A 576,716-nucleotide genomic window follows, 5' to 3' on the forward strand; every position below is an offset into this window, starting at 1 on the left:
CCTTCTTTCCTTCCTTCCTTCCTTCCTTCTTTCCTTCCTTCCTTCCTTCCTTCCTTCCTTCCTTCCTTCCTTCCTTCCTTCCTTCCTTCCTTCCTTCCTCCCTCCCTCCCTCCCTCCTTTCTTTCCTTCCTTCCTTCCTTCCTTCCTTCCTTCCTTCCTTCCTTCCTCCCTCCCTCCCTCCCTCCCTTCTTTCCTTCCTTCCTTCCTTCCTTCCTCCCTCCCTCCCTCCCTCCCTCCTTTCTTTCCTTCCTTCCTTCCTCCCTCCCGTCTTTCCTTCCTTCCTTCCTTCCTTCCTTCCTTCCTTCCTTCCTTCCTTGTTTCCTTCCTTCCTTGTTTCCTCCCTCCCTTCCTTCTTTCCTTCCTTCCTTCCTTCCTTCCTTCCTTCCTTCCTTCCTTCCTTCCTCACTCCCTTCTTTCCTTCCCTGCTTCCTTCCTTCCTTCCTTCCTTCCTTCCTTCCTTCCTTCCTTCCTTCCTTCCTCCCTCCCTCCCTCCCTCCCCCCTCCTTTCCTTCCTTCCTTCTTTCTTTCCTTCCTTCCTTCCTTCCTTCCTTCCTTCCTTCCTTCCTTCCTTCCTTCCTTCCTTCCTTCCTCTCTCCCTTCTTTCCTTCCTTGCTTGCTTCCTTCCTCCCTCCCTCTCTCCCTCCCTCCCTTTCTTTCTTTCCTTCATTTCTTAATTATTTTCTAGTACCTCCCAAAAATTCAGAATTAATGACAGTTGTTTTACAAAAAGAAAACAGCTATATTCCAAATCAAGTTAGGAAGCAGAAAAAAAGGCTCTTCTTCCAGCTTATCAGAATCCCTAATTTTAAGGTTTTGTAGCACAGGAACTCTTAATAAACCCATTGGTTTTGCTTTTTTGTGGGGAGGGGGCCTGTTCTTATAAGGAGAGACACATCTTGATTCAAAAAGGAAGTGGCATTTTAATTTTTGGTCTTTTTTTTTGTTTGGTTTACAACTGAGAAAAAAGGGGGTCCTGGGTCCGTGTTTTCCTTTTCCTTTTTTCTTTTTTAATTTCCTCTTCTATTCTTATTATTTTTGGTGTTGTAATTGTTGAGACCGCTGTGTACGGTTTGCTGTTTGTTCAATCAACAGTGTGGAAAACCTGCCAGCATGGTTTGATATAACGCATGACACCTTTCTCCACCGGAGGGGAGCTTTGGCGGGTTTCTAAGTTTCTTGATGTAATAAATCACCCAGTGTATAAGACGAGAAACCTGCTTGCTAGCAAGAGATAAGAGCTAATCCGTAATGATTAAGCATCCTCCTTAAATGTCAAGTTTAGTTGGATCATGATTAAAGGAAAATTTAAGAAATGTTAGCTTTACATTTTTATGTTTATTATTGCAGGGAGAGGGAGGGAAGGAGGGAAGGAGGAGAAGAGGGGAAGCTCCTTCCAAGCCATTTCATTTTCCAGTCCGCCTGTTCAAAGGGTGGCTTTCTCCCATTTGCAAAGGAAAAATGCTTCATTGGCAGGTAGCAAAGCATGCGAGGTTGCCAAAACCTGGGAAGAATGGTTGGGTAGAAAAGGGAATTTCATCCTGAGTTGTTTGGTACCCAACTTGCATGGCAAGCAATACCTGGTGAGTTGTTGTATGTTTTTCGGGTTGTATGGCCATGTTCTAGAAGCATTCTCTCCTGACGTTTCGCCTGCATCTGTGGTAAGCATCCTCAGAGGTGGCAAGCATCCTCACAACGTATTGTCAAAGGCTTTCATGGCTGGAATCACTGGGTTGTTGTAGGTTTTTCGGGCTATATGGCTATGTTCTAGAAGCATGGCCATATAGCCCGAAAAACCTACAACAACCCAGTCACAACCTCTGAGGATGCTTGCTACAGATGCAGGCAGAACATCAGGAGAGAATGCTTCTAGAACATGGCCATACAACCCAAAAAACCTACAACAACCCTGTGATTCCTGCCATGAAAGCCTTCAACAATACAATTCCCTTCCAAGGTCACCCCATCATCCCAGTCTACATCATCCCAGGCTGAGAGGGGATATGATAGCCACGTATAAATATGTGAGAGGAAGCCACAGGGAGGAGGGAGCAAGCTTGTTTTCTGCTTCCCTGGAGACTAGGACGCAAGGGAACAATGGCTTCAAACTACAAGAGAGGAGATTCCATCTGAACATGAGGAAGAACTTCCTGACTGTGAGAGCCGTTCAGCAGTGGAACTCTCTGCCCCGGAGTGTGGTGGAGGCTCCTTCTTTGGGAGCTTTTAAACAGAGGCTGGATGGCCATCTGTCAGGGGTGATTTGAATGCAATATTCCTGCTTCTTGGCAGAATGGGGTTGGACTGGATGGCCCATGAGGTCTCTTCCAACTCTTTGATTCTGTGATTCTATGATTCTATGATTACTGTAGGCCAGTGGCTCCCAACCTTTTCTCCTCCAGGTATTTTGGACTTCAACTACCAGAAATCCCAGGCATTTTACCAGCTGTTAGGCATTGTGGGAGCTAAAGTCCAAAAACACCTGGAGGAGAAAAGGTTGGGAGCCACTGGCCTACAGTAATGTTGACTGGGATGATGGGGTGACCTTGGAAGGGAGCTGGGAGAAGAACGAGCAATTCCTCCTATCCTCCCATGTCACTTCATCACCTATCCAATGTCACTGCAGGCAATGGCCAACCAGGAGGACCCATGAGGTGCCCCAAAACCACCATGTCACAAAGAATGGGTGGGAATGGTAAGGGTGGCCACACAGCAGGGCCGATCCACATTCAGGACTCTACCTGGATTGGCCCTGGGATTGTGGATCTGTGTAGATCTGCTTTGAGTTTCTATACCAGTGGTTCCCAACTTTAGGTCCTCCAGGTGTTTTGGACTTCAACTCCCAGAAATCCCAGCCAGCTTACCAAATCTTAGGACTTTTGGAAGCTGAAGTTCAAAGCACCTGGAAGACCAAAGTTTGGGAACCACTGTTCTATAGTGTCAGTGTTGTTTCTTCACTAGTAGAAAAGGAATACAGAAATCCCAGCCAGCTTACCAACTGTTAGGAATTGTGCGAGCTGAAGTTCAAAGCACCTGGAAGACCAAAGTTTGGGAACCACTGTTCTATAGTGTCAGTGTTGCTTCTTCACTAGTAGAAAAGGAATACAGTTGGCCCTCTATATCCATAGATTCGACATCCATGGATGCAACTATACCCAAAAAGCCACCAAAGGACATATATAAGGGACAGCATTTTACTGTGCCCTTGCAAAAGAATACTTGAACATGCATGGATTTTGCTGTCCATGTAACCAAACCCCAGTGGATACCAAGAGCCCACTGTATTCCAGATTGTGTTACTATGATATGTTCTTCAGGCTGTTAGCACATAGAGAAATATGGGGGAGTATCACCTCATTCATGGGAGATGGAGTCAATTTTATTTTATGAGTTCTAAAGAAGTCGAAGGGTCTGATCCTGAACCCATTAACCAAATTTATATGTAGTTTCCTCAATGGAAGAGCGATATTGTCTTGGAAACAGGTGTTCTCCAGCATTTACCTCTTTATCCCTTTGTATTTCCTTTCCTTTTAAAAAAAACGTGTGCTCTCTTAATCTTCTTTCCTCTTGTCAACTTTCTCTTTCATTCTTCCTTTGGGTTTGTTTTTTCTCAATCTGTTTCGTTTTTCGGTGGCGTGAGTTGACTTTGCAACGATCCTCCTTCACCTCTCTCTTTGTCTCCTTTTCTCTTTTTTTAGGGCATCAGCTGAATGGGCCACCTTTAGAGAAATATATATATATATATTAAATAAATATATATAGGAACGAGAACTGTTGGATTACACCTTTAACATATCAGCAAATTATCAGTCGAGCTGAAACAAAAAACAACAACAACTTCAGACTTACTCTCTTTCTGATTGTTCAGACTGTCAACATTTTGCTCCAAGAAAAGTCACGTCGGCTGAGATTTCGAAGAAGGATACCCGCTTGAGAAAACAGAACAAAACGAAACCCATCACAACAAAGAAACAAGCAAACAAGCAAACAAACAAAACGATTGCAAGAGGAGGCAGATCGACTAGGATTTCTGCAGAGAAACGGATGTCACCACAGCGGCTTTTCTTCCAAACAGGAAATGCAAACCTTGATACTGACAAAGGAGTGCCTGTTTGCCACCTGGGATGCGGTTGCTATGGATACCCCCATGGTACCCATCACTCAAGCATCTTTATCTGTCATTCCTTAGCTATATAGGGACCAAAGGACATAACTTTTTATCGCAGACTTGTAGCTGTATGTAAATTAAAGAAGTTCTTTCCTTTTTTTTCTTCTCTGAGCTGTTCCTATAACAGTTTTCGAGAGAGCAATTATATGAAATATGTAAAAACTGAAAAAAAAATATGCTTAAAACGCTTTTAAACACAAAAAAAATGGCAAGATAATAGTTCTTTGATACTTGGGGCGGATCTTTGGTTATACCTTAATTAGAGTCTATGAAACTTTCATATGGTTTTCTGTATAATATGTACGGACGGAGTGGTTCGAAGGGACAGGTTGAGGTGGAAATACAATAGCGGAAAGGCAAGGAAATAAAATAGAAAACTGGAAAAAGGTGGAAATGAAAAGTAGACAAGAAACAGAAAGGGAAAAAGAAAAAAGAAAAACAGGTTTGTAAATGCTTCTGACTCCCCCCCTTCTCTCTCTCTCTCTCTCCCATAAAATCCTAATAGTTGTACAGAATTTAAAAGATGAAAAAAAAAGTAAGAAAAAAGTTTTAAAATACCTATATAATAGGGAAGAAGGGATTAGATGACATTAAAAAAGCAGAAAAAAAGCAAAAAAATATACATAGACGTTAGCATTCATGCTACAAAAAACAAAGATGTTGTAGAACTGTAACTTTTGTAGAGTTTAGATTGAAATCCGTTCCTGCTCTCAGCCAACCGCTGTTGGAAAGCTGTGTCTTATTTTTGGGGGGGTTTTCGGGGCGGGATCAGGGTGGGAGGGGAAGGGTTGGGGAAGGCCAAGAAGACGACGGCTTAAACTCGGCAGCTTTTTTAACCGCAAGCATTCCAGCTAATAATCAATAAATAAACGAATTACGCAAACAGAAAACAACTTTTTCCATTTCCTGTAGACCGGCGACGCTGAAACGGGAAACATCTAACGGCTGTCTTCTTACAAAAACCCCCCCCAGAAAAGTGAGGTCGACCTCAATGAAACAGAAAGCAAAAATAGAGGGTGGGAGGGGAAGGAAAAGGGGGGGATTGCAAAAGGGAAAACCACAGCTTAAGACGCTTTCATCTTTCCATATACTTGTCGTCAAGAGACTTTTCCCATCATCTTTGGCTTCCGTAGCTTTCATATTTTGCTCTAGGATCCTTCAGGACAAAAGCGGGGTGGGGTGGGAGCAGGGTTTAGCCTAGAACCTTAATCTTAAACAAACAAACAAACAAACGAAAAAAAAGAAGACGAAGAAAAGAAAAGAAAAAAACGAGTAAAAAAAAATTAAAAACGGACACAAAAAACAGGAAAAAAAATATGACAAAAATGCAATCTCTTTGAAGAATTTCTGAAACTGTTTACAAGGAATTTTGAAAAACAGGGGGATGTTTAAAAAAAATAATAAAGATGCTGGCTCTGTTTTTCTGTAAATAAATTTGCATATTTTGTAGGACTTTTAATTGTAATGATAGAGAAAAAAAATCAAGGAAAAAAACTATTTAAGGAAAGCACGATATTTATCTTTGGTAAATGACTTTAGAGCAGTTGAAAAAAGTTGCTTTAAAATCTGAATCAGAAAAAAAAATAGAAACAATGAATTATTTAAGAACACAATATATTTTAAAGTATATCATATTTATTATAATTTATTTCCACGGTGTTACGACTTGATTTTTTTTTAAAGGGTGTATTTCCCCCTCCTTATTCCATTTTCTTGGATGAAAGAAAAAAGAAATAACATTTCAGATCAATGCTTTGTCTTTTGGTTAGTTTTGAGGTTCTTTCTTTCTTTCGTTTTATGAAAAAAGTTACTTTTTCTCCCTGTTGGGCCTGTTTTAAAGTCCTTATGCTGGCTCAACAGCCCCTGGCCTTCTTTGGTTGTTTAGCTGGGATAAAGACAGCCGAAATGAGGCCGTATCTAGGTGTATAAATACCGTCGCAGTTCCAGACAACTGCTCTCTGATTCTCAATTCCCTAAAACTCCTTGTAATCTTCTGTAATTATTGAATGACGCTTACCAGCTTAGCCCTAAATAAAGCACAGTTTAAAAAAAAAGAGGTATGCTTTACTTCTCAATCATTTTTTCCCTCCCTTAATGTGTTTGCTTTGAGAACCAAATGAATCTCTTTCAACTCTTTCATTAATATACATTGTTTGAGTATCAGCGCAAATCCCTTTGTTATATAAAACATCTCTCATTGGGCTGAATTAATGGCCCCGTTTCATTGAATGTCTCCTTGGTATTCCGTAGCGATTTACCTTAAACCTAGTAGGTGAGGAGATCAAAAAAGGTACATACAAATTAGAGACGCGGCATTCTCCCAACTCAAGTTGGCTGTTTGATTTCCGATTTAGAGGGCTTTGTCATGCTGATAAGGAAGGAGGCCAAAGCTCGTGACATTGCCCCAGGGGTGGCTTTAGAACAGTGCTTCTCAACCTGGGGGTCGGGACCCCTGAAGGGGTCGCGAGGGGGTGTCAGAGGGGTCGCCAAAGACCATAAGAAAACACAGTATTTTCTGATGATCATGGGGATTCCATGTGGGAAGTTTGAGCCAATTCTATCGTTGGTTGAGTTCAGAATATTCCTTGATTGTAATGAACTATAAATTCCAGCAACTACAACTCCCAAATGTCAAGACCTATTTACCCCAGACTCCACCAGTGTTCACGTTTGGGCATATTGAGTATTCATGCCAACTTTGGACCAGATCCATCATGGCATGAGTCCACAGTGCTCTCTGGATATAGGTGAACTACAACTCCCAAACTCAAGGTCAATGCCCATCAAACCCTTCCAGTGTTTTCTGTTAGTCATGGGAGCGAAGTTTGGTTCAAATCAATCGCTGGTGGAGTTTAGAATGCTCTTTGATTATAAGTAAACTATAAATCCCAGCAACTACAACTCCCAAATTATAAAATCAATCCTCCTCCAACCCCACTAGCATTCACATTTGGGTGCATTGGGTATTTGTGCCCAGTGAATGAAATTGCACCCTGCATATCAGATATTTACATTATGATATATAACATTAGTAAAATGACTGTTATGAAGTAGCAACGAAAACAATATTATGGTTGGGGGTCACCACAACATGAGGGACTGTATTAAGGGGTCACGGCATTAGGAAGGTTGAGAACCACTGCTTTAGAAGAAATGAATGGCTCCGTGGATGAAGCTCTCTAGAACAGGTATGGGCAAACTTCAGCCCTCCAGATGTTTTGGACTTCAACTCCCACAACTTCCACAATTAGTCCAATGTAGGCTAGGCAAAACTAGATGCAGGGAATGCCGTGGATGGAGCGTACCTGGATTTCAGTAAGGCCTTCGACAAGGTCCCCCATGACCTTCTGGCAAGGAAACTAGTCCAATGTGGACTAGGCAAAACTACGGTGAGGTGGATCTGTAATTGGTTAAATGGATGAACACAGAGGGTGATTCTCTCCAATTCTTCCTCTTCATCCTGGAAAGAAGTGACAAGTGGAGTGCCACAGGGTTCCGTCCTGGGCCCGGTCCTGATCAGGATCTTTATTAATGACTTAGATGAAGGACTAGAAGGCAGGAACATCAAGTTTGCAGACAACACCAAATTGGGAGGGACAGGAGCAGGATTCAAAGGAGCAGGATTCAAAGGGATCTTGATAGATTAGAGAGATGGGCCAAAACTAACAAAATGTTCAACATCTTTATTAATGACTTAGATGAAGGGTTAGAAGGCAGGATCATCAAGTTTGCAGACGACACCAAATTGGGAGGGAGAGATTAGAGAGATGATTGGCCAAAACTAACAAAATGAAGTTCAACGGGGACAAATGCAAGATACTCCACTTAGGCAGAAAAAATGAAATGCAAAGATACAGAATGGGGGACAATGCCTCCTCGAGAGCAGTACGTGTGAAAAAGATCTTGGAGTCTTCGTGGACAACAAGTTAAACATGAGCCAACAATGTGACGTCGCAGCAAAAAAAGCCAATGGGATTTTGGCCTGCATCAATAGGAGCATAGTGTCTAGATCTAGGGAAGTCATGCTACCCCTCTATTCCGCTTTGGTTAGACCACACCTGGAATATTGTGTCCAATTCTGGGCACCACAATTCAAGAGAGATATTGACAAGCTGGAATGTGTCCAGAGGAGGGCGACTCAAATGATCAAGGGTCTGGAGAACAAGCCCTATGAGGAGCAGCTAAAGGAGCTGGGCATGTTTAGCCTGAAGAAGAGAAGGCTGAGAGGAGATATGATAGCCATGTATAAATATGTGAGAGGAAGCCACAGGGAGGAGGGAGCAAGCTTGTTTTCTGCTTCCATGGAGACTAGGACGCAAGGGAGGAATGGCTTCAAACTACAAGAAAGGAGATTCCATCTGAACATGAGGAAGAACTTCCTGACTGTGAGAGCCGTTCAGCAGTGGAACTCTCTGCCCCGGAGCATGGTAGAGGCTCCTTCTTTGGAAACTTTTAAACAAAGGCTGGATGGCCATTTCTCAGGGGTGATTTGAATGCAATATTCCTGCTTCTTGGCAGAATGGAGTTGGACTGGATGGCCCATGAGGTCTCTTCCAACTCTTTGATTCTATGATTCCATGAAAGGTCTATGAGAGTGATTCCCAAACTCTGGTCCTCCAGGTATTTTGGACGTCCACTTCCTAGTCTCCGTCGCTTTGGTCAATGATCAGTCTAAAACATCTAGAGGACCAAAGTTTGGGAAGCAGTGGTCTGTAGTTTAACTGGGAGTAAGGCTTCATCTACATCAGAGGTGTCAAACTCATTTTCAACAAGGGGCACATCAGATTTATGGTTGCCTTCAAAGGGCTGTTGAATCCATAGATGGATAATCTATGGATAAAGAGCACCAACTATAATTTTAACAGAGTGGTTGGTGTGCTTTAGTTTTTACCAATTTGAGTCCCTAGATGTTATTGAACAGCAACTCTCGTTCCTTTTGATTATGTGCCATGCAGACTGGGGACAATGGGAGTTGACACCCAACAGTTTGTTGCAAGTTTAAAGGACATCTTAAAGTCAGTCATCTCATCCATCTGAATTCAAACCCCATTATCCTGATGAAATAGAACAAACTATGACCTTCCAGATATTACCATATCACAACACGATGTCTAATGATGACAAATACAGAAGTTGTAGTCCAGCATCTGAAGAAGGGCCATAGCAGACTGGATTTGGCCTGTGCTACTTGAATTTGACACATGTGATCTACATAGTCCTATTAATCTAGGACCACTTCCTCCAGAAGTAGCCATACACACCATCTGCAATAATGGTGGAGTCCAGATGGTCCACCCAAGCTATGACTGCTTTGGCCCAAATAAACCATCACCTTTAATCCATATCACTAGCACAGTGGTTCTCAACCTGGGGTCTCCAGATGTTTTTGGCCTTCAACTCCCAGAAATCCTAACAGCTGGTAAACTGGCTGGGATTTCTGGGAGTTGTAGACCAAAAACATCTGGGGACCACAGGTTGAGAACCACTGCACTAGCATGATCTCACCTCTTCCTTTTTGATTGCATGCCCCCTCTGCTGATGTCAACACAAGATCTCCAGGATGGCCAGGAGCTCTCATAAAGCAATGGTGGTGACTCAAGCCTGATCTGTCCCTCTTTTCCTCACACTGATGAGTGCTGGTTAACAGAGACTGTGGTGGTGGCCCATGTGGGTAGTGGGCCAGCCCAAATTGACCCTGGTCCTGCTGAACATACTGCATCAAAGTTAAAGGGTTGCTCCAGAGCTTCACTTACCTCATGAGTACGCTCCAACATTTCTGAACATGGGACTAAAGTGCCTTAACTTGGTTTACCCTGTGATAAGCATCAGGGTTGAAGGACATTGTGGGGAGTCACTTTACAGTAAATATGGTTTGTTATGCCCATGCACATGGACCTTCTGGAGGTATGACTTCCAGGCACTTCCTGCTTTGAAAAAAGAAAAGGGTCTCCTGGGCTTAACCCAGGGAGCTAAACTATGGCAAACACACACAATCCCACAGTATCTAGAGGGTGTTGCGGGGCATTGAAGGCCAATTAATGTTTTCACAATGGGGTGAAGCCCTCAAAGTCTCCTAGAGGTCCAATACATCCCTCTCCCAGTTTAACACAGTTGCCTACCATAGCAGAGGCGGCCTTATGTAATTTTCAATGGTAAGCAAACAGTATTTTGGCGCCCCCCACCCCCCAACCAATTATTGATATATATTTTCTGTTCGTCATGGGAGTACTGTGTGCCATATTTGGTTCAATTCCATGATTGGTGGAGTTCAGAATGCTCTTTGATTGTAGGTGAACTATACATCCCAGTATCTACAACTTGCATATGTCAAGGTCTATTTTCTCCCAAGAGCGCCTCAAGAGTGCCCTGGGCACAATCAACTATACTGCAAATGCTTACTTTGCGTAATAGGTTGCTAAGGCTTCCTCAAGTGGTGGTTGAGGGGCATTTACTGAGGTGCCTCTGTGCCCCTGGCAAAAAAAAGTATACTACGACCGCTTACTTTGCATAATGGATGAGCCGCCCCTGTGCCTACCCCAACTTAGGGTGCATCTACATTGTAGAATGAATGAAGTTTAATATTACTTTCACTGCCATGGCCCAATACTATAGAAACTTGAGATTCATAGTTGGAGAGGCACAGCACTGTTTGTCAGAGACGGCTAAAGACCTTGCAAGGTGACAACTGCCAGGATTCCATTAACACTGAGTCATAGCAGTTAAAGTGGTGCCAAACGGCCTTAATTGTGAAGTGTAGAGTCACCCTTAGTCATATAGGACAGAAACGCATCTAACAAATCAATCCTGGATGTCAAGACACCAGGCTCACCTCCCCATTCATCCATGAAACAAAGTCAAATGGCCTTGGCCAAGTCATACTTGCTATTCCGCTTTGGTTAGACCACACCTGGAATATTGTGTCCAATTCTGGGCACCACAATTGAGGAGAGATATTGACAAGCTGGAATATGTCCAGAGGAGGCCGACTAAAATGATCAAGGGTCTGGAGAACAAGCCCTATGAGGAGCGGCTTAAGGAGTTGGGCATGTTTAGTCTGAAGAAGAGAAGGCTGAGAGGAGATATGATAGCCATGTATAAATACATGAGAGGAAGCCACAGGGAGGAGGGAGCAAGCTTGTTTTCTGCTTCCATGGAGACTAGGATGTGGAACAATGGCTTCAAACTACAAGAAAGGAGATTCCATCTGAACATGAGGAAGAACTTCCCGGCTGTGAGAGCCGTTCAGCAGTGGAACTCTCTGCCCCGCAGTGTGGTGGAGGCTCCTTCTTTGGAAGCTTTTAAACAGAGACTGGATGGCCATCTGTCAGGGGTGATTTGAATGCAATATTCCTGCTTCTTGGCAGAATGGGGTTGGACTGGATGGCCCATGAGGTCTCTTCCAACTCTTTAATTCTATGATTCTACAATTCTATGATTCTATATTAACCTAACTCATAAGACTCTGTGGGAGATAAAAGTTGTAATTCCGTTGCTCTTATACACATATATGGGCTTGCTGCAGATGTTCCATTCAACGTGACCTTTGAGGACAAAAAAGTCTGAACTCATATTTATTTGTTTGTTTGTTTATTATTTATACTCAAATGCCAACATGCCTATGACATGGTAGCCCTTGTGGTCTCTTCCAACTCTATGATTCTATGTGCAGAAAGCTTCCCCTCTTTAATGTAGGCTTGGCTTCTTTGATCTTCAAATGAATCAACAGTGCAATTCTACACATGAAGACTTCAAGTTCAACTGGGTTCTGAAATATGCTTTTTGGCCTATGGAAATGAACAAAAGGGCTCTTGCAAAGGGATTTCATGAGCCAGATAAGTGTGACCAGGTGCTGGGGCCATCACTTACTTACTTAGGCGATTCCTCATAGTCCGAGCATGATGGTCCTCCAAGCGTAGTATCTTGGCGGTGGGTCCACAGGTGGCTTTGGAGACCTATTCTTCATCCACATGTTCTTCTGCAGTGAGGACAATGGTTTCCAGGTGGAAGGCAGTCCCAGTAAGGGTTAGCTTGATGTGCTTTCCTCTTGGCACATTTCTCCCTTTCACCCTCCATTCGTGCCTCTTCAAATTCTGCAACATTTCAGGTCATAGCTAGAGCACTGAAGGGCCAGGGCTTCCCAGTTCTCGGTGTCTATGCACAGTTTATAAGGTTGGGTTTAAGCCCATCTTTAAATAGCTTTTCCTGTCCACCAACATTACATTGCCCATTCTTGAGTTGGGAGTATAGTAACTGCTTTGGGAGATGGTGATCGTTGGGCATTTGGACAACGTGGCCAGTCCAGCTGAGGTGATAGTGGAGGACCATCACTTCAGTGCTGGTGGTCTTTGCTTCTTCCAGCACGTTGACATTTGTTTGCTTGTCTTCCCAAGAGATTTGCAGGATATTCCAGAGACAGCCCTGATGAAATTGTTCCAGGAGTTGTGTGACATCTGTAGACAGTCCACGTTTTGCAGGTATATAATAGGAGCATAGTGTCTAGGTCCAGGGAAGTAATGCTACCCCTCTATTCCGCTTTGGTTAGACCACACCTGGAATATTTTGTCCAATTCTGGGCACCACAATTCAAGAGAGATATTGACAAGCTGGAATGTGTCCAGAGGAGGGCGACTAAAATGATCAAGGGTCTGGAGAACAAGCCCTATGAGGAGCGGCTTAAGGAGCTGGGCATGTTTAGCCTGAAGAAGAGAAGGCTGAGAGGAGATATGATAGCCATGTATAAATATGTGAGAGGAAGCCACAGGGAGGAAGAGGGAGCAAGCTTGTTTTCTGCTTCCTTGCAGAGTAAGACGCGGAACAATGTTTTTCTGCTTCCCTGGAGACTAGGACGCGGAACAATGGCTTCAAACTACAAGAGAGGAGATTCCATCTGAACATGAGGAAGAACTTCCTGACTGTGAGAGCCGTTCAGCAGTGGAACTCTCTGCCCCGGAGTGTGGTGGAGGCTCCTTCTTTGGAGGCTTTTAAACAGAGGCTGGATGGCCATCTGTCAGGGGTTATTTGAATGCAATATTCCTGCATCTTGGCAGGGGGTTGGACTGGATGGCCCATGAAGTCTCTTCCAACTCTTTGATTCTGATTCTATGATTTTATAACAGGTTGAGAGGATAATAGCTTTATAAACAAGCGCCTTGGTCTCCCTATGGATGTCCCAATCCTCAAACACTCTCAGCTTCATTCAGAAAAATGTTGCACTCGCAGAGCTCAGGCGGTGTTGTATGTCAGTGTCAATGTTGACTTTTGTGGAAAGGTGGCTGGGCTGGGGTCATATGGCCTGTGGACTACATATAGCCTCCCAGAGTTTCCAGACCTTAAAACGCCAGCCCTTAAAATGGCTAAACGGGGTCAAAAATAGTAGTCCATTTGCCAGTTACAAAGGTTTGGTGCCAGAATGTATATTTTGATGTATTGTGGGCTCGGCCTCATGTAAGCCGCACCGAGTCCCTTGGGAGATGGTAGCAGGGTATAAATAAAGTATTATTATTATTATTATTATTATTATTATTATTATTATTATTGTATTGTCGAAGGCTTTCATGGCCGGAATCACTGGGTTGTTGTAGGTTTTTCTGGGCTATATGGCCATGTTCTGGAGGCAATTTTTCTCCTGACGTTTCGCTTCCATCTATGGCAAGCATCCTCACGGGTAGTGAGGTCTGTTGGAAGTAGGAAAAATGGGTTTATATATCTGTGGAATGACCAGGGTGAGACAAAGGACTTTTTTTCTGCTGGGGCTAGGTGTGAATGTTTCAGCTGATCACCTTGATTAGCATTCAATGGCTTGGAAGTGCCTGGGGGGAATCTTTTGTTGAGAGTGATTTTATGTGCCTGTTTGTTTCCCCTCTGTTGTTGATGAACCAACCTGGACACAGCATATTATTCGAGAACACAGAAATGCTGGACCACTCTCACAACCACCATGTCAGACTACACAGAGAAGCCATTGAAATCCACAAGAAGCATGTAGACAATTTCAACAGAAAGGAAGAAACCATGAAAATGAACAAAATCTGGCTACCAGTATTAAAAAACCCAAATATTACAACAGTAAAACAACACAGGGGAAACAAACAGGCACATAAAATCACTCTCAACAAAAGATTCCCCCCAGGCACTTCCAAGCCATTGAATGCTAATCAAGGTGATCAGCTGAAACATTCACACCCAGCCCCAGCAGACAAAAGTCCTTTGTCCCACCCTGGTCATTCCACAGATATATAAACCCATCTTTCCTACTTCCAACAGACCTCACTGCCTCTGAGGATGCTTGCCATAGATGCAGGCGAAACGTCAGGAGAAACATTGCCTACAGAACATGGCCATATATCCCGGAAAAACCTACAACAACCCATTATTATTATTATTATTATTATTATTATTATTATTATTATTATAGCTTTGCTTACCAACAAGAAAGTTTGGCATTCAGGCAAGCTAAAGGTATAAGTGGGCACCTGATGGTATATCTAGGATGAGGATGGCAACTCTCAATGGGTTGGGGAAAAACCCTTGTGGGCTTAATCCAGCCCTAGGGTGGAACTTTCCACCTTAATTTACCATACAGAGGAATTAAAGCTCTTTTTGAATTACTATACTTTCTTTAAATTACTGCATTATGCTGATTTCAATAGACAGATTGTGAGAAAGAGCTGCTGTTGAGAACTTCCAGACAGGTTATCAGGTTCAGAGAGAGAGAGAGAGAGAGACGGGGAGGAAAAAAATTCCTCTCTCACTTCTCAGGAAGGTGGAAGCCTCCAGTTTCTGTTAGTGTTTAAAAGCCAGGTTGATACAGCTTTCCCCCGGAAGGCTAATCTATTCACAAGGAGGTGGGGTGAAAGAAACCATCTTTACATACTTAAGAGAATAATATAGGTCTATTTTTGGCTGGGTGAAATGAAGTTATGCCTGGTTTGTTTAGTAAGATTTAAATTGCTCCTCTCTACATGCTTAAGTGGATATAGCCTCAGTAATTCTGCCTCAGTAATTCACATTTTCACCCCCTAGGCTCAATTACAGGAAGGACTTCTTCATGCAATGAAATTTGAGTCTGTTCAGGATTACGGCAAGTACGTACCCTAAAGACCCCTGAGTGTGTGTGTCTGTGTGTGTGTGTGAGAGAGAGAGAATGAGAGGAAGAAATAAAACTTTCAGTACCATCTACACTGTATAATTACTTACTTACTTACTTAGGCGATCCCTCGTTGGACGAGTAAGATGGTCTTCCATCATGGGTTTCCTTGTGGGTCCGTAGGTGGCTGTGGAGCCCTATTCTTGCTCTGCATCTTCTTCCGCAGTGAGGGCATTGGTTTCCAGGTGGAAGGCGGTCCCGGTCGGGGTTGGCTTGACGCGCCTTCCTCCTGGCATGTTTCTCTCTTTCACCCTCCACTCGTGCCTCCTCGAATTCTGCAGCACTGCTGGTCACAGCTGACCTCCAGCTGGAGCGCTCAAGGGCCAGGGCCTCCCAGTTCTCAGTGTCTATGCCAGAGTTTTTAAGGTTGGCTTTGAGCCCATCTTTAAATCTCTTTTCCTGTCCACCAATATTCCGTTTTCCGTTCTTGAGTTCGGAGTAGAGCAACTGCTTTGGGAGACGGTGGTCAGGCATCCGGACAACGTGGTCTGTCCAGCGGAGATGATGTTGGAGGACCATCGCTTCAATGCTGGTGGTCTTTGCTTCCTCCAGCACGCTGACGTTTGTCCGCTTGTCTTCCCAGGAGATTTGCAGGATTTTCCGGAGGCAGCGCTGATGGAATCGTTCCAGGAGCTGCATGTGACGTCTGTAGACAGTCCACGTCTCACAGGCATATAGCAGGCATATAGCTCAGGCGGTGTTGTATTTCGGCGTCGATGTTGACTTTGGTGGAGAGGTGGCTGCCAAGGTAGCGGAAATGGTCGACATTTTCTAATGTTACACCATTAAGCTGTATCTCTGGCATTGGAGAGGGGACGGCTGGTGACTGTATAATTAATGCAGTTTGACACCACTATAATTGTCAAGACTCAATACTATGGAATAGGCGCCGCAGTAGCACATCAGTTAAAACCACGACCTCCAGGAAAGGCTGCTAACTGGAGGGTTAGCAGTTTGAATCCACGAGTCGGAGTGAGCTCCTGTCAGTTCTAGCTTCTGTCAACCTAGCATGCAATGCGAGTAGATCAATAGGTACCACCTCGGCAGGAAGGTAAAAGGGCACCCCAAGCAGGCAACGCCGTCAAAAAGATCAGGGATGTCTACAGACAGCAGGCTCCTCGGCATGGACAATGGAACAAGAGCACCTCCCCAGGAGGAAAGGGCAGGAAGAAGCAATATTGGGTTGGCACAATGTGAGAGAAGGAAGAGATTGTGTGAGAAGAAAGCCAACAGCCACAAGAGGATCTCCGCACTTGAAGGGGAAAGAGGCAAGTCTCCACCAAAAATGTCAAACTTCAATTTTGCTATTTCAAATAAGGGACACCATTTTCCATCCCCACTGTGTATAATTGGACTTGAAGATCCAAGATCTTGGAACCAAACCCCAGAAGATACCAAGGCTCATCTCTCCTGATCCTTCACAGCCACTGCAACCTTATTCATGGAGAGGCTGGCTCTGAATTACACTTAACATTTTAAAATGCTTTTAAAGTAGAATTTTGTACTGTTTTGAAGTAACATTGTGTACTGTATTGTCGAAGGCTTTCATGGCTGGAATCACTAGGTTCTTGTGGGTTTTTTCGGGCTATAGAGCCATGTTCTAGAGGCATTTCTCCTAACGTTTCGCCTGCATCTATGGCAAGCATCCTCAGAGGTTGTGAGGATGCTTGCCATAGATGCAGGCGAAACGTCAGGAGAAATGCCTCTAGAACATGGCTCTATAGCCCGAAAAAACCCACAAGAACATTGTGTACTTCTTGTCCTCGTGGACAACAAGTTAAACATGAGCCAACAATGTGATGTGGTGGCAAAAAAAGCCAATGGGATTTTGGCCTGCATCAATAGGAGCATAGTGTCTAGATCTAGGGAAATAATACTACCCACGTTCTATTCTGCCTTGGTTAGACCACACCTGGAATATTGTGTCCAATTCTGGTGCCACAATTCAAAAGAGATATTGACAAGCTGGAATGTGTCCAGAGGAGGGCAATTAAAATGATCTGAAGAACAAGCCCTATGAGGAGCGGCTTAAGGAGCTGGGCATGTTTAGCCTGAAGAAGAGAAGGCTGAGAGGAGATGTGATAGCCATGTATAAATATGTGAGAGGAAGCCACAGGGAGGAGGGAGCAAGCTTGTTTCCTGCTTCCCTGGAGACTAGGACGCGGAACAATGGCTTCAAACTACAAGAGAGGAGATTACATCTGAACATGAGGAAGAACTTCCTGACTGTGAGAGCTGTTCAGCAGTGGAACTCTCTGCACCGGAGTGTGGTGGAGGCTCCTTCTTTGGAGGTTTTTAAACAGAGGTTGGATGTCCATCTGTCAGGGGTGCTTTGAATGCAATATTCCTGCTTCTTGGCAGGAATATTGGATGGCCCACCAGGTCTCTTCCAACTCTTTGATTCTGTGAATCTATGATTCTATGTTTGTGCAAGGTAAAGGTAAAGGTTTTCCCCTGACATTAAGTCTAGTCGTGTCCAACTCTGAGGTGTAGTGCTTATCACAATTTCTAAACTGAAGAGCCAGCATTGTCCGTAGACGCCTCTGAGAGCGTGACTGCATGGAGCACCATTACCTTCCTGCTGGAGTGGTACATATTGATCTACTCACATTTGCATGTTTTCGAACTGCTAGGTTGGCAGAAGCTGGGACTGACAACCAACCTGCTCCTTGGATTTGAACTTTCGGTCAACAAGCTCAGCAACTCAGCGGTTTAACCCACTGCGCCACCGGGAGCTGATATTCAGTACATTGTATGTGTACTAAACAGTATTCCTTGTAGCAACCATAACCCTGAATCAGGCTAGCCTGATGACTCCCATTTTGCAAATATGGGCATAAAAGTGGGCACAGGCACAAATGGGTAATTTTCGATCCCATACTTAACAGACAAATGGAGGGCCACTATAGTTGTTAACATCCATTATTTTGCTTGGCTCTAAATATTTTAACAAGTTTTTCTTGGCTGAACTACTTGTGCACTGTATGTTTGGCTCCCTTGTCTGGAGACACTCAAATGTTGCCACTGCTGTTCACACTTTCTTGAACTATCTGTATTTGGGTATATTGAAGTTCTTTCGGTCGGTAAACTTTCTGCCAGCTCTGAAAGTGATGACAATGATCATACAGTCTGGCTGAGATCTCTATTACAGAGATGAAGTGCTAGTTTCAAATCACACAGCTTTGCAGTAGTTGCACAAGACCACCTGTTCAGTGAACTGTGGTAACAAACAAAAAAGCATCCAAATTCTCACATGTACCTGCACATTCACTCTGTGAATTTTAATATGTAGTACATAGACTCATAGAGTCAACAGAGACCACAATGACCATCCAATCCAACCCCATTCTGCCATGCAATGTGCAATCTGCATCTGCAATGCACAATGCAGACTTTGTTTCATGCGCAAAATGGTTGAAATCATGTATCTTCAGGTGATGTGTATAAGGTGCATACAAAACATAAATAAAGTTCATGTTTAGCCTTGGGTCCCATCTCTGAGATATCTCACTATGTACATCTATTGTGCTGGTACGGCTGTACCAAAAGCTCCAACTTCCTTTTCTTTCTTTGGGCGTTTGCATGTCTTCCAAAGTTCCATGCATTTTGCAATAAGGTACCTTCCCTTGGTTTGCAATTATAGGGCCAATGACCCATCAATCATTGTTTTGGTTCCGCCCCTTTCCCCAGGGCTCTGGGAGGAGAGGGAGCCATTTTAGGTCAGTCTTGCATTGGAAAGCTTAGCTACAGGACGTGGATTAGCTCCACCTGTAGAGAAGCTTGTTTCTCAGAGCGTCCGGGGAAATTCCAGGGGAAATTCCAAAGGACTCCAGCTGGAGAATCTACAAAGCCTTGACTGGTAGGTCTACTTGGGACCCAAGAAGCAGTTTGGAGCCGGGAGTAGAGCCCACATCAGCAAAGTTTAGAAAGTAGATTGCCCAAGGAGAGGTTAAAAAGGGTTTTCGTCTTAAAGAAAAGAAACAGTTCACGAAGCCAGTTGCCTGTCCCTTGTGGACAAGATTAAGAAAGCCACCAGTTGATTCAAAGCCTTGAAGTATTTGTTTGACCTGTTGAAGATCTGAGAAGCATTTGATTGTTTGTTGAAGACTTAAGCAATAATAAAGGACTTTGTTAAACTTTTCAAGCTTCTAAAGACTCTGTATAGGAAAATCCTTAGGGCCTCTCACTCGAGGCACCCCGGCTTCCCATTGAGCACAAAGAGCACATCCTGTTCAAAAGCCAACTGCTATAGGCCCAGCGTGTGACAGCATATCTATGCAATTATAGATTTCTAAACTTTGAAAACAATCTGAAATACTCCTGGTCCTAAACATTCTGGAGAAGGGATACTTGACCTGTTTGCTGTTCAAATATCACTTTGTGTCAAAGCCACCTTTCTCTTTCCTCTCGCCCCTCCCAAACCTCGCAAACTTCTCCATATTTGAACATTTCCAGAGTAGATGGTTGTTTATGGTACATCCTCACTCTCTTCGCCTCCTCATTTGAATATGCTGTAAACTTGATTAATGTTGACTCTTAATCTCTTTTTCTCTAGAAAGAACACCTGGAGCTTTTTTAACCTGCCTCAGCCTTGGCATTTTTTTTTTCAAAGGTGGGAAAAACACACACATTGAGGTCTTCTCAATATCCAGCTCTCTCGGCATCGTATAAACAAGTTTTCTGAGCAAATATGGGGTAGCACATGGAACGGGGCGATTCTATTCCTAAAACAAGCAAGACGTTGTTTGTTCTTAGAGTTATTTGAAAGTGGAATGAATTCTCTTGGAGAATGGCGGACTCTCCATCTTTGGGTGTCAATAATAATCATCATAACTTTATTCTTGTATCCTGCCACCATCTCCCCAAAGGAACTCGGGGTAGCTTACATAAGGCACACAAGGTTCCTAAAAACAGAACGTAAAATTAAGCACAGTATGAAATACAACTGAATAAAACATATAGGCATGCAAAACAAAAACTTAAGACTCAATTAAAGCAGTGCTCATCAACCAATGGCAGTAAAATCATATAATCCTATTGTTGGAAGAGACCTCACGAGCCATTCAGTCCAACCCCATTCTGCCAAGAAGCAGGACAATCACATTCAAAGCACCCCCAACATATGGCCATCCAGCCTCTGTTCAAAAGCCTTCCTAGAAGGAGTCTCCACCACACTCCAGGACTGAGAGTTCCACTCCTGAACAGCTCTCACAGTCAGAAAGTTCTTCCTAATATTCAGGTGGAATCTCCTTTCCTGTAGTTTGAAGCCATTGCTCCATGTCCTAGTCTCCAGGGCAGATGAAAACAAGCTTGCTCCCTCCTCCCTATGACTTCCCCTCACACATTTATACATGGCTATCATGTCTTCTCGCAGTCTTCTCTTCTGCAGGCTAAACATGCCCAGCTCTTTAAGTCTCTCCTCATAGGGCTTGTTCTCCAGACCCTTGATCATTTTAGTCGCCCTCCTCTGGACACATTCCTACATAAGGTGCTATAAATGTGGCCAGAATGTAAACAATAAGACAAGGGAATGGGTTAAGTGCAGAGCTGTAACCATGGAACAAGGGCATGGGATGAAGTGTAAGGCTGCATAACTATTGAATAAAACAACAAAGGACTAGGTGTTCTTAAAACAGTGGTTCTCAACCTGGGGTCCCCAGATGTTTTTGGCCTACAACTCCCAGAAATCCCAGCCAGTTTACCAGCTGTTAGGATTTCTGGGAGTTGAAGGCCAAAAACATCTGGGGACCCCAGGTTGAGAACCACTGTCTTAAAAGGTTGTTTGAACAACCAGGTCTCAGATACCTATGGAAGGAGGACAGTGTGGAGGCCTGCCTAATCTCCCTGGGAAGGGCATTCCAAAGCCAGGGGCCACCACCAAGAAAGCCCTCTTCCTTGTCCCCACCAACCACGCTTGTGACTGTAATTGAGAGGAGGGCCTCCCTGGCAAATCTTAGCGCCCACACCAGTTCATGGAAAGGATGTGGTCATGAAGATAGCCTGAACCTGAACCGTTTAATTGGGACTGGACACCTGCACTTTGAATTGCGACTGGACACTTATCAGTAGCTGCCTCCTGTAACTAGCTCTAGTTAGTAGCCTAGCTGCCGATCTTTGCACCAACTGCATTGTCTGAGCAATCTTCAAAGGAATCATAGAATCATAAAATCAAAGAGTTGGAAGAGACCTCATGGGCCATCCAGTCCAACCTCCTGCCAAGAAGCAGGAATATTGCATTTAAATCACCCCTGACAGATGGCCACCCAGCCTCTGTTTAAAAGCTTCCAAAGAAGGAGCCTCCACCACACTCCGGGGCAGAGAGTTCCACTGCTGAACGGCTCTCACCATCAGGAAGTTCTTCCTCATGTTCAGATGGAATCTCCTTTCTTGTAGTTTGAAGCCATTGTTCTGCGTCCTAGTCTGCAAGGAAGCGGAAAGCAAGCTTGCTCCCTCCTCCCTATGGCTTCCTCTCACATATTTATACATGGCTATCATATCTATTCTCAGCCTTCTCTTCTTCAGGCTAAACATGCCCAGCTCCTTAAGCCGCTCCTCATAGGGCTTGTTCTCCAGACCCTTTATCATTTTAGTCGCCCTCCTCTGGACACATTCCAGCTTGTCAATATCTCTCTTGAATTGTGGTGCCCAGAATTGGACACAATATTCCAGGTGTGGTCTAACCAGAGCAGAAAAAGAGCCTCCTGTAACTAGCCTAGCTTCCGATCTTTGCACCAATTGCATTGTCTGAGCAATCTTCAAAGGAAGCCCCACATAGAGTCCATTGCAGTACTCCAACCTAGGTATAACTAGGCTGGACCACCTTGGCCAAAGCAGGTTTTTCAAGGTACGGTTACAGCTGGTGCAGAAGCTTTAACTGTGTGAAGGCCCTCCCGGCCACTGTCAACACCTGAACTTCAAGTATCAGTGCCGAATCCAGGAGAACACCCAAACTATGAACCTGTGTACTCAGTGGGAGTGTAACCTCGGTGAGCACAGGTAACCACTCTATACCCTGATCGGCCTCATGACTGACCAGGAGGACCTCTGACTTGTCTGGATAAGCTTTAGCTTGTTAACCCTCCTCCAGTCCATCACTGCTTCCAGGCACTGGTCCAGGATCCAGGGGACTTTCTTGGATTTCGGTGGAAAGGAATGCAGGGAGCATACAACCCCCCTGTTACGCCAACTCCACTGGCTACCGATTTGCTACCGGGCTCAATTCAAAGTGCTGTCGTTGACCTTTAAAGCCTTAAACGGTTCCGGCCCAAGCTACCTATCCAACTGCATCTCTGCCTATGAACCCACCAGGACTTTGAGATCTTCTGGGGAGACCCTGCTCTCGATCCCGCCTGCTTCTCAAGCATGGCTGGCGGGGACGAGAGATAGGGCCTTCTCATTAGTGGCTCCCCGGCTGTGGAACGCCCTTCCCACAGACATCAGATTAGCACCATCTCTAATGGTATTCCGCAAAAAAGTAAAGACCTGGTTATTTGTGCAGGCGTTCAAATAATTAGTGCAATGACTGGTAATGACATAGGAATGGAACAATGGATGACGAATCTGGGTCATGTTTTAGTGATGAGACGTTAGTGAATGGTTATGATAGTAATTGTGTACTAACTGTGTATTAGATTAGGTTATTAACTGTTTTTATATTGGTGCATTGAATTTTGCTGTGTCTTGTGTCTTGTGAACCGCTGAGTCGCCTCCGGGCTGAGAACAGCAGTATAGAAGTAAAGTAAATAAATAAATAAGTAAATAAATAGTAGCGTTGTGTGTCATCTGCGTAGAGATGGCACCAAATTCCAAAACTCTGGACGATCTCACTCAGTGGTTTCATGAGGATGTTAAAAAGCATGGAGGTAGAATGGAGCCTTGTGGGACCCCACAGATCTTGGATAGGTATCTTTCAGGATTATTGTATTCCTGTTTGTTGGGAGATTGGACTAGATGGCTCTTGTGATTGCTTCCAACTCTAAGTTTCTACACTTCTGCATTGTTATCTTCTGTTTCTATATTTCTAGCACATGCTCCTTGTCCTAAAAGGATAGGAACATTTGCTACCTGGTTCCTGCTTTTATCCTTTTGAGATGCATGGCCCCAAAATCTTGAACCTCCTCTTTGTCTATAGCTGTGCCAACACACATTATTTACGCAATAGCAACACAGTTCTCCCCATCCACAGCGTTTCCTCCCATCCTTTATATATGTCAAGACGGTTTCCCTTCTCTGCCTGGGGACATTCACTTGAGATAAATAACACTGGGGACAGCTTCCTTGGAATCGCTTCCCAAAATGCCTTCCGCTGGCATCAATCATCTTTGTTGAACTACAAGAGTTTCCTCATTGTAATTACACTAATGCCTCCATAATTTCATCCTCGTTAGCAGCAATTGAGTTCTGTACAAAGCTGATGCCAGGAACGGATACCTCCCTGAGTTCAGATCCACCCCTTCACATCAAAACAGGCTATTCTGGTCATCAAAAAAGGACATTTTGAAACTCTGCCCGTGGAATCTTCCCTGAATTACTTCAAATGAGAAGTTTCTCAAAGTAATAATTCTCCTCACCAGCATCATCAATTTTCTGTATCAATACTTGGAGATGTCAACCTAGGTTAGGCATGAAAATCATAACATCTTCTGGGTATTGCTTGCATCTTTGAATGGGGTGCTTTGAATGTGATTTTCCTGCTTCTTGGCAAGGGATTGGACTGAATGGCCCACAAGACCTCTTCTGACTCTATGATTCTATTCCAGAACCCCAGCAAGTGTAGACAATGCAGGTTGCACATTCTAAAACCCCAAATTGCCCGCATGGAGCGCTGAGAAAGTGATGTGTTTGCTTTCTGGTGGTTCAATGTCATCATCAACATAGGCTATCACTGATGGGCAAGTATGACTGCCTTCCAAGGGTAGGGTCTTGGCAGTGGGTTCATGAGTGATTGTAGAGTTCTATTCTGGATCCGCATGGTCTATCACAATGAGGACATCAATTTCCAGATGGAAGGCGGTCCCAACAAGAGATTTCTTGACATGCCTTCCTCTTGGCGTGTTTTTCCCTTTTGCCAGTACAGTACCTTACAAGAGATCATAGAATCTTAGAGTTGGAAGAGACCTCATGGGCCATCCAGTCCAGCCCCATTCTGCCTAGAAGCAGGAATATTGCATCCAAAGCACCCCCTGACAGATGCCCATCCAACCTCTGTTTAAAAGTTTCCAAAGAAGGAGCCTCCACCACACTCCGGGGCAGAGAGTTCCACTGCCGAACGGCTCTCACAGTCAGGAAGTTCTTCCTCATGTTCAGATGGAATCTCCTTTCTTGTAGTTTGAAGCCATTGTTCTGTGTCCTAGTCTCCAGGGAAGCAGAAAATAAGCTTGCTTCCTCCTCCCTGTGGCTTCCTCTCACATATTTGTACATGGCTATCATATCTCCTCTCAGCCTTCTCTTCTTCAGGCTAAACATGCCCAGCTCCTTAAGCCGCTCCAGACCCTTTATCATTTTAGTCGCCCTCCTCTGGACACATTCCAGCTTGTCAATATCTCTCTTGAATTGTGGTGCCCAGAATTGGACACAATATTCCAGGTATGGTCTAACTAAGGCAGAATAGAGGGGTAGAATTACTTCCCTAGATCTAGACACTATTTTCCTATTGATGCAGGCCAAAATCCCATTGGCTTTTTTTGCCGTCACATGACATTGTTAGCTCATGTTTAATTTGCTGTCCACGAGGACTCCAAGTTCTTTTTCACACGTACTGCTCTCGAGCCAGGCATTGTCCCCCATTCTGTATCTTTGCATTTCATTTTTTCTGCCTAAGTGGAGTATCCTGCATTTTTCACTGTTGAACTTCATTTTGTTAGTTTTGGTCAATCATCTCTCTAATCTATCAAGATTGTTTTGAATCCTGTTCCTGTCCTCTGGAGTATTGGCTATCCCTCCCAATTTGGTATCATCTGCAGACTTGATGATCCTGTCTTCTAGCCCTTCATCTAAGTCATTAATAAAGATCCTGAGCAGGACCGGGCCCAGGACGGAACCCTGCAGATGGCACTCCACTTGTCACTTCTTTCCAGGATGAAGAGGAAGCCTTGGGGAGAATCACCCTCTGGGTTCGTCCATTTAACCAATTACAGATCCACCTCACCGTAGTTTTACCTAGCCCACATTGGACTAGTTTCCTTGCCAGAAGGTCATGGGGGACTTTGTCGAAGGCCTTCCTGAAATCCAGGTACGCCACATCCACGGCATTCCCCGCATCTACTCAGCTTGTAACTCTATCAAAAAAAGAGATCAGATTAGTCTGGCATGACTTGTTTTTGATAAATCCATGTTGACTATTAGTGATTCCAAGGAGACCTCCAGCTGGTTCCATCAAGAAAGCCACAATTGCCCTGAATCTGCAAGACTTGAGTGAATTGTTGAGGAGAGAGGTGACATGGAGGTCCCTCATTTATGGGTTCACCATAAACCAAAGTCAACTTTAAAGCAATTAACAACAGCAAGAGTGTATACATTTGGGGGACTGACCCTATATCATTACTAGAGAATCAAGACACAAAGCCATGTTGACTATTAGTGATTCCAAGGAGACCTCCAACTGGTAGATTCCATCAAGAAAGCCACAATTGCCCTGAATCTGTAAGACTTGAGCAAGTTGTTGAGGAGAGAGGTGACATGGAGGTCCCTCATTTATGGGTTCACCATAAACAAAAGTCAACTTTAAAGCAATTAACAACAGCAAGAGTGTATACATTTGGGGGACTGACCCTATATCATTGCTAGAGAATCAAGACACAAAGCCATGTTGACTATTAGTGATTCCAAGGAGACCTCCAGCTGGTAGATTGCATCAAGAAAGCCACAATTGCCCTGAATCTGCAAGACTTGAGCAAGTTGTTGAGGAGAGAGGTGACATGGAGGTCCCTCATTTATGGGTTCACCATAAACAAAAGTCAACTTTAAAGCAACTAACAACAGCAAGAGTGTATACATTTGGGGGACTGACCCTATATCATTGCTAGAGAATCAAGACACAAAGCCATGTTGACTATTAGTTATTCCAAGGAGACCTCCAGCTGGTAGATTGCATCAAGAAAGCCACAATTGCCCTGAATCTGCAAGACTTGAGCAAGTTGTTGAGGAGAGAGGTGACATGGAGGTCCCTCATTTATGGGTTCACCATAAACCAAAGTCAACTTTAAAGCAACTAACAACAGCAAGAGTGTATACATTTGGGGGACTGACCCTATATCATTGCTAGAGAATCAAGACACAAAGCCATGTTGGCTATTAGTGATTCCAAGGAGACCTCCAGCTGGTAGATTCCATCAAGAAAGCGACAATTGCCCTGAATCTGTAAGACTTGAGCAAGTTGTTGAGGAGAGAGGTGACATGGAGGTCCCTCATATATGGGTATACCATAAACCAAAGTCAACTTTAAAGCAATTGACAACAACGAGAGTGTTTACATTTTGGGGACTGACCCTATATCATTACTAGAGAATCAAGACTCAAAGCCATTCCTACAACCTCCAACTACCATTTTAATCACTGTACAATTTGAATAGCCCATTTTCTCCACAGTACCTGCAGAACATACCTTCCCCACGTCTGTCCCAGATGAAATGCAGACCTTTGCATGTCTAATGTCTTAACCTCACTATTGCTAATGCATTTATGTATTGGCCATTTTCGCCCTGTCACCCATTTCTCCTCCTCCTTTCTTCCTCTCCCTCTGTCCTCCCCATTGAGCAGTTTCTCACAGAAATGCCCTGGTTTTGTGGGGAGGGGCAGCTCTCCCATATTTATGTAGAGGCCCTTGAAGACAATATTTTTCCTCATGTAAAGACAACACTAATGTTTCCCTGAGCCGTGTGTCATTTTGAGTCAGCGCCTGGTGCCACAGGAGGGTTAAGATGGCTCCGGCACAACTCTGCTCCTGACACTTCCTAAATTATGCTCTTAACTACTGTAGTATGGCCATAAAATATAATGAAGGCCCCATGGAAGGACGCCAGCCTCGCTTTGCTTGAGAAAAGAAGAGACAGAGGGGGGGAACATGAGCACACCATTTGGACGTTTGCCTCAGGTCTATAATTTTTCACTTGCTATTTAATTGCTAGGAGGACAAGGGGTTGAGAAGGATGACCCTACGAAGTCTGGAGGCCTCACGCATCAGGTAATACGCAGTCACAGAAAGTCCTTAGGGAGCGAGGGAGGACTCGGATGCCGTCCCCAATCCCTGGAGAATTTAAACAGATTATCTGTTACTTCCAGACCACTTTCTTTGTGGGGATGAGTTGTTAGGAAAGATACCATTCCTCTATTATCTATACCAGCTTCAGGCTCAATAAGATGTTGGGAAGACTTGAAAATCTGAGATGGCTCTTGGTTCTACAGAAGAGGGAATTTTACCAAGCCTTGCTTGTCATGCAACCAAGTAACTCATCCAGGGAAGGGCAACCAAAGTTGTCAAAGAGTAGTTTAGGGAGCTGGATATGTTTAGCTTGGAAAAGAGAAGTCTAAGACAGGACATGACAGCCATCTATATATATAAAAATGCTCAGTGCATAATGAGTACCTTAGAAACAAAAGAACCAATGAACGAAATCACACAAAATTTGGCAACAAAACGTCTCACAACACAAGGAGTGACCATCACTCAAAAAAATATGATTTTGTCCTTGGGGAGTTGTAGTTGTTGGGATTTGTAGTTCACCTACAATCAAAGAGCATTCTGAACTCCATCAACGATGGACTTGAACCAAACTTGGCACACCGAATTCCCATGACCAACAGAAAATACTGGAAGGGTTTGGTGGGCATTGACCTTGAGTTTGGGAGTTGTAGTTCACCTACATCCAGAGAGCACTGTGGACTCAAACAATGATGGGTCTGGACCAAACTTGGCCCAAGCACCCAATAAGCCCAAATATGAACACAGATGGAGTTTGGGGAAAATAGACCTTGACACTTGGGAGTTGTAGTCTGGGATTCACAGTTCACCTACAATCAAAGAACATTCTGAACCCCACAAAAAATAGAATCGGGGCAAACTTCCCACACAGAACCCCCATGACCAACTGAAAATACTTAAGGCTATCCAGTCCAACTCCCTTCATCAGGCCAAGAAAACGCAATCAAGGTCCTCCTGACAAAGAGCCATCCAGCCACAGATTAGATAGATAGATAGATAGAGAGAGAGAGAGAGAGAGAGAGAGGGAGTTGTAATTGCTGGGATTTATAGTTCACTTATAATCAAATAGCATGATAGAATTGAACCAGCCGGGGCATACAGGACTCCCATGACCAACAGAAAACACTAGAAGGGTTTGGTGAGCATTGACCTTGAGTTTGGGAGTTGTGGTTCACCTACATCCAGAGACTACCATAGACTCAAACAAGGATGGATCTGGACCAAACTTGGCATGAATATTCCAGATTCCCAGATATGAACACAGATGGAGTTTGGGAGGAATAGACTTTGACATTTGGGAGTTGTGGTTACTGGGATTTATAGTTCACCTACAATCAAAGAGTATTCTGAACCCCAACGACAGAATTGAGATAAACTTCCCACACAGAACCTCCATGACCAACAGAACATACTCAAGGCCATCCAGTCCAACTTCCTTCACCGGGGCAAGAAAATGTAATCAAATCCTTCCCGACAAAGAGCCATCCAGCCATAGATATAGATAGATATGATCCACAGATATAGTATCATAGATTTGAAAAGGACCCCTAAAGAAGGACAATTATAAGTTGCATGTTCCAGGGTGGGCAAACCAGACACTCTCCACATCAACACTGACAAAGAAACAGCAAGAAGTACTGTTTATCCACAAGCATAAAGACATGACATATATTAGAATCCAACACTTTCTCATTACTTTATTTTCCAGATCAACAGACTGGGCCACAGCAATGCGTGGCAGGGGACAGCTAGTGTTTATATATTTGAAATGATGTCATTTGAAAGAACTGACCATGGAACAACCGACTGGTTCAAGATTGGGAAAGGCGTATGGCAGGGTTGCCTACTCTCCCCCAACCTATTCAACTTGTATGCAGAACACATCATGCGATGTGCAGGGCTTGACGAATCCAAGGCTGGGGTGAAAATTGCTAGAAGAAACATTAACAACCTTAGATATACAGGATTGTTGTAGGTTTTTCCGGGCTATATGGCCATGTTCTAGAGGCATTTTCTCCTGACGTTTCGCCTGCATCTATGGCAAGCATCCCCAGAGGTAGTGAGGTCCGTTGGAAGTAGGAAAATGGGTTTATATATCTGTGGAAAGACCAGGGTGGGGCAAAGGACTCTTGTCTGCTGTGAATGTTTCAACTGACCACCTTGATTAGTAGGCTTGGGCAATCCATGGTTCTAAATGGTTCTAAAGTACTTACAAAACTAAAGTTCTGGTGGTGAAAATTTCAGAACTCTAACAAAACTCTCAAAATTTCATAATAAATGGCAGTTCCTAATTGGTTCTGTCATTAAAATCACCAATAATGAAATAATAATTACATTTTGAAAGTTTTGTTAGAGTTCTGAAATCTTCACCACCAGAACTTTAGTTTTGTAAGTACTTTAGAACCATTTAGAACCATGGATTGCCCAAGCCTATTGATTAGCATTTAATGGCTTGGAAGTGCCTGGGGGAAATCTTTTGTTGAGAGTGATTTGATGTGCCTGATTGTTTCCCCTCTGATGTTTTGCTGTTCTAATTTTAGAGTTTTTTTAATACTAGTAGCCAGATTTTGTTCATTTTCATGGTTTCTTCCTTTCTGTTAAAATTGTCCACATGCTTCTTGTGGATTTCAATGGCTTCTCTGTGTAGTCTGACATGGTGGTTGTGAGAGTGGTCCAGCATTTCTGTGTTCTCAAATAATATGCTTAGATATGCAGATGACACCACTTTGATGGCAAAAGCAAGGAAGAGCTGAGGAAACTTCTAACCAAGGTGAAAGCTGGGTTGCAGTTAAACATTAAAAAACCCCAAGATTTTGGCAACCAGACTGATTGATAACTGGCAAATAGAGGGAGAAAAGATGGAGATAGTGACAGACTTTGTATTTCTAGGTGCAAAGATTAGTGCAGATGCAGACTGCAGCCAGGAAATTAGAAGATGTTTACTTCTTGGGAGGTGAAGAGTAGAGACATCACACTGGCAGCGAAGATCCACATAGTCAAAGCAATGGTATTCCTCGTAGTCACCTACGGATGTGAGAGCTGGACCAAAAGGAAAACTGAGCGAAGGAAGAGAGATGTTTTTGAACTGTGGTGCTGGAGGAAAGTTCCGAGAGTGCTCTGGATGGTGAGAAGATCCATAACAATAACAATTGTTCATAGATATCTGTGTTTCTTTGACAGTGAGAAGATCCAACCAGTCCATACTTCAAGAAATAAAGCCTGACTGCTCATTGGAGGGAAGAATAGTAGAGGCCAAGATGAAGTACTTTGACTACATCATGAGAAGAAAGGACAGCTTAGAGAAGACAATTATGCTGGGGAAAATGGAAGGAAAAGGGAAGAGGGGCCAACCAAGGGCAAGATGGATGAATGGTATCATTGTAGGGACTGGCTTGACTCTGAAGGAGCTGGGGGTGGTGACGGCCATCAGGGAGCTCTGGTGTGGGCTGGTCCAGGGGGTCTGATAGGTGTCTTGTGTCCAAATTTGGTGTCAATTTGTCCAGTAGTTTTTGAGTTATGTTAATCCGACAAACGAACATTACATTTTTATTTATATAGATTTAGCCCGACCAAACTACAACTCCCCTTATTCCATAGCATTGAGCCATGGCGGTTTAAAATGGTATCAAAAATGCATTAATTCAACAAGATGCCTAACCAAGTGATTATGTAAAGTGGAAAGAAATAGACTAAAGTTCCAACGTTTCAGGCTGGACTGTGGATCAGATAAGGTCTTTGTTGGATGAGAATATTACTTTCTGACTATTTTACTCCAAGGAAATTCTCCCCGAACTTCTCAGATCCCCATTTCCTCCAGACAATTGTGCCAGAATAACGGGGTTTTTTAAAAAGGGATTTATTGTAAAGTTTGGTCGGTAACAATAGATTTGCCTAGAGAAAAACCTTCCAGGAGTGGGAGGAGGGAAGGAGCTCCGGATTTAGGAATATAATGGATGTGAGGTTTGAAAGAACTGAGAGCTAAAAGATGTCGACAGCAGTTTTTCAGGGTCCTTAACCTTGATGAATAAATGAATAAATCTCTCTCTCTCTTTTAAAAAAATGGAACTGTTTCTTTCAAGCTCTTTTCGGCATGTTAATGATCAACAGGAAAAGAGGAAAATGACGAGCAGGACCGTCTCCTTGCCTTCAACATGCTTCCGCATGAGAAGTGCCAAAGAAGTACATCAACCACCCGATCAGGTTCTATGGGGATTTTTTTGGAAATGATGACCAGCATCCAGTTGAGGAATTACATCTCTATAAGTGGACTTACATGTGTAGCAACAAGAATTTGGAAATTCCATAGGTTACTGTTACATCACCACTTAGCAGACCCAGTGAGATCAATACACAATGGGACCAAGTCACAACTCACACTATTGCCGATGTCCTATTATATATATATTTGCAATTCATTGAACATCGGGAAAACCAAAGTGCTGTTCCAGCAGACACCGGCCAACCCCTCTCCAATGCCAACGATACAGCTTAATGGTGTAACATTAGAAAATGTTGAGCTGTACCAGGAGCTCCAATTTTGTTTGCTTTGCATTGAATGTTTGCTTGTACTCCTAAGTTTCAGGGACTCTGCAGATAGGTGGCTTCTTTTGGCTGCAGTCATAGGGCAAGCCACCTGTCAATTATCGTTGGGTTCCCTAGTTCCGCCCCCTTTTGGGCTTTGGAGGGAAGGGAGCCATTTCTTAGTTAGTCTCAGCTAGGAACTCAATGTACAGGACGTGTACAGACTTTCTCCTATACAAAGGCTTCAACCCTTAAGACTTCCCGGGGGAGAACAGTCTTAAGAGCATCTAAAGATTCCCAAAGGTTCCGGGGAAACAGCCTTACAGCCCTGAGGAATTTCGGAGGGAATAACACCCTTAAAGACTAAAGAGCTCCAGCTGGAGAGCATCCACTGCCTTGCTGGTAGGTCCACTCAGTTCGAGAAGCGGTTCGGCCTGGTAGCGGAGCCCACACCAGTGAGGGTCAGATTTCAGTCAGCCTGGGAGAAGTTAAAAAGGGGAAATTTCCTTTAAAGAAAACGTTATTGAAGATATTGCCTGTCCCCTGTGGACAAGATTGAGGGAACCAATACTTTATCAAGAAAGCCTTGTAGTACCTGTTTAATTGTTCATCAATAAAAGACTTTGTTGTATTTAAGCTCAAGCCTTCTAAAGACGGTTTAATGGGGGGAAATACTCTAAGGGCTTCTCTTCGGGGTCCCTGGCTTCCCGTTGGGCGAAAGTTGCACGTCCTGTTTTAAAAGCACTTCGTTTCAAGCCCAGTGGTGACAGAACAATGTCTGCTTCCTTGGCAGCCACCTCTCCACCAAAGTCAACATTGACAACAAAATACAACACCGCCTGAGCTCTGCGAGTGCAGCATTTTTCCGAATGAAGCAGAGAGTGTTTGAGGACTGGGACATCCATAGGGAGACCAAGGTGCTTGTCTATAAAGCTATTGTCCTCCCAACCCTGCTCTATGCCTGCGAAACGTGGACTGTCTACAGACATCACATGCAACTCCTGAAACAATTCCATCAGCGCTGCCTCCAGAAAATCCTGCAAATCTCTTGAGAAGACAAGTGGACAAACGTCAGCATGCTGGAAGAAGCAAAGACCACCAGCATTGAAGCGATGGTCCTCCGCCACCAACTCCGCTGGACTGGCCACATTGTCCGGATGCCTGACCACCGTCTCCCAAAGCAGTTGCTCTACTCTGAACTCAAGAACGGAAAATTGAATGTTGGTGGACAGAAAAAGAGATTGAAAGATGGGCTCAAAGCCAACCTTAAAAACTGGCATAGACACCGAGAACTGGGAAGCCTTGGCTCTTGAGCGCTCCAGCTGGAGGTCAGCTGTGACCAGCAGTGCTGTAGAATTTTAAGAGGTACGAATGGATGCCAAGTGTAAGGTGCATCAAGCCAACCCCAAATAAGACCGCCTTCCACCTGGAAACCAATGCCCTCACTGCAGGAGAAGATGCAGATCAAGAATAGAGCTCCACAGCCACCTATGGATCCAGCAGAATACTGATCCTGGAAGACTATCCTACTCGGCCAACAAGGGATTGCCTAAGTAAGATATGTTCACTCCTAGATGTTCCTGTAACCAATCTGGCTGCCGTACTTTGAACCAGCTGAAGTTTCCGAACTTGGTATAGAGGTAACCCAATGTAAAGTGCATTGCAGAAGTTCAACTGTGAAGTTACCAGTGCATGCGTGATGACTTCCAAAATGTCATCTGGTTTACGTGGGCCATGTCTTGAATTTGCATGTGACGTGCATGTTATGAGTGGATGTCATGCCACCCCAAAGGTGTCTTTGGCTATTTTGCTCCTGGCAAGGTGAAGGTTGAGTATCATCCTCTCAGACAATGAGAACCCAGCTCAATTAAACCAGTGAGTAACAGGTATAAGGTCTTCCATATCCTGGCTGTCTTTATCATTGCCTGCAAAATGGCTACAGTTGTGAAGCTCTGCTTAGTCATCCATGCACTGAAGAAATTCATTGCACATTGACCAAAAATAATATAACCACATAGGTAAGAGAGGTAATAATAGAAGTCCAACCCCACTTCTATGCAGGAATACACAGCTAAAACACTTTGTATACATGAATATAATCCTTCAGAATTCCAGCTGTGAAGGTTGGTGGGTTTTGAAGGCAGAAAACCTTAGAGCTCTAAAAGACAAAATACATTCAAATTCATAAAGCTGCTCCAAGAAATGTAATCTCCCACTCCTTCCCACACCCATAAATGAAAATACTATTACCTAATTCAAGGTAATAGTCTAATTGTATGTTATTTAATTCAAAGTAATTAGGAGCAATGGCCTAATTCTTACTCTGTGGAAATCGCAGTGCCTTTTCTCTCCAATTCTCTTCCTCTTTGTGTACTAAAATGCGTAAGAACAGACCCTTTCTTTGGGTTTTCCTCATTTCCCGGCCCAAATCAATAATCTGTAAGAGTGGTAGAAACTAAGAAAGATGGCAGAAGCTGAATTGTTGTAGGTTTTTTCGGGCTATATGGCCATGTTCTCGAGGCATTCTCTCCTGACGTTTCGCCTGCATCTATGGAAAGCATCCTCAGAGGTAGTGAGGTCTGTTGGAACTAGGAAAAAGGGTTTATATATCTGTAGAAGGATCAGGGTGGGACAAAGGACTCTTGTCTGTTGGAGCTAGGTGTGAATGTTTCAACTGACCACCTTGATTAGCATTTGATGGCCTGGAAGTGCCTGCAGCAATCTTTTGTTGAGAAGTGATTAGATGTCCCTGATTGTTTTCCCTCTGCTGTTTTGCTGTTTTAATTTTAGAGTTTTTTAATACTGGTAGAATCATAGAATCAAAGAGTTGGAAGAGACCTCATGGGCCATCCAGTCCAACCCCATTCTGCCAAGAAGCAGGAATATTGCATTCAAATCACCCCTAACAAATGGCCATCCAGCCTCTGCTTAAAAGCTTCCAAAGAAGGAGCCTCCACCACACTCCAGGGCAGAGAGTTCCACTGCTGAACGGCTCTCACAGTCAGGAAGTTCTTCCTAATGTTCAGATGGAATCTCCTCTCTTGTAGTTTGAAGCCATTGTTCCACGTCCTAGTCTCCAGGGAAGCAGAAAACAAGCTTGCTCCCTCCTCCCTGTGGCTTCCTCTCACATATTTATACATGGCTATCATATCTCCTCTCAGCCTTCTCTTCTTCAGGCTAAACATGCCCAGTTCCCTAAGCCGCTCCTCATAGGGCTTGTTCTCCAGACCCTTGATCATTTTAGTCGCCCTCCTCTGGACACATTCCAGCTTGTCAATATCTCTCTTGAATTGTGGTGCCCAGAATTGGACACAATATTCCAAGTGTGGTCTAACCAAAACAGAATAGAGGGGTAGCATTACTTCCTTAGATCGAGACACTATGCTCCTATTGATGCAGGCCAAAATCCCATTGGCTTTTTTTGCCGCCACATCACATTGTTGGCTCATGTTTAACTTGTTGTCCACGAGGACTCCAAGATCTTTTTCACACGTACTGCTCTCGAGGCAGGCATTGTCCCCCATTCTGTATATTTGCATTTCATTTTTTCTGCCAAAGTGGAGTATCTTGCATTTGTCAGATTTTCTTCATTTTCATGGTTTCCTCCTTTCTGTTGAAATTGTCACACCTAGTTCCAGCAGACAAGACTCCTTTGTCCCACCCTGGTCCTTCCACAGATATATAAACCCCTTTTCCTAGTTTTTTCTCTTTCTCTCATTTTATGGCTCAATGAAATCCCAATATGAAGCCCAAATTGCCAACTACCCCAATTCTCCTTCACTGAACAGTATGCTCTCTCCCCACCTTCTTTCCTGGTGACCATGCCAACAGATGCACATCAAAGCGAGGCTCGCTGTACTCCTTTAAACTCTTTTTTTCATGCTTGTGTACCTGTTGTGTCACAGCACATCCCATGCTTCTGTATGAAACTGCCAAATCCTCCATGCTGCTTGTGATATACGGAAACAGTGAAGTGAAGACTTGGAAGGACTTCAAGTTCCACCTACTCCAACCTCTGACAGCGCAGGAATCTACAGATCAAGGACCCCTGATGGATGCCCATCCAAGCTCTGCTCAAAAATCTCACAAGAAGGTCAGTCCACCAACTTCTGCAGTAGTCTAGTCTACTCTCAGAAAGCTATTATCATTAAGAAGTTCTTCTAATGTTTGTTCTGTTTCAAATCCATTGCTTAGGTTTCTTCCTTTGTGGAGCAGTTCACTAGGGCTGTGAATGGAACTGTTTTCCTTTGCTTCATCTGTTCTTTCATTACTTTCGTTACCTTCGGAAGCATGTAACGGGAAAGCTCCTCCTGGTATGAAAATCAGCTTGATACAAAAGCAAGTGGAAGACAATCCCAGCTCCTTGACAGCTTTTTGTGAGCATTGACAGCCTCCTTGCCTTGAAGAGAGTGCATGTGTGGCAACCCATGCACTCCGAATGTATCTTCCCCTTCCCCTATAAACCATCAATGACTAAGATCTTCCGGAGAGGCCCTGCTCTCGGCCAAACCACTTTCGTAGTCGTGCTTGGTGGGGACACCCGTACCTTGGGAAGTCTGACTTGGCCGCAGTACTCCACACTCTGGTTACATCCCATATAGACTACTGCAACACTCTATACGTGGGGTTGCCTTTGAAGACTATTCTGGAAGCTCACTCCGCTAATAGTCATCGCTAATAGTCAACATGGATTTATCAAAAACAAGTCATGCCAGACTAATCTGATCTCTTTTTTCGATAGAGTTACAAGCTGGGTAGATGCGGGGAATGCCGTGGATGGAGTGTATCTGGATTTCCGGAAGGCCTTCCTTCGAGAATGTCCCCCATGACATTCTGGCAAACAAATGAGTCAAATGTGGGCTAGGCAAAGTGATGGTTAGGTGGATCTGTAATTGGTTAAATGGACAAACCCAGAGGGTGCTTACCAATGCTTCCTCTTCATCCTGGAAAGAAGTGACGAATGGAGTGCTATCAGCAGGGTTCCATCCTGGGCCCGGTCCTGTTCAACATCTTTATTAATGACTTAGATGAACGGTTAGAAGGCAGGATCATCAAGTTTGCAGACAACACCAAATTGGGAGGGATAGCCAATACTCCAGAGGACAGGAGCAGGATTCAGAACGATCTTGACAGATTAGAGAGATGAAGGGCCACAACTAACAAAATGAAGTTCAACAGTGACAAATGGAAGATACTCCACTTTGGCAGGAAAAAAGAAATGCAAAGATACAGAATGGGGGACAATGCCTGGCTTGAGAGCAGTACGTGTGAAAAAGATCTTGGAGTCCTCGTAGACAACAAGTTAAACATGAGCCAACAATGTGATGTGGCGGCAAAAAAAGCCAATGGGATTTTGGCCTGCATCAATAGGAGCATAGTGTCTAGATCTAAGGAAGTAATGCTACCCCTCTATTCTGTTTTGGTTAGACCACATCTGGAATATTGTGTCCAATTCTGGGCACCACAATTCAAGAGAGATATTGACAAGCTGGAATGTGTCCAGAGGAGGGCGACTAAAATGATCAAGGGTCTGGAAAACAAGCCCTATGAGGAGCGGCTTAAGGAGCTGGGCATGTTTAGCCTGAAGAAGAGAAGGCTAAGAGGAGATATGATGGCCATGTATAAATATGTGAGAGGAAGCCACAGGAAGGAGGGAGCAAGCTTGTTTTCTGCTTTCCTGGAGACTAGGACACAAGGGAACAATGGCTTCAAACTACAGGAGAGGAGATTCCATCTGAACATGAGGAAGAACTTCCTGACTGTGAGAGCCGTTCAGCAGTGGAACTCTCTGCCCCGGAGTGTGGTGGAGGCTCCTTCTTTGGAAGCTTTTAAACAGAGGCTGGATGGCCATCTGTCAGGGGTGATTTGAATGCAATATTCTTGGCAGAATGGGGTTGGACTGGATGGGCCATGAGGTCTCTTCCAACTCTTTGATTCTATGATTCTATGAGTGTTACAGCGTCGTAAATTAGTTAAATTAGCCTCCCCACATAAGCGGTGCCTAAATTTCCTACTTGACAGATGCAAGTGTCTTTTGGGCTGCAAAGGTCGACAGCAAGCTAGACAAATGGCCGCAAGCTCACTCCGACCTGGGCTGGCTTCGAACGCATGACCTCTTGGTCAGTAGTGATTTTAATGCAGCTGACTCCCAACCAGTTGTCCTAGACTATATAGTAACACATTAAACTTCAGGTATAACTGTGGTTCCATTTTTGTAAGTTGGGTTGTGCTTTGTTTAAATACTCACAAAGATAAAACACCAAATAGCAGTTTACAAATAGCAATTTCCAAGATACAGGAAGCAGAGCACAATCTTGGAACCAGAATAAATTGGAACTCTGGCTTCCATCAATTTCTGTTAATGAAGCCCAGGGTTGCACCGTGGTTTTTGTTTTCCTTATTGCCTTTGTTTGTTTGTTTGTTTTGGCTCTTGCATCACATCATTGATTCATAGAATCATAGAATCAAAGAGTTGGAAGAGATCTCATGGGCCATCCAGTCCAACCCCAATCTGCCAAGTGTTGGAGGAATATTGCATTTAAATCACCCCTGACAGATGGCCATTCAGACTCTGTTTAAAAGAAGGAGCCTCCACCACACTCCGGGGCAGAGAGTTCCACTGCTGAACGGCTCTCACAGTCAGGAAGTTCTTCCTCGTGTTCAGATGGAATCTCCTCTCTTGTAGTTTGAAGCCATTGTTCCATTGCGTCCTAGTCTCCAGGGAAGCAGAAAGGAAGCTTGCTCCCTCCTCCTCCCTGTGGCTTCCTCTCACATATTTATACATGGCTATCATATCTCCTCTCCTCCTTCTCTTCTTCAGGCTAAACATGCCCAGCTCCTTAAGCCGCTCCTCATAGGGCTTGTTCTCCAGACCCTTGATCATTTTAGTCGGCCTCCTCTGGACACATTCCAGCTTGTCAATATCTCTCTTGAATTGTGGTGCCCAGAATTGGACACAATATTCCAGGTGTGGTCTAACCAAAGCGAAATAGAGGGGTAGCATTACTTCCCTTGTCGAAGGCCTTACTGAAATCCAGGTACGCTACATCCATCATCTTTGACTTGTGATCTCCTACATCTCTTAGATTCTTCAGAAAGGATGTGTCGTTGTCACATCAGGTAAATAGAAGTTCCATGTTTGGTGGCTCTAAACTCTTTCTTCCACATAGCAGTCATTCACAGCTTTGGATATATCCGTAAGAAATGTAATATTCTTGGGTCTTCCTTTGCCCATTGAAAGGCTAATGAAAGGAGAGCAAGAGCAGGCTGGAGAAAGTAGGAAGATACAGTTCAATTTTTGTCTCTTTCATAAAACTAGGAATATATCTCAAAGAAGTATGTTGACATTAAATTGAGGAGGGGAAATAGAAGGCAGTTTGCAGCCAAAATGCATAATTAACTTATGAAATGGATTGCCACTGTCTTAGAGAGCTTTAACGGAAGATTAAAGGAAGTCATGTAAGAAGACAGAGAATAGTTGATCAATGGATATTATTTCCAGTGACCGCATGAAGCCTATCTTTGAATGTCAGAAAGAGTGATACCTTTGCTTCCTGATGGTTCCGTGTAAGCAGGCTACGTTTCATGAACATCGTTAAAAATATTACCCTCAGGCTGTATGTATAAGGTATATCTGAATGTTGTGTTTAGGTTTGACTCCTATCACCAAGATTTCCCATTATGTACATAGATGCCAATGTAGATATTCTAAAATCCAGAAAAATCTGAAATCCAAAGCACTTCTGGTCCCAAGCTGTTCTGGAACAGCTGTTCCAGGAGCTCCAATTTTGTTTGCTTTGCATTTAATGTTTGTTATAGTCCTAAGTTTCAGGGACTCTGCAGATAGGTGGCTTCTTTTGGCTGCAATCATAGGGCAAGCCACCTGTCAATTATCGTTAGGTTCCCTGGTCCCGCCCCTTTTTGAGTTTTGGAGGGAATAGGAGCATTTTTGAGTCAGTCCACACAGAGAAGCCTTTCGCACAGGACATAAAGCTAAGAGCTCCTGTAGAAAGCTTCGTCTTCTACAGCTTGGCCGGGGTTATACAGCCCTACAGCTTGGCCAGGGAGAAAAGGCCCCACAGTTTGGCTGAGGATTTTACAGCCTTACAGCTTCTTTGCTGAAGGACTTCAGCCAGCCATCACTGAAACCTGAACTCCTTCTTTTCCCCTGGAAGTCTACAAAGCTCTGCTTGGTAAGGGTCACTCGCGGAAGCCAGGCGCAGTTGGTACTGGTTGCAGGGGCTCCACGTCAACAGATGCAAGTACAGACTGCCCAGATTAGAAGTTAAGGATTTCCCCATTAGTTAATTACAGTTAAGAAGATAGTGCCTGTTCCCAGTGAACAAGATGGCTCTTGCAATAGACTGTTAAGAAAGCTTTAAAGTACCTGATTGTCTTCATTAATAAAGAACTTTGTTGGACTTACTTTAAGCCTCTACAGAACTTTGTTTTGGGGAGGTCCAAGAGCCTTTAATCTGAGGCAGCCCCGGCGTCCTGTTGGGCACACAGAATTTATGTCCTGTCTACAGTCTTATGCACAGGCAAAGCGTGCGACAGCACACAAGCATTCATATTTGGGATACTCGTCCTTTATCAAAGTTTCTTAATGCCTCTGCTGCATAATATTAACAACAATAATAACAACAACAACAAACAACACACTGTTCTGTCACGCACTGGGCCTGTAATAATTGTCTTTGAAATAGGACGTGCACCTTGTGTCCAGCAGGAAGCCAGGGCGCCACGAAAGAGGCCCTCAAGGATTTTCCTGAAGAAATAATCTTTAGATGGCTTGAAAGGTTAAACAAAGTCCTTTATTATTGAACAAATTAAATCTTCAATGAGTCAAACAAATGCTTCAAGGCTTGAAACCAACTGGTGGCTTCCTTAATCTTGTCCACAAGGGACAGGCAACTGTCTTCATTAATTGTTCTTATACTTTGAGAGGAAAACCCTTTTTTAACCTCTCCCAGGCTATCTGTTATCTTCGTTTTGTTGGTGTGGGATCTACTACTGATTCCAAACTGCGTCTTGGTACCGAGTAAGCCTACCAGATACTAGAGACAAAGCTGAAGTACTTTGGCCACATCATGAGGAGACAGGAAAGCCTAGAGAAGACAATTATGCTGGGGAAAGTGGAAGGCAAAAGGAAGAGGGGCTGACCAAGGGCAAGATGGATGGATGGCATCCTTGAAGTGACTGGACTGACCTTGAGGGAGCTGGGGGTGGTAACGGCTGACAGGGAGCTCTGGCGTAGGCTGGTCCATGAGGTCACGAAGAGTCGGAGACGACTGAACGAATGAACAACAAAGCCTACCAGGCAAAGCTTGTAGATTCTCTAGCTGGAGTTCTTTGGGTCTGTAAACCTGTTTTCCCTCTGGAATTTCTTTAAGACTTTAGGGCTGTTTCCCTCAGATGCTGTAAGGCTGAGAGGCTGCAAGCTCCCAGCCAGAGCTTTGGGAATTTCCCCCCGGAATGTCCTGAGAAATGAAGCTTTTCTGCAGGTGAAGATTGTCCACGTCCTCTAACTTAGCTTTCCTCACTAAGACTAACTAAAAATGGCTCCCTCTTCCCTTTCCATCTCCCTGGGAGAAGGGGCAGATCCAAAGTTAACAATGATAGGCAGGTGGCTTGCCCTATGACTGCAAACTGAGTATGCATGCCCAGTGTGGAACACATCTCACCACACTAAAACAGTAGATGTGGCTCTTAATGATACATGCTTCGTTATCACGAGGTGCCTGTGCCCTACACCACTGGAGAAATTACACTGTTTAGCCGGTATTGCACCACCTGACATCCGCCGGGAAGTAGCACTCAATAGTGAAAGGACCAAGGCAGAGACATCTCCAGCTCATTTCCTGTTTGGGTATCAGCCAGCACGTCAACGACTTAAATCTAGAAATAGCTTTCTCAAATCTACAGAGACACTCGCTGGAACACCTCAGCAAGTGAGAGTCCAAAAGTGGCAGGCTAAAACCCGGAACTTCAACCAGTGGCTGATACCAAATGAGAGACTCCCCCCTGGGCACACAGAAGACTGGGCAACTTGGAAGGCACTGAACAGACTGCACTCTGGCACCACGGGATGCAGAGCCAACCTCAAGAAATGGGGCCACAAAGTGGAATCCTCGACATGCGAGTGTGGAGAAGAGCAAACCCCTGACCACCTGCTGCAATGCAACCTGAGCCCCACCACATGCACAAGGGAGGACCTTCTTGCAGCAACACCAGAAGCACTCCAAGTGGCCAGATACTGTTCAAAGGACATTTAATCAACTACCAAACTCGCAAATTTTGTATTTTGTCTGTTTGTTTGTTTTGTTCTGTTAGAAATGTAATACAATTGACTGGTTGCCCTGACATGACAAATAAATGCTGGAAGTGTTGTTGTCACCATATCCCCACCACTGGATAAGGCCATGATTAGATAGCTGGTTCTGAACCAACAATTGGAGATTATAGAATAGAGAGTACTACTGAGTCACAGGAATGAATGCCTCGTATTCCTGGACAACTTCATGCATTTCATGTAAGATCTGCATGCCGTCACTCACAATAAGAACTAACAATATTCCTTCCTTGGAGACAGACCCAACTTTCCAGCCCAATGGCAGGCATGTCATGGAAGAGTGTGAGGCCTTGTAATGGGCATTTCTCTGTTGTAGATTTGATGGCACCTCAGAGAGTTTGCACATTTAGTGCATATTGGGGCATAGCCCAGGTGCAACCAACTTGTCAAGGTGTGCTAATTTAGAAGCATTTCCATGCACCCACCTCCTCACTTTGCTTTTATTGGATCTCTAATGTGTATAGATAACCCAAAACCAGCCCATATCTCCAGGCCTTTTCCAGTCCCAACTTACAATCTGAGATATAATTGGACATCAGTGGCTTTCTTTGTCTGGCATATCCACAAAAATCTGTCTCATCTACAAAGCTGAGTTGTCAATTGGGCACTTGGAGCAAAATGACCAGAAGACCCATGCCACACCTAGAGATATAAATCTTTAACAACAGTAAGACATGTTCCCAGAGGGACCATGGTTACGGGTAAGTGAAACCACAGATATGTCTTGCTGAATTTCATCTTCATACATGAGGATGACTACAGGAAAGGAGATTCCACCTGAACATGAGGAAGAACTTCCTGACTGTGAGAGCTGTTCAGCAGTGGAACTCTCTGCCCCAGAGTGTGGTGGAGGCTCCTTCTTTGGAGCCTTTTAAACAGAGGCTGGATGGCCATCTTTCACGGGTGCTTTGAATGCAATATTCCTGCTTCTTGGCAGAATGGGGTTGGACTGGATGGCCCATGAGGTCTCTTCCAACTCTAGGATTCTGTGATCCTATGACTAAAGTAGTTCTCTCCGGTTTTCTCTTCCATAAGGAGGAGGGAGCAAGCTTGTTTTCTGATGTCCTGAAGATTAGGATGCGGAACAATGGTTCCAAACTACAGGAAAGGAAGGAGATTCCACCTGAATGTTAGGAAGAACTTCCTGACCGTGAGAGCTGTTCAGCAGTGGAACTCTCTGCCCTGGAGTTCAGCAGTGGAACTCCAATTCTGTGTGTCCAATTCTGGGCAACACAATTGAAGAGAGATGTTGACAAGTGGGAATGTGTACAGAGGAGGGTGACTAAAATGATCAGTGGTCTGGGGAACAAGTCCTATGAGGAGCGGCTTAAAGAGTTGGGCATGTTTAGCCTGCAGAAGAGAACACTGAGAGGAGACATGTTGAGGGCCATGTATAGATTTATTTATCGTGTAAGGAGCAAACCAAACAGTTGTGGTGCATTTTTTAACAAACAAACAAACAAAACACAAAGTTTGCAAGTTGATTAAATGTCCTTTGACCAAACAAAACACAAAGATTGCAAGCTTGGTATTCTATTAAATGTCCTTTGATCAGTCTCTGGCCACTTGGAGTGCCTCTGGGGTTACTATAAGAAGGTCCTCCATTGTGCCTGTGGCAGGGTTCAGGTTGCATTGCAGCAGGTGGTCTGTGTTTTGCTCTTCTCCACACTCACATGTCGTGGATTCCACTTTGTGGCCCCATTTCTTGAATTTTTAGCACCATCTGTTTGGTTCCTGTGGGAAAGGGGTCTAAACTATTTAAATAAAATTAATTCAGTGTTAACATCATAGTTTATAGGCATAGGCTTCCACAAATATAAAAATAAATAAGCCCAGCATATTCCATTACAGACTGGCATCGTGTTGGTCTTTCATGTGCTTGTAAGTCCCTTTCTTCAGCTGCAAACCCTTTGCATTGCACAAGCAAAGTTTTGGAAGTGTAATGGTTGCACAAGCAATTGTATTTATTTATTATTTGCTTATTTCAGATATTTGCAAAGTTTTGGAAGTGTAATGGTTGCACAAGCAATTGTATTTATTTATTTTAGATATTTGTACCCCACCCTTTTCAACCCTCCCCCCCCCCCCCCCTCCGGGAAACATTTGGGAAATATTTTGGTTTCTTTGCCCCTGCAGGTTTTCAGGTGGAAGATAGTCCTGGTCCGGATTAGCTCGGCATGCCTTCTTCCTCTTGACGTGTTTCTCCCTTTCACCCTCCATTCGTGCCTCTTCAAATTTCACAGCAATACTGGTCACAGCTGACCTCCAGTTAGAGTACTCAAAGGCCAAGGCTTTCCCGTTCTCAGTGTCTATGCCACTTTACACCCATTTTTAAATCTCTTTTCCTGTCCACCAACATTCCATTTTCCATTTTTGAGTAGAGTAACTGCTTTGGGAGACAGTGGTCAGGCATTTGGACAACGTGGCCAGTCCAGCGGAGTTGATGGCATAGGAGCATCACTTCAGTGCTCGTGGTCTTTGCTTCTTCCAGCACGCTGACATTTGTCTGCCTGCCTTCCCAAGAGATTTGCAGGATTTTTTTAGATACAACGCTGATGGAATCATTCCATCTTGGTAGAACCTCCCACAATTTATTTATTTATTTTATTTTGAACATTTTTACCCCACCCTTCTCAACCCCTGGGGGGACTCAGGGTGGCTTACAATTGGCAAAAATTCAATGCCGCATCATAAAATACAGAATAATAAATTTATTTATTTATTTATTTGGTACACTTGTATACCGCTAATATCTCAGCCTATACGGCGACTCATTGCGGTTTACAGCATAATTAAAACTACAATATTCCAATTTAAAATGTAAAATTAAAATATAAAAATACATACATATACATACATAGTATTGGGCCACCAATACAGACCAGAACATCTCATAATTAAAGTCACAATCCAATTCGTTGTCCGAGATTGCTAATCCATGATCAAAACAACATCACGTCAGGTTAGCCGAAAACTTGCTGGAACATCCAAGTTTTCAGTTTTTTCCGAAATGCCATTAGCGAGGTGGCTGATCTTATTTCAATTAAACATGAACATTAATAAATAAAGATCAAAATCGTATACTTACACTCTGATTAGCTATTGCCTGTCTGGTGGCTGTTTAGCTAGCCATCTACTAACGATTACTCCGCTTAACTTATCCAAATCCTGTTCCATGCCATAGTCAAACATTATCAATTGTCCTTTAACTTGATTGCCCAAAGGCCTGGTCCCACAGCCACGTTTTGACCTTTTTTCTAAAGGTGAGGAGGGATGACAATGAACAAATTTCCCCGGGGAGCAAATTCCACAGGCAGGGGGCCACCACCAAGAAGGCCCTGTCCCTCGTCCCCACCAAGCGTATTTGAGACAAAGACGGGGCTGAGAGCAGGGCCTCCCCTGACAATCTTAAGCTTCGAGGTGGGACAAAGAAGGAGATCACTTATGCAAAGAAATGGAAATTAAAAGAATGGGCAACTAAAGAAGAATGGGAAATAAAACTTCAGGACATTATGGATATAGATCTACTGACCTTACTCCTAAAGGACACGAAGGGCAGACCCCTAATACCCATGGACTGGTCATCATATAAAGAATATCTGAAGTCTCAACAAAGTTCACATTTCACCTGCTCGCCGTAAGGAAGATAAGAACGTATACAAAAGTATTCATTAATGAAGTTAAGAACCAGAGACGACAATAGAGAAGTGACCTGGATTGAACTAAATGAGAGACTTAAGAAGGAAAAACACTACAACCCAGGGGAAACAAAGGAGGAAGTCAAACATAGCTCTACACTTTTATACTTCCTACAGGTTTTTTCTTTTCTCTCTCTCTCTCTCTTTTTTTCTTTTTCTCTTCTATTCTCTTCTTCTTTTTTCTTCATTTTCCTTTTTCTCCATCCTGTTATGTGCGAGGATTCTTATTCTTTCCTCTCCCCTTTCCCTCCCTCCCCTTTTACCATCTGTAACCAAAATGCCAATAAAAAATTTTTTTAAAAAAAAATAAGGAGATACGTTCGGACAGGTACGCTGGACCGGAGCCGTATAGGGTTTTATAGGTCAAGACCAGCACTTTGAATTGTGCTTGGAATTGGACCCGCAGCCAGTGGAGCTGGCACAGCAGGGGGGTGGTATGCTCCCTGTATGCCGCTCCGGTGAGTAACCTAGCTTACGCCCGTTGGACTAATTGCAATTTCCAAACAGCCTTCAAAGGCAACCCCACGTTGAGTGCGTTGCAGTAATCTATTCGGGATGCGACAAGAGCGTGGACTACCGTAGCCAGATCCGACTTCCCAAGGTACGGGCGCAGCTGGCGCACAAGTTTTAACTGTGCAAAAGCTCTCCCGGCCACCGCCGAAACCTGAGGTTCCAGGCTCAGCGATGAATCCAGGATCACTTCCAAGCTGCAAACCTGCGTCTTCAGGGGGAGTGGAACCCCATCTAACACAGGCTGTAACCCTATGCCTTGTTCGGCCTTACGACTGAGCAGGAGGACCTCTGTCTTGTCTGGATTCAATTTCAATTTGTTAGCTCTCATCCAGTCCGACACAGCAGCCAAGCACCAGTTCAAAGTTCTGACAGCTTCCTTGGTAACAGGTAATAGCCCCACATCTTCAACAGGATGCCAATGTGGAATTTTGTGTCTAAAAAGCTATCCAAGGTACTGAACCAATGAGTGCTGAATTAATTTGATATGAGTGCCACGCACTGCTTTTGCAACAACTCCCTGGATGGGATTTTGGCCTGCATCAATAGGAGCCTAGTGTCTAGATCTAGGGAAGTATTGCTACCCCTCTATTTTGCTTTGGTTAGACCACACCTGGAATATTGTGTCCAATTCTGGGCATCACAATTCAAGAGAGATATTGACAAGTTGGAATGTGTCCAGAGGAGGGCAACTCAAATGATCAAGGGTCTGGAGAACAAGCCCTATGAGGAGCGGCTTAAGGAGCTGGGCATGTTTAGCCTGAAGAAGAGAAGGCTGAGAGAGGAGATATGATAGCCATGTATAAGTATGTGAGAGGAAGCCACAGGGAGGAGGGAGCAAGCTTGTTTTTTTGCTTCCCTGGAGACTAGGATGCAAAACAATGGCTTCAAACTACAAGAGAGGAGATTCCATCTGAACATGAGGAAGAACTTCCTGACTGTGAGAGCCGTTCAGCAGTGGAACTCTCTGCCCTGGAGAGTGGTGGAGGCTCCTTCTTTGGAAGCTTTTAAACAGAGGCTGGATGGCCATCTGTCAGGGGAGATTTGAATGCAATATTCCTGCTTTTTGGCAGAATGGAGTTGGACTGGATGGCTCATGAGGTCTCTTCCAACTCTTTGATTCTATGATTCTATGATCTCCAACAGGATGCCAATGTGGAGTTTTATGTCTAAAGAGCTATCCAAGGTACTGAATCAATGAGTGCTGAATTAATTTGATATGGGTGCCACTCACTGCTTTTGCGACAACTCCCTGGATTCACTCTTCCGCTGGGTGGGAATTCAGGACATTGCAAGTCTCGAGGTAACTTTTCCAAGCTCCAATCACCCCAAATTCCCAACACCTTCTTAAAAAGCTCCTTTTGCCCCTCTCTATCAGTTGGAGAAGGCAGCCGTAGGAAACTAGAGTAGAATTGAGATGCAATTAACAGTGAGAGGCCAACGGGGGAAATTACGGGCATGCAAAAAAGGTGAGTGGCTGGATGTTTAAATGTAATGTATATTCATTTCCTGCCTCTACCCCAGTGTAAAGTCCCACGGTTGCGGGTGGGTGGATGGGGAAGGGAGAGGAGGTGAAAGGCGAACCAGCCTCATGAAGTTTGAAGGTGAAAAGAGTCTTTATATCTGGATTAGTAGAGTCCTGGGGCCTTCAAAAATAGTTAAAATTCCCCTTTTTTTGAGTAATGACGATGTAGTTTGCATTGATCTTAAGCATTTGCTTATCGTTTTCCCTGGAGTTCACTGTACCAGGGAGCACATTGCTGACACAGCTCAAAAGTTTTATGAACCTCAGGTAGCGCCGTGAAAAGGAAATTTTAATAAATATTACATTTATTTAAATTTAATTTTTTTCCTTGTTAATAATAAAAGCCAACCTGGGTCTTTGGGGCTTTCCTCGTACGCCCTGCTTAATACAGCCGCCAAATGGAAAGAATTATTTATACTTCTTAACTCGGTTTTTCAGTAAATCGTCAATCATTCGCCTTTCAAAGGCACTCGATTCTACGGCGGATGACAAGGGAGATGGAGACGGGAAAATAAATATTGACTGGGCCTATTTTAAGATCTAGCGAGGAAGAAAGGGCCCATAAGTGGATTGGGAGGAGGCTGTACTACAGGTAGGAAGGAGAAGAGGGCAAAAGCATTTAGTGGATAAGCGTTCTCTCATTGGCAGGCTTTGCTTTTTCTGGTGTGTTTAATTCACAGCCAATATGTTCTCTCGGTACTTTTTTATTTATTTATCGTGTCATCAGCAACCATACCATTGTATTACATTTCTAACAGAACACAACAAACAAACAGAGAGAAAAAAACACAAATTTTGCAAACTTGGTAGTTGATTAAATGTCCTTTGACCAGTATCTGGCCCCTTGGAGTGCCTCTGGTGTTGCCGCAAGAAGGTCCTCCATTGTGCATGTGGCAGGGCTCAGTTACATTGCAGCAGGTGGTCTGTGGTTTGCTCCTCTCCGCACTCGCATGTCGTGGATTCCACTTTGTAGCCCCATTTCTAGTTGGCTCTGCATCTCGTGGTGCCAGAGCGCAGTCTGTTCAGCGCCTTCCAAGTTGCCCAGTCCTCTGTGTGCCCAGGAGGGAGTCTCTCATCTGGTATCACCCATGGATTGAGGTGCTGGGTTTGAGTCTGCCACTTTTGGACTCTCGCTTGCTGAGGTGTTCCAGCGAGTGTCTCTGTAGATCTAAGAAAACTATTTCTTGATTTAAGTCGTTGACGTGCTGGCTGATACCCAAACAAGGGATGAGCTGGAGATGTTGATGTCTTGGTCTTTCACTATTGGCTGCTACTTCCCAGCGGATGTCAGGTGGTGCAATACCAGCTAAGCAGTGTAGTTTCTCCAGTGGTGTAGGGCGCAGACACCCCGTGATGATGCGGCATGTCTCATTAAGAGCCACATCCACTGTTTTAGTGTGGTGAGATGTGTTCCACACTGGGCATGCATACTCAGCAGCAGAGTAGCATAGCGCAAGGGCAGATGTCTTCACTGTGTCTGGTTGTGATCCCCAGGTTGTGCCAGTCAGCTTTCGTATGATATTGTTTCTAGCACCCACTTTTTACTTGACGTTCAGGCAGTGCTTCTTGTAGGTCAGAGCACGGTCCAGAGTGACTCGCAGGTATTTGGGTGTGCTGCAATGCTCCAGTGGGATTCCTTCCCAGGTGATCCTTAGAGCTCGGGACGCTTGTATGTTCTTGAGATGAAAAGCACATGTCTGTGTCTTAGATGGATTAGGGATCAGTTGGTTTTCCCTGTAATAGACAGTAAGAGCACCTAGAGCTTCAGAAAGCTTCTGTTCAACCATCTCAAAGCTCCCTGCTTGAGCAGTGATGGCACGATCATCAGCATAGATGAAACTCTCTGTCCCTTCTGGCAGTGGCTGGTCATTTGTGTACATGTTGAACATGGATGGGGCGAGCACGCTCCCCTGAGGCAGGCCATTCTTCTGTAAAGAACGGCCTCTTGGTACTGATGTATCTATAGGTGCCACCAAATTGGCATTTGGGAACAGTCAAGGCCTGTAATGGCAGCCAAACTGGAACAGATACACTTTATTTATATTCCGCCTTTCTCCTTAGAACGGTTTACAGTATTTGCATACATAGGAAAACATTCAGTGCCTTTACAATCACACTGAATGAGACACACACAAACAAGGAAGAGGCTTCTCCTTTCATTTCCGGCTTCTGGATGCAGTGCTCATCTCTGGCTGTATGTATAAGGTATATCTGAACCATGACTTACTTACTTAGGTGATCCCTCATAGTCCGAGGATGATGGTCCTCCAATTCGGTGTCCTGGGGGTGGGTTCGTAGGTGGCTGTGGAGCCCTATTCTTAACCTGCATCTTCTCCCACAGTGAGGGCATTGGTTTCCAGGTGGGAGGCGGTCTCGGTCGGGGTTGGCTTCCTCTTGGCACATCTCTCTCTTTCACCCTTCATTCGTGCCTCTTCAAATTCTACAGCACTGAGGGTCACAGCTGACCTCCAACTGGAGCGCTCAAGGGCCAGGGCTTCCCAGTTCTCAGTGTCTATGTCAGAGTTTTTAAGATTGACTTTGAGCCCATCTTTAAATCTCTTTTCCTGCCCTCCAACATTCCATTTTCCGTTCTTGAGTTCAGAGTAGAGCAACTGCTTTGGGAGATGGTGGTCGGGCATCCGGACAACGTGGCCGGTCCAGCAGAGTTGATGGCGGAGGACCATTTCTTTGATGCTGGTGGTCTTTACTTCTTCCAGCACGCTGACGTTTGTCCGCCTGTCTTCCCAAGAGATTTGCATGAATGAATGCATGAATGAATGTTGTGTTTAGGTTTGACTCCTATCACCAAGATTTTCCATTATGTACATCTATGTCAATGTAGGTATTTTAAAATCCAGAGAAATCTGATATCCAAAGCACTTCTGGTCCCAAGCATTGCATATATGGGATACTCATCCTTTAAAGGAGTTTCTTAATGCCTCTACTGCATTATAAACTATATAAATAAAAATGTAATGTTAGTTCGTGGGATTAACATAATTCAAAAACCATTGGATGAATTGACATCAAATTTGCACACAATACACCTATCAGGGTGTATTTGCTTTTTCTGTTGTGTTTAATTCACACCCCATATGTTCTCTTGGTACTGATGCATCTATAGGTGCCACCAAATTGGCATTCGGGAACAGTCAAAGCCTGTAATGGCAGCCAAACTGGAACAGATACACTTTATTTATATTCCGCCCTTCTCTTCTAGGGTCTTAGAACGGACTATATCATTTGCATACATAGGAAAACATTCAGTGCCTTTACAATCACATTGAATGAGACACACACAAACACAAACAAGGAAGAGGCTTCTCCTTTCATTTCCGGCTTCTAGAGGCAGTGCTAATCTCTGGCTGTATGTATAAGTTATTACTTAGGCGATCCCTCATTGGCCGAGTAGGATATTCTTCCAGGATCAGTGTTCAGTGTCCGTACGTTCCATGTTCTGAAGTTCATTTTTCTTTTTTGGCTGCAGGGTGGTGACCTGAAGAAGAGAAGGCTGAGAGGGGATATGATAGCCATGTACAAATATGTGAGAGGAAGCCACAGGGAGGAGGGAGCAAGCTTGTTTTCTCCTTCCCTGGAGACTAGGACGCGAAACAATGGCTTCAAACTACAAGAGAGGAGATTCCATCTGAACATGAGGAAGAACTTCCTGACTGTGAGAGCCGTTCAGCAGTGGAACTCTCTGCCCCAGAGTGTGGTGGAGGCTCCTTCTTTGGAAGCTTTTAAACAGAGGCTGGATGGCCATCTGTCAGGGGTGATTTGAATGCAATATTCCTGCTTCTTGGCAGGGGGTTGGACTGGATGGCCCATGAGGTCTCTTCCAACTCTTTGATTCTATGATTCTATGACCCCACTGGACGCGGCAGTCCAGTCAGGGATAAGAGAGGCAGACTATGTTTAGGGCACCTTTTCTAGCCCCTTCCTTCCCCATGTGGTGAGCAGAGTGGGTCCTCAAAAGGGCTGCTCAGTCGTGGATACAGCCGAACTACTCAACTGCCTCGGACCTTGAAGTAGGACGACTGAGTCTGTACCCACCGCCCATGTGCCAGTCTGTGACTAGGGGCTTCCAGATTTCACAGTCCTGTCCCCATCACCACTCGCTGATTGCCATGGGACTTTTGTTGGCTTGTTTTTATTTTCTTTGGAAGACGCCTGTGCGTGAGTTTTTTTAATGTGTGGAGGTCAGTGCACAACTGATCAACACAGTCTTCACAGAGTGAGGTTCTACTGGTGGTGTAGTTTAACATAATGACCGTGGCTTCTCAGTCTGTTGCAGCCTTCTTCCACCTTCACAGCCGTTGTAACATGTACCATGTTATCCTCCGCCTGCTCCGCCGTTGAGGTCTTTGGGTCTTCGGACTGTGCTTGGTCTGGGACCTCCGCGCGGCCCCTCCTGGGAGTGCATGACTCCAGTTGTTGTGCCTGCAGGTCCATTGGAACATGCAAGCCCCCTCACCATGACAAGGATGTTTGGAATTATGGGAGTTGAAGTCCAAAACACCAGGAGGGCCAAAGTTTGCCCATGCCTGAGTTAAGCTCACTTAGGACTTCATCACACAAAAGAGCGAAAGTGGCTTGCATGGCTGTTAGGAATTGTGGGAGTTCAAAACACCTGGAGGGCCCAAGTTTGCTCATGCCTTCCTTAACTGGATTTCGTTTGGAGAAAGACAGAACTCAAATTAACTATCTATAATGTTTCCGCCCTTGTGGCGACAAGCCAAGCAGTGACTGACACCCACACAATTGGACCCATACTGTCGGCCTGGGCTTTCATGGAAAGCTTTCTTCCTTTGGGCTTTGAAAAAAGGAGAAAGAAAGTTCCGGAGACGCACAAGGCAGGGAGCCATTCCTTGTCCCTCCCTTGGATCCCGAGCCGAGACTTTCTTCCCAGCAGGAGTTGCAGAAATTGCCGCTCATTTGCCTCCAAAGGACCACCGCCTTTCATCTCCCTGGGGGCAGCCTGATAGATTGTACAATAGAACAAACAGCTGAAAAATGCCGGTATTTAAAATATATAGCAGGGAAATTTGCATCTCGTGCCCTTTCTGCACATGGGAGGAGGAAGGGACAGGGGACCATTTAGACAAACAGGTGTTTCATCTCCAAACACTTTCTGCAGAGCAATTAATTACATCGCAGAGTGGGACCCTTTAATGCACAGCAATCCCAACCAAAAGTTAGTGGGAAAATTACCATTAGAAAGCACCTCTTTGGAGAACTTATTGGAAATGGGAGACACTAATAACACAGCTAGCCCCCTTCCCTCTCTCCTGAGGAATCTGTACAAGGACCAAGGAGCAACAGTAAGAACTGACCACGGAACAGGAGACTGGTTCAAGATTGGGAAAGGAGTCCGGCAAGGCTGCATCCTCTCACCCAACCTCTTTAACTTGTATGCAGAACACATCATGCGAGGATGTGCGGGGCTTGAGGAATGCAAAGCTGGGGTGGAAATGGCTGGAAGAAACATTAACAACCTCAGATATGCAGATGACACCACTCTGATGGCCGAAAGCGAGGAGGAGCTGAGGAGCCTTCTAATCAAGGTGAAAGAAGAAAGCGCAAAAGCCAGGTTGCAGCTAAACATCAAAAAAACCAAGATTATGGCAACAAGAATGATTGACAACTGGAAAATAGAGGGAGAAAAGGTGGAAGCCGTGACAGGGTTTGTATTTCTAGGCGCAAAGATGAGTGCAGATGCAGACTGTGGCCAGGAAATCGGAAGACGCTTCCTTCTTGGGAGGAGAACAATGTCCAGTCTCGATAACATAGTAAAGAGTAGAGACATCAGACTGGCAACAAAGGTCCATTGCCTAGTCAAAGCCATGGTATTCCCTGTAGTAACCTACGGATGTGAGAGCTGGACCTTCGGGAAGGCTGAGCGAAGGAAGATCGATGCTTTTGAGCTGTGGTGTTGGAGGAAAGTTCTGAGAGTGCCTTGGACTGCGGGAAGATCCAACCAGTCCATCCTCCAGGAAATAAAGCCCGACTGCTCACTGGAAGGAAAGATACTAGAGACAAAGTTGAAGTACTTTGGCCACATCATGAGGAGACAGGAAAGCCTAGAGAAGACAATGATGCTGGGGAAAGTGGAAGGTAAAAGGAAGAGGGGCCGACCAAGGGCAAGATGGATGGATGGCATCCTTGAAGTGACTGGACTGACCTTGAAGGAGCTGGGGGTGGTGACGGCCAACAGGAACTCTGGCGTGGGCTGGTCTGTGAGGTCACGAAGAGTCGGAGATGACTGAATGAATGAACAACAACAATAACACAGCTAAGGGTGCACCAAACTCCGAAGTTAATACAGTTTGATACCACTGGGAGAGATCATCCAGAGTTTCGGGGTGCAATGTCATCTGTACGCAGATGATGTCCAACTCCGTCCCTCCTTCCCACCTGCTACTAAGGAGGCTGTCCAGATCCTGATCCGGTGCTTGGCCGCTGTGACGGTCTGGATGAGGGCGAACAAATTGAAATTGAATCCAGACAAAACAGATGGGATTTTGGCCTGCATCAATAGGAGCATAGTGTCTAGATCTAGGGAACTAATGCTACCCTGATTGCTATCCTTCTTTGGAAGCTTTTAAACAGAGGCTGGATGGCCATCTGTCAGGGAGGATTTGAATGCAATATTCCTGCTTCTTGGCAGAATGGGGTTGGACTGGATGGCCCATGAGGTCTCTTCCAACACTTTGATTCTATGATTCTATGATTCAGTTGAATATTTCAAAATATATACAAATATACAAAGAAAAGGAAGACAGGGAAATGGTGGGAGGACCTTTTATAGATTGAGTTGGTTTTATGGGAAATACTATTCGGCATGGGGAAAGGAGAGCGAGAGAGTCTCTTGGGAGGCCTCCTCTCTTTTCCTTCTTCTTTATTCTTGTCTGTTCTGCCAAAACTGATTTTCTGATTTTCTGATCCTGATTTTCCGTGATACGCAAAGCAGAATCCTTCATGAGTTTGAAGAAGATAGGGTCTTTATACCATTTATGAGGCATGCCATGCAACTCCCTTCCACTGTCTTGCTGATGTATTATCAAGATATCAAATGTCCTTCTCTGTAATCCTGTGAGATCAGAGTATAAGATGACACCTAAATCCCAACAAATTTGGCAATCGGGTTTCAGTGGTGAGATCCATTCAAGGATACCTGACATCCTGCTTACATAGTGTAAAACTGGTTCCCAACCTTTTTTGACCAGGGACCACTTGACCAGGGACCACTTTGACCAGGGACCACTTGACCAGGGACCATTTTGACCAGGGACCACTTGACCAGGGACCACTTTGACCAGGGACTGCTTGACCAGGGACCACTTTGACTGGGGACCACTTGGACAGGGACCACTCTCCAACATTAATACCAAAAGGGTTACGAATCAGTTTTGGGTCAAGTTTAGATTCAGTTGGGTTATTTGGGGTGCTGATTCAGAAGATTGCATTGGATAGACCACATCAGCTTTGGTTTCTGATACAGAACATATGCCATCCAGTAGCCACCATCTGCTCTCCCACAGAAAACCATATTTAATCACCTAGAGCTGACATGGTAGTCATAATCTTTCGTGGATAGTCAGCCTCTCCCCTCCCAACATCCCCCTTGCCTCAGCACTAAAAGAGGGTTTCACGAGACATCTCGTTGCGATGTGTTTCCGAGGCAACTGTGTCATAACAGTGAGGCTGTAGACCATATGTTTGTTCTTTCAAACCACTGGTGATCCACGGACCACAGGCTGGGAACCACTGATGTAAAGTGAAACCATTAAATGGCGGCTGTTGGGGAGACAAGAAATGCATGGATTGCTCAAATAATAATGCAATTTGCCCCATTTAAATTTTCCTGGCGTCTCCAAATTCCTAGCAATGCAAAGATATGACACAGTGGGGATCAGTCACATCTGGAACTCTCCTGATCACCATCTATTGGTCACTTTATCTTTGGATGCCTAAAATGTATTTTGAAAAACTCACATTTAATGTTAAAACATTCTATGTCCTTTTTTCATGCTGTATGGCCATGTTCCAGAAGCATTCTCTCCTGACGTTTCGCCTGCATCTATGGCAGCCATCCTCAGATGTTGTGAGGTCTGTTGGAAACTAGGGAAATTGGTGGAAAGTCCAGGGTGGGAGAAAGAACTCTTGGACATTCCACAGATTTACAGCAACCCAGTGATTTTGGCCATGAAAGCCTTCAACAACACAATGTCATTATAATTAGATGAACCAATCACAAAGTGAAAAATAGGGTACCGGAGTCAATATTAATGCAGATTTTAAAAACTATAAATGATGCTATTGTCAAAGGCTATCATGGCTGGAATCATTGAGGAGTTGTAGGTTTTTTCTGGCTATATGGCCATGTTCTAGAGGCATTCTCTCCTGACATTTCTCCTGCATCTATGACAAGCATCCTCAGAGGTAGTGAGGTCTGTTGGAACTAGGAAAATGGGTTTATATATCTGTGGAAAGACTAGGGTGGGACAAAGGACTCTTGTCTGCTGGAGCTAGGTGGGAATGTTTAAACTGACCACCTTGATTAGCATTTAATGGCTTGGAAGTGCCTGGGGGGAATCTTTTGTTGAGAGTGATTTGATGTGCCTGATTGTTTACTCTCTGTTGTTTTCTGTTGTAATTTTAGAGTTTTTTTTAATATTGGTAGCCAGATTTTGTTCATTTTCATGGTTTCTTCCTTTCTGTTGAAATTGTCCACATGCTTCTTGTGGATTTCAATGGCTTCTCTGTGTAGTCTGACATGGTGGTTGTGAGAGTGGTCAAGGAAACAAGGAAAAAGGGTTTATATATCTGTGGAAAGACTAGGGTGGGACAAAGGACTCTTGTCTGCTGGAGCTAGGTGTAAATGTTTCAACTGACCACCTTGATTAGCATTTGATAGCCTGGCAGTGCCTGGAGCAATCTTTTGTTGAGAGGTGATTAGATGTCCCTGATTTCTGCTGGAGCTAGGTGTGTTTTCTTAATGAACAAAATCTGGTTACTAATATTAAAAAAAAACTCTAAAATTAAAACAGCAAAACAGCAGAGGGAAAACAATCAGAGACATCTAATCACCTCTCAACAAAAGATTGCTCCAGGCACTGCCAGGCTATCAAATGCTAATCAAGGTGGTCAGTTGAAACATTTACACCTAGCTCCAGCAGACAAGAGTCCTTTGTCCCACCCTGGTCTTTCCACAGATATATAAACTCCTTTTCCTAGTTCCAACAGAACTCACTACCTCTGAGGATGTTTGCCATAGATGCAGGCGAAACGTCAGGAGAGAATGCCTCTAGGACATGACCATATAGCCTGAAAAAACCTACAACAATCCTATAAATGATGCTCTTAAAGCTCAAATGTGTCAAGAGTGAGATAGAGAGCATCAGCAGTCGGTTATCCTGGCTGGAACAAACTTCAGATGGAATAACGTGGCACGGAGGAATGGTGTGATAAGGCCCTCCATACCGGCCGAGCTGTGGATCCCCGCCCTTGACTTCCCTTTCGCTCCGTCCAACATCCTTCTGCTGCCTCGTCCTTGGTTCAATGGAGAGGCCTTTGAGCTTTTAGACCAAGCGTCCAATCCAGCGGAGGAGATAATCTCGCCCAGCCATGTGGACAATCCTCCTCGGCTTTGCTGGTGCTGGAAGGCATCCTAAGCAATGGAGTGCTACAGTTGCCAGGCTCAAACACTGGCTCCGTCAGAGGCAGAGTTTGGCTCGGGACTAAGCGGGAGGAAAGAGGCCAGGCTGTTTTGTTGTTTCCTCTCACAGAACAAGCCACTGTCCTGCTCTCAAGCCATCTCTCCTCCTTGGATCAACAATCTACTGTGGAAAAGCCAGGATTTCTGAACTAGCTGTTTCTGTGTGCCTTCAAACCATTTCCAACTTGGGGAATGCGGTGGATGTGGTGTACCTGGATTTCAGGAAGGCCTTCTTTGACAAGGTCCCCCATGACCTTCTGGCAAGGAAACTAGTCCAATGTGGGCGAGGCAAAACTACGGTGAGGTGGATCTGGAATTGGTTAAATGGATGAACCCAGAGGGTGATTTTCTCCAATGCTTCCTCTTCATCCTGGAAAGAAGTGACAAGTGGAGTGCTGCAAGCAGGGTTCCGTCCTGGGCTCGGTCCTGTTCAACATCTTTATTAATGACTTAGATGAAGGGCTAGAAGGCAGGATCATCAAGTTTGCAGACGACACCAAATTGGGAGGCATAGCCAATACTCCACAAGACAGGAGCAGGATTCAAAACGATCTTGACAGATTAGAGAGATGATTGGCCAAAACTAAGACAATGAAGTTCAACAGGGACAAATGCAAGATACTCCACTTAGTCAGGAAAAACTAAATGTAAAGATACAGAATGGGGGACGATGCCTGGCTCGAGAGCAGTACGTGTGAAAAAGATCTTGGAGTCCTCGTGGACAACAAGTTAAACATGAGCCAACAATGTGATGTGGCGGCAAAAAAAAAGCCAATGGGATTTTGGCCTGCATCAAGAGGAGCCTAGTGCCTAGATCCAGGGAAGTCATGCTCCCCATGCTCTATTCTGCTCTGGTTAGACCACACCTGGAATATTGTGTCCAATTCTGGGCACCACAATTCAAGAGAGATATTGACAAGCTGGAATGTGTCCAGAGGAGGGCGACTAAAATGATCAAGGGTCTGGAGAACAAGCCCTATGAGGAGCGGCTTAAGGAGCTGGGCATGTTTAGCTTGAAGAAGAGAAGGCTAAGAGGAGATATGATAGCCATGTATAAATACGTGAGAGGAAGCCACAGGGAGGAGGAGAGAGCAAGCTTGTATTCTGCTTCCCTGGAGACTAGGACGCGAAACAATGGCTTCAAACTACAAGAGAGGAGATTCCACCTGAACACAAGGAAGAACTTCCTGACTGTGAGAGCCGTTCAGCAGTGGAACTCTCTGCCCCAGAGTGTGGTGGAGGCTCCTTCTTTGGAAGCTTTTAAGCAGAGGCTGGATGGCCATCTGTCAGGGGTGATTTGAATGCAATATTCCTGCTTCTTGGCAGGGGGTTGGACTGGATGGCCCATGAGGTCTCTTCCAACTCTTTGATTCTATGATTCTATGATTCCTGTACCAGGCCATGCCATGGCCACCCCCAGCTCCTTCAAGTTCAAGCCAGTCACTTCAAGGATACCATCCATTCATCTTGCCCTTCGTCGGCTCCCCAACCAGCAGTGTGAGTTAAACTTTTTGTTGTTTATTCATTCAGTCGCTTCCAACTCTTTGTGACCTCCTGGACCAGACCACGCCAGAGCCCCCTGTCAGCCGTCACCACCCCCAGCTCCTTCATAGTCAAGCCAGTCACTTCAAGGATACCATCCATCCATCTTGACCCAACTAGCGAATAACGATACAACACAATAGTGTGGGTTAAACTTTTTGTTGTTTATTCATTCAGTCGCTTCCAATTCTTTGTGAACTCCTGGACCAGACCACGCTAGAGCTCCTTGCCAGCAGTCACCACCCCCAGCTCCTTCAAGATCAAACCAGTCACTTCAAGGATACCATCCATCCATCTTGCCCTTGGTCGGCTCCCCAACCAGTGAATAACAATACAACACAATAGTGTGTGTTCAACTTTGTGTTGTTTATTCATTTAGTTGCTTCCAACTCTTCGTGACCTCCTGGACCAGCCCATGCCAGAGCTCCCTGCTAACTGTCACCACCCCCAGCTCCTTCAGAGTCAAGCCAGTCACTTCAAGGATACCATCTGGGCTGAGAGGGGCGGTATATAAATATGGTAAATAAATAAATAAATAAATAAATGATCAAAGTGGTCAATTGCACCATTCACACTTGCCTCCAGCAGACAAGAGTTCTTTCTCCCAACCTGGACATCATTCCACAGATATATAAACCCAATTTTCCTAGTGTCTAACAGACCTCACAACCTCTGAGGATGCCTGTCATAGATGCAAGCGAAACGTCAGGAGAGAATGCTTCTAGAACATGGCCATACAGCCCGAAAAACCTACAACAACTCAGGGATTGTCGGGATTGACCAAGTCTAGAACTTCCTTTTTTTGAAAAAGACACAGCTTGGCTAGCAGGAGGATTCTGACACTTGTGGTCCAAGAAAGTAACTTGATTAGAAGAGTTAGAAGGCAGGATCATCAAGTTTGCCGATGACACCAAATTGGAAGGGATAGCCAATACTCCAGAGGAAAGGAGCAGGATTCAAAACGATCTTAGCAGATTAGAGAAATGATGGGCCAAAACTAACAAAATGAAGTTCAACAGGGACAAATGCAAGAGACTCCACTTAGGCAGAAAAAACGAAATGCAAAGATACAGAATGGGGGACAATGCCTGGCTCGAGAGCAGGACGTGTGAAAAAGATCTTGGAGTCCTCGTGGACAACAAGTTAAACATGAGCCAACAATGTGATGTGGCGGCAAAAAAAAAGCCAATGGGATTTTGGCCTGAATCAATAGGAGCATAGTGTCTAGATCTAGGGAAGTCATGCTACCCCTCTATTCTGCTTTGGTTAGACCACACCTGGAATATTGTGTCCAATTCTGGGCACCACAATTCAAGAGAGATATTGAGAAGCTGGAATGGGTCCAGAGGCAGAGGGCGACTAAAATGATCAAGGGTCTGGAGAACAAGCCCTATGAGGAGCGGCTTAAGGAACTGGGCATGTTTAGCCTGAAGAAGAGAAGGGTGAGAGGAGATATGATAGCCATGTATAAATATGTGAGAGGAAGCCACAGGGAGGAGGAGGGAGCAAGCTTGTTTTCTGCTTCCCTGGAGACTAGGACGCAATGGAGCAATGGCTTCAAACTACAAGAGAGGAGATTCCATCTGAACATGAGGAAGACCTTCGTGACTGTGGGAGCCATTCAGCAGTGGAACTCTCTGCCCCGGAGTGTGGTGGAGGCTCATTCTTTGGAAGCTTTTAAACTGAGGTTGGATGGCCATCTGCCAGGGCTGATTTGAATGCAATATTCCTGCTTCTTGGCAGAATGGGGTTGAATTGGATGGCCCATGAGGTCTCTTCCAACTCTTTGATTCTATGATTCTCCTCCAAACTCTGTTTCTTATGCATCAGGGAAAGTGGATGCAACCGTGGTGCAGGTAGGGGACTTCTCCCTTGATGGAAAAGTAAAGAGTTTGGAGCTGTTTTGATCCCGTCCCATTTATTCTGGCGCTACCTTTGGGTTGTTGTTTTTCTGAATTACGGTGTGTCGCAGAACTTTGCCGGCGCTCCTCTTGGCCGCCTTCTCCTTCCTAACCAGGGAGTTCAGGCATCCATCGGTGCAATTGTATTTATGAAAAATGCAAGCGGCTCCATTCCAGCGGCTCCTCGGTCGGAGCTGAGCTCATTTCGTTTAATATTCCCTTTTTTCGCCTCTCGGAGTTTTATATTATTCAAAGTGAATTTGGCAGCCTTTGAAGATGTGCTCAAAGCTTCTTCAGGCTTTAAAAAGAGAGGAGGAGGAGGAGGAGAGGAAGGGGGGAAAAAAGAAGGGAAAATCCCCACAAGTCCCACATCTTCCTTTTCTTTTTTTCCTCCCAAGACTTAAGAACTTTCCGTATTTCTAGGATGTGCGAGAGAGAAGAGGAGGAAGAAAGAGGAAGAGAGGGAGGAAATGTGACAGGACATTGGGGGTTATTTCTCCATCATTTGGGGGAAAGGAGACACAAGGGGGACTTTTGGGGATGATGTGAAGAGTTGACCCCCATATCTGCAGGAGGTATTCGTGGTTTCATTTATCCACATCTAACAAAATATCTCCCCGCTACATGTATTGACAACCATGGCCAAATTCCCAAGGATTGGGGGCTTGCAATCATTGTTCCCATCTATAAAAAGAAAGGAAAAAAGGATGATCCTGCGAACTATCGACCAATCAGCCTCCTTAACACTATCAGCAAGGTATATGCTAGACATCTCCAATGGAAACTCCAAAACTGGTTGGAACAAGAAAGCATATTAGCTGAGGAGCAAGCTGGATTCAGGGAAGGTCCATCCACCATAGATCAGTGCCTAGTGTTGCAACACCTTGTGGAAAAATATTCCTCCCAAAACATAACCTCACTATATGCTGGAGCACAGGGAGCATACAACCCCCCTGTTGCGCCAACTCCACTGGCTACCGATCTGCTACCAGGCTCAATTCAAAGTGCTGGCGTTGGCCTTTAAAGCCCTAAACGGTTCCGGCCCAAGATACCTATCCGACCGCATCTCTGCCTACGAACCCACCAGGACTTTGAGATGTTCCGGGGAGACCCTGCTCTCGATCCCGCCTGCTTCTCAAGCACGGCTGGTGGGGACGAGAGATAGGGCCTTCTCGGTGGTTGTCCCTCGGCTGTGGAACGCCCTTCCTACCGACATTAGACTAGCACCATCTCTAATGGTATTCCGCAGGAAAGTGAAGACCTGGCTATTTGAACAGGCGTTTGAACAAGTGCAATGATTGGTTAATGAACACTGAACACTGGAATGGATCAATGGATGACGAATTTGGATCATGTTTTTGATGATGAGATGATAGTGAATGGCTACTGTAGTAATTGTTAATTGTTTATTGTTATTAATTGTGTAATGGATTAGACTGCTAACTGTTTTATATTGTGCATTGAATTTTTGCTGTCTTTTATTGCTGTGAACCGCTGTGAGCCGCCTTCGGGCTGAGAACAGCGGTATAGAAGTAAATAAATAAATAAATAAATTTTATTGACTTTAAAGCAGCATTTGATTCCATCTCTGGAGTTAAACTTTTGGAAAAACTGGAGAGTTCTACAATTGATCGCCGTCTATTATATCTAATACGCCAACTTCACGAAAACCACAGTCAAAGTAAGATGCAACCCACAGGGCCACCTCACTGAGGCTGTTGAAACAGGCAAGGGTGTCAAGCAAGGCTGCGTCCTGGCCCCTTTGCTGTTCAACTTTTATATAAACTCCATAGTGGACCAGCTTCAAAACATGGACTCCCCCCCCCCCCAAAGCTGGCGGGAAGACACATCTCCATCCTGCTTTATGCAGATGATGCTGCTGTACTCTCTAGAACACCCATTGGGCTCAAAAGAGCTCTGAGAGCATTAAGACAACATTGCAACACAGACCAGCTCCAACTTAATTACAATAAAACCAAAATAATGGCTTTCGCTGGTCATAAAATTGAATAAGTTACATCCTTCAAATATCTAGGTGTAGTTTTCCAATCTAATGGTAGCAGAAGAGCTCGTGGGGATCAAGTATCCAACAAAGTTCTTTATTATTGTTTAGGATCTTCAATAAATCAAACAAATGCTTCAAGGCTTTGAATCAACTGGTGGCTTTCTTAATCTTGTCCACAAGGGACAGGCAACTATCTTCATGAACTGTTTCTTCTCTATCAGGGAAATCCTTGACCTCTATCTGGGCAATCTGTCTTAGGCTCTGCTGGCGTGGGCCCCTACACCCGGTTCCAAATTGCGTTATGGCTGCCACGAGTGGTCCTTACCAGAGTCCTTAGGATTTATTTATTATTTATTTACTGCGCTTATATACCGCAATTCTCAGCCCCCAAGGGCGACTCATTGCGGTGTACAACATGACAAAAACAAGTGCAATCTACAGAGCATAGTGCAAAACAGTGTACAATTCATCATAATCATAAAAACATCTTAACAAAATTATTACTACATTCCGAATCGTCTCATCGTCAAACCACAATCCGATCTCATTTCCGGTGTTCCATTCCTATGGTCAATTGCCAGTCATTGCACTATTGATCAAATGCCTTCTTAAATAGCCAGGTCTTTAGCTTCCTGCGGAATATTAGCAGGGAGGGGGCTAGCCTGATGTCCATGGGAAGGGTGTTCCACAGCCGAGGAGCCACCACCGAGAAGGCCCTATCTCTCGTCCCCACCAGCTGTGCCTGTGAGGCAAGTGGAATCGAGAGCAGGGCCTCCCCGAAAGATCTCAAAGTCCTCGAGGGCTCATAGGTGGTCAGTTAGGTATTTTGGGCCGGAACCGTTTAGGGCTTTATAGGCCAAAGCCAGCACCTTGAATTGAGCTCGGTAGCAGATCGGCAGCCAGTGGAGCTGGTACAGCAGGGGGGTTGTATGCTCCCTACGTCCCGCTCCTGTTAGTGTCATGGCTGCCGCACGTTGGACCAGTTGGAGCTTCCGGGCCGTCTTCAAAGGCAACCCCACGTAGAGAGCATTGCAGTAGTCTAAGTGGGATGTAACCAGAGCGTGGACTACCGTGGCCAAGTCAGACTTCCCAAGATATGGGCGCAGCTGGCGCACGAGCCTAAGCTGTGCGAATGCTCCCCTGGTCACCGCCGAGACCTGGGGCTCCAGGCTCAGCGATGAATCCAGGATCACACTGGTGAACCTGCACCTTCAAGGGGAGTGCAACCCCATCCAGCACAGGCTGTAACCCTATACCCTGTTCGGCCTTGCGACTGACTAGGAGTACCTCCGTCTTGTCTGGATTCAATTTCAATTTGTTCGCCCTCACCCAGACCGTTACAGCGGCCAGGCACCGGTTCAGGACCTGGACAGCCTCCTTAGTAGCAGGTGGAAAGGAGTGATAGAGTTGGACACCATCTGCGTACAGATGACACCGTACCCCGTAACTCCGGATGATCTCACCCATAGTAGATTTCCAAGAGGAAAGAAGGTCTTCAATTCCCAGTGAAGGCTGGCTGTAGAGCTGTGGGACTGGATCCCCCCAGCAAAATGCTATGCTTCTCTGTAGAGCTGTGGGACTGAATTCTCCCAGCAAAGAGCTGTAAAAGATGAAGCTTTCTACAGGTGGAATTGATTCACGTCCTGTATGAAAGGCTTCTCTGTGTGAACTGAACTAGAGGTCCCCTTTTCCCCTCCTAAACCCAGAAAAAGGGGCGGAACTAAAGAACCTAATGATGATTGATGGGTCATTGGCCCTATAATTGCAAACCAAGGGAAGCCACCTTATTGCAAAATGCATGGAACCTTGGAATACATGCAAGCACTCAAAGAAAGAAAAAGAAGCTGGAGCTCCTGGTACAGCCATACCAGCACAACCTCTCGGTCAGTAGTGATTTAACTCATCTGGCTACTAACTAGCTGTGCCACAGCCTGTTCCTTTTGTAAGTTATAATATATTCATCTCTGAACTTGGGATCCATCCTAATGACCCATCATTCTTTGCCATTTACAGTTCTGTCTCAACTTGCTGGTATTTTTGGTCAAAAATCACAGCTCTTGCTCTTGGTCTAAAATCTCCAGGACGACAGCCTTTAACATTTCTGACCCTGAATGTTATTCCTTTCCACGGAGCCATAAGCAACCTTTGTTCCTTCTCAACAATTTCCGAAGAAGTGGTTTTCGGCTGCAGCACCTTCAATTAGTTTTATTCAAGGTCTTTATTGAAAAGCCATTAGCTATGTCTTTTAAAGCCTTTGCTGCTGAAAGAAACTCACCCTTTGTGACCAAAATGGAAAGGAGCGAAATGTGTTGTCGTTATGTGTTCCCCTGGTGAGCTGCCCTAAACCTATGGGCAGCAAGTGTCCAAAGTGTCCAAAGAAGGGAAACAGCCTCAGGGAAGTCGTTCCAACTCGGGTCACGCACAGGTAATTCCAGAAGATGAAGAAAGGTATGAGAGGAAAGTCTTGGTTCAGAAATCTTTACACATGGCAATAGTCTAGATATCCAAAACTTTTTTTTTGTCATGTCAGGAGCAACTTGAGAAACTGCAAGTTGCTTCTGGTGTGAGAGAATTGGCCATCTGCAAGGACGTTGCCCAGGGGACGCCCGGATGATTTGATGTTTTTATCATCCTTGTGGGAGGCTTCTCTCATGTCCCTGCATGAGGAGCTGGAGCTGATAGAGGGAGCTCATCTACCTCTCCCTGGATTCGAACCTGCGACCTGTCGGTCTTCGGTCCTGCCGGCACAAGGGTTTAATCCAAAACTAAAAAGGGTGGAAATAAGGGATGTTTCCAGTCCAGGCTTATGAATGTCAGGAGACACAAGTCAAAGATAGCTGAATGATTGCAAACCATGGAAACCATGCCCTGTGAGGAGTGGCTTAAGGAGGAGATGGGTATGTTTAGCCTGGAGAAGAGAAGGTAAAGAGGGGACATCATAGCCATGTTTAAATATTTGAAAGGATGTCTTATTGAGGAAAGAACAAGCTTGTTTTCTGCTGCTCCAGAGTCTAAGTCAATGGATTCAAGTTCCAGTAAAATAAATTCCACCTAAACAGTAGGAAGAAAATCCTAATGGTAATTTGTATTGTCGAAGGCTTTCATGGCCGGAATCACTGGGTTGTTGTAGGTTTTCCGGGCTGTATGGCCATGGTCTAGAGGCATTCTCTCCGGATGTTTTGCCTGCATCTATGGCAAGCATCCTCAGAGGTAGTGAGGTCACTACCTCTGAGGATGCTTGCCATAGATGCAGGCGAAACATCAGGAGAGAATGCCTCTTGACCATGGCCATACAGCCCGGAAAACCTACAACAACCCACTAATGGTAATAGCTATTTGACAGTGCTATACACTGCCTCAGATTGTGATGGCCTCTCCTTTGGAAGTTTTTTAACAGAGGCTGGAAAGCCATCTGTCAGGACTGCTTGGATTGTGTATTCCTGCATGGAAAAAGGAGGTTGGACTGGTTTGCCCTGGGGATTACTGGGGATTACTGCCAACTCTGATTCTATGGAGGCCCAGCTCTTGGTCCCATCAGTCCAAACCATAAACAAGAAATACTTAAACAAGAATCTTCCAAGCAAAGCTTCGATGAAACAAAGGACGAGAACTAGACTTGATTCCAATGATGCTTCATCTGACTATATTTCCCATACATGAAACTTTTATCCCCTCGTTAAGATATTCCACGCACTCAGGAATTGGTTTTGTTTTACTTGAGATCCCCTTATCTTTTTCTGTCGAAGCCTGGCAGACCGCCGAAGGCACTGTTCGGTCTGTCTGTTTTGACTAATTTCCTCTCGCCTATCTATTTGCTTATTAAGTCTCTCAGCTGGGCCAGGTGCCCAATTGTTTTCAAGCCCCAAATCCTGGGAACCCTCTGGTAACAACTCAGGGAGTATTCTATCTGTTGCACTCCCTCCAAGGACATTCTCATGGGAAACTACACTTTGCACAGGGGTCTCCTAATCCTTCTCTGCATCAGTATCATTGACCAAACCATTGCCATCTTGAAATTCATTGGCATCACTTCCCACATCCAAAGCACCCTGATCCTAAAACACAATCACAGGCTGAACCCCAATACTACCCTTTGTCCAAGAAAACCATATGAAATCCAGGGGTTCACTACAAGTCAGCAGGGAATTTGAAGGCACATATAGACACACGGTGGCTCAGTGGGTTAAAGCACTGAGCTGCTGAGCTTGTTGATCAAAAGGTCGCAGGTTCGATTCCGGGGAGCGGCGTGAGCTTCCGCTGTCAGCCCTAGCTTCTGCCAACCTAGCAGTTCGAAAACATGCAAATGTGAGTAGATCAATAGGTACCGCTCCGGCGAGAAGGTAACGGCGCTCCATGCAGTCATGCCGGCCACATGACCTTGGAGGTGTCTACGGACAACGCTGGCTCTTCGGCTTAGAAATGGAGATGAGCACCACACCCCAGAGTCAGACATGACTGGACTTAATGTCAGGGGACTACCTTTACCTTTTATAGACACACAATGAAAGACCTCTAAGTCACTAATGGCCCTACTCAAATCTTACAAACACTCTCGATTCAGTGTTTGGATCTGTGGTTGGATCAATCCACTTGGTCTTCCTCATTGGTCTGGAGAACAAGCCCTATGAGGAATGGCTTAAGGAGCTGGGCATGTTTAGCCTGAAGAAGAGAAGGCTGAGAGGAGATATGATAGCCATGTATAAATATGTGAGAGGAAGCCACAGGGAGGAGTGAGCAAGCTTGTTTTCTGCTTCCTTGGAGACTAGGACGCAATGGAACAATGGCTTCAAACTACAAAAGAGGAGATTCCATGTGAACATGAGGAAGAACTTCCTGACTGTGAGAGCCGTTCAGCAGTGGAACTCTCTGCCCCGGAGTGTGGTGGAGGCTCCTTCTTTGGAGGCTTTTAAACAGAGGCTGGATGGCCATCTGTCAGGGGTGATTTGAATGCAATATTCCTGCTTCTTGGCAGAATGGGGTTGGACTGGATGGCCCATGAGGTCTCTTCCAACTCTAGGATTCTATGATTCTATGATTTGCCAATTCATTTGCTTTGCCAACATTGTCCTCTTTTTCAGGGAGTCCTGCCACCTCGTGATATGTCCAAAGGACAACAGCCTCCATTGAATAACCTTGGCTTCAAGGGAGAATTAATTCCCCATTTGCCCTCAGACCCATTTATTTCCATTGGTCAGTTTTATCTGTCAAGCTCTCCTTCGGCACCACATTTCAAGTGAGCGGATCTTTTTTCCTGTCAGCTCTCTTCACCATCCAGCTTTCACATCCATACATAGAAATGAGAAATACCCTGATATGGATGATCCTGACTTTGATATTCAACGATATCCCTTTATACTTCAGGGTCTTATTTAGCTCCTTCATCACAGCTGTCCTTCCAAGTCTTAGTCTCCTTCTGATTTGTCCATTTTGATTAATGACTCAACTGGGGTGGAGAAAATCTTTTGCTATTTTGATGTCTTCATCACCCACTTTAAATTTATGAAGATCTCCTGTGGCCATTACGTTTAATATTCAGCGGTGTCACTTGCCTTTCACAAGGAGCCAGTGTGGCCTGATGGTTCAACTGGGACTCTGGGAGGCCAGGGACCAGAGTCCAGTTAGCCATGGCAACCCACTGGGTGACCTTGAGGGAGTCATCCTCTCTTAGCCTTAGAAGAGGATGATTGCAAACTTCCTTGAATAAATCAGAAGGATCCGCTTTATGTTTTGGTTTGAGTGTTGAGCTAGGACTTCAGGAGACCAAGATCTGAAATCCCATATAGCCATGGAAACCCATTGGGTGACAGATTGCGTTGTCTCATTCTCAGGGAAAGGAAATGGGAAACCTCTTTTTAAGAAAACACTATGAGAAACTTGCTATAAGTCATATTTTCTGGGAGGCAGATGGGTGTAGTAGTTTGGATGTTGAATTAGGGCTCTGGAAAACAAGAGTCTAATGGCAGCTAGGAGAACGTACAAGTTAACCTGAGGCATTTTATATCACTTGAAGATACAGAATGGGGGACGATGATGCCTGACTTGAGAGCAGTACGTGTGAAAAGGATCTTGGAGTCCTCGTGGACAACAAGTTAAACATGAGCCAACAATGTGATGTGGCGGCAAAAAAAGCCAATGGGATTTTGGCCTGCATCAATAGGAGCATAGTGTCTAGATCTAGGGAAGTCATGCTCCCCATGCTCTCTTCCGCTTTGGTTAGACCACACCTGGAATATTGTGTCCAATTCTGGGCACCACAATTCAAGAGAGATATTGACAAGCTGGAATGTGTCCAGAGGAGGGCGACTAAAATGATCAAGGGTCTGGAGAACAAGCCCTATGAGGAGCAGTTTAAGGAGCTGGGCATGTTTAGCCTGAAGAAGAGAAGGCTGAGAGGAGATATGATAGCCATGTATAAATATGTGAGAGGAAGCCACAGGGAGGAGGGAGCAAGCTTGTTTTCTGTTTCCTTGGGGACTAGGACGCGGAACAATGGCTTCAAACTACAAGAGAGGAGATTCCATCTGAATATGAGGAAGAACTTCCTGTGAGAGCCGTTCAGCAATAGAACTCTCTGCCCCGGAGTGTGGTGGAGGCTCCTTCTTTGGAGGCTTTTAAACAGAGGCTGGATGGCCATCTGTCAGGGGTGATTTGAATGCAATGTTCCTGCTTCTTGGCAGAATGGGGTTGGACTGGATGGCCCATGAAGTCTCTTCCAACTCTAGAATTCTATGATTCTGTGATTTTATCACCCTAATTGATTAACTAGTATGATATACATATATGTCGGGATCCAGATGCCTTTAAAGAGCCAGGCAGAGAGATAAGCCGCTCCTCATAGGGCTTGTTCTCCAGACCCATGATCATTTTAGTGGCTCTCCTCTGGACACATTCCAGCTTGTCAATACCTCTCTTGAATTGTGGTGCCCAGACATGACTCACTCCAAAAAGCAATAATGCTTAGCAAGGTGATGTTGCTGTTCATTCGTTCAGTCGTTTCCGACTCTTCGTGACTTCATGGACCAGTCCACACCAGAGCTCCCTGTCGGTTGTCATCACCCCCAGCTCCTTCAAGGTCAATCCAGTCACTTAGCAAGGTAGAAGTAGGAAAAAGGTTCTTTTTCATAGGGCTGCTATTAGTTGAAGGCAACTTGATGGTATTATCAAGAGCAACAACTTTGTGCAAGTCACACACACATAGCACCAGAAGAAGGCATTGGCAAACTTCTCTGAATATGTCTTGCAAAGAAAATTCTAGGATGGGATTGCCATGAGTTGGAATCAAATAGAAGACCCACAACAACAACAAACACAGTTTGTACTTTCTTCGTTAACTTCCTTACATGGCCAAAGAAGAAACAGAAAACATTCCCGGTTTCCAATGGGCAATTCAAGATCAAGGAGAACTATGAGGCAACCCCACGGAGCTCTCTGTGTAGACCTTCACATCCCAAACCCACAGGTCCACAAGGGAGCATGAACCAAAAAAGAAGGTGCTCATTGGTGCTCAACTATTTACTCCTTTAAAAAGCCCAATGCACTTCAGCTTATCAGAGGAAAGACCTTATGCAGAGCATTCAACAGAAATTTCTGGAGTGATTGACAATGCTCTCCAAAATGTTGGACCATTAAGTACTAAATACCCTGTCATAATAGTCCAACCCTCTGGTGTGTGTCTGTCTATGCATTTAAATGACAACTCTGACCATCTGTGGTGGTACTTCATGCCTAACCCATAATAATATGAATGGGGGAAGCATTAGGTCTCAGGATTTGGCCTGGAAACCTTAGGGTTTGGGATAGTCATGAACCAGAACCCCTATTCCCATTGCTAGTACCAATTAGAAGAGATTCATTGAACTGAGGGACTCTGTCTAAGGGATGACTCACCTTTCAATGTGTTCATCCATTATGGGATTAAGGCCACAGATTGGGTTGGGTTTTAAGCAAGACCTTTCCCCGGACCTACCTGGATACCTTTTTTAGAAGGCCTATTTAACTGAGCTTCAAGGCTTGAGGTTCATGCACTACACTGTGTTGGTTCTTAGATGCTTTGCTTAGGAAAAGAAGGAAGGGTCCTTTCTGATGTCCAGAGAAGTTTGCCAATAGTACTGGAGTTGCTAAGGAGATTCACACTTCTGTAAGTTTCCTGGGTCTTATCAGAAAAGGGCCGGTGACAGTCCTTTCCAAACACTTTCCAGGCTTTGAGCGTGTCCACACGAATCTCTTTGGAAGCAGGCACTGCAGCTTTCTGGAAGTCAAATCTCTTCTTCTTGAGTTAATACCTTCCTCTAAATCCTACGCAACCCAAGTATTTCAATTTTCCAGATCAGCAAGCGCAAGCGCATGGCTCCAGCTCAGGGTTGGTGACTTCCCCAAACTTTCTGCCTGGCTTTAGGAAGAGTTTTAACATCTGCTCTTCCTGGGAAGAGGCCTCCAGAACAATCACCAAGGAGCAGAAGCCAGGGATGGAAGGCTGCATGGGACATCTGTCAAGGAAACTTCTGTTTTGCAAGTCCTACTGGATGGAAAGGAATGGTGTACCTTTTGCTCCTGGCTTAGAAACCCATGAGGACAAATTCCCAGAGGATTTCAACCAGGTTTTGAAGATACATTGATAGAATGACCAATAACAGAAGAATTCAAGGAATAGCCATGTTACTATTGAATATCATAGTAATATTAACTGAAATAACAAAGTTGGTAGCATAAGTTTGTGTAGACCAAATCAGCATACCCACGCGGTTTGCACTTCTATAACTATTCATACATATACATTCCATCTATAAAGATATGTTCCAAGCCATATTACTCCATGCATCTGAGGAAGCAGACTTAGCATGCATCTCCACGCGAGAATTCATTCAGTGTGACACCACTATAACTGCCAAGCCTATGGAATAAAACTCTCAGTTTAGGGGACCACTGCTGTTTCCTTACAACTGTAACCTGAAATGGCCACCTTGCTATAGGGCCAAACTGGTGAGAAGTCCCCATATGACTCCTTGGAGACATAGTTTAATGTGGAATTTGTAGTCCTGTGGCATGCCTAAAATGGCACTACTTACTTACTTACTTTACTTACTTAGGCGATCCCTCATTGGACGAGTAAGATGGTCTTCCATGATGGGTTTCCTTGTGGATTCGTAGGTGGCTGTGGAGCCCTATTCTTGACCCGCATCTTCTCCCACAGTGAGGGCATTGCTTTCCAGGTGGAAGGCGGTCCCGGTCGGGGTTGGCTTGATGCGCCTTCCTCTTGGCACGTTTCTCCCTTTTGCCCTCCATTCATGCCTCCTCGAATTCTGCAGCATTGCTGGTCACAGCTGACCTCCAGCTGGAACGCTCAAGGGCCAGGGCTTTCCAGTTCTCAGAGTCTATGCCAGAGATTTTAAGGTTGGCTTTGAGCCCATCTTTCAATCTCTTTTCCTGTCCACCAACGTTCCGTTTTCCATTTTTAAGTTCAGAGTAGAGCAATTGCTTTGGGAGATGGTGGTCAGGCATCCGGACAACGTGGCCGGTCCAGCAGAGTTGATGACAGAGGACCATTGCTTCAATGCTGGTGGTCTTTGCTTCTTCCAGTACACTGACGTTTGTCCGCTTGTCTTCCCAAGAGATTTGCAGGATTTTCCGGAGACAGCGCTGATGGTAAAGGGGGGTTGTCACAAATATCCATCACTATGACTCAGTGAAACCCCCATATTCGCAGGCATGGGATCTATCTCTGAATATGAGCAACATATAATAACTAAGACCAGAAGTTCATGGCTGCCACACTCTTCTTCTGGCTTCCTGTTGACCACTGTCTGAAGCTGGATATGAACAAAGGCAACCATATCTTCCAACATTTCACAGATGAAAACTGAACCAAACAACACAACAGTGAAATTAATCAGACAGAACACACATGTTAGGAGAGACTGCAGAAGTTTGCTTTTGTCTGAACCTACTGGGAAGAGCAAGATTCTACCTTGCTATCTCCATTCAAAGAGTTGAGAGTAGACAACCATGAAATGCACAGATATATGATGGGTGACACCTGGCTTGAAAACAGTCCATATGAAAGGGATCTAGGAGGCTTGATAGACCACAAACTGAACATGAGTCAACAGTGCAATGTCAGGTAAAGAAGGCAATGTAATTCCAGGTTGCATCAAAAAGAGTATAGTGTCCAGGTCAAGGGAAGTCATACTTCTATTCTATTCAGCTTTGGTAAGACCTTCTCACCTGGAATAATCCAGTGTCCAGTTCTTAGTGTGCTAATTCAAGAGGGATGTTGATCAGGTGAGATGTGTCCAGAGGAAGATGACCAAAATGGCCAAAAGTCTGGAAGGCACAACTCCCTATGAGGAGTGGCATGTGAAGCTGGGTAGGTTTAGCCAAGTTAGAAGGTTAAGAGGAAAAGAAATCCTCCTAAATTCTAGGAAGACCTTTTTGATGACAAGAGCTGTCCAGTCATGTTCAACACTGCTGCCTTGGAGTGTGATGGAGTCTCCTTCTTTGAAAACATTTAAACAGAGTCTGGATGGTCAGCAGTTCGGAGTGCTTTGGATGTTTGTTCCTGCGTGACAGAATGGGTTTAGACAGGTGTGGGTTGTAATCTGGTTGTGTATCTAGCAACAACTGCTGAAATTCACATTAAAGGTAAAGCTCCTTCCAATGTATACTTTGGCAATCCTAGATGCCAAACTCAGATTTCAGGACTAAAACCGGAGACTTGGTCACTCCTGGTAAAGTCATAGCCCTGGTGATGCCATTGAGGTATCTCTTCCAAGTCGATGATTCTATAAGGTAAGATAAATAAAAAGAGTTAAAGTGGGAGGCAGAGAGAGAAACTGGAACATTTTAAAAACAGCTGAAAAAGTGGGATGGCAGAGGAGTAACTGGGACTTTTCCAAATTGGAACAGTTGGATGGCATGTGCAATCCTTGGGCCCGAGTGAGCAGAAATAGATATAGATAGATAGATAGATAGATAGATGGATGGATGGATGGATGGATGGATGGATGGAGAGAGAGAGAGAGAGAGAGAGAGATAGTATAGTTGAACCCAACATGACAGACCCACACACCATAGACCAGTGGTTCTCAACCTTCCTAATGCCGCGACCCCTTAGTACAGTTCCTCACGTTGTGGTGACCCCCAACCATAACATTTTCATTGCTACTTCGTAACTGTAATTTTGCTACCGTTATGAATCATAATGTAAATATCTGATATGCGAGATGTATTTTCAAATCGCAAATACCAATATGCCCAAATTTGAATATTTGTGGGGTTGTGGGAGGGATTGATTTTGTCATTTGGGAGCTGTAGTGGCTGGGATTTATAGTTCACCTACAATCAAAGAGCATTCTGAATACCACCAATGATGAAATTGAACCAAACTTGGCACACAGAACTCCCATGGCCAAGAGAAAAGAATGGGAGGATCTGGTGGACATTGACCTTGAATTTTTGGAGTTGTGTTCATTCGTTCAGTCGTCTCCGACTCTTCGTGACCTCATGGACCAGCCCACGCCAGAGCTCCCTGTCGGCCGTCACCACCCCCAGCTCCTTCAAGGTCAGTCCAGTCACTTCAAGGATGCCATCCATTTGGAGTTGTAGTTCACCTATATCCAGAGAGCACTGTGGACTCAAACAGTGATGGATCTGGACCAAACTTGGCACGAATACTCAATATGCTGAAATGTGAACACTAGAGGAGTTTGAGAAAAATAGACCTTAACATTTGGGAGTTGCTGGGATTTATAGTTCACCTACAACAAAATAACATTCTGAACCCCACCAACAATAGAATTGGGCCAAGTTTCCCACACTGAACCCCATGACCAACAGAAAACACTATGTTTTCTGATGGTCTTTGGCGACTCCTCTGACACCCCCTCGCGACCCCCACAGGGGTCCCGACCCCCAGGTTGAGAAACACTGCCATAGACTCACTTCAAAGACCAACCCTGTGTTAAGGACCAAACCTGAAGCTGAAAGCTGTACCAGAAGCCCCTGCATTGGTTCCTCTCCTCCCTTCCTCCTGCAGATAAATATATTCCATTTAAGCATGAGGGGTTTATGACTTAAAGGTCAAGCAGGTGTTTCTGTCTGTCAGGTTTTCATCATGACAGCTTAGCGGATGGCATGTGAAATGAGGCTTTGAGACACAGAGGAGCAGAGTGTATCCGTCAGAGCAAAAAGGGGGGAAATCTATTTGAGAAGTGGACATGCCGAGAGCTCTCAAAATTATCTGAGAACCAAATCGGAGTTTCATTTCCCCTGCATGCAATTAATATTCTGTGGAGGCAATCACGCCAGTTCACCTCGTGGGGCGAACCGATATTGGCCAAGAATGTCTCTCTTGCAAGGAAATGCCAGGCGGGAAATGAAGATCAAGCAAGTTTCTGCTCTTTTCCTGATCTTCCGGGATCAAAACTTGGGAAAGTTGTGTTCCAGCTTGAAAGGTCTCTGACAAAACAGCTCTCAAGCCTGCAAACGAAGGGATGAAGGGATTGCAAGGCACAGGGTTGGGAGCTAGAGGCCAGAAACAAAGCAAGGTAGTTTCAGGGAATGGTCAAGAGCCCAACCTGGCCTTGGACTTAAGATTCTTGCACTCTCCATGATACGGACACCCTGGACTCTATTTAAGGGAGAGAAAAAGGGGATAATTCTGTAACTAGGATGGCAAAAGAATATATAAGATGTCATTTTTGATTTATGGCCAGTTACCCTAAGGCATCTCAAGAACAGAGAAGCATCCCGAGCTCTGAGGATTACCTGGGAAGGAATCCCATTGGAGCATTGCAGCGCACCCAAATACCTGGGAGTCACTCTGGACTGTGCTCTTTCCTACAAGAAGCACTGCCTGAACATCAAGCAAAAAGTGGGTGCTAGAAACAATATCATACGAAAGCTGACTGGCACAACCTGGGGATCACAACCAGACACAGTGAAGACATCTGCCCTTGCGCTGTGCTACTCTGCTGCTGAGTACGCATGCCTAGTGTGGAACACATCTCACCACACTAAAACAGTGGATGTGGCTCTTAATGAGACATGCCGCATTATCACGGGGTGTCTGCACCCTACACCACTGGAGAAATTACACTGCTTAGCCGGTATTGCACCACCTGACATCCGCCGGAAGTAGCAGCCAATAGTGAAAGGACCAAGGCAGAGACATCTCCAGCTCATCCCCTGTTTGGGTATCAGCCAGCATGTCAACGACACAAATCTAGACATAGTTTTCTAAGATCTACAAAGACATTCACTGGAACACCCCAGTAAATGAGAGTCCAAAAGTGGCAGGCTCAAACCCAGAACCTCAATCAATGGCTGATACCAAATGAGAGACTCCCCCCTGGGCACACAGAAAACTGTTTGGAAGGTGCTGAACAGACTGCGCTCTGGCACCACGAGATGCAGAGCCAATCTTAAGAAATGGGGCCACAAAGAGGAATCCACGACATGCGAGTGTGGAGAAGAGCAAACCACTGACCACCTGGTGCAATGCACCCTGAGCCCAGCCACATGCACAATGGAGGACCTTCTTGCGGCAACACCAGAGGCACTCCAAGGGGCCAGATACTGGTCAAAGAACATTTCATCAACTACCAAGCTTGCAAATTGTGTGTTTTGTCTGTCTGTTTGTTTTGTTCTGTTAGAAATGTAATACAATGGTCTGGTTGTCCCTGACACGATAAATAAGCAGACCTATCAGAAGGGTTTTCTTGGCAAGATTTGTTCAGGAGGATTTGAAATCGTTGAAGAATTTCCTTAACCTTGGCTCGGTCACTCGTTGGAAGTAGACTCCAAACATTATCACACAAGGCTGATGAAGCACAATTATAGCAGGATAAAAGCACAAGCAGAGATTGTGCGCCAGCTGTGACCATACCTCATGAAGTCTGACTTGACCATAGTGGTCCACGCCTTAATTACCTCTAGATTGGACTATTGCAATGCACTCTACATGGGGCTTCCCATGAAGACGGCCTGGAAACTTCAATTGGTCTAACGTTCAACAGCCAGATTAATAACTGTAGCTTGGTGTGACGGCGTGAGTGGCGCCACCTGTATGTGGAACTTTAATTTACAAAGGTTTAAACTGTGTAACAGGCCCCAACTTGTCTGTTTTACTCTGTAAATATATAGTTGGATTGATTGGTTTTTATAGCTGTCAATCAATGTTGTTTGCAGCAGTTGAATTGCTCCTCCTGCTCAATTGTTTGACCCCACCTCTTCCTAGAGAGCAGGACAGTGTTTCCTTTTCCATTCCACCATCAAACTTTCTATCAGATGGATGTGAGAGGGACTTGGCTCTGAAGCCCTTGATTAAGTTACCTCTCAGCACCAATTCTGAGGTTCTTACCCTTGAGACTTATGCTTCATGTCCAGATAAACCTGGATGACATTGAGAAGTCCCAAGCGCCTTCAAACCAGTTCTTTGGCACCAGAAGAAGGCTTTGTGCCTTCAAAATATAGGCCATTGGAATTGGGGTTGTGATTATTCCGATATTCACAGCCATTGAGAAAGAGGGCCCTGGAAAAGCTTCTCAGCTGCAAAACTCCTTGGACCCAAGACAACCAGAGACGGTAATGTATATTTTCCTTTACCCCTTTGAAACTTCCAGCTTATTGCCTTAAAGCAGTGGTTCTCAACCTTCCTAATGCCAAGACCCCGTAGTACAGGTTCTCACGTTCTGGTGACCCCCAATCATAACATTATTTTCATTGCTACTTCTTTAATTTTGCTACCGTTATGAATCGTAATGTAAATATCTGATATGCAGAATGTATTTTCATTCACTGGACCAAATTTGGCACAAATACCTGATACGCCTAAATTTGAATACTAGTGGGGTTGGAGGGGATTGATTTTGTCATTTGGGAGTGTTGGAGTTGCTGGGATTTATAGTTCACCTAAAATCAAAGAGCCTTTTGAACTCCACCAGTAACAGAATTTAATCAAACTTGGCACACAGAATTCCCATGGCCAAGAGAAATACTGGGAGAGTCTGGTGGACACTGACCTTGAGTTTTTGGAGTTGTAGTTCACCTACATCCATAGAACACTGTGGACGCAAACAGTGATGGATCTGGATCAAACTAGGCACAGATAATCAATATGCCCAAATGTGAACACTGGTAGAGTTTGAAGAAAATAGACCTTGCCATTTGAGAGTTGTAATTGCTGGGATTCATAGTTCACCCTCAATGGAATAGCATTCTGAACCCCACCAATGATAGAATTGGACCAAACTTCCCACGCAGAACACCCATGACAAAGAGAAAATACTATGTTTTCCTATGGTTTTGGCGACCCCTCTAACACCCCCTCTCAACCCTCACAGGGGTCCTGACCCCCAGGTTGAGAACCACTGCCTTAAAGGGACAACTCTTTGTGAACAATTAAACTTATTTTGTAGGGTTGGGCGGTTTCGTTCGTTAATTTCGTAATTCGTTATTAATTTGTTATTTTTTTGATAACGAAGCGATATTGAACCATTCAGGAGCAACTAAAAAACGAAACGAATTTTTCCAATTTGTTTCGTAATTGTTTCGAAATTGTTTCGTAATTGTTTCAAAATTGTTTCGTAATTGTTTCGAAATTGTTTCGTTATTATTTCGTTATTATTTCCGTATGTCTGGTGCAAGTTTTATAGTCGTTGTTTGTTTTATCAGTGATAAAAAAAAATTATCACACCAACAGTCAACAACAGAGGGAGAGGGAAGCTTCAGAAGTCCCCCCCTGTCCCATTTGGAGGGTTTTTTAGCGTATTGCGCAATCGCGTCCACCATTAACGAATTGATTCGTTATTGTTTCGAAATTGTTTCGTAATTTCCGAAATTTCGTAAATATCGAACTTTTTAAAAGAAAAATTTCGGAATTCTTTTAAATAACGAAACACAAAAAAACCCCTAAAAACGAATCGAGTTTAGAAACAAATTTTTCCTTGGTTGGACAGCCCTATTATTTTGTGTTTATCTACAGTGTTTTGGTCTTTGGGAGTTCCAGTTCCCTAAAGGAGGGCAAGAAGCAATCCCCTGGGGGAAAGATGTCACGTCCATGCCTCTTTCACTAAGAGTTATAGCCCCAAGGCGCGACGGCACGCTTGGCACCACTTTAACTGCCATGGCTCAACACTATCAAATTATGGGATTTGTAGTTTGGGGCCACAGAACACTTTGGCAGAGAAGGTGCCAAACCTTGTGAAACTACATCTCCCACAACTGCATAACATTGAACCATGGGGTTTAAAGTGGTGTCAAACTGCATTGATTTCACACCACTAGTAGACATTTGGGTAAATGAAAGTTATAAGAGGGAAACGGAAAGTAATGGCTCGTTGCCTGGGGATTGGCAACCCTACAGAAATGGCGTCCTCTTTGTCCCCAGCATAACATGGAGGAGGACAGCTCGCCTTTTCACCCAACGGCCCAATCATTGGAGCGGGTTAATATGTCAGCGCTCCCAAGCAAAGTTATTTTTAAGTACTGCAAATCTTCCCCCATTATTCTCCGGGTTGATGTAGTGAGCCATGTCACTTTGAAAGGAAATACATAACAGTATATTAAAGAAATCATGGATCTTCTCATTCATGTTTAAAACAAATTTATTGCAATGTAAGAAAGCCTGAATAGCACAAATTTATTACGATGATTTAGGGCCTCGAGCACTCGAGCCTAAAAATGCCTCCCGATAAATAATTTGCTTTTGGAAAAAACATAGCAAATTAATATAGTTTACCACTTTCTCTCTCTCTCTCTTTCATATATATATGAAGAGCATTAAATCAATGCAGTCCTTTGGAAGTTTACTACACCTCGGCCAAAGCTCAGCTATGTGCCAGAGTTTGGGAAAACAATTCTATACTGTTTTAATGTCCTGCGTTGTAGGTTTTCAGTTGTAAATAGTTGTGAATAGTATTGTTTAAAGCCCTCCAAAGGAAGTCTACTCTGTAGTTGGGCAGTCAAGTTGTTCTTCCAAGTGTTTAGGTGGAATCCGTTTCCATACTATTCGAATCCTATCAGTTGAAGCATTGCAGCACACCCAAATACCTGGGAGTCACTCTGGACCGTGTTCTGACCTACAAGAAGCACTGCTTGAATATCAAGCAAAAAGTGGGCGCTAGAAACAATATCATACGAAAACTGACTGGCACAACCTGGGGATCACAACCAGACACAGTGAAGACTGCCTACTACAGGGGAAACCAGCTGATCCCTAACCCATCTAAAACACAGACATGTGCCTTTCATCTCAAGAACAGAGAAGCATCCCGAGCTCTGAAGATCACCTGGGAAGGAATCCCACTGGAGCATTGCAGCGCACCCAAATACCTGGGAGTCACTCTGGACCGTGCTATTATCTACAAGAAGCGCTGTCTGAACATCAAGCAAAAAGTGGGTGCTAGAAACAATATCATACGAAAGTTGATTGGCACAACCTGGGGATCACAACCAGACACAGTGAAGACATCTGCTCTTGCGCTATTCTACTGCTGAGTACGCATGCCCAGTGTGGAACACATCTCACCACACTAAAACAGTGGATGTGGCTCTTAATGAGACATGCCGCATTATCACGGGGTGTCTGCGCCCTACACCACCGGAGAAATTACACTGCTTAGCCGGTATTGCACCACCTGTCATCCGCCTGGAAGTAGCAGCCAATAGTGAAAGGACCAAGGCAGTGATATCTCCAGCTCATCCCCTGTTTGGGTATCAGCCAGCACGTCAATGACTTAAATCAAGAAATAGTTTCCTAAGATCTACAGAGACACTCGCTGGAACACCCCAGCAAGTGAGAGTCCAAAAGTGGCAGGCTCAAACCCAGAACCTCAACCAATGGCTGGTACCAAATGAGAGACTTCCCCCTGGGCACACAGAAGACTGGGTGACTTGGAAGGCGCTAAACAGACTGCGCTCTGGCACCACAAGATGCAGAGCCAATCTTAAGAAATGGGGCTACAAAGCAGAATCCACAACATGCGAGTGTGGAGAAGAGCAAACCACTGACCACCTGCTGCAATGCAACCTGAGCCCTGCCACAGGCACAATGGAGGACTTCCTTACGGCAACACCAGAGGCACTCCAAGGGGCCAGATACTGGTCAAAGGACATTTAATCAACCACCAAGCCTGCAAACTTTGTGTTTTGTCTGTTTGTTTTGTTAAAAATGTAATACAAATGTCTGGTTGCTCCTGACACGATAAATAAAAATAAATAAGTTGAATCCAATGAGAAGTAGAATATGGCAGGACCTTCTACTGGGTGCAGGAGACTCTTCTTCCATTGTTAGAGGGACCTTCTTGTTCACATCTAGACACTCCAACCCACCACTCAAAGGAGCAACTATAAGAGTGGTGTGTCTTATAAGGGAACACATGTACAATTTCATCTATTCCAGCCTTTCTCAACCTGTGGTTCAGGACCCATGGAGGTATCACAAGGGGGTGCCAAAGGGGTCACCAAAGACCATCAGAAAACACCATATTTTTCTGCTGGTCATGGGGGTTCAGCGTCTGAAGTTTGTCCAAAGGCATTGAATAGTTGCCTTTGGACAAAGTCAAGCCACTTTGAGTCCACTTCAGGGTAGAGAAAGCCAGGCTATAAATAAGATAAACAAATACATAAATAAGTTTGGCCCAGTTCTATCATTGGTGGAGTTCAGGATGCCTTTTAATTGTAGGTGAACTATAAATTCCAACAAGTACAACTCCCAAATGTCAAGTCTATTTTCCCCAAACTCCACCAGTGTTCACATTTGAACATATTGAGTATCCATGCCAAGCTTGGTCCAGATCTATCATTGTTTGAGTCCACAATGTTCTCTGGATATAGGGGAACTACAACTCCAAAACTCAAGGTCAGTGCCCACCCAACCCTTCCAGTATTTTCTGTTGGTCATGGGAGGTCTATGTGCCAAGTTTGTTTCAATTCCATCGTTGGTGGAGTTCAGAATACTCTTTGGTAATAGATGAACTATAAATCCCAGCAACCACAACTCCCAAATGTCAAGGTCTATTTTCCTCAGTGTTCATATTTGGGCATATTGAGTATTCGTGCCAATATTGGTCCAGATTCATCATTGTTTGAGTCCACACTGCTTTCTGGATTTAGGTGAACTACAACTCCAAAACTCAAGGTCAGTGCCCACCCAACCCTTCCAGTTTTTTTTTTGTGTTAGGCGATACCTTGTTGGACAAGTAAGATGGACTTCCATGATAGGTTTCCTTGTGGATTCGTAGGTGGCCGTGGAGCCCTACTCGACCCGCATCTTCTCCCACAGTGAAGGCATTGGTTTCCAGGTGGAAGGCGGTCCTGGTCGGGGTTGGCTTGACGTGCCTTCCTCCTGGCATGTTTCTCTCTTTCACCCTCCACTTGTGCCTCCTCGAATTCTGCAGCATTGCTAGTCACAGCTGACCTCCAGCTGGAGCGCTCAAGGGCCAGGGCTTCCCAGTTCTCAGTGTCTATGCGAGAGATTTTAACAGTATTTTCTGTTGGTCATGGGAGTTCTGTGTACCAAGATTGGTTCAATTCCATCATTGGTGGGGTTCAGAATGCTCTTTGTCAGTGAACTATAAACCCCAGCAACTACAACTCCCAAATGACAAAATCACCCCCTTCCCCAACCCCACCAGTATTCAAATTTGGGTGTATTGGGTATTTATGCCAGTGAATGAAAATACATCCTGCATATCAGATATTCACATGACGATTCAAAACAATTGCAAAAATTGCAGTTCTGAAGTAGCAACGAAAATAATGTTATGGTTGGGGGTCACCACAACAGGAGGAACTGCATTAAGGGGTTGCAGCAATAGGAAAGTTGAGAACCACTGATGTATTCTGGCCACTAATGATAAATGACGCCAGATAATCTCAGCTCCCAAGAGCCTAGGAAGGGAGTGGACAAAGGCGTGCAAGAGAAAGACCAGGAAGTGAACTCTGCCTCGCTCTGGGATTCCCACAAATGTCTCTCTTGTCTCTCCTGGCTCACTTTTTTTCCTGAACGAAACAGTCCCAAAGGTTGCAACCTTTCCTTGTACCCTTGCCCACCTTGGTTGCCCTTTCCTGCTCTACAAGACCTTTCCTTTTTAATAGGCTGGTTGCTGCATTCTCTTGTAAACGTCGGAAGCCCTCCTATAGGCATTCTGGCGAGACAATGTGGGGCAAGAGGTGAGAGGCAAAGCCGCCGGGACTACGGGAGAACCTCTGTGAACATTTCGCCAATTAAGAGTCACACGTAAGATGTCCAGCTCCATTCAAGAAAGGAAAAGGCTGTTCGGAGTCCAGGGTGAGGAGTCTATGCTCCTCTTCAAGTGGAATTAATAGATGTATACATTACTAATTTGGATAGGTGAGTAGCTGAAATCCATCTTACCCAGCATACAGTGTTCCCTCACATTGCGGAGGTTATGTTTCAGGACCACCCGCGATAAGTGAAAATCCACAAAGTAGGGACGCTTACAGTATATGTACTTACTTACTTACTTAGGCGATCCCTCGTTGGACGAGTAAGATGGTCTTCCTTGATGACTATTCTTGTGGGTTTGTAGGTGGCTGTGGAGCCCTCTTCTTGATCCGCATCTTCTCCCACAGTGAAGGCACTGGTTTCCAGGTGGAAGGCGGTCCCGGTCGGGGTTGGCTTGACGCGCCTTCCTCCTGGTACATTTCTCTCTTTCACCCTCCACTCGTGCCTCCTCGAATTCTGCAGCACTGCTGGTCACAGCTGACCTCCAGCTGGAGCGCTCAAGGGCCAGGGCTTCCCAGTTCTCAGTGTCTATGCCACAGTTTTAAAGGTTGGCTTTGAGCCCATCTTTAAATCTCCTTTCCTGTCCACCCTGTTTTCTGTTTTCCGTTCTTAAGTTCAGAGTAGAGCAGCTGCTTTGGGAGATGGTGGTCAGGCATCCGGACAACGTGGCCGGTCCAGCGGAGTTGATGGCAGAGGACCATCGCTTCAGTGCTGGTGGTCTTTGCTTCTTCCAGCACACTGACGTTTGTCCGCTTGTCTTCCCAAGACATTTGCAGGATTTTCCGGAGGCAGCACTGATGGAATTGTTCCAGGAGTTGCATGTGACGTCTGTAGACAGTCCACGTCTCACAGGCATATAGCAGAGTCGGGAGGACAACAGCTTTATAGACAAGCACCTTGGTATCCCTACAGATGTACATTATACATAGGTATACCTATGTCCCCCCTCTGCCCTCCCTCTTGAAGATGTCCCCCCCTCTCAATCAATCTCTCTATCTGGGCGCTACTGGGTGCTGCTTACCCTCCACCTCGAGCTCGTGCCCAGCCTGGGCTCCATGGCGCATGTGCGGTGGTGAGACCCGTCACCCTTGTTTAAATGGTGTAGTAACTGTGAGGTAGTGCACCATATTTTAGTTCTTGAGGATCACTGGTGGTCCATGGACCACAGCTTGGGAACCACTGGTTTAACCCATTGCACCACCAGGTGTGGTTGGAGTGTGGAGGAATTGGTGTGTTGTTTGTGGTGTGTGCTGATGTGTGCTTTAATTTCATTATACAATAGCACAAGGACAATAAAGCTATTCTATTCTATTCTAAAAACCCTATTCCCCAGTCAAACTGCCCTCCCCATCAAGGAGCTCTTCCTAATCTTCCGATGGAACCTCTCTTCCTACAGTTTGAATCCATTGCTCCATTGTGTTCTAGTCTCTGGAGCAGCAGAGAACAAGCTTTCTCCCTTCAAACTTCACATTCCGTCTGAAGTCCGCCGCAAAGAGAGAACGTCAAGAAAGAAAGCTCAGACAGAAAGGAAAAGGGAGGGGGAAGAATCCACCTTGATAATTTATTAAATTAAAACATCACACAGGTAGAGTTAAAAGATTCAGTCGAGTCTCAGGTAGGATTTACCAAGAGGGATCCAACGAAGAGGCGGAGGAAGTGTGTGATTGTTTTACAGATCCATTGTTCACAAAGTGCATGTTGGAGACAGGAGACGAGAGCAACCACAAGGCGAGGCACCAACCGGCCCAGAGGAAGAACCAGAATCCAAGGCCCAAAAAGAAATTTGGTACGAGGAACAAGATTCATGGCCACTCCGGACCCATCCAGAAATAGACATGGCGTCACTCCCCCTTTCGTCCCAAATTTAAGCAGACAGCGGCAGCCGACCTCTGTGGCTACTTTAAGATTTGATTCTCTTCTGTCTCCGTAGGCAATGATTTCTAGGTATCTACCACTGTTGATCTTGATCAATTTGTTATCTCTTTCCCTGGCTCTTGCTCCAAGGATTTATATTTATTTCAGTTTCAACTATGTGATAACACTACCCACTTACCACTCGTGTTGCCCAAACGATGCCGTTTACACAACTCTATCAGTAATAACAGCAAAGCGGGCTAAATGGGAAGAATGGCATGTTGGTTTTTGGAAAGACATGTGCGCCAATGGGTAATTGTGAGTTTCAAAAGCCGGGGTGCCTGTTCACGAAATATGCACACATAAAACAGTTTTGAAAGAACATACTGAATCTGTAATCCCAATTATGTCAGAAAATGTGTAACACATTGACAAAATATTATCCAGCCACGATGGATCCTTTGGTCCTTTCCCATAATTGCCAAACAATGTACAGAATTCATGGTCAACGCTGCGAACATGTGTCTGGATACATTCTTCATTTCACTCACATTAATCAACATATATAATTACCAAAAGGACAACTGGTTTATTCAATAACATTGTCAACTTCTCAAAATTGATGCTGGAATGCTTGCAATCAGCCCACTGCTATCATGTTTATTACCTTTATTACACAAAAGTGCCTCAGCGACAGGGCCTTCCTATGGATGAATTCGAACCCTCATGGGTACAGTTTACACCTCTGACAACACTTCTTTCCAAAGACATTGATGGCCAAGGTGCAACTTGACATGAAAAGCAACAGTGTGAATCCAACCTGTTCATCAACAGCATTATTATTATTATCATCATCATTATAAAGTCCTACATTTAATATTAAAAGAGGTTAAATATTGGCACCGATGAAGAACTGGAGGTGGAAAATCACCCCAGTCTAGCGCTCTGGAATGTCAATCCAAAGGCACCTTTCTTAAAGTTGGAAACTGTGTCTTGAAAAAGGCAAGCGGAATGACAACCAGACGAAGAGCAGAAATCAAAGGCAAACTATATAATAGTCCCCTGCAGTGAAACTACCTAAAATGTGGAATTTAGATCTTACTTGTTCTGTAATTCCAATGTCTAAATGGGAGAAACATGGAATAAACCATCCTCTTAACCAGCTCAGGGCAATACAATGCCGGCGAATGAAAAAAAGAGACATTGGTGATGGAAAAACATCAGAAACAAGGATAGAGAGGGGACTGAAATGGACAAAATTCAAGGGCTCAGCAGATCAAATAAGATGGAACCAGGGGCAAGGGATAGCTTCCATTTTGGGAGGAGGGCAGTGAATCTGCTCTGGATTTTAGTCTGAACTTTAAGGAGTGCTGAACCATTTGAGGTGGTGAAATGGTTTGAACTGAGTTATCTGAACCCCGACAGGGTTTGTCACCTTCTGTAGCTTCAGAAACCAAACTAAAATCACCATGAACTCATCACCCCAATGATATGGGAGCTATCCACCGCCCCTGTATGGAACAGATCCAAAGCCTACACTTCTAAGAGTTCATCATTTTCTACTATGATTCCATAATGTACAAGGGGGACATCGTTTTATTTTAGCAATCCAAACTCACTTCTGACTTCCGGTAGGCTGTAGAGAAAATAAAGCACAAAGGCAAGAGCTGGGAAAATATCTTACTCCTCCCAGAAGCTCTGAAGAAGGCTCCTTAAGTATAAAGGTGGGTGATTATGCGGGGACTAGGATATAATTCCTATCTCAACGCTATGGAACATAGAAACCTCCCAATGGTGTGCAATTTTTCCCTCATTTTCTGTTTGCATTGTGGCCAAAAGGGTGACATCATGTCACTTCTGGCCACCATTTTAACTGAGATAGTTGAGAAAATAATTACCTAGAACCGTGGTTCTCAACCTTTAGGTCCTCCAGTTGTTTTGGACTTCAAAAATTCCAGTCAGTTTACCATCTGCTATGAATTGTGGGACCTGAAGTCCAAAACAACTGGAGGACCAAAGGTTGGGAATCCCTGATCTAGAGGATTTGCCTGGAATTTGTGTTTTGGAGGTTATAGAATCATAGATTGTTTGGGAAAGGGACTTGGATGTAGCTCTGGGGCAAAAATCACCCCCAAATGCACCACAAATTAAAATGGAGGGCCGAGGAGGATTTGGAGAGGGGGGGGGGCTGAGAAGGTGGGGTTACATGGAGTATATGAGTTGGATTTCCTCCAAGTGACAAGTTCTTGCTCCACTCCTGGTGTAAACCAAAGAAGGATGTACCCACCATGTCCTCGCTAAAACAACTATCAACCCCATTCATCCGATGTGCTTCTTTTTGGGTGGATGGTGCCCAAACAGACTGGGAGGCTAAAACCATAGGTGAGTGCTGGTCTTCTGTTCCTAGAAGCCCACCCAGAAGGGAGATGAATCCTCCTGCGTTTGTGCAAGAGGGGAAATTTAGGGTTGTGTTTCTCCTAATTCAAGGTTCTGATCCCAAGAGAGGGAGGCCACATTATGCCATAATCTGAATGTTTATCCTGTGACTTGCAGGATCATTTTTTAAAAGCCAATAGCACATTTCTCTAAATAACCAAGCATGCAGTGGAAGGAGGGGGGCGGGGGGAGAGCTTCTTTTAAAACCGATCCAGCATGAATCATTTTAAGGCAGAAGGAGGGACATGCATTTCAAGCAGGGAATGGGGGGGGGGGGGGGAGAGATAATTACCGATTGCTCTTTATTTACAACACTAAAGAGTGGGGAGAGTGTCCCGCAAAGGCTCAGGCACAGAAAACACTCAGAGAAATGACCTCATCTGATACCTCCAGAGAATGGAAGAGGAGGGAAAATCCATCCGCTCAGATTGTGAAGATGCCTGATGTTGTCACACCACCGAAGTGCCACCTTGGTCCATGTTCTCTTCCTACACCGCCTTGATTTACTTTTTCCTTTTAAGAGCCACCTTTTGTCAGAGATTCATTAAGTGGAAAACTATCTATTAGTGTTAAGAGGAGTGGCAAGCTTTCTGCCTAAAAAACCCACCCAAATGCTACAAACACAGAACTTGATGGAACGCGTCGGAAATGCATTAGCTGTACATCTACATGGCACGCTCAGTTTTAACAGGCCACTCTTTTTTAGAAAAGGAAAATTATAGAGATGGAAGGTCCTTTTGTGTGTGAGTGCATTAGTGAGAGATGAAGCTTTGGAAAACTGGTTTGTACAGCTAAAAAAAAACGCCCCCCTCCCAAAGAGTCATGTAATATTAATCCTTTTTTCACAAAGGAATGGATATTTTTTTCTTCTCTACATTTTCTTTTTACAGTGCGGAAATAAGCCCAAAATTGTTCGAGGAACGTTCGGCTCGACTTGCCCGAAAAGAGGCTTGGGTAACATGATTTGGAAGTTGGGAGAGGGAAGCTACCGTGTTAGTTTTCTAAAGGGGAGAGCGGAGACAATTATTCGTCAATCAAATAATTTAAAATCAATATTTTGACATGTAAACACGCCCACGTTAGAAAGGAGAGTCCACAGATCTAGAGAGAGAAAGCGGCAAGCGTCAGGCCCATCAAATGAAAAAGATTTCCTCCAGAATCCGGCTTTCTTCCAGCTCCGCCGTCCTATGCTTGGTGTTGGAGGGGCTCCGGTTCCAACCCGGTCTCCTCCGGGCCCCATTTTCCGGCACGAACCCCTTGCTGTGGCTGCGGCTCTCGCTGTACGGAAGCCCCGGGCTCATTGCATCCACCAGGTCCAGCAAGGAAGTCTCATACCTGGGAGAAAAGAGAGGAACAATTCCATCAAACACCCCATAGTGCAGGCATGGGCCAACTTTGGCCCTCCAGGTGTATTTAGGACTTCAATTCCTAACAGCCAGTAGTTTGCCCTTGCCTCCTGTCGATGCACCCTAGATCCACATAGGAAAATAATTTCTACTACAATAAGCAAACTGAAAACCATTCCACCTGTGCAAAATTGTTCCTTACGCTTGAATGGAAGTGAAACATTAAATCAAAGACTTAATTGCATAACTTTCTTTGCCATTCAGGTTAGAACTGACACAGCGCTGGGAAAATAAGCTCACTTCTACCCATCGATAGTTAGCTGGAAAAAAATGGTATCTATCTCTAATGGATAAATAGACAATGGGTTGTTGTAGGTTTTTTCAGGCTATATGGCCATGTTCTAGAGGCATTCTCTCCTGACGTTTCGCCTGCATCTATGGCAAGCATCCTCTGAGGATGCTTGCCATAGATGCAGGTGAAACGTCAGGAGAGAATGTCTCTAGAACATGGCCATATAGCCCGAAAAAACCTACAACAACCCAGTGATTCCAGCCATGAAAGCCTTCGACAATACATTAAATAGACGATGTTTGAAATACAAGATTGACATGCACAGTTGATAATTTCACTCAATGGTGCTTTCGGTTATCAATTATATCTATAATTCTTTGGATTCTTGCTTGCTGGTAGTAATTCAAGTTGATGTATGGAATGATGTTCCAAAGATGATGTTGGCTTATGGAATGAGGTTGTTTTGATGCCACATTCTGTGGAATCAATGTCATTGTTTTTGGTAAAAGAACATACAAAAGGCGTGAGGAAAAACACTGAAAGGTTATTCAAAAATTAATTAGGTGAGTCCTAGAATAAAAGGCATTTAAAGAAAACGCATAAAGTCTTTAAGATGGAAACAGCACACCATTAAAAGCTCTGTAGCCTCTCTGGGAAGGGAGTTTGGGAGCAACAAAGAAGAGGGCCTTTTCCTTTGTTCTTACAAAGCAAGATTCTGTGGATGGAAGGATGGAGAGAAAAGTTCTGTCCAAAGATCACAGGAGTCCAGTAAGCGAATAATAGGAAGATATGGTTTGCCAGCCTAGACCTATGCAGTATAGGACATTGTAGGTCAGAGTCATAACTTTGAATGGGGCTCACAAACTGACCAGCAGCCGGTGGAGCTCTTGCAACAAGAGAGCTGCAACACGAGAATTGTATGCTTCATGTAACTAGCCACATTAACAATCCAAATGCAGTTGAACAAACTGGCTGCAGCTTTGGAGTAGAATCATAGAATCAAAGAGTTGGAAGAGACCTCATGGGCCATCTAGTCCAACCCCCTGCCAAGAAGCAGGAATATTGCATTCAAATCACCCCTGACAGATGGCCATCCAGCCTCTGTTTAAAAGCTTCCAAAGAAGGAACCTCCACCACACTCCGGGGCAGAGAGTTCCACTGCTGAACGGCTCTCACAGTCAGGAAGTTCTTCCTCATGTTCAAATGGAATCTCAGATGGAGTAGATGAAGCTTCTGAACGTTCTTCAAGGACACTCTTCAAGAGCATGCTCAAACCCAAGGATCAAAACCATATTTAACCAAAACATCTGTCACCATGGCTGGTTTTAGGAGAACTTCAGAAGATGCAAAATAGGGTTCCCACATGTTGGTATTCCTGCCCCCCTTTCATGATCCTAATCCAAAGCAGAACTCCCACATACACACACCTCACCTGTTTTGCCCCACTTTTCATTGAATAATCTACTCAAAGCATACATGACAGATCAGCTCTTTCCTCATTGCTCCTTCTCTTTTCCATCCTGAGCTCGTCAGGAAGGAACACACATCTATCTCACAGCCAGTCACGCCAGGCATACTCCACTCTACAAAATGCTCATGATATTCATAATACATTTTTCCCTAGGGAAAAAATGCTTGAACAATGCTTTCATGGGTAACATTAACAACAGAAGGCTTCCAAATGACTTCAAACGTACCACAGGTTGACTTTGGGATCCCTGTCATCCACAGGCACAGCCATGTGTGGTTTGAGATACAGGTTTCTCACACAATTTCAGCATCTTCTCCATGGGAGATGCATGGCTCATATTTCGCCATGACAGTACACTTCCCCTTGGGTTGGGTAGTGTTGATAGAAACAATCCACCACATTTTCAGGTAGTTTTTGTCAGCTTTGGAACAGTTATCAGGCAACCCCCCTCTCGCTGATAATGGGGACCGGGAAGCATCTGAGGATCTTTAGGGGCTGTATGTAGGTTTCCCAAAGACCCCATGCGGTACATGCTCACATTTTGTCTACCTCAATATAAGAAAGTTGAAGGGACATTTTTTCCATGAAAGCTAATCACGATGGATGTTCACTGTGGCCAATAATTTTACTTGGGTCACACATTGTAAGATATTTCGTTTCATCATTCCTGGCGGTAATGACCATCCCATTTTTAGACTGATATATTATACAGTCAAAACTCAGAGAATGTAGCAGAGGCAGCATCAACTTGTTCCATAATTTTCTGAAGCACAAGCCTGTTTCTTTGGATGCCATCTTTCCCATTAGAAGGGGGAGAAAAGTCGAGAGCGGGCCAAGGAAACAAGCCGTTCCCAGTGTTTCGGCCGAAAAGCATCTCAGAGTTAATTTCTGCTGTAAGTTTATCTAGCTTTTACAGCCTTTCCGCTATCAGGGAAAATTAAATGATTTGCTAGATTACAAGAGCAGCAAATATAGCAAAGATTATTTAAAAGACCAAGGCATTGGAAATCAGTCTATTTGACACCGGGGCTCTATATGCAAGAAAGCCAACTCCCGGTGCTCAAACAGCCTTATCTGATGGGGAGAGCGCTCCTCTCGGCTATTTAGTGGTTAATCCCCTGCTAATACAGTTTGTCCTGCCTTGTCGCGGTGCCATCAGACAGCATTTGGCTGCAGGCAACCGAGCTGAGCTACCAAGGGCTGGAACCTTCAACGCCAATTTCCTCCACATTTATTCCTCCGAAAACATTTAAAGGGAAACTGTCAACAAAATGGATCTTCCCTGAAATGAAATAGAGGAAGAGGCACAGATGTGCTGGTTCAGGCCCTGAGGTCTCCGGGATAATACTTGAGACTTAGGGATGGTCCCCCATGATATTATGCGTTAGACACCACCCACAGTTGCTCAAAGCTTGCCATTTAAACACACACCAGTTTGGAAAGGGGTGAAATGAGATTATTCCTCTTCATTTACTTACCTAGGAAGTTTGGACTAAGTGAATCGGGCACATTTCTGACCTCCCAGGCTGTCCTCCTCCCCCACCTTTTGTGGGCCTAGGGGAGGCCTTTATTATCCAACAGACCATTACCCATAATGAACTTCTAAGTCCCTTGTTTTTATTCAGAACCCTTTCTGGGTCTAAAATGGTCCCAGAAATTTGGTCAGCATGCACCCAATGCCACCACAGGGACCTGGGGAGACATTTGGGGGCATTTCTTCCAGGTGGTTTAATGTGTGGATTTGTGAGCTGGTGGTTTCAGCATTGGGCTGTGACCCTAGAGACTAGGGTTTGAATTACCACCTGGGCATGAACCCAAATGGATGTCTTTGGGCAAGTTACACTATTTCAGCGCTGGAGGAAGGTAATGGTCAATCTCTGCTGAACAGATCTTGCCAAAAAAACCCTGTGATAAGTTCTTGTTATGAGTAGTTGTTATGAGTAGGAGATGGCTCCAAGGCACACAACAGTAACAAGAAAGAGTGGGTTAGCCCCTCCAGGATCCTCTTGTGAGCCAACATTGACCACCAACGTTGGTCAATGTTGAGCCAACGTTGACCACCAACATTGTTACTGTTGTGTGCCTGACATAGCTCCCTTCCATGCTCTGAAAAATATCAGAGAAATAGGTACAGGATGATGATGGTTGGAGCTAGTTCAGAGAAGGACAACGAAGATGAGAGTTTTGATGAGCAACACATATGGAAAAAGGAGAGAAGCGTAAGGTTCTCTCAAGGGCAAGTTTGGTCTCTGTTACCCCAAAAGGCAGGGTCAAGTCTAAAGATTTTAAGATACAGAATGGTATATTTATTTGAACATTATTATGAACTTCTTAATGGGAAGAGCGGTTCAACAATGGAACCATTTACCAAGAGTGGTGGCTGGATAGCTGCCTGCTGAGGATGCACTAGCTGGAGATCCTACACTGAGCATTGGAGGCTGGACTCAATCGTCTGTCTATGAGGTCTCTTACAACTCTACAGTTTGAAAATTAAGAAGGTGAAACAAGATGTTTGTAGATTTACTTGAAATTTCTTTAGTCCCCCACACTGAAGAGACAGACATTTGTGAAACATGACACTATTTTTCATATGCATTTCCATCACTGACTGTCAACATGATACATGCTGCTTAAAAAAGACAACACGACAAGACTTTCAAGCCACATTTTGTTGCGTTTCATTTTTTCGGTTTTTGGTTTTGCACCACCTGGCTGAAATAATAAAATTATTTTTGCTCCGCTGTGCAGAAAATGGCACAACTTCCTTACTTTGGTGGAGTAAGGAAGAACTCTACCACTAGGAGAAAAAAATAATAATGAGATTTATTGGAGTCATAAATGCTCCGGCAGTAAGATATATGAATATTTCCTTAAACAAGCAGTGTCAGATATTATTTGATCATCATGTTCAGCGATATCTTTTCATTTACAGTCTCTGAAAATTTATTCTTCCACCATAAATGTCTAGAAAACACACAGCCCTGGTTCCCTGAAAAGGTGATGGCATTTCAACAAAGCGTTTGCGCAATATGGCATCGGAGATTAGTAACTGTAGAGGTTTGCTTTTATTTAAGCGCATGTTCCCAATGAAATAAAAAGGTTTATGTCAGAAATTTGAGCAGAAACATAAAAATAAACCTCCGAGTGATTTATTAGTAGTACACGAATTGCCTTTGGATTCAAGCGGGCTTCCTGACTGATATAATACTGCTTTGTACTTCTAACACACCTTCAGCTCCCAAGTACTTTACAAACATTAATTACAGATAATAAAATACTTATGGTAGCATGTGCTGGTTTTACAGAGCAGGAAGCCAAGGCGCTGCCTCCACTCGCATGTTTAAATCAACAAGAGCGTTTCAAAGGAACAGGCATCCCGATGCGGGAAGCCTGGTAGAGGGAAAGGCCAAGCTGTGCTTCTTGGGGAAACCAGCATCCCTTCGATGGTGGGTCCTCGGTATCTGCTGGGTTTGGTTCCAGGACTGCCCATAAAAGACCAAAATCCATGGATGCTCAAGTCCCACCATATTCAGCGGCATAGTGACATGGCATCCCTCTGGGATGTGTCCAGAGGAGGATGACTCAAATGATCAAGGGTCTGGAGAACAAGTCCTATGAGGAGCAGCTTAAAGAGCTGGGCATGTTTAGCCTTCAGAAGAGAAGGCTGAGAGAAGACATGATGAGGGCCATGTATAAATATGTAAGGGGAAGTCAATGGGAGGAAGGAGCAAGCTTGCTTCCTGCTGCCCTGGAGACTAGGATGCAAAGGAGCAATGGCTTCAAACTACAAGCAAGGAAGGAGATTCCACCTGAACATTAGGAAGAACTTCCTGACTGAAATTCCTGACTTCCCCGGAGACTAGGACATGGAACAAAGGCTTCAAACTACAGTGGGGGAAAAATATTTAGTCATATACCAATTGTACAAGTTATCCCACTTAAAAAGATGAGAGTGGATTGTAATTGACTTCATACGTAGACCTCAACTATGAGAGACAACATGAGAAAACACATCCAGAAAATCACATTGTCTGATTTTTAATGAATTTATTTGCAAATTATGGTGAAAAATAAGTATTTGGTCACCTACAAACAAGCAAGATTTCCCGGTCTCGCAGACAGGCTCCACTGTCCTCTGGGTCTCACAGACAGGCTCCCCTGTCCCCATTACCTGTAGCAATGGCACCTTTGGAAACCCATGTTTTCTCATGTTGTCTATCATAGTTGAGGTCTACCTATGATGTCAATTACAGGCCTCTCTCATCTTTTTAAGTGGGATAACTTGTACAATTGGTATCTGACTAAATACCCCCCCCCCCCCCCACACACACACACACACTGTACAGGAAAGAAAGGAGATTCCACCTGAACATGAGGAAGAACTTCCTAACTGTGAGAGTTGTTCAGCAGTGGAACTCTCTGCCCCAGAGTGTGGTGGAGGCTTCTTCTTTGGAGACTTTTAAACAGAAGCCGGATGGCCATCTGTCGAGGATGCTTTGAATATGATTATCATGCTTCCTGGCAGAGGGTTGGACTGCATTTAACTCTATGATTCTATGTTTCTAACTTCTTGCTATCATACAAGTTCCACAAAGCCACCAATTCAGGTGCCACCGCGTTTCCATTTTATGTCCATCCTGCACTTTTCACCCCGCCCCTCAACTGCAATGGCCTCCAGAACAAGTCTTTAATGTGACACAAAGGTTGAATCCACTTGTTGGCTGGGAAAGTCATTCCTGTAAGACTTAACAGAGCCATGGAGATTAAGTGCCATTTCTTGAATGGATGACATTACCAAATGTAAACGAAATTGCATCAGTCAAAACCAGTTCCAAATTATGCCCATGACTTATTGAACTCTTGCAGTCTCAAGCATAGTTCTCGTAGAAGGAGTGCATTTGTGTTCCAGTTCTAGGACTGGGGTGGGCAAACTGCACACTGTGAGTTTCACAAAGCCACTTTTCACAAACCCCACTTTTGTGACCCCCAAAGCCTCAAATTCTTATTTCAATAACACTTTGGCACCATTTCTGTGCAGGTTTTTGACCTCAACTCATAGGAAGCCACTGCCCCAGGACAGGAAAACACAGAAAAACACCCCTAGCTCATTCTTACAAGTATCTCAGAACCCACCACTGCCCCAAAATACATCAATGTTTCGTTTCCAGTCTCTTTCAAAATGGCAATAGAGTGATGCAATGTCCTTTCACCATTTTGAGAGGCACGGCAAATAAAAAAAGGAGGTGTTGTCAAAGGCTTTTATGGCTGGAATCACTGGGTTGTTATGAGTTTTTTGAGCTGTATGGCCATATTCCTGTAGCATTCCCTCCTGACGTTTCACCTGCATCTGTGGCAAGTATCCTCAGAGGTTTGTTCAAAAGGAGGTATCTGCGCTTGATTGGGGGCCGAGGGAAAAAGGAACAACCCTTGCTGTTGGGAGGGGAATTTGTGACTATCCAACAGAAAAGGAAGACTGAAAATTTGAGGAAAAAGAAAAGGAAAAAGTGCTAGCCGAACCTCTTCCATAAAGTTTTTGATGGAATTCTATCCTTCAGAGATGCCTTCTGATGGATGTGTGATGACGTGAGCTGTAAGCCACAAAAATCTGTGCCAAATAAAGCTTGTTAGGGGGAGGTACAGGCAGAAATAATAATAGCACCACAGAAAGAGAAAGTGAACAAGTGTTTCCTTGTCCATAAATAAGATTGTCGATCACATTTGGACCATCCTACATACTAAATATGTATCTCTAAACTCCCCAAATTAAAAGCAGGAGGCAGCTGCTGTTCTTCTCCCAGACATCATGTTGGAAAATAGGAATCTTTTAATTTTTCTGATAAATCTGCCCTTCCCAGTCCAACGTTACCCTCCTCCCACCAAGCACATTCAAATTCAAGAGGAAGGAATAATAAATGACAAATTGCTCATTTATTATTCCTTCCTCTACTATCTCAATGCCAAAAATTGAATTCACAGCCTCTTAACTCCCAGAGTAGAGACAGGAACATGCAACCCTGCAATGTCACACTTTTCAAGGTCCAAACAAGTACCTCCTTCTTTTGCAGCCAGACAGACAGAACCAGAAACAAACAAAAGAAACGATGCCCAATTTTAATCTGTGGCTCTGCTGGAACCCCATAGATCACTGCTCCCTGTAAAACCCGGCTTGTGGCTCACTGCTGGTGGGGTCAGCAGCAATCAAACTGAACCTTGTAATGATGCCATTGGAGACAACAGCCCTTCACAGGCTTAGCGACAGCCGGGAAGGAAAAGGGCGACTTAGATAATAGTGTCGCACTCTTGTGAACCCAAGCAAGCCACGGTGTCACAGGGCAAATGCTTCCAACGTGATAAATGGAGAAGGGGTGTTGGGAAGACCTTGGATGAAACAAAAAAGGAGGAAGGGGAGGAGAGGAAAACGGAATTTGTTATCACCTTTATGACTAACTGTTTTTTTATTATTATTATTTTATTTTTATGTGAGGAGTATCGTATTTAGATTTAGGGAAGAAACAGTCCCATTCTCTTCTGCTTTGGTTGGACCTAATCTAGAATAATGTATCCACTTCTGGGTACCACAATTCAAAAAAGAGATGGACAACTCTGTGGCTGGAGACCAACATAGTCAAAGACCAACACTTCCCCTTATGAAAGGTTGAACTGATTACCGAGGAATGCAGATGCATCTGAGGAAGTAGATTTAGTCCTCAAAAGCTTATGCTCTCCACTTTGTTCTCTCAGTTAGTCTCAGAGGTGTTACAAGGTCCCTTTGCATACTGATATTCTGGACGAACACAGCGCTGTCTTTGAATTTTAGCAGGAGTGAAGTTCATATTGACCACAGTCTATTCATCCAGGCCCTCATCAATGCGGGGACTCTGTAAGAAGCCAAGATGCAATTTGATGGGGTAATGAGAATCTAGAGCATAAACTCTACACATTTGGTGGGGAAAATAAAATAAAAATAAACAATGCTAGCTTTGTAATTCTTCCAAGACTTGTGTTGATGCTAGCTTATCTTTCTGTTTATTAGCATGCACTTCAGGGAGCTCTGGGCACCTCCAGACAGGCATTCATTCTAGTTTACCTGGCTACATTACTGAATGTGCATTCAGCATCAATAATTCAACAGAGCAGTTTTCAGTTTCAGATCTGAGGCAACACACGTGTGCGCTGCACACTCTCACACACAGGTACTCATATTAAATACTCCCCGAGCACTCCGTCTTTAATGAGTTATTTGAACAGAAGCAGGGGACGCGGTGCTTGGATGGCCGGCTGTGTAGTTTGCATGCTGCAGAGAATGTAAGTCAACAGGCAGCTTAAATGATGGTGTGATTGATGGGTGATAGAAGTTCAGGATCTCATAGAAACCAAGGGATCTGGGGGCCATTGAATGAGGCAGGTTCTACACAACTGCTAATCTGGAAATCTTTGCATAGTTCGTATGGTAGGTGTCCCTTTGATTCCAAGAGATTGGTAAACTTCTTGTATGTGCCAAATCATTGATTCTGACCCCTTTTCTGTGGTGGAAAAAATGTTGAAACTGAAACCGTCACCGTAAGTCTCTCAGACCTACTTTGTATGTTGAGCCAGGATGAGCACGCTCTTCCAGGCATTTTTCCATCCCCAGAACTCTCTGGGGTCACATCTGCTCCTCTGAACGAAATTGATAGTAACAAAGATGTCTGTTCAAATGTTCTACTAAAGCAAGGGCTGAGATCCTATTCGGAAATTGTGCTGGCATACCTACGCCAGCATAGGAAGCCCTGGAGCTAGGGAAAAATGGCAGTAATGAAGTCACGTGGAGGGCAGGCGGGCAGAAGTTCACCAGGTCCAAGTTCACCAAGTCTAGGCACAACTTCCTTAAATGTCCTTTCAGCCCAGGTGTTGTGGGAAGCCTGACTTAGAGAACTGTCTGTTTTCCAAAGCAGGTGATTCTCCAGGCTGGCCATCTCTGGCCACCTACGCTCTGAGGGATGCAGGACCTCACCCCCTTGAATGCTGCCACGGAAGAGATAGACTACTTAGAAAGAATACTGAGAGATGGTATGAGAGTCATATTTCAATTTTGGAAGAGCTGTCATGTGGAATGTAGATTGAACTTGTTTTCTGCTGATCAGATGATAGGACCTGAACCAATAGATTCCAATAAAAGAAAGGAGATTCTGACTAAGCAAGGAAGAAATTAGAAACCACTCTGAAGTATAGTTGGAAATTAGATGGAAGAACATAGGTCAGATGCCCAACTGCCCAGGATACTTTTGCTGTTGATTCCTGCGGTGGCATGGGGCTGACCTAGATAACACCTGCATAGCGATGGTTCTTTGGAAAAGGTCTAAGAGAGCATGGGTCGTGGCATGCATGTGCATGTTTAAAAACTGGCTTCAAAAATTGAGTGGGCAGTTTGATCACACAGAGATCAAAAATAGACATGTGAAGTAGGTTAAGGATTCCACTGGACATAAAAATTTGGTGGCCAGTAAATTCGTACAATTAGTATGCAATACACCTGGTATCATTGGCTGGTAGGGTGTTGGTTAGTTCCAGATTGAGTAGATCCGTTCAATCAACTGCTGAGTAGTGAGTCAACATGATGGGAAATCCCACTGATTTGATATTTCTACTCTAGTTAGGACTAAAGACAGAATTTGGGCCACTGAATGTTGCTATGCTGGTTGGTCATCTTCCCCAAAGTAGTCAGTGTAAAGGAAAGGAAAGAGATGATGGCCATGCTCTTCCTTGCTAGTATCATCTCCCATTGCTATTCTTTCTTGATGGAAAATGTGAACTGTGGACCCTTCAATAGCACTAGCAAGAGTTGTCATGTCCCACTGGAGAAGAGTAAAACAGAACCATTCCCAACCTAATCAACCTGATGGTGAAGAGCAGCCACAACACACAGAGAGATTTTGCAAATAGGGTTCACTCATGAACAGTTTGTATTAATATTACAGGGAAGCCTAACTCCAAGTTGGGATGAGAAAGATGCAGACTCCAAGCAATGTGAAAACTGATCAGCAACCCAACTTTTCCATTCTAACTTTCCAAAGATTAGATGCCAAAGTGTTCACAAGTGAGCTTTTGACCTACCAGCTCAAAACAGATTTAATTCACTAAATGTATGGGCTCTGCATCTCTGACATACAGAGGTGTCAAAGCAAACACGACTTAACAACTGAAAAGAACAAAACAATGCAATTCAAAAATCCAAATCCACAATGAATGCGACCCTAACATGGTCATAAGAAGAAAGTACAAAAGACAGCAAAGTCTTCAGGGCGTGAAATTAAAATTTCCGAAGATACAATGAAGTAACGATGTAATGTTACAACCTTGGAGAAAAAGGGAGAAATACCTTATCGGTTTAGGAGCACAGTGAGGAAAAGAAGAAAAATTTCTGGAACAAATGGAAAGAAAGGTATGTCAAAGTCTGTGTAGTAGAGGATGTCAATGAACAGTGTGTATTACTTTCATGGGAGGAATCTCATGCTCTAGATTGGTTGCCTACCCATCTCCAAATGTGTGCATAAAACGAATATGTTGTCGAAGGCTTTCAAGGCTGGAATCACTGGGTTGTTGTGAGTTTTCTGGGCTGTAAGGCCATGTTCCAGAACCATTATTCTGGAATATGGCCATACAGCCTGGAAAAATTATAGCAACCCAAAAAATGGATGGATGATTTGGACCCTTCACCAAATGTATGGTGTCTTCCAGGTACAACAGAAGAAACAACGCTGCCTCACCTTGGTTCTTTCTCCATTGTTCTTCAATCCCTGTTTCATAGACTCTGCAACTGCTGCCAAACACTGTCTCATGTAAATAGTGCTTCATGTGTTCAAGCAAGAGAATATTTGGCCTAATAAACTGTAGGGCTGCTCATAGGTTATGACAGAGGTGTCAAACACATTTTCATCAAGGGCCACATCGGCCTTATGGTTGCCTTCAAAGGGCCATTTGTAAGATTGGCATGGTGGGCCAGATTCGGCCTGTGGGCCTTGCATTTGACACATGTGGGTTATGAGAGTCCAGCCTGTGATCGTGTCTAATGATCAGGATTCTCTGGATGTTGGGAGTGACAATGAAGTTCATGTGTCTAATGATGAGGTTGCAGATGCAGAGAATGACAATGGGATTCCCGTTCAAAGTGACTATTCTGATGGGAATGCGGCTGAAGGGTTTGGGGATGATGGTCTGTTCCCTGGGCCTGAATTGCCACCAGAGAATTCCCAAGGCCTTGAGCCTGAGGAAAGCTCGGCACCTGAGCCAGCTGCAGAAATTAATGAGCCAGTAGATAGGAGAAGTGCTTTCAGTCAGCAAAGAAAAACAAACCAGGCTCTCTGTCAGATTGCAGGAGAGACTGATAGCAGATTCAAGACTGAGAAGAAATCAGTTCCTGGCCACTTGGGATATAGAGTAGAATAGGGGATAAAAGTCCCAAGTATAGAATCTGTAGTCAGACGAAGCAACAATGGAACTGCGTCAAGATGTCGTCTCAGGTCCCTGGAAGCCTTGCTTTGCATTGTTGTTGTTCATTCGTTCAGTCGTCTCCGACTCTTCGTGACCTCATGGACCAGCCCATGCCAGAGCTCCCTGTCAGCCGTCACCACCCCCAGCTCCTTCAAGGTCAGTCCAGTCACTTCAAGGATGCCATCCATCCATCTTGCCCTTGGTCGACCCCTCTTCCTTTTGCCTTCCACTTTCCCCAGCATAATTGTCTTCTCTAGGCTTTCCTGTCTCCTCATGATGTGGCCAAAGTACTTCAACTTTGTCTCTAGTATCCTTCCCTCCAGTGAGCAGTCGGGCTTTATTTCCTGGAGGATGGACTGGTTGGATCTTCTCGCAGTCCAAGGCACTCTCAGAACTTTCCTCCAACACCACAGTTCAAAAGCATCTATCTTCCTTCGCTCAGCTTTCCCTAAGATCCAGCTCTCACATCCGTAGGTTACTACGGGGAATACCATGGCTTTGACTAGGCGGATCTTTGTTGCCAGTCTGATGTCTCTACTCTTTACTATTTTATTGAGACTGGACATTGCTCTCCTCCCAAGAAGTAAGCGTCTTCTGATTTCCTGGCCACAGTCTGCATCTGCAGTAATCTTTGCACCTAGAAATACAAAGTCTGACACGCCCTCCACATTTTCTCCCTCTATTTTCCAGTTGTCAATCATTCTTGTTGCCATAATCTTGGTTTTTTTTATATTTAGCTGCAACCCAGCTTTTGTGTTTTCTTCTTTCACCTTGATTAGAAGGCTCCTCAACTCCTCCTTGCTTTCGGCCATCAGAGTGGTGTCATCTGCATATCTGAAGTTGTTAATGTTAAGTGCCTTGTGATTTCCATGCTGAATTGCTTTGTTATTTCCATGCTGAAGTGCCTTGTTTGATTCATGCTCAAGTTTTGGGGTATTGCCTTGGAAGTTCCAGTATTTATTTCCATGAACTATGATGGACTAATTTCCTGGACTATTTGTTCCTATCTATCTTTTCACCTACTTGGATTTACCTATTTTGTGGATTGCTTTTTACTGCTACTGCTTTGAATTATCTTCAATAAACTGCTTGCATTTTACTCAGTTGTGTGGTGTTTAAAGTCAAAGGGCTTTCCTGGCCTGGAGTGCAACAATGGTCTTCAAAAAATCACTCATTGTACCAAAATGGAGGAGAAGGAGATTAGAATGCAGCTCGCATATCTCACCTCCCACATGGCAGGGATGGGAAGTTAGTTACAAACACACAGAAAAAGAAAAGTCTTGGCAATGCAAGGTATATGCAGAACCCATCCTGCTGGAAAATCGCCTGAAAGAGAGTCGGTCTAACGGTGCAAAGGTCGTTTCTGACAAGGCATGTTTTTCACACCCTATTGATCCAAGACAGCACATAAGGGGGAAGAAAACATACTGCTGAAATGTGCCCGCGTTCTGTCTGCTACACATTTAATAAAATCTGCAGGGCTCCGAGCTTATTACATTCTTCAAACTTTTACTCATTTCATCCCACTGATTTCATTAAGTTAGATGGCGACATCTTTATTAAAAAAATAATCAAAATTGAAATGTTTCAATAAACCCAATTTTCGTTTTAAGTAGTCAAAGATGATTCGATGCAGACGAAGCAAAAATGAAAGTTAAGAAGTACAATAGCATTAGAGGTTTGAAAACCTCGTCTTTAAAAAAAAATCACTTTTAAGAAAGCCCCAGAGGAAATAAGGGGCTTTTGGAGGTTGGGGTTTCTATTCATTGACCCTGTAAAGAAAAGGAAGGAATTACGCACGTACCTTAACAAGTTATTCTTGCTAACTTTTTTTCAGGCAAGAATACCTTAAATTTCTGCCAAGTTTACAGAGACAAAGAAGAAAAGGAGCTGGGAAATGGAAGAAAAGCAATTCAGCACCCAGCAGAAACAACAGCAACAGACAACACAGGGGCTAGCAAAGTGCATGGTATTTGTGCAAAGTAAAAAATCCGTTCCAAATCCATTGAAGTAACCAGCTTTCAATCTCCTTCCTTTCTGACCTTTGATAAAAATGGATTAACCGAAAAAGCTCATACAATATTTTGTATTAAATTCACAAGTACAAAAAAGCCATTGTAAAATCCATGAGATAAACTCAGTTGAATCGGGGAGCTCCCAATCCCACGGTGAAGGTTGCATTTAATAGCCACTTCCATTTCAACATCCAAAATATAGAGAACCAGAGGTCCCAAGCTCTACTTTAGAAACTTCTAGTGTTTAGGATATCTATAGGAACTCTACCTTTCCCCATCACTTGGGCAAGCCCTTGGGTGAGGCTACAGCTTTGCTAAATCTGATATAGGGTGCAAATCTTACCCCACAACTTTGAAAGAGGTCTTGTCTTCAGCAAAGCATGAAGCTCAACCTCTCATATTCTCCAAAATGGAAACACTCTCCAAGAATGGACACACTCCTCTGGAATGTGACCAGAGGAGGGCAACTAAAACTAAAGTGGCCCCTCGACTCTGGAACTCGCTCCCCAAGGACATGCCCCTACTTTGGCAGTCTTTAAGAGGAGCCTGAAAACATGGCTGTTCCAGTGTGCCTTCCCAGAATAAGGAAACCCAAGCAACATGTCCCTAATCGCACTTTACTAATGATCTAGGATTGTCTGCTCACTCCATCTCTCCAAATACCTATCCTAGTTATATATCACCTTGTCATGCTCAGCATTTTTTAAATTTTAATTATTACAATTGGCCCGTCATAGGTTTCTAATGCGTTGTGGTGTTATTATTACTGTTTATTGCTTTGCTTATGAGTTTATTTATTGTCTGTATTGTTGTTGTTGCTTTTTTATTGATCTAATTGGGCTCGCCTCTTGTAAGTCGCACCGAGTCCCTCAGGAGATGGTAGTGGAGCATAAATAAAGGATTATTATTATTATTATTATTATCATCATCATCATCAAGGGTCTAGAGAACAAGCCCTATGAGGAGTGGCCTAAAGAGCTGGGCATGTTTAGAGAAGGCTGAGAGGAGACATGATAGGCATGTATAAATATGTAAGGGAATGTCATAGGGAGGAGGGAGGAGGCTTGTTTTCTGCTGCCCTGGAGACTAGGATGCAATGGAGCAATGGCTTCAAACTACAAAAAAGGAGATTCCATCTGAACATTAGGAAGAACTTCCTGACTGTAAGAGCTGTTCAGCCGTGGAACTCTCTGCCCAGAGTGCGGTGAAAGCTCCTTCTTTGGAGGCTTTGAAGCAGAGGCTGGATGGCCATCGGTTGGGGTTGCTTTGAATGCATACACCAATCGGTTCTTACCACCACCTCCACTGCTGTCTTATATAATTTCGTTGATAGGGACTTCCAATGTTTTTCAGTATCCATGTGGGTCCTGGAACCAACCCCCCATCGTCCACCATGCTTTACAAACCTTTACATAAAATATTTTTATAAACGAAATTCAAACAAAAAAAGCAATATGATCCTAGAATCAAATGACAAAAACCTTTAGGAACCTGGATTGTTCAAACTGAACTGAGTCAAAATAGAAGTAGTCTAGGCTTGCATTCTCGAAGTATTCAGGTATCAGCCCCACTCAGCTGCAGGTGAAGTCGGGAGGTTGTGAAGGGGATGTCAGGGGGGTCACCAAAGACCATCAGAAAATACTGTATTTCCTGTTGGTCATGGGGTTCCTGTTAGGGAAGTCTGACCCAATTCTATCATTAGTGGGGTTCAGAATGCTCTTTGATTGTAGGTGTACCATAAATCCCAGCAACTACAACTCCCAAATTACAAAATCAATCCCTTCCCCAACCCCACCAGTATTCAAAGTTGGTCGTATCAGGTATTTGTGCCAAGTTGGTCCGGTGAATGAAAAAATATCCTGCATATCAGATATTTACATTATGATTGATAACAGTAGCAAAATGACAGTTATGAAGTAACAACAAAAATAATTTTATAGTTGGGGGTCATCACGACATGAGGAACTGGATTAAGGGGTTGTGGCATTAGGAAGGTTGAGAACCACTGTCCTATGGGTTCACTAGAAAGCTGAATGTTAAAGGGATGCTGATGGGGAAACTTGGATAGAAGATAAGAATAAGGAATGTGTCGTTCTCCAGGGACCATTTTTAGACCTCCAGAAGCCTCCCCATTTGCAAAATTTGGGGTATTTGTAGTTTTAAAAAATCCAAACAGGAAACAGAAAGAGGGTTGGTGCCCCCAAAGTCCTACTGGAGGTCAGAATGGCACACAAGGCTAGTCCACCCTTGATATCACTAATGGCAGGAGACAAAGTTAAGTGCTGATGGAGGTGATGACCGAGGAAAATGGAGCCTTGCTTATAAGGTGAAGGCACAGCCCTTATCATCAGCAATATTTTATGATCCGCCACATTTTGAAAGATGAAATCCTCCCTGCCAACAGAACACAATCACAGCAAAGGGGCCAATTAGAACTCTGTTCCTCCTCACACATCGTGCCGTAATAAGGACAAAAACCCTCCTTGCACAGCTGTTTGGCATGGATCATCTGAAAGGGGTGAGAATGAGGAATGTTCTCTTAAGAATGAGTATGTGCACACTGAGAACTGAAGCGGATATGACACCAAATTGGGAGGGATAGCCAATACTCCAGAGGACAGGAGCAGGATTCAAAATGATCGTGACAGACGAGAGAGACTGTCAGACGAGAGAGACTAACAAAATTAAGTTCAACAGGGACAAATGCAAGATACTCCACTTAGGTAGAAAAAACGAAATGCAAAGATACAGAATGGGGGACAATGCCTGGCTCGAGAGCAGGACGTGTGAAAAAGATCTTGGAGTCCTCGTGGACAAGTTAAACATGAGCCAACAATGTGATGTGGCGGCAAAAAAAGCCAATGGGATTTTAGCCTGTATCAATAGGAGCCTAGTGTCTAGATCTAGGGAAGTCATGCTCCCCATGCTCTATTCCGCTTTGGTTAGATCACACCTGGAATATTGTGTCCAATTCTGGGCACCACAATTCAAGAAAGATATTGACAAGCTGGAGCGTGTCCAGAGGAGGGCGACTAAAATGATCAAGGATCTGGAGAACAAGCCCTATGAGGAGTGGCTTAAGGAGCTGGGCATGTTTAGCCTGAGAAGGCTGAGAGGAGATATGATAGCCATGTATAAATATGTGAGAGGAAGCCACAGGGAGGAGGGAGCAAGCTTGTTTTCTGCTTCCCTGGAGACTAGGATGCAGAACAATGGCTTCAAGCTTCAAGAGAGGAGATTCCATCGGAACACGAGGAAGAACTTCCTGACTGTGAGAGCCGTTCAGCAGTGGAACTCTCTGCCCCGGAGTGTGGTGGAGGCTCCTTCTTTGGAAGCTTTTAAACAGAGGCTGGATGGCCATCTGTCAGGGGTGATTTGAATACAGGGGGTTGGACTGGATGGCCCATGAGGTCTCTTCCAACTCTTTGATTCTATGATTCTATGAGAATGGGGTGTCTTGGTGAAAGTCTTAGAGCAGGACATCTGATTTAGGAAGAGCCATAGAGGCATCCTCTGGTGAAGACGGATTCATTCAGTTTAAATACAGCAAACCAAGGAGAATATGAAAAGTGTATGCGTCTGTGTGAGCGAGGAAGGTGAAACAGATCACTCATGCCTCTGCAAGAACAAGAAACGAAATGTTGGAAGAAAGAATGACCTCCCTATCTATTCCCAAACACAAGGCAACGTACATCATGACCTTCTCACTCTTCGGTTTGTGCGATGGAACTACCTGAGTGATGTTCTCTGGATCTGAGACACGTCGCCAGAGGTATATTAATGTCACATTGTCACAGGTATACCATAGTGGGGCCTCAAGAATTCGAATGGATCAAAGTCTTGTCACGCTAAGCATTTTCCAAATATAACACTGATGACAAGAATGGAAGAGCTTAAAGCAGATTGCTGAACATTCTGTAAAGGGAACCTGCAGCACCTTAGAGACTAACTGAGAGAAAGAGGTTGGTAGCATGAGCTTTCGAAGACAGTTTACTTCTTCAAATGCTGAACACTATGATGTTGTCGTATCAAGTGTGCGGAGAGACAAAAATGTAAGAGAGCTTTGCTTGAAGCGTGTATCCTTCCATGAAGTGAAGGGAATGCATAGTGGACCCTTGGTATCCACTGGACTTTGGGTTCAGGATCTCCTGTGGTCCAGGATGCACAAGAGCCATTACATAGAATGGTGTAGTTAAAAAACTACACACAGAAACGTGGATAATAAATGTACTAGAGATGGCAGAAACTGATAAGCCAACTATGTTGCTGAAGAACAAAACAACTGAAAGTTCGTTGAAAGAATGGAACATTTTATACAATTTCTAAGCAGTAATAGAAAAAAGATTACTTGAAGCCTTTGAAATTTGATTAAATTTATAATAGTAAGTTGGAGGATCAGTAAATTAATAGGCAATTGTGGTGTTGTAGATCAGCCAGAAGTCGATGGTTTAACTGGTGATTTAGAGAGGATTGTGGGCTTTCCTGTGGCACCAAGTGATGAGCCCTGAATCTGGAAAATGATGGTTCTCTCTGTGAGAAAACTGGCTTGGAGAGTGCAGGACCTCAAGGCCAGTTACAGGAGCCAGAAGGAACAACAGCAGATAAAGAATTGAGTGAAGAGTGATAAGGAAGCTGAGTGATAAGGATGGCTTCCAGGAGAAACCACCTGTAGTACGGAGATCAACAAAAGTCTTTGTTTACAACAGACCTCATTACCTCTGAGGATGCTTGCCATAGATGCAGGCGAAACGTCAGGAGAAAATGCCTCTAGACCATGGCCATATAGCCTGAAAAAACCTACAACAACCCAATAATAATAATAATAATAATAATAATAACAACAATAATAATACACTTTATTTATACCCTGCCACTATCTCCCCAAAGGGGACTCAGGGCAGCTAACATGAGACCAAGCCCAAAGATACAATACAACAAAATAAAATACAGAATGCAGACAACAACAAATTACATCAAAATAAAATGTGTACAGTAGCAAAATAAAATAAACAAAACAAATTAACACAATATAAAATCGAACAGAATGTGCAGGTCAAATGGATGATGTAAAGTGATAAAACCCTGGATGAGATAGGAAAGAAAATATGTAATTGAGGGGAACCCCAAAAAGAATGAACAGTGGGGTAGGCTTTCAGTTTAGGACGGGGGAAAGTGCATCATAGGGGCAACGCTATAGATGGAGCAAGCAGAAATGGGATAAATGGTCACTCTCCAAAGGCACATCGTAAGAGTCAAATTTTCAATGTTTTCTTGAAGGCTGCTAAGGTGGGGGCTTGCCTAATCTCACCAGGTAATGAGTTCCAAAGTCTGGGGGTCATTACCTTCCTCTGAGGCTGAGAGTGTGACTTGCCTGAGGTTACAAAGTGGATTTTCATGACCTGGTCACCTATGGTTGCAGCAGTCCAGCATTCAAACCACAATGCTGCACCACCTCTCTTTCAGCTTATTCTGGGTACTTCACTGACCACAGCACCTGAATTCCTCCCCCCCCCCCCCGCAAATTCTTTTACAAAATCTAAGAACGTCTGCGTTTGATTAATTTATTTTTACCTTTGGCCCTTTGCAGGATCAAACATAATTCACACCCGGCGGAACTGTCATCCGAGAGGCTCCCAAGCCCAATGAAGAACAATGCCTCTCTTTCAAGAAGCACTTCTAAAAGGGGTTAAGCCAGCCTCCTAATATGATTTGCGTTTTATTTTCCTTGGCTTATTCTTCATTTTCGAAACCGTAATCAACTTATTGTCACACCGCTGAGTGACGGAAACCTTGCCAAACTACTTCAAAAATTGACAAGGTTTCAGAAGACACAGCCACTCATTTTAATATGAAATCCTATCAGAGCCGCATAGCTGCACACACAAACACACTCACACCATGTTTAAAAGACAAGTCGCTGAAAGATATTTCCTCCCGTCACTTCCACCGAGCTTCTTTCCAAACCACACACCAGCGGAGCCTGGAAACAGAGACGATCAAAACGACGCAAAAGATCCAATGCGAGATTAATGCAAATATCTGCCTGCAAGCAAGTGTACTATTTGATTAAACTGGCATACATCAAGTACAATTAGAAAGGTTATTTATAACTAAGAAATACATAATTCTGTATTTAAATGAGGGCGACAATTACAGCCGACAGTTGCTAATTAACATTAATCCATTTGCACTGGGAGTCGGGGCGTTCCTGGCAGGATTTCATCTTCTCAGTTATGGACACAATCCAGGGCACATCGCAGTCGAGTTGGTCACGGCAGCCCCTCGAATCAAACAACACGCTGCCTGAGATAGAAAAGCTCTCCCTGTGGCTCCTCGGCCATTTTTGAGCATCTTCATGTGAAAACACATTGCCATCTTTTTGCTCCTGTCTCACAGATATTTTTGTGGTGGGCTGGGCAGCTCTGGAGCTCCACATCTTGTTAGAACTCTGGTCTCACTAAAAATTGGTTGTTTCTGTTTCGAAAGTGCCAGCACTCATTTCCCATGCTAGCAATTCAATTATCAACATTTTCTTGTTGCCCCAAAGAATCTTTGAATAGCATCCAGCAGCTGGAGAAATTACACTGCTTAGCCGGTATTGCACCACCTGACATCCACCAGGAAGTAGCACCCAATAGTGAAAGGACCAAGGCAGAGACATCCCCAGCTCATCCCCTGTTTGGGTATCAGTCAGCACGTCAATGATTTAAATCTAGAAATAGTTTTCTAAGATCTACAGAGACACTCGCTGGAACACCTCAGCAAGCGAGAGTCCAAAAGTGGCAGGCTCAAACCCAGAACCTCAACCAATGGCTGATACCAAATGAGAGACTCCCCCCTGGGCACACAGAGGACTGGGCGACTTGGAAGGCGCTGAACAGACTGTGCTCTGGCACCACAAAATGCAGAGCCATCCTTCAGAAATGGGGCTACAAAGTGGAATCCTCGACATGCGAGTGTGGAGAAGAGCAAACCACTGACCACCTGCTGCAATGAACCCTGAGCCCTGCTACATGCACCATGGAGGACCTTCTTGTAGCAACACCAGGCGCACTGCAGCAACATAAAGCACTAGTAAAATGAGCTCCTTGAGATCTTTCATCCCAAGCAAGCATGCTTTAACATTAGGTATTTTCATAGGTGAGCTGTTCACAATGTTGAGAAACCCTAACCCTTCATTGATTCCTTAGTATTCATGTCCAAACAACCTCCAAGTTATGTGTCGCCCTCTGTCCAACTCTACTTTTGTGCAGAAGAACAAAATGGTGCTAGGTGATGCTCAGAGATGACTAGTTGATGATAGTTGATGATAGACCAAAATAAAATCAAATAAAAGAGAGGGATGGAAGAGTGCCTTTCCTGGAATTCTTCAGGAGATACAGTTCACCTTTTAAATAGGTTCCAGTGGACACACATACATAGTGGGTTTTGTCATTAACTACCATCAAGTGACTTCAACTTGTGATGGTGAGACTTTCAAGTTAGGACTTAAAACTCAGGTCTGTGGCTGCCTTGTGGTCTTCCTCTTTTCTGACTGCCCTCCATCAAGCATTATTGTCTTTTCCAGTGAGTCATGCCTCCTCAAGATATGGCGAATAATGCATGCAGATCCCAGTAAGGTGGCCTTTTGCAGCTGGCAGATGGTAATTTTGTCAGTGCCAATGGTGTTTAAGTGCAGGCCAAGGTCTTTAGGCACTGCACTCAGTATGCCGATCACCACAGGGACCACCTTTACTGGTTTGTGCCAGAGTCTTTGCAGTTTGATCTTAAAATCCTCATATCGTGTCAACTTTTCCTGTTGTTTCTCTGCAATCCTGCTGTCACCTGGCATTGCAACACCGACAATCCATACATTGTTTTTTAACACGATTGTGAGGTCAGGAGTATTGTGCTCCAAAACTCTGTCTGTCTGAATCAGGAAGTCCCAGAGGAGTTTGGTGTGCTCATTCTCTGTACCTTTTTCTGGCTTGTGATCCCACCAGTTCTTTGTTGCAGGCAGATGGTATTTGTGGCACAAGTTCCAATGAATCATCTGAGCAACGGTGTTGTGACTCTGCTTGTAGTCTGTCTGTGCAATCTTCTTGCAGCAGCTGAGGATGGGACCTATTGTTTCATCTGCTCCCTTTCAGAGTCTACACTTGGGATCTGTTGTCGACTTTTCAATTCTGGCTTTGATGGCATTGGTTCTAATGGCTTGTTCTTGGGTTGCCAGAATCAGGTCCTCCACCTTTATCAAAGTTCCATTTGTGAGCCACAGCCATGTTTTTTTTGGTCATTATTATTATTATTACTAGCCGTCCCCTGCCACGTATTGCTGTGGCCCACATGGGGGTTCTGTGTGAGAGGTTTGGCCCAATTCTATAGTTGGTGAGGTTCAGAATGCTCTGTGATTGTAGGTGAACTATTAATCCCAGCAACTACAACTCCCAAATGTCAGGATTCTATTTTCCCCAAACTCCCAAATGTCAGGATTCTATTTTCCCCAAACTCCACCAGTGTTTGGGCATATTGAGTATTCGTGTAGAGTTTGGTCCAGATCCATCATTGTTTGAGTGCACAGTGATCTCTGGATGTAGGTGAACTACAACTCCAAAACCAAAGGACACTGCCCACCAAATCCTTCCAGTATTTTCTGTTGGTCATGAGAGAACTGTGTGCCATGTTTGGTTCAATTCCATTGTTGGTGGGGTTCAGAATGCTCTTTGATTGTTGGTGAATTATAAATCCCAGCAACTACAACTCCCAAATGACAAAATCAATTGTTTTAGTGAAGGACATACATTGGGTTGTTAGGTGTCTTGTGTCCAAATGTGATGTCAATTTGTCCAGTGGTTTTTGAGTTATGTTAATCCCTCAAACGAACATTACATTTTTATTTATATAGATTATTATTATCTTGTCTAAAATGCGGGAGAATGGCTGACATCCAGCCTAGGGAGTCCTGAGCTAGACAGACCAAAGGTTTAAAGGCTGCACAAAGCAGCTTCCAATGAGGGCCACTCCGTAATTTATATTTCCAAGTATGAACATTGTGCTCTTGGTCCCATCTTTCCATGAAACACTATTGACTAGAAAAAGCAAAGAGACCTTTGCTGAGTGGTCAAACAGTGGTCCTGAAATTTGTTCTAGCTTATCAAGTTTATTTTAAAAAATTTGCATACTGGGTCTATATCTCATATTAGATTTCGGAATTTTATATTTTTTGGCACGTTTTATATGGAATTGTTAACTGCTTTGGGCTATTCGGGGAGAAAAAAACACAGTACATAAATATGGTAAATAAATAATGAGACATTTTACAGTCAGATGGAGAGTACGAAAGAGCAAAATTCAAAGAGAAAAAGGCAGAATAAAAATCAAATATTGAAGATGATCTTGGAGACAGAAAAGGTGGTAACCTGACTGAAAACTGGATGAACAACACGGAATACAGGCTGCGGAGAAAGATTTGGGGCAAACCTCTGAAGAAGGTTCTGAATGTCACATACGCTCAATCCCAGAGGAACAAGCTGTTTGCAAAATCTTCTGCCTTGGAGACAACAAGAGGCAATGCTGAGGCAGGGATTTCCAGGCTGTTTCTTCACTCCGGGGAACTCTTTCCTATCCCAGCTTGGATGCTGGGACACTGAGCACGGCATTCATCCCCTGTCTTTGGCCTTGCCCATCATTTTGCTTAACAGAGTGAATGAATCGCTCAATACTCTCTCGTGAGGGAAAGGAGCCCATTGCGTATTCACTGAATATGCCACGACAATGGCAAGCGAGCAGCACAACTGTTGACAACAGCAAATTGCTCGAAGCACTTTCCCATTTGGGCGAAACCTCCTCAAACAGCCTTTGTCAGCCTTTTCCACTCCGGAGAAAACCTTGGAAGTTTCGGCTCTCGAGGAATCCCGTGAATAAAAAATATCATGTATATAGTGCAAAAAGCCAAAGTTACTTTTCTCTATCATGATCTCTTTGGTGACCTGTTGCAGAATGCTAGGATTCTAGGAAACTATGATGATCTAGAAAGTTACCTTATAGAATTTCCTGTGGCACAGCTAGTTAGTAACCAGTGAATCACTACTGACAGATAGGTCATGAGTTCGAAGCCAGCCTGGGTAAGAGTAAGGTCCTGACCATTAATAGTCTAGCTTGCGGTTGACCTATGCAGCCCAAAAGACAGTTGCATCTGTCAAGTAGGAAATGTAGGTACTGCTTTACGCGGGGAATCATAGAATCAAAGAGTTGGAAGAGACCTCATGGGCCATCCAGTCCAACCCCCTGCCAAGAAGCAGGAATATTGCATTCAAAGCACCCATGACAGATGGCCAGATAGGAAGCTAATTTAACTAATTGTGTTCAGCAATTTACGACGCCATAAAAACATTCCAACAGCATGCAGAAGGATGAGGAAGTACTCCATCAAGGACTCAGTGTCATAAGTGGATGGTGAAGCAGCAGCTCCCCCTGTGGCTGGAATCGAGCATACCCTCATGAAGCTGGAAAGTTGGAATGTTAAATTGCCTCTGTGTTTGTCTATATATGTTATATGTCTATGGCACTGAATGTCTGCCATCTATATGTGCATTGTAATCCGCCTTGAGTCCCCTGGGGGTTGAGAAGGACAGAATATAAATACTGTAAATAAATAAATTATGTGTCACCTGATAGTTGTTGTTATGTATTAGCAGGCTTGGCCTCAAGTAAGCCGCCCCAAGTCCCCTTTGGGGAGATGGTGGCGGGGTATAAATAAAGTTCTTGTTGTTGTTATTGTGATCTTCTTTCCTACTATGCAGAAATGTCCAAACTGTATACTGCAACACATTAGTGTGTTGGCTACAGTGTGCAATTGTGTCATGCGAACATAATGAGGAATGACCGAAATCTGTGTCACGAAATGATGCGTGTCTAAAAAGTGTGTCGTTACCATGAAACATTTGGAAGGCTCTGCTATAATTTCTTGAAGCAAAAGGCTATCAAGAAGTTAAGATTTCCTTCATGAAACTGGATCCAGCACAAATGAAGAGAGGGACAGGGTTGGAGTTCTGCCTGATGAAGTGTTTAAAATGTACACACAGAGTCACACAACTATTATGCACGATTACAAAGTGTTGTAAATTCTGTTTTGATTTTGCGAGCACGAGATAAATGGCTCATTTCTGCATATAGAGGTTGCTGGCTAAAATCAGGATAAGCGGTATTAATGTCCTATGGTCAGTATTATTGAACCTCCAAAGCAATAAACTACGAGTCGATAAATATTACATTTGCAACATAGTTAACATTCTCCTACTGTCTCCGGCACTTATTACACATTGTAACCGCAAGTCTACAATACATTATTCATATTTGGGGTGTCACTGAATGATGGATTGCTGTAAGAGAGGCTGTCCTTTAAATAAATCAACAAATAAAAATGCAAATGTTAACATTTTCAGCCACAACTTTTCCCCATCTTGAATGGAGAGAATGAAAATTTCACATTATATCGACAGCCAGCAGAGAGAACAATTAACAACCTACACAGTGAATAAGAGAGATTAATTTGCCAATGTCTGCTTTTATCACTTGCATATGGAACTATATTGGACTTTTCACGATGTTGGTTCTCTTTGGAGGGAAATGCCGAGGGGGAGGGCGCCCAGGAACTCCTCTCCTCCCCGATTCAGAACCTCGTTCGCCCTCTTTCGTCTCACACATCTTTTCTCCTTGAAATGTTTGGAAATCAGAACCCTTTTCACTTCCTTTAATGTTAACGTTGGTACTCTGAGAAAAGCTTAGCTAGGAGTAGTACGCTCTTTGAAAAGGAGAGACCTGTTTCGTTAACAGAATTCTCCAAAGCAGTTGCAATGCTAGGCACAGCTAATTCATATTTTTATTTACTACAAAGCGTTTAGTTCAAAGGATCCGATGCGATAATACGGCACAGTGGACGATTCAATACACTGCTCTGGGCATTGCATATTACATCAAATATTAATTTGTTTAAAAGTCCCCAAATGCACATCTACCTGATCAGTGATGTGCCGGGCAAATCACACTATTCTTCCTAACAGCCCCCAAACACAAATTTGCAGAGTGTAATTTGTTTTGTTGTTTTTTTCCCCGAGAACTCCAAAAGATGCTGCTGCCGTGGCTCTCTTCAATGATCGCACGCCTGAGTTATGACTTAATATGTGCGCTCCAGGAATTTGCAGTGGCGATTCATTCCAGAGCACACAAAGTTCTCTACAGGAGTAAACTTTTGGCCGGGAGAAGAAAGACACACCGCAGGAATAATTTTCTCAAGCCTGGCCTTCATCTAGCATTGCTATGTTTGACTGAAAAAAGGGTTTACTCAAATATTTTGCAGTTCCACTCCAATCCACTTAAAATCATTTAACACGAACTGGACCAAGCAAGATGCCAGCAGTCTAAGCTTCTGAACCCATAAAAAATGAAGATACAAGAAGCCAAGGCATTACATTGAGGCGAAAATCCACTCTCCCAGGTATAGATAGGAACACCATTCCAAGGGCTTGGTTGCATCAACCTTGGATTGAAGAATACGGTATCTTCCATACTACACAACTATAGCATAGAATCAGAGAATCCTAGAGTTGGAAGAGACCTCATGGACCATCCAGTCCAACCCCATTCTGCCAAGAAGCAGGACAATCGTGTTCAAAGCACCCCCGACAGATGGCCATCCAGCCTCTGTTTAAAAGCTTCCAAAGAAGGAGCCTCCACCACCAAAAGGAGTCTGCCCTTTTTGAATGTCTGGGCAGGGAAGTGGTGGGATCATATCACAACCTGTACATGAGGTTAACCTATAAAGGATGTGCCACAGGCACAACTGAAGAGCCCTCCCCTATCCATGAAGCATGCAGAGTAAAAGTGAATCTGTATGCTTGGGATGAAGATGGAGTCCAGAGTGCAGCAGAGGCACCATCCTGGATGGAAATTAGCACCTACACCTGCTATGCATTACTCCATTGCTTCAGGTGTCCACTTATTTGTGTGGTATTTGTGTACCACCCTTCTCAACCCCGAAGGGGACTCGGGGTGATTGTGCAGTGCATATAGATGTACTGGCTATTTTGGTAGTTCTTAATCCCACCACACTTTAATTTCCCACTCATGGATGAATTGCAGGATGGCAGGACCCATCTCGAAATGACCCCCTTTGGAGCTCTCCCATCAGCAGCAAAAGGGCCTCTAGATCTACTACTCATCATATCTGTGGAAAGATAGGATCCTAGAGTTGGAAGAGACCACAAGGGCTATCCAGTCCAATCCCTACCATGCACAAAAACACAATCAAAGCCCCCCCCCCCCCAAGAACAGATGGCAATCCAGCCTCTGCTTGAAAACCTCCATAGGCCATTCAGTCCTACCCCATGCTCAGTGAGCTTGAGCATCCCAACAGGAGGTAGTTGCCACCCTCTATTAAAAGCATCCAAAAAGGAGGACCACACCAGCTATTTTGGGAATTGGTTGTGTTGTCAATGCTCCCAGTAGACAAGCAAAACAACCATCAGGCTTTGGGCATCCTACTTTCCTATACTACAGGCACAAACAAACTTTTCTTTGTCCCTCTTTTTATGGAGAGCCGCACTATACTTAAACATCTCCCAGATTTCCTCCCCAGCTTACGTCCCAAGAAATATCTGCTGCTGCAGAAACGAACGTGTTTTGTTTTTGCCACTGATCCTAGTTAATGCTGTGCATGGAATCTGGCTTGACTTTGCTTGCAAGAAGTTTAAATAGCCAGCAGTAATTAAACATAGTGCAAACTCAATCTCTTTCCCCCTCCGCCCCCCGTTCCTGTGCCCCCTCCCCTTAAGACTCAGGTTTTGTTCAGCAAGTTTCCTTCCCAAGCAAAGTGGACCATTAGGGTTAAACTGTTAACGGTGGATTATAACAAACATGCTGACAGATCTTTAACTTTAGTGGCACACCAGCAGCTATAATTCTCCATATTGATTAATTTAGTTAGTTAAACCTGCAATCTAAGCTTATAACCCATTCAGTGATAAATTGAGACTGACCTGCTGCCCAAGCAGCTTTCCTTGATGAAGGATAGGATCGGGTTTAGGTCTCCCACAGAAATACTTGTCCATTTACCATTTTCAATTAGAGAAGCCCATGAGTAAGGGAAAGCAAAACATGGCTCTTTAACCTGGTCAATTATACTAACACGCTGCACCAGAGGGGGTGGCACGGAACAGGAGGAGGGAAAAAGCACACACAAAGGGAAGAGAGAGAGAAAGAAGGAAAAGGAGGAGAGAACAACCAAGGCACACAGGTGCTGGGGGAAATTCTTATTTAAAAAACTGAAGATCCAATGCAGAAAAGTCTGAAACTAAGTTAAGTACAAGAATGCAGTTGGACCAAGAGGGATAACACAGTGGTTTGCAAAAGGAAAAGGTGTTCTACATGCCAGAGAATGTAGAAATGCTCTTATGGATGTGTGAGAGCTCAGTATTTTAACACCTCTCCTCAACTGACCAGCAGTTGTGCCGAGGAAGGAAGGATGGATGGATGGATGGATGGAAGGAAGGAAGGAAGGAAGGAAGGAAGGAAGGAAGGAAAGGTCTAAGTGAACTGCCCTCACCGTCCCATCAACCCAATCTCATCTGTCCCTGGACGCAAAACAGGACACTGAGAGAAGAAGGAACTTCTCTGTCTACTGATCAAGCAGGACTTGTGTGCAGTGCATCCTCTGTTCCAGCAGAAAAAAAAAGATTTCAGTATAGAACACACAGGAACATGAGAAACTTTGTACTGAGTCAGATCAACCTGGCCCAATATTGTCAACACTGACTGGCAAAGAATGCTGTGCTTCTGGTACATTTCCACCTCCATCAAGGTCCTGGCCATTGCTGTTAGCTGCCTTCAAGTTGACGACAACTTATGGCAACCCTATGAATGAGTGAATGAGAGGGGCTCCATTTCTTCTTATCTTCTACAACCCTGCACTCAGGTCTTGCAGACCCAGGCCCATGGCTTCCTTGATTGGATGTATGACACTCGAAAGTCCTAAATGGCTTGGGACCTGAACACTTGAAGGTTTTTGTCCCACCCTGGTCAGTCCACAGATATATAAACCCCTTTTTCCCCAGCTCCAGCAGACCTCTGAGGAAGCCTGCCATAGATGCAGGCGAAACGTCAGGAGAAATGCCTCTAGAACATGGCCATATAGCCCGAAAAAACCCACAAGAACTGAGTGATTCCGGCCATGAAAGCCTTCGACAATACTTGAAGGTTTGTTTCTCTCTAATCTCCCTGAGGGTTGGGGTCTGCTGGAGGGACTCTTCTCTGTGCCTCGGCAGAGTAATATTCTGTGGGACAACACAAAAGAAAGTCTTCTCAGCTGTAGCACCCTGCTCATTTCAGATATCAGCGAACCCTACTGATATGATCAGAACTAATATGTCCTCCAGTTGCCCTGGAGGACATAGAACATTTCATACCATCATCTGAAGTATCTAGAAAATTCATAGAGAGGATAAACTTTGTTGTATGATAGGTGAAACCATAGGTAGCAGTTCAGTAGGCATGGAAGTCATACTGTTTTGCATAAAGTTTTGGAGAAAGGTGAAGTCAGTAGAAGAAGAGAAGGACTGCTTTGTATGTGGAGACAAGCAGAAAAGGAAGCCACGAGTGCCATGTGTTTGCCAAAACATAAGTGAATCTGGGTTGTTGTAGGTTTTTGGGGCTGTATGACCATGTTCTAGAAGCATTCTTTCCTGACATTTCACCTGCATATGTGGCAGGCATCCTCACAGTTTGTGAGGTCTGGGAAACTGGGAAAAAATGGATTTATATATCTGTGGAAGGTCCAGAGTTGGAGAAAGAACTCTTGTCTGTTGGAGCTAGGTGTGGTTGTTTCAATTGGCCACCTTGATTAGCATTTGATGGCCAGACAGTTTTTAGGAATGGCTTGTTACTACCTAGGAAAATTCTTTGTTGAGAGGTGATTAGGTGTTCTGCTTGTTTCCTGTCTGGAGTTCCCCTGTGTTTGAGATTTGTTCTTTTACTATTATAATTTTAGGGGGTTTTTTTAGTACCGGTATTTATTTATTATTTATTTATTATTTGCATTTGTTGACCGCCACTCTCAGCCCGAAGGCGACTCGTGGCGGTGTACAGAACACAGAACATAAAGACAACAGCTACAATAAATCAGAGTCAAAACACACAGCTTACTAACAACAAATAATTAAGCTAAAAATCCGCTTCGTCTTGTTTGGGTCATAATCCGTCTCGTCGTCTTAGTCCATTCCGGTGGTCATTCCAAAACATAGCACTTAACTAAAGGCCTTTTCAAAGAGCCAGGTTTTCCGGCCCTTACGGAAGGCCATGAGGGAGGGCGCCTGTCTAATTTCCGCAGGGAGGGAGTTCCACAGCCGGGGGGCCACCACCGAGAAGGCCCGTTCTCTAGTTCCCGCCAAGCGTGCCTGTGAGGCAGGCGGGACCGAGAGAAAGGCCTCCCCGGATGATCTCAAGGCCCTCGTGGGCTGATAGGCCGAGATGCGGTACTCAAGGTATTTTGGGCCGGAACCGTTTAGGGCTTTGTAGGTTAGCACCAGCACCTTGAATTGGGCCCGGTAGCTAATCGGCAGCCAGTGGAGCTGGGACAGCAAGGGCGTTGTGCGCTCCCTGCGTCCCGCTCCGGTTAACAACATGGCTGCCGCGCGCTGGACTAGCTGCAGCTTCCGGGCCGTCTTCAAGGGCAGCCCCACGTAGAGAGCGTTGCAGTAGTCAAGGCGGGATGTGACCAAAGCGTGTACCACCGTGGCCAAGTCAGACTTCCCAAGATACGGGCGCAGCTGGCGCACGAGCCGAAGCTGTGCAAATGCTCCCCTGGTCACCGCCGAAACCTGGGGATCCAGGCTCAGCGATGAGTCCAGGGTCACACCCAAGCTGCGAACCTGCGCCTTCAAGGGGAGTGCGACCCCGTCCAGCACGGGCTGTAACCCTATACCCTGTTCGGCCTTTCGACTGACCAGGAGTACCTCTGTCTTGTCTGGATTTAATTTCAGTTTGTTCGCCCTCATCCAGACCGTCACAGCGGCCAGGCACCGGTTCAGGACTTCGACAGCCTCCTTAGTAGCAGGTGGGAAGGAGTGACAGAGTTGGACGTCATCTGCGTACAGGTGACACCGCACCCCGAAACTCCGGATGATCTCACCCAGCGGCTTCATGTAGATGTTAAACAGCATGGGGGACAGTATGGAGCCCTGAGGAACACCACAGGTCAAAGGCTGTGGTGTTGAACAGGAGTCCCCCAGTAACACCTTCTGGGTACGACCCTCCAGAAATGACTGGAGCCACCGCAAAGCGGTGCCCCCAAGACCCATCTCTGCAAGGCGTCCCAGAAGAATACCGTGGTCGACGGTATCGAAGGCCGCTGAGAGGTCCAGAAGCACCAACAGGGACACACTCCCCCTGTCTAGCTCCCGGCGGAGATCATCCACTAAGGCGACCAAGACCGTCTCGGTACCATGTCCCGGTCTGAAGCCAGACTGTGCCGGATCCAGATAATCCGTGTCTCTCAAGAATACCTGGAGTTGTGAGGCCACCACGCTTTCCATGACTTTGCCCAAGAAGGGAAGATTGGAAACAGGCCGAAAGTTGTCGAATTTAGTGGGGTCCAGTGATGGTTTCTTCAACAGCGGCTTTATAATAGCCTGTTTTAGGCTCGCTGGAATCGTGCCTTCCCGAAGGGAGGCATTAACCACCACTGTTACCCACTCAGCCAATCCCCCTCTGGCCTCTTTCAGAAGCCAGGATGGGCATGGGTCTAGGATGGACGTGGTGGGCCTCATTCCTCCAAGTATCTTGTCCACATCCTCGGGTTTCACAAGCTGAAAAGAATCCATCAAAATAGGACAAGCAGGTGCTTGTGTCACATCCACAGAGACTGCATTTAATGTGGCGTCCAGCCCAGAACGGATCAAAGCGACTTTGTCTGCGAAGAACCGAGCAAATGCTTCACAGCGTGTGTCCGAGTTGTCAGGGCTCCCACCTGCGGTAGGGGGAGTTAAAAGGCCTCTGACAATCCGAAACAACTCCGCCGGACGGTTTTTTGCAGACGCAATAGTAGCCGCAAAGAAAGTTTTCTTTGCGGCTTTTATTGCCGCGGCATATGCCCTTAAGAAGGACACAAACCGTGCTCGATTTGGCTCGCTTGGATCCGAGCGCCACACGCTCTCTAGTTCCCTCTTCCTTCGCTTCTTCGCTGCCAGCTCCTCAGTGAACCAAGGAGCTGGTTTAGCTCGGTTACTTGAGAGGGGACGTTCCGGAGCGATCCTGTCAATTGCCCTGGTCATCTCCCCATTCCAGAGAGCGACCAAGGCCTCGACATGGTCACCTACCGAGGTGGCGGGAAAATCCCCAAGAGCCGTCAGGAATCCATTCGGATCCATAAGCCTCCTGGGGCAGACCATCTTAATGGGTCCTCCACCTTTGCGGAGGTTAGGGGGCGCAGTGAGCCTAAATCTGATCAGGAAGTGGTCGGTCCATGGCAACGGAGAGATGGACAACTCCTCCACACCGCCACCTTGCTCCCATCCCTGGCAGAAAACCAAGTCCAATGTGTGTCCAGCACAGTGGGTGGGGCCAGTTATTTGTTGGGACAGCCCCATGGTTGCCATGGCAGACATGAAGTCCTGAGCCGCTCCTGAGAGGGCCGTCTCGGCATGGATGTTGAAGTCCCCCAGCACAAGGAGCCGTTGGGACTCCACCACCAGGCTCGAGACCACCCCCGCTAGCTCAGGCAGGGAGACTGTAGCGCAGCGAGGTGGACGGTACACTACAAGAATCCCTATTCTGTCCCGGTCACCCACCCTCAGGTGGACGCATTCGAAATTTGTGGTCTGCGGGATGGGGCTCCTGGTCAGATGGATGGAATCTCTATAGACCACTGCGACCCCGCCTCCCCGTCCTCCGGCTCTTGGTTGGTGTTGCACGGAGAAACCTGGAGGACAGAGCTGGGAGAGGTTTACGCCCCCCGCTTCATCCAACCAGGTCTCCGTGATGCACGCCAGATCTGCCCGCTCCTCCAGGATTAAATCCTGGATCCAAGTTGTTTTTCCGTTGACAGACCTGGCGTTCAACAACACCACCTTCAAGCCAGAGGGCCCGCTCACCTGGTTACACCAATTTACCTTAGGAGACCGGTTGGGGGTTGTTAATATGGATGAGCGGTCCGAATTAGGCCGAATTCGAGGTCTCCTTTTCCCGCATCTCCTCCTTCCCACCACGACCTCTATGGGGGCCCCTCGGCTCGTGGAACTCCTCCCCTCCTCCATGCCGCAATCTAATGCCAAGGTCTTACTTCCAGCTGTATTCGTTGTTTGACTTTCCGGTCTTAGGCCGTCTACTTTCCTCCCCACTACCCCCCTCCCCACCTCATTTTTAATTATAGGGTCCCACCCATCTCCCCCCCTATCCGTCACACTATACCATAGTAACAGGGAAAACACACAGAGGGGGATGGGGGACCACATAGATAACAACAGTACAAGGCGGTGTTGGATGTTCTGGCCACACCACTAGAGCAGTTCGTAAAGTGCACAATACAAGCTAGATCTAAAGTGCAATCGCTATAGTGCCTAAAGTGCCATAGTTAAAGTGCAGTAGCTAAGGTGCGGCACGGAGGGCTGGGAGGGGGCGAAAGTGCTAATGCGGTTGGCGGCACGGCAGGCGCCTTAAAGTGCTCTTATCATAAAGTGCTGTAACTCAACCGATATAAGTCCGGAATGTCCAAACTGGTATATGAAGGGCTGAGGTGATGATCAGTTAACTTAAGGCTAATTATGACCCAGTTGGAGTCTCAAGACAGATTTTGTTCATTTTCATGGTTTCTTCTTTTCTGTTGAAATTGTCCACATGCTTGTGGATTTCAATTAAATTGTCCCACATACTTGTGGATTTCAGTTTCTTCTCTGTGTAGCCTGACATAGTGGTTGTCAGAGTGGTCCAGCATTTCTGTGTTCTCAAATAATATGTTGTGTTCAGGTTGGTTCATCAGGTGCTCTGCTATGGCTGACTTCTCTAGCTGAAGTAGTCTGCAGTGCCTTTCGTGTTCCTTGATTCATGTTTGGGCAATGCTGTGTTTGGTGGTCCCTATGTAGACTTGTCCACAGCTGCATCTGCATCTGTCCACAGCTGAATCTGGTGGTAAATATGGTCCAGGAGGTTTCATAAAGTTACCATGAACTGAAGTTGACTTGAGGACAAATAACAGCAACTGTTAGAATTTATAGTACATGTCTTGGCACTTCTAATCCTATGTGGAGTGTGAAAACTGGACAGCAAAGAAAGCAGATATAGGGGCAAAACCAACACAATGCATTTGAAATATGGTGATAGAGGGAAGCTGCGAGGGTAAAAAAAATCAAAATCCAATCCAATTAATATCTCAGAGGAAATCAATCCTGATTTCTCATTAATGACAAAATATCTCAAACCCTGCTATTATATCAGGAGAAAAGAATGGAAAGTAAAGTGGAGGACAGTAGTCAAGGGGAAAGGTGAAACAATGACGGATGAATTCGGTCCAGAAAGCCACAGTCCTGAATGTGCAAGACCTGAACAGGGCAGTGGATGATCAGAAATCTTGGAGTTTCCTGATTCACAGAGTTGCTGCAAGCTATAGTTGGGGAAGTAGATGATAAAGCTGAAAGCTAAATGAAAATATGGAGATCACAAATGAAAATATGGAGATTCCAAGAAGCTACCAGTTTGAGTAGGGCAGTTAAGAACAGGATCTTTTGAAGGACATCATTCACAGGGTTGCCATGACTCAAAGCCAACTTGACAACATGCAACAACATCAACAGCTAGCATCCATGTAGGCACAATGCCGCAGGATGATTATCTTGACAAGGGAATGTCATTAGTGTCAATGGGGAGCAAGAAAGAAGGGAGAGGCCCAAGGCCATCTCTAAATTTGCTAAGAGCTATAGCACGGCATTGGCACCGGCTCCAAAGTGGAGTCGCCCGGACTTTCTGGCTTCCGCTTCTGCCCCTCCTGGCAAATTTTAAGCCGTTCAAAGCTACGCTTTGTTTTCAAACTGTGTTAGGATTTTCATACAATAAATTCTCAGCCCTGGGAAGATCAAAGAAAAGGCAATTGCTGTTATTAACCTTATTAGCCTAGAAGAAAAACAACACTGTTTTATTTTTTGGTGGTTCACAACAAGCAGTGTTGCCATTAAAGGTTTCTGAAGGTGACTTATCAGAACTGCTGACTTAATGTGATTTTCTTTACTTGCCATTAAACAGCAAAACAACATTTGTCGAAACTGGCTTAAAAGGAAAACAGTGAGATAAAACGGGCCACGGTTTGGTGGGAGTGAGGGCAGCAATACTTGGGAGGATTTAAATACTTAAAGTGGGCTTTGAAGGGGAGAAAAAGCCGTCCCGCTGCTGCAAAAAATGCCCCTCCAAATTATTTACAAATGTGTTAAATGTGTCAGGAGTTGCAACTTTAAAATATTTCCACTGCCCAAGAATCTAAGTTTAAAATATATTTAAAGTCTTAGAACTTAGCATATTCCTGCATTTCTTATTCTAACAAGCAATTTAAGGCTTACTATAAATGTCACAGGATATGGCAGTTCTAAGTTTATATTATCCAGCTTGAGCAAAACATGAAATATCAGAGGAACTCAGCCGCTTCCCCCTCGCACGTGGGCAAATTTGACGGTTGCGTCAGTGGAATCTTAAACCAGAGATTACCAGCCATCTTACCGCGAGGTGTCACGCTGGATTGGGGAGGTGGCCGCACTGGCAAGCTCTTTCCTGCCGCCTGTCAGTCCGGGGGATGTTGCCGCGTCCTTCTGGAAGCCCGAAGACAGCTCTGCGGAAAGAGACAAAAGCCCATCAAGACAGGTATTAGCAACCGGGAAGGGTTTGGGCAGGCTTTCGAGCTGTGCCTTCCATTATTGAGAACGTGGAGCCAAACGCTGGGACTGCTCTTCGGGGAACTTTACATACAGAGAATCAGCAGCCAAAGGAGTCATTACTGTTGACAGGTAGGGAGGGGAATATATATTCCAGGGCCGCCCGGAGTCGTAATTGCACAATACACCACACACAGACAATTCTGCCTCACCACTATGGCTTCAGCATGTGATAACTTACCTTGCTCTTGTGATCACTGGGCCAAATTCTGGTAAACTTTAGGCCTGGATAGGCAGAGCATGCTACAAAACAGCAGAGAACACGCTGCAATATTTCAAGTGCTCAAGGTAATCTGTGGCCAGAGTGTACACAAAGAATGATCCATATTCTATTTTAATTCTACTGGATGAAGGCATTTCTTTTACAACGTTGCAGCCAGATATTCACGAGTTGGAAACTAAATCTGAAGGGAGTCTGCTCGGAAAAAGGTAAAGAGGATGGGAAATCCATGTCTACAGAGAAGAATCAAGGTAGATTGGATCTCTTCAAAAGCATACAGAGGAGATACACCACATGGTAAGATGGAAAGGTTTGGAAGACACACCATTTCTCTGGACTCATCACTTCTGCAGAGACAGTGAGACCCAGTGTTGGACAAGGACTCTGGAGGATCAGGGTTGCAATTCCAGCCCATAATGGAAACCCAACTAGGTGAACTTGGACAAGTCACATGTTCTCTGCCTTAGAAGAAGACACCAGCAAACTTCCTCTGAGAAAATCTTACCTCATTGTCATGTGTCATGTTCTGCAGTTGTTGGTGGTACGCCTAGCAGTTGGTGATAGAAGGGTTAAGTCTTAGTTCTAAAGGGTTAAGTAATCTGTAAATAAGAGTTCATGGGTGAAAGCAATTAAAGGTGGAGGTATGCAAGAGATAGGTTGCAGCTGGGTGTTTCTGGATATAAGGAGCTAGCCTTGGGACTGATCTTCGGGAGAAAAGAATTTGTCTTATTTTGGTCGTAGACGCTGCTGGTTTTCCCCCAGGTTTGTGGATTTTTGGTATCCTGACCTGAACCCTGGAACCTTGAATCTCTGGACTGGCTTTTGACTACGGTATAGACTTTTGATCCCTGGACTTTGCTCACTGAACTCTCGGAGTTTGACCACTGGACTGGACCTTTTGACTACGATGTTATCTTGAACCTGCAACAGTGTTTGCTGTCAGTTTTTGTTTTATATTCTATGGCTGAGTGCTATCTTTATCTTTTAGTTTTGGACTATTAAAACAACCAGACAGTAAGTGCTGCTTTAATTAAATTGTTTGGTTCACCTCTTCCGGAATAACGGCAAAGCCCTGGCATCGCAACATGACCTTTTGGTCAGTAGTGATTTTAATGCAGCTGACTCCCAACCAGCGTCCTGCTCCTCACTTCACTGAGGAGTCTTTTCTTTCACTTTCTATGTCTCCCTCTATGCTTCAGCTTGCAACACGCACAGGACAACCCAGGGGTGAGCCGACCTTGTTGATGGGGCTGCCCACACCTCTTTGGTTACCTCCAAGATCGCAGCTGTCACAATGGGGCAGATGAGAAGGTCTGCCCATCTTCTTTACCACTCTGTGCTGGTATGCGGCAAAGCCACGCCTATCACTACATCTTATTTTCGGGGTATGGCTTATATTGTGTCACGTTGCCAGGGCTCTGCCTTATTGAGGTAGAGATGACTCAAACTCCCAGTTTTATCAAACAGTTTAATTAAAACAGCACTTACTTGCTGGCTTTATGTTTTATGACCAAAGCATAAAACATAATAACACCCAGCCACAGAATAATAAAAACTGATAGCAAAAACAACTCCATAGTCAAAAGGGTCCAGTCCAGTGGCCAAATGCCAAGAGTTCAATAAACAAAGTCCAGGGATCAAGAGTTTATACCGTAGTCAAAAGATTCAAGGTTCCAGGATTCCAAGATTACAGGAGACAGGTCAGGATATCAAAAAATCCTTATATGGACAATGACTCTTAATGGGATGAAATAGATAATGATTTCAATAAAGGAGAGAGAATGTATGTAATTGAAAGGACTAAGGGAAAAATTTGTTTAGGGAAAGTGAGAAAGAAGAGGGGAAGTCGGTTTTAGATATGTGGTGTTTTGATGTGTGGGTTTTTTTGGGGGGGGGGTTTCTTTTATTTTTCTAGGATTGTCTATGTCGTGCACTCATAATGGCAATTGTATGTACATCTGTTGTTTTTGATGTTCCTGTATTGTTTGTGGTTTTGTTTGTTTGTTTGTTTTTTTGCTCTGGCTCTTATTGTAAAATCAATAAAAATTATTTTTTTTAAAAAGGATACCGAAAAATCCAACAGAGGTGGGGGAAAAACCAACAGCATCCACCACCAAAATATAACAGATACTTTTCTCCCAAAAATCAGTCTCAAGGTTAGCTCCTTAAATCCAGTAACACCCAGATGCAACCTATCTCCTACATACTTCCACCCTAATTACTTTCACCCATGAACTCCCACTTACAGATTACCAAATCCTCTAGAACTAATACATTAACCCTTCTATCACCAACCACCATCAACTGCAGAACTTATGACATATTGCGCAAGTGCTTAGAAATCCTGCTATGGATTATTTTATCAGTATGTCTTATTTTCAGGAAAACACAGTAGTAGATTGGGTTGTTGTAGGTTTTTCCGGGCTATATGGCCATGTTCTGGATGCAATTTTTCTCCTGACGTTTTGCCTGCATCTATGGCAAGCATTCTCAGAGGTGGTGAGGATGCTTGCCATAGATGCAGGCGAAAAGTCAGGAGAAAAATTGCCTCCAGAACATGGCCATATAGCTCGGAAAAACCTACAACAACCCAGTGATTCCAGCCATGAAAGCCTTCGACAATACAGTAGTAGATGAATTACCCATATATGGAACTAGTGTAAGTTCCTCTGAAACCAACGAAGGTTGTGCAATTATGATATCTCATGCAATAGTCCAGTATTTCCAGGAGAAAGTCTTCAAACAGAGGTGAGGAAAGCAATCTCTTAATTACTGCAAATCATTCCTCTGACTGCCAAGCCAGCATGTATCAGCCTGTAATTTTCCCCACCAAATTGCTATATAAAGGGGGAAGGGAATAAAGAGGAGGGAATAGGGTCAACCATTTCAAGGCATTTAATTTTGGGGGAAGCCCATCGAAAAGTCATGAAAACAACAAGAGGGGGTTATCAATCCAGTATGTGGCATTTAAGAAACCGAGGGAGGTGGGGAATTGAAAAGAAACAATGACAGATTTTTTAAAAAAAAAAAGAAAGAAAGAAAGGAAAGGAAGAAGGAAAGAAAGAAAGAAAAATAAAAGAAATCCATCAGTGAAAATTGCCCCTGAAAACTTCACAGAATTGTAACGGCTTTCTCTCGCTTAAATTGATTGGTGTAGCAACGTTATGAGATGACTATTAGAATTCATTGCGCGCCACAGAAAGAGCTGAAATGTCAGCAGACTATACAGCAAAAGTAATGGGTCCTGAACTCCTGTTAGTCAAAAATGATTTTGTTTCAAATTAGAAATTGATTTCTTTTGGACACAAGCCCTTTGCCGGCTTCCAACTTTTGTAGCTGAGCCTTGGAAGAGATTAACCTCACTCTCTGTTTGGGTCCCCCTCTGATGATACCCTTTCAAAAGTTTCTTCACAGCCAATGCTCTTTTTAATGTGGCCACGGTCTTAACCAATAACACAAGTTGTTTGTTCCTTGGAGAGCTGCACCACATTTTGCCTTTCTTTCTATTTTTCTGCTGACACAAATCGCAAACTCATTGACAACTTTAAAAGGGAAGGGAAGGGAAGGGAAAGGAGAGGGGGGAAAAAAGGAGGGGAAGGGGAAAAAGCCAGCTCAGAAGTGAAGCAAAGATTATGTTAGGCTCTGCAGTGAAGCATCAGGCTGGACCAATTTGTTTCCCTTTCCTTTCATGAGAAAGAATGCTTTCTTCCACTCTTTTTAAGTGGGCGCACAAAGCAAAGAGCAGGGAAAGGGGCTACCTATAAAGATGTCCATTTGATAGAAAATACAGGTTTTCAGAGATGGGGGGTATGAAACTTACACCATATAAACCTACATTTCCTCTCCAAAAGGAAAAGTTTATTTTCCTAAGAAGTCAAAAGCATGTTACTTTATACATACATACTACTGGTAGTATTTGAAGGCACAGACGAGTTCATCTGGAATATTCGTAGCACCTTAGAGACCAACTGTTTAAGGAGCTCCATTGGCTACCGTTTATTTTCCGGTCCCAATTCAAGGTGCAGGTGCTTACCTACAAAGCCCTAAACAGTTTGGGACCTGCCTACCTGCGTAACCGCATCTCCGTCTATGAACCCCCGAGCTCTCTTCGTTCATCGGGAGAGGGCCTGCTCGTGACATACATCGCAGGCATGGTTGGTGGGGACGAGGGACGGGGCCTTCTCTGTGGTGGCCCCCCAACTATGTTTTTTTAATTTTTTTATTTAATATCTTTATTGACAGTTTTTTTTATAATACATCATACATCAGGCGTTACTTACTATTATAAGGAAGGGGTGGGGGGGGGGGAGGGGGGTGAACTGGAGTGGGAGTGTGTGGTAGGGATGAGAGAGGTGAGAGGTGAATCCATTTAAAAAACAAAGTTGACTTCCAATCTAGGTTGCGGGGCTATCAAGTTCCTGAGCTTGCCGTTGTTGTGTTTCTTCTTTTCATTGTCACCTTCGCTTCACTATTCTGGTAGGGATATGTTTTTCCTTTCTTTTAGGAACTTCCTTAGGGGGTGCCAATCTATCTTGTTTTTCTTGCTCTTGTCAACTACTAGGTTTGCTAGAGTGTCAGATTCCATCAGATCTCTGACCTTGAGTAGCCAGGTTTCTATTGTGGGTAGTTCTTTCTTTTTCCACATGCTTGCAATCAGCATTCTTGCTGCAGCCGTCAGATGGTAAAGTAGCTTGTCTTTGTTTTTGTCCAAATTAAAGTCCATCAGATGGAGGAGGTAATACTCCGGTTTGAGTTCGAATTTGATCTGTAGGATTCTTTGTGTTTGCTTGTGTATCTCGAGCCAAAAACTCTTTACTCTTTTGCACTGCCACCAAACGTGGAAGTAGGAACCTAGTTGGTTGCCACATTTCCAACAGTTGTTGTTCGTTTCTTTTTGGAATTTGGCGAGTTTTTGCGGAGTGATGTGCCAGCGAAAAAACATTTTTTTCCAGTTTTCCGTTATATTGGCTGACTTGGCATATTAATTTTTCCCCTCCAGATGTTTTCCCATTCTCTCAGTAGGATGGAGTGTGGTCCCCCAACTTTGGAACACCCTCCCCAAAGACATCAGACAGGCCCCCACATTGGCAGTCTTTAGGAAGAATTTGAAGACCTGGCCATTCTGATGTGCCTTTCCAGAATAGGAAACTCCAGCAAGCACTTTATTAGAGTCCCAGAAGCACTTTATCAGAACTTTAAGATTCTCTGCACATTGCACTTCCTTGAAATCCGATAGACCACCTGTCACACCCAGCACTTTTTAATCTGTACCATTACTTTGGCCCGGCCCTGTTTTTATTTTATTGTGTTATGTTGTTTTACTGTTATTGCTTTAATGCTTTGATTTGCTTTGTATTGTATTTGTTATGCTATTGTGTTGATGAGGCCTTGAGCTTTGTAAGCCGCATCGAGTCCTTCGGGAGATGCTAGCGGGGTACAAATAAAGTTAATAATAATAAATAATAATAATAACTTTTAAACTGAGGCTGGATGGCCATCTGTCAGGGGTGATTTGAATGCAATATTCCTGCTTCTTGGCAGAATGGGGTTGGACTGGATGGCCCATGAGGTCTCTTCCAACTGATTCTATGATTGTATGATTCTGTAACTGAAGGGAACGAAGCTGGTAGCAAGATCCGTCAAAGACATATATATACGGTTCCGTCCCAGCGTACCTGTCCGAACGTATCACCTTCTACATTCCACCTAGGAGTTTAGGATCTTCTGGAGAGGCCCTGCTCTTGACTCCGCCCTTGTCACAAATGCGGTTGGTGGAGACGAGGGACAGGGCCTTCTCGGTGGTGGCCCCTCACCTGTGGAATTCACTCCCCGGGGAAATTAGGTCATCTTCATCTCTCCTCTCCTTTAGAAGGAAATTAAAAACGTGGATGTGGACCAGGCCTTCGGGTAATCTATGCAGACTTTGACGATGACAATGAAGACAATTGCTATGGAAACTGATTACGGTCAAGTTTAATGGAGTCTACAGAACCACCAGACTGGTGTTCCTTTTTAAGTAGATTTTATTGTATTAATGTTTTAACTATTCATAATTAATTGTTTTTGATATGTATTTTATTGTGTTTACTTGTAGGCATCAAATATGTGCCGGCTGGAAGGCGCCCTGAGTCCCCCCCCCCCCCCAGGGGGTTGAAAAGGACGGGGTAAAAATACCCGAAATAAATATAGCTCCACTGGCTGCCTATCAGCTTCCGAGCACAATTCAAAGTGCTGGCTTTGACCTAGAAAGCCCTTATGGTTCTGGCCCAGTTTACCTGTCTGAATGTATCTCCCACTACAAGCCACCTAGGACCTTAAGATCGTCTGGAGGGGGCTGATCTCACACACCCCACCATTGTAATTGCGCTTGGTGGGGATGAGAGACAGGGCCTTCTCTGTGGTGGCTCTTCGGCTATGGAATTCCTTCCCAAATGAAATCAGATCTGCTCCATTTCTCCTGTCCTTCCAAAAAATATATAAATAAATAAAAGAGTGAAATCCTGGCTCTGGCTTTGCAGACTAGACTGACTTGCTGGCAAAGCTACAATTTTAATGGACTATAATGGACTGCTTTTAGGATGACGACTGAATTCGGCGATGTGTTTTAACATTTTAATATTGCTTTTATACTGTTTTTATTATATTATGTATATTTATGATTTTCTTATTGTGGGCACTGTGCTGTGCTGGTTGTTGGCCACCCTGAGTCCCTCTGTGGAGGTGAGATAGGACGGGATATAAATGCCCTAAACAAATAATAAATAAATAAATAAATAAATAAATAAATATAACCCAGAATATCAAGGCAGAAAATCCCACATTATCTTATTTGAACTGGGTTATCTGAGTCCACACTGCCATATATTCCAGTTCAAAGCAGAAAATATGGGATTTTATTCAGCTGTGTGGAAGGAGCCCGAGTCTATTTGCATCTGAGGATGCAAAATCAGCCTATGAAAGCTTATGCTATCAACTTCATCCTCTCAGCTACTTTCGAAAGTGCAATGAATTGTTGGTGTGTGCCTTCAAGTCTTATGGCCTCATGAAGGTGATGGCAACTTAGGGATGTCTTGGCAAGATTTGCTCAGAGAGGGTTTGCTACTGTGCGGCTTGACCGAGAAGGTTCCTATGGTTGAGCAGGGATTTGGATCCTGATCTCCTGGAGTTCTAGTCCAACATTCAAAATACTACACTATGCTGGTTCACAACCATCTCATTACCATTGTACGTTCCTTTCCACCAGTACAATATGGCACTAGCAAAAATGGACTGACGATTTATTGGTGGACCTTCAGTATTCACCCAAACACCTAATAACTGCTGGAATTGTGGATAAGAACAGGCTACCACCGGGATTGTGGCGCAGCTGGCTGAGTGTCAGCTGCATTAAGATCACTCTGACCAAAAAGGTCATGAGTTCGAAGCCAGCCCGGGTTGGAGTGGGTTTCCAACCAATTGTGTGTAGCCTGTTGTCAACCTTTGCAACCCGAAAGACAGTTGTATCTGTCAAGTAGGAAAATAAGGTACCACCTTAAAGTGTGGGGAGGCTAAATTAACTGATTTATGAGGCCATAAAGAAAAGCTCCAGCAAAGAATTCCAGCGGGGAAGCATGCGGGGAATGTGGAAGTGCTTCATCAGCGTCACAGATGGACGATGAAAGCGACAGCTCCCCTGGCGGCCAGAAAAAGTTAATAGCCTCTGTGTATGTCTGTATATGTTTGTATGTCAAAAATTGGCATTGAATGTTTGCCACATATGTGTACACTGTAATTCGCCCTGAGTCCCCTGCGGGGTGAGAAGGGCAGAATATAAAAGCTATAAATAAATAAATAAATGTTGCATGCACAATGCTTTGGTTGACCAATGGGTCTTTGTCCTTCCTTCCTGGCCTCATCAAGCCAGAATTGTATGATGGTTGAGTGTTAGAATCTAGGGAAACAGGGTTGAAATTGTGCCATGTAAGCCACTGGACGATGTGGGCAAGATATTCTCCCTGCCTGAGAATCTAATGGCAATCTTATCTAAACAAATCTGAGCTACAAGACCCTGTGATAGTCTGCCTTGGAAATCAGAAAGAATGTTAATGTTCTGCTTGTGTGTTGGAAGAATGCCATTATCCTAGCATTGGGAAGCTCTGGTGACCAAGTTGGTGGGCCCTTGGGAATTTTTCGATTCAGATAATTTTAGAAATAACAAGATCTACAGAGGCCTCAAAATCAAGAAATCAAGGTGGAGGAGCCCTGACTTCTTCCACTACCTCTCCTGCACTAAAATTTGCTGTGAAGACTTTCTGAAGCAGATTTATGGGAAGTCCTCGCTTTGCAAGGGAGAAGAGTTCTTTCCACACACTGATTCCACTCTGCTGATGAAAGTCACTGGATGCAACCCAATGATTGAGAATCCTTTAACCGTTGAGGCGTAAGTAATCTGTGCTCAGAGATTATTAGCATGCCCTCTTGCTCTGCAAACCGAGGGTCAAAATAGATGTGATGTTAATTGCAGAGAAGCAATTTTTGTTTCACAAATGGTTCAGGAAGCCTGAAGAGCCCTAGGACGAGGTGGGGAGATGCTGTTATTTACTCACTCCCATACTTCCAACAAAGCACATATCTGCTAAACTGATGTTTGCGTGCCAAAGGGCAACTCTACTGGCAGCAACAGGGCTTTCTCTTGAAATGCAAATGTTTATTATTATTTCTAAATTTGATGCCCACACTACTTCCCCTATCAAAGTATATCTCAAATGCTAAACAATAAGTGGTTTGGGTGGGTGGGAGGGAGGGGAATAAAACTTTTTCCATTCCAAAACATTTGACCATCAATTAAAACATTCAGAACCAGAGACTCAAATTACAATTTTCAGACTGGGCAGGAATCACTTTGGAAATGCCTAGTTGAAGAGATGGATCTTAAAGTACACCACAGTTGGCTCTGCCTAGATATCAGGGATGTGGGCATTCCAAAATGTGGGGGGCTACCATGGAAAAGGCCCATTTTTGTGTAACCGTCAGGTGACGATCTGAGACGAGATGTTCAAGGCACATTTCTGCAAACACAATCTGAATCACAGTCCCTTCTGTTACCTGTGAAGTCTGCTTTAAAAGAAAAACTGGCTACTAAGGTGTACATCAAATGGGAGTCGGACTTCAAAAGCCTTCAAGAAAAGCAGTTCCTGTGAACTATCTTGTCCTGTGCTGTGAGTAGGTTGGGCTGAAAGCAGTGCTGAGTCCTAGTGGATCCTTTGGAGTGTTGCGTTTGCCTTCCTGCTCAGTTTCTGGGCTTTTGCGAATGCATCTCCCTTACGAACCACTGCGGAAATTAAGATCTTATGGGGAGGCCCTGCTCTTGGTCCCACCACCATCACAGGCACGTTTTGCGGGGACAAGAGACAGGACCTTCTCAGTGGTGGCCCCCTGGTTATGGAACTCCCTTCCTGGCAATATTAGTTCAGCCCTCTCCCTCCTGTCCTTCAGAAGGATGGTGAAGACCTGGCTGTGGGACAAATCCTTTGGGGCAGTGCAACGAGGCAAAATGGTATCCTGAGATGGGTTTTAAGAACTTTTGATGTGGATATAGGTGATTTTCGTGTTTTTTTATATATATATTTATGGTTTTACGTCCTGGCATTGAATGTTTACCATATATATGTTGTGCTCTGCCTTGAGTCCCCTGTGGGATGAGAAGGGCAGAATATAAATGTTTTAAATAAATAAATAAATAAATAAATAAATAATCAAAACTTGTGTCTCACACAGGGGATACAGTACGGCTGATATTAGTCCTACCCAATACTAATACCAACTATGAAAGAGGAATGCAGCCGTCAATCCCACTACTTTCTGGAGAGACCCCAAATTTCCCGATGCAATTGCCAGCACTCCCTTTCCATGCAGAGCTGGGCATGCCCCATAGTATACAAAGCAGGGGTCTCACCCACCAACCATAGTGAGCAGCACCAAGACATAAGAGTCTTGGTGAGAGGAGAGGTCAACATGAAAGGAGTCTTTGGGGGCTGAAAGGGGGTCCCAGGGGAACCAGGGCAGGTGAGAAGAATGGCTTACCTCTCCGCGGCCTGACAGCTTCCTTCTTCGTATGGTCCCAAAGGGCTTCTGCTTCTGCCTGGACACCGAAGCCGACACTCTTCTTCCCCGAGCTGTTTCCTCCGCTGCTCCCTGGTGCTTTACTGACTCTCCCGGATGCTGGAGTTTTTGAAAAACACCCTTCGCAGTTGAGCCTTGGGGAACTGAGAGAGGAGAACGGATGTCAGGCTTTGCACGCTGCTTTTTGCTCCACTAATGAGGAAACTCTTGATTACCATACTTAGGATGGAAATGCATTAAAATATCTTTGAGCCCCAATAAAGTAGTCCTCACATCTTCTGGAAAAGAATGATTATCTATCGATCATCTTCATGCTTACTTTCCAGTCCTGGGATGCAAGTTTGCTTATGCACATTCAAACAGAGAACATGGCCATACAGCCTGAAACACTCACAGCAACCCACATTAAAACAAATACAGCTTAACATTCATCTCATGCAAAAGCTAAAAACGTAATTGAAAAGAAATAATCACAGTTGAAACCATAACCATTAAAACAGAAAACCCAATAAATACAGGCAATGCAACATATTATGAAATGCCCTTTTCCCCAAGCAGAGTCCTCAAACTTATTACAAATATTCCAAAAAAGGTGATTTCCATAGAAAGTAAGAATGCATTTGAATATAGCATTTATAACATATTTAGCCTCATGGACATACTTCCCCATCTATACTCTAAGACAAATTTTATCAGTAAAAGAAAGATTTCTTTCTGGCACATGATACAGTCATGTTCAGTGGTTATTCCTGAGGATCACAACCAGATACAGTGACGACATCTGCCCTTGCGCTGTGCTACTCTGCTGCTGAGTATGCATGCCCAGTGTGGAACACATCTCACCACACTAAAACAGTGGATGTGGCTCTTAATGAGACATGCCGCATTATCACGGGGTGTCTGCACCCTACACCACTGGAGAAGTTACACTGTTTATCCGGTATTGCACCGTCTGACATTTACCAGGAAGTAGCAGCCAATAAGAACCAAGGCAGTAACATTGTTTTATTGACCCTCTAGCCCATCCCCTGTTCGGATATCAACCAGCATGCCAACGCCTTAAATCAAGAAACAGCTTCCTAAGATCTTGAAGGAAATGAAGGAAACGCTGAGCAGCATTCCGTGGACACAGATACTAAAAGACAAGGGAGCTACGGATGGATGGGAACTTCTCAAGAGTGAAATACTCAAGGCGCAATTGCAAACCGTGCCAACAAAGAGAAAAAATAGGACAAGTGCAAAGAAGCCAGAATGGATGTCCAAAGAACTTCTAACTGTGCTAAGACACAAAAGAGACATGCACAAGAAGTGGAAAAAGGGAGAAATCACCAAAGAAGAATTCAAACAAATGGCCAACACCTGTAGGGAAAAGGTCCGCAAAGCTAAAGCAAAAAACGAGCTCAGACTTGCCAGGGACATTAAAAACAATAAAAAGGGCTTCTATTCTTATGTCAGTAGAAAAAGGAAAAACAAGGAGGCGATAGGACCTCTTCGAGGAGAAGATGGGGCAATGCTGACAGGGGATAGGGAAAAGGCAGAACTACTTAATGCCTTCTTTGCCTCGGTCTTCTCACAAAAAGAGAGTCTTCAACCTCAGCAAGATGGAGTGGATGAGGGATTGGAGGACATCCAACCCCAAATTGGGAAAGAAGTCGTCCAGGAATACCTGGCCGCTCTTAATGAGTTCAAGTCCCCAGGACCAGATCAACTACACCCAAGAGTATTGAAGGAACTAGCGGAAGTCATTTCGGAACCATTGGCAATCATCTTTGAGAGTTCTTGGAGAACGGGAGAAGTTCCAGCAGATTGGAGGAGGGCCAATGTGGTCCCAATCTTCAAGAAGGGAAAAAAGGACGACCCAAACAACTACCGTCCGGTCAGCCTCACGTCGATACCGGGCAAGATTCTGGAAAAGATTGTTAAGGAAGTGGTCTGCAAACACTTAGAAACAAATGCAGTCATCGCTAATAGTCAACATGGATTTATCAAAAACAAGTCATGCCAGACTAATCTGATCTCTTTCTTCGATAGAGCTACAAGCTGGGTAGATGCGGGGAATGCCGTGGATGTAGCGTACCTGGATTTCAGTAAGGCCTTCGACAAGGTCCCCCATGACCTTCTGGCAAGGAAACTAGTCCAATGTGGGCTAGGCAAAACTACGGTGAGGTGGATCTGTAATTGGTTAAGTGGACGAACACAGAGAGTGCTCACTAATGCTTCCTCTTCATCTTGGAAAGAAGTGACGAGCGGAGTGCCGCAGGGTTCCGTCCTGGGCCCGGTCCTGTTCAACATCTTTATTAATGACTTAGATGAAGGGCTAGAAGGCATGATCATCAAGTTTGCAGACGACACCAAATTGGGAGGGATAGCCAATAGTCCAGAGGACAGGAGCAGAATTCAAAACGATCTTGACAGATTAGAGAGATGGGCCAAAACTAACAAAATGAAGTTCAACAGTGACAAATGCAAGATACTCCACTTTGGCAGAAAAAATGAGATGCAAAGATACAGAATGGGGGACGCCTGGCTCGAGAGCAGTACGTGTGAAAAAGATCTTGGAGTCCTCGTGGACAACAAGTTAAACATGAGCCAACAATGTGATGTGGCGGCAAAAAAAGCCAATGGGATTTTGGCCTGCATCAATAGGAGCATAGTGTCTAGATCTAAGGAAGTAATGCTACCCCTCTATTCTGCTTTGGTTAGACCACATCTGGAATATTGTGTCCAATTCTGGGCACCACAATTCAAGAGAGATATTGACAAGCTGGAAAGTGTCCAGAGGAGGGCGACTAAAATGATCAAGGGTCTGGAGAACAAGCCCTATGAGGAGCGGCTTAGGGAACTGGGCATGTTTAGCCTGAAGAAGAGAAGGCTGAGAGGAGATATGATAGCCATGTATAAATATGTGAGAGGAAGCCACAGGGAGGAGGGAGCTAGCTTGTTTTCTGCTTCCTTGGAGACTAGGACACGGAACAATGGCTTCAAACTACAAGAAAGGAGATTCCATCTGAACATTAGGAAGAACTTCCTGACTGTGAGAGCCGTCCAGCAGTGGAACTCTCTGTCCCGGAGTGTGGTGGAGGCTCCTTCTTTGGAAGCTTTTAAACAGAGGCTGGATGGCCATCTGTCAGGGGTGATTTGAATGCAATATTCCTGCTTCTTGGCAGGGGGTTGGACTGGATGGCCCATGAGGTCTCTTCCAACTCTTTGATTCTATGATTCTATGATCTACAGAGATCCAGGAACACCTCAGTAAGCAAGAGTCCAAAAGTGACAGGCTAAAACTTAGAACCTCAAGCCATGGTTGATACTAAATGAGAGACTCCCTCCTGGGCACATAGAATTCTGGGCAACTTGGAAGGCGCTGAACAAACTGCGCTCTGGCACCACGAGATGCAGAGCCAACCTAAAAAATGTTGTTGATATCATTATTATTTCAATGGGTTTGTGCTTGGAATATCCTAAAGAACAGGAGAAGGAGGAGGAAGAGGAGGAGGAGGAAGGGGAGGAGAAGGAGGAGAAGGAGGAGGAGGAGGAGGAGGAGGAAGGAGGAGGAAGAGGAAGGAGGAGGAGGAGGAGGAGGAGAAGGAGAAGGAGAAGAAGGAGAAAAGGAGGAGGAGAAGGAGAACTTTATTTTGATACTCCGCCTCCATCTCCGCGAAGGGACTTGGGGCGGTTTACATGGGGCCGAGCCCAAAACAACATACAGTTAAAACGAGGCACATAAAATATTAAAACAGCATAAAAGCAACATCATAAACAGTAATAAAACAAACATCATAAGCAACAACCAGAAATGCTTCTAGTCTCATTTGGGGCTGGGGGGGGGGGGGGTAGTGTGCAACAAGTTAGAGAATAGGCTGGTCAATAATGTGGATAGAACATATAGCAGCACAGGAATAGAGCAGTTAGGACAGGATCGTTTAAACTTAAAAACACAGGAATCAGATACTGCACTTGATTTTAGGCCATGGTTAGGCATCATCTGTCAAAGGAGTCGTCAATCACATGCACAACGGAACATCCATGTCTTTAGTTCCTTATGGAATGTGGATAGGGAGGGTGCTAGCCTGATCTCCCTGGGGAGGGAGTTCCAGAGATGAGGGGCCACCACCAAGAATGCCCTTTTCCTCGTCCCCACCAACTGCGCCTGAGACAGGGGTGGGAGCGAGAGAAGAGCCTCCCCAGAAGATCTTAAAGACTGTGTGGGCTCATAGGGGAAGATATGGTCACAAAGATAGGCAGGTCCTGAGCAATTTAGAGCTTTATAGATGTAGTTTCCGAACCAAGTGGCCAGCTACTGGTCAAAGAACATTTAGTATAATGCCAAGTTTTTACACTTCGTGTTTTTAAAATACATTACAACGGTACCCTTGGTTCGCTTCTGATATGATAAATAAATAAGTGGCTATTCCTTTCTTGTTGGCTCATTTATAATATATTAATTTTGTATTTAAGAAATCTTTGGCAAGCCCAAAATAGCGATTAGCCCTGAAATGGGATTAACTTGGCCATCAATACAAGCATGCATTTATTTATTTGTGGCGCACCAATAGTGTAAAAAAAAAAAGAAAAAGAAAAAGAAAAAAGAATGAGCTTGTTTCCAGCCTTTAAAGACTTCCTTCCCAGATCACATCAGCACCCCACTTAGCCACCCTGACTGCACACTAATTCTGAATACTAGAAACAGAATAGTGTTCAATAATGCAAAACACTTACCATACAATATTAAGAGGAACAAATACTGGAGGGAGGATTGGGTTTTGAAAAATCTATTACATGATTAAAAAATGCAGATGAGGGCCCCAAATAACACAATCCTATTAATGAGAGTGTGTGGGTGTATATGTCGTCGAGTCTCCAGTCTGCCCATACACTTGTCCTGGCTGAAAGCACACTGCCGCTTCTATGTCACCACCAACGAGCAGCCCCTTCGCAGAGTGTGACGTCGCCAACAAGCCAGGAACTGCAGGTTGGTGGTGACACAATGGAGGAGGAGGAGGCTCCCTTTGAGTTGTGGACAGTGAATCATCATCATCATCATCATCATCATCATCATCATCATCATCCAGAATGTGTCCAGAGGAGGGCAACTGAGGGTCTGGAGAACAAGCCCTACGACGAGCAGCTTAAAGAGCTGGGCATGTTTAGCCTTCAGAAGAGAAGGCTGAGAGGAGACATGATGGCCATGTATCAAGATGTGAGGGGAAGTCATAGGGAGGAGGGAGCAGGCTTGTTTTCTGCTGCCTTGGAGACTAGGACGCAATGGAGCAATGGCTTCAAACAACTGTAAAGGAGATTCCATCTGAACATGAGGAAGAACTTCCTGACTTTGAGAGCTGTTCAGCAGTGGAAGTCTCTGCCCTGGCCTGTGGTGGAGACTTCTTCTTTGGAGGCTTTGAAACAGAGGCTGGATAGCCACCTGACAGGGGTTCTTTGAATGTGATTTCCCTGCTTCTTGGCAGAATGGGGTTGGACTGGGTGGCTCTAGGATTCTATAATCATCAGGTTGGATCCTGTCTGATTCAGATTCCCAGTCCTCAAGAACTTCGCGGTCATGTGGCCAGCATGACTGCACAGAGCCACTTCCCACCGAAGCAGTGCCTATTGATCTACTCACATTTGCATGTTTTCAAACTGCTAGGTTGGCAGAAGCTGGGGCTAACAATGGGAGTTCACCCCATCCTGTGGATCTGAACCACCGATTTTCTGGTCAGCAAGTTCTGCAGCTTAGCGTTTTAACCTGCTGCGCCACTGTGGCCCAGTATAGAATTGGGAAAAACCTTTGTACCTAAATAAAAGAGACCTCTCCAAGTCATCAAATTAATTAAACTATTTATATACTTCATGCCCAGTGTGGAACACATCTTACCATACTAAAACAGTGGGTGTGGCTCTTAATGAGACATGCCACATTATGCACTCTACACCACTGGAGAAATTACACTGTTTAGCCGGTATTGCCCCACCTGACATCTGCCGTGAAGTAGCAGGCAATGATGAAAGGACCAAGGCAATGACCTCTCCAGCACATCCCCTGTTCGGATATCATCCAGCACGCCAACGCCTTAAATCAAGAAATAGTTTTCTAAGATCTATAGAGAAACTTGCAGGAACACCTCAGCAAGTGAGAGTCCAAAAGTGGCAGGCTCAAACCCAGCACCTCAATCAGTGGCTGATATCAAATGAGAAACTCCCTCCTGGGCACACAAAAAACTGGGCAACTTGGAAGGCACTGAACAGACTGCGCTCTGGCACCACGAGATGCAGAGCCAACCTCAAGAAATGGGGCCTCAAAGTGGAGTCCACGACATGCAAGTGTGGAGAAGAGCAAACCACAGACCACCTATTACAATGCAACATGCACAATGGGGGACCTCCTTATAGCAACACCAGAGGCACTCCAAGTGGCCAGCAGTACTGGTCCAAGGACATTTAATAGAATGCCAAGTTTTTAAACTTTGTGTTTTCTCAAAGACACTGGTTTGCTCCTGATATGATAAATAAATAATGCTATCCTGTGATCTTGGGTGGTGTGCAATAAAACTAACCTGACAAATCTAAAATAGTGTAGCATATTAAACAAGTTAAGTTAAAAAGTTAGATTAAAACAGGTTGAAATAGGTTTTAAAGGGTGCAGAGAAGGTCCAAAACATAGAAGAATTCCCCACCCATCCCCTGTCGAGGATGTTCGGAGCATTTGGGGGGGGGGGGGCAAAGGGGATATGCAAGTGGGAAACAATGCAGCCCTCAACCCTGGATAATTGCTGAACTAAAGGGATAAAGGCTTACTGGAAATCCTAACCTATTTTCTAGGGAAACGAATCAGGCCCTATGCAATGCAAAAAATTAAAAAAATATTGCCATCCCTCTGAAAATACCAAAGGCCTTCTCTTTCACCCAGGAGTTTCAGCACAATTAGCATCGTTTAAAAGATCTTTAAGAAGTCATTGGTTATTTTGGTCCTTTCTGGATTTCGAGGATAAAGCTTTAATTAGAATTGATGGTCCTGTTTTCTGAAGAGGGCGACCTTTGACTCGCAAAATTAGTGGGAGGAAGTTACTTTGCTGGAACACTCAAATGGCTTCTCTTGACAAGGCAAGGTTACCTCTAGGATGGAATATTGCTTTCAGGGTTGAGTAGCAATACAAGTGCCAGAGAGAGGGGGAAAAATTAAATTGCTAATTTTAAAAGACAGGATGGAAAAGAAATAAAAAAAGGCACAGCGCAGCGAGCACCGCTAACAAGGCCTTGGGGTCTGACCCTTCGGCTCTTAATGTGCGCAAAAGCCTGAAGGACCAGAAGTTAAGAAAGGAAAGGATTAATCTCGAGTGCGGGTTTCAAGGGCGTCAGCGCTGTAGCGCCTCCAGATATGAGGAAGTCTTATCTCTGAGAGAACAAGGATTTGCCCGGGGTGGAGAGAACAAGCCCCCCGTCACCAACACCGTCCCATTCTCTTTTGGGAATGTCTTGGCTGGCTTTGAGGCACATCGCTCCTTCTAACCCTTAGTAGTAATTCATGGAGATGCCAAAATCCATGTTCAACCTCCTCAAATTGTTGGAAGTGCCTTGGTCAATTTGATATTCCAACCTCTTTCTTTCTGTATTGTCGAAGGCTTTCATAGCCGGAATCACCAGGTTGTTGTAGGTTTTTTCGGGCTATATGGCCATGGTCTAGAGGTATTCTCTCCTGACGTTTCGCCTGCATCGATGGCAAGCATCCTCAGAGGTAGTGAGGTCTGTTGGGACTAGGAAAATGGGTTTATATTTCTTTCTTTCTTTTTTAAAAATGATTTTTATTAGTGAATTTTAGTTACAAAGTGAAAATAGAATAAAAAAAGTAGAGGAAAAAGTGGGGCTAGAATTGTGAGGTTGGTAGTGGGGTAAAGGGGGTATCTCCCAGGCAGAGGCGGCCCTAGGTAATTCAACGGTAAACAAACAGTATTTTGGCACGCCCCCGCCCCCAACCAATCACTGATATATATTTTCTGTTTGTCGTGGGAGTTCTGTGTGCCATATTTGGTTCAATTCCATCATTGGTGGAGTTCAGAATGCCCTTTGATTGTAGCTGAACTATACATCCCAGTAACTACAACTCGCATATGTCAAAGTCTATTTTCCCCCAAGAGCGCCTCAAGAGCGCCCCTGGGCAAAATCAACTATATTGCAAATGCTTACTTTGCGTAATGGGTTGAACCGCCCCTGCTCCCAGGTATCTAAAATCTGGAAAAGGGTCTACAGGAAGTTCAATGGGAACAAGGTGGTGGGGGTTGGGGGGATTGAAGAGTTTAACTCCCCATCTTTTCAACTGTCGTCTTCGTCATTCTTCACTTTCCTACTTTCTAATTTTAATCTACTTTCTCCATTTCTAATCACTCATGTAGAGACATTTATTACTTATACAAGGGTTGAATGAAAAGTAATGCCTCCGCCTTCATAACTCCTCAACAGATAGCAGTACTGGTCTACGGTAGGTACTGGCTTGTTCAGCAGACTTTCCTCTACAGTTCCACTTTGGTGGGAAGTCTTAGTATTGAATGGTTGTGCTGTTAAAGCATGAAGTATGGAACCTTCCGCAGACAGTCGGTCAATGCAACTTAAGCAACATGTAGTCATTGAATTCTTGACAGCATAAGGTGTCACCTCAAAGGAGATGCATTAGAGAATGCAAGCTGTTTATGGTGATTTTGTTGATGTGAGTACTGTGTGCCGTTGGGTAAGTTTAAAGATTGTGAGGTGGGAACATCTGACTTGCATGACAAACAAAGAGTTGGACATCCTGTAGCAGCAACCACTGAGTTTCACAAGCAAAAGGTTGACAGATTGATTCAGGATGATCGTCGTATCACTCAGAGAGAAATTTCAAGCATAATCGGCATTTCATAAGAACATGTGGGTCACATTATTGCTTTGCTTGGCTATCGGAAGATCTGTGCATGATGGGTTGCAGAAACAGAGTGTCAACTTCTTCCGTGACAGCTTCAGAAAACTTGTTCCTCATTGGCAGAAATGTATCCAATTGTCTGGTGATTATGTCGAAAAGTGAAGAGTAGTAGTTAAAGAGAACATTCTAAGGATTATTTCTGCATTTGATTTATTAAAATATTCTCATCCAAACCCAAGTAACGAAAGTGGAGGTATTACTTTTCATTCAACCCTCGTATATCTTCTTATATGTCTGCTATCAATGTTATATTTTCTTGATTCATATAGTCTTTAATTAGTGACCAGTCCATTGCTTTTCTCTTTTTATACTGGTTAGTATTCATCATTTGTGTTAGGGTATCCATATTCATTATGTCCATAATTTTCAAAATCCATTGTTTTTTCATTGATACTTCTTTTGTCCTCCAATGACATGCATAGCTTATTCTAACTGCTGTCACCAAGTAGTTAGAGAGTTTTTCTTTATTTGCTTCCACTCCCGGCTCTATTATTCCCAAAAGGAAGTATTCTGGCTTGAACTGTAAGCTTATTCTTAACATCTATTGAATCTCTTCCTGAATGCCTTTCCAATAGTTTTTGGCTATTTGGCAGGTCCACCACATATGATAGAAGAAGCCCACTTGTTTGTCACATTTCCAACATTTATCTCTTTCTTTTAAAGCATTTTTTCCAATCCCAACGTTTTCAGGGATCCTTTGATTATTCTCTCTTAACCATTTTCCTAACTGATGGGATGTTTTGGTACTCCAGAGTCCTACTGTGCTGAGAATATACACAAAGCTAAACCCAAAGCTTCAGTTCAACCACTTCCAGAGGTTGAACGGAAGTCCTAGCAATTCAGCCACCTGAAATGCAAACTATACCCCGCCCCCCGCCCCAAAAACCGAGAAAAAATCAGTTAAGACAAAAGTTATCTTAACAACATTACTGACAAAAATCACTCAGTGAAGCTGCTACTTGTTGAGCAAAACATCTTGTTATGTGTCTTAACACCATTTCTGACTTACGATGGCCAAAGCCAAACCTATCACTGGCTTTCTTGGCAGGCTATGTTCACAATGTTTTCCTCTTTTCCTTTTAGGCTGAGAACGTATGATTTATCCAAGGGCAGTCAGTGGGTTTCCAGCACTAAGTGTGGATTTGAAATTTTGTTTCTCAGAGTCTAAATCCAACGTACTTACTTTGGTGATCCCTCGTAGTCCGAGGATGATGGTCCTCCAAGAATGGTATCCTGGGAGTGGGTCCGTAGGTGGCTATGGAGCCCTCTTCTTGATCTGCATCTTCTCCTGCAGTGAGGGCATTGGTTTCCAGGTGGAAGGCGGTTCCAGTCAGGGTTGGCTTGATGCGCCTTCCTCTTGGCATGTTTCTCTCTCTCACCCTCCATTCGTGCCTCTTCAAATTCTGCAGCACTGCTGGTCACAGCTGACCGCCAACTGGAGCGCTCAAGGGCCAGGGCTTCCCAGTTCTCAGTGTTTATGCCAGAGTTTTTAAGGTTGGCTTTGAGCCCATCTTTAAATCTTTTTTCCTGTCCTCCAACATTCTGTTTTCCGTTCTTGAGTTCGGTGTAGAGCAACTGCTTTGGGAGATGGTGGTCAGGCATCTGGACAACGCGGCTGATCCAGAGAAGCTGATGGCGGAGTACCATCGCTTCAATGCTGGTGGCCTTTGCTTCTCCCAGCACACTGACGTTTGTCTGCCGGTCTTCCCAAGAGATTTGTAGGATTTTCCGGAGGCAGCGCTAATGGAATTGTTCCAGGAGTTGCATATGATATCTGTAGACTGTCCACATCTCGCAGGCGTATAGCAGAGTTGGGAAGACAGTAGCTTTATGAACAAGCACCTTGGTATCCCTACAGATGTCCCGGTCCTCAAACATTCATTCGGAATCCAACACACAAACCACCAAAGTGGGTCCTTGGTATCTACTAAAATTTGATTCCACTAAGGTTTGATATCCACCTGTGGACACCAACATCCATAGAATCTCATGTCCCATTATATAAAGTGTTATATTGAAATGATGTCCTTTACATCAAATGGAAACATCAAGTGTTATTTTTGGAGACAAAGGGAAGATTTTCAAGCCTGGACAGTTGAACCCATGGATACAGAATCTGCAGGTACAGAGGGCAGCCTGTATACCATTTCACTTTGGAGTCCAGTGGAAGATTACCTTGAAATGTAAAGAACAGCTTCAGAGAGGCATTGAAAAAAAAGACTTCCAAACAGACACCTCGCCAGAGGCTATGGAGGCCTCACCGCTGTTACTATTTACATAATAAGAAAAGTAAAATGTTCATGTCAATTGCATCCGCACCGTTAACATCATGTCTAATTTGGTCCTCAAACCAATTAGTAAAAGCTTTGCAGAACAAAATGACCTTCTGCGTGTTCCCTTGAAATGCAATGGAGTTTCAGAGATCAATCTCTGTGGAGACAGTTCCAGAGAATTATGCTGGGTGACTGTTGTCTTCACACACACACACATACATGCACACCAGTAGCTGAACTGAAGGGTGCCAAAGAACACAATCCTTTCCCAGTTTTATTCAGCTTCTATATATAATGTCCATGATGGGAATGATGATTGGGGATATAAGGCAAAACATCATTATTATGTTAACATAAGAAAGGTGTCTCGTTGGCTATGCTCATTCCTTTTTCACAAAACATCTAAATGGGAGAGGTACGACGTGCTTTGAATCTGTGCCTGGAAACAAACATGAATTGGATGCAGGTCAATAAACAAGGCTAGATCCTGGTAGAAAAAGCAACAGTTAGCACACAGTTCTGGAAATTTGGACAGACAGGGGTAGCTCAGAAATACTGCGTTTCTCTGACGCAACAACTGCATAGTGCCGCTATCAACCAGAGATTTCAAAGACTTGAATGACCATTCCCAATGGCACTTGGTGTGCCAACTATGCCTGTTCTACAATAGGAATTAAATCAAAATCCCTAATTTCAGGGCATTATCTACACAAACCTGATACACGCACTCTACACACTCTAGCAATGTAAGCAATTCTGAACTAGCTCATTGGCCTCTCTTTTAAAACAGAGACCTTCCAGTTTGGGGGATTGATGGACCAACTCAAAGTCTTGTGAGGTGTCCAAAGGCTGTCCACACAAACTGGCTGCGATGCCAGGAATAGTCAGACACAAAACACACACACTCATGTATATGTTAACTAGAAAGGAGGCTCCATGTAACATTTCAATGAGTTGAACAACCATTCTCACAGGTTTCCAATTCATTGTGCTTGCTTTGTTTGGTTTCGTTTCGCCAGAAAAAGGTCTTTCACTAAATTTAGAGAAACCAAGGGCCACAAAAAAAAGGGAGGGGGAATGCGGTCCCACGTCTGTACTTTGCCCATCCTGATGTCAAGGAATAAAACTTAATATGGGAGGAAGCTAGGAAAACGCTCTGACCTATGGCTTTGTAAGTCCCTTGACCTGTCAGAGCAGACAAAATGGCCATAGAATCATAGATTTATAGATTTAGAAGCAACCTCATGGGCCATCCCGTCCAACCCCCTGCAAGAAGCAGGAAAATCACATTCAAAGCATCCAGCCTGGCAACATTTGCCACTGGGAAGGCATCTCTTTTAGTTTCCATCCTTTGGTGGCTAGCCCAAGACAGACGTACATCCCTTACAGAAATATTCCCACCCATACCAATGCAAAGAGTAGTGTTCTATTTGTATATATTTGTTTGTATATCTTGCCTTTCTCCCCAAATGGAAACAATTTCAGAAGCCTTTTGTGCAAGATGACGACAAATTTTGCAAAGTTTTCAGTTTTCCCCCTATTTTTCTGGACTTGTGAAAAATTTGATTGTGAAAAAAAAAATATTTTGTACAAAATAGATTTCTCTCCCCCCCCCCCTCGCTCAATTTTGTTTTCTTAGGCCAATAAACTATTTATGTAAAAAAGTATTGAAATATAATGTTTTGTTGTTGTTGTTGTTGTTGTTGGTCATTTTCTTGGTGGAGTATCTCAATGTCTTATCTATCTTTCCCCTATGAACTGGTGTGGGCTCTAAGATCTGCCGGGGAGGCCCTCCTCTCATTTCCACCACCATCACAAGCATGGCTGGTGGGGACGAGGGAGAGGGCCTTCTTGGTGGTGGCCCCTCAACTTTGGAACGCCCTCTCCAGGAAGATTAGGTTTTTTACAGGGATTTGAAAACCTGGTTGTTCCAGAAAGCTTTTGAGAATAGATAGTCCTTAGGTTGGTAGATAGTACTTTATTTTGCACTTCATTCATGCCCTGGTCCTATGGTATGCTATTTGCACTATCATTGCCCAGCCCTTATATAGTTTGGTCATGCCCATCTTAAAAATCTGGTCACTGGTATATGTTGAACGTGGTCTGATAGGAGCTCTAATGCAATCTGTTTTATTCTGTTACGTTTAGTGTGTATTATCTTGGTTGTTGTATTTCACAATGCTCCTTTTTAAGTAGTAGTAGTAGTAGTAGTAGTAGTAGTAACAACAACAACAACAACAATAAACTATTTGTATTCTGCCCTATTTTCCTGAGGGGACTCAGGGCGGATTCCAACATAACAATGGGAAACATTCAATGCCCACATAAAACACATGATCCTAACATAAAATCCCAGAAAAACATATAAAAGAAAAGAAAAACATATAAAAGTAACATTAAAATCTATCATCAAATTAAAAACCTAGCACCAGTAAATTAGATTTGGCACCAATAAATTAAACTACATATAGTCAAACAAAATTCTATAATAACATAAATCTAAACAAAACATCCAAAATGTGTTTTATTTTATGAATTGTTTTGCTTTTATGTTTTATGGACATTCTCACATGTAAGCTGCCCCGAGTCCCTTTGGGGAGATAGAATCATAGAATCAAAGAGTTGGAAGAGACCTCATGGGCCATCCAGTCCAACCCCATTCTGCCAAGAAGCAGGAATATTGCATTCAAATCACCCCTGACAGATGGTCATCCAGCCTCTGTTTAAAAGCTTCCAAAGAAGGAGCCTCCACCACACTCCAGGGCAGAGAGTTCCACTGCTGAACAGCTCTCACAGTCAGGAAGTTCTTCCTCATGTTCAGATGGAATCTCCTTTCTTGTAGTTTGAAGCCATTGTTTTGCTCCAGGGAAGCAGAAAACAAGCTTGCTCCCTCCTCCCTGTGACTTCCTCTCACATATTTATACATGGCTATCATATCTCCTCTCAGCCTTCTCTCCTTCAGGCTAAACATGCCCAGCTCCTTAAGCCGCTTCTCATAGGGCTTGTTCTCCAGACCCTTGATCATTTTAGTCGCCCTCCTCTGGACACATTCCAGCTTGTCAATATCTCTCTTGAATTGTGGCACCCAGAATTGGACACAATATTCCAGGTGTGGCCTAACCAAAGCAGAATAGAGGGTAGCATGACTTCCCTAGATCTAGACACTAGACTCCTATTGATGGCAGGGTATAAAAATAAAGTTGTCATTGCTGTTGCTGTTGTTGTTTATTCGTTCAGTCGCTTCCAACTCTTTGTGACCTCATGACCAGCCCATGCCAGAGTTTCCTGTCAACCGTGGCCACCCCCAGTTCCTTCAAAGTCAAACCAATCACTTCAAGGATACCATCCATCCATCTTGCCCTTGGTCGTCCCCTCTTCCTTTTTCCTTCCATTTTCCCCAGCATCATTCCCTTCTCTCTGCTTTCCTGTCTCTTCATTATGTGGCCAAAGGACTTATTATGTGCTGAGATCCCTTTTCTCCATGAGGACCAGAACATTTGGGAATATTCTTGATCTTTGTATTCAAAAGATTTTTTTTTTGTCGTGTCAGGGCAACCAGTCAATTATATTACATTTCTAACAGAACAAAGCAAACAAACAGACAAAATACAAAATTTGTGAGTTTGGTAGTTGATTAAATGTCCTTTGACCAGTATCTGGCCACTTGGAGTGCTTCTGGTGTTGCTGCAAGAAGGTCCTCCATGGTGCATGTGGCAGGGCTCAGGCTGCATTGCAGCAGGTGGTCAGTGGTTTGCTCTTCTCCACACTCGCATGTCGAGGATTCCACTTTGTAGCCCCATTTCTCAAGGTTGGCTCTGCATCTTGCGGTGCCAGAGCGCAGTCTGTTCAGCACCCTCCAAGTCGCTGTGTGCCCGGGGGGGGGGGGGGGGAGTCTCTCATTTGGTATCAGCCATTGGTTGAGGTTCTGGGTTTGAGCCTGCCACTTTTGGACTCTCGCTTGCTGAGGTGTTCCAGCGAGTGTCTCTGTAGATCTTAGAAAACTATTTCTTGATTTAAGTCGTTGACGTGCTGGCTGATACCCAAACAGGGGATGAGCTCGAGATGTCTCTGCCTTGGTCCTTTCGCTATTGGCTGCCACTTCCCGGCGGATGTCAGGTGGTGCAATACCGGCTAAGCAGTGTAATTTCTCCAGTGGTGTGGGGTGCAGACACCCTGTGATAATGCGGCATGTCTCATTAAGAGCCACATCCACTGTTTTAGTGTGGTGAGATGTGTTCCACACTGGGCATGCATAGCAGAGTAGCACAGCACAAGGGCAGATGTCTTCAATGTATCTGGTTGTGATTCCCAGGTTGTGCCAGTCATCTTTCGTATGATATTGTTCCAAAAGATGAACTGCATAGAGCAACCCTATGGAACAATTCTGGAGCAGACGAATTCCACTTAAAACGACTCCCCACAATAGATTATTTACCTAAACTCTGATCGAACAATGTGGATCATTCAGAACGAGACCTGTGGATGGGTGGTGGCCCACAGACAGATCTCCCTTTTGAGCTGGAACGGCAAATTTGAAAATGCCATTCAGGACCCATTGAACACTTTCTAGGATTTGCATTCCTTAAGAAGTAATGGTTGGGGTGGGGAGAGGAAGAGGGGGGAAAGTTAACCTTTTGTTTTATTGAATTAAAATGCCAGGGAAATGCTGATGTCGTCTTCAGAGACGAAAATACTTTTACCAAGAAGAATAGCTGTCATTTATTAGACACAAAGAACAATTACTTGATAGGATGCTTTCTGACAAAAAGCAGATTGGTATTCTCGTCATAGAAAAAGGCATTGTGGGGGGGGGGGGGGGGGGAAGAGAGAGAGAGAGAGAGAGGGAGAGAGAGAGAGAGAGAGAGAGAACCCCGCACAGACCTCTGAGACTTGAATAATTTAAAGCTGCATTTGGTGCAATTTGAATTTTTCTTTAGGGAGGCAAAGTTAAATACCTTTAATTTGTTCTAATTATTTCAAATTTGCAAGTTAATTATGGCTGATCATTAAATAACAAAAAGGACTATCATCTCCATAGAGTTTTACCTCCTACCCTCTGCATTACTTAAGCTCGATTTTAGTATGCATGAATTAACTTTCTAAATAATCGCACGGTTTGACTAAATGGCTCAGTAAAATGAGCTCTGATCCTCAGAATAAGCATTAATGGACATTAGGAAGGCTACTGGGACCCATGTTGCTTACATTATAAGTATTTTTAATGGGGTCTTATTTACTAATCTTTATATACTGCTCAAGTTAGGGCACTAACACGGCTTCATTAGTCTGCTTTAGTAGAGGGGGAAAAATGTCACTTCTTCAAAACACTGAACCCAACGTCTGCTCAGAGGTGGCGAAATTCGTGTTTAAATTACGGGAAGCCAAGTATGATGGAATTTAACTCGTCCGAGAGAAGCGCGTCCTGATGAATCAATCTAGAATAATGGTCGCCTGGGTCCACAAAGGGGATTTTACGGGACCAGCGATGTGGTACGTGGCTACCCGAGCAGCAAGCCGGAGCCTCTCTTCCCGGCCACAGAGTAGCACTTACCACCGACACTCAAAGCGCCTGCACAGGCCGCCCACTCACCGCTCACTCGGCATTTGGCTGCCTGCCTCCTTCCCAGCCATGAATTCGGAATTTGGAGGCTCACCTTTCATTGAACCCAGATCTCCTCATATATTGTGCAGGGCCGATCGGAGGGACCCAGAGAACATTAAGCCAGCAAAGCGTTTGGAAGCCGCCAAAGTGCAAGGGCAGCAACCGGGGCCCTCCACTATTGATTATTCAACAGATGGCTGCTACACTTTTTACCCTCCTGCACCTCAGTTGAGGCCATTGGCTCGGGAGCTTAGCCGCCAACATGCTGACAGATTGCCTTGCTTGGGCTCACCTCCCAGTCTTAATTGGCTACGCCATTGCGTTGCCGGTTGTCAAACGCTGTCAGGTGCGAGGGGCTGCGGAGGCTCCGTTCCTACTGTTCGAAAGGAGACATACAATAATGCAAATGGAGGTATCAAATTGAAATCACATGAACTGAAGGATTGTTTGTCACTCTGTCCCTTGACATCGCTCACACTTTCTGCATCACTTGGATAACAATAGACTGAAATCAGGTAGAGCAGGGGTCCTCAAACTAAGGCCCGGGGGCTGGATACGGCCCTCCAAGGTCATTTACCTGGCCTTGAAATGACTTGAAAGCACACAACAACAACAACAACAACAACAACAACAACAACAACAATCATAGCTCATCACCCAAAAGCAGGCACACACTTCTCATTGAAATACTAAATACCGGGATTGTGGCGCAGCTGGCTGGCCCTCGGTGGCACAGTGGGTTAAACCCCTGTGCTGGCAGGACGGAAGACCGATAGGTCGCAGGTTCGAATCCGGGGAGAGGCGGATGAGCTCCCTCTATCAACTCCAGCTCCTCATGCGGGGACATGAGAGAAGCCTCCCACAGGGATGATAAAACATCAAATCATCCGGGTGTCCCCTGGGCAACGTCCTTGCAGACAGCCAATTCTCTCACACCAGAAGCGACTTGCAGTTTCTCAGGTCGCTCCTGACACAACAACAAAACAAAGCTGCATTAAGATCACTCTGACCAAAAGGTCATGAGTTCGAAGCCAGCCTGGGTTTGGAGTAAGTTTCCAACCAATTGTGTAGCCTGTTGTCGACCTTTGCAACCCGAAAGACAGTTGCATCTGTCAAGTAGGAAAATTAGGTACCACCTTAAAGTGTGGGGAGGCTACATTAACTAATTTACGAGGCCATAAAAAAGACTCCAGCAAAGCACTCCAGCAAAAAAGCATGCGGGGAATGCTTCATCAGCGTCGCAGATGGACGATGAAAAGCGACAGCTCCCCTGGCAGCCAGAAAAAGTTAAATAGCCTCAGTGTATGTCTGTATATGTTGTATGTCAAAATTGGCATTGAATGTTTGCCATATATGTGTACACTGTAATCCGCCCTGAGTCCCCTGCGGGGTGAGAAGGGTGGACTATAAATGCTGCAAATAAATAAATAAATAAATATTTGTTAAAATTGTTCTTCATTTTAATTATTGTATTGTTTTTAAGTGTTTTTGCACTACAAATAAGACATGTGCAGTGTGCACAGGAATTCATTCATGTTTTTTTCAAATTATAATCCGGTCCTCCAACAGTTTGAGGGACTATGACCTGGCCCTCTGTTCAAAAAGTATGAGGACCCCTGAGGTAGAGGGACCAGAGGGATAGCTCTGCTTGCCTGGCTTGGGTGCTGGATTTTGGGAGGACCTGGCCTCTTTGCATGGATGAATGAGGCTTGGAGGGGGCTTCTTGGATCTCTGCTGGGACCCAATGAGTAACGCTAGGGTGTGAATTACAGAGAACTTGCACTGACACTACAGCCCTTTGCAAACTCAACTGTCTGCCTGTAGGCCAATGTTTACCTTTCCCTATTTTAGCTCTAGTCTTGATCTACCTATTCTTCCACAGTGAGGACATTGGTTTCCAGGTGGAAGGCAGTCCTGCTCAGGGTTGGCTTGATGTGCCTTCCTCTTGTTACCCTTTTCTCTTTCGCCCTCCATTTGTGCCTCTTCAAATTCTACAGCACTGCTGGTCACAGCTGACCTCCAGCTAGAGTGCTCAATGGCCAGGGCTTCCCAGTTCTTGGTGTCTATGCCAGTTTTTAAGGTTAGCTTTAAGCCCATCTTTCCATCTCTTTTCCTGTCCACCAACATTTCGTTTTCAATTCTTGTGTTGGGAGTATAAAAACTGCTTTGGGAGATGGTGATCAGGTTTTCGGATAACATGGCCAGTCCAGCGGAGTTGATGGCATAGGAGCATCGCTTCAATGCTTGTGGTCTTTGCTTCTTCCAGCACACTAACATTTGTTCACCTATTGTCCCAAGCAATTTGTAGGATTTTTCGGAGGCAACGCTGATGGAATTGTTCCAAGAGTTGAGTGTGACATCTGTAGATAGTCCATGTTTCGCAGGCATATTGCAGGGTTGGGAAGTCAATGGCTTTATAAACAAGAACTTTGGTCTCCCTACAGATGTCCCGGTCCTCAAACACTCTCTGCTTTATTTGGAAAAATGCTGCACTCGCAGAGCTCAGGCAGTTTTGTATTTCAGTGTCAACAAGTCCCATCCCCCCGGGGATTGAGAAGGTCGGGGTAAAAATGCCTGAAATAAATAAATAAATAAATAATGTTGACTTTTGAGGAGAGGTGGCTGCCAAGGTAGCAGAAATGCTCAACATTTTCTAATGTTACACCATTAAGCTGTATTTTCTGCATTGCAGAGGGATTGGCTGGTGACTGGTGGAAGAGCACTTTGGTTTTCTCGATGTTCAATGAGAGACCAAGCTTCTGCAAAGGTCTTTAGAGTGACTTGTAGGTCTTCTTCTGAATGCGCACAGACTACATTGTTTTCAGCATATTGGAGTTCTATAACAGATGTTGTTGTGACCTTGGTTTTGGCTTTCAGTCTGCTGTGTGTCTTCAAGACCCTTCTGACTAGTGGAAATCCAAAATCAGCATGGTATAGGGGTTTGAGTGTTGGACTATGATTGGAGACCAGGATTTCAATCTCTGTTCGGCCCAGTGAGTACTTACTTACTTAGGCGATCCCTCGTTGGACGAGTAAGATGGTCTTCCTTGATGACTATTTTTGTGGGTTTGTAGGTGGCTGTGGAGCCCTATTCTTGATCCGCATCTTCTCCCACAGTGAAGGCATTGGTTTCCAGATGGAAGGCGGTCCCGGCCCAGTGAGTGACCCTGGGTAAATGATACACTCTCCATTCCAGAAAGCCTTGTGCTAAGTTTGCCTTAGGGTTGCCATACATTAGAAATGACTTGAAGGCATACAGCAGGAAGGTCAGCCTGGCAAGATTTATTCAGAGGGGGGTCTCTCTTTGCCTTCCTCTGCATCTGAGAGAGTGTAAGTTGCCCATCATCACCACCCAGTTCGTTTCCATAGCTGAACGAGGATTCAAACCTTGGTTTCCAGAGTCCAACGCTCAAATCGCTATACCATGCTGGTAAAGATAGCTTTTAATAAATAGTTCTGAGGAAGGAAATGATGGTGTTCCAGATGGAAAACAACATTTCAGGGAGAATGGGAGCCATTCCTTCCTTATTGTTTTGAAAAGTTTTCCTTCACATTACCAGGATTTCAATGAATACAGTCAGGCATATTAGAAACAAAAATTAAAAGCAGATGTAATATTTAACAATTGAAAGGTTTCCAGTGGCATAAAATGCCTGAGTGGGTAAGGATGTTTTTTTTCCTGGTATCTAAAATGATGGATGGGAGGAAAGAGCCCCTTTAAGAGGGTGCTTTGATAGTAGAGTTGCAGCTACTAAGAAAATCATTTCCTTTGTTAGGAAACATACCTTGCCTAAAGGTGAAACCTGAAGAAAGTCCTCCAGGTAGCAGATCTCAAAGCGTAAGCAGTTTGATTTGGGACAAAGTGAGTTATTTAGGCCTCCAGGCAATGGGGGGCTTCAACGGAGATATCAGTCATGCCTTGAATTGAATTGTAGTCCTACCTAATCTGCTCCTTTCCTGTGTAATAGGGAGTTTTTCAATACAGGACCATTCCCCTGTCTGATTTCTCACCAGGGTTTTGGAATGGGCTAGCCCAAGAACAAATTAAAATACACCTCATGGTAATGGTGCTTGCGATGACGGTGGGACCGAGAGAAGGCCTTCTCCTGATGATCTCATTCCAGCTTTTCAGGAAGATACAATCTGCTAATACAGGGCTTATTAAGTCATAACCAAAACTTTGAATTGTGCCCAGAAATAATGGAAATAATTGGGTTGCTGTGAGTTTTCCCTCCTGTTTAAGGATCTCCACTGGCTGCCGTTCATTTTCCGGTCCCAATTCAAGGTGCAGGTTCTTACCTACAAAGCCCTAAAGGGTTTGGGACCTGCCTACCTTCGTGAACACATTTCTGTATACGAACCCACACGATCTCTTCGATCATCTGGAGAGGCCCTGCTCGCGTTCCCACCTCCATCGCAAGCGCGATTGGTGGGGACGAGGGAGAGGGCTTTTTCGGTGGTGGCCCCTCGACTCTGGAACTCACTCCCCAAGGACATCAGGCATACCCCAACTCTGGCAGTCTTTAGGAGGAGCCTGAAGACATGGTTGTTCCAGTGTGCCTTCCCAGAAACTCCTAGCAATATGTCCCTAAATGCACTTTATCAATGATCTAGGATTGTCTGCACACTCTTTCCTCTTCGAAATTCTATCCTAGTTATATATTTCACCTGGTCATGCTCAGCATTATTTTTTTTAATTTTAATTATTACATTTGGCCCAGCCATAGGTTTTGAATGCATTGTTGTGCCATTGTTAATGTTTACTACTGTTTTTTGTTTATGAGTTTCATATTGTTTTGTATTGCTGTTGTTGTTTTTGCTGATGTATTGTGGGCTCGGCCTCATGTAAGCCGCACCGACTCCCTTGGGGAGATGGTAGCGGGGTACAAATAAAGTTTTATTTTTATTTATTATATTTTCCAGGCTGTATGGCCATGTTCCAGAAACATACAGCCGTACAGCCCAGAAAACTCACAGCAACCCAGTGATTCCAACCATGAAAGCCTTCGACAACACAATGGAAGTAATTGTTTGCTTCGAAATACTGCATCCACTCTCTAAGTGGCATGGGAGGCAATTGCATGAAAGAAGGGGGCAATTCCTTTGTTTTATTGGAGGTAAGGTACAAATTAATCTGTAGACAAGTTTTTTGGGTTGATTTTTGATTAAAATTTCTCGACTTATACCTGAGTATACAGGTGAGCTATTGGCTGCTGGGCTGGAGAGGTGAAGGGAACTCAAGAACGTGAAGTTCACTCTTGTGGCACGTACTATGATTTAATGTCACGTCAGCATGACCCCTGTCCAAGAAGCCATGAAACTGTAAAATTGCCTGTCTGGAGAGCCCCTCTTCCCATAATTCGCATCCTGCACCCGCTCCTCATTGGACACCATGCAGTGAGCAGGAGTCGATCAGAATGCTGCTGAAGTCGAGATTTAGGTCAGAAACTTTGTTAGGAAGAGGCTGTTCTGTCAATCCTTTTGGTGTTTTTCTTCGCTGAGTGCCAGGCAGGTTTTTTCCAGATATGTGGGCCCTCGATTTGAAGAATTGTTTTCATACCTGGGACTTGACATTTACATGGCTTTCTTTTTGTGAAGGCTGACAGCCCTGCTCACTCGAGCGACAGCTGCCCTACTCCATTCCACACAAAAGGCCATGCGTGAATTCCTGGCGTATTGTCCCGCTTATAGTTCGCTGCCCGACTTCAACAAAAACAGGATAGTGTGTCTCCTCTGAATGAATGCCCGGAGGAGGTAATGGGCTGGATGAGGAAAAACAAACTGAAACTGAATCTAGACAAAACAGAGGTGTTTGCCAGCTGGGGATGGAAGTGTGTCAACCAGTGCTGGGTGGGGTCCCACTCCCCCTGAAAGGCTGTGTTCACAGCTTGGGATGAGGGATCCTGCATCCATCTCCCTAAAGGTCAGCCTAAGTAGATGGGAGTGTTAACCACCAGCTTTGGCTGATATGCCAGCTGTGCCCCTTCCTAGATTTGGAGGACTTCAAGATAGTAGTCCTCTGGGGGGCGGATACTCCAACCACCAGAACCTGACTGGCAACCATCACCCAGAGGAACCCTTTTTCATCAGCCACCCCAATCCGACAACTAAAAGCCCCCTATCTAAAGACCTATGTCTTCTGGCAGGCCTACCCAGCTAGTTTTAAGCATGAATTTTAAACTCATGTTCTGTGTTTTAATCTCCTTCCTGTGTATTTGTTGTTGTTCATTCGTTCAGTCGTCTCCGACTCTTCGTGACCTCATGGACCAGCCCACGCCAGAGCTCCCTGTCGGCCGTCACCACCCCCAGCTCCTTCAAGGTCAGTCCAGTCACTTCAAGGATGCCATCCATCCATCTTGCCCTTGGTTAGCCCCTCTTCCTTTTGCCTTCCACTTTCCCCAGCATAATTGTCTTCTCCAAGCTTTCCTTTCCTCTCATGATACAAGTTAAAAAGGTTGGGTGAGAGGATGCAGCCTTGCCGTACGCCTTTCCCAATCTTGAACCAGTCTGTTGTTCCGTGGTCAGTTCTGACTGTTGCTCCTTGGTCCTTGTACAGATTCCTCAGGAGAGAGACAAGGTGGCTTGGGATGCCCATCCCACCAAGAACTTGCCACAATGTATTATGATCCACACAGTCAAAGGCTTTAGAATAGTCGATGAAGCAGAATTAGATGTTTTTCTGAAACTCCCTGCCTTTCTCCATTATCCAGCGGATATTGGCAATCTGGTCTCTCGTTCCTCTGCCTTTTCTAAACCCAGCTTGAACATCTGGCAACTCTCGCTCCATGTATTTAGTATGTACTTTATTGAAATATATTTTCACGTGTATCTTTTATAGAACTACATTCTAATATGTGTGTTTATAGAATTTTTGCAATGTTTGTGTGCTTTGACTGTGCTGTGACCTTCCTCAAACCATGACTAGAGGTGGCTAAGAAATATAATAATAATAATAATAATAATAATAATAATAATAAGCCAGCACAAGTGGTCCCAGTGGTCATCAGCACACTGGGTGCCATGCCAAAAGACCTCAGCCGGCATTTGAAAACAATAAACATCGACAAAATCACAATTTGTCAACTGCAAAAGGCCACTTGATTTGGATCTGTGCACATCATTTGAAAATACATCACACAGTCCTAGACGCTTGGGAAGTGTTCGACTTGCGATTTTGTGAAACGAAATCCAGCATAGAGATCTCGTTTGCTGTGACATACTGTGCTTTTGTGTCATAACAACAACAACAACAACAACAACAACAGTCTTGCAGGGCTTTGGTATAGCAGAGGGGTTCTTTTTCCTCTCTATCCGCCCATTTCTGCCTTCTGAGAATTATTTTCAAGGGATGTGGAAAGGAAGGAGAGGATAATTTCAAATCACTTCCCTGTTTATTATGGCAGCCAATTAGAACCGATAGTTACGAAGGGGAGGATCAAAACAGGATTGATTTTTTCCCCAGCAAAATTAGGACAAGGCTTCTGAGGGGATGTGCTATCCTCAATTTAAAGACCCATTTAATTCACTAAGTTCTTTGGAGGAGGCAAAGACTTTGGGTATGTGTGTGCGGGTATTGAAAGATCTAGAGGAACCAGCTCTGTTCTGAAAGCTAGAACTGCAGACTTTGGCGTACCACTGTATAAGGCCAGCATACTTAACTGCGCTCCATGTACAGGGTGGGCCATTAGAAAATGTTGACCATTTCCGCTACCTTGGCAACCACCTCTACACAAAAGTCAACATTGGAAGTGAAATACAACACCGCCTGAACTCTGCGAGTGCAGCTTTTTTCTGAATGAAGCACAGAGTGTTTGAGAACCGGGGCATCCATAGGGAGACCAAGGTGCTTGTTTATAAAATTGTTGTCCTGCCAACCCTGTTCTAAGCCTGTGAAACATGGGCTGTCTACAGACATCATACTCAATTCCTGGAATGATTCCATCAGCGTTGCCTCTGAAAAATCCTGCAAATCTTTTGGGAAGACAGGCGGACGAATGTCAACATGCTGGAAGAAGCAAAGACCACCAGCATTGAAGTGATGCTCCTACACCATCAACTCTGCTGAACTGAATGTCATGTTGCCCAAATGCCCAATCATCATCTCCCAAAGCTTACTATACTCCCAACTCAAGAACCGGAAATGTAATGTTGGTGGACAGGAAAAGAGATTTAAAGATGGGCTTAAAACCAATCTTAAAAACTGTACTATAGACACTGAGAACTGGGAAGCCCTGGTCCTTGAGTGCTCTAGCTGGAGGTCAGCTGTGATCAGAAGTGCTGCAGAATTCTAAGAGGTACGAATGGAGGGTGAAAGGGAGAAAGGTGTCAAGAGGAAGGTGCGCCAAGCCAATTCTGACCAGCACTGCTTCCACTTGGATCAAGAACAGGGACCCACCACATCACTTGGAGGACCATCATCTTAGAGCTACGAGGGGTCGCCTAAGTAAGCAAGCAAGTAAGTAAGAAGGCACACAACAACAAATCTTTGCTTAATGAAGAAGTTTGTATGCTTTGAAAAGCAGTGACATATTTCATAGCTTTGGCTGGCCCATCATCACAATATTGACAGAATGAAGCTGGTTCAGACATTTTGGAGACAAAAGTTTGAAAGAAGTTTGGTTGCAAGCAGAACAACAACTGCCGCTTCGAAGGCTACGTAACACAAAGAGAGAAAGAAATAGTGTTGACTCCAAATAGGAAAAGGGTGTCAGGATGAAAAACAAGGAGTTCCTTTTTAGCAAGATTAAGGTTGAGCTGTTGGCTAGACAGCCAAGATTATGTTTCAGAAAGACAGTTGTATGTGAGACAAAGCGGAGCGGCGGATTTAGAAGTCATCCTCATAGAGATGATAGCCGATTTTGTGCAAGTGAACAAGCTACCCGAGGGGATCAAGCTGAGAAGACCTCTGAGCAAATCAAGACGGGCCTAAATCCCTTCCCTGCCAGGCAAGAGAATTGTTTCACACACACACAAAAGAACCCTACTGCAAAACACACACACACACACACACACACACACACATACACCTAAGTACACCGTCTTCTCCATAAAATCTAAAGATCATACAGCTTCTAAAATTAGGACGGCTTCTAAATGAAAGTTAACCTGAACAATAACTTTAGCTAAACTCCGGGTCACAAGGACTGAATATAATGAGATGAAGAATATGAAAAGGCCATTCATAATGAAATTCATCACACTACGATTGCCAGGCTTAGCTGCTTTATAACGTATAATTAATGATCCTATAAAACTCCAGTGCTCCAGACTCCTCCCGCTGCCCGCGGAGCCGTTCCTGACGCTGGGCAGGGAGAAAGAGCAGCTGCCGCCACAAACACTGCCCTTTGAGAAGCTTTAATGATTCTCTCCCAGTCTCTCGCTCCCTTTTTTGCTTCTCATTTGTCCATCAGCTGCCACAGCCCCATTTCCATAACTTGCAGAGCTTTGGGGGCCCTTATCCAAAAACCAGCTTTAGCAGCTGGCGAGGCAAGATGTGCACATCCAGAGCATACGGGATCAAATGAGATGGCGATTAAGAGCTGATCACAGAGCCGTCTCGGCTCTAGCTGCTGCCTGAGGAAATGGGCATGGGCGAGGGGCCAGCCCTGGGCCAAAGCCACAGCGGTCCCATCCCAGAGCTCCCCTTCTTCTCCTCCTTAATGGGGAACAGCCCATTGAGAAGGAACAGGAATGGGAGAGAGAGGAGGGGGTGCCATAGAAGCATTAACATGGGTTAAAGGAAGCCATTGGTATGGCTGCAAATTCATGCTTCACCAAGTCACCCAAATGGACTCTAGCAAAACTGGCTGTCAGATGGCTTGCCACATGCTCCTACCATAAATTCACAGGATACTCCTAGTTACCTAGCCACTACCATACCACGACTGCACATTTAGCTTTCTTTTCAATCTGACAGTGCTTTAGGCAAGGAGTACTGTTAATGCTAGGTCAACAGATTGAAAAACGTCTCCCAATCAGGATTAATGTCCTGACTTGATATGCATCATAGGGACTTGACTGGGTCAGACCAGAGAGAAGGGGTTAATCCACCAAGTTCATCTGTGGAACAGCGGGAAAGACTCTTGAGACTGAGAAGTGGAGTTGCAGTGGCCTATCAAGATGTCATCCCCCCTGACCAAGCTTCCTATCACACAGTTATCTGGGTTCAATTGTGTGCACCTAAAACTGGGTGACTGGAATAGATTAAGGTTTTTGAACCTGTTTGTAGATTAAGATCTTCTGGAGGGGGGGGGGCTGCTCTCAGCCCCACCAGCCTCACAGGTGCAGCTGGTGGGGACAAGGGACAGGATCTTCCTTCTCAGTGGTGGCCCCACGGCTGTGGAACTGCCTCCCAAGTGAGATCAGGTCGGCTGCCTCCCTTCTGACCTTTAGGAGACAGCTAAAGACCTGGCTGTGCAACCAAACATTTGGCCCATCATAGCAATATTTAAAGTTAAACTGAAAGTTGGAAGTGCAATGATCCAGGACTGTTTATGACAACAGCTATGTCTCTGTGTGATAGGTGATATTATTTTATGTGATGTGTTTAATAATGTTTTTATAGTTTATTAGGGGAGGATCAATTTTAATGTTTATACTGTTTTTATCAATAGCATTGAATTCTTGCCAACACTGAGAACTGCCCTGAGTTCCCTTTGGGGATGAGAAGGGTGATATACAAATACCGCAAATAAATTTTATAAATAAATTTTATTGATATACCATCCACCTCTTGGGTCGACATTCTATTTTCAGAGATAGAGGGGATTATCTTGGAGTTGGTGTTGGAGTTGCCTGGCCTTGTAGATCTTGGGGATTTCAACATGCTAAGTGTCTTTTGGGGGGAAGACCAGGCCTTCATTTCTGAAATGGCAATCACGGGATTATCCCAAGTGGTATCTGGCCCTACAAAGACGACTGGGCACACCTGCATCTCTCTTTCGGTACTAGATGGGGTCAGTGAGATCTGGGAGTGGAAGAACTGGCTACAGTTCTATTTTCAGGAGCGGATCACAGCCATAATGAAACCTGGGGACCCAGGCTCAGATCAAAGTCCAGAAGCACACACAAAGTACAAACCCGAGACTTCAAGAGTATGTAATCTCATGAAGCACAGGCTGAATCCTTATTACCTGCCCAACCTTCCAACTGAGCAGGAGAACCTCTATCCTGCCTAGATTAAGTTTCAAATTGTTCACACTCATCCAGGCCATTCAGATCAGGTCAAACTTGTAGTCCAGGTGAGCCCAGACCTCCACAATGGTGGTGGTGTTGCTCAGCATGCAGATGGCATGCTGCACTTTGGCCAGGTCACCCCCGGGGACCACTGTAGGGGGCTGGTAGTTGATGCCCACCTTGAAACAAGTGGGGCACCAGTCCACAAAATGGATGCTACATTTGGTCTTGATGGTGGCAATAGCAGCATCGACATCTTTGGGAACCATATCCTCACGGTACAAGAGGCAGCAGGCCATGTATTTACCGCATTGAGTCGCCTGTCTGGGCTGAAATATGCGGTATAGAAATAAAGCAAATAATAAATAATAATAATATTTACTGTGAGGAGGGTCACATTTCACTATTCACATTTCTGACAGTGGACACTGTTTTAAAAGAGAGATCGCTGCTTCGCAATCAGTTGATCCAAAGAGTTGTAATCTGTTTGCTAAGTGATGCTGCTGACAGAAATACATAACTTCCAAGTGGCCACTGGCCCATTTCTGGACACAATTCAAAATGCTGGTTTGAACCTATAAAGTCCAAAGTGGCTTAGGTCCATGTTATTTGAAGAACTGTCTGCCTCCCTACTTTTTTTTGACAGTTGATGACTATTCTGTTTCAATAGACCTTTGAGGATTGATTATTGAGAGTGATGTGTGTTGTATTATTTGCTAGCTGTTCTATTTATTAGTTTTGTTTTTAAGGGTTTTAGCTAGTTCGAAATTTTGATAGCCACGTTTAATTTGGGCATTTTATGTATTTTAGCTATGTTTTTTAATCTGCTTTAAACTGCACTGCGTAACAAACTGGAGAAAAGGTGGGATAAAAAAATATAATATAATATAATATAATAAGATAAATAAAATGTCAGGGAAAGGGAGAATCCATGCAGCCTCCAGAAGATTAAATCCAATAAATGCATCTCTCTGGGCAAGGATAGACTCCCAGCCTTGGTGTAAGGAAATCTAGTATTATTCTGACCCCCCAGGTTATGGGTAGAGGCTTCCTTTAAGCGAACCAGTCAGTTTGTGAAAGAGATGAAACCTGGACTGGGGGCTTCCTGATTCACAACTTAGTCTTTCAGCCACTAGGCTCGGCCATTTCTCACTAAATCTCTCTCACATTTACAAGCACTTTAATACCGAAGAAATAAATTGTCTGAAGATCCATCTCACTACCTGTCGCCACCCCCAGCTGATCCGATATAACAAAAGACGAGTCCGTTCCTCCATCAAAAAACCCTGATCCCTCGCGAAGCGGTGGTACTCAGATTCAAGGTTAAAGGATTAAGGCCAAAAGCATTGCGTTCCCAAGGAAAGCAAGCCAAACATCAAAAGAAACACAAAAATCAATCCTCTTCACCACGGGAGCAGCGCGAAGAACAAATCAGCCAAGTCGAATCTAACATTTTCTCTGTGTGGCTCTGGAGAAAAAAATTAGCACTCTTGTAAGCATAATGGACAGTTTGGAAAAGGCTGGGTACCAATGGAAAGCTGCTCAGGTCAATTCAAAATAGCCCAAGACACACCGGGATAAATCCCTGCAGGAGTAAGTTGGGTCAAAAGGGAAGGTGGAGCCTACACGCACATTCATACCAATAAAATCTTGCTGAAGGCGAAAGGGTGGACTTCTGAACTCACTTAGATGCACTCCTGAAGTAGGTATTTTGGCAAGCAACAGGGCATTGCATTGCAGAGAACTCTGAGTACAGTTCTTCATGTGCTGGAACAGAGTCATGGTCACGGCAGCAGAAGTTGACGGTCTTGTCAAGGACAGACACAGCAAGAGACGGAGCTTGCATTCAATCCACTGAAGATGTTAAAGCAAATCCTGGTCTGACCTGATTGGCAAATTGATCAACATGTTGTAGCGTAAGAAAGAAGACTAACTTTTCTGCAACAAGGGCCTTCTGAGACATTAACAGACATTTCAGGAGATGCTAAAACAGTGTGCTAACGGATAGTACATTTGCTTCATGTTTTTTCCAAAGTGTGAAGTTTTAAGACCTTAGAAATAGCGCAAATGGGAGGGAGGTGAGCTGGGATAAGTCTGACTGTGTCTGATGTTGTTTCTGGAACCCGGTTTGATGATGACAAAGAGCCAGGAGGACATCATGGGATCTGAAAGAACTGTTGCATGAAAATAAAGCGCTGGGATCTCTCTTTGTGCTCTTGGGTCACCAAATTCCAAGAGAAGGGTCCACAGACAACTAAGAAACTTGAAAGCCCATGTAGGCTAAACATCTAGGGCTAGCTCCCAAGAAAATGAAGAGTAATGGGAAGCCTTCCAGCCCAAAAGTGTAAGTAATGTTGGAGGGTTAGGAAAGCCGTTTCCATGGAATGGCGCAGAAGAGCAAATGGCTCTTTCACGAGAGGCCGCCACTTGTTGTTGTTGTTGTTGTTCATTCGTTCAGTCGTCTCCGACTCTTCGTGACCTCATGGACCAGTCCACGCCAGAGCTCTCTGTCGGCCGTCACCACCCCCAGCTCCTTCAAGGTCAGTCCAGTCACTTCAAGGAAAGAACTGTTGCATGAAAATAAAGCGCTGGGATCTCTCTTTGTGCTTTTGGGTCACCAAATTCCAAGAGAAGGGTCCACAGACAACTAAGAAACTTGAAAGCCCATGTAGGCTAAACATCTAGGGCTAGCTCCCGAGAAAATGAAGAGTTATTGGAAGCCTTCCAGCCCAAAAGTGTAAGTAATGTTGGAGGGTTAGGAAAGCCGTTTCCATGGAATGGCGCAGAAGAGCAAATGGCTCTTTCACGAAAGGCCGCCACTTGCTGAGCCTATTTGCGGCTGTAATGAGATAAATCCACTATATAGACATCTGTTATGCAACAATGGGCAATGGCGTCCATCTGTTGCAGAGATACGGCACTTATTGACAAGTCAGATTTGTATCTACCGATAAGTCAGCATTTGCACTTTTGTGTAGATCTGTTAAGGAACATTTCATTGACCAAATAAGTGGCTTTTGCTCTGGTTATTTCCTCTTTTCTCCTGCCTCTCCAAAAGCTACAAGCGTCAACATAAACCTGATCTGGCACCGGCAGGTAAGCTGGGCTGCTAGAAGAGATAGTGACAAGTGCGTTAAGCAGAAATTTTTAGTTAACTAAAGAAAAGAGGAGAAAGGAGGGAGAAAAGCTTACCGTCCATTTGTAAACAGAGTTTACTGGAGGTTGTCAAAATGCCAGTTTAAAAGTGCTCAGAAGAAAGAAAAGGAAAAGGGGGGAGCAGCAGTGGAAGCAAATCACGCTTAAGTAAATTCATGAAGCCCGGGCGGGTGGCTCAAGGTGTTATTAAATGCACCTCCAGAGACCGGAGCCAACTCGCAAGAGGACCGGATTTTGGCGGCCCCATCTGAACGCTGGCACAACTGGCAGCTCCTTCTCCAGAGACACCCGGGAGCTGAAATAGCAGGATGTGATGTGTGTCATGATTGAAAAGAATTGACAGATGGACCCAAGAGGAAAACTGCAGAGCCGCAGGGTAGAGCTGTGTGTATGGAATATCGCGGGGCCGGAAAGGGGGGGGGGGAACTGCTTGAAGAAATATACGGGGCTGCGAAAGATAGCGGAGGTATTTCCATGACTGGAGGAAGAAGTGGAACAAGGGAGAAATACACACTCTTTTGTCACTCTTTTGATTGCATTAAGATACAGCAGGCAGAGTAAACCAAGATGAGAGAGAGAGAAAGAGAGAAAGAGAGAGACTCACTCTGAAGTTCAGCAGTTTTCTAAAAAGTGGCAAAAGATCTTTTGAGCAAGTCGCAGAAATAATTCCCCTGACCAAGACCACATTCACCCTGCTCTTACGAGAACGGTTGCGCCACAAACAAAATCTTTTGAAAAAGCCGACAGCACTCCCTTCCCAGAATGATCACCATAACAACGCACATTTAAAGAGAAGGACGTGCTATGAAATTTTGCATTTGACATTTCCAGCTAACTAAAAATATCAGAGGGAAAAAATCACACTCCAGGGTGAGATGGAACCTCCTCGAAGCACCCAAAAATGAGAATGACAGCTGCAGAAAATGAAGGGATGCAAAACATGCTGGAATAAGGAAGGGGAGGCAACACCTCTAAGAACAGCTACACAACAAAAGGACACTTTAGCATTTCATAGGCCCATCCATCATGTTGTGTGTGTCTTGTGTGTGCCTTCAAGTTGTCTGTCAATTTCAGACCTTTCTTGGGTAGTTATGCCAGTTGCTTCCTCTAAAATAAGCCTACGGCACCTGGTATTGGTTGTTGGTCTCCCATCCAAGTGCTAACCAGAAATGACTGTGCTTAGTCCCAAGATCAGATGGGATCTGGTGCCTTTAGGTGAGACTTTGAACAAAATACTGGAGCTCGGTTTTCTTGGATAAAAAGCGCCATTTCCGGTACCCTAAAATCACAGGTGAATTTTGTGCACTGTAAATCCCAAACTGTGAATACTCTTCAAAATATGTGGCGCTCTCAAAGACTTTCTTTGAACACAAAGTTGTTAAAATGACTTCTTGCGCTTTCTTTGAGATTGAAAGCAATATAGAACTGCATCTCCATTATGCTCTGCACTTCAGAATGAAGCTAGTTTCCTGCTATCTCTGTCAAATGGGGAAGATTCTAGAAGGATCTGTGAGTCCAAATGCCAGGAAATACTGTGAACTGTGGGGATAATGGTGACTCCTCTGTGAGTCACCATTATCCCCACCTATCATTTATTTATTTTATTTACGATATTTATAGCCTGCCTTTCTCAACCATATGACGACTCAAGGCAGGTTACAGATTGGTACAATTCAATGTCAGGCACTCATAAAAAGTGTCATTAAAAACAATCAAAATTACAATATAAAACATAAATAAAACCGTTAAAGCATCCAATCATTGGTGTCATCCTGTTAAAACGTTATCCAGTAACATTGTCTGGCCATTCCATGTTCATCATTCATAGTTCTGTGTTATCTATTCCGCTGCATTCCCAAAAGCTTGCTCAAAGAGCCAGGTCTTTACTTTTTTCTGGAACGTCAGGACGGAGGGGAGCGATCTAATATTCCTGGGGAGGGAGTTCCATAGCCAGGGGGCCACCACTGAGAAGACCCTGTCCTTCGTCTCTGCCAATCACACTTGCGAGGCAGGTGGGATCGAGAGCAGGGCCTCCCCAGATGATCTTAAGCTCCTAGATGGTTCATAGGAGGAGATACGTTTAGACAGGTAAGCTGGGCCGGAATCATTTAGGGCTTTATAGGCTAAAGCCATTGCCCATCAGAAAGACTTTTTCAGTGATCACAGCCCTTTGGAAAGGCAAAAGGGGGGGAAAAGGGAAGAAGGAACTGGCAGGTTCATAAACCAATTACCTCTTTCTACTTGGAACAACCAAGGAAGGAAGTAAACAAAGGAACTGTCTCAACTGGAGAGAGGAAAGAGCACAAGGAAACATCTGCTTCGCTACCATGAATGCTGCTTGGAAAGGTTACTTGTATGGACCACTGTTTCCAGGATTTCTCCATCAGCTGAGCTCAGGGGGTGTGCTCTCTTGGAGGAGGAGATTGCTGCCCATGAACCAAATGAGAATTTAATGCATCATTAGAAACATCACGTTGAAATAGGTCACAAGTGCCATGTGCTCCAATTGACTACCATGCAAAAATACACAGTTCCACCATTCCTTAGATATTGTGATCAAACCGCTACATATCTAAAGACCCCCAAAGCAGGAAACATAACTCACTAGAAAAGGCACTAATGCTTCAGAAGGCAGAAAGCTGTAGGCAAAGAGGGAGGCTCCAATCCAGGTGGATGGACACAGTTCAGGAAACCGTGGCCTGGAATCTGCAAGACCTGAGAAGGGTGGGTGACTTGAAGGTCTCTCATTCATAAGATCACCATAAGTTGACCTTAACAGCAATGAAAAAATTTCCAACAATATTTCTGCCCCACCCTTCTCAACCCCTGAGGGTGAGCCCATTACCCAAACAGTCTGTTTTATTGTAGAACATCTCTTACTGACAGAAAGACGTTTGAGAGTAACGTTTCCCTAAAGTCACTCCCTAACATTAGGCAAAAAAATTTTCTCGGTTTGAAGGGGGGGAAAAGAATTAGAACCCACTGGTTCACATTCTATTATTTATCATTTATTTATACAGTGACATACACGAATCGTTTTGCAATTTTGAATGCTTTCTGCTCTCAGGCTTACAACATAAACATAAGGGATGCAGAGGGAAAGGGGATGAAGTCTAGCAAATGCTGGCTACTATTCTCTCCCTCCAAGGCCAGGGCCGTGGCAGTTGAGATGAAGGGTGGGCATTTCATCCATCTCTGAACTTAGGCCTGTCTTTTCTTCTCTCCTTTTTAGTCTCCAGAGCAAGAGAAAACAAGATGGCTCCATCTTAAATATCACTCTACTTGAAGTGGTGGTCCACCAATCTGCAAGCTACTGCCTGAGAGTCCACAGAAAGTTTTCATGATAGAAACGCACAGTTGTCGTCAATGGACACAAACTATTCCCAGTACATTAGGAAAAAAAGCCCTGCCAGTCTTCCACAAGAGATAGTTTAATAAACAGAGTTCTACATGACACCCTTTTGGATATTTAAAGATGGTTTAAGATGTCGTCTCCAAGCAAAAGGTGCCCACCTTGTTCGGCCGTTCCTCATGGGGCTTGGTTTCCAGATCTTTTGCCATCTGATTTGCTCTCTTCTGGACAATGTCTGTGTCCTGTCCTTATGTAGGGCTTATCCTGACTACCCCAAAATAAACCTGTGGTAACAGAGAATGCAAACTACCTCTACGTTGGCCCAGGTATCATTCGCATTTGAGTAAAGAAGTAAATCAAAGTTGCTTCTGTTCAAGTTCATCACAGCTTTTACACCACCAACGAATCCCTCATGAGGAACAAAGGTTTCCTAGTGCCTGATATGGTAAAAAGGCAGACTTTGAATAAAAGAGAAGCAGCTTAATTTTCCTCTCAAATCTGCTGGGATAGAGGGAAAGGGGTGCATCTCATTCAGAAGTAGCCCCACCGCAGCTCATGACCCCATTGCCTTGATGTGGCCAGGCACAAGGTTGATGTACTTGGTCTTCAGAAAAATGAAATATCATAAGGCTCCTAAAAGGAGGAGACCTTTGAAGAGCAAGACCTAATTATGCACCGCTTCATTATTAGCGAGGCATCTGCCTGTGTGACATTCAGTCTCACCATGCGCTCTTCAGAGAGTCCTCGCTCCCCTACCCTCGCACTCCCCTGTTGTACGGGATTCATATTCAAAATCCAAGCTGAACACAAGAGCAGGAAGAGTAGATTCCTAGAAAGATTTAACCTCTTCCAGATGTCAGGAGTGTGCACAAATGCAAGCACTGGGTGTATTGATCATCCTAAATAACTCACAGACCTCACAACCTCTGAGGATACCTGCCATAGATGCAGGCAAAATGTCAGGAGAGAATGCTTCTAGAACATGGCCATACAGCCCAAAAAACCTACAACAACCCAACCCACAGATTAAAAAAGGTAAAGTTTGTCCTCTGACATTAAGTCCAGTGATGTCTGACTCTGGGGTGTGGTGCTCATCTCCATTTCTAAGCCGAAGAGCCAGCATTGTCCATAGACACATCCAAGGTCATGTGGCTGGCATGACTGCATGGAGCGCCGTTACCTTCCGCCGGAGCGGTACCTATTGATCTACTCACATTTGCACGTTTTTGAACAGATACTTAAAAATGTGGCAAGCCATCTGCATCAGAGGGTGGATGACAATGACAATAACAATGGTGATGATTCCAAACAGACAACTCAACAGGAGGTAGTAGTATTTTGATACTACAAGTAACTTTTGCATTGGAGCTGGTCTTAAGGGCAGTTTCACTCTTGTGTATGTTTTGCATCCAACATCATCTTTACCATAGAATCACAGAGTTGGAAGGGACCACATGGGCCACCTAGTCCAACCGCCTTCCATGCAGGAAAAGCACACTCAAAATACTCCTGACAGATGGCCACCCAGCCTTTGATATGTAAAAACTGAAATATCTTGAAGGCACTAGATCTCACTTAATCCTGGAAGCTATTAAGCCTGGTGAATACTTGGAAGGAGGAACCTCTCAAAAAGCCTCCAAGGAAGGAGCTTCCACCAGACTTCGAGGAAGAGTTCCACTGAAGGAATAGAATAGCACAGCTAAAAGCAAGGCCCTACAGCAAAACTCTGTGGTATTCATGGACCAGACATCCTTCATTTCAATAGGATTTTCTATTATCCATGGTTCCAAATATTCATGTGAAGTCCAGGTACATATTCCCCTGGACATTCAGAAGCTCAATCCAAACTCTGTTTTGGTGAGATAAAAAACCATCCAAGTTACACCCATGCCCTCCCAAGACATAGCAAGGTTCCTCACGGAGCACAATGTTCATTCTGAAGCATGATCTTTCAAGGAACGAGCCCCTCCATTCACACCGGTTTGCCTTTGTTTTCCCATTGAGAACTTTCTAGATCCTGGGACCTCTCTCCTCCTGCCCTCCTCCCACATCCCAGAAAAGCGCACACACAGTCCTTTGCCCACAACTCCTCCCAGAGATAATAGAGAATAAATTGCAATTAGATTTGGTAATTGTAGATAATTAACTCAAAATGAGAAGTTAATTATAAAAAATATGTTTTTCGGCTGTTGATTGTATCATTTATTTCCCTTCAAAACTCGAATGTCTTGCTTGAACGAGTTTAATATTTTAAATACTTTTTACCTATATAAAAAAGGGGGGGGATTGGCAAACTGACTGGAAAAATCCATTTTTGAAAAAACAGTGATCTATTTAGTTGAGAATTAAAATGACTTGGGGTTTCTGGGGGTATTTTATCAATCAAAAAGAAGTTCATGTGAAGTCGGAGGCGAGAGCGCCCTTCCTTTCCGCCTTTCTTGTTGATGCCTTCCCCACCAAAAGGAGCCAAAGACGTCCCTGGCATTTCAAGGGAGGCGCAGTCCAGCTGCTCAGCCCCATCCTCCATCCCTAATAATCACCCAGGCGCTCTTTTCAGAAACTGAAGCAAACATCACTTCCATATTCAAATGCATAAAGGAGACAAATGGACTTGTCGTCTTAGCCTCCTCTGGCTTTACATTAGATTAAATTATTTAGGGCGCATTCATCTGGTAACCTTTCCAGAGCTGATGAATGAATCCAGGAAACAAACTTTCTGACGTCTTGCTGCCAAACTTCGCAACCAGCTGGCAAGGAGACCGGGAAGCGGAGGGAGGCACATTAATGCTGAAAAATGACTCCAGGTGAAAGTGAGGGAGATGGACAAACAAGCCGGGCTCGTGGCACAGCCCCACAACTCCCCCACCTGCGCTCCCCCCACCCCAGATTTATGTGGGCGGTGACAGCTTTTCATCCACCTGCTATCAAAGGAAATGCAGGTGTTTGAGGAGAGATTGCCGAACAGAATAAACTATCAGCCAAAGACGTGTGTTTTCTAACAATCAGTTAATGTGTTCCGGACCCAAAGAAAATCCCACAGAGTTGAGTCAGTTCACTACCATCCATATGAGGAACCGACACATTCTTATCTGCAGAAGGAAGACCATCACTCTGGCAGGAGGCAAATCTTATTTCCTTGAGGAACATTAATAAGTGGAGAAAAAGATCCCTACCTTACATGACAAATTGAAAGTGTGGATCAACCTAACAAATCCAAAGACACGAGGAGATCAATCAGTCAGTCACTTCATTCATTATACTCCGTCTTTTCCCAAGATTCACACTCAAGGCAGCTGGTCTGGGACTCAGGCATCCATTCAGGCCAGTTCTTCAGGAGTTGGATCTCTATTTCTAAGCCAAAGAGTCATCATTGTCTGTAGACGCCTCCAAGGTCATGTGGTCAGCATGACTGCATGGAGCACCGTTACCTTCCTACAGAAGCAGTATCTATTGATCTATTTGCATTTGCATGTTTTTGAACTGCTAGGGTGGGAGAAACTGAGCCTAACAGCAGGACCTCACCCTGCTCCCCGATTCAAACTGCCAACCTTTTGGTCAGCAAGTTCAGCAGCTCAGTAGTTTAATCCGCTGCATCACCAGGGAGCCAATCTCCATTTTGATTAATGATTGAGTCTAGGTATAGGGAATCTTTGACAACCTCAATGCCTTTATAGTCTGCTTTAAGTTATGTTGGAAGCTCCTTCTTTGGAGGCTTTTAAGCAGAGGCTGAGTGGCCATCTGTCAAGTGTGCTTTGATTGTGCTTTTCCTGCATGGTAGAAGGGGGTTGGACTACAACCCCTACACTGTCTCTTCCAACTCTATAAATCTGTGATTCTTAAATCATACTTATTTTTGCTTTTTGAAACTTTAACTGCAAAACTTCCTTTATACTTCCTTCCTTGACTTTACTGATTATACTGCCAATGTAGGATATATATATACATATATATATATACACACACACTCATGTATAAGTCAAAGTAGGTTTTGGTGCCAAAATTATGGATTTGATAGGACCCATGGGAAAATCAAAGCTTATTACCCAAAAAGGAGAGAGCATTAATGCAGCCCAAGGAGGTTCAAGCAGCCCGAGTTGCCACTGCCATTTCCCTGCCCAGGCAATGAACAAATCCAGAAGCAATGCCACGATGGAGAGCAGAAGGGATTGGTGCTTCTTTTAGGTTCTTCTGGGATGTACTAAGCTCCTGGCTATTGCCTCTCTACTCAGAGAAGGGGATGGTCTGAAAAGCCGGTCTGAGTCCCTCTACGGAGGTTGAGAAGATCGGGACATAAAAGTTTTAAATAAATAAATAAATAAATGGTCCCTTGTTTTATAACAGTTAAGGTACAGTTTGTACATTTTGGGAGAATCGCTATCCTTTTCTGCTTGCTAGATACTGGAAGTCCCCTGTATCAGTTTTTGTGCACCTCTGAAAAATGGGCATGGTGCCCAATGGATGTTTTTGGTTCGCTGCCGATAACTGTGGCTAGATCTGGCCTACTGGCAGCAATGGGGAACTTACGAGGCTCCCCTTTACCCTGGGAAACTTTCCTTTCTTCCCTTCAAAGGTGTCAGCAACGTGGTTAAGAAAGCACCCTATCCAGCCCATTATGGGAGGAACTTCCCACAGGCCCCCTTCCATATCCTTTATTAAGGCCTGGATTTTAAAAAGCATCAGAGTTAAGATAACCACTTTTTCTGAAGCCTTTCCTTCTGTTTGTAGAAGAGGCCAGGTTTAATGCTTCTTAAAGCTGTTTCTACTCTACATGAGAGGTGGGTGCACACACTTTCTCTCCCAGCATCAGCAGCATGTCATGCTGCTTTCCAAGGCATTTTAAGGAGGCCCAGGGAAAAAAGAGTGATGACCTGAAGCTCAGTGGAGCTATCCTCCCTGGGCTATCTTAAAAATCCCCTCTGTTTTCTTTATGTGTCTGCAGTCTCTTTTCTGCTTGGGGTTTTGCTTCCTAATAGCTGTTTTTGCTTTCTACTCTACAGGAAAGGTAGGCTTCTCTTATTGTTTGTTTGGATGACTATTATTATTATTATTAGAAGCGTTTTCTGAAGGAGAGGAAGAAGAAAAAGAAGCTAAAAAGGTGAAAGCCCCCAAACATGCGTGCATCCCACCCACCGTCCATCAAGTCTCCAACTCCCAGTCAGTCCCACTAAATTAAAAGGATTAGGAGGAAAATAAAGGAAAATTTTAAAAAAAATCAACTGTGGTGCCGAATAGGGGAGGAGGAGCCATGATCGGCTGCCACGTTGTACCTTTTCAGATGGGGAGCCCTAATGGCTGGGCCTTTGCCATTAAGGATACCAGATTAAACTGAAGAAGCCAGATTGGCCAAAGGGAAATGGCTACAAATGGATTTCAGCTCAAGTCCTCATTGCCCTGTGGTTTTTTGGGTTGATTTTTTGGGCTATACGTCTAGTACAGGAGTACTGTATATAGGCCAATTTTCTTTCTTCTCAGCTTGACAAATTGAAGATACACACTACACCCCTCTACAGAAAAAAAAGGAGTAAGCACAGTTGTGAAAAGGCAAGCTACTTACCTGTGTCTTCTTGGAGTGGTCATCTATGAAATCACTCCAAGAGTTTGCTCTGCAGCACAACCCATTTGTGTGATTCACAGAGACCACAAAGGAGAAGGAAACTTTTCTAAAGCATCCTGTAAAGCCCTTCAGACAAATCATAAAATATACTGACACAGGAAAGTGTTTAATCGGGGAGAGCAAGACCAAAGTGTTACCTCAGGCGCCCACAAGTGCCATTCGTCAGGGGGGCCAAGCCGCCTGCTCTCATCAGCGCTTCATCAACGAGCAGTTCTTCTGAATGAGGAGTGTGGCCTTTAAACCTGGGAGGGGGGAAGAGAAGCACCACACGTCATGGCAAACCTGTACAATGCAGACTGAACAAGCATGCTCTTGCCCCTTCACTTTGTTCCCCATTTTGTAGAGGAAACACACCTAAATACAGACTGGAGTTCTGTTGGTGCACCACTCCAGCATCACAGAATGAGGGGGAAAGACTGTACATGGAGTAACTGTAAAGAAGCGAAGTGTTGGAGAGGGCCTGTCTGTCATATGGTCTGCAGTTGATGGTGGTTGGTGATGGAAGGGTTAATGTGAGTATTAGTTCTAGAGGGTTTGGTGGTTTTTCCCCCCAGGTCTGTTGGATCTTGACCTGTCTCCTGTAATCTTGGAACCCTGGAACCTTGAACCTTTGGACTGGCTTTTGACTACGGTATAGACTCTTGATCCTTGGACTCTGTTATTGAACTCTCGATGTTTGACCAGTGGACTGGACCATTTTCACTACGAAGTTATTTTTGCTATCCGTTTTTGTTTATTCTGTAGCTGAGTGCTATCTTTGTTTTTTATATTTTGGTCTGTTAAAACAGCCAGCAAGTAAGTGCTGTTTTAATTAAACTGTTTGTTAAAACTGGGAGTTTTGATTCATCTCTACCTAAACAAGGTAGAGCCCTAGCAATGTGACACTGTCTTCCTTAGCCCCTGATGTATGGTCCCAGAAAAGGTATAACCTATGGCATCGGGCATCAACAGGATTCCAAGCATTCATAATAATGACTTTATATTTATTTATTATTATTTGTTTGTTTGTTTGTTTGTTTGTTTGTTTATTATAATAATACAGGTGGTCCCAGTGGTCATTGGCACACTGGGTGCCGTGCCAAAAGACCTCAGTTGGCATTTGGAAACAATAAGCATTGACAAAATCACGATCTATCAACTGCAAAAGGCCACCTTACTTGGATCAGCATGTATCATTCAAAAATACATCACACAGTCCTAGACGCTTGGGAAGTGTTTGACTTGTGATTTTGTGATACGAAATCCAGCATATAGATCTCGTTTGCTGTGACATACTGTGTTTTTGTGTCAGTAAAATAACTTTATTTTTATACCCTGCCTCCATCTCCCTGAAGGGACTCAGGGTGGCTTACAAAGGGATAAGCCCAGAGAGCAGAGTTAAAATGTAATTCAATAAAATATAAACAAAACAAACCCAAATAGAGACATATCACAATAAAACATAACATCATGAAAACAGTACCATGGGAGCTGAGTTCAGAGGGCTCTAAGTTTGTGCAAAATTCCTAGACAGAGGTAAAGGAAAGTGCAAAATTCAGTGGCACAACAGAACATTCATATCTTTAGGTTCTTGAGGAAAGAGGACATGGTAGGTAACATCTGATCTCCCTAGGAAGAGAGTTCCAGAGCCAGGGGGCCACCACCGAGAAGGCCCTCCCCCTCATCCCCACCAACTGCACCTGAGACAGAGGCAGCAGTGAGAGGAGGGCCTCCCCGATTGATCTTAAGGCTCATGTTGCTTTGTAGCAGAAGATGTGATCATGAAGATAGGCAGGTCCCAAACCGTTTAGGGCCTTGTGGGTAATCACCTGCACCTTGAATTGGGACCGGAAACTCATTGGCAGCCAATGGAGCTGTTTAAACAGCGGGGTTGACCACTCCCTGTAACTAGCTTCAGTTAGTAATCTGGCCGCACCAGTTGCAATTTCCAGGCCGTCTTCAAGGGAAGCCCCATATAGAGTGCATTGCAGTAATCCAATCTGGAGGTAACTAGCACTGGCACTGAATATTCACTAACAAGTGTGAAAGCTCCACCAGCTTACTTCTGAGCAGACATGAAAATACAGTTGCACTGTGAGCCTCCAATCCAGCATGCTTTGAAATGGACAGCATTCTCCATCATTGTGATCCAGTCACAAAATGGCAGCATTCGGTGCTAACGGTGGAACGAGAAAGCTTGAAGTGAAACTGGATTGCTCAGGAAAATGCCAGCAAAAGCATCAAAAAATCACTTTTATCGTTCTGCATGGGGAACACATACCCTCAAATCTTGCAATTCTGCAAATAGGTTGCTAACTGCACAAATGCTTTTAAAAGGAGTGTTGTGAACCATTCTGATACAACACTGTAATGCTGACCATCCAAGCTCTCCTCCTCCTCCTCCTCAGCCTGAAGAGTTCCTCCATCATATGGTTAACTTTTACCAGACAAGGAAAACCGTTTCGGCGTACAATGTATGAATTATGAACTTTGCTGTTACAAGATAGGATGACAGCTGCTAGCAGCTTAGATGCCTTCAAAGAGCATGAGACAAATTAATGAAGAACAGGCCTATCCATCATTACGAACCATGATGGCTCAACCGAGCCTCCATATTCAGAAGCAGTATGGCACTGAATGCCAATTGCTCGCAAAAAATATATTGCTTTCATGCCTTGCTTCTGGCCATCCTGCAGAGATACAGCTTGGCCACTGGGAAAAAGGTTGCTGGGCTAAATGGATTTTGCTCTGATCCAACAGGACTCTGGTGTTTCAATCACTGTCAACTTCAGTATCTTATGAAGGCTAGCAGTTGTGTTGAATAGTTTCCTGATAGCCACACTGTTTGATATGTAAAAACTGAAATATCTTGAAGGCACCAGATCCCATTTGATCCTGGAAGCTAGTAAGACTGGTGAATACTTGGAAGGATGAACCTCTCAGAAATACCGGTGCTGTTAGCTATATTTTAAAAGAAGGCAATGGCAAAACAACCTCTGAGCATTTTTATTTTTTTACCTAAGAAACCCCCTCCCCCCCAAATTCGTGGAGGTTACTCTAAGTCAACCGGTGACATGAAAGCAAACACAGAAACAAGTCACCTGATCCCATCTGATCTTGAAGGGAGATGTTGACAAGATGGAATGTTTCCAGAGAAGGGTGATTAAAATGATCAAAGGTTTGGAGAACAAGCCCTATGAGGAGTGGCTTCAAGAGCTGGGTATGTTTAGCCTGCAGAAGAGAAGGCTGAGATGAGATATTATGAGGGCTATGTGAGGAGAAGTCATAAGGGGAGAGAGCAAACTTGGTTTCTGCTGTCCTGGAAACTAGGACGTGGAACAATGGCTTCAAACTATGGGAAAAGGGTTTCCATCTGAACATGAGGAAGAACTTCCAAACTGTGAGAAGGGCTGTTCAGCAGTGGAACTCTCTGCCCCGGACTGTGGTGGAGGCTCCTTCTTTGGAGGCTTTTAAACAGAGGCTGGATGTATTGTCGAAGGCTTTCATGGCAGGAATCCCTGGGTTGTTGTAGGTTTTTTCGGGCTATGACCATGTTCTAGAGGCATTTTCTCCTGACGTTTCGCCTCTGAGGATGCTTGCCATAGACGCCGGCGAAACGTCAGGAGAAAATGCCTCTAGAACATGGTCATATAGCCCAAAAAAACCTACAATAACCCAGAGGCTGGATGGTCATCTGTCTGCGGCACTTTGGATGCAATTTTCCTGCTCTTTGGTAGAGTGGGATTGGACTGGATGGCCCACAAGGTCTCTTCCAGCTCTATGATTCTGTGATTCTATGATCTTGGAAGCTAAGTAGGGTCAGCCCTGGTTGCTACTTGGGTGGGAGACTGCAAAAACACCATGTGCTGCAGACTTTATTTCAAGATTGAACTGGCAAAACCATGCCTGAGATTTTTTGGTCTAAGAATGCTCTATGAAAATCATGGGGGTTACCAAATACAAATAGGCAAATTGAAGCCATGCAAGCATAAATAAACACAAAAACTTTAAACGGGCACTTTAAAAAAAAAACCTTCAGGAGATCTTGCACCTTTTTTCAAAAATTGCAATACACAACTGATTACACCTGCTAATGCAGACATCACCTCCAAGCATTTAGGAAAAGCTTTGCAATGCAATACAACTTTGAGCAAAAGTATGATAGCTGGGACCCAGTGCTGGTAGTGCTACACTGGTTGTGTAACATGGCTCTGAATTAGATAAGGGAACACATGCGTCAGGGACAGCACCTCGTGCACCAAACACTGCACACTTTGAGAGATGTAGCAACGACAGAGTCGACAAGGTAGTTTGGTAGAAGGGGGGGGGGGGCAGCCAAGCATATTGATGTAGGCTAACCGGAGATCCTATGCAAGGTAGTTTGGTAGAAAGGGGGAGGGAAAACCACCAAGCATACTGATGTAGGCTAAGCAGAGATCGTATGCAAACACATTAAAAAACATTGTTGTATTGGAAGGAAGGATAGAAAGGAGGGGAGAAATACAAGCAACATTGAAAAATGAATGAAACCCAGTCACTCTTACATTACTTCATTATTATTCTGTCCCACCTGAGTTTCATTACTTCATTGGTATCCTGCCACAGCTGTGTCCCTCACGCGGTGTGAGCACGTGTTCCCTTCTCCAATTCACAACCAGTGTAGTGCTACCAGCACTGGGTCCCAGCTATGATACTTTTGCCCAACTTCCAAGTAGAATCTGAAGTGCTGGTTATGACATGGAAAGCCCTATATGACCCTTCCGAAGTTTAAAGCTCTTTGGAGAAAGGCTATCTCTCAGCACATGTGATCGAGATGGGGGAAGAGAGCATTTTCAATGGTTGGTCCCAGGTTGTGGAAGTCTCCCCCTCTATGCTCTTTCTACTAGCAGGCAAAGGCCCTTTTATTTTGGCAGGCCTTTGGTTCTGGCGTCAGTTGGCAGAAGAGGCTTTTACTGGGGGGTGTTCTGCTTTTATCCTTTTTTAAATTGTGTTTTCAATGTGCTTGAAACTGTGATCTTAATAGAATTTTCGTAGCTGCACTTGGTTTTTAATGTGTTGTGAGCTACCCTGGGTCCTGTTGCTCGGAAGAAAGCAGGATACCCATTATAAAATTAATTAATTAATTAAATAATAAACTCTGGCAAACGACTTCTTCCAAAAAGGGGGAGAGAAAGTGCCTATCCATCTGGAAAAAAAAAACAGAGGCAGTGTTTATCTATCATAGCTAATCTCTCCAAGAGGCCCATCTATCCTCCATGAACCTAGATTGATGGAGGCAGGGGAAGGAGCCGAGCAGAGACAATAAAAAGGCGCCTGTGGTCCTCCTTCTGTAGCTTTTCTGCCAACTAGCACTTTCCAGAAGGTGCAATCTTCTTGCCGAGGCTGGATGGAGCAGATGCGAGGGCAGACAATAAGGAAAGCGTAATTGCAGAGCCGCTTAAGAGTCTTCTTGTTGGGCAGTAGACGCCCCACTGAGCGCGCCGACAACACTTTCAAAACAACAACATCGCTTCGTGGAGACTTTGGGCCTTTCCCTTTCTTCCCCCATTAGCGGGAACATATGCATGGATTTAAGATATTTGATCATTAAAAATCCATCTGCTCCTACTTAGTTCCTCACCTTTGTTTGTGACCCCAGCAGTCTTCTAAAGTACACAGCTCTGATTGCCTCTGATCAAACAGGCATTTTAAAAACCAAAGCAAGAGAGCTGGTTTCTGAGAAGGATATCGCAGACAAAAGAAGAGTTCGAGGACACCGGGAATGACGGGAACGGCACCATCCTCATCAGCAGCAGGCTCCACTCTGCTCTTTGGCAGTGGTGCCTGGGATTTACTCCAGAGGTTCTGCTGAAAGATCTCCCCACTGCCTCTAGGTTAAGTCTCCAGGTTAATCTTGAGACGTGTCTGACCAAGCACGGGCTACAGTCTCTCCTAGGGCGTATACCGCGGCTATATGGGTAGCCAAGGAGTGTTTCATGACTGCCCGTATAGCGTCTGCAGCAAATAGATCATCGGAGCTGTTTCGGGTTGTCAGGGAACTCCTTCACCCACCCGTGGTGGAGGAGACCTTCGACAACCCAGCAACTCGGTGACGCGAGTTCACACACCATTTTGCAGGCTAAGTTGCTCAGATACGCCTTGAGCTAGACTCCAATTCCATCACAGTGCCAGGAGAGGTGACTGAGGCATCTGCTTGTCCAACTTTGTGGGATTCTTTTAGGCTTGTTCATCCTGAGCTCGTGGAGGAGGTCCTTGGTGCTGTGAGGGCGACCACGTCGGCTTTAGATCCTTGCCCATCTTGGCTAATTAAATCGGCCAGGGATGGGTTGACGGATTGGTTTGTGTTGATCATTAATGCATCATTGGAGCAGGGGGTTCATCACATTTGGCCCGGCCTTAGGTTTTAAATGTGTCATGATGTCATTGTATTTAGTGTTTTATTGTTTGGCTTGATGTTTATTATTTGCTTATGAGTTTTACTGTGATATTTGTATTTTGTTGTTGGCGGCAGCCTTGGCCTTTGTGAGCCGCATCGAGTCCTTCGGGAGATTTTGCGGGGTATCAATAAAGGTAATAATAATAATAATAATAATAATAATAATAATAATAATAAGTCCAGGAAGGGATGGGAAGAGATGAGCCAAAACAGATGGAACGAAGCCCCTTTAAGCTATTCTCCTTCATTTGATGAAGAAGGGGGAGAGGTGTGGGTGTCCCTTCCTCTATGGCAATGGTTCTCAACCTGAGGTCCCCAGATGTTTTTGGCCTACAACTCCCAGAAATCCTAACAGCTGGTAAATTAGCTGAGATTTCTGGGAGTTGTAGGCCAAAAACATCTGGGGACCCCAGGTTGAGAACCACTGCTCTATAGGTTTTACTCCTTCCATTGTCAAGCTGAAGAAAGTTAGGTCTCAAGAAGGAGACAGCTTGACATCCTCCAGGAATCATTCTTCATGTAGGGCTCTCAAACACGGGGAGACGCTACAGTATGACCCTCACATCCACAGGGGATATGTTCCCGGATCTTATGCATATACTAGTGAACTCCATTAACATGAAGAACATCTGGCTCAAGAATACCATAGAACTGCACTTGAAGGCCTAGAAAATGCTCAACTAGACTAGGCTCTTCCCATACTTAAAACATTGTTCTGGGCTTTGTTCCCTGTGTAAAGCCAAAGGGCCAGCGGTTGTAGCCTTCCTAGTCATCTATTTATTTTTATTTATTTATTTATTTATTACATTTCTATCCCGCCCTTCTCCCCACAAGGGGACTCAGGGCGGCCTTACATAAGCATCCGATGATGCTATCAACATATACACCAAGAAAATTACAATTAAAACGATAAAATCCATTTAAAACATGATACAGATTCAACAAATAAATTCATTAACAATAAATTAACGTGCCAATACACCAAAGCCAAGCCAGGAGAATCCAGTGTCTCAGTGTTCAAAATTTTCTTTCATATTGCCACTCCCCTCTAGTCGAACGCCTGGTTCCAGAGCCAGGTCTTCAGTTGTCTTCTAAAGGAAAGGAGGGAGGTGGCCAACCTGATGTCCTTAGTGTGGGAGTTCCACAGATGGGGGCCACTGCCGAGAAGGCCCTGTCTCTCGTCCCCACCAACTGCATTTGTGAAGGTGGTGGGATCGAGAGCAGGGCCTCTCCTGATGATCTTAAGCTTAGTGATGAAGCAGGAGATACATTCGGACAGATAATCTGGGTCAGAACCATTCAGGGCTTTAAAGGTTAAAACCAGCACTTTGAATTGTGCTCGGAAGCTGATCAGCAGCCAGTGGAGCTGGTACAACAGAGGAGTAGTATGCTTCCTGTACGCCGCTCCAGATAACAACATGGCTGCTGACCATTGGACTAATTGAAGCTTCCAAGAGGTTTTCAAAGGCAGCCCCATGTAGAGAGCGTTGCAGTAATCTATTCTAAGAAGAAACGTAGTGTAAACTATCTATACGTGGTCCAGGTCACTTTAATTGTCCGAGCCTGGACCAAGAGATGGAGCTACTGCAAATATTATACTGAGAAGAGAGGAGTCTCCTCTCCAGATCTCCATTGCTGTTGCAATGTGTGGAGAAGGGTAGAGCAAAGGAAGTTCTGAAGGCAGTCTATCCTCTTCCTCCACATAATTATAATTGTGTGAAAGAGTGCTTGATAGGCTCTGAATAAAAGAACCCAAAGCTGCCCTGTTTGCCAGACCTAAGCAGGATTGTTGATGATGGGACTCTTGCAGCGCTCCCATTCACAAGGTTGCTAAAAGTCAAAGCTGATTTGATGGCAAATAACAAAGAACATACCTCTATTTTGGGAGAATACCCAACCATTAATGAAAACATTTACAGCTACCGCATCAAATCACATAAACGTTTTTGAAAAAGAGGCAGTGAAGCTGCTGGAAACTCAGCTTTGGAGATGATAAACCCAGGCTCCAATTCCTTCTCAGGAATGAAGCTCACCGGGTCGCCTTGGATGAGTCACCACCTTTCACGCCAACCTGAGACTCAAATGAACTTGTTGAAGGAAAGCAAATAGGAGAATGCAACAAATAATCATTCTGTAGATTCTCTCTTCATCTATTTCAGTGAACTTTTGAATGACAGGAGTGGGCCTATGCTCTGCAGTGAAACAATTGTTTTAAATGCTGAAGGTCCCACCATCTTTAGTTAAAAGAAATGGAGAGCAGAGCTGGGGAAGACCTTTCATGGCCCAAGATCTTGGAGAATGGCTCTCAACTGGAACACTGGGCTAGACAGACCAAGGGTTTGGTTCAAAAGCAGGAGGGAAGCTTTGTAGAAACTGAAGAAAGCTTTGTATACTTCATAAAAAATCTCATCCCTGTTTTAATGCAGTGATGGTATTGATTTCTATAACAGGGAAATCCTGAAATGTGAACTCAGGATTTGCCCTGAGACCATGATGATTGAAACACAAACATTCCCTGGGTTGTAGGAGGACCACCCTCCTCTCAACTACAGGCAGAGGCAGGAATTGGGTGGATTTTATTTCTCATGGTTCTTGGCAATCCTGGACATCCTGCCACAAGCCTTGCCTGCTGTTGCTGCAGGCACAAGTACGCAGTTGTGAACTATCAGCACGTGGTCCAGGTCACTTTAATAGCCCTGCCTGAACCAAGAGATGGAGGTACTGCAAATATTATACTGAGCAGAGAGGAGTCTCCTCTCCAGATCCCCTGAGAAGGTCCCAGGCTTTCTTGTACTCCCAACAATGAAGACAGCAAGGCTGAGCCTGGTTCTAATTGACTAGAATGTGGCTTACACTAGATAGTATCCTTAACATTGGTGACAAAGCCTGAGAGAACAAATTGCTGGAAGGATTGAGGCCAACATCTGGTTTATAAGGGAACACCTACTTTGTTTGACTCTATATTTCATGCAAAGTTAGGGCGCATGCTTTCCTAGGAAACCTTGTCCTGAAGGATGAATATGACCACCAAGCTGACTAGTCTGAATTATTTGGGCTAACCCATTTAGGTTTGGTAGTTCCCTCGCTCGCTATGATAGGAGACAAGGCAGGAGGAACTCAAGGTGAGAGAAGAACACCTCGCTGGCTGTGACCTGCCTATGTTCCCAGCCACATTCCAGGAAACCCTGCCTAGAGGGGTGTGCAGTGAATGAGAAGGATTTGGCTCACCATTCCAAAGGAGTCACCTTCGGATTCAAGAAAGGCAGAATAGAAATACTGCAAATAAATAAATAAATAAATAAATAAATCAGACTTTTTGTGGTTTGCAGTTGAAATTTAGTAGCACAATTTGGCAGTCAAGTTCTTAGGGAGGGGTGGAGGGGGGTGCGTGCAGGGCCTGCAAAAATAGTACCAGGGGTTGGATGCTGACTCTAAATTGTCCACTGACGATCTCAAGAACAGAAGACTCCTGGCTCGACAACAGAACATGCGAAAAAGATCTTGGAGTCCTTGTGGACAACAAGTTAAACATGAGCCAACAATGCTATGCAGCAGCAAAAAAAAAAGCCAATGGGATTTTGGCCTGCATAAATAGGAGTCCAGTGTCTACATCCAGGGAAATCATGCTCCACATGCTCTATTCTGCCTTGGTCAGACCACATCTAGAATACTGTGCCCAGTTCTGGGCACCACAACTGAAGAGAGATATTGATAAGCTGGAATGTGTCCAGAGGAGGGTGACTCAAATGATCAAGGGTCTGGAGAACAAGCCCTATGAGGAGCGGCTTAAAGAGCTGGGCATGTTTAGTCTTCAGAAGAGAAGACTGAGAGGAGACATGATAGCCATGTATAAATATGTGAGAGGAAGTCAAAGGGAGGAGGGAGCGAACTTGTTTTCTTCTGCCCTGGAGATTAGGACATGGAGCAATGGCTTCAAACTACAAGAAAGGAGATTCCAACTGAACATTCGGAAGAACTTCCTAACTGTGAAAGCCGCTCAACAGTGGAACTCTCTACTCCAAAGTGTAGTGGATGCTCCTTCTATGCTTTCAAAGAGAGGCTGGATGGCCATCTGTTGGGGGTGCTTTGAATGCGATTGTCCTACTTCTTGGCAGGGGGTTGGACTGGATGGCCAGTGAGGTCTCTTCCAACTCTAGGATTTTATGATTCTAAGACATCAAATGAAATATTATCTTGAGATGGTATGCAAACCAGTTTAGATTTCTCTTGGAAACCACTGGCTAACTGAAGCTTTTCTCCCAAGCTCATTCCACCCAGATTGGAATGAAGTCATCCACTTAATTGGGAGAATCAAGATAGAGAAAATCAAGTACTTCTTCAAACAGTGGAACTTAAAGCCACAAGATGTAGTTATGGCTGCTGGTACATATTATTTAAAAGGGGATTGAATAAATTGAAGTTGGGGCATTAACTGCAAGTAATGAGGTCAGCTAGATTTCATCTCCTGTATAGCTTGATCTGTCGTTTGCTAGAGAACGCAAGACAGAAATGGCTGCTGAAATCACGTCTTGTATATGGGCTTCACATGGACAACTGGTTGGCAACTGTGTAAAGAAAACGTTAATCCAGATATGCCTTTGGTCTGATCCCATATGGATCTTATGAATTGGGATCACTGATGAGGAGAAGTCATGAAGGTCAAAACACACTGTGCAGTCAATGATCTTCTCCCATTAGTGAGGTCTTCTCTTTAGTTCTCATACTTTGTACCCACATTGAGCAGTCAATGATCTTCTGTCATTAGTGAGGTCTTCTCCTCTTTAGTTCTCATAAGTTGTACCCACATTGAGCAGTCAATTATCTTCTCCTATCAGTGAGGTCTTTTCCTCTTTAGTTCTCATACGTTGTACCCACATTGAGCAGTCAATGATCTTCTCCCATTAGTGAGGTCTTCTCCTCTTTAGTTCTCATACGTTGTACCCACATTGAGCAATGATCTTCCCCCATTAGTGAGATCTTCTCCTCTTTAGTTCTCATACGTTGTATCCACATTGAGCAATCAATGATCTTCTCCCATTAGTGAGGTCTTCTCCTCTTTAGTTCTCATACGTTGTACCCACATTGAGCAGTCAATGATCTTCTCCCATTAGTGAGGTCTTCTCCTCTTTAGTTCTCATACGTTGTACCCACATTGAGCAATGATCTTCCCCCATTAGTGAGATCTTCTCCTCTTTAGTTCTCATACGTTGTATCCACATTGAGCAATCAATGATCTTCTCCCATTAGTGAGGTCTTCTCCTCTTTAGTTCTCATACGTTGTACCCACATTGAGCAGTCAATGATCTGCCATTAGTGAGGTCTTCTCCGCTTTAGTTCTCATACGTTGTACCCACATTGAGCAGTCAATGATCTTCTCCCATTAGTGAGGTCTTCTCCTCTTTAGTTCTCATACATTGTACCCACACTGAGCAGTCAATGATCTTCTCCCATTAGTGAGATCTTCTCCTCTTTAGTTCTCATACGTTGTACCGACATTGAGCAGTCAATGATCTTCTCCCATTAGTGAGGTCTTCTCCTCGTTAGTTCTCGTACCCACTCTCTGAACACTCCATGCTTTAGCGATGCACAATTGTTTACCTGTGAGTTTAGCTGTGTTTTCCACATCTGATTTTTCAAATACGAATGGCCATCATTTTTCCTTTTCATGCCTGTCTACATACACTGGGTAACAACACTACCAATTGTGGTTTCCAGGGGAGTGCATGCAATTGCTAAATAAGCATGCATGTCTGTCAATCATACCTTAAGAATATGCTGTTGGAAACAGCATTAAAATATCAGTGTGCTCCTAGCCAACAAAAGTGGTTACTTAAAACATGGAGCTGCTGTGAATAGCTCCAGGAATTGAGCTAAGTGATTGTGTCAAGTCAGGAGCTAGCTGGGTACAACGTTTGCAGCCCTATATACTGACTGGTTGCCCGTCCCTACTTTCTGTGAGGCAACTAGAACTCATCCCTCCACCCTCCTCCATTTCGAACCCCAAAAATATTTCCCCACCTGAACCATCAGTGCAGCTCCCCCACTTTTAGATTTGAGAGGCATAAAGAGGCAAATGGAAAGAAGAACCTACATGCTCCAGTTATTTTGTTGAACCTCTGTAATTTAAATGACATATTTTGTGTCAAAACAACTAATTATTATGCTATGTAACAAAATTTGTTCCTGGTTCGAAAGTGTTATTTCCTGTTTAATTGTATGGTACTTACTGTGTAAGTAGTTGTTCTATTCCAGAAAATGTGTTTTTGTGGCAATCACAATGTTGAATTAGCTCACACTGTATGAAATATTCATCGAAAACTAGAGCAAAATGTGCTGCATGGTGTCCCTCCCGCAGAAACAAAGTTTTTGCTGTTTAATAAACTTTTTCTATGTTTTTATGATAGAACCAATTAGGAAATTACATGTATAACCCAGGGAAAAAATCAGTGTTATTGTAAACAGAGCAACAAAAGTGGGTTTTCGCATTGCCCGTGTCTTCATTAATCCCAGAGAACAGGAGTTCACAGTAAATACAGGAGTATCATTTCTTTTACTTCAGTTTGGGGAGGTGAGGAGGGATTGGCAAAATTAATTCCCCATGTAGAAAAACCCAGGAGGAACTCAAAACCTTGTGGGGGTTCCTAACGCATTGTGTTTTCGCATGCCATCACTGCAAACACAACATACTTAAGTACCACTGGGTACAAGCCATTTGCGATGCAGTTCTAGCCAAATGGTTCCCAGGGCACGGCAGACACTTAGAGCAAATCAGACATCTTTTTACAGCAAATGCCTCTGGGTAAATTAGAAAGCTTTTTAGTGTATTACAAAGTTCTTCAATGCAACTAGAGAGCAGCTAAAAAAAGGTCTAGGACGGATCGAAACTACCATCAGGCATTGCCTCAATGGGGACGTCCCCTGACAAACCTTCTATATCAGAGGTGAGAAACATGTGGCCCTGCAGGTGGTGCTGGGATTACAACTCCCACAGCCCTTGCCAGCACAACCAGTGGCGAGGAATATGCAGGACTCCCATCTTTTATTCTAGATGGACTAGACTTTACATCTCTTCTGATGGTGTTCCAACAGAATCATAGAATAGAATAATAGAATCATAGAGTTGGAAGAGACCTCATGGGCCATCCAGTCCAACCCCATTTTGCCAAGAAGCAGGAAAATTGCATTCAAAGCACCCCTGACAGATGGCCATCCAGCCTCTGTTTAAAAGCTTCCAAAGAAGGAGCTTCCACCACACTCCAGCACAGAGAATTCCACTACTGAACGGCTCTCACAGTCATGAGTTCCTCCTAATGTTCAGGTGGAATCTCCTTTCTTGTAGTTTGAAGCCATTGCTCCACTGCATCCTAGTCTCCAGGGAAGCAGGAAACAAGTTCGCTCCCTCCTCCCTATGACTTCCTCTCACATACTTATACATGGCTATCATGTCTCCTCTCAGCCTTCTCTTTATCAGGCTAAACATGCCCATCTCTTTAAGCTGCTCCTCATAGGGCTTGTTCTCCAGACCCTTGATCATTTTAGTTGTCCTCCTCTGGACACATTCTAGCTTGTCAACATCTCCCTTCAATTGTGGTGCCCAGAATTGGATAAAATATTCTAAGCGTGATCTAATCAAGGCAGAATAGAGCATGGGGAATCAAAGAATCATAGAGTTGGAAGAGACCTCATAGGCCATCCAGTCCAACCCCCAGCCAAGAAGCAGGAAAATTGCATTCAAATCACCCCTGACAGATGGCCATCCAGCCTCTGTTTAAAAGCCGCCAAAGAAGGAGTCTCCACCACACTCCGGGGCAGAGTTCCACTGCTGAACGGCTCTCACAGTCAGGAAGTTCTTCGGTGACTTCCCTGGATCTAGACACTAGACTCCTCTTGATGCAGGCCAAAATCCCATTGGCTTTTTTTTGCCTCCGCATCACATTCCTGGCTCATGTTTTACTTGTTGTCCACGAGGACTCCAAGATCTTTTTCACACGTACTGCTCTCGAGCCGGGCTTCATCCCCCATTCTGTATCTTTGCATTTCATTTTTTCCACCTAAGTGGAGTAATCTTGCATTTGTCACTGTTGAACTTCATTTTGTTAGTTTTGGCCCATCTCTCTCGTCTGTCAAGATCATTTTGAATCCTGCTCCTGTCCTCTGGAGTATTGACTCTCCCTCCCAATTTGGTGTCATATCCGCTTCAGTTCTCAGTGTGCACACACTCATGCTGAAGAGGACATTCCTCATTCCCACCCCTTTCAGCGGATCCATGCCAAACAGCTGGGCAAGGAGGGTTTTTGTCCTCATTACGGCACGATGTGTGAGGAGGAACAGAGTTCTAATTGGCCCCTTTGCTGTGATTGTGAGGTATTCATCCTTTAAAATTTGCATTTCATTTTTCCTGCCAAAGTGGAGTATCTTGCATTTGTCACTGTTGAACCTTATTTTGTTAGTTTTGGCCAATCATCTCTCTAATCTGTTAAGATCATTTTGAAGCTAAAGCCTCCCACACGATCTCTTCGTTCATCTGGAGAGGCCTTGCTCACGATCCCACCGGCATCGCAAGTGCGACTGGTGGGAACGAGGGACAGGGCCTTCTCGGTGGTGGCCCCACAACTCTGGAACTCCCTCCCCAAGGAACTCACTCCCCAACATTGGCAGTCTTCAGAAGGAGCTTGAAAACATGGATGTTCCAGTGTGCCTTCCCAGATTAAGGAATCCCAAGCATTATGTCCCAAATGCACTTTATGAGAGAGCTAGAATTGTCTGCACACCCTCTTAATCCCAAAATATCCATCCTGCCTCACCTGGACGCACCCAGCATTTTTAGGAATTTTAATCATTACATTTGGCCCTGCCACTGGTTTTTAAATGCGCCTTGTTTTGTTATTGTTCTGCTTTGTTATGAGTTATTTATTGTTGCATTGTATCATTGTTGTTGTGTTTTTTGTTTACGATGCATTTTGGGCTTGGCCTCTTGTAAGCCGCACCGAGTCCTGCGGGAGATGGTAGCGGGGTACAAATAAAGGATGATGATGATGATGATCATGATGATCATGATCATGATTATTATTATTATTATTATTATACTTCCCATAACTCACCGATTGTAGTCGAGCCTGGATTGGTGCAGCTGCTGCTGTTGGAGCAACAGCTTTGCCTCTTGCTTGGCGAGCAGATTCTGGAGGCGCTCCTTTTCGATTTCCAGCTCTAGTTTCTGGAGCACCAGCTGTCTTCTTCGCTCTTCGGACAGCTTCTTACCATGGTCTGTGTCTTTAGACCTTGAGCTTGGGCTGCCATTCAACCCCGAAGGATGTGGCGGGCAAGAATGATTCACAAATGATTCACAATGTGGTCCAGAATATCTTTTTGGAATGTGGGTGCCATCTTGGAAAGAATCGTGATCGGAGCCACTCAGTTTCTTGTGGAAAGAACAGGTCTGAAGAGGGCAAGTGCTCTTCCTGCGGCCCACATCCGGAGTTCTTTCAGCGCGGGGAGGCAACTTCTGCCTTGCCGGGGACAGCACGTTGTTACATTTGCCATGCAACCCATTTTCCAATAGCGATCCATTCCTAGCTTCATGAAGACAACTGTTCCTACACGGCTGGGCTAAACACATGGGAGGAGGGCTTCGGCACGCCATTCCGTTGTTCTTGTATAAGGTCTGCGGTCTAGTCAGACTGAGGTAGGACCCGTCCAATTCAGAAGGCGCTCGTTGCTGATAGAGACTTCTCTGATTAGACATCTGAAAGCAATGAAAAAGGGGGAAAAGTTTAACTTTCACCATCACAAACATCTTTAATTGTTCCTTGCTTAGTTCTCATCACAGCCTACAGCATTAAAAGAAAAGGAAAAAAACCCTTAGATGGGCATCAGTGGGCTTGAAGGAGTTTGATGATCAACACCTCGCGCAACTCAACAGAAAATGGTTTTCAAATGGAAGAGATGAACATGCTATCAAATCTGCAATTTAATTCCGTCTACACAGGTACAATAAATATAAAACCACAGCCTGCAGGATCTGGGGCATAAACAAGGCACTCCAGCCTATCAAGGAGTTGCGAGTACCTAGGGTTACATAAAATCAACCTGAAGTGTGGCAAAAAAAGCATTAAATGTTAATGTCTGAAAATGTTTAATTTTGAATACGGAGCCAAGAAATCCATTCAGCCACTATAAATACCGTCTGATTGGCCATTACACAGCAGGGGATTTGATGCAAAACATTTCACCTTGCACTGAATGGGATATTACTTACTGTTGGAAATTTGATGAGAGTTTTTGAAATATCCTTACAGAAACACTGATAAAGAACTAGACCACTTCCTGTAAAATACGGGTCTGCGTCAAAAGCTGTCATTCAACTACAACACACGGTAAAAATCCTTCCATGAAAGTGAGCATTTTTTTTCCAATTAAGTTGGACTGGTGATGAAACTCTGATAAAACTCCAAAGCTGGAAAGGCATTAATTTGCATTTGTCAACCCAAACCAATGGGTGGGGAAGCGGGACGAGGTCCAATTGTTGTGAAATTGAAGTTAATGGGCATTCAAATGGCTTGGAGGTCAGCGACTACTTTGCCCTGTGAATCCCAACAGCTTCCAGACAGACGTCAAAGAATTTCTTTAGACCCAAGATTACTTACTTAGGCAATCCCTTGTAGCCCAAAGATGATGGTCCTCCAAGTGTAGTGTCTTGGTGGTGGGTCCGTAGGTGACTGTGGAGCCTTATTCTTGACCGCATGTTCTCCCGCAGTGAGGACAACAGTTTCCAGGTGGAAGGCAGTTCTGGTCAGGGTTGGTTTGACACACCTTCAACTTGGCACATTTCTCACCTTTCACCCTCCATCCGTGGAGCCCCCAGTGGTGCAGTGGGTTAAACCCCTGTGCCGGCAGAGCTGAAGACCGGCAGGTCACAGGTTCGAATCCGGGGAGAGGCGGATGAGCTCCCTCTATCAGCTCCAGCTCCTCATGCGGGAACATGAGAGAAGCCTCCCACAAGGATGATAAAAACATCAAATCATCCAGGTGTCCCCTGGGCAACGTCCTTGCAGACAGGCAATTCTCTCACACCAGGAGTCACTCCTGACACAACAACAAAAAAAAACCCTCCATCCGTGCCTCTTTGAATTCCACAGCACTGCTAGTCACAGCTGACCTCCAGCTAGAGCACTCAAAGGCCAGGGCTTCCCAGTTCTCGGTGTCAATGCCACAGTTTTTGAGGTTGGCTTTAAGCACATCTTTAAATCTCTTTTCCTGTCCATCAACAATCCATTTTCCATTCTTGAGTTGGGAGTATTGTAACTGCTTTGGGAGACGGTGATCGGGCATTCAGACAATGTGGCCAGTCCAGTAGAGTTGATGGCCTAGGAGCATCACTTCAGTGCTGGTGGTCTTTGTTTCTTCCAGCATGCTGACCTTTGTTCACCTGTCCATCAGCATTGCCTCCGAAAAATCCCACAAAACCCAAGGATTTGTTTTGATAACAATATTATATTTCAGTTCTGCTCCAGAATGACTTTTCCAGGAGGTGGGAAATCACCAAAGAAATCAGAAACGTTTCCATGGGAATAAGGAGTGGAGAATCTTTAAAGCTTGTGAGCAGTGATGGACGGCAAGTTCTTCCCAGTTAGCACCTTGGAGCCAACTGCCATCAATATTGTGAATTTACATTTCCGCCTTAAGGATGCCGCTTGTTCTTCCCCCCTGTCAGTTTTTATTGACCAGGACATATTCAGTTACGAGTATAAAGAGCAAGCCCGAAGTCTGTATTCTCTACACACATTTCTCTACTTTGCTCCTCTGGCTCTAGGCAACTCAATTCTCACCGATTTCTTAGAGGGTATCACTGTTTTGCTTGGGGATGCAGACCTGCGTGCCTCTTTGTCTACAAGAAGCAGAGGCCGATACGAATATACTAGAAAAAGAAAGCTAGGAAACAAGACAAATAGCTTCAAACTCTGGCTTTACAGTTTCTTCTCCCCAAACTAGGGAATTAGAATGCTGGGGAAAAACAGATTTCACGTCTAGCTTAAAAAGCAAACACCCTCCCTGAAACCCCAAGGGGTTGCTACCAGTTTGGTTAGACGATATCTGTATATATGTGTGCATGTATGTATGCATGTATGTATGTATGGAGATGTCTCCAAGATGGCTTGATGGATCTGGACCAAACTTGGTACACAGACCCATCATGGCCAACTTAAAATACTGGTGAAATCTGGGTGAGATTGGCAAAGGATTATGGGAGTTGTATTCACCTATATCCAGAGAGCCATGTAAACCCAAACAACATAGATTTGGACCAAATGTGTCACACATATCCATCATCATCCAGCTTAAAATACTAGTGAGGTTTCAGGAAGATTGACAGAGGATAATGGGAGGTGTAGTCCACTCACATTAGATCTGGTCATAATGGGAGTTACACCCCACCAGACAGATCTGGGGTAATGGGAGTTACAGTTGGCTTCCAAAAGGACCATTCATGGAGCCTCCGGTGGTGCAATGGGTTAAACCCTTGTGCCGGCAGGACTGAAGACTGACAGGTTGCAGGTTTGAATCTGTGGAGAGTATGGATGAGCTCCCTCTGTCAGCTCCAGCTCCCCATGTGGGGACATGAGAGAAGCCTCCCACAATGATGGTAAAACATAAAAAATATTCGGACGTCCCGTGGGCAACTTCCTTGCAGACAGCCAATTCTCTTATACAAGAATCAACTTGCAGTTTCTCAAGTCACTCCTGACATGAAAAAAATGAAATCCAAAACAAACTATTACTCATAAATAGCATTTTTTGTTGTTCATTTGTTCAGTCGCTTCCGACTCTTCGTGACCTCATGGACCAGCCCACGCCAGAGCTCCCTGTCGGCCATCACCACACTCAGCTCCTTCAAAGTCAAGCCAGTCACTTCAAGGATAGCATCCATCCATCTTGCCCTTTGTCAGCCCCTCTTCCTTTTTCCTTCCATTTTCAATAGCATAATTATCTTCTCTAAGCTTTCCTGTCCTCTCATGATGTAGCATTACAAAAGACGTAACCTGGGCATTACAGAGTAGCTAAGCTAGTGAAGATAAAGGAACCTATGAGCCAATTCAAGCAGCTTCCAAAGGTCTAAATATCCCAAGGACACAAGATCTCATTTGTTCTTAGAAACAAAGCCAAGTCATCCTTGGTTGGTACTTAAATGGGGGGCTTCCAAGGGCTTTCAGATGCTGTAGTCTAGCTACATAAGAGAACTGGGAAAGGAAAAGCTACCTCCGATTATCCTTTGCCTAACAAAACTCTATGAAATGCATGGGGTCCTCATATTTCCACAGGGAACTTGAAGGCACATACACACCCCAGGCAGCTTTCTACGCTTCCAGCAGAACGGATCTTTTATTTTCCAATAGAAAATCCAGAAAGCTGAACCTTCTTGCATTACGGCTTGCATGCCAGTTCATTCATTATCACACAATTTCTTAGATCCTTTTAAATGGGTCAGAGCCACGCTCTTTATTAATTTAGTTATTTGCATTTAATAAGAAGCATGTTAAGTAGGCTCTCTACGCATGCTATACATCAAAATAAAGCAATTTTACTGAAATGGTATTAGAGTACCAAGTTTTGCAAGGGAACAAACAACTGTCACGTATGTATTTTCAGTCAAAAATTAGATGAGACATTGTTTGTGACCTGAGAATAAAGGTGAGCACCAGCATAGCAGGAAAACATTTGGCACAGACAAGCTAGGAATTTCCCTATCACACCTCCATCAAACCATCATCTATAGTAGTGGTTCCCAACCTTTTATTGAACAGGTACCACTTGACTGAGGACTACTTGTCCAGGGACCACTTTGACCAAGGACCACTTTGACCAGGGACCACTCTCCAACATCAGTATTAAAAGAGTTACAAATCAGTTTTTGGTCAACTTTAGATTCAGTTTATTTATTTGGGGGTTCTGATTCAGAAAACTGCATTGGATAGACCACATCAGCTCTGGTTTCTGATGCAGAACATATGCCACCAAGTAGTTGCCCTCTGCTCGACCACAGAAAACCATATTTAATAACTAGAGCCGCGGATCTTATTTTAGGTCTCATGGACCACCATTGGGCCATGATCCACAGGTTGGGACCCACTGATCTATAGAGTCGGTGTAGATGATTCTGTAGATGTATGAAGTTAGATGACCACGTTTACTGCCATGGCTCAATGCTACAGAATCATGGGAGCTTTACAATGCCTTGACCAGGGACTACTCTGACCAGGGATCACTTTGAGCAGGGACCATTTGATCAGGGACTACTTTGACCAGGGTCCACTTGACCAGGGTCCATTTGACCAGGGACCACTCTCCAACATTAGTACCAAAAGAGTTACGAATCAATTTTCAGTAAACTTTAGATTTGGTTTGGTTATTTGGGGTGCTGATTCAGAAAACTGCATTGGATACACCACACCAGCTCTGGTTTCTGATACAGAACATATGCCATCCAGTAGCTGCCATCTGTTTGCCCACAGAAAACTGTATTTCTGTGGGCAAGACCTTATTTTAGGTCTCATGGACCACCATTGGGCCATGGTCCACAGGTTGGGAACCACTGATCTATAGAGTTGGTGTAGATGATTCTGTAGATGCATGAATTTAGATAACCACTTTTTCTGCCATGGCTCAATGCTACAGAATCATGGGAGCTGTCGTTTTACAAGGTCTTTTAGCTTTTGGGTTGTTGTAGGTGTTTTCAGGCTATATGGCCATGGTCTAGAGGCATTCTCTCCTGACATTTCACCTGCATCTATGGCAAGCATCCTCAGAGGTAGTGAGGTCTGTTGGAAGTAGGGAAAAGGGTTTATATATCTGTGGAATGACCAGGGTAGGACAAAGGACTCTTGTCTGCTGGAGCTAGGTGTGAATGTTTCAACTGACCACCTTGATTAGCATATAATGGCCTGACAGTGCCTAGAGCAAACTTTTGTTGAGAGGTGATGAGATGTCCTTGTTTGCTTCTTGTTTTAGCTTTTACTGCCAAAGAATACTGGTGCTTCACCAAACTAAATTCCTACAACAATAGGCCAGGGTATCAAGTGGTTTCAAACTATATTAATGCTATATTGTACTCCCTCTTTAAGGTCCATTGCCAAAAAGCTGCAAACGATGAGAGGCTGACAGGCTTACGGTTGAATGCAACTCCTGAAAGGCAGCTTCCAGGTTTTAGAGCTATCAGAGGGAAGTTTAGAAGTAACTAATTCTTGTTTTTATCCCAGCTCGAGCTAGTTTTGCTTCTTTTCTGGCCTCCCCCTCCCCTTCATCATCAGGTTCATTTTTCAACTCTCTCTCTAACAATCTACTGTTAAACAATCTCGATAGTTATATGATACTTTTGTTGAAAGACTTATTAGAAAAGAATTGACTTAGAAGAGTATGCAAAATTAAAACTGAAGTGAAAGACAGCTAATGTTCAGATTTATTCCCTTTATTGCTCAATCTTTTCCTGAAATCTCCACCACCAAAAAAAATAAAATAAAAACCCGTCTCAGATTAATCATTACAAAGCACCTAGATGGGATAGAGATTGCCGATATTAATACCTCAAGATAAATAAGGTAGATAACAATGTAAAAAGGTTAGTTGCCTATTTTCTTAGCTGGAGATAAAGTGCCATTGTTGCTCATGAATGATGTATGATCATGATTGCTGTATTTCAAGTGCGCTACACAAAAAGAAAAGAAAGACGATGAGAAGGTAATAATAACAAAGCTACATTGTTCTCCTTTAGCACAGCGAGAGATCGCTGGAAATGGGAGAAACGTGGCTCCGGAGAAGCTACGGCGAGAGAAAACAGAATTCTGCCCCAGTGCATCGGTAACCTACATTCGGGGCACCCGTTTCTTCATTTACAATGCGTTTTCTTAACATCGTCACACCACCATTAACTGCTTAAACTCCTCTAAAAGTATTAGGCACACACAAAGTTGCAGGACTCCAATTTTTAAGCTGGATTCTATGGCAGCTAAAACCACAACTTCCACATATGCTGAGGAGCTTGAAGCTTTGGCCCAAAGATAAGGCTGCCTCAATGTGCCACAAGGAATCACTCCATGGACTTCACTGGCCATTGTGTCGAACTTCGGAAAAGGCATGTATTTCATAAATGCTCTTTGTGACCAGCCAAGCCATCTGCAATGCCAGAAATACAGCTTAATGGTGTAACATTAGAAAATGTTGACCATTTCTGCTACCTTGGCAGCCACCTCTCCACAAAGGTAAACATTGACAATGAAATACAACACCGCCTGAGCTCTGCAAGTGCAGCATTTTTCCGAATGAAGCACAGGGTGTTTGAGGACTGGGACATCCATAGATGAGAAACTGAGCTTCTTGCATGCTTCTGCAAAGGTGTTTAGAGTAGCTTGTAGGTCTTATTCTGAATGAGCACAGACTATGTTGTCATCCGCATATTGGAGTTCTATAACAGATATTGTTGTGACCTTGGCTTTGGCTTTGACTTTGGCTTTGACTGAAAGCCAAAACTAAACATACACATAGGGAGACCAAGGTGCTTGTTTATAGGGAGACCAAGGTGCTTGTTTATAATGCTATTATCCTCCCAGCCCTGCTATATGCTTGCGAGACGTGGACTACCTACAGACCTACAGTCACCTGCAACTCCTGGAATGATTCCATCAGTATTGCCTCTGAAAAATCCTGCAAATCTCTTGGGAAGACAGGCAGACAAATTGCAGCGTGCTGGAAGAAGCAAAGACCACCAGCATTGAAGCGATGCTCCTCCGCCATCAACTCCACTGGACCGGCCACATTGTTTGGATGCCTGACCACCGTCTCCCAAAGCAGTTGTTCTACTCCAAACTCAAGAACGGAAAACGAAATGTTGGTGGGCAGGAAAAGAGATTTAAAGATGGGCTCAAAGTCAACCTTAAAAACTCTGGCATAGACACTGAGAACTGGAAGCCCTGGCCCTTGAGCGCTCTGCCTGGAGGTCAGCTGTGACCAGCAGTGCTGTAGAATTTGAAGAGGCTTGAATGGAGAGCGAAAGAGAGAAACGTGCCAAGAGGAAGGCACGTCAAACCAACCCCGACCAGGTCCACCTTCCAACTGGAAACTGATGCCCTCACTGCGGGAGAACATGCAGATCAAGAATATGGCTCCACAGTCACCTATGGACCCACCGCCTTGGAAGACAATCCTACTCGGACAACGAGGTATCACCTAAGTAAGTAAGTAAGTTTTGTGATCTATAAAAGCTCCAATGGCTCAGCCACGTCACCTTACGTTACATAAGAACCACCAAAACCAAGGAGCTCTGAACTCATCCCACATGCTTGGCTCCCAAAACCCAATTCAAATCTTCTTAATTCCCCTCCTGATTCCCTAACTCTATTGCATCCTATCTTTATCTCTCTCTTTACCAAGCAAACCTCTAGGTTATATCCTTTCTCAAACACTACTCTGTTCTAGCCCAGCTGGCCCAGTTTCTCACTGCACACTGAGATGGGCATAACTGTATGCTCCAGAGTTGCAGGCAGCAAGGCAACAGTCCACCATTAGTGAACTGAGACACTACACAACTAAATGGGCATTCATGAACAACAGTGCACAAGGACACACTTGTACACCACTCGTAGTACTCTTCTTTCGCAGCCTTGAACTGAATGTGACTGTTTTGAATTTTACAAAAAAGTCCCTAAAAGAACTTACACATTTTCTTAGACGATACCTCATTGTCTGAGTATGATGGCCTTCCACGTGTAGTGTTTTGGCGATGCAAACGTAGGTGACTGTGGACTCCTATTTTTGAATCACATGTTCTTCCATAGTGAGGATATCGTTTCCAGGTGGCAGGCAATCCTGGTCAGGGTTGGCCTAATGTGCCTTCTTTCTCTTGGCACGTTTTTCCCTTTTGCCTTCCATTCATGCCTCTTCAAATACCACAGCACTGCTGATCACAGCTGACCTCCAGTTAGAGCAATCAAGGGCCAGGGCTTCATAGTTTTCTGTGACTATGACACAAGTTTTAAGGTTGGCTTTAAGCCCATCTTTGAATCTCTTTACCTGTCCACCAACATTCAATTTCCTGTTCTTGAGTTGGGAGTAGAATAATTGCTTTAGGGGATGGTGTTTGGGCATTCGGACAACATGGGCAGTCCAGCAGAGTTGATGGCGGAGGACCATCGCTTCAGTGTTGGTGGTTTTTGCTTCTTCCAGCATGCTGACATCTGACCACCTGTCTTTCCAAGAGATTTGCATGATTTTTCAGGGGCAACACTGATGGAATCATTCCAGGAGTTGAGTGTGACGTCTGTAGGTGGTCCACATTTTGCAGATGTATAACTGGGATGGGAGGAAAATAGCTTTATAAACAAGCATTTTGGTCTCCCTAGGGATGTCTCGGTCCTTAATCACACTCTCTGCTTCATTCGAAAGAATGCTGCACTCGCAGAGCTCAGATGGTGTTGTATTTCAGTATCAATGTTGACTATAGTGGAGAGGTGGCTGCCAAGGTAACAAATATGGTCAACCTTTTCTAATGTCACACCATTAACATTGGAGAGGGATTGGCTGGTGACAGCTGGAAGAGCACTTTGGTTTTCCTCAATGTTCAGTGAGAAGCTGAGCTTCTTGCATGATTCTGCAAAGATGTTTAGAGTGGCTTATAGGTCTTCTTCTGAATGAGCACAGACTATGTTGTCATCAGCATATTGGAGTTTTATAACAGATGTTGTTGTGACCTTGGCTTTGGCTTTGACTGAAAGCCAAAACCAAACTTACACATACATACACAAGATACCAGTAGGACCAAAATATGATGCTACATCTTTTCTGGGTACAGCAAGAATATATGTAAGAATTTACAGGTAACATGAGAAGCACCTTTACTTTAGCACTGAATTTCTAGGAATCTAAGTGTAACCTAAGTTCATTTCCTGCGCCAAACTCCCAAGAGTACACTGTGGTAATACTGCTCCACATCCTCTATCATATGAAGATAGCCTCCAAGGAAACTGTGGGCTGTGATCTGATGAAAGGATCTCCTTCCCCTACACTCATGTGTACAGACCAGTCGGTATGCTTTGCACAAATGCTTAGCCGCTGCAAAAGTAAATACACGGATTTTAAGGCAAATTTCACCCCCAAATCAACAGATGGGTCAAAACTAACAAAATGAAGTTCAACAGTGACAAATGCAAGATACTCCACTTAGGCAGAAAAAAACAAAATGCAAAGATACAGAATGGGGGACAATGCCTGGCTTGAGAGCAGTATGTGTGAAAAAGATCTTGGAGTCCTCGTGGACAATAAGTTAAACATGAGCCAACAATGTGATGTGGGAGCAAAAAAAGCCAATGGGATTTTGGCCTGCATCAAGAGGAGCCTAGTGTCTAGATCTAGGGAAGTCATGCTCCCCATGCTCTATTCTGCTTTGGTTAGACCACACCTGGAATATTGTGTCCAATTCTGGGCACCACAATTCAAGAGAGATATTGACAAGCTGGAATGTGTCCAGAGCAGGGCGACTAAAATGATCAAGGGTCTGGAGAACAAGCCCTATGAGGAGTGGCTTAAGGAGCTGGGCATGTTTAGCCTGAAGAAGAGAAGGATGAGAGGAGATATGATAGCCATGTATAAATATGTGAGAGGAAGCCACAGCAAGGAGGGAGGGAGCTTGTTTTCTGCTTCCCTGGAGACTAGGACGCAATGGAACAATGGCTTCAAACTGCAAGAGAGGAGATTCCATCTGAACATGAGGAAGAACTTCCTGACTGTGAGAGCCGTTCAGCAGTGGAACTCTCTGCCCCGGAGTGTGGTGGAGGCTCCTTCTTTGGAAGCTTTTAAACAGAGGCTGGATGGCCATCTGTCAGGGGTGATTTGAATGCAATATTCCTGCTTCTTGGCAGAATGGGGTTGGACTGGATGGCCCATGAGGTCTCTTCCAACTCTTTGATTCTATGATTCAACCTGAAGTCACCTCAATGTTTTTATTTACATCACCATCCCTTAGTGACTTCCACTGCCCCCCCCCCCCCAAATAAAAAAAAGGCCGGGAAAAAATCACACAATGTTCGATGTATTGTCGAAGGCTTTCATGGCTGGAATCACTAGGTTCTTGTGGGTTTTTTCGGGCTATATGGCCATGTTCTAGAGGCATTTTCTCCTGACGTTTTGCCTGCATCTATGGCAAGCATCCTCAGAGGTAGTGAGGTCTGTTGGAATTAGGAAAATGGATTTATATATCTGTGAAATGACTGGGGTGGGGCAAAGAGCTCTTCTCTTCTGGAGCTAGGTGTGAATGTTTCAACTGACCACCTTCATTAGCATTTGAAGGCCTGGCTGAAACCACACAATGTTATTTCCAGCATGCCAAAATGCAAAGGTGTGATTCTCTGAGAATCCTACAACGATACTGGCTGTGCCGTTGCAGTTAGTTGCCCACTTCTGTTTCAGAGACAGAATTATTTATTCTTTGATGGCACAATAGTACAAATGCAGCTCTGCCAATGCCAACACATGGAAAATCAGAATGCGGTATTTTGTCAATCTGTTAACTGTGACAGAGGACCCCTTTCTCACACTAGCACCGCACCACAACCAACAATTCCCCTGACACAGCTTGACAGAGAAATTAGGATTCTGCATGCTGCCGCCCTGATCAACATGCAAAGGGAAGAAGAAATGGTTGGGGAGGGGGAATGAAGATGCATCAGTTCTGGACTGTGCCAGGCCTCCTTCCCCCTACCCTGGGCTGCCCGTGCCCTTTATTTTACTGAGGGCTCTGCGGTGCAAGACCCAGATAAATATTTCAGAGACAAAACTATTTGTGAGCAGATCAGGTTGCCACCATTTCCCAGTGCATTTGGAGTTCACGCCGAAGAAGGGCAGGCGAATGGCGGGCTGCATCGCTAAGTTTGGGGCGCGCGGAGGCCGTCGGCTGGCTGATCGGGAATGCAAAACGCAACAGCTGCACGGTAATCTTTGCCAAAAAGCCCCATCCCGAATAAATGGAGTGCATTCTCCCTAGCGCAATTAACTCGCACACTCTGGCAGCTTTTTCCGCGAGAAGATCATCAAGGTAGATTACCTTCCAGCATATGAACTAAATACTTACAGGTGTTATATCATCCGTTATTACTTACAAACTTCTGCATTTAACAAGACATCCAGGCAAATGAATGATCTCATTTATGAATTATTTATTAGCGTTTCGCAGCATGCTCCTGGCGTCATCCATGGCCTTTTCCAGGTCATATGACACCAATTAGAGCTGAATTTTAAATTATTCAATAATATGAACTCTCTTGTCATTTAACATATAGATATCAATGCAGTAAACAAGTTAAGTCTAATGGGCCCCGGAGGTTTGTGCTCTCCCCTCCCTTCGCAACCCACCCGCTGCCCCGCTTCCCCCCCAACAGCCGCAGAGGCTGAGCCGCTCCACCGTCGGAATAAGAAAAACAGCAGAATGCAGCAAACACACACACACACACTTACAAGGTTTTAATATCAGTTATTTTGCCCTGCCTTAGGGATTTCATATCGCCACTCACAAGCACCAAATTTAAAATGCACAAGAAGTGTTTTAGCTGCAAGCTTTTTCTTCACTCCCCTCGCATCTCTTTTTTTTATATTATTATTATTCTTAAACTGAAGACTACCAAAAACATCTCCGAGAAGGGTATCTCTGGGATCAATTGCACCAGAAGGTTTGGCCAATTAGAAACAATGCAATAGAAAAACCTGATAGAAAACCGCACCATGTTGTTTAAAAGCAAGACCTTTTCGCCTTCTCCGAGGGAATAAAAATGCCAACAATTCCTCTCTGAGAAGCCGTGAAGGTTGCAGGTCGAGGGGGGGAACACGCAGCCCTCGATGTTGTAACCTGCAGGAAATAGGAGCAAAGCAGACCTTCAGTTATGAGCTGGAGCAATCTGAATTCACCGATTTCCTTTTGAGGAGGAGGTGGAGGTGCGCAAACTATGTCAAACCCTAGCCTACCTCCAAAACCAGCAATCCGCTTCTTTGATGCTTCCTCTCAAGGCAAACATGATATGTGACCTGAGAAAGATACGATTTTCTCCAACGGAGAAACAATTCTGCAGTCCAAAACACGTGGAGGACCATAGTTTGGGAAGCATGGTGCGTCTGTTTTGGTCATACATTCCCAATTCCCGGAGGCCCATAGCTAGGCACTCCTTCAGGTCAAGAAAGGATATCAGCTAATATTTATTTGCTTTTTTTTGAACTCCAAAAAGTTTTAGAATCAGAAATGCATATTAACCGGTGATGAGCCTATAATTTTGCCTCGGCCCCAGCTGTTCAGTCATAACCAAACTGTAAAACAACTTAGGGTTCACTAAGGGTTGGTTAAACTCAAAATAACTGTTCGTGTGAAAATTGTGCGTAATGTAATAAAAAGAAAGGATTCATCTGGGAGGTCAGAAGCAGGAGGGGCGAATTGTCAAATGCCAGACCCGGCATATTTCTCCTTACCATTCCAATTTTTATTAACTTGACCAGATTTCAAATTCTTTTCTCCAATAGATGAGAGATATTTGCTGTCCCTTCCCAATTTTACGCCATCCACAAATGAGAGATTCTAATATTAAATGCCCCTTCAATTCTCAGTGTTCATTCCATGCACACTCACTGCAGTTACTTGAGCAATACAATCCCCATATCCACAGGACCAATGTCCACAGTTTCCAACAAAGGATGTCCTTTCTGAGCTTTCAGCATGGGATGTTGCTTGCCACCTTATAGCATGTCAACCTATAGTGCTCCCATGAATTTAATAGGGTTTCCTTAGGAAAGAAATGCTCAAAGGTGGTTTGACCAGTTCTTTCCTCTGAAATATAGCCTTCAGCACTTGATATTTATTTATTTATTTGCAACATTTATAGTCCGCCTTTCTTAACCATACAGCAACTCAAGGCGGATTACAGATTGGCACGATTTGATGACATGTATTCATAAAAGTGCAATTAAAAACAGTCAATATAACAATATAAAATATGTAGTCACCAATGTCATCTGGTTAAAATATTTTCCAGTAACATCATCTGGCCGTTCCATGTTCATCATTCATAGTCTCATGTTATGTATTCCACTGCATTCTCAAAAGCTTGCTCAAGGAGCCAGGTTTTTATCCTTTTTTTGGAAAGTTAGGAGGGAGGGGATGATCTAATATCCCTGAAAAGGGAGTTCCATAGCCAGGAGGCCACCAATGAGAAGGTCCTGTCCCTCGTCCCCGGCAATCATGCTTGCAGGTGGGATCAAGAGCAGGGCCTCCTCAGACGATCTTAAACTCCTTAGATGGTTCATAAGGAGAGATACATTCAGACAGGTAAGCTGGGCCGGAACCGTTTAGGGGTTTATAGGCTAAAGCCAGCACTTTGAATTGTGCCCAGTAGCAAATTGTTGGTGGCCTCCCATTCAAGTCTTTGAAGATCAGATGGGATCCATCTGATGTTTGGAGTATTTAGGCCTCGATTCGTGTTTGTTGTATTATTTGTTTGTAGGATTACCCATTGTTTGAACTGTATTTTCACAGAGACAGAAGGTCTCATATTGGAGGAAAGGTGGGATCAAAATTTAAACAGACAGATGGACAGAAATCTGGTCCGAATGGCTACTGGCCAACTCATTTGTGTTCATTCCTTTTGGATGACAGGGGGAGTTGCCCAGCCATTACAAATGGTAAGCCAAGGTTTCCTTTTGACTGCTTAGAATCATAGAATCATTGAGTTGAAAGAGACCTTTGTGGACCATCCAATTCAACACTCATCAAGAAGCAGGAAAGTTGCATTCAAAGCTTTGTCCACACTCATTTTGGGCTTCCACTTGTCATATACCTGGTCAAGAAAGATGTCCAAACAAACATTTGCCTTGCCAAACCGACTTGTCCTGAAGGCAGTACAGAGCAGCTCTTCTTAAATCACAGCTGTTAGCACCTGGGATTACTCTTCTTTTCACACCTTCAATCAATTTGCCATCTTGGTCCACAAGATATGGCCCTTCAACATGTTAGTAAAACTGTTGGAAAGAATTCCCAAGCAATATATGTTGGTCTTAATATGTCCTGCCCTTAGCTTTCACCTCATTGTTAAAAGGTTTCCTCCATTATTTTCCTAGCTGTAGTTTTGAATGTGTTTGAACTCAATCCTGTCCTGCATTTGCAGCAGTGACAAGTGGCTGCAGATACCACCTTTGAGCGTTACTCCACTGAGAGAAGGAGGTTGGCACAGAGTAAAGATTTCTGGCTTGAAAGAGGGCACAGCTCAACAATAATATTTCTCCATATTTCAGTCAAAATGGATGCAAGGGAGAAAACAAAAGCTAACTGACAGAGTAGGAACAGTTTCAATCCATTCCACCCACCCAAACCCAATAAAAAGAAATAGCATGGTACAGTAGTTTGAGCAATGGACTACAACTCTAGAGAGCAGGGTTCATATCCTTGCTCAACTCTCCCAACTTCAGAGGAAGGTAATGGACAACCTGATCTAAATAAACCTAGTGAAGAAAGTCCCATGATATGGTATCCTCAAGTCACGAACTCCCTAAAGACAAAGGAATGCAATGAATATTTTGTTCAAAAATGAACACTGAAATCGTTCTTATGGATTATTAAGTTCTGTTCAATAGCTTAATGAATGACTTAGATGAAGGGTTAGAAGGCATGATCATCAAGTTTGCAGATGACACCAAATCGGGAGGGGTAGCTAATACTCAAGAAGACAGGAGCAGAACTCAAAATGATCTGTACAGATTAGAGAGATGATGGGCCAAAACTAACAAAATGAAGTTCAACAGGGACAAATCCAAGAGACTCCACTTAGGAAGAAAAAAATGAAATACAAAAAGACAGAATGGAGGACGATGCCTGGCTCAAGAGCAGGACGTGTGAAAAAGATCTTGGAGTCCTCGTGAGAAGGAAGGTGACTATGAGCTAGGAATATGATGCGGCAGCTAAAAAAGCCAATGGGATTTTGGCCTGCATCAATAGGAGTCTAGTGTCTAGATCCAAGGAAGTCATGCTCCTCCTCTATTCTATTCTGCCTTGATCACACCTGGAATCACACTGTGTCCAATTGTGGGCACTGCAATTTAAGAGAGATGGTTGACTCTAAGCTGGAATGTGTCCAGAGGAGGGTGGCTAAAACAATCAAGGGTCCGAAGTACAAGCCCTATAAGGAGCAAATTAAACAGCTGGGCATGTTTAGCCTGCAGAAGAGAAGGCTGAGATGAGACATGATGAGGGTCATGTATAAATATTTGAGGGGAAGTCATAGGAAGAAGGGAGTAGGCTTCCTTTCTGCTGCTCTGGAGACTGGGATGTGGAGCAATGGCTTCAAACTACAAGAAAGGAGATTCCACCTGAACATGAGGAAGAACTTTCTGACTGTGAGAGCTGTTCAGCAGTGGAACTCTTTCTCTCTCTCTCTCTCTGCCCCAGAGTGTGATGGAGGTTCCTTCTTTGGTGGCTTTTAAGCAGAGGCTAGATGGCCATCTGTCAGGGGTGCTTTGAATGCGATTTTCCTGCTTTCTTGCAGAATGGAGTTGGACTGGATGGCCCAAGAGGTCTCTTCCAACTCTATGATGCTATGATTCTAATTACTGACTCAATTAACAACTTATAAGTCAACACTTACAGACATCTCATTCACTGAATTGGTCTAGAGCACTGCTTCTCAAACTCTGGGTTGCAATCCCAAACTCAACGTTGGGTTCACAAATAATGTGGCAACTTAGTGGATGTTGTAGACATTTACATGAATCTGCCAGCAAAAAATGTGCAATACCATTATAAAGTCATGTAACCGGGGCTAACCTTTTTAGTCCTGATAACAGATAGTGCGTAGCTTGGTTTTTTCTGTCTTTTCAATAAAGTTATTCTCTTGCTTAAAAACCAGACTTTTGTTTTGAGAGACAGGCTAGAGCTACGCCTGACAGGTAAAACAGTGTTGTTGTTTTTTACTCCCACCCCAAAGATGCCATGATCAATAATATAAAAAGTGGAGCTTTTGTTGGTTTTATAGCTAGTTTTGAAACAGAGTGTTTGCAGATGGTTTGCTCTCTGTCCCTGGAGAGTTTGCATTTCACTTCCTGTTGTTTGAAGTTAAATTACTGCAGGAAATCTCAGTCCTTTTCAAGAAATCCTCCTCCCATTATCCCCTTCCTTAGCACAAGAGCTAAATGGGTGAATAATATAAACTGCAACAGCATTATTTTAGGACCCAAGTATGCATGAGCGAAATTGTATTGCTAGCTGTTAACGTGGGAGTCGGCTAGCGATATATTTTTGGAGTGGAAAAAGGCATCTACGTTAGTGTCCACTTCCCCGTTCCAGTCTCAGTGGCAGATGGCACATGCTGAAAGAACTCTGTCAAAAAGAGAATTGAACTCGCTCAAATCCGAGGCATCCCCTACAGACCGGTTTTGGCTACAGATCTAGCATGCCTTTGCTGGAAAAAAAAGAATCAGAGACAGAAGCCGTGCCAAAAAAGACCAAAGGATTAAAAAAAAAATTAAGCATCACCATATGCAAGAGAGATTGTTTTAGCGAAACAGGTAAATGAGGAAAGCTATTTCCATAACAGAGGCATCCCGCAAAGCCGGAGAATTCCCCAGCTTAATCGGAAAGGTGGCCCCGAGTGAGTGAACTCAAGCAGGGCAACGTCCTTGGCAGAAAAAAAGAAGCTTTTTAGATTCTGCTAATGATCCAGGTCTCTGGGTGACAATTCATAAAAAAAATATAAAATAAAATAAAACGAGAGCAAGCGGCAATTTTCATGCGGCTGCCCTTTTGATCCTACATTTGTAGGGAGCATTCCTGAGGCTAGCTAGCGGCGCCCCCGTGGCTCTGGCGCACTGACCTCTAGTCTGCCCCTCAAATGACGATCATGCCAAGGAATGACAACAAGGGCTGCCCAGGGGTCGATGTGTCCATGGGGCACTTGAAAGGCAGCCTGGCCGGCTCCTCCTGATCACAACCTAACAAAAAAGTTCCACAGAAGTTTGGTTTTTTTTAAAGAAGAAGAAGCATGGAGGGAGGGCTTCCTTAATACTCCGTTTTGATCGTCTGTACTCTCAAGCTGGAGAGAAGAAACCCAACTGTGCACATCAGGCCATTTCTTGCAAGGGCTCCTTGAGGATGTGCTTCTGGCCATAAAGATGGGCTACTAACTAGTCAAGATGTGAGGGGTTCAACACCCCCAAATGCTTTGATCTTGAGCCCATGGGTCCCATTTCACTTAGAACTGTATGGACTAGGCATGGGTAAACTTCAGCCCTCCCTCCAGGTGTTTTGGACTTCAACTTCCACAATTCCTAACAACCGATAGGCTGTTAGGAATTGTGGGAGTTGAAGTCCAAAACACCTGGAGGGAGAGCCGAAGGTTGCTCATACCTGGTATGTTGTTGTTCATTCGTTCAGTCGTCTCCGACTCTTCGTGACCTCATGGACCAGCCCACGCCAGAGCTCCCTGTCGGCCGTCACCACCCCCAGCTCCTTCAAGGTCAGTCCAGTCACTTCATCCATCTTGCCCTTGGTCGGCCCCTCTTCCTTTTTCCTTCCATTTCCCCAGCATAATTGTCTTCTCTAGGTTTTGCTGTCTCCTCATGATGTGGCCAAAGGACTTCAACTTTGTCTCTAGTCTCCTTCCCTCCAGTGAGCAGCCGGGCTTTATTTCCTGGAGGATGGACTGGTTGGATCTTCTCGCAGTCCAAGGCACTCTCAGCACTTTCCTCCAGCACCACAGTTCAAAAGCATCTCTCTTCCCTAAGGTCCAGCTCTCACATCCGTAGGTTACTACAGGGAATACCATGGCTCTGACTAGGCGGATCTTTGTTGCCAGTGTGATGTCTCTACTCTTTACTATTTTATCAAGATTGGACATTGCTCTCCTCCCAAGGAAGCGTCTTCTGATTTCCTGGCCACAGTCTGCATCTGCAGTAATCTTTGCACCTAGAAATACAAGGTCTGTCACGGCCTCCACATTTTCTCCATACCTGGTATAGATCACTTGTTTTGAAGAAAAGGCTTTTAAAAATGTGAAACCACCTAAACCGGGCTTTAGAGGCCAATGGATACTCCACCACAGACATCAGAAGAGCTGCAAGATCAAGAATAAGCCACACACCCAGAGGAAAAGTGTTCTTGCCATACATCAAGGGAACCACTGACCACCTAGGGAAGCTGATGAGAAAACACAACCTACAAACTATCTACAGACCCACCAAAGAGATCCAACTAATGCTACATTCAGCAAAGGACAAGGGGGATCCTCTCACTCTGGCCGGAGTCTACCAGATACCATGCAGCTGTGCACAAGTCTACACAGGGACCACCAATTGCCGCGATGCTCAAACACGAATCAAGGAACATGAAAGGCACTGCAGGCTACTTCAACCAGAGAAGTCAGCCATAGGAGAGCACCGGATGAACCAACCTGGATATAGCGTATTATTTGAGAACACAGAAATGCTGGACCACACCCACAACCACCATGTCAGGCTACACAGAGAAGCCATTGAAATCCACAAGCATGTGGACAATTTCAACAGAAAGGAAGAAACCACAAAAACGAACAAAATCTGGTTACCAGTATTTAAAAACTCTAAAATCATAACAGTAAATAAAGAATAACACTCAAACACAGTGAAACTCCAGACAAGAAACCATCAGGGACACCTAATCACCTCTCAACAAAGGATTCCCCCAGGCACTAACAAGCCAAACCATGAAAACGCTACGCCATTAAATGCGAATCAAGGTGGCCAATTGAAACATTCACACCTACCTTCAACAGACAAGAGTTCTTTCTCCCACCCTGGACATTTCAGAGATATATAAACCCAGTTTTTTCCTAGTTTCCAACAGACCTCACAACTAGATTCTTGTGGGTTTTTTCGGGCTATAGGGCCATGTTCTAGAGGCATTCTCTCCTGACGTTTCGCCTGCATCTATGGCAAGCATCCTCAGAGGTAGTGAGGTCTGTTGGAAGTAGGAAAAAGGGTTTATATATCTGTGGAATGACCAGGGTGGGACAAAGGACTATTGCTGCAGGACCTCACTACCTCTGAGGATGCTTGCCATAGATGCAGGCAAAATGTCAGGAGAGAATGCCTCTAGACCATGGCCATATAGCCCGAAAAAACCCACAAGAACCTAGTGATTCCGGTCATGAAAGCCTTCAACAATACATAGACCTCACAACCTCTGAGGATGCCTGCCATAGAGGCAAGCAAAATGTCAGGAGAGAATGCTTCTGGAGCATGGCCATACAGCCTAAAAAACTTACAACAACCGATTATAAGGTTCTGGATAAGCCCTATAACCAAGCAGGAAAGAGATAATTCCCTTTACATTTCCCACAAAAAGTATGATCTGAAGTGTTTGAAAGGCTAAAGGCCACACATGAGACTTATGGGCCTCACTTTCCACACTCCAATGTTGGGCATCCAGAGTTATCTACATGTATAAGCACTCGGTTTTGAGAAATTATAACAATGAATGTTTACTTCTAAATGAAATCCTTTCTTGTGATGGCTTGCCATATCTCCTCGTAGCCAGTGCTGTGAGCGCTGCTCAGGAATAATAACCATTCCCCTAAAAACAGACAGCTGGCCGGCTGGGTCTCCCTATGAAGAGACTTCCACAAAGGAGGCCTTTGAGCCAGTGCCACCCACTGAGCTTCAGATGGCAGGAGCACCAGCCGCATGGTCTCAAAGCGCCGCAGGGGGTCCCGGGGAGGGGAGGGGAGGCTCCGCCAGATAAGAAGGAACGAAACCTTAAAGGTTAAAAAAGGAACAGCACTTTGAACTGCGCCCAAAAACTGATCAACAGCCTAGAAAATTATTTGAGAGTCGGCACTGTTTGGTGGTTTCAATTAGTGCCAAGAGAGGAGGCACGCGGCAGAATTCTGGACGAGGGGCGATTCCTGAACCTGCTTCAGATGACGCCTCGTGAACGTCGCATTGCAGCAGACCAACTCCGGAAACAAAGGCAGCTCTCACTTATTCGACAGGCCAGGGACCAGAACCACTGTGAAAAAGCAGACATTGCCAACATGTGGAACCTACAATGCTCGGGTTCCTAACCTGTCAAATAAGCAGGGGAAACACTCCATAGACTGAATGAAAGTAGGTGGCAAGTTGGAAAAAAAGTGGTGAGTGGTTGCAAAACTGTTGTGTGAAGTGCCATCTTGTCGTTCCATTTCAGCACTGCATCTCCTGCTTATCTGACAGTTGCCAAACTACAAACGGGTAGGAGTGCAATCCAATACCAAGTCCAAGTCAAAGGGAAGCGCTCCCAGCTGTCTTTCCAAGGGCACCCCAGGGTTTATCTCAGGCTGCTCTCTAGGTGAGGGGGGAATGCATGGAAAACATAGGGTTGTGCTGGATGAGGTTACACCCCCCCCCTGAAGTCACAGGTCCGCAGTTTGGGGGTCCTCCTGGACTCATCACTGTTGCTTGAAGCTCAGGCATTGGCGGTGGCTGGGAGGGCCTTTGCACAATTAAGACTCGTGCACCAACTGCGACCGTACCTCGTGAAGGCGGATCTGGCCAGGGTGGTCCACGCCTTAGTCACTTCCAAATTAGACTACTGTAATGCACTCTACGTGGGGCTGCCCTTGAAAACGGCCCAGAAATTCCAATTGGTCCAACGGGCGGCGGCCAGGTTGTTAACTGGTGCTCCTTACAGGGAGAGGTCAACCCTCCTGTTTAAGGAGCTCCACTGGCTGCCATTCATTTTCCGGTCCCAATTCAAGGTGCAGGTGCTTACCTACAGGGAGCTCATAAAAACACACAGGGTTGTGGAACTAAACTTCCCATTTGGAGGGCGTGTGCTCCAGTGGCAGAAGCACTGAGGGGAGCAACAGTGTCATGTTGTGCACCTACTCGCCAAAGGTGCAGCAAAAGAGCCAGGTTTTAAGGTTCTTTTTTAATGTTTCTAGTGAAGGGGCTTTCCTGATCTCTCCAGGTAATGAGTTCCAGAGTCGGGGAGCCACAGAGGAGAAGGCTCTCTCCCTTGTGCCCACAAGACGAGCTTGTGAGATTGGTATGGGCAAAAGGAGGGGAGAAAGGAGGGCCTCCCCTGAGGATCGAAGAGCCCGGGTTGGTACGTGGAGAAAGATACGGTCACCCTTTGAAATCATACATAACTAGAAGCCATTAATTGAAATCATGTTGGAAAGAGTAAAAACCACATATTGAATCAAAGGGTTCTGGTTTTTACAATTCAAAATTATCTTGAATGAACTTCAGTTTCTTAGACATCATCCATCCCAAAAAGAGACTCGATTAACCAGGTCAGAAAGTCCTCACCAAGACTGGAGGAAAAAGTGAGGTACCAGGAGGATAAACTCCAACAAGGAAACCTCCACTCTGAGGCTGCAGGACCTGAGCAGGATGTCTTGGAGGTCTCTCGTTCATAGCACCAATTTAAAGTGGATTTGACGGCAGATAACAATAATGACAATGTGTTGTCAGGAGAGAATACTACTAGAATATGACCATACTGCTGAAAAAACTCACAGCAACCCAATATTGATAATCATTTAATTGGTCACATTAGAATGCAAATCTTTGAGTAGCAACTCCTAGGGAATGTAGATGTTAAACAGGAGGATGGTAGCAGATGTTAATCTTGCTACAGCTTATGGGTTAAGTTCCCACGGGATGAAGCAGTTGTGTCCCAGAAACTATCAGGAATCTGCCACTTTTGAAATACTTAAGAGGCAGGTTTCTGATCATTGCTGGGATGCAATGATCAGAGACTTCCACCTACAAATTATCTTTGATAGATCTCATGGTCAATAGTTATGGAACAACCTACTCTCCTCATCTAATATATTGTTCTAAACATTGTTTGTAACACTCTGTACAGTGAGATGAGAAGCAGGAACCTGGAGTAGTTATCAATGAGACAGCAAAAAGAGTGAAATAAACTTTGTAATATGGGAAGAACATCCTGGTACATGTGCTGTTCAGAATGATAGCTCGTAACCAATGCATTGAAGTATTGTTGAAGGCTTTCGTGGCCGGAATAACTCGGTTGTTGTAGGTTTTTCGGGCTGTATGGCCATGTTCTAGAACCTCTGAGGATGCCTGCCATAGATGCAGGTGAAACGTCAGGAGAGAATGCTTCTAGAACATGGCCATACAGCCCGAAAAACCTACAACAATCCAATGAATTAAAGGTCTCAAAGATTGAAAATTCAAGAAGGAGAGGACTACCGTCTCACATTTCCCAGGCAATACAAAAAAAAATAGGCCCCCACCCCATGTTTCAGTCAATGGGGTCAGCGTCTATTTCCTACTGTCCACCACGATGCTTCTTTTGGCTCGCTTCCATTGCCTCGAGATACTTTTGCCTTTGGTCTGCTTATCAATAGTCTAGAGACAGTGCGAGTGCTACCAAAATGTCTTCATTAATTGCATCTGAAAAGCCTTTGAACACACTGAACTCCAAAAGAAATTATTAAAGCCGCACCATATGTTTGCGCAGTGCATTTTTTAGAAAGGGGAAAAAAAACCCTGAGCTTTCAATTGAACAAAATATTATTTTTCTCAAATTTCCTCAGGACTCTGAGACTGCCATTCTCCCATGTTCCATTATGTCCGCCTCACACCTCTTTTCTAATTATTTTGTATTTTTTGTGTGAATGATGCATTCAACGCAAGACATGTGGGAAACACCCACCAAAAAATAGGATACCATTGGTCTGTAGATAGACCCTCCCCTGGCAATTCAGTGTCCCCAGGGTCCTTTCCAAACCCCCAACACCTTGGCAGATACTGATATTTCCGGAGGCCTATAGCATTCCTAAATCCAAAGGTGGGTTTGGGGAGTTATTGCGGGCTAGAGTTCATCCTAAAACTTGTCAGTCCCACCAAAACGACACTGAAAAGTATATCCGTGTTTAAAAATCCAAATAGGGCTGAATGCAAACAAGATGTATAAAACTAAGCATGGCAGAGAGAAGATGCAGAGAAAGGGAACTCTCTGTTATCCCATGAAGCTGAGTGGCTGATGGGTCCGGACACACAAAAGGACACAGATTTATATGTAGCACAGTTGGGGGAGGCATGCAACTCTTAAACCTCATATTTGCAAACTCAAGTTCACCCACAAATCCCCCCAGGAATCATTGACGGCCACTGAACCCTTCAAAATGCCTTGTTAATTTTGAATTGATTTATTTTTATTTTTTTGCCTGCAAAACCACTCCAAAAACACCACAAATTTATGTGAGGGGATCGTATAGCAGCTTAAAATGGGAGAATAAAGTTGGTAGCACAGGTTTTTGCAGACTAAGTCTATGACCATCCCTTCATTTGAGAAAGAAGACATAGTCCACGAAAGCTTGTTACCAATGTTGCCCCTTTGGTTAGTGCCTAAGGTGCTACAAGGTCCCTTTACGAACTGACATTTCAGAAGAACAGAGCTATTATTTTTTAATTCTTACACAAATATTTCAGGTCACATCTCCTATATGCAAGCACACACATAAAAACTCAGAAAAAGCAAAACAATGGCCAAAAAATATGCCCAAATGAAGGCTGGAGGTGATAGCACATTGATTCACACATGCCCCAAGAGCGTAAAGAATGTAGTGAGAAAAATCATCCCACATGCAGTTGCTCACTCAAAGGTGACCAGCAACTTGGCCAAGTGCAAAATAAAGTCACAATAACCTGCGTCAGTCGTTCTCATCCTTGTGTGTGTTTTGGCCTACAACTCTCAGACATCCCAGCCAGTTTACTAGCTGTTAGGATTTCTGCGAGTTGAAGTCCACAGGTTGAGAACCACTGACCTACATGCTTCCACCATGATGGTCAAGTGCAAAATGAATTAGATTAAGGCCTTCAAGGACTACTAGTCACAATGGCGTACATGCTTCCACCTTGATTCTTGACACCAGCTATCAGCTTTGGAGAAGCACAAGCAGTGGGAGGGTCCCCTCTTGACATGGAGCAATGGAAATGTTTCCTCAATTACTCACATCCATCATTCTATCAAACAGATCAACAGTTACCCTCATTCTTTATAGACAAAAGCATTAGCTGCATACACATACTACCACATCACTTTCTAAAGCAGTGGTTCTCAACCTTCCTAATGCCACGACCCCTTAATACAATTCCTCATGTTGTGGTGACCCCCAACCATAACATTATCTTCATTGCTACTTCACAACTGTAAGGTTGTTACTGTTATGAATCGTAATATAAATATCTGATATGCAGGGCACAAATACCCGATACACCCAAATTTGAATATTGGTGTGGTTGAGGGGGATTGATTTTGTCATTTGGGGGTTGTAGCTGCTGGGATTTATAGTTAACCTACAATCAAATAGCATTCTGAACTCCACCGACAATTAAATTGAACCAAACTTGGCACACAGAACTCCCATGACCAACAGAAAACACTGGAAGGGTTTGGTGGGCATTGACCTTGAGTTTTGGAGTTGTAGTTTACCTACATCTAGAGAGCACTGTGCACTCAAACAATGATGGATCTGGATCAAACTTGGTACAAATACTCAATATGCCCAAATGTAAACACTGGTGGAGTTTGGGGAAAATAGACTTTGACAGTTGTAGTTTCTGGGATTTGTAGTTCACCTACAATCAATGAGTATTCTGAACCCCACCAAAGACAGAAAATGACCAAACTTCCCACACAGAACCCCCATGACCAACAGAAAATACTGTGTTTTCTGATAGTCTTTGGCGACTGTTCTGACACCCCCCTCACAATGCCCCCAGGCATCCCGACCCCCAGGTTGAGAAACGCTGTTCTAAAGACTCAAAACTAGTTACAGAAATGTCCCCATCACCCTCTCCAATTCTTTTGGCTCAACCCTAGAGCTCACAGGAAGTTATTTACACTTATGTTAGGTGATCTGATGCTCTTCAGATGTTTTGAACTACAAATTACATCATCCTTCAACCCTAATCATGATCGCTGGAGCTGATGCAGGTTTGTAGTCCCAAATACCTATCCAGATCAGAGTGTAAAATTGGCTCTTGCTTGGCAATCTGTTTACATTTAGGGAGCACCACTGCCATAGTCATCCAAGGGCGGATTATAGGTCATCTTCTTGAGAGAAGACTTGCAAACAAAACGAAACATGTAGGATGCATTCACTCTGAAGTTCGGCCAACTTCAGTAACTGGAGAACCAACTTATTAAAATCATTCAGAGGGACTGAAAGCCCTTGTGCCCTTCTTGCAATATTTCTTTTAAACTCACCAGTGAGCAAAGTTTGAGCCTTAAGTTGAAAATGAAGACTTTATCTTGAGACGTTACATCGTTAAAATGAATAGCAAAGGAGGTCTTTGGTGCCAAGCAGCTATTCCAAGATAAAATGCCATCAGAACCTGGGTTTTCTCTTCCTGAATGCCTTGCATTCATTCCCTTCTGATGAAGAAATCGCAGTTATGGCGCACGCATTCAACCTCAAGCCACTGTCTGGATAACGCATCTTGGATACACCAAAGACATACAATCTTCTCAATCAGTTTCTGCTCTGCGATACACGATAAGATTAATAGTTTCCTGCTGCTCTGGCATTTCCCAGAGTAACGTGAACTTGCAAATTTATAAGAAGGATGATTACAACAGGAAGCCTTCTTGGAAAAGGGCAAAATCCAAGTGACGCTCTCTTGGGATGATTCCTTAAACCTGTCACAAGTGTCAAGCGCCCGAGCATCTCTCTTCAGCTCGGCCTGTTGCAAAATATATTTGGGCACATGGTTATTTCATTATTCGATTACCAAATGCTAATCCCACTGCTGGAGATGCCTGGAATAAGAAAGAAAAGATAACCTAATCTTTAATTATTGGGATTTAAGGAAGCTTTCAAAGTTCAGTGAGGAAGGGGAGACAACACATAATTGGATTTCTCTACTGATGGCTTTGCTGTTGGACTGAGAGGCTCAAAACTAGATGAATCTAAACCTGCGTGAGGAAAGTTTTGAGTCAAGCAACAAGTAGTGGTTGCTGACAAAAAAATTGTCATCCTAAAATGACACAACCTGGTCAAAACCATTGCCAAGAACCCATGGTTCAAAGTGAACCCTGTACGTGTGAAAAAGATCTTGGATTCCTTGTGGACAACAAGTTAAACATGAGCCAACAATGTGATATGGCGGCAAAAAAAGCTAATGGGATTTTGGCCTGCATCAATAGGAGCCTAGTGTCTAGATCTAGGGAAGTCATGCTACCCCTCTATTGTGTTCAATTCTGGGCACCACAATTCAAGAGAGATATTGACAAGCTGGAATGTGTCCAGAGGAGGGTGACTCAAATGATCAAGGGTCTGGAGAACAAGCCCTATGAGGAGCAGCTTAAGGAGCTGGACGTGTTTAGCCTGAAGAAGAGAAGGCTGAGAGGAGATATGATAGCCATGTATAAATATGTGAGAGGAAACCACAGGGAGGAGGGAGCAAGCTTGTTTACTGCTTCCCTGGAGACTAGGACACAATGGAACAATGGCTTCAAACTACAAGAGAGGAGATACCATCTGAACATGAGGAAGAACTTCCTGACTGTGAGAGCCATTCAGCAGTGGAACTCTCTGCCCCGGAGTGTGGTGGAGGCTCCTTCTTTGGAAGCTTTTAAACAGATGGATGGCCATCTGCCAGGGGTGATTTGAATGGAATATTCCTGCTTCTTGGCAGAATGGGGTTGGACTGGATGGCCCATGAGGTCTCTTCCAACTCTTTGATTCTATGATTCTATGAATTAAGCATTAGTCCAAAACGATTGAAGAATTTCATCTCCGGAAAAGGAGAGTGGAAAGAAAAGGAGACAATATTCCAAGTAGAGAGACTCCTCCAAAGAAGACACTGCTATCTTGAATCTGCAAATCCTGAGCAGGGCTGCTGGTAATAGGGTGGATTGGGATCCCTCATTCATAAGGTCTCCATAAGCCAAATCAGCTTGAAAGCAGCTAACAATAACAGGGGCAGAGAAAATGGTTGAGGTCAAAGAAACTGAAAAAAAGAACTATAGGAAGTTGTTCCACAGGCCTTCTTTAATATAGATCTTACACTGATCAAAATAGAAAACACTGGCTCATGCAGTAAATATGGACCTTAATTTTTCCATTTGTCTTCACATTTCAAAAGGATGGTATGTGGTAGAGAACGTGAGCTGCGTGCTGAAGTGCACAGGCCAACCTCCCCTCCCACCTGTATATCCAGGCAGCACTAGAGCAAATCTCTGCCTAAAACCAAGCCGGACTGCTGCTGCCAGTCAGTGCTAACACTATTGATCAAGTCAAATCAAGGGTTTGACTCTGTCTAAAGCGGTTTCTTGCACTCCCATAAGTGCCCGCGGAGGGAGGGTGGAAGGAACAGGCAAGTGGAGCTGGAAACTTCACTGCTGACGACAAAGAACAAGTACATTGCACAATGGGGAACCCATTACTACAGCAAACACCAACCCAGAAGGTGTTCTTCTCTGGCGACGTCTTCAGAGCTGCAACGATCTTAATAAAAAATTACCCCAAGGTCAGCAACAAGGTCAAACAGCAATTTCCCTTCAAAACACAGGCTTGTTGATACCTGGCAAGCCGGCTATGCAAATCGCTTCTTCCTTCTATTCAGCACACAGCGGCCAAATGACTATGGTGAAACATGGGCTACTTATCTTCCCAGGACCCCAATTGCAGGCAAGGAGAAATCATACACAGCATCTGTTAGACAGGAAACTTCATGAGAAAAAAGACCTTCACCAGAGAGAAGAAAAAGGCACCAGCAGAGAGAAGAAGAGACGTGCGAGATCTTGCAAATGGCCTGACGCTGGCTAGGAAGTTCCAGTCTGTCCTCCACATTCACTTGGATAAAGGGCACAGGGCCCCTGTGAAAGTGAAAAGCAATGGATGAAGAAAGTGCCAGGGTTTTTTTTTTTACCTGAAAGAACACCTTCCAGGAATTTCTAGGGCCTCCATCACTACTCTATAGCCAACTTCTGCTGAAAGCTGACTACAGAATCGCCCTGGAGAATATACAGATTCCTACAGAGGTGATCTCTAGGAATTTATGGGTCCTTGAATATGACTTCCTGAGGAAGTTGACTATAGCATCTTAGTGGAAGAGGTGGAGATGCCTAGGAAACATTTTAATTAAATTAGTGAATAAGAAAATCCGCAAAAGTCAAACTTGCAACTGGTCAACCAAACTGTGGTAATGTTGTATGCCCTTTTTGTGCCATTTTTTAAAAAATATTACACAAAATTCACACATTTCTGTTTATTGTCGAAGGCTTTCATGGGCGGAATCACTGGGTTGTTGTAGGTTTTTTGGGGCTATATGGCCATGGTATAGAGGCATTCTCTCTTGACGTTTCGCCTGCATCTATGGCAAGCATTCTCAGAGGTAGTGAGGTCTGTTTATTTAGTGGCAGAACATTAAGATAATTAATTACTTGAAAAAAGTTACTGATAGCATACAATGATGGACAATGAAGACAAAAAACAAACACTGATTAACCACAATAACAGGCCCTGACCAGAGATAACCACAGGAAAGATCTTGGGGTCATGTTGAATAGCTCCATAAAACATCAGTTCTCCTATTTGCTGGCAATGAGGCATTTGGGAAGAACAGTAGAGTCTTGCTTATCCAACATCAATGGGCTGACAGAACATTGGATAAGGGAAAATGCTGGATAATAAGGAAAGATTAAGGAAAAGCCTATTAAATGTCAAATTATGTTATGATTTGACAAATTAAGCATCAAAACATCATGTTTTACAACAAATCATCAGAAAAAGCAGTTCAATACACAGTAACGTTATGTAGTAATTCCTGTATTTACAAATTTAACACCAAAACATTGCAATGTATTGAAACAGTTGTGGATCCAGGCGGGAGGCAGACTGCGTTGGATAATACAGAATATTAGATGACCGAAGGTTGAATAAGCAAGACTCAACTGTAGGTTGAAATAAAGGTTCTACTATGGCAATGTTTGTTTATATAAATCTAACTACTGGCTGCATTTGGAAAGCAGTGCACAACTCTGACCACCCCCATTTTTTTTTTTAGAAAAAGCAATGGCACAGCTGGGCGCCTAAAGTCGTGATGAAAAACTTCCTTAGAAAGGAGTAGCAACTTTACAGCTTAAGGGGCTTGATGTATGCAACCTGCGTGTTTATTCCTTGGTATTAAAAGGACACCCAGATGAAAATGCCACCAGCTTCTTTCTCAAGTTCACCTGTTCCTGCTGCTTCTTTCTCACCTGAAGTCGTAATTCCCCCTTTGACATCATGATCATTTTCACAGCCACCAATTGAGATGTCACAGACCACCGGATTACAGCCAAGTGGAAGAATAAGCAGCAGGAGACGGGAAACTCTTGAGAAACAAAGACCTTCTTGCCATGTAAATGCCCTCCTGAACAAGCGGAGGCGAGGAGAAAAGGGAGGGGAGCTGGAACAAACACGGCATCGGAGGCAACTTCTTCCAAATCAAGTCGGTCATGGAACCCTCTCTGAAACTGCATGATATCTCAAGACTTAGTTTTCTAAAATTGAAGCAGCTAACGTTCCCTGCCTGGATTGCTGCAAAGAAGGCACCACCTTTATTTAAATGGCTGCCTTATATCAGGTCACGGGCTTGCCTTTGGTGCAAAGGCCTTGGCATCAGTGAAGGATTGCCCAAAACGAAGCAGCAATTCAAAGAAACCTTATTATTTCTGCCATGAGAAAGGCCTGCTCAAAGAAGAGGTTTCAGGTTTACACACCATCATCCACAAAGCTGGGAGCTTCCCATAGTCTTCAACTGTCCCAACTGGGCAGGGGCAGAGCCTATTAGCTTTCTGTCTTTACATTTTTCCAGCTGATATTCAGACATATTGTCGAAGGCTTTCATGGCTGGAATCACTGGATTGTTGTAGGTTTTTCGGGCTGTATGGCCATGTTCTAGAGCAGTGTTTCTCAATCTTCCGAATGCCTGACCCCTTAACACAGTTCCTCCTGTTGTGGTGACCCCCAACCATAAAATTATTTCTGTAGCTACTTCATAACATCAATTTTGCTACTGTTATGGATCGCAATGTAAATATCCGATATACAGGATGTATTTTCATTCACTGAACCAAATTTGGCACAAATATCCAATACGCCCAAATTTTAATAATGGTGGGATGGGGGGGGGGGGGGGGGAGGAGGAGGAATTGATTTTGTCATCTGGAAGTTGTAGTTGCTGGGATTTATAGTTCACCTACAATCAAAGAGCATTCTGAACCCCACTAGAATCATAGAATCAAAGAGTTGGAAGAGACCTCATGGGCCATCCAGTCCAACCCCCTGCCATGTTGCAGGAATATTGCATTCAAATCACCCCTGACAGATGACCATCCAGCCTCTGTTTAAAAGCTTCCAAAGAAGGAGCCTCCACCACGCTCCGGGGCAGAGAGTTCCACTGCTGAATGGCTCTCACAGTCAGGAAGTTCTTCATCGTGTTCAGATGGAATCTCCTCTCTTGTAGTTTGAAGCTAATGGTAGCATTGAGCCAAACTTCCCGAACAGAACCCCCATGAAAATATTGTTTTCTGAAAGTCTTTGGTGACCCCTCTGACAACCCCTTGCAACCCCCTCAGGGTCCCGACCCCCAGGTTGAGAAACACTGTTCTAGAGGCATTCTCTCCTGACGTTTCCAACAGACCTCACAACCCCTGAGGATGCCTGCGATAGATGAAGGTGAAACGTCAGGAGAGAATGCTTCTAGAACATGGTCATACGGCCTGAAAAACCTACAACAACTAAGTGATATTCAAATGTCCCTTATTCTTCTGTCCTTTTCCCATTTTGCCCTCAGCATATTCAGTTGTCGCAAACTGATTTCAAAACGCAAAAGTGACTCAAGGGAGGGAAAGGAGAGTTTGGAGTTTTGCCCATCCCAGTTGGATCAGGCAAAAGCAAACTGGATGGGAGACTGCCAACGAATGCCAGGTGCTGTGGGCTACATTTCAGAGGGAGGAACTTGTAAAACCACTGCACTTTTTGCAACATGAAACATAGTAAGTGTCCAGACGAAAAACATCAGTAAGTATGTTAAAAGCAATGTCCTCCAGATCTCAGGTTAAAAAACAATGCTTTCAGAGGAACAACATTTTCCTCAAACAGGCTTCAGTTGTGTAATGATTCCCCTTCTAAATGCGTGTTTGGTGCCATCCACCCTGGCAGCTTCTTCTCTTGCTTCCTGCATCAATCGCACCGATGTCACCAGCGAGTCAGGCTTCACATTGCAAATGAGATAATGTCATCATGTTCTGCAGCCAATTGGACTGGAGAGCAAATTAGGCCAATGTATTATGGATCAACCACATGCCTGGCCCTCACCCAATCAGAGGGTAAATGGCTGTCACAACGCTATATGATATATTAGGCTTCCTGGATACAAACTGCATCACTGGGGGCAAGTCAAATCGACTGAGAAGGAGAGAGAGGCAGTTATATATTTTTTTTCAAAGATAAGTAAACTTTGATGCTATTGTATGCTTTCAAGTCATTACTGACTTATGGCGATCCTATGGCAATACTATCACAGCTTTTTCGTGGCAAGAATGTTCCAGCACAGGTTTGTCACACTGCATTTCTCTGAGGCTGAAAGAGTGTGATGTGTCCAGGGCCACACTCTGGTCTCCAGATTCAAAATCTCAAACCACTACACTACTCTGGCTTAGAAGTATATGTTTAGTACTGTTGAAAACAGTTAAAGGAAAAAATGTAATTTCAGCTTAAATAGGTAGATTCAATTGAAAATGTGGCTCATTACTTTGAGGGCAGTGTTTTGGGAGTCAGGGTCTTCCCTGAATCAGCTCGTTGTGAGAGAGATGCAATTTGCAGAGAGAAGCTTACCTATCAGAACGTATTTCTCCTTATGAACCATCTAGGACTTTAAGATCATCTGGGGAGGCCCTGCTCTTGATCCTGCCTTCCTCGTAAATGCGTTTGGTAGGGAAGAGAGAAAGGGCCTTCTCAGTGGTGGCCCCTCGGCAATGGAACAACCTTCACAGGGATATAAGATTGGCTCCCTCTCTTCTAACATTCCACAAAATGGTTGAGACCTGGCTCTTTGAGCAAGTATTTTTTACTGGAGCATAATTAGACTTAAATGAATATATGGAATGACTGACGATGCAACTGGACAACGATTTTAGTAAGGAGACGCCGAGGATCCTGTTTTTACAGATATATTTGCTTTTTTATATTACATTTTAAATGTTGAATTGTTTTTATAATTGTTTTAACTGTATTTTGATATTTGTTATGGCATCCAATCGCTGCCACCTGTGAACGGCCTTGAGTCACCTCTGGATGAGAAAGGTGGTATACAAATGCAGTAAATAAATAAATAAAGCCAGCTTTGGGAGTCACATAATTGATAGGATGTCATATTTTGTGGACGAAGCCAGCTTGTTGTCTGAGGCTCTAGAAACTAAGATTCAATTGAGCACGAAAACAGGAAAGCAGATTCCACCTGAGTATTAGGAAGAGGTTTGTGATGACAAGAGTGGTTTGATAGTGGGATATGCTGTTTCAGAGTGACATGGAGTCTCCTTCTTTGGAGGCTTTTAAACAGAGGCTGGATGGACATCTTGTTAGAAGACTTGGATGTGTATCCCTGCCTGTCCTTAGGGTCTCTTCCAACTCTATGAGTCTATGATTGCTATATGTGGTATACCCCAGAAGCTCACCTATATGGAGCTTAGGCCTCACAAGCAAGTACAGGCATATAGGCTTCTCTGATGGAAATCCATATAAAGGGTGAAAGACTACGGACAACAACATACTTTAAATGAGTGAGACTCAAAGGGATGGTCTGTGGACCAGGGAGGGTCCATGAGCCATCCGCTTCAGATCTGCAGTGAGCTTCTAGGAAAATATGCCAATACAATAACAATAATATGCAAATGTGCTTCTGGTCCCTGGCACAGTGGGCAGAAAATTAGGTTTGTGACATCAAATAACTTGAGAAGCACTACTCTAGATAATCCCACTTCACTATAGCTGCCTATATCTATCCCATGGGCAGCCCAAGTATCAAAGATAGCCTTTCTTTCCGCTGCCACCCCTTCTGCCTCTTTCCCTCCAGTGCAAACACAATTCCTTATTTCAGAGGATTTCAGAGGATTTCAGAGGTGGTAAGCACCCTGCATTCTCATCAAAGCCAGTAGGAACAGTGGGTGATCAACAACCCTGGCCAAAGAAAAAGAGAAAGAAAGCAAGAAATCCACTAATGCCAATTATCTACAACTTTACATCAGAAAAGGCATTTCCAAATTGATCATTAAAAATGCAGCCTGGCTGGCGAATTAAATGTCAGGTTCTGGCCAGATATGAATTAAAATTGCAGTTGAAATTCAAAGCACAAAGGGATCCTTAACATAAAAGTCAAATGCAACTTCAGCTGGATGGGCTGTCCCCAATGCAGTTCTATAAAGCACGGAAAAAGCAAAAGACACACAGCACAGCTGCTGATATACACTCAGTCCTTCACATTAGTTGGGATTACAGACACAGACCTGTCCCCCCCCCCCCCCCCACACACACACACACACTCACACACCATTAAAGTGGAAATACACAAATTAACAAAAATGTATTTTTTTTCACCTAAGGGAATGTCTCTCAATGAATATCCGGTTTTCCAGGAAAACTCCGTGGTCAACTTCCACAAGAAGTTAACCACAGAATCATAATGGAGGACCTAGAGATTCCTAAAGTTATGCTCTCTCCAGGAATATGCAAAATTATCAAATCTGAAAAAATCAGACTCAAAAATGTGGAGGGCAGACCATACTCCATGAGTGGTAAGCCTTAGGTCTGCTTAGAAAAGTCTTACAGGAAGACAGCATCGCATTCTCAAAAAGCAACTCATCAACCAAGGGAGAACCTGCTTTACCAGATCAATGCAAAATTCCATTAAATCCAGCATTCTGAACCTAGCAACTCTGTCCAGACCAAGAATGGAAACTGTGCTGCCCTCCATGTGTTGGAGGGCTTCAAATCCCAGTGCTATACCTATGATAACTAGAGCAGCCCAGAGTTGCAGTGCAACAGGTTCTTTGGAGGCAAATGACTCCTTTAAAAATTTCACAAGCACAGCAAGAATCTTTTGTTATGGAGCCCCGGTCTCTCTGAAGGTAAATCCACAGCCAGTCCCTGAGTTACAAGCATCCAATTTACAAATGATTCACAGTTAAGAATGGGGGTGAGACAACAGGAAGTGAGAGAAATCTCTCGCTTGGAAGGGAAATTCATTCTTAGAATCATAGATTCATAGAATCAAAGAGTTGGAAGAGACCTCCCGGGCCATCCAGTCCAACCCCCCTGCCAAGAAGCAGGAATATTGCATTCAAAGCACCTCCGACAGATGGCCATCCAGCCTCTGTTTAAAAGCTTCCAAAGAAGGAGCCTCCACCACACTCCGGGGCAGAGAGTTCCACTGCTGAACGGCTCTCACAGTCAGAAAGTTCTTCCTCATGTTCAGATGGAATCTCCTTTCTTGTAGTTTGAAGCCATTGTTTCACGTCCTAGTCTCCAGGAAAGCAGAAAACAAGCTTGCTCCCTCCTCCCTGTGGCTTCCTCTCACATATTTATACATGGCTATCATACCTCCTCTCAGCCTTCTCTTCTCCAGGCTAAACATGCCCAGCTCCTTAAGCCGCTCCTCATAGGGCTTGTTCTCCAGACCCTTGATCATTTTAGTTGCCCTCCTCTGGACACATTCCAGCTTGTCAGTATCTCTCTTGAATTGTGGTGCCCAGAACTGGACACAATATTCCAGATGTGATCTAACCAAAGCGGAATAGAGGGGTAGCATGACTTCCCTAGATCTAGACACTATGCTCCTATTGATGCAGGCCAAAATCCCATTGGCTTTTTTTGCCGCCACATCACATTGTTGGCTCATGTAAGAGGTATCATGGGGAAACAGTGTATCCACTAAAGCTTTCTCACCAAACCCTGTTTCCACATTTTTGAAAATCCAATTCTCACAGGGACAGAAAGTGAGGTGAAATCTTCTGAACAGGGTATCGACAACAAAACACCACAGGGGTGTTAATTCTTCCCTATTCTATCCAAAGTGTATGTGTGCGTAAACACACACACACACAGAGCTACACTTAAAACATGTCCCTGTTCAGACATGCAAATAAATTCAACGTAAGAACAAACCTACAGAACTTGTCTTGTTTGTAACTTGGGGGTTGCCTGTAACCCCAATGAGGAACTACTCATAATGTTTTTGTTGCTTTAGTTTGTAACTTTTGTATGTTTTACTTAGAAGATGCCCTGGAGCTTTGTCCAAGAAGTGTCTGGGAAGTGAAAGAAGAGATAGGAGTAATAGAAAGATGGAGTCCATTCACCTATCATGGCGAGTTCCCAAAAGAACCTCCATCCTCTGTCCAGCAGATGAACTGGAGATAATACCAAAGATAGAAAACACTCTGTAGGTTTGGTTTCTTACTTTTAGGAGACTAGACAAAGCAAAATGAAGGGGAAAAATCCATCCTTAACTATCAGGAGCTTTTGATACTTCTAAAAGTATCTGCTGTCATGTAGAAAGTAGAGCCACCTTGTTTTCTGCTGCTTCAGAGACTTGAGTACAAGAAATTCCACCTAAATGTTAGGAAGAACTTCTTGACTGCAAGAATTATTGGACAGCGGAATGGATGCCAGTGGAACAGACTGGACACTTATTATTTGGAAGTCTTTAAACAGATGTTAGATAATAATCTTTCAGTAGTGCTGTATTGGTGCATTCCTGCATTGGAGAAGGTCGAACCAGAGAGCTCTTGTGGTCCCTTTCAGCTCCAACCTTCTATGATTCTATGAATTTTGATTAAATGACAATGGGTTGTGCACATAATTACATCTATGCCACAACAAAACTTCAATGCCATTCTTTTTAAAAACACCAATTGCAATTTCCGTAGCATTCTTTATACCCTAACAAACTCCATCGACCTCATGTTCCACATTGATAGACGGAAGGTGCTCCAGTAGAGACAATTCCAACAAACAAGGATGGGGACTGGGCAGCTTCCAGATGTTTTGGGATCACAATTCCCAGCAGTCCAAGCCAATATAGTCAACAATGAAGAATGGTGGACTTTGCAGTTTCAACCACATCAGGACAATTACTGCTCCTGACACTGAGAAATGCTACGTAGCTCCTGGACATTTAGCACAGCCTGACCCCAAACTGTTCTGTAAATCTTGACAAGACCTTCGCACCGAGGCCAGTATTTCAATTTTTAATACCGACTTTTCATATGAAACTTATTAGTTTAACTCAGTAATTTTAGAATGGCTACCTTTAATTTTAATGTGAATATTGATGCGAGTTCAGGTACTGCTCTCAGCCCGGGGCGCTCAGTGAACTTTGCAAATGACCTCTATAAAGATCCCTCCAAGAAGCCACTTGCAAGATCCCTGGGAGGCTCCAATTTGGTACTCTTTAGGGACATTTCTTGCAACTGCGAGCTTCCCTTTTCCTGCACCAAGAAAACAAGAAAATTAATGGCACCAACTTTACCTATTTTGTATCTCAGACACCATAAACTAATAAGCAGTAGAAGAAGGCATTTATCAATTGATACAATTAATTGATGAATTCATTAATTGCAGGTTTAAAATGTGGGTTTTAATTGCATCTCAAATTAGAACTCACCGAAAGGGCATTCTCTGAAGGTACTGCCGTTGATCTGTGCACATCTCTCAATTCAGACGGTGCATTTAATGCGATTTTCAAGAGGATTAAGTGATTTGTCTTTCTTATTTTGTCAAGACACCTCTATTTTCATACTGTACAAAGCAATTACTCAGCAAAGAGTTGGAAGTTGCCTTCAAAACTCTGTGTTCCTTCGCTGGTTGAACACATTTTTTTTTGTTCTCAAAGCTACATAAAAATAGAGGAATGGGAAGTATCCTTTACCTGTGCTTGAAAATACGTAAGTAAAGGAACAGGTCAAGAGTGAAGTCCTCAGAACCCTTCCCACTGACAAGTAATGTAGCATTGCACTCTTCCGTGCTATGAAACAGGGCATGGGAATAGCCTATGTATGGCAACTGCAAGTGAGGGAGGGACCAATTTTCCACCACTGAACCACAGTCCCTCCAACAGCAAACCCAAATACCTTTTGTGGTGGAAAACAGGAGTGTTGGTGGGGATAAGGTAGGGCATTTGGCAAATTTCCTCTTGTTTGTTTCTGTGTGTTTCCACAGTAAAGATTTGTCTAAATTCTTATTTTTAAAGGATTGATGGTTGGGGAGAGTCTGGTTGGGGTCTTCAGGGTCTGTAAAGCTGGGGTCCAGGGACTGTGTGGCCATACTATGCCCACCACTGCTCTAGGCCTTTGCCTATCAGTAACTTGTGTGCAATTCAATTACATTTCTGTGACCTGTAGCTTCAGTACTTCTTGATTAAAGGGAGGTCCCTCCTAAGTCATGAGCAGATGATGTTGCAGAGCTGTGGTGCAAACCTGTGGCCTTCCAGATGTTTGGGACTCCAACTCCCAGAAGCCCTAGCCAGCTTGTCCAATGGTCAGGAATTCTGGAAGCTAAAGTCCAAAATAGCTGGATGGCCACAGATTGCGTACCACTGTTGTAGAAGAACAATATTCTCTGTTATAGTACAAGGTAAAACATCTCTTATTGAGACCTGTTTCAGATTTCAGATTTTTCTGATTTTGGAATGCTGTTTTTGCATAAACATACATAATAAGATAACTATGTGGGGCTGCCTTTGAAGACAGCTCGCCAACTGCAGTTTGTGTAAAGGTTGACAGCCAGATTACTAACTGGAGCAGGTTATAGGGAGCATACCAAGGCCCCTATTAAAGCAGCTCCACTGGCTGCCAATGATTTTCTGGGCCCAATTCAATGTGCAGGTTGTTACCTATAAAGACCTACATGCTTTAGGTCTAACCTATCGTCGAGACTACATCTCCTTCTATGAACTGGCACGGGCACTAAGATCTAGCGAGGAGGCCTTCCTCTTGGTCCCGTCTCCACCTGAAGTGGAATTAGTGAGCACAAGAGGGAGAGCCTTCTCAGTGGTGCCCCCTGACTTTGGAATCCCCTTCTGACGGAGACCAGGCTAGCACCCACTCTCCAAGCCTTCCATATACAATTGAAGACATGGCTTTTTAGAGAAGCCTTTGACCATGTTCAGAAATATGAAGACCTAGAGATTATGTCACAGTGCACTTTATAAGTCTGATATTGATTGCAGCTGGTTTAGTTCTGCAGCTAGTTTTGCATTTTTCTGAACTTAACTGGGGGGGGGGGGGGGGGCGTATGATGTTTATATTAGTTGTTATTGCTTTGTGTTATTGTCTTTCCACTTTTTGTATTTATACCTGGCCACTAGGAGATGGTGGCTAGGTATAAATAAAGTTTTATTTATTACTAGCCATCCCCTGCCACGCGTTGCTGTGGCCGACCTGGGGGTTCTATGTGGGAAGTTTGGCCCAATTCTATCCTTGGTGGGATTCAGAATGCTCTGTGATTGTAGGTGAACTATAAATCCCTGCAACTACAACTCCCTAATGTCAAGGTCTATTTTCCCCAAAGTCCACCAGTTTTCACATTTGGGCACATTGAGTACTTGTTCCAAGTTTGGTCCAGATCCATCATTATTTGAGTCCACGGTGCTCTCTGGATGTAGGTGAACTACAACTTCCAAACTCAAAGTTATTGCACACCAAACCCAGTATTTTCTATTGGTCATGGGAGACCTCTGTGCCAAGTTTGGTTCATTCCATCGTTGGTGGGATTCAGAATGCTCTTTGATTGTAGGTGAACTATAAATCACAGCAACTAGAACTCCCCAAAAAAATTTAAGTGAAGGACATACATTGGTTGTTAGGTGTATGCTATCCAAATTTGGTGTCAATTCGTCCAGTGATTTTCGAGTTCTGTTAATCCCACAAACGAACATTACATTTCTATTTATATAGATTTTTTATCTTGGAAATGGGTCATGCCTCTAAAATTCATTTATGTTTCCTATACACCCTCTGCACATAGCCAGGATACAATTTTATACACATTATTTGTAATAATTTTATGAATTATGCCAAGTTTGTGTAGATTGAACTATCAGAATGCAAAGGTGTCACTATCTCAGCCACCATTGGGCACAATTTCAGATTCCGGAGCATTTGGGGATTTTGAATAAAGAATGTTCAGCCTGTGTTGCCGATGTTACACCGACTCTGGCTTTTCCCCTCCTATGAAAATTGGCTATTAAACAGAACTTTAAATAAGGTTCAGGAGTGAAATTGTGCCCGGTGTTCACTCATGATGTTTGAAATAACAGGTCAATTCTATTACCCCTTGGATGCCTGGCTTCTGAATTTCCTTGGAATACGGCCCGATACTTCCTATTTTTTTGCAATCAAGCACACCAACTCAATGAAGATGCTTTCTCAGCTGCCACACAAAGCTTTGTATTTTCTTCATCTTCGAGATACAATAAGCTTTTCGAGCCGCGATCGTGACTCACGCGCTTCCATTAGCTGTGCTCCAAAGTGGTGCAGCATAAGTAAACACAGAGAGCTTAGGGAGTAACTGTAATCCTGCCCACTGGGAATTTTTACATTACTGGAAGATAATGCTTTTCTCCCACCCACTCGCATCCCTCGCACAAGGCTGCGTTATACATTAAAGCAAGCGATGTCTCTTGCTCTGTACCAGTGGGGATTAAAAACACACGTACGGATTCATTTTTTAGTTGCTCGTTCCAACATGTGAAGGCAATATGTATTTATTTCAGTTCATCAAGGACACCTACTCAGAGCACCGGGAGCCTGGCATTTCACATGGAAATGGGGATGCTTTCTGCAATGTCAATATCTCCCTCTGAATTTTGCTCCCAGGATATGCGAAGAATTGCTGTCAGCAGGAGAATAGAACGGTTCACACGGGAGGGTGAGCTTTTCAGAAGTACTGGACTAACACTAATTCCCTGTTTCGTGTTAATTACTCTCAGAAACAGAACAGTCTAGCAGGTAAAGGGTTGGACTTAGGTCTTGAGACTGGGTTCAGGGCCTACATTCATTCTTCTTCCCCTTCCCATCTGGTAAAATAGGAATTCTAGCATTCTAGAATTAGTATTCTAGTGCAGACTAATTAGTATTCTAAAGATTCAACAGAACTTTCAAAAAAGAAAATGAAAGACAACAAGAGGAAGAAGATGAACTGCAACAAGCAAAACAAAGCTTCACTTCATGGAACTGTTCTATAGGCAAGGACAAAATCAGGAGAGATCTCCAAGTCCTGAAATGGTTTGTGCAAGCTCCAACATATTTAAGGATGTTGTCCTTTCAAGGATCTAGGGAATGTTTCCCATCATTCTTGTATATAGTAACCACCATATCTCAAAGCAGTCATTTAATTTAGGCTAAATTGAGATCAGGGAGCAAAGAGGACTAACAACTTATGGAAGGATGAAGACACGGATTGAAAAGGAGGCCACTGAAGAAAGAGGAGCATTTGCTGAATGCTACTGTGGGAAAGGAGGTATGCTTTGGTGTAAGGTAGTTAACACACAAAGCTGCCCATCTCTTCAGGACCTGCCTATCTTCATGACCATATCTTCCCCTATGAGCCTACACGGTCTCTTAAGATCTTCTGGGGAGGCTCTTCTCTCACTCCCATCCCCGTCTCCGGCGTGGTTGGTAGGGAAGGGAGAAAGGGCCTTCTTGGTGGTGGCCCCTCATCTCTGGAACTCCCTCCCCAGGGAGATCAGGCTAGCACCCTCCCTATCCACGTTTTGTAAGGAACTAAAGACATGGATGTTCCGTTGTGCATTCAATTGACGATTCCTTGACAGATGGTCCCTAACCATGGCCTAAAATCAAGTTCCTGAATTTGATTACTGCACATTTAAGTTAAAATGATCCTGTCACAACTGCTCTATATACTATATATTTTATCCACCTTATTGACCAGCCTATTCTCTAACTTGTTTGCACACCACCACCACCCCCCCCCCCCCATGAGACTAGAAGTATTTCTGGTTGTTGCATATGACGCTTGTTTTATTATTGTTTTTATGTTGCTTTAATACTTTATTTGCCTTGTTTTAATTGTATGTTGTTTTGGCTTGGCCCCATGTAAGCTGCCCCGAGTCCCTTCGGGGAGATGGAGGCAGGGTATAAAAATAAAGTTCTTTTTCTTCTTCTTCTTGAATGTGAACTCAACATTTTTAGCGAGGGGAAACAACCAGGGGACACACATGCTAAGCATGTATGTGGCTCTTGACCCATGAGCGCATCCCAAGATCCACGAAAGGGAAGGAACAACGAGGATGGTGTTTGGATGTTCATGCTTCCCCCAAGTCTCGAGCATAAGTAATCAAAACGAATCCATCTCCGTGCCTGTGGTGGCCAAAGCATAGCCGCGCACTGTCTGGCGGTTCAAATTAATGGCAACGAACGAGATCACATCAATCAGCGTTTGCCAAGGAAGATTGGCACAACTTCAATCGGGACTGACGGAGTTCAGAGCTTGCCAGAATGATGGGCCAAGCCTCGGGCTGAAATGTTCTGATTATTCACAATGACATTACAGTCCGGGTCCTTTGATTAATTCAGGAACGAGGGCTTTCTGTTACCGTAAGAGGAACAATGCGCGCTCAGCATCACAACCCTCCTCAGTGCGCTACATCATTAATAGATCCTTCTCCGAGCAACCACTGTTCCCGCCACGGCTGCCGTACATTCTCTAATAGCATACAAACTGCTTTATGCTCACTCTTCTTCCAACAGTTTGCTTTAGCACAGGCTCGCCCTCAAAAAAGTAAATAAAACGACTGCAGGGAGAGGAAAAAAACGCTCCCCAACTTGGCGGCTGTGAAGATTCTGCTAAATGAGCCTTCTGCAATGCAAAGCAAAAGCATTTGTCTCAATTGCTACAAACAATGTTATCTTTCACCGCCTCCCAGAAAACCTTCCCCAGACCACCCTTGCTGTGGGCTTTTTTGTTGCCGCAGAACAGCCCCGTTTGCAAATGCGACCAGCCACAATTAATTGCTTTAAGCATACGGAGAGAAAAAAATTGGCCTTTTTACCAAGATATTCAGACAGAAGTAAATTCATTAAGGCCAGAACTTTCCAATAGGTGCAGACCTAAATCTCATTAAAAAGACACCGTCGCCGTTGAGTTAGCCTAACCCAGTGTCAGAGAGAATGAGACAGAAAGGGAACAAAAGACCAATCAGGATTATCACTATCTGTGCCAGGGCTGAAAGAGCCGGCCAATTATTCGGGTAGATTCATCAACTAAAAACTTGCGATAAGCGAAGCAACTGCCGCTCTTAATTGGATAGTAAATGTCTGATAACAACAGCTATCCAATCAATAACCCTTGAGGACTGTAAAGCCAAGATATCATTGATATAAATATTACAGACAAAAGGCATCATCGTGGAGGAGGTATGAGAAGTAGCGCACAGGAGCACATCCACTCTGTTAACAGAGGTATACCTGCACAGAAATTCAAGCATGCATTTTCGTGGAGGTTTACTAAAAAGGAAAGACGTGGCAGAATAATGAAGAAATGGGGCAGAATGTGTTTATGGATGACCAGAAATTAAAGTGGCATGAACTTGAAATAGACTTAAAGGAGGTCTCCCAAGACCTTCTTGCAAACAAACTAGTCAAATGTGGGCTAGGCAATGCTACTACTAAGTGGATCTGTGCGCCAGCTGCGCCCGTACCTTGGGAAGTCTGACTTGGCCACGGTGGTCCACGCTCTGGTTACATCCCGTATAGACTACTGCAACACTCTCTACATGGGGTTGCCTCTGACGACTGCCCGGAAGCTGCAATTAGTCCAACGAGCAGCAGCAAGATTACTAACAGGAGCGGGGTACAGGGAGTATACTACTCCTCTGTTGCGCCAGCTCCACTTGCTGGCAATTAGCTTCCGAGCACAATTCAAAGTGCTGGTGTTGACCTATAAATCCCTAAACGACTCCAGCCCAAATTACCTGTCCGAACGGATTCTCCCCTATGAACCACCAAGGTTGCTAAGATCTTCTGGAGTGGCCCTGCTCTCGGTCCCACCACCCTCGCAATCGCGTCTGGTGGGGACAAAAGACAGAGCCTTCTCGGTGGTGGCCCCTCAGCTCTGGAACTCTCTCCCATTGGAGATTAGAACCGCCCCTTCCCTCCTGACTTTTAGAAAGTTGGCTCTGGAACCTGGCATTTGATGGGTGAGTCAATAACCCTTGATCACACGGACGGATGGTGATGGATTGTGATTTTATTCGGACGATTTGGCCTTATGTAATTATATGATTGTATTTTAATGTGTTTTATATTGGAGTTTTATAGGATGTGATGTTTTAACAATTGTGTATGAACTCCTCTGTTGTAAACAGGCCTGAGTCCCTCGTCGGAGGTGAGAAGACCGGTATATAAAAGTTCTAAATAAATAAATAAATAAATAAATAAATCTGTAATTGGTTAAGCAACCGAACCTGAAGGGTGCTTCTCCCCAATGATTCCTCTTCATCCAGGAAAGAAGTGACTAGTTGTTGTTGTTTATTCGTTCAGTCTCTTCTGACTCTTCGTGACATCATGGATCAGCCCACGCCAGAGCTCCCTGTTGGCCATCACTACCCAAGCTCCTTCCAAGTCAAGGCAGTCACTTCAAGGATACCATCCATCCATCTTGCCCTTGGTTATCCCATTGTCCGTTTTCCTTCCATTTTCCCCCACCTCATTGTCTTCTCCAAGGTATTGTCGAAGACTTTCATGGCCGGAATCACTGGGTTGTTGTAGGTTTTTTTGGGCTATATGGTCATGTTCTAGAGGCATGTCTTCTCCAAGCTTTCCTGTCTTCTCATGATGTGGCCAAAGTACTTCATCTATGCCTCTAATATGCTTCCCTCCAGTAAGCAGTTGGGCATTATTTCCTGAAGTATGGACTGGTTGGATCTTCTTGTGGTCCAAGGCACTTTCAGAATTTTCCTCCAGCACCACAATTCAAAATCAAAGTGACTAGTAGAGGGCCATAAAGAGGGTTCAGTCCTGGGCCCGATACTGTTCAATGTCTTTATTCAGAGGACAGGATCAGGATTCAAAATGACCTCCACAGATTAGAGAGCCGATTGGCCAAAACTCACAAAATGAATTTCAGCAAGGACAAATGTAAGATATGACACTTAGGTAGGAAAAATGAAATTCAATCATACAGACTGGGTGACACCAGGCTCGACAACAGTCCATGTGAGAAAGATCTTGGAGTCTTTGTGGACAAGTCAAACATGAGCCAAGAGTGTGATGTGGCAGCTAAAAAAGCAAATGAGATTTTGGGCTGCATCCAAAGGAATCTAGTGTCTAGATCAAGGGAAGTCATGGTGCCTCTCTATTCTGCTTTGGGCAGACATCTTTACCTGGAATACTGTTTCCAATTCTGGGCCCCACAGTTTAAAAGAGATATTGACTCTAAGCTGGAAGATGTCCAGAGGAGGGCAACTAAAATGATCCAAGATCTGGAAACCATGAATCCCTCTGAGGAGAGTTTTAATGAACTGGGCATGTTTAGTCTGCAGAAGAGAAGGTTGAGAGGAGACATGAGAGCCATGTATAAATATGTGAAAGAGTGTCACAAGGAAGAGGGAGCAGGTTTGTTTTCTGCTGCCCTGAAAACTCGGAGCAATGGGTTCAAATGACAGGAGAAGAGATTCTACCTGAACTTTAGGAAGAACTTCCTAACTGGTTTGTTGTAGGTTTTTTGGGCTGTCTGGCTATGTTCTAGAAGCATTCTCTCCTGTCGTTTCACCTGCACCTGTGGCAAGCATCCTCAGAGGTTGTGAGGATGTTGTCTGACTATAGGAAGAGTGATTCAACAGGGGAACTCTATACCTCAAAGTGTGGTGGAAGCTCCTTCCTGGGAGGGTTATAAACAGAGGATGGGGGGGGGGGGGATCTGTTGGGAGTACCTTTGATTGTGCTTCTCCTTCATGGCAGGGGGTTGGATTAGATGGCCCATGTGATCTTTTCCAACTCTATGATTTGAACATGAGCAGCAGTGTGATGCTGAAGTGAAAAGGGGGAAAGGCAGTTTTGACTGCTTTAGTTGACGAATGGTTTCTAGGGTGTGGGAAGTTGTGGTTTCACTATATTCTGCACCACTCAGGTATCTTCTGAAGTGCTGCCTCCAGTTCTGGGCACTTCATTTTAGGAAGGATATAGTTGAGCTCGAACAGATTCTGAGAAGAGTAACAAGGATGAGAAACTATGGAGAACAAATTCTACAAGGAAAGGTTGAAGGGGCTGGTGAAGAGAAGATTGGTGGGTGATGTCACCACACTTTTAAAATATCTTAAGGGTTGCCACAAAGAAGAGGGTGCAGGTTTGATCTTTGCTGCCCCAGAAGAAAAGAACCAGATCTAATGGTTTTATGTTATAAGAGGGTAAAGTCCATTGAACATTGAAGAAGGAACATTTTGATAGTAAGAGCAGTTTGGCAGTGGAACCAATTGCCTAGAGAGTTGCTGGGATCTTTTTGTCCAGATGTCTTTGAAAAGAGGCAGGGCAACTATTTGTGGAGGATGCTTTAGCTGGAGATCCTAGGTTGGACTCAAAAGCCCAGGAGGCCCTTTCAACTCTTTGATTATGCACCCAAATGAATTCCTCCTCTATGAGTCACACACATGCACTTCAGAAAAACAAAGAAAATATGCTCTCCTGTTCCTTGTGTTGGGTTTGTCATGCAGATTAAATCACTTAATCAATGAAGACTTATAGCGTTTGATCTAATTGGCTCTCCTCCTCTCTGCATTTATGAAAGCTTCCCTAACTGTATTAAACACATGGATAAGCAGAAATTAGATGTACATACACTTCTCACACAATGGAGTGAGAACCACTTTGTTGTTGTTGTTGTTGTTGTGTTACCAGAACTCAGCTCCAACATATAGTCATCCTATAACAGGTCTTTAGTGGCATGTATTCAAATTTATTGAGAGATGGTTTCCTGTTCTCAAAGGAGAGAGAATCGCTCATTGGATTTCCAAGGCTGAGGAGGAACTGATGTCCAAGAGTCCTAGTCCAATGCTCAAAACATTGTTAAATGCTACCTCAGTGGGCCAGGGCTACATGTTACCTAGGAAATGTGGTTATCCCCATTTTGAATTTTACCTTCTTCTCTGTAATACTTTCACAAACATTCAGTGTCATGAGTACTTTGTGTTATACTTCTATGATTGCCAACAATACTCTGGGGTCTCCAGCATGTATCTTCTTCCTACCCAACCATATAGTTTAATTAAGATATAAGATTCAGAACCTGAGAAAATCTGCATGCAAAAGATTCAATTACACCTCTTGCCTTGGTTGAAATATTCAGAGAAAAGGGGTGCAAAAGGAGTTGAATTCTACACAAGGCAGGCCTGATTCTGACGTCATATGTAAAGTGCAATTTCAGGTTTTGGGATGACATGCATATGTTGAAGTTTTGAGAGTGTGTCTTGGAGAGTTTTGAGAGTGTGAGAGTAATGCTAAAATGTGAACTGAAGACCGTTTGCTTCCTCTAGAAGCCAAGAGACTCCAGAGATCACACAGTGAGGACAAAACAAAGCTGCCTATGTTAACACATCTCACAATTACATTTTTCCCCGCATCTAGATGCAAGAATCAATTACAGGACTAAATCCCTGACTGAAAAATAAAACAAAAACCACATCTCCTTGATGGCAGACCATTGTAAAAGGAAATTCCAGGAAGAAGGCTGTAAAATGAGTACTGAAGTGACAGAAGATGGCACACGAGGGGCGGAAAATGGAACCTGTGCTCAGCATGGGAAATTTGGGAACGAGGGAAGCAATTAAAAGCTGTGATCATCCTGTATATTCCAACTTTATCAGCTTCCCATACTCTCTCCCACAGGTTTGTACACAGAAGCCAGCTGCAGGAAAAAGGAATGAAGCCAAAAAGTGGGCAAAGAAAGCAGGTTTGCCGCTCAACCGATGTACAAAGGATACGTCTTGTCACTGCATGGCATCTAGCATTCCTTGCTCGTCTTAAAAGAGAATAAAGATCTCCCTCTTCTAGCTTGAAGTTACATATAGACACGACAACACCCACAAGCGATAATTCAGAGGAAAACAACAGAACAGAGAATCAAGACGGCCTCCGTGGGAACACAACCAATTTGCAATACCAAATTCCAATTCTGGTGTAGCATGGACAAATACTAGCCCAGCAGGCAACCAAACTCCTTGAAGATCTGAAAAGTTGCCTGAACCATAGAGGAGTGTCCTATGAACAGATAACATTTTGCGTTCAATCGCACTTTTCCAACATGAAACATGAACTTGGACCCAAACTAGGTTTGCTAGATGTCAACCTTGCAAAAATAAATGTCACCGTGACAATTGATCAAAGTATTTCGTTCATTTGTTCTGACATTGCAAGACACATTTATCACATCTATATGTACTGACGACTCCACAATAATATCGAGGCATCAGTCATCAAATGTTAGGCTGAAGCACATAAGTAGTTATATTGTAATTACAAGGGAATCAATCAAACATATACACAGATATCAATGAATGAGATAAAAAGAGGAACAGTTTGTATAGCAGAAATCTGGGGATACAGTTCTCCCTCATCATCCTCTATAGCAAGGGTTCCCAACCTGTGATCTGTGGACCAGCAGTGGTCCGCAAGAACTAAAATATGGTCTACAGCCTCACCATTACTACACCATTGCATAAGAGTGACTGGTCTCGCAAAATCATCTTATAGTGCTGAGGCTTATTAAACATGGTTTTCTGTGGGCAAGCAGAAGGCAACTACTGGATGGAAAATGTTCTGTATCAGAAACTAGAGATGATGTGGTCTACCCAATGCAATGTTCTGAAACAGCACCCCAAAAAACCAAACTGAATCTAAAGAAGATAAAAAACTGATTTGTACGTAACCCTTTTGGTACGAATGTTGGAGACTGGTCCCTGGTCAAAGTGGTCCCTGGTCAAAAACAAAAGGTTGGGAACCACTGCTCTATATCAAGAACATGTAAAACATAGGTCATGGGTGACATGCTGCACCTGAATGTGACTTTTTTGGCCTACAAAGCTCTCTGGAAATCCCCCAAACCTTCAGAAGGCCCCATTTTTTTAAAAAAATAGACATGTATGTTTCCATCAAAAGTCCAAAGCAGAAGAACAAAGCTCTCCAGAAACATGGTGGATTAACTCGACTTTGCTTGCCAGAATCCCCACAGTCCAAAATTACCTGCTAAGGTCCCAAATGTTGCCAAAATGCCACCCAAAATTATTTATTTATTTATTTAATACCCTTGTACCCCGCCCATATCACCCCTGAGGGGGGGACTCAGGGCGGCCTTACGGCAAGCACCATTCAGTGCCATCACAATCATAAAAACATTCAACAAATTCATTAAAACAACATTAAATAAACAGTTGTTTAAAAAACAGCAGTTAAAACCAAAGTCTGGGTCAGTTCATTGTCATTTCAAATTGCTTATGTCTTTTTCTCACTTGCTGCTATTCAATGATCAAACACTTGGTCCCACAACCAAGTCCTGAGTTTCCTTCTAAAGGACAGGAGGGAGATGGCTACTCTGATGTCCCTGGGGAGGGAATTTCACAGATCGGAAGAGGGGCACTGCTGAGAAGGCCCTGTCCCTCCTCCCCAACAATTGCATTTGCCAAAATACCATCCAAAATGCCATGCGGTGGGATCAAGAGCAGGGCCACTCCAGATGATCTTAAACTTTGTGATGGTTCGTAACAGGAGATACGTTCGGACAGGTAGTCTGGGCCAGGACCGTTTAGGGCTTTAAAGGTTAAAACTAGTGCTTTGAATTGTGCTCGGTAGCAGATCAGCAGCGAGTGGAGTTGGCCTAACAGAAGAGCTGTATGCTCCCTGTACGCCACTCTGGTGAGCAACCTGGCTGCCGACCGTTGGACTAATTGAAGCTTCCAGGCAGTCTTCAAAGGCAGCCCCACGTAGAGCGCATTGTAGTAGTCTATTCGGGGTGTAACAAAAGCATGGACCACCATGATCAAACCAGACTCTCCAAGGTACAGGCACAGCTGGCACACAAGTTTTAATTGTGCAAAAGCTCCCCTGGCCATTGCTGAGACCTGGGGTTCCAGGCTCAATGATGAATGCTGTGATGCTGCATTGGTGTGCACCAGTATGTCTCATGAGAAGATCATGGAGGCAAAAAATAGACCGTGACCCCACTGAAGTTTACCACCCTGTTCTACACTGAACCCCTAAATCTCATGTAAAATTCAAGAGTTGAAATATCATTCTCTGTCATTCAAATGTACCCAATCATAATTTGCCTGGCATCTCCTTTTTAAAGTATCTATGGAACGTTTTTGATCAAGGAAGTCGGTGTCAGTCTCTAACGAATCAATATGCCGTTGATGACTAACCCATTTCATCCCAGAGGCATCAACGTCTTGTTTTAAGTCTCTAATCCATAACCCTTCGTCATAACCTGATGGGGCTTTTGGTTGAAAAAAGAAGTCTGAATGGAGAGAAAGAGATAATGACACCCAATATGAAGGCAGCCAATCAGCTGGCAACCCTCACCACCCATATTCCAACCATCAACCCCAGCTGCGGGCCAATTAAACTCAACAGTTCACAGGTGTTCATAGAAATGACTAACACAAAAGAAATCCCTACTTCGGAAATGTTATATTTAAAAGCTTCGAGGTGGAACCAAGAAAGATAAAAGCGGAATTAAGTTTATTGCCACCCAGCGCTTCACTCTAAAGCAGGTTTCAAGCAAGGCCTCCCCACTCACCCCCGGTATTAAAAGTCTGATGAACATCTGCATTTAAAAGGCAGGGAAATGGAAGGAGTGGGAGGCTTTGAAAAATGCCGGTTGCTCTACCAGATCAGTCCTTTATTCATAATCCGCTGATTATTATAGGTGTGTGGCGATACACTCAAATATATTTGCCAAGTGGGCAATAGCTGGCGTCATCTAAGTCAACACGGCGTGCGAGATTGCTCGCGCTGGCACTTCCGTAAATATTGGCGGGGCTCCTTTTCCCCCAACCATAACTCTTATTTCCCCAAATAACCATTTCTTTAAATTTTAATGAGAACAAAACCATGCGAAGATCACATGGCACACACTTCAATTCTTATTAAAACCAGGAGATGGGAGGGAAGGGGGCTGAGCGGGGACCCCGTGACAACCCTCCAGGCCCTCCTAAGCCCTAAGTTGACAGAAACTCTTCCGCAAATGAATTCTCATCTCCCCTCTCGGTAGACCAACAAACAAAAGTATCTGTAAAAATGAATCTCTCTATGCGGTCCTATAGCGGAATATGTATACAAATTAGCATCCAAATGTCTTTAATTCCCATGATGTGTCTATTAAGCAGCAATTCTCCAAAAGGCTGTTTAGCTATCCAAACAGCAGCCTAAAATTATCATCTTTATAAGCTCCCCATAACTTATTGCTCAGCTCCAATGAAAAGTCATTAATATTGGCCTCTCTCTAGCTTAGTCTCACAGGAGATATTCTGCAAAGGGATGCAATAAAACTGCGATTTCTGCCATCATTTCATTAAAAATCCTTGTTAAATTTCTAGCTGAACAGTGTACATAATATAAAAAAATTTATTCAGGGCACTTATTAGCTATGCTGCTCCTTACGATATGAACTTTTAAAAGAATAATGAAGACTATTGCTAACCTGTAAGAATATTGTTCATTTTCATTGCTATTAAATTTTAATCGGGGCATTGTTTAAAAATGTTTAAGTTTCATTACATTTCAGTGTCCCCTGGAAGAAAAAGAAAGGCAATAAATTCACACGGCACAACGCTTGTCAGTCATCTATCTCCCTGTTGACATCTCAATATTACGGATGTTCAATGTTTTCCTAGCTTCGGTTGCTCTCTCTTCCAGGTTTTCAATCCTCCTAATTTCTTTCTTAGCTTCAGTACACCGCAGAAAGTCATGGGCCAAAAGAATACCCCTCTTCTTCACTACAAGTCCCAAAACATACATTTACAGGTAGATAGGTAGAGTGGGCCACAATCTTCTAAGCACATATGGATGAATCAATTGTCTACTGGGGAAAGTGTGTGTATGTATATGGGGCGGGATGTTATCAGTATGCCGATGACACCCAAATATGTTTCTCCATGCCTTCAAAAACAGCTTCAGCCAAGGATAGCATGTCTCCTCTGAAAGCATGCCTGAAGGAGGTCATGGGCTGGATGAGGAAAAACAAACTGAAACTGAATTCAGACAAATCAGAGGTGCTTGACATCAAGGGTTCTAATCTGGGGATGGAGGTGTGTCAACCAGTTCTGGATGGGGTCCCACTCCCCTTGAAAGATGGTGTCCACAGCTTGGGATTCTCCTGGGTCCATCTCTTCAAATGTCAGTCCAGGTAGATGCAATTATCAGGCTTGCTTACTATCAGCTTCGGCTGATCCGCCAGCTGCGCCTCTTCCTAAATTTGGAGGACCTGAAGACGGCAATGCATGCACTGCTAACCTCAAGGTTGGACTTCTGCAATAAGCTTAACATTGGGCTATGTTTGTACCAAGCTTAGAAACTTCAGTGGATTCAAAATACAATAACCAGATTGGTTACAGGAACATCTAGGAGTGAGTATATTGCGTTGATCCTAAAGTCACTCCACTGGCTGCAAATTTCTTTCGGGGCAAAGTATAAAGTGTTGGTTTTGATTTTGAAAGCCCTACATGGTTTGGGTCCAAGTTACCTAAAGGATCACCTTCTCATGTACAATCTGCCCCACACACTGAGGTCCCCTGAAGGGCATCTGCTCCAACCAGCCAGAACCCAACTAGCGACCACCACCCAGACGACATTTTCATCAGCCACCCCAAGACTATGGAACGATCTACCGGTCGAGCTCTGACAGTTAGATCAGCTGTCACAATTAAAAACACAAGTGAAGACCTATCTCTTCCAGGAGGCCTACTCAGACAGTTTTGATGATGAATTTAAACTTGCATCTTACGTTTAATCTCTGTTTTGTGCATTTTAATATGTATCTTGTGGAAATACGTTTCAATATGCTTATTTTAAATAATATTTTTAGGTGAATGTCTGTTCTACAATGTTGTCACTTGTCTCAAGACATGAGAAAAAGGATTCCCTACGGCACAAGTGGGGGGAATAACGTGTTTTTGACAGTATCTCTTCTTATATAAATAGTGTTGAAACTTGAACGAACAATAGTGTGAAAAAAACTGAATCACCCCTGGTCCCAACCCAAAAAGATTCCAAATCCATCCTGTGGTCATATCTTTATCCACACCACCACCACCACACACTCAATGGAAAAAGCCACGTGTGATGTCTTTCATGCCTTTTGTTTAGCCCAATAAAGATTTTTCACATAGAATGGATTCTGGATTGTGCTTTTGCTGTTATTTGATGGCCAACAGAGCTGCTCCTGCTGCTTTGTGAAAATCCACGTCTCCACTCTTGCCACTGTATCCTCTGCTGATATACCACATCCACCTACCATCTTCTATCTGCTGACAGATGACTAAATGCCAAAAAGGTAGAGCATGAGGTGTGCCAACCAGGTGAAAACTGGCCAACACTTCATGCAAACATCATCTCACATCAAATGATACTCTTGAGCCAGTGGTTCTCAAGCCTTGGTCCTCCAGGTATTTGGATTTCAGCTCCCAGAATTCCTGTGAGTTGACCAAGCTGACCAAGCTTCTTGGATCTAAAGTCCCAAACTCCTGGAGGACCAAAAGTTGGGATCGTTTGCTCAAGAGGACAGCACGAACCAAAGTAAGATATCTATTGTATTTCGGAATCATTATTTCTACTAAATTGTTGTTTCTAATGTCCATGGTACATTCAGATAGATCAAAAACAAAACTACAGACAGTCAGCAAGTAGGAGAAGTATCACTTGGCAAGCCTCTCTGTTCTGTTGAGTTATAAATACTGGAGTTGCTCTACCGCACTGTTCCACGTCTCCCCACCCATGGAAAAGGTTTCATACCAAGACTGTATTGATTTAGGGCAGTTTCATTATTACTAATGCTCTGCTTAATTTTAAAGACAACACAATATTGAACAGAATAATGCCTTGCATTAATAAACTTTCCCTTGAAATGGCTAGCAGATTTATTGCATTTGGTTGTTCAAATAAACACCAAGATCACTTTCCATAAATCATCATCTGCCTAAAAAGGCAGCCAGTGTGGAACTTGATAGAGAAAGAAAGAAAAGTTATTAAAAAGTGTGCGAAATCTCATTGTAAATGTTAACTGATGCATTTTAATCAAGTGCAACATGCCTGGATCAGACACACTGCTCAACCGTGTCTCCTGGAAAAAAGAAAAACAAAAACAAAGGTGGCTCCCATTGCACAAGATGGTTGCGTCCGTGACCAGACACTACACACAGTACCAACTGGACGCATTGCTCCAGGTATGGCTCTCCCATCACCTCCCTTCTCCACGAGCCAAAATGAGATGTAAAAACAAACACATAGCTCTTTGTTGTGGTCTACAGAACCAACAAATTCAAAGTTACAATAGAATGATGTGAATTAAAAAGACTAGGAGCCAATGGGACAAACTGTAGGCCACTGTTTGGGCACATGTTTGTCAAACTGGAAAACTTTGGGTTATTTCCAAATGAAACTATTATGTTCAGTATTGGCCAAAGATAGGGATGATTCTTATTCTAAATCGTTATGGGAATTTTTTTGGAAAGTCAAACTTTCCATAGCTCTGGTGTATTTTTGAGCTTACTTTGGAGCCACGCTTTTGTGGAACTTATTGCAAGTAGATTTTAAAAGAAGGGAAATTTCCTAGAGGATAAAATTGGTTGGATAAAATTATCTGGGCTGCTGGGAATTAGAGAAAGTGTCCTTGGAGAATATGACCCCAATTACAGGCGGACACTCCCAGTTCCAAAGGAGCAACAGAAACTGAGATGTTTTTCATGGTTTCTACTTTCACTGGTATTTTGATGTTTGATGGTTTTGTTGGATTCAGTTGGAATATATTACCTCATATTCTATCTATTTCCTTGTGTTTGTATATCCAGTATGTTCTTGGGATCCACTGGGGTTTGGATCCAGGACCCCTTGTAGATTCCAAAATCCAGGGATGCTTAAGTCCCATAATTATGCATATAATTAGCAAAATGGTGCCTCTATATATAGTGGCAAAATCAAGGTTTGCTTTTAGTATTAGTACTTTTAAAAAATATAAATTTTCAACCTGTAGGTAGTTTAATCCGTGGATAATCCATGGATACCAAGGTCTGAATGTACACAGAAAAGCAGATGGCAAGTATAACAACGATGATAGGGAACTTTATTGATGCCCACCTTTTCCTCAAAACCAGGACACACAAATGCTGTGAACAGATACATAAATCAAACTAGAAAAACAACACAAAGATAGGACTCTGATGCAGGTGCTGATGTTGATCTGGGAACAGATAAAAGAGAACATACTTTCAGATGGATTTGCCAGAGAGCACAAGCATTCAATGCTCCTGGCACACATGATCTTGCTTTAAGAACATAAGAAAAGTACAGCAAGATCAGAGGACAGCGGCTCCAAGGCCCTATGGGCACGTCAATGTTCCTGGAAAGGACCAGGTGAGCTGGAAAACAACAGCTCTTGACCCCACCTCACTTCTGTTGCTCATTCAAAGAAACAAAGGACCTGTGGCTTAGCATTCGCTTAGCTGATATGGCTACCAGCCATTGATAGGCCTATTTTCCTGGGACTCAAGACAATTTCACTTGGAAGCCAAGCAACAAACCTTTCCTCTATCTTCTGGAAAGGTCTCCATTATGCCAGATAAATGACAATAAGACCTATTTCAAAATATATTGAGATGGGTTGTTGGTTTTTCGGGCTATATGGCCATGTTCGGGCTATATGGCCAGGTTTTTCGGGCTATATGGCCAGGTTTTTCGGGCTATATGGCCATGTTCTAGAAGCATTCTCTCCTGACGTTTCGCCTGCATCTATGGCAAGCATCCTCAGAGGTTGTGAGGTCTATTGAGATGTTCTGTTGAAATGGTAACACAGGACTTGGTCCTTACTGATAATTCACTTGCATGTCATATTCTTTTGTTAGTCAGTTGCTGCCATGGGATGTTTTTATAAGAATCCTACATGAAATTGGTTCATTTTGGGTGGAACGCTGGGTGAACAAGTCAGAATCCACCTATCACTGTGTGTGTGTGTGTGGGGGGGGGGGTGTTAATCACCCTCACTGAAAGAGATGATTTCAAAAGTTTCTTCTCTTTCTAGAAGAGTGAAACTGAAAAACCCAACCCCAAAGTATTTTTAAAGCACGGTACTCTATTTCCCCTCCCAACACAGTCCAGTATTTTATAAAATGCACCCTGAAATTGCATCCAATAAATTATCTTCAAACACTGGACTTGATATCTGGAGACAAACTTGTGTGTCCAAAATCCTCTTGTACTAGTCAATTATTCCATTCTTCCTCCTGCACGTACTGTCAATGGATGCTCACTATCCAGCATGTACAGCGCACACTCCACTACATACATGCCTTCTACTCCTTGGGAAGAATCTTTTTACGGCAAGAGTTGTTCAACAGTCAAATAAACTGTCTCAGAGGGTAGTGGACTCTTTTTCTTTGGAGGTCTCGAAACAGAAGTTCTTTCTAATGCTTACGAAAACTCACCTACTTGCTTGCAGTAAGGAAAATTCTGGGCACCAAGCCCACCAATACGTTCCACAGGGTTGGGAACATTTCCATGGTGTTGACATCATGGAGGCTTGTCTACATATCACTCTGTCAATGCAGACACACAGATGTACCTCACTTGAAAGTTTTTTGGTTGTTTTTTTTTTTTTGGTTTTTTTGGATTTGGGGGGAGGGAGTTTAGAGAGCTTTGCAAACACATCGCTTTTCATTTGCATGGTAAAAAGTCATTTTGTTACTCATGCAGCATTTGTGCACTTCATGACTCAGTGTCATATTCTAGCATTTTTTACTACATTATTTTGAATCTGTGTTTAGGTTTAGTGCTACTATGCACTTAATAAACGATAGCATGAATGTGTTTTTGGGGTTTTCTATATATTGGTAATAGCGGGGAAAAGGCTATCATTCACTTCAAGGTGATATTTGCTTTATGATAGTAGTCTGGAACCTAATCATATACATTAGAAAGGTGTGCCCAAAGTATAAAAGATGATGAACTATGGCAAAGACAATTCAAATTTGCAGATGTTGATCAAACTCAAAGTCTGCAAAGATAGGTCCTGGATGTCCAATAGATATTTCATAAAATTGTGTTGTCAAAAGCTTTCATGGCCAGAATCACCAGATTGCTGTGAATTTTCCAGGCTGTATGACCATGTTCCAGAAGCATTATCTGACCTCTCAACCTCTGAGGATATTTGCAATAGATGTGAGTGAAACATCGGGAGAGAATGCTTCTGGAATATGGTCATACAGCCCAGAAAACTCAGAGCAATCCATTTCATCGCTATTTTAAAAGAAGTTTCTGTCGTTTTCATTGTAGTAACAGAAACAAAGTCTAACCTCAGCAGGCATGCTATGTGGGCTTACCATGTCTCAGGGATGGACTTGAAGGTTCAGAGCTTGTGGAGGGGAAGGATCAGACTAACTTCCGTGTTTGGCTCAAAAGCTTCTGCTATTAGCTTTATTCCCCTGTTCTACAATAAATCAATCCCTGTTCTCTAGCCTAGAGAAACCACTACGTGACTTGGGAGGTCCAATCTTTATGTTGTCAGGGTACAGTCAGGAAGCCTCTACTATTGTGTAAAAGAGATTTAAAGATGGGCTCAAAGCCAACCTTAAAAACTCCGGCATAGACACTGAGAACTGGGAAGCCCTGACCCTTGACTGCTCCAGCTGGAGGTCAGCTGTGACCAGCAGTGCTGCAGAATTTGAAAAGGCACGAATGGAGGGCGAAAGGGAGAAGTGTGCCAAGAGGAAAGCTCCTCAAGCCAACCCTGACCGAGACCACCTTCCACCTGGAAACCAATGCCCTCACTACGGAAGAAGATGCAGAGCAAGAATAGGGCTCCACAGCCACATACGGACCCACAAGAATATTGGAAGACAATCCTCCTTGGAAAATGAGGGATCGCCTAAGTGAAGTGAACTATTGTGTTCAAGAGATTTTAGTTTTTCGAATATAGCTAAGTCATTTATGCTTTGTGACCTCTATGCTTTGTCTGCTGTCAGCCCCATAACCCATTGCCTCTAGGGCAGTAAGGAATGGAAGAAGATGATCTGCAGTTTGCAACTGGTCAGCAAGCTCAACCTTTCCAATCCTGGCAGAGAAGTGAGCAAGCTTGATCTGGATACTCTTATGCGCGCCAAGGAACATCTCCCAAACCATTCAGATCTATGGGAGCAAATTAGTAATGCTGCATATTGTATGTGGTCATGCTGATATTCAATTCATGCCTTTTTGAACACAGAAAAGACAGAATTTATACCAATTATCCATGATTTGAGACCTGCTGGGGTCGTGACACTCTTCCGACAGCCCTACCCTGGGCATTCATGCCATTAATTACTTTCTATTCCGCAAATGCCCAAAAGTGAATTAAGAGATCGTACAGTGTTTGCGTATGTTTAGACAGAGACCACAGACTTTTCAACATACAGTCTGGGCATCCAAGTATGTAGGATTTCTAACTTTGTGTACACTTGGCTTGGCTTTCCTACATCCAGATCTCTCATAATTAACCTCCTAAGAGATGAGTTGTTACCACCACTTCACCACAATCACACAGGGACTACAAGGGAGATAGTGTAAGCCTTTAACAGCAATTACACATGCCTTGCCCTGACCACATGGAGAATTTGAAAATTAGGTCAACCACCAAGATCGACGAACAACAGGCAACAGGAGATTCAAGGCTGAAACCATCCCACAAAGGAGCCAAATACCAATTGGGCAGTTCCTCATTTGGGAGCACTCTGGCCAGAAAGCCTCCCAAGGGCAAATCCCTCACTGCCCAAAGGTTGCTTGAGGAGATGGAATGCTTCCCATTGCACAAAGGCCTGGCTATAAAACCTTCCGCACATGCAATATTTAAAACTGCACATCACCTCCAAGCATGTGTCCAGAATGCTTAGTGGTGCCAAGCCACAGTAATGGTTATGTTTATAGGTCAGGAGGGCAGTAAATTATTCCAACGGAAAGCCGTAAAAGGCTGCACCGTAGCCAGCTGTGCTTTTAACAAGTTATCGTGAAAAGCACAAGGATGCATGGAAAACCTCCAGGGTTTTGTCGCTATTGCCTCAGCCAGGGTTTGCTTGTATAAAGATGTCATTTTTTCTTTTAAAAAACACAACATTTAAAAGTCAAATTGTCTGGAGAATACGTTGGTATAAAATTTATTTTCGGAAACTGGTATTTAGCCTGCTGCTATCGGAGTTGATTGCTCGGCATTGTGCAAACGTTAGGCAAATTCCTACCAGTTTGGAAATACAGACGCTGACATTTGGGATCCCGTACTCCGGCGTATGATGAAGGTAGAGGCTGAAATGGGAAACAATGTGTGCTTTCTCAGGGTAACTCTGCAGGTTGCTGTGGCGAGCGCTCTTTGTGCTTCCGATTCGCCCGCATAGCTATAATGTAGTTTGACGTGAGCAAGCAGAGGTCAATGTAAGATAGGTTGATGATCTCCCCAACCTCTGGGCAGAACAGTAGGTGAGCTCATGCAGGACGTGCCTTGAGACCCTAAAGGAACACGTGCCCCTGATGTAACTGAGTCCTGCTGATGAAGCATCAGAAGGCATACTGCTCAATGCCCGAGCAACCTTTCCCTGTGTCTGCCTTTAGAACAGCAGTTGGCAAAGCAACGATGTGGGACAACCGCCCTGTCTTTTCTTGACAGCATAAGCATGGATTGGAGGTGGAGAGGACAACACGCTTTTCTTTCAGATGTGCAAAAAGAACTGATTGGACAGGATTCGTCTTGGTTGTGGTACACCATAGTAGACCCATTGAATCAATTACTGAATAGCAAGTAAACCTGAACCAATGGTTGTGATTAAAATCAATATTTGGACCAGGCCTGAAAAACATGTGTCCCTCCAGGTGTTTTGGACTACAGCTCCAAACACGAAATCCTGACCATTGGACAAGCTGGCAGGGCTTCTGGGGGCCCTTCCACTCAGCCCTATATCCCAAAATATCATGGCGGAAAATTCCATATTATCTGGAACATATGGCAGTTCAAGATAACCCAGTTCAAAGCAGATATTGTGGGATATTCTGCCTTGATATTCTGGGATACAGGACTGCGTGGAAGGACCCTGGGAGTTGGAGTCCCAAACACCTGAAGGACCACAGGTTGTGCAGGCCTCATTTAGACTAATGTGAATCACAAATACTTCAACTCAGCTATATGTATAGCAGTTAATGCAGGGGAGCTAGGTCTGTGCAGGTACTTGTTCCACAAAAGTCAGAGAGATAGCACTGTTACTCTCACTGGGCCCTTCCACACAGTCCTATATCCCAGAATATCAAGGAAGAAAATCCCACATTATCTGAGTGTGGACTCAGATAACCCAGTTCAAAGCAGATATTGTGAGATGTTCTGACTTGATATTCTGGGATATAGGGCTGTGTGGAAGGGCTCATAGAATCATGGAAGAGACTCTAAGGGCTATCCAGTCCAACCCACTGCCAACCAAGAACACACTATCAAAGCCCTCCTGATAGATGGCCACTCAGCCTCTGCTTAAAACCCTCCAGAGAAGTTGATCTCACCAGAGTCCCAGGCAGCATATTCCACTGTAGAACAGCTCTTATCATCAGGAAGTTCTTAATAATGTTTAGGTGGTTCACTATAAAAGAATACAGAAGGAAAAATAGAAAGGCATCCTTGTGGCAGCTTTGTAGTTAATTTTGTGAATTACAATCCACATTCCCAGGAGAGGAACAATGAATACAAGGCCTCATCATTTCCGCTTCTCCAGAAACTAAGGCCTCTTCCACACAGCTGCTTTGAACTGGAATATATGGCAGTGAGGACTCAGATAACCCAATTCAAAGCAGATATTGTGGGATTTTTTGCCTTGATATTCTGTGTTATTTATCTGTGTGAAGGGCCCTAAGATGTAGATCAGTGGTTTTTTACCTGTGGTCCACTGGTCTTTATTTTATTTTATTTTATTTCTGCTCCTTTCGCACTACCTGCCATTCTTTTCCTGTCACTCACCATGGCATATGTTCTGCATCGGAAAATAGAGCTGATGGGGTCTATTGAATGCAATTTTCTAAATCAGAACCCCAAACCAAATCTAAAGTTGACCAAAAACTGAATCATAACCCTTTTGGTACCAATGTTGGAGAGTGGTCCCTAGTCAAGTACTCCATGATCAAGTGGTCTCTGGTCAAAGTGGTCCCTGGTCAAAAAGGTCCCTGGTCAAAAAACATTGGGAACCACTGATGTAGATTAATGGATTCGAACTACAGGAAAAGAGATTCCACCAAAACATTAGGAAGAACTTTCTGTCAGTGGAATATGTTGCCTGGGGGTCCACTGGAGTCTCCTTCTCTGGAGTTTTTGAAGCCGAAGCTAGATGGCCACCTGTCAAGAGGGTTTGGGTTCTGTATGATTGCGTGGCAGAATGGGATTGGGCTGGATGGCCTTTGTGGCCTCTTCCACCTTTCAGATTTCATCATCTCAGGGGCACCACAATTAGGATATGTATCAAGGCAATTCTGCAAAGGTCCTCCCAAAATCAACGTGCATGCCTTGCTTCTGTAGTTAAATGCACCCAGTGCCAGAAATGCTGCTACTTTGCAGAGACGCAGCTCAGCAGCCAGGGTTTGCTTTGTGTGCACAGGGGTCCAGGGCTCTGCCATTTTTGGAACTGGGATAGCCTGGCTGGCGCTCCCTTTGGTGTTCTTCACCTTCCTCGGCATCTGTATGCCAAGGAAGTATTTGCAGGTGGCTAATGGTAAAGGATAACCAGGCTGCCTTATCCTATTTATGTCAAGAATATGTTTGTCATGCTGTGGACAGCAAGACAAATCAGGGTCTAATTAGCTCAGTCAATTCCTTCAGTATTATCCTTTCAGTCTACACTGAGTTATTAAAGCCGTGGAAATACAACACTATCAAGACAACAGTGATGGAAGTAAGATGTCAGAAGCTTATTAACTGGAGTTTGAAGATGCAGCTGCAAAGCAGGCGAACTATGATAAATACAAATTGGCTAAATGGTAATCCATACTGCTGCCTTACATTTACCTTCTTCCTTGGAGGCTCTGGCAGCATTTTACCATTTTTAAGGACCAGCTCCGTTGCTGCACCATGAAAAAACAAAGACAATGATTCGAGTCATGTCATTGCTGCAGAGACTTCAAAGGAACCACATGAACCATACGCCTTAATGTTGAAGTACCTCCTGGGCACTTGTACACCCCAACCACAAGCAAAGCAAACCGCAAATATAGATAGCGGCATTTACTTGCATTTGTCTTTTTCTCTTTCCTTCCTGTTCTCCAGAGGAAGTGGCTTGTCGTTCACAAAACTGCACGCTAACACAAGTTAACTGTAAAAGTGCCACAAGGATGCCTTTCCTCCTTTCCTCTCCACTATATTTTTATGGTGAGTAACACTGATATCTCTTTGAATATTGTAGAACCATCACCTGCATGGGTGAAGCTTCCCAGGGGTTTACTACAACACAACATAGGTGTGTCTCAGCATTTCGGGGTCACACTGGCCTAATTGTGGTGCTCCTGAGATGATGAAATCCGAAAGGTGGAAGGGTTAGAAGGCAGGATCATCAAGTTTGCAGATGACACCAAATTGGGAGGGAGAGCCAATACTCCAGAGGACAGGAGCAGGATTCAAAATGATCTTGACAGATTAGAAATGGGCCAAAACTAACAAAATGAAGTTTAACAGTGACAAATGCAAGATACTCCACTTTGGCAGGAAAAATGAAATGCAAAGATATAGAATGGGGGACAATGCCTGGCTCGAGAGCAGTACGTGTGAAAAAGATCTTGGAGTCCTCGTGGACAACAAGTTAAACATGAGCCAGGAATGTGGTGTGGCGGCAAAAAAAAGCCAATGGGATTTTGGCCTGCATCAATAGGAGCATAGTGTCTAGATCTAGGGAAGTCATGCTACCCCTCTATTCTGCTCCGGTTAGACCACACCTGGAATATTGTGTCCAATTCTGGGCACCACAATTCAAGAGAGATATTGACAAGCTGGAATGTGTCCAGAGGAGGACGACTAAAATGATCAAGGGTCTGGAGAACAAGCCCTATGAGGAGCGGCTTAGGGAACTGGGCATGTTTAGCCTGAAGAAGAGAAGGCTGAGAGGGGATATGATAGCCATGTATAAATATGAGAGGAAGCCACAGGGAGAAGGAGGGAGCAAGCTTGTTTACTGCTTCCTTGGAGACTAGGACGCGGAAGAATGGTTTCAAACTACAAGAGAGGAGATTCCATCTGAACATGAGGAAGATGTTCGTGACTGTGAGAGCCATTCAGCAGTTCGTGACTGTGAGAGCCATTCAGCAGTGGAACTCTCTGCCCCGGAGTGTGGTGGAGGTTCCTTCTTTGGAAGTTTTTAAACAGGGGCTGGATGGCCATCTGTCAGGGGTGATTTGAGTGCGATGTTCCTACTTCTTGGCAGAATGGGGTTGGACTGGATGGCCCATGAGGTCTCTTCCAACTCTTTGATTCTATGAAAATATTGTTAGTCTCAGCTAGATGAAGCAGCTGGATCTATCTGTATACTGACTCACGACACAGAAACTGATTCAATGAGTCTACTCTCTCTTCTGCCTACATCTAGGCTGTAAGATGTTGGGAAAAGAGATCTGTTTTGCATTTACAGGAATATCTATTCTGACACCAATGCATTCAGGATGACAACCTGATCAGGAAACCTAAACCAAACAATGTTAACAGGAAATGAAAAGTTTATCACAGCACTGATCCTTTTCCCATATACTGGGAACATTTTCAAAAGTAATTATGTTGATATGAATCAGATAGCCCTAAATAGACATGATAGAGCTCCAGGTGTAAAGATAAATCCTGAGACTAAGACAGGATCTTAGTGGACTGGATCCTGAAGCCAAAATATCTTCACCCATAACCAGGAGTAAGCTCATACAGCCAAAGTACGGAGCAAGTACACAAGGGGATGCAGACGTGCTCCGTCTCACCCGTACACAAGTCTCACAAATGGGGTGCTGACCATCCTGCATTACTCCTTGATAGCCAGTCACAAAGACTACGCAGTACAAAAGAAGAGATGGGTGTCCGCTCAATAACAAGATAACAGAAGGCAGAAGTCGAATTCAGATCTCTCACGCCTCTGATTATTGGTTTAGTAATTGCCAGAATATTGATGCAGTTTATGCATGGGCTGGAGGTGATACTTCAAAGGCAGGAACTAGAAAACCAATCTTTGAGGATTCGTTGCCTAAGAAAATCCTAGAAATTAATGGAAAAGACCACACAAACATGAACGCAACCCATTTTCTGCTATTTGTTCCAAATCTGTTTTAAGGCTCTTTGTTTGCAGGCACCTTGGGGCCCATCTGAAGGTTGAAAGGTGGAATGTCACTGAAATTGTTGGAAATAGCAACCTTGCAAGCCTTTCACCATTTATTTGTTAATCTATATCTTTGCTAACCTGTATTCTATGTGTATGTTGTTTGCCAGTTTGACTGACCTCTTTGGTGTGGGAGGAGTTATAGATATGTGATTATACTGAGCATGATCAGACTCCATTTTGTATTCAGTCTGCTTACCACCTCATTGGAGGTGACTGCGTTTGAATCAGACCTCAGTGGAGGCGGATGCATGTTTGTTGTTCTGGACTTTAGTAGAGAAGTATGACTTATGGATTTCACTGTGTATAGCTTGGGGAAGTAGGGTGGAATACAAATCAAATTTTATTGTTATTATATTATTATTATTACTTAAAGACTATGGACTACTGATAAAGAATGATATCCTGCGTACTCAACACAGAGAAGAACTACATCGTATTTATACCTGAATTTTAATAAGAAATGGGCCTATATGGTGAATTAATACAAGATGTTGTGAGTAAACAAGATATGTTATTTTTCAAAGAAGACTTTGTTTTTTTATCTCTGAGTGCATATTTTAACTAAGAGGTTTTAAGCGAGTGTGCACCTTTTGGGCAACTGCAATTTTATCTTCAAAGAAACAACCATTCTCTACTAACCAAATATATTTTTGTAGTGGCATGTCTTTATCCATAGAATCATAGAATCAAAGAGTTGGAAGAGACCTCATGGGCCATCCAGTCCAACCCCATTCTACCAAGAAGTACGAATATTGCATTCAAAGCACTCCCAAAAGATGGCCATCCAGCCTCTGTTTAAAAGCTTCCAAGGAAGGAACCTCCACCACACTCCGGGGTAGAGAGTTCCACTGCTGAACGGCTCTTACAGTCAGGAAGTTCTTCCTCATGTTCAGATGGAATCTCCTCTCTTGTAGTTTGAAGCCATTGTTTCATTGCGTCCTAGTCTCCAGGGAAGCAGTAAACAAGCTTGCTCTCTCCTCCCTGTGAGTTCCTCTCACATATTTATACATGGCTATCATGTCTCCTCTCATCCTTCTCTTCTTCAGGCTAAACATGCCCATCTCTTTAAGGCTTGGCAGTTCAAAGACATGGTTCTTCAGTTTAATAACTGAGTTATTTATTTATTTATTTGCGGCATTTCTATGCCGCCCTTCTCACCCTGAAGTGGACTCAGAGCGGCTTACAATATATATTTTCATACAATATATTATATTGTTAGCATACTACAATATCAGTATTATACATTACTATATTGCACTATACCATTATATTACCTGTGTGCCATTATATGAATGCTTATGAATGTCACTTGTTCAAAGGGTTGACTTCTAACAAGGTCATGCTTTTCTTGACTAGTGGTTTTCAAAAGGTAGTCTGCACATATTCATGGAGATTCACATTTGCCAAACAAATATGACATCATTTCTACCTTTTTCAATAAGGTTATGGTACTGTTATTTCCAATAGAAATGACATAAACACACACTTCAGCATCTTGAGTAGAAAAGTTGTGAAGGGTTCCCCCCCCCCCCCCCCAATTGATAACAGTTCTAGGATATTTCAGGCAGCATGGCCAGCCCCTGTTAAGTTATGGAGAGAATTCACTTCCTGGAAGGAACCTTACTTAAATCTTGCTAGGAGCCCTTGGCATGCACCTGCATTGCCAGCTAGCTCTCACTACTCCAACTCTGAAACTCATTCCACATGTCCCAGATTCTCTATCCTGACCGAATTACTCGTATCAAATTGAGACCTTCTTTGCCTGGTATCTGAGAACTAAGGAGCAAAGTTCCCTTTTAATGAAGACTTTGTGTCCTTCTGACCAAATCCATAAGCAGAGTCCTAAATGGAATGACCACCTGGGAGCTGATAAATAGAGTTTATTTCTATGAGATGGTGCAGTCATAGTTGGTGTGGTTGAGATGTTGGTGCTGGTCAGCTACTAAGCAACCAACCCTATTCCAGGCCCAACAGTGTTTGAGGGATCGCCTAAGTAAGTAAGTAAGGTGCTGTTATTTCCAATAGAAATGACATAAACACACACTTCAGCATCTTGAGTAGAAAAGTCGAGAAGGGTCCGTCCCCCCCCCCCCCCCCCTGATAACAATTCTAGGATATTTCAGGCAGCATGGCCAGCCCCTGTTAAGTTATGGAGAGAATTCACTTCCTGGAAGGAAGCTTACTTGAATCTTGCTAGGAGCCCTTGGCGTGCACCTGCATTGCCAGCTAGCTCTCACTACTCCAACTCTGAAACTCATTCCACATGTCCCAGGTTCTCTATCCTCACCGAATTACTGGCATTGAATTGTGACCCCCTTTGCCTAGTATCTGAGAACGGAGAAGCAAAGTTTCCTTTTAATGAAGACCTTGTGTCCTTCTGACCAAATCCATAAGTAGAGTCCTAAATGGAAGGACCACATGGGAGCTGATACATAGAGTTTACTTCTATGAGATGGTGCAGTCATAGTTGGTGTGGTTGAGATGTTGCTGCTGGTCAGCTACTAAGCAACCAACCCTATTCCAGGCCCAACAGTGTTTGAGGAGCTCCGATGACCCTCACGGCAACTTGTCTCCTTGAGACATTGGCTTCTGAAGCCCTGAGCTGAGCCACTCACACAAAAAAGTCCCTTCCCTGCCTTTGAGGGCAATTTCAGGCAACGCTTGCTGCCTTTCAACAGCTTCCATCCATAATTAAGAATAAAACGTGCTTGGGCTTTGCTTTGGGGGGGAGACGGAGCCGCTCCGCTTGTTTTCCGACTTGTAGTTCAACAACAAAGAGTGGCGGGCGAGCCGAAACCTCTGAGCCAAAGGATCTATCTGCAGATGCAGCGATGATTTCATACAAATAAGAAACCAAAGGCACCAGCTGTGCTCACAAACAAACAGATTAATAGAAGAAAGGCGGCCTGGCGAAGGATGCTGCCCTTCCTTTCATGGGCGAGATTCAAGAACGCGCTCCCCCTCGCCGGCGGTTCAGCTTGAAACAGAGCGGTCAGGAGCCCCGGTCCTTCACATTACAAAGCACTTCCACAATTTCTCGCCAAAATAAATTGGATCTTTTCCACTGTTTGAGATGGCAGCGGAGCAAGGACTGCATAATTAGGTCTGAGCTGATTACCTAGAACAAGGGCAATTTTCTTTACATGCGAGTAAAGCTTCATGAAAAACGGCCAAGAAAGTCCATGTGGGAGTAGCTAACCGACTGTCTAAAATTCCTCTTGATGGAAGTGATTTAACTACATTTTAATATAGATGGCATTTTCTATTAATGTCAGGGCAGAAACTTATTGCTCCGCATATCTCATCACAGGGGCGATCTCCGCATCTGTCTGAGTCAACTTCAGTGACCACTTTAATATTCACTTTACAATTAATGCTGCTTTTTTATGGCTCGCTAGAAAGTAAACCAATTTCAGCCCAGCTCCTCAGTATTGAATTTATTATAAAAAGTTATGTACTTAAAACTCCTATAATGAAACCAGAGGCATCATGAGATATTAACCTAGAGTTAATGCTGAGAAAGCCGGTTTGAATAATTCAATTCATGTCACCTTAAGTATCTTTTCAAATGGAATTAACTTTATCTCACACACGCACACACACAAAAACGGAAGTGCCACATTCCAGTTACTGATTATTGACTCCACAAGGGCTCTGTCTTAAATCATTTCGCCACCATTTTCCCCCAGTAAGTTTGCGGAGTTCATGCCAAGACGGATGGACGCTCAGAATGGGAGCACCAGACTGTGAACGGAGGGCCATTTCCTCTCATGCCCATCCACTGATAACAGGCCGCTCTTGGATCCCAGGAACCTACGGAGCAGAGCTGGACCAAACAATTCTATTTTTGGACTGAAATGTGGGATTTTCAGGAGAAAAATAAAATAATGGGTCAGCATGTAAAGCATTCTTTTCCCATTTAATCTAAGCGCCAACATCCTCATCAACCTCAGACTAGACAAATTTTACTTACTTTAAATGGCTTTCAAAATGCTTGAAAGAAGACATCCAGGGAGCTGCTAACTTACTTTTTACTGAGGTGACCCCTCATTGTCTGAGTAGGATTGCCTTCCAAAATCGTTGTACTGGCGGTGGGTACGTAGGTGACTGTGGAGCCCTATTGACCTGCATGTTCTTCTGCAGTGACGGCATTGGTTTCCAGGTGGAAGGCGGTCCCAGTTGTGGTTGGCTTGACGTGCCTCCCTCTTGGCATGTTTCTTTCTTTTGCCCTGCATTTGTGCCTCTTCGAATTCTATAGCACTGCTGGTCACAGCTGACCTCCAGCTGGAGTGCTCAAGAGCCAGGGCTTCCCAGATCTCGGTGTCTATGCCAGAGGTTTTAAGGTTGGCTTTGAGCCAACCTTAAATCTCTTTTCCTGCCCACCAACATTCTGTTTTCCATTCTTGAGTTTGGAGTAGAGCAACTGCTTTGGGAGACGGTGCTCGGGCATTCGGACAATGTGGCCGGTCAAGTAGAGTTGATGGCAAAGGACCATCGCTTCAGTGCTGGTGGTCTTTGCTTCTTCCAGAACGCTGACATTTGTCCTCCTGTCTTCCCAGGAGATTTGTAGGATTTTTCACAGGCAACGCTGATGGAATCATTCTAGGAGTTGCATGTGATGTCTGTAGATAGCCCACGTTTCGCAGGCATATAGCAGGGTTGGGAGGACAATAGCTTTATAAACAAGCACCTTGGTATCTGTTGCTAACAGGACCAGGTGGATATACAGCATGACCCTCCCAAACCAACAGGACCATCAACCAAAGTTTCACAACTGAATACAGTATTTTCAAGGTATTTTCTAAATCCTAGAGATTTTTTTTGTGTGTCAGGAGCGAGTTGAGAAACTGAAAGTCACTACTGATGTGAGAGATTTGGCCGTCTGCAAGGAGGCCCGATGTTTTTGATGTTTTATCATCCTTGTGGGTGGTTTGTCTCATATCCCCATATGGGGAGCTGGAGCTGACATAGGGAGATCATCTGAGATCTCCCCGGATTCGAACATACAACCTGTCAGTCTTCGGTCCTGCTGGCACAAGGGTTTCACCTACTGTGCCACTGAGGCACCTAGAGATGATTTGGTATTTTCTGTCCTCCAAGGTAACTCTTTAGTAACTTCATTCATTTGAATATAGTTCACTATTATCTACGTTGAAGTCACTTATTTCAATATGGTTCATTGTTGTCCACCATTTCCTGTTCCTGCGGTGAATTCAAGAATATAACCTCCACTGATACAGGGACCAACACTTTGACCCAAAAGCGTTCTTACATCTTATGTCAGAGAATATGGTTTCCTTGTGTAGTCTTCGTTTGTAGGACTTCTTCCACATTATGTATCTACTAATCTTCCCCACCTTTCAATCACAGACACAGTACACATGTGGTGGCTCTCACCTCTCCAAGGATCTTATGCACATCCTCAGGTTGCCAAACTGAGATGTATCCCAGTTTGGGCAAGCAGGCTCCAAGGTGGCATCTACTAGACCTTTTCCCATTTCAACTACAACATCCAAGTTGGAGCGGACCCAAACAATTTCATCTGCAAAGAGCTCCACAAACCCTTTACAACATACAGCTCTTGAGGAATGCTTTGGATGTGGCTTCACGGATTTATCCTTCCTGGATCTGTTTCTTTATTAATCTGTTCTTTCATTGTACTAGATTGTTATTTCCAAGGTCTATACATTGATGTGGAAAAAAAGGACAAGCTTGCTGTAACCAACTGACTTGCACAAGGCTCATCATATCACAATATTCGGTCATAAAGAGACCAGCGTTTCAAAACTACATAAATATTCTCCTGCATTTGAGGCAAGGAAACCAGGCCCTCATGCATATTATGGTCAACGACACCACTGTACAACTGATGCTCTAAGGAGAAGTTTCTTACCTCTGGGGCCCATTAGAAGGAAAGGATCCACAAAAACTCCACCGCAACAGGGATGGTGCAGCAAGTTGAAATGCTCTGATATCCCAGAGTTTCATAGCTGAGGAGAACGTTCTAATAGGATGACAGATAACAGCCATCCAAAAGGAAGTAATAAATGTGCAGATGAGACACTTACCTGCTGCTCCTTCTGCTTGGCAGCCTCAAGCTCCGAAAGGGAATGTGTTAGCTTTTCTTGCTGCTCCGAGAGATATTTCTGGTAAAGGCTCAACAGTTCCTGGCACTCCCTGTATTGCTGCTGCAGGGGTGAGACAGTAAGTTAAGGACAAAAACGTTGTGAACGGAAAAGGAGAAGGAAAGGAGGTCATTTATTCTGTGCAAATGTGGTTCAGCTATCAAGGTAGGAACTCAGTGTCAAATGCAAAGTGGAAGTCAACGTCAAAGGCAAAGAAGGAGAATATGGCTGCCATAAACAAATATATCACCCAGAGTTACATCCTTCCATGATTGTAAGTGTTCATATCATGTCCAAATATTAGATGTTTCTGCACCTAGGAAGCTGGTAGAAGCTTTGTTTTGCCTACAAAGCTCATCCAGATGCTGTAAGGTGAAAGGAGAAATGGCACACTTCATTTATTGCAGACAAATGACACCATCATTAAATGCCACACATTGGCATTTTTGGTTTGGTGAGATACTGAGTAGTGAATGGCCTGGTGTTAAAAAATGATCAGCATTATATACCTTCATGCAAAACATGCACACATCCCTGCAGTAGTGTTTGGTGCTTGAATTGCAACCCTTGGCCCCATTCTTCCAAGTTATCAATCCATCTATCACCCAAAATCCAAGGCTATTTTATGTTGATGCCTCATCAACCACATTGATGTTTCTGTGCTGATTCTGTGTTTTGTTTTGTTTTGTTTTGTGCTGATTCTAACCTTTACAGGTCTTTACAGCTTAAGATGAGAGTGCACCCTGCCCCCTTGCTTCCATTCAATGTCCACTCCATGACATTCTTGTAGGGTCTTTTGCAGAGACCCTGCCATCTGTTTGGCTGCTAGGTCTATCAGATCCTTTTACAATGGTGCTCAAATTCTACAATTTTATGCCCAGAAGCTCATCCCAGACCTGAACAAAGAACTTCCCTATTCTCCTATTCAACTACAATAAGGCCTCCACAAGTTGGAACTGGTATCTGCAGTTTCACTTATTGATGCACAGGGTCTCTATAGAAATTTGCTAGGTATTCTAGGAGATTCTACAGTCTACATACCCTGGATGTTATCATCCAGTTGTATTGGGAGGATACAGCAAATTCCTAGAGAAGATACGAGAGTATCAGTTCAAAGAAAGGTGACCTAATCTTCTTTCAGTCTTCATTAGCAAACTCTTTTAATACATTAGATCTATATGCTGACTTGCAATTCCACTATTGCTTGAATGGGCCTACCTTTCTTGGCATTAACCAACAAAATGGCCACCTTTATCTCCCCCACCCTTCCCCTTTTACATTTTGAACCTTCTAGAGCTTTCAGATAGATTTTGGCAGGAACCCTGCTCACCTGCCAAGCTATAAGTAGGTGCATCATGCCAAAACCCCAATTCCTATTTGTCCTAACAAGACATGTTAGAAACTTCTATCTGTCACTTCTCATGCTCTTGCTAGGTTTGACTCCTTTTATGGCTTCTCAACCACTGACCATGGTCTTTTTTGGCTATTCTCATTCCTCTGAAATTTTAATCTTAGACTGTTTTCATCTTTCTAACCACCCAGACATTCCGATCTTGGTTTGTTCTTTGACTATGGTATCTGCTTCCATTACATTCTATGACATTATTTAAGAAATGCCTGGATTGTTGGTAGGGGAAGGAGGAATTCCCAATAGGACAACCACTTCAAGTGCCTCTTTTGCCTAGGTGAAGAGCATGTGTTGAAGTCATCCAAACACTTCTAGGCCTTCAACCCAAGGAGCAATAAGGAGCAGTGGCTTAAGAATCCCTTGTACGAGACTATCCTTCACACAACACCCTCGTTGTTAACCAAAGATGTGGAGGACCTGGCTCCACACCAAGTCATTTCAGTGCCATTGCCACCAACCTCAGTGGAGAAGGCTACAATGTCAAAATCCATTCAAGGAGTGGACATGATTGGTGCATTGGTTTTACCTGTGCAAATGCACTCCAGGTGACTGCTGAAACCTGCACACTCAGCCTCAGAGCTGAGTCCAGGAGAACATTAGGCTGTGGGCCTGAGATTTCTCTATGATTTGTATACAGTGGACACAAAGTACAAGGTGGGATGGAATATCATAATTCAGCGGCAAACTGCAAGAAGAATGGAAACAAAGTGGTGGCATTGGTGCTGGTGGTTTAAAAAACACAAGCAGAAGCAGAACGCGCACAGAGATGCAAACGAGGTAAGTGTGGATGATTTATTCATCAGTGGCCGGCATGGTCATCAATTTGCTTGACTTCATTCCCAAACGCAAAGCCTTTTGCAAACTCCCCATGGCTCGTCGGCAGGCAACGCCTGGCAGGCCTTTCGGAGCCCGACGACAAGTTTTGGACAGTGATCTAGAGAAGCAGCAAAGTGTGGCATTTGCAAGGATATTAGCAAAAGCACCCTGCCTTGCTTGCAGCATTGAAATTCCGGGAGGAGATGAATTGGCTCTTCACCTGTCACTGTACTATTCCCTCCCTTGCTCATTTAACATGGTAAACCATTTACTTGGCATTCCCCCCTCCCAGCATTCCTTTTACTCTCTCTGCCTCCGTGCTTTTAATTATGCATGCAGACAGGGTGAGTGCTCCCTGTCCAAAGCCATTCCTCCAAAGTAAGGTTTTAAACAACAACAACAGCAGCAGCAGCCACAGCACAGCATGAGCAAAGAAGGGGACCAAACACACTCCTTCAGCCTGCAAATAGCACCAGCCGGTGAAGTTGCGGTAAACTTTTTCTTATCGTCTAATCGCCACTAACATCTCTTTAAAAAGGAGGAAGTTGGTAGAGTTGGTCTACTGCAGCTCTATCAACAAAGAGCAATGCAACAATATTTTGAAAGTAGCAGGCGGGAATTTTAGGACAGTTAAGCATCCTTTATCCAGGTCATCCCTTATCCAGATTGAGCATCCTTTACCCAGAACACTGAAATCAGAAATGCTCCACAATCTATAAATGTCTGAGATAGTGACACTTTTCCTTTCTGATGGCTCAATGTACTCAAACTTACCAGAAGTTTCATATGCAAAATTATAACAAATATTGTATAAAATGACCTGAAGGCTGTGTGTATAAAGTGTATAGGAAACATAAATGAATTTTCATGCTAAACTTGTGCCTCATCTCCAAGATATCACATTCAATACATATATGGATTTACCAGGGTTCCAAAATTAGAAGAAGAAAAATCCCAAACACTTCTGGTCAAAAACATTTCAAGTAAGGAATATTTAACCTATAATGGGAAGTTTGGGTAGTACCTAGTGCCATTTAGAAGGGCTAAAGATTTTTGTCAAAAGAGCACCTTCTTGTTGTTCTGAAAGGCCTTTAAGTCAACTTCAAAGGAGGTTTGCTACTGCCTTTCGTTGAGGTGGAGGACATCTTACTTCTCCAAGGTTTTCTGGTCGGTTTCCATCTCTAAGTAGGGATTCCAACCCTGGTTCTCTTGTAGTTCAATGCAACATCAAACATGACACTGTGCTGGACCTCCAAACTTCCTTAATGGAGTCCAGCTCATTTCTCCAAGACTGGGAGAATTCAACGTGCCCAAAGCCAACCAGCAGGTCACCTGAGGGTTCAAGAGCCTGACGTCCATGAGTCCGAATCAGAGATTCAAACCAAGACTCTACATTGGATCTCATCAAGTGAGGAAATCCTCTCTCCATGAACAACAGTCTGTTCTATTGGCTTCTCTGCCTGATTCCCACCTGACACAAGAAGCCTGCAGCCATAGCACAGGGGCTGTTTTGCAGCTATTTCCTTTGACTTCCAAATTTCTATGCAAGTGCTGAACCAAACAGAGAACCATGTAACTAAAGAATAAGATACCAGCTTGTGGTCTGTTCAAGAGGCTGGTCTGGATACCACCTGGTGACTCAAAGAGGAAGGAAAATGAGTTTTGTGAAGCAGCAGGATTATCTCAAGTCTTCATGCCTTATATTTTTTTATGTATTTATCTTCTTTTTCTTCAATCTTTCTCCAAACACAGGGACTTGAAGTAGCCCAGCTCCCAATAGCTAACATGACTGCCCATTCCCTTTGTATTGATAGATGATGCAAAATTCTGATGGGGAAAACACATATTTTTTCTGCAGAGATTTTACTTCTCTGACATCCTTTCCTTTTTCTAAAATGCTGCCAGGAGACTCCTCAAAGCATTTTCTATTTGATCCAACCGGACAAAACTGAAAACCTACTTAAGTTCGAACGAGAACTCCTTGAAATGTCTTTTTTCTGCGCTTGAAACAAACAAATAAACATCAACATCAAATGGCACAAGCAAGCAAGGGTTTAATAAGCTAATTACATTTCTGAGCTGTCAGATGGGCAGCTCAGGCAGTTTTATTGTTGAATGTGTTTTGTCAGTACACACACACACACACATACACATACACAGAGAGAGAGAGACTCTGAAATGATTTGTGGTGGTCTCCAGAGTCTTTGCAAGTGATGATGTATATAAAAGGAATTTTTTATGCCAGCTGTAACCATCGGCAGTAATGTTTATAGTAGGTGAACATATTAGCCTGGACGCAGGGCATGAATTTTACTCTCGGAAAAAAAAACACGCCTGCTCATTTATACAGCCCAAGAGTTAAATGCTGGCATTTGAAGACAAATTACAGGCAAATTCATTCAAATTGCGAGTTACGTGGCAGAATATAAAAAGCAGACAAACCCACCATTCTCAAACTCGGATGCTCCTCTGCTTGCTCACCTTTTGCCAATCCACACAAAGCAGAATGGAGCTCATTCATTATTACAGGTGCAAGGCTGCTTTCTGGGGTCCCATCTCACAAAGTAAAAACCACAGGAATACACAGGTATATTCAGGAGGTGAAGTAGGTGGGTTCCTGGCCACAGAGGCAAGAATAACAAGGAAAGAAGGGAGACAGGCTCCTTGCACTGCCAAAGAGGAAGAGCAGAGCAGCATGCTTCAGCAAACTTTGACCATTCAAAACCAGCAAAATGCACATGCAAAATGAAACAGCCACGTCAAGAAAGCACACAAAAGCATTTTGAACTTGAAACCTCCTTCTTAAATTCTCAAGGCATTGTTCTTTACACTCCACAACCTCCATTTTTCTTACAAATTCCATTATGAGATCCCAGTTTATATAACTATGCTTTTTAACATGCTGGCAAAGCAGAGAAGCACAGTCATTTGTTTCCCCTTTCCCTCTCTCTTTTTCTGCTTGTACATCTCCAGCAATAAAGCTGGTCTGGTTTGAGTGCTGGACTGCCTCTCTTGAGAAACCAGAGCTCAAATCTCCACTCAGTCATGGAAACCCACTTTCAGCAAGTCACACACTCTCAGCCGCTGAAGAAGGGAAGGCAAGCCTCCTCTGAGAAATCTTGATGAGAAAACCATGACAGGCAGTGCTGGATTGACCCTTGCACATACGTGTGCTTAAGAACAGGGCCACGCTGGCCGGTGGGGGGGGGGGGGGCATCTTCCTGCCCAAAAAATGTTTTACAATGGATTTTGCTTATGTGAGGCAATTCAAAATTTGGAGGTGTTCTGTTTCAGAGTGATTCCAGATAAAGTTGATAGTCTATGGGAGTGTGTCTCATGACACAACTAGCACAGGTCCTTGTCCTAAATCCAGCACTGCTGATAGGTTCGCCTTAGGGTTGCCGTAAGTAAAAAATAAAATGAGGTGCATAACAACATCCTCAGTTCCTCTCTTCCATGTCTGTTGTACCAAGCATGTACACCTACAGTGGTATTGGTTAAAGCAGAATCCCACTATTTCCCAGCTCAAATTTTATTACATGCTGCTGCAACCTGATACCAACAATCTGCATTTTGCCAGACCACCATCTTCCTAAGGCTGATGCTGCTAAAAATCTTCCAGCTAGACAAGGAAAAATGAAGTTAGGGAAAAACCCTCTTATTTTATTGTATACCAAGTTTTACATTATACAACACTTTCTTTCCTTGTTTACCATACCACTTATATTTTCCGAAAGAAAGAAAAATCCATGTTCTGTAAGCGTGTTAAAGGCCTGTGTTATGGAAGTGTTTTGAAATTTCATCCAATGCAGAATGGTCATAGTTAGTTCAGGCTTGGGGTAAGGAAGTACATACGAAAGGGTATTGCACATGAATGCAAAATTATACACGATATGGATGTACACACAGATATACATGCATGCTTGGCCTTCAGTAAAGAGGTGGGGTCCCTTAGCTCCATGGGGTAAAGTCGTTCTCTATCTCTTCAAAGCAGGTACTCAAAAACAAGAGGTTCATAATCACAGTAGATCAAGCAACTGCTCTTAAGTCCTTAAGGCAAACATGGGTCCTAACTGCAAGACCACCTTGGCAGCAGTGATTTTGACGATGCAAACAGAACATGGCTGTGCAGGAATGACCATCTGAACAAATTGCCTCTGTGTATCTGTCTATATATGTTGTATGTCTAATTGGCATTGAATGTTTGCCATGTATGTGTGCATTGTAATCCTCCCTGAGTCCCCTGTGGGATGAGAAGGGTGGAATATAAATACTGCAAATAAATAAATAAATAAATAAATAAATCAACTCACATAAAATTATAATTTAATTTGCAACTCTGATTAACTCATTATCATAATGTTTATTCTTCAATATAAGCATATTTACGTAATATAAGAAATCAGTGGCTTGAATCCTACTGTTAGTCCAAAGGAAGCTCATCCGTTGAACCAATAAGGTTTACTCATCACAATTCCGTGGGTCTCCCCTTGGCAAAATTAACCTATTGGTTTAGGCTGTTATGTGCAAAAAGTAGCCTCCCCCTCCCTTTTAATTCTGAGAAAGTAGTTTGTCTTTCCAGCCTGAGAGTCTCTTTGCAACTAAAAGGGCTTATAAATCCATTTCCACTGTCCATCTGTTAAACTCCACATCAGAGGAATATAATGCGGCAGTGCGTAAACACCTGCAAGTATCAAAGATTCTTTTCAAACCAAATGAGGATGACAATATCTATCAGAGCAAGAAAATGTCACAAATCATGCTCACATCACTCATTTCAAAGAATCATTATCTGTTTTATATTACCAAGACTTGGCTACCTACAGCTTTTCCTTAAAAGCTACTGTGGTGTCCAAAATGCCCGAAATGCAATTTTTGCCTAAACTCAGTCTCAAATCAAGAATAACTGTGCCTATAGAGAGCTAAGCTGTTTTCCCGTCTATTATGTTATGTGGAATATTTTAATTCCTTGTTCATTTTTAGTATAAACTGTAAAAGAGCAAATCTGCCACAGTCAAACAGAGGTTTTAAACTATCATTGTCAGTGGATTGTTGTAGGTTTTTTTGGGCTATATGGCCATATTCTAGAGGCATTCTCTCCTGACGTTTCGCCTGCATCTATGAGGATGCTTGCCATAGATGCAGGCGAAACGTCAGAAGAGAATGCCTCTAGAAAATGGCCATATAGCCCAAAAAAAACTACAACAACCCAGTGATTCCGGCCATGAAAGCCTTCGACAATACATATCATTGTCAGTTTTGTTTTCCCCCCTAAAGATTACATTAATCCATCTAACCTTAAAGGAGATGTTGAAGCACTCCAAGCGGATGGCTCTTAAATGGATGCCAAAAGCTGCTGTCATTGCAAAAGTTGCTATTCAGCACCAACAAATCCAAATAATATTTAAACTGCAATGATATCTAATGCTCACAAAACCTCTCCCTTTTATATAAAATCTATGTTTATAGTAACCACTTGTGTGCTTTCCTTCCTAGATTTCCAAAAGCAGTTTTATGGCAACCTCTTGAACTTCGTAAGTATGTGATCAAACCACATGGAAACCCCTGAAGACACAACATGTCTTGACCTACAAGTACACTAGACTTCTGTCTAAAACCAATTCACCCACTCCCCCAACTGCTACCCATACAACTACTACCCACTATAGCAGTGGTTCTCAACCTGTGGTCCGTGGACCACCAGTGGTCCGCAGGAACTAATATATGGTCCGTGGCCCCACCATTACAACAGCAATGCCTCGAAACCACACAACAACAAGAGTGACTGGGATCATGACACCCTCTTATAGTGCTGAGGCAACGAGGGTGTTGGTAGTGGAGAGGCTGACTACCATTGAAAGATTACTACTACTACATCAGCTACTACATTAATTATGGTTTTCTGTGGGCGAGCAGATGGTGACTACTGGATGGCATATGTTCTGTATCAGAATCTAGAGCTGATGTGGTCTATCCAATGCAATTTTCTGAATCAGCACCCCAAATAACCAAACCAAACCTAAAGCTGACCAAAAACTAATTTGTAACTCTTTTGGTACTAATGTTGGAGAGTGATCCCTGGTCAAAGTGCTCAAAAAAAGGTTGGGAACCACTGCATTATAAGAAGCCAGGAATTGACAATATGAAAGCTAAAAGTCCTGGAAGCCAAGTCCTATAAGGAATAGGTTATACATTTAGCTTGGAGAAGGGAAGGCTGAGAGAAGGGGACGTGTTTAAATATCTGAAAGGATGTCCCACTGAGGAGGAAGGGACAAGGCTTGCTTTCTGCTGCTCCAGAGACCAAGCAATAGATTCAAACTACAGTTGAGGAAAAGAGATTTCACCTAAACATTAGGAAAAACTTCCTGGCTGAAAGAGATCTTCAGAGTCCAGTGGAGTTTCCTTCTCTGAAGGTTTTGAAACAGACCTTTGATGGTCATCTTTCAGAAGGATCAGGATTGTATTTTCCTGCATGGCAGGAGGTTGGATTCAATGGCTCTTGGTATTTCTTCCAACACTATCATTCTGGGATTGTAGTCTGAATTATTGCTACTGAAAGAAGTAATGGCTAGTTGGCTAAGGTAATAAAATGTCTTATGAACACCCTCGTATTTCTTGGTTGACTGCAACTAAATTTATGTGGCTTCTTTAGCTGAAGCCCACACCAAGGAATGTCCCACTTGGTCTTCCTTCAATAGCAAACAGCTTCTACTCAAGTTGTGAACTCAAGGAAAGCCAACACTTCGAGGAGGATTGGGGTGTTCAGGAAAACAAGGCACTGAGAGCACAAAAGTGGGAGATGTGGAGTTTCTTTCTTGTATGGAAACATAGCCACTTCTGTACAAGAAAGAAACCGGGGACTGGAGGCTTGAATATTTTAATGCTCGCAAACAGCTGGCCAGTCAATTAAACCAAGGTACAAGTGTGAGAAGAGAAGAAAAAGGTCACCACGCCTCCAGAAGTTAAACCACTCACTTCTGTTTGAAGTGCTGTCATTCTATTGTGGAACAGTATAGCTTCCACATAAAGGAAAGGCTAATACATTCCCATTGTGTTTGAAAGGAAATTAAATTTACATTCTTTGGGAATATGGTATCATAATTAGTTCATGACTTGATTACACTTTGAAGTGAGCTGGGAGGGCGCACGGCGCATACCAATGAGCCGAGCGGAGGTTACCTGCCTTAAAAAGGGAAAAGGTGCTGGCTCTCCAAACAAAGGGGAGAGACTCCCGGCTCTCAGCTGGCACAGCCAGGAGATCAAATCCAAAGCCTTCCTGCTCCATCTGGCATCAATAAGGCCAGAAGAACCTACGAGCGGCAGCCTCCTAATCAGCTGAATGAGTTGTTTGGGAAAATAATCCTTCCATCTCCACCCATACCACCTGCACCGGCGCTGCGAAAATTGATTTTAAAAGCAACAAAAAGCACTAAGCTTCTTACATCGGTCAAAATTGCCAATAAGATTTATTTCTACAAACAAGATGGAAATTTCATGAACTACAGAAGGGAGATTTACATGCCTTTGCTTCTTCAGCTACCCAAATTCTGTTTTGCCAGAGTTTCAGAGAACAGATTAGAGGCCGACAAACACAGAGGAAAACAGAAGGGTAGAGATGGCTTGAACACTGAAGAATCAACGCAAACTTTAAATTAGCCACTGCATCCAAATGCAATTCATCTTCAAAGCAAGATTGTTTTTCGAGGTTCTTTTAAGGATTTTAAGGTTTAAACTTGGGCAGGACCTTGATAATCCTGGTGGTGGGGTTTCTGGATCAGGAGCCCAGAAGCAATGATTCCCAAGTTCTGCTCTTGATTTCTGGTGTGGATGAAACCCCATTGGTATTTTTGGTGGATTTTCTTCACATTGTTGAAAACCACCCCACTCTTTGTGACAATCCTTGAAAGCATATTTTAATTTTTATATATAATACTATTATTTTATTTTATTTTATTTATTTATTATTAAAATAAAATAATAGTATTATATATAATAATACTAATAATAATATGATATTATAATTATATATTTACATTACATATAATATTACAAATAATATTACAATATAATGGTATAGTACAATATAGAATCATAGAATCCTAGAGTTGGAAGAGACCTCATGGGCCATCCAGTATTGACCCATAGTGGATGCATTTCCCACCCTCGGCTTATACTCGAGTCAATACGTTTTTCCAGTTTTTTGTGATAAAATTAGATGTCTCGGCTTATATTCGGGTCGGCTTATACTTGAGTATATATGGTAGGTTTTTTTCTGCTGCTCCAGAGACTAGGAAACAATGGAGCAATATGTTCACATCTCAATAAAAGAGATTCCATCTAAAGTTCTGTTAGGAGGGCTTTGATTCCTTCATGGCAGGGGGATGGACTGGATGGCTCTTGTGGTCTCTTCAATTCTGCAATTCTATGACACTAAATGACAAAACTTTATAACGCTTCTAACATTCACTGAGCAGATGGACAGTCCAAAAAAAAGGTGGGTAGAGAAAGCTTTGCTATAGCGATGCTATGATTATGGGCTTTGCAGATGGAGCACACAGCTTCCTAACCAGCCCTACAATGTCAGAGAACGCTACTGGGAGAGGAGAGTTCTCATGGGATCGTAGGGAAGCTACCAGCTTATAAAAGAATTAATTCATTCCACAGAAACTTTGGGAGTCAGGGGAAGAGAGAGAAGAGTTGTGTCGCTTGTCACAGATAATTACCCACAGAAGTCAATGACACATTGTCATACTCCAAGCTGTATAGATTATTATGCAAGGCGCGGTAGATAGACGGGGCGAAAGTGCCCAGAAAGGCCGGCCGGTATGTGCTTGGAAAGTTTTATCAAATTGCATTTGAGCATTCACTCACCTAAATAAAATGCTAAACCACAACTGCTATCCCTCCTCCCAGCTGTAAGTTTGTCCTAGATGTCGGAAGAGGGGAAAAACTAAAATAAAGTTTGAGTCAGAAAAAGTAATTTCTAGCAATGCCTGAAACTCTTTGAGAACATCAAACATCAACTCCATCCAAAGATGCTATCTCTTCACCTAGAAGGAACAAATCGCTACAGCTTTATGAAGAGATTTTTACTCTAATCTCCTGAAGAGCACAATGCAATATTCAAAGGTCCTGCGCACCCACAATTTCATTTCGCCTTTTGAAGATCCTTCATCACGGGCATCTTGTATCATTTCGCCACCAAACCCATGATTGCTTTCGGTTTCACTCCAGTTTCCACGGGTCAATACTTCCCTGCAATCATGCACAATGGAAGCAAATAAAAACCAGTATATATTCCAAAAGTGAATCAAGGCTCTAGTACATCTTTACCCCACCTTCACCTTGCAGTGCATCCGTTTAGAAGAGCACACACGTTTGTGAGTCCAGGCAAAAACTAAGACATGAGTTGCCATCACAAGAGAGGAATTCCACTATGCCTACACATCAGGAAAAAAATCCTTCTTTCCTATAAACTTGCCAACTGAATCCAGAAAAAGAATATTAAATTAAGAACATAGGAAGCCATCCTGTATTGAGTCAGATCATTGGCCCTTCTAGATCAGTAATGTCAACTCTAAAATGACAGCAATGGCTCTCCAAGGGTTCTGACCGGAGGTCCTAGTGGTCTTCCATTCAAGTACTAGCCAGGGCTGCTTAGCTTCCAAATTCAGACAGGACTGGACAATTTGTTAGGTCCAAGTCACAGGTTAGCTATGGAACTGCAGTTCTACAAACCCTGTCTCCCAATCTTCGTTCTCTATCTGCAAAATGACAGTCAGCTACATTACACAATGATTATGAATGTTGCAAGAAAGGACGTGGTGAGAAACCATCAAACAATGTACATTTTTTGTGTATGTAGAAGAGATCCCATCTTCAATCTATGGCATCTCCAGGTAGGAAAGCTCTCAGGTGGAGAGTCTCAGAAAAATCTCTTTTCCCCAGACGCTTTGCAGGGGCATTGTGAATCAGAGTAGACAGTGCTGAATAAGATAGCCAATTATATGCCTCAGTTCAAGGCAGCTTCTTAAGTCTGCAGAAGCTCAACAGGAGGGTTGTTGTTATATAAGATGAAAAGAAAATTCACAAAATCTACTTGAACGTTGGCACACAGAAGGCGAAAACAATGTTCCTGTAATTTAACTTGTGCCAAGAAGAGCTGAATCTGCTATGGTGATGATACAGTGGCCCAACGAGAACGAACAATGTTGAATATCTTCTGATTCCATCACACTTCAGGTCGACTGATAGGTTAACCTTAGCGAGTTGGGTATCTTTTAGTGTGAAAAGGGCTGAGAAATGATATGGGAGCCATATTTAAATATCTGAAGGGATGTCATGTGGAAGATCGAGTGATGCTGTTTCCTTCTGCTCCAGAGACTAGGATACTAAACCTAAAGATTCAAATTTCTCATAAATATTAAGATCTTCCAGTTGGAAAGACCTGCTCCACAATTGACTAGACAGCCACAAGAGGGTGGTGGAGCGTCCTGCCTTGGAGGTCTTTAAACAAAGGTCAGATGGCCAACTTTCAGGAGTGTGTTACCTGTGGATTCTAGACAATTAGATGGCCTTTGATTCTGTGAATTCATTTCTATAAAGCATTTGCCAAAATCCATATTGTCTTTGGGAGCATTAAAAAAAACAGCTTGATCTCAGGTATCAAAGGTCCTCCAACAAGAACTAGGAACTCTTATCGCCTATGCATTTTGTCTATCATTGCTGCAAGCAGCCTAAGTTCTTGTTTGTCAAGAAACAAGGACTCATTACTGAAAGTAAACTCAATTCAAGGCATAAAAAGAAGGCAAATCAGAGCGGGGGGGGGGGGGGGGGTAAAGTAAAGAAAGGACTGACTGCATTCTCCAGACACAAAGAACTAGGTGTACTTTCCCCCTCCCCTCTGCAACTTTAAAGTGAAAGATTAAAACAAATATAGAGAACGCTGCATAATTTAGCTGTCATTTTCTATCAAATTGCTCATAATTGTAACCATAAAATGATAATATTCTACCATATGTGCATCCGCAAAGCTGACAAAAAGCACTGGTCAGCAGCACGGAGATGAAAAATGGACCAAAGGCTCCCCTTAGTGGCCGTGGGAAGGGATATCAGCACAGCCCAAGAACATGGAAGAAGTTCCTCAGAGATTCTACTCATCGCAAATATGGACCTAAACCAACGGGCTGACTGACTGCAACGTGATGCAGATGGACTTTGGTGAAGAATGAGCAGTGAACCTCAGTAGGTACAAGTCTTCTACATGTGAACTCTCAAGCCAGTGCTGTTTCTAATCTATTCCTCTCTCACTCCACATGCTAAAAACAGGGATTTCTCAATTGAATGTATGTTTACACATCTCAAATCCTTTCTGCAGATCTTTTTCTAGTAAGTGAGGAAAAAACATGTAGGAATTTTACATCACCAGATCTTTGCCTTTTTGTGGATTCCTTTCTTTTGATCATCATGGTCCAAGGCAAAAAAAAAAATCATCCCAAAAAAACAGCAAAACCAACTGGTGGCTTTTCTTTTCAACTCAAACTCAAAGAAGACTAGCAAAGACAACACTAAAAGTGGAGAAGGTGCTCTATGTGGATACATTCCTAATGAGAGCCAAAGGGGAAAACCATTGAGGTAGAAGACGTAGAGAGAACACATCACTAAATCATAATTACAATGTGCAATACATCTTCCTCTCTACTTTTTCTGCCCCAGGGGCCACACAGACCCCAAAGGCTGTTTCTGTGGCTCTCAAATCCTCCTAGTTCCCAAGACCATTAGTTTTGGCAAAAAAAGAGAAGGAAAAACAGAACAAGGTGAATTTCTCTCATGAAAGCCTCCAAGAGTTACACATCACCTTGCCAATAGGTTGCAACACATCACCACCCAACTACTCATTCTATCCCAGCATTTTAAAAAAGCTCTTTTTTTTTTCAAAACCAGAAATAGACATCTAACTATGTCTGGGAGAGGTGGGTTCATCCCTTTCATTCATTCATATATATATGGAGAGGAATATTTGGAAATCCATGCAGACTCTGGAGGTAGAATGAAGGTAGGTGTCTTCCCACATCGAGATGGTGGAAGGTGATGGAGGCTCTCCCCTCCTGCTCCTAGTTACAAAACCCCCAGTAAGTGAGCTTCCCTCGAGGTTTTGTGCAACTTCTCTTGCTAGCCACCACAAACCATGTGAATGCTCCTTCAGGCATTCAGCCCAGCCCTTGGCCAATGGGAACACTATCAGGAAGGAAACAGAGGCGGTCAGAGACACATCCTTTTTTTCTTCCTTCACCCAACCTACAAGCGCAGCCCTACTGAGAAGGAGCCAGGAGATTAGAGCGTAACCAGCACTTCATCCTAAAGATCGCAAACAATCTAAAGGAGGCATCCTCATACTGCGGCCCTTCAGCTATTTTGGCCTCCAACTCCCAGAATTTCTGAGCATTGAACAAGCTGGCTGGGCCTTCTGGGAGTTGGAGGCCAAAAGAGCTGGAGGGCAGCGGTTTGAGGATGCCTGATCTAACAGAAGTGTCAATTTTCGTCAGGAAACAGGAAAACAACTGTAGAAAGAAGCTGGTTTTTTATTGCAGCTCCTCCAGCACCCATCCTTAACCGCCATCCTGTTGTCAATAAGCTTCCTATTGCACTCAGGACAAATTACAATTGACATACTAAACTGAAGCAATGTTGATTTGTAAACAGGGAGATGAACCCATGTCCACTACCAATCCAATGAAATCCAGACCCCACTATCAGCTTCCTTAGAAAGCTAGGTACACCATGCTACAACCAAAACTTCTGGAGAAAGATCCAAATACATTTATAATTGCAGTTCTGCAAGTGGTTCAAGGTCCAAAGGCAGAGCATGAACAATAGGGCAATCTTCCCACCTCAAAAGGAGGAGAAGGAGGAACAATACTACAGGATAAAGTGCACCTCCCACCTGCAACTCAGTTTCTCTCTGGAACATGTGCTGTTTGGCTCAGGAAACCAGAGTGGCAGTTTTTGCATTTTTTCCTAGCACCAGAGGACACGAAATTAAGCACTCCACTCCACCTCTGACATTCTGAAGCCGATTAATTTCACCAACACCACTAAGCCTTCACACTCACACACTCGTTCTCTCTCTCAATCTCCCTCATACACATAGTATTTCTGAGAACTCACTGGCCTGGCGATATATTTTCAAGCATATTTCCAGAAGCCTACCACTCCAGCATCAGATGAGTGAAGACACAGAGAGACACGTGCATGCCTGTCCAGGTAAAATGGCAAATATGCGGAACATGTACCTTCACGTTTTTGGAGTCATACATGTATCTCTGCAAGTTAACAACGGATCCTTATCATTGATGCAAATGCTGTTCCTACATTGACTGTTAGAATTCAGTTAGGTGGATTTGTACTGTCATTTGACGGCAACACGCGGTTATAAAGCAAGTATTTAATGAATCTAAGATTGGGTGGATCAGTGTGGCTGTGCTGATCTTATTAGGCGGCAGCTCCTAGATTTCGTTGCCATTCCTTCTTTGCCTGGCTACGGTAGGCAGGACTTGCCACTCAGTACTACTGTATAAGGAGCGCTCTGCTTCGCCAGCCTTCATCTCAGGAATGGCAGCAGCTCTGTCTGAAAAAAAGCCAAAGGATGAACATCTCACACTCTGAAGCCATGGCAACATGCGAATCTGCCCGGCACCTGAGTCTGCTTGTGCTGCTCGAATTAGCTGAATGCCGTTTGCTCTGATGGGAAGCCGAGTCTTCGGCAGGTCTTTCCTAGCCCTGCGACCCCAGAGGTTTTAGCCAGAGACCAAACCTCAGACCTTATGCGCAAAAAAAAAAAAGCATGCGCTTACCACAAAAGCTATGTGCCCTCCCCACGGGCCTGATTAGCGAGTAAGCAGCGGAAGGCAATGCTGTGCAGAGAGGGGGTTTTGGCCCTCTCCCATCCCTCCGTGGCAGGGCAAAGGCTGTCCTGGGTTGAGTGGAAAGTGCCGCCTCCTTCATGCGCTGGCCCATCATTCCGAGGGAAGGGCACGCTTGCAAAGATGGGAAAGAGTCCCGGTCAGGAGGCTTCCTCTAAGGCAGCAGCAATCCTTGTTCTCGGTGAATTTATGTACATAAATCTCTCCATGTAGGCCATGGAGGGAAAATGAGACTGAAAGGAAAGCAAATTCTTTTTCCCCCTTCTTTTTTCACTCCAGTAGGTAGCTGCCTATCCTCTCCAACACAGAATCAATTTCTGGCAGGAACCTTTAAAAGAGAGTCTTGATAGATGTTGGCCAGGAATGATTTAGCTGTAATGTATGACCATGGAAGTTCCTTTTAAGCTATGATAATCAGGGCCCACTCCCAAAGAAAATACGGTGAGGAGGAGAGCCTTCATCTCCAGCTCGTCCTGTCCTCTGCCTCAGTCATGTATGCCAAGAAGCTCCTTTCAGACACATCCACTACCACAATTCAACAAAAAGTAGAAGCTGACAAACAAGGAAGAAAAGCTATTAATAATCAAGGGCTCTTGGCTCGCTAGAGAACTTCAGCCAAAAATACTGTTGATATACTGAGCCACTGTGTTTCAATAGACCTTCCAATCTGGAATTTCAAAAAGGTGCAGTTTTTGAGAAAGTCTCCCATCCACAAGGACCCTAGACTCTTTTGCTTCACCAAGACGGTTGCACAAACAATAGAATCAATGCATCACAAGGTTGGAAGGAGCCTCATGGGCCTTCAAGTCCAACCCTCTTCTCAGTGCAAGATCTCCAACTCAAGCAGCCCCAGCAGGTAGCTGCCCAACCTCCTTTTGGTGATATCCAAAGGAGGAGACCTTCCTACCAATCTTCTAGGCAACTGGCTCTACTGCTAAACCACTCTCACTATCAGGAAGTTCCTTCTGATGTTCAATGGAAATCTACTCTCATATAACTTCAGACCATTAGACCTGTCTGTGAGGCTGCAAAAGACAGACCTGTTCCCTCTTCTTTAGGACATCCCTTGAGGTTTTTAAAGAGTACAATCCTGCCCAGCTCCTTCCATTTTTCCTCATATGTTTTGTTCTCTGAACCTGCTCCTATTCTATATATCCTTCTTAAAATGAGGCGCCTAGAGCTGAACGCATCACTCCAGAGGAAGCTAGATCAGTGCAGAATATAGGTCGACTATTACTTCCCTTGACCTGGATAGTGTGCTTCTGTTAAGGCAGGCTAAACTTTGTTGCTGTGTGCTTTCAAGTCACTTTTGACTTCTGGAGACCCCAAGGTGACCTATCACAGGGTTTCCAGCTCCATAGTTTGAGAACAATTCAATACACCACACTTTTAAATTGCACCTCAAAAATATTACAGATGGACCCCCAGGTGGCTTCAAGAAGGACACAGCTCCCAACCCCAGTTACCCCCCCCCCCCGGCCTTAGTAGTGACCTACCCAATTCTTACCACAGCCTGTGCCTTTGGAATGGCTACTGCAAGGAGATCCAGCAATCCTGGAAATCTTAGGACCTTTAAGTGAATGTAGTGTAAAACTTCTGGAGACCCCAAGGTGACCTATCACAGGGTTTCCAGCTCCATAGTTTGAGAACAATTCAATACAACACGATTTTAAATTGCTCCTCAAAAATATTACAGATGGACCCCCAGGTGGCTTCAAGAAGGGCACAGCTCCCAACCCCAGTTACCCCCCGGCCTTAGCAGTGACCTACCCAATTCTTACCACAGCCTGTGCCTTTGGAATGGCTACTGCAAGGAGATCCAGCAATCCTGGAAATCTTAGGACCTTTAAGTGAATGTAGCGTAAGACTGAGACTTCACACAGTTCGTACATAATGTCAGATGCAAAAAAATCAATGGGTTTTTTTTTTGGCCCAGAGCATGTATCTTTCTCTTTCCACTAAATTTGTCAGATTTTTTGTCAATGTCCCTGTATGAATTAACTCAGGAAATAGTCTCAGACTCATAAGCCATTTCCAACACATGGTAGCCTCTCCACAAGCCGCTTGATGGTATCAGGAGGTTCAAGTACAGCAGGACACATAGAGAGAACACTGAAAGAACCAGCTCTTCTATATGTTCAGCCTGTGTACATTAATCACAATACACAACCACCTCCCTCCCCAATTTCTTATCCCACACACACACACACAAGGGTGAAAAGCAAACAGCATTTCCATATAAATTCTAGCCAGATCCAGAACATCAGTGCCGTGGCATGTTTTTTGGAGATACTGTTGAACCATTCTGCAGAGAAAGAGTGAGAACTGAAAGTGTAGCACCGCTTCCCATGTGCCAGTGACCATCCCTGCATTATACAGCAAAGAAAATGCCACGAAGAAAGAGAAGATATCGAGCAAAAAGAAAAGGTGAAGTTTAAGGAAAGAAAACCAAGAAGCACCCAAGAGAAGCAGGGAGGGGAAAAGGCACTTTCTGTGGTTATATAAATGGTGATTGCATATACAGAATCATACAAAATGCTTCCCCTATAATTGTATGAGTAGTTTACAACTGAGTATTTATTTATTTATTTATTTTTGACCATTTTTACCCCACCCTTCTCAACCCCTGGGGGGACTCAGGGCGGCTTACAATTGGCAATAATTCAATGCCACATCATAAAATACAGAATAACAAATATAACAATTAAACATGAAGATTAATAAATAAAGATTAAAACCGTATACTTACACTCTGATTAGCTATTGCCCGTATGGTGGCTGTTTAGCTAGCCATCAACTAATGATTAACTTATCCAAATCCTCTTCCATGCCATAGTCAAACATTATCAATTGTCCTTTAACCAACCCACTACTCCAACATGGGGGCAGTAAACATTGCAACTGCAAATGGACACCTCCGTCAACAGAAAAAGCTGTCCTCCTGATGTTTCCACTGCCATCATCCCTGGTGTGACAGTCCCTTTAGGGATTTTTACCCATGCCACTAGACCAGCCTGCATAACATGTGGCCTTCCAAGTGCTTTGGGCTTCGGTTCCAGAATTCCTGACCTTTGGACAAGCTGGCTAAGATTTCTGGGAGCCGAAATCCCAAACATCTGGAGGGCCACAGGTTGTGTTGGCCTGCACTAGACCTTCGCCACAACCTATGCCCATGTAGCTATGCCAAACCCCAGGATTGTTGCCTTGCACAGCAGGTAACTTTTTCTTTCTTCTCCTTGCAATCTTGACACAGTTTACATTGGCTTTAATTTATTCCCTCATTTTCCTCAATCCTGTGCCCTCGAAACCTTTGAGAACGAGACAAATCAGCCGTTACTGGCATACAGGGAGCAGCTGCTGCTAAACAAGGAGGCCCAAACAAGCCAAGGAGTTCTGCCCTTCCGGTGGTGCCACAAAGCTAACTGTCTCCGGACTGCTCTCATTAGAACCAGCCAGCATCGCATTAGCTTGAGCATGCTGCAGTTTTCCCTTTCAAAACAGCAGCTATTTTGACAGCTTTTCTAACCTTATTAGAACACAATCTGCTTACAACGCTTGTGACGGGCTTGGGAAGGGTGGGGAGAGAGCCGCCACAGCGTTGAAACAGAAGTTTAGGTCATACCGACAAATCCTGAGCGGGGCTTAGCATCCGTTGCCAAACAGATAGCAAAACATACACATTTCCCACAAACATGCCAAACATCGTTAGGCCGTTTTCCTACTTCCGCTTCTCGGAACCAGCCTCAGATGTGCCAAATTGAGTAGCGCTAGTTGTCCTGAATCGACGCCAGCAAAGAAAAGATTTAATAACAGCCTCATTATAAGGTTCATTGTTGTAGGACTATTTAATATACAAGATTAACACATCTTATCGGCCAGTTCTGCTGAGCCTATTATACCCCTCATTAATACATGCACATTGCTACATCATTTACAATGCCAACTTCTCAAGTAACGCTCTATGAAAAGAGGGTGTGGAGGCAGCCGCGGCCGCTGCAGCTTTTGCTAGTAGCTCCCTTTGCTTTATATGGAGAGGACCAGACGCCAAAATGATCCTTATAACTCAGGCTGTCAGCCATCGCTTTAGCTGCAGCGACGCACTGGCTTCACTTCGGAGGGAAGCCAGAAGACGAACGACAACAGCTTCCCCGAGTCTCACCGGGGTTCCTGTATCTGAGTGAGAGGAGGCTGGGGAAGAACGAGGCAAAACCATTAGCACCATGGTCCCAAGGCATTCTTCCGCCACCCGTTTCACTTTGTTTAAACATTCAGAACCTGATAAATTAAAAGGAGGGAGATTAGGAGAAAGAGAAGGACGAGGACAAGGACTTGGTGGTGGAGAAGAAAGCAAACCAAAGAGGTCTCAGTCATGAAAATTCCCTCCAAGGTCAGAAAAAGCTGACTGCATACTTGGGAGAAGATAGGTTCATACCATCATAGGACTTGAGCACAACTGGATGGTCCTTTGACATCACATCAATGGACCATCCAATGCAATCTTAAATTTCCAGCCAATAAGTAGGTTTTGTAGGTAACAACCTGACCATGATACTGTCTGAATCCCCAAACAAGAGTCACAGGACTGCACACTAGCTCCGATCCCAGTACCTCATAGAATCATAGAATCAAAGAGTTGGAAGAGACCTCATGGGCCATCCAGTCCAACCCCCTGCCAAGAAGCAGGAGTAACCAAGAAACACCCAAGAGAAGCAGGTAGGGAAAAAGACACTTTCTGGGGTCATATAAATGGTGATTGCATATACAGTATTATACAAAATGCTTCCCCTATAATTGTATAAGTGGTTTACAACTGAGTACCAACCCACTACTCCAACATAGAGGCAGTAAACATTGCAACTGCAAATAGACTTGCAACTTGCAAACTCCATGTGTGTCACTTTCCTTCTCAATGTTCCCAAATGGAGCTGCAACATCTAAAGGTTAACTCCAAGCACATTCAAACAGACATGCTGAGAATCTTCTCTATTACTGGACAGTCAGGAGGACTCCAGGATGAAGGCATCAGAAAGGATTCAGCCAAACACATTCAGAACCACAGTTCTCACATTTTTCTCCGTCGGAGGAAAGCTGCCAATGGGGCCAACCCAACCTGGGGGCAGGGGTGGCATGTGTGAAAATCTATTTGAAAACATGACACATTCCTTTAACTTCATTTCTCAAAGCTTCTAAAGCAGTTAACTGGAGGGTAGGGAGGTGCTACAGGTTGATCATCCCTTACTCAAAATGCTTTGGGACCAGAAGTATCCCATATTTTCACTTTTTTCCCAAATTTTGGAATCCATACATATATATCAGATATGTTTCAGAATGGGACCAAAGTCCAAACACAAAAGTAATTTTGGGGACAATTTTATACACAACATTTTTAACAATTTTGTACATGAACCAAATTTTGTATACACTGAAGGCAAGGTTGTCACTATCTCAGCCATCTGTGTGGACAATTTTGGATTCCAGAGAAAGAATGCTCAACCTGTACCATTACTCCAGCCTATTTATATCTATGTTAAAGCCCAGAACTTCTCCCTCTCTCATTCATATGCATGAGTCCTGAGCCTTTCCTCCCATTCCTCCTTAATAAATATAGGATGGCACCGTCCTGCAGTTCTCTCTCCACCCCAAATCATGACAATTTTGTTCCAGGCATAATTTATCCCCTTCAATACAATCTGTACTAGTGGTTGCCAAATATGTGTATGTCCTTCCAGAGGCTCTTTGCAAAATCATTTATAATGGCATGAGGCTACAATGGATCCAAACAAAACAGAGCTTGCCTAGGAGATTCAGGTCTTCAGGCAGTGAGTGGCCAAACTGCGCTGGGACAAGTGAAGGTGGGAAGCAAACAAATGAGCCTCCATCTATCCCAACTTATCAGATGAAGAAGATAAGAGCTGGGCTTAATCCCTTCTCACATTGCCCTCCTATTTTTCTTTTGTGTATTGCTTTAATTAGATTGTAAGCCTAAGGGAAGGCATCACGAAGAGTGATGACATGATATAAATTGAAGATGATGATAATAGGAGATATCTTCAGTTTCAGCATTCTTGAGATCTGTTTTCATACCTGCTTCCTACAACTATGCTAATGTGCTGAAGGATATTGTTTCCTATGCTTTTGTGATATATTAAGTCATAAACTTGGTCTCTATCCTTAGCATTGGTCATGCCAACTGGAATAGCTTTACCAAGGCTACTCAAAATGTCTTGTCCAACCCTGCCATTTGAAAGCAGAAAATACCAAGACGGTGAACCTCTCTGCATAAATGCCATGTGCTTTAACACTGAATAACGCTCCTTTTTCTAGAGTAAGGGATTATCAAATCTGGGTGTTCTCATCCATGATTGCCATGCCATGCAAGAGAATCTAGAACAGCTTTTGTCAGATGTGCATGTCAGAAATGCTTTATCTCATGGGGAGAAAGAAGCATCGCAATCTCTGGAATGTCCTCTGAAACAGCCCAGTTCAGCAACAGCTAATATCACCTGTTCTACTGTTTGACTTTTTCAGTTCCAAAATGAAGAATGAGAAGAGCAGCAATCTCTTGGGCAAAGGGGTGGAGTAGAGGAAAGGTAAGCATTCATCAGCACAAGGGTTTCAATGGATTGTTGGTACAAACACTACACTATGGGGGGGAAAGAGAAATTCTCCAAATACTTCCTTAGCAGGCTTTGGGTTGTTGTAGGTTTTTTGGGCTTTATGGCCATGTTCTAGAAGCATTCTCTCCTGATGTTTTGCCTGCATTCATGGCAGGCATCCTCAAAGGTTGTGAGATTGTGGCAGGCATCCTCAGAGGACCTCACAACCTCTGAGGATGCCTGCCACAGATGCAGGCGAAACATCAGGAGAGAATGCTTCTAGAACATGGCCATACAGCCTGAAAAACCTACAACAACACAGTGATTCCGGCTACGAAAACCTTCGACAATGCATTAGTTGGCTTTATTCATTGGTCCTCAAGTGAAGACACCCTCAAATGAAAACTGGAAGAGCCACAGGTACAAACACTTAGTACATTGATACTAATACCTTTGTAGAGACTGAAAAATGAGAGATGTGGAACCACACTGGCAGAAACGGACTGAACTTTTTCTCCACCCAGTGTGAAATTAGCAGGCTATTTTCATTAGGCACCTCTTTTCATTATATTTGGTTAGGAGCACAATAAGGGAGCCTCTGAAATGCCAAAGAAACACAGGCCCATAAATAATGCCGGATTCCTATTTGCACCTAACCTAAATATTTATGTAGTAATTCAGCAGTTAAAGATGCAAACTCTTCATTTTAAATGTTACTCCACACTGAAGGTTAACCACATGACATGTTTACTATGAGGCTTTTGAATGACATTAAAAGACGAGCGCCTGCTTTGGCCGAGCTTCCTGCAAAAAGGAAAAAAAAAAAAAAGCACTGGAGTTGAAATGAAACCGACAGAGGCAAGCTCTCAAATCCATATTTTGCAATAATGAATGTGAGTGATGAGACCTTTCTAAGCTACCGCAGGCTCTCCAGCTGTAGCTCAGACAAAAGCCGGGGGAATGGCGATTTGCAGAGCGGAGGCCCTCTTCACCAGGAGGAAGAGGAGGATGAGAAGGACAATAACACAAACAGGGAGGGTGAATAGAATTGCAGGAGGCAAAAGACCCCATGGCTAACCTGTGAAGGCGAGCTAAGAACCTTTCAGCCCAAAGCAAGGGTCCTTCACCACGATCTATATGCTTTCAGCCTTTTTCCAGGGGAAAACTACTACACAGAGAAAAAAGGGTCTCCTACAAGCAGACAAATGAACACAGCTATTTTGAAAGGAGAGCCATGCTCTAATGGCTGAAGTATATGTACCTGGGATTCTGGAGGAAGAGGACATTATACTGAATGCCACATTCACAATTATGCTGTTGAATAGAAACCGAGCATTAGAAGATCTTAGAACAGTGCTTCTCAACCTTGGGTCCCCAGATGTTTTTGGCCTACAACTCCCAGAAATCCCAGCCAGTTTACCAGCTGTTAGGATTTCTGGGAATTGTAGGCCAAAAACATCTGGGGACCCCAGGTTGAGAACCACTGTCTTAGAACGTGGACACTGTTCAAAAAATCCGGCACCAATCTCACTCAAAACAACATAAAGGCATGATGTCGGTCACTGAAGAAAAGCAGAATTCTGGACGGGATGAATTTAAGTTCTAATCCAAAAGAATTTATCATTTCCCTTCCCTTCTCTAGAGAAGAAAGTGATTTGTGTCTGTGTACACCCTGAAGCTTGCTCTATGTAATCAGGATTAAATGAGGTTTCTGGGTATAGTATCCTGGAGCATCCTTCTCCAGGTGTATCTTAGAGAATTGCAAAGTTACAGAAACAGATTATATAACAAAAAGAGCTTGGAACTGACAAACAGCTCAGGAAACACAACACAACAAAAATACCTGATAGCCCCTAACTAAAAATGGTCCCTTGCCACTGAAAGAGAAGGAGACCTTCTGTTTTCTGACTTCCCCATAGCTAAGGAGGAGGGAATAAGCCTCTACCAACCTTCCACATACCAATGATAGCCAGCTTCCCAAGAAGAGAGCATGGATGAACATTCCCCTGGGAAAAAAGCAGTTAAACTTTTATACACCTTATTCCAAATACTCCAGCTATTAAAGCACTTCTATATTTACAGGAAGCTCTGTTGGCAAAGGGCATCTACCCTGATCTCGCATAACCCCCTGCCATTCTAAGTGCTAAATTAACCCCTTATTAGCTGGATGGAGTAACTAGATAATGTATGAGTGCATTATCACAGCAGGTTTCTTCATCCATTAGCTCCTACGGTGAGCAACATTAACATGGCCTACATCTACCTTCAACATTTCTTTATAATATCTGAGGACCGTCAACATATCCGCTTTGCCATCCTGTGTCTTTGTCTCATAGGGATGTTCTAGAGTCTCTGAGTTGTGAAAGACTCGGTTGGAACTTTTCTGAAAGGAGAGCAAAGGCTCACCAAGAGGTCTGGATGAAAGCACTCGATCACAGAATTACAGATTGGGAAGAGTTGACAAGGACCATCCAGTCAAACCCTCTGCAATGCAGGAAAATCCAATCAAAGCATTCCCGACAAAACAAAGTGTTCAAAATTCACCATCAGGCTTACCAAGTTTCAACTAGTGTATACAGCAATCAAACAAGCCAGGAAAGGGGAGAGATATACTATTGTGTGGGGGAAAGGGAACACAATGCCTTCCACCTCTCTCCACCAAAAGTCAAAGGATAAAAAGATGCAAATAGTCAACTTAGAATCTCAGAGATGGAAGGAAGCACAAGAGCTGCCTAGTCCAACCTCTGCAGAAATACACAACTAATCCATTCCCAAAAGATGGCTATTCAACATCTCTTGAAAGACCTCCAAAGAAGGCGAGTCCATTACTCTCCGAGGCAGTGTGTTCCATTATCAAACAACTCCAAGTTCTTCCTAATCTTTTGGTGGAATCACTTTTCTTGTAACCTGAATCCACTGGTTTGTGCCTCCGAAGCAGCCAAAAACAAAATCTCTCTCCATCTAAACATTCCCGATTACCAAAGTCATTCCTCACCAGGCTGTCTTTCAAGGTCTTTGATTCCCTTCCTTTGGGGGCACTCCTGTTTGTCAATATCCTTCTTGAACTGTGGTTCCCAGAACAAAGTCTTCCAGGAGAGATGTGATCAAAGCACAATTTGCTCGTTTTTTTCAGGGTAACGTGACACCAAACAGGAATGGATAGCTGGCAACCCATTGCCAACTTTCAAAGCCTCCTGTCAGTGAAATGCTTCCTTCTTTGACAACAGCAACATGGTCTTTTCATGGTATCTCACTGGGCAAGAAGAAAGAAGAGAGTGGTAGAACAAGTCAAGACAAAGGATACAACTACAGGCAGTCCCCAAGTAACAAACAAGGTAAGTTCTGTAGACTTGTTCTTAAGTTGAATTTGTTTGTAAGTTGGAACACGTAAATGTTTAGGTGTAACTACAGCCAAAAACACACATATTAGCTTTAGATAGCATAAGAAAGGATTAAAACTATTGTGGAGTTTGCTTTGCTGTCTGTTTTGCCCCTGTTCAGAAGATTTCACCTCACTTTCTGTCTCTATGAGCATTAGATTTTGAAAAAAAATAGCTTGTTGTGAAGCTAAGGGTTGGTCATAAAGCTTCAGTGGAAACACCTTTTCCCCTTGATAAGAACTCTTTCAGGAGTGAATTTCCCTCCCAAAGGGTAGATTTCTCTCACTTCCTGTTGTTCCACCTCTGTTCTTGAATAGGAGTTGTTTGTAAGTAGGATGTCTGTAACTCAGAGACTGCCTATACATCCTTTTGGATCTGGCCGCATCAACCACCAGCGTGAAGTGTCCAACAGTTCACACCCTAGGAAGTGGGATTCAATAGAAAAAACAACTGCTCATCATAACTGACACCTTATTTTGACAAGGGATACTAACATAACACTTCCTAGAGCAGTGTTTTCAACCTTCGGAATGCCGTGACCCCTTAATACAGTTCCTCATGTTGTGGTGACCCCCAACCATAAAATTATTTTCATTGCTACTTCATAACTGTCATACAATTCATGGGAATTGTAATGTAAATATCTGATATGCAGGATGTATTTTCATTCACTCAACCAAATTTAGCACAAATACCCGATATGCCCAAATATGAATACTGGTGGGTTGGGGGTGGGGGGTTGATTTTATCATTTAGGAGTTGTAGTTGATGGGATTTATATTTAACCTATAATCAAAGAGCATTCTGAACTCCAACAATGATGGAATTGAAACAAACTTGGCACACAGAACTCCCATGACCAAAAATACTGGAAGGGTTTGGTGGGCACAGACCTTGAGCTCTGGAGTTGTAGTTCACCTACATCCAGAGAGCACTGTGGACTCAAACACTGATGGATCTGGACCAAACTTGGCACAAATATTCAATATGTGCAAATGTGAACACTAGTGAAGTTTGGGGGGAACAGACCTTGACATTTGGGAGTTGTAGTTTCTGGGATTTATAGTTCACCTACAATGAAAGAGAATCCTGAACCAACAATAGAATTGGGCCAAATTTCCCACACAGAACCCCCATGCCTTCAAGGGACTCATTGGCACAAGCCTCCCTCCTGCTTCGCACGCTCTCCGTCCTGCCTCGCACGCTCTCCCTTGCCAATACATGCGCACCATGCATCGAGCTCTCCCCTCTCTGCTTGGATGCTTGGAGTCTCAGAAGCAGCCCTACCCTTGGCTGAGAGGGTGGCCATTCTCAGAGGAGGAGGGTTTTTGGTGGGAGGATTCATCGGCTGTTTCCAAAAAGGAAGAGAAGGACAGGCAGCAAGATCTACAGCCTTCTCTGCCAAAGGGAGAGAACAGAAGACCAACAGAAATGTATGTTTTCTAATGGTCTTTGGTGACCCCTCTGAAACCCAGTCGTGACCAACCCCCCCTAGGGGTCTCGACCCCCAGGTTAAGAAACACTGTCTAGAGTCACTGCAACATATATTAAGCAATAAGGAAAGAACATACCCCTTTCCTTAAGTTTTTTTTTAAATGACATATTTCTGATTTCTTTGTAAATACACCTTATTGATGGGAATGTGTTAACGAAGATGACTTTGTGTGAGAGAAAATGTATTTGTGTGGGAGGGAGACAGAGATTAGGCATTCATTCTTACTGATGGGTCTTGAATGAAAGGTGGGACTGACATTGTTAGCACCTAAGGAAAGGTAATCTTCCTGGGTTTTATTTTTAGAAAAAAATGAAAATATTTATCCCTTTTAACACCATTGTGGCTCAGATTTCTCTTTCCAGATGTATGAAAAAAATCAAGGATTCTCAAGGCAAGACGGAGAGAAAATGTCTGTAATAAAAACAGCAAACTGCAATCAAAATTCATCTTGGCGATATATTGAAACAAATGTTGAGCACTTTACACTGATCATTGCAACAAGAGTACAAGACACAGCAAATGCAACTAGAGGTGCCTCTACGCTGTAGAATGAATGCACCTTGTGACTACTTTAACTGTCATGGCTCACTATGGAACCAAAGGAATTGTAGTTTTACAACGTCTTTAGCATTCTTTGCAAATAGTGGTAATGACTCAAAAAACTACAACTTCCATGGTTCCATAGCATTGAGCCATAGGAGTTACAGTGCTGTCAAACTGCATTCATTCTACAGTGTAGATGTACTCTAACTCTGCAGACCAGGAGCAGGCAAATGTGAAAGAGCAGAGGCCATCTTTCACCTCCTGCAACAATACCATTGTTCTGACATAACTGATGCAGCACCTTCTGCTTCCATTTTCAGTTCATCTTGGGATGAGGGATAGACATACAGGTTCCTAGGGTTTGTGTGGTTGTAATGTTTGCATTTTGTGATATTTCTGGGCATGTTTTTACTATTTGATGGTGGGGGGGGGGAATAAAATGCAGACAGAAATTTTAAAAATTGGGAGGAGGGAGACTGCACTTTCCCTTTTGCTCAAACTTTAAAACATTTTTTCCTATCTTCAAGAACCAACGTGGAAGCAGAGCCGTTAACACAAGGACTGCTTGCTTTGGGAATGAATTGAAGTACAGTAGAGTCTCGCTTATCCAACATAAATGGGCCCACACAATGTTGGATAATAAGGAAGGATTAAGGGAAAGCCTATTAAACATCAAATTACGTTATGATTTTACAAATTAAGCACCAAAACATCATGCTTTACAACAAAATCGACAGAAAAAGCTGTTCAATACACGATAATGTTATATAGTAATTACTGTATTTATGAATTTAGCACCAAAACATCTCAATGTATTGAAACAGTGATGGATCCGGGCAGGAGGCAGACTGCGTTGGATAAAACAGAACGTTGGATGAGCAAAGGTTGGATAAGCGAAACTCTACTATATTCCCTTATGCAGAAGACTAGCTCACCACTTTGGCATGAGAAATTCCTAGATAAAATGTCCAAATATCCAGAGGTCTGAAGCACAAGCTCCATGTTAAACCCATTCAAGACTTGTCCATCAGTCCTTAGAGGAAAAAACATTTTCACACAAGGGGAACCAAATTAAAGTTGCCTATGGGCTGAGAAAAGCGGTATACAAACACAGTATATAAATAAATAAATAAATAAATACATACATACATAAATGCATAAATACATAAATAAATATTAAAGCGTTTGGAGTGAATTTATTCCCTACAACTGATGGAGAATTCAGGGAAGCCCAGATTATTCAAAAATAATAACTCTAGACTTTTGCAGACCCAAAGACATGTCTAAGAACACAAAGGAAACACATTAAAAGGTGCCAGGAAACAACCAGATGAGCTCTTCCACATGACCATGTGTGTGGCTTTCCCTCCGAAATATAAAACTTGGTTCCAGAAGTGACCCTCACCCATCACTGTACTTATACAGGTGTATCCCTTACCCAAAATGCATGGCACCAGAAACGTTTTTGATTATTTTGTTTGTTTTTGGAATGCCCGCATTTGCATACATGTACAGGATGAGATCTATCTTTGGGATGAAATCCAAGTCTAAACACAGAATTCATTTATATTTCATATACATGTTTTACATACAGACTGAAAGTAAATTATACACACTCTATATTTAATAATTTTGTCCATGGAACCATGTTTGTGTACACTGAATCATCAGAAGGCAAAGCCGTCACTATCTCAACCACCAATGAGAAAAATTCTGGGTTTTGCAGTATTTTGCACTTCAGAATTCTGGATAAAGGATGCTCGAACTGTAATTATATATTCACTGTATTTTCCCTTGTTATCAGTCCTCCTTCCGATTTCTCTTGAAAATGGAAACTGTAAGCTTCCTAGGGAAGGGACCCATCTTTTGCCCTTTATTCTTGCTGTGTGCTTTCAAACCCTTTCCACCTTATGGCCATCCAATCTATCACAGGGCTTTCTTGGCAACCTTTGCTTGTGGTTGGTTTGCCACTGTGTTCCTGTTTCCTAGGCAGAAGCAGAAGTCCAACTGCTGCAAGTCTCCAAGAGCCCAACACTCAAACCACTATACTACTACAGCACTTTGACTTTCTCTTTGACACATAAAGAGTTCAGGCTGTGGAAATAACATTATGCTTACTATTTCCTCTTGTTTTATTCTGTCCGCTTTGTGAGAAAGAGGATTAGAGGCTGGGATGAAGTGGAAGGAGAATATTTTAGCTCATTTCACCCACCACAACAGCAAACACTACTTTTGCCCCACTATAAGCCCCCTCCCTAGCACTTATAATGCATTGCATTTTATTATACCTCTTGCTCTGGGAGAAAGGAAAATGAAGCATGAAATAAGAAATATTACTTGCAGAACAATGTTCAGTGAACACCAAAGAGGTTGCATAGAGCAGCGTTTCTTCAGCTATACAATGTGGGGTCCTGCCAATATTGTTTTTCCCCGAAGTTTTTCCTATGAGGTAGGACTGGCGTTTTCTACGTGGAATGACCTTTGACTTGTCAAATTATCATCAATCAATCAAAACTTTCTTACGGTCCGAAGAACCAACCTTCTCAGCGACAAAAGGTATACAACTGCAAACAGACCAACACACCAATAATGCCAACTAAACACATGACGGCGCACAATGCAACACGCACACAAACAAAGAACACTACAAATAGATGCAAGGCAAGTTTCAGCCTGAGTCCAAGACCAGAAGTTGTCTTATCCTGGCTACCTCAGAGAGAAATGTGGCAACAGCCCAGTTCACACGAGGGAAATTGTCACCTAATGAAAACTTTACTTGAAATTGGTCTGATCTACCTGGTAAGTTTCTAAGGGATGGATTAATAATAGGTAACTGAACCTGTCTATTAAAACTGCAGGACAATAAAATGTGATACATACATTCAACATCCTAGTTATTATACATGGGCTTATTATTATTATTATTATTATTATTATTCCACTCTATCTCCCTGAAGGGACTCATTTTATTGCATTGTATGGGACTCCAGCAAATCTACCTCAAAGCACTTCCGATGGGAGCACACTGCACCTTGCCTTGGAGAACAGGCAGCAATATTTGGCCACAGTCAAGTTCTTAAGTAATTTGCTTCTAATATAATACCAATATCAACTAATATAATATCAATAGCAATACTATTGATTGGAGCCCACGGTGCCACAGCAGGTTAAACCGCTGAGCTGCTGAACCCCAGCTCGAATCTAGAGACGGGGTGAGCTCCTGCTGTTAGCCCCAGCTTCTGCAAACCTAGCAGTTCGAAAACATGCAAATGTGTCTAGATCACATCTGCAGGAAAGTAACCGCACTTGGGGAACAAGAAACATATGAGCAAGAATGCAGATCACAGATGTTCCACAGTCTTTGTTCAATACAGGGGTCCTCAAACTTTTTTAACAGAGGGCCAGGTCACAGTCCATCAAACTGTTGGAGGGCCGGATTATAATTTGAAAAAAATATGAATGAATTCCTATGCACACTGCACTCATTGTATTTGTAGTGCAAAAACCACTTAAAAACAATACAATAATTAAAATGAAGAACAATTTTAACAAATATAAACTTATGAGTATTTCAATGGGAAGTATAGGCCTGCTTTTGGCTGATGAGAGAGGATTGTTGTTGTTGTTGTGTTCTTTCAAGTCGTTTCAGACTGAGGTTGACCTTGAGCAAGGGCCGGGTAAATGACCTTGGAGGGCCGTATCCGGCCCCCGGGCCTTAGTTTGAGGACCCCTGGTTTAATAGATTTAAGTGTTGTGTCAAACCCCAGATGGGATAGGAGGGGTGAAGAAAAAGCCAACAGAAGAGGCTTTTTAAGAGTTGAGCTTGAACCAGTTGCTAGTGTAATCATCCTGGGCTAGATGGTGAATCCGACCCGAGCTCAGTCTGAAAACACTGACTTTAAGTCAATATTTAAGGGCCCACCACGTGCCACATCCACGTGTCATATTAAAATACATAATTTTACTGCCTTCAATTTATACATGGGGTAACATATACATGAGTTTATACAGTAATTACTTCCAAGGCATTACTCTCACCCCAATGGAAATGCCAGGTAGAGAGATGCATCCAAGACATCCTCTGTGGTTCTAAACTAGTGCAAGCACCTCTGCCTTTGTGTACTGAGAACCACAAGGCTCACAGCCTCACAAACCAGTGGCACTCCTAATGCCTGCCAAAGAATGCTCCCACGTATCTGTGGGTCCCAGGCCACCTTCTCAAGATGGCTACCATCTTGCATCCCATCTTTCCCTTCCTCTCTCTCTCACTCAGGGATGTATGCACACAATCCTGCATTTCCTTGCTACGAATTTGGGGGGGGGGGGGGGGGCTAGTGAAGGACGACACAGTATTGTTTGCATTAGAGTTAGCAATCTCGTAAGAGGCCACGCTGCTTAAAAAAAAAAAGAGAGAGAAAGGGTTTAAATCTTTTATTAGTGATTTGCTTGAATAATACATCAGACTTGTGCTAATGCAATAGGCCATGCCAGATACCCAGGGATTTGCCAGGGACTCAGTCGTCAGGAGCGGTTTCATGCAAAAAACACACACACATATAGGGAAAAAAAGTTATAAAAGGAGCCTGGAGATAATCTCAGTAATTTCAGGACATTTATTACCTACCGATACAGCACATCCCTGACAGTGGTGATGGCTGAAGCACTGGGAATATACAGTACAAACAAAGAAATGCCTCAAAATTGCTGAGCTTATCTCAAATTATTCTCTCTTTTATTGGCTGGTGGGGGAAGGGATGCTTACATCTGTACCTTCAGTCTCCTTCAACTCCGCTTTAGTCTCATTCCAGAAGGCAGCCCCTCTCCTCGGGGGAAAAACGTCAAAAGCGCACGTCGTTTTTTTAACTCTGAAGGGACTGGAGTTTGTGATGTATGATAAAGCTTCAAATGTCAAAGTATTTGTTAATTAGCAGAGGGACTGCAGGTACCGGGGGGTCTTCAGTGTCATTAAACAGCCTCATGCCTAGCAGCAATAGGAAAGAAAGGGGCTTGCCTCTTTCTCCAGTATGCCTTCAACCAGTGAGTCTTCAGCTGAGATCAGGGATCAGCAGGGGTCTTTCCCCCCCACGTACAGCACCTGCCACCATATTTGTGCCCACTTATTTATTTATCATATCAGAAGCAAACGGAGGGTACAGCTCTAAAAAACCCTTTAAAAAAGCACACACACAAAGTTTGCAAACTTGGCATTCTATTAAATGTCCTTTGACCAGTAGCTGGCCACTTGGAGGGCCTCTGGTGTTGCTATAAGAAGGTCCTCCATTGTTCATGTGTCGGGGTTCAGGTTGCATTGGAATAGGTGGTCTGTGGTTTGCTCTTATCCACACTTGCATGTCGTAGACTCCACTTTGTGGCCCCATTTCTTAAGGCTGGTCTGCATCTTGTGGTGCCAGAGCACAGTCTGTTCAGCACCTTCCAAGTTGCCCAGTTTTCTGTGTGTCGGGGGGGGGGGGGGGAGGGAGTCTCTCATTTGGTATCAGCCATTGATTGAGGTTCTGGTTTTGGGCCTGCCACTTTTGGACTCTTGCTTGCTGAGGTATTCCAGTTCATGTTCCATCTGAACATGAGGAAGAACTTCCTGACTGTGAGAGCCGTTCAGCAGTGGAACTCTCTGCCCCAGAGTGTGGTGGAGGCTCCTTCTTTGGAAGCTTTTAAACAGAGGCTGGATGGTCATCTGTCAGGGGTGGTTTGAATGCAATATTCCTGCTTCTTGGCAGGGGGTTGGACTGGAAGGCCCATGAGGTCTCTTCCAACTCTTTGATTCTATGATTCTATGAGTGTCTCTGTAGATCTTAGAAAACTATTTCTTGATTTAAGTCATCAATGTGCTGGCTGATACCCAAACAGAGAATGAGCTGGAGATGTCACTGCCTTGGTCCTTTCACTATTGGCTGCTACTTCGCAGCAGACATCAGGTGGTGCAATACTGGCTAAACAGTGTAATTTCTCCAGTGGTGTAGGACAAAGGCATCCTGTGATAATGCGGCATATCTCATTAAGAGCCACATCCATTGTTTTAGGGTGGTGAGATGTGTTCCATGCTGGGTATTCATACAAAGCAGCAGAGTAGCAAAGCACAAGGGCAGATGTCTTCGCTGTAGCTGGTTGTGATCCCCATGTTGTGCCAGTCAGCTTTTGTATGATATTGTTTCTAGCACCCACTTTTTGCCTGATATTCAAGCAGTGCTTCTTGTAGGTCAGAGAATAGTCCAGGGTAGCTCCCAGGTATTTGGGTGTGCTCCAATGCTACAGTGGGATTCCTTCCCAGGTGCCCACTGACTACAACTCTTTCTTTCTTTCTTGGAAAGAATGGCAGCCAATAGCTTGCGGACCAGAACCAGTCCAGAGCCCACTACTTTGAGCTGCACTGGATTATACTATTGTGCTAAACTGCCTTAATGATGCCCAATTTAAATCCATCCAGGGATTTGCATCCCGTGTTTCAGAACTTGCATTTTCTTATACTTCTGGAAGAACAGACAGCCTGTGACACAGATGTTACAGACAGCTGGAGTCTGCAGCATATGTGGACCAAAGCAAAAAAGTTCACCCTGACACAAGACATATGCACCCTACAAGGAATGATTTGGGGTCACTGCAATTCTGACACAGAACTCCAGACAGGAGAGGAAGCAGGAGCAGAATTGGAAATCATATTTCTGCAAGTGACCACCAAAAGGACCCTTATACAAATATAATATTGAAAAGCTGAAGAAAAGGGACAAAGAAATCAAGGAAAAGAGGTATTTTATTTCACCCCTAAAGGAAAAAGAAACTTTTCTTAAAGCGATCCAAACCGATGGTCATTACTATCTCTTCTGGGATCAAATTCCACTATGTTTTTAATTATGCTGCACACGAAATCCCAAGTATGATTAGTGGAATGCAGAAATTGTGGGGGATGCAACACTCATCTATTGAGTAGCTTTTCTAAGTTTGAATATATACTAAGGTGGAGGCAAAGTAAATATTTCAGGGAACTTCTCTTCTATAGCATGATCTAAACCACTGATGGAATCTATCATCTCTATTCCTCAATAAGTGGCATGGAATAAGACAGACCAGTGAGCAACCCTCCCAATTTTGCCTCCCGTGCCAACATCTACTCAGAGAAGGCAATGGTTCCTTTTTAATAAAGAGTTAAGATACAGTGATCTCACTGCCTCATGTGGACGTCAACCCAGGCTTGGGGAGTTTTCTGAACAACATTTCTAAACGTATACATGAGGAAATAGGGTATGTTCCATCTGGGTACCTTAAGAAGATCTATCTGGGCCGGGCTTTAACATAGCTGGTTAATCGCCAGCAGCAATACATCTTACCGATCAAAAGGTTGGCAGTTCGAATCACGGATCAGGGTGAACACCCGACCATTCCAGCTTACTGTCCACCTAAGCTGTTCAAAAACAGCTGTGAGCTGTGAGTAGAGAAATTAAGCAGGGAGGTATTTTACGGCACCAGAAAAGAAATACCAGAAAATGCCAGCGATCAAAGGAAGGAGGAAGTCTGTGATTGAGGTTCTTCATCATAGAGAATGGAGCAACAGCACACCCTTGTGGCCGGAATTCAGCACAACCTCCAGGACATCGAAGTTGGGGGGGAATGCTGACATAATACCTCAATCTGTTGTCTGTCCTGTCTAACGGCATTGAATGTTTTACGTGCATGAGTTCTATGATCCGCCCTGAGTCCCTTTCAGGGTGAGAAGGGCAGAATATAAATGCTGTAAATAAAAATAATAAACATCTAAATGCCTTCTAGACAAACAGCATGAAAGGGTTCTAATGAATGTCTCCAACACTGATTGGAAGATTATTTTTTTTACTATCAGTAGCAAAAGAAGTTGTCCCAGATTAGGAAATCTCCAATACCAAGTCCCATAAGCACTTTATCAGAACCAATGATTGCTGCACATCGCACATCGCACTTGCCCTAGAAGCCCTATATACACCTCCTGTCACATCAGCACTTTTAATCTTTGTACCCATTCTCTGGCCCGGCCCAGTTTTATTGTGTTTTAGTGTATTGTGCCTGTTGTTTATTTTGCTTTATTCTGTTTTTAATTGTTTGATTTGCTTAGATTGTATTGTTGTGTTGTGTGTTGAGGCCTTGGCCTGTGTAAGCCGCATCGAATCCTTCGGGAGATGCTAGCAGGGTACAAATAAAGTTTAATAATAATAATAATAATAATAATTGTCTTCAGGGCCACTCTGGGAGAAAGACAAGATAGAGATCTGACCAATAAGTACATTTCAGAGACAAGCTATGATGCCAGAACACATAGGATTATTTCTCATATGCCCTTCGACCACAATGTGTGACCTGGACTTTGAAACAAAAAGTGTCTATTGGTGTACTCATTCTTGCTGCCACATGTCCTATGTGCAATGCCCATGCAGGTACGTATCATATTAGAGAGGAAGCTGGCGACTATTACTACACAGCAACAGATACGTGGAACAACAGGATTGCAAAACAGCCCCTTGAAAGAAGGCAAAAGGGATAGGATGGTAAAATGTGCCCAAGAGAGCCACCCAAATATGCATCCACCTAAATGTGCTCTGGACTCAGGCAGACCCTAAGTGACTCTAAAAGAGACAATTCTTTCAGGGCAAACTAGAATCAATCCCATTCTGCACCTCTCCACAACGCAACTGCTCTCTCTCTCTCTCTCTCACTCTCTCTATATATATATATATTCATTCTTTTCCTCCCCTCATCCCTTGATTGCGCCTACTTGTTCTTTCAAGGGCATTCCCATTAGGAACAAACAGTGTTCTCACCACTCTCTCCCTTAAAGCACAGAAAAGATAATCATATCAAGAGAAACTTATTACTGTTTTCAAATTGTCTCTGCCTCTCAGCAGGCACATTCTCCAGGCAACAGTTTTGCCGCTACATTAGGGCTAATTTTTCCCCCCTTCGAGATGGCATTTTGTATTGGGGGGGACGGGAGGCAGGAGAAACGCGAGGCCCGTGGCCCGAGAGGATGCAAGCGAACCCTGGCAAACCAAATAGAAAACAGGACGCTCCATCTTCTTTTGTCTAGGCTAAAAAAAAAAAGCCCACCTTAAACCGAAATATCCCCCAGCATGAAACAGGTGTAGGAGTGCCTGTGTGTGAACACAATGTCCCTTTTCATAGAGTCAGCAGAGGCCCCTGCTCCTTCCAGGGCCTGGATCCATCTTTCCAGTTTTTCCTGGCAGCCCAAAAAAGCGTCCAGAGAAAGAAAAATCATCTCTCATTTCCATCTGGATGGGCAAAGGCACACCCTGTGTGATGCTGCCATCTCGTGTCCAAACCCGCTAGCGGCACCCCTCCTGACTTCAGGCACATTCTCTATTGTCTCTTTTAAAATTCTGGGGATTTTTCTCTCCCAAATTTGTATGTTCTCTCCTGCACTTGGTCATCTGTTTTCTGTCAGGTTAAAGTTTTGCAGTTTCAAACCAACCTTTAGCAAAGATGACCGAAAATCAATGCCAAGGCAGAAGAAAAAGCCCACATCTTCATATCGGCTTGGGCAAGATTTAAGATTCTGTAACGCAATACCACTAGCAGAGCACTCGAGGCAAAGAGAAAATCCAGCAGCAGCTTAGTCCATTTTTATCTGCAATTCATCCCACAGACCCACTGAACTCAGTAGGACTAAAGCCGAGAGCATACAGATTAAGCTGGACGGCAGGCTTGGCGCTGCTCAGCAAGCAAAGTCCTTCCATTTTATTTGCAAAATAAATGTTGCTGAAACGAAAAATACACACCATTAGCGCTCAATTGTCCATCCATTAAGACTAAACTAGCCTACCCCAATTGGGTGCCTTCTAAATGGGTTTTGCTACAGGTCCCTTGAAGTGAAGGATGGAAGTGGTGGCCAAAAACATTGGGTAGGAGGTCCCTGGGAGGATAGGCTGTACAGGGCTCTTGGGGAAGGCATGGACACTGTGGTGTCAAACATAACACCACACTTTTACAATGCAATTATGCAGAATCGAGGCAGCCTAATCCGAGGAGCAGGGACAGCTCCGGGAAGAAAAAAAGGGTTGATGAAAAATTAGGTTTCATTATCGGAGAAAATGTTGTTGGCAAACCTGCGCAGCTTCTGCCACAAATGCCTGTATTTCCATTATTTCAAATTCTTGCATTTTATTTTTTCCAAACGTTTGCACACAAGTGACCAAAATTGCATGCCCAATTCTGCTCTAATGCGCCAGGAACGTCCCTGGCTGAAAGGGAGGCGCGCATTGCCAAAAGACCAGGCGAGCGACCATCCCTGGGCAAAAGCTCAGAGGCTGCCAAGAGCACAAAGGAAAGGCCTCTGCCAGGACGCAGCCTGGGGAGATGCGCGGCACACCAGGCAAACCCTCCGGCGCTGAACCAATCTCCCTGAATGCAAGTCCTTTGTTCTTTTGTCCTATTTTATTCCCTGGATGGGTTGCAAAGCCTTTCAGGGGCCTTACTGCCTCCCTCCGATATTCCCAACACAAAGCTCCCCTCCACTGAATTATTTGTGAAATGCTGACCATTTGTGAGGACGAGGAGAAGACAGTTTTCTCTGCCTTCTTACTGGGTTTTGCTGAAGGCAGGAAAGAAGAGGGAACAGGGACAGCCTCCCTCTCTTCTAGCTGGGCTCCCACGAACCACAGAGGCAAAGTGACACCAACTACATCTCGTAAAGAATAAAAGGGGAAACCACACTTTCCAAGTTCTGTGCACACTATAGGATTCGGGGGAAATCTGCTGACAGCAACTACAAAGAACAGCTGGCCATTACACCAAACATAAACATCTTAATCTCTAACAGGCGCTCCACAGTCGATCTCCGCATGCATGGATTCTCTATCCACAGATTCAACCACCTACAGTAGGAAAATATTTTGGAAACTCCCATTTTATATATGGGGCACATTTTATAATGCCATTGTACATAATGGGAATTGAACATCCACAGATTTTGGTATCGAGGGAGTCCTGGAACCACACCTCAGTGGATAACAAGGGCCCACTACGTTTTTAAAAAAATCAGATTTGGGAACTATGCAGCCCTCCAGACTGTAGATAAAGGGCTTAGGATGCTGGGTATGTTGTCAGCATTGAGAAGAGAAGACTGAGAAGTGATGTCATAGAATCCTAGAGTTGGAAGAGACCTAATGAGTCCAACACCTTTCTGCCAAGAAGCAGGAAAACTGTATTCAAAGCACCCCAACAGATGGCCATCCAGCCTCTGTTTAAAAGTTTCCAAAGAAGGAGCCTCCACCACACTTCCACTGCTGAACAGCTTTTACAGTCAGGAAGTTCTTCCTAATGTTCAGATGGAATCTAATTTCTTATAGTTTGAAGCCTTTGTTCCGTGTCCTGGTCTCCAGGGAAGCAGAAAACAAGTTCACTCCCTCCTCCCTATGACTTTCTCTCACGTATTTATACATGGCCATCATGTCTCCTCTCAGCCTTCTCTTCTTCAGGCTAAACATGCCCAGCTCTTTAAGTCGCTCCTCATAGGTCTTGTTCTCCAGACCCTTGATTGTTTTAGTTGCCCTTCTCTGGACACATTCCAGCTTTTCAACATCTCTCTTCAATTGTGGTGCCCAGAATTAAACACAGTAGATGTAGTCTAACCAAGGCAAAATAGAGTATGGGTAGTATGACTTCCCTAGATCTAGACACTAGACTGCTATTGATGCAGGCCAAAATCCCACTGGCATTTTTTTGCCGCCGCATCACATTGTTGGCTCATGTTTAACTTGTTGTCCACGAGGACTCCAAGATCTTTTTCACACGTATTGCTCTCGAGGCACACGTCCCCCATTCTGTATCTTTGCCTAAGTGGAGTCTCTTGCATTTGTCCCTGTTGAACTTCATTTTGTTAGTTTTGGCCCATCTCTCTAATCTGTCAAGATCGTTTTGAATTCTGCTCCTGTCCTCTGGAGCATTAGCTATCCCTCCCAATTTGGTGTTGTCTGCAAACTTGATGATCCTGCCTTCTAACCCTTCATCTAAGTCATTTATAAAGATGTTGAACAGGACCGAGCCCAGGACGGAACCCTGCGGCACTCCGCTTGTCACTTCTTTCCATGATAGGCATCCTTAGATACCTGATACAATGTCATGCAGAAAATGTAGTCCATCTGTGTTCTACTGCTCCTGAGACTAGAGGACTGACCAATGTATTCAAATTATAATAAAACTGACCTAAACATTAGGAAGAACCTTTTTAAGAGCTGCTTAACAGTATAATGGACTATCTTGAATGACAATGAGCTTTCTATCCTTGGAGGTCTTCAAAGGGAAATTGGGAGGCATTATCCCAGGAGTGCCTTTGCGGTGTATTCTTGCATAACAAGGGGCTGGACTAGATGGTCCTTACGTTTCCTTCCAGCTCTGTGGTTTTATGCTTCTCTTCAAACCAATGTATTTCTAACATGCTCCAATTTCTAGCACTGTGCCCAGCTACTTCAGCAGAAGACAATGTAATGTATTTTTCTTTGCTCTATCCTTCAACAACAAAAAAGTTTCCCCTCACATCCCTCTCTGTCAAATAAAAGTTTCCCCACTTACTTCTCACCATCCAGACTGTGAGAAATCTGTCTAAATTCAGTTTAGCACATCTCCGCTAGGCAATAACCAGCCAGGATGTTATGCCTTGTCTGAATGAAAGATTTCTTTAAAACATCACGGCCTAGAGACTCAAGCAGATGTTTAAACTGGAGTGGAATAAGATCCCGCTTCAAACGCCAAGATTTGATTTTCTGGATTCCCTTTGGTTATGCAAAGAATCAGCGTCCAGCACATAAACCTACTTACAGAAAATATCTAACTGCTCCAGCGAGAGATTAGAGCCGGTGCTGGGTAGAAACAAAAATCCAGGAAATCAAAGAGACAAAAGCTAGGGAGAACATCTGTACCAATATTCATAAAATCATGTTAGATGGGTTAATACAACAGAGGCATCTGGAGAATTTATGGACCCAAACACGATTAAGAAAAAGAGAAGAAGGAACGCAGAATACCTGCTGGGCCTATGAGGAGGAAAAGGAAATTGTCTTTCTATTTATTGAGGTGCAGGGTGAAAGTACAGAAGAACAGCAAAAATATGAGAGCCTAATGCAATTGCAATAGTCATGTCAGTGGGAGAAATGTGCTTGTCAGGTGAAAAGTGGGAAAGATTTATAAGGAAAACAAGGAAGCCTCAGTGGAAACTTTGTCCAGGAGGAATTCATAACGTTCAATGCCCACCCCCCTGACCTGCGCCTTTGAGCTACAACCATCTAGCCAAACATGCAAAGTTATGTCACATCAAGGAGGCAAATGGCTCGGCTCTAAGTCAGGAACCAGAGGATGCCTTCGCTCCTCACCAGAAAGAAAATGGCAGAAAGAAAGCAACACTGACATTATTTGGAACAGTGTTTCTCAACCTTCCTAATGCTTTGACCCCTTAATACAGTTCCCCCAACCATAACATTATTTTTGTTGCTACTTCATAACTGTAATTTTGCTACTGTTACGAATCGTAATGTAAATATCTGATGTGCAGGATGTCATTCATTAACTGGACCACTGGTGGGGTTGGGGGGGGGGGGGGGATTGCACATTTTCCATCATCATTTATTGCCCTGCACTACTGACTAAAGCCTTTGTCCCAGAAACATGTCACTACCTCTGAGGATGCTTGCCATAGATGCAGGTGAAATGTCAGGAGAAAATGTCTTTAGAACATGGCCATATAGCCTGAAAAAACCTACAACAACCCAGTGATTCCGGCCATGAAAGCCTTCGACAATACATTGAACATGTTTTTACTTGCTTTCTAAAGGTCAGGAGGCACAAAGCTGACTTCATTTCACTGGGGAAGGAGTTCCATAGCCGAGGGGCCATCACTGAGAAGGCCCTGTCCCTCGTCTCCACCAACCGCTCCTACAAAGGAGGTGGGACTGAGAGCTGAGCCTCCTAGATGATCTTAATCTCCAAGGTGGTTCATAGATGGAGATATGTTCGAACAGGTAAACTAGGCCAGAACTGTTTAGGGATTATAGGTTAAAGCCAGCACTTTGAATTTTGCTCGGGAGCATATGGGCAGCCAATGGTGCTGGTGTAAGAGGGGGAGTGGTATTCTCCCTGTACGCTGCTCCAGTGAGATATCTGGCTGCCACCCACTGGACCACTTGAAGCTTCCATACAATTTTCAAAGGCAACCCACATAGAACACATTGTTGTAGTCTATTTGGGTTGTAACAAGAGTGTGGACTACAGTAACCAAGTCTGGCTTCTCAAGGTACGGGTCAACTAGCAAACAAGTTTTAATTGAGCAAACACTCCCCTGGCCACCGCCAAGACCTGGGATTCAAGGCTCAGCGATGAGTCCAGGATCACTTCCAAGATGTGAACTTGAGTCTTCAGGGGAAGTGCAACCCCATCCAGAACAGACTGTAACCCTTTACTTACTTATTTACTTACTTATTTATTTATTTGCTATATTTGTATACCACCTTTCTCAGCCCGCAAGTGACTCAAGGCAGTTCAAGGCGGCCTTACAACTGACCAGGAGCACTTCTGTCTTGTCTGGATTCAATTTCAATTTGTTCACGCTTATCCAGACCGTCACAGTTTCTAAGCACCAGTTCAGAATTGGTCTTTAATTCTGTCTTAATATTTGCATATTTATGGATTTTAAATTATATTGAAATGCTTTTAATGTAAGCCACTTTGAGTCTCCTTTGTGGAGAGAAAAAGCTGGGTATAGATAATAACACTAATTTGCCAATCCACACCCTTTTTAAAGGCCAGTGGTTCCTAATGAGCAAACAAACAAACAAAAACCTGCACAAGGCCATGATCTGGAATTTATTCCATGGATTGTGCCATGTGCCATATGAAGTCTTCCCATCTTTGAATACTGTGCTTGGGAAACAGGGTTAACCACATGGCCCTCGGTGTGCTTTTGAAATGCAACTTCCAGCAATAGTGAAAGAAGATGAGGCTTGCAATCTTTGGAGAACTACGTGGTTCCAACGTGTACCCTCTCAGGGGACTCTCAAATCATTTCTGTACCAAAAGAAACCCACCCAATTTAGGCTTTCCTTTCTTGGAAGCTTGAAATATGCTCAATTTTAAAGGACAAGAGACTTGTTTATTTCCACAGATCATGATGGAGTAGAGTTGAGACACTACTGAAAGTAGGCTACAGACAAAATCTACATAAATTGAACTAAATTTTAGTTGACAATGTCCTCCTAGCTGCTTGACTGCACTTTTTGCCATCACTGGCTGTGGAGTGATTTCTAATACCAAAATACTGAGTTCATGCTGTATTGACCTGAATGAGTTCTGGCACATTCTAAGATGGGATGTCTTCAAGGGACAGCTTCCACCAAAGTCAGTCTTTCGTCACAGGGTCTGTAAGAACATCCATTACTTGTGCTTCCGTAATGAGGAGTTAGTTCTTCCAAGGGAGGCAGACTAGGTTTCACAACAGTCTACTGATATTAGAATTACACTAGCAAAATATTTAGTAGCACAGAAGATCCTTTCACTCCTATTCACTATCTCATTCTTTGAGAGGCCCCTCCTGAATGATATGCATCTTCTACATATATATACATATAGACAGAAGGCCTTAAACATATGATAAAGGTATGTATATTGTCCATATGCATCATTCATCCAGGTAAATGCACTTTTTCAATCATCCATGTGCTAAAACAAAGCTGTGTTGCAACTGGGAATGAGGATGAAAGAAATTATACCAAAGATTTCAGGGGGAAAGTGGGTTTTAAGGAAAACAGGTCCTTATGTACCCCCATTTGAATAAACAGAAATATTAGTGAGAAATAACTGGTATTTCCTTAGAACAATGATGCTCTTTGCAACATTCAGGTTCAAACAGCAAAGAGACAAAAGAAGGTGAGAAGGGTAGGAAAAAAACACAGGAACACAAACTGATTAGAAGTCTGGATAGAATAAAGCAGCATGAAGAAAAATTGGACAAGAGCTCATATAGAATGGGAAAAAAGAGAGAAAGAGGGGACAACAGCAGTCATAAAATACATGAATGGCTGCCTTAGGACAGATCAGTTGCTCTTCTTGTCTAAGAAATGGTAAAAACATCAGTTTTAATGATTTAGTTGGACCTTAGGAACAACCTTCTAACCAAAAATGGTGGCACAACTGAACTACTTCTTTCAAAAGAGAAAGATGTAGTGGAACTTCCATGAGCAAAGAATCCTCAAGAGGTCTTTATAGAAGCATGTGGTTGAACTCATTCACATAGATGCAATCCTAAAATCAAATGGTGATCGCTCAAAGGTTATTTGTAGCCTTTGAGGGCATCACAAAGATTTGGAATCAGAGGTATTTTGATGATTTGGTAATGTTCCTGCCTCTGAAAAAGAATTGCATGAGCCTTCAAACTATTAACAGTTCAATAATTTGTTGGTTTTCAGCTTTGAAACATATAAATGTGGGTAATTATGAGATATCAGTGCTTCCAATAAAACAGAGAAAGCCTCATACAGACCAGTCAATCCTGACAATATATTTTTTGGAAAATATAGCATTTCTTATGCAAAATAACTACCATATCCACAGGGAATATATTCCTTATATTTTAATACTTGAAACAGAGATATATAGCAAACTCTGTATTTCAACCTTTGAGCCAGAAACTTACCAAACAATTGCACTGGTGCACCTAGAGAGACACACAGATACTTCCCTTTATGGGCCTCTCAAGGTCCACCAGTGCTGTTTCATGGTATGCTTGAGTTCTAAGAATACCTTAGAATAGCAATGGAGCAAAGAGAAACCCACAAATGCTTCTGTGGAGGACTTTTTAAATGTGGGTTGGTGAAATAATGGATAAGGAGATTGTAACTATAATCAAACATTAAGTCTCTTAAGGAACTTTTCTCACAGTCTTCATATCAAAACAGGTTTCGTTGTCTAGTGTGGGGGCAAAATTATGCACCACTGCTATGGCAGGGGATGGACAACTCTGGCACTCCAGATCTTTCTAACTTGCAGCTCCAAGAATCCCACACCACTGGACCTGGAAGACAGAGCTAATCATAACGGTAGGACAAAACCATTTAGACCACACCAACTGCTGATCCAAGAACAGGAGCAAGGCACATTCAAAACTTTTCCCTGGCTTACCACAAGAAATTAGTTCCCACAACAATATTTTTTCTCCTAAATCAATGATCTGTAATTTTTATTATTTACATTCTGCCCTATCTCCCCAGGGGAACTCAGGGTGGATTCCAACATATGCAAAGGCAAACATTCAATACCTCAACAAGACAAAAAGTACCAACATAATAATCTAGAGAAAGTGGGTTGTTGTATGGGTTTTTCGGGCTATATGGCCAGAGAAATCTAGAGTAACTCCATTTAAGTAAAACAATCTTAGAACCTAATCTCTATAAATTAAGTAAACTATAATCAATCAGAAATTATATGACATAAAACGTAACCATAGAACAACCACAATGATTTACAGGAGGCCAACTAAAGTTCACAAATATGGGTTGATCTGCAGTTGTTTAACCCAGTGATTCTCAGCCTGTGGGTCCTCGGATGTTTTGGCATACAACTTCCAGAAATCCCAGCTAGTTTATCAGCTGTAAGGATTTCTGGGAGTCCAAGGCCAAAACATCTTGGGACTTGAAGGCCAAAACATCACAGCTTGAGAACCACTAACCCTTCCTCCTAAGGCAGAAATGGAAACAGTGTAGTTCAGGGACTTCTTGATGCAACCTTAAGGTGGAGTCTGAAACCTCCAGAAGTCTGATGGGACTCCACAAGAAAGACTTGCCCTTTCCCAATTGCCCATTATTGCCAGTACTTTGATAATTTCCCCATTCCTGTACCTTCTCCACTCCTATCATACTTATTATTATTATTATTATTATTATTATTATTATTATTATTCGATCATCTGGAGAGGCCCTGCATCGCAAGCGCGACTGGCGGGGACGAGAGAGAGGGCCTTCTCTGTGGTGGCCCCTCGACTCTGGAACTTACTTCCCAAGGACATCAGGCATGCCCCATCTCTTTAGGAGGAGCTTGAAAATGTGTTTATTCCAGTGTGCCTTCCCAGAATAATGAACCCTTAGCACTATGTCCTCTAAAGCACCATATACTGATTTAGGATTGTTTGTATGTTCCCACCAATGTCCCACCTCCCTATCTTGTTCATGCCCAGCATTATTTTACATTTTAATTACATTCAGCCCAGCCATAGATTTTAAATGTGTGTTGTGCTGTTGTCAATGTTTTTTTTTTGAATATTTTTTATTGGGGTATTTATCAAATACAACGAAAGAGGGGGAAGTCAATGTTTATGCTATTTGTGTTTGAGATTTATTTTAATTGCTTTGTATTGTTATTGTTACTGCTTGTATTGATGTATTGTGGGCTTGGCCTTATGTAAGCCTCACCGAGTCCCTTGGGGAGATGTTAGTGGGATACAAATAAAGTTTTATTATTATTATTACTACTACTACTACTACTACTACTTATCCATATGTACATTCAGAGCCAAATGCAATATACAAACTGCGCTTGCCATACATCTCCATGAAGGCATCACATTATCAACAATTATCATTTCAACATCTTCCCCTAATGATACTCAATGTTTAACTTTCCTTTTTCAAATCTGGCACACTCTGGGCGAACACCTCCACCAAGTTATGCAGAACATGTTCCAAAAACCTGTGTCCAGTAAGCCGTGCCACATCTGATAACATCCCAGGCCTATTCCAGAACTCTACTTTATTCCATTAAAAAATGTGTTTTGGGCAAAATGTAGAAGGTTATACAATCTATCACACCCCTCTGGTGGGAGAGACTAATAACCCAAGTAAAGTTACATAATATAAAAATGAGATAAAATTTAATATCTATAATTTCCTGTTTATATGTGCTTGTCCAGATCACAAAAATGTGATAGCAAAACCTAAATCAATGTGACCTGTAAAACAGGAATATTACCAGGAAAAGGCCTGTTTTCCAACCGGTCCCAGAGAAATTATTAGAACTAGTTACAGAAATTAAAGACGTGTGAAGGTGCCTTCTGATAAAGCCCAGCATTATTGCCGTAAAATATATTTGCAGAATATAAATTTTTGTATATTCTCAACCGTTCCAATGAGATATTCTAAGGAGGCTTCTTTCAAAACATTTAACACTTATTCTGTCGCTTTTGAGGCAATAATGTTAGGGTTGTCAGCTTTATTGACAGACATCAAAAACCTAAGGAGAATTAAACATAGAAGACTTAATCCTGCATTACCACTTCAATGTAGAACAAAACGGCAGAAAGAATGAATGTTTGAAGAGCTAGAGTGCACATTCTGTATGGTTTATAGCACTTATTTTAAAGATAAATACAATAAATGAGTTATTTTTGAGGCTGACACGGATGGTGCACACCCAAGGTATTTCGCACCAAAAAGGCTAGCAAGTCGCATGAGATTTGTTTCCCTCCCCATGAGATAAAGGTAGGCAACTGCAGAGAAGGCAGAAAGCAATGATTGTCCCTGAACCTTAGTCCCAAGCACACCATCTCATTGAATGAAAGTGGACGTTACGTCACAGGACTCCAATTCACTATTAGGACCAATTTTCTTTTTTGCTTTGGGAAGGGTGTTGGGGCTCCGATGGATAGATGACCTAATGGGCTTCCTTTGAGGGGCCAAGTGAGAGCAAGAAAAACCCCACAATCAGCATGAATTTGTATTTTTAAGGAAAGTAGGAGATGCGAGTGTGTTTGTGAGTCCATGAATGCAACATTGACCACAAATGGTCCATGTTGACTACTACTAGTCATCCTCACCTCCACCACAAATCATCCCGCACCAGCAACTTAGCATTTGCAAACATATTTGCTTCCATTCACAATTTCAGTTAAGCTTCCACACTTTCCCTTTTATTTTTAAAAAAATGAGCCTCGCTTACTAATAAGGTTATGCTGCCTGATTCAGCAATGCTGGAAATGTAAACACAAGATTCTAGCAATATTACTGATAGCTTTGAATGCAATTTTCCTGCTTCTTCGAGGGGGTTAGACTGGATGGCCCACAACATCTCTTCCAACTCTATGATTCTGTGATTCTATGATTAATCAAGGACTACAAAAACTGCAGAATGGCTTTCCTCCACCTAACGCATGTCTGCATACTGAAATGTGCTGGAGCTGCTCTCCTCCATGCCCCACCAGTTGGAACAACTCCCCATAGGAAGACACTGGAGGGGGCCTTCAATTAGTCCAATGGGTGGCAGCCATATTTCTAACTAGGGCAGCGTACAGGAGCATACTACTGCTCTGTTACATCAGCTCCACTGGTTGCCAGTCTGCTACTGGGCCAGACTGGTCCCAGAGTACTGGCCTATAAAGTCCTATTCGGTTCTAGTCCAACTTATCTGTCCAAACACATCTCCCTTTATGAGCCTACAAGTGCTTTAAGAACAGCTGGGGAGGCCCCTCTCAGTCCCCACCTTTTTGCAAGCATGATTGGTTGGGACAAGAGACAGGGCCTTCTCAGTGGTAGCCCCTCGGCTGTAAAACTCTCTCCCCAGTGACATTGGACAGGCCCTATCTCTCCTGGGTTTTAGAAAGAAATTTAAGGCCTGGCTTTTTACGCAGGCATTTGATGAATAGGAAACTACTGAATGAGAATTCAACAACTTGAATAATGGACTATGGATTTTGGAAAACAATTTGGCCATGAGATCATGACTTGGTGTTTTATATGTGGTTTTAATCTGTTTGATAGATTGTTATGTGTTTTAATAGCTTATATGCTTAGATTGTTTATATTTTTATAACATGTGTTTATTGTTTACCTGTTGGCATTGATATTTTGTAAGCTGCCTTGAGTCCCCTCCCGGGTTGAGAAAGGCAGGGTAGAAATGAAATAAACAATAAATAACAATAAATACTATGGTACCTCAGTGATACAATACTGTCTTCTTGGAGGCATCAACAGCTAAATCTGTACAGGCAGTGAGTCATAAGCAGCGCCTAAATGTCCTAAACGCAACAGATCCAGTCTAATATTGCAAGATAAATAGGGTCAGCTCCGTGTAGTATCTGGATGGGAGGTGCACAAGGAGCTGAAGGATATATTTCAGAGTAAGAAACCTCTGAGGATTCCTTGATTGATAAAACTCTGCACAAAATACTTGGAGTCACCATCACAAATCGTTGAGAGAGTTTTACATTTGTTTTAAATATTGAATAATTAGAGTGCTGAAATTATTTTCTACTATTTGGATTTTTCAAAATGAGTTCTACGCTCTAGTAAGTTGATTTTATCTGTATGTTGCCCTTGTGATAAAGGGTGAGATGTAAATATTTTGATAGATAAATAAGTCAAATAGCCCCAGTTCTTCAAAGCAGTTCAGGGTTTAGCAAGTTAAGTTGTCCAAAGGGAAATGCACTGAGAAAAAATTGCAAACTGGATCTAAAACTAGTTTAAATAGCAGGATAATCCTCATTAAACCGGGTAAAGTTTCGACTTGGAATGTAAAAATAGCTACAAAGTACACCATATGCTTCTATTGTAGCGAGACATTGTCTTCCCTTTTCCCTGTGATCAATCAATGCTCTTGGAGGCAACTGCTTTTCATATCTCACGTCACCAAGTGAAAGCCACCCTAACTTTGACTCCATTCCTGTACTTCAGATCACAAGCAACACAACCTTCCAAACTTCGCTACCTTGATATGATTTTCAGCAAGTCATTTGATGCCATTTTGACATAAATTTGGGTAAGTACGCCTGTTTATTGGATTCCTTTTACGATCCAGCCATAAAGTCTGGTTCATACAGTAACTTCATCTCTAATGATATTTGTCTAATTAGAAGATCATTAAAGAACTGTGCTCAGTAAGATAAGGCTGCCATATGGATGCGTTTAAGCAATGTAGTTTTGGAAACTTGAAAGAGAACTCCAAGTCAGGATAGTTGAAATTGCATTTGGATAAATCTTTAATTAACAGTAGCTTTGATATGGAAGACTGTCAGTCATCTGCGAGCCCAGGCTGAGCCAATTAATGGGAAGGGAGAGACAGGCGACCTCCAAAGAGACCCCAGGACCTGGGGAAACCAAGAGGCAAAGCTGCATCAAGCTGTAGTGTAGCAACAGCGGAGGATTCAACCCCAAACCATGGCTAGAAAGTCAGTTCTCAAGTAAATATGAGTAGGACCAAGTAACTGAGACTGAACTGGGAGCTAGAACTTCCTCAGTTTGAAACCTGTCTCTGACATGAAGTCACTTGGTGGCCTTCAGTCCAAAACACCACTTTCCTATTCAATATACCTGCCCCACCAGTCTACACCATGGGTCTAATTGTTCCTGTCTACTTTGCCAGGCCATTGAGTGGATGTCTTAAGAATCAAAGTGAAACAGCCCGTGTTGCAGTAAAACACTTGAGAAAATGACAGAGTCTGCAAGTAAATACAAGCCAAAAGTGATATAACTAACAAGGATCCCAACACATCTGGTTTGCCTGAATTCATTTCGAAGTTTTGAGAAGTTGGAGCATCTGATATGGTCCACAGGCCAAATGCCTTTGAAAGATCTGAAGGTAAAGACATTGAGTAAGCAAATTTTTGTCTTCAAACCCCAGCCAAGCAACTAACAGAAGCACCTGTCTGACTCCCACCAGAAACAGTGTTGGAGAAGAATGGACCTCTGGCCTGATCCATCTTCAAAGAGCTGTCAAGTAGTTCTATCACCTGTTGGAATTAGGACTATTGGAAGCAGCACCTACTAGCAAATAATCATAAGTTTAAAAGGGGTGGGTTGATGTTTTTTGTTAAAATTGACCACAAACATGTTGCTTTGATTTTGTGGCTGTCAGGTATGGGGCATAATTTATCTGGATTGTGTTTTCTATTACATTTCATTTTACTTTCTTAGAACGGCATGTGTCAAGCACACAGAGATTTCTTTTGCCTACTTCTAAACATTAATCAGAAGCGCTTGGAAAAACTATCTTTCTGGCCAATGACTCCCAGCAACCTTCAGTGAACATAGCTGTTGTCTACACTGGCTGAAACCAAGGCATTGATTTGTACGCTCAGTCGTTACGCAGAATACATCCACTCTACCCACAACTCCAGTCTACAACTATGATGTTTTCCTATGGAAGTGTTGAGAGAGACCTCTCTTCTACTGGAAAGATATTTTAACTTTCCAGTAGAAGAGTTGTGGGGGCAAATCTCATATTCAGATCCCACTGTTGAAGCAGATATTCTACAAAATATGGGATACAAGATCAATTGCCTATGCGGACATACAGTATTCCACATGCCAGTCCTCAGGCATTTACTTCCCAGCGCATTTCTCTGACTGATAGAGAAAGGTTCGAGATGCAGGTTATCACCTACAAAGCCCTGAATGGTTCAGGACACGCCTACCTTCGTGATCACATTTCCCCTACGAACCTGCACAATCTCTTTGACCTTCGGGGGAAGCCCTCCTCTCGCTCCCTCCTTTGTCACAAGCGCGGCTTATGGGGACAAGGGAGAGGGCCTTCTCTGTGGTGGCCCCTCAGCTCTGGAACTCACTCCCCAGAGAGATCAGGCAAGCACCCACTGTGGCAGCCTTGAGGAAAAGTTTAAAAACTTGCCTTTTCTGGTGTGCTTTTGAAGAATGAATAATTAATTCCCATGTCAGGTCCTGTTTCAGTGTCAATTGGTTTTCTGATGCACTTTTTCTCATCCCTCAGTTGAGAATAACCTCATTGTTCATCCCACCCGAGTCTCTTTCTAAACACAGCACTTTATTTGTCTATCTCACCCATGGGTTCAAAAATTTTCACTCCTCGCACTTGGCTCAGCTCGCACTCATCCAAATTTTTCTACCTTTTTTTTATACTCTGTCTTATTATGCTATTATTACTAACTTATTGTTTTATTATGTTACCGGAGCCCCCAGTGGCGCAGTGGGTTAAACCCCTGTGCCAGCAGGACTGAAGACCGACAGGTTGCAGGTTTGAATCCGGGGAGAGGTAGATGAGCTCCCTCTATCAGCTCCAGCTCCTCATGTGGGGACATGAGAGAAGCCTCCCACGAGGATGATAAAAACATCAAATCATTCGGGCGTCCCCTGGGCAACGTCTTTGCAGACGGCCAATTCTCTCAAGTTTCTCAAGTCTCTCCTGGCATGACAAAAAAAATGTTACTATAGCAGCATTTTTACTTGATGTTGTTGTGTGCCTTGTATGTATTTTGATGTGCTTTATTGCGATTTGTTTGGACTTGGCCCCATGTTAGCCGCCCCAAGTCCCCTTGGGGAGATGGAGGTGGGTACAAATAAAGTTTATTTATATTTATTTAGATGCCCTAAACTGCTACCACACATTCAATCTCTCTCCACTCTCTTTCGAAGGCAGGAGGATATCCAAAAATTTGGAAGTGCTCATTGAAAGAGCCAGTGCAAGAGATGGGCCTATTGCTGATGCCCCAGAAGAGGAATTTGAGAGGGGGCAACTTCTCCTTCATGCAACTGCTTTCCCCATTAACCCCCCCCCCCCCAAAGAAAACAGAAAGCTCGTTCCCAGTTTCTGCATGTTAATTTAGACCATCGGGAAGAACCCGGAACGCTTGCCACGTACAATTAAAGCGGCCCCCGAACCTCCGAGCTCCATCATGTGCGAGAACAGGCAAGGAGAATTTCCAATTGAGCAGCAGTTTTAGTGCTCACTTTTTATGGCGCCGGAGGATTTAAGGGAGCACAGTAGGAAACTTGGTATAGAATGCATCAGAAGCTACTGCACTAACAATCCAAGTCTATTACTGCCAAATTAGCTGCATTTGGAACATCTGTTTAAAACTTTGGGATGACACCAAATGAAATAAAGCCATTCACGCACGACAGCAAGTGCTCTGGAAATTCAGGGAGAACGGCAATGATTAGCCGTAAAGTTTGCCAAACACACAGTTCGATCGCACTAACTCCTGCATATTACAGCATTCGGTGGCTAGGAAAGGCACCCCAACCTCTCCAGCATTGCCCCCCCAGGAAAAGTATTGGTGGGGTTTAAACTACCCAAAGCAAATTTTCGTAACAGTTCAATGGATTACATTCCAAAGACTATCTGGCTTAGCTGGTGACTTCCTGATATGATTTCTGAAAGCAGCATCTGTGAGTCAAAACACTATCTAAGTGGGGCACAACCTTCAAAGCAAACACCAAATATTTATTAGCTTTCACCCTTCGTTAATACAAGGTATACATCCACAAGTTTTTATTTCTATTGCAATATTATAATTAGATGATGAAGCAATCCTCTATTTGTGGTTGTTCTTACTTTTAAGTAAACAAAAGGGTCCAATTGACAACAATTGACGTATTAACAAAAATCTATACAAATAAAAATGTAATGTTCATTTGTGGGATTAAAATAACTAAAAAACCACTGGACGAATTGATACCAAATCTGGACACAATACACTTATCAGGCCAACAAGTGACCATCACTCATAAAAGCACCAAAAGACACAGCGAAAGAGACTTAAAAAGCCAAAAAAATACATTACAACACATGGGCAAACCTACACACATATATGCAAAGACACATATACACATATATATACACACACAACACACATATACACAGACTGGGCCACAGGAACGCGTGGTAGGGGATGGCTAGTGCGTAATAAAATTTTACCTCACACGTCTCTAGAAATGGGTACAGGAAGCTTTCATGAATTAGCACAGAACTTACAAGTGATGAAGAACAAAGGTCTAAACTAGGTATGGGCAAACCCAGGCCCGGGCGGTGGATGCATCCCTTGGGCTCTTTTCTCGGACCCTCCTCTCTCTCACCGTCCTATCTTTCCTTCCTTCCTTCTCTTTTTCATTCCTCCCTCCCTTCCTAACCTCCCTCTTTTCTCCCTCCCTCCTTCCTTCCCTTCCACTCTTTTGTCCTTTCTTCCCTTTCCTCCCTCCTTCCTCTCTCCCTTTCTCCTTCCTTCCTTCCTTCTCTCTTTCCGCTCTCCCTCCCTTCCTTCCCTCCATTCCCTCCCACCCTTCTTTCCTTCCATCCTTCTCTTTTTTCTTCCTCCTTTCCTCGTAGGAGATGTTTAGCTGGGAGAAGAGACAATTCAGGGGGAAACATGAGAACTATGTTTCCAGATTTAAAAGGGTGTCCTGTTGAGGAGGGGGAGGGGACTTTCTGCTGCTCTAGAGACCATGGCACAAGGGAGCAATGGGTTCAAATGGAAGGGAAAGAGATTTGACTGAAAAGACTAGGAAGAACGTCCTGAGAGTAAGAGCTGTTGGAGAGTGGCATAGGCTGCCTTGGAGTGTGGTGGAGTCTCTTTCTATGGAGGCTTTCCCACAGAGTGCCTTCTTACATGGCAAGGGGTTGGACTGGATGGCCCTTGGGGGTCTCTTCCAACTCTAAGATTCTAGGGTTCTATATAAGGAGTAGGCAATACAGGGTCTCACGGATGCACTTTTTCTCTCCCATCCACCATCTCATTCTGATGAAGGTCACCCCTTTTAGGATCCAAATGTTTCCTGTCTTTCCTTCTCTTTCTGCCTCCAAAAGAGAAGAAGAAGGGGAGGAAAGGGCAGGGAGGGGCTTGGGGAGAACCCCCTCCCTCCTGATCCACCCACTCAATTGTGGCCCACCATGCAGCCCCCAAGTTAGAAAGTTTGCCCATGCCTGGTCTAAATTGTAGTAAATGTGGAACCTGCTATACCAAGCAGATGAAGATATGTGAGTCATCACACCAAATGAAGTTGAAAACAGACAAATGGCAGAGTTGACGAGCCAAACCAAGGGCAGATCCATAGACATGTCCCTCCATAGAACACTATGCTTACTGATGCCGCTCGCTGTTGTTGTAACACTTATTGCTGTAGTGTTGGCTTCAACCTATGACAACCCTTTGAATGAGGAATTTCTAGGACACCCTGTCCTTGCAAACCCAGGATTCAATATGCAAGCACTTTATTCAAGCGGCAATCCCCCTTTAATGTAGTCGTCCTCTTTTCACAGGGTGGTCTTGGTAAGGTTTATTCAGAGAGGCGTTTTCCTCTGAAGCTGAGAGAGTATTTTGCACCCAAAGTCACCCAGTGCGTTTCCATGGCTGAGCAGGGATTCAAACGATGGTCCCGCAGAGTCCTAGCCCAAAGCTCTCCCCATTATGCCACACTGTCACTAATAATAAAGAATCAACCTTTAAAAGGCTGGCAGAGCTGCATCCTTGAAAGGAAAAAAGGATCATCATCCAAAACAGAGCACCTGAGGTGGGCACAATATTCATACACAAGAGAAAGGCTTTCAGATTTATCTCCGAAGCCATAAATACCTCTCCCTGCTAAACCATACATTCTATTTAGATAAACAACCAATTTTCTCAGTGGTATTTAACTTTTATGGGGCACTGAAATGTTTTGAATAGGAAATATGTTCCAGCCACTGGCAGGTTGTTTCCTTTACACCTTTCAAATCACTTAGCTAAAGGCTTCCAATCCATCTCTCTTCCAAGCCCATCAGCCGGCCTTTTTTGCCTTCTTTTAAATACTTCCACTCACTGTATTTCAATTGCAGATCAGTAAAAGCACATCTGTATCTCCAGCTTGAGAGTCTGGTGCGTGGAGCCGTGATTGAAGGTGCAAGTTCCCCAAGAGCCAGACCCGCATTTAAAAATATCTAAAACTTGGAATGGATGCTTCATTTGGTGTTTTGTACCAGATATGCACAAAATCTATGCAAGCCATACTAACTCTGGGTAAGAGGAAACACTTGCATTCTCCTTCAATATGCATAAAAATGGGACCAGATTCATTCCCACTGACTCCGTAACTCAGTATTTCTCAACCTTCCTAATGCCACGACCCCTTAATACAGTTCCTCGTATTGTGGTGCCCCCAGCCATAAAATTGTTTTCATTGCTGCCTCATAACTGTAATTTTGCTACTGTTAGGAATCATCATGTAAATATATTGCCGAAGGCTTTCATGGCTGGAATCACTGTAGGTTTTTTTCGGGCTATATGGCCATGTTCTAGAGGCATTCTCTCCTGACATTTCGCCTGCATCTATGGCAAGCATCCTCAGAGGTTATGAGGTCATGTAAATATCTGATATGCAGGATGTATTTTCATTCATTAGAACAAATTTGGTACAAATACCCGATATGTCATTTGGATTTTGTTGATTTTGTCATTTGGGAGTTGTAGTTGCTGGGATTTATAGTTCATCTACAATCAAAGAGCATTCTGAATTCCACCAATGATGGAACTGAACCACTCTTGACACACAGAACTTCCATGACCAAGAGAAAATATTGAAAGAGTTTGGTGGGCATTGACATTGAGTTTTGGAGTTGTAGTTCACCTACTTTCAGAGAGCACTGTGAACTCAAACAATGATGGATCTGGATCAAACTTGGCATGAATACTCAGTATGCCCAAATGTGAACACAGATGGAGTTTGAAGAAAATAGATCTTGACATTTGGGAGTTGTAGTTGCTGGGATTTATAGTTCACCTACAATCAAAGAGCAATCTGAACCCACCGACAATAGAATTGGGACAAACTTCCCACACAGAACTCTGATGACCAACAGAAAATACTGTGTTTTTGGATGGTCTCTGGCGACTCCTCTGACACCTCCCTCGTGAGGACCCAGGGGTCCCAACCTCCAAGTTGAGAAACACTTCCGTAACTGTCAGGGGTGCTTTGAATGCAATATTCCTGCTTCTTGGCAGGGGGTTGGACTGGATGGCCCATGAGGTCTCTTCCAACTCTTTGATTCTATGATTCTATGAACTGATGAGAATTTAAAAGCTCCACTCTGCTTCATGCAGCAACTTAAAGGCAGGCAGAGAAAAATGGCCACACAAAGGTCTTGAGAATATGTTTTATCTTGCATGAGAAATGTATAATGGAAGAGGTAATCCCCCCCACCCTCAATATACAAGTCAAGGTTACCTAACTATGTAAAATGAAGAGAAAGAGTTGTTTTTAATGGAGTCAAACTGAGCTCCAGGGAACTAGATAATGGGTTGAACTGGGCTCCAGGACAGAGCAGGAAGAGACATTTGCCACCAATAGTGAAAAAATGAACAGATGTAGCATCCTCCTTAATTGTGAAGATAACACCCCTTGAGAAACTGCCTCTCAAAATCCGTCAAGAAACGAAGGATATTTTTTTTCCTTACACAGTTATGGCTTTCCCCAAATGAAGGCAAATCTAAATCCCTTCTCCCAAAGCCACTTGTTACTTTGTGTGTGGAAGAGCTGGAGCAGCATTTTAGCAACCCAGGGGACTCGGAGCTAGATCCGCTTATTACCTAACCACCTCTATCTGGCTTCCGATACCTCTCCAGCACAGAATTATGGATGTCCTGTTGCGGGGAGAATAAATGTACACGAAATGTACACACAACCATATATTTACACACGCACACATTTTCCCCACGTAATGGCAGCCCAGAGATGTGTTAACGTAGCTCAGATCAAAAGTTATAAGAGCCTGTTAGAGCCCCACAGCTTAACAGGAACTGAGGTTAAGCTAGCATGACTCAAGTTGAGGACATCGATAACAGAGGAAGGACTATACAACATGTGCCAAATTTGGGCTTAGACACAAAAGGAGGAGCGAGTGTTTATATCAGGGTGAGACTCCACACAGCCAGTTTTGTCTCCAACTACACCTGTGCTTCTTGGCACCTGAGAAGTGACACCACATTATAGCCACTCAACATTTCGGGCCAGATTCTGGCCAAAGGAAGGACATTTGGAGGATGGAATAGTTCCTAAAGTGGGAAGAGGCAAGCCATCACCTTTATGCATATTCGGGGCAACTGGGAAATCACAAAACCAAGAACTTGGGATGGTACCTTCAAAAATGATGGAGGTTCGCTTTTCCGAACAATGGATTATATGAGAAAAAACAGTTACTGGAGAACTGGGGACAAACAACTGATTGGGGGGAGGAAGAGGCAGAAACAATGCAGGCATACAAGCCAATGCAATTGGGAAGTGCACACCATTCCCAAGCCTGACAGGCTGAATGAGGCGTAACAGCCATGGAAGATGCTGAGTGGGGCTCTCCCAGCAGAGGACCCTTACAGCTGTAATGGGAATGGATGCGCTGTTCCTTGTAGCTTGTACATCTTCACACTTCATGCTCTACCCTTGTTAACAAGTACTGAGACACCTTTTCACTTTGCAATTGTCATGTATTTATTTCTTTCCTGACAGCAAATGGTATAAAATGCAACCCTTCTGTGCAGGTCCGTTTATGGAGCAGCTGTACTGTTCCGTTCCAGCAAGCCACTGGCCAGTATCTTTCCCGGTGGGACGAAGTTGCCGGGCCCCGCACACATGGAGGCTCCACTAGCCAGTGACACTGTAAAAATGCCTACAATTAGTTCTTACATTGCGATGCCCACGGCTTTCCCACAAGGGAGGCATGTCAGCACAGCCAAGCGTCATTCAACACTGCAAAGAGCCACCAGCTAAAAGGCACGAACATAAAGATGCAAAGGAGCTGAGGAGCCTTCTAATCAAGGTGAAAGAAGAAAGCGCAAAAGCTGGGTTGCAGCTAAATATATAAAAAAAAAAACAAGATTATGGCAACAAGAATGATTGACAACTGGAAAATAGAGGGAGAAAATGTGGAGGCCGTGACAGACTTTGTATTTCTAGGTGCAAAGATTACTGCAGATGCAGACTATGGCCAGGAAATCAGAAGACGCTTCCTTCTTGGGAGGAGAGCAATGTCCAGTCTTGATAAAATAGTAAAGAGTAGAGACATCACACTGGCAACAAAGATCCATTGCCTAGTCAAAGCCATGGTATTCCCTGTAGTCACCTACGGATGTGAGAGCTGGGCCTTAGGGAAGACTGAGCGAAGGAAGATAGATGCTTTTGAACAGTGGTGCTGGAGGAAGGTGCTGAGAGTGCCTTGGACTGCGAGAAGATCCAACCAGTCCATCCTCCAGGAAATAAAGCCCGACTGCTCACTGGAGGGAAGGATACTAGAGACAAAGTTGAAGTACTTTGGCCACATCATGAGGAGACAGCAAAGCCTGGAGAAGACAATTATGCTGGGGAAGGTGGAAGGTAAAAGGAAGAGGGGCCGACCAAGGGCAAGATGGATGGATGGCATCCTTGAAGTGACTGGACTGACCTTGAAGGAGCTGGGGGTGGTGACGGCCGACAGGGAGCTCTGGCGTGGGCTGGTCCATGAGGTCACGAAGAGTCGGAGACGACTGAACGAATGAACAACAACAAAGATGCCCAATCACAAAGCTGCTGTTAAAGATCAACTCTCTCCCAAGGAAAATTTGTGATGCCTAGGGACAGCAAACCACCAATGAGAGGCAGATCACTCCAATGGATTTTATCCTCCACATGCTCCGCACACTGTCCTCCTGCCCAGAGCCATTCATTCTCTCGCGACACAATTCATCACGACAGATGCGGTCCTTCTCTACCAAATCCCTGACTTGAGATTTTAGTTGTAACTTCCTCTGCTCACCCCTTCTGGTCTAAACAACCCCAAAAGCCAGAAAGTCTGTAGCACCAAGAGCACGCTGGCAACCTTAACTCAGCAAGGAGACAATCATTCCCACAATATGAAGAGCAGAACGCACCAACTATTGGATTTATATCTGAAGACCCATACTAGCTTTAAGGACTGCATAATTATTCAGTCTAAGGGACAGGTCTTGTTGCTACTAGGGGTTTACAACAGGCTTTTTCTAAGTAACAGGGAGGATCAGAACCTTTTCTGTTACAGCTGCCACTAGTTATTTGGGTGTGTTTTCTGCTTCAGCATATAACAAGGCACTAGGATTACAAGCTTTGAGCTTTGTATTTTGGCTTAGCTTGATGGCTCGTTTTGAGCAGAAGAAACCTTTGGCTGTTGCTGGGAGCGGTTATGCAGCATCCTGAAGCTGAAGACTGAAGCAGTTTGGAATGCCAGAGAAACTGCTTGTTTATGGACATTCTACTGATAACTAAGTAGAGAGACTGTATTGTTTTGCTATATGTTTGCACATCTTCGTATAAAGAAGACTCACCAGATATGTTGTCTGTTGTATACTGGTGAGAACAATTATTCTGTTTTGCTTTTTGACCTACAATAAATACAACTATATTTTTGTTTCTACTCAAAACAACAGACTCATGTGTATTTTTTGAGTTTTATCACATTGAGAGTAAAAAGGGCTGAGACATTCTGCTGGCTACTAACGCTACTCTGACAGGTCTGTCCAAGCATCACTTAACCAATGAGAGTGGAACAAAACACACATGATAAGCGTATTATCTGCCCTTTCTGTAACAAAAGTGCCAAAACAATCTGTGCAACCCAAGATCTGCTTTCCATGTGCTAGGACTTCCACAAAATGCAGAATCCAATGGACTGTAGATTAATGGAAGATCACCAAACAGTTCAACTACTACTTGTTAAAGAGTAGAATAAACGGGTGAGAAGTAACTTAAAGTTTCCACAAAGTGTTTGAGATGCAGCCTACAGCTTAACGTCAATCTGATGACATTTTAAGATTTGCAACAAAAACCACTGAGGACAATTGGCCTGATCTGTTAAAAAAAAGGAGGGCTTTCACTCTACTGCATTGACAGTGCTAAATAAATAAATTAGAGCCCTAAAAATGTTGAAATGAGTCTATGGGGTCTTCAACTGATTTCTCCATCTTTTGAGGGTTCTCACCAAAATTCTGGAGACCATTTGCTTTGCTTTCTTTCCCTCTCTCTCTCTCTTTATATTTCATCACACCATCATGCCATTGAAGAATTTCAGGTGTAGCTTCTATTAAATGTTAGTATTTCCAATGGACATTTTTTCTTGTTATCACTGTAAGCATTTCATTTTTGTTTTGGTCTTCTTGTGGATTATATTGTGAAGTCCAGTGCTCCATATTGAGGACAAATATTATATTGCTACTAAAGACATCAGATCCCTTCGAATCTTGGGTCAGTCCTAGCTAGTAATTAGATGGAAAACCAGCAACAAATCCCAGGTGCTGTAGGCTCTATTTCAGAGGAATAAACTGGCAAAACCACCTCTAAGGATTGCTTGCCTGAGAAAACCCAATGAAATTAGGGCAGATAACATAAGTCCACGGACAATTTGAAGGCATATACACATACACACACCATTCTATGAAAAGGCCATACATTAGAGCTACAAAGATGTAGTGCGGCACTTTCAATTTGTCATATTACTCAAGTTACAAGGAAGTACTGCATTTAACCAACTTCCCTATCTTTAGAGCTATTTACAGTAAAGTTGGAGTGTTCACCCCCGCAGTTCAGCAGCAGCCTTTATCAAAACTAGCTTTTAATAGAGAGGAACTCTCTTACATTATGGAAATACAAGTTAGAGGACACTTAATTTAAAAACCATTCCTGCCAGACCAGAACTGACAGTGCACAGAATCTTTGCATGATGGAGCTACAGAAAATCTAACACCACAGCAGTACAGAGTACATTTCTATTAAAGTTCGGGAACAAAGAGCCGTCCAAGGTTTAAAGAAAAGATAAGACTCCACATGGTCTGTGCCTGGACTCCTAGCACTTGTCAGAAAAGCCGCTACTACTCCTGATAATGAATCCAACCGAGGATGCAGGACGGGCCTCATTATTCAGTCTGCCTGTATGTTTTTAACATGCAATCCAAAAAATTCTCTAAGGCCACTGAATGTATAAGACCATCCGGTTTATGAAAACTAAAACAGCACATCTTCCAAAACAAATAAATTAGGATGACTCATGCTCCAGTTATCACATATCCATTGTGTCTACTTCAAAAGTACAAGATGTGTTAAATTTCAGCATGAACACCAAAAAAAAAAAATCCTCGTTCTTTGTGGCACAGAATTTCTAATGGTTTTGTAAAAAGCAGTCAGACACACGGCTAACCTAGTTCTACAAATGGATGCTGAACTTAACAAGTTAAATTCCAACAGCAGCTTTAACTTCTTCTTAATTTTGAGTCAAGAGAACACACTGCTGTAACAAGATATTGTCACTTCTCTAATGTGAGACCACAGAATTTCTCATGACCATAAAAAAAGAATGACCAAGAGGACATCATAGAACCTAGAACACCATACGCTGCCGAATCAAAGAGTTTGGTTAATCTGTTAAGTGAAGAGCATTTTTAAAGGTTTGATTCATTTGACACGTATTCATGAAGAAGTGTTCTACTGATACCAAAAAAGACAAGTGAATGAGCCCTGGATCAAATCAGGCCTGGTCACACACTAAAATCCAAAATGACTAAACTGAGACTACAGTATCTTTCTAGGTGCAAAGATGACTGCAGATGCAGAGCGCAGCCAGGAAATCAGAAGACGTTTACTTCTTGGGAGGAGCTCAAGGACCAATCTCGATCAAATAGTGAAGAGTAGACACATCACACTGGCAACCAAGATTCGCATAGTCAAAGCAATGGGATTCCACCTAGTAAACTACGGATGTGACAGCTGGATCATAAGGAAGGCTGAACGAAGGAAGATAGATGCTTTTGAACCGTAGTGTTGAAGGAAAATTCTAAGAGTGCTTGGACCTCAAGAAGTTCCAACCAGTCCATACTTCAGGAAATAAAGCCTGACTGCTCATTGGAGGGAAGGATATGAGAGGGAAAGATGAAGTACTTTGGCCACATCATGAGAAGACAGGAAAGCTTAGAGAAGACAATGACGGTGGGGAAAATGGAAGGAAAAAGGAAGAGGGATCGACCAACGGCAAGATGGATGGATGGTATCCTTGAAGTGACTGGCTTGACTCTGAAGAAGACCTGGGGGGGGGGGGGTATGGCCAACAGGGAGCTCTGCCGTGGGCTGGTCCATGAGGTCACGAAGAGTCGGAAGCAACTGAACAAATGAACAACAACGATATCTTGCATTGAGGATAATGGGACACGCTATTCACTGAAACAGATCATAATGCACGGTAAAGTTGAAGGCAACAGGAAAAGCGAATCTGCATTACAGTTAGATTAATTCATTCAAGGAAGCTATGACTGCCCTAAGTTCATAAGGTGAGAACAGATCAATTGAAAAATCAAAGCTCTTGGAGGTCTCTGTTTCACACAACTGTCTCTTATTCACAAGATTACAATAAGTTGAAGTCTAACTGACAACATATCAAGCCTAAACGTTAGCCATCTATTTCAGTATCACCAATGCTGACCAAATATGCTTTTTGGGGCTTTGATTTAGGGCAACCCAATGAATGAGAGTCCTCCACGAAACTCAAGCACCAACAGTCCTGTTGAAGTATTCAAACACAGTCTTATGGCTTCGTCAATGAATCAGTCCATCTCTACAGTGTGATCTTCATTTTTTTCCTATACTATCCTATTCCACTTTACCAAGCATATAATATTTTCAGTATTGAATACATGCACCTTCCACAAGGTATGTTCCATGGAGTCTTCTCAAGCTTCAGATGAGAAGCACTTAGCCTAGAAAGCTGATGCTAAATACCAGAAAGGTTCTTTTGGTTTGTTCTTAAGTTGAATTTGTTTACAAAGCGGAACAGGGACATTTTAAAGTGTGATTCCAGCCTTATATATATTAGCTTTGGATACATAGGGGTTAACATCCCCATGATGTTTGTTTTGCTGTCTGTTCCCCTATTCAGAAGATTTCACCTCACTTCCTGTCCCTGTGATAATTGAATTGGAAAAAATTGGCTTGTTCTGGAAGCACGGATTTGGTGCTAAAGCTTCAGTGGAGACCCCTTTTCCCAATGAAAACACTTTCAGAGGTGAACTTCCTAGGTGTAGATTTCTCCCACTTCCTATTGTCTCACCCCCATTCTTAACTAGAAGTCATTTGTAAATCAGATGTCTGTAACACGGGGTCTGCCTGTAATCCCAAATACGCACAACTAGAAAATCAAGTTCACTGAGCTCAGCATTGCATCAACTACTGAAGTTTCTATAAATATGTATTTTTTAGCTACCAAGTGTGAATCAGCCTGTTGCTAATTTTAGCCCCGTCTCTGATGAATCTCGGACCACACAGAGAATGGCCTGTTGTAGTGACTTAAATCTGAGAAGTCGACGGATTCAATTAGAGGCAGGAAGCACAAAATGTAGTTACATAGCTCCAGTTTGGTTAGCATGAATCGTCTTTAAGACTTCTAAAGAACATGCTGCAAAAATTACTTCTACTTTTTGGCCACTCATTATTTCCAATCCACCATTTCAATTCCTGTGATGAGAAACTGAACAAAATCATTCACCCACGAAGGCCAAAGACGCAACAGGAAGGGCGCCAAGTCATGTTCCTCCTTTTCCATTACCGGAATCAAACACAATCAAGCCGCACAGGTGGTGCTGAACACACAATTTGGAGAGAAGCACCTTATCACTTGGCGCGAAAGAAGCATCCACCTTAACTTTGAACAGCCCAGACAGGATTTCTCTTTCCATCTACAAAATGTTACCAGTTGCGTGTCCAAGTCCACCCACGAACCAAGCACCATGGCTTCCAATCACTTCCCACTGCCCTCTTTAAACACTGCCCATGAAGTGCGCCACCGAATCTTTCCAAGGGCACGCCCATCCACCAGGAATGAAATTGTGTTGGCACAGCTAAGGAGAGCTGGCTGGATTGCACAGAATGAGAGAAAGTCAGTTGGTGTCTTTGGCTGGAGGTGAATATCTCAGATTGCAGCAGTTACCTTGGCTAAACCATCAGGCCTAGGCATCCAAATCCTTTGGCAAGGCTGGATTCATAGGTGGGAACTCTGTCCACTCGCCAGCTGCCTCTCCTCCTTCTGCACCTAAAATGGCTGGACGAAGAATGATCGAGAAGGACAGCTCCTCCTTGTATTCTTCTTGGTCCTCCAACACTGGGATCTGGAGAGGCAGGCACTGTTTTATTCTTAGCCTTGAGAATATATCCTTCAGATGGCTCACTTTTAAAGTTTGCTGGTTTTTGAACAGTCACATTTCTGCAATTGGACACTGCTGTGTCCTTCCTGAATACTGCCAATTGTTTTGTGCCAGTGACATTATTTTCAGGCTAAGGCAAGGTTTTACAAGTGGTTAATATTTTCAATTCTTTGCCATTCAGTGACAACATACATAAAAATCCATATTAAATGCAGGCTTATTCTCAGCGCTAGAGGAAAAACCTGGAAACAGGTTCATTTCCAATGTCTTTTTTACTGTGGCAACACATCCATTCCTGGAAGCTGAGCAGTGTCCGCTCTGGTTAGCAGTTGAATGGGAAAGTGCTGCAGCCTGTATTTCAGAGAAAGAAACTGGCAAAAACATCCCTCAAAGTATTCTTTGCCTAAGAACACCTATGAAGTTCATGGGGTCACCACAATTTGGCAGTCAGCTTGAAGGCACATATACACACCACATATCTGATCCGGAGGACAGACCAATTTCTTCCGCAATGAGTCAGAGACTCGTTTATCTCATTGGCTATGGCTATCTGTTACTAGAAACAGGAAGCCAATGGCCCATAGACTAGCACTGGTTTATGAACAAGAACTTAGGATAGTTTTTACACATCCTTGAAATTCCTTCTGAGATCCTTCCCATTCCACCTCAACCCCAGATTTTTAGTATCTCAAAGAGTAAGTGGGAAACCAACAATGATTGTATTTATTCAGGGAAATTTGTCAAGAAGCCATTCTATGAAGCCACTCTCTCCTCTTTACTCAACCAACAATGGGACAAATCGCTTCAGCCTGTAGTCTGATCATTTCCTAGAATCTCAAATCACTACTACTGACCATATCCACCCTCCCGTAACCATCCACAGGTCTAGACATTGTAAATAATCCATCCCTCTATACTGCTTTTTCTTCTACTCTGTTCTTCCTCTGGGTTTCCTATCACCTGCATGGAATTACAATGAAGATCACATGAAGTTAGGAACAAAGGCTGCAGGTTGTACATCCCAACCTTAAAGTTAGAATCGGGATTGCCAGAGGGCTGTACCTGATCTTTTTATAGCAATCAATGTCTTAGATAATATTTAAATTTGCAAAGAAAGTTGAATGTTTTCTTCTGAAATAACTTGTTCTGCACCTTCTGCAGAAACTTCAAGCAATAACAAAAGACGCCACTTGGTTTGTAGCCTGCGGAGGGAAAGGTTTCGTATTTGCCTTGAAGAAGTTACCATCAAAAAAGGGAGAAGGGCAATTTGCAAGGAAAGCAATAACCATCATGTTATGGTACTTGAACACTGTATTGCCAAAGGCAAGATTAATAGCATAGGTACAAAAAATTAAAATTTCTCTCAACCTTTAGGAACCTGGTCTGGGAGCACTTTAGACTCTTCATATTTCTTTATTAGTAAGTCTTAACTACTATTGTAATTTGGTTTTTCCCATCACACTTATCATCATTCAATACTCAAATAGTAGAAAGCAGTCCACCACTACCTGGAGATTGGCTTGGCCATTTCAGTAGAAGTTCTGCACTAAGATGAAATCAGTGGATGGTGGTTAGCTATGAGGTAGATCAGGCATGGACAAACTTTGGCCCTCCAGGTGTTTTGGACATCAACTCTCACAATTCCTAATAGCCGGTAAGCTGGCTATTTCTGGGAGTTGAAGTCCAAAAGTTTGCCTATGCCTGAGGCAGATGAAAGGAGGACCACCTAGACTTCTCTGGCCTCCTCAGAGGAATAGCTAGCAAATTGGGGAAAGAGGACTTTAAACATAACAGGGCTGTTGTAGGCCGGTAGTACACATGATGGATACCAACAAGCTGAAACATCTCCATAGAAGGGTAACCAAGGAGATGAAACCTTGCATGGAACAACTTAGGGTATGTTCATCTTACAGAAAAGTGCGATGACCGCTATCTTTAAATATCTCATGATATGTCATGTAGAAGATGATCTCATGATATGTCATGTAGAAGATGCTTTCTTCTGCTTCAGATACTAGAATGAGTCTCAATGGCTTTTAATGAAAAGAAGTTAAATTTCATTTTAACCTTGGAAAAGCCTTCCTTACTGTAAGGTGGACTAGACCAATTACAGTTCTGCCCTCATGATGCACTTTCCCCCACCCTTAATGAAGGCTCAACCCCATTGCTCACACCTTCTGAGCTCCCCCTCAGACACATACTTCTCCATTTACTTATCTCACCCAGGGTTTTATCAATTTGATCCTGTGCATTTGGCCCGCCCACTATGTTTTATTTCTTTATCATGTTATGTTGCAATTACTTATTTTATATTTTGTTATTTCATGTATTTTATTTCGATGTTATTACTTGCTTGTTTTATTTTATTTTTATTGTACTGTAAATATTTTGGGTTTGGCCTCATGTTAGCCAACCCAATTTCCCTTTGGGGAGATGGTGGTGGGGTATAAATAAAAGTATTATTATTATTGTTGTTATTATTATTATTATTATTATTATTATTAGGAGTAGGAGTAGGAGTAGTACTAGTATTATAGACTGCCTTGGAGAGTAATGGATTATCCTCTTTCAGAAGTCGGATGTCTGTATCTCTGGAGTGCTTCTGTTGCGTATCTCTGCAAGGAGCAGGGTTGGACTTGTGGCCACTTCCCAACATTTTCTATGAGTCTATGAGTCATAATTTCTCACTTCAATGGCAAGTGGTGGATTCCATGTCAGCAAAGTTGAAATTAGGTTCTTGTGGGTTTTTTCGGGCTATAGGGCCATGTTCTAGAGGCATTTTTTCTGACGTTTCGCCTGCATCTATGGCAAGCATCCTCAGAGGTAGTGAGGTATGTTGGAAGTAGGAAAATGGGTTTATATATCTGTGGAATGGCTGGGGTGGGGCAAAGAGCTCTTCTCTGCTGGAGCTAGGTGTGAATGTTGAAATTCACCACATTTAACTTTAAATCCAGATTTTAAAGGAGCAAATGAAAGGTGCTGAGTCTATTCTAGAGACAGGGTTAGGGTTCCACATCTGTGCACTGGAAATTCACCACTGCACTGACATGGAATCCACCAGAGCCTCCGTTCACTTTTGAATGGATTTACTAGAATCTATTTTTGGGCAAAGAAGTGCAGCAGGATATACTCTTCATTACCAGCAGGAGAGAAATGGACACAGACATGTTTTAATCTGGGTTCCATTCTGCAGGCTAGGATTAAAAAATGGGCCTGACAGGCTGAAAAACAATGGAAACCCTCGGATAATTCATGCCGCGCTTCTCTTCCAACATATGGCTCCTTTTCTGCTCTTCAAGTCCTTTGATTCCTTGAATGCTCCTGGGATTGGGTTCTCGCCTCAACTCACGTAGGGCTTCAACTCAGGACAGAGGCACCTTCCCTTGCTTTCTCACTTCTGAGAATCTTCTGTCCTGCACACGCAGCAGCCTATTTTATACCTTTCCAAATTTAACGTGAAGGAAGAGTAATTCTCTCTCTTCCACAGAGACTTTCCTCCATGGGGAGAGGAGGCTGCAGGTTGTTTTCTCCTTCCAGAATGGAAAGTGTTGGAACATTTAGGAGCATCGGCTAAGGTCAGGACTTAGGCTTTTACTTGTCAAAGCTATTTGGAGTGACAGAAACTATATCTTGAAAATGCCAAGAGAGATTTTTTTTTAATTTTCTTTGCAGTTTGGGGAAGGATTGGGGAAGGCAAAGCATCTCTGATTTGTATATTAAAGCACAAACATCTGTCCTACTGATGATATTCTAGGGAAGCACATTAGCATAAAATTTAACGATGTCAAATAAGTGGATGTGAAATAGGGACTGCGTACAGCCACTATTTCCAAGCTTGACAGAAACATCACTGTTTAGAAATGCAAATGAAACCATTATGTTCAATAATTATATGAAAATATGAACAGTTCAGCATGTTTTCCAGCCCTGATGGCGGTTAATGGGATGTACGCTTATGTAAATAACTACTATTAAAGCTAATGCTGAAAAAAACTAATAAATTCACACTAAAGCAACTGATTTAGTACGCTTTTAAAGCCCAGCAGTGCTCACTTATTAGGAAGGAGTGCATTCTTATGTTTAGAACTCATCACTGTTACAAGTCACTGCAACTCCATCAATTACCCAGCATTAATGAAAATGGGACACATACAAAAAAAAATTATTGCCTCTCAGCAGTTTTCCTTAAAGACAAAATATAGAGGTATTACCGCCATGGGGCCTCGAGGAGAACTTATCAGCAACATAATCTTTATTGCTACAACTGCACTTCCTGCGTTTTAGCCCAAGGGTTTTTCTCGTACCCCGAAAAGAGGAAAACGGTAGTTTCGCTGAAACTTAGAATACACCTGTATTGGGAAGGGAAGCTTTGAAAACCCAGAGGCACTTTCCAACATGAACCAAACTTTAGAAAAGCATCAATCAATCACCAAGGCGAGACAATTCGACATTCTCAGACTGAGATCTCAAAGCCGAGTCGTGTTAACCTGCTCCATTTTCTTCACCGCTATTTCCCAAGCATTGAACTGGAAACTCAGTTCACAACTTACTATACACAAAAGAGATCCAAAGATGTATCTCAAAGATTGTGTTTCCCTATACAAAACGCGCCAAAAAATATTAAGATCTACAGGCTTGTAATATGTACCGTGTATACTCAAGTATAAGCCGACTCAAAGATAAGTCAAGGCACCTAATTTTACCACAAAAAAACTGGAAAATGTATTGACTCGAATATAAGCCAAGGGTGAAAAATGCAGCTGCTACTGGTAATCATCAATAGGTTAAATGTTTTTGAGTATTTACATAAAACTGTAATTTAAGATAAGACTGTCCAACTCCGATTAAACCATGATTCTAAGCTTCTTCAATGTAAATGTGCTTAACTATCTTCCAATAATAATACAGAGGGTAAAATAATAAATGTTTAAATGTGATTGTTTTATTTTTTACATTTTTACAGAAGGGTTTTCATTGTTTCCTATTGCGAGTCGCCTTGGTTCCCACTCTCTGAAAAAAGCATCATATAAATAACATAACTAAGTGAATATTCTGATAAATTACACAAATACAACCACAATCTCACACTGTCAATTCATCTTCCAAATATCACCCTAGGAAACTGAATGAAACAAGCTTAAGACAGAAAGTTTCAAAAGCAAACAGAAGTTACATGCTGCCATACAATGGCAGTTTTCAGCGAAAGGCAACTGCTATTCACATGTAATTCTGGAAATTTTAGTCAAAAGACCAACTCCAAAAAAACTGAGGTGACTTATCAATGTGTCAGCATGAGTAGTGGACTATCTCCTTCACTAGTTGAGTGGAGAAAGGCACAAGCTGTGTCCGTCCTGGAAGAAACCAAAAGAAACACTGAGCTGTAGCACAGCTGGTATATCGCCAGCAGCAATAGATCACTGCCAACCAGGATGTGGCAAGTTCGAAGCCCAAGTTGGATTGAGCACCCGACTGTTAAGTCTTGCTTGCTGTCCACCTAAGCAGTTTGAAAACAGCTGAGCTATGAGTAGAGAAAGTAGGCATCACTTAAAGCAGAGAGGTACTGTATTTTACAACACTATAAAAATGTGAATCAAAGAACAAGGAGGAAATATTACAAACAGAAAAGCTCAGCGTCATAGTGGATGAAGTGATAGCACCCCTCATGGATGGAATCGAGCATAACCTCCAGGCACCAAAGTTGGAAAATGCCGAAATACCTCAATCTGCCTGTCTGTCTTGTACATCTAAAAACGGCACTAAATGTTTGTCATGTATCTGTGCACTGTGATCGGCCCTGAGTCCCCTTCGGGGTGAGAAGGGTGGAATGTAAATACTGTAAGTAAGTAAATAAATAAATAAACTCCAAGCTTCTCTATTCTCTCCAAAAGCTGCTTTTTCAATGTCATCATCAGAAAATAGAAGTGGCCAGTGGCAGTTGTCCCCAAAGCGGTGTTGGTCCCTTCCCTTCTCTTCAGAATGACCCTTAACTTACCCACAAGTCATATAAAATCCAGAATTTTGCCTCTCAAAGCCTTCCCGCAATGTATACATAAGATAAACCTATGGTAATTTTACTCAGAGAGCTGGACTTTGCAACTTAACCAAAAATATACGCAACAGATGTCCAGGCAGACCTTTTTTTTGGTGGGGGGGGGGGAGATGCCACAAATGTCTGCAGCATAAGTTGGGAATGCCAAACTTTGGCTTTCTTGGAGAAAACACCTGCATCAGCTTTATGTATTTGGATGACAACCCTCAAAGTCCTGTTTAAACCAAGGCTGGGAAAGAGCAACAGGTCTGGAGGCCACTCTTATGCTTAGGGATTTCTCTTCTGAAGAGCAAAACACATCATCCCCATGGTGAAAGTCTACCTCTGGTTCTCAAATATTTGAAACTTTTTATGACAAATACTATAGGAAGTAAACAGTGGTGGTCCAAGGCTTCCAGACACAGCAATTCTCCTTCTAATTTTGCCCAGAATCAAATGGTTTGGGGATTCTGGAGAAATCAAAGACCACAAAAATATCCTGAGTGGGACATATGTGGCCCAAGGGCACACTTTGCCCACTTTCTGCTAAACTAATCCCTGTTTATACCAACTCCTTCCATTCATCAACCTGAGATTCCCATAAGGTTGCGGTCTAGTTAACCTGCAGTTTAGACAGCTCCTCTTTCTCCCCTTGTTCAAAGCAGATCCTTTTAAACTAATTACTCTGTTCTTTGGTGTTGCTCCTGGTACATTTGCGGGTTTATTACGTAAAGGCGTGATCCAAATATTAAAACTCTCCCCAGGGCCCATTTAGGGCTAGTATCCTTCCCAAGGCAGGCTTGGACCAGGCATTACTTTGACGGTAAAGAAGAGATTTTAGTATACAGACTACCAACTAAAGAGAACAATTATTGTGCCATCACCTTTGCTTTCAGTCTTAGCTACAGTCCTTTAATGCCACACATAGGTCAAACACCCTTTTCAAAGGTAACACATCCGGCCCAGTATGAAATCAATGCCTGGTAGGTTTTAGATGGCCAGCGTACGAAAATCAGCTTTGAATTTAACTTTTCCCGTGGCAATTGAGGATTCAAAGATCTCCCAACTGTACAATCTTGCCCTTTTTGTTCTGACATCAAAAAGTCCAGGACTTTTTTGTAATATTAGGCAGAGAGGAGAATTACTTATACCACAATTGACTTGACAAGAGTTGACAAGTGGAGACCTCACAACTTCTAAGGATGCTTGCCATAGATGCAGGAGAAACATCAGGAAAGAATGCCTCTAGAACATGGCCATACAGCCCAAAAAAACCTACAACAACTGAAGTGGAGTTTTACTTATGGCAACAACCAGAGTAAAGCCAGAGCACAACAGTAAGCAACGGAAACTTACTGTATATATACAGTCTTCTGCATAGATGTGCTATAAACAATGTAATAGCATAGAATACTCTTTTTGCTCAGATAATTAATGAAATTAAGTGAGAAGTGGCCAACTCTGAACGTGACAACAGCCTTGACATCTTTCCCACTAATGTGGTTAACATTAGACAGAAAGATGTCAAGGATTTACAATATTCCAGCATTGATTGAGATGTGCTTAGAAAAATAAAATCTCTGCAATTCTTGAAGCCATTGTTGCATTTTCGAGACCAAAGCTGGTATTTTCAACCAACTTGAAAGATGCAATATTAACACAGTATAAAATATGCTTTAAAAGCTAAAGGTAAAGGTTTTCCCCTGCCATTAAGGTTGGCCAGGCTTCCTCTCCATCCCTCTTCCTGTCATTCTTTTGATTTGGTAATTTGGGGAAAGTGGGTGGGGGCGAACGGCATTTAGAACATTATGAAAAACATTGAAAACTCAATAAAAAACTAAACTACAAAAACTTGCACTTAATTAAGCCCTATTAAAATTAATGCAATGGCCGCATGGCTCATTTCCACCAGGTTTAAGCCTCCTTAAGAAAAAAACTATATTCCTGGACTGCATCCAGCACTTTTCTAGAAGGCAGCTCTGGTCAGGACAAAGAGCCCTAGAAGAAGACCCAGGAAAACCCAAAAGTGTGGCGTGAGCTAATTTGTTCCACGCTGCCTGGTTACGATAGTCGTGATGAATGGTTTGCAAAAAGAGAGAGAGAGAAGATACCAATTGCTTTCACCAAATAAATCCTTTTCTCAAAAGGGAGGACAGGGGATAAAAAACTGTTCTGCCATCTGAATCGCTGAAACTATTTTACAAGTGAAGGCCATTCTAAGGTTAAAAACAGTAAGACAAATTTGCTGCTGATTAATAATAAAGCCATTCATTTTATTCTTCAAATCTAAAGTAATTACAAGCCAGAGTATGGCAAATGGATTTAGCCGAAGCCATTATTACGTCAGGAAAATCCTTTAAAGAAGAACAGTAATTTAAAAGACTAAACTGAATAATGAACTCTCCTGAACAACAATTATTATGAGATTGATTTATTGAAAGTGCATTTAATCATGCAAGAAATGTTCAAAACTTTGCAAAATAGTTCAGGAAGGCAGCTAGGCGCCAATCACGGGGCTGTCCCAACATGCTCATTACTGGCGAGAGGCAGGGAGACGGGGGAATTCATTGCGGTAGGAGCAATACAGTATATCAATTCCACCCAATCCATGTTTCTAGTCGATTCGCTACAGGGCAGACTCCAGCAATTAATGATCTCATTTACCACCATGGTCTTCATGTAGGAGACCTCAATCTTGGCCTCCTCTGGGGCTCAAGCGGTGGCAAGCAGACTGTAACTTAGAGGTGTACCTTGGACCTCCAGAACCACACAATGTGGAGACCACAACTAAGTTCTACTTGCATGTTGGTGGATGCTCTTCAGGAGCATTGAGATACTTAACTCTATGTGGACTCCAACCCTCCGACATTTGGAACATAATCATTTCTAAACAACCATTAAACTGTGTTGTTGTAGGTTTTTCGGGTTATATGGCCATGTTCTAGAAGCATTCCTGACGTTTCACCTGCATCTGTGGCAAGCCTCCTCAAAAGTTGTGAGCATCTGAGGATGCTTGCCACAGATGCAGGCAAAACATCAGGAGATAATGCTTCTAGAACATGGCCATACAACCCGAAAAACCTACAACAACCCAGTGATTCCAGCCATGAAAGCCTTCGACAACCATTAAACTACCCTTCAAATGCATTAAGAAAATGGGAATCTTCACAAGGCATTTCATTACTGGCGGGAGGCAGGGTGAGGGGGGAATTCATCGCAGTAGGAGAAATACAGTATATCAATTCCACCCAATCCATGTTTCTAGTCGATTCGCTACAGGGCAGACTCCAGCAATTAATGATCTCATTTACCACCATGGTCTTCATGTAGGAGACCTCAATCTTGGCCTCCTCTGGGGCTCAAGCGGTGGCAAGCAGACTGTAACTTAGAGGTGTACCTTGGACCTCCAGAACCACACAATGTGGAGACCACAACTAAGTTCTACTTGCATGTTGGTGGATGCTCTTCAGGAGCATTGAGATACTTAACTCTATGTGGACTCCAACCCTCCGACATTTGGAACATAATCATTTCTAAACAACCATTAAACTGTGTTGTTGTAGGTTTTTCGGGTTATATGGCCATGTTCTAGAAGCATTCCTGACGTTTCACCTGCATCTGTGGCAAGCCTCCTCAAAAGTTGTGAGCATCTGAGGATGCTTGCCACAGATGCAGGCAAAACATCAGGAGATAATGCTTCTAGAACATGGCCATACAACCCGAAAAACCTACAACAACCCAGTGATTCCAGCCATGAAAGCCTTCGACAACCATTAAACTACCCTTCAAATGCATTAAGAAAATGGGAATCTTCACAAGGCATTTCATTACTGGCGGGAGGCAGGGTGAGGGGGGAATTCATCGCAGTAGGAGAAATACAGTATATCAATTCCATCCAATCCATGTTTCTAGTCGATTCGCTACAGGGCAGACTCCAGCAATTAATGATCTCATTTACCATTGTGGTCTTCGTGTAGGAGACCTCAATCTTGGCCTCCTCTGGGGCCCAAGCAGTCGCAAGCAGATTGTAAATTAGAGGTGAATCTTGGACACCCAGAACCACCACAATGTGGAGACCACAACTAAGTTCTACTTGCATGTTGATGGATGCTCTTCAGGGGCACTGAGATACTTAACTCCATGTGGACTCCAACCCTCCAACATATGGAACATATACATTTCTAAACAACCATTAAACTGTGTTGTTGTAGGTTTTTTTTGGGTTGTATGGCCATGTTCTAGAAACATTCTCTCCTGACGTTTCACCTGCATCTGTGGCAAGCCTCCTCAGAGGTTGTGAGCATCTGAGGATGCTTGCCACAGATGCAGGCGAAATGTAAGAAGATAATTCTTCTAGAACATGACCATACAACCCGAAAAACCTACAACAACCCAGTGATTCCACCATAAAAGCCTTCGACAACCATTAAACTACCCTTCAAATGCATTAAGAAAATGGGAATCTTCACAAGGCATTTCTGCATTAGGAGATCACAGCAAGGACTGCTCAGAAGGGAACAACTCCTCCAGGTAAACAAGGTTAGATTAGCATTCAAATGCTTGTTCTCTCCCCTGTTTTTCTGTCTTTGTATGGCTGTCTCTTTCATTCGTATTTGCCACCAACACTCTAAGTGAGCTTGAATGAGTCACATCATTTAAATCAGAAGCTCCTGATTAATAACCAACATCCAAAATTTACTTGTATGTATCCATGGTATCTGTAGAACTCTGCTCCATCTCTACATTTTAAATGAAGTTATTTTAAATGAACTGATTCACTCTCTATTAGTTTCCTCATAACAACAGTATGTGTCTATGTATACGTGTACCTTCAAGTTGCCTGTTGATTTACAGAGATCCTATAAACTTCACAGGGCTTTCATAGACAAGGAATGTTCAGAGGTGGTCTTGCCAGTTCCTTCCTCTGAAATATCACCTAAAGCACGTAGCAATTATTGTTGGCCACAATACATTGCCATCAAAATGCCGGCAGATGTACCCAAGGGGTGGTATCCTGCAGAGCTGGTGAGCAAGGTGATGAAGGATAAGGCTAAAAAAGCCAGTGGAGTTCTAGGATCCTTCAATAGGAGTATAGTGTCTAGATCAAAGGAAGGAATGGCCCAACTCGGTTCTACTGTGGTCAGGCCTCATCTGGAATAATAACCCTCTGTCTAGTTGGGACACCACAATTCAAGAAGGAGCCCCAGGTTCCAGTGGTGGCTAGGGGGGATAATTAAAACTTGTGTACCAGTTGCACTCGTACCTTAGAAAGTTAGACTTGGCCAAGGTGGTCCACACTCTGGTTACATCACAAATAGATTACTACAACATGTTCTATGTGGGGTTGCCTTTGAAGACTGTTCAGAAGCTCCAAATGGTCCAATGGGTGGCAGCCAGATTGCTAACCAAAGCAGTGTACAGGGAGCATACAACCCCTCTGTTACATCAGCTCCACTGGCTGCCAGTCTGCTATTGAGCACAATTCAAAGTGCTGGCTTTAGCCTATAAAGCCCTAAATGGCTCCAGCTCAGCTTACTTGTCCGAACGTATCTTCTCCTATTAATCATCTTGGAGATTAAGATCATTTAGCTGCTCTGAGTCCCCCCTCGGGGGTTGAGAAAGGCGGGATAAAAATGATGTGAATAAATAAATAAATAAATCCTGGGAGGCCCTGCTCTCGGTCCCACATTCTTCACAGGTGCGATTGGTGGGAATGAGAGACAGGGCCTTTTCAGTGGTGGCCCCTCAGCTATGGAACTCCCCCCCCCCCCCCTCAGCAAAGAGCATTGGGGATGGTCAGCCCCTTCCCTCCTGACCTTCAGAAAGAGGGTGAAAATATGGCTTTGGGATCAAGCCTATAGCAAATAACACAGTGCAATAGATGGACTTGGATTTATGTGTAATGATTACTGGAATGGCCTGACTATGACTGCAGATAATGAGGTTTTATAGTTGTAATTGCAATGTTTTATATGTTTTAATGTTCTTAATCTCATTTAAGTTTTTTTAATTGAAATTTTTATGTAATTATATGTTCGATGTATATTGTTTTTAAGGCATTGAATTATGGCATATGCTATAAATTGCCTCTCTCTCAAGAAAGGCAGGATGTAAATATAGTAACTAAATAAATAAATGTTGACAACCTCAACCAACCTCAACCAATGGCTGATACCAAATCAGAGACTCCCCCCTGGGCACACAGAAAACTGGGCAACTTGGAAGGTGCTGAACAGACTGCGCTCTGGCACCACGAGATGCAGAGCCAACCTTAAGAAATGGGGCTACAAAGTGGAATCCACGACATGCGAGAAGAGCAAACCACTGACCACCTGCTGCAATGCACCCTGAGCCCTGCTACATGCACAATGGAGGACCTTCTTGCGGCAACACCAGAGGCACTCCAAGTGGCCAGATACTGGTCAAAGGACATTTAATCAACTACCAAGCTTGAAATTTTGTGTTTTGTCTGTCTGTTTGTTTTGTTCTGTTGAAAATGTAATACAATTGTCTGGTTGCCCCTGACACAATAAATAAATAAACTGGAAGGTCTCCAAAGAAGGGATACAAAAATGTTCAAAGGTTTGGAAGCCAAGTCCTATGATAAACAACTTAGGGAGCTGGGTGTGTTTAGCCTGGAGAAAACAAGGCTGAGAAGGGACATGAAAGTCATGTTTAAATATCAGAAAAAATGCCATATTAAAAAGGAAGCAAGCTTGGTTTCTGCTCCTTTGGACACTGGGACACAGAGCAATTACCGCGAAATTGCCCTTTACAGCAGGGAAGAATGACACAATCTTCAAAATACAAATAAAATACAGAGGCTCAAAGTGTGCTACGTACTACCAAATAAATTCATGATGAGTTAAGAGTCAAACTAGGGAATCTTAACCACTATGCTATAGCCCCATAAAAGAAAAGCATTCTGACACAGAATACTCTATGCCAGGATCTGTGTAATCATCAAATGTCCAAAGAGACTACAGAACACACAAGATTTGCGTGTGTTGAAGGAGGGGGAGACAGAATGTAAATACAAATATTCCAGGCATAATGCGAAACAATAAAACAGGTGGCCCTCCAGGTGTTGGCTAGCAGCTCACAAAAAGAAGCAGCACTCAGAACCAAACCACAATAAACTGCTTTTAAAAAAAGAAAAAAGAAAAACCATGAATCAATGCAATTACAAAAGCAATTACAGAAGAGAAATGGTGAATGAAATGCCAAGGCCAGTAAAAGTATACAAAACAGGGACAGATACAAAATGTATGGACATCAAATTATATGCAAAAACAATGTAAGGCATACACAAGGCATCTGAGTTCTTAACATTGTTTGCATGTAACACAATGTCCATACCTTTGTATCTATCCATGTTTTGTATGCATTTAGATGATTAAATGCCTTGGCATTTAGTTCACCATTTCCTTTCCATAATTATGTTTTTTGTAATGACAGTGATTCATGGTTGTTGTTCTGAACATCAAGCAAAAAGTGGGCGCTAGAAACAATATCATATGAAAGCTGACTGGCACAACCTGGGGATCACAACCAGACACAGTGAAGACATCTGCCCTTGCGCTATGCTACTCTGCTGCTGAGTATGCATGCCCAGTGTGGAACACATCTCACCACACAAAAATAGTGGATATGGCTCCTAACGAGACATGCTGCATTATCACGGGGTGTCTGTGCCCTACACCACTGAAGAAATTACACTGCTTAGCCGGTATTGCACCACCTGACATCCTCTGGGAAGTAGCAGCCAATAGTGAAAGGACCAAAGCAGTGACATCTCCAGCTCATCCCCTGTTTGGGTATCAGCCAGCATGTCAACGACTTAAATCAAGAAATAGTTTTCTAAGATCTACAGAGACACTCGCTGGAACACCTCAGCAAGTGAGAGTCCAAAAGTGGCAGGCTCAAACCCAGCACCTCAATCTGTGGGTGATACCAGATGAGAGACTCCCCCTGGGCACACAGAAGACTGGGCGACTTGGAAGGCGCTGAACAGACGGCGCTCTGGCACCACGAGATGCAGAGCCAATCTTAAGAAATGGGGCAACAAAGTGGAATCCACGACATGCGAGTGTGGAGAAGAGCAAACCACTGACCACCTGCTGCAATGCAACCTGAGCCCTGCCACATGCACAATGGAGGACCTCCTTGCGGCAACACCAGGGCACTCCAAGTGGCCAGATACTGGTCAAAGGACATTTAATGAACTACCAAGTTTGCAAAATTTGTGTTTTTTTATCTGTTTGTTTGTTTTGTTCTGTTAGAAATGTAATACAATGGTCTGGTTGCTGATGACACGATAAATAAATGGTTATCGTTCTTTGCGGTTGTGCTTTCCAAGCCTTTTGCTTTGGACAGCACCTGCCAACATCCCTTGTAACGGTCTCTATGCCAGGATCTCAGTGATAAGCACAATGGAGGATGCAATCCTTCAAGAGCTTGGACCATGGGCCTACATGGGGAGAAAAGGAGAAAGCAGCACGAGAAAACCACTATGGCATGCTACTGGCCCTTGAAGAAGCTCGCAGCCATATCTCAAGCTAAAGACCCTCCTGCTAATCTAATTTTACACATTAGTTCTTCTAATAGTGCTATAGACCACAATCAATTTATCCACTTCTGTACTGAAAGACCCATTAATGCTTTCCATGATTTCACTATCTCTAACTTTCCAGCACTTAACAGTGCTAGAAGATCTTTATTTCATCTTTCATTTTCATTTTCAAATTTGGCATCTCTTTATTACTTGTGTTACTCATGCAAACTCCGGGCTTTGGATCAAACTTACTGTGAGAAAAAAATGTATTTGGAATGTTAAGAATAATATACAACCCAAGTGTTAATAATATCAAGATGTTTCAAACGCAGAGTGATAGGCAATGATATATATTTCGCTCAAAAACTAAGATCAGCAGGTAGAAGGAAGGGGAAGAGGGAACTGAACGTGATACGTATGTAGAGGTTAAGGGATTTTGTAATGGAAATAAAAATAATTTTTTAAAAGACTACACATGCTTGACTGTCCATAGCTAAGTATTAAATGTCTTCATTTATCAAATATTTCTGGATTTTTGGGGGTTGTTACTTGACCCAGTGATCTTCCCATCCTTGTCTTTCTGCCCTCTACTTTACCGGGCATTATTAAAAAGGTGGAAGACTATTTTCCAATAAGTCCAAAATATGATAACCTCAGTTTAGACATCTTTGCTTCTGGATTGTTGTAGGTTTTGGGGGGCTATATGGCCATGGTCTAAAGGCATTCTCTCACCAGGGAAGAGAATGCCTCTAGAACATGGCCATATAGCCCAAAAAAACCTACAACAACCCAGTGATTCCGGCCATGAAAGCCTTCAACAATACATCTTTGCTTCTACTGAGTGTTCAGGGTAGATTTGCTCATTTGTCTTTTTAGCAGTCAATGGTATTAATACAACTCTCCTCCTGCACCATATTTCCAATGTGGTGACTCTTTTAGCTTTGGGTTGCTGTGAGTTTTCCGGGTTGTCTGGCCATGTCCCAGTAGCATCCTCTCCTGACATTTTGCTCACATCTATGGCAGGCATCCTCAGAGGTTGAGGGGTCTTTTGGAAACTAGGCAAGTGAGGTTTATATATCTGTGGAATGTCCAGGGTGGGAGAAAGAACTCTTGTCTGTGATTCCATCCTTGAAAGCCTTCAACAACGCCTTCAAACATCTTATGGTCTGGATGATTTTGCTTTGCTATTTAATGAGAGATAAATAGAGACTTTGTGTTTCTAGCTGTGAAGATGAATGCAGACTCAGACTGCAGCCAGGAAATCAGAAAACATTTCCTTTTTGGGAGGAGAGTACTGGCTAATCTCGATAAAATACTGAAGAGAGAGAATAGAGACATCACATTGGCAATGAAGAGCCACACAGTTAAAGCAATGGTATTCCCCATAGTAAGCTATGGGTGTGAGAGCTGGATCATAAGGAAGACTGAGCGAAGGAAGATAAATGTTTTTGAACTGTGGTGTTGGAGGAAAATGCTGAGAGTGCCTTGGACTGCGAGAAGATCCAACCAGTCCATCCTCCAGGAAATAAAGCCCAACTGCTCATTGGAGGAAAGGATATTACACGCTAAGATGAAGTCCTTTGGCCACATCATGAGACAGAAAAGCTTGGAGAAGACAATGATGATGGGGAAAATGGAAGGAAAAAGGAAGAGGGGCCGACCAAGGGCAAGATGGATGGATGGGATCCTTGAAGTGACTGGCTTGACTTTGAAGGAAGCTCTGGCGTGGGCTGGTCCAGGATGTCATGAAGAGTTGGAAGTGATTGAATGAATAAACAACAACAAATTTAATGATATATATTTACCCTTAGGGATCATACCTAGTGCCTTCATGGCTGCTTTCTCAACTCTTACTCTTCTTTTGATTTCTTGACTATTAGTTATTGATGAACCCTAGACAGTACAACTCAGTATAACATGGGGGAGTTATGTTCTTGAATCTAGCATAGAAACAGTAAACAGTGGATAATATCAAACTCTTGAAATGAGTCACTTCTGCCATAAGTTAATACAGAGTCACACCAGAGAACCTGGGAAATTCCTAAAGCTATCCACTGAGGAATTTGCTAGATCCTCCAGAGCAACTTCATGGTAACATCCAACACAAATGTACTATAGAATAATCTGGAGGACCTAGAAAATTCCTAAAGAGGATATGTTTTGTCTGATGCGAGTAAGTGAAACTGTGGAAACATGTCTTTTGGGTTTAGAGGTTGTACTGTAAAAGCACTCACGTTATACTATTTGAAGTGCAATACAAGTCAGAGGGAGGAATCACTCACTACCCACAAGCTCACAAAATAACAGATGCAAGAAATGATAAAGAAAAATGAAAGCAAGCCCGAGAGCAAAAATCTTTTTAGCAGCTGATGGAGAGCACCAGGGCAGCCTTCCCCTAGACCAGGCATCCTCAAACTGCGGCCCTCCATTTGCTTGGGCCTCCAACTGCCAGAAGCCCTAGCAAGCTTGTTCAATGGTCAGGAATTCTGGGAGTTGGAGGCCCAAACATCTGGAGGGCCACAATTTGAGGATGCCTGCCCTTGACAAACAGATTATTGGTCCTCATTGTCACAATGGCAGAGAGGGAGAGTGTAAGAAGAGCAATGGGGATAGTCAAGAAGATGAACATCACCAAACACACATGAAGCTATGGACCCATCTCCTCCAACATGCTCTCACTGAATTCGGCACAGTAAGGTGGCAAAGGCCAAAGGTTGCAAGAAGAGGAAATACCTATAAAAATGTGGGGCGGGCATCTCTCTCTTTCTCTCATGGACAAATGGGAGCCAAAGCCTTTGCTTAGCTATGAAAGTCGGCTGCATTGCAGTAGAGTCTGTGCTGGATCGCCATGCCCTTCTCCACTGGCAAGGCTTTGAGGTTTAATCCCACAGAGCTAGTATTAAGGGCCAAGGGCCATCCTTTAAGCATGCCCCATTAATCCCGGCTTCTGTAAAAGGACGAACAACCCAATCCGCCTTTGTTCTTAGAAGCATCTGGTTTTTTTCAAGAGACCAGCTAAAGCAAGTGAATTAAGACCAAAAGTGTCTTCAAAAGCATTTCTGGCCTTTGATAAATTTAAACACTTAGCATTATTTTAATGTCAGGTCTTCCTTGATGTTAGTTTAGGAGTTCATAAAATTTTCAAGGCACGTGTTATTTACCCAATACCCCTTTGACTGCGTCTTCTACACTTAACACGTTCCTAAATACATTTATTATTTAGCTGATGCCACCATTATAGGGGAGCCTATAAATATTCAGGGACTTTTTAATAAGCCAAGTTTTCAACCATCAGGCCATAATGGCTTCTCGGAAATCTTTACTACTCACAAACCAAAATGCTGACCGCACACACCTTCTCTGCTTCTCTTCAATGCCCCTTTACAAATGAAATCACCTTCTTAATGAACTTGGAATATAATACACATGCCTTGAGATACAGGCTAGGAGGAGCAATAGATTTTCCAGAAGAAATATGAGTCTGCTAGGATGAATCTCCCCACAACTTTACCCATTTTATCCAATTTTTTCAGAAGGAGGAATGATTTTTAACCCCATGCTTTTAATATTCCAGAAGTCCCACACCTTTATTCTCCACTGTCCAATACATTCATTTTCCATAATATTTGGCACCACAGTCCTATGCAGCCAGAAAACCTAAACTGTGGGATTGCATGAAGAATTATGTAATGCATTTCTTTTATTTTCCTTCAGTGAAATTCAATGCCATTTGACAAATAATACACTCACATTTTCTGTCTCTAAAACCTTAACTCCGGCACCAGCCCGAGACATTCTCATACCTCAGTCAGAAAGGTGCTTTAAGAAGATCTTAGCAATGCTAATGGAGAATATTTCCAGGATTTGTCATGCTTCTAGTTGAGCCTGATTCTGAATCAGATGTATTTTACTCTAGGTAGAAATTCAGAGCCTATTTCATACCAGCAGGTATTGTAACTGGGCGCTAATCCTCCGCCAAAACTATCTGTCATGCGACTCCTGGCCAAACGAGAGATGAAAAGATGACGTGCAATTTCAGAACATTAACATTCAGTCGGGCCAAGCACCACATGCCAACTCAAGCTAATAGTTGCCTTAGGTGACTTTCTCAGCACTGGAAAGCCTAATGGAAATTTTTGCAAACACGTGTTCACATTTACTTCTATGTGAAGGAGAGCCCAATTTCTCTCTTATTGCAAGCTGAGCCTCTCGGGAACCCAACTAGTTCTATAGACTGCATAAAAAATATCTGAGAATCAGATTAGGCAAAAGCTTAATAGCAAAGGAACTGTTCCCAACTAGTATGTCTTGCATCTTTACCTTTGGTCATTATGGGATGATCAAGTGCAAGACTAGCAAAGGCCACAAAACAACAAAGGCAAAGCCCGTTTTAAACGGACTGCCTTCACAAGCATTCAGTCACCTATGGAACATTTCACGCAATCCTGGAATACATCACCGACTCAATGTTTTATACATAGCAATTGTTTTACAGTCCCGTGCAAGGACAGAATCCAGTCCGCTTCTGAAGGGGGGAGATAATTAAGAATGGAGGAAAAAAAGTTCTTTGTTCATGAATGGAGGCTGCTGCTCAGTTCGCTTTGCTCCCAATGCCTGATTTTCTTTAAAATGCTGTTGTTTTATAAGTCAGTTTTATAGGTCAGTGCAAATCACTTTGATGCAACGGCAGTGCGTTTTATAAAACAAATGAATGCCCTGCAAAAGGGAGATGCAATGAAGGCCGCGGTACAGGCGCCGAGCGCACAGACGTGAATTTTCTATCGCCTGTGACATCAGTCTGCTCCTGTCCTTCAAAGGGACAAAAGGACATTCGAGGCTTCATAAATCCACACAAAGCATCCACAGCGGAAGCACGTAACTCTCTTGCTCATCGCAGGCATTTCAAAGCATCCCTAAAGGAACAGGTTTAAATTTTCATGTCCTGGAAGCTGAAAGCTGTTCATTTGGTCCATTATCTGCACAAGGGAAGGGACAAGACTGGGTCAACACAGCGCCTATTAAGGCAAAGATGACGGAAATTACTTAGATGTGGGGACAACAAAGCCGGGCCATTACAAGCCATGAGCTCCTTTATTCATGTTTGCCGTCTTCATTAAAACGGGGTCTGCTTCATTTAGCCTCCCCATCTATGCCCGCAACCTTCTCTGACATGACTGGAAATAAGTGGTAGTTATGCTTCCAGTCTGAAAATGGCCTCTGAAGTAGCTCTTTATTTGCCTTCCATCCACCCGTCCCCTCCAAGGAAAAATAGCTCCCTCTCCTCCAATAAGGACTATGTTGCTATTCACTGTACTACAGGGAATATATGGAAATATTCAGTGCTCTAATTGCCAAAATACACTGCACTGTAATTATACTGTCCATAGGGGCCTACAAACTTTTGGACCAAGCCTAGTCTGCAGAGGTAGGAACAAATTGCAGCTGATGACCAGTTTGTTTTGTTTTGTTTTTGTTTTGTTGTTTGTCGTGTCAGGAGCAACTTGAAAAACTGCAAGTCGTTTCTGGTGTAAGAGAATTTGCCATCTGCAAAGTTGTTGCCCAGGGGACACCCGGATGTTTTGATGTGTTACCACCCTTGTGGGAGGCTTCTCTCATGTCTCCAAATGGAGAGCTGGAGCTGATAGAGGGAGCTCATCCATGCTCTCCCCGGATTCGAACCTCTGACCTGTTGGTCTTCAGTCCTGCGGCACAAGGGTTTAATGTCAGGAGAGAATGCTTCTGGAACGTGGCCGTACAGCCTGGAAAACTCACAGCAACCCAGTGTATTAATTGATGATTCTATGGCGGTAGAACATAAACAAATAGATTCAAATTACAAGAAAATGCACAAGCATGTGGACAATGTCAAAAGAAAGGAAGAAACCATGAAAATGAACAAAATCTGCCTACCAGTATTGAAAAACTCTAAAATTATGACAGTAAATAAAGAATAAACACAGGGGAACACCTAATCACCTCTCAACAAAGGATTCTCCCGGGTAGTAACAAGCCACACCTAAAACTGCCAGGCCATCAAATGCTAATCAAGGTGGCCAATTGCAACATTCACACCTAGCTCCAACAGGCAAGAGTTCTTTCTCCCACCCTGGACTTTCCACAGATACATAAACCCAATTTTCCTAGTTTCCAACAGACCTCACAACCTGCCACAGATGCCGGCAATCTGTCTGCCACAGATGCCTGCCACAGATGCCGGCAAAACATCAGGAGAGAATGCTTCTAGAACATGGCCAGACAGCCCGAAAAGCTACAACAACCCTACAAGAAAAGACATTTGACTTAACAGTAGGAGGAAATTCCTGATAGTAAGAGATATTGGACTATCTTGGACTCTCCTCTGTTGGAGCTTTTTAACATTTGAAGGATCCCTTCTGCTGAAGAGAGGTTGGATGAAATGGCCTCTCCCAAATTATCCAACACTACAGAATGGGACTCTGTGTATACAGGAGTGGAAACCAGTGCCATTAAAAACACAAATGTGAGAGCTTCCCAGAAGCAAGGGGAAGATGTGATGTTGAGTATTGCTGCCTATGTTTACATAGTTTTGAGTGTGTCTTAGACAAATGTCTTCCTGTATCCGAAGAGAACACCAAGATTCACCCTCCCCTTCTGTGCAAAACACCAGGCATTTGTATTCCAAGTTGATAAGTCATTTATACAGTTCCTTAGCCACCGCACAGACTTCACGAGATCTGAAATTAACTGATCGGAGGTAAGTGAAGGATTTTGAATCATTCATGTATGATGGATAAGTGTGCGCGTAGTTAAAATTATATTGTTTTAAATTATGTCCTTGTTTTATGTTTCGACTTTTTATAGAGTTTTATGTAGTGTAAAATCGCATGTATTAACCTTCTGCCATCTTTCCCAGACTTTCTCCCGAAAGAAATATTTCTGCTCGAATAGTTTCTCGCCAATAAAGGTAAAAACAAAAACCCAAAGGGATATATTTCCTTCTCGATCGCTCAGTAGCACTCATTAGCATTAATGGAAGTTACGCATGCGGAAATGCACCCGAGGAGGAAGAATCCCCATGGTGGGGTGTGTATCCCGCTTCACATCCATAAGCTTATGCAAAACTTAAAAATCTAGACCAGCGGATGAGTAACGGAAGTGCCAGGCACCAAAAGAAGCAAGTTTGCACAAAGTTTCAAACTCTTCAGGAATACGGAAGCTCTGACTGCCACGCTCAAACTCTTTCCCAAACACTTGTGAGGTTGCAACGGGATCCTCACTTGTAGGATAAGTGAAGAAAGGGGGGGACGGACAGGGGACAGTTCCATCTTGTTTCCTACATATGTCATCAGCTGGGGACCCCTCCCCTCAGCACCAACTACTTCCCTGGACCAGAGTGAAGAGAGAGGGTTCAGGGGACAGTTCCATCTTGTCTCCTGCATATGTCATCAGTTGGGGACCCCTCCCCCCAGCACCGACTACTGCCCTGGACCAGAGTGAAGAGAGAGGGTCCACGGGACAGTTCCATCTTGTCTCCTGCATATGTCATCGGTTGGGGACCCCTCCCCCCAGCACCAACTACTGCCCTGGACCAGAGTGAAGAGAGAGGGTCCAGGGGACAGTTCCATCTTGTCTCCTGCATATGTCATCAGTTGGGGACCCCTCCCCCCAGCACCGACTACTGCCCTGGACCAGAGTGAAGAGAGAGGGTCCAGGGGACAGTTCCATCTTGTCTCCTGCATATGTCATCGGTTGGGGACCCCTCCCCCCAGCACCAACTACTGCCCTGGACCAGAGTGAAGAGAGAGGGTCCAGGGGACAGTTCCATCTTGTCTCCTGCATATGTCATCAGTTGGGGACCCCTCCCCCCAGCACCAACTACTGCCCTGGACCAGAGTGAAGAGAGAAGGTCCAGGGGACAGTTCCATCTTGTCTCCTGCATATGTCATCAATTGGGGACCCCTCCCCCCAGAACCAACTACTGCCCTGGACCAGAGTGAAGAGGGAGGGGGCCAGGGGACAGTTCCATCTTGTCTCCTGCATATGTCATCGGTTGGGGACCCCTCCCCCCAGCACCAACTACTGCCCTGGACCAGAGTGAAGAGAGAGGGTCCAGGGGACAGTTCCATCTTGTCTCGTGCATATGTCATCAGTTGGGGACCTCTCCCCCCAGCACCAACACATGCCCTGGACCAGAGTGAAGAGAGAGGGTCCAGGGGACATTTCCATCTTGTCTCCTGCATATGTCATCAGTTGGGGACCTCTCCCCCCCAGCACCAACAGCCGCTCTGGGCCAGAGTGAAGAGAGAGGGGGCCAGGGGACAATTCCATCTTGTCTCCTATGCTATGCTAACAATATAATGTAATGTAATGTAATATATTGTATATACTTATAATATTCATAATATTATAATGTAATACAACATAATACTAATAATAATATAATATAGTTATATATTTTATATTACATGTAATATTACTAATAATATTACAATATAATGGTATAGTACAATATAGAAATATATAATACTGATATTGTACTATGCTAATAATATAATATATTGCATGCATATATAGAATCATAGAGTTGGAAGAGGCCTCATGTGCCATCCAGTCCAACCCCATTCTGCCAAGATGCAGGAAAATTGCATTCAAAGTACCCCCAACAAAGGGTCATCCAGCCTCTGTTTAAAAGCTTCCAAAGAAGGAGCCTTGACCACACTCCGAGCAGAGAGATCCACTGCTGAACAGCTCTCTGTCACAGTCAGGAAGTTCTTCCTAATATTCAGATGGAATCTCCTTTCCTGTAGTTTGAAGCCATTGTTCCACCTTGGTCAAAGGTCTAGAAACCAAAGCCTAGGAAGAAAGGCTTAAGGAGCTAGGTGTGTTTTGCTTGGAGAAAAGAGGACTGAGAGATTATATGATAGCCGTTCTTTCAACATCTGAAGGAATGACATGCAGAAGACATAGAGAGCTTGTTTGTTTTCTGCTGCTCCAGAGGACACAAAACAATGGATTCACGTTACAAGAGATGACCTTCTCAATAGTGCCCCCACCCCCCCCGACTCTGGAAGGCCCTCCCCAGGAAGATTAGACAGGCAGCCACCATCACAACTTTTAAGAAGGACTTGAACACCTGGCTGTTTCAAGAGCCCTTTGAAAATGATTAGATTAATATCTCTTAATATGGATGAGGTCTTTGTTTTAATGTTTTATGGATATACTCCGATTCAGATATTTTGGCTTGCATTTAACTTATTGGAATCACTGTGTTTAAACTAATTTTTATACTGTTTACTGTCTAATAATAATAATATGATATTATAATTATATATTTATATTACAAGTAATATTACTAATAATATTACAGTATAATGGCATAATACAATATAGTAATATTTAATACTGATATTGTACTATGCTAATAATATAATATATTGTATGCATATATATATCTTGTAAGTCGCTCTGAGTCTCCTTCAGGGTGAGAAGGGCGGCATAGAAATGTCGTAAATAAATAAATAAATAAATAATCTATTTTGTTTTATTTTGTGCTCTTTTTATTGATTTGTCATTATATTGTATATTTTATTTACTGAATTTATCCATGCTGTAAGATGCCCCGAGCCCCTTCAGGGAGATGGGGCGGGATATATTATTATTATTTGAAACACAACAAGATTAGTGCACAGTAAACAAGATCACTCTGCTGGTTGTTGTATTGGATCACACGTTGGAAAATTCCCAAGTGTCTAGGACTGTGTGATGTATCGGCAAATAATGTGTGCAGATCCCTGTAGGGTGGCCTTTTGCAGATGACAGATGGTAATTTTGTCAGCGCCGATTGTGTTTAAGTGCAGGCCAAGGTCTTTAGGCACTGCACCCAGTGTGCTGATCACGACTGGGACCACATTGATGGCCTTATGCTAGAGTCTTTGCAGTTCAATCTTTAAATCCTTGTATTGTGTCAGCATTATTATTATTATTATTATTATTATTATTATTATTATTATTATTTGAAACACAACAAGATGAGTCCACAGCAGACAAGATCACTCTGCTGGCTGTTGTAATGGATCATATGTCGGACACTTCCCAAGTGTCTAGGACTGTGTGATGTATAGGCGAATGATGCATGCAGATCCCAGTAAGGTGGCCTTCTGCAGCTGGCAGATGGTAATTTTGTCAGTGCCAATTGTGTTTAAGTGCAGGCCAAGGTCTTTAGGCACTGCACCCCCCATCGGGTGCCACCTTGTCATTGGCTTAACTGCTTCTATGATATTGAGAGCTGTGCTGGTGGTAGTGTAGGTCCAACCAAGCCAGAGTGGTCTCAACTGAGAAGTAGAACTAAGTGCACCCAACCCATGTAAATATGGTGAAACAAACTCTAAAGAAGTCTATACTGGCTTGGTCGTCGCCCAGGATAAGAAGGACCATGGCAAGTGCTTCTCCTGGATACCCGTCAACAAGAGGACTACAGGAACCAGGACCCACTGCTGAGCAGCCTGGGCATGAGCCTGTAGGGCAACTGGAAGCAAAACAACTACATAAGCGGCAGAAATTTTCAATGCCACAGAACCAAATTATTATTATTATTATTATTATTATTATTATTATTATTGAAAAGGTTCCACCTAAACATCAGAAAGAATTTCCTGATAGCAAGAGCTGTGGAACAGTCAGATTGCCTCAGAGAATGGTGGACTCTCTAAGTTTGAATTGTCTTTAAACAAAGGCTGGATGACCATCTTTCGTCAGTAGTTTAGCTGTGTATTCTTGCACAGCAGGGGGTTGAATGAGATGAGATGGGCATTGGGTTCCTGTACTATTCTATGATTCAGGCCAAGGCCCCTGCTTCTTGTACAACGCCTAGAACAAACGCTTATTCATAATTTCAAAGACCATTACCACCTGAAAGATAACATAATAGGACTTTCACGTGAAAAGCCTGGTGACTGTTCTACCTGCTCCAGGACCATGTCCCTCAACAAAGGAAAGGCGCACTATGCCAAACCCACCAGATGATCTTTGCAGTGCGCTGTTTTTGGGAGGCAAGGGCCCCGCCAGGTCCAAGCACTCCAGAGACCTTGAGAGATCCAACTACATGCCGCAGGACAAACACGGGCCAGTCCCTCACTGCCAGCTTCCAAAGCCATCTGTGAAACTCCTGGAACCAGATTTAAGCAAGAGAGGCTGGAGCGAGGCGTCCATATTTTACTAATGCACAAATTCCTGTTCCGTTGTTTCTAAGTTGACAAATATCTATTTCACGGGAAAGAAACATCCTGGGAACAGCTGGGTGGCAGTTTCAAGCTCAAATGAGCCAGAACCGCATGCTGGCAAGTCACCTCTGATTGCTTCTGAATGGCAGCACATGGAGATTTATGCCCAGCCATAAATTAGGACAATTATTTCTCTCTGGTTTGCTTTCTATTCCATGCTGCAAACTCTTGCGCTTTACTCTTCCCCCCTCCCTCCTCTTTCTTTTTTTTTTTTTTTTTTTTTGGTTAATAAAAAGGATATCTTCCCTTTCTTTGATAATGAGTTCATTCTGTTCCTCGAGCTGTCTGATCTTCTTCTCAAACGACTCCTGCTCCGCTTTCAGCCGCTCTTCTGTCACCTCTTTTTCTTCGCTCACCCTGGAAAAAGCATGAAAGAACGCATACATGATCAGACAAATAAAGAGGCATGAATGCGGAGGAGAAAAAAGGCTCCTGTTCAGGGGCAGCAGGGTAACCCTCTACTCACCCAATCGCACGAGGAGGCACTGGGGAGCGTACAGAGTTCCTGCCATGGCTCAATTATGCAGCCCTTTTTTTATCTGCAAGGAACTGACACCCCCCCCCCCCCCCCCCCCCGCCCACCACCTTCTTCCTGCATTCATTCTCACCGGCCACCATCTGAAATGGGTCACTCTTGCTGTTTGACCAATACGAAATACTAAAGGCTGCAAATTGAAGCCAAACTGGTAGAAATAAGATGTGAAACCAGTTTGCCAGGCTCAAAATCTGGGCATAAAATACGCTCCCTTGAGAGGCCCAATTGGAGACAAAACATGGTGTATTATAAGTAGCTGTTTTAATATCTTTTTATCTCTCCGTGTTATTTCATCTTTGAAAGTGTAGATTTGAATCACCGTGACATCAGCAAAAGTTTAATCCCATTTTAATGTTCACGTCTTTGCACATTTGTAGCTGACATGTGCATTTCAAATTGCAAGCACCTATCATGAGATTATTTATTTAGTTAGTTAGTTTTTTGCAACAGCCTACTGGTTTCCCCATGCCTGCCTTAGGGTCATCGTATATCAGAAAAGACCTGAAGGAACACAACAAGTGCAAAAGGCACCTTAGACAGTCCACATGTTCCAATAGCCAGACACCAAGTCAGTAATGGGGCCCCCACAAAGAGGTGGTGGAGGAGGACTATCATATGGTTCGAGTGCTGGCTCATGTAGTTGATAATACTACCATTGGAATCATAGAATCATAGAATCAAAGAGTTGGAAGAGACCTCATGGGCCATCCAGTCCAACCCCCTGCCAAGAAGCAGGAATATTGCATTCAAATCACCCCTGACAGATGGCCATCCAGCCTCTGCTTAAAAGCTTCCAAAGAAGGAGCCTCCACCACACTCCGGGGCAGAGAGTTCCACTGCTGAACGGCTCTCACAGTCAGGAAGTTCTTCCTAATGTTCAGATGGAATCTCCTCTCTTGTAGTTTGAAGCCATTGTTCCGCGTCCTAGTCTCCAAGGAAGCAGAAAACAAGCTTGCTCCCTCCTCCCTGTGCCTTCCTCTCACATATTTATACATGGCTATCATATCTCCTCTCAGCCTTCTCTTCTTCAGGCTAAACATGCCCAGTTCCCTAAGCCACTCCTCATAGGGCTTGTTCTCCAGACCCTTGATCATTTTTGTCGCCCTCCTCTGGACACATTCCAGCTTGTCAATATCTCTCTTGAATTGTGGTGCCCAGAATTGGACACAATATTCCAGATGTGGTCTAACCAAAGCAGAATAGAGGGGTAGCATTACTTCCTTAGATCTAGACACTATGCTCCTATTGATGAAGGCCAAAATCCCATTGGCTTTTTTTGCCGCCACATCACATTGTTGGCTCATGTTTAACTTGTTGTCCACGAGGACTCCAAGATCTTTTTCACACGTCCGCTCTCGAGCCAGGCGTCCCCCATTCTGTATCTTTGCATTTCATTTTTTCTGCCAAAGTGGAGTATCTTGCATTTGTCACTGTTGAACTTCATTTTGTTAGTTTTGGCCCATCTCTCTAATCTGTCAAGATCGTTTTGAATTCTGCTCCTGTCCTCTGGACTATTGGCTATCCCTCCCAATTTGGTGTCGTCTGCAAACTTGATGATCATGCCTTCTAGCCCTTCATCTAAGTCATTAATAAAGATGTTGAACAGGACCGGGCCCAGGACGGAACCCTGCGGCACTCCACTTGTCACTTCTTTCCAAGATGAAGAGGAAGCATTAGTGAGCACTCTCTGTGTTCGTCCACTTAACCAATTCCAGATCCACCTCACCGTAGTTTTGCCTCGCCCACATTGGACTAGTTTCCTTGCCAGAAGGTCATGGGGGACCTTGTCGAAGGCCTTACTGAAATCCAGGAACGCTACATCCACGGCATTCCCCGCATCTACCCAGCTTGTAGATCTATCGAAGAAAGAGATCAGATTAGTCTGGAATGACTTGTTTTTGATAAATCCATGTTGACTATTAGCGATGACTGCATTTGTTTCTAAGTGTTTGCAGACCGCTTCCTTAACAATCTTTTCCAGAATCTTGCCCGGTATCGACGTGAGGCTGACCGGACGGTAGTTGTTTGGGTCATCCATTTTTCCCTTCTTGAAGATTGGGACCACATTGGCCCTCCTCCAATCTGCTGGAACTTCTCCCGTTCTCCAAGAACTCTCAAAGATGGTTGCCAATGGTTCCGAAATGACTTCCGCTAGTTCCTTCAATACTCTGGGGTGTAGTTGATCTGGCCCTGGGGACTTGAACTCATTAAGAGTGGCCAGGTATTCCTGGACGACTTCTTTCCCAATTTGGGGTTGGATGTCCTCCAATCCCTCGTCCACTCCATCTAGCTGAGTTGAAGACTCTCTTTTTGTGAGAAGACCGCGGCAAAGAAGGCATTAAGTAGTTCTGCCTTTTCCCTATCCCGTCAGCATTGCCCCATCTTCTCCTCGAAGAGGTCCTATCGCCTCCTTGTTTTTCCTTTTTCTACTGACATAGGAATAGAAGCCCTTTTTATTGTTTTTAATGTCCCTGGCAAGTCTGAGCTCGTTTTTTGCTTTAGCCTTGCGGACCTTTTCCCTACAGGTGTTGGCTATTTGTTTGAATTCTTCTTTGGTGATTTCTCCCTTTTTCCACTTCTTGTGCATGTCTCTTTTGTGTCTTAGCACAGTTAGAAGTTCTTTGGACATCCATTCTGGCTTCTTTGCACTTGTCCTGTTTTTTCTCTTTGTTGGCACGGTTTGCAATTGCGTCTTGAGTATTTCACTCTTGAGAAATTCCCATCCATCCGTAACTCCCTTGTCTTTTAGTATCTGTGTCCACGGAATGCTGCTCAGCGTTTCCTTCATTTTTTGGAAATCAGCTCTCCTAAAGTCCAAAATGCGGGTTTGACTTGTCTTAGTTTCGGCCTTCCTTTGTACCTCAAATTGCAGGAGCACATGGTCACTTGCCCCTAAGGATCCTACCACTTCGACCACATCGATCAGGTCCTCCGCTTTTGTTAGGATGAGATCAAGAGTAGCCAATCCCCTTGTTGCCTCTTCTACCTTCTGGACCATGAAATTGTCTGCAAGGCAAGCGAGGAATTTGTTGGACCTTGTACTCTTGGCCGAGTTTGTTTTCCAGCAAATATCGGGATAGTTGAAATCGCCCATGACTACTACATCTCTTTTCTGTGCCTGTTTGGTCAACTGTTGGCAGAAGACTTCATCAAGTTCTTCCTCCTGGCTTGGGGGTCTGTAGTAGACGCCTACAACGACATCTTTTTGAGTCCCAGTTCCCTTGATTCTTATCCAGATGATTTCAAGCTGGTTTCCCAGATTGCTGTCTTGAATCTCTTCTGCAGCATAAGAGTTTTTGACATATAAGGCTACTCCGCCTCCTCTCCCCTTTGTTCGGTTTCTGTGAAAGAGGTTATAGCCCTCGATATCTACATTCCAGCGATAGGAGTCATCCCACCAGGTTTCAGTCATCCCTATGATATCATATTTGTGGTGTTGTGCTAAAAGTTGGAGTTCGTCTTGTTTATTTCCCATGCTCTGTGCATTAGTGTAAAGACATGTGAGCCCCTGGGATCTTCCCTTGAGCTGTTTAATTGGGATTATTGTGCTTTTGGTACTTGGTCCTTGTTGTGTTTGTGCAGCCCTCCATTTAGCCTTCTGGCGATTCCCAAACATTATGGGTAAAGTAGTGTTCGCAAGGCTGTTGTCCCCCTCCCCTGGTGGACCTGATACACCATTATACCTGATACACCATCCATATCCATGCCCTCTTCGCCCCAACAGCTCAATAGATATTTTGAGCAATGATCAATCTTTTTGCCCCCAAGGAACTGGGAAATTGATGCTTCTGTTCAATGTTTGATGTTTTGTCTTATGTCTGATATAACAGGTTGTGTTCTTTATTTAAATTTAGTTGTTGAGTCATAATTTGTTTGTATATATTGGTTTGCCAAATTTCGTTACTATGGGTGCTTTGGTGTTGTGTTCGGGCACTGAATGTTTGCCTTTTATGTTTGGAATCTGCCCTGAATCCCACCTATAAAGTCCAAAACAGTTCCTTCTATGAACTGGTGCGAACTCTGAGATCTTCCGGGGAGGCCCGTCTTTTGCTCCCACCACCATCACAGGTACAAAGCACTGAACGGTTAGGGACCCGCCTACCTTCGTGATCACATTTCCCCTACGAACCTGCACAATCTCTTTGATCTTCGGGGGAGGCCCTCCTCTCATTCCCTCCTTTGTCACAAGCGCGGCTTGTGGGGACGAGAGAGAGGGCCTTCTCAGTGGTGGCCCCCTCACCACTGGAACATCCTTCCAAGAAAAATAAGACAGGCCCCATCCCTCCCCTCCTCTTGTAAGAACTTGAAGACCTGGTGGTTTCAACAAGCCTTTGAAAACGACCAGTTCTAGTCCAGCCCCAAACATTGCTGAATATGGCCTTGCCCTTCTTACTTATTACTCCAGTCATCCCTCGAATAGGCCCTGGAAATGAGCAGCCACAGACCCATACCTGCTATTGCCGTTAGCCTGTTATAGCACTGCGTTTAATTCCCGGCCCCCTCATATTTTGAGTTTGCACCAGCCTTGGCCAGGCTTTTTAATTGCTATGAACAAGCAGGATTACTTTTAATATACATGTGTTATTGTGATGATTTTATGCTTATGTTGTTTTGTTAATTTTATGTTATGCTGTTTACTTCATATGTTTCAGTGCTGTTACTTGGAAACCGCCCTGAGTCTCCCTCAGGGAGATAGAGCGGTATGTAAATAAAGTTTTATTTTTTTATTATTATAGGGTGGAATATAAATACATCGGAAGAGCTGCAAGACCAAGAACAAGAGAGTCAAGATGAAGATCCACCCAGAGGAAAAGTGTTCTTGCCATACATCAAGGGAACCACTGAGCACAGAGGGAAGCTGATGAGGAAACACAACATACAAACTATCTACAGACCCACCAAGAAAATCCAACAAATGCTTCATTCAGCAAAGGACAAGAGGGATCCTCTCGCTTCTGCAGGAGTCTACCGTGTACCATGCAGCTGTGGACAAGTCTACAGAGGGACCCCCAAACGCAGCAGAATTGCCCAGACACGAATCAAGGAACATGAAAGGCACTGCAGACTACTCCAACCAGAGAAGTCAGCCATAGCAGAGCACCTGATGAACCAACCTAGACACAGCATAGTATTTGAGAACACAGAAATGCTGGACCACTCTCACAACCCCCATGTCAGACTACACAGAGAAGCCATTGAAATCCACAAGCATGTGGGCAATTTCAACAGAAAGGAGGAAACCATGAAAATGAACAAAATCTGGCTACCAGTATTAAAAAAACTCTAAAATTGCAACAGCACAACAACAGAGAGGAAACAAACAAGGACATCTAATCACCTCTCAACAAAATTTTGCTCCAGGCAAGGTCAGGCCATTGTATGCTAATCAAGGTGATCAGTTGAAACATTCACACCTAGCTCCAGCAGACAGGAGTCCTTTGTCCCACCCTGGTCATTCCACAGATATATAAACCCATTTTCCTAGTTCTAACAGACCTCACTACCTCTGAGGATGCTTGCCATAGATGCAGGCGAAACATCAGGAGAGAATGCCTCTAGACCATGGCCATATAGCCCGAAAAAACCTACAACAATCCAGTGATTCCGGCCATGAAAGCCTTCGACAATACAATATAAATAAAGTTGTATTATATTATTATTTTCATCATCATAATTTTTTTGGGCTGTGGCAGTAATGAAATCCATGAGAGGAGACCTTGTTTTGCGGCACAGACCAATGGACGGTTACAGTGAAAATGAACTGGGTTTTCTGTACGCAATTTAAACATTTTCCATTTTAATTACTCTTGAGAAACAGGGAAGTAAAGTGTGCCTTTCAGGAATTGTAGTTATAATACAAAACTAGCTTCTGTTACAGGGGCTTTGAACTAAAAGTGCAACTCCATCTCTTGAACAAACAATCTCCGAAGCTCCGAAAAGGCAGCAGCACATTGCCATTTTTTTGTCCCGTCGGAAGAACATTTGGCAGCTGCGTAACATGGTCCTGGGATGGGGTTCGGGGGGGGGGGGGGGGAAGCAGCCCTTGCAAAGGAAGATAAGCCCTAAAAGATATAACAGCTCACAGGTGACCAAAAGATGGCAGAGAAAATGGATACACAGGCTTTGTCAGATTATGTCAGATTTATGTCAAGGCCTATTCAGCACCCGGCGGAGATTATGGTATGCTTTAGTGCTTTATGTCTCACGGCAGAAATGCCAGAAATGATTTCTGGGTCTGTCAGGACAGAAATCAATGAAAGTTAAGCAAAAACTCTGGTTCGGTTGCTGCAGTTTGACTCCTTCTTCTCCTCCGCACCTCCGTCCCACTCTCAGCTGGCTCTTTCCCTTGGATTAAGCCAACATATTGCTCTACGTGTCATGCATTCTATCAGGATGACAACACATCCTCGCTGTACAGGCATGATGTATCATACCTATTTCACATCAAAGGAACCTACGGTGATAAAGGCTTAGTAAGAATAACTTGCTGTAGCATAGCTATCATGAGGAGATCAGAACCTGGTTCTACCAGGCTTTCCAAGGCCAGAATAAATCAACTTCTGCAGGATTTCTGGACACTGCAGGCATAACAAAGCGGCTTATGGGCTACAAACACAATTCCAGGGTTTAATATGGGCTGGGGGCATAGAAAGGCTAGACAACACTACTGTTAAGTGGATTGGGAAGTGGTTAACTGGCTGAACTCAAAAGGTGGCTTCCCAAGGACATTGACAAGCTGGAAAGTCTCCAGAGAAAGATTGACCCAAATGAAGAAAGGTCTAGAAGCCAAGCCCTATGAGGAATAGCTGAGGGAGGACATGAGGGTCATGTTTAAATACTCTTTATTCCACTCATTTGTACCCCATCCTTCTCATCTCCGGAGGAAGACGCAGGGCAGCTTCACAACAGGCAACCATCTAAAACACAGACATGCGCCTTCCACCTTAAGAACAGACAAGCATCCCGAGCTCTGAGGATTACCTGGGAAGGAATCCCACTGGAGCATTGCAGCGCACCCAAATACCTTGGAGTCACTTTGGACCGTGCTCTGACCTACAAGAAGCACTGCCTGAACATCAAACAAAAAGTGGGCGCTAGAAACAACATCATACAAAAGCTGACTGGCACAACCTGGGGATCACAACCAGACACAGTGAAGACATCTGCACTTGCGCTATGCTACTCTGCTGCTGAGTATGCATGCCCAGTGTGGAACACATCTCATCACACTAAAACACTGGATGTGGCTCTCAATGAGACATGCCGCATTATCACGGGGTGTCTGCGACCCACACCACTGGAGAAATTACACTGCTTAGCCGGTATTGCACCACCTGACATCCGCCGGGAAGTAGCAGCCAATAGTGAAAGGACCAAGGCAGAGACATCTCCAGCTCATCCCCTGTTTGGGTATCAGCCAGCACGTCAACGACTTAAATCAAGACATAGTTTTCTTAGAACTACAGAGACACTCGCTGGAACACCCCAGCAAGCGAGAGTCCAAAAGTGGCAGGCCCAAACCCAGCACCTCAATTCATGGGTGATACCAGATGAGAGACTCCCCCCTGGGCACTCAGAAGACTGGGCGACTTGGAAGGCGCTGAACAGATTGCGCTCTGGCACCACGAGATGCAGAGCCAATCTTAAGAAATGGGGCTACAGGGTGGAATCCTCGGCATGCGAGTGCGGAGAAGAACAAACCAGTGACCACCTGCTGCAATGCACCCTGAGCCCTGCCACATGCACGATGGAGGACCTTCTTGCGGCAACCCCAGAGGCACTCCAAGTGGCCGGATACTGGTCAAAGGACATTTAACCAAATACCAAATTTACAAAATCTGTGTGGTTTTTTTTTCTTTTTCTTTTTAATCTCTGTGTTTGTTTTGCTCTGTTAGAATTGTAAAACAATGGTTGCTGATGACACGATAAATATATATATAACAGGCAACCATTAGATGCCAACACATACATTATAAAAAACAATTACAGTTGAAAACAAATAGTTAAAACATCAAATATTAAAACATCCACTTAAAATACGCAAGTTGAAGATCATAATTCAAGGTCAATCCATGGTCAGTTACATAAAATCTCTCTCATTCTTGTTACTGCATCTACTGCTCCTGACCTGATGTCATTGGGGAGGGAGTTCGACAGATGAGGGGCCACTGCTGAGAAGGCCCTGCCTCTCGTCCCCACCAGCTGTGCTTGCGAGAATGGTGGGACTGAGAGCAGGGCCTCCCCAGACAATCTTAACCTCATTTCATTTCAACCTTATATGAAATGAAGCCATGTATTCAAATTGCAGGGGGGGGGGGGGGGCTAAACCTAAGCATTAGGGAAAGAATGTCTAATGGTCAAAACTGTTTGACCATGGAATAGGCTACTTTGGAAGATGGATGGATTGTTGTCTGTTGAGAGTGCTTGGATGATGTGTTTCTTTAAGTTAAAAGGGAGTTGGTCATGAGTTTGAAGCCAACCTGGGTCGGAGTAAGCTCCCAACCATTAATAGTCTAGTTCGACTGTTGACCTATGCAACCCGAAAGACAGTTGCATCTGTCAAGTAGGAAATTTAGGTACCGCTTTATGCAGGGAGGCTAATTTAACCAATTTACGACACCATGAAACCGTCCAGCAGCGTGCGGAAGAATGAGGAAGTACTCCATCAAGGACTCGGTGTCATAAGTAGACAGTGAAGCAGCAGCTCCCCCTGTGGCCAGAATCGAGCATACCCTCATGAAGCCGGAAATTGGATAATGATTGGTAACGTAATGCAGAGAACTTATGGTTTTTATTATGTTACTGGTGTTAATTGTAATGAATGTTTTACCTGTGTTAAATGTTTTTAATGTTTAAATTATTTTTGTACTGTTGTGGGCATCGAATTGTGCCATTTTGTACACCGCTGTGAGTCGCCCCCGGGCTGAGAACGGCGGTATATAAGCAAAGTAAATAAATAAATAATATTAAATAAATAAATAAATGTTAAATTGCCTCTGTGTCTGTGTTTCTATGTTGTATGTCTGATGGTACTGAATGTTTGCCATGTATATGTGCATTGTAATCCACCCTGAGTCCTCTGCAGGGTGAGAAAGGCAGAATATAAATACTGTAAATAAATAAATAAACAAACAAACAAACTCTATGATTCGAAAGCCCTTCAGATAATGCTGGACTGCAACTCATAACAACCTTAGCCAGCATAAAAATGTAGTGAGGAATGCTGGGGGCGCTTTGAATGTGGTTTTCCCGTTGCTTGGCAGGAGGTTGGACTAGTTGGCCCATGAGGTCTCTCCCAACTCTCACATTCAATACCATGGAGCCACAATTTCTCTCCTGGATGATGCGCAAAATGCAACATAATGCCAACATGCCTTGCCAATCTGTTGGACCGATTACTTGTTTTCAAACAAGTTCTCCAAACTCGAGACAATTTGTCCTACTCTTTGGAAAGTCTCAGCAAGAGCAGATGCCATCTGAGGCTTATTTCCACCCTCTAACAGTGAGCCATCTTGAAATTCTATACTGACATTAAGAAGCAGAAATCTGTGCATTACGAAACTGAAGAAGGAACAGAGAAGGCCTGCTAAGACAAGAACAATGGCTAGCAAAACAAAAGCTGGGGAAAGCTTTCCACTAAGGGATGAACAGGAGAAAGGAGAAAATCTGGTATTCTAATTTTTCTAACTTAATGCTTTCATATTCGCTTTCAATGATATGATTCATCGGTTTTCATCAGTGAACACTTAAAGGCATACTTCCCAGGGCTTTAAAAGCAGCGTTTGAAAAAAGAAAGAAAAGAACACCCATTTTATCCAAATTTCTTAAGAGCCTAATATGAATAAACAACCCAAAGGAGATACAATCGGCCCTCCACATTCACTCCGGAAATCTCAAGATCTTCCAGCCTGGATGAAGGAAGTTGACCCCAGAGTCACACTGGAGGATGTAGAGATTCTTAGAGGGAACATTTCAATTGAATTCATGAATAATCAGAAGTTAAGCTTATAAATGTGTTTATTTATCAAATCACAAAAGTCACAACTGCAAATGTGGAGGGGTGACTGAAGTTACTCTTCTTGTTATGCATTTACACAATCTTTCTGTTTTGGAATTTGGTGATTTCTCTATTCATATCACCCCCGGCCCGCAAACAGGATTCACAGTGACTACCTGCCTTACTGGGCCTGAACAAGGAGACATAAAGGACAGGTACAGCAAGCAGACCTGTCTTCCTTGGAAATGTAAGGCTGTGATGGGATGGGGCTTACAAGATTCAGAAATTGGGGGTCAAAACACCATTATTTGGGACCGACAGGCACATCTTTGATGAAAGAGCAGTATGAGATCTTTTCTTTCTCCTTCAACTGCTTGCACTATTTTTCTCTTACTACTAGGTATATCCAGCATTGCCTAGGTTTTCATTTTCTTTGTGAATTTTTTTCTCCCTCCCTTTCTTTTATATACCTTGCCCCTCTCTCTTTTCTTCCTTTCTTTCCTTCTTCCCTGGCTTTCCCTCATATACCCCCCCCCTTCCTTCTTTCCTCCTTTCCTTTCCCGTCCTTCGTGTTTCCGTCTTGTTCTTTCTCTGCTCACCCCCCTTTTTCTCCCTTCCTTTATCTTCCTTTCTATTCCCTCCCTCATTCCTTTCGTCCTATCTTTTTTCTTCCTTCATCTAGACCTTTCTTAGAAGTCACAGACTCTCAGCCTCAGAGCAAGGCACAGGCACACGCACACACACACACCTCCCTCCCAAAATATAAATCTTCATTAAACTGCCTAATTGCTTATGGCAATGGTTCTCAACCTGTGGGTCCCCAGCTGTTTTGGCCTACAACCCTCAGAAATCCCAGCCAGTTTACAAGCTGTTAGGATTTTTTGTAGTTGAAGGTCAAAAGTTTGGGGACCAACAGGTTGAGGACCACTGCCTTATGACCTTCAAGGCTGTGTTGTTCACCAGTAGCTAATCCTTTCTAGCTATAGACTGCCCTCCTGTGGTTGCATCTAAGTTCTGCATACTTATTTATTTATTTATTTATTTGCAGCATTTTTCAGCCCAAAGGCAACTCAGGGTGGCATACAGACTGGCAACAATTAGATGCCACAAACATACATATCAATTAAAAAATTTAGTATCACATAATAAAATTCATATAAAAATCAATTGAAACTATAATAATTAATGTCTACCAGTTCGACTCCTTATCCATTTACATCGCCTAAGCCGTTCCGTGTTCGTTATTTCATCATACACACTGATAGGTTGGTTGCTAATCCTTCTATTTATATAATGTCAAGCCAACCCTGACCAGGAACGCCTTCCACCTGGAAACCGATGTCCACACTGTGGAAGAACATCTGGGTCAAGAATAGCACTCCACAGTCACCTGCGTATAAACCGCCAAGACACTACACTTGGAAGGCTATTATACATGGACAACAAGGGTTCACTTAAGGATATTGTCATATTTTACTTTTAGGTTCCCTCCTCCAATAAGGGCGTTGATATTTTATTTGAAACCCTGCAATAATTTTAAGTTGGGAAATGGAGAGTCTGTATGCCAAGTTTGGTCCAGACCCATCAAGCGATGTAGGAGCCACTGTGGTACAAACCAACCAACCTATAAATATATATACATAGATTTTTATATCTCTACATCGACATCTATATTTATATAAGAGCCAGTTATGCCTGTACCTTGGGAAGTCAAACTTGGACACGGTGGTCCATGCTCTTGTTGCATCCCACTTAGATTACTGCAACATGCTCTACGTGGGGTTGCCTTAGAAGATGGTCAGGAAGCTTCAGCTAGTCCAATGGGCGGCAGCCAGACTTCTAACCGGAGGGGCGTACAGGGTACAGGGACTATACAACTGCTCTGCTGCGTCAGCTCCACTGGCTGCTGATTTGCTAACACGCCCAGTACAAAATGCTGGTCTTGCCCTATAAAGCCCTAAATGGTTTTGGTCCAACTTATTTGTCCGAATGCATCTCTTCTTATGAGCCTATTAGTACTTAAAATCCTCTGAGGAGACCCTGCTCTCAGTCTCACCTTCTTCGTAAGCACAACTGGTGGGGACGAGAGACAGGGCCTTCTCTAAGGTGGCCCCTCGGCTGTGGAACTCCCTCCCCAGCGACATCAGACTTGGCTCTTCGCACAAGAATTCAAAGAGTATGTTTCTACGGTTCTGACTTTAATTTTTTTTAAAATTTATACTGATGTATTGCTTAGTGTTAATTGTTTTAACTGTTTAACTTTATTGTTAGTACTGGTTTTTACCGGCACTGAATTTTTGCCGGAATTATAAGCCGCTTTGAGTCCCTTCAGGTGAGAAAGGCGGGGTAGAAATGAAGTAAGTAAATAAATAAGTAAATAAATGAATCATCCCAATATTATAACATCCCAATGGGATTCCAGACACAAGCTGCCAACAACCATTTTAATTTTTTTAATTATTTTATTTTATTTTTACTTTTTATTGTACTCTTAGGGCAGAAAATCTGGGTATGACAGTCTAGGCTGAAATGTGTAAATGAAGATCCCTTTGGACAAGACAGTTGGTCCCTTATTCTGCTACTAAGTATTATGGAACGGCAGGCCATGCTGGATTGGAATATAAAACCTTCCACCATTTCCAGATGAAGAAGAAAATTATGGCAAGGTTTCAAAGAGCAAATGAGGTAGGGGAAAAAAAGCAAAAGCTTAACTCTCTTTTTACGCTGAAGAGATCTTTTTAATTATATCCATTAAAATATGATTAGGTTTAAAAATAAAAGGAGAACTGAATATAAGAACGTGGTTATGCTGATTTTACTCTGCAAAATTAATGTTGCCGCAACTCCTTAGTTCCCAGAAATGTCAGGTGGAAATAGCAAGCAGCCCTTTGGGGTGGGGGCGGGCGGGCGGGGGGAGGACTTTTATAAGAATCGTATTCTCAAATGGATCCTTGGCCATAAAGAGTCATAGCCTTTCATTTAAATCCATTTGCAAAACCGTGTTTTAATTTCAATTAGTTTCTCTTTTAAAACAACCTGGCTTGAAATGGATTTCACAGAAATCTAAGTGTAAAAGCTTGCACATCTAGCATCCTGTAAGGGCATGTGTGCACAATAATAATCTATCTATCTATCTATACACATGTGTATGTGTGTATGTCGTGGAGGTGTCCGCTTCTACAGACAACCTCTCACCTCCACAAACAGGCTATAGTTCCAAGTGCTCAGAAGCCTCCAAAGGCACTCCCTTCACTGACATTGTAGGTTATATCGAGTGCCATGAACATGGAGCCCAAACGCTACTAATATCCTCCCCAAACACTACTGCCCACCATCCAAGGAATGCTTTCACTTGGGGAGAATGTCACCCTAGATTTGACCTGTTTCCTCCACCACAGGTAAGCATCCCGAGGTTTCTTGGGAGGAATTTGCATGACCACACCCACTGCTTCTCCCTTAACCCTCTCCTATGGCACACAGCAAACACAAGGAAATTAATCAGCAACTGAACAGACTAGAGCGGTTTGGGGGACTGAGGCCAAATATAAATACTGGCTGGATTTGGGGGTGACTGCCCTTGGCGTATGAGAGTTGTGGTCCACCTTTATCCATAGAGCACTGAACCCAAGCGACAACAGATTTGGACCAAACGTGGCACACATACCCAACTTGGCCAACTGTGCATTCAGACCTGATTTGGAGGATATTGACCCACAATTCTGGGAATTGTAGTTCACCCACATCGTTAATGTATTTTCTAATGGAAGCATTCATAAAAAACTAAATCAAAGACTAGCCTTTCCTAATAAATAGCATTACTAATTAACTACATATTACCTAACACCCCAAAACAAACAATGCCTTTTTCAAATAACATGGGAGTTCTGTGTGGGAGGTTTGGCCCAATTCTATCGTTGGTGGGGTTCAGAATGCTCTTAGATTGTAGGTGAACTATAAATCCCAGCAACTACAACTCCCAAATGTCAAGATTCTATTTTCCCCAAACTCCACCAGTGTTCACATTTGGGCATATTGAATATCAGTGTAGAGTTTGGTCCAGATCCATCATTGTTTCGAGTCCAGAGTGATCTCTGGGTGTAGGTGAACTACAACTCCAAAACCAAAGGACACTGCCCACCGAACCCTTCCAGTATTTTCTGTTGGTCATGGGAGTTCTGTGTGCCAAGTTTGGTTCAATTCCATCGTTGGTGGGTTCAGAATGCTCTTTGATTGTAGGTGAACTATAAATCCCTGCAACTACAACTCCCAAATGACAAAATCAATTTTTTTTGAGTGAAGGACATACATTGGGTTGTTAGGTGTCTTGTGTCCGAATTTGGTGTCAATTCATCCAGTGGTTTTTGAGTTCTGCTAATCCCACAAATGAACATTACATTTTTATTTATATAGATGTTGTTTTGTGATATTCATTGTATAGCACTGAATCTTTGCTGTTAGCCGTTCTGAGTCCCTCCACAGAGGTGGAGAAGAACGGGACACAAAAGTTCTAAATTAATTAATTAATTAAGCACAGAGAATATGTAGGTCAGGCATGGGCAAACTGTATCCCTCCAGGAATTTTGGACTTCCACAACTCGTAACAGCCTAGAATTGCGAAGTGTGTCCTGGGGCTGAATGTGCAGCCTGTGGTGCTTGAAATACCGGCTGTTAGGAATTGTGGGAGTAGAAGTACAAAATACCTGGAGAAGGGCTGAAGTTTGTTCGTACCTGATGTGAACCCACACATTCCCTTCGATCATCTGGAGAGGCCCTGCTCACGATCCCACCTGCGTCACAAGCGCATTTGGTGGGGACGAGGGACAGGGCCTTCTCTGTGGTGGCCCCCCGACTCTGGAACTCTCTCCCCAAGGACATCAGACAAGCCCCAACGTTGACAATCTTTAGGAAGAGCCTGAAGACCTGGCTGTTCCAGAGTGCCTTTCCAGAATAGAAAACTCCCTGGCATCATGTCTCAAATGCACTTTGTTAGGGATTCAGGATTGTCTGCACATTGCACGTACCTCCAAAACCTCTACATGTTCACCTGTCAAGACCTGCACTTTTTAAATTTGTCCATTACATTTGGCCCGGCCTTTAGGTTTTAAATGCGTCATGGTGTCATTGCTTTATTGTTTATTGTTTGCTTGATGTTTTATTATTTGCTTATGAGTTTTATTTTGTATTTGTATACTGTTGTTTGTTGGCGGCCTTGGCCTTTGTAAGCTGCATCGAGCCCTTCAGGAGATTTTGTGGGGTATAAATAAAGTTAATAATAATAATAATAATAATAATAATAATAGATGGTCCAGACTGTAAAACTCTAGACTACATAGTTCCAGTATTCATTGCAGAGTACCAATCCTAACCACACAACATGAAAGGCAACAAGAATGGGCAAAATGGCAGTGAAACCTCACAGGGAACAATCTGCAGAGCTCCCCTCACCTGCAGCCATCTCTTGTAGCCTGTGGTTTGTGCCCTGCTTGGCCAGACCTGTGCCACCTAAGAGGAGCGGGAGCGCCATTTTAATAAACATGAACACTTAAAATTTCATAACCGAGTAATTGAAGGGAGAGCCTCAGCCTAAACCCGATACATTATCAGGCGGGAGTTTATCCTCACCTTGCGAGCTCCTTAATTAAGTTTGCGATGCGCCTCTTGTCTTCAGGACATAAATCCTTTAGAGAAGCACTCTTCATTCCTCCTTTGTCAGAGACCTGAAAATTAAAATCAGCATTTTAAAAAAAGGCAATCATTAACATGGAACGAGGATTTCAGAATCTACAATAGAAGCATTTCAAGCACCAGAGGCTGCACATTCAGCCCCAGACGAATTAAAAAATGAAGGAAATATATTGGGGTTTTTTTATTTTTTAAAAAAGAATCAGCCAGTGGGATAGCTTCCCAAATTATGTGCCGGAGGATTCATCATTAACTTGTGCGCCTGAAGATAAGTTCTGGCTGAATGGAGAAGCAAGAAGGGCTGAAGCCTGTCAAGGGTCTTCTTTGAAGACTTGGGGTGGAAAGGCACACGAGAAAACAGGAAACTAGTCCATTTGAAATAAAACAATTACAATATACACAATATAGCAGCACATTAAATCATAATCTAAAATCTTTATTTTGTTTCATCCACCCTCCCAGTCATACACTTATGCAAAATACTTCCCCTTTCAATCTTTTGCATTTTCCTCTACTTGTCTATTAATAATAGTGAGATTTGCTTCTCCCAAATAAAACCGTTTATCCAAAATTTTACCTGTTCTAATTGAGGTTCTAATCTACAACAGCTTGAATATCTTACCCAAAATGCTTGGGCTCAAAAGTGTTTTGGAATTTTGGATTCTTCTGGAGGTTGGGAACACTTATATTTGCATATATATTTGCATATCCATAGTGAGAAATCTTGGGGATGAGACCCCAATGTGTCCAGAGGAGGGCGACTAAAATGATCAAGGGTCTGGAGAACAAGCCCTATGAAGAGCAGCTTAAAAAGTTGGGCATGTTTAGCTTGAAGAAGAGAAGGCTGGGAGCAGATATGATAGCCATGTATGTGAGAGGAACTCACAGGGAGGAGGGAGCAAGCTTATTTTCTGCTTCCTGGAGACTAGGACACGGAAAAATGGCTTCAAACTACAAGAAAGGGGATTCCATCTGAACATGAGGAAGAACTTCCTGACTGTGAGAGTCGTTCAGCAGTGGAACTCTCTGCCCCGGAGTGTGGTGGAGGCTTCTTCTTTGGAGGCTTTTAAACAGGGGCTGGATGGCCATCTGTCAGGGGTGCTTTAAATGCAATATTCCTGCTTCTTGGCAGGGGGTTGGACTGGATGACCCATGAGGTCTCTTCCAACTCTATGATTCTATTCTATAATCTACAACAGCTTGAATATCTTACCCAAAATGCTTGGGCTCAAAAGTGTTTGGGAATTTTGGATTCTTCTGGATGTTTGGAACACTTATATTTGCATATATATCCATAATGAGAAATCTTGGGGATGGGACCCAAGTCTAAACATGATATTTGATAAATTATAGACATAGACTGAAGGTAATTTTATGTGATTTTTAAAAATATGTTTTAAAAATATGTTTTGCACATTGAACCACCAGAAAGCAAAGAATAGAAAGCTATCTAGATCAATGGTTCGCAACCTGTGGTCCGTGGACCACCACTGGTCTGCAAGAACAAAAATATGGTCCATGGCCTCACATTTACTACGCCGTTGTCTCGAAACTACATGGCAACGAGAGCGACTGGTCTCGCGAAAACCGAGGCAATGGGGATGTCAGGAGGGGGGAGGCTGACTACCCACGAAAGATTCCGACTACCACATCAACTCTAGATTATTAAATATGGTTTTCTGTGGGCGACCAAATTGCGATTACTGGATGGCATATGTTCTGTATCAGAAACTAGAGCTGATGTGGTCTATTCATTGCAATTTTCTGAATCAGCATCTATTTGTAACCCTTTTGGTACTAATGTTGGAGAATGATCCCTGGTCAAAATGGTCCCTGTTCAAGAGGTCTCTGTTCAAGTGGTCCATGGTCAAAAGAAGGTTGGGAACCACTGATCTAGATGAGCAACTAATAAGGTTTAAATTGTATTGTTTTATGGTTGTGAGCTGTTTTAGGTTTTGATCAAGAGGGAAAAGATAACAACAATAACGACAACAACAACTTCTAGTCGTGGAGTATTTTTGATTTCAGTATTCCAGATAAGGGATGCTCAACCTTTTTGATTCATAACTAATAAGTGGTTTTCATATCAGCTCAAGTACATTCTCTTTTATTTCTCAATTGCTGGACGAAACACCAGAGAATCCTTAAAGTAAGAGTATATAATATCAGTATTAATGATAATGTGGACTTAAATACCCTAAAGGTACACGATCCTACCTTATCTTAGAAACCAAATAGGTTCAGCCCTGGCTAGTGCTTGGATGGGGAACCACCAATTGATACCAAGTTCTGAAGGCTATGTTTCAGATGAATAGAGGTATCATGTGTTGACAGGTTGCCTGAAAGCTCATATACATTAATGCTAATATTTTGCATGTGCAAATAATTTGTGAAGCATAAACTAAGCCTCCCGGTTTGCTACTGCAGTCCAAGTGCCACGGGAGACCAAAAAAAACCCCCATAAAATTGGTTACCAAACTAATCGGAAAGCTATTGCCAATGTCTTGGTCAGCCTATCTTTTCTACAAATTGGCTCACAATTCACTCTGTGTCCACTAGAGGGCAGCTCTCCTGTATTTACATTTTCCAACATTAACAGAAGGTATGTCTTCAATTCTACAGGAGACTCTCAGTTAACCAGCACCCATGGTCATTGGTAGATGCTGGATAGATATAGTTTCTGGCTACTTGAGAGTTGCTATTAAAAATAGGCCTAACTAATCTTATACTTCATACTATACCGTAAGTTTGTCTCGATATTTATTGACTCAATATTTACATTTAAATACAGTAATTAAAAGAAAATTAAGACAAACTTAACATGGCACAGTTTTACTGTGGTACAAACATAGATTTAATTCTATTTTCTATTTAAATTATTTATTTGGGGTTTTTTGCTGGTCGCATGAGAATTCCACTTACTCTATTTCATCTACTCACAGCAAGAGATAAAATACAGAAACAGAATAAAAACAAAAACAGTAAATTGTACAATTATAACCCAGAGGATTATAGCAGAACTACGCTGAGAGTCTGGCACATCTACACTACAGACATAATGCAGTTTGGCACCACTTTAACAGCAACTGTTCAATTTTATAGAATTATGGAAGTTGTAGTTTTGCAAGGTATTCAGGGTTTCTCTGCCAAAGAGTACAAGTACCCCACCAAATTATAAATCCCAGAATTCCACAGAATAAAGACATAGCAGTTAAAGTGGTATCAAACTGCATTAATTCCACACTGCAAATGCACCTTATTTCAGGGTATAAAGGCCAGTGAGGTCTTGAACCAAAAGACAGCTTAGAATCTACTCCCAGCCTACAAACATAAAGTCCCAGTTTGGACAAAAGGGCAGGATATACATTCCGTTTATTACAATGCCCAGCGCCCACCACATTACAGGGCTTTGGGAGCATTCAGGACACACTTCTGTCCAAAAATGTGAGGTGATCCTCATATTTAATGGCTTAGCACATTTAGCTCTGACCTACAAGAAGCACTGCCTGAATATCAAGCAAAAAGTGGGTGCTAGAAACAATATCTGATTTTTACTGAGGCGTTGATGACTATGTTGTGTTGTCTTGTATTGTCTGTCGTGTATGTTGTGTTTTAACTAATTGTTATTGTTATATAAATTGCATTGTAAACCGTATTGAGTCGCCTAATTAGGCTGAAAAATGCGGTATAAAAATAAAGCAAATAAATAAATAAATAAATAAATAATATCATACGAAAGCTGACTGGCACAACCTGGGGATCACAACCAGACACAGTGAAGACATCTGCCCTTGCGCTATGCTACTCTGCTGCTGAGTGTGCATGCCCAGTGTGGAATATATCTCACCACACTAAAACAGTGGATGTGGCTCTTAATGAGACATGGCGCATTATCACGGGGTGTCTGCGCCCTACACCACTGGAGAAATTACACTGTCTAGCCAGTATTGCACCACCTGACATTTACAGGGAAGTAGCAGCCAATAGTAAAAGGACCAAGGCAGAGACATCTCCAGCTCATCCCCTGTTTGGGTATCAGCCAGCAGGTCAATGACTTAAATCTAGACATAGTTTTCTAAGATCTACAGAGACACTCGTTGGAACACCTCAGCAAGCGAGAGTCCAAAAGTGATGGGCTCAAACCCAGAATCTCAACCAATGGCTGATACCCAATGAGAGACTCCCCCCCTGGGCACACAGAAGACTGGGCAACTTGGAAGGCGCTGAACAGACTGCGCTCTGGCACCACGAGATGCAGAGCCAACCTCAAGAAATGGGGCCACAAAGAGGAATCCACAACATGCGAGTGGGGAGAAGAGCAAACCACAGACCACCTGCTGCAATGCACCCTGAGCCCTGCCACATGCACGATGGAGGACCTTCTTGCGGCAACACCAGAGGCACTCCAAGGGGCCAGATACTGGTCAAAGGACATTTAATCAACTACCAAGTTTGAAAACTCTGTGTTTTTTAATCTGTTTGTTTGTTTTGTTCTGTTAGAAATGTAATACAGTGGTCTGGTTGCCCCTGACACGATAAATAAATAAAGAACATTTATTAGACCTGCAGCGCTCCTTTCCCCATGACTGATAAAGCGGCTTCAATTTTTTGAATGCTCCGCAATTCCCCCTGTGTGATTCTAGCAGTGTCTCCCACCCTCAGGCCTCTTCACCTTATAGCCCCTTTGAGGGAGGAAGCCAGCAGAAAAGGGAAGGGGGGTTCTCATTCCCAAATAAGAGAGACAATGATTGAAGCGTAAGTTGGAGGGACCAACGTACGATTCAGAATGGAGTTGGTCATCCAGTCCAACTCCATTCTGCCATGAAGGGATATACAACAAAAGCCATCGTGGATGACTTCCCGTTTAAAGAAATTCCAAAAGAGAAGAGTTCCGCCTGCCCCATCCTCCGAGGCTGGATCTACTTCTTCTTCTTAGGCGATGCCTCATTTTCCGAGGATGATTGTCTTCCAGTGTTCTTGTGAGTCCGTATGTGGCTGTGGAGCCCTTTTCTTGCTCTGCATCTTCTTCCGCAGTGAGGGCATTGGTTTCCAGGTGGAAGGAAGTCTCGGTCGGGGTTGGCTTGACGTGCCTTCCTCTTGGCACACTTCTCCCTTTCGCCCTCCATTCGTGCCTCTTCAAATTCTGCAGCACTGTTGGTCACAGCTGACCTCCAGTTGGAGCGCTCAAGGGCCAGGGCTTCCCAGTTCTCAGTGTCTATGCCAGAGATTTTAAGGTTGGCTTTGAACCCATCTTTAAATCTCTTATCCTGCCCAACAACATTCCGTTTTCCGTTCTTAAGTTCGGAGTAGAGCAACTGCTTTGGGAGACGGTGGTCAGGCATCCGGACAACGTGGCTGGTCCAGCGGAGTTGATGGCAGAGGACCATCGCTTCAATGCTGGTGGTCTTTGCTTCTTCCAGCACACTGACGTTTGTCCGTCTATCTTCCCAAGAGATTTGCAGGATTTTCCGGAGGCAGCGCTGATGGAACCGTTCCAGGAGTTGCATGTGACGTCTGTAGACAGTCCACATCTCGCAGGCATATAGCAGGGTTGGGAGGACAATAGCTCTATATTAAACAAGCACTTTGGTATCCCTACGGATGTCCCAGTCCTCAAACACTCTCTGCTTCATTCAGAAAAATGCTGTGCTCACAGAGCTCAGGCGGTGTTGTATTTCGGTGTCAATGCTGACTTTGGTGGAGAGGTGGCTGCCAAGGTAGCAGAAATGATCAACATTTTCTAATGTTACTCCATTAGACTGTATCACTGACATGGGAGAGGGGTTGGCTGGTGCCTGCTGGAACAGCACTTTGGTTTTCTCAATGTTCAATGACAGACCCAGCTTCTCGTATGCTTCTGCAAAGGTGTTTAGAGTGGCTTGTAGGTCTTCTTCTGCCATACAATCCAGTACCTGATCCCAGATTATCTGCTTTGCACTGGATTATAGAAATCTACACTGCCATTTAATCCAGTTCAAAGCAGATAATCTGGGATCAAGTACTGGGTTTTATGGCAGGCCATCCCACGGTTCTTGCAGGAAAAAAGCTCTTCCTAATGTTTAGGTAGAATCACTTTCCTTGTAATTTATGCTATGTTAAATGGATCATGAAGTTTATGTATCTGTTGTTTTCCTTTTTTCCCTTTCTAGATTGTCACCAGCATGTGAGTACAATCAGGATGTGAATCACACCATGTCGGAAGGGTGAACAATGCACTCGGAAAGAAGGGGGGGAGGGAGGAGGCACATTGAAAATTCATGCCCATCAGTACTATTAAGATCATACAATCATACAGAGACCCTCAAGGGCCATCCTGACCAACCCACTTCTGCCTAGCAAGAATCCACAATCAAAACAGTCCCAGCAGATGGCCATCCAATCTTGATTTAGAAACCTCCAGAGGAGACTCAACCACACTCCAAAGAAGGGTAATCCACTCTCTACAGCTCGGGGAGGGAGGGCACTACAAGTTGAGTCTTCCTTATCCAAAATGCTTGGGATCAGAAACGCTTTAAATTTCAGACTTTGGAATATTTGCATATTCCTAATGAGATATCTCAGAGACAGAACCCAAGTCTAAATGCCAAATCAGTAAATACACAGACATAGCCCGAAGGTCATATTATACAAAGTATTTTAATAATTGTATGCATACAGCAAGGTCTGTGTACAACAAGCTCTCAGAGAGCAAAGGCCTTGGTATTTTAGTCATGCATTTGGACAATTTTGGGACATTTCAGATTTCTTATCAGGGATGCTCAACCTGTATGAGCAATAACTGTCATGCAGGTACCAAATGTTTCATGACAATGGAAAACAGTGGAAAGAGTTAAAAACACACACACACTCCAATACAAACTAGTTTTGTTTTTTTCCCCGTGTCAGGAGCGACTTGAGAAACTGCAAGTCACTTCTGGTATGAGGGAATTGGCCATCTGCAAGGACATTGCTCAGGGGATGCCAGGATGTTTTACCATCCTGTATGTGATCGCATCTCTGTATACGAACCCACACGACTGGGTGGCCACACAGAGGTGTAGTCAATTAAAAAACTGAAAAGGAAAGCAGGAGGTCACTAACTTATTTATTTATTTATTTATTTATTTTTTGCATTTATTGACCGCCCCTCTCAGCCCGAGGGCGACTCGGGGCGGTGAACAGCAACAAAAAAGGACAGTGTACAATAAATCTAGACAGTACAAACCAGACAATACAACATGACAAATACTTATACTAAAAAATCCGCTTCGTCAGGTCCTGGGGTCATAGCCAATTTCATAATCCTAGTCCATTCCAGTGTCGTTCAAGATACTCTCAGTTGAAGGCCTGCTCGAAGAGCCATGTTTTCAGGCTCCTACGAAAGGCCAACAAGGAGGGCGCCTGTCTAACTTCAACAGGGAGGGTGTTCCACAGCCGGGGGGCCACCACCGAGAAGGCCCGCTCTCTCGTCCCCGCCAGACGTGCCTGTGAGGCAGGCGGGACCGAGAGAAGGGCCTCCCACACAAGAAGGTACATTCCTTAGATTCCAGACCTCACCTGGCCATCGGTCTCTCTGATTTGTCCAAAGAATCCAAACTGCATGCATCTAGAGCAAAATCATACCCACCCACTTGATTCCGTGCTCTGGCCTAGGTACAGCAGAGAATGCCATAACACACCTCCCTGCTCTTCGAGTACACCTGGGACTCCGAAAGAGCAGAGAAGCCGTTCTTCCTCACCCTACAATAGCTGTTTCAAAGGGAACAGAGATTTGAGACAATCATGGGAGAAAATACCAGCCATGATATTCAGGATCTAGAATAGTTGCTCTCAAAAGTCTTGTCCAACCATCTCTTTTAGCCCCAAAAGCAGACAGGATCCAAACCTATTAGTTGGAGTTCTCTTCGTGTCATACATAATGTGTTAATTATTTTATATCCGTAATTGCATGATGGATTACTCAGTTCATGATTACATTTTCCAGAGTTCCACCAATGCAACTGTTCTCACCAAGGCCTGCATTCTGATCAGTTGGATTGACTTACAAGTTGACTCAGCATTCATCAACTACCTACATGGGTCTACTCTATTTGGAGTTTCCTAATCAAAAAGCTGCTTATATTTAGAAAGGGTTTAAGTACTAGCCAGTGCCTTCGATATAATACTTCATTTACTGCACTTTGCAGAATGAGGTACTGTGCCATCTCAACTGCACCATCTTCTACATAAATAAAAATGTAACGTTCATTTGTGGGATTAACATAACTCAAAAACCACTGGACAAATTGCCGTCAAATTTGGCCACAAGACACCTACTAACCCAAGGGGTGACCATCACTCAAAAAATTGAGTTTGTCATTTGGGAGTTGTAGTTGCTGGGATTTATAGTTCACCTACAATCAAAGAGCATTCTGAACTTCACCAATGAAGTTGGTGATGGAATTGAACGAAATGATGGAATTGAACGAAACGTGGCAAACAGGACTCCCATGACCAACAGAAAATACTAGAAGAGTTTGGTGGGCACTGACATTGAGTTTGGGAGTTGTAGTACATCTACATCCAGAGAGCACTGTGGACTCAAACAATGATGGATCTGGTCCAAACTTGGCATGAATATTCCATATGCCCAACTAGGAACACAGATGGAGTTTGGGGGAAATAGACCTTGACATTTGGGAGTTGTAGTTACTGGGATTTATAGTTCACCTACAATCAAAGAGCATTTTGAACCCCACGAACAACAGAATTGGGGCAAACTTCCCACACAGAACCCCTATGACCAATAGAAAATACTTAAGGCCATCCAGTCCAACCCCCTTCACCAAGGCAAGAAAACATAATCAAATACTGTTTACCCACAAACATAAAGAAATTACATATATTAGAAACAAACACTTTCTCATTACTTTATTTTCCAGAGCACCAGACTGGGCCACAGCAACACGTGGCAGGGGACGGCTAGTGGGACAATAAGCAAGCAAACAGCAGGGACACAATGGCTTGTCAGCATCAATGTTCAGCAGAAGGATAGTGCAATGGAACCTCCACTTAACTACTTATGTGCAACTTACAGCACACATATGCAATGGAGGATGTTGACTAGTAAGTTCTGAATCTATGGGCCAACGTATGTCCTTGAACGTACAGGCTTCCCAGTTAGATAAGACACCCCTTCTGTCTCAAAAAGAGTCATGTTCCACTCAGAACATCACTGTACTAAAAGGGGATATTTCTTAGCGATTCTGGAGCATGCCCTCTCATGCGCTGAGTCTTTCAACGCAATGGGGCCACCACTACGCCTAGGGTGCTGCTGTAAACATGCCCAAGGCTGACAATATGAGATTTTTTGTTTCTCCAAAGAACTTCCAACACCTTGCCAACCGAGGCCTGTGGCACAATTAAAAAACAGCTTGTACAAAGAGCGAACAAACGATCCCCATCTCTTGTGTGCACACCATGCGGCCTCCTTGAGAAGGCTGATTGGGAGTTGTGGCTAGAAATTACCAAGACAACATGCCCTTCTGAGTTCAGCTGCGCCTTTCAAAGAAGTCTTCAAAAGCTAACAAAATTATTATTTCGAGCCGTCTTTCAAATGGATAGCAGTGATCAACCTGTACTGAGTGATGTTTTTTTCGCAACCCCAGGCATGAGAGAGCTTCGTTCAAACCTTTTGATTTGTGTTTAATTTAAACTAGCTTTTCACTCAAAGCACTTCCACTTAACAGCTGCAGGTCATATCCACTCAAACTTTCCCTGCACTTTTCAAAGGATGACAACTCCTTTCAAAGACAACGACATTTGTGCCAGACGGAGGCTCCCCGCCAGGCTTGATGGAGGTGCTCGAAGCTTGGTTTGCAGGCACCTAGGTTCACAGGGCTTCAATCGGAATGGATGCTCTAAGAGGCTCACCTACCAGGTGAAGGTCTCTCTCGGCGAACAATCCACGCAGATACTTTTAGGAAGCAGCAGCTGCCCAAAACCATGGGGAAATGTAATTGAAACCACAGAACTCCTTTGATCACAACCATGCAGGAAAGCATTGTTTGCAGAGAAGGATGAGCCCAGGCAACCTGTCCCAAAGCAACGCAAGGGGCACTCCCCACAGCAGAGAAGGATTCATCAACTGAAGGAAGAGACTGGTAACTCATCAGCAGATTCCCAGAGTAGGCTTGCACACCAACAGCTCATCAACATGTACACACAGAGCACAGATTCATAGAAATCGAACCCATTATCCTGATTTAGGCGTATGAGATGCATATGTAAACAAAAAAGACATGCACAGCTACTACCAATCAAAACTGATTAAGTTGGTAATGGAAGCTAACAGGTAGAGGAGTTCTCAGCCATGACAGCTGGAACAATGTGTGGCAGATAAAGAGACCCACACTCAGCCAGACCTTCCATGGAGTCAGAACCCATCCAACTCTTGCAAGCCCCATCTAAACGTAGAAAGTAGCTCAGCCAACAGACACATGCACACATATATACGGTATCAAGGGAAAATATTTTAGATTAACAAGATACTGTTTGTAAGCAGAAGCACCCAACAGCAACTAAAAAGATAAGCAGCCAAAAGTTATCACAACTATCACAGTCCAGGATAAAGGGTTGAAAGGGGAAAGCCATCCACTAAAATATCCCAACCGCAGGGCCACAAAAGAGCCAAAATTCACCTCTACCTTCACCAAGCTGCTCTTTCTATGCCTTGCAGGTGCAAAGGACCAAAATAACCATAACACACATGCACACATGTTCCATTTATTTAATTTGTATACCACCTTTCTCTTGAGATGAATGGGATCCACATCAGATAGTTTAAGAAGCACTGCTATAGATCAGGCATGGGAAAATTTTGGCCTTTCAGGTGTATTGGGCTATAACTCCCATAATTCCTAACAGCCTACTGGCTCTTATTGTGAAAGTTGAAGTCAAAAACACCTGGATGGCCAAAGTTTGCCCATGCCTAATCTTGATACACTGCTTCTTAGGCCAATACTGACTAGGTGACTGTAATGAATTTTCTCTCTCTCTCTCTCTCAATACACACACACACACACACAAAGACAGTGTTTGAATGCTAAGTGGTATACATGTGCTGAGGGCTATTTATTTCAGAAGAAAGGCCCTACCTACACTAAGATCAGAAACCTTTGGAGCTCCTTCAAACCAACTGAGCATATACCATGTGATCTTTAGTTCAGTGCTTCCTGGCAAGTTTTGTTCAAAGGAAGATTGCCTGAGCCTTGCTCTGAGGATGAGGGAGTGTGACTCACCCAAGGTCCCTCAGTGGGTTTCTATGGTTGGAAAGGGATCTGAACCCTGGTCTCCAAAGTCCTAGTCCAATGCTCAAAACACTGCACCATGCTGACTGTCTAGCATCCATTACTTCAAAGAAAAATTAAGTAAAATCAGCTTTATGTATTTAAATAAGATTCATTCCAACATTACTCTAAAACTATTAGGAAGGAAACGAATCTAGCTCAAAGATATCATCATGCATACTAATTATACAACATGTAATTATATTCAATGAATATGTGAACAGAAGCTTTTGGAGATGGGAGATAACCTGATCAGTCCTATTGTGCAGGTGGCACAGTGGAAGTACAATCTCTCCCCCTCTCTGCCCTGCCGCTCTCTACATGCTGCAAATGAGGCAGTAACAAACAGAGGATATCTGAATATGGAGTAGACCTGAACAAGGAGAAAGAGTCCAGCTTGAAATACAAGAGATCCCAGTTTTGGAGGAACTGAAAATTAATTTGAAAACAGTTCAGAGTAATGGTGTAGTGTCTATCAATCACCTGGCAAAGTCTTCATGTCTGAATGTGCAATGAGGCGATATCAAACAATAATGTACAAACTGAGCATCCTTTATCTCAAAGTCCAAAATACTCCATAATCTAAAGCTGTCCACACAAGTGGCTGAGACAGTGACACCTTTGATTTCTAATGCTTCAGTGCACTCCAACTATGTTTCCTGCACAAAATTATTTAAAATGTGTGTGTAAAATTACCTTCAGAAAAAGTGTATAAGAAAGATGAATGAATTTCATGTTTAAACCTAGTTCCCATCTCCATGATATCTCATTGCATACATAGATAAGTCTGAAAAAATCCAAAATTCAGCATTTTGGATTAAGGATACACAGCCTGTAGTCCTACTGAAATACCCACTATGACTGAAACTATTAAGACTGAGCCCTTCAAAGAAATGATTTGATCAATTTGATTTACATAAAATCATTCCCTGCCGCAGCAACAGACTAAAAAGGATTCAAAGCCACATGGATACAGCCCAATTTCAGCTGTAGGAGAACAGCACCACTACCAACTCTCATTTGCAGAGCAATCCTAAAGACAGAATCATATTTATTCAGAAACAGATCTCGTAGCATTTAATGGAATCAGTCTTTAATCTTGCAGCATTTACCTGGAACTCAGCTTCCAAGTCTGGGTTTAGATGACCCTTTCCCCTTCTGTTTCTGTCACTGACCTGCTCTCCAGGCACTTCTCCAGAGTTCTTGAAGGCATCCATTGGGAGGGGAGCAGCAGCGGCAGGTGGCTTCGCTCTTATTTCCGTTTTTGGGCCCTTTAGCAGGTGTCTTGCTCTAAAATTCCTCTCTGTGGAAACTCCTAGAGATTGAACAGATAAGATCAGGAAAACTTCCAGTTGTTTTGAAAGTACCTCCCCCACAAACACACTCCACTGAGAAAGAGGATCTGAAAGTAGTACCAGGAAAGCTTCGGCAACTCCTCCAGAAATCCCCAAAACAAACACATAAGAATTGTTAGTGAGAAAGCAAAATTACCGCCCTTCATCTTCAGCACCCTGACCCTTGGACTTGCTTTTCCTGCCAGAAGACAGGGATCTAATGGCTGATTTCAGGAGTCCAGCAAAGGCAACATCATAAATACTAGCTTTATCAGTTCCGGTTTATTTCCACACCTGTCATCTCTTGCTTTTCAAACATTTTTAATCAAGTCCTCAAGAGTTGTTTAATCAAGTTCATCATGTCAAGTGCAGCAATCACTTTGTCCACCTTACTCTCCCTTATTCTTCCTATTTCTTTAGCATGACAAAGCTGACTTCTCCAAAGAGGGTGAATATATAAAGCACTCCAGACCAGGCTTGCACAACCTGTGGCTCTCCAGCTGATTTGGCCTCCAACTCCCAGAATTCCTGGCCATTGGATGAGCTAGCTAGAGTTTCTGAGAGCTGGAAGACAAAACAACTGGAGGCCATAAGTTGTGCAGCCTGGTCTAGAACAAGAATCATATATGCACACAACATAGGAACTGAGATAATTATAGTTAAGACACCAAGAGAGGAGTGTGAACAGTCTGGGCTGCCCTTCTGTCCATAGGGAACTAGGGAAAGGTCCTCTCCCCTTTTCTTTTATGTGTCTATGCAGCATCCCCCTTTCCATATAGGTCAGCAATTTGCTGTATTTCATTCTATGTAGACATATGTTCCAACATCTCACAGATGAAAACTAACATCTTTGCCCAAGCAAGATCAATACACCATGCTCAAAACTGTACAAATAAAACATTACAAAAATGTATAATGAAAATAGAATTAATCTTTCAATAACACTAAAAGCAAATTAAAACATATTTAAAAATTAAAATGCAGTGAAAAACAGTATAGTCAAAAAAGAGTATGGTGTCTCATTAATAGTCTGTTATTTAAAAACAGTTCCCAAAAACCTGTTTCAAAAAGGTTTTGCCAATATGAAGAAAACACCAGCTGATCAGCCAGGACAATCCTCCCTAATCATCTGCCAGAAGCAGAGAACTCTGGAGATCAAACGTGGTGAAAATAAATCCTAGAAATGCATTTTACAGCACCAGCTCCTACTTCTAAAGACCAACAGGAAACAAGAGGAGGTGGCAGAGTGAGTCGGACTGACCCACAGGTTGCCTCAGATATGTCTTATGGTTATGGATATGGTGTTTCTTTTGCAATGGTAGGGAACTACAAAACAAAAACAGGTCAGTGAAATAGCCCTCACAGCCTGCGATCTGAACTTTGACTGGACATTGGGCAAGGAAAGGTCATCCAGCAAATGAGTCAGAGACTAAAAAAAAAGCCACTCTGAAAGTTAAAATTGTGTATACACTCAATTTATAAGCTAGAAATTTAGGACTGATAAATGAGAAGTAGAAGCATTTTCTCCAGATCTGTGGAAAGAATCTGAACTCTTGTGCCACCTTGTAAAAATGAGATGGTGTTGAATCCGGAACATACCATTATTCTTCTAGCTTTGTTAAGCAAGAACTGAAACATATATTTTCCATAACATACAGGACATGTGTCAGTTCACACCCAAGTACTGTCTGAAGTATCAAAGCAATTCTATTTATATTTTACTGCCTTTCAGGTGTCATACCTGGGACATAGACAGGTGGCCCGACTTCTTCAGAAACTGGATGCAATGTCATTCAAGGAAAGTGAAAGCAAAAAGTCTGCCTTGTTCTTGAACATTTGAAGTTTTTTGGATGACAGGGAGAGAAGTGTTCCATCCAAATTAGGGAGAAGCTACCAACACAGGTATTCCTGTATATCACCATCTGTTATTAACTCTTAAAAACAACCTCAGTTGAAAGGTTGGCTTCTATCAAATATCCTAAAACTGGCTAAATGGTTGAGATAATGAACCACCACATGTATTTTTAATAATCTCAAAAACAACGTGAGATTCTTATAAATGACTACTATGATTGGGGTGATGGAGAAATCTGGGACAAGAACATTATAATATCACAAGACCCCCTCAGCTATAGCACCAAACTATCATGAGATATACATATTTGTCCTTTGTTATGGGTCTTCAGCTCTGACAATATTTATGATTCAAAGAAGGTTTACCATTGCCTTCTTCTAAAGAAAACTCTGTGTAACCAGCCAAGGTCACTCAACCTCTTTGTTTTAGCAGGGATTCAAACCCTCATCTACTGAAATCAGACCATTTCCGCTACCTTGGCAGCCACCTCTCCACAAAAGTCAACATTGACACCGAAATTCAATACAGCCTGAGCTCTGCGAGTGCAGCATTTTTCAGAATAAAGTAGAGAGTGTTTGAGGACCGGGACATCCTGGAATGATTCCATCAGCGTTGTCTCTGAAAAATCCTTCAAATATCTTGGGAAGACAGGCAGATAAACATCAGCGTGCTGGAAGAAACAAAGACCACCAGCATTGAAGCGATCATAGAATCATAGAATCATAGAATCAAAGAGTTGGAAGAGACCTCATGGGCCATCCAGTCCAACCCCCTGCCAAGAAGCAGGAATATTGCATTCAAATCACCCCTGACAGATGGACATCCAGCCTCTGCTGGATGGTCCTCCGCCATCAACTCTGCTGCATCGGCCACGTTGTCCGATGCCCAACCACCGTCTCCCAAAGCATTTGCTCTACTCCAAAATCAAGAATGGAAAACAGAATGTTGGTGGGCAGGAAAAGAGCTTTAAAGATGGGCTCACAGCCAACCTTAAAACTCTGGCATAGACACTGAGAACTGGGAAGCCCTGGCCCTTGAGCGCTCCAGCTGGAGGTCAGCTGTGACCAGCAGTGCTGCAAAATTTGAAGAGGCACGAATGGAGGGCGAAAGAGAGAAACGTGCCAAGAGGAAGGCGCATCGAGTCAACCCCGACCGAGACTGCCTTCCACCTGGAAACCGATGCCCTCACTGCGGGAGAAGATGCAGATCAAGAATAGGGCTCCACAGCCACCTATGGATCCACCCCCAGGATACCACTCTTGGAGGACCATCATCTTTGGACTACGCGAGATCGCCTAAGTAAGTAAGTACTTCCTTTGAAATGCTGGGGCCGGGCAATGTTTCTTCCAACCCAGAGAAAAACAAACAAACAGAAACATTCTTAGGGTTTATCTCCAATCATGTCATGCAGGGACAGATAAGTTAGCCTCCTCCAAACTCTTTAGGTTCTAGCTTCCATCAGCCCAAACCGTGTGGCTGATGGACTCGTATCATACAAGTTGCTGCCCAAAACACCTACAGGCTTCAGGTTGCTCACTCTTGCTGTATCGGGGGGGGGGGGGGGGGGGGGGTTCAGGGTCACCAGCCTCAATTGCAGTATATTTTACAATTTTCAAAAAAGATCCAAATGGGATAAGGGAGTGCCTGATTTCTTTGGATTCTACCCAGTTTTGGGGAAAGCAAACTGGGCAGACTACTAGTAGATACTTGTCTACAGATGGCACTTCCACAAAAAGCAGGAACAAAGTATCACTTCACAAACAAAGTATTTTCACTCAACAGAATGACCACATTTTGTGCCCTGTGCTGGATAAAAGCGGGATACAATTTAAATTAAAAAATAGATACATCTAGAAGAACCACTGCCAACTTTTTTAAAGAAGGCAACTATGCAAACTGACAAACTAAAGCACATTTTGAGAATGGCAGACAAGAGTCATAGGATTACAGAATTGGAAAGAGATTCCATCTGAACATGAGGAAAAACTTCCTGACTGTGAGAGCCGTTCAGCAGTGGAACTCTCTGCCCCGGAGTGTGGTAGAGGCTCCTTCTTTGGAAGCTTTAAACAGAGGCTGGATGGCCATCTGTCAGGGGTGATTTGAATGAAATATTCCTGCTTCCTGGCAGGGGGTTGGACTGGATGGCCCATGAGGTCTCTTCCAACTCTTTGATTCTATGATTCTATGATTCTAAGAGACATTGTGGGTCATCCAGTCCAACCCCTGGCCAAGAAGCAGGAAAATCACATTCAAAGCACCCCCAACAGATGGCTATCCAACCTCTGTTTAAAAGAAAGCATCTCCACCACATTCCGGGGCAGAGAGTTCCACTGCTAAACAGCTCTCACAGTTAGGAAGTTCTTCCTCATGTTCAGGTGGAATCTCCTTTCCATACCAGAGTCACACCAGAGGATTTGGGAAATTCCTAAAGGTATCCACTGAGGAATTTGCAAGATCCTCCAGATCAACTTCATGATAATGTCCAACAGAAATGTACTATAGAATAATTTGGAGGACCTAGAAAATTCCTAAAAAGGATATATGTTGTGTCAGATGTGGATAAGCAGAACTGTGGAAACAGGTCCCTCAATATGACTCTGTGGTCTGGTAACCTAAGAATAAGAGGCAAGAGTCTCTTTCTGAGGTTTTTAAGCAAATGCTGGATAACCATCTGTTAGGAGGGCTTTGATTATGTATTCTTGCATGGCAGAAGGAGGTCAGACTGGATAGCTCTTGTGGTCCCTTTTCGGCTCTATGTGAAAGGACTAGGGGAGCTCAAAGAAACAAAAACAGTGGTTTTAATATCAGCTTCCACAGATCTGAAGAGCTCCCATGCAAGGGATGGAGCAGACCTGCCACTGTTGCTTCAGAGGGCAGGACTAGAACTAACAGATAGAAACTTTGGGGAACCAGCTTTCAGGTAAAGGTAAGGAGAAATCTGCTACTGGTCAGAACTTTTTGACAGCAGAATGCAGTGCACACTTTTTTGCAGAGTATCCAAGCAGAGGCTGAAAGGCCATCTATTATGGATATCGCAAATGCATTCACCGAATCAGAGTTGGAAGGGGTTCCATGGCCCATCAAATCCGACCTCCAAACTCAATGTAAGAAATCCAACAGGTGCATTTATTTATTTAAAACTTTTATATCCCGATCTTCTCACCTCCATAGAGGGACTCAGACTGGCATTGAACTACACTTTCCAGCTCTTATATATGCATGGAAAAATACTTTCCACCTCTTACATATGCATGGAATGACTAAGCAATCCGGTGAACTGAGAACAGAAAGAAAGTCAGAGATTTATCTTTCTCCCACAACTCAAAGGCCAGTGGACTTTTTGCTCCCCCTGTTTGACTCAGTACAAGAACCTGCCTTAAGACAATTAGAGCACACAAAGGACCAGGAGCTGCTACTGTACTTTCTTGTAGTTCCTAGGGACGCTAAAACCATCAACTAAAATTCTAGCTTATCAAGAAGAAAAACAAACCAGCGTGCCAGTTGCCATGGCATTCATTTGTCTTGGGGAAATCAGCAGTTTGTTTAGCTAATCCTACTGCAAGCAGAAGCACCAAAGTTATTCCTCTATAAGTCAGGATTCAGATGGACCTTGGCTCACCATGGGTCCTGAATGTGACCAAGGTGTTATATACCAATCCAACAAGAGCATTCATTTCAATTTTTTATCTCACAAAGTGACTCCATCCAGGCTAAATCATCAACTTTTGAAAGTCTGGAGCTTCCATTTCGTTTATAGGACTGAAGTAATGATACTTCATGAGGAAGCAAACAGACAGGGTGGATAGCACTGCAAGATAACATTTGTCTAAAATGCAATATAAACATTGTTGTGTTTGTCCATGTGATATAATTCCTTTCTTTCTTACAAACACAAAAGAGAAGCATCTCAACCACACAGACCACCTAAAACAGATGAATGACTAACAAAAAGCATAGCAGATTTTATGTAAATTTAGTTACAAAATATGATAAAAGTAAATCTTTTATTTTGCAAGTACATCTACATAATATCTATTATGGTTGTTACTTGTTTATATAACTGTGATGGTCTAATTCCATCGGTGCTCCTCTCACTCCATCAGTTTGACAGAGGCAATGGGTATTAAGAACTATGTTCATCACCAACTATTTTAATTTAGTGAGGAGATTTGTGGTATTATTTAAGAGATATGTGAAGACTACCAGGGTTTTCTCCCGACTTAAATTAATGATTCAAATGGCCTCGGTTCCAACCAATCCATCTCGTAAGAGATGCAATTCTTGTTTTTAACAAGTGTAATGATGACCATTATCAGACTTCAGCAACAGGGTAAAGCCCAAGGGAAGCCGAATCTCCAATTTAGCCTTTTCTCTGCTGGGCTTTTCATCAGGCTGCCTGCTGCTCCAGTAATTACAGATCAAAACAAAGGAAAGCAAGTTGCTTAGATTTAAAGAGACTTGTAACAGCTGCCCGGAAACGTTATGAGATACGTGCTCTGCCCTGCTGGCAGCCTATATGCAGAATGAAGACACCGTTTCATCACCTCCTTTTCTCATAATTAGTAGAGTTTTCCTATCTAGCATTTAAAAACATTTAAAAACACAGGCAGGCTGCCAACAGAAAATGTCACCAATGCCAGATTCCAAAGTACCAATACAAACAAGCTGCAAGAGACAAAAGATTATTCTAGCATTGATCCAACCTGATTTTTCCTTTTAACACTTAATCACCCACAACTCCAGTCTGACCATGACTCTGCCAGCCCACAATCTGTCCCATCAAACATCTATCATTTGGGCAAATGTAATGTTCTCTAAGAAAACTTGAGGGAAACCTGCTATTAACACTAAACCAATAATCCTCTGCCAATACAGAATGGCCCCCAGTATCCAAAAGGAATGTGTGCCCAGACTGTGTGTGGATAAGCAAAACTCCAAATAAGGAAACCTATTAAATGAAGGCCTTCCACCCCCAGACTATCATATAGTCACACTGGAGGGCCTAGAAAATGCTTAGAGAGTAAGCATATTTTGTCAAAGGTATGAAACTGTGAATACCAGGCCAGTTGATATGGGGACCATATGGTAGTGTAGTACAAATGTAACAATTGCAGTGGGTTTTTTTTTCTTAATGAAAAAGAAGCTGTACTCTCAATGATAAATGTTGGGTGTTAACTCATATAATCCAGTTCAAAGCAAATAATCTGGATTTTATATGGCAGTGTAGAAGAGGCCTCAGAGAAAGGGATGGTTCCTTTTTTGATAGGAGTTAAAGTACGGCACGCACAATGACGCACGGATAAATAGAACCAGGGTTTTGCGGTTGATTTTTGGACTAAAATTTCTAAATTTATACATGAGTATATTAAGGCAACTCAGAGGTAAGAGCCATACCTCTGGACATTTTGGACTTCAACTCCCATAACCCCTGGTCAACTTGGCCAACTGGGAGCCCCCGGTGGTGCAGTGGCAGGTCTGAAGACCGACAGGTCGCAGGTTCGAATCCGGGCAGAGGAGGATGAGCTCCCTCTATCAGCTCCAGCTCCTCATGCGGGGACATGAGAGAAGCCTCCCACAAGGATGATAAAACATCAAATCATCCATGCATCCCCTGGGCAACGTCCTTGCAGACGGCCAATTCTCTCATACCAGAAACGACTTGCAGTTTCCTGACAAGACAAAAAAAACTTGGCCAACTTTCAAGAATTCTGGAAGCTGAAGACTCAAACATCTGAAGAACTGAAAATCAGGAACCACTGATCCACACCACTGTCTATACGTGAATGGGGAAATGCATTCATAAACTCCAATCCATTAGCAGAGGCCATTGGGAGAGATATGGTCTGGAATAGGGACAGTCAGCGTGGTGTAATGGTTAAAATATTGGCCTATGACTCGCTGCTCAGCTATGAAAGCCCACTGTGTAAACCTAGGCAAGTCACACACCTTCAGCCCCAGATTCACTGTAAGGTCTTCTTAAGTTGGAAATGACTTGAAAGCACACAACAGATACAGTCCCTACTCTAGAGATCTTGACACATCACATACATTAATATGCCAATCCTCATTACATTTGCAAATGCAACAGAATAATCCTTTTCAGTTTATTTCTATGGAACTACCCTTGAGGCAAGCAAAATGTATAGGTTAATATTCCAGTATTTTGATATACCCATATCTTCTTACATGATTGCTCAGGGGGTTGAACTGGATGACCCCTGTGGTCTCGTCCAACTCTATGAATGTTTCTGGCCAGTATCATACTTTGGATCTCTCAGCACCACTCAGCCCTCTAGTCCCACCCTCAGAACACTGTAAATGTACTTATTGTGGCCTGAATGCTCCGGAAGAAATGATAAAATACATCAGTGGAGTCTGATCGTCTCTCTGTTTCTCTTTATCTGATCCACTGACAGTCCCAACTGGTTGCAGCAATGCGAGAGGAAATACAAGGCTCATCTCTCTTAACATTTGCACAGGACCAACTGTCACATGGCTCCCCACTCCCGCTCCACTGAATCATTATATAACTTTATTATGTAAAAGCATTAATAGGTGGACGGTTTTTGGTTTGCTCTGGTATTTTGAGCAAGTTAGCCTGTCCTGCTATGTTTTACTGCTTTTTAAATATTGGTTCTGACTAAATTTTATACATTTTAATGTATTCTACTGTTACATGAGCATGTGTTCATTACATTTATTCATCACCACCCTCTTGAATTCTGCTGTCCTTCCTCTTTTGTTACTGATGGTCAGTTTCCAAATAGGAGCCCCCGGTAGCACAGTGGGTTAAACCCCTGTGCCGGCAGGACTGAAGACCGACAGGTCGCAGGTTCAAATCCAGGGAGAGGCAGATGAGCTCCCTCTATCAGCTCCAGCTCCTCATGCGGGGGACATGAGAGAAGCCTCCCACAAGGATGATAAAAACATCAAATCATCTGGGCGTCCCCTGGGCAACGTCCTTGCCGACGGCCAATTCTCTCACACCAGAAGCGACTTGCAGTCTCTCAAGTCGCTCCTGACACAACAAAAAAAAAGTTTCCAAATATTTTAACTACCCATTTCTCCATTTTCTCCTCATTCCTTTCTACAGCATGTATCAAGTCATTAGCTCAAATGCTGCATGTATCCTGCTACTGCCACATTTTTGTACAACACAACATACCTTTTATGTTTACATCATTATATAAACATAACAAAGTAACAAAGTGCATAACAAAGTGCTGACAAAGTAAAGAGACACTGTCTGGAAGAACCGGCACCTATGGTATTGGTTACAATGCAGAGCAAGTGATTCCATCATCGCTGAAGCTTCCTAAAGAAGGGTGTGCCTAGCTAAAGGTGCCTGTGATTGCGACACAAACATACCAAGTTGTCGTTCCCCCGGCATAGTTCACCTCTAACTCCTCTGAAGTTCAAACAGCAAGGACTGCGCCCCATTTAGAACTTTTATAAGCATCTCTTATAACACCGAGATACAGATCTAAACTATGTACCACACACACCCATCTTTCTCTTTTGAAGATCTCACAGAATCACAGAATATAGCATTGTAAGAGATAACCAGAGATAACCAGTCCAATCCCCTAACATACAGAAAAAACACAAACAACGCACCCCTGACAGATGGCCATCCACCCTCTATTTAAAAGCCTCCAAAGGAGTTTCCACCACACTCTGAGGCAGAGGGTTCCACTGCTGAACAGCTCTTACAGTCAGGAAGTTCTTCCTAGCGTTTCAGTGGAATCTCTTTTCCTGCCATTTCAGTCCATTGCTCCACCGTGCCCTAGTCTCTGCAGCAGCAGAAAACAAGCCTTGCCCCTTCCTCCTCAATGTCACTTCCTTTCCAATATTTAAACATGGCTCCCATGTCACCTTTCAGCCTTCTCTTCTCCAAGCTAAAGACATGTATCTCCCTCAGCTTCTCCTCAGAAGGATTCATGGTTTCCAGACCCTTGACCATTCTGGACACCCTGGACACCTTTCAGCTTGTCAATACTTTGAAGATATTGCCTGTATGCAAACAAAGGTATCTCAAAATTCGGTGGGTGGGGATCCAAAACCCAAAGCACTTTTGGCATAAGCGTTCATCATGGAAGAAACCATGAAAATGAACAAAATCCAGCTGCTGGTATTAAAAAAAACACTAAAATCATAACAGTATATAAAGAACAACACTGAAAAATAGGGGAATTCCAGACAAGAAATAATCAGGGCCAGCTAATCATCTCCCAACAAAGAATTCCCGGGCAGTAAGAAGGTATACCTTGAAACTGCTAGGCCATTAAATGCTAAACAAAGTGGCCAATTGAAATATTCACACCTACCTCAAACAGACAAGAGTTCTTTCTCTCACCCTGGACATTGCACAGATATATAAACCCCATTTTTCCTAGTTTTCAACAGATCTCACAACCTCTGAGAATGTCTGCCACAGATGCAGCCGAAACATCAGGAGAGAATGCCTCTGAAAGATGGCCATACAGCCCAGGCAACTCACAATGCATTTTATATAATACTGGAAGCTGCAACCCCACTCCATCCTCCTATAACGATAGAGTTGGAATAGACCAGAAGGGCCAATTAGTTAAGCCCTTTTCTTCCATAGAGGAAAGCACAATCAAAACTCCCCCAACAGACAGCCATCCAACATCAGCTCATCAACTTCTAGAATCATAGAATCATTGAGTTGGAAGAGACCTTGTGGGACATCCAATCCAACTTCATTCTGCCAAGAAGCAAGAAAATCGTATTCAAAGCACCCCTAACAGATGGCCATCCAGCCTCTGTTTAAAAGCCTCCAAAGAAGGAGCCTCCACCACACTCTGGGGCAGAAAGTTCCACTGCTGAACAGGATAGGTGATGCCTGGCTTGACAACAGTCCATGTGAGAAAGATCTTGGAGTCTACATGGACAACAGGCTGAACATGAGCCAGGAGTGTGATGCAGCAGCTTAAAAGGCCAATAGGATTTTGGGCTGCATCCAAAGGAGCATAGTGTCCAAATCAAGAGAAGTCATGGTGCCCTTGTAATCTACTTTGTTTAGACCTCTTTACCTGGAGTACTATGTCCGGTTCTGGGTACAGTTTCAAAGAGATATTGACAAGCTGGAAGATGCCCAGAGGAGAAGGGAAACTAAAAGGATCAAAGGTCTGGAGACCATGAATCCCTATGAGAAGCGTCTTAAAGAGCTGGGTCTGATTAGCCTGCTGAAGAGAAGGTTGAGAGGAGACATGAGAGTCACATATAGAAATGTGAAAGGGTGCCATAAGGAAGAGGGAGCAGGCTTATTTTCTCCTGCCCTTGAAACTAGGACTAGGAGCAATGGGTTCAAATGACAGGGAAGGGCTGATGGAAAGAAATCCACAGTTGCCAAGGAGTTTCCCCTCTAAGCGTGGAAATCCCAAAGATCAAGGATTATAATAATAATAAAACATTTTTATACCCCACCACCATCTCCCCAAGGGGACACGGGGCGGCTTACATAAGGCCAATCCCAACAGTCCAGCAAATATACAACATAAAATGCAAACAGTAAAATATAATACAAATAATTACAAAAACAAATAATATCGAGGATAACTTTGACAGTGTGGTGAATGAATTAGAACCAGACATCCTGAGGAGTGAGGTTGAATGGGCCTTAAGAAGCATTGCTAACAACAAGGCAGCAGGAGACGACGGGATTCCAGCTGAACTGTTTAAAATCTTAAAAGATGATGCTGTCAAGGTGATGCATGCCATTTGCCAGCAAATATGGAAAACACAAGAATGGCCATCAGACTGGAAAAAATCCACTTATATCCCCATACCAAAAAAGGGAAATGCGAAAGACTGCTCAAACTTCCGTACAGTGGCCCTTATTTCTCATGCCAGTAAGGTAATGCTCAAGATCCTGCAAGGAAGACTCCAGCAATACATGGAGCAAGAGTTGCCAGATGTTCAGGCTGGGTTTAGAAAAGGCAGAGGAACGAGAGACCAGATTGCCAATATCCGCTGGATAATGGAGAAGGGCAGGGAGTTTCAGAAAAACATCTACTTCTGCTTCATTGACTATTCTAAAGCCTTTGACTGTGTGGATCATAATAAATTGTGGCAAGTTCTTAGTGGGATGGGCATCCCAAGCCACCTTGTCTCTCTCCTGAGGAATCTGTACAAGGACCAAGTAGCAACGGTAAGAACTGACCACGGAACAACAGACTGGTTCAAGATTGGGAAAGGCGTACGGCAAGGCTGCATCCTCTCACCCAACCTCTTTAACTTGTATGCAGAACACATCATGCGATGTGCGGGGCTGGATGAATGCAAAGCTGGGGTGAAAATGGCTGGAAGAAACATTAACAACCTCAGATATGCAGATGACACCACTCTGATGGCCGAAAGCGAGGAGGAGCTGAGGAGCCTTCTAATCAAGGTGAAAGAAGAAAGCGCAAAAGCCGGGTTGCAGCTAAACGTCAAAAAAACCAAGATTATGGCAACAAGAATGATTGACAACTGGAAAATAGAGGGAGAAACCGTGGAGGCCGTGACAGACTTTGTATTTCTAGGTGCAAAGATTACTGCAGATGCAGACTGTAGCCAGGAAATCAGAAGACGCTTACTTCTTGGGAGGAGAGCAATGTCCAGTCTCGATAAAATAGTGAAGAGTAGAGACATCAGACTGGCAACAAAGATCCGCCTAGTCAAAGCCATGGTCTTCCCTGTAGTCACCTACGGATGTGAGAGCTGGACCTTAGGGAAGGCTGAGCGAAGGAAGATCGATGCTTTTGAGCTGTGGTGTTGGAGGAAAGTTCTGAGAGTGCCTTGGACTGCGAGAAGATCCAACCAGTCCATCCTCCAGGAAATAAAGCCCGACTGCTCACTGGAGGGAAAGATACTAGAGACAAAGTTGAAGTACTTTGACCACATCATGAGGAGACAGGAAAGCCTAGAGAAGACAATTATGCTGGGGAAGGTGGAAGGCAAAAGGAAGAGGGGCCGACCAAGGGCAAGATGGATGGATGGCATCCTTGAAGTGACTGGACTGACCTTGAGGGAGCTGGGGGTGGTGACGGCCGACAGGGAGCTCTGGCGTGGGCTGGTCCATGAGGTCACGAAGAGTCAGAGACGACTGAACGAATGAACAACAACAACAAATTACAAAAACAATATAAATGAACACATCAAACAATATAAAATCACAGTAATTGGGCAGGACGAATGTCAAGGATTAAAAGTTTAAGACACTGGGTAAGCAGGCCATGTAGTGTATCAAGACAGAGGATCAGAGGGATGAAAGTAAAGTTAATTGCATTAGAAGATAGAGTAAAGTGCTTCTGAGGACATTTTATGTTGGGTTTAGTCAAGATCAGGGATTATTGTTCATTTATTGAAGACGCACTGGAATAGCCAAGTTTTCAGACTCTTCCTAAAGACTGCCAGGGTGGAGCTTGCCTAATGTCTCTGGGGAGCGAGTTCCAGAGCTGAGGGGCCACCACAGAGAAGGCCCTCTCCCTTGTCCCCACAAGTCGCATTTGCGATGGGAGCGAGAGAACGGACTATCGGGAAGATCAGGAAGATCAGGAAGATCGAAGGGATCATGTAGATTTGTAAAAGGAGATGTGGTCACGATTAGATGCAAAGTTCGACATTTGAAGAACAGGGAAAATACATCATGGTTGTCTTTTAAACTGTACTAGGAGCCATGGGTTCAAATGACAGGAAAGGAGATTCCACTTGTACATTAGGAAAAACTTCCTGACCATACGAGGTATTTGTACGATGCCTGGTGCAACAGTAGAACGCGTGAGAAAGATTTTGGAATCCTCGTGGACAACAAGTTAAACATGAGCCAACAATGTGATGCAGTGGCAAAAAAATCCAAAGGGATTTTAGCCTGCATCAATAGGAGTATAATGTCTAGATCCAGGGAAGACATGCTCCCCATGCTCTATTCTGCCTTGGTTAGACCACACCTAGAATCATAGAATTGGAAGAGACCCCAGTCCAACCCTCTGCCTAGAAGCAGGAAAAATGCATTCAAATCACCCCTGACAGATGGCCATCCAGCCTCTGTTTAAAAGCTTCCAAAGAAGGAGCCTCCACCACACTCCGGGGCAGAGAGTTCCACTGCTGAACGCCTCTCACAGACAGGAAGTTCTTCCTCATGTTCAGATGTTCATATTGTGTCCAGTTGAAGGGAGGTGTTGACTCTAAGCTGGAATGAAGTAACATTGTGTACTTGTTGTCCTCGTGGACAACAAGTTAAACATGAGCCAACAATGTGATGTGGCGGCAAAAAAGCCAATGGGATTTTGGCCTGCATCAATAGGAGCCTAGTGTCTAGATCTAGGGAAGTAATGCTACCCCTCTATTCTGCTTTGGTTAGACCACACCTGGAATATTGTGTCCAATTCTGGGCACCACAATTGAAGGGAGATGTTGACAAGCTGGAATGTGTCCAGAGGAGGGCGACTAAAATGATCAAGGGTCTGGAGAACAAGCCCTATGAGGAGCGGCTTAAAGAGCTGGGCATGTTTAGCCTTCAGAAGAGAAGGCTAAGAGGAGACATGATGAGAGCCATGTATAAATATGTGAGAGGAAGTCACAGGGAGGAGGGAGCAAGCTTGTTTTCTGCTTCGCTGGAGACGAGGATGCAATGGAACAATGGCTTCAAACTACAAGAGAGGACATTCCATCTGAACATGAGGAAGAACTTCCTGACTGTGAGAGCTGTTCAGCAGTGGAACTCTCTGCCCCGGAGTGTGGTGGAGGCTCCTTCTTTGGAAGCTTTTAAACAGAGGCTGGATGGCCATCTGTCAGGGGTGCCTTGAATGCAATATGCCTGCTTCTTGGTAGGGGGTTGGACTGGATGGCCCATGAGGTCTCTTCCAACTCTTTGATTCTGTCTCCATAGAAGTGGTGGAAGCTCCTTCCTTGGAGGCTTTAAAACAGAGACTGGGTGGCCATCTGCCAGGGGTGCTTTGATGGTGCTTTTCCTGCGTGGTAGGGGGCCTTTTTAGCTGCTGCAACACCCTGTCGAGTGATATTCGGCTTGAGGCCTACTAAGCCTGTCCCCTCGGCACTGTCAGGCGGCGAATCCGCCTCCTGAGGGACTCTAGTGGGGCACAGAAGGCACTCTGTACATGCTCAGTGGCGCCCTGTACACGCCTATGATAATTATCCCCACCTACCGCTCGCCCGACCTCCCTTTCCCCGCCCCGCGCCCCCCAAAAGCCGCCCAAAGCGAGAAGGATACGGTCCCGACTCCAAAAAGGCGCCGCTTCCGGGGCCACATCCGCCATCTTGAAACAACCGCCACTCCCAGCGTCCCTCCGCCCGACCACGCCCACCGGGCCCAATCCTCGCCTCTCATTGGCTGGCCGACACTGAGCTTTACCCAGATACGACACCGAGCCGGAGGAACCAGCCAATCAGGAAGAGGCGGGCAAAAAGGGCGGGGGGGGGGGGAGTGAGCTAGGAAAGAGTTTGTCTACTACGGGGAGAGAGAGGGAGCAAAAAGCCCCCGCTTTAGGCTTTCGCGCTGTTTGGGACTGTTATGCAGGTTGTTAGGAGAGGAGGATGGAGGAGGAGAAGGGCTTGCAGGCCTCCAGCAGCATCAAGCCCTACCTGGAGAGGCTCACTCTGGGCGTGACACGCGTCTTAGGTAGGTTCCAGAAAGGAATAGACAACCAAAGAAATGAAATGCAGAGATGCATGTAGGAGACCACAAGCTGGGCATGAGCCAAGAGTGTGATGCAGCAGCTTAAAAGGCCAATGTGAGTCTCAGCTGCATCAATAAGAGCCTAATGTCTATGTGGAAGGGTGTCAAATTGAATACGCAGAGACCCTCAAGATATATATTATATTATATTGTGATATAATATTTCTAATCTAATGTAATATATAAATACTACAACTTATAATATAATGCAATATATTATATAATACTATTAGTATAATATACTGTGTTGTGATTTAATAATATAGTACAATATAATCTATCTATATATAAAAAAATGCTCTGTGCATAACGAGTACCTTAAAAACAAAAGAACCAATGAACGAAATCACACCAAATTTGGTAACAAAACGTCTCACTACACAAGGAGTGACCACCACTCAAAAAATTATGATTTTGTCATTTGAGAGTTGTAGTTGTTGGGATTTATAGTTCACCTATAATCAAAGATTTGCTACCGGGCTCAATTCAAGGTGCTGGCGTTGGCCTATAAAGCCCTAAACGGTTCCGGCCCAAAATACCTATCTGACCGCATCTCGGCCTACGAGCCCACAAGAACTTTGAGATCGTCCAGGGAGGCCCTGCTCTCGATCCCGCCTGCCTCACAGGCACGCCTGGCGGGGACGAGAGACAGGGCCTTCTCGGTGGTGGCTCCTCAGCTGTGGAACACCCTTCCCGTGGACATCAGACTAGCTCCTTCCCTGATGATATTCCGCAGGAAATTAAAGGCCTGGCTGTTCAAGAAGGCATTCGAACAAAAAGTGCAATAATTGGTAATGACGACAGGAATGGAACAACGGAAAACGATACTGGATTGTGGTTTAACGATGAGACGACGTGAATGGCTGTTTGTATTATTGATATTGTTGATGTTTTTGATGATGATGATGATGATATTGTTGATGTTTTTGATGATGATGATGATGATGTTTTAGATTGTGTCTTGAATTTTGAACCTTGTTCTTTCTATGTTGTACACCGCTGTGAGTCGCCCCGGGCTGAGAACAGCGGTATATAAGCAAAGTAAATAAATAATAAATAAATAAAGAGCATTCTGAACTCCACCAACAATAGAATTGAACCAAACTTGGCACACAGGATGCCCCTGACCAACAGAAAACACTAGAAGGCTTTGGTGGGCATTGACCTTGAATTTTGGAATTGTAGTTAACCTCCATTCAGAGAACAATGTGGACTCAAACAATGATGGATCTGGACCAAACTTGGTACGAATACTCCACATGCCCAAATGTGAACACTGGTGGAATTTGGAGGAAATAGACCTTGACATTTGGGAGTTGTAGTTACTGGGATTTATAGATCAGCTACAACCGAAGAGCATTTCGAACTCCACCAACGATGGAATTGGGCCAAACATCCCACACAGAACCCCCATGACCAACAGAAAATACTATGTTTTCTGGTGGTCTTTGATGACCCTTCTGACACCCCCATGGCGACCCCCCCTCCCCCCCAGGGAAGTCTTGACTTCCCAGGATGAGAAATGCTGCCTTAAGGCCATACAATCCAACTCCCTTCACCAGGGCAAAAAAACATAATCAAAGCCCTCCTGACAAAGGGCCATCCAGCCATTTACACACACACACACACACACGTATATGACAGATGCAGTATCAAATATTTGAAAGGGACCCCCTAAAGAAGGACATTTTCTAGAGTAGGAAAACCAGACAATTTCCACATCAACACTGGCAAAGAAACAGCAAAAAATACTGTTTACCCACAAGCAGAAAGTCATTACATACATTAGAAACCAACACTTTCTCATTACTTTATTTTCCAGATCACCAGACTGGGCCACAGCAACGCATGGCAGGGGACCGCTAGTATATATATATATGTAAATGTAATGTTAGTTTGTGGGTTTAACATAACTGAAAAACCACTGGACGAATTGACACAAAATTTGGACACTACACCCTTAACAGACCAATGAGTGACCATCACTCATCACCACCACCACCCCACCCAAAAAAAACAGCAGAAAGGACTTAAGAACCAAAAAAGCTAAACGACAATACAGTGCATGTTTCCAATTTCATATTCCTGGACTGAAACTCTCAGCAATCCTCGAGATAGATAAGATAGATAGATAGATTAGATAGAGATAGATAGGTAGATCGATCGATCAATCAGAAGGATTGCTGGGAATTGCAGAAGTAATTCAGTTTTACAATGATTTAACTGTCATGGGCCTCCTGATGGCACAGCGGGTTAAACTGCTGTGCTGCTGAACTTGCTGACTGAAAGGTTGCCGGTTTGAATCCAGGGAGTGGGGTGAGCTCCCACTGTTAGGCCCAGCTTCTGCCAACCTAGCAGTTTGAAAACATGCAAATTTGAGTAGATCAATAGGTACCACATTGGCAGGAAGGTAACAAGGCTCTATGCAGTTATGCTGGCCACATAACCTAGGAGGTGTCCATGGGCAATGCCGGCTCTTCAGCATCAAAATGGAGATGAGCACCAACCCCCAGAGTCAGACACGACTAGACTTAAGGTCAATGGGGAAACCTTTACCTGCCATGGTTCAGTGCTATAGAATCACACGTGGTGTTGTTTGATGAGGTACTTTGGAATAGAAAGTGAAAAACTGTAAAACTACAATTCCCATGTCATTGAGCCATGGCAGCTCAAGCTGCATTAATGTGATTTTCCTGCTTCTTGGCAGAATGGGGTTGGACTGGATGGCCCATGAGGTGTCTTCCAACTCTATGATTCTAATTCTACAGTGAGAGGTGCCATGTTTTTCTGCCAAATCTTGCAATGGTTCATTGATATTAGATTTTGCATTTTTGAAATGAAGTTTCAAAAATGGTGCCATCTGAGAGAGGGAGAGAGAAGTGGTTAGAAGGATTCTAAACTAAAGTTGGGTTTTTAAGGTGCCCCTTTAAGCTATGTTATGACTTACAGATAAGGAACCCCCAGTGGTGCTATGGGTTAAACCCTTATGCTGGCAGGACTGAAGACCAACAGGTCAGAGGTTCAAGTCTGGGGAGAGTGCAGATGAGCTCCCTCTACCAGCTCCAGCTCCCCATGCAGGGACATGAGAGAAACCTCCCACAAGGCTGGTAAAACATCAAAACATCCTGGCGTCCTTTGGCCTACATACTTGCAGATGGCCAATTCTCTCACACTAGAAGTGATTTGCAGTTTCTCAAGTCGCTCCTGACATGAAAAAAAATTACTCACAGATTCATAATACACCAGTGTGGTTTTCTGAGCACTTTCCTCATCTAGTCACCAATATATTCATTTTAGGGCAGGAGAATAGCAGTATAGGAAAGTACAGTGGGGAGATATCCAGAGGGCAAGTGCCAGGTCTGTCCGGAAAATGCAAAGGTACCGATCGCTATCCGAACCTCATCCGTCGGGAACCCTTTGAACCATCAAAGGTAAAGATGGGGAAAATCCACTTAGGTCATTTAGTTCAAACCCTTTGGCTGTCTGCATAACATTTCTCCAACACGCGCCTTCCTTGGGTTCACGCCTAAATCATTTAGTTCCGGCCAATATATATTTCCTTTATGCGGCGACCAATCACCCAAGTTTCGCAGAAGGCATTTAACCATCCAGCAAATTATAAACAGAATAAATTTGGCTCTGCCGAGATCAAAGAAAAAGTAAGCGAACTTGGACGGAGGGAGGCTGGATATTGTGTGAGTCACACGCGAAGGTGTCAAAGGATGAGGCTCTAAAGGGGGCTGAACCAAATCCTAGATCAAACGAGGAAATTCTCCTTTTAACAGCCTGGATGTTAGATTAAAAATATCCCGGGGGCAAAAAGGAGATCACGTAGAGCAGAGAGCCCTTTGCATACCATGAGGAAAAGGCAGGTATGAAATGAGAAGGTGACATTTCCATCCCTTCCCTCTCGCTTCACAGCCTACTTTTTCAGCATTCACAAGCCAGAATCCAACATACAAGGGGACTCTTTTGTTTGCTGCAGTATTTGGCATCTATCAGAGCTTTAAGAAATCCATTGTTAAGTTGCAAGTAATAATAATAATAATAATAATAATAATAATAATAATAATAAGTCCCACTGCCCATAAGCAGCTAATGCTGAGATGTGATGGCAGCTGCAGTTTGTTTACCTATTTGAGAGACAACATAAGGGCCAGACTAGGACTCCAAGAGATCAGGGTTCAAATCCCCACTAAGTCCTGAAAATGCACAAAAGACAAGGGCAAACTGTGGACAAGTTAAACATGAGCCAACATGAGCAAAAAAAAAGCCAATGGGATTTTGGCCTGCATCAATAGGAGTCTAGTGTCTAGATCCAAGGAAATCATGCTACACATGCTCTATTTCTGCTTTGGTCAGAGCACATCTGGAATACTGTGTCCAATTCTGGGCACCACAATTGAAGAGAGATGTTGACAATCTGGAATATGTCCAGAGGAGGGTGACTAAATTTATCAAGGGTCTGGAGAACAAGCCCTATGAGGAGCGGCTTAAAGAGCTGGGCATGTTTAGCCTTAAGAAAAGAAGGCTGAGAGGAGACATGATAGCCATGTATAGATATGTGAGAGGAAGTCATAGGGAGGAGGGAGCAAGCTTGTTTTCTGCTGCCCTGGAGACTAGGACACAATGGAGCAATGGCTTCAAACTACAAGGACGAACTTCCTCACAGTGAGAGCTGTTCAGCAGTGGAACTCTCTGCCCCGGAGTGTGGTAAAGGCTCCTTCTTTGGAAGCTTTTAAACGGAGGCTGGATGGCCATCTGTCGGGGGTGGTTTGAATGCAGTATTCCTGCTTCTTGGCAGAAAGGGGTTGGACTGGATGGCCCATGAGGTCTCTTCCAACTCTTTGATTCTATCTGTCGGGGGTGCTTTAATGCAATTTTCCTGCTTCTTGGCAGGGAGTTGGACTGGATGGCCCATAAGATCTCTTCCAACTCTATGATTCTATGTTTCTATGATTCATGGAACACATCCCAACAAGAGAACCCTAGATCAGTGGTTCTCAACCTGTGGGTCCCCAGATGTTTTGGCCTTCAACTCCCAGAAATCCTAACAGCTGGTAAACAGGCTGGGATTTCTGGGAGTTGTAGGCCAACACAGGTTGAGAACTACTGCCCTAGATGAAGGTCAATACAAGTCAGAATCACAAAACCATAGAATTCTACGAGCTGTTTACAGTATCTGCAAAACTCTTCCCCATTCTCTGATTTGAATCATTTGCTATTAGCTTTCCTCATAACAACAGTGTATGCATCAGTTCACATCACTTATAGAATCATAGAATCAAAGAGTTGGAAGAGACCTCGTGGGCCATCCAGTCCAACCCCATTCTGCCAAGAAGCAGGAATATTGCATTCAAATCACCCCTGACAGATGGCCATCCAGCCTCTGTTTAAAAGCTTCCAAAGAAGGAGCCTCCACCACACTCCGGGGCAGAGAGTTCCACTGCTGAACGGCTCTCACAGTCAGGAAGTTCTTCCTCATGTTCAGATGGAATCTACTTTCTTGTGGACTTATAGGGACCCCATTAATTTCATAGTATTTTCTTAGGGTAGAACTTTGCCAGTTATTTCCTCTGAAATATATAGTATTGCTAAAGGTAACTGTAAAGGCTGTGGAACTCCCTCCCTAGGGATATTAGATCGGCCCCTTCCCTCTTGTCCTTCCGAAAAAAAAAAGAGTAAAAGCTTGGCTTTTTAAACAAGCGTTTGGATGTGCAGCGGAATAAGTAACAATGAAATAGGAAAAATGAACATGGAATGCCTGGACGATGCTGCTGGATAATGATTTTAACAGGAGGACATATATATCGGTGATTATATGTTTTTAAGTGGTTTATATATGTTTTTTTAAATACTGAGTTGAATGTTTGTAACTGTATTTTTATGAAAGTGTGGCACTCAAATTGCTATTTCTGTGAATGCCTTGAGTCGCTGCAAGGCTGAGAAAGGCGGGCTACAAATGCTGCAAATAAATAAATAAATAAATAAATAAAGGTTTCACCTTGACATTAACTCTAGTAGTATCCGATTCTGGGGGATGGTGCTCATCTCCATTTCTAAACCGAAGAGCCAGCTTTGTCCATAGACACCTCCAAGGTCATGTGGCCGGTATGACCACATGGAGTGCTGTTACTTTCCCACCAAAGCGGTACCTATTGATCTACTCAAATTTGCATGTTTTCAAACTGCTAATTTGGCAGAAGTTGGGACTAACAGCAGGAGCTCATCCCGCTCCCTGATTCGAACCACCGACCTTTCCATCAGCAAGTTCAGCAGCTCAGCGGTTTAACCCACTGCACCACCAGGGGCTCCAATCAATAGTATTGCTATTGTATTGCAGAAGGCTTTCATGGCCGGAATCACTGGGTTGTTATATGTTTTTCAGGCTATATGGCCATGTTCTGGAGGCATTCTCTCCTGACGTTTCACCTGCATCTATGGCAAGCATCCTCAAAGGTAGTGAACATTCATCCTCACTACCTCTGAGGATGCTTGCCATAGATGCAGGAGAAATGTCAGGAGAGAATGCCTCCAGAACATGGCCATATAGCTCGAAAAAACATACAACAACCCAGTATTGCTATTGTTATTATATTAGTATCATTGGTGAGATGGGATCTGGTGCCTTTCCAGTACTTTGGTGCAGCTGTGACTAGAGCTTCATATACCACGCATACTTCTATCACCCAAGGCTGCCCTTTGCAACGTGACCAACATTGCATAAGGTTTGGGCTGAAATTTCATATATATTTTCAATGTTCTTAGTGTCTACATTTTTTTTTTTTTTGGCAGAAGCATCTCCAGGAGTTTCTGAAGTGATGTTCATAGAGAAGGAACCAGCCGAGCGCCACGCCATCATTTCATGGGAACAGGTAACATGTGTTTACATAATTGAACATGTAACTGGAGGCCTAGAGAAAGCACTTCTATAGACATTTCTAGGTTCTCTCGCATGAAACTATGGTATGCTGTGCATAGAAGCCCAAACATTTTCATTTCAGGTAAGAAAATTGGGATTAAATTATTGTAGCTTGAATCTCACATTTCATCCATGTAGCATTGAAATCCAGCAAGACCTCGCTAAAATGAATGGCCATTAAAGGTGTCACTAGATACCACTCTTTTCCTTTGTATTCCGAAACAGAATACCATGGAGAGCCCATCTTCCAAGGGAGTTGGTCCCCATTGTTCCCCTCCAGCAATCTCATCCAGTCCCACTAGATGTCACCAGTAACCCACATACATTTCTAAATACTATGTTGGAATATTGCCAGGCAAATCTGGAAAAGCAGTCCATTGAATGAATTATTTTGTTGACTTACATCATGGACAACACCATGCTGACTGAGAAACAAGGAAAGCCATGCGAGGTGCTAGAAAGGAAAGATTAGCATTGCTGGATCATGAGAAGACCCAGGTTTGTTCAGCTGCAGCTCCCAGCATAGAATCCTAGAGTTGGAAGAGACCTCGTGGGCCATCCATTCCAACCCCATTCTGCCAAGAAGCAGGAATATTGCATTCAAAGCACCCCTGACAGATGGCTATCTACCCTCTGTTTAAAAACCTTCAAAGAAGGAGCCTCCACCACACTCCAGGGCAGAGAGTTCCACTGCTGAACGGCTCTCACAGTCAGGAAGTTCTTCCTCATGTTCAGATGGAATCTCCTTTCTTGTAGTTTGAAGCCATTGGTCCGTGACCTAGTCTCCAAGGAAGCAGAAAACAAGCTTGCTCCCTCCTCCCTGTGGTTTCCTCTCACGTATTTATACATGACCCTCATATCTCCTTTCAGCCTTCTCTTCTTCAGGCTAAACATGCCCAGCTCCTTAAACCGCTCCTCATAGGGCTTGTTCTCCAGACCCTTGATCATTTTAGTTGCCCTCCTCTGGACACATTCCAGCTTGTCAACATCTCCCTTCAATTGTGGTGCCCAGAATTGGACACAATATTCCAGGTGTGGTCTAACCAAGGCAGAATAGAGCGGTAGCACTACTTCCCTAGATCTAGACACTAGGCTCCTTGCTGGGACTGTCAGTTCTCCACATTTATCAAATCTGCATGTTATATTTCATTGTGATAGCTACCAGCCTCCTCCCAGTAGACTCAACTCAAGGGAAAGCTTCATGAGAACCACCACTCCTCTTAATTTTCCTCTAGCAACAGAAAGGTATCCCTCTGGGCAGCTGTGGCCAGGAAATCCCAATTGGATGCCCCCCCCCCCCGAGAGAGGGTCCTTCCTCCAGGGGCAAACCAAGAATGGTCAACTTGGAAGTCCCTGAACGCACTCAGAAGCAGAGTGGGAAGATCAAAAGACAACCTGGCAAAATGGCACGACCTAAAAGAATCCCACACCTTGTGCGACTGTGGAGCAGAACAAACAATTCTGCTTCTGTATGCTTGTCCGCAATGTCCTGCCTCATATACAGACGAAGATTTGTTTAAAGTTACAGACAATACAATCGCTGTTGCTCGGTTTTGGTCAAAAAATACTTAGCCGCTTGTGCTCCCTCTATTTTTATCATTGTTACCCTAATTAATGCAATGCTTTTGATACGAAATACATAAAAAGTAGTTTTATGTGCAATATTTTTAATAATTTTATGTACAAAACAAATTTTGTGTACATTGAACCATCAAAGGCATCACTGTCTCAGCCCGCCATGTGGACAATGTCAGATTGTAGAGAACTTCTGGTTTTGGAATTCCGGATAAGAGAAGCTCAAACTGCATTGAAGCCCATCCATATTTTTTTCCATACTGTTTCTACCTCCGTTACCAATTTTTCAAGATAGAAATGCACCTGTTTTGTTAACTGAGGTACACTGAACTTTTGACAAAATGTCATTACCTAAAAGAATCGCACACCTTGTGTGACTGTGGAGCAGAACAGACAACTCCACATCTGTATGCTTGTCCGCATTGTCCTGCCTCATGTACAGAGGAAGAGTTGCTGGAGGCTACAGACAATGCCGTTGCTGTTGCCCGTTTTTGGTCAAAGGATATTTCACCGCCTGTGCTCCTTCTATTTTTATCAGTTTTATACTAATTTATTCAATGCTGTATTGTCGAAGGCTTTCATGGCCGGAATCACTGGGTTGTTGTAGGTTTTTCCGAGCTATATGGCCATGTTCTAGAGGCATTTTCTCCTGACGTTTCGCCTGCATCTATGACAAGCATCCTCCAGCATCCTGGTTATTTTGGAAGTTGGGTCTTGTTTAAGCTTTCTGTATATAGTAGGATCCAGGAGTTTTCTGATCTTCTCCTTGTATTGTTCTATATCCATGATTACTGTGGCATTCCCCTTGTCTGCTGGGAGAATGATGATTTAAGGATCTGAGTTGAGGTCTCTGATGGCTTGTCTTTCCTTCCTTATAATATTACTGGAGGGAACAAAAGATTCTCCCAGGCACTGCCAAGCCATCAAATGCTAATTAAGGTGGTCAGTTGAAACATTCACACCTAGCTCCAGCAGACAAGAGTCCTTTGTCCCACCCTGGTCATTCCACAGATATATAAACCCATTTTCCTAGTTCCAACAGACCTCACTACCTCTGAGGATGCTTGCCGTAGATGCAGGCAAAACGTCAGGAGAAAATGCCTCTAGAACATGTCCATATAGCCCGGAAAAACCTACAACAACCCAGTTATTCAATGCTATTGATACGAAATAAATAAACATATGTTAAGGTAAAGGTAAATTAAGTCCAGTCATGTCTGACTCTGGGGTGTGGTGCTCATCCCCATTTCTAAACCGAAGAGCCAGCGTTGTCCGTAGGCACCTCCAAGGTCATGTGGCCAGCATGACTGCATGGAGCGCCGTTAAGCATGTTAAGCATATGTTAAGCATGCACATTTACTATTTCTGAAGAATAATGACATTGCTCCCTTTCCAAGTTAAGGTGGGACTGGAACTGTGGCATAAAAGAGGAAAAATCTCACCAATTCCGGACCATTACTCCTTCGGCTTCCATGCTTTGTGCAAGCGACTCTTCCTCTGGTGGTGTCTCCTGTGTGTTTTGCAGGTTGTTTATTTAGAGGGCAGGATTTTTAGGGGCATGTCATCCGGGATGCCAGAGTGAGATCAGACAGCAGGCCGGTGTCACAAATCCAAACACAGTGGACTCAGTTATTACGGAGCTGCAGATGCAACAGGGCAAGGGGTCAGGCTTGACTCAAGCCTACAAGAATGCGGTGTGTGTGTATACAAAACAGTGTCCCATACAATCCATTAGATGATGAGGCGAACCTTTCATGTCCATAAGAATGGGAGACTCAGGAGAGAGGAAGGAAGCAGTCCAAGACAATCTATTTATATAAAAATGCTCTGTGCATAATGAGTACCTTAAAAACAGAAGAACCAATGAACGAAATCACACCAAATTTGGCAACAAAACGTCTCACAACACAAGGAGTGACCATCACTCAAAAATTATGATTTTGTCATTTGGGAGTTGTAGTTGCTGGGATTTATAGTTAACCTATAATCAAAGAGTATTCTGAACTCCACCAACGATGGAATTGAACCAAACTTGGCACACAGAACTCCCACGACCAACAGAAAACACTAGAAGGGTTTGGTGGGCATTGGGAAGGAAGGAAGGAAGGAAGGAAGGAAGGGAGGGAGGGAGGGAGGGAGGGAGGGAGGGAGGGAGGGAGGGAGGGAGGGAGGGAGGGAGAAGGAAAGAAAGAAAGAAAGAAAGAAAGAAAGAAAGAAAGAAAGAAAGAAAGAAAGAAAGAAAGAAAGGTATCGAAGGAAGGAGGAAGAGAAAGTAAAAAGGAAAGAAAAAGGAAAGAAGGAAAGGCAGGAAAGAGGTAAAGGAGGGAGGGAGGGAGGGAGGGAGGGAGGGAGGGAGGGAGGGAGGGAGGAAGGAAGGAAGGAAGGAAGGAAGGAAGGAAGGAGAGAAAAGGAAATAAAAAGAGAAAGAAGGAAAGAAACAGGGAGAGAAGAAAGGATACAAAGGAAGAAGTAGAGAAAGGGGGAGGTAATGTAGGAAAGAGAGAAGGAAGGATGAAACCAAAGAGTGAAAAAAGGAATGAAAGTAAGAAAGAGGTAGAGAAGGAAGAATTGAGAGAAAGGGGGGAAGGAATAGATAGGTACCTCTCTTTCATAATAGTCCAGATATCTACCTCTACTTTGAGAAGTCTTACTATAGGCCACAGCAACGCGTGGCAGGGCACAGCTAGTGGTTTCTATGATAGTTAAGAAGGTGTTATTGTTATGTTGGAAGCACATTCTACACCTTCCAACTTTGGCGGGGAACGTCCCAGGTAATCTTCTGTCCTGTTGACATGTCCTGGTTTTAATCCAACCTTTTAAAGGGACGCTTCAACATGCTATTTTGAGGAAATAGGGTTCGGCATCTTGGGAAAAACTTTCTAAAATTCAGACTGAAACACCACACTGAATCAAGCCATTGAAAGATCAGCACAGTACAAGGGAAAAGTCTAATTCTGGTCGAGGAATGTCAGTGAGTGGCCTCTTTGTTGCTCAAGTGCCAGAGATGCCTGGGAGACACTTGACCTGGACCTCTTCGCTCTTAAGGTCATTTGCTCAGAGAAGTTTAGACTGAATCCTAGGAATGCCTTTGAAATTGCATCCAGGCTGCTCCTTTTTCACCGAGGAACAGCTACACTGCAAACTTTTAATCTTTATACTACATTATGTATTTTAATTTAACAAATGAACAACAACAACAATATATTTTAATATATGTATTTTATGAGATTGTGTTTTATCTGGGTGTAATAATAATAATAATGATGATAATAATTTGTTGTTCATTCGTTCAGTTGTTTCCGACTCTTCGTGACCTCATGGACCAGCCCACTCCAGAGCTCCCTGTCGGCCATCACCACCCCCAGCTCCTTCAAGGTCAATCCAGTCACTTCAAGGATGCCATCCATCCATCTTGCCCTTGGTCAGCCCCTCTTCCTTTTTCCTTCCATTTTCCCCAGCATCATTCTCTTCTCTGAGCTTTCCTTTCTTCTCATGATGTGGCCAAAGTACTTCATCTTGGCCTCTAATATCCTTCCCTCCAATGAGCAGCCGGGCTTTATTTCCTGGAGGATGGACTGGTTGGATCTTCTCGCAGTCCAAGGCACTCTCAGCACTTTCCTCCAACACCACAGTTCAAAAGCGTCTCTCTTCCTTCGCTCAGCCTTCCCTAAGGTCCAGCTCTCACATCCGTAGGTTACTACAGGGAACACCATTGCTTTAACTATGCGGATCTTCGTTGCCAGTGTGATGTCTGCACCTAAAATGATAATAATAATATTAAAGGGTTTAGTTCTGAGTTTGGGGTACAGTTGCTGCTGGGTTGATGTTAAATGATGTTAAAAAACATGAAAACACTCTAAATTAACGTCTTTCATTCTACCCTTATCTTTGCTTGTAGAAAAATGCCTGTGTGTTGCCTGAGGATTTAAAAAGTTTCTACCTGATGACCGATGGCTTCCATATGACCTGGAGTGTCAAGTTTGATGGTGAGCTTAATCAACTTTAATTTGTGATTGTCATATACAGTGTCACCCTGTATCCTCAGAGGACACATTCGCGAACCTCGCATAGATACACAAACTCATGGCGAAGACTGAATCCTATTGAAGAGAAGGACTTCCATCCCAGGAATATCATGAATTTGAACTGGAAAGCCTAGAGAGAATTAATAAAGAGAAGATTTCTAAAACTCATTCTGGGATTGTCGATGTTAGGTGGCGTGAGAGATTATTACTGGAAGGAAAGGACTGTTTAAGCCTAGCTGCCCCTCCTAGAATGGGGAATTTGAAACTACCACATTGTGGATATTTAAAAAACCAGTTTTGAATCCTCAACAGGGTTTGTTTTGACGGTCTCTTCCAGATAACCCCATGCCCCTGGGCTGTATGACCATCAACAGCATCTCCAAGCTGACCCGTCTTGGAGCGTCCCCGGTCTACACCTTGCCCAATGCGCCCACTCTTGCTGACCTGGAGGATACGGATGACGAAGGCGGTAAGGGATTCTCATGGCTGTAACAGGTCTTGGCTTGTGTCTTTTCCCCAAAACCCCACCATACAAAGACTCTGACCTTGCTGTTGTTTTCCAACCCTCCTCTGTCCAGGGGTTTCTTTTGAAGGTTTCTTTTGTTGGCCTTTCCTTTCCTAGGGGACAAGGACCAGCCAGAGAAGCCTCACTTGGACTCTCGCAGCCTGATATTCGAATTAGACCCATGTGGAGGAAATGGCAAGGTTTGCCTTGTGTACAAGAACACCAAGCCAGGTAGGTGGCTAGATGTCAGCAACCTAGGAGATGAGTGTTTTGCATGTGCTATGTGTGTTTATTTATTATTTCTCGTGTCAAGGCAGCCAGTCAATTATATTACATTTCTAACAGAACAAAGCAAACAAACAGAGAAAATACAAAATGTGTGAGTTTTGTAGTTGATTAAATGTCCTTTGACCAGTATCTGGCCACTTGGAGTGCTTCCGGTATTGCTGCAAGAAGGTCCTCCATTGTGCATGTGGCTGGGCTCAGGTTGCATTGCAGCAGGAGGTCAGTGGTTTGCTCCTCTCCGCACTCGCATGTCGAGGATTCCACTTTGTAGCCCTTTTCTGAAGGTAGGCTCTGCATCTCTTGGTGCCAGAGCGCAGTCTGTTCAGCGCCTTCCAAGTCGCCCAGTCCTCTGTGTGCCCAGGGGGGAGTCTCTCATTTGGTATCAGCCATTGGTTGAGGTTCTGGGTTTGAGCCTGCCACTTTTGGACTCTCACTTGCTGAGGTGTTCCAGCGAGTGTCTCTGTAGATCTTAGAAAACTATGTCTGGATTTAAGTCTTTGACGTGCTGGCTGATACTCAAACAAGGGATGGGCTGGAGATGTCACTGCCTTGGTCCTTTCACTATTGGCTGCTACTTCCCGACGGATGTCAGGTGGTGCAATACTGGCTAAGCAGTGTAATTTCTCCAGTGGTGTAGGGCGCAGACACCCTGTGATAATGCGGCATGTCTCATTAAGAGCCACATCCACTGTTTTAGTGTGGTGAGATGTATTCTACATTGGGCATGTGTACTGAGCAGCAGAGTAGCACAGCGCAAGGGCATATGTCTTCACTGTGTCTGGTTGTGCTCCCCAAGTTGTGCCAGTCAGCTTTCATATGATATTGTTTCTAGCGTCCACTTTTTGCTTGATGTTCAGGCAGTGCTTCTTGTAGGTCAGAGCACGGTCCAGAGTGACTCCCAGGTATTTGGGTGCTCTGCAGTGCTCCAGTGAGATTCCTTCCCAGGTAATAATCCTCAGAGCTTGGGATGCTTGTCTGTTCTTAAGGTGAAATGCAGTTCTGCCTTGTTCTTGGCTTTTGTGATTATCATCATTGCCTTCTTTTCCTCCATCTCAATTCCAGTTGTCAGCCCTGAATCTGAGATCTGGTTCCTGGACCGGGCCCTTTATTGGCATTTCCTGACCAAGAGCTTCACGTCCTACTACCGGCTCCTGATCACTCACCTTGGTCTCCCGCAGTGGCAATACGCCTTCACCAGCTACGGCATCAGCCCCCAGGCAAAGGTCAGAAACGGAGTAACCACTTCCTGTCTTACTAAGGGCTGGAAGGCTAAGTGTGGCTCCTTGAGAGGAAAAGATCATAAAAGGTTCCAAGTTCAGATCCCATTTCTTCTGCAAGGTCACTAGATGATTCTGAACAAGCTACATCAGGCATGGGCCAACTTCAGCCCTCCTTCCAGGTATTTTGGACTTCAACTCCCACAATTCCTAACAGCCTAAGTCCAAAACACCTGGAGGCAGAAGTTGATCCTTTCCTGAGCTACAGACTCTGTTGTCTCATCTGCAATATTGTACAGGTTGAGTATCCTTTATCTGAAACGCTTGGGACCAGAAGTTTTGAACAGGAATCAACAACAGCAACAATAATAATAAACTTTATTTATATTCCGCTCTATCTCCCGAAGGAGCCCCCGGTGGTGCAGTGGGTTAAACCACTGAGCTGCTAAACCTGTTGACCAAAAGATCGCAGGTTCGAATCCGGGCTGAGCTCCCACTGTCAACTCCAGCTTCTGTCAACCTTGCAGTTCAAATATTTATTTATTTATTTATTTACTTCGCTTATATACCACAATTCTCAGCCTAATGGCGACTCATACATGCAAATGTGAGTAAATCAATAGGTACCACTCTGGCAGGAAGGTAACGGCGCTTCATGCAGTCATGCTGGCCACATGACCTTGGAGGTGTCTATGGTCAATGCCGACTCTTCGGATTAGAAATGGAGATGAGTACCAAGCCCCAGAGTCAAACACAACTGGACTTACCATCAGGAGAAAATCTTTACCTTTTTTATCTCCCCAAAGGGACTCAGGGCAGATTCCAAACATAAAAGGCAAACATTCAATGCCCGAATACAACAACAATACATCCATACTAACAAAATTTATACAACTCAACATATAAATACGAATTATAACTTAACAAACTAAAATTAAATAAAAAGCACAGCCTATTATAACAGACATAATGGATTATCATAGAGACCGCATGGGCCACCTAATCCAACTCCAATGTGCCATGCAGGAACTGCACAATCAAAGCACCCCCAATAGATGGCTGTCCAACCTCTGTTTAAAAACCTCCAAGGAAAGAGCCTCCACCACACCTCGGGGCAGAGAGTTCCACCATTGAATAGTTCTTCTAACAGTCAGGAAGTTCTTCCTAATGTTCAGGTGCAATCTCCTTTCCTGTAATTTGAACCCGTGGCTCCATTGAGTCCTAGTTTCCAGGGCAACAGAAAACATTTTTTTTTAAAAGACAAATGCGATCTCCACTAAACGTTAGGAAGAACTTCCTAATACTAAGAGCTATTCACCAAGTGGATAGAGCCCCCAGTGGTGCAGTGGGTTAAACCCTTGTGAACGGCAGGACTGAAGACCAACAGGTCGCAGGTTTGAATCAGTGGGTGAGCTCCTTCTGTTAGCTCCAGCTTCCCATGTGGGCACATGAGAGAAGCCTCCCACAAGGATGGTAAAACATCAAAACATCCGGGCATCCCCTGGGCAATGACCTTGCAGACGGCCAATTTTCTCAAACCAGAAGTGACTTTCAGTTTCTCAAGTCGCTCCTGACATGAAAAAAAGCAAGTGGATAGTCTGCTTCAGAGAATAGTGATTTTTTTTTCTTCATAGGATGTTTTCAAAGTTTGGATGACTGTCTCTCATAAGCTTCGGATTTCTGTGGGAAGGGAGTAAACCTTTCCCCCAATTCTCATAGAAACATTCTCATGAGAATCTGCCCTTTGCACCGAAGCCTCTCTGTCAGTGTCTGCATGAAACTTATTGACCAAAATATCTCCATCTTGCACCTCAGAGTCAGTCCCAGCATCCCCCACATCAGAAGCAGCAGGGAACTGATTTCCCTCCTCATTACCCACATCAGACACAGAAACATCAGGAGAACTGAAACACAGGCTCAGATTCAATCACAGGCTGAGTCCCAACAGCCTGCTTCTCCTTTCTAATCCTTGTTTCCCTTTCTTCGCCCAGCAATGGTTCAACATGTACAAGCCCATCACCGTCAACACGGAGCAGCTCTCGGAGGAGGCGGATCTGTTTGTGAACAAGCTGGACCCCAACAAGGTGTTCAGGACCAAAAACAAGACTCCGGTCCTGAAGAAGAAGCTGCCTTCCCAGCCTCCCCCCTCCCAGAAAGGCCAGGCAGGGGCCTCTCCCAAGAATCCCACCCAAGTCGGAGGCCCTTCCAGGAGATGAGGAGCCAGGCCTTCGCTTCTCTTTGGTGGATCCGTGGAGGCATCTCCGCCTTCGGTCCACACGTCACAGGCAGAAAGGCCTCCTCATACCTGGCTACTCTTGCAGTGCATGGGAGAGGACCACTATATTTATTTTTAAGTATTTATTTATGAAGTTTGCAGACCATGCTTGAATTTATTTTCATGCCAAAGGTATCCAGCAGTTGAACTCCTCTTTCTCTGGAGTGATTTTTTTGTCCAAGGGGGAGAAAGGAACGGTGATGCAGCAGGGCTGTGCTCTCTCTCAACACCCCTCCACCAGAAGTAAGATTAAACACCTATGGTAAACATAGCAAATGTTTGGTATGCATCTTTTCAAGAGAGGAGAATGGATGGGAAACATGTCCCTTCCTAAGATGAGACAAGAGGTGTAAATTTTGTGCCCTGGGATTGATTGTATGTGGCCTTTGTGAGGGACAGGGGTCCTTGATCCCTATTAAGCTCACAAAGATTCCCCCAAGACCCCTCTCCCATTTATTTATTTATTATTTCAAATATTTTTACCCCGCTCTTCTCAACCCCCGGAGGGGGACTTAGGGCGGCTTATAGCCAGCAACAATTCAATGCCCCCCCCATATACAAACAAATAAAACAGCAGTTACATGTTAAGTAAAACAGTAAATTAAATTAAAATCCATTTAAAATAGTACTAAGTTAGTTGGCTATATCTAAATCCGAGTTCAACGATCAATGACTTAGTCTGAAGCCTGTCCATAGTCCATTTTCCATAGCATTGTCATCATTTTTATTATCAGCCTGTTACCCGAATGCCTGGTCCCACAACCACGTTTTCAACTTTTTCCTAAAGGAAAGGAGGGAAGCAGTTGACCTAATTTCACTGGGGTATGAGTTCCATGGGCGGGGAGCCACCACCAAGAAGGTCCTGTCTCTCGTCCCCGCCAAGTGCATTTGCGACAGTGGCGGGATCGAGAGCAACTCCTCCCCAGAAGATCTTAAGCTCCGAGGTGGGACGTAGAGGGAGTACGTTTGGACAAGTAAACTGGGCCAGAACCGTATAGGGATTTATAGGTCAAGACCAGCACTTTGAATTGTGCTCGGAACTCTCCGAGAATAAAACCCAGAATATCAAGGTACAAAATCCCACAATATCTACTTTGAAGTGGGTTACGCGAGTCCACACTGCAATATATTCCACTTCATAGAATCATAGAGTTGGAAGAGACTTCATGGGCCATCCAGTCCAACCCCATTCTACCAAGAAGCAGGAAGATTGCATTCAAAGCACCCCTGACAGATGGCCATCCAGCCTCTGTTTAAAAGTTTCCAAAGAAGGAGCCCCCACCACACTCCGGGGCAGGGAGTTCCACTGCTGAACGCCTCTCACAGTCAGGAATTTCTTCCTCATGTTCAGATGGAATCTCCTCTCTTGTAGTTTGAAGCCATTGTTCCATTGCATCCTAGTCTCCAGGGAAGCAGAAAACGAGCTTGCTCCCTCCTCCCTGTGACTTTCTCTGACATATTTTGACTTTCCATTTCTCTCGCTATTAAAGTCTATCATTGAGTTGCATTGGATGACCTAGATATTCCTAAAGACACAAATAATCAAACCTGCAAACCAAGAAAAACCCACCTTGAGTCTTCATATTGGGAGAAAAACAGGGCAAGAAGGTCAATAAATAAATAAATGAAGAGGATCGGTTGTACTCCTTTTGCGTGAGAGAATGAAATTAATGGAGATTTATATCTATGGTCAATGCAAGCCAAAATACTGGGTGTAGATTTGCAGCCCTAACACTTCAGATAATATTTGGGTCTTTTTTTCTGCATTGAAGATCAGCTTACTTGACTTATTAGGTGCCTGTCATGATAGGCTCCAGCTTGCATTTGAGTCCATTGCATCTTCTCCTAGGCATGTAGTTCAGATGTGAAGACCCTCTCCCCTCCATTTGAGTGTCTCCTCGTCTCTCTTCAGTCCATAAACCTGTCCTTAGAAAAGCCATGGGCTTAGATGGAGATATCTCATAATGCCTGTATCTCAGTGGGAAGATGTCTTTCTGGGCTTCTCAGCTCTGTAGTCTCTTCCTTATCTCCTGAATGAAAACAGAGCCAGGTTCCAAAGGTGAGGCTGAATGTTGGCACGATAGAGGCTAATAAATCATATCCAAGCAAGGCTGGCTTTGGTATACAATTTTGCCACTGCCTTATATGGAGCTTCCTTGAAGCAGGAATGCTCCAGATGTGTTGGATTCCATCTCCCATGTGCCATACTACTGGGGATGATGGGAGTTCAACATTTCTGAAGGGTGCCGTGATGGGAAAGGCTGGTGTAGTCCATGCAAGCCAACACTGGCTGGCCCAAATTTGAGGGCACATCTACACAGTAGAATTGATGCATTTTGACACCATGACTCAATGCTTTGACATACTGGGAGTTATCATTTAGTGAGGCACCAGCATTTTTTGACAGAGAAGGCTGAGGAACTTAGAAAACTGCAACTCTCAGGACTCCATAACAATGAGCCATTGTAGTTCAAGAAAACCGCAACTCTCAGGACTCCATAACATTGAGCAAGTGGTGTCAAACTGCCTTAATTCTACACTGTAGATGCATCTTGGGAGGGATTACTCCAGAAATACAGAATTTGCAATTTTTGATACACAATGCAAGTGAGTAATGACTCCATGGTCTTCATGTTTGAAAATGCTAAACTGCAGGAAAGTGTATTCTTTTATTTACTTACTAGCTTGAAGACCCAGTGCCCAAGTTATTTGCTCTAAGTTTAGTCTAGATCCAATGTCAGCTAGGTTCAGTGGGTGTGGAAGAACTACAACTCCCATATGAAAATCCCATCGTCCATGGTCCATCTTCCTCCAAACCACACCTGGATGTAGAGTGGCTCATGGGGGCTCTGTGCCAAGTTTGATCTTGAGCAGTCATTGGTGTGGGTCGCAGTGGTCTCAGGAAGTGAGTGAAGGTACTGCAAGTCCCATCACCAATAGTCTGTCATCCCACAAGCTGAACCAGGATGTAGAGTGGATCATGGGGGCTCTGTGTGCGAAGATTGATCTAGATCAGTCATTGGTGTGGTTCGCAGTGGTGTCAAGAAGTGAGTGAAGATACACAAGTACCATCATCCATAGTCCAAACTCTTTGAAACTGCACCAGGATGTAATGTTGGTCATGGGAGCTCTGTGTGCCAAGTTTGGTCTTGATCAGTCATTGCTGTGGGTCGCAGTGGTCTCAGGAAGTGAGTGAAGGTACTGCAAGTCCCATAGTCCATCGTCCTACAAACCAAACTAGGATGTAGAGCAGGTCATGGGGGCTCTGTGTGCGAAGTTTGATCTAGATCAGTCATTGGTGTGGCTCACAGTGGTGTCAAGAAGTGAGTGAAGATACTGCAAGTCCCATCATCCATAGTCCAAACACTTCGAAACCACACCAGGACGTAGAGTGGGGCATGGGGGCTTTGTGTGCCAAGTTTGGTCTTGCTCAGTTATTGGTGTGGGTCGCACTAGTCTCTGGAAGTGAGTGAGGGTACTGCAAATCCCATTCTCCATGGTCTATCGTCCCCCAAACAGCAGCAGGACGTAAAGTGGGTCATGGGAGCTCTATAGATATATAGATAGTTATCAATATAGATATAGATGATACAGATATAGATAGTCTATCCCACACAGCATCAAACACACAGTTCAGTTCAACCAGTTTCCATTCAGATGGCAGTTTTACAAGGCTGTTGTTCCTCTCTGCCCAAGAGTGCTGCGACCCTACCAAACTACAACTCCCAAGATTCCAGAGCTCTGAGATTCCATGGCACTTAAACTGGTGTCAAGCTGCATTCATTCTACACGGATGATGCTCCCTTTAACCAAGAGGAAGCTCTCTCTTTCACATATATGTTACAGTACAGGAGTAGGAGCTCCCGGTGGCCAATGGGTTAAATCCTTGTGCCAGCATTACTGCTGACCAATAGATCAGTAGTTCAAATCCAGGGGGAGCAGGTTGAGCTCCCTCTGTCAGCTCCAGCTCCCCATGCAGGGACATGAGGGAAGCCTCCCACAAGGATGGTAAAATATCAAACATCCAAGCAAACCCTGGGCAATGTCCTTGCAGACGACCAATTCTCTTACACTAGAAGCAACTTGCAGTTTCTCAAGTTGCTCCTGACACACAAACACACAAAATACAGGAGTAGTCCTGGGTTTGGCTATATGACTCTCATTACAAGGGAATAGAAAGTCCACCTTGGTTTATCTGGCTGTTTGGGCCAGGCAAACCTAAGCTCTTTCTTTGCAGTGACATCACATCCTCCTTGATGATGCCATAAATAGTGATGTGACTTCACATCCTTTGTTTCCCAGAAGGTAAAGGGCTGGTGGGAAGGAGTCCACGGTTGCAAAGGAGTTTCCTTCTAAGTGTGGAAATCCCAAAGATCAAGGATTCGATGCAAGGTTCAGCATTTGAAAATCAGGTAAAACAGCTCATGGTTGTCTAAACTGTACTTTGATTTGTCTTGACCGATTATTCTTTAACCACCTTGGGGTCTTTTTTGGAGGGAGATGAAGGTGTTAGGAAATGTTGGCCATTCCCGCTATCTTGGCAATCACCTCTCCACAAAAGTCAACATTGACAGTGAAATACAACACCATCTGAGCTACTATTGGAATATAATCTCCATCCACTACTCCTGTGTCATCCCTATCACTCCAGTAGCAGGAATCCAATATGACTTTGTTCCCATTGTTCCTCAAAGAAATTTTTAATTATTTTTAACCATTTTAATTATTATACTTGGTCCTGCCATAGGTTCTTTTAATGCGTAGTGGTGTTATTGTTGATGTTTACTGCTTGTTTATGAGTTTATTTATTGTTGTATTGTTGTTGTTGTTGTTTTACTGATGTATTTAGGCTCGGCCTCTTGTAAGCCGTACCGAGTCCTTCGGGAGATGGTAGCAGGGTACAAATAAAGGTTTATTATCTATGTTTTTGATGTGGGCGCCATGGGGTGCCGATTTGTTAGCCGTCATGAATCCCTCGGCGGAGGTTGAGATAGGACGGGATATAAAAGCCTGCAATAAATAAATAAATAAATGTAATGTAATGTTAGTTTGTGGGATTAACATCGCTCAAAAACCACTGGATGATTTGACACCAAATTTGGACACAATACACCTATCAGGCCAACGAGTGACCATCACTCATAAAAACACTGAAAAACACAACAGAAGGGACTTAAAAAGCCAAAAAAGCAAAAAGATGCTACAGCGCAAGCACAAAATGATTCCCCCTGCCAAACAAAACACACAATAGCATATCCACACTCTCTTCCGGACTACAGCTCCCAGCATCCCCTAGTCCAGGCCCTTCAGGAGAGGAGGATGATCCAAATGTATTGCTTCGAAGATGCAAGCTTTCTTCTCCTTGGATTTCTTTGAGGGCATCCAAATCCCTGCGTATTCCCAATTTCCTATTCCTGGACTGCAACTCCTAGCAATCCTCCAAATAGATAGATAGATAGATAGATAGATAGATAGATAGATAGATAGAAATAGATAGGTAAATAGATTGATCAGGAGGACTGCTGGGAGTTGCAGTCCAAAAATAGGCTTTTTTGGCCTTTTAAGGCCCTTCTTCTGTGTTTTTCAATGTTTGTATGAATGATGGTCACTCATTGGCCTGATAGGTGTCTTGTATCCAAATTTGGTGTCAAATCATCCAGTGGTTTTTGAGCTATGTTAATCCCACAAACTAACATTTCAATTTTATTTATATAGATGGATGTTGTGACAAACTCCTTCAGGATGATTGTGTAAGATGTATATGAAACCCCCACAAATTTGGTGTTTAAACTTGGCCCCCATCTCCAATATTTCATGTTGTGTGTATGGCAATATTCTAAAATCTGTAGTGAAAAATCTGAACTCCCAATCACTCCTGATTTGAGATAAGGAAACCTCAACCGGTATTGTTTGGGATTTTGCCAGTGAGACTCATGCCCGCTCACTGCTGCCTCCACCTCCGCATTGTTGGTGACTCAGGAAAACTGGAGAGCCATTTCCAAAAAGGTCCTAAAGAGTTGGTGAGGAATTCCCCAGAGAATCGTATAATTATCCTGGTTTGGCAACCTTCTCCATAGAAAGGTCCCTGAGTTGTTTTGCAACCAAAATACATATGTAGCAAGCATACATGTGGATGTTTCGGTGATAAGCTGCCCCACCAAATTGTCCTCAGGAATTAGTTTAATGAGCACCCCTAAAAATACTGCTCTCAAAAGGGGAAGGGCTACCCAAATGTGGCCCATCTAAACTATCAGCAGGAAGGAAGAAGGTGAGCACGTTTGCAGTTGAGTTCACCTGGAAAGAGCTGTGATATTTGGCAGGTAAAATACTGCAGGAATCCTTTCTGCTTTCCTGGATCTGGTAAGTCCCTGTTCCAACTTTGTCCTTTATTTACTTTTTGGGGTGACAATTTTAGGGTTCCTTTAAAAAAGTCTCTGTTTACTCTCCATGTTCATAATTGTCAATTGTGCCAGCATGGTGCAGTGGTGTCAGCATTGGGCAGCATTGTGTTAAATCCCTGCTCAGCCACAATACCCACTGCATGACCAAGGGCTAGTCACACTCTCTCAGCCTCAGAGGAAGGCAATGGCACATCTCTTCTGAACAAATCTGGCCTATGGTAAATCCCAACCCTGTGATGGGACTTGTCATAGGCCAGAAATGGACTGAAGGCACACAGCAACAACAATGTTGAAATGCCATAACAATTTATTAATTGTTGTTGAATGTCTTTGGTGTTCAGTTGAGATGTTGTTGTCTACTTTTAGGCAATGTTCAGTTGGCTGAACATTGCCTAAAATTTGAATGGAAGCATCAAGAACCATGAAACACTTTTCTGGGGAGACCTGGTCAAGTTCATTTCTTCTTTCTTTTGGGCATGCATTGAACACATAGGCTTGTTCTCCAACACACTCTCCAAAACACCATTCAACCCTCATCAAACATACTCAGCATTACTACAACACATATACAACTCCCATTGCATTAACCATCCCACTATAATTTCAGTAGCTTAACTCTTTTACAGGTGGTGAGGTCAGAGGCATTAACTCTGCAATCACTTAGAAAATGCCAAGGAATTTCCAAATCCTGACAGTTCAATCATTGCTTCTGTTGTTTGAATGGGCAGCCTCTCTTATGCTGGTTTATGCTGTGCTTCCTATCAAAGAACACTGAATTTGTTTTATACAGAAAATTATTTAAAACTAGCTTGGGTACCAGGTGGTGCCTGGGTTATTTGAGAAAGTCATTATTTGTCTGTGCTCCAAGTGTTGACTAGCTCCACTGGCTGCCGATTTGCTACCGGGCCCAATTTAAGGTGCTGGTGTTATCCTACAAAGCCCTAAACGGTTCCGGCCCAAAATACCTTTCGGACCGCATCTCGGCCTATGAGCCCACGAGGACCTTGAGATCGTCTGGGGAGGCCCTTCTCTCGATCCCGCCTGCCTCACAGGCACGCCTGGCGGGGACGAGGGAGAGGGCCTTCTCAGTGGTGGCCCCCCGGCTGTGGAACACCCTCCCTGTTGACATCAGACAGGCGCCCTCCCTTATGTCCTTCCAGAAGAGCCTGAAGACGTGGCTATTCGAGAAGGCCTTTAACTAAATGCTACAGTAACTGGAAATGACAACTGGAATGGAATGTAGACTACGAGATTGGTTATGATTCTATGACAAGACGAAGTGGATTATTTTAGTGTAATTAGATGATAGTGTACTAGTGATATGTTGTTTTCTGTTGTTGTAGTTTATTGTGAAATGTGTTTTTTACATGTTGTACACCGCCGCGAGTCGCCCTAGGGCTGAGAGCGGCGGTTAACAAATGCAGCAAATAAATAAATAAAATAAATAGATCCAATGTCAGTTGGGTTCAGTGGGTGCGGGTGAACTACAACTCTTATATGCAAGTTCCATCATCCATAGTCATCCTACTCCAAACTGCACCAGCATGTAGAGTGGGTCATAGGGGCTCTGTGTGCTAAGTTTGGTCTTGATCACTCATTGGTGTGGATTGAAGTGGTCCCAGGAAGTGAGTGTAGGTATTGCAAGTCCCATCATCCATGTTCCAATATCCCACAAACCACACCAGGATGTAGAGTTGGTCATGGAGGCTCTGTATGCCAAGTTCAATCCTGATCAGTTATTGGTTGTGAGTCGCAATGGTCTCAGGAAGTGTGTGAAGGTACTGCAAGTCCCATCATCCATGGTCCATTGTCCCACAAACCACACCAGGATGTAGAGTCAGTCATGGGGGCTCTGTGTGCTAAGTTTGGTCTTAATCAGTCATTGAATGAGAGTCACAATGGTTTCAGGAAGTGACCTAAGGTACTGGAAGTCCTGCACCAACCTGCACCAGGATGTAGAGTGTATCATGGGGGCTCTGTGTGGCAATTTTGGTCTTTATAGATCATTGGATGAGAGTCGCAGTGGTTTCTGGAAGTGAGTGAAGGTCCTGCAAGTCCCATATCTATGGTCCATCGTCTCCAAACCACACCAGAATATAGAGTGAGTCACGTGGGCCCTGTGTGCCAAGTTTGTTCTTAATACATCATTGGTGTGGGTCACAGTGGTCTCAGGAAGTGAGTGAAGGTACTGAAAATCCCATTATTCATGGTCCATCCTCCCCCAAACCACAACATGACATAAAGTGGCTCATGGGAGTCTGTGTGCCAAGTTTGACCCTGATCTGTCATTGGTGGGGGTCACAGTGGTCTGTGGGAACCAAAGCATTTGAAAGTACTACAAATCCCATCATCCATTGTCCATCCTCCCCCAAAGTGCACCAGGATGTAAAGGGGATCATGGGGGTTATGTGTGCCGAGTTTGGTCCAGGTCTGTCACCTGTGCAGGTCGCAGTGGCCTGTGGATGTGGGAGCCAATCAGAAAGCTGCCACGTACATACATACAAACATACAAACACTGACTTTTATTATATATCTAGATATATAAATTACCTTGTGTATAAGATGTAGATGAAACATAACTGAATTTCATATTTATACGGATGTTGTCATACGATATTGTTGCTCTGGACCTACAAGTCGTTTCCAAATATGGTAACAACAACAACAACAACAACAACAACAACAACTAGCTGCCACGAGTTGCTGTGGGCAACCTTCCCTCCCTCTTTCTCTCCTTCTTTCCCTTCTTCCTTCGCTCCTTTCCTTTTCTTCTTTCCTTCTCTCCTTCCTTCCTTCCTTCCTTCTCTGCCTCTTTCCTTCTTTCCCTTTTTCTTTTCCTTCCGCTTTATCTCCTTTCTTCCTTCTCTACCTCTTTCCTTCCTTCTTTCCTTTGCTCTTTCCTTCTTTCACTCCCTCTTTCTTTCTTTCTTTCTTTCTTTCTTTCTTTCTTTCTCCCCTTCTCTCCCTCCCTTTTCCTTCCCATTTTTTTCTGTATTGTGATTTCACTTTTTGTCATTTAGATTTTTTTGTGTTTTTAAGTCATTTCTTCAGTTTTTGGGGAGGTTTATGAGTGATGGTTACTCATTGGCCTGTTAGGGGTATAGTGTCCAAATTTCATGTCAGTTTGTCCAGTAGTTTTGAGTTATGTTAATCCCACAAACGAACATTACATTTTTATTTATATAGATAATAATAATCCTAAAGTGAACCCATCACTTGGTTTTCTTGGCAAATTTAGTTCAGAGAGGCTTTTGCCTTAGCTCCTCTGAGGCTGAGAAAGTGTGACTTGCCCAAGGTCATCCAGTGGGTTGTCATGGCCAAGCATTCTCCAGAGTCATACTCTAACGCTCAGTCCAATACACCACACTGGTTCATACTACATACTCACACCGTTACTCACTATCACTCACTCTATATAATCATATACTTTCTAATTGCTCTATTAGTAATAATAATAATAGCAATAGTACTATGAGGTAGTCATTATCTGTGACTACAATTTGCTGGGAGATATTGCTTCCTCCCTTCTCTAATAATGCAATGACCAGGGAAATGGTGGGCACAAACCTGTTTGTCGTGTTGTCAGAGTTTCTCTTGACATTTTGCAGCCAATGGCAAAAGACAAGGTTCATCTTCCTCCTACAATGATCCCTTAGTATCTGCTGAGACTTCCAGTGAATACCAGTAGATTGCTGGAAGATATCATTGGTTTGCATGCCTGGCTATACTTCTCCAGTCTTTGCCACCAGCAATGGAACAGATATCGACTACAATCACGGGACCCACCTACACTGACCATTTAATGCAGTTTCAAACCAGTATTGCAGAAAGTGGCCATGCTGTGCCAATGAATAGATAAGAAATCCTGGAACCAGTGTGAGGCACAAATGATAATTTCACAAACTCCAGAGCACTGGGTTGTTGTAGGTTTTTTCGGGCTATATGGCCATGTTCTAGAGGCATTCTCTCCTGACGTCATGCCTGCATCTGTGACAAGCATCCTCAGAGAAAGTGAGGTCTGTTGGAAGTAGGAAAAGGGGTTTATATATCTGTGGAATGACCAGGATGAGACAAAGGACTCTTGTCTGCTGGAGCTAGGTGTGAATGTTTCGACTGACCACCTTGATTAGCATATTATGGCCTGACAGTGCCTGGAGCAAACTTTTGTTGAGAGGTGATTAGATGTCCTTGTTTGTTTCTTCTCTGTTGTTGTGCTGTTGTGATTTTAGAGTTTTCTTTTTAATACTGGTAGTCAGATTTTATTCATTTTCATGGTTTCCTCCTTTCTGTAGAAATTGTCCACATGCTTCTTGTGGATTTCAATGGCTTCTCTGTGTAGTCTGACATGGTGGTTGTGAGAGTGGTCCAGCATTTCTGTGTTCTCAAATAATATTCTGTGTCCAGGTTGGTTCCTCAGGTGCTCTGCTATGGCTGACTTCTCTGGTTGAAGTAGTCTGCAGTGCCTTTCATGTTCCTTGATTCGTGTTTGGGCAATGATGCGTTTGGTGGTCCCTCTGTAGACTTGTCCACAGCTGCATGGTATACGGTAGACTCCTGCAGAGGTGAGAGGATCCCTCTTGTCCTTTGCTGAACGTAGCATTTGTTGGATTTCCTTGGTGGGTCTGTAAGTGGTTTGTATGTTGTGTTTCCTCATCAGCTTCCCTATGCGGTCAATGGTTCCCTTGATGTATGGCAGGAACACTTTCCCTCTGGGTGGATCTTCATCTTTACTCTCGTGGCTTGTTCTTGGTCTTGCAGCTCTTCTGATGTCTGAGGTGGAGTATCCATTGGCCTGGAGAGCCCAGTTGAGGTGGTTCAGTTCACCTTGGAGGAGGTGGGGTTCTGATGCACTTAAAGGATATACATTTTTTTTGCATTTTTGGTAGGAGTTTGTTGTCTGGTTGTTTCAGTTCAAACCGGGTTTTGAACTGCATTAAATGGTCAGTATAGATAGGGCCATAGTGAATCCTGGAACTAGAGACAGGGGAGCCATAGCAAAGTTCCACATATGGGAACCTATGTCATGCTTGACCACTTAGGATCCTAACTAACATGCTTATTGCTAAAATTATTTTAACAGAGGGATTATATATAGAACAGCCACCAGTATGTTAATCCATTATTACATTAATGTCTATAGAATCATAGAGTTGGAAGAGACCTCCTGGGCCATCCAGTCCAACCCCATTCTGCCAAGAAGCAGGAAAATTGCATTCAGAGCACCCCCGACAGATGACCATCCAGCCTCTGTTTAAAAGCTTCCAAAGGAGGAGCCTCTACCACACTCCGGGGCAGAGAGTTCCACTGCTCAACAGCTCTCCTTACAGTTAGGAAGTTCTTCTTAATGTTCAGGTGGAATCTCCTTTCTTGTAGTTTGAAGCCATTGTTCCATTGCGTCCTAGTCTCCAGGGCAGCAGCAAACAAGTTTGCTCCCTCATCCCTATGACTTCCCCTCACATATTTATACATGGCTATCATATCTCCCCTCAGCCTTCTCTTCTTCAGGCTAAACATGCCCAGTTCCCTAAGCCGCTCCTCATAGGGCTTGTTCTCCAGACCCTTGATCATTTTAGTCGCCCTCCTCTGGACACATTCCAGCTTGTCAATATCTCCCTTCAATTGCGGTGCCCAGAATTGGGCACATTATTCCAAGCAGAATAATGTGGTCTAACCAAGCAGAATAGAGGGGTAGCATGATTTCCCTGGGTCTAGACACTGGACTCCTGTTGATGCAGGCCAAAATCCCATTGGCTTTTTTTTTTTTGCCACAGTCCACTGCATCACATTATACATTATTACATCTTCCAAAGTGTTGGTGATGTGCCTTCAATCCGTTTCTGAGTTATAGTGAGATTAAGGCAAAGTCTTGGGGTGTGGAAGTCATGCGACCCCTCTATTCCGCCTTGGTCAGACCACACCTAGAATCACGCCGTGTCCAATTCCGGGGACCGCAATTGAAGGGAAATATTGGCAAGCTGGATCAAGGGTCTGGAGAACAAGTCCTATGAGGAGCAGCTGAAAGAGCTGGGCATGCTTAGCCTTGAGAAGAGAAGGCTGAGAGGAGACATGAGAGCCATGTATAAATATGTGAGAAGAAGTAATAGGGAGGAGGGACCAGGCGTGTTTTCTGCTGCCCTGGAGACTAGGACGCAATGGAACAATGGCTTCAAACTACAAGAAAGGATTCCACCTGAACATTGGGAAGAACTTCCTAACGGTGAGATTGAGCTGTTCGGCAGAGGAACTCTCTGTCCCAGAGTGTGGTGGAAGCTCCTTCTTTGAAAGCTTTGAAACAAAGGCTGGATGACCATCTGTCAGGGGTGCTTCTTCGCAGAATAGGGTTGGATTGAATGGTATATGAGGTCTCTTCCAACTCTATGATTCTATGAATGGAGTTTTAATGCATTTTAATTGTTTTAATGATACAAAATATTGGATTTTTTATTTTTATATTTATAGTTTAAGTCATTGAGCATTGTTTTAATTTGCATTATTCATTGTTAGCTGCCTTGACTCCTTATATAGGAGAAAGGCAGGATGGTAACGAAGTAAATACATAAACCTGTCATAAGATTTTCTGGTACGAAGAGTCTGTTGCTTGCCAGTGAGTTTTATGATCAAGAGTTGAATTGAACCCTGGTCTCCAGAGCCATAATCCAATGCTCAAACTACTCTACCACGCTGGCACTATTGCATCTGTCAGAAGCATTGCACATTTGCAAAACATTAAACACACATGTTACGTCAGAAGAAACCGGGAAAAGTATTGTGGTGTTCACTGCTTGATCTCATCAAAATATGCTGCTGCTTTCAAAGAAGAGACAGCGTTCAACACTTACTGGCTTTGCTTCCCTTTTCTCTTCTTTCCCAAACAATAGATTTCATTTTCCAGGCTTTCTTTAAGGCGGGTCTGTTTTCTTTCACAGCGGAGAGAATTTCGTAAGCTTTGGAGCATGAATATTGCTCCAAAGGGTTCACAGGGCAGAGTTTGCAGAGAGGAAGAGAGAGGTAAGAAAGGGAGGAGGAAGCAGCGTGATACTCGCACTGTCATAACCAGATCTTCACAACAACCCAACCAAGATGGGGTTAAAAGGATGGTGGCACCAGTCCCAGTAAAGAAGTGCTCCACTACAGTGACGTCTTCCTTCTCAACAGGAGCTGAGTTTCCTCAACATCTGGGTTAAAGATGTTGGAAAAGGTCATCGGCTTGGTGACGATCCGGAATGAGACAGTCCGGCAAGGTCTGGCAGAGGCCCTGGCAACCTACCTTCTGATGGTGAGGAGGAGGAGGACGAGAATTGGCTCAAGGTGCCAAGAGTTGGAGAGGAGTTTTGAGGCTTTGGGTGGAGGGATGGCCAGCTTGGGATGGCTTTGCTCCTCTTTCTTGGGGTAGGAAAGAGTGGCATCTGGACCCAAAGGAAGGGTGTCATTTGCTGAGAGCCCCCTTTGACCAAGGAGAGGGAAAAAATAGGAAGGAGAGGAGGGAACACAATAGCACTGTTTACACAGGCAGAACAGTTTGCTGTCCCTCTGAATTGTCCAGTGTCATAGTACCAGTGGGTTGTTGTAGGTTTTTTCGGGCTATATGACTATGTTTTAGAACAGTGGTTCTCAACCTGGAGTCCCCAGATGTTTTTGGCCTACAATTCCCAGAAATCCTAACAGCTGGTAAACTGGCTGGGATTTCTGTGAGTTGTAGGCCAAAAACATCTGGGGACCCCAGGTTGAGAACCATTGTTCTAGAGGCATTCTCTCCTGATGTTTCACCTGTATCTATGGCAAGCATCCTCAGAGGTAGTGAGGTCTGGAGAGACAAAACGTCAGGAGAGAATGCCTCCAGAACATGGCCATATAGCCTGAAAAAACCTACAACAACCCAGTGATTCTGGCCATGAAAGCCTTCGACAATACATAGTACAAGTGTTAATGCCACACATCGTCGAAGGCTTTCATGGGTGGAATCACTGGGTTGTTGTAGGTTTTTCAGGCTATATGACCATGCTCTAGAAGCATTCTCTCCTGACATTTCGCCTGCTTCTATGGCAAGCATCCTCAGAGGTTGTGAGGGGGATTCATAATTCAGAACCTTGAGTTCTGTTTCCGTTTCGGTAAAATTCAGTCCATTCAGGCCAGTGGGGGAACTTGTGAGGCTCAAACTGTTAGTTAATTGAGATAAATCACCTCCCTTATTTCAATCTGCTTTGACCTTTCAAGCATCTGCCTAAAGGCACAAAATGGAAAAATCACCGAACTCCTTCAATTCAGCTTCCAATAAAAATGCAATAACAATAAGCACAATAGTTAAAAACATACAATTAATACAATATCAACTAAAAACCGCTCTATAGCCCGCATACATCGAGTTCTAAAATCTGTCATCCATTTAGCATTACCATAGTCCTTTCCAACTCTAAACATCATTACCTTTTTGATCTGCCAGATTACCCAAAGGCCTGGTCCCATATCCATGTCTTCAGCTTCCTTCTGAAGGAGAGGAGGGATGTTGATGACCTGATTTTCCCGGGGAATGAATTCCACAGGCGAGGGGCCACCACTGAGAAGGCCCTGTCCCTCGTCCCCACCAGCCTCACTTGTGATAAGGGTGGGGCCGAGAGCAGGGCCTCCCCAGAAGATCTTAAACTCCGTGGTGGGACATAAAAGGAGATACGTTCGGACAGGTACGCTGGCCCAGCGCCGTATAGGGTTTTATAGGTCAAAACCAGCACTTTGAATTGTGCTTGGAACTGGATCGGCAGCCAGTGGAGCTGATGTAGCAGAGGAGTTGTGTGCTCCCTGTATGACGCTCCGGTGATTAATCTGGCTGCCGCCCGTTGGACTAATTGAAGTTTCCGAACAGTCTTCAAAGGCAACCCCACGTAGAGTGCGTTGCAGTAATCTATTCGGGATGTAACAAGAGCGTGGACCACTGTGGCCAGATCAAACTTCCCAAGGTACGGGTGCAGCTGGCGCACAAGTTTTAATTGCGCAAAAGCTCTCCCGGCCACCGCTGAGACCTGGGTTTCCAGGCTCAGCGATGAGTCCAGGATCACTCCCAAGCTGCGAACCTGCGTCTTCAGGGGGAGTGGAACCCCATCCAACACAGGCTGTAACCCTATGCCCTGTTCGGCTTTGTGACTGACCAGTAGGACCTCTGTCTTGTCTGAATTCAATTTCAATTTGTTAGCTCTCATCTAGTCCGACACAGCGGCCAAGGTTTGGACAGCCTCCTTGGTGATAGGTGAGAAGGAATGACAGATTTGGACATCATCTGCACCTAATATTCAGGGCCAACTGAGTGGCCACATTACTATGACCACTCCAAGGTTTCTTCACTCTTCATTCATGCAAATGTGCATATTGATTACGCATGAGCAAACTTCATCCCTCCCTCCCAAGTGTTTTGGAATACTGGCTGTTAGGAATTGTGGAAGTTGATGTCCAAAGCACCTGGAGAAAGGGCTGAAGTTTGTCCATGCCTGATATAGATGTATTCCTTGATAGGCCATTGGGCAACCCTTTCAGCAAAGTTACCAGCTCATATCGTGCAATTCATTCCAAATGATGCCGTGAAGTCAGAAACCATCCTTTATGGTTAGCAATCCTTTGCTCTCCAATATCTCAGGCAGGGATAGTTCCCAACTCTCTTAGATCTCCTTCAACTGGAGATGACAAGGATGAAACCTTTGACTTTTGGGTTTGGAAGGGTGACCCTCCCTGGCCCCACTGTATAAATTAAAATTCTCATTTCTTGAGCAGATTTCAGCTGATCAAAGGAGACGATAGAGATTGTCCATCTTCCAAGAAGGCAGATGGTCTCACAGTCCTCTCTCTCTGTTCTTCCCAACAGACGGTTGGCAATGCCTGCGTTGCCCAGGTGGTGTTGGGACGGAAGGAGTATGGGCAGTATTTGAGCATCAATCTGGCATTTGGATTCGGCGTCATGCTGGGTGTCCATGCCGCAGGTGGAATCTCAGGTGAGTCCTGACCCCCAGGTTGAGAAATGGTGCCTGAAGGCCATCCAGTCCAACTCCCTTCACCAGGGCATTAAAACATAATCAAAGCCCTCCTGACAAAAAGCCATTCAGCCAAAGATATAGATAGATAGATATGATTCACACACACACACACATATTTATATGACAGATATAGTTACTTACTTAGGCGATCCCTCGTTTCCCGATGATTGTCTTCCAGTGTTCTTGTGGATCTGTATGTGGCTGTGGAGCCCTCTTCTTGCTCTGCACCTTCTTCCGCAGTGAGGGCATTGGTTTCCAGATGGAAGGCGGTCTCGGTCAGGGTTGGCTTGACGCGCCTTCCTCTTGGTATGTTTCTCCCTTTCACCCTCCATTCGTGCCTCTTCAAATTCTGCAGCACTGCTGGTCACAGCTGACCTCCAGCTGGAGCGCTCAAGGGCCAGGGCTTCCCAGTTCTCAGTGTCTATGCCAGAGTTTTTAAGGTTGGCTTTGAGCCCATCTTTAAATCTCTTTTCCTGTCTACCAATATTCCATTTGCCGTATTGTCGAAGGCTTTCATGGCTGGAATCACTAGATTCTAGTAGTTTTTTTTGGGCTATAGGTCCATGTTCTAGAGGCATTTCTCCTGACGCTTTGCCTGCATCTATGGCAAGCATCCTCAGAGGTAGTGAGGTCGTGTGATCTCAGAGGTCGTGTGGCCACAGTGGTCCACGCTCTTGTTACATCCCGAATAGATTACTGCAATGCACTCTACATGGGGTTGCCTTTGAAGACTGTTCGGAAACTTCAACTAGTCCAACGGGCGGCAGCCAGATTAATCACCGGAGCGTCATACAGGGAGCACACAACTCCTCTGCTACATCAGCTCCACTGGACCTCACTACCTCTAAAGATGCTTGCCATAGATGCAGGCGAAACGTCAGGAGAAATGCCTCTAGAACATGGCCCTATAGCCTGAAAAAACCCACAAGAACCTAGTGATTCCATTTGCTGTTCTTAAGTTCAGAGTAGAGCAACTGCTTTGGGAGACGGTGGTCGGGCATCCGGACAACGTGGCCGGTCCAGCGGAGTTGATGGCGGAGGACCATTGCTTCAATGCTGGTGGTCTTTGCTTCTTCCAGCACGCTGACGTTTGTCCGCCTGTCTTTCCAAGACAGATATAGTACCATAGATTTGAAAGGGACCCCTAAAGAAGGAATGTTGCTTGTTCCAGAATAGGCAAACCAGACAATCTCTACATCAACACTGACAAAGAAACAACAAGAAATACTATTTACCCACAAGGATAAAGAAATGACATCAATTAGAAATTATGTTGTTGTTTAGCAGTTTGAAAACATGCACATGTGAGTAGATCAATAGGTACCACCTTGACGAGAAGGTAACAGCACTCCATGCAATTATGCTGGCCACATGTCCTTGGACGTGTCTATGGGCAATGCTGGCTCTTTGGCTTAGAAATTGAGATGAGCATCACCCCCCCCCCCCCCCCCCAGAGTCAGACACAACTAGACAATATATTTTAATGTGTTTATTTTAACTATGTTGTTGTCGTTGTTGTTGTTGATGATGATGATTATGATGATGGATGGACACAGAAAGGAAGTTTGAGATAAAGTTCATCTGCCCATTCTTATTGCACTTGCCTATTGCACATATCCTTGTTCAATTGGGGGCCCCAGTGGCGCAGTGAGTTAAACTGCTGTGCTACTGAACTTGCTGACCCAAAGGTTGGTGGTTCAAATCCAGGGAGCAGGGTGAGCTCCCACTGTTAGCCCCAGCTTCTGCCAACCTAGCAGTTATTTATTTATTTATTTATTTACAGTATTTATCTATTCACACCGCAGGGGACTCAGGGCAGATCACAGTGTACACATATATGGCAAACATTCAATGCCAATTTTTGACATACAACATATACAGACATACACAGAGGCTATTTAACGTTTTCTGGCCGCCAGGAGAGCTGTCGCTTTCATCGTCTATCTGCGACACTGATGAAGCACTTCCGCATTCCCCGCATGCTTCCCCGCTGGAATGCTTTGCTGGAGTCTTCTTTATGGCCTCATAAATCAGTTAATTTAGCCTCCCCACACTTTAAGGTGGTACCTAATTTTCCTACTTGACAGATGCAACTGTCTTTCGGGTTGCAAAGGTCGACAACAGGCTACACAATTGGTTGGAAACCCACTCCAACCCGGGCTGGCTTCAAACTCATGACCTTTTGGTCAGAGCGATCTTAATGCAGCTGACACTCAGCCAGCTGCACCACAATCCCGGTGCTAGAAAACATGCACTTGTGAGTAGATCAATAGGTACTGCCTTGGCGAGAAGGTAACGGGACTCCATGCAGTTATGCCGGCCACGTCCTTGGACGTGTCTATGGGCAATGCTGGCTCTTTGGCTTAGAAATTGAGATGAGCATCACCCCTCAGAGCCAGACACAACTAGACTTAATGTCAGGGGAAATCTTGACCTTTTTTAACCTTGTTCAATCACTGTTGACACTGAGCAACATAGTTGAGATTTACACTATGGAACTCTCCGCTGTTGTGGTTTTATTGCATTTTTGTAAAAAGACCCTTGGTCAAAATTCATGATGATAGGAATAATAATATTGTTGCTGTTGATGGTGGTGGTCGTTCCTTGTGACATTAATGATTCCATTACCCTTGTTTCCGTTGAAACAGGAGCTCACATGAATGCCTCCATCACCTTTGCAAACTGCCTCATAGGAAATCTCTCCTGGTACAAGTTTCCGGCGTACGTGATTGGACAGTTTCTGGGCTCCTTTTTGGCTGCCTGTACAGTTTTTGCTCTGTACTACGGTATGTAGCTTCCTTACCTGCTTGTCCTGCAAAACCTGAGAAATGCAAAGTGGAAATGCTATGCTTTAAGCTATTTGGTGTTCATAAGCTTGAGGAAAGTCCGGGTAATGGTTACGAAGGATGTGGAAAGGTATTCTATTCAGCCCTCCAATGGGACACAAGTTCTTTAATAATAATAATAAACCTTTATTTATACCCCGCACCACAATTCAAGCTGGAATGTGTCCAGAGGAGGGCGACTAAAATGATCAAAGGTCTGGAGAACAAGCCCTATGAGGAGCGGCTTAAGGAGCTGGGCATGTTTAGCCTGAAGAAGAGAAGGCTGAGAGGAGATATGATAGCCATGTATAAATTATGTGAGAGGAAGCCACAGGGAGGAGGGAGCAAGCTTGTTTTCTGCTTCCTTGGAGACTACGACGCAATGGAACAATGGCTTCAAACTACAAGAAAGGAGATAGGTGGGGCGTGGCAATTCTAGATCTCTAGTAAAGTGCATTTGGGACATATTGCTTGGAGTTTCCTTATTCTGGGAAGGCACACTGGAACAACCACGTTTTCAAGCTCCTTCTAAAGACTGCCAGCATTGGGACATGCCTGATGTCCTTGGGGAGTGAGTTCCAGAGTCGAGGGGCCACCACCGAGAAGGCTCTGTCCCTCGTCCCCACGAATCGCGCTTGCGATGCAGGTGGGAGCGCGAGCAGGGCTTCTCCAGATGATCGAAGAGATTGTGTGGGTTCGTATACAGAGATGCGGTCATGACGGTAGGTGGGTCCCAAACCGTTCAGGGCTTTGTAGATGAGAACCTGCATCTTGAATTGGGTCCGGAAAATGAAAGGCAGCCAGTGGAGCTCCTTAAACAGGAGAGCTGACCAGATGGTCCTCCCTGAGTCCCTTGGGGAGATGGTAGCGGGGTATAAATAAAGTATGATGATGATGATGATGATGATGATGATGATGATGATTATTATTATATAACACTTTGATCTACGAAAACACAGATGCCAAAATGGGAGGTGCAGGGCCTTCTCTCCAGTGGCACCCCAAGTTTGGATTCTCTTCCCTTGTAAGCATGATTGGCACCAATCCTTAAGTGTTAGAAGGGACCCCCAAGGGCCATCCAGTCCAGCCCCCTTCTGCTGGGCAGGAATACCCAATCAACGCACCCTCAACAGATGGTCCTCCAGATGGTCCTCCAGAGAAGGAGACTCCACTATGTTCTGAGGGAGGATATTCCATCGTTGAACAGCTCTGAACCTCAGGAGGTCCTTCCTACAAATTTAGGAGGAATCCCTTTTTCCTGCCATTTGAACCCATTGTTCTGTATCCTGGTCTTTAGAGCAGCAGAAAACAGGCTTGCCCGCTCCTCAATAGGACACACTTTCAAATAGTTCAACCTGACTTCTCATATATCTTTGATCTTTTTTATTGCCCTTCGATATCCTCGGTCGCTTTTTCACCATCCTTGTTCAAGTGCTTATCTCGGTTGCTTCTCCTTCCATCCTAGATGCTCTCCAGGAGTATACGGGAGGAGTCCTGACCGTCACGGGACCTACCGCCACCGCAGGGATCTTTTCCACCTACCCGGCCCCATACATGTCTATGTGGGGTGGGTTTTTTAATGAGGTGAGTGCCTGAAACCCATCTACAATGGTGGGATGCTGGGAAGGGGGCAGAACATGACCAAGGCTTGGCTCTATTCTTTAGACACCTGAGTCCTTTGGTCAACTCCTTTCAGCCTGAATTCACTCTGATTTATGGCCTTGCCAAATATTTAGCATCTCAGCTTCACTCAGGTCTATATCACTTGAAACAGCAGGAAATACTGATGTTTGGGGATACCCTAGTGTTTGTGGGGATGGACAACCAAAATAAGAGCTTTACCCCCCTGATACTTGTCTTCAGACCCCAAATTTCTGGTATTGCAATAGTTTAAAACTTGCTCATTTGGAAATCCAGTTTAGGAAAGAAAAGGGGTCAGGCAAAGTGACCAAAGAGATGGCAATAAAATATTCCGCAGTGCTAATGACTTTCGATGCCCCACTTACTGCAAGACTAGAAATTTGGGGACTTAAGGAAAATATCATTTGAGCTGGGCATAATTCCCATGAGGGGAAAACTCTTATCTGCTCATTATGTGCCCAGTTGTGGTGACCGTGTGCATCATAAGATATGAGCTGCGTCATTTCACTTTTGGGGAACTCTGCCAGCTGCTACAATGTTTCTCATCCTGGGGGTCAGGACCCTTGTGGAGATCATGGAGAAGTATCAGAGGGGTCTCCAAAGACCAGAAACACATGATTTTCTGTTAGTCATTCTGTGTGGGAAGTTTGACCCAATTCTATCATTGGTGGGGTTCAGAATGCTCTTTGATTGTAGGTGAACTATAAATCCCAGCAACTACAACTCCCAAATGTCAAGGTCTATTTTGCCCAAACTCCACCAGTATTCACATTTGGGCATACTGAGTATTTGTACCAAGTTTGGTCCAGATCCATCATTGTTTGAGTCTGGATGTAGGTGAACTACAACTCCAAAACTCAAGGTCAATGCGCACCAAATTCTTCCAGTATTTTCTGTTGATCATTTGAGTTCTTTGTGCCAAGTTTGATTCAGTTCCATCACTGGTGGAGTTCAGAATGCCCTTTGATTGTAGGTGAACTATAAATCCCAGCAACTACAACTCCCAAATGTCAAGGTCTGTTTTGCCCAAACTCCACCAGTATTCACATTTGGGCATACTGAGTATTCGTGCCAAGTTTGGTCCAGATCCATCATTGTTTGAGTCTGGATGTAGGTGTACTACAACTCCAAAACTCAAGGTCAATGCGCACCAAATTCTTCCAGTATTTTCTGTTGATCATTTGAGTTCTGTGTGCCAAGTTTGATTCAGTTCCATCACTGGTGGAGTTCAGAATGCCCTTTGATTGTAGGTGAACTATAAATCCTAGCAATTACAGCTCCCAAACCCCATCAGTATTCAGATTTGGGCGTATTGGATATTTGTGCGAAATTTGGTCCAGTGAATGAAAATACATCCTGCATATCAGATATTTACATTATGATTCATAACAGGAGCAAAATGACAGTTATGAAGTAGCAATGAAAATAATGTTATGGTTGGGGGTCACCACCACATGAGGAACTGTATTAAGGGATGGTGTCATTAGGGAGGTTGAGAAACAATGTGCTAGAGAGCCAAGGCCAACTTTGAGAGAGCTCTCCAAGGTGCTGAATCTGAATTGGGGCCAATACTTTTATCCTTTGGATTGTCCCGTGCCATGGACACCATCAGTTGCCACTTCCTGTGTGATTCTGGACATTGTAGTCTGGGAAAAGGAACTATTCCAAGCCGATCTCCATAGTGAGGTCAGTGTGGGTTGAGATCTATGCAACTTTGTTGCATTGGAATGCATCTTGGCTTGAGCCAGATTGTGGTGTGCCATTTTGGGGCCATAGAAATGTCTTTTGGGGAGTGGGATGTTTGAAAACACAGGGTTTTTTTCAATCCTGATGTCCAATTTCAGCACCAGTAGCCAGGATGTGGGGGGTTGCTGTTCTCTGGAATAGAGTAGAGAAAGGAAATGGGTGTATGGGGGAGTCAGAGTAAGATTGGAAGCACAAGGCTCACGAATGTGGACTGTCCCATAGGTGGTGATATGGGAACCTTATTTCCACATCAATGTGTCCGATACCTGCAGAAAGAAAACTAGCATCTCAGGAGAAACCTCTTTGCTTCTTATATTAGCTTTCTATGCATGGAGGTTCAGACATCTAAGTAATCCAGAACAGGGATGAGCAAAGTGTGACCCATAGGCTGCCTGTGCTTTTAAGGCCATGAACTCCACTCTTCCATCTCGGGGAAACAAGGATATTTGCTTCTCCTCGAAGTTCCAGGAACAATACTTCTGCAAACTCTAAAGCTCTTTGCAACCTCCAGATTCACTCCGCTGCAACCAAACTAAAAGTGGCTTTTCCTGTTTTGAATATTGTTGGGGTTGGTTCTGCAGTAAGGTCTATGGCTGTTTGGGATTAAACAAAAGACTAACTGAAGTTGCCATCCCAGAACCAGAATGAAAATGTAGACAACTCATAAACGTCCTCAGATCATCTAGGATATGGTGAAGAAATTGCAGTGACCGTTGTGCACTGACTGGCATGGGATTTCTTGATTTGAGAAGGCTCTTCTGTGTGTTGACTGTCTTCTCTGTGTCCCCTCCTCTCTCCCCATCCCATTCCCTCCAGGTCATTGCCACCAGTATTCTTCTCATTGGAGTCCTCTCCATCAATGACACAAAGAATGCAGCTGCTCTTCAGGGCACTGGCGCGTTTATCACGGGGCTTCTCGTTGTGGCAATTGGCATGTCCATGGGCATGAACACCGGCTACGCCATCAACCCTTCCCGGGATTTGCCACCAAGGATTTTCACTGCCATTGCTGGATGGGGTCGGGATGTCTTCCTGTGAGTTTACCTCCGTGTGTTGCAATACAGAGCAGGAAACGAGACCATAAGATAACAATCCACCACACTTGACTGTGGGAAAAACAATCCCTTTTTATTGATGCAAAATGGTTACAAAATAGAGGAAAATGCAAAGTCAAAAAGCCACAGTAAAATTCAGCAGTCAGGAATATCCATGAATTAGATCAAAATTCCAAAAGCAACACTGTAAAAACCTGGAACCTGTTAGCAAATCACTAATCGTACTTGGATCACTAGAAGCCTCTTGGGATGTAGGCCACAGGAAACAGGGAAATCTGCCAAGGTAATGCCTCAGTCTAAATGATGCCTGTTCTAAAGAGACAACCCGGCGAGAGGCAATTAAAACTGAAGAAACTGTTTCGTGACACGCCTCCAGGCTTTGAAGCCTGAGCTTCCTTTTCCCTTAATTTGCTTGACCTTCGCAAACTCTGCGATTCACTCCTGTTTTTCCAAATCTGTCCTTTTCTATCCTCATTAAGGAATCCAGGTGCTATCTCCTCTGGAGAGTTATCACCCCTTGACTCTGCAACATTCTCATCAGAATGTGTAGTTTCACTTTCCAAGTCACTGACCTCAGAATTACCCTCAGGGAGAAATACATTTTCAGTAGCATCAGGAAATACAATCAGAGAATCCGGTTCAGGTTCACACACAGGCTGAACCCCAACACCGTGGTTGCCAGGATGGGCAACTGGTGCCTCTTAGATATTATTCTTTTTGGACTGCAACTCTCATAACCCCTTTATTGACCCTACTAGCTTGGATAGATGGGAGTTGTATTGCCATACACACATACATTCTGGGTGCTTCTACACTGTATCATCTGAACTGCCATAGCTCAATGCTGTGGAATCATTGGAGGAAGTTTGTCATGGTCTTTAGCCTTTACTGCCAAGGAATGCTATTGGACCGGGCTGTGGCGCAGCTAGTAAGTAGCAAGTTGTATTAAATCACTACTGACTGAGAGGTCATGAGTTTGAAGCCTGCCTGGGTCAGAGTGAGCTCCCAACCATTAATAGTCTAGCTTGCTGTTGACCTATGCAGTCCAAAAGACAGTTGTATCTGTCAAGTAGAAAATTTAGGTACCGGTTTATGCGGGGAGGTTAATTTACCGTATATTCCAGGGTACAAAACGACTGGGGCTATAAGACGACCCCCCAACTTTAGCAAACAAAATAGAGAGTTGGGGATATACTCGCCGTTTAAGACAACTCTCCAAACCAGGCGCTTCTCAGGCCGCTCTCCTTCTTCCTGTCCAGGCCTCGCGCAAAGTGCCTCTTCTCCCACGAGACAATGTTGTCTTACGGGAGAAGAGGCACTTCTCGTGAGGTATGGACAGAAAGGAGAGTGGCCTGAGCAGCGCGGAAAGCAGCCCAGGGGCCTGGCCACCAACAAAGAAGAGGCCTGGGCCTGAGCAAGGAACGCAACCAGGAAGGGAGGAAGGACGGGGAGCCTGCCTGGGAGGCCACCATGAGTCAAGGTGGAGGAGGAGGAGGGGAGCCCGAGCCCAAGGCAGCCATAGTATGTAATTTTATTATTATTTTAATTTTATACCCGGCGTACTAGACGACCCCCAAAATTTTATAAGGTTTTACATGCCTAAAAAGCCGTCTAGTACACCGGAATATACGGTAACTAATTTACAACAACATAAAACCTTCAGCAGTGTGTGCAAGAATGAGGAAGTACTTCATCAAGGATTGGTATCACTAGTGAATGGTGAAGCAGCACCCCCCACCCCCCCTGTGGCTGAGAATTGAGCATACCCTCATGAAGCCGGAAAGCTGGAATGTTAAATTGCCTCTGTGTCTGTCTATATATGTTGTACGTCTAAATGGCACTGAATGTTTGCCATGTATATGTGCATTGTAACCTGCCCTGGGTCTCCTGCGGGGTGAGAAGGGCAGAATATAAATCATGTAAATAAGCAAATAAATAAATTTTCCCAAACTACAAATCCCAGGTTTTCAAAGCATTGAGCTATGTCAGTTCAAGTGGTGTCAAACTGCATTCATTCCACAATATAAATGCTCCCTCCCTCTCTCTTTCTCTCTCTTTCTCTCCATCTGTGTGTATGTGTCTGTCTGTCTATCTATCTATCTATCTATCTATCTAGCTATCTATCTATATTCTATATGTTTGTGTCTAACAGCTCTATACAATCAGGAGGTTCTTCCTAATGGTTAGGTGGAATCTCATGTCCTGCAAAATGAATCCGTTGCTCCATTGTGTCCTAATCTCCAGAGCAGCAGAAAACTAAACCTTGCCCCCTCCTCAATGTGCCATCCTTGTGATGTAATGTAAAATCACGCATAGTTCACATTTGATCAGTCCACACACTGAAAGAAAACATGCTACACAGATTTTCAATAAAGAACAAGTAGTTTAGTCTTTGTAATCCAGACCAACATATGTACAATGATGTGATCAGTCACATTAACTCACATAATGTCCTTTTAGAGGGATTTTTTATATAAAAAAAGAGAGAGAGATTTAAAATGGTCTTTCTTTGTCCATGTGGAGAGACTCCTTCCAGCAGGTCATGAAGCAAGAGCGCACTCCAAACTGTCTCTCTCTCTGCTTGTGAGCACTTGCACAGCTCAACTGTGAAAAATGTAACTGTATCCAAAACTCCCAGGCTCAGCTAGCTCCCTGAGCGTAACCCAACCGTTGACACACACACACACTATCTGATTTCTTACATGCCCTAACAATCCTTTATGTATTCCGCTTTCTTTCAGAGCTGGAAATTGCTGGTGGTGGGTCCCCATTGTGGCCCCAACGTTGGGGAGTCTGCTTGGAATCTTCATCTACAACATCTTTGTTGACTTCCACAACCGACCTCAGCCAAAGCCAGAACCCTGTCAGAAGAACGAATCCAATAAAGACAGCCTGGACATTGAGGTCCAGCTGTGAAAGCAGGACTGGGAAACGATGGAGCAAAGACAGCTTTCAGCAGACTGTAATATTTTGAATGTGCCACCAGACAACTGTGCACAATAAATGGAATAAATGGAAATGTGCGTGTTAGACAAGCTGGAGGAACATTGGATTGCTTCTATAACCAATCTGTTGTGAGATACCTACCTCTGGAATCTCAGTAGGAATGTTCCGTGTCATAAGTATATTCATTAGGCACTTTCAGAGAAAGAAGTAAACAGACTCCAGTGCTGGGTTTTGTAATAACTATATTGATCACATAGACAAAAGGGACATTACATTTTACTCAGCATTCGCCCCCATGGTTGCAATGGGTTTAACCCTTGTGCTGGCAGGACTGCTGTCTGCTGGTCAGCAGTTCAAATCCCGGGAGAGCAAGTTGAGCTCCCTCTGTCAGCTCCAGCTTCCCATGCAGGGACATGAGAGAAGCCTCCCACAAGGATGGTAAAACATCACACATCCGAGCATCCCCTGGGCGACGTCCTTGCAGACGGCCAATTCTCTCTCACTAAAAGCGACTTGCAGTTTCTTTTTTTAATTCTATTTTATTAAGAGTAGAAAGGGAGAGGGTGTAGAGGGATATATATATTTTTCTATACAAGTAAAGTGGGGGATGGATGGCATCCTTGAAGTGACTGAACTGACCTTGAAGGAGCTGGGGGTGGTGACGGCCAACAGGGAGCTCTGGCGTGGGCTGGTCCATGAGGTCACGAAGAGTCGGAGACGACTGAACGAATGAACAACAACAACAACAAAGTGGGGGAACAATAATGTTATAGAAAAGTGGGGGGGGGGGAAAAAGGAAGAGAAAAAAGTCCTATTGATAATAATAATAATAATAATAATAATAACACCAAAAAAATGTCTGTTTGTTAAAAATTTGTTAAAATTGTAATACAATTGTCTGGTTGATACTGATACAATAAATAAATAAATAATAATATCAAAAATATTATATCGAAAAATTTGACAAACAGCAGAGAAACAAAAGAGAAAAAAGATATCTGTTGACTTCTATCTAATCCTTTGCGGCATCATCTTTATCTTTAACTATTTTCCATTAAGGTCGAAGTTTAGTATCAATTTGATAATATAAACTGATTTAGTATCAATTAATAATATAATACTAGAGACAAAGCTGAAGTCCTTTGGCCACATCATGAGGAGACAGCAAAGCCTAGAGAAGACAATGATGCTGGGGAAAGTGGAAAGAAAAAGGAAGAGGGGGCGACCAAGGGCAAGATGGATGGATGGCATCCTTGAAGTGACTGGACTGACCTTGAAGGAGCTGGGGGTGGTGACAGCCAACAGGGAGCTCTGGCGTGGGCTGGTCCATGAGGTCACGAAGAGTCGGAGACGACTGAACGAATGAACAACAACAATAATATAAACCGTCTCTCCTTGTATCTCCTTTACACACAAAAATCTATTAGTATATCCATTAAGTTTTCATTTTTTCATATTCCTCTATCGTGGACCAATTTGTGAATTTATCGGGTTATCATTTTAGTTGCCCTCCTCTTTTTTCTGCCTAAGTGGAGTATCTTCCATTTGTCCCCAATGAACTTCATTAGGTTAGTTTTGGCCAATCATCTCTCTAATCTGTTAAGATCGTTTTGAGTTCTGCTCCTGTCTTCTGGAGTCTTGGCTCTCCCTCCCAATTTGGTGTCGTCTGCAAACTTGATAATCCTGCCTTCTAGCCCTTCATCTAAGTCATTAATAAAGATCCTGAACAGGACTGGGCTCCGGACAGAACCCTGCTGATGGTGCTCAACTTGTCACTTCTTTCCAGGATGAAGGGGAAGCATTGGTGAGCACCCTCTGGGTTCGTTCGCTTAACCAATTAAAGATCCACATTGGACTAGTTTGTTTGCTAGACGGTCATAGGAGATCTTATTGAAGGACGGTCATAGGAGACCTTGTTGCATCCACATCCATTAATTCTACAGTGTAAACATATCCTATGATCATGTTTTGGTCTGAGCAGTTTTATCCACCCAAGATGAAGATCACATGGAACCTCTAAGGCAGCGTTTCTCAACCTGGGGGTCGGGACCCCTGGGGGGGTCACGAGGGGGTGTCAGAGGGGTCACCAAAGACCATCAGAAAACAGTATTTTCTGTTGGTCATGGGGGTTCTGTGTGCCAAGTTTGGTTCAACTCCAACATTGGTGGAGTTCAGAATGCTCTTTGATTGTAGGTGAACTATAAATCCCAGCAACTACAACTCCCAAATGACAAAAATAAATCCCCTCCCAACCCCAACAGTATTCAAATTTGGGTGGTTTGGGTATTTGTGCCAAATTTGGTCCAGTGAATGAAAATATATCCGGCATATCAGATATTTACATTATGATGCATAACAGTAGTAAAATTACAGTTAGCAACTAAAACAATTTTATGGTTGGGGGGTCACCACAACATGAGGAACTATATTCGGGGGTCACGGCATTAGGAAGGTTGAGAAACACTACTCTAAGGCTTGCTCCTTCAGGTATTTGTGGTGTCAATTCCCAGGAGCCCCAACCAGCTTGACTGAGAGTCAAGAATTCTGGGAGGCAAACTCCAAAACCTATGGAATCATAGAATCAAAGAATCAATTTTTAGTTGGGCTCATCATCTCTTCATTACTACAGTGAAATACCTTGGTTGTTGTACGTTTTTCGGGCTATGTTCTAGAATCATTTTTTCCTGACATTTTACCTGCATTTGTGGCGGGCATCCTCAGAATCATAGAATCATAGAGTTGGAGAGAGCCCATGGGCCATCCAGTCCAACCCCATTCTGCCAAGAAGCAGGAATATTGCATTCAAATCAACCCCTGACAGATGGCCATCCAGCTTCTGTTTAAAAGCCCTGAACGGTTTGGGACCTGCCTACCTGCATGACCGCATCTCTATCTACGAACCCACACGCTCCCTTCATTCATCCGGAGAGGCCCTGCTCCCGATCCCACCTGCGTCACAGGCTCGTTTGGTGGGGACGAGGGACAGGGCCTCCTCTGTGGTTGCCCCCCGACTCTGGAACACCCTCCCCAAAGACATTAGACTAGCACCCACGTTGGCAGTCTTTAGGAAGAACTTGAAGACCTGGCTATTCCGATGTACCTTTCCGGAATAGGATAATCTCCAGCACTATGTCCCAGAAGCACCTTATTAGAGTTAAGACTCTCTGCACATTGCACTTGCCCAGAATCCCAACATACCACCGTCACATCCAGCACTTTTTAACCTGTTCCCATCATTGGCCCGGCCCTGGTTTTTAATGTGTAATAGTGTAATGTTTTTGTCATTGCTTATGTTTTAATTTTTGCTTTGTATTGTATTGTTAATGTTTGCTGCTCTTGTGTTGAGGCCTTGGCCTCTGTAAGCCACATCAAGTCCTTCCTGAAATGCTAGCGGGGTACAAATAAAGTTTAATAATAATAATAATAATAATAATAATAATAATAATCTTCCAAAGAAGGAGCCTCCACCACACTCCGGGGCAGAGAGTTCCACTGCTGAACGGCTCTCACAGTCAGGAAGTTCTTCCTCATGTTCAGATGGAATCTCCTCTCTTGTAGTTTGAAGCCATTGTTCCACGTCCTAGTCTCCAGGGAAGCAGAAAACAAGCTTGCTCCTTCCTCCCTGTGGCTTCCTCTCACATATTTATACATGGCTATCATATCTCCTCTCAGCCTTCTCTTCTTCAGGCTAAACATGCCGAGCTCCTTAAGCCGCTCCTCATAGGGCTTGTTCTCCAGACCCTTGATCATTTTAGTCGCCCTCCTCTGGACACATTCCAGCTTGTCAATATCTCTCTTGAATTGTGGTGCCCAGAATTGGACACAATATTCCAGGTGTGGTCTAACCAAAGAGGAATAGAGCATGGGGAGCAGGACTTCCCTAGATCTAGACACTAGGCTCCTATTGATGCAGCCCAAAATCCCATTGGCTTTTTTTGCAGGTCAAGATGTAGGTCAAAAATAGGGCTCCACAGTCACCCACAGACCTTCTCTTCTTCAGGCTAAACATGACCAGCTCCTTAAGCCGCTCCTCATAGGGCTTTTTCTCCAAACCCTTGATCATTTTAGTTGCCCTCCTCTGGACACATTCCAGCTTGTCAAGAGCAAAGGTTGGGAAACACTGCTCTAAAGGGATATAATTTCCTTTTACGAGGTCAGTTGGAGCCTCCGGTGGTGCAGCGGGTTAAACCCCTGTGCCGGCAGAACTGAAGACCAACAAGTTGTAGGTTCGAATCTGGGGAGAGAGTGGATGAGCTCCCTCTATCAGCTCCAGCTCCTCATGCGGGGATATGAGAGAAGCCTCCCACAAGGATGATAAAACATCAAAACATCAGGGTGTCCCCTGGGCAATGTCCTTGCAGACGGCCAATTCTCTCGCAACAGAAGCGACTTGCAGTTTCTCAAGTTGCTCCTGACATGACAAAAAAAAATGAGGTCAGCCAGAGTTTGCACGTGGGATCAGCCTCAGCTTGGCTCCTTGATCTGCAGGTTTTGCCCTCCCTCTGTAGATAATAAGCCAGGCCTTAAGATGGGTCCACACCCCACATGAGGCATTCCTAGCACAGGCTCAGATAGCAGCCTTATCAGATGGGCAGTGAATCTTGGCAAGCAAGGTTGCACTCGCTGGGGAGAAAGGAGTACTTTTTTCTATCAGGGCAGCCTTTGGAACCAAGAGTTACACCCAGGGTGCGATTGCTGTCATTAACCCCAGAACTAGACAGAAATTGCCTCCCCATCTCCTGCTTGTTTTCTATGGATGGTCATCGAATCATAGAGTTGGAAAAGATCATAAGAAACATCCAGTCTGCCAACTAGGAACACACAATCCCCTTGACAGGTGCACATCCAGCTTCTAATTAGAAACCTCTACAAATGGAGACTCCACCAGACTCCCAGGAAGCAGCACATTATACTGTCAAACAACTCTTTCCATTAAGAAGTCCTTCCTAATGTTCAGGTGGAATTGCTTTTTCTGCAGCTTGAATCCATGATACAGGATGGGGGACAATGAAGCCTGGCTCGAGAGCAGTACGTGTGAAAAAGATCTGGGAGTCCTCGTGGACAACAAGTTAAACATGAGCCAGGAATGTGATGCAGCAGCAAAAAAAGATAATGGGATTTTGGCCTGCATCAATAGGAGCCTAGTGTCTAGATCTAGGGAAGTCATGCTCCCCATGCTCTATTCCGCCTTGGTTAGACCACACCTGGAATATTGTGTCCAATTCTGGGCACCACAATTCAAGAGAGATATTGACAAACTGGAAAGTGTCCAGAGGAGGGAGACTCAAATGATCAAGGGTCTGGAGAACAAGCCCTATGAGGAGCGGCTTAAAGAGCTGGGCATGTTTAGCCTGAAGAAAAGAAGGCTGAGAGGAGATATCATAGCCATGTATAAATATGTGAGAGGAAGCCACAGGGAGGAAGGAGCAAGCTTGTTTTCTGCTTCCTTGGAGACTAGGACACAGAACAATGGCTTCAAACTTCAAGAGAGGAGATTCCATCTGAACACGAGGAAGAACTTCCTGACTGTGAGAGCTGTTCAGCAGTGGAACTCTCTGCCGTGGAGTGTGATGGAGGCTCCTTCTTTGGACGCTTTTAAACAGAGGCTGGATGGCCATCTGTCAGGGGTGATTTGAATGCAATATTCCTGAAATGGATGGCCCACAAGATCCTTTCCAACTCTAGGATTCTATGATTATATTAATCTGACACTACTTGGACTAGGAGTTACAAGATCTTGAGTCTTCTCTGCCAAAGAGTGCTGTTGTCTCACCAAACTACAAGCCCTGAGATTCCAACGCATTGAGCCAGGGGTGTTAAATTGGTGTCAAACTGTATTAATTCTAGTACGACTGACGTAGCCATCTTATTCCTTGGTGTGAAATATCCTCAAACATAGTACTTTACAACGAAGGCAGTTTTACATCTTGCGGTGCACATTACAAAGTGCCAATACATTATTTAACACTGCTTTGTATTATGTGCTTCTTCTGAACTTTTTAACAACCTCAGCGATGGGTTTGCTTGTTTTATTGCTCTCGGTGGGACGGCTGCCTTTGTCCCTTGCCATGGAAAACAACGAAGATGCTTGCAATGCCTTAAAAACATGCATGTTTATGATGGCATCTCTTTTTTATGGATTAGAATATACTTCTTCAAACTCGGGTTTTATGGCCTTGTTATTGTCGTGGATGGCACTGCTTCCTGAAAGGCAAAGCTGATTTGAGCATCATTCCTTGGGCACAGAGGGAGCTGTGGAGTCCTATCCTTTGGTCTTGCCTACTTTTAGCACCAATTGGAGCATCTGCCCCTCTTAGGTCCCTCCTAGTCCGAGGATGATGGTCCTCCAAGTGTAGTATCCTGGCAGTGGGTCCATGCGTGACTGTGGAGCCCTCTTCCTGACCTGCATCTTGACCTGCAAAAAAAGCCAACGGGATTTTGGCCTGCATCAAGAAGAGCCTAGTGTCTAGATCTAGGGAAGTCATGCTTCCCATGCTCTATTCCGCTTTGGTTAGACCACACCTGGAATATTGTGTCCAATTCTGGGCACCACAATTCAAGAGAGATATTGACAAGCTGGAATGTGTCCAGAGGAGGGCGACTAAAATGCTCAAGGGTCTGGAGAATAAGCCCTATGAGGAGCAGTTTAAGGAGCTGGGCATGTTTAGCCTGAAGAAGAGAAGGCTGAGAGGAGACATGATAGCCATGTATACATATGTGAGAGGAAGCCACAGGGAGGAGGGAGCAAGCTTGTTTTCTGCTTCCCTGGAGACTAGGACGCAATGGAGCAATGGCTTCAAATTACAAGAGAGGACATTCCATCTGAACATGAGGAAGAACTTCCTGACTGTGAGAGCCGTTCAGCAGTGGAACTCTCTGCCCCGGAGTGTGGTGGAGGCTCCTCCTTTGGAAGCTTTTAAACAGAGGCTGGATGGCCATCTGTCAGGAGTGATTTAAATGCAATATTCCTGCTTCTTGGCAGAATGGGGTTGGACTGGATGGCCCATGAGGTCTCTTCCAACTCTTTGATTCTATGATTCACCTGCAGTGAGGACATCGGTTTCCAGGTGGAAAGCGGTCCCGGTCGGGGTTGGTTTGACGCGCCTTCCTCTTGGCACGTTTCTCTCTTTCTCCCTCCATTTGTGCCTCTTCAAATTCTGCACCACCGCTGGTCACAGCTGACCTCCAGCTGGAGCGGTCAAGGGCCAGGGCTTCCCAGTTCTCAGTGTCTATGCCAGAGATTTTAAGGTTGGCTTTGAGCCCATCTTTCAATCTCTTTTCCTGTCCACCAACATTCTGTTTTCCGTTCTTGAGTTTGGAATAGAGCACCTGCTTTGGGAGATGGTGGTCAGGCATCTGGACAACATGGCCAGTCTGCAACTATGGAGAGAGTTGGGTTGTTGTAGGTTTCTTCGAGCTATATGGTCATGTTCTAAAGGCATTTTCTCCTGATGTTTCACCTGCATCTATGGCAAGCATCCTCAGACGTAGTGAGGTCTGTTGGAACTAGGAAAAGGGGTTTATATATCTGGGGAATGACCAGGGTGGGACAAAGGACTATTGTCTGATGGAGCTAGGTGTGAATGTTTGAACTGTTCACCTTGATTAGCATTTGATTGCCTGGCAGTGCCTGGAGCAATCTTTTGTGGAGAGGTGCTTAGATGTCCTTCTTTGTTTCCTCTCTGTTGTTGTGCTGTTCTAATTTTAGAGTTTTTTAATACTGATAGCCAGATTTTGTTCATTGTCATGGTTTCCTCCTTTCTGTTGAAATTGTCCACATGCTTATGGAGAGAGTCCTTGATTTACTGTTATAATTTTAAGGTTTTTTCTTTTTTTTCAACAGAAAGGAGGAAACCATGAAAATGAACAAAATCTGGCTATCAGTATTAAAAAAATTGTAACAGCAAATATAGAACAAAACTCAAACATAGGGGAAATCCAGACAAGAAACAATCAGGAACAGCTAATTACCTCACAACAAAAGATTCCCCCAGGCAGTAACAAGCCACACCTAAAAACTGTCAGGCCACCAAATGCTAATCAAGGTGGCCAACAGAAACATTCGCACCTAGCTCCAACATACAAGAGTTCTTTCTCTCACCCTGTCCATTCGACAGATGTATAAACCTAATTTTCCTAGTTTCCAACAAACCTCACAACCTTTTGAGAGGAAGTCACAGAGAGGAGGGAGCAAGTTTGTTTTCTGCTTCGCTGGAGTCTAGGATGCAGAACAATGGCTTCAAACTACAAGAGAGGAGATTCCATCTGAACATGAGGAAGAACTTCCTGACTGTGAGAGCCGTTCAGCAGTGGAACTCTCTGCCCCAGAGTGTGGTGAAGGCTCCTTCTTTGGAAGCTTTTAAACAGAAGCTGGATGGCCATCTGTCAGGGGTGATTTGAATGCAATATTCCTGCTTCTTGGCAGAATGGGGTTGGACTGGATGAAGGCCCAGGAGGTCTCTTCCAACTCTATGATTCTATGATTCTGAGGATGCCTGCCACAGATGCAGGTGAAACGTCAGGAAAGACTGCTTCTAGAACATGGCAATATAGCCCAAAAAACCTACAACCAACATATTTCACTGTAGTAATGAAGAGATGACGAGCCCAACTAAAAATTATATCACAGTAACGATGATACCAATGCCATAATTACAACAATTATATTAATGACAAAACACAATAATGTAATAGTGACATAACAACACCAACAACAACAACCACAACAATCATAATAACAGGAACTCCATTATGACATATTCCAATGTTTTCCAGTGGAGATAGTTCACTTCCAGTAGAAGCATTCCTCTTCTCTTCAAAACTGATATTCATTAAGGCAGGTAAAGTTGCATATATTCTGGTTGGAAGAACAGGCTGATCTCTGGCATTGTTGTTGTTCATTCGTTCAGTCGTTTCCGAGTCTTCGTGACTTCATGGACCACTCCACGCCAGAGTTTCCTGTCAGTCGTCACCACCCCCAGCTCCTTCAAGGTCAATCCAGTCACTTCAAGGATGCCATCCATCCATCTTGCCCTTGGTCACCTCCTCTTCCTTTTTCCTTCCATTTTCCCCAGCATCATTGACTTCTCTAAGCTTTCCTTTCTTCTCATGATGTGGCCAAAGTACTTCATCTTGGCCTCTACTATCCTTCTCTCCAATGAGCAGTCGGGCTTTATTTCTTGAAGTATGGAGTGGTTGGATCTTCTCGTGGTTCAGAACGTTCTTCCAGCACCACAGTTCAAAAGCATCTCTCTTCCTTCGCTCAGCCTTCCCTATGGTCCAGCTCTCACATCCGTAGGTGACTATGGGGAATACCATTGCTTTAACTAGCATACAACCTGCAATATTCGCCGTCTTCAATGTTTAGACTGGCCGTCATATTAGCGAGTGAAAAGAAATACAATCCATGGCCTGTTCTCCGTTGCCTTGGGCCAGGTGACCCCAAAGTCTTCCTTGCCGTGACATCACTTCCTCCCCGATGATGCCATAAATAAGGATGTGACTTCACAGCCTTTGTTTGCAAGGACTTGGAGGCCTGAGCAAAGCTGATGGGGAGGGATCCACAGTTGCCAAGGAGCTTTCCCCCAAGTGTGGAAATCCCAAAGGTAACATTTTTGGAAGATCGAGGAATAGAAGCAAGATTGAAGATCAGGTAAAACAGCTCATGGCCATCTAAGATGTACTTTAAATTGCCCAGGATGAGTTATGGCTTAATCACCCTGGGATTATTTTTGGGTAAAAGTAATCTATAAATCCTTTAAATGAACGGAACACACAACAGAAATACAGTTGCTCCTCCGTATCCACTGATTCGGTATCCACAGATTCAAACACACACCCACAGTTTAAAAATATTACAAAAATAATATAATAACAAAACATGTATACATAGATTGCGATAAAGCTCGATAAAATATTTTTTTTCCATCACCATAGTGTTAGAAGAGCATTATATATATATATATATATATATATATATATATAGGATTTGGGAAAAGGTGAAAACAGCATTTTGGATTAGAGTAAAGGTAAATGTTTTCCCCTGACATTAAGTCCAGTATTTAATCTCTAATCTATGTATTTTAATATATATTTCATAGAAATACATTTTAGTATGTATATTTTATAAATGCAATTTAGGTAAAGTTAAGGTTTTCCCCTGACATAAAGTCCAGTCGTGTCCGACTCTGGGGGTTGGGGCTCATCTCCATTTCTAAGCCGAAGAGCCGGCGTTGTCTGTAGACACCTCCAAGGCCATGTGGCCATGACTGCACGGAGCCCCATTTCTTTCCTGATAGAACGGTACCTATTGATCTACTCACATTTGCATGTTTTCAAACTGCTAGGTTGGCAGGAGCTGGGGCTAACAGTGGGAGCTTACCCCGCTCCTTGAATTTGAACCGGCAACTTTTCGGTCAGCAAGTTCAGCAGCTCAACGGTTTAACCCACTGTGCTATAGGGGCTCCACATAAATCTTTAATGGGAACTGAAACACAAGCTCTCAAAGGATGGCTGAACTATAAAGATAAATTGATAAAAGATAAAGGATCTACAAGACTAAAAACTAGAGAAGAATTAGTAAAAGAAGGCGTCAAAGTGCAGTGGCTCTTATACTTGAGGCTAACAGAGCATTTTAAAATGGATAGTAAACATGAAGGAAAACTATTGGTAGAAATGGAACAGGATAAATTAATATGTGATAAAGGGACAATTACTATCTCCAAAATATATACATTTTGCTCCAAAAAAAGTTGGAATCAATAAAAGAATATATGCCGACTTGGGCAAAAAAGTTGGCTGTGTAATGGGCATTTATCAATGGGAAAGAGCATGGAAAGACAATGGTATCTAACCTCACATAGCTTAGCTAAAATATTTAAAACCTGGAGAGATCTATGTTGGAAGCTTGAGAAAGAGGAAGATACCTCCATCATATTCTAAGGAAATGTAAAAGGGTTAAGAATTATAGGAAGACAATATAGTGTGTGTGTGTGTGTGTGTGTGTATACTGTATACGTGTGTGTGTATACACACAAACACATATCTACCTATCTATCTACAATGGCTTCAAACTACAAGAGAGGAGATTCCATCTGAACATGGGGAAGAACTTCCTGACTGTGAGAGCTGTTCAGCAGTGGAACTCTCTGTCCTGGAGTGTGGTAGAGGCTCCTTCTTTGGAAGCTTTTAAGCAGAGGCTGGATGGCCAGCTGTCAGGGGTGATTTGAATGCAATATTCCTGCTTCCTGGCAGAATGGGGTTGGACTGGATGGCCCATGAGGTCTCTTCCAACTCTTTGATTCTATGATTCTATCTATTTATATATAGTGTGTATATATGTGTTACGTGTATGTGTGTGTGTGTGTGTGTGTGTGTATGTATGTATATATATGGAGCCCCCGGTAACGGAGTGGGTTAAAACGCTGAGCTGCTGAACTTACTGATCAAAAGGTTGGTGGTTCGAATCCAGGGAGCAGGGTGAGCTCCTGCTGTTACCCCAGCTTCTACCAACATAGCAGTTCAAAAACATGCAAATGTGAGTAGATCAATAGGTACCGCTTCCGTGGGAAGGTAACGGCGCTCCATGGAGTCATGCCGGCCACATGAGCTTGGAGGTGTCTACGGACAACGCTGGCTCTTCGGCCTAGAAATGGAGATGAGCACCAACCCTCAGAGTCAGACACGACTAGACTTAATGTCAGGGGAAAACCTTTACCATTTTATATGGTACAATTGGAATTAGAATTTACACCGCAACGGTATCTTCTCAACATGATAGATGAACAAATTAAAAAACCCACAAGGGGAATAATTATGTATATAATCACGATAGCAAGGGTAGTACTGGTAAAAAAAATAATTGGAAAGCAATTGAAGTACCTTCCATCTATGTCTGGCAATTGAAATTCTGCTCTACCAAACATTTAGGACAATTACATTCTCATGAAACGTCCAAAATATGACAGCCATCTTGGCTTCTAGGGAGAGAGTAATGCCATCCAAACCAATCTTGGAAAACCCACACTGAAGCATACATAATCCACCCAACTTTTAATATTATATTAGCTAGTCTTCCATCAGGCAGGAGATACACAGCTCCTAACTTTTTCCAGTGGGATGAAAGCAGATTAAAATATTTGGGCAAAGAACACAAAGCACCCAATAACTAACATCTGTGGTCCCTTTCTCCTCTGTTTTTCAGGTACACAAGTTCCCTCGCACCCGGCAAGGGCCTTGGCACTTCCAACGCCGGAACCTCCCTCCTTCATATTGTCAGCTAAGACTAAAATGTGAGTAGATGAATCATGTAAGAAGTGATGCAAGGGCCCAATAAAAACCTTTGGGAGATGCAGCATAACTTTCACCCAACTGTTGTGCAGCACTGCCTTGTTAACAGATTGCAACATTGCCCAACTAAATGCACCTTGCTCATAGCTGCCTTAGATCCAATGGCAGGAGGAAGAAGGGGTAGAAATTGAATGGAGAAGGGATGGATGGATCATAGAATCATAGAGCTGGAAGAGACCTCATGGCTACCCAGACCAACCCCATTCTGCCAAGAAGCAGAAAAATTGCATTCAAAGCACCCCTGACAGATGGCCATCCAGCCTCTGTTGAAAAGCTTCCAAAGAAGGAGCCTCTATCACACTCCGGGGCAGAGAGCTCCACTGCTGAACAACTCTCTCTCACAGTCAGGAAGTTCTTCCTAATGTTCAGATGGAATCTCCTTTCTTGTAGTTTGAATCCATTGTTCCATTGCATCCTCGTCTCCAGGACAACAGAAAACAAGCCTGCTCCCTCCTCCCTGTGACTTCCCTTCACATATTTATCCATGGCTAACATGTCTCCTCTCAGCCTCCTCTTCTGCAGACTAAACATGCCCAGCTCTTTAAGCCGCTCCTCATAGGGCTTGTCCTCCAGACCCTTGATCATTTTAGTCGCCCTCCTCTGGACACATTCCACCTTGTTGATCCCTCAATTGTGGTGCCCAGAATTGGACACAGTATCCCAGGTGTGGTCTGACCAAGGCAGAATAGAGCAGGGGTAGCATGACTTCCCTGGATCTAGACACTAGACTCCTATTGATGCAGGCCAAAATCCCATTGGCTTTTTTTGCCGCCGGATAACTAGATAGATAGATAGATAGATAGATAGATAGATATAGATAATGTGTATCCCTGTATGATATACATTTATTAATCAATGTGCAACAACATACTATATGTATTTATATATCCATGTGCAAAACTCACATAATACAGAACTCCACTTCTGTAGCCTTGAAATGAATATGGCTGCTCTGCATTATTCATGCATAGAACTATTTATGCACGCATAACAGCATCCCAGTTCTTTTATGAGAGGGCCATGGGACCATCAATGGAAGTTTAACAAAGTGACTAACGAATGATGGGATATTTACCATAATTTAGGGTATTGCACTGAGACTTAGGAAGACCAGGGTTTGAATCCCCACTCAAGCATGGAAACTCAATGGGCAATATTGGGCAAACCACACACACACTCAGTCTGAGAGAAAGGGAAGAGTAAGTCCCCTCAGGAAGATAGGGCGGGTTATAAATAAATAAATTATTATTATTATTATTATTATTATTATTATTATTATTATTCTCTTCTGCATGAATGTGTCCAAGAAAAATCTGCGATTAGAATTGCCTTAGGGCCACCAGAAGTCAATCAACTTGAAGGCACATAATAATAACTTTTGATGCCGATGCCTGGTTTATGATGTATTAGTAGTCCATGGGGTATAGTGATTTGATCCTCTTGGAAAACAGGGTCCAAATCCACACTTTGGGTTCTCTCAGCCTCAAAGGAAGGCAAAGGAGAACCTACTCTGAATAAATCTGGCCCAGAAAACCCTTGGATAGGATCGCCATAAGCCAGAGTTGACCTGAAGGCCCACAACAACAGCACTGTGTTTTATTGTAGGATGTCGTCCTTTCTGAAGAAATTTCAGATCCTGAAAAAGAAGGACATGGAAAGCAACGAGTCCTTTGCCCCAGCCAACCGGGGGCAAAGGGACATTCGAGAGGCCCACTTCTCAGGACTTCAGCAACCCAGTCCACAAGATCCGGCCAACCAGAGGACATCTCAGCTCCTGCCTTTGCTGGTGAAGCCGTCCCCTTCTCCGGCGGTGGCAGATGCCAAGAAGAAAACTCCAGCCCAGCCGGTGGTCTTCCCCGAGTTGGTGCAGCGTCCCACCAACCACAAGGCTACTCCAGGAACAAGTAGGCCTGATGACAAGCATGTGAATCATTCACCAGTGGATGTCAATTTGCCAAAGCTATATTCAAAGGAGAAGCTCAGGAAAGTCCCCACCCCGCCAGGGAAAAAGAAACCGGAGCCAGCCTTGCCTTTATATCCAGGTAACTCGGTTCATATTGATATCTTGATTTCTTTAAGGCTTTTGACAAGTTATCCCATGATTCTAGAAAATGATACAATTTGGTGGATTGGGAATTGGTTGACTGGCCAAACTCAAACCCTGGCCAAACTCAAACCCTGGCCAAACCCTGGCCAAACTCAAAGGGTGCTTCCTAATGGCTCCTCTTTCGGAGTGACTTTTGAAGGTTCTCTCCTGGGCCTAGTGCTATTCAACATCTTTTTCAATGATTTGGATGACAGAATAGAAGGAATGCTGATCTAATTTGCAGATGACCACACAATGGGAGGGATAGATCATACTCCCAGGTACAGGGTCAGAATCCAAAAGGACCTCAATAGATAAGAGAGCTGGACCAAACCTGAGATCAGAGAGCTGAACCAAACCTAACCAAATGAATTTCAACAGAGACAAATGTATGGTACTATACTTAAGCAAAAGAAATGAAATGCACAAAAATAGGATGGGTGACACCTGGATTGAAAGCAGTCCATGTGAAAGGGATCTAGAAGTCTTAGCAGACCATGAGCTGAACATGAGTCAACAGCAGCTAGAAACGTCTATGTGATTCTAGGCTGCATGAATAAAGAGTCTAGACTGAGAGAAGTCAATAGTCCCACTCTCTTCTGCTTTGGTCAAACCTCACCTGGAATGATCCTGTATTCCAGTGGTTCTCAACCTGGGGTTCTCAACCAGATGTTTTTGGCCTTCAACTCCCAGAAATCATAACAGCTGGTAAACCGGCTGGGATGTCTGGGAGTTGTAGGCCAAAACCATCTGGGGACCCCAGGTTGAGAACCACTGCTGTATTCTGTTATGGGCAATACAAGCCAAGAAGGAGATAGACAAGATGGAAAGTGTTCAGGGAAAGATGACCAAAATTGTCAAAGATCTGGAAATCATATCCTATGAGGAGCAGCTTAGGGAGCTAGGTATGTCTAGCTTGGAGAAAAGAAGGATGAGAGGGAACATGATTGCCATGTCTAAATATCAGGAAGAATGCCATCTGTAGCAGGGATGGCATTAGGTGGGAAATATTCCATCTAAACATAAGGAGGAACATCCTGAGAGTAAGATCTGTTTCATAGTGAGACATGCTACCTGGGAGTCCAGTGGGGTCTCCTCTAGATGTTTTTAAGCAGAGGCTGGATGGCTACCTCTCAGGAGAGCTTGGATTGTTCCTGCCAAAAAAGGGTTGGACAGGTTAGGGTTACGGTTAGGGTTAGGGTTAGGAGTCTTTTCCAACTCAATGTTTCTATAATTTCATTTGTCAGATAATGCCCACCCTCAAAATGGGATTCAAACTCAGACCTTCCAGCATTGACACTAGTTTCTTATTTCAGTGGTGCTTTTGCATTTCTTTCTGGAGAGTTTAGGAAAGGAAACAGTGGGCTTCTTTTTCAATGGGTCGTGAGCCTGAAAGTTGAGGGAGAATGTGTGTGTGTCTCCTTAAGCCCTCTGTTGATTTATGACTAACCCCATGGTTTTCAAAGGGCTTCCTTAGGCAAGGAAGACTCAAAGGTGCTATCTCAAAAATAGGTTCAGCACTTTGGACAGTTCCTTCAAAAGTCAAGCTAAAACCTGCAACACAGTGGTTCTCAACCTGGGGTCCCCAGATGTTTTTGGCCTACAACTCCCAGAAATCTCAGCCTGTTTATCAGCTGTTAGGATTTCTGGGAGTCGTAGGCCAAAAACATCTGGGAGCCCCAGGTTGAGAGCCATTGCTACAACACTTTTTATGCTCCTCGGATAGAGTCACCAACAGCCATCACTGGAGGGTTGTGTTTTGGAGAGATACATAACATATTAGATGAGTAGGCCTATCATCAATATATACATCTGTGTGTGTGTGTATACACAGACTTCATTTATTACTGTTTTAAAATATTTTAGTTGTTCTTGTAGTCAAGTCTGACATATGGTGATGCTCTCCTACAGTTTTCTTGGCAAGGTTTATGATGCAGAAATTCACTAGCAGAGAACACGGCTTGCCCAATGCCAGCTGTCAGGCTTCTTTCCTTGGATGATTGGAGATTTCACAATCCTAGGCCAACCCTCAAATAACTGAACCATCATGACTCATATTTATATCTTCTCAACACTTCTGTCAATGGATTGCCTAATTCATTCACCTGGTGGCCAGTTGCACATTTCATTTCCATAGAAAATTTATGGGGTTCAGCTCTGGGCTAGGAACATGGGCCAATTCTATGCTTCACACTTAATGTGGATTGAAGGTATCTCAAAAATGTGGTGCTTTAATGACGCATGGGACAAACAGGATAAACAAAGTTAGGGAATACTCCAAAACAGTGTCCATAATGCACATGAAACATCGAACCATGGAGCTGGAAAAGACCACAAGGGCCATCTCATCCAATCCCCTAAATCAAGTGTTGCAATTTGCAAAGACTCTTGATTCCCAACAACAAAATTAGATCCATCTATGTGTTTGAATGTGAAGCTGTGAGCAGCCATGGTTACTGCTTAGTGCATAATGCTTAATACCATTGGCCTAGAAATCTCAGTGACTGGAATGATCCTGACTTGGCAGCCTTGCATCCATTAGTCCTTTTTTATTTGTATTCTTCTTTTTTCCCCTTTCTCTCTCTCTCTCTCCATCAAGAACTCACTGATGACCAATTCAAATATCTTTGGGACCCCAGGAAGCTGCAGAGAGGGAGGTCTCTCAAAGAATGCCTTGAGCTGATGGATGAGAGAGAAGTCCTTGACACCATCCTGGCCCATATTAACCAGTCTCTCCGGGTGAGTCTGGCCATGACCACAGAATCTTGAGCCAAGCTTACAGTGATCCATTTTTGGAGTGCCATAGGTTTGATGCGGAAACAAGAGCTCTTAGAATCATAGCTGTGGGGACAAGAGTGCTCATGCTTCGGTGGGAGGTTTCTACCAAGTTACTCAGTAGTTTCTACCAAGTTTTGGGCCTTCTGCCTCGGGATGGCTCCCAGCTTATTGACCTGCTGTTAGGGAGTGAAAACATTTCAGGAACACAATAATTCTTAAATGGTTTTTATGTTGAGCAAGTAGACATAAACACTTGTAAATAGATTAGTAAGAGATGAGAGAAACATCCCTTCCCTTTCGTTTCACCTCTCTGTTTCTTTCTCTGATCAAGCTATTTTGCTTCCTGTCAAATAATATATAGCTTCTTCCTTGTTCCAAAATTTCATGAGTCCATCATATCCCTTTGCCTTCGCCTTCGCCATACATGGAAGCTATCATCTACACTGCAAAATGAATGCAGTTTGACACCACTGTAGAATTAATACTGTTGTAATCTGGTGAGTCTCCAGCTCCCTTTGGCAGTGAAGGTTAAATACCTTGCCAAACTGTAACTCCCATGATTCCATAGCATTGAGTCACGGCATTTCAAGTGGTGTCAAACTGCATTCATTCTACAATGTAGATGAATCCCTCACAATGAGACAATCCAAAATTAAACAAGAGATAGTGCCAGAAAGATGATACTCCCAGGTTGGATGGCACTCAAGGAGTCCCTTGGGTACAAAAGAGGGCAACCACGAATGATAGGAAGACACTGGTCTCTGTCAGCCATGAGATAACATGGACACCAAGGGAAGACCATGATTGTAATGAAGAAGACAACCCAAGAGAGAATGTGGGACAATAACAGGGCTGGAGCAACCCAGTGGTTCTCAATCAATGGTCCCCAGATGTTTTGTCCTTCAACTCCCAGAAATCCTAACAGCTGGTAAACTGGCTGGGATTTCTGGGAGTTTTAGGCCAAAGCACTTGAGAACCCACAGGTTGAGAACCACTAATGAACCCCTCACAATGAGACAATCCAAAATGAAACAAGAGATAATGCCAGAAAGATGACACTCCCAGGTTGGGTGGCACTCAAGGAGCCCCTTGGGTACAAAAGAGGGCAACCACGAATGATAGGAAGACACTGGTCTCTGTAAGTCATGATATAACGTGGACACCAAGGAAAGACCATGATTGTAATGGAGAAAACAACCCAAGACAGAAAGTGGGGCAATAACAGGGCTGGAGATATCCAGTGGTTCTCAACCTGTGGGTCCCCAGATGTTTTGGCCTTCAACTCCTAGAAATCCTAACAGCTGGCTGGGATTTCTGGGAGTTGTAGGCCAAAACACTTGGGAACCCACAGATTGAGAACAATTAATGAACCCCTCACAATGAGAAATCCAAAATGAAACAAGACATAGTGCCAGAAAGATGACACTCCCAATGGCAGCAGGGCGACATGTGTTGCCATGTGTGCTACCCTTTCTGTCTTCTGATAAAGGAAGGAGGGAGGGTTTGCAGGGCACCATGACACACCCCACACACCTTCCTTTTGGATGGCACTCAAGGAGCCCCTTAGGTACAAAAGAGGGAAACCATGAATGATAGGAAGATACTGGTCTCTGTAAGCCATGATATAACATGGACACCAAGGAAAGACCATGATTGTAATGGAGGAGACAACCCAAGACAGAAAGTGGGGCAATAACAGGGCTGGAGCAATCCAGTGATTCTCAACCTGTGGGTCCCCAGATTTTTGTCCTTCAACTCCCAGAAATCCTAACAGCTGGTAAACTGGCTTGGATTTCTGGGAGTTTTAGGCCAAAGCACTTGGGAACCCACAGGTTGAGAACCACTAATGAACCTCTCACAATGAGACAATCCAAAATGAAACAAGAGATAATGCCAGAAAGATGACACTCCCAGGTTGGGTGGCACTCAAGGAGCCCCTTGGGTACAAAAGAGGGCAACCACGAATGATAGGAAGACACTGGTCTCTGTAAGTCATGAGATAACATGGAGACCAAGGAAAGACCATGATTGTAATGGAGAAGACAACCCAAGACAGAAAGTGGGGCAATAACAGAGCTGGAGCAACCCAATGGTTCTCAACCTGTAGGTCCCCAGATTTTTGTCCTTCAACTCCCAGAAATCCTAACAGCTGGTAAACTGGCTGGGATTTCTGGGAATTGGAGGCCAAAACACTTGGGGACCCACAGGTTGAGAACCACTACCTTAAGCAAAACAAGCCCATGCTAACGGCATAAAGGGAGATGCACAGAAATATTCCATTGCCAGTTGTGTCATGGACCACACTGTGCCAAAAGTGTAAACAGTGCAAAAAGGGTCTCCCACAATAAAATACATTCCAACTAGTAAAAAGTAGGAGAAAGCTTTTCAAATGTAAATAAAGTGGAACCATACAAAAATAAACATTATTTTCCATGTTAACATACATATTGTTCCAATATGATTTATTATTGTTTATTTTTTGAATTAGATACAGGGTCTTAGAGCCTCTAAAGCGGGCACGGGTGAACTTTGGCCCTCCCCAGGGGCGGCTCAACCCATTACGCAAAGTAAGCATTTGCAGTATAGTTGATTTTGCTCAGGGGCACTCTTGAGACGCTCTTGGGGGAAAATAAACCTTGACATATGCAAGTTATAGTTCCTGGGATGCATAGTTCACCTACAGTCAAAGAGCATTCTGAACTCCACCAATGATGGAATTGAACCAAATATGGCACACAGAACTCCCACAACGAATGGAAAATATATATCAGTGATTGGTTGGGGTGGGGGGCACGCCAAAATACTGTTTGTTTACCGTTGAAAATTACCTAGGGCCGCCTCTGGCCCTTACTCCAGGTGTTTTGGACTCCCAACTCCCACCATTCCTAACAACCTCAGGCCTCTTCCTGAGGCTCTTAGGAATGGTGGGAGGCCTGAGGCTCTAAGGAATGGTGGGAGTTGGAGTCCAAAACACCTGGAAGGAGAGCCAAAGTTCGCCCGTGCCTGCTCTGAAGGCAACATGGATTTTTTTAAGGTGAACAGACAGGCTGTCCATGTTCACAGTAAGTCTTACCAGATGAATTCTGATGTCTCAGCTTGAAAACATGTCATTTTCCTTGCTTTCGAAGCGGGGCTCCAGTTCAGAATCCAGACAGCTCAGGAGAAAATCAGACCTGGCAGCGGCCCAGAAAACAACGGTGCAGCCAAGGCCGAAAACAACTCCACAAGAAAAGGTAAATTCCTCTCTCTTTCTCTGAACTCATCCGGCAAGTCGAGACTCTCCCTTAGGGTTTCCGAAGGAAGACTGTAGATGGTGTTTCAAGGAAGCCGTTGTCTAGACTTGGGTCTCCTCTCCAAGGTATTGTATTATGGAAATACAGGGATCCCAAAATCTAGGGAGGTAAAACTGAAATCCAAAACAAGAGTTTCAGATAAGGAGGAGTCAACCCTAACAATAAATCCTGCTTCAGTCTATATAATTCACTGTCCTCGGTTGCTATAAGGTCTGGGGCAGAAGGTCCCATTGGTGATAAAAGCATCCAACTCCACCGCTCCCTCTCTGCCCAAGGAGTTATGCTCAAAGCAGGCTTGCATTTTAGGAAACAATGCCATCCATAACACCAACAAGGCCATAAAACCTTGTGTACTCCAATCCATAAAAAGGGATGCCATCATAAACATACTTGTTTACAAGGCATTACGAACCCCTTCATTGTTTTATGCTGCAACGGGTGAAGGCAGTCGTCCCGCCGAGAGCTATAAAGCAAACCGATCCAGAACTATCATTCACCAGCATTGTTAAAAAGTTCAAAAGAAGCACATAATATAAAGCAGTGTTAAATAATGTATCAGTATTTTATAATGCCCAGCACAAGGCGCAAAAGTGTCTTGATTCAAAAATGCTACATTTGAGGGTATTTCAAATTGGGAAAAAAGAAGGCTCAATCAGTTTTGCTAACACAATAATGAGCTGTTACTCCATGGCCAATGTTCTGTCCTTACTTTACATAGGCAATCCCTCGTAGCCCAATGATGACGGTCCTCCAAATGTAGTGTCTTGGTGGTGGGTCCGTAGGTGACTGTGGAGCCTGATTCTTGACCCACATGTTCTCCCACAGTGAGGACAACCGTTTCCAGGTGGAAGGTGGTCCCTATCAGGGTTGGTTGGAAGTGCCTTCCACTTGGCACATTTCTCCCTTTCACCCTCCATTCATGCTTCTTTGAATTCCACAGCACTGCTGCTCACAGCTGACCTCCATTTAGAACGCTCAAGGGCCAGGTCTTCCCAGTTCTCGGTTTTTAAGGTTGGCTTTAAGCCCATTTTTAAATCTCTTTTCCTGTCCAAAAACATTCCATTTTCTGTTCTTGAGTTCTGTTGTTGTTGTTCATTCGTTCAGTCGTCTCCGACTCTTCGTGACCTCTTGAGTTCAGAGTATACTAACTGCTTTGAGAGATGGTGGTCAGGTGTGATGGTGCGAGTTGCGCCACCTATATGTAGAACTGTTAGTTGCAAGACTTAAACTGTTATATCATGTTTAATCCTGCCTTTTTACCCTGCCTATGTATAGTTGGATTGATTGGTTATGTATAGCTGTCAATCAATGTTGTTTGCGCCTCAGCTCAATTGTTTGGCTCCACCTCTTCCTGGAGGAAGGGAGCGCTTTCCTTTTCCATTCCACCATCAGACTTTATATCAGATGGACGTGAGAAAGAGGCTTGGCTCTAAAAGCCCCTGATTAAGTTACCTCTCAGCACCAATTCTGAGGTTCTTACCCTTGAGACTTATGCTTCATGTTCAGACCAACCCGAATGACGTTGGGAAGTCTCAAGCGCCTTCAAAACAGTTCTTTTGGCACCAGAGGAAGACCCTGTGTCTTCAAACATAGACCATTTGGACTGGGGTTGCGGATTGCTCCGGCATTTACTGCCATTGAGAAAGAGGGACCTGGAAAAGCTTCTCAGCTGCAAAACGTCTTGGACCCAAGACAACCAGAGACTGTAATGTACATTTTCCTTCACCCCTTTGAAACTTCCAGCTTATTGCCTTAAAGAGATAACTCTCTGGGAACAATAAAACTTATTTTGGGTTATCTATAGTGTTTGGGTCTTTGAGAATTCCAGTTTCCTAAAGGAGGGCAAGAAGCAATCCCCTAGGGGAAAGATGTCACGCCCATGCCTCTTTCACTAAGAGCTATAGCCCCCAGGTGCGATGGCACATCAGGCATTCAGACAGCAGGCTAGTCCAGTGAAGTTGATGGCATAGGAGCATCGCTTCAATGCTGGTGGTCTTTTCTTCTTCCAGCATGCTGACATTTGTCCACCTGTCTTCCCAAGAGATTTGCAGGATTTTTCAGAAGCAGCACTGATGAAATTGTTCCAGGAGTTGCATGTGACGTCTGTAGACCATGTTTCACAGGCGTATAGCAAGGTTGGGAGGACAATTGCTTTATAAGCAAGCCTCTTGGTCTCCCTACAAATGTCCCAGTCCTCAAACACTCTCTGCTTCATTTGGAAACATGCTGCACTCGCAGAGCTCAGGCGGTGTTGTATTTCAGCATCAAGCAAAATTCTAAAAATATGACAAGGTAATACATTAAAAATCTGCCTCACTGTGCTGCCACATGCTGGGCCTGTAATAATTGATTTTTTAAACAGGACGTGCTCTTTGTGCCCAGCGGGGAGCCGGGGTGCCTCGGGTGAGAGGCCTTCAAGGATTTTCCCATACACAGTCTTTAAAAGGCTTGAAATGTTTAACAAAGTTCTTTATTATTGCTTAGGCCTTCAATAAAACAACAAACACTTCTTGGATCGTCAGATTAAACAAATGCTTCTTAACTTGCCCCAAAATGGACAGGCACCTTGCTTGGAGAACTATTTCTTTCTTTAATAAGGAAACCCTTTTTAACCCCTCCCAGGCAATCTACTGTCTAAGCTTTGCTGATGTGGGTTCTACTACTGGTTCCAATCTGCATCTTGGATCCCAAGTAGACCTACCAGTCAAGGCTATGTAGATTCTCCAGCTGGAGTTCTTTGGGTCTGCAAAACTGTTTTCTTCCGAAACTTTAGAACTGTTTCCCTCAGATGCTGTAAAGCTGAGAGGCTGTAAGCTCCCAGCCAGAGCTTTGGGACTGTTTTTCTCTGGAATTTCTGCCCCGGATGCTGTAGGAAATGAAGCTTTTCTACGGATGGAGCTAATCCACGTCCTGTAGCTTAGCTTTCCACTATAAGACTGAACTAAAAATGACTCCCTCTCTTCCCATGGCCCTGGGGAAAGGGGCAGAACCAAAACTTAACAATGATAGACAGGTGGCTAGCCCTATGATTGCAAACCAAGGGAAGCCGCCTTGTTGCAAATGCATGGAACCTTGGAATATATGCAAACACTCAATAGAAAGAAAATGAAGCTGAAGCTCCTGGTACAGCCGTACCAGCACACTCACACTTTAATCTTCTTGATCTGCTGATGTGACTAACTGAGGTTTCCCTCCACTCTGTAGATTCCCCTTTACAGATACTTTGGGGTGAAGCTGAGGGATTCAAGGCATAAGGATGTCGTCAGTGAATACCTGCACACACTGATGGGTTTCGCATTCTATGATGAAGTAGACAGAGAGGTGAGTGGAAGTCCCTGAAAGGTTCCCTAAATGTTATCTCCAATATGGAGATTGGATGTTGTCGCATGAAGTGATCTGATTTATAGTTTCCAAATCATGACCTCCCTGAACCATTGCAAGCTGGATAGCAAGTGTCACAGAAGCAAGCAAAAATACAGCAGAGTCCTTTCACAGCAAACACGTGTGCTTCAGTCCATCTATTAGCTGAGTCCAACTGCCAGCATCTGATCTTCTCTACACACACTATTTAGTAAACTCAGGGATTCAGGTTTTCATCCAAAATATCTGCAGGCTTTAATCTTCACTACTGCAATATATACAAAGGTACAATCAGGATGCGGAGATCCATGTTCCTTGTTCTAGCAAACAATCAGTCGTGAAAGAGTTACATACAGCACTGTTTATAAATGCTGATGTATTTTATGTGGCACTATTATGTGCTCCTCTGTATTTATTTATTTACAGTATTTATATTCTGCCCTTCTCACCCCGCAGGGGACTCAGGGCAGATTACAATGTACATATACAGGCAAACATTCAATGCCATAGACACACAACACATATAGACCGACAGTCAGAGGCTGTTTAACATTCCAACTTTTCTGTCCACCAGGGGAGTTGTTGCTTCACCTTCCATCTGCGACACTGATGAAGTACTTCCTCATTCCCTGCATACTTGCTGGAGATTTTTATGGCCTCCTAAATTAGTTAAATTAGCCTCCCCACATAAGTGGTACCTAATTTTCCTACTTGACAGATGCAACTGTCTTTTGGGCTGCAAAGGTCAACAACAAGCTACACAAATTGGCCGGAAGCTCACTCCGACCCAGGTTGGCTTCGAACCCATGATCTTTTGGTCAGTAGTGATCTTAATGCAGCTGACTCCTAGCCAGCTGCGCCAAAGTCCTGGTGCTATATACAAATATACAATCATGATACAGAGATCCATTTTCCTTGCTCTAGCAAAAAATCAGAGTCATGAAAGAGTGACATACAGCACTGTTTATAAATGCTGATGTATTTTATGTGGCACTATTATGTGCTCCTCTGTAAGCCGCCCCAAGTCCCTTTTGGGAGATGGTGGTGGGATATAAATAAAGTTATTTATTTAAGTTATTTATTTAACACAGGCAGATGCTGACACTGAGTCACATAGGAGAAAGAAAATGTGATTCTTTCATCCTCCTTATAGAGCCACTGTGCTGTCACGTGCTGGGCCTGTAAAAAGGTCTGTAGACAGGATGTGTTCTGTATGTCCAACGGGATGCCAGGGGGTGCCTCGGATTAGAGGCCCTATAGATATCCCTAAACAAAGTCTTTAGAAACTTGGAAAGTTTAACAAAGTTCTTTATTATAGGTCTTCAATAAATCAAACAAATACTTCAAGGCTTTCTTAATCTTGTCCACAAGGGACAGGCAACTATCTTCATGAACTGTTTCTTCTCTATCAGGGAAATCCTTGACCTCTTCCTGGGCAATCTGTCTAAGGCTCTGCTGGCGTGGGCCCCTACACCTGGTCCAAATTGCGTTATGGCTGCCACGAGTGATTCTTACCAAACAGAGTCCTTTTGTAGATTTCCAAGAGGAAAGAAGGTCTTCAATTCCCAGCGAAGGCTAGCTATAAAGCTGTGGGACTGGATCCCCCCAGCACAAGCTATGCTTCTCTGTAGAGCTGTGGGACTGAATTCCCCCCAGCAAAAAGCTGTAAAAGACAAAGCTTTCTACAGGTGGAATTGATTCACGTCCTGTATGAAAGGCTTCTCTGTGTGAACTGAACTAGAGGTCCCCCTTTTCCATCCTAAACCCAGAAAAAGGGGCGGAACTAAAGAACCTAATGATGCTTGATGGGTCATTGGCCCTATAATTGCAAACCAAGGGAAGCCACCTTATTGCAAAATGCATGGAACCTTGGAATACATGCAAACACTCAAAGGAAGAAAAAGAATGTATTGTCGAAGGCTTTCATGGCTGGAATCACTAGGTTCTTGTGGTTTTTTTCGGGCTATAGGGCCATGTTCTAGAGGCATTTCTCCTGACGTTTCGCCTGCATCTATGACAAGCATCCTCACTACCTCTGAGGATGCTTGCCATATATGCAGGTGAAACATCAGGAGAGAATGCCTCTAGACCATGGCCATATAGCCCGAAAAAACCTACAACAACCCATTCAGACAAATCTTTCTTTTCTTCCGTTCTCTCGCCTGTGAACTTCCCATGACTTCCATGAATGCCTCTATAACATGGTCCTATAGCCCGAAAAAACCCACAAGAACCTAAAGAAAAAGAAGTTGGAGCTCCTGGTACAGCTGTACCAGAACAGCCACGATCAGTAAAGGACATGGGCTGATGCAACCCTTTGCAATAACCCTCACCTCACGTGGTGGCTCAGCCATTACCACATTCCCTTAGGTATTGCATAATGACACTCACAGTCATAGCCAGGTGCTATCAATCAATCAATCAATCAATCAATCAATCACATGTTCATCAAAACAGTATTTCTCCTATGATTAGGAATGCTGTCCCATTTCTATCTAACACACATGGCATTGCATAATCTCGTATCACCCTTTTGAGAAGGTCTCTAATAACAATAGGAGTTTGGGGTGCCTTTCTTTATTGGGCAGGATGTGGTTTAGTATGTTTGGGGACTCTGTGTGAAAAAAAGACACCAAAACACTGATAAAAAATAATTCTAACAGTAGGGAACGTCAGGAGCAGCATGCAACTCAGTGGTACATTTTGCCCAATCCTTCCTAATGGGGAGGAAAAGCTAAACAAATGTTTTTGTCAATCAGGATAGTGAGTGGAAATGACCAATACTGACATACATTATTTCGTTCAGGGTGTTTCCGAAGCCATTGGCGTCATTGCGTTTTGCCACCTGTCTGAGATCCTTTGTGTGCTCAGAGATTATGGCCACTTGATGCCCCAAAGGAAATCTGTGCAGCAAATACCAGAGGTAAGAGCATCAGCATGACATTGTATGAAAGGCTGATAGAAAAGATCCCAGGAGATTGTATCTGAAGTAGTCTGCAGTGCCTTTCATGTATCCCATGCAGCTGTGGACAAGTCTCCATAGGGACCACCAAACGCAGCAGCATTGCCCAAACACGAATCAAGGAACATGAGAGGCACTGCAGACTACTTCAACCAGAGAAGTCAGCCATAGCAGAGCACCTGATGAACCAGCCTGGACACAGCATATTATTTGAGAACACAGAAATGCTGGACCACACCATCAACCACCATGTCAGACTACACAGAGAAGCCATTGAAATCCACAAGCATGTGGACAATTTCAACAGAAAGGAAGAAACCATGAAAATGAACAAAATCTGGATACCAGTATTTAAAAAACTCTAAAATTAGAACAGCAAAACAATCAGGCACATCTAATCACCTCTCAACAAAAGATTGCCCCAAGCACTGCCAGGCCATCAAATGCTAATCAAGGTGGTCAGTTGAAACATTCACACCTAGCTCCAACAGACAAGAGTCCTTTGTCCCACCCTGGTCATTCCACAGATATATAAACCCTTTTTCCTAGTTCCAACAGACCTCACTACCTCTGAGGACGCTTGCCATAGATGCAGGCAAAACGTCAGGAGAAAATGCTTCTAGAACATGGCCATATAGCCCGAAAAAACCTACAACAACCCACTGTTGATTCTCTTTTTGGTTATTGTCAAACCAGATGGTGCAAAATGCACAATAATATTAACTATGGCTTGTTTGAAACTCATTCTCATATGCAACAAAAGCTAGCTTGTTTCAACAAAACAACATAAGTCGGACGAACCAGTTTAGAGTTAGGACAATGTAAACTGAAACAGAAAGCTTTAGAGAGGGGAAGTCTCAAGAATGTAGAAAATATACCTTTTTAGGGGAAAAGAAAGCAGTGATCCATCTCCAGGGTTGATATTTGTTGTTATTGTTGTGCAATTTTAAGTCAATGTATTGTCGAAGGGTTTCATGGCTGGAATCACTGGGTTGTTGTAGGTTTTTCGGGTTGTATGGCCATGTTCTAGAAGCATTCTCTCCTGGAGAGAGAATGCTTCTAGAACATGGCCATACAACCCGAAAAACCTACAACAACCCAATTTTACATCATTTCCTACTAATGACATCCCTAAAATGAGCCTGTTATGGGGTTTTCTTGGCAAGAGTTGCCCTGACCATCCTCTGAGGCCTTTCCCAGCGTCACCCAGTGGGTTTAATGGCCAAGTGGAGACTCGAACCCTGGTCTCCAAGAGTCCTTCTCCAAAAATCAAACCATGCTGTTGTTTAAATGTCCAAAAAAATATTTCCTTGAAATCTCTGTATGTTTTCTGGGAAGAAGGACATGCAAATACTCAGTGGCTAACCTGCTTAGAGTCTAACTAGCTTTCCCTTTATATCTATGTATGATGTCAAATGCCGGTGTTATCTCACAATTTGTTTTGGATTCCCACATACGTAGTTTTCTCCCCTTGACTCCAGGAGCTAAGGAATATCTCCGAGGGTTACATCCGCACCGCCTTAATATTGTGCTATGGGCAAGCGGCCATGGGTGCGAAGCCAGAGGACATGCTGGCTTTGGTGGAGCTCATGGTGTCGGAGATCCTCTTCCAATACCGAGGCACCTTCAAGGTACCGTCCCCTTTCCCTCTTGGATCTTACCATTCTGTGGTGCCATCCCAGTGGCCCTGTCACACCATAGAAGTATAGTGTCATGATTCCACTTTAGCTGCCATGGCAACGTCCTATGGATTCCTAGGAGAGATATGTAAAATCTACAGCTTGGAACCTTCCCGGATGAAAAGCACTTGACTTCCCAAGAATGGCACCATAGCAATTAAAGTGCAATCATAATGAAATAACTTTGGAGAGTGGATGAGCCCCTGGACCATGCCTCCATCCAAGGATTGACCAAACGGTGCTAGGAGGTTTCCACACAAAGAGTATTCCAGTGCAGAGTAGCCACTTCATAAGTGATTTTTGCCACTCAATGTAAAATATTAACACTGGAAATCATGACATTTTCTTTCCCTCCAAGTTAGGGCAGGACTGTCTCTTGGCCTGTCTGTCTCCATAATGTAATCTATTACCTGTTGTCCTATGACCCCCCTCAAAGTCTCCCCCTGCCCCCGATTATTCCTCCCTCTCTCCACAACTACCCCACCTTTTTCAACTTCCTTCTCCTTCCAGGATGAGATGTTGAAGAAGACCTTCATGAGGTCTGTGATTATGATAAGCAAGGCTCTTCTGCACATCAGGAAGAACGACGTTCATTTCCCCCGCAAAACCGAGCTGGTCATATGCATTATCGTGAGTAATACATTCATTTTCCCTAAAAAGTCCGCACAAGGTGAAGCTCTATAGTCAGCTAAAGTCTGCCAGGGCGCATCTACACTGTGGAATTAATGCAGCTTGACACCACTTGAATTTGTCATGACTCAAGGCTATGGAGTCATGGGAATTATAATTTTCCAAAACCTTTAGCCTTCTCTGTCAAGAGAGAGAAAGGAGATTCCATCTGAACATTAGGGAGAACTTCCTGACTGTGAGAGCTGTTCAGCAGTGGAACTCTCTGCCCCGGAGTGTGGTGGAGGCTCCTTTTATGGAAGCTTTTAAACAGAGGCTGGATGGCCATCTGTCAGGGATGATTTGAATGCAATATTCTTGTTTCTTGGCAGAAAGGGGTTGGACTGGATGGCCCATGAGTTCTCTTCCAATGATTCTATGAGTGGGATAAGCTCCTGCTGTTAGCCCCAGCTTCTGCCAATCTACCAGTTTGAAAACATGCAAATGTGAGGAATAATAATAATAATAATAATAATAATAATAATAATACTTTATTTATACCCCGCCACCATCTCCCCAAGGGACTCGGAGCGGTTTACATGAGGCCAAGCCCAACAACACATCAAAAACAACAAGCAGTAATAAAATAACAAGCAATAAACAAAATAAACAATACAATTAATATAACTCACAAGTAGACAATAAGCACAAGAATTTAAAAACCTATGGCTGGGCCAAATGTAATAGTTAAAACTTTAAAAATAAATGCTGGACGTGAACAGAGGATGTCTCTATCTGGAGGGTTTTAAATCAAAAGTAAAGAACAACTAACTGAACTCCATGGTTTCGCATTGATGTGGCAGTAGATCAATACGTACTGCTTCTGCAGGAAGGTAATAGTGTCCCATGCAGTCATGCTGGCCATATGACTTTGGAGGTGTCTATGGACAACGCCAGCTCTTCAGCTTAGAAATTGAGATGAGCACCACCCACCAGAGTCGGACACGACTAGACTTAATGTCAGGGGAAACCTTTACTTTTACCTTACTGGAAAAGAATAACCTTAGAATAGAATAGCTCTATTGTCATTGTACACAAATCACAAAAACAACATACCCACTCCTCCACACTCCTACCACCACACAGCCCCCAATGCCACATCAATGCAAAACCATGGAGTTCAGAATAGTTATAGCTCTAAGATAAAAGTTATCTCTCAGTCTGTTTGTCCTTGTCTTTGTCACCCTGTACCATCTGCCAGGTCCTTAAGATCCTTAAGAATGTTCTGAACGTTAAGGCTGCAGGACTTGAAATGATCTTCCAAAGAGAAAGAACTTTACGTGTTTTCCTTTCCCAAAGTCAACCACAGAATCATAGAATCAAAGAGTTGGAAGAGACCTCATGGGCCATCCAGTCCAACCCCATTCTGCCAAGAAGCAGGAAAATTGCATTCAAATCACCCCTGACAGATGACCATCCAGCATCTGTTTAAAAGCTTCCAAAGAAGGAGCCTCCACCACACCCCCTCTGGGGCAGAGAGTTCCACTGCTGAATGGCTCTCACAGTCAGGAAGTTCTTCCTCATGTTCCGATGGAATCTCCTTTCTTGTAGTTTGAAGCCATTGTTCCATTGTGTCCTAGTCTCCAAGGAAGCAGAAAACAAGCTTGCTCCCTCCTCCCTGTGGCTTCCTCTCACATATTTATACATGGCCCTCATCATATCTCCTCTCAGCCTTCTCTTCTTCAGGCTAAACATGCCCAGCTCCTTAAGCCGCTCCTCATAGGGCTTGTTCTCCAGACCCTTGATCATTTTAGTCACCCTCCTCTGGACACATTCCAGCTTGTCAATATCTCTCTTGAATTGTGGTGCCCAGAATTGGACACAATATTCCAGGTGTGGTCTAACCAAAGCGGAATAGAGCATGGGGAGCATGACTTCCCTAGATCTAGACACTAGGCTCCTATTGATGCAGGCCAAAATCCCATTGGCTTTTTTGCTGCCACATCACATTCCTGGCTCATGTTTAACTTGTTGTCCACGAGGACTCCAAGATCTTTTTCACACGTACTGCTCTCGAGCCAGACATTGTCCCCCATTCTGTATCTTTGCATTTCGTTTTTCCTGCCAAAGTGGAATATCTTGCATTTGTCCCTGTTGAACTTCATTTTGTTAGTTTTGGCCCATCCTCTCTCTAATCTGTCAATATTGTTTTGAATCCTGCTCCTGTCCTCTGGAGTCTTGGCTCTCTCTCCCAATTTGGTGTCGTCTGCAAACTTGATGATCCTGCCTTCTAACCCTTCCTTGTCTTTGTCACCCTGTACCATCTGCCAGGTGGTAATAATTCCAAATAAAATGAATATGCTGGTGAGATGGATCCTTAAGAATGTCCTGAATGTGAAGGCTATGGGACTTGAAATGTTCTTCCAAAGAGGAAGAACTTTACGTGTTTTCCTTTCCCAAAGTCAACCAGTGGGCTTCCAGAGCTGAGCAGGGATTCATACCCAACTTCTTAAACTGTGCAATTGTTTATTATGCTTTCAGAATGTTTACACTGTTTTTAGCATGTTGAATGTTATTGTCTGACAGTGTTCCACAATTCAAACTTTTCTATTAATTGTAGTGTGTAAGTCAGACAACAATCATATGAGATACAGGAAGGTTGAACAAATGGAGGAGTGAATGAATGGATAGAGCATAGACCTAGCTAAGATGTTGATGGTGTCAGTGGAACCCTCCTGTGATGTCTTTCTCCACCACAGGAAGTGATTGAGGAAGAGCCGCTGGGGTCATTCGCCATTACGATCCTTCACCAGGCCTTGGTCACAGTCACCTGCATGACGTATGTTCTTGGGTTTTGTATGTTCTCTCTTTCCAAAACAGAATATCAAGTCACATAATCCTCATTATCTACTTTGAACTAGATTGTGTAAGTCTACACTGCCATATAATCCAGTTCAAAGCAGATAATCTAGATTTTATACAGCTGTCTAGAAGGGACCCTAGATATATGGGTTTTTGAGGAGCATGTTCCATCCATCACTGTAGTTATTTCCCCCTCCCCTTTCTTTCTCCTCAGTTCCTTGAAGCCACCAGTGGACTCGGAGGTGAGGTCTGACCTGGTGAGCAAAAGCATCAAGAAGGTCTTCTCCTTGCCTGCTCTGAAGATGACCAAGCTAAAAGCAGGAAGTCCAACGCACCCGATTCAGAGCCAGGTGACCCACCCAACCTACCTATTCAGGGAGTCTCAGAGACTCCCTATAAGGCCCTATAAGGAAGGCATTATTTATTTGTCATGTCAGGGCAACCAGTCAATTGTATTACATTTCTAACAGAACAAAACAGACAAAATACAAAATACAAAATTTGCAAGTTTGGTAGTAGATTCTTACTGGTTCTTTGACCAGTAGCTGGCCACTTGGAGTGCTTCTGGTGTTGCCGCAAGAAGGTCCTCCATGGTGCATGTGGCAGGGCTCAGGTTGCATTGCAGCAGGTGGTCAGTGGTTTGCTCTTCTCCACACTCGCATGTCGTGGATTCCACTTTGAGGCCCCATTTCTTGAGGTTGGCTCTGCATCTCGTGGTGCCAGAGCACAGTCTGTTCAGTGCCTTCCAAGTCGCCCAGTCTTCTGTGTGCCCAGGGGGAAATCTCTCATTGGGTATCAGCCATTGGTTGAGGTTCTGGGTTTGAGCCTGCCACTTTTGGACTCTTTCTTGCTGAGGTTCTTGCTCGCTGAGGTTCCAGCGCGTGTCTCTATAGAAAGCAGGCATTGATGCTGCTTTATTGGCCTGGAACACGAACACCAATAAAGGATGTAGCTATGGAGGAGATACTCGTCCATAAACTGGTGGCCCTTGCATGAAGCAGGGACACTCCAAACTAAGGGAGAGTTAACTCTTCATCCAAAAAATGGAAGCTGTTTTGGATGGAATTGAAGCTGTTATTTGAATACTTTGAAAGAAAGACAAATGTTGACTTTAAAGTAACTGCAAGGGGATTTTACTAAAGTATTTATAAGAGTAGGTTTTATTGATATAGGATTCACAGTGACTTTTGATGGAAGTCATGGGTGGTGGGTTCACGGGCGAGAGAAAGGAAGAAAATAAAGATTTGTCTGAATGGGTTGTTGTAGGTTTTTTCGGGCTATATGGCCATGGTCTAGAGGAATTCTCTCCTGACGTTTCGCCTCCATCTATGGCAAGCATCCTCAGAGGTAGTGAGATCTGTTGGAACTAGGAAAAAGGGTTTATATATCTGTGGAATGACCAGGGTGGGACAAAGGACTCTTGTCTGCTGGAATTAGGTGTGAATGTTTCAACTGACCACCTTGATTAGCATATAATGGCTTGACAGTGCCTGGAGCAACTTAGCCCCATTCTGCCACACAGCAAAGGACAAGAGGGATCCTCTCACTTCTGCAGGAGTCTACCGTGTACCATGCAGCTGTGGACAAGTCTACATTGGGACCACCAAACGCAGAAATGCCCAAACACAAATCAAGGAACGTGAAAAGCACTGCAGACTACTTCAACCAGAGACATCAGCCATAGCAGAGCGCCTGATGAACCAACCTGGACACAGCATATTATTTGAGAACACAGAAATGCTGGACCACTCTCACAACCACCATGTCAGACTACACAGAGAAGCCATTGAAATCCACAAGAAGCATGTGGACAATTTCAACAGAAAGGAGGAAACCATGAAAATGAACAAAATCTGGCTACCAGTATTAAAAAAACTCTAAAATTACAACAGCACAACAACAGAGAGGAAACAAACAAGGACATCTAATCAACTCGCAACAAAAGTTTGCTCCAGGCACTGTCAGGCCATTATATACTAATCAAGGTGGTCAGTTGAAACATTCACACCTAGCTCCAGCAGACAGGAGTCCTTTGTCCCACCCTGGTCATTCCACAGATATATAACCCCCCTTTTCCTCGTTTCCAACAGACCTCACTACCTCTGAGGATGCTTGCCATAGATGCAGGCGAAACGTTAGTAGAGAATGCCTCTAGACCATGGCCATATAGCCCGAAAAAACCTACAACAACCCATTGATTCCGGCCATGAAAGCCTTTGACAATACATTTGTCTGAATGTTGCAATGTACCTGTTTTGCTAACTGATGTAATGTTTGCTGTTGCTTGTCACTTGAGTACAATAAAATTTAAAAATTGAACACAAAATGAAGACCAAGGTGTCCACCTTGGGTGGTCCGTGGGCATCTGGGTGATCAGGCACAAGCCAGGCCCCATCTCCAGTGCTCCATAATGAAGTTTCAAAATGCCGGTTAACTGCATTATATGGCAGTGTAGACTCATATAATCTGGTTCAATAATTGCATTCTGAAACTGAATTATATGGCAGTATAAATGGAGCCTCAGGCACACTTGATCCATTCAAATCATAGAATGGACGAATCATGGATTCATAGATGTGAAGAGACCTGGAAGGCCATTCAACTTAACCCCATTCTGCCACACAGGAATACACAATCCAAGCATTCTTAACTGATGGCCATCTAGCCTCTGTTTAAAAGCCTCCAGAGAAGGAAACTCAACCAGACTGCTTACTATCAGGAGGTTCTTCCTCATTTTTAGGTGGTTCTCTTTTCCTGGAGTTTGAATCCATCACTCCATTGGGTCAGAGCAGCAGAATACTAGCTTCCCCCTTCCTCAACATGACATCCTTTCAAACATGTCTATCATGTCCCCTCTGGTCAATGTCCAATGGAAGTTGACTGTTGAAAGTCACATTGGAGGACCTAGTGACAGCAACTCTTTTGTTCTCCTCTCCTTCTAGGACTTCTATCAACAGACGGTCAGCGCTTGCCACAACATGTTGACCGGCTTGCTGTCGGAGGCCCCAAATCTGGAGTCGCTGCAGGATATTTTGATAGTAAGGCAGCAGTTGAAATAAGGGGTGGCCATAGACAAATCCATCCTAGTAGTTCTTTATGAAGCTCAAGGACAAAGTTTGGAAAATTAACTTTGTTGAGATGCGGATGTTTCATTGTGCATTTGATTGACGATTCCTAATAGATGGTTCCTAAGTATGATCTGAACTCAAGTTTATTTATTTATTTATTTACTTTACTTTACTTGTATACCGCAGTTTCTCAGCCCAACAGGCGACTCAACACGGTTTACAACAAGGATAAAAAACAATCAACGATATACAATTTAAGACCATAAAAGCATAATATACAATATTGACACAACCATAGACAACACAATACATCTCATAACTGGAGTCGTGATCCAATCCGTCCTCCAAATTTCCATTCCTGTAATCATCACATTCATTGCACTGTTTAACCGAATGCCCGTTCAAACATCCAAGTTTTTAATCTTCTTCGGAACACCATTAGCGAGGGGGCTGATCTTACCTCCATAGGAAGGGCGTTCCACAGCTGGGGGGCCACCACAGAAAAGGCCCTGTCTCTCGTCCCCACCAGCCGCACCTGTGAAGCAAGCGGGATAGAGAGCAGGGCCTCCCCAGAAGATCTTAGGGTCCTGGTGGGCTGATAGGCCGAGATACGTTCGGATATTTGATTACTATACTTTTAAGTTAAGCTGAAATGATCGTGTTATATCACTCTATTCCTATGGTACTATTCGTCCTATCCACCTTATTGACCAGCCTATCCTTTAACTCGTTTTGCATATTGGCCCCCCCCCCCCCCAAAATGAGACTGGAAGGATCTATGTTGTTGCTTATGCTGCTTGTTTTATTGTTTATGATGATGTTATTCTTATGTTGTTTTTAATATTTTACTGTTTTGTTTTTAATTGTATATTTCCTTGGGCATGGCCCCATGTAAACCACCCCGTGTCCCTTCGGGGAGATGGAGGCAGGGTAGAAAAATAAAGTTCTTCTTCTTCTTATAGCACTCAACACAACTAGCGTTTGGGGGATTCTGGGAGAAATACTCTAGAAAAGTAACTTTTACGAGCTTTGTTAAAATGGGTCTTATTGGGCAACCTTCCAATTATACCTTGGCCAAGATGAGATCAAACTCAACTATAACTCGGTGCATTTTGCACCGTAATCACTTTATTTATTTATTTCGAAGTTTTCTATACCGATCTTCTCACCTCCAAGAGGGACTCAGATCCGGTTCACAACATGTGTTTGTATACAAAAAATTACAAACCACACAATGCATCATCATTACACGTTAAAAACATAGTACAAAAACATCATCATCATCACAATTATACAAGCCAAGTCGTCATAACATTCATGGTCATAATTCACAGTTCATCATTCTCCTTCCATGTGGACCAGAATTATTAACTCAGTTATCAAAGGCCGCGTTCCATAGCCAAGTCTTTTAGTTCTAATCTCCAGTGGGAGGGAGTTCCAAAGCCGAGGAGCCACCATCGAGAAGGCCCTGTCTCTCGTCCCCACCAACCACGATTGTGACTGTGGTGGGACCAAGAGCAGGCCCCCCCTGGAAGATCTTAAAGACCTAGATGGCTCTTTCAGTTCTGTCCAAACATTTGTTTGTTTGTTTGTTTGTTTGTTTTAGGGGGTGGGTTTTTTGTTTGTTTTTGTTTGTTTGTTTTGGTTTTTTTGCAATGAGGGAAATTAAGCATTGATGTGTTACACGCCTAACGTGAGCACATATGTGAAAAGGGCTGAGAGGGATTAGGGAAAGCCTTCATGATTTGTTAACTGCTAAAGGAATCCTCTTTCTCCCTCCGCTGACGTCAACAACTGTCTTTGGACGTTCCCTTCCCAGAAACTGGTATTCAGAAGCAGACAGACTTTGACCCACAATAGCCTTTCCCAAACCTGGCCCTCCAGATGTATGGGACTCACTGTAATCCTATGATCCTACCATCATCATATGGGAGTGTTTATCCAACCCACCTTTCAGTGGAAAACTGGTACATCGTGTGCTCATTTATCTGAAGCACTCTTAGGATTCCAGTGTTAAATCCTCCTTCGAAGCAATTTGCAAAAGCTGCTTTGTGGATCATATATGTCGAAGGCTTTTATGGCCGGAATCACTGGGTTGTTGTAAGCTTTTCGGGCTGTATGGCCATGTTCTAGAACATGACCATATAGCCCGAAAAAAACCTACAACAACTCCATACACACACACACACACACATATATATACACACACGAGGGAGAAAATGTGGAGGCCATGACAGACTTTGTATTTCTAGGCGCAAAGATGACTGCAGATGCAGACTGCTGCCAGGAAATCAGAAGATGCTTCCTTCTTGGGAGGAGAGCAATGTCCAGTCTCGATAAAATAGTGAAGAGTAGAGACATCAGACTGGCAACCAAGATCCATTGCCTAGTCAAAGCCATGGTATTCCCTGTAGTAACCTACGGATGTGAGAGCTGGACCTTAGGGAAGGCTGAGCGAAGGAAGATCGATGCTTTTGAACTGTGGTGTTGGAGGAAAGTGCTGAGAGTGCCTTGGACTGCGAGAAGATCCAACCAGTCCATCCTCCAGGAAATAAAGTGCTGGCTTTGGCCTATAAAGCCCTAAACGGTTCTGGCCCAAGTTACCTATCCGATAGCATCTCCACCTACGAACCCACTAGGACTTTGAGATCTTCCGGGGAGGCCCTGCTCTCGATCCCGCCTGCAACACAGGCGCGGCTGGTGGGGACGAGAGAAAGGGCCTTCTCGGTGGTGGCCCCTTGCCTGTGGAACGCCCTTCCCACGGACATCAGATTGGCCCCCTCATTGATGGTATTCCGGAGGAAAGTGAAAACCTGGTTATTTGAACAGGCGTTTGAATAAGCAGTGCAATGAATTTCAGGAAATTGAACTACGACTGACGAGTTTGGATCATGATTCTAGTTATGAGATGCCACTGAATGTTTATTACTGTTAAATTGTTTAATTTGTTTCTGTGTTTTAAGTACCTTGTTGATGCCGCATTGATTTTTTTGCCTTGATTGTTCGCCTTGTTTTTGCTTGTTGTAAACCGCTATGAGTCGCCTTAGGGCTGAGAATGGCAGTATACAAATGAAGTAAATAAATAAATAAATAATAAATAAAGCCCGACTACTCACTGGAGGGAAGGAGAGTAGAGACAAAGTGGAAGTCCTTTGGCCACATCATGAGGAGACAGCAAAGCCTAGAGAAGGGAATGATGCTGGGGAAAGGGGAAGGCAAAAGGAAGAGGGGCCGACCAAGGGCAAGATGGATGGACGGCATCCTTGAAGTGACTGGATTGACCTTGAAGGAGCTGTGGGTGGTGACGGCCGACAGGGAGCTCTGGCGTGGGCTGGTCCGTGAGGTCACGAAGAGTCGGAGACGACTGAACGAATGAACAACAACAAATACACACACACGTACATACATACACATACACCGTCTTCCCTCCTTATCTGCAGATTCTGCACTCACAGATTCCAGGATTTGGTCTGCTTTCTTTTGCTTGTCCTGTGCAATCTTGCAAAAAGTGAATTGCCCAGTTTGGTCAGTGGCATAGCAACTCCACACTGGTTTTTATTCCAGACTTCAAAATAATTTTCCAAAGGACTCAGCCCATTGTGTGAGGCTCCAACTGCACTGCCATATAATGCATTAAATGTTTAGTTAGTGTAGACCAGGTATGGGCAAACTTGGGGCCCTCCAGGTGTTTTGAACGCCAACTCCCACAATTCCTAACAGCCTCAGGCCCCTTCCTTTTTCCCCTCAGCCGCTTAAGCGGCTGAGGGGAAAAAGGAAAGGGCCTGAGGCTGTTAGGAATTGTGGGAGTTGGTGTCCAAAACACCTGGAGGGCCCCAAGTTTGCCCATACCTGTTGCAGACTCGTATAATACAATTCAGTGTAGTTAAACTGCATTATATATCAGTGCAGATGGGGCTTCAAAACCTTGGATCGGTTCGTGCAAAGGCTAGGATGCAAACTGGAAGAGAGTTGTGTATTTTTCCCATTTGACTTTAACATATGTCCTCTCCAATGGTTTGCTTAGTGGCAAACTCTAGCTAAACCATTCTTCCTGTGCTCCTTCCCCCCTCGAAGCACACCAACAACTGGATGGACTCGCAAAAGAGCTACGAGCGGGAAAGAGCCGTGCGGAGCACCAGCCACCTGCTGAAGTTCGTCTCTGAGCACCTGGACTTCGATGTGAGTATGAGCCACAAGGACCTAGAAAACACAGGTCCAAACACCTTGCAATAAGCATGGCTTCTCTTCATCCTGAAGACTGGGGAGTAGTGGGGTTCTTGTCCACAGCGAGGTTCTGTCCTTGGCCTTTCGGGGCTATTCCACATCTTTCTCCAGACGTTCCCAGATAGTTAGGTAATCCTAACTCTTTAGCTCTCACTCCCAATACTGGAATGCCACACGACTGTGGACTGTGTGGTGATGTTTGGGCTGTGGAGGGATGGGTGTGTTGTTTTTGTGGTGTGTGCTGGGAAAAGCGTTTAATTTCATTGCAGAATGTATAATGACAATAAAACTATGTATTGTCGAAGGCTTTCATGGCTGGAATCACTAGGTTCTTGTGGGTTTTTTCGGGCTATAGGGCCATGTTCTAGAGGCATTTCTCGTGACATTTCGCCTGCATCTATGGCAAGCATCCTCAGAGGTAGTGAGGTCTGTTGGAAATAGGACAATGGGTTTATATATCTGTGGAATGGCTGGGGTGGGGCAAAGAGCTCTTCTCTGCTGGAGCTAGGTGTGAATGTTTCAACTGACCACCTTCATTAGCATTTGAAGGCCTGCCTGAGCCTGGGAAAATCTTTTGTTAAGATGTGCCTGGTCGTTTCCTCTCTGCTGTTTTGTAATTTTAGAGTTGTTTTTTTAATACTGGTAGCCAGATTTTGTTCATTTTCATGGTCTCCTCCTTTCTGTTGAAATTGTCCACATGCTTGTGGATTTCAATGGCTTCTCTGTGTCGTCTGACATGGTGGTTGTTGGTGTGGTCCAGCATTTCTGTGTTCTCCAATAATATGCTGTTTCCAGGCTGGTTCATCAGGTGCTCTGCTATGGCTGACTTCTCTGGTTGAATCTGGCTACCAGTATTAAAAAACTCTAAAATTACAACAGCAAAACAGCAGAGAGGAAACAACCAGGCACATCTTAACACCTCTCAACAAAAGATTTTCCCAGGCTCAGGCAGGCCTTCAAATGCTAATGAAGGTGGTCAGTTGAAACATTCACACCTAGCTCCAGCAGAGAAGAGCTCTTTGCCCCACCCCAGCCATTCCACAGATATATAAACCCATTGTCCTAATTCCAACAGACCTCACTACCTCTGAGGATGCTTGCCATAGATGCAGGCGAAACGTCAGAAGAAATGCCTCTAGAACATGGCCCTATAGCCCGAAAAAACCCACAAGAACCCAATAAAACTATATTCTATATTCTGTGAATGACTTGGATGATGGAATAGACGGGATGCTTATAGGTAAAGGTTTTTCCCTGACATCAAGTCCAGTCGTGTCCGACTCTGGAGGTTGGTGCTCATCTCTGTTTCTAAGCCAAAGAGCCACCGTTGTCCGTAGACACCTCCAAGGTCATGTGGCTGGCATGACTGCATGGAGCACCCTTACCTTCCCGCCGGAGCAGTACCTATTGATCTACTCACATTTGAATGTTTTCAAACTGCTACGTTGGCAGTAGCTGGGCCTAATAGCAGGAGCTCACCCCACTTCCCGGATTTGAACTTTTTTTTGTCGTGTCAGGAGTGACTCCTGGTGTGAGAGAATTGGCTGTCTGCAAGGACGTTGCCCAGGGGACACCTGGATGATTTTGATGTTTTTATCATCCTTGGGGGAGGCTTCTCTCATGTCCCCGCATGAGGAGCTGGAGCTGATAGAGGGAGCTCATCCACCTCTCCCCAGATTCGAACCTGTGACCTGCCTGCACAGGGGTTTGAACTGCTGACCATTTGGTCAGCAAGTTCAGAAGCTCAGCGGTTTAACCCACTGTGCCACCGTGGACTCCAAGCTTATACCATCTGCATATGAACCCAAATGAGAAGGGAGAGCTCATATGTCATGCCAGACTTATCTTAATTCCTTTCTTGATAGAGTTACAAGCTTGGAAGATGAAAGTAATGCTGTAGATGTGATATGTTGTGGTTTTAGTAAGGTGTTCGTTATATCCTCATGTAATCTAGACAACATTACTATTAGTTGGATTGGGAATTGGCCGATTTCAGGACTATTCCACACGTTTATCAATGACTCGGTTGACAGACTAGACGGCATGCAGATCACATTTGCAGATGATACCAAAAAAAAATGGGGGGGGGGGGAGCTAATGCCCCAGAATTCAAAATGATTTATTAAAAACAATACATGTTTTCCATTTTTAGACATCGCCTGAATTTTCCCTGCTCGGACACCTGGTGGCGCTGTTGGCCCTCCACATTGCTGACAGTGTCAAGGAGATTGGCCAGGTAGCAGCAGAGGCAATGTATCACCTGCACTACATCATCATGAGCAAAATGGGTGAGGGGCATGCTGGGAAATTGTGATTTTTCTTGTCAAGCGTGTAGTGTCGATTTGTGGAGTCTGCCTGCAAAGAAGGAGCGGCGCCTTGGCTCCCTGCCTCCTAAGGATCCCCGGTTAATTACTATTGCCTTTGAAATGGCTTGCCGAAGCTTGTTCGTTGCATAGAACATCTCAAAGTAGTGACAGTGTCAGTTTGCACCTGCATTGCAGAGTTTTAATGCAGTTTTCCGCCACTGTAACTACTATGGCTCAATGCCTGGGAGTTGTAGTTTGGTGAGGCACCAGCACTCTTGGGCAGAGAAGGCGAAAGACCTTGTAAATCTACAACTCCCAGGATTCCATTGAGCCATAGTAGTTACAGAGGTGTTAAAGAGTTAAAGAGGTGTCAAACTGCATTGTAGATAGATTCTTGTTTGCAGTACATGGTCTCCTAAACATAGATAGATAGATAGATAGATAGATAGATAGATAGATAGAGGCGGCCCTAGGTAATTTTCAACGGTAAGCAAACAGTATTTTGGCGCCCCCCCTCCCCAACCAATCATTGATATATATTTTCTGTTTGTCGTGGGAGTTCTGTGTGCCATATTTGGTTCAATTCCATCATTGGTGGAGTCCAGAATGCTCTTTGATTGTAGGTGAACTATACATCCCAGTAACTACACTTACCGCACTTGCTCCCTTGCTTGGCCCGCTTTGGGTCTGGAGGCGTGCCTGAAGACCCCGGCGTGTGCACCAAAAGTCACCTCTTCTCCTGACTTTCTCCTCAGCCATTGAGACCGAGAGAGAGAGAGAGAGAGAGAGAGAGAGAGAGAGAGAGAGGTGGAGATGCCCACCTTTCTTGAAGGTAGGCGCAAAAACAAAGGAGGGAGCGGAGGTGGGAGATACCTCCAGCCGGTGGGGCTCTCTCTCTCTCTCTCTCTCTCTCTTGGTCCCAATGGCTGAAGAGAAAGTCAGGAGAAGAGGCGACTTTTGGTGCGCACGCTGGGATCTTCAGACACGCCTCCGGACCAGAAGCGGACCAGGCACGGCAGCTCTGCCTCTTGGCCCACCCGCGGATTGGGGAGAGGGTGGAGCACCGGGGGATCAGGAAAGGGAGCCGGTCATGGGGAAGGGATCAAACGCGGAGAACAATTGAGCGCCGGATCTGCTCGCGCACCCGGTGGCCGGGTGGAGCAGGAACGAGAGGGGCTAGGCGAGGCTCATGGGCCTGGCCCCTTTGGGAAGAGGATCGCCCAGCAGTGAGGCAAGAAAGCCAAGGCTCCCCCCGGACTGCTAGGGCTGTTGTGAGCTGAGGGGCGCTCCTCAAGTGGCAATCGAGGGGCATTTACAGAGGCACCTCTGCACCCCTGGCAAAAAAAGTGTTCTGCGACCGCTTACTTCGCATAATGGACGAGCCGCCCCTGGATAGATAGATAGATGGGAGCCATGATAGAGTGAAGCTGTCAATCTATCCATCTTCTTTCCTTCCCTTTCAGCCCCACTTTAAATTCTCTCTTTGCCTATCCCAACCTCATCAATATTAAAATGCACAATAGAAACTGTTAGCTTAGTTTTGTTTTCTGCATGCATTTTATTAATCTGTATTTTTAAAGTCTTCTTTTTAAAATGGGTTTGAAAAATATGAGAGAGGGAAAAACGAGAAAAGGAAGTATTTAAGAGAGAAATGTGAGCAAGATGAACATATGAATTCAAATTGGATCTATTTTGTTGATATTATCTACACAATGTTAGCTCAAGTGGTGAGATCTTCCATGCGCTGAACAATTGATGGGGAAAGTGTATCTTTCCGACCTTAGATGCTATGGCCTCATGGGAATTGTACTACTATAATGTCTTTGGCCTTTTCTGTCAAAGAGAAAACTAAAAACATTATAAAAACTACACATTCCATGATAAATATGTGGGGGGAAGTCCTAGGGAGGAGGGAGCAAGCTTCATTTCTGCTGCCCTAGAGACTAGGATGCAATGGAACAATGGCTTCAAACTACAGAAAAGGACATCCCACCTGAACATCAGGTGGAATGTCCTATTGGTGAGAGTTCTTCAACAATGGAACTGTCTCTCTGCCCCAAAGTGTGGTGGAGGCTCCTTCTTTGGAGGCTTTGAAACAGAGGCTGGGTGGCCAACTGTCGGGGATGCTTTGAATGTGTATTCCTGTGTGGCAGAATGGGGTTATGTTGAATGGTCTTCCAAGTGGACGCCTGGCTCGAGAGCAGTACGTGTGAAAAAGACCTTGGAGTCCTCGTGGACAACAAGTTAAACATGAGCCAACAATGTGTTGTGGCGGCAAAAAAAGCCAATGGGATTTTGGCCTGCATCAAGAGGAGCCTAGTATCTAGATCCAGGGAAGCCCTGTTCCCCATGCTCTATTCCGCTTTGGTTAGACCACACCTGGAATATTGTGTCCAATTTTGGGCACCACAATTCAAGAGAGATATTGACAAGCTGGAATGTGTCCAGAGGAGGGCGACTCAAATGATAAAAGGTCTGGAGAATCATAAAATCATAGAATCATAGAATCAAAGAGTTGGAAGAGACCTCATGGGCCATCCAGTCCAACCCCCTGCCAAGAAGCAGGAATATTGCATTCAAATCACCCCTGACAAATGGCCATCCAGCCTCTGCTTAAAAGCTTCCAAAGAAGGAGCCTCCACCACACTCTGGGGCAGAGAGTTCCATTGCTGAACGGCTCTCACAGTCAGGAAGTTCTTCCTAATGTTCAGATGGAATCTCCCCTCTTCTAGTTTGTAGTCCTCATAAGCCCTATGAGGAGCGGCTTAAGGAGCTGGGCATGTTTAGCCTGAAGAAGAGAAGGCTGAGAGGGGATATGATAGCCATGTATAAATATGAGAGGAAGCCACAGGGAGGAGGGAGCAAGCTTGTTTTCTGCTTCCCTGGAGACTAGGACGTGGAACAATGGCTTCAAACTACAAGAGAGGAGATTCCATCTGAACATGAGGAAGAACTTCCTGACTGTGAGAGCCATTCAGCAGTGGAACTCTCTGCCCTGGAGTGTGGTGGAGGCTCCTTCTTTGAAAGCTTTTAAACAGAGGGTGGGTGGCCATCTGTCAGGGGTGATTTGAATGCAATATTCCTGCTTCTTGGCAGAATGGGGTTGGACTGGATGGCCCATGAGGTCTCTTCCAACTCTTTGATTCTATGATTCTATGATTCTTCAAAACTATGAATCCATGATTCATCCATTCTATGATTTGAATGGATCAAGTGTGTCTGAGTCCTGCTTCTTGGAAGAATGGGATTGGACTGGATGGTCCACCAGTGTCAGGAGTCAATTTCTGATGGCATGAAGATATCACAAATTCCATCCATAACATCCTGATTAAATCATCCTGGCTGACTCAATTCTCTGTGACATTTTGAAGCCAGCAGAGGGTTCTGGAAATCTTGTATTGGAACTTGTGAAACAACAAGTTCTAATAAGGAAACTGAGAAGAGGAGGAGATGGGCAGGAAAGGTGTGTAAAAGGAAGTGGTGGTGGGAAAAAGTCAGTAGTGTCTTTCTTTGCTGCAGAGATAGGCAATATATCCATTTTAAAGCAAAACGGCTTGTGAGTGGTTATTTAATATTGCTATATAGATCCTACAGTCTGACAATCAGGTCTCTTCCAACTCAATGATCCTATGATTCCACAGCACTGGGCCATGGCATATAAAGTGGTGTCAAACTGCATTCATTCTACAGAGTAAATGCAGCCTTAGCCTAGCACTCAAACAACTACATCATAGAATCATAGAATCCTAGAGTTGGAAGAGACCTCCAGGGCCATCCAGTCCAACCCCATTCTGCCAAGAAGCAGGACAAGCACATTCAAAGCACCTTCAACAGATGGCCATCCAGGGTCTGTTTAAAAGCCTCCAAAGAAGAAGCCTCCACCACACTCCGGGGCAGAGAGTTCCACTGCTGAACAGCTTTCATAGTCAGGAAGTTCTTCCTCATGTTCAGGTGGAATCTCCTTTCCTGTAGTTGTTCCACATCCTAGTCTCCAGGGCAGCAGAAAACAAGCTTGCTCCCTCCTCCCTATGACTTCCCCTCAAATATTTATACATGGCTATCATGTCTCCTCTCAGTCTTCTCTTCTGCAGGCTAAACATGCCCAGCTCTTGAAGCCACTCCTCATAGGGTTTGTTCTCCAGACCCTTGATTATTTTAATCACCCTCCTCTGGACTCATTCCAGCTTGTCAATATCTCTCTTGAATTGTGGTGCCCAGAATTGGACGTAATATTCCAGGTGTGGTCTAACCAAGGCAGAATAGAGCATGGGGAGCATGACTTCCCTGGATCATTTGCTGGCTACTGGCCAAACCAGTTATTAAAAGAAATGAAGTAGATATGTTGAAACCAAATTGGGAACTTGCATAATTTTTCATATCTGTGATATCTATAGGAAGATCTTGGTGAGCAAGCAGGTCTATTGTCAAGCCATTTAAATAAAAGCTGAAATAGTGGGTTGTTGTAGGGTTTTCAGGCTATATGGCCATGTTCTAGAAGCATTCTCTCCTGACATTTCACCTGCATCTATGGCAGGCATCCTCAGAGGTTGCAATCTCACAATCTCTGAGGATGCCTGCCATAGATGCAGGTGAAACGTCAGGAGAGAATGCTTCTAGAACATGGCCATATAGCCTGAAAAACCTACAACCACCCAGTGATTCTGGCCATGAAATCCTTCGACAAAAGCTGAAAAAGTCCTCAATATCACTCAGTGAGGAGGTCATGAATAGAAATAACCAATAACTAAATCTGTGTTTTTTATCTTCCATTTCCAACTCCAAATGCTATATTGCTCAGCCAAGGAGATTGAGAAGAGGCACAAGAATAGGAAAGGGAACGTGGTGAAATGGCTTCGAGAAGACTTCTTCATCTCTGGCCCAACCGTCTTCTACAACAATATAGCTAAAGTCGCACAGGTATGGTTCTGGATGATGGTTATAGATAATGTCTCAAATGCTGTCATTCTTGATGAAAGCAGGTTCCAGCATGCCGCACGGACAATCCCCATGAATCCCGGGCCTTCCCACTTTTTCAAGGGCATTTAAAATGTCCAAGTTTCTCTCTTTTCATTCCATATTTCCCCCTTGATCTCAGTGTCCTTCAACTGTTGCATTGTCAGGCGAGGTCAACCTATAAATGTAGTTTTCTCTCAGTTGAGTCAACAGCGAGGAGAAAATGGATGGGATGTCATTGTCCTTCCCAGGAGGCTCAGACAAAAGCAAACAGCTGTATCCTTTCCTAGCTTAAATCTACTTCCTCTTTAGTAACAGTGCTGTCACACGCTGAGCCTATAGCAATTGGCTTTTGAACAGGACATGCTCTTTGTGCCCAGCGGGAAGCCAGGGTGCCTCAGCTGAGAGGCCCTAAGGATTTTCCTATGCAAAGTCTTTAGAAGCTTGAAAGGTTTAACAAAGTCCTTTATTATTGCTTAGGTCTTCAACAAAACAATCAAATACTTCTCAGATCTTCAACAGTTCAAACAAATACTTCAAGGCTTTGAATCAACTGGTGGCTCTCTTAATCTTGTCGACAAGGGACAGGCAACTGGCTTCATGAACTGTTTCTTTTCTTTAAGAGGAAAACCCTTTTTAACCCCTCCTTGGGCAATCTACTTTCTAAACTTTGCTGGTGTGGGCTCTACTCCTGGCTCCAAACTGCTTCTTGAAACTTCGTAAGAAACAAAGCTTCTCTACAGGTGAAGCTAATTCACGTCCTGTAGCTAAGCTTTCAACTGTAAGACTGAGCTAAAATGGCTCCCTTTCCTTCCTGAACCCTGGGGAAAGGGGCGGAACTAAAAACCCAATGATGATAGGCAGGCGGCTGCAAACCAAGCGAAGCCACCTTATTGCAAAATGCATGGAACTTAGGAATACATGCAAACACACAAAGAAAGAAAAGGAAGTTGGAGCTCCTGGTACAGCCGTACCAGCACAGTAACTTCTGTCAACTTGGCCACAGGTGTCCCAGTTTTCATCTGTGAGATGTTGGAGTGTTGTAGTTAAATGTTTATATTATATTCCTGCAAAAGTCTAGAAATTTTAGTTTAAAAAACAGATCCCAAAAAACTGTGTTGGCTAGTAAACAGTGATGTGTTGCAGTACAAGATCTGGAGAACCTGTGTTGGATGTGTGGATGTCCACCTGCCCTATAAGACACAGTATATTACCCAGCAATTTCAGTTGCACCAGAGCAAATATTATGAGTGTTGTGTCAGGTGGACATGAAGGAGCCAGTTTCTCAGATGTGCCCTTCTAGAGTCACACATAAAGGGAGACTTGTGTTCCAGAAAAATGGGATAAGAGAAGAAAAAAGAGGAGGAGGAAGAGGAAAAGGAGGAAGATAAAAAGAGGAGGAAGAGGTGGTGGTGGTGGTGGAGGAGGAAGAGGTGGTGGTGGAGGAGGAGGAAGCGGTGGTGATGGAGGAGGAAGAGGTGGTGGTGGTGGAGGAGGAGGAGGAAGAGGTGGTGGTGGTGGAGGAGGAGGAAGGGGTGGTGGAGGAGGAGGAAGAGGTGGTGGTGGTGGTGGAGGAGGAAGAGGTGGTGGTGGAGGAAGAAGAGGTGGTGGTGGTGGTGGAGGAGGAAGGGGTGGTGGAGGAGGAGGAAGAGGTGGTGGTGGTGGTGGAGGAGGAAGAGGTGGTGGTGGTGGAGGAGGAGGAAGCGGTGGTGATGGAGGAGGAGGAGGAGGAGGTGGTGGTGGTGGAGGAGGAGGAGGAGGAGGAGGTGGTGGTGGTGGAGGAGGAGGAGGAGGAGGTGAAGAAGAAGAAAGCCAAGGAGGAGGAGAAAGAGATGGAGGAGATGGTGGAAGTGAAGGAGGAGGAAGAAGAGGAGAAGGAGAAAAAGAAGTAGTAGAAGAAAAAGAAGTAGGAAGAGATGAAGGAGAAAGAAAAGGAGGACAGGAAAGAGATGGTGGAGGAGAAGGAGGTGAAGGAGAAGGAAGAAAAGGATGAGGAGGTGTGCTAGTTTTGAATGAGAAAAAAGGAGGAGATGAAGGAGAAAGAAGAGGAGGAGGATGAAAAAGAAGAGGAAAAGAAAGATGTGGAGGAAGATGAGGTGAAGCAGGAGAAAGAGGTGGAGAAGAAGAGGAGTTGAAGGAGAATGAAGAGAAGGGGGTGTGTTGGTGGAGGAGGAGAATCGGGTGGTGAACGAGAAGGAGGAGGTAAGGGAGGAGGAAGAGGTGCAGAGGTGGTGATGGAGATGGTGATGGAGATGGTGAAGGAGGAGGTAAAGGAGGAGGAGGGAACATTTCAGACACACTGATTCCTTTTCTCCTCTGTTCCAGGCTTTTGGTGAACATCTCACCAGCAGCCAGATCACAGATCTTGTGCTCAAGGCAATAGATAATCTCATGCACGAAGACAAAGCTATTTCTCAAGCAGCAGGAGTGCTCCTGAGCTCCTTCCTGGAAGAATGTGGAATGGATATGGAGGATGTAAGAAACAAGGGGGAATTGGGAGGGGAGGGGTCTCCTTTATCATTGTGGCTCTTTCTCCAGACAGAAGGCAAATCTATATTAACCAGTAATTCAGGAGATGGCCACATGAACTGTCCTGAATTTGCAACAGGTGGGCTAAGACAGCATGAGCCGCTCTAGACCTTCACCTCACTGTTTATGTGGCAGCCACTGTTTCCATCTGTTCACACTCAGGTGCCAACATGACCAGGTAGAAGGAAGGAGCTGATCCTCCAACCTTCTTCCTTACCTTCTTCCAGCTTAAGTACTTTTACTGGCTTTCTGTTCAAGAGAGGTATCCAATCCTTTGTCTTGCAATAGTTTTTACTTGCATTGCAAAGTCAATTGAACTACATTGGGATTGGTTCTTCTCCTGTGCAAAACATCAAACTGGTAAACCAGGAAGACTCCTTTGTGTTGCCACCAAATAGCCTAGAAGCATTTTCCTGGTCTTCTTCAGGACTCACTCATAACATATGATGGTCAGGATTGGTTCTGCTCCTGTGCAAAACATCAAACGGGTACACCAGAAAAACTCATTCGTGTTGCCACCAAACTGCCTAGAAGCATTTTCCTGGTCTTCTTCAGGACCCACTCATAACATATGATGGTCAGACATGACCTTCCACCAGCAAAAAAACAGGATCTTGGCTTCACGGCACTCTACTTCCAAAAGTGGGCAAAAATTTTCAAGCTTCTCCATTTTTCTCCATACCACTCTCAGACTTTCATTTCTTTTCCTATTTCTACACGGCCCTCCTGATATTCACAAAATGGATTGGAAGGGATGACAAGAACCATAGTCTAACCTTCTGAAATGCAAGAACATTGTTTGTTTGTTTGTTTGTTTACGGTATTTCTATCCTGCCTTTCTCAGCCCAAAGGCAACTCAATGTGGCTTACAAATTGGCAGCAATTTGATGCCACAACAGTCAGAAAATACAATTAAAACATTTAGCACAATATTATAAAAATCCATACAAAAAACCCCATTAAAAACATATAATCACCAGTGTCTTCCGGTTAAACCAGTGGTTCTCAACCTGGGGGTCGGGACCCCTGGGGAGGTCACAAGGGGGTTTCAGAGGGGTCGCCAAAGACCATCCAAAAACATAGTATTTTCTGTTGGTCATAGGGGTTCCATGTGGAAAGTCTGGCCCAATTCTATCATTGGTGTGGATCAGAAAGATCTTTTATTGTAGGTGAACTATAAATCCCAGCAACTAAAACTCTCAAATGCCAAGGTCTATTTTTCCCAAACTCCACCAGTGTTCATTCACATTGGGCATGTTGAGTATTCATGGCAAGTTTGGTCCAGATCCATCATTGTGTGAGTCCATAGTGCTCTCTGGATGTAGGTAAACTACAACTCCAGACCTCAAGGTCAATGCCCACCAAACCCTTCCAGTATTTTGTGTTGGTCAGAGGAGTTCTGTGTGGCAAGATTGGTTAAATTCCATTGTTGGAGTTCATAATGCTCTTTGATTGTAGGTAAACTGCAAATCCCAGCAACTACAACTCCCAAATGACAACATCAATCCCCTGCCAACCCCACCAGTATTCAAATTGGGGCATATCATGTATTTGTGCCAAATTTGGTCCAGTGAATGAAAATACATCCTGCATATCAGATATTTATATTATGATTCATAACAGTAGCAAAATTATAGTTTTGCTACTGAAGTAGCAAAGAAAATAATATTATGGTTGGGGGGTCACCACAACATGAGGAACTGTATTAAGGGGTCGCAGCATTAGAAAGGTTGAGAACCACTGTGTTAAACTCATTTTTCCAGTAGCATCGTCTAGCCGTTCCATGTTCACTCTTTCATAGTTCCATATTTACCTATTACGCTGCATTTCCAAAAGCTTGTTGGAATAGCCAGGTTTATACTTTTTTCCAGAAAGTCAGGAGGGAGGAGGCCAATCTAATATCCCTAAGGAGGGAGTTTCACAGCCAAGGGGCCACCACTGAGAAGGCCCTGTCTCTCGTCCCTGCCAGACACAACTGCGAAGAAGGTGGGATCGAGAGCAGGGCCTCCCCAGACAATCTTAAGTTCCTAGATCAGTGGTTCCCAAGCTGGGGTCCCCAGATGTTTTTGGCCTTCAACTCCCAGAAATCCTAACAGCTGGTAAACTGGCTGGGATTTCTGGGAGTTGTGGGTCAAAAACATCTGAGGACCCCAGGTTGAGAACCACTGTCCTAGATGGTTCATAAGGATATGTTCGGACAGATAAGCTGAACTGCAACTCCCAATAGCTCTAGCAAGCAGAGATAACACTGTGTAACAAAATTTGATTTTTTTTCTCTTCCTGGTTTGAGAATGTTATCCCCAATTAATTGTGTAGTCCTTACTTTGAAAGTAGTTGTTACACTCCAGAAACTTCATTTTTGTGACTGCCACAAACTATGTTGAATTGGTTGAGACTTGATGAATTATTCATCGAAAAACTATAGCAAAATGTGCTGCAAGATGCCCCACAAAAAAGTTTTTGCAGTTTAATAAACTTTTTCCATGTGTTATGATAGAACCAATTAGGAAATGACATTTATAACAAAAGCCATGTTGCATGGTGTAATCAAAGGTGATGGGAGTTGTTTTTCAGTGACATTTGGGTGCCCAAACTGGGTAAAAAACCAAATATTTATTTATTTATCGTGTCATCAGCAACCATTGTATTACAATTCTAACAGAGCAAAACAAACACAGAGATTAAAAAGAAAAGGGGAAAAAAGGGGAAAAAACACACAGATTTTGCAAACTTGGTATTTGGTTAAATGTCCTTTGACCAGTATCTGGCCACTTGGAGTGCCTCTGGTGTTGCCGCAAGAAGGTCCTCCATTGTGCATGTGGCAGGGCTCAGGGTGCATTGGAGCAGATGGTCAGTGGTTTGCTCTTCTCCGCACTCGCATGCCGAGGATTCCACCCTGTAGCCCCATTTCTTAAGATTGGCTCTGCATCTCGTGGTGCCAGAGCGCAGTCTGTTCAGTGCCTTCCAAGTCGCCCAGTCCTCTGTGTGCCCAGGGGGGAGTCTCTCATTGGGTCTCAGCCATGGCTTGAGGTTCTGGGTTTGGGCCTGCCACTTTTGGACTCTCGCTTGCTGGGGTGTTCCAGCGAGTGTCTCTGTAGATCTAAGAAAACTATGTCTTGATTTAATTTAAAAAACCAAAGAGCATCAACCACTAGCTAAAGAAAGTATTATTTGCCCTCTGTATAACCCTGGGACAAAAATTGTGTTGCATATTGTGTAATGGGGTAGATTCCTGGGAAGTGTAGTTCAGCAACATAAGGAAGAGCTGTATGATTCACCATTTATTTAATGGACTCCCTTCAGAGACCCAATGGGTGCCAACATTGGGATTTTTCAGACACCAAATTGAAATATGGTTTGTGGGGGGGGGGGGGGTTGTTAACTATTATTAACCATTATTTCAAAAATGGCCGAATCAGGTCCCATACCACACTCATCCACATGGGTCAGGGTGTCCAGCATCTTCTAGATAAGCCAGCTTTTTCTAACTCACACTTGGTAATAGAATAAAAACAGAGTTTTGGCAAATAGTGAGTTGAAGAGGATTTTCAACAAAGCTTTGATGGCATCTCTTGTGAATGCAGTGACTACATGTTCCTACATGGCAGGGAGTTGAACTATAGATGGTCCTTTGGGGTACCTCCTTGTGTCCATGAAAAGATCCACTATTGCAAGGAGAAAGACAGGTTTTCTAAGTTCTGATCTTCTCTGCTTCCCTCCAGCTGCCCATGATTGTCAAGGAAATCTACAACCACCTCCCCCGGATCAACGACCCGTTGACCAAAGAAGAGACCCTGAAGGCAGTGTGCAGCTTAGCCTCCAAGCGCCTGAACGGAGTGGTAGACATCCTTCTGGAATGCTCAGTGGAATGTGATGAGTAGGGGCCTCAAGGAGATGGACCAAGCATCTCTCTCATGTTATTTTTTTCCTAAAATGTCCACCACAATTCCCTAGTTGACTTAACCACCAAGATGGGGCCTGAAATATGGACCAACACATCCATTTCCCCTACTTCAGTGCTCAATGTAAAAAGGGATATTGCATCCTCTTACAAATATGGGGGCAGTTTTGCCATATTCCCATTCTCCCAGTATCTTGGTTATACTGGGGGATTTTTTTTCTTCTTTTTTGAGCTGGAAAGCAGCCACTTGGGGAACTTATAAGTAGACAGACCTGGGGATGAATGATTGCCACCCAGAGGCTGCATTTTGCCTGCATTGTGATGGTAGGGACTCCATGGCTAGTGATAGAATCATAGAATCATGGAGTTGGAAGAGACCTTGTGGGCCATCCAGTCCAACCCCATTCTGCCAAGAGGCAGGAATATTGCATTCAAATCACCCCTGACAGATGGCCATCCAGCCTCTGTTTAAAAGCTTCCAAAGAAGGAGCCTCCACCACATGCCAGGGCAGAGAGTTCCACTGCTGAACGGCTCTCACAGTCAGGAAGTTCTTCCTCATGTTCAGATGGAATCTCCTCTCTTGTAGTTTGAAGCCATTGTTCCATTGCGTCCTAGTCTCCAAGGAAGCAGAAAGGAAGCTTGCTCCCTCCTCCCTGTGGCTTCCTCTCACATACTTATACATGGCTATCATATCTCCTCTCACCCTTCTCTTCTTCAGGCTAAACATGCCCAGCTCCGTAAGCTGTTCCTCATAGGGCTTGTTCTCCAGACCCTTGATCATTTTAGATGGCCATCCAGCCTCAGTTTAAAAGCCTCCAAAGAAGCAGCCTCCACCACACTCTGGGGCAGAGAGTTCCACTGCTGAATGGCTCTCACAGTCAGGAAGTTCTTCCTCGTGTTCAGATGGAATCTCCTCTCTTGTAGTTTGGAGCCATTGTTCTGTGTCCTAGTCTCCAGGGCAGCAGAAAACAAGCTTGCTTCCTCCTCCCGATGACTTCCAAAAAGTTAAACACAGTCCATGAGCCACAAACCACCTACTTAGCCAGTTGCCACCTTCTTTCAGCACTCCTCCACCTTATTTTCGGTGCAGTCCAGTTGACTGTGGCTGATGTTGGATTGGATGGAACTTGTGGTCTCGTCCAACTCCTAGGTAACCCAATGAATCAAAACTTCAAGACACTTTGTTCACCAACAGCCTTGCAAATTCAGGGCAGCTGTGGCTTCTTTGGTTGAGTCTATCCACCTGTAGTGCAGACTCCCACTTTCCCTATTGTCTTCCACTTTGCAGACCATGATTGCCTCTTCCAAAGTCATGGGAGAGATGGGGAATTGTGTCCCTTATGAAATGATCTGCAAAACTGGACAATCAACATTAAATATGCTTTAGTCTACTTAGAAATTATCTGCCAGATATGTACTAAGTGATCTCACCACTAAGAAATATTAAGACAGTGCTTGTTGTTTAACCCTCTCAAGAAAAGCATTAATTTGAAATTAGTGTTGTATTGTCGAAGGCTTTCATGGCTGGAATCACTGGGTTGTTGTAGAGTTTTTTGGGCTATGTGGCCATGTTCTAGAGGCATTCTCATCTGAAGTTTTGCCTGAATCTGTGGCAAGCATCCTCAGAGGATGCTTGCCATAGATGTAGGTGAAAAGTCAGGAGAGAATGCCTCTAGAACATGGCCATATAGCCCCAAAAAACTACAACAACCCAAAATTAGTATTGTTTTAAATAATTTGGTAGCCCCTAGTGTCCCTTACTGAAAGAAGGAGAGATAAAAATGAATTAATAACAAATTAATAGTAAACGTAATGTACAGTCTGTAGTAGCCACCCTGGACTAGTGGTAGGCATGTTAGGACTACAATTCCAGAGACCAGGGTTTGGCTCTTCATTCAGCCACGAAAAGCCATTTAGTGACCTTGAACAAATCCTGAGAAGGAAACAATAGCTAATCTCCTCAGAACAAGAACCCTAGGATACAGTCACCATATGTCAGACACTTTAAAAACAAGGCAATTTCCTCCAAAAAAAGGCAAATGGTGTCCCTATATCATTTCTCTGCCTTGATATGTGTGGTTTGATGCCCATTTTTTCTTCCAAGGCAGGTTTTATTACCATTACTTCTTAGTACATATTCATCACATGCCTTTAATTTGATCTGTTTCTATATCTAAGTTTTCCTCATTACATTTGCAACTCCTCTTGCCTTATTTGTTCCTCTGGATTCTGCCATTACTTTCCATTGCCAGGATCCTAGCTGTGATCTTGTATCTCCTTTTGCTTTATGAGCCTCCTGAATGCACAATATTCCAATATCTCCTTTTTTAACCAGGTTCACTAGTCTGCATCTCTTTAAGTTTGTGGACAAACCATTTGCATTAATAGACATCACCTTAATTTTTCTATCCATTTCTTTTAAGAATATTATTTGTTTTGTGCTCATTTTTATTTTACTTCAGTGTGATCCCTCCAGTGACTCTTCAGTGGGGGTACATTTTCCACTCCCTGTCTCTTTCCCCCCATGGGGGGGGGTCTATGTTCCAAATTCTCCCCTGTCCCCTTAGTGTTTCTTTACATACATTATTTATGATTATAGCCCCTTCTCCCAGTTACGTCTTCCTTCAGAGATTCTCCCTTTTGCACATTTTTATCTTTAGGTTTTCCTCGGAGAAGTCCAAGCATGTTCTTTTTCTAGTTCCTCTGCCTTGTGTCGAAGTTCCTAGTTCTGGGCTCAGACTCAAATCTTCTTCACTCTGCATTTGGCCTCCACTATCTCCCAGCTGTACTCCTAAATCTAATAGCATTTTCCCACCTCTGCTAGGCTCCTTGTTCTCAAGCATTTCCCATCCTTGAAAATGATTATTCTGGCAGGATAGCCCCAGCTGAACTTGAGTCCTTTCTTATATAGTCTCTGGGCATATGGCTTCATTTTAGACTTTTCTTGCAGAGGTTCAGCACAACAGTTCTGTTTCACGAGGATCTTCTCCCTCTGAATTGTAGATCTGTTATCTTTCTCAGGGATTTATAAATCAAATTCTTTTGTCTTTCCCTGGCGAATGCCACAGTTATGTCTCTTGGTGTCCTTGCTGCTGCTGCGGGCTTGAAGATTCTCTGAGTTCTCTTCAAGTCCTGCATGTCAATTTCAATGTTATTTTCTTTCCAGCAATCTATCAAAGTTTTTTCAAGTTCTGTGTTGCTGATATCCTCAGAAATTCCAGACAATCTCAGATTTCTTCTCCTCTGTCTGTTGGATTGCTCGGCTAATTTTCCCCAAGAGTGATTCTATTTTCATTCTGCTCTGCTTTATTTTATTTTATTTTTTGCCCCAACTTTTTTTTACAGGCTATAATGACTATTTATTTCATTCAAGATGTTTCTTTCCATGGCATTCGTTGCCTCAGCTAGGTCTCGCACACCCCGGCCATCTTTCTCTTTCTTCCATCACCTCCCTGAGGTTACCTTACAGAGATAAGTTGACCAACCAGAGCACTCACCCATAGCTGGAGTTTATCTCTTGACAGATTTATGTGGTTAGGCTGTGTTATTTTGGTCACTCTGATTGTTTTTCTTCTTTTGGGGGCTATAAATCAGACATTTATCCAAAGGGTCGAATTTGGGCATTTATCCTTACCAACGCATGCACAGATCTCTATAGTTTGGTACCCTAAGTCAGAGTTGAGAAACAGATGGCCTTGTAATGCCCCAAAGATTAAAACACAGAGCAGCAAATTCACATTACAAGAAAACAGATGCCATCTAAATGTTAAGAAGAACTTCTTGACAGTGGAATAGACCACCTTGGAGAATGTTGAACTCTCCTATTTTAAAAAGAAGTTGGATGGGCATCTCTCAGGAGTGCTTCGGCTGTCTATTTCTGCATGGCAGGGATTTGAACTGCACAACCCTTGGGGACCTTTCAAACAGTATGGGTTTATCCTAATGCATTATAATTCCCAGCATTCCTCATTGTTGGCAAGGACCTGGAGGTCAGCATGAGCCCCATCCCTATCATAAATGTACTATAGTCAGATCATTGCAATCAAAGGAAGGCTCTTCAAAGGAAATATGCCCCAAGTCAATCTGAGATGGCCATGCTGATCTCCTCGTGTCCTTTTGCAATGTCAAAGCAGATGGGTGACAAGAAAAATAGAAATGGTCTCACCGCTCTTTTCTTTTTCTTTTCTGGCCCCCAGGAATGTGGCAGAGATATGGAAGGCGTTGGTTTCCGATCCGTATGCCAACATCAAGCTTATCAGACCCTTGCTCAAGCGGTTACAGGATGAAGACCCACTCTCAGAAGTCACGTTCAGGCGGCACAGCAAGTCTCTCATGCCGATAGCGGTATCAGCCCTTCTTGGTTGGGGCTGGAAAGGGCAGGGGGATTCTGCCTGGCAAAGCCAGCTCTCCACCCAGGCCCTCGGGGACATGTTCAGATCCTTGGTCTTCCCTCCTGGTTGCCTCCCATTCGAGAACAATCCAGGCCTGAGAGGGCTTGGCTTCCGAAACCACATCCAATCAGCAGGTTCTGGGTGGTCTCAAAAGATCATCTCAATGGAAAATCTTCCTCTGTTGGAATGTGGAGATTGGAAGTAATTCGTCGATATTCACGGTCAGGTGGCAAGACCTCCTCTGGCTGCAATTGTAACAAAACTTGCAGACAAAATCACAGATATAAGAAAATGTTCTTCAGATTGGAATCTCTGTGTGTGGATAAATCTGGTCATAATGATACTGGTTTTTTTCTTTTGCGTACTTTCCAATCTCTTCCTAAAGTTCTTGACTCTGTTGGGTCAGGGACAGGGCCCATAACCAAATTGTCAGAGTTTGGAGGATGTGCAGCAGAAGGTTTGCTAGATCAGCAGACACTGTGTTTCAAATAAGGACTCTGCAGGCTTTCAGGTACAAAAGAAACTAAGTTTTACTAAGTACATTCAGACACGTCTTGCTACAGCGAGCTACAATCAGGAAAAGTCAAAACTGAAAGTCTCTGCACATCTGCTTATCTCTTCTCTCTCGCTGAGACGGAATACTCCCTTCTGTTCCCAGCAAGAGCAAACATTATCTCACTTCTCTCAAGGTTACATAGTCACAGCCTCATTAATAAACATTCTTCACAGCATTTCTAATACACAGTAGAATCCATCTTGGAAATACATAGAAGCACATTTAAAACACACATTTGTTGTTCATTCGTTCAGTCGTGACCTCACGGACCAGCCCACGCCAGAGCTCCCTGTCGGCCGTCACCACACCCAGCTCCTTCAAGGTCAGTCCAGTCACTTCAAGGATGCCATCCATCCATCTTGCCCTTGGTCGGCCCCTCTTCCTTTTACCTTCCACTTTCCCCAGCATCATTCCCTTCTCTAGGCTTTGCTGTCTCCTCATGATGTGGCCAAAGGACTTCAACTTTGTCTCTAGTATCCTTTCCTCCAATGAGCAGTCGGGCTTTATTTCCTGGAGGATGGACTGGTTGGATCTTCTCGCAGTCCAAGGCACTCTCAGCACTTTCCTCCAACACCACAGTTCCAAAGCATCTCTCTTCCTTCACTCAGCCTTCCCTAAGGTCCAGCTCTCACATCCGTAGGTTACTACAGGAAATACCATGGCTTTGACTATGCGGATCTTTGTTGCCAGTCTGATGTCTCTACTCTTTACTATTTTATCGACATTGCTCTCCTCCCAAGAAGTAAGCGTCTTCTGATTTCCTGGCCACAGTCTGCATCTGCAGTAAAAACACACATACATAACTAAATTGATCCTGACACCCCTCTGTCTCCACCACTAACAATAATCCCTCTCTAGGAGCGAACACAGGACACTATAGAAATTAATATATACAGTCAGTCCCTGAGTTACAAATATCCGACTTACAAAATGACTCATAGTTAAGACTGGGTGTGGGACAACAGGATGGGAGAGAAATCTACTCCTCAGAAGGGAAATTCACCCTGAAAGAGCTATTATCATGGGGAAAGGGATCTCCACAGAAGCTTTATCTCCAATCTTTGTTTCCAAAACAAGCCAAATTTCTCAAAATCCAGTTCTCACAAGGAGAGAAAGTGAGGTGGCATCTTGTGAACAGGGGTACCGATAGCAACACAAACATCATGGGATGTGAACCCTTCCCTGTGCTATACATTGGAAAACTATAGCAAACTATATGCTGCAGCTAAATAAACCCTTTTTCCCATGTTTTTATGGTAGAACCAATTAGGAAATAACATTTATAATCCAGGAACAAAAATCGTGTTCTTAGGTTTTTACCCCTGAGACTTACTCTTTATGTTCAGACCAATCTGAATGAAATTGGGAAGTCTTAGGTGCCTTCACACCGGTTCTTTTGGCACCATAGGAAGGTCTTGTCCTTCAACATAGGCCATTGAACTGGGGTTGTGTTTATTCCGATATTCACAGCCATTGAGAGAGAGGGAACAGGAAAAAGCTTCTCAGCTCATAACTCCTAGGACCCTGGACTTTAGAGTATGTAAAGTAATTTTCCCTGTTGAAACATCAAGTTTGTGCCTAAGAAAGATAACTCATGGAGTTATTAGTTCAATTACAGTAACGCTTCATCAGCTCACATTACAAGCATACAGTGGTGCATTGCTGGTGGGGGTTTTTTTACAGTTGCTCATTTTGTCAGATTTTCTGGAATTTTATCTGCCTTAATGTGGAATGGCCTTGTAGAGGAGAAGGTCCATGCGGGTGACACCGGGGATAACACCAGCACTCACGATGCCTCTGCCTCTGTTGACTCCCCTTCTTCCTTCTGTTCCATTGCTAGGCCACCAATGCATTGTGTCTAATCCTGTCCTTGCCAGAGGCCTCCGATGCGCTGCAGAACAAGTTCCCCCACCTGCTCCTGGCATTGACCACCCAAATCTATTTTGTCCTTGGGTCGGGCAGGAGAGGATCCAAGACACTTGGACAACCCACCGCACTGAGGTAGGCAGTAGGCGTGTGCAATGAATCATAGAATCATAGAATCAAAGAGTTGGAAGAGACCTCAGGGGCCATCCAGTCCAACCCCCTGCCAAGAAGCAGGAATATTGCATTCAAATCACCCCTGACAGATGGCCATCCAGCCTCTGCTTAAAAGCTTCCAAAGAAGGAGCCTCCACCACACTCCGGGGCAGAGAGTTCCACTGCTGAACAGCTCTCACAGTTAGGAAGTTCTTCCTAATGTTCAGATGGAATCCCCTCTCTTGTAGTTTGAAGCCATTGTTCCATTGCGTCCTAGTCTCCAAGGAAGCAGAAAACAAGCTTGCTCCCTCCTCCCTGTGGCTTCCTCTCACATATTTATACATGGCTATCATATCTCCTCTCAGCCTTCTCTTCTTCAGGCTAAACATGCCCAGTTCCCTAAGCCGCTCCTCATAGGGCTTGTTCTCCAGACCCTTGATCATTTTAGTCACCCTCCTCTGGACACATTCCAGCTTGTCAATATCTCTCTTGAATTGTGGTGCCCAGAATTGGACACAATATTCCAGATGTGGTCTAACCAAAGCAGAATAGAGCATGGGTAGCATTACTTCCTTAGATCTAGACACTATGCTCCTATTGATGCAGGACAAAATCCCATTGGCTTTTTTTGCCGCCACGTCACAATGTTTTTGTTACATGTCGTAAGTTGGGTCAAATTCGTTAAATTCGTACTTATGATGCAATATCCGACATGTGGGCATGGCCCACACCAAAAACGTAAGAATTGAAACTTGCCCAATACTTTTTCATTTCATTTGTGATGTGGCGGCAAAAAACCCCCAATGTGATGTGGTGGCAAAAAAGCCAATGGGATTTTGGCCTGCATCAGTAGGAGCCTACTGTCATTAGGCTCCTATTGATGTGTCATTATTCTGTATATTACGTCGTTAATGGTTTTTAAATTTTGTATGTTGTTGGATTGACTTTTTTGCTCTTGTTGTAAGCCGCGTTGAGTCGCCTACGGGCTGAGAAACTGCGGTATACAAGCAAAGTAAATAAATAAATATAATAAATAGTGTCGAGATCTAGGGAAGTCATGCTCCCCATGCTCTATTCCGCCTTGGTTAGACCACACCTGGAATATTGTGTCCAATTCTGAGCACCTCAATTCAAGAGAGATATTGACAAGCTGGAATGTGTCCAGAGGAGGGCGACTAAAATGATCAAGGGTCTGGAGAACAAGCCCTATGAGGAGCGGCTTAAGGAGCTGGGCATGTTTAGCCTGAAGAAGAGAAGGCTGAGAGGAGATATGATAGCCATGTATAAATATGTGAGAGGAAGCCACAGGGAGGAGGGAGCAAGCTTGTTTTCTGCTTCCTTGGAGACTAGGATGCAATGGAACAATGGCTTCAAACTAAAAGAGAGGAGATTACATCTGAACATGAGGAAGAACTTCCTGACTGTGAGAGCCGTTCAGCAGTGGAACTCTTTGCCCCGGAGTGTGGTGGAGGCTCCTTCTTTGGAAGCTTTTAAACAGAGGTTGGATGGCCATCTGTCAGGGGTGATTTGAATGCAATATTCCTGCTTCTTGGCAGGAGGTTGGACTGGATGGCCTATGAGGTCTCTTCCAACTCTTTGATTCTATGATTCTATAATTCTATGATTTTAATTTTATAAACCACAGAAGCCTCCCACAGTCAGTTTTATTTTTCAGAGCAAGCAAACAAAGCAAAGCGGCTCCAGCCCAGCTTACTTGTCATAACGTATCTCCCTCTACGTCCCCCCTCGAAATTTAAGATCTTCTGGGGGGACCCTACTCTCGGCCCCACCTTTGGCAGGGACGAGGGACAGGGCCTCCTCGGTGGTTGCCCCTTGCCTATGAAACTCGCTCCCCAGCGAAATCAGGTCAGCAACATCCCTCCTCGCCTTCAGGAGGAAATTGATAACGTGGTTATGGAACCAGGCGTTTGGGTAGCTAGCAGATGATCGACAATGGTAATAATGATAATGTTATGGAAAATGGACTATAAACAGGCTTCCGATTGTGTTGTGCTTGCTGAATTTGTTTCTACATAAGGCTAGACAGCCAGTATTATTTTCATTAATGTACTTTGTATTTTAAACTAATTTCAAAATTAATTTACTGTGTTGAGAAGGGCGGGGTACAAATGTTTGAAATAAATAAATAAAGCCAAAAATGCTACCTTTCTTCTTTAAATTAATGACCTCTCACCATTAGGAAAGGGAAGCAGCAAGGAGAAAGCAGACTTTGCTGGGAAAGTGCAATTCACTTCTGGTGTGAGAGAATTGGCCGTCTGCAAGGTGGTTGCCCAGGGGATGCCTGGATGTTTTACCATCCTGTGGGAGGTTTCTCTCATTTCCCCGCATGAGAAGCTGGAGCTGACAGATGGGAGCTTACCCCACTCCCCGGATTCGAACTGCCGACCTTTTGGTCAGCAGTCTTGCCACTACGAGAGTTTAACCCATTGCGCCACCGGGGGCATTGAGTTAAAGTGGTGTCAAACTGCATTAAGTCTACAGTGTAGCTCCCCCTCCTTTTTTCACTTGGGGCAGTGTGTAATTCTAGGTCTGAAAAGCTTTGTTGTGGTGATATTTATCCTTTTGTCTGAAACAGCACTACTATCCAGGCTTTGAAAAACCTGATTGCATGTGCTGGCTACATCAGGGAATACAGCATTTTGGGGATGCAAGGATGCTGGAGCATGTTGGCGGATTCAGACACTTTCTTTGAAGGTGTATTTCATCTAGCAAGGTAGGACATTTCCAGTTGTCTAGCGATACCTTCCAACATTACACAATTGAAAACCAACTTAAATCCAAAATTTAGGCTCAACTAAATTATTGTTGCTAACTGTTGTCTAGCTGACATCAAATTATGACAACTACATGGATGAGAGACTTCCAGGTCATCATGTCCTAGACATCTCTGCTCAGGTCTTGCAGATGCAGAGCTATGGCATCCTTCATTGAGTCTCTCCATCTGTAAGGAAGTCTTCCTCTTTTCCTGTCATCTTCTTACCAAACATTTGAGTCTTTTCTGGTGAGCCCTGTCTTCTTATGATACGGCCAAGGACAACAGTCTCAGTTTAGTCATCTTGGGTTGTTGTAGGTTTTTTCGGGCTATATGGCCATGGTCTAGAGGCATTCTCTCCTGACGTTTCGCCTGCATCTATGGCAAGCATCCTCAGAGGTAGTGAGGTGCTTGCCATAGATGCAGGCGAAACGTCAGGAGAGAATGCCTCTAGACCATGGCCATACAGCCCGAAAAAACCTACAACAACCCAGTGATTCCAGCCATGAAAGCCTTCGACAATACAAAGTTGAGTCTGTTCATCATTAAGAAAAATACATTTGGCATTTGAAATGTCGTGATGTGGTCTTCAGCAGAATGATATGCATGGAATATCTTCCTGCAAGAAGCGCCAATCAAATATCAAGCTCAATGGTACTTTAACACTTGGCTAAGGCTGAATCCACATTGCATAATTATAGCAACTTGACACCACATTAATTGTCATGACTCAGTGCTATGGAATACTGGGATTTGTAGTTTTTGAGATAGTCTCCTTTCTCTGTCAGAGAGCTCTAGTGCCACAACAAAGTACAAAACTCAGGTTGGAGCTATGGTACTTAAAGTGGTATCAAGGTAAGATTCTGTTAGATAGATGATGCACTGTTAGACATGAATGCATTAGCTGTAACCCTATTGGGTTGTTGTAGGTTTTTCCGGGCTATATGGCCATGTTCTAGAGGCATTTCTCCTGACGTTTCGCCTGCATCTATGGCAAGCATCCTCAGAGGTTGCTTGCCGTAGATGCAGGCGAAACGTCAGGAGAAATGCCTCTAGAACATGGCCATATAGCCCGGAAAAACCTATAACAACCCAGTGATTCCGGCCATGAAAGCCTTCGACAATACATTGTAACCCTATTGTGCAAAACAGGTGGAAAATACAGTTCTAATGGACGTGTGATCACACACCTACTGGAGGGTTAAATACCTGATGATGTGTAACTGAGGGGGCAGGAGGCAGAAATTGAATCATGAACATATGACAATCATGATGAAGGTGTCATCATTAACTTTTGTCCCTGGCTCATAACAAGCAAGCAATGGGTATAAAAGAGGGCAGGAAGCATGTGTTCTTTCTCTTGCCATGATTCTCCTGCTTCTCACCGTACATCTGTTGCTGATATCTGTTACCTAAGTTGTGTGTATATCTTTGTATATGCCATTGAGCGATAGGAGATCAGGGGATCCTGATATGTGTATACATAAAGCATTAAAAATCTCCACTGTGAATTTGGGTGAAAACTGAGTTTTCTTAAAACAGTGAGAGAGCGGCACAAGGTCAAATGATTCAGTAAAATTCTGCTGACAACTGACAAGGACTCTGTTTTGTATGGGTTTATTTTTATGGCCTCTGAGACAATCAGTCTGGTGCACAGCGTATTTAGGGAGGGTGTGATTGGAAGAAGAAAACTATAAATCACGCACCTATCCCACCTTTGATAGATTCGGTTTCCTTGTCCATTTGTGAGAGGGTTTACCAATATCCATGACTCACTAATGATTACTGGTGCTTTTTAGTTTTGGAAGACATCTATTGTACTTTGTGGATTTGATATTTTTGATAACCTGTCCTGGGATCTTATTAAAAGTGGAGGATAAATTGTTGGAATGGATGCATGTATGAAGGAAGGAGTGAATGATGAACAGGTCCATTCATGTTGTAGGTCTAGGAGACCCATAAGGTCCTTCTCACCAAGTGCCAGACTTGTGACCCTCTTCTATTTTGGATGTTCAATGTTCCAGGACTTTGTTTGCCTTCACCAAGGTGCACATCAAGATTACGTTCAAACAGGCCAATGGATACCTCCGCCGCACTGATCCGAAGGAGAGGATCGTTGGCATGGCATTCTTCACTGAGGTGAGAGTTGAAAGATGATCATGCACGCATGGTTTCTGGAAGCCGTGAGTGGATGGCACATGGCACACAACACAATTTCCAGCATTCCCAACCAGGGAGCATAAGCATGTCTGCTGGAGAGGCCCTCTTCTGTGTCCCACCGATGACAGCAATAAATAATGTGAGGACATGGGAGAGCACCCAGTTGTGGGATGGGATTCCCTGGATGAACCAATTGGCACCAGCATTAGAAGATTACCACACTATGATCTACTAACATGTTTAAACATTGCAAACCTCTTCTTCTACAGAGCTGAAACATGCCTGAAATGCATCCATCACAGATATGGGGATCATACTATACTAGCAAGCTTACTATTTTCATACCTAAGATAGTGGGATCCATTGTGGGACTGGTATGGGTTGATACTGCCATATAAAACCCATATTTTCTGCTTTGAACTGAATTATATTGCAGTGTAGAGTCAGATAATCCAGTTCAAAACAGGATTTGATGACCTGGATTAGATGACAGTGTAGAAGGGACTACAGCTGGTGGCTTCCATATCAATGGTGCAATGATTCCATTCTGGGTTTTGTTGGAGCTCTCCAAGGGGCTGAACCCAACCACTATAGCAACTTGGACAGGGTTTTTAAAGTCTAGAATAACACCCAGAGTAGCTGGTGCTTTATGTTAAGCCATTTTGAGTCTCCTTCAAGAGAGATAAAGCGGGACATAAATAATAATAATAATAATAATAATAATAATAATAATAATATGACCTTCATGCCCGTGAATCCATACACATAGATTCACTTGAAAACTATAATAATAAAGACTGCCAGAGTTAGGGCATGCCTGATGTCCTTAGGAAGTGAGTTCCAGAGTTGAGGGGCCACCACCGAAAAGGCCCTCTCTCTCGTCCCCACCAATCGCGCTTGGAATAGAGGTGGGAGTGTGAGCAGGGCCTCTCCAGATGCTCAAAGAGATCGTGTGGGTTCGTATACAGAGATGTGGTCACGCAGGTAGGCGGGTCCCAAACCGTTCAGGGCTTTGTAGGTGAGAACCTACACCTTGAATTGGGACTGGAAAATGAATGGCAACTATGTCCTGTGTAAGGATTTCCTAGGTCCTCTGGGTAATTTTATGATATCCTTCTGTCTCAAGTTATTATAGAGTTTCACTGGAGGAACAAGAAAGATACGAGCAAGGCATTTCAACAGGGTTCATTTCAATAGGTAACATTGAATTCAGGCATCCTACTGCCACATGTAATACTGTTAGACCCCAATTTCTCTCAGATTCACTAGAATATTTCGTCCAAATTGTTGGACGCGCCTTATGTTAGGTAGATAGTGCGATGTTAGATAGGAATGCATTGTCTGTAACTCCATTGTGCATTACTGTTTGGAAAAACAGTTTCAATAGATATGTGGTCAAATACATCCACAAAAGGGTTAAGTAAGTGATGATGTGGAACTACTCGTACTTGAAGTAGAGTGAACAATGTGAAATATATTCTAAGCAATAAGATGTTTTGATTTGTAACTGGTTTTTTGCTAAGAAACTTTGAAATCTAAAGGGGGCTTGTTGAAATGGTTTGTAATTGTGTAATGTAGATTTCAAAGTAGGTATGTATGTTTAAAATGCAATGCTATGTGCCGAGAGTATTCCTGTGTGGAAAGAGTTAACTGTACCATGAAGGGAACGGCATTCCTAGAGAGGTCATAAATCTAAGCGTATAGAGCAATGGACGCAGCATTGTGCATCGTATGTCATACGTCACTCTGAAATGCAGGAGGTGTGGACTAGTACTGATAACAGCGTGTTCGCGATGTAGCTCCCGAATGGAGAGGAAGCGGTTTTACAATGTGCTACTGTTTATAGCTGTAAATAAAGTAGTTTATAGTCTAAAGGTGATTGTGATGACTGTGTTCCTTGCCTTGCTGTGCGGCCGATGCCACTGACAGGCTGTACATAAGCAACATGTCAAGATTAAATCCTCCGCCGTGAATTGAATGAAAACCAAAGTGTTTTCTTATTAAAACTGTGAGTGGTGCAAGATCAGAGGCTGTGCAGTGAATCTCTGCTAACTACTAATAAAGACTCTGCAGTGTTTTGGTTTGGTTAATTTGCTTGCCTTGAGACAATCAGTCCCATGCACAGCATTGGGAGGATGTGATAGAAGGAGGAAATTATAAATCACATATCCACCCATGGGGTTGTTTGCTCTCCCACCCCGAAACCTTATCATATATTCCTTTACAGATCCATCCTCTGTCTCTAATTTGTTCCTCAGCTTCTTTATCACTCAGAGATAGGCCTCTTCTTTGTGAAGCAAGACATCCTGGACGTCATCCGAGAGTGGATGGGCCAGAACTGCCCCCTCATGAGGCTCTTCAGCATCCGAGGGCTAGGGCACCTCTTGCAGCATCCTCTGGAGGTAAGTAAGCAACCCACACCAGGAGATGGATGCTTTTCTGTGCCAGAGGAATATATGTATAAGGCAAAAGAGAGAAGGGGGAGTTGTTTTGTACATGCGCTGTAGCACCTTTTGGGGTTTTGCTTTGCCTTTTAAGTCTCTTTCGCTGTGTTTTTCAGAGTTTTTATGAGTGATGGCCACTTGTTGGCCTAGTAGGTGTATTGTGTCCAAATTTGGTGTCAATTAGTCCAGTGGTTTTTGAGTTATGTTAATTCCACAAACTAACATCACATTTTTATTTATATAGATTATTATTGTCGTTATTGTTATTAGTGGGGTGAAAATTGTTGATCTTTTTCATTCTTGAACATAATGCCCATAAGTTTCACTGATCGTGAGATGTCACTTTTTTGCTTGCAACTTACTACTTCTAAGTACTTCTGGTATTTATATTTTTATTTATTTATTTACAGCTTTTTATATTCTGCCCTTCTCACCCCGCAGGGGACTCAGTGTATATGGCAAACATTCAATGCCAATTTTTGACATACAAACATATACAGACATACACAGAGGCTATTTATCTTTTTCTGGCCTCCAGGGGAGCTGTCGCTTTCATCATCCATCTGCGATGCTGATGAAGCACTTCCGCATTCCCCGCATGCTTCCCCGCTGGAATGCTTTGCTGGAGTCTTCTTTATGGCCTCATAAATCAGTTAATTTAGCCTCCCCACACTTTTTAAGGTGGTACCTTATTTTCCTACTTGACAGATGCAACTGTCTTTCGGGTTGCAAAGGTCGACAACAGGCTACACACAATTGGTTGGAAACCCACTCCAACCTGGGCTGGCTTCGAACTCATGAACTTTTTGGTCAGAGTGATCTTAATGCAGCTGACACTCAGCCAGCTGGGCCACAATCCCGGTATTTATATCTGTACATCTGTTCCTTATGTTACATTTTGAGGGTGGAAACAGGGGTGTCCACAGGTATATCTATATTCTTAGTGCTCTGTAGCGATTGTGCCTAACCACTTGCATCTTTCCTTCCTTCCTTCAGGATGAGGTCTTGGAGCCCCTTCTCACCCCCTTGATAAACTGTGCTTTCGATTCAGACCGGAATATTGCCAGAGAATCTTTCAAGTCCATCCAGTATATGTTCCAACACTTGGATGTCGAGGAATTTGGGTGCGCGGGGACTAGCCTTATCCCGCACCTCTCCAAATATTTGAGTGATGTAAGTCTGCTAACCTGAGAGAAAGGTAGGCTTCATCCAGGCCAGGGATGTAGCCCAACAACATTTGATGGAATTTTGTCATCATGAAAAGAATGATAGAGTTGATAGAGTTGAAGAGACCCCAAGGACCATCCTGTCCTATCCTCTTATCCCAAGCGAGTGGGCAGAATCCAAGCCCTCCAAAAGATGGGCATCCAACCTCTATTTCAGTGTTTCTCAACCTGGGGATCAGGACCCTGGGGAGGTCATGAGGGGGGTTTCAGAGGGGTCACCAAAGACCATCAGAAAAAACACAGTCTTTGGAGTGGTCTTAGGAATCCCTTTGGCAGAGAAGGCTGAAGATCTCTCTACCTGTCCTTTTCTTCCTTTCTGGAAACGGACGGTGAATCCTCCCACCGAAAGCCTTCCTCCTGATCTCTGGATGTAGGTGAACTCACACTCCAAAACTCAAGGTCAATGCCCACCAAACCCAATATTTTCTGTTGATCATGGGAGTTTTGTTTGCCAAGATTGGTTCAGTTCCATTGTTGGTGGACTTCAGAATGCTCTTTGATTGTAGGTGAACTATACATCACAGCAACTAGAACTCTTAAATGTCAAGGTCTATTTTCCCCAATCTCCACCAGTGTTCACATTTGGGCATATTGAGTATCCATGCCAAGTTTGGTCCAGATCCAGCAGTCTTTGAGTCCACAGTGCTCTCTAGATGTAGGTGAACTACAACTCCAGAACTCAAGGTCAATGCTCACCAAACCCTTCCAGTATTTTCTGTTGGTCATGGGAGTTCTGTGCTCCAAGTTTGGTTCAATTCCATTGTTGGTGGAGTTCAGAATGTTCTTTGATTATAGGTGAACTATAAATCCCAGCAACTACAACTCCCAAATGACAAAATCAATACCCCCCAACCCTACCAGTATTCAAATTTGGGCATGTTGGGTATTTGTGCCAAATTTGGTCCAGTGAATGGAAACACATCCTGCATATCAGATATTTACATTACAATTCATAACAGTAGCAAAATTACAGTTATGAAGTAACAACGAAAATAATGTTATGGTTGGGTTGGGTTTTGGTGTCCCTTCTCTGGACACCTTACCTTGGCTGATCTCCTCCTTGAATGGCTTTGCTCAGAACTGGACACAGGGTTATTATTTCAAGTGATATCTAACCAAAGCAGAACACAATAGGACTCCTAGTTACCCAAATCACATAGACTGTTTTCAAGCCAGGCCTCACCAACCCTATATCTGTGCATTTTTTCTTCTTCCTCATAGTATGTGTGTGTATTTGTTGTATCCTAGAGCAGGAACACCTCTGTCCGTAAACACCACACCAGTATAGTAAAATCAGCAAGTAGTTTATTGAAGGATATATGTAAGCAAAGCAATAAAAATAATGCAGTAAGAATAATGAGACGCTGATGATGTTGCTTTTATTGCTTTTGTGATGTCTTATACTGTTTAATGTTTTTTATCTATTATGTTTTATGTATACTGATTTGTTGGAAACCGCCTTGAGTTGCCAACTGGCTGAGAAAGGCGGTATACAAATACAGTAAATAGATAAATAAAAATGACAAAAAAAGTATAGTCCAAAACAGTATGTTCCAAAAGTAACATGAACTTCAAGGTCCAAAGGTAAAAACACAAAATCCAAAATCCAGCATGGAGATCCAATACACAAAACATGAACCTTGCAAAACTCAAAACATGAAGCTAAAAATCCACTTGGAAACAAGTCATGAGAATTCAACGTTGACCAGATTGGGCTAAAATCCTTTCCTCATCTCATATAAAGCTTTTCCTGTCTCATGAAACGAAAGGAAAACATTCCGTTTGCCTTTACATCCGACTCTTTCTAATAGACGGGCTGACCTTCAGTGAACTTGGAAAGTTTCCCTTATATTGTCGAAGGCTTTCATGGCTGGAATCACTGGGTTGTTGTAGGTTTTTTCGGGCTATATGGTCTAGAGGCATTCTCTCCTGACGTTTCGCCAGGCCATATAGCTCAAAAAAACCTACAACAACCCAACTTTCCCTTAGTTTACAAAAGTCTTGTCTTCTATCTTCAATCTCATTAACTTCTGCACCTGACAAATCATTCTTAGAAGGCAGTTCCTCAGAGAAAGGCTGCCTTGGACCCCTTTCAGTAATTTGATCTTGGGAATCTACAGAAGCACTCCATTCATGAGAAACCTCAGGCCTTTCAACAAGGCCAGGACTTGACGATTCAGGCCCATGAAAACCATCATCCCCATTGACATCAGACACAACCACAGGCTAAACTACAACAGCATTAACCATACCATACATTTTCCTCTGTTGAAAGTTTGGCCCCGCTTTCTAATCTGTTAAGATTATTTTGGATACTGATCCTCTCCTCTCGGGTACCAAGAGAACATGCCATACAATTTAGGGCATCCTAAAATCAACTCAAGTCTTTGAGGTCCACGTGATTGCATTGCACATTGAGTAGACCTGGCTTGCATACTTGTACCATCAAAACCAAATTAGTTTGCTACCACACAAAAGACTCATAGAATCATAGAATCAAAGAGTTGGAAGAGACCTCATGGGCCATCCAGTTTAAAAGCTTCCAAAGAAGGATCCTCCACCGCACTCTGGAGCAGAGAGTTCCACTGCTGAACGGCTCTCACAGTCAGGAAGTTCTTCCTCATGTTCAGATGGAATCTCCTCTCTTGTAGTTTGAAGCCATTGCTCCATTGCGTCCTAGTCTCCAAGGAAGCAGAAAACAAGCTTGCTCCCTCCTCCCTGTGGCTTCCTCTCACATATAGGAAGACTCGGAATTGATAGTTTTTCTCCCTCTCTATCTCTATCTGTCTTTGCAGGATGACATTGAATTGCGCCGTTCTGCTATCATCCTCTTTGGGACGCTGCTGAAGGGTGTGAGAGAAGTCCATAGGAACAACGTGACAGAAGATGCATTTAAAAGCTTGGTTCCCCTCTTTATCCAGCTTTCAGACTTTGCAACCAGAGAAGTGAGTCAAGGCATTTTTTTTCATGCACGATGAACACTTATCTCCTGTGGCCAACATGGCCAGTTTGGCTTGCAATGATAGAAGTTGCCATGTAATATACCTGGAGAGCATAATGTCCCAAGGAAGTTGTCTTTGAAAGGCTATTTATTTATCGTGTCATCCGCAACCAGAACATTGTATTACATTTCTAACAGAACAAAACAAACAAACAGATTAAAAAAACACACAAATTTTGCAAACTTGGTAGTTGATTAAATGTCCTTTGACCAGTATCCTTTGACCACTTGAAGTGCCTCTGGTGTTGCCGCAAGAAGGTCCTCCCTTGTGCATGTGGCAGGGCTCAGGGTGCATTGCAGCAGGTGGTCAGTGGTTTGCTCTTCTCCGCTCTCGCATGTCGTGGATTCCACTTTGTGGCCCCATTTCTTAAGATTGGCTGTGCATCTTATGGTGCCAGTGCGCAGTCTGTTCAGCGCCTTCCAAGTCGCCCAGTCTTCTGTGTGCCCAGGGGGGAGTCTCTGATCTGGTATCACCCACGGATTGAGGTGCTGGGTTTGAGCCTGCCACTTTTGAACTCTCGCTTGCTGAGGTGTTCCAGCGAGTGTCTCTGTAGATCTAAGAAAACTATTTCTTGATTTAAGTCGTTGACGTGCTGGCTGATACCCAAACAAGGGATGAGCTGGAGATGTCTCTACCTTGGTCCTTTCACTATTGGCTGCAACTTCTCGGCGGATGTCAGGTGGTGCGATACCGGCTAAGCAGTGTAATTTCTCCAGTGGTGCAGGGCGCAGACACCCTGTGATAATGCGGCATGTCTCATTAAGAGCCACATCCACTGTTTTAGTGTGGTAAGATGTGTTCCACACTGGGCATGCGTACTCAGCAGCAGAGTAGCATAGCACAAGGGCAGATGTCTTCACTGTATCTGGTTGTGATCCCCAGGTTGTGCCAGTCAGCTTTCGTATGATATTGAAAGACTGCTCTGCATATATGCAATTATAGGATGATTTGCCTCTTCCAAGACACTAGTGGGATTTTCCCTGTTAGGAGGGCAGAGACCCCATTCAGAGTGAATTTACCATGTCTGGAGAACTTGCCTATAACACTCCTTCTGAGGCTCCATTTTAAGAAGTAGCCATAGCTTTGGACTTGCTAACCCTTCCTCCGTTTCATCACTTAGGCTGCCCGGAGTGCCCTCCGCAGCTGTGCCGTCTTCATGAAGTGGACTAACATGCCCTTTGACATCTATGACTATGAAAAACATGACAACATCACCACCACATATTTAAACATCTGCAACTATGTTGTAAGTAAAACTGTGGCTGGAATGCATGTTAGGGACAAAACATCTATTAGTCATGCAAAGTGTTTGGGGCCAAAACTGATACGGTTGTGTCACAGATGTATTTTTCTGATAGTAACAGAAGTGGATTTGTGCCAACAGCATATTCATCTGCGCCTTGTTTGTATATGCTGCGCATTCTCACTGTGCAATGATACCTAGGTATTGACATTTGTTGCTCAATGCTGTTGTTCTGCATGGGGATCATGATGAGTTGCAACACGTTGTATTTATTCAATGGGTCTTTGACTACCCAGAAAGCAAGTGGACTACTTTCTTCTGAGATTGAACATGGTTCTTCTAAAGTTTTAAGTTTCACTTCTATTCACTTTGGTCTAGACGGGTGATTCCTAAATCCTTCCAGGTGTTTTGGACTTCAGCACCCAGCAGCCTCAGCCATTTTGGCCAATGGTTGGAGATTCTGGGCTCTGAAGTTCAAAACTCCTGGGAGCAGAGTTTGGGTATCACAGTTCTGGACCATTTCTCAACAGATGTTGCTTCTCAAAGGTTGAGATAAAGAAAGTGTGGCTTTCAGATATTGTTGGACCACTATTCCCTTCAGCCCTAGACCTATAAGCCACTTTAAACACCTTTTCAGAAGCATACGAGAAGTTCAGCCTCTCATTGAACATCAAGAAAACCCAAGTTCTCTTCCAGCACTCACCAGTCAACCCCTCTGCAATGCCAGAAATACAGCTTAATGGTGTAACGTTGGAAAATTTTGACCATTTCTGCTACCTTGGCAGCCACCTCTTCACAAAAGTCAACATCGACACTGAAATACAACACCGCCTGAGCTCTGCGAGTGCAGCATTCTTCCGAATGAAGCAGAGAGTGTTGGAGGATCAGGACATCGGGAGGGATACCAAGGTGCTTGTTTATAAAGCTATTGTCCCCCCAACCCTGCTCTATCCCTGCGAAACGTGGACTGTCTACAGGCGTCACATGCAACTCCTGGAACGATTCTATCAGCGCTGCCTCAAAACAAATCCTGCAAATCTCTTAGGAAGACAGGCGGACAAATGTCAGTGTGCTTGAAGAAGCAAAGACCACCAGCATTGAAGCGATGCTCCTCCGCCATCAACTCCACTGATCTAACCACGTTGTCCGAATGCCCGATCACCGTCTCCCAAAGCAGTTACTATACTCCCAACTCAAGAATGGGAAACATAATGTTGGTGGACAGGAAAAGAGATTTAGAGATGGGCTTAAAGCCAACCGCAAAAACTGTGGCACAGACACCGAGAACTGGGAAGCCCTGGCCCTTGAGCGCTCTAACTGGAGGTTGGCTGTGACCAGCAGTGCTTCAGAATTTGAAGAGGCATGAACAGAGAGAAAAAGGGAGAAATGTGCCAAGAAGAAGGCACATCAAGCCAACCCTGACCGGGACCGTCCCGTCTGGAAACAGAGTCATTGCATTCAGGTCAATGCTATGGAGGTGGAGTTGTGCATTGAATGCCTGTGGACACTGAACATAGTGTACATATTCTATAGCAATTGAGCCATGGCAGTGGTGCCAAACTGTGTTAATTCTACTGTGTAGATGCATCCGCAGTCTCCTGGACCTGTGCAGTCATTCAATATAGCAATACGTATATATTATTCTCATATTATATTATTCTCATATTATATTATTCTCTATTCTGCTTTGGTTAGACCACATCTGGAATATTGTGTCCAATTCTGGGCACCACAATTCAAGAGAGATATTGACAAGCTGGAATGTGTCCAGAGGAGGGCGACTAAAATGATCAAGGGTCTGGAGAACAAGCCCTATGAGGAGCGGCTTAGGGAACTGGGTATGTTTAGCCTGAAGAAGAGAAGGCTGAGAGGAGATATGATAGCCATGTATAAATATGTGAGAGGAAGCCACAGGGAGGAGGGAGCAAGCTTGTTTTCTGCTTCCTTGGAGACTAGGACGCGGAACAATGGCTTCAAACTACAAGAGAGGAGATTCCATCTGAACATGAGGAAGAACTTCCTGACTGTGAGAGCCATTCAGCAGTGGAACTCTCTGCCCCGGAGTGTGGTGGAGGCTCCTTCTTTGGAAGCTTTTAAACAGAGGCTGGATGGCCATCTGTCAGGGGTGCTTTGAATGCAATATTCCTGCTTCTTGGCAGAATGGGGTTGGACTGGATGGCCCATGAGGTCTCTTCCAACTCTTTGATTCTATGATTCTATGAAGTGGCACAAATAGTAGACAAAAAGTAGATAAATGTCCTAAGAAGAAGAAGGTGCGTCAAGCAAATCCTTGCCAGAACCATCTCCCATCTAGAAGTCGATGTGATTGTGAGAGACTGTGTGAGTACAGAACGGCTCTCCACAATCACTGACAGACCTGCCACCAAGACTCTACCCTTGGAAGTCAATCTTACCCCGCAACAAGTCATTGCCTATGATGAAGAAGACTGCATTCAGAATCTGTCAAAAGACATCGCCTTATCAGGGCAAAGACATGAATTTATTGTCGAAGGCTTTCATGGCAGGAATCACTGGGTTGTTGTAGGTTTTTCCGGGATATATGACCATGTTCTAGAGGCATTCTCTCCTGACGTTTCGCCTTCATCTATGGCAAGCATCCTCAGAGGTAGTGAGGTCTGTTGGAACTAGGAAAATTGGGTTTATATATCTGCGGAATGACCAGGGTGGGACAAAGGACTCTTGTCTGCTGGAGCTAGGTGTGAATGTTTCAACTGACCACCTTGATTAGCATTGAATGGCTTGGAAGTGCCTGGGGGGAATCTTTTGTTGAGAGTGATTTGATGTGCCTGATTGTTACTCTCTGTTGTTACTCTCTCTTACCGGGGACATGAGAGAAGCCTCCCACAAGGATGATAAAAACATCAAATCATCCGGGCATCCCCTGGGCAACGTCCTTGCAGACAGTCAATTCTCTCACACCAGAAGCAACTTGCAGTTTCTCAAGTTGCTCCTGACACGAGAAAAAAAAATCGGGGCAGAGACATGAATTGTCTTTTGACTACAAAGAGAGGGTTTCAAACACACCGAGGAAAAGCAATCCTTGGGAAAGTCAGTGGCCAATTCTGCACCTTGACTACTTTTTTTTTGTTTTTCCACAGATATGGAATAATAAACCCCATTTTCCAGGAATGCTGGCTCAAATGGTTGAATTCCTGAAGAGCAGGAATGCTTCCCACCGAGAGGCAGCAGCCATATTGATAGGTAAGGGCAAGCAAAATGGAAGGATATGAGCTTTCAGTTGCATTGCACCGGGACTGTGGCGCAGCTGCATTAAGATCACTACTGACCGAAAGATCATGAGTTCGGAGCCAGCCCAGGTCGGAGTGAGCTTTCGATCATTGTGTAGCTTGTTGTCGACCTTTGCAGCCCAAAAGACAGTTGCATCTGTCAAGTAGGAAATTTAAGTACCATTTATGAGGGGAGACTAATTTAACTAATTTATGATGCCATAAAATCTCCAGCAAGCAAGCAAAGAATGAGGAAGTACTCCATCGGTGTCAGAAATGGACTGTGAAGCAACAGCTCCCCTGGTGGCCAGAATACCCTCATGAAAAAGTTGGAATGTTAAATAGCCTCTGTGTGTCTGTCTATATATGTTGCGTGTCTATGGAACTGAATATTTGCCATGTATATGTACACTGTAATCCGGCCTGAGTCCCCTGTGGGGTGAGAAGGGTGGAATATAAGTACTGTAAATAAATAATAAATAATTGGAGATGCAAAGGAGGCATTCAGCTCCCTACTTTCTTTCACTTTGCTCTATTTAATACAGCCGTGGTCCAACTTAGGCCCTCCAGGTGTTTTGGACTTCAACTCCCACAATTCCTAACAGCCGATAGGCTGTTAGGAATTGTGGGAGTTGAAGTCCAAAACACCTGGAGGGCTGCCTTTGAAGGCTCTCAACTGGCCCCCTGATTAATGAAAATTAATGAAAGTTACCTGCTTCTACTATCTCAGAAGAGCTACCTATATTAAAAATGGATGGAAATGATGTATCTGGACAAAATATCAGCTATTTTCTTTTTTGTTCTGCCTAGCATGCAGTGCGCAGTTTATGAAACCAGACGTGGTGTCCACAGCAGATGTTGAGAACGTCTTTGTAGGTGAGTTAGTTCCTTTTCTCATGAGGTAGGTGCGTGACATATAGTTTTCCAATCACACCGTCCCTGGAAATGCTACACACTGGACAAAACAAATGCCACAGAGGTTTTCCGGGCTATATGGCCATGTTCTAGAAGCACTCTCTCCTGACGTTTCACCTGCATCTACAGCAAGCATCCTCAAAGGGCATATTTTAACTGAATCATAGAATCAAAGAGTTGGAAGAGACCTCCTGGGCCATCCAGTCCAACCCCATTCTGCCAAGAAGCAGGAATATTGCATTCAAATCACTCCTGACAGATGGCCATCCAGCCTCTGTTTCAAAGCTTCCAAGGAAGGAGCCTCCACCACACTCCGGGGAAGAGTTCCACTGCTGAACGGCTCTCACAGTCAGGAAGTTCTTCCTCATATTCTCCTCTCTTGTAGTTTGAAGCCATTGCTCCATTGCGTCCTAGTCTCCAGGGAAGCAGGAAACAAGCTTGCTCCCTCCTCCTCCCTGTGGCTTCCTCTCACATCTTGATACATGGCCCTCATCATGACACCTCTCAGCCTTCTCTTCTTCAGGCTAAACATGCCCAGCTCCTTAAGCCGCTCCTCATAGGGCTTGTTCTCCAGACTCTTGATCATTTTAGTCGCCCTCCTCTGGACACATCCCAGCTTGTCAACTGAGAGGTTTCAAAGAAGAGTATATCTTTTGGGCAACTGCAATTACAATTCCATCTGCAAATTCCAACCATCCTCTGCTAACCAAATATATATATTTTTGTAGCGGCATGTCTTTATCCTTGGCAGTTTAAAGACATGGTTCTTCAGTTTAACAACTGAGTTACCCGTGTGCCATTACATGAATGCTTGTGAATATCACTTGTTCAAAGAGTTGACTTCTAACAAGGTCATGCTTTTCTTGACAAGTGGTTTTCTAAAGGTGGTCTCCACATGTTCATGGAGATTCACATTTGCCAAACGGAAGTGACATCATTTTTACCTTTTCAATAAGGTTATGGTGCACTTATTTCTAATAGGTTATGGAATTTCCAATAGAGGGAAGTCACATTGTTTTTTTTCTGTGTTTTATCATTTTTAATTAGTTTTGACATAATTGCATTGCAATTATGTATTTACAGCAACACACAACATCCCCATCCAGTAGCAGGAGAAGGCTGAATGTTCAATGTGGGTGCAAGATCTTAAGATCAATTAAAACTTGTGCGCCAGCTGCGCCCGTACCTTGGGAAGTCAGACTTGGCCACGCTCTCATTACATCTAGGATAGACTACTGCAACGCACTCTACGTGGGGTTGCCTTTGAAGACTGCTCTGAAGCTTCAGAAAGTCCAACGAGAGGCAGTCAGGTTAATAACTGGGGCGGCATACAGGGAGCATACAACTCCCATGTTACACCAGCTCCACTGGCTGCCAGTTTGCTACCGGGCACCATTCAAAGTGCTGGCTTTGGCCTATCAAGCCCTAAATGGTCCGGCCCAAATTACCTCTCCAAACGCATCTCCCCCTATGAACCATTGCGGAGATTAAGATCCTCTGGGGAGGCCCTGCTTTCCGTCACGCCATTGTCACAGGCAAGATTGGTGGGGACGAGAGACAGGACCTTCTCGGTGGTTGCTCCCCGGCTATGGAACTCCCTTCCTGGTGAGATCAGGTCAGCCCCCTCCCTCCTGTCCTTCAGAAGGGTGGTAAAAACCTGGCTGTGGGACCAAGCTTTCGGGGCAAGGCAATAAAGCGGCAATAGGAAAGATGACCAGGCCAATTAGATTTGACGTGGATGACTAGGACAGTTTTAAATGGTGTTGAAATCCACAAGCATGTGGACAATCTCAACAGAAAGGAAGAGACCATGAAAATGAACAAAATCTGGCTACCAGTATTAAAAAACTCTAAAATTACAACAGCAAAACAGCAGAGAGGAAACAGGCAGGGACATCTTAACATCTCTAAACAAAAGATTTTCCCAGACTCAGGCAGGCCTTCAAATGCTAATGAAGGTGGTCAGTTGAAACATTCACACCTAGCTCCAGCAGAGAAAAGCTCTTTGTCCCACCCTGGTCTTTCCACAGATATATAAACCCATTCTCCTATTTCCAACAGACCTCACTACTTCTGAGGATGCTTGCCGTAGATGCAGGCGAAACGTCAGGAGAAATGCCTCTAGAACATGGCCCTATAGCCCGAAAAAACCCACAAGAACCTATTTAAATGGTGTATTTTAATATTTTGATAAATGTTTTTAATGTTTATGTATGTATATAAAAATTTGTGTCCCAGCATTTAATGTTTGCCGTATATATGCTGTGCTCTGCCCTGAGTCCCCTTTGGGGTGAGAAGGGCGGAATATAAATGTTTTAAATAAATAAATTATTTGGCACTACTGAATACAGGCTGATTGCCAATTCATAATGCAGAATAATAGCCAGCAATAAATAAGTATTACAGTACAAACCGCTTTCTCTTTCTCTTTCTCTTTCTCAGCCCTTCGGGAGCTCCAGGGTGACTGTGACGTTTTGGTGACCAGCGCGGCCGTCCAATCCATCGAGGAAGTTTACCGGCACTGTGGTTATCGGATCAACCCACAGCTCGTCCCCAGCCAACTCATGCTCATGCTAAAAAACAGCATGTCGAAGCCGGGCTTTGAGGCCAGGCATTGAACAAGGTCTGGAGAGGAAGCAGACGAGCAAGAGGAATATTGCGTATTTCCAAGTGGCACGGGGATACGTCCTGGGAAGAGCCGCCTGGAGAGGACCAGGATGGCATCGCTTCTCTGGCCTTTGGCCGGATGGAGAGCATTTCTGGAGAACTGAGTCTGAGGAAAGCCATGCCGCCACGAGCAAGAGTGCTTGGAGAGGGCCCGTGGCAACCACAGGGTTCACTGCCACACCGCGAAAGCCCACTGCATCTGTAGATTTACTGGTCTCATTGCGCCACAGAATTAAGAGTAACCTATAGGTAAGGTGGATGCAGAGAGCTGGAAACCTGTTTGGCGGTGAGGCCATCTCCCCTCCAAAGTACAAGAGCAAGAGGTCCTTATTATCAGCAAATGGTCTATGAAACAACAATAAAGTAAAAAAGCTCTACAAACATTCTTGAATTCCAGAACATTACTGATGAGCCCAAGGAGAAGTTCTTAGAGATTTTCCACCACAAATAGTCTTTAGATGGCTTGTGAAGTATAACAAAGTCTTTTATTAATGAACAATCAAACAGAAACTTCTCTTGTCTTCAGTAAAGATAAACAAATGATTCCAGGCTTTTATGCAACTGGTAGCTTCCTAAACTTGCCCACGTAGGACAGGCAACTGTCTTCAATAACTTCTTCTTTACTTTAAAGGAAAGTCCCCTTTTAAACTTCTCCCAGGCTGACTGTAATCTAACGCTTACTGATGTGGGCTCCGCTACCAGGTCGAACTGCTTCTCGAACGCCGAGTGGACCTACCAGTAAAGGCTTAGATATTCTCCAGCTGGAGTTCTTTGGTCTTTAGGGCTGTTTTCTTGGAAATCTTTGGAGACTCTTAAGACTGTTTTCCCCCGGAAAGTCTTGGATGCTCTTAAGACTGTTTCCCCCCGGAAAGTCTTAAGGGTTGAAGCTTTTGTACAGGGGAAGCTTGCACACGTCCTGTACATTGGCTTTCCTTGCTGAGACTAACTTAAAATGGCTCCCTTCCCTTCCCAATTGCCCTGAGCAAGGGGCGGGACCAAAACTTAACGATGATGGACAGGTGACTTGCCCTATGACTGCAACCAAAGGAAGCCACCTATCTGCAGAGTCCCTGAAACCTTGGATTGCAAGCAAACATTTAATAGAAAGCAAATAAAGTTGGAGCTCCTGGTACAGCCGTACCAGAACACAAACATAGCAGAGTTTTAATCAGTTGTCAGCAGAGTTTTATTGCACAGTCTGACCTTGTGCTGCTCACTGTTTAAGAAAACTCTTTGACTCAGTTTTCATCCAAACTCACAGTGGAGTGTTTAATCTTGACATGTTGCTTTATGTACAGCTATATACACACACATTGGGATCCCTTGATCTCCTATCTGTCAATAACATATACAGAGATATATTCATGATGCAGATGTATGGTGAGAGGCGAGAGAATCATGGCAAGAGAGAGGGAGCACACGCTTGCTGCCCTTGTTTATACCTATTGCTTCTCGTCATCTGGTAGGAACAAGAATGAATGATACAAATCTCATTGTGACTGTCAAATGGTCATGACTCTGCCTATCCCACAAGTTCCACATCACCTCCCACATAACTCTTCAGTAGGTGTGTGACCACATGTCTGTTAGAACTGTGTTTTCCACCAGTTTTGTACAATAGCTATTCACACACAGAGTCATCCTATAAAGGCGTGTTCCATGCATCTGACAAAGTAGACTTAGGGTGCGTCTACACCAGACCTACATGACATATGGGCCGGAGACTGGATTTGGTGTGGCCTCCAGAAGCTCTGAGCTGAAGCCTTAGAGAAGGGAGGTCACATGCTGCATTATAGCAGAGCAGGACGTTGCCCAGGGATGCCTGGATGTGTTACCCTCCCATGGGAGGTTTCTCTCATGTTCCCACATGGAAAGCTGGAACTGACAGACGGGAGCTCCCCCGCTCCCTGGATTTGAACCGCTGAAATTTTGATCAGCAGTCCTGCCGGCACATTGCGCCACCAGATTGTTGTACTCAATAGTGGGGAGTGAGGGGGAAAATTGTAAGGGGTATCAGTCCTTTATTCAGGGAGGTTGGAATCATCTCCAGGTTATGTTAAAATTGAACAACATCGTCTGTGCGCATTCAGAAGAATGCCACTCTAAAAACCTTTGCAGAAGCATATGAGAAGCTCAACCTGTTATTGAACATCAAGAAAATCAAAGTGCTCTTCCAGCAGTCACCAGCCAATCCTTCTCCAATGCCAGAAATACAGCTGAATGGTGTAACATTAGAAAATGTTGACTATTACTGCTACCTCTCCACAAAAGTCAACACTGACACCGAAATACAACACCTCCTGAGCTCTGCGAGTGCAGCATTTTTCCATTTTTCCAAATGAAGCAGAGAGTGTTTGAGGACCGGGACATCCTTAGGGAAACCAAGGAGCTTGTTTATAAAGCTATTGTCCTCCCAACCCTGCTATATGCCTGCGAGACATGGACTGTCTACAGACGTCACACACAACCCTTGGAATGATTCCATCAGTGCTGCCTCCAAAAATCCTGCAAATCTCTTGGGAAGACAAGCGGACAAATGTCAGCGTGCTGGAAGAAGCAAAGACCACCAGCATTGAAGCGATGGTCCTCCACCATCAACTCCGCTGGACTGGCCACGTTGTCCAGATGTCCAACCACCATCTCCCAAAGCAGTTGCTCTACTCCGAACTCAGGAACGGAAAACGGAATGTTGGGGACAGGAAAAGAGATTGAAAGATGGGCTCAAAGCCAACCTTAAAAACTGTGGCATAGACACTGAGAACTGGGAAGCCCTGGCCCTTGAGTGCTCCAGTTGGAGGTCAGCTGTGACTAGCAGTGCTGTAGAATTTGAAGAGGCACAAATGGAGGGAGAATGAGAGAAATGTGCCAAGAGGAAGGTGCATCAAGACAACCCCGACTGGGACCACCTTCCACCTGGAAACCAATGCCGTCACTGCGGGAGAACATGCCGGTCAAAAATAGGGCTCCACGGTCACCTACGGACCCACCACCAGGACACCGAACTTGGAAGACAATCCTTCTCGGACAATGAGGGATCGCCTAAGTAGTAAGTAAGTAAGTAAGTTAAAAGTGAACATTAGATTGGTTGTTTTACAGAGAGAAAAATACGGTAAAGAAGGACCTCAGTTTTTTCTTTGCCGCTTTTCCTTTCTCTTTGCCTCCGTTGTTTCCTTCTCTTTGGTGGAGAAGGCTTGCAAAATTACAACTCCCATTATTTGCCATTATTACCAAATTACCAAAAGGACTTTGAATTACGTAGGCTTGTCTACAGAGATTACAAACACATGCTGTTGTTTTCGTTGCTGCTGGCTTTTTATAGTTGCTGATTCAGTCAAACTTTCTGGTACTTTTAGCTGCTATATTGTGCTATGATTTGGTATCTCTTGAAGTACGAAAGGCAGTTTCAGATGTGAAATTTTGGTTGAATCTTTCTGATCTGGCTTGGCCTGGTTGGCATCAAGGGCTGGGAAAGGCAACCTCGACAGACATAAATAACAAGATGTCATCTACTACATTAATAGAGTAGACGCCTGTCGCCTAAAGCCATAATCACTGTCTAAAGAGGAACCAAATGATCTGGCTCGGTGAAGGCTTCATATGCTCTTGGCAAAGCAGGAGCTTTAACTTTTGTTTGTTTCTTTATTGTAGTTCATAGGATGAGACTGAGGACTTTATCACACGAGGGAGGGAGGCAAACCAGCATTGAAGCATGTGCACATCTCACTCCCAAGCTGCTTCCTCCACACTATTATTGCATCTCTTGTTATTTACAGGCAAAACCCATCAATAGCTGCCAATTTCACAATGTTTCGATCACCTTCATTATGAAATGGGGATATCTTCCGAGCTAAAGTGATATAAGGAGTTTGTTTTTTCTCCTCTCCCACTCTCCTCCATCCCTTCAGTATTTATTATTTATTATTTACCAGCTTGGGTAAATAACAGTGCCTGGGTTAGGTTCTTGTGGGTTTTTTCGGGCTATAGAGCCATGTTCTAGAGGCATTTCTCCTGACATTTCGCCTGCATCTATGGCAAGCATCCTCAGAGGTTGAGAAGGTCTGTTGGAAGTAGGAAAAATGGGTTTATATATCTGTGGAATGGCTGGGGTGGGGCAAGGAGCTCTTCCCTGCTGCAGTTAGGTGTGAATGTTTAGCTGATCACCTTTATTAGCATTTGAAGGCCTGCCTGAGTCTGGGAAAATCTGTTGCTGAGAGGTGTTAATCTGTGCCTGGTTTTTTTCCTCTCTGTTGTTTAGCTGTTATAATTTTAGAGTTTTTTAATACTGGTAGCCAGATTTTGTTCATTTTCATGGTCTCTTCCTTTCTGTTGAAATTGTCCACATGCTTGTGGATTTCAATGGCTTCTCTGTGTAGTCTGACATGGTGGTTGTTGGTGTGGTCCAGCATTTCTGTGTTCTCAAATAATATGCTGTGTCCAGGCTGGTTCATCAGGTGCTCTGCTATGCCTGACTTCTCTGGTTGGAGTAGTCTGCAATGCCTTTCATGTTCCTTGAGGCGTGTCTGGGCGCTGCGTTTGGTGGTCCCTATGTAGACTTGTCCACAGTGCCTGGGTTATTTGAGAAAGGAATTTTCTGTGCTCCAAATTGAGTCTAGATCCAAAGTCAGCTGGGTTCAGTGGGGGTGTGTGAACTACAACTTCCATATGTAAGTTCCATCATCCATGGTCCATCCACCTCCAAACTGTACCAGAATGTAGAATGGGTCATGGGGATTCTGTGTGCCAAGTTTGGTCTTGATCAGTCATTAGATGAGGGTCGCAGTGGTCTCAGGAAGTGAGTGAAGGTACTGCAAGTCTCATCATCTGTGGTCCATCCTCCTCCAAACTGCACCAGGATGTAGAGTGGGTCATGGGGGCACTGTGTGCCAAGTTTAGTCTTGATCAGTCACTGCAGTCAGTCACAGTGGTCTAAGGAAGTGAGTGAGGGTACTGCAAGTCCCATCAACTATGTTCCATCCTTCTCTAAAGAGCACCAGGATGTAGAGTGGGTCATGGGGGCTCTGTGTGCCAGGTTTGGTCCTGATCTGTCATTGGTAGGGGACACAGTGGTCTGTGGGAACCAAAGTCCAGAGGAGAGCAACTAAAATGATCAAGGGTCTGGAGAACAAGCCCTATGAGGAGCAGCTTAAGGAGCTGAGCATGCTTAGCCTGAAGAAGAGAGGCTGAGAGGAGATATGATAGCCATGTATAAATATGTGAGAGGAAGCCACAGGGAGGAGGGAGCAAGTTTGTTTTCTGCTTCCCTGGAGATTAGGACGCAATGGAACAATGGCTCCAAACTACAAGAGAGGAGATTCCATCTGAACATGAGGAAGAACTTCCTGACTGTGAGAGCCGTTCAGCAGTGGAACTCTCTGCCCCGAAGTGTGGTGGAGGCTCCTTCTTTGGAAGCTTTTAAACAGAGGCTGGATGGCCATCTGTCAGGAGTGATTTGAATGCAATATTCCTGCTTCTTGGTAGAATGGGGTTGGACTGGATGGCCCATGAGGTCTCTTCCAACTCTTTGATTCTATGATTCTAAGTGTATGAAAGTACTGTGAATCCCATCATCTATGGTCCATTCTTGCCCAAACCATACCAGGACATAAAGTGGGTTATGAGGATTATGTGTGCCAAGTTTGGTCCAGGTCCGTCATCCGTGGAGGTCGCAGTGTCCTGTGAAAGTGGCAGTTAATCAGAAAGCTGCCACATCCATACACCGCTGCATAAAAACACTGACTTTTATCATATTTACAGATTTATTTCCAACATTTCTACTCCGTCCTTCTCAATCCCGGAAGGGGGATTCAGAGCAGCTTACAACTGCAGCAATTAGATGCCAACAACATACAAAAACACATTACAACAACATTATACAAGAGATAAAACATTGGATTAAAATACATTAAAACATTATTATTCATCATATAGCTGAATCCAAATCTGATTCAGTGACCGACGACTCAGTCCAAAGCCTGTCAGAGTTCAAACACTGTGATTACTGTCAAACCTACTGTCCGAATGCCTGGTCCCAAAACCATGTTTTGAACGTCTTTCTAAAAGAGAGGAAGGATGTAGCTGACCGAATTTCACTAGGGAGAGCATTCCACAGGTTGGTGGTCCACCACCAAGAAGGCCCTGTCCCTCATCCACACCAAATGCGCTTGCGAAGAGGTCGGGAGCAAGAGCAGGGCCTCCCAGGACGATCTTAGATTCCGAGGCGGGATGTAGAGGGAGATACGTTCAGAAAGGTAAACTGGGCCGGAACCGTATAGGGCTTTATAGTCCAAGACCAGCACTTTGAATTGTGCTCAGGGGTGGACCCACAGCCAGTGGAGCTGATGTTGATGAAGGCTTGATGAAAATACATAATACACATATTGGAAAATATATATTTGATGTAACCATATTAGAAATAGGAGTTAGAAAATCACAAAGAGAAATCACAAAGAGAAATGTATGTATGCATGTCCTTCACTTCACTTGACTTCTTAAAAGCTGCAAAATTAGAGAGGCCAGCATCTAGGAAAGGAATGTCTTGAGACCTGGCATATTTCAAGAGGTTCCATTTTTGGTACCAGGCACCTTATCGTAAGATTAATGAGCTGACCATCAAGAGGTTTCAGGAAGACCTTATCTCAGGATGGATGGAGACTCTTGCTATCATGGTTCAGTAGACATCCCTCATTAATAGCAACTCTTCAGATAGGGATGCTAAATGAAGATTGACGGGTGTTGAAATGAAAATATGCTATTGAAGTCTATGTAAAAGTAGAATTTTGTGATGCACATTGTGATGCCTGTATGATGCATGCTGTCAGGTTTTACAGTGTATTGTAATGTAATATATAGCTGAGTCATGCCCTTCTAATGGGCTTCTATTGGAAATGCTGAGTCATGCATTAACTGTATATAGGGGATCATTTGGGGAATGTGTTCTGGCCTAGTCCAGGTGATTGTGAATGATGCAATCCTGGGTTTGAGTTGAGTCAATGAGTTGGGAATCAATCGGTGATTGCTATGTGTAAATGAATTGTATATAAGGAAGTCATGTACAGTGTATATCTCTCCTTGTGCTGTGATGTTGTTCGTCAAAGGCTATATCTGACTTGGCCACGGTAATCCACGCTCTGGTTACATCCCGTTTAGACTACTGCAACGCTCTCTACGTGGGGTTGCCTTTGAAGACGGCTCGGAAGCTCCAATTAGTCCAACGGTCGGCAGCCATGATTCTAACTGGAGCGGAGCGCAGGGAGCACACAACTCCTCTGCTGCACCAGCTCCACTGGCTGCCGATTTGCTACCGGGCTCAATTCAAAGTGCTGGCGTTGGCCTTTAAAGCCCTAAACGGTTCTGGCCCAACCTACCTGTCCGAACGTATCTTGGCCTATCAGCCCACCAGGACCCTAAGATCTTCTGGGGAGGCCTTGCTCTCTATCCCGCCTGCTTCACAGGTGCGGCTGGCGGGGACGAGAGACAGGGCCTTTTCTGTGGTGGCCCCTCGGCTCTGAAACGCCCTTCCCATGGAGGTAAGATCAGCCCCCTCGCTGATGGTATTCCGAAGAAGACTAAAAACTTGGATGTTCGAGCAGGCATTTGGTTAATTCGGTGCAATGAATGTGTTGATTATGGATTGGTAACATGGATGACGAAACTGGACCACGATTTTAGTTAGGAGATGTATTGGATTGTGATTTACATGTTAATATAGTATATTATGTTTTTTATGGTTTTAATTGTATACTGTTGACTGTATATTTGTTGTAAACCGCGTTGAGTCACCAGTTGGCTGAGAAACGGCGGTATACAAGTACAGTAAATAAATAAATAAATGTAATTAAAAGAACCTGTCTGCTAAGACAAGACATAACTGTGTGCTGTGGCAAGTCTGTAATATCATCTAGACTGGGGAAAAGACAATGGTAAAACTGACAATAGCTGGGCATGTGCTCAAGTGTCTGTAAAAGGTTCCAGAGTGACTGCAGGCTGTGGGAGCAGTTGACTGAAAATACTGTGCAGGAAGAAACTACTGGAAAGTGCTGAAGTTGTGCAACTGATCTGCTACTGAATTGTGAAGTTAATCTCAACACATGCATATTATTTTAAAGGGTATATATACCAAGCCTTTTCTTTGTCTGTACCCTATTTTCCTGGCTTACCAGGAGGGTCCATATCCGGTTGGCACCAACCGAGAATAAATCCTGCTTTTCATACCTCAAGATCTCTCTTTGTCTCTTTTCCTCAAACCTTCTCCCTGCCATTTCAATGTAACAGAGGATTGGTATGTTCCCTGTATGTCACCCAATTACTCAGTATTCCTGAGCTTTGTTCCTTTTTTCAGTTTTCGGTAATATTTGGCTTTTTTTAAATTACCAAAAGCTGCAGCTGCAAAATTGCTTTGAAAATAATTACGAAACTGTGGAAACTCAAGAAGGTGGGGTTACGTTACAAAGATATGCGGAAATACGAGTCCAAGACCACAGATTGGCAAATTGGCACAGTTGTGTGAATGGAGAAAGGTGCAATAAGGTGCCGGTATGCAACCACTATCAGTGATTTTACAATTGCCATGGGATGGCAGCTTCGTGCGACAAAGTCCTGAGCCGGCCTGACCCCATTTAACTCCTGAGCCCCAATCAGATCAAAAATTAGTAACTATGACCAAAGGACTGGGCTTGGGAATTAGATACGGATCTAGAAAATGTGATGCAGCGCAAAGTTGTGTGTTCCATGCTTCAGAACACCGCAGTTATGCACAAGAGGAAGCAGTTGGCATCCACCAATGTGCCCTTAAAGCACTTTCTGAACATAATGAAGAGTTTGTAACCACATTACAAATATATATTTCCAGCATGACACATCAGCTGGAAAACAATAATATCATATTTCTTCCTGTAAAATTTCAACTTGAACTTTCTCACTGTTGCTTTTACTTACTTAGGATATTTCTGCCCTTCTCCCTTTGGCTTCTCAGTGTTTGGAAATTAAAGAGAAATAATAAACGTAACCCTAATCCCAACAAAAAGAAAACATAATGAAGACCAATACCTACCACCTGAACATGAGGAAGAACTTCCTAACTGTAAGGAAAGCTGTTCAGCAGTGGAACTCGCTCTCTCTCTGCCTCGGAGTGGTGGAGGCTCCTTCTTTGGAGGCTTTGAAGCAAAGGCTGGACGGCCATCTGTCAGAGGTGCTTTGAACATGATTGCCCTGCTTCTTGGAAGGAAGTTGGACTGGATGGTCCACGAGGTCTCTTCCAACTCAATGATTCTATGATTCTATGAGAGTGGGGTTTGAATTGAGATGCAAGGCTTGTGGATAGGATGCCCTCTACCTTTCCAAAGCTCAGAGTCAATATTACTGTAAGGTTGCAATTCCCATTATCTCCAGTCTGTATGCAACAAAATGTGAAAAAAATTCTGGTCCTGCTTTGAAAGTGTTATTTCCTATTTAATTGTGTGATGTTTACTTTGAAAGTAGTTGTTTCACTCCAGAAACTTCATTTTCTTTTTTTTAAAAAATATAATCTTTATTAATTTTCTTGTTACACAATAGTTTAAAAAGATTTTGATAGGAGGGGGGAGTGAAGAAAAGAAAGTAGTGGCAGTGCTGAGGGTATAGAGGTAAAGAGGTAAAGGAGTTGCATAGAAGTATAGTAGAGATAGGTATCTATATAGAGGGGAGGGGTAGTTAAAAGTGAGAGAAGTCAAGAAATGATATAGATAGTAGTTTCTTTCTGAACTGACTTCCAGGATTCGTCGAGGTTGGTCTCTTCCTTTTCTTTTTTCCTTTCTTCATTTTTCGTCTTTTTATATTGCTTCCTATTTGTCATTTGTTTGTAGTTTATTTAGATAGTGTTCCTTCTTTATGCTTATTTTAGATATTCCTCAAATTTTTCCCAATCTGTCTCCGTCTCTTCTATTCCTTTACTTCTTTGGAGGAGATAACTCAGTCTATCCATATTCTTTACGTCCATCATTTTCTTTTTCCATTCCTCAATTTTTGGTGTCTCATTTTTTCTCCATAACTTTGCATAGCATATTCGCGCAGCAGTTATTGAGAGGAATATCAGCTTTTCCGTGTTTTTTTCAATCTTGTCACTTATGATTCCCAGCAGAAAGATTTCCGGTTTTAAAGGGATTTGGATTTTTAGTATTTTTTGTAATATGGTATGTATCTCCTTCCAGTATTTTTTTGCCTTTTTACATTTCCACCATGTGTGGAAAAAAGTCCCCTCTTCTATACCACATTTCCAACATTTTGGGTTGACGTTTTTGTAATATTTGTTTAATTTGCATGGTGTCATGTACCATCTGTAAAATAATTTTACCCAATTTTCCTGCATATCATAGGCTTTTAAGTACTTATTTTTCTTCCTCCACACCTTTTTCCAATCATCTAGTCTTATCGTTCTACCTATGTTTTTAGCCCACTTCACCATACAATCTTTCACTTCTTCTTCTTCCGTGCTCCACTTTAATAATTCTCTATATATTTTGGATATTTTCTTCTTTTCTGTGCCCCAAATTCTATTCCATTTGTTCTCTTTTGTCTCAAATCCCATTTTCTTGTCATTTCCGAAATGTATTCTTGCATCTGCCAGTACTGTAGCCATGTTATATTTTTGTATGTTTCTCTCATTTCCTCCATTGATTTTAAGCTTTTTCCTTCCCTGTCTGCCTTTAACACCTCTTTATATTTCGGCCATTTAGTCCAACCTAGTTCTTTCCTTTGGCATGATTCTAGGGAGGAGACCCATTCAGGTGTCTTCTCATGCATCCTTCTCTTGTATTTATTCCATGTTCTTATAATTGCCGCTCTTAGAAAGTGATTCCCAAAACTTCATTTTCGTGTCTGCCACAAACTATGTTAAATTGCTTGAGACTCCATGAATTATTAATTGAAAAACTATAGCAAAATGTGCTGCAGGATGTCCTGCAATAACAAAGTTTTTGCAGTTTAATCAACTTTTTCCATGTTTTTAATGATAGGATCAATTAGGAAATGACATTTATAACCCAGGAGCAAAAGCCGTGTTACATAGTGTAATCAAAGGTGATGGGAGTTGTTGTACAGGGACATTTGGGAATCCAAACTGGGTAAAAACCGAAGAGCACCATCCACTAGGTAAAGAAAGTATTGTTTGCCCTCTGTATCCACAGATTCTCTGTACATGTGGCATCGTGCCAGAATTTAGGGGTCTTTGCCAGGAGGCAGAGACCAATCAGACTCATCAAAAGAGTTCGTTACCATGGCGAGACAGAGAGAAGCACCCAATCCCAGATTTTTCCCAATAAAAGGTCTCACCAAGTTGAAGGAAGTGCCACCGAGGTTTATTAGCGATTCAGCTGAAAAGGATGCAGAGCAGCAATCATTCACCAAGCAGAGCATGAAAAGTTACACAATAAATGCCATTTTTATAGAAAATACAGGGTTGTGAGTTTCAAATCTCCCGCTCCCGCCTCCTGCCGGTCTTGAAAGTGATTGGTTGATGCGCAAACAGCTGGGAGGAGGCTCGCCCGCCTCCCAAGTGCCTGGGCCAATCACAGAGCAGTTGCGGCACACCAGAACCAATGGGAAGACTCCTGCAGCCTCGGCGCTTCAGCGAATCAGGAGGGAGGGAGGCGGGACGATGGAATACAATGCATTTTTGAATGGATTATGGCTCAGGAAATGTCCAAGAGCTTAACGAGTTCTGAAAGGACCTGCCAGTCAAGCTGGCCTATTGTTTTGTGAGTGGTGGCAATAAACATGTTGCAGCATAACCCGAGTTTTTCCTTAACTGCGAGACAGGGGAACAATGGGGGGCAAACTTGAGTAGATGTTATCAATAGGAAGGCTTGTGTGTAAACTGGACCAGAGGGGAAAATTTCCTCCTTATCTTACTGAAAAGTGATTAAATTCTACCAAATGAATTATCTCCTGATGGTCAGCCTCTGAGGTCAGGAAATAACTCTTTTTCTATTGTCCATGCAAGAGATGTGCTGCAGGATGGAGGGTTTCGGTATTCGCTAATTGCTTTGTCCCTTGGGGCTGGGTGACTTCCTCACGTATTTTCTTAAGGCAAGGGAATGGGGCAAAGGGTCAGGAAAGGGTCAGAAACATAAGGGGAAATACAGAAATATTGCAATCATGCACAAGGAAATCATATCTAGGCATCCCTTCCCTTCCTCCAACAGAGCAATTGATAAAAGCCTTTATCATGGCATAGTATGAATTCATAGTTCAGTTTTAGGAAAATTCATGGGTGAAAACAAGTTCATGAAGGAAAGAGGAATCCAAAATGTGGCAGGAAGTCCAAAGATCATTTAAAAAGGAGTCTGATGATTTCCACTGAGCCAAAACATGAAGCCCTGCAGGGCTGAGGTCAAATCTTGTCCCTTGTCCTTGGAAAACTATAAGTATCTCTTATTGAGGGAGGGGAGGTATGTTCGACTTCACATGGATTGAAGAGCTCTTTGAGGGCAACTCTAAGGTTGGTGTAGTCCTAAGTGAAAATGGGTTTGACCACCCTGGGATATGTGGATTGTTTGGAAAAGTAATGAATGAGTCCTAAAACAAATCAGGCCAGAACTCTCCCAAAAGCCAAGATGACTAAACTGAGACTGACATGCTTGGGCCATATCATGGGAAGACAGGATTCACTAGAGAAGACAATAATACTTGGTAAGGCAGGAAGAAAAGAAGAAGAGCTCTTTCCAAATGGAGAAACTCCACCACAGAAGCCACAACTGCTTCCTTGAGTCTACAAAACCAGAGCAGGGCTGTAGATGATTCATGGGGTTGCCATAACTCAAAGTCTTATGGCACTAACCTACAAGATAGGTTGCAGTTAGTGAATTGGTTTTGGTTTGCCAGACCTCCGCCAGTCTTGAGACCCACTCTCCAAGAAAGACGTGATCAAAGCTCCACAATGAGAAGGAACACCTAACTGAAGTTCTCTGCCGCAGGCTAAACCTCCTCCCACACCCAAACTGATCATGACAGATATACACCTGGCCCTCCCCAATCCACCCAACTCCGTGAAATTAAATTTACAAGAAATCCCAGCAAGTCAGCCAACAATAATAATAGCTGAGTTATAGGTGTGTCTCCAGGAACTGCAGCAGAAGGAGTAAATTACCTTTCTAGAAGTGGAATAAATAAATACTCGTGTTCCTCTTCAAAGGCAGGAAGCCATGAAGTCTCAACAAAACCATCTCAACAAACCTGCCTGGAAAACTGAATAACCCAGGGTGCATCTACTCACAGGGGTGGCTACTGGCATTGAGTCCAAGGGCCCATAAATCCACACAAATTGTCCCAAATTCCCCCCCCCCCCCCCCCCCCGGTTTTTGGTCAACTTTAGATTCAATTTGGTTATTTGGGCTGCTGATTCACAACATTGCATTGGACAGACCACATCAGCTCTAGAACATATGCCATCCAGTAGTCGCTATCTGTTCGCCCACAGTAAACCATATTTTAATAATCTGGAACTAATGTGGTAGTAGTAATCTTTTGTGGGTAGACAGCCTCTCACTTCCTGACATCCCCATTGTCTTGGCACTATAAGAGGGTTTCGTGAGACTAGTCGCTCTCATTGCCTCGTGGTTTTGAGGCAACAGTGTAGTAATGGTGAAGCCACAGACCATATTTTCCTTCTTGTAGACCACTGGTCGTCCACGGACCACAGGTTGGGAGCCACTGTTCTACTACCAACCAAAGTTTAGTAGAAATTGAGTTTCTTTCTTGCAGGACACCTACCAAGAATGGCTTTTCTCTCTGCACACTGTCTAGGTGCAGCTTGGCATGCGGGTGGCAGCATGGAAAGAGTGCCCTGGGCAAAACTCAAGAGGATAGATGCCAAAGGATTTGGAAACAAACAGGAATGTTGTTTTGCTGCCTGTTAAGAGCACAAGAGGGAAAATGCCCTTTCACCCTCTCCACATTTCGCCAATTGGCAGAATATTTCAGGAGTAACAAGTCGGCTCTCCTCATTTACGAATTGGACTTCCACTGCTTAAATTATTCATGGATTTGATTAAAGTATATTGTATCTAGAAATCTCTAGATTTTCCCATTTGGCTCAATATCTGGCAGCTTCCAAGATCAGAAAGGATTTAGTGATGTTCTATACCTTTCCATTCTATATTTTTGTATTTATTATAGCATGGTTCTTGTGGGGGGGTTTTTTCGGGCTATAGAGCCATGTTCTAGAGGCATTTCTCCTGACGTTTTGCCTGCATCTATGGCAAGCATCCTCAGAGACCTCACTACCTCTGAGGATGCTTGCCATAGATGCAGGCGAAACGTAAGGAGAAATGCCTCTAGAACATGGCTCTATAGCCCGAAAAAACCCACAAGAACCTAGTGATTCCAGCCATGAAAGCCTTCGACAATACATATTATAGCATGTCTTGCTGATGATGGAACTAGCTTGCTTTCCACTGCTCTAGAAACAGTGAAATCTAGGGCTGGCCTGGACCATCTCAATGTGATTCTATGATGTTTTTCTATACTATTTTCCATAATGGAGGATCAAGACATATCGCTGAAACCCACTCTGTCTTTAACCGTTGGATAAGATTATCTGGAGTTTTGGAATTCGATGCCATCTGTATGCAGATAACACCCAACTCCATTACTCCTTTCCACCAGATGCTAAGGAGGCTGTCCAGGTCGTGAGACAATCTGGATGAGGGCGAACAAACTGAAGTTGAATTCTGACAAGACAGATATCCTCCTGGTCAGTTGCAAAACCAAACAGGGTATAGTGTTACAGCCTGTGCTGGATGGGGTTACACTCCCCTTGAAGGCACAGCTTTGCAGCTTGGGAGTCTTCCTGGACTCATCGCTAAGCCTGGAACCTCAGGTTGCAGCGGTAGCTAGAGGGGATTTTGCACAATTAAAACTTGTGCACCAGCTGCGCCCGTACCTTGGGAAGTCAGACTTAGCCACGGAGGTCCATGCTCTCATTACAACGAAAATAGACTACTGCAACGCACTCTACATAGGGTTGCCTTTGAAGACGGTTCGGAAGCTTCAAATAGTCCAACGAGAGGCAGCCAGGTAAATAACTGGGGCGGCATACAGGGAGCACACAACTCCCATGTTACACCAGCTCCACTGGCTGCCTGCTTGCTACCGGGCACAATTCAAAGTGCTGGCTTTGGCCTATAAAGCCCTAAACAGCCCTGGCCCAGTTTACTTGTCTGAATGCATCTCCCTTTACGAACCACTGAGAAAACTAAGATGTACTGGGGAGTCCCTGCTCTCAGTCCTGACACCGTCACAGGCGCATTTGGCGGGGAGACAGGGCCTTCTCAGTGATTGCCTCCTGGTTATGGAACTCCCTTCTTGGCAAGATTGGATCCACCCCCTCCCTCCTGTCCTTCAGAAGGACAGCCAGATGAACACCTGGCTGTGGGACCAAGCCTTTGGGGCAGTGCAATGAGCAATAATAGAATGGCGTCCTGAGATGGTTTTTAAGCAACCTATTTTAAAGTGAATACAAGTGATTTTAATGTTTGTTTATATTTATGGTTTTATGTCCCGGCATTGAATGTTTGCCGTATATATGTTGTGCTCCGCCCTGAGACCCCTGCAGGGTGAGAAGGGCGGAATATAAATGCTATATATATATATATGCTCTGTACATAATGAGTACCTTAAAAACAAAAGAACCAATGAACAAAATCACACCAAATTTGGCAACAAAATGTCTCACAACACAAAGAGTAACCATCACTCAAAAATTATGATTTTGTCATTTGGGAGTTGCAGTTGCAGGGATTTATAGTTCACCTATAATCAAAGAGCATTCTGGACTCCACCAACGATGGAATTGAACCAAACTTGGCACACGGAACTCCCACGACCAACAGAAAATACTGGAAGGGTTTGGTGGGCATTGACCTTGAGTTTGGGAGTTGTAGTTCACCTACATCCAGAGAGCACTGTGGACTCAAACAATGACGGATCTGGACCAAACTTGGCACAAGCACTCAATACGCCCAAATATGAACACAGATGGAGTTTGGGGGAAATAAACCTTGACATTTGGGATTTGTAGTCACTGGGATTCACAGTTCACCTACAATCAAAGAGCATTCTGAACCCCACAAACGACAGAATCGGGGCAAACTTCCCACACAGAAACCCCGTGACCAACGGGAAATACTTAAGGCCATCCAGTCCAACTCCCTTCATCAGGGCAAGAAAACTTAATCAAAGCCCTCCTGACAAAGAGCCAGCCAGCCATAGATAGATAGATATTATTCACACACACAGAGAGATAGTATCATAGATTTGAAAGGGACCCCTAAAGAAGGACAATGATATCTTACATGTTCCAGGGTGGGCAAACCAGACACTCTCCACATCAACACTGACAAAGAAACAGAAAGAAATACTGTTTACCCACAAGCATAAAGACATTACATATATTAGAAACCAACACTTTCTCAGTACTTTATTTCCCAGATCAACTGACTGGGCCACAGCAACATGTGGCAGGGGACAGCTAGTGTGTGTGTGTGTATGGAACAGGCCCACCAAGCACAAGTTAATTTGCAATCTCCAGCCAATTGTGCTCATATAGTTTGGTGAGGCACCAGTCCTCTTTGGCAGAGAATGCTCCTTCACCAGTAATCAGGAACAGACAGATTTCCATCCTGATGTATGCAGATGATCTGGTGCCCATCTCCTTCTCTCGGTTGGGTCTTTAAAATCTTATGAAGGCCTTCGGTGAATTTTTTATATTGTTATGTTATTTTTATTCTTTTTTAATCTTTGCATGCTTGTATATATTAAATTGTATGCTAATGATTTTATGTTAAGCCACTTTGAGTCTCCTTTGGGAGAGATAAAGTGGGATATAAATGAAAATAATAATAATAATAATAATAATAATAATAATACCTGGTAAAACTACAATTCCCAGGATTCCATAGCATTGAGCCATGACTGTTAAAGTGGCATCAAGTTACATGCATTCCACAATGTAGCTGCACCCTTGTTTAACTGTAGCCCCCCCCCCCCCCCAATTGTGGCGCAGATGGCTGAGTGTCAGCTGCATTAAGATCACTCTGACCAAAAGGTCATGAGTTCGAAGGCAGCCAAGGTTGGAGTGGGTTTCCAACCAATTGTGTAGCCTGTTGTCGACCTTTGCAACCCGAAAGACAGTTGCATCTGTCAAGTAGGAAAATTAGGTACCACCTTAAAGTGTGGGGAGGCTAAATTAAGTAATTTATGAGGCCATAAAGAAGACTCCAGCAAAGCATTCCAGCGGGGAAGCATGCGGGGAATGCGGAAGTGCTTCATCAGCGTCGCAGGAAAGCGACAGCTCCCCTGGCAGCTAGAAAAAGTTAAATAGCCTCTGTTTATGTATGTATATGTTTGTATGTCAAAAATTGGCATTTAATGTTTGCCATATATGTGTACACTGTAATCCGCCCTGAGTCCCCAGCGGGGTGAGAAGGGCGGAATATAAAAGCTGTAAATAATAATAATAAATCTCCCAGTCAGCACAATAGTAATCTTTCTTAGATGTTGCATTCATAGAATCATAGAATCAAAGAGTTGGAAGAGACCTCCTGGGCCATCCAGTCCAACCCCATTCTGCCAAGAAGCAGGAATCACCCCTGACAGATGGCCATCCAGCCTCTGTTTAAAAGCTTCTAAAGAAGGATCCTCCACCACACTCCGGGGCAGTGAGTTCCACTGCTGAACGGCTCTCACAGTCAGGAAGTTCTTCCTCGTGTTCAGATGGAATCTCCTCTCTTGTAGTTTGAAGCCATTGTTCCATTGCGTCCTAGTCTCCGGGGAAGCAGAAAACAAGCTTGCTCCCTCTTCCCTGTGGCTTCCTCTCACATATTTATACATGGCTATCATATCTCCTCTCAGCCTTCTCTTCTTCAGGCTTAACATGCCCAGCTGCTTAAGCTGCTCCTCATAGGGCTTGTTCTTCAGACCCTTGATCATTTTAGTCGCCCTCCTCTGGACACATTCCAGCTTGTCAATATCCCTCTTGAATTGTGGTGCCCAGAATTGGACACAATATTCCAGATGTGGTCTAACCAAAGCGGAATAGAGCATGGGGAGCATGACTTCCCTGGATCTAGACACTATGCTCCTATTGATGCAGGCCAAAATCCCATTGGCTTTTTTTTTGCCACCACATCACATTGTTGGCTCATGTTTAACTTGTTGTCCATGAGGACTCCAAGATCTTTTTCACACGTACTGCTCTCAAGCCAGGCCTCAACTAACACTCAACTATTCAGAGTGTTTACAAGTCAAAGAAAGCACCTTCCTAAACCGTGCCCACAGAAGGAAAGAGAGCAAGATCAACAGATTGGGGAAATTGATGTTTTGAATTTCTGAGCATGAATTAATGAAGTTCATCAACGCCTGGGAAGTTTTATGTCATGTAATCTGTAGAGCACATGACCAAACCTGTTGGGTCTCTTTAGCTGCTGGGTTTGACCCACCCAGAGGATGCAGGCTTCTCAGATCGTGATAAAAGAGAACCACCACCCCCAAAAAAGCATTTCAACAACAGAAGTGTATTTGGTGGGAATCACAGCTCCTCAAGCAGTCTGGAATTCAGCCAGGTTTTGCATTAATTTATTACTAATGGTAATGAACAAATGCAAAGAGGGAGTCACGTTTGGTCTGATTTTGCAGCTCTCTTTTTTAGAAAAGGAACTTTTTTGAACTACATCTCTCAAGTTGCATTTCCATCATTGAGTCCTCGCGGACAACAAGTTAAACATGAGCCAACAATGTGATGTGGTGGCAAAAAAAAGCCAATGGGATTTTGGCCTGCATCAATAGGAGCATAGTGTCTAGATCTAGGGAAGTCATGCTCCCCATGCTCTATTCCACTTTGGTTAGACCACACCTGGAATATTGTGTCCAATTCTGGGCACCACAATTCAAGAGAGATATTGACAAGCTGGAATGTGTCCAGAGGAGGTCGACTCAAATGATTAAGGGTCTGGAGAACAAGCCCTATGAGGAGCGGCGTAAGGAGCTGGGCATGTTTAGCCTGAAGAAGAGAAGACTGAGAGGAGATATGATAGCCATGTATAAATATGTGAGAGGAAGCCACAGAGAGGAGGGAGCAAGCTTGTTTTCTGCTTCCCTGGAGACTAGGACGCAATGGAACAATGGCTTCAAACTACAAGAGAGGAGATTCCATCTGAACATGAGGAAGAACTTCCTGACTGTGAGAGCCGTTCAACAGTGGAACTCTCAGAGTGTGTGGAGGCTCCTTCTTTGGAAGCTTTTAAACAGTGGCTGGATGGCCATCTGTCAGGGGTGATATGAATGCAATATTCCTGCTTCTTGGCAGAATGGGGTTGGACTGGATGGCCCAGGAGGTCTCTTCCAACTCTTTGATTCTTTGATTGCACCAATTGCATAAAATGGCCACATTTGCCCTTGAAGAGAGAGGTAGGCATCTTTAGGCAGTCACCCTCTGCACCAGAAACACAAAATATGGGGGTGGAACCACCCGCGGTGTATTGCACAAGCTTGTAAAAATCCTACAGAATGAATTGGCTTTGTTCAAAAGTAATTACGGGTTTTCAAATGTGCTGCCAGCTAAAGAGGGAAAGAGCCCAAGCTGGCAAACAAGTAAAAACAAAGGGGTACACCTTAGGGGAAAATAGTGGAATCATAGAGATGGACGTGATCCAAGTCGCCTTGTAACCCAACCCCATTCTGCCATGTAGGAATCCACAGCAAAAGCCCTCCAATCTGTGTCTGAAGGCCTCCAATGAAGAGTCTTACTCCCTCCAATGCAGGGAGCATCTACACCAGGCCTGCAGAACTTGGCAGTAATATAGGGCCAAAATTAGATAGGCTAAGCCTCTGGTGGCCGCAAATAAGTTTGTAGCACCTCACTTTCCAAGCACAGTATAATTTATTTATTTATTTATTGTGTCATCAGCAACCATAGCATTGTATTACATTTCTAACAGAACAAAACAAACAAACAGATTAAAAAAAAACCCACAGAGATTTTGCAAGCTTGGTAGTTGATTAAATGTCCTTTGACCAGTATCTGGCCACTTGGAGTGCCTCTGGGGTTGCCGCAAGGTGTTCCTCCCTTGTGCGTGTGGCAGGGCTCAGGGTGCATTGCAGCAGGTGGTCAGTGGTTTGCTCTTCTCCACACTCGCATGTCGAGGATTCCACTTTGTGGCCCCATTTCTTGAGGTTGGCTCTGCATCTCGGGGTGCCAGAGCGCAGTCTGTTCAGCACCTTCCAAGTCGCCCAGTCTTCTGTGTGCCCAGGGGGGAGTCTCTCATTTGGTCTCAGCCATTGGTTGAGAGTCTGGGTTTGAGCCTGCCACTTTTGGACTCTCGCTTGCTGAGGTGTTCCAGCGAGTGTCTCTGTAGATCTTAGAAAACTATTTCTTTTTTTTCTTTTTTTTCTTTATTTATTTATAAATTTTTCCATATGCAGTGAAAGAGGGGGAACAATCATCCAGATAGAAAGATTGGAAAGGGTAAAGGTAAGTAGGTCAGATAGCGTGAGGGGGGAAGATAGGGTGAGTGAGGAGTGAAGGGAGGGGTGGAATGATGGGACAGGGGAGGGGGGGGGAATGGGGAGTGGGTCGATCCTCCGTTCGGTCCGCAGAGAGGTGATCCTCTGGTTATATTATTCTTCTTTTATTTGTGTTGTCCATCATTACTATTTAGTTCATAGCACTTTAAATATCCAACTTAAGTCTTTCTTTAAGATAGTCTCCTAGAGATTTCCAATTTATCTGTTTCTCTTTATTTTGTTCCTCTAGCATGTACGAAAGCTTGTCTAGATCTCTATATTCCATTATTTTTTGGAACCACTCTTCATTGGCTGGGATTTCCTTGTCTTTCCATTTTTTGCGCGATTAGTACTCTTGCCGCGGTGGAAAGGTAAAGTAGGATTTTTTCTTCATTTTTCTTTAGGTCTAAATCCATTATATTTAGCAAATAGTATTCGGGTTTCATATCGAATTTTACCTTGATTATATTTTGTATATGTTTATGTATCTGTTATGTATCTATTTCTTGATTTAAGTCGTTGACGTGCTGGCTGATACCCAAACAAGGGATGAGCTGGGGATGTCTCTGCCTTGGTCCTTTCACTGTTGGCTGCTACTTCCCGGCGGATGTCAGGTGGTGCAATGCCGGCTAAACAGGGCAATTTCTCCAGTGGTGTAGGGCGCAGACACCCCATGATAATGCGGCATGTCTCATTAAGAGCCACATCTACTGTTTTAGCGTGGTGAGATGTGTCCCACACTGGGCATGCATATTCAGCAGCAGAGTAGCATAGCGCAAGGGCAGATGTCTTCACTGTGTCTGGTTGTGATCCCCAGGTTGTGCCAGTCAGCTTTCGTATGATATTGTTTCTAGCACCCACTTTTTGCTTGATGTTCAGGCAGTGCTTCTTGTAGGTCAGAGCACGGTCCAGAGTGACTCCCAGGTATTTGGGTGCGCTGCAATGTTCCAGTGGGATTCCTTCCCAGGTCATCCTCAGAGCTCGGGATGCTTATCTGTTCTTGAGATGAAAGGCAGATGTCTGTGTTTTAGATGGGTTGGGGATCAGCTGGTTTTCCCTGTAATAGGCAATAAGAGCACCTAGAGCTTCGGAGAGCTTCTGTTCAACCATCTCAAAACTCCCTGCTTGAGCGGTGATGGCACGATCATCAGCATAGATGAAACTCTCTGTCCCTTCTGGCAGTGGCTGGTCATTTGTGTAGATGTTGAACATGGATGGAGCAAGCACGCTCCCCTGAGGCAGGCCGTTCTTCTGTTTCCGCCATCTGCTTCTCTGGCTTTGGAACTCAACAAAAAAGCTCCTGTTTTGTAGCAGGTTTCCTATGAGGCGGGTGAGGTGGTCGTCCTTTGTGATATTATACATTTTTCTCAGGAGGAGGCGGTGGTTCACAGTATCATAAGCTGCTGACAGTGATAATGCGGCATGTCTCATTAAGAGCCACATCCAATGTTTTAGCGTGGTGAGATGTGTTCCACACTGGGCATGCATACTCAGCAGCAGAGTAGCATAGCACAAGGGCAGATGTCTTCATTGTGTCTGGTTGTGATCCCCAGGTTGTGCCAGCCAGCTTTCGTATGATATTGTTTTTAGCTCCCACTTTTTGCTTGATATTCAGGCAGTGCTTCTTGTAGGCCAGGGCACGGTCCAGAGTGACTCCCAGGTATTTGGGTGTGCTGCAATTTCTCCAGTGACTATTATAATTAGTAAATATGAAAATAAACTGAAGATAACCATTATTCAGGAGCCCCCAGTGGTGCAGTGGGTTAAAGCACTGAGCTGCTGAGCTTGTTGATCAAAAGGTTACAAGTTCGATTCCGGGGAGCGGCGTGAGCTTCCGCTGTCAGCCCTAGCTTCTGCCAACCTAGCAGTTCGAAAACATGCAAATGTGAGTAGATCAATAGGTACCGCTCCGGCGGGAAAGGAACGACGCTCCATGCAGTCATGCCGGCCACATGACCTTGGAGGTGTCTACGGACAACGCTGGCTCTTCGGCTTAGAAATGGAGATGAGCACCACACCCCAGAGTCAGACATGACTGGACTTAATGTCAGGGGACTACCTTTACCTAACCATTATTCTGAAAAGGAATTATTATTTATGTTTAGTTATACCCCACTTTTTCTCTCCACTAAGGAGACTCAAAGCAAATAAACGAGCACTTTGGGTCTTAAGCATTTCAGATAAGAGATTCTCAACCTGATTCTTCACAATCCTACATTTCTGATCATACAACAGTCATATTGTCACAATCGTATAATGCAACACATTGTAGTCAGAAGACTCCTATGAGCATTATGTTTGTGGCAATCACAGGTATTAGTTGCTTGACAATGATGGAGTTGTTTTGCAAGGTCTGTGCAATAGTCATAACTAACTGACAGCAGTATAATACTGTTGTGCAAATGGGATTACTATTTTTGTAGCCGTGCATGAAGACAGAGTCAGAGATGAATGCGCATTGCCTCACTACGTTGTCTTTTTGCATTGACCACTGCCACTACCCACATATGTTGCCTAGAGTAGGGTTGCATAACATAACTGTGTGTGTATGCTTTCAAGGAGGTCTGGCTTAGTCAATATTGACTTCAGAAGAGGACACTTCAAAAAGAAAAGGTGGCTGGCCATAAAGAAAAGCGAGAGGGAAAGTCAACAAGTCAAAAGTCTCCAAAATGCATTCCTTAAAATCACAACAAGAGAAACTTAGTGAGAAAATAGAAAGGGCAGGCAGTTTGGTGATCTGAGCAGTGGACTAAGACTGCATCCACACTGTAAAATTAATGCAGTTTGGCACCACTCTTAGCTGTCAAGGTTTCAATGCTATGGAATCCTAGGAGACATAGTTTTGCAAGGTCTTTAGCCTTCTCTGCCAAAGAGTGCTTGTGCCTCACCAAACTACAAAATATAGCCATAGCAGTTGAAGTGGTTTATTTATTTATTATGTCAAAAGTGAATTGAGATTATAGTTGTAATGTATTTAAAATACAAAGTTAAAAACTTGGCATTCTATTAAATGTCCTTTGACCAGTAGCTGGCCACTTGGAATGCCTCTGGTGTCGCTATAAGAAGGTCTTCCATTGTGCATGTGGCAGGGCTCAGGATGCATTGTATTAGGTGGTCAGTGGTTTGCTCTTCTCCACAAACACATGTTGCCGACTCCACTTTGTGGCCCCATTTCTTAAGGTTGGCTCTGTATCTTGTGATGCCAGAATGCAGCTTGTTCAGTGCCTTCCAAGTCTCCCAGTCTTCTGTGTGCCCAGGGAGGAGTTTCTAATTTGGTATCTGGCATTGGTTGAGGTTCTGGGTTTGAGCCTGCCACTTTTGGACTCTCACTTGCTGAGGTGTTCCAGCGAGTGTCTCTGTAGATCTTAGAAAACTATTTCTAGATTTAAGTAATTGACGTGCTGGCTGATGTCAGAAATGACTTGAGGGTACAGTTGTGATGTATTTAAAAACACAAACAAAGTTTAAAAACTTGGCATTCTATTAAATGTCCTTTTACCAGTAGCTGACCACTTGGAATGCCTCTGGTGTCACTGTGAGAAGGTCTTCCATTGTGCATGTGGCAGGGCTCAGGCTGCATTGTAGTCTGTCATTTGCTCTTCTCCACACTTTGTGGACCCATTTCTTAAGGTTGGCTCTGCATCTCGTTCAGTGCCTTCCAAGTCTCCCAGTCTTCTGTGTGCCCAGGGGGGAGTCTCTCATTTGGTATCAGCCATGGATTGAACTTTCAGGTTTTTCAGGTTTTTGCCTGCCACTTTTGGACTCTGGCATGCTGAGCGTATCTCTGAGAGTATCTCTGTAGAGCTTAGGAAGCTATTTCTTGATTTAAGGCATTGGCATGCTGGCTGATATCCAAACAGGTGATAGGCCAGATATGCCACTGCCTTGGTCTTTTTGTTATTGGCTGCTACTTCCTGGGGGATGTCAGTATAATTTCTCCAGTGGTGTAGGGCATGGCCATCCTTTGATAATGTGGCATTCTAATTAAGAGCCACATCCACTGTTTTAATGTGGTGAGATGTGCTCCACACTGGACATGCGTAGTGAACAGCAGAGTAGCATAGCGCAAGGGCAGATGTCTTCACTGTGTCTGGTTGTGATCCCCAGTTGTGCCAGTCAGCTTTCATGTGATATTATTTCTAGCACCCACTTTTTATTCAAGCAATGCTTCTTGCAAATCAAAGAACGGTCCAAGGTAATTCCCAGGTATTTGGGTGCACTGCAATGCTCCAGTGGGATTCCTTCCCAGGTAATCCTCAGAGCTCAAGATGCTTGTCTGTTCTTAAGGTGAAAAGTTAAAGTGGTGTTAAACTGCATTAATTCTAAAGTGCAGATATGCACTTGATCTGTTTTCTCTTATCCAAAGTTGTACAATCCTGTATGCAGACAAGAGGTATTTCACATATCTTATACTTTGATTCTCAAAAGCCCCATAAAGCAGCTTTCGAAAGAACTTCAAAGGAGAATTCTCCAAGTGGATATAACACTGGAATCCTAAAAGGGACTTATATAAATCAGCAGAGGATGGATCAGTCTGTGGCTTTAGCCAGTTTTCCTTAGAAGGAAGAAACCCTTTAAATCCAGATTTCAATGGAGCTATCCACAGTGCTGAAATAGTTTTGCTGCTGTTGAGTGCCTTTGAGTTGCTTTGGGCATATGACAGCCCTACTTTTGGGTTTTTTGAGGCATTATTTGTTCAGAACAGGTTTCCCATTACCTTCCTCTGAGGCTGAGAGAGCGTGACTCACCTAATGCCACCCAATGGGTTTCCATGTCTGAGCAAAGGTTCGAGTCCTGTTCTTTAGTGTCATTCTCCAGTGAACAAAGCATGGCACCATATCAAAATGTAAAGTATCTTCCTTAAAGTGTTGAACTCTGCCTGCAAAATAGGTTTGATGCTTGGATAGATCTGAAAAGTTCAGATTAAATCCTAGAAGAGATCCACATGAACCCACTGGGCAAAGGTCAGTCAGGGGCAGGTGATATCCTTATGCCCGCGAAATGTGTTTGTGCGCTTATTCTTTATTTCTTGTGACACAAACAAGTCTTTCAAAGTCTACTGGAGACTTCTTCATTCCTTAGGATTAGGAATCAGGGAGCATTGTGCAAGCCCAGAATTGGGGAATCAATCTCCAAAGGAAATGGCTCATCAGCACTGACTCCTCCAGAAAGAAGCTTCTGGGAATGTGATGCAATTACAGTAGTACATCCAAAGCAATTTGACTGATAACCAAGATTCCTGCTATCTGACTTGAACTCTTCAACCCACACAGAAACCTCCAGTTACCGTGGATCTGACCCTTCCAAACAGCTAAGTACATAATAAAAAAATGAATCATGTGCTACTCTTATGGCTCTCAGCAAGTGTTTTGGTAACCTATAGCCTTAGGTGGCCCTCCACAAACCATCCATTCTGATCTCCGTCCAATGATTTCTGTCCAACCCCTGATACTTCCCAAATGATACTTCTCAAGAGCCATCCTTTGCTAGTATATACAAATAAATATAAATAAACTTTATTTATACCCTGCCACCATCTCACCAAAGGGAGTCGGGGCGGCTAACATGAGGCCAAGCCCAAAGGAAATTACAATAAAGCAAGAACAATAGCATCACATAAAATACGTAGTAATAACATAGTAAAATAAATATAATAAAATCACAATAAAACAAAATCATAGTGTCTAGATCTAGGGAAGTCATGCTCCCCATGCTCTATTCCGCTTTGGTTAGACCACACCTGGAATATTGTGTCCAATTCTGGGCACCACAATTCAAGAGAGATGTTGACAAGCTGGAATGTGTCCAGAGAAGGGCGACTAAAATGATCAAGGGTCTGGAGAACAAGCCCTATGAGGAGTGGCTTAAGGAGCTGGGCATGTGGAGCCTGAAGAAGAGAAGGCTGAGAGGAGACATGATAACCCCTCTAGTCTGTTCTTCCTTGGTCAGACCACTTTACCTGGAATCACACTGTGTCCAATTCTGGGCACCACAATTGAAGGGAGATGTTGACTCTAAGCTGGAATATGTCCAGAAGAGGGTGACTCAAAGGATCAAGGGTCTGGAGAAGAAGCCCTATGAGGAGTGGTTTAAAGAATTGGGCATGTTTAGCCTAAAAAAGAGAAGGCTGAGAGGAGATATGATAGCCATGTATAAATATGTGAGAGGAAGCCTCAGGGAGGAGGGAACAAGCTTGTTTTCTGCTTCCCTGGAGACTAGGACGCAATGGAACCATGGCTTCAAACTACAAGGAAGGAGATTCCATCTGAACATGAGGAAGAACTTCCTGACTGTGAAAGCTGTTCAGCAGTGGAACTCACTGCCCCGGAGTGTGGTGGAGGCTCCTTCTTTGGAAGCTTTTAAACAGAGGCTGGATGGCCATCTGTCAGGGGTGCTTTGAATGCAATATTCCTGCTTCTTGGCAGAATGGGGTTAGACTGGATGGCCCATGAGGTCTCTTCCAACTCTTTGATTCTAGGATTCTATGAAATGATAAAATGGTAATAGAATTAGACAAAGAGAGTGAGGCCATGACTAAAAGTGAATAGAAATTGATAAAATCCATAGGTGAGATAAGGTAGAGTGCTATGATTTAAGAGGGGGCTCAGACGGGATAGCAGTGGAATTAAATTTCAACTGAGATATAAGATGAAGAACATCAGGAAGACAAGTTGGACTTGGGACGGGCATGGCATGGAAATTAGTAGTTCAGTACCCAAAGGCACATCGGAAAAGCCAGGTTTTAAAACTTTTTCTAAAGGCTGTCAGGGTAAGTGCCTATCTAATCTCCATGGGGAGTGCATTCCAGAGCTGGGGGGCCACCACGGAGAAGGCGGAGAAGCGGAGGATTAATTGGGTCTACCCAATTAATCCTCCGCTGTCCCATTTTCAGCTGTTTCTGAAATGTCCCATTTTCTCACTCCTCCTCCCATTGCCCCTTTGTTCTTAGCTCTCTTCAATGGCTGTATTCAAAGTTACAAAAGTTGTGCTCAATTAAATCTGAAAGAGTAAAAGGGGCAAAAATTGCCTTCCCAATAGTAAATTTTAACTTTGTGTGTCTTCTGTTTTAATGTTGTTTTATCCCTTTGTTTTAATGATTTTGTAATCCACTTCAAGCCACAAAGAAAGCTGAGTAATAAAGGTGTTAATAAAGGTGGATGCTTGCCATAGATGCAGGCGAAACGTCAGGAGAAATGCCTCTAGAATATGGCCCTATAGCCCGAAAAAAACCCACAAGAACCTAAAGGTGTTATTGTTGTTTTTACAAAAAGTTTATTAACAGTTATATGGCACAAGTATTTAGTAAGTGCATCAAGAAGCGAATAGCATTTAACATTATTTACCCTTCTACCAAGCAATATGATGCTTATCAGTACCATTCCCTTAATGGTTATTCAAGTTTCAGGTCATTTTAGTAAACAACACAGCCTAGGAGGCTTTTATAAAGCCTTTGCTCAAAACAAACATTCAGAATATATATATGAAGTATTTTGGCCACATTATGAGAAGACAGGAAAGCTTAGAGAAGAGAATGATGCTGGGGAAAATGGAAGGAAAAAGAAAGAGAGGCCGACCAATGGCAAGATGGATGGATGGCAACCTTGAAGTGGCTGGCTTGACCTTGAAGGAGCTGGGGGTGGCCACGGCCGATGGGGAGCTCTGGCATGGGCTGGTCCATGAGGTCACAAAGTTGGAAGCAACTGAACAAATGAACAACAACTATATATATATACACACACACACACACACAAGTGTACACAATGCCAAGATCTGCCAGCAGAAGAGGTGAGCCTAAGTAATTTTGGTCATCTTCTGTGGGGTCCATATAGGGACGTAGGGGACAAATCATTTAACTACTTGTTCCTATTTCACTGCATCCTGGTTGTTCATCATCCAAAAAGTGCTTTGGGGACTGAGTGAAGAATTTGCCTATTCCTTTTTGCCATGGTGGTGTTGGCCGCACACAGACTGGATTGCCACCAGTATATTCATTCTCCGCTTTCCGTGACAGAGGAGATGACATCAAATTGGCATTTCCAGAGCCAAGTACCTTCTATGGAGCCCTTGCAGCAACCACTTTCCGGTAATCTCCACAAGTTCCCCCACAGTCCACTTTGGTCCGCACCATCTCTGCAAAGCCAATGATACCCGCCTCCGTGTTGTTGTTGTTGTTGTTGTTGTATTGCCAAAGGCTTTCATGGTAGGAATCACTGGGTTGCTGTGAGCTTTTTGGGGTTGTATGTCTATGTTCCAGCAGCATTCCCTGCTGATGTTTTCCCTACATTTGTGGCTGCCATCTTCAAAGGTTTTGTTGGCAGGGAAGCAAGCGGAGTGTATATGTATCTGTGTATATGTATCTATGGATACCACTCCTGCTTCTGAATGTTGTTCAGTAGAGAAACAGGAGAACTCCAGACAGCAAACAATTCAGTGCCTGTTAACACCTCCCAAACAGGATGCCTCCAGGCAACAGAGGCCAGGTTACCTCTCTGCAAATACTCTCACTGATTGACTTTGCAGCTTCATGGCTACTCAATGGTATTCAATGTATTGTCAAAGGCTTTCATGGCCGGAATCATTGGGTTGTTGTAGGTTTTTTTGGGCTATATGGCCATGTTCTAGAGGCATTTTCTCCTGACGTTTCACCTGCATCTATGGCAAGCATCCTCAGAGAGGCCTACCTCACTCCCTCTGAGGATGCTTGCCATAGATGCAGGCGAAACATCAGGAGAAAATGCCTCTAGAACATGGCCATATAGCCCAAAAAATCCTACAACAACCCAATGGTATTCAAGCGTGCTAACTGCAACATTCACACTTGCTTTAAACAGGCAAGGGTTCTTCCTCCCACCCTGGACATTATTCCACAGATGCATATACACTCCACTTATTTTACTGCCAACAGACCACTGAGGATGCTAGCCACAGATGCAGGTGAAACATCAGGGAAAAATGCTACTGGAACATGATCATACAGCCCGAAATATTCACAGCAATCTATTACTTTTGTTGTTGTATGCAGGCACATGCCTCTCTTAGTTTGCCCGTTCTTCCTCATTCATAACTTTTACCAGCTTGACCTCTCCGATATTGTGTGGCCAGTGGCTACATGCCTTTCAGTTTCTCTGTGAAACTTTGGAGGTTTTGCACTTCCTTCCCCGCTTCCATAAACCAGATGTGTTTCGCCTCAGCTTCTGTGCAGGATCCAACTGGCCCAGGGCTTCTGGAGGACAGAGTCAGGATGAATCATGCCTTGGTGAGTTATTTATGAGTTTCTTCAGGGATGTAACTGGATCAAACCAGCTCTCTTGCTTTCCTTGTCTCCTTCCACTTCCCTTTCTCTGAGCTTCTACCTTGCGAACTCACTCCTTGCAGTTCAAGGGTTTGGGGTCGGAGGGTTTGGATCCTCCCTCAGTCCTGAAATCATGTATCCTGCCCAGAGGGAGCAGTTGCTTCAGCTTGTAAGAAAAGTAGATTGAATCACACCCTGATGAAGAAGTTGATATGTCTTCCCTGCCTCCCCACCACCACCACCCCACCCCGCCCCCAGCATAACATCCTTTCAACTACCCAGCTTGTCAGTAATGATTAGAAGCTGAGCACATTGAAGCAATTCTCTGTGGACAGACCCAAAACAGAGAGTGCCTTCCAGGGTTATGCATGAGACCCTGTGCTAACACTTGGCAAATGTTGATACAGTTTCGTGGTTGGGCAGAGACTCTATTATTTATTATGTTGTTCTAGTGCAGTGTTTCTCAACCTGGGGGTCGGGACCCCTGAGGGTGGGGTCACGATGGGGTGTCAGAGGTGTTGCCATAGACCATCAGGATACACAGTATTTTCTGCGGGTCATGGGAGTTCTGTGTGGAAAGTCTGGCCCAATTCTATCATTGGTGGGGTTCAGAATGTTCTCTGATTGTAGGTGAACTATAAATCCTAGCAACTACAACCCCCAAATGTCAAGGTCTATTTTCCCCAAACTCCAACAGTGTTCACGTTTGGGCATATTGAGTATTCGTGCCAAGTTTAGTCCAGATCTATCATTGTTTGAGTCCACAGTGCTTTCTGGAGATAGGTGAACTACAACACCCAAACTTAAGGCCAATGCTTGCCTAAACCTTTCATTATTTTTTGCTGGTCATGGGTGTTCTGTATGCCAAGTTTGAGTCAATTCCATCTCTGCTGGAGTTCAGAATGCTCTTTGATTGAAGGTGAACTATAAATCCCAGCAACTACAACTCCCAAGATCCAGAGAATGAAAATACATCCTGCCTATCAGATATTTACATGATGATTTGTAACATTAGCAAAATTCCAGTTATGAAGTAGCAACGAAAATAATTTAGGGTTGGGGTCACCACAACATGGGGAACTGTATTAAGGGGTCGCCGCATTAGGAAGGTTGAGAACCACTGTTCTACTGAATTGCAGAAGCACGTAGCTCCACACATGCTGTTGTTCATCTTCCAACCAACCCTGAAAGGACATCCACTGTTGTTGCTGGGGACAAGATGGGCAGAAGACATATCAGATCATAGAGAAGCACCTGGTCTCAGCTCACTTGAGGCCAAGAAATGAAGATGCGCTCTCACATGGTGTGATCTTGTATTTTCCTTTCCCAAGAGCCCAGAACAGACGGATATTCATGGTTTGATTTCACCTTCTGCTCCCATCTCAATTGTTAAGTGAAAGAATCAAAGGTCTCTAGAGTCTCTTCCAAGGAATGGGAGGGTTTGGGATGGAGCACAAGACCAAAGGAATTGCTCTCTGCACTCATTCCAAAAAGAATTAGTTGCCAGAATTCCAGCCAAGAGTTGGCTCCTTTCAGAGTGGGTTACAGATTAATAGCATTGAAAGGGGCTCCAAATATCATTTAGTTCAACACACAAAATCATCCTGGAGTGTTATGATATCCATGCACCAAGCTTGAGGGTGTTACTTTTTGGACTGCCAACAAGTCAGGTGTGACATATGGTGGCTTCTTGAAAGAGAGACTTCCAAGTTGCCCTGTCAACAACAGCCTTTCTCAGGTCTTGCAGATTCAGAGCAGCTGTGGCTTCCTTGGTGGAGTCTACTCATCTTCAATATGGTCTTCCTTTTGTTCCTATTGACTCTGACCATACCAGGCATTATTGAGTGAGAGGCCTCCCTGTTGTTCAGTCATATGCAGTCCTGATCAAAGGAATTGTGTATCAAGGTTGGTCTTTGTCAGTTATTTATACGCCTCGTGGTGGTCTCAGGAAGTTGGTGAAGGTACTGCGAGTCCCATCATCTGTGCTCCATCCTCCTCCAAATTGCACCAAAATGGAGAGTGGGTCGTGGGGACTTTGTGTGCCAAGTTTTGTTCTTGCTCAGTCATTGGATGAGGGTCACAGTGGTCTCAGAAAGTGAGTTTAGGTACTCCAAGTCCCATCATCCATAGTCTGTTCTCCCCCAAACCTCACCAGAATGTTGAGTCAGCCAAGGGAGCTCTCTGCCAAGTTTGGTCTTTCTTGGTATTTGGATAAGTGTCGCTGTAGTTTCAGGAAGTGAGTGAAGGTACTGGAAGTCCCATCATCTATAGTCTGTCCTCCTCCAAAAAGCATCGGGATATAGAGTGGGTCATGGGGGCTCTGTGTGCCAAGTTTGGTCTTGATCGGACATTAGATAAGGGTTGCAGCCGTCTTGGGAAGGAAGTGGAGGTACTTGAAGTCCCATCATCCATGGTCTGTCCTCCTTGAAAGTGCACCAGGATGTGGAGTGGGTCATGGGGACTCTGTGTACCAAGTTTGGTCTTGCTCAGTCATTGGCAAGGGTCTCAGTAGTCTCGGGAAGTGAGTGATGTGACTGCAAGTCCCATCATCCATTGTCAAATTCTTCCAAACTGCACCAGGATGTAGAGTAGGCCACTGCTCTGGATTTCTTCTTCTATTTTCTGTGACATTGCAGTGCATTCTCCAGTGAAAACAGTCATGATACATCTATTTCATCTTCGCAAAATGTTTTTACTCAGTGAAGAGTGACCAGTAAAAAGACAGCAAGACTTGAAAGGCTTTTGATTGCTGTTGAGCTTGATCTCAGTTTCACCTTTGGCTTTGCTTTCTACTCAAACAAAAAGCAGTGGATCACAGTCGTTGATCCGAAATCCCTCTTCTTGCAAGAGTCAAGTCATGAGCAAATCCAGGTCAAGGCCATTTTGATTCCTTGTACCGGAGAGACGTGTTCTCTGAGTCATGTAGATCCATGTAGCAAAGACTAAAGGAGGGCAGGTTACCACATTCCTGTATCAAGGACTACAGGAATGTGAGCTGGGCTTGGACACCGACTGGATGACAGGAAACCTGAAATTGCATCAGTACTGGCTTATTCACTGAGCGGGGGATTAAAGGGAAAGATGTGCCTTGTGTCATTGCTTCGACATATACTTACCCCACTTCCCAGCAATGAAACACTTCCGGACTACCAGGGTTTACCTAGGATTTGTTGTCCTTAAAGCGAGGTCACCGGCTTTGTTCCTACAGTTCTGCCATGGGTTTGTCTCCAAATAATTTCCAATTCAGGGCCACCCTAAGGTGAATGGGCTGTGCTGGTCAAGGAGGAATATTTGCCCAACTTTTAGAAAGACTGGGGTTTCTTTATTGGAGCAAATGTCAATGGCAGGATTTATGAGAATGTTATCAAATGCCAAAGTATGGTTATGCTATAATATCATTTTTGACGGGAGTAGAATAACACTATAAATATGTGAATGGAAGTCATAGGGAGGAGGGAGCAAGCTTGTTTCCTGCTTCCTTGGAGACTAGGACACGGAACAATGGCTTCAAACTACAAGAGAGGAGATTCCATCTGAACATGAGGAAGAACTTCCTGACTGTGAGAGCCGTTCAGCAGTGGAACTCTCTGCCGGGAAGTGTGGTGGAGGCTCCTTCTTTGTAAGCTTTTAAACAGAGACTGGATGGCCATCTGTCAGGGGTGATTTGAATGCAATATTGCTGCTTCCTGGCAGAATGGGGTTGGACTGGATGGCCCATCAGGTCTCTTCCTACTCTTTGATTCTATGATTCTATGTTCCTGTTGTTGTTGTTCATTCATTCAGTCGTCTCCGACTCTTCGTGACCTCATGGACCACCCCACGCCAGAGCTCCCTGTCGGCCATCACCACCCCCAGCTCCTTCAAGGTCAGTCCAGTCACTTCAAGGATGCCATCCATCCATCTTGCCCTTGGTCGGCCCCTCTTCCTTTTGCCTTCCACTTTCCCCAGCATCATTCCCTTCTCTAGGCTTTCCTGTCTCCTCATGATGTGGCCAAAGTACTTCAACTTTGTCTCTAGTATCTTTCCCTCCAGTGAGCAGTCGGGCTTTATTTCCTGGAGGATGGACTGGTTGGATCTTCTCGCAGTCCAAGGCACTCTCAGCACTTTCCTCCAACACCACAGCTCAAAAGCCTCTCTCTTCCTTCACTCTGCCTTCCCGAAGGTCCAGCTCTCACATCCATAGGTGACTACAGGGAATACCATGGCTTGGACTAGGCAATGGATCTTTGTTGCCAGTCTGATGTCTCTACTCTTTACTATTTTATCGAGACTGGACATTGCTCTCCTCCCAAGAAGTAAGCGTCTCCTGATTTCCTGGCCACAGTCTGCGTCTGCAGTAATCTTTGCACCTAGAAATACAAAGTCTGTCACGGCCTCCACATTTTCTCCCTCTATTTCCCAGTTGTCAATCATTCTTGTTGCCATAATCTTTGTTTTTTTGATGTTTAGCTGCAACCCAGCTTTTGCGCTTTCTTCTTTCTCTATATTCCTGGGTTATAAATATTATATCCCAATTTTCTGTCATTTAAAAACATAGGAAAAGTTTATTAAACTGCAAAAACTCCCATTGAAGACGTAAATTCACAGTCTGGGGGTGCTCCTGGATTCGTCGCTGACCCTGAAACGACAGGTGTCGACGGTGGCCAGGAGCGCCTTTGCACAATTAAAACTTGTGTGGCAGCTGCACCCATACTTCAAGATGCCAGATCTGGCCATGGTAGTCCACGACTTACTCACATCCCTCTTGGGCTACTGCAATGCTCTCTATGTGGGGCTGCCTTTGAAGACAGTTCAGAAACTTCAATTGGTTCGGTGGGCAGATTGCTAACAGGAGCTCCATATAGGGAAAGTCCACTGCCATGTTGCGGCAACTCCACTGGCTGCCGGTCTGCTTCCAGGCTAAATACAAAATGCTGGTCATTATCTTTAAAGCCCTAAATGGCTTGGGTCCAGAAGGAGAAGGAGAAGGAGACGGAGACAAAGAACAACACCCCTATTAAAACAGCTTCATTGGCTGGGTTGTTGTAGGTTTTTTTGGGCTATATGGCCATGGTTTAGAGGCATCCTCTCCTGATGTTTCGCCTGCATCTATAGCAAGCATCCTCAGAGGTAGTGAGGTCTGTTGGAACTAGGAAAAAGGGTTTATATATCTGTGGAATGACCAGGGTGGGACAAAGGACTCTTGTCTACTGGAGGTGTGAATGTTTCAACTGACCAAACTTTTGAGCAAACTTTTGTTGAGAGGTGATTAGATGTCCTTGTTTTCTCTCTGTTGTTGTGCTGTTGTGATTTTAGAGTTTTTAAATACTGGTAGCCAAATTTTGTTTATTTTCATGGTTTCCTCCTTTCTGTTGAAGTTGTCCACATTCTTGTGTATTTCAATGGCTTCTCTTTACAACAGCATAACAACAGAGAGAAAACAAGGACACCTAATCACCTCTCAACAAAAGTTTGCTCTAGGCACTGTCAAGCCATTATATGCTAATCAAGATGGTCAGTTGAAACATTCACACCTAGCCCCAGTAGACAAGAGTCCTTTGTCCCACCCTGGTCATTCCACAGATATATAAACCCTTTTTCCTATTTCCAACAGACCTCACTACCTCTGAGGATGCTTGCCATAGATGCAGGCGAAACGTCAGGAGAGAATGCCTCTAGACCATGGCCATATAGCCCGAAAAAACCTACAACAACCCCGTGATCCCAGGGTATTTTACAGTTGTCACACACACACACACTGATTCCTTAATTGCTCCAACACACTATGCATAAAAACATAGTGAAAACTAAAAACCACAGCACCCCCTGATTTGATCTTAAAACCTTTCTTCTGTAAACCCATAAAGATAGGTCACAAAATACCAAAGTCAAAATTGTCTAGTCCGTGATATTCCTGACTTCCATGTATGGTTGTGAAACCTGGCCAGTAAAGAAAGCTGACATGAAGAAAAATCATTTCAAAAGTGCTGAAGGAGATTTCTACAAATACCACGAATTGCCCCAAAGATAACTGAGTGGGCCTTGGAGCAAATGATGAGAACTCTCACTCGAAGCCATAGAAAGAAGCTACGTTTTGGACATGCCTTGAGACAACGTGACTCATTAGAAAATCTGATAATGCTTGGCCAAGCAGAAGGCAGTAGCAAAAGAAGACTGTGTGATCGGTAGATTAGCTCAATTGAGGAAGTCACAGCCTTGGTTTTGCAAGAGCCGAGCAAGGCAGCTGATAAGAGGGCTTTCTTGGGATCTCTCTCTTCCAGAGGGTCATTGTAACATGAAACTGACTGAGGACAGTTCATAAGAATGGATTGACATTCAAGAAGTAAACGTGATTAGTACTGACCTATTCTCACTAATATGCCAGATGACTTGAATGATCAAAGATCACCTCTGAGGAAGCTTGCCATAGATGCAGGCGAAACGTCAGGAGAAATGCCTCTAGAACATGGCTCTATAGCCCGAAAAAACCCACAAGAACCTAGTGATTCCAGCCATGAAAGCCTTCGACAATACAAAGATCTTGTTCATCCGTGTGTGTTTCTTGGACACACAGAACATCACATTTCTTATCTTGGCACAGTTCATAGAGCAGTTGTTCTTTGGCAGCTGACATGCCTTCAATGTTGATTGAGATTATTGTCATGGTTGGTCCTGAAAAGGTCCGTTGGTTGTTTTGCTTGCTTGCTTGCTTGCTTGCATGCTGCAAGTCACTTCTGGTTGCTTCTGGTGTGAGAGAATCAGCTGTCTACGAAGACGTTGCACAGGCAGAGACATCTCCAGCTCATCCCTTGTTTGGGTACCAGCCAGCACGTCAACAACTTAAATCAAGAAATAGTTTTCTAAGATCTACAGAGACACTCGCTGGAACACCTCAGCAAGTGAGAGTCCAAAAGTGGCAGGCTCAAACCCAGAACTTCAACCAATGGCTGATACCAAATGAGAGACTCTCCTCTGGGCATACAGAAGACTGGGCGACTTGGGAGGCGCTGAAGAGACTGCGCTCTGGTACCACGAGATGCAGAGCCAACCTTAAGAAATGGGGCTACAAAGTGGAATCCACAACATGCAAGTGTGGAGAAGAGCAAACCACTGACCACCTGCTGCAATGCAACCTGAGCCCTGCCACATGCACAATGGAGGACCTTCTTGCAGCAACACCAGAAGCACTCCAAGTGGCCAGATATTGGTCAAAGGACATTTAATCATCTACCAAGTATGCAAAATGTGTGTTTTTATCTGTTTGTTTGTTTTGTTCTGTTAGTAATGTAATACAATGGTCTGGTTGCCCCTGACACGATAAATAAATAAATACCGGACCCCCCTCCCAAAAGATTTATAGTTTTCCAAGGGCAACAAGCCAGAATGAAATAAAGCAACATCCTCCCCTTTTATACAATGTCTTTGCCACCCTGCAACAGACCAGCAGCAGCCCAACCCATTCAAAGACCATTTTCCCCATTATTCAGGTTATTTTCTGAATTTATTTATTTATTTATTTATTTATTTATTTATTGTATTTCAGTATTGTATTTATTTATTGTATTTCTATTCCGCCCTTCTCACCCCACAGGGACTCAGGGCAGATTACAATGCACATATACATGGCAAACATTCAATACCAATTACTTACTTACTTAGGCGATCCCTCGCTTTCCGAGGATGATTGTCTTCCAATATTCTTGTCGGTCCGTATGTGGCTGTGGAGCCCTATTCTTGCTCTGCATCTTCTTCCGTAGTGAGGGCATTGGTTTCCAGGAGGAAGGCGGTCTCGGTCGGGGTTGGCTTGACGCGCCTTCCTCTTGGCATGCTTCTCCCTTTCGCCCTCCATTCGTACCTCTTCAAATTCTGCAGCACTGCTGGTCACAAGAGAGATATTGACAAGCTGGAATGTGTCCAGAGGAGGGCGACTAAAATGATCAAGGGTCTGGAGAACAAGCCCTATGAGGAGCGGCTTAGGGAGCTGGGCATGTTTAGCCTGAAGAAGAGAAGGCTGGGAGGAGATATGATAGCCATGTATAAATATGTGAGAGGAAGCCACAGGGAGGAGGAGGGAGCAAGCTTGATTTCCGCTTCCATGGAGACTAGGACGCGGAACAATGGCTTCAAACTACAAGAGAGGAGATTCCATTTGAACATGAGGAAGAACTTCCTGACTGTGAGAGCCGTTCAGCAGTGGAACTCTCTGCCCCGGAGTGTGGTGGAGGCTCCTTCTTTGGAAGCTTTTAAACAGAGGCTGGATGGCTATCTGTCAGGGGTGATTTAATGCAATATTCCTGGTTCTTGGCAGGGGGTTGGACTGGATGGCCCATGAGGTCTCTTCCAACTCTTTGATTCTATGATTCTAGGAGTCCTCCAGTCTTCCAACCATCCTCACTCAAGATGGCTGCCTCCCTGGCATTCCCTCCTAAAATGGAGGCCTGCCTTACTGTTATGCAGGCTCCCTTTCCAGCCTACCAGGGAAGATTCACCACACCCTCATTTTTGAGAAAAGAGGATGAGCAACAGAGGAAGGAAAAAGAAGAAGATCCAGGAAACAATATGCCAGGCAGTCTCACCTCAGCTGACTTAAGTAACAGAACAAATATTAACAGCAGATAATAAAGGAGTCTGCTTATGAGGATCTAGATGCAAATCCAATGCTTATCAGAAGCCAGCATCTCCTCGGCGCAGCGTGATGTAAATATAAATATGTGAAGCTCTGCTGCAATGGGCTCTAACACAATCCCAATCCAGAATAGGAACGCTGAGCAATAGACTGGCTGAAGTTATGCAATGTGTATTGTACAACTGCAATGCAAAATGGTGTTGTCTGTGCAACTCTGCTTACACCATTGTCAGCAGACTAGGTCTGCTCTGCTGTGAGAATTAATTCTTCCTACATGCATAATATGACTTAAACCATGGAAATGTGGCTAACAAGATGCCAGCCTTGGAGTGCATCTGAATTAAACAGAGTAGTTTGATACCACTTTCCTTAGGATGGTTGTATCTTAAGGGGTCCTAGAAACCAAGGCCTCTGAGTTGCAATTCAGGGAGCTGGACATGTTTATCTGTGGAGAAAAGAGTTCAGAAAGGACATGATAACTGTAAAGAGGCCACCAATTTGTGAAGATGGTACCCAGTTTGTAATGATGCCACCCATTTGTAACGATTTGTAAAGGAGCCACCACTTTGTAAGGACTTATTAAATTGATAACACAACTAATAGCTTGTGATATTGATTTGTGCTTTCTTCAATGTGTAGCGTGGCTTAACTTGAAAGTATTTCTAACAGAGACTTGGCTTTGGAAGAAACTGTAACAAGTTTATTGACGTATAGAGGAAGCTTGATGGTTTCAATATATCTTAACTCTTAGAGGCACATATCTTCAGAGGTTACATTTATAACATTTCACAAACCAACTCTTAAGAGGACTAATCCTTCCACTAAACAGGTTTCAAACTTATTTTCCTTCAAAATGTGTTTCTTTCTTTAACAGATTACTTCAGGTACAAGCTTATCCCTTCCTTATGTTATTTCTGTTGCAATAAAGATTCTTATTAAGATTCTCTCCCCCTTTTCTCATACACCGACTAATAATATACATAAGTCAACTCAACCTATCTAAACTACACAGGCTAAAAGCCAAAACCTTCCTGATTCTCAACACAGTAGAATCAGCCTTTCCCTGTAGTGCTTAGACTACAGACTACCTTATTGGTTCTCAACACACAACACAACAGAACAGTTTATGATTCCAGGTGTAAAATGATAATTTTCACCAAATGTGTTGCATTCAATAAATCTCTTTTTCATCCCCGCTGGTGGCTCACACACTGCACAGACAAGGAGAATCCCGAAGATCAAAATTATGAACCCCCTTGAGGGGTTTGCAGCCACACCTGCCTTTTCAGGTGTGCAGCAACATGACGACGAAACCTACAACATGAAGGACCCGTTCATCTCAAACTTGCCCAGTTTCATCAGGTATCTTTTTACAACTAATAGGAGAACATGGAAATTAAATAAAGGCACCCGAAACGTTTCCATTCTAACGTGAGAATGAGCAATTCCCTTCTTGTCAACTTTAATGTAGGCAACAAAGACATTGAAACAGTTCCAGATTTCCCATGCTTTGATTCAAGTCAAACTGGAGAGTGCAGTCAGGAGATCAGAAGAAGTCAAAGACCCCGAAGGGTGGCTGTGAAGGAACAAGATAAGACCTTGATCTGTAAAGATCAATGAATGCTAAAGTTAGGATGTTCCAAGGCACCACAGTTCCCATTTCTATGCATGGCTATGAAAGCTGGACAGTGACAAAACTGAGAGGAAGAATAATACAGTACTGGAGAAGAATTCTACAGATAGTTGTTGTTTATTCGTTCAGTCGTTTCCGACTCTTCGTGACCTCATGGACCAGCCCACGCCAGAGCTCCCTGTTGGCTGTCACCACCCCCAGCTCCTTCAAGGTCAGTCCAGTCACTTCAAGGATGCCATCCATCCATCTTGCCCTTGGTCGCCCCTCTTCCTTTTGCTTCCATTTTCCCTAGCATCATTGTCTTCTCTAAGTTTTCCTTTCTTCTCATGATGAAGAAGGAATGCAATATTCCTGCTTCTTGGCAGAGGGTTGGACTGGATGGCCCATGAGGTCTCTTCCAACTCTTTGATTCTATGATTCTATGTGGCCAAACGACGTCATCTTGGCCTCTACTATCCTTCCCTCCAATGAGCAGTCAGTCTTTATTTCCTGAAGTATGGACTGGTTGGATCTTCTCACAATCCAAGGCGCTCTCAGAACTTTCCTTCAGCACCACAGTTCAAAAGCATCTATACTCCATCACTCAGCCTTTCTTATCAGCTCTCACACCCATAGGTGACTACAGGGAATATCATTGCTTTAACTATGCGGATCTTCATTGCCAGTGTGATTTCTCTACCCTTCACTATATTATTGAGATTGGACATTGCTCTCCTCCCAAGAAGTAAGCGTCTTCTGATTTCCTGGCCACAGTCTGCATCTGCACTCATCTTTGCGCCTAGAAATACAAAGTCTGTCACGGCCTCCACATTTTCTCCCTCTATTTTCCAGTTGTCAATCATTCTTGTTGCCATAATCTTGGTTTTTTTGATGTTTAGCTGCAACCCAGCTTTTGCGCTTTCTTCTTTCACCTTGATTAGAAGGCTCCTCAGCTCCTCCTCGCTTTCGGCCATCAAAGTGGTGTCATCTGCATATCTAAGGTTGTTAATGTTTCTTCCAGCCATTTTCACCCCAGCCTTGCATTTGTCAAGCCCCGCACATCGCATGATGTGTTCTGCATACAAGTTGAATAAGTTGGGTGAGAGTAGACAACCCTGCCGTACGCCTTTCCCAATCTTGAACCAGTTTGTTGTTCCATGGTTAGTTCTGACTGTTGCTACTTGGTCCTTGTACAGATCAGTCAGGAGAGAGATAAGATGGCTTGGTATGCCCATCCCACCAAGAACTTGCCACAGTTTATTAAGATCCACACAGTCAAAGGCTTTAGAATAGTCAATAAAACAGAAATAGATGTTTTTCTGAAACTCCCTGCCTTTCTCCATTATCCAGTGGGTGTTGGCATATCTACAGATAGTATGTACACCTAAAAAGACAAATGGATGAGTTAAAGAACATATCAGGCCCGAACTCTCCTTAAAACCAAGATTATTAAACTGAGGCCATCATATGCTAGGACATAGCATGATAAGGCAGTGTTATGTGATTTCAGCTCCTCTAAAATTGTGGGATTTGGAAGTCCAGAGTGCTAAGCACCAGAAGGTCGAAAGAAGCACAGATGGGTGTGAGAGCAAGTCATAAGGAGGAGGGAGCAGGCTTGTTTTCTGCTGCCCTGGAGACTAAAACGCAATGGGAGCAATGGCTTTGAGGACGAACCTGGAACTCCCTGCCTTCAAGCTGATCTGACTTGCAGCAGGGAGTTCCTCGGTTCTCCATTGCCCCGCTTGGGCCAATCTGCATGAACGGGGGCCACAGCAGCAGCTGCAACTCAGAAGCCTCCTTATTACTTCGTTTTTCCCCCCTCCTAACATTGTAACTAATCCCCCAATAAAAATTATCAATTAATTATAACCTTTTTCCTCTCCTTTCATTGCTTCTAACTTCTCTCTACATAAACCTCTCTTCTCCCAGGCTGCAGACAGCCTGCATCCCGGGGATGCCGAAACGGCATTCCTTTGAACCGCGGATGCGGAAACCCATCGGGTCCCCGTATCCACGAGTCAATTGATCACTTCAAAAATGGTGTCATTTTTCTCCTGGGAGAATTCTAAGACTAATGGCTATCTCAGTTTCGCTCTGCTAACCCCTCCGCCACGGGAATAATCCTTTTTGCCTCTCAAACCTTGATCTGGAGCCCAGCTGTTTCTCTGAAGATACTGCCTCGTTGCCACCATTTTGTGGATGCCCAGGGAGCCTGCTGATCTTGGGAAACGGTCGTGGTCACTCCATAGGATCCCCAAGATGTCAGCGGGCCACCTTGGTCCTGGTGAGGAGGGATCTGTAGTTCTCTCTGTGGATCTTGATCTTCCACGCTGGCAGTCAGCTCATAAGAATTCCATGGACTCTGGGACATCTTTTCCAACTTGCCTCCCCTGGATTTTACAACTTTTATCAACTTTCTATCAATGCTTCTATGATTCTATGAAAGACAATAAAGCTTGGTAAGTAGTAACAGATAAAGACTTCATTTCAGGTGGATAGACTCCATCAAGGCAGCCACAGTTGCTCTGAGTCTGCTGAATGATGAGGTGGATGATACGGCAAATTGGGGGTCTTTCATAGAATCATAGAATCAAAGAGTTGGAAGAGACCTCATGGGCCATCCAGTCCAACGCCATTCTGCCAAGAAGCAGGAATATTGCATTCAAATCACCCCTGACAGATGGCCATCCAGCTGCTGTTTAAAAGCTTCCAAAGAAGGAGCCTCCACCACACTCCGGGGCAGAGAGTTCCACTGCTGAACGGCTCTCACAGTCAGGAAGTTCTTCCTAATGTTCAGATGGAATCTCCTCTCTTGTAGTTTGAAGCCATTGTTCCATTGTGTCCTAGTCTCCAGGGAAGCAGAAAACAAGCTTGCTCCCTCCTCCCTGTGGCTTCCTCTCACATATTTATACATGGCTATCATATCCCCTCTCAGCCTTCTCTTCTTCAGGCTAAACATGCCCAGCTCCTTAAGCCGCTCCTCATAGGGCTTGTTCTCCAGACGTTTTATCATTTTAGTGGCTCTTCTCTGGACACATTCCAGCTTGTCAATATCTCTCTTGAATTGTGGTGCCCAGAATTGGACACAATATTCCAAGTGTGGTCTAACCAAAGCAGAATAGAGGGGTAGCATTACTTCCCTAGATCTAGACACTATGCTCCTCTTGATGCAGGCCAAAATCCCATTGGCTTTTTTTTTTGCTGCCATATCACATTGCTGGCTCATGTTTAACTTGTTGTCCACGAGGACTCCAAGATCTTTTTCATTGATGAGGGTCTCCATAACTCAAAGACAACTTGAAGATAATTAACAACAACATTATTGCCAAAAGCCTGGCAAAGAGTCAGAATCCCAGGGAGGAACTGGAGTATTCTTGCTCTGTGTCGTCAGCCTTTGGAAGTCCTCTCTTGGGTGTTTTGGTAGACCAGATTTATTCCCAAGGCATTTCCTCATTGCCTTCACTTTAGGCTTAGGGAGCATGATTTGCCCAGGATCACCTGGTACTTTTTCCATGGCTGAAGATGGAGTCAAACCTTTGTCTCCCGATCGCAGACTCCATCCGCTCCACAACACCGGCTCTCCGAACTGTCTTACCCGTGTGAAAGTGCCGCTTCCTTGAGAGTCACCCCACTCTGCCCTTCCCACCCACACCTCTAGGAATACAGGTAAATACTTTCCCAACACTGGGAGGGGCAAGAAAGAGAATGGAAGGCTTTTTTCCTGTGAAATCTCAAAATAAGAGAGCAAACTCCCTGAACAAGTTGTTTCAAGATAAGGGAAGTTGTTCAGTTGCCATTGCTTATTGCTTCCCAAACCTGGGGCGTGATGCCATTTCTGTCTGTGCCAACTCCCATTCCCAGGTCAATCCAGGCATAAATAACCAGGGAGCCTTAAGGCAACGGCTGCAGTGGAAACTCCAGATGGATAATAAGAAGCTGCTGCAATTCTGTCCTTGATTTATACCCAAATTATCTCTCGGGATCATGTCGTCTACCTAAAGTTTAATTTCTGGTGTGAATCTTAGCAATAGCTCCAAATAAAGCAGACCCATCAAATCAGCTGTATTTGTCGAAGGCTTTCATGGTGGGAATCACTGAGTTGCTGTGAGTTTTTCGGGTTATATGGCCATGTTCCAGTAGCATTCTCTCCTGACATTTCACCTGCATCTATGGCAGGCATCCTCAGAGGTCTGTGGGAATGAGGCAAGTGGGAAACAATGTCCAGGGTGGGAGAAAGAACTCTTGTGTGTTTGAAACAAGTGTGAATGTTGCATTTAGCCAGCTTGATTAGCACTGAGTAGCCTTGCAGCTGCAAAGCCTGGCTGTTGCTGCCTGTAGGCATCCTTTGTTTGGGAGGTGTTAACTGACTTGGTTGGATTGTTTGCTATCTGAAATTCCCCTGTTTCTGAGTGGTGGTCTTTATTTACGGTCTTGATTCTGGTGTTTTCTAATATTGGTAACCAGATTTTGTTCTTTCTCCCACCCTGGACATTATTCCACAGATGGATGGATGGATGGATGGATGGATGGACAGACAGACAGACAGCCTCACTACCTCTGAGGATGCTTGCCATAGATGCATGCGAAATGTCAGGAGAGAATGCCTCTAGAACATGGCCATATAGCCCGAAAAAACCTACAACAACCCAGTGATTCAGGCCATGAAAGCCTTCGACAATAGATAGATAGATAGAGAAAGAGAGAGAGAGAGAGAGAGAGATGGAAGGCAGTTCCACCTTGTCTCCTGTGCTATACTAATAATATAATATAATATATATTGTATATACATATAATATTTCTAATATTATAATGTAATGCAATATAATACTACTAATAATAATACAATATTATAATTCTATATTTTATGTTACATGTATTACTAATAATATTACAATATAATGGTATAGTACAATATAGTAATATATAATACTGATATTGTGCTATGCTAATAATATAATGTGTGTGTATATATACACACACACACACACACATACACACACACGGATACACATACACTCCACGTACCTCATTCCCACGGACATCTGAACAAACCTCTTGAGGATGCTTGTCACAGATGAGAGACCATGCAGCCCGAAAAACTCACAACTCAGTTGGATTTATTTATTTGTGTGTTGGTTCACCAGTCAACAACTAATCCAACTGCTCCAGCCACTGACAGGATTCGGGGTTCTCTGTTCTTGTGGAAAGGCACCATCCAGAATGCATTTACAGAAACGGGCCCATTGTGGGTCAATACAACACAAATAGTTGTGCTTTCCTTAAGTGTGCAGGTAATGCACTAAAGGTTTGAATCCTCAGTGGCATCACTTTTAGGGGGTGCAGGAGATTCAAACCACACTGGGCGACACCATCAGAGGAGGTGGCACCATAACGGCGCTCCATGCAGTCATGCCGGCCACATGACCTTGGAGGTGTCTATGGACAATGCTGGCTCTTCGACTTCGAAATGGAGATGAGCACCACACCCCAGAGTCAGACATGACTGGACTTAATGTCAGGGGACTACCTTTACCTTTACCTATATTATTTTTGTTTTCATAAGCCCAGTTTATGTATACTGCATCAATATACATTTGAGGTGGCTAAACTTTGATGCTAATTTATTTTTTTAACCTTCTAATGTACATGCATTGTGGTCAGAGCTGTCATTGTTACCCACTTATAATGATGTTTTGAATCATGCGGTTTTGTGAGCACAGACTACAAGCATGCATTGTTCCTTTCGTTGCTGGTGTGTGTGTGTGTGTGTGTGTGTTTGGCTACAATTTTTTGCAATGGTTGGCTGTGGGTGGAGGTCCACAGGGATGACATGAGTTACCCCACTGAATGATACCAATTTTTTTCTCTTCAGCAGAACATCTGAATTTAATGCAAAGTTATGAAAGTAGGCTTGGGTGTGCAGCTCATGTGTGATATGCAGGTACATCCAGATTTGGTTTGCAACGTCACTACACTAAAGTTGCATTGTGCAAAATTCCAACAATACTATTGTCGAAGGCTTTCGTGGCCGGAATATAGCCCGAAAAAGCCTACAACAACCCAGTTCCAACAATACTGTTTGCAGCTGTTAACTCAGGAAAAATTATACATGGCATGGATACAGCACATGAGAAGAAGCATTTGTGGGTTTGTTCATTTTTTGCATCATACTAGAAGCCAATGGGAACATCCTGAATGCTGGAGAACTTGCTTTAGCCAAATTCCCATTGGCTTTTTAAGCCAATGGGATTTTGGCCTGCACAAACAGGAGTCTAGTGCCTACATCCAAGGAAGTCATGCTACCCATGCTCTCCTCTGCCTTGGTGAGACCACTTTACCTGGAATCACACTCTGTCCAATTCTGGGCACCACAATTGAAGGGGGATGTTGACTCTAAGCTGGAATGTATCCAGAGGAGGGTGACTAAAATGATCAAAGGTCTGGAGAACAAGCCCTATGAGGAGCGGCTTAAGGAGCTGGGCATGTTTAGCCTGAAGAAGAGAAGGCTGAGAGGAGACATGATGAGGGCTATGGATTAAAAGATGAGGGAGCAAGCTTGTTTTCTGCTGCCCTGGAGACTAGGACACAATGGAGCAATGGTTTCAAACTACAGGAAAGGAGATTCCAACTGAACATTAGGAAGAACTTCCTAACTATGAGAGCTGTTCAGCAGTGGAACTCTCTGCCCAGGAGTGTGGTGGAGGCTCCTTCTTTAGAGGCTTTTAAGAAGTGGCTGGATGGCCATCTGTCAGGAGCGCTTTGAATGCAATTTTCCTGTTCCTTGGCAGATTGGGGTTGGACTGGATGGCCCACAAGGTCTCTTCCAACTCTAGGATTCTATGAAAATGTGTTTGCCACAAACTTGTGTGGATGGGTTCAATTTTATGGCAACCAAAAACCCCACATTAGTTCCAAATCCCCTTCCCAATCTCCTTCCTGGTCCTCTGTTTTGCTTTTTGCCCATGCGCAGTAAGTCTGCAGGCAGCTGCTGTTTAACTTGCCTGTTGTAGGTAGGTGCACACAACCAGGATCAGCTACGGCAGAACCCCATTGTTTCCCAGCTTTAGGTTATTTGCATTGTTTGCTGCAAACATACTGCTGCAACCCAACACAGCAAGTCTGTATTTTATCCAACCTTCTTTCCCCATAGATAATATTTCTACTAATCAGCATTTGTATTATAGGTTGGTATTCAAAGAAACCCTGGAGACAGCCATTATACAACATAGATACGTATTTATTTTCTTTTTTAAAAAAGGAAATACATTACAAATGGTATAGACTTTACAAATTGTGCAGGAACTAGATTGTAAAAAGGCATCAGCTTTAAAAAAATACATTAAGATCTTTCTTACAAGACAATTGTTCCCAGCAAAGGAGCTTCTCATTCATATAAATACATGCAGATTTTCAATTATTTGCCTTTTCATTATTTCAGTTATGAACGCTGGAGGTTGAGTACATGCTGTGTGTGTATGTGACAACTCTCTTAAAGCAAACTAAAACACAATTTGGTTTAATTGAGCTCCACAACATCCATCTCAAGGAGACCAGGTGCCTGAAAAGATGGCATATATGGGCATCAGTTATAGCATTTCCATTATAAGAAACTGGAGGCTGTGGAGAACTATCATAAGTCATCTTTCCATGTGCAGAATATGGAGATGCTGGGAAAGCTTGTGAAATTCTGTGAGTTGCAATTCAGAAAAGATAAATTTTCATGTTTTCTTAAGATGTTGCATGGACTTTGCAAGCCCTATACATGCCTGAGCTTTGGAAGCCCTATAAACCAAGCTATGCCCTTCTGAAATGCAAGTCAACATGTCTGCATTGCATGATTTTATATATAGTTTGATACATAGCAACCTGAATTGCAAAAATGCATTGGAAAGAGTATCACAATGCACACTGGATTCTACCAAGCATTTTCCATCTGGTGTTCCAATGTGCATCATGATCAACCAATATCCATCTGGTGTCCCAATATGCAATGGTCTCTTTGCTGGCTCCCATTCTCATTAGGAAGATGGACAGTGCAAAACTGGTCAGTTCTATTTTCTGCAGGCACAAGTCCACTTACATACTTAATTCTAACATTAATATGGACCACCAGCAGCCAATGAATGAAAGCCTAAATATTTACTGCTCAAGTAAGCAATGCAACTCAACTTTGGTTGTTCTTTGAAGGACTTGGAAGACTAGGAGGTCCCCCTTGCCCTGATGCATCGTGAGATGTTGAGTCCCGCAGGGGTTGGATCCTAATTGCAGGTCGGTAGGTAGATTGTAGTTGTATGCATTGCACAACACATTGCTGGAATGCTTGTTTGTTGCAACAAAAGCCCTGGGCGGCCATCCAACACAAAGACGGAATGCTTTTAAGCCTCTCAATTTCAAGCCTGCTTTGCTCAGCCTGGAAAGATACCACCCAGGGCTATCTTTATAAATGCATGTTTTGAAGAAGGAGGAGGAGGAGGAGCACCTTGAAGCAAGATCTAAGTTGGCACGTGCACACAGGTTTATCAAAAGTCGAATGCCATATTTGTGATCGAACATAACAAGGTAGGTTTGCAAAGCTTGGAAAAGGTCTTACATTGCAAACCAATAGTTTCAACCACCTTTTCTTAGCTAGTGGTGAATCTCCATGCATATATCTCATCTTGATGTCAGTCCTACTTTGGTGGTTGTTTAGGTTGCTGGGGAAAAGACTGACGAGACTGGATCATAATCCCTTGCCTTGTGTTCAAAATGTGACTGGGATGAATCCAGCCCTGGAAAGCCTCAGATTGTTCTGCAAAGGGATCTTAGGCAGCAACTGCATAATATGATTCCTGACCTCAACCCCATCCCACCCACCCCTGGCCCCAAAATATTTACAAAAGTGAAGCAACAGGCCTTGATCCCACATTGTGGCAACAGGGAAGACAACAGACAGGTACAAAGCAATAGGTTTGTTAGCATTCAGCAAAAGGAGAATCAGGAAACTCAGTCTGGAATCTTGTTGGCATCTTATACATGTCTACAGGTGCATCTACACTGTAGAATTAATGCAGTTTGACACCACTTTCACAAACCGCAACTCCCAAGATTTCATAGCACTGAGCCATGGCAGTTATTATGGTATCAAACTGCACAACTCTATTAGTGTAAAATTAGACTCTGACACCTTAGTGTTGGTCTCAGTCTTCAACTGACCAATTGCCTCATGTTTCACCCCAAATGAAGACCTTAATTTAATGTTTGGGAGCAGGCAAATGCATAGGCAACTTCCTAAAGCAAATATATATATATATGAAAGCCAGGATTCCGTTGTGCCAAACTATAGCAGTTTGCCAGATGCTCAGCAACAGAGAGCAGTGGGTTGACCTTTATTACATTATTTTTGGATTTCCACTCTTCTGGCCCAAAGGAAAACTAACTGAACAGAGGCAGAGAATACTAGCTCAAAAGCAGGTGAGGAAACCCCTGCCATGTGTCTGTCTTGTTCTGCATTCTCGTTTCTTTGGTTATTTGCAGTCTTTTTTTTTTACTTAAAAAAATTGTCCAAAGGCACATTGAGGTTGGAGAAAGGTGGAGTAGCTTTCCCCTTCAGCTTCAAACAGCCTCCCTCTGCTTGATGTTGGAGAGCTTGACGTTTTCCTCATCGGTGGATTCAGGAGGTGGCTCATCATGGCATCCAATCATCAGTTGGTAGACCAAGACACCAGCAATGGCTCCGAGGAAAGGAGCAACGACCGGGATCCACCACCAATTTCCACCAACCCTGGAAGAGATGAGGCCAAGAGAAGGAGAAGTGAGAGGAAGAAGAGAAGGAGGAGGAAGATGTGGAGTAACCACTCCTAAAGATCAACAGTCTTGTTTTTACATTCTCCAAACATGGTAGCTAACCTCCTCTGAAGGCCAATTACCCTTGTTCTTTCTCTCTATTCCTAATTTTGCTTTTACTCTTAATGGTGCATGATCTGACAAATATATTAGAAGTCTTTTTGCCTCTAGAATCAATGATTGGTTTGTATTTTTCCCTAGAATATAATCTATTTTACTATATGTATCATGTCTTCCTGAGTAATATGTCCATCTATTGTTCTCTGATTCCCCTTCTCATAGGTCCTGCATGTTGTGTTCTCTTATATTTAACTTCCTATTATTATTTGGCCTTGTTGTTACTAACTCCAAGTTATAATCTCCTGCACAATACAATTCCCCTTCTGAAAACTTATCCACCTTTCTAAATACTTGTTTTATATACCTTTTTTATTTTTGTTTGGGTCGTATATACAAACCAAAGTAATTCTAATTTTTCCTATTTTTCCTTTTATCATTACCCACCTCCCCTCTGAATCCCTTTTACTTTTTCCACCTGGAAATCTATTGTGTTTTGAATTAAAATAGCCATACCCTGTGCTCTATTTGAACCTCTAGATAAGTGGTTCTCAACCTGGGGTCCCCAGATGTTTTTGGCCTTCAACTCCCAGAAATCCTACCAGCTGGTAAACTGGCTGGGATTTCTGGGAGTTGTAGGCCAAAAACATCTGGGGACCCCAGGTTGAGAACCACTGCTCTAGATTCATAAACTTGACTCCTAATCCTATCATTAAATAGTGGCGTACTGTCCCACAATCATTTATGTGATCCTTGTAAAAATAGCACATCCACCCTGTTATCTTTCACCATTTTCATCAATTTTGCTCTTTGCTGTAGAGCTGATAAGCCGTTACAGTTATACGACATAATTACAATTCCAACCATAACAAAATATTGTTTGCAATTACCCTCCTGTAGTTTCTTTTCCCTGTTTTCTTGTCTTCCCCTCATGATCCTTGTTCTTTCCTCCAAAACCAAGCCTACATACCCCCCATCTTGATCTCCTAAGTCTATGTCTTGTGAGTTCAGCTGAGGATTTGTTTACCATTCATCATCCCGAGATCATATCTAGACAAGACAAGGAAGACTATGTCTTGACATGAATCTTTGAGCTGCTCTTTCAGCTCTGCTTTTTTTTCAATACCTAGAGACACCATGTGATGGTGAGTTGGGATTTCTTGTGGGTTGCCAAAGTCCGGAGACAATCGCTAACATCTCCAGTTGTGGCAATTCTGTTCTAGTGAAAGCCACGTGATGTGGCTTCAACCTCAGGCTTGATAACATGATTTAAACAATATCTCTGGCAAAATAGCATCACTGAGGAAGTTGGGACATTCCTACAGAAATCTCAGGAGTTGTCAATTTAGGAAGCTTGGCATTACATCCAAATCCATATTCCAACCAATAAGCACCAAAGACAAAACAACTGAATTAGAAATTCAGTTTTTATCCTCACAGGACATAATTATGTGAAGCCTTGCACATTTTTAGTTGTTACATAATTTTGATGTTAAAACTTTTTTGGGCAAAAAAACACTGTATTTTCCCAACAGTGCACAAAATACACAACCCATGTATTATGTAAGCTCACAGTACATGACTTCAGTTATACACAAAGACCTGTGGATACCATAGACTCAAACCGGAAGACCTACAAATGCTCAAAATTCTAGGCATTTTGGTGCAATTCTGTGGTCAACTTCCAACTAATATTGGGAGGACGCCATGTTGCAATGCACTTACGTGAAAACTTCTGAGCCCCATCCAGCAATGGCGGTGAAGAGACGAGGTCCAAAGTCTCGGGCTGGGTTGACGGCATATCCGGAGTTGAAACCCATGGAAAGTCCAATCACCAAAATGACCAAGCCAATGGTGAAGGCCTCCAGACCCCTAGGGACTGGGTTGTTGTAGGGATCCACAATGGCCAAGACACACACAAGCAAAGCTGCGGTGCCAATGAACTGCGGAGAAGGAGGAGAAAGATTAGCATCCGATTCCTCACATTATCCAATATTTTCTTTATCTTCACTTTTAACATAGGTTACATCTATTTCTCTGACAGTATCGACAACTCTTCAAGTATTGTCGAAGGCTTTCATGGCCGGAATCATTGGGTTGTTGTAGGTTTTTTCGGGCTATATGGCCATGGTCTAGAGGCATTTTCTCCTGACGTTTCGCCTGCATCTATGGCAAGCATCCGGATGCTTGCCATAGATGCAGGTGAAACGTTAGGAAATATGCCTCTAGACCATGGCCATATAGCCCAAAAAAATCTACAACAGCCCAACTCTTCAAGTGTTCAAGAACATCAGAAGGTCCTTAAGTCCATCAGGATCCAGATGCATCTAGTCTACAGTTATAGTTCCCTAAACAGCCAGTCATCATTGTTTCAGGAGTCCAAAAAGAGAATTCCTCCAAACTCTGGCTAATATTTTATTTCCAAGAGAGTTACCAAAATATTCTTGAAACAAGTCTGGGCAGAAGTTTATGGATTTTTTTGGCCCTAATATCGGCTTCCAGCATATAATGCCTCCATCCTTGGAGATTTTGTTTAGCTAGGATGGAAAACATTTCATCCCAAAATATTTTCCACGCTGGAAAAAAAGTGGAGTATTGAACAAGAAATAAAAATAAAGGGGGATTCCATCTGAACATGAGGAAGAACTTCCTGACTGTGAGAGCCATTCAGCAGTGGAACTCTCTGCCCTGGAGTATGGTGGAGGCTCCTTCTTTGGAAGCTTTTAAACAGAGGCTGGATGGCCATCTGTCAGGGGTGATGTTGAATGCAATATTCCTGCTTCTTGGCAGAAAGGGGTTGGACTGGATGGCCCATGAGGTCTCTTCCAACTCTATGATTCTATGATTCTATGAAAGAGATGTTGCCATTTTGCTGTTTCAAGTTTGAGAACTCTCAAATCAAACTGGTTGTCACCATGTTTTTCCTGTTTGGGACTTGGGTAGATCCTGAAAATGATAGAGGGGAAATAATTCATTCCTTCTCCCCAGGATTGCTCTCCTGATGCCATTTGGTGAGGAGAGCCATCAAAATGAAAGCATTGTAGGGTCCACATTCAATGTTCTCCTGCAACTTGTCCATTTGAGCTCTTCAACTGGACTGTCCCACCAAAATGCCCAAACTCTTACCTGGTCAAAGAATCCATTCACGGAGTGCAGATGTTCTGATGGGTAGGTTGCAAAGATGCCTGCCGTGCCGTTAGGACCTGCCACCAAGAGCTGTTCCCCAGCATGAGCCCAGATGGCATCTAGAATAGGAAGCAAGACATGGGTTAATTCATTGATCTCCATATTTATATATCAACTTATCTCATGGGATCTCAGGACAGCTCATACATAAAATCAATCCTTAGTGTTTGAAGAAGTTTAAGATCTAACGCAATGGAACTACAGTAGGAAGCTGTATCTAAAGGGGGTTCATTCCCTGCTGCTCCACAATTACATGAAATTGGGGTTATGACCATATTCCATGAAATTACTTTGCTTCCAACCTCAGCAAATATCATAGAATTGCATTAGAGGACTTAAAGGTTGCAAGAGTGGTATCCTCTCTTGCTAGATTCTGCAACATTACTTTGTGATAACTTCCAGGACGAGTGTACCATGGAATTACTTGGAGGACCTAATAATTTTGCATAGAGATCCTTTTCTTTCTGGCACAGGTAAGTGAAACTGTGGATACAGGGGTCTTATTGTATTTTGAAGAGACTATAAGCAAACTATTAAACAATTTAACCAATTAAGACAATTGTGAGTTTTATGGGCTGTATGAACATGTTCCAGAAGCATTCTCTCCTGACGTTTCGCCTGCATCAATGGCAGGCATCCTCAGAGGTTGTGAAGTCTGTTGGAAACTAGGCAAGTGGGGTTTATATATATGTGGACTGTCCATGGTGGGAGAAAGAACTTTTGTCTGTGTATTGTCAAAAGCTTTCATGGCTGGAATTACTGAGTTGTTGTAGGTTTTTGCGCCATGTTCTAGAAGCATTCTCTCCTGATGTTTTGCCTGCATCTGTGGCAGGCATCCTCAGAGGTTGTGAGGTCATCTGTTTGAGGTAGGTATGAATGTTTCAATTGGCCACCTTGATTAGCATTGAATAGCCCAGCAGTTTCAGGCTCTGGCTTCTTACTGCCTGGGGGAATCCTTTGTTGGGAGATGATTAGCTGGCCCTGATTTTTCTTGAAACCGCTTGGCCATTAAGTGCTAATCAATGCTAATCAATGAAGACAGTTGGAGCATTAATACCTACCTTGAACAGACGAAGAGTTCTTTCTCCCAACCAGGACTTTCCACAGATATATAAACCCCATTTTCCTAGTTTCCAACATGTTAAAAGTAAGTCATAGCAGGAACAAGTGTGTGTTAAAGAAAACCCTTATCATGTTAATTATTATGTACAGCTGGTAATGTAGGTCAGCTAGCATGTTTGGGCCACATCCGGTGAGGTATAACTGTATGGATTTTAGAATACAGTTTGGAGAAGCAATACACTACTCTGAGGAAGAGAAGCAATATGCTGCAATGCTGCTATGGTGGAATAGCTATTTACTCAAGGTTTATGTTTTGCTATCTCATTTGAATGAAGATGAAGAAGCCTTATTCTGTGCTACTTACAAGGACTATGTAAGTTTGTTGCAGTGTTTGATTTTGAATGCAACATTGTAAGTTTATGCCTCTCCTGATAAGAGTAAAGTTTTTCTGTTCCTTTTTCCTCTTGTTTGTGTGTCTTTTGCATGGAACTTGGCTAAACACGCTTTGTGCAACACAACAGACCTCACAACCTCTGAGAATGCCTGCCATAGATGTGTGTGTTTTTGGGTTTTTTTGTCATGTCAGGAGCGACTTGAGAAACTGCAAGTCACTTCTGGTGTGAGAGAACTGGCCATCTGCAAGGACGTTTGCCCAGGGGACGCTCGGATGTTTTGATGTTTTTATCATCCTTGTGGGAGGCTTCTCTCATATCCCCTCATGAGGAGCTAGAGCTGACAGAGGGAGCTCATCCACGGTCTCCCCAGATTCGAACCTGCGACCTGTCGGTCTTCAGTCCTGCCGGCACAGGGGTTTAACTCACTGTGCGACCGGGGGCTCCTATAGATGTAGGTGAAATGTCAGGAGAAAATGCTTCTGGAACATAGCCAGAAAACTCACAGCAACCCAGAGATTCTGGCCATGAAAGCCATCGACAATAAATTCTAAGAAGCCATAAGAACTCAAAAGCCAATACTGAAATCCTATCAGTTCAGCCTCAAAAGCTTTACTTTGAGGAGGAGAAATTGCTCCATTCCTGGAGATAGAAAACAAAATAGTTCGGAGCCATTTCTTTGGAAGTGACACCTAGACATTGCTGTTTGTGGCCCTAAACCAACAACCCATGGACATGTTGATTGGGCTGAGAAGCTTTCATCTCTCGCAAGCATTGTGCAACCCATCTTATCATTTCCTTAGTGCTGGATTTGGTAACTGCCTCAATTAAGTTATAACGGGAAGGTCGTAAAACATTGTGAAACTACTGAGCGCTTCTTGTGTGTCACGTCTAGCTTTTGCCTTGCGCTGTCAGCACAAATGAAAGAAATATGGAGAGAGCCCATTGACATTGTCGTTTCCAAGAACCTTTAAACCTATTGCAAAATGGTGAGATGTTTCATTTGCAACAGGCATGTGCAAACTTTGGCCCTCCAGGTGTTTTGGACTTCAACTCCCACAATTCCTAACAGCCGGTAGGCTGTTAGGAATTGTGGGAGTTGAAGTCCAAAACACCTGGAGGGCCAAAGTTTGCCCATACCTGATCTATAATATGTTAATAGTCAGTGGTCCATCAGATTGAGTCATTTTTGGAATATAGGTCCACCAACAGCTTGACAACACAGTAAGTCTGCAGAGTTTTGGGAAGAATTCCCTTTCTTGGGTGGTGGCTTGGTCTCCAATCCCAAAACTTGTTGAAATACATGGATTTAGGGCAGTGTTTCTCAACCTGGAGGGGTCGGGACCCCTGGGGGGGAATAATGAGGGGGTGTCAGAGGGGTCATCAAGGACCATCAGAAAACACAGTGTTTTCTGTTGGTAACGGGAGTTCTGTGTGCCAAGTTTAGTTCAATTCCATCATTGGTGGAGTTCAGAATGCTCTGTGATTGCAGGTGAACTATAAATCCTATCAACTACAACTCCCAAATGTCAAAGTCTATTTTCCCCAAACTCCACCAGTGTTCACATTTAGGCATATTGAGTATCTGTGCCAAGTTTGGTCCAGATCCATCATTGTTTGAGTCCACAGATCTTTCTGGATGTAGGTGAACTACAGCTCCCAAACTCAAAGTCAATGCCTACCAAATCCTTCCACTATTTTCTCTTAGTGACAGGAGCTCTGTGTGCCAAATTTGGTTCAATTTCGTCATTGGTGGAGTTCAGAATGCTCTTGGATTGTAGGTGAACTATAAATCCCAGCAACTTCAA

General features: G+C 43.8%; 6 protein-coding genes across 17 annotated transcripts in view; 4 read left to right on the forward strand and 2 right to left on the reverse strand.

The window, feature by feature from the left end:
- CELF4 (CUGBP Elav-like family member 4) overlaps positions 1-6,218 on the forward strand; it is a 1,028,038-nt gene extending 1,021,820 nt beyond the window's left edge. For all 9 annotated transcript variants that reach the window (XR_009630571.2, XM_060761189.2, XM_060761193.2 and 6 more), the window contains one exon: positions 3,693-6,218. The gene's annotated coding sequence lies outside the window, so the exon portion shown is untranslated. The remainder of the gene's footprint in view (positions 1-3,692) is intronic.
- A 78,833-nt stretch (positions 6,219-85,051) lies between these two features.
- KIAA1328 (KIAA1328 ortholog) lies at positions 85,052-396,934 on the reverse strand. Of its 4 annotated transcripts, none has more exons than XM_067464675.1 (11): positions 396,850-396,934; positions 383,499-383,534; positions 381,599-381,738; positions 369,058-369,152; positions 353,145-353,260; positions 261,919-262,046; positions 191,302-191,942; positions 175,923-176,027; positions 135,631-135,812; positions 125,137-125,245; positions 85,052-89,148 (listed from the first exon to the last, which is right to left on the reverse strand). In XM_067464675.1, the coding sequence occupies exons 1-11, from the start codon at positions 396,893-396,895 to the stop codon at positions 88,947-88,949; spliced, it is 1,800 nt and encodes a 599-aa protein (XP_067320776.1). In that variant the 5' UTR covers positions 396,896-396,934; the 3' UTR covers positions 85,052-88,946. The 4 variants fall into 4 exon arrangements, with proteins under 4 accessions (XP_067320776.1, XP_067320775.1, XP_060617167.2 ...); XM_067464674.1 differs by having other exon boundaries at positions 381,536-381,738; XM_060761184.2 differs by lacking the exon at positions 383,499-383,534 and having other exon boundaries at positions 381,536-381,738.
- A 126-nt stretch (positions 396,935-397,060) lies between these two features.
- TPGS2 (tubulin polyglutamylase complex subunit 2) lies at positions 397,061-415,761 on the forward strand. Its single transcript, XM_060761183.2, has 7 exons — positions 397,061-397,257; positions 404,110-404,189; positions 409,710-409,797; positions 410,174-410,305; positions 410,459-410,572; positions 411,689-411,849; positions 413,835-415,761. Exons 1-7 carry the CDS (start codon positions 397,173-397,175, stop codon positions 414,057-414,059), a joined length of 885 nt encoding a protein of 294 aa, XP_060617166.2. The 5' UTR covers positions 397,061-397,172; the 3' UTR covers positions 414,060-415,761.
- Positions 415,762-427,145: 11,384 nt separating this feature from the next.
- Positions 427,146-440,838, forward strand: LOC132766832 (aquaporin-7-like). The gene is made up of 7 exons (XM_060761182.2): positions 427,146-427,527; positions 427,675-427,795; positions 430,367-430,493; positions 433,184-433,321; positions 434,826-434,944; positions 437,564-437,781; positions 440,544-440,838. Exons 2-7 carry the CDS (start codon positions 427,706-427,708, stop codon positions 440,716-440,718), a joined length of 867 nt encoding a protein of 288 aa, XP_060617165.2. The 5' UTR covers positions 427,146-427,527; positions 427,675-427,705; the 3' UTR covers positions 440,719-440,838.
- A 13,864-nt stretch (positions 440,839-454,702) lies between these two features.
- LOC137096441 (maestro heat-like repeat family member 5) lies at positions 454,703-520,534 on the forward strand. Its single transcript, XM_067465584.1, has 26 exons — positions 454,703-455,138; positions 457,782-457,921; positions 461,089-461,193; positions 464,458-464,574; positions 467,420-467,536; positions 469,057-469,206; positions 469,765-469,884; positions 472,620-472,699; positions 472,937-473,072; positions 475,665-475,760; positions 479,865-479,969; positions 482,167-482,302; positions 487,119-487,237; positions 489,599-489,748; positions 493,525-493,679; positions 497,901-498,048; positions 500,492-500,652; positions 503,267-503,404; positions 505,468-505,582; positions 507,862-508,005; positions 509,044-509,220; positions 512,069-512,218; positions 513,396-513,521; positions 516,638-516,740; positions 517,577-517,642; positions 520,124-520,534. The coding sequence occupies exons 1-26, from the start codon at positions 454,703-454,705 to the stop codon at positions 520,297-520,299; spliced, it is 3,666 nt and encodes a 1,221-aa protein (XP_067321685.1). The 3' UTR covers positions 520,300-520,534.
- Positions 520,535-567,605: 47,071 nt separating this feature from the next.
- LOC132766831 (aquaporin-3) overlaps positions 567,606-576,716 on the reverse strand; it is a 29,702-nt gene continuing 20,591 nt past the window's right edge. The window contains exons 4-6 of the mRNA XM_060761181.2: positions 573,395-573,513; positions 571,994-572,211; positions 567,606-570,149 (exon numbers count right to left, since the gene is read on the reverse strand). Coding sequence (XP_060617164.1) covers positions 569,981-570,149; positions 571,994-572,211; positions 573,395-573,513 — 506 coding nt within the window. The 3' untranslated portion in view covers positions 567,606-569,980. The remainder of the gene's footprint in view (positions 570,150-571,993; positions 572,212-573,394; positions 573,514-576,716) is intronic.

Source organism: Anolis sagrei, chromosome 2, assembly GCF_037176765.1.
Source record: "Anolis sagrei isolate rAnoSag1 chromosome 2, rAnoSag1.mat, whole genome shotgun sequence".
NCBI classification, from domain to species: Eukaryota; Metazoa; Chordata; class Lepidosauria; order Squamata; family Dactyloidae; genus Anolis; species Anolis sagrei.

Excerpts from the sequence above, each read along its gene's own strand:
- KIAA1328 (XM_067464674.1), bottom strand. The coding sequence starts at position 396,895 with ATGGCGGATGTGGCCCCGGAAGCGGCGCCTTTTTGGAGTCGGGACC. Across the intron at positions 353,261-369,057 it reads TTAATTAAGGAGCTCGCAAG|GGTGAGCGAAGAAAAAGAGG; the intron begins GTGAGGATAAAC and ends TGCTTTTTCCAG. Across the intron at positions 125,246-135,630 it reads AGCTGTCAGGCCGCGGAGAG|AGCTGTCTTCGGGCTTCCAG; the intron begins GTAAGCCATTCT and ends CTCTTTCCGCAG.
- LOC132766832 (XM_060761182.2), top strand. The coding sequence starts at position 427,706 with ATGTTGGAAAAGGTCATCGGCTTGGTGACGATCCGGAATGAGACAGTC. Across the intron at positions 430,494-433,183 it reads TGCCGCAGGTGGAATCTCAG|GAGCTCACATGAATGCCTCC; the intron begins GTGAGTCCTGAC and ends CCGTTGAAACAG. Across the intron at positions 433,322-434,825 it reads AGTTTTTGCTCTGTACTACG|ATGCTCTCCAGGAGTATACG; the intron begins GTATGTAGCTTC and ends CTTCCATCCTAG.
- LOC137096441 (XM_067465584.1), top strand. The coding sequence starts at position 454,703 with ATGTCGTCCTTTCTGAAGAAATTTCAGATCCTGAAAAAGAAGGACATG. Across the intron at positions 509,221-512,068 it reads TCTCCAAATATTTGAGTGAT|GATGACATTGAATTGCGCCG; the intron begins GTAAGTCTGCTA and ends CTGTCTTTGCAG. Across the intron at positions 516,741-517,576 it reads GGCAGCAGCCATATTGATAG|CATGCAGTGCGCAGTTTATG; the intron begins GTAAGGGCAAGC and ends TGTTCTGCCTAG.
- TPGS2 (XM_060761183.2), top strand. The coding sequence starts at position 397,173 with ATGGAGGAGGAGAAGGGCTTGCAGGCCTCCAGCAGCATCAAGCCCTAC. Across the intron at positions 404,190-409,709 it reads CCATCATTTCATGGGAACAG|AAAAATGCCTGTGTGTTGCC; the intron begins GTAACATGTGTT and ends CTTTGCTTGTAG. Across the intron at positions 410,573-411,688 it reads GTACAAGAACACCAAGCCAG|TTGTCAGCCCTGAATCTGAG; the intron begins GTAGGTGGCTAG and ends TCTCAATTCCAG.